The 553143-nt window shown below is 41.8% G+C and overlaps 2 protein-coding genes and 3 pseudogenes across 5 annotated transcripts; 2 read left to right on the forward strand and 3 right to left on the reverse strand.

Moving 5' to 3' along the window:
- Window positions 1-1831: 1831 nt before the first annotated feature.
- Window positions 1832-2433, reverse strand: LOC308435779 (large ribosomal subunit protein uL6-like; annotated as a pseudogene). Its single transcript has one exon. The product of its transcript is annotated as a large ribosomal subunit protein uL6-like (transcript).
- Window positions 2434-20513: 18080 nt separating this feature from the next.
- On the forward strand, window positions 20514-406178 carry SND1 (staphylococcal nuclease and tudor domain containing 1). Its single transcript, XM_080936109.1, has 24 exons — window positions 20514-20786; window positions 48503-48652; window positions 55837-55957; window positions 59082-59160; window positions 61303-61463; window positions 62108-62199; window positions 62760-62918; window positions 64157-64263; window positions 66820-66910; window positions 79203-79316; window positions 157497-157586; window positions 194377-194477; window positions 231727-231837; window positions 246908-246980; window positions 268180-268321; window positions 317413-317522; window positions 391909-392097; window positions 397689-397830; window positions 400763-400886; window positions 401682-401751; window positions 402439-402552; window positions 403756-403959; window positions 405437-405481; window positions 405594-406178. The coding sequence occupies exons 1-24, from the start codon at window positions 20709-20711 to the stop codon at window positions 405657-405659; spliced, it is 2733 nt and encodes a 910-aa protein (XP_080792235.1). The 5' UTR covers window positions 20514-20708; the 3' UTR covers window positions 405660-406178.
- Window positions 24541-24978, forward strand: LOC308435552 (protein mago nashi homolog; annotated as a pseudogene). The gene has a single exon. The product of its transcript is annotated as a protein mago nashi homolog (transcript).
- LOC308435506 (prothymosin alpha-like) lies at window positions 177030-177371 on the reverse strand (annotated as a pseudogene). Its single transcript has one exon. The product of its transcript is annotated as a prothymosin alpha-like (transcript).
- On the reverse strand, window positions 350426-352384 carry LRRC4 (leucine rich repeat containing 4; the record flags this gene model as incomplete). Its single annotated transcript, XM_080936539.1, has 1 exon — window positions 350426-352384. The coding sequence occupies one exon, from the start codon at window positions 352382-352384 to the stop codon at window positions 350426-350428; it is 1959 nt and encodes a 652-aa protein (XP_080792665.1).
- Window positions 406179-553143: the final 146965 nt, after the last annotated feature.

The raw sequence follows: 553143 nt of genomic DNA on the forward strand, positions 1-553143 counted from the left end.
GATTCAGTGCCCTCTTCTGACTTCTGTGGGTACCAGTTACATACATGAAAGTAAAACACTCATACACATAAAATAAAATTTAAAAATCTAAAAAAAAATCTAAAAGGAACATTTGACAGTGCTGGTATGGATTTATCTCTGTGTCATTGCTTCTGGGTAATTGGTCTAGGACTCTACCCTCTCACAGATACTATGCTTTCTTCCTTATATAGTTTTAAAGTAAGTGTTAAGTTGAGGAATGTGAGTTACCCAATTTTGTTCTTCTCCATCAATATTGTGTTAAATAATCTATGCATTTATAGCTTTTTAAAAATTAAGTGTGTTTGTGTGTGTGTGTGTGTGTGTGTGTGTGTGTGTGTGTGTGTGTAGTGTGTGGTGGTGTGTCCATGCTATGGCACATATGTTGGAGTAAAAGGACAATGTACTGAAGTTACTTTTCTCCTTCCACTGTGTGGGTCCCAGGGATCAAATTCAGGTTGTCAGGCCTGAGGCTTTTACCTGCTAACCATCTTGCCGCACTTAACTGTAACTTTATTCAGTATGTCAATCTTCATAAAAATATTCCACTGCAGTTTTGATTAAGAATTTATTGACTATAAGAGCAAGTTGAGGGAAATGGACAGTTTAACCCTACTGTGTTTTCCAATCCATTAATATTGATTACCTATTCAGTTTTCAGGTTTTCTTTGATCGATTACTCAGTGTTTAGTTTTTCTTCTCATAGATCCATACCTATGTTTTTAGACTTAAAGCTACATATTTTACTTTTTTGGTTCCTTATTTCAGTAAGTAATATTATTATTTTTTAATCTCAAATTCTAATAATCTACCATTCGCATAAAGGAAAGCAATTCACCTTTGTATATTAGCCCTGTATCCTGGATTTACCTTTGTATATTAGCCTTGTATCCTGAGATCTTGCTATACCTATTTGTTAATTCCAAGAAGTATAGACAGCCATACCGGGATCAATATCATAACTCTGGGAAATGATTGTCTAATACTTTTGACTTTACACATGGAAAACATGCCTTTCATGAACAAAGTCAGCTCTTTTCTTTCTTTCCAATCTGCATCTCTGTAGTCTCTTTTTATTCCACTAAGTAGAACTTTTGACATGATGAGGGCTGAAATACAGAGAGAGAACCTGAGTGGCTGGTCCTCAGTCTTGGGAGGTTTTGTTTTGGTTTGGTTTTGGTTTTCCAGCTTGAAGTGTCTAAGCGATAGGGCTGCTTTGCTTCACAATCTTCTGAACACTTCCCTCTGCTCTATTGCATATCCCTGTGCAAACCCTAACCTCTCAGATGTACTACCTTTTAGGAGCCAGGAAAGCTGGCCTCCTTTTCACTACACTCTGGTTAGCACCTTTCTCTTTTACATCTTAAATTTATCATTAGCATGTGTATCTGTACGTGTGTGAGCACATGTGTGCATATATGTGTGTGTGGCGTGTTTTATGTTTTGAAGCAGCTTCTGGTTCTCAACAGAGTTGAGATGAGGGCCCAGAGATTCTTTTTTTTTTTTTTTTTTTTTAAATTATTTAATGTATACGAGTACATTGTAGCTGTCTTCAGACACACCAGAAGAGGGCATCAGATCCCATTACAGATGGTTGTGAACCACCAAGAGGCTGCTGGGAATTGAACTCAGGACCTCTGGAAGAGCAGTCAGTGCTCTTAGCCAATGAGCCGTCTCTCCAGCCACCACCGCAAGAGATTCTTTTTATATTTGCATCTCCATACACATATCCTTCTCCATTATCAAAATCTCCCACCAGAACGATATATATTTATTACAGCTGATGAGCCTATAGGCATTTTGGGGATTTTTTTCAATATATGTCCTTTATTGTGCCCAATTTGTACTTGTGATCAGGACCTTGTTTCTGGAGCACGGTCTCTTTCTCAGACACATAGATGCATGCCATTTAAAAACTTTCTGATATCCTTGATTTTAACTGTTGTGGCTTGCTGAATCAGAGGCACTGAATTTGAAACAAGTTCAATATCATTTTCTTCAAGGATTTAAATTCATCATTCTGGGCTTGAAAGAGAACAAGCAACACCTGTCCTCATCTGAACCCTGCGGATGTATTTTTCACCCAAGAAATTTTGGATTTCAACCAAAGACCCATTCTCCTGAATAATGACGTTGATAGGGAAGTGAGCATACACAGACCTCATCCTGTAAGGGAAGCCCAGTGTGACACCCTTGATCATGTTCTGAACATGACTGCAGATGGTTCTGACAGTGGCCAGCTCCTACACGGAGCCTTTTCTTTTTCTTTCCAAGAACATTCAGCTCTACATTGATATGATTGAAGTCCCTCCGAAGAGTTCCCCTGGGACTCTTCACAATGACTGTGTGCCCCTTCAGAGTGATGTTGACATTTTCTGGAATGTCAATCATCTGGTTGCTGAGGATGGTCTTCATTCTTTAAGTGGATGGGGCAAAGAGCTTGGGGATTTTTTTTTTCTTTTAACCATTGAGGAAATTCACCTTTTTAGTTTTCTAAGGTTGGTGGTTGTTTTGTTGTTCTTTGTCATGGATGGGTATTGGATTTTATTAAATGCTTTCCCTATATCAATTGATATAACAATATGATTTCTTCTCCATTAGCTTGCTGATGTAGTGGATTACATTAATGGACTTTTAAATATTTAACCAGTGTTGCCTAGTTGGATCACATCTCACATGGCATTTGGCCATGGTGGATAGGTCTTTTATCACTGATAGATTCAACTTGTTCATGTTATGTTGAAGATTTTAATGCATTTGTTCATTTACATGTCTGCATTTCCCTTTGCTCCAATATTTTTCTTTCAGCATTAGGGGAGTGCTAACTTCATTTATACAGGTTAGAAAGTGTTTCCTCAGACCATCAGGCTTGAGGATAGCGCAGGGCTTATCAAGCAGATGCAACTCCAGTTGATACACAACTGTCTTGTACCTTGGACAGTATGCTTACTTCCTGAGTCAGCAAATCTCAGTTTTTAGCCCAGACCTGCTGTACTACCTACATGATCATGGCTCCACTAATGCCTACTTCAGCAAGTAATTCTTAAGCCTATGCCAGGCTGGAAAAGAGCAGTGAATAAAAAAGAACAAAATCCTTGCCTTCTACCTTGTATGTTTTTTTCATGGCTCACTGAACAACTTTCTATATTTTTCCAATATCTGTAAATGAGCTGATGGTGGCACAGGCCTTTATCCCAGCACGTAGAAGACAGAGGCAGCTGAATCTCTGTGAGTTCAAGGACAACCTGTTCTATGAAGTGAGGTCCAGATCACACAGTGAGATGCTTTCTCAATAAATAAATAAATAAATAAATAAATAAATAAATAAATAAATAAATAAAAGACAATATGGCTGCCTCATTGAGACTGTTGTGTTACATAAGCTAACACATGTAAGAACATTCTGGTTGCTTGCTATGGTTACTGTCATTATACATCAATAGTTTAATATTGCTGTGTATTGGCTGAGTTTAGTAGTTACAATCTAGCTTTAGAGATTCCCAGGCCAACACCCTGCCCCCACCACCCTAACTCTGTAGTCCTGTAATTTCTGGCTCTCTGCTTCTGCAGATGACCTTTGTGACCTCTGGATTTACTCACCTAGCTTATGAAATCCCTTTGCTGACCTAGAGTTACCTTGCTCAGCAAATAGTTGGGTAACTTTCTGCCTTTGAAATTACAAAAAGTTGCATTTTTAAGACATGCCCCCCTCCTGTGTGTGTGTGTGTGTGTGTGTGTGTGTTTGTGTGACAGGTATGTGGCTATAAGTGCAGACACACACATGCCACAAGCTTGGGTATCAGTTCCAGCCTTTCACTTTGTGTGAAGCAGGGTGTCTGCTTGCACTGTGTGTAGGTTTACTGGCCTGAGAGCATCCGGTCCTTCTCCTACCCTTGCCTCCCACTCCGCAATAGCAGTACCATGGCTACAGGTACATCCTACCGTGCAGGTTTATGTGGGCTCAGAGAATCTAAACTCAGATCCTCACACTTTTGTGGTGAGGGTTAACTGTCTCCTCAGCCCCACATCTAAAGAGTGTGGACTTTTGGCTTAGGTTACAGTGATGGTGGATTCTATTTGTTCTCTTTAGTCATTCCCAAAAATAAGTTAATAATCTGCTGTCTGGAGCTGTCTAGTATGGATAGCCTTCCACTGCTTAGCCAGATCCAGTGGAAATGAGAAAGAAAACTCACTCCCCCCATAAGGATCCTACCTCTGTTCCAGAAATCCAGGGCTCTTCATCCTCACTGTGTCCACAAAGATCCCCAAAACAACACCTGCTCAGCATGACAGAGGCTCTGCCCTACCTAGAGAGCGAGCTATGCAAAGATAGGTAATTATAAATAGTCTTATTACTATCTTTGGCTTGGCACCGTTAAACACAGTAATCAGATTTGAATGACCCATTGCCATGGATCTCATCACCAGCCCAGATGGCATCCCTGAACGCTAATCCTCAGCTCACCTCCTCTTTAGCCATCCTCACATGTTCTTGATTCTATATCAAATCAGATCTTTGCCCTCAGCTCTCCTCGATGGAAGTCAACATGTTAAGCTCTGGCTAAGTTTTACATCACTTCACATTTCTCTTCCTCCCCCCTGCAAGACACCCAAGACCTAGTGTTGGAGGGAATCTGCTTTTTAATCTCTGGGTTTTGTTTCATTTCTTCTTTCTAGCATTTAAACTTTTCATGACCACCCTTTTTCCAGTTAATGAACTGGTTTCTTTCCTCATCCCAGCCCTTTGTGCTCTTTCTCTTGGTTTTATATGTGTGTTTTAATGTCTCACAATTGAAAGTGTAGTTGGAAATGTTGTGGCTGAACAGTATTTGGAGACAAAGCTGCTTGACCTCAACCTCCTGATTCAGTCAATTGCCTGGGAGAACAGCAGGTACAGGCTGCTGCATTGGGTCAGCTCCTAGGCGCCCCCTGCAGTCTCCCTACGTTTGTAGTGACTTTGAGAGGGTAGCATTTGCAGCCTCATTCCTTCCTTTCCTTTGTACACCTCCCACCCTCACCCCTGACAGCAAGAGTGATGTCAAGAAAAGCAGATGACACCCAAATGGAGGTGACAAAGGAGTCGCATGAGAGTTATAACAACAAACAGAGCTCTGAGACATCTGTTTTCCCCAAAGACTCCATTATTCCTTGCCATGAGTCTGACTTTCTCTGGGGAAGGAACTGAATAGAAAGACACTGTGGACTCCAGCAGTTTAGTCTCCTTTGGGTTACAAGCATTGTTAGAGGAAGCTGAGCCTGAGAATAGATTTATCTCTTGAGAAAACAGGAATGTACTTCATAACAAGCACTGAAAAGATGAATTAAATTATCTAGTTATAATTGCCCAGAGAAGCTAATCTTAGAAACCCGGAGAGAGGAGTAATTATGTTGGATGAGTAGTAAGGAATCTGACTCCACTACTGGAATCTTCTCTTCTTTATAACTGTAGCAATCTCATGGAACAGACCAGTTCAGGCGATAAGTGAATGGCACAATGCTATATGAACACCATCATTCTTTATTGCTACAATGTTTTTTTTATTACCCCAAAGGAAAGCTTGTGTCCTTTAAGCAATAACTGTCACCACTTTCAACTGTTAGTAGCATCTACTCTGGTTTCTGTCTCTGTGAACTTGCCAACTTTAGGTCCAACACCTAAGTATCAATGTTTATTGTGAATCAAAACCAGATACTTGCTCTTCTTCCACTGAGGCACACCCCCAGTCTACTGTGATCATTTTTAAAGTGAAGTTCTTACACATTTCTACTTCCTTCCTCTTCATCACCCAGTATCAATAAACAAATAAGGCTCTTTTGAAACTCTTGGTAAGTTTTGGAGGCAAGGGGGTATATCCGCATATGAACCTTTTGCAATAATGGAGATGCCACTTTGGGAAGATGATAAATAAAATCAAGGCTGTAGGTGTCAGTTTGTAAAGGAAGGAGAAGCCTGTAGAGGTCACAGTTCACGTATCTCTAGTACAAGGGAGAAGACCTGCAAGAGGAATTCATCACTTAGTTCACAGAGATACCAAACATTTCTACTAGGTAAATGTAGTGGGTAGTTCTCCCCACAAGAAAGGTTTTCTGAACTGATCTAGTTAAAAAGGTAAAAGAGACATGGACAAGGTAGAGAAACTACAATGTCCAGTTTCTATTCTCTCTCCCAATCCATCCTTTTCTTTTGGGAGATCTTTAAGTTGAAGTCTTGGAAATGCAGAAATGGGAGTCCATTCTTTGTTCAGGTCTTGCAAAGCAGTCATGCTGTTGAGACTTCATTAGTAAAAGTAAAAAAAGAAAATATCGTGGGCCTGTGGAATGGTTTCGGCACATAGAGCATTTGCTGGGCAAACCTGGTGATCTGAGTTTGATCACTGGGAACCACGTAAAGATAAGAAAGAGGGAGAAGAGAGAGACAATAAAAGAAATATAGCTAGCTAGATAGATAGATAGACACACATACACACACACAGAACAGACTTTATAAAGATAAAGTTGCCCTCTGTCCCTCACATATGTTTTATGTGCATGTTTATGTGCAAGGTGCTGCTCTTGTGTGTGCACACACATCATACACATAATAAATACATTTAAAACAATTTTGAAAGTTTTAACAGGAAACAAAAGAGGAACAAATAATGCAGGAGGAAGAAGCCTTTATCAGCTTGCCTTCTGTGGGAGGAGGCAACATTGTCAAGTGAGTGGAAGGGAGCACATTGCCTAAAAATCCTGAGATTTAGGCTCTGGCCTGACACTTTTTTTTTTTTTTTTTTTTTGCAGCCTCTATGTGGGACATTTGCTTAGTAATTATTAAAGCAACTCAGGTCCGTCTTTTTCTTTTTAACGATAAGAAATGAGTTAGCTTGCCAAAGCTGCCATAACAAAGGATTTAAAAACCAAGTAGTTTAAACAATATGAATTTATTTTGTTAGCATTCTGGAGGCCAGTAGTCTGAGCTCAAGAGGTCTGAAAGGCTATAGTTCCTCTGAAGAAACTAGGGTCTGGTCCAGGCCTGTCTTGTAGATTCTGGTAGTTTGTTGACTCTGGTAACTGCATCTCCAAATCCTCACGTGATGTTCTTCCTGCATATATGCGTTCTCCACACCCATCCTTTACATAAGGTTAAGTACATAAGAATGCCAAATGCTACATGCAGATTTCTATAGGAGAAACAGGGTGGCCATGGGAGCTCGCAGAAAATCTTCTGGGTATCACCCAGCCTCATGGTTTTTCCCAGTGATGGAAAAAAGGGAAGCAGCCTCATCTGACAGCAGGAACAAGGACACGTACAGAATGGGCCTCTTGAGGTGAGAACACACATACATATGTAGGAAATCTCATAAAACAGAAGAGTTCTGTAACAATGACCTGAGCTTTTGTGTGTGTGGGGGGGCAACCTCTAATTGGCTCCCCAAAATAATGTCTTGTGAGTCTATTAATGGACATCAGGGCTTGACGTAGGAAACAAATAGAATGGATTGGAATTTCCCTAAATCTATGCTTTGCCCTAGAATGGAAATGTTTCTGTCATGAAATCACCATAACAATTTCACAATATATTATAAAATATATAAAACATATAGTACTGTTTCAACTCCCACTTTAAATAACTGAAAACTTGGAGGTAGTTTGCATAATTGACTTAGGCACCAAGAAACAGTGATTCAGGAGGTGTGTGTATAGGATTGGAGGTTGAGGGGGTGGTACTTCCCCAAGCAGGTGCATGTGGTGACCAGAGGGAGATGCTGGGGGTCTCTTTCTGAATTGTTTCTTTATCTTATCGTTTTACATAGTGTCTTTCTTAGTCAGGGTTTCTATTCCTGCACAAACATCATGGACAAGAAGCAAATTGGGGAGGAAAGGGTTTATTCAGCTTGTGCTTCCACATTGCTGTTCATCACCAGAGGAAGTCAGGACTGGAATTCAAGCAGGTCAAGAAGCAGGAGCTGATGCAGAGGCCATGGAGGGATGTCACTTACTGGCTTGCTTCCCTTGGCTTGCTCAGCCTGCTTGCTTTCTTATAGAACCCAGGTCTACCAGCCCAGGGATGGCACCACCTACAATGGGCGGGGCCAGGGATGGCACCATACGCAGTGGGCTGGGTCAGGGATGGCTCCACCCACAATGGGCTGGGCCCTCCCCCCCTTGATCACTAGTTGAGAAAATGCCTTACAGCTGGATCTCATGGAGGCATTTCCTCAAGAGAGGCTCCTTTCTCTGTGATAACTCCAGCTTGAATCAAGTTGACACACAAAACCAGCCAGTACAGATTGGATCCCTCCTTGAATCCTGAGCTCACTGTTTAAGTTAGACTGGCTGGCCCAACAGACCCTGGATCTGCCTTCCAGATTTCAGTGCTGGAGTTACAGGTGTGAGCTGCCATGCCCAGCTTTACTGTGGGTGCCAGAGACCTAAATCTGGCTCAAGCTTATGCAGCCATCACTTTGCTCTTCGAGGCATTTCCCTAGTACTGGGAGGTTGTTTAGCTACTAAACATTATGAGCATATGGATTATGCAGCACACTGATATGATACTCAGCAAAGCATGGCCAAACAAAACACTCACATAGGAAAGGGTCTTTTGCTACTTTTCCAAGCTGTTGTTTTATGGCCACAAGGGACTCATTCCTATTTATTACTCCTGGGTGAATTTTGATCTGGAGGCTGAATGGCATAGCACTGTAACATCAATCATGCTGTCACCAGAGAGAAGCAATCTGCTCTCTTCTCAGAGTGCATGCTGAATTGTGTTGGCCTCAAGGGGTGACAAAGGCAGGGCTTATAGACCCAGCTTGTCTCTCTGCACTGCATGGTCTGAGGAATGTACTGCCTAGGAGCCTCAGCAGGGACCTCTGTGAGTACCCATACACTTCCAGGGTACTTTGTTGGGGAAGAAAGTTCATCACTTCCATTTTGTACTTAAGCACAACTTTTTATTGTGTTTCAACTATGTTCCTTTTTTTTTCTTTCTCAAGTTTCCTGACTCTAGGAAGTTTTAATCTGATGTGAAATCTTTAAAGAAAGCAACACATGGCAATGAAAGTTTTAGTTTAAAGAAAAAAAGGGGGTGGGTTCTGAGTGCAAGCATTCTAAACAACCACATTTTAAATAATCTACCTTGGAAATCACATCTGCTAGCTGGATGTGGTGGTAAGAGTCTGGAAATCCAATTTCAAGGAAGGTGAAGCAGGAGGATATGGAGTCTGAGGTCAGCTTAAGCTGTAGACTAGAGCCCTTTCTCCAAAAACAAACCAATAAATAAACAAAAAGGTACGATATTGGTTGGAAAGAGCAGAGACCCATATAGATCCCACTTTAAAAAAAAACAAATCCACTTATTTAATTACTGTTTTAGTTTAAATCTGGAATGGGTACAGCATCACACAGATTCTGTGTCCAGTGGCCTTTGCAGAAAGGTTGCTTCAGAATTTGGCACAAACCATGCCAAGGTTTCCATGGACCTGTGTTACTTTTCCCCAGATCACTTTGGTTTTGTTTGGTTTGCCTCCAGGAGTCACTGTATTCTTTTTTTGCTCTATTTACATATGCACTTGTCTTTCCTAAGTAGAACTCAGTTTAATTTCTGGCATAAACACCTTCAATTTTAAGGAGAGCTGTGTGCTCTCTGGGGTTCCAGAGACCTTGCTTGAAACCAGCAAAAATGGCCTTGCACCTCAGGCATTACTTGCTTGTTTTTAGAAGTCCTGTCCCCAGCAGACCCCCACAGGTGCTAAGATGGTGGATAGAGAGCGATCCCACTTTTTAAGAGAGCAAATGTAAAGGTTACTTTGCATTTGCTTTTCTAAAACAGTGTTTGAGAGGTACTGCTGTGGCCATCTTTGAACAACACCGAGCTTTTAAAAGTCAAATGGTTTTAGATAGTAGTATGCTGGTATATGGTTCCAATGAGGACAACGAAAGAGTGGCCATGGGAAACAATGTGGTCAAATTTATTCATGTGTGAAACAAAAGAAAGAATACATATTGTTAAACTCTAGATTGATTATGTTTCTTTTTAAAATCTTCACATTTAGGAAGGATAACAAGTAGGTGTTGAACATTCATTTCTCAACTTGGGTGGTGAATTTCAACCTTCTTTTCTGTTATAAGTCATTGAATGGTATTTTTGCTTTGGATACTTTTCTGTCTTATATTTCATAATAAAAAAGGTTAAGAAATTCATCTATTAGTAAGGAGAACTTGTTTGTCTATTTTGTTTGGTTGTTGGACTGCTACTGAACTATAATCTCCTCCTCTTTTTTGACTTTTTATGTTGAGATAGGATCGAACTATGTTGTGCAGGAAGGCCTTGAGTTCTCCATCCTCTTCTCTCAGCCTCCTGAGTAGCTGGGATTTAGAAACCTATGCCACCAGTCCTAGATACCAGGTTTATTTAAAAAAAATCATTATGAACCCTAGAGACATTACTCAACAAGAAAACAGAATGTTAAATTACATTTCCATCTCTAAAAATTCTGTTGGGTTGTTTTGTTGTTGTTATTTTTCATTTCTATACATATTACTAAATCTTTGTGCTCAATATACAAAACTTGCATAAATGTAAAAAAACCATGTTGCATATTGACTTATATAAACTATGGATGCTTAATATAGCATTTAACATAGTTTGTATATATGTAGTTTTAATGACTACTTGGTATTGCATTTTATTTAAATAAATACCATGTTCCTTATCTTTTCTTGTCTATATGACTTTCAGTAGTTTTAAATCCTCCAGATTGCCATCATCTCTAAACTGATTATAGGTATCCTAAATCATTATCTCATCCAATTCCACAGTAGCCATTTTTATAGCTGTGCAAACTGAGACTTAAATAAAAGCTTCATAAGGACTAAGTTTCACAAACAATCCTGACAGCTACACTTTAGTCCTCTCAATCCTTAGGCCACATTTTGAACTCTTTGCATTCTGCCCATTATGTGGAGGGCCAGAATTATGCCAAGTTTGGGGAATCCAATTTCAGGGCTTCTCTGTATAACTTCATTCATAAAGATAGTATTGACGAGTGACTACATATTACCTTTTCTAGGTCCACTTGCATGATTTTTGAAAGTCTTGTTTTCCCTTTCTGATGTGTTTTGGATATCTGTGTTTGCAAAGTAAGAATTAAATATGTTGGTATTGTTATTTGTGTGTGCATGAGTTTGTATATATATGTATGTATGTATGTATGTATGTATGTATGTATGTATGTGTGTGCTGCACATGGGCATGCAGGCCATCCAGAGGCCAGAGGCTGTCTCTACCCACTAATCACATGCACAGCTGGGCCTGGCTTTTAACATGGGTTCTTGGAGATTCCAGCTCAGTTATTCTCAGTTGAATAATAACCACTGAACTATTTCCTTAGCACTTGTTCCTAGTTTTGAAAGCAAAGGTTTGTTGTTTACACATATAAATATATAATATATATTGTTTACATAAATGCATACATATACATATGTTATGATTATTCTTTTTTTAACCATTCATTTTTTACTAACTTACAATCAGAAAGTTTTATTTTAAATTTTTGTGTGAACTTTTTACAAGACCAGTAATATTTCTCCATCTCTTTGAAAAACTTTAAAATATTGACTGTATGTAGTATTAGGGTTTTTATATATAATTATATATAACAAATGCCTATAAAACTCAGTATCAAGGACAATGCTTGGCTATTTCTATCAAGTAAAATGTTTCCCCTAATCAATGAAATTTTTATAACCTTACATTATCATTTTTATTTTTGTTTTGGCTGCCAGAATTTCATAGACTTCAAATTTAAAGTTTACCTAGCACAGTGGGTCTCAACCTCCCTGACGCTGCACCCCTTTAATACAGCTCCTCATGTCATAGTGACACCAACCATAAAATTATTTTGTTGCTACTTCATAACTGTAACTTTGCTACTGTTGACTCTTAATGTAAATATCTGATACCCAGGATACCCAATATGTGCCCCCGTTGAGAACCACTCAGTACAATGATGTTACCCTAGATTTCAGACATTATAGATTTTTGTCTATCTTTGTTTTCTGCTTCAGGGGCAAAGCTCTAAACAAAGAAAAAACTCAAGGTCCTATGGTGGGATCCTCATTTTTCAAATGTACAAATATCATATAACTCTCTGGTTGTTTAGTAGCTTGTTTCAATTTCAGTATGAAGCAACATCCTGTATACCCTGAAGTACTCTTAAGAGAGCAACTCTACTAACCACCCTTTACTGAACAATAGGGTGTTGTATATTGGAAATTGTCTTGCTATTTCACAGAACCATTTTTTTTTTATTGGAATTTGTTACAAAGAACACTCTTAGGGATAGTTTTCTGGGTTTTGTCTCTTTAGTGTTAGGATGGAATGTGGCGCAAAGATTTACCTTCTGGCAGAATTAATCTGGTAAAGATCCAGCAAGGGGTAGCTGAAATCCACTGTGAGTGGACCATGCACCTCTTAAACTGCCCTCTGAACCCTGGCTGTGTCTCAGCTCCACCCTTGCCCTTTGCCTGGAGATATGACATGTCTTTCTGAATACCAGTCTTTTACTGGGGAGCTGGACCACTCTAACATTCTACCTGCTTTCATCTTCAAAGCAGGTGGCTCATTTTGCTGCTGCTATCCTTGTGCTCCTGACCTTTTCCCTTGGTTACTCTTTATACTGGTCCCTTAGTTCAGACAGCTGATATTGCTTTCCTGGTGGGGGTCATGCTGTAGGGAGCCAAATGCGGACGCCATTACAAGATGGCGCTGGCTCCCTCACGGTTTGAGGTAAACAACTCCATATATAGTAATGCTCTTGTCAGCTAATTAAGGCGCTGCACCCTGCGCATGCGCAGTAAATAACCTATCTCCGGCCAATCCCAAGGCCTCTGGTGTCAGCAGACTGGTGACAACCAATCATGGCAAGCCCCGTATGCGCTTCTCCCTATATAAGCGGACAGCTAGGGTAGTTCAGGGCCCCTCGCTTCCTGCTCTCCCCTTCAATCAAGAGGCTCCCACAATAAAGCGTGACCTGAGAAGAATCCTCTGGTGGTGGTCGTCTTTCCTTGCTGGTTGAGGAGCGCGCCGCATCATCCCAACACAGAAGTTCAGCCTTTGGTCATTTCAGGTCACTGCCTTACCTGGAAAGGGGCCCAGGGCCATTCTTCCATAGTGTCTTCTGGTTCTGTGTTCTACTTTATCCAGAAGATTGAGAATATACCAGGTGACCACATCAATATTTTTCTTCTCAAAGTATGTGTTTCAGACAATCTCTTTTCCTTTGCTTGTTATGTAAGAAATAAAGTAACCTTACTAGGTTAAACCACATGAAAATTTCAATAATCTGGTTGGGGATGTAGCTATAGTGTTTTTCTAGTGTGCTTACGACATTGGGTTCCATGCTTAGCGGTGTCATCTTTGGCTCTCCAGCCTGCTCTGTGGCTTTTAGGCTTGCTAACCTTTTAATTACGTGAGTTATTTCTGGGGCTGGAGAGATGACTCAGTGATTAACAGTACTTCCTGCTCTCCCAGAAGACTTGAATTTGGTTCGCATCACATTGGGCTCTTTACCACTCAATGTAGCTCCAGTTCCAGAGCTCCTGACGCCCTCTTCTGGCATTCTCAGGCACTCACAAATATCTTTACACAAAGGGCGCGTGCACTCATGTTACAGGCATACACACACACACACACACACATACACACACATACACACACAAAATCCCTTTTAAAAAAAGTTAGTTCTTAAATTAACAGAGAGGTTTAGAGACAAGCCCTTTTAGTTTCTCTGAATAAGCATGAATAGGGTATGTACAATACAAGATAGGTTTTAGAAGAACAAAGCATTTATTTATTTACTTTTGTATAGTGTACATATACATGTGTGCATTTATGTGTATGTGTGGATATGTGCATGCATGCCTGCATATGGGTGTGGAGGTCAGAGAAAAACCTGGGTGTTGACAGGCCTGGAAACTTTACCAAGTGGGAGAGGCTGGACAGCGACCAAGCTCACTCCCCACCTCACCAAGATGAGATTACAAGTGTGTGCCACCATGCCCGGATTTTTATGTGGGTTCTGGGGATCTGAACAGCTTGCATGGTAAATGGTTCGCAAACTGAATCATTCCCCAGGTCCAGAAAGAACAAATCATAAGAACAGTTTGCAGTGGGGAGTAAAGACAGGGTTCCTAGATGTTCTGGAACTCACTCTGGCTGTGTAGACCAACTCACAGAGATCCACTGCCTGTGCCTCCCTTTAATTCTGTTGGGATTAAAGGTGTGTGCTACCACTACCCAGAAATAACAATTTAAAAAAGTTAGTTCTGTGGTTTCCAAAATTGGATCTCTAATCCCATTAACTATAAACCTACTAGCAACAATGTCAATGAGAAACAATTACATGCATAGTCTATGTTTAGATGTGATCACACAGATAAGCAGTGTCAGCATTGGGGATTCCAGATATCCCTGAAGAGTCCTAGCTCTATAGGAACATGCATATGACAACACCAAGCACATTTGTCTGAGCAACAAGCAGGACATAGATGACTGCTCTTAATTTCATGAAGCAGGAAAAGAAAATGTCGAGAAACAGGATTCAAACTTCTGCACCAAGTGCTATATATGTGTCCTGAAAGTAACTAGTTTTGCATGGAGTCCAGAACAAGATAAAGCTGTGCAACTGGTCCAAACTGCTCTGTAAACTATTTTGTCTGTTGTCCACATAATTCAGCAGACCCACTAGTGCTTAACCCATCAGTGGCAGATAGTACTGCTGTCAAGTGAATCTTACATGGTCATATAGGTGAATCATAAACCAGATTATTATAGAATTGCAAAAAAGCCTCTGAAAATGATCAACTAGCATTATTGAATCAATAAGCCCTGTAACTGAGCCTTAATATGGACTAAATGCTTAACCTGGAATCACTAGATGATCATTTGTCCTGGGCAGCCCATCATGTTCTGGAAACTATCTGATCAACCAATGAAGTCAGTATTTACAGTGGCATTGCTTTACCTAATAGAAATACACATGTGGTTTTGTCATAATAGGCCTTGAAGGCAAACTTAATTTGTGTGAAAGGGTTGCAATGTTTCAAATCCCCACACTTACTGCCCTGCCTTCTCTTCCCTAACTGCACCTATGAGAGAAGGAGGAAGAGAGAATTCAGGCCTGGTTCACCAGTGGCTGCAGTTGCTCACTCCCTTCTTTGGGAATTCCTGTAGGACTGAGATGACTATAAATCTGTCCCTTCAGTTTTCAGAGCTTGGGTCAGTGCAGCTAATTGATTATTTTGCATGAAAGAAGAAATAGACAGACATTTCACTCTTTACCAATTTATGAGTTGTGGCCAATATTCTGAAGCCCAAAGATTAGAATGCTAATGGCTGGACTCTTCAGGATAGAATATATGTTCTGAATCACTGTTCCATATTGGATGCTGTTTTTTCTATGGTTAGGATGAAGAAGTCTGGAAATGTCTTCTTAAACCTGGCTGCGTGCGAAATCTTCAAAGAGCAAACTTTGTAAGTTCACTTCCATGGACTCTTTCCAATGTGATCCTATATTAAGATGAACTTGAGTAACCCTCCAGAATATGCTCAGACAGTTTTTTTTGGTAGAATGCCTACTAATAGGTGGGAGATTGGATAATATGGAAAGCCACTGACTTAGGCTATTATATAAATGAGAAGTACATTTCTATATTACTATAGTGTATTATATATTAATATATATTATAACTTAGTGTTTTTTTTTTTTTTTTTTTTTTTTTTTTTTGTAGTGCAGAGACACCATGACCAAAGCAATTCTTATAAAGGAAAATATTTAATTTGGGGCTGGCTTACAGTTCAGAGGTTTAGTCCACTATCGTCATTGTGGGAAACAGCGGCAGGCACACAGACATGGTGCTGGAGAAGGAGCTGAGAGTTTCTACATCTCTGTCCAAGGGCAGCAGAAGTGAAAGTAACACTAGGCCTAGCTTGAGTACCTGAGACCTCAAAGACTGCACGTGACACACTTACTCCAACAAGGCCACATTTACAAGGCCACACTTCTTAATAGTGCAACCCACTATAAACCAAGCATTCGAACACATGAGTATAAGGGAGGCAATCCTATTCAAACCACCACAGTCACCAAGTAGTATGACCTGTACTAGTTCTTTCTTTTTAACAACTAGCCTGTCCTATGTGAAATTAAGATACTTCTTGAATTTAGGAAGAAATGGAGACACAGTCTACAGTAAGCAGGAAATAAGGATTCTTATAAATAATAAGATAATGAATTATTCTATGTCAACATTTATTCAATGAGGGGTTGGAGAGGTGGCTTGTTGGTTAAGAGTACTTGTTGCTCTTGCAGATAACCTGGGTTCAGTTGCCAGTACCCACATGGCAGCTTACAAACGTCCAGTTCCAGAAGACTCAGCATCCTCTTCTGGCCTTTGTGGGCACTAGGCACACATACAGCATACCTACATACATGCAGACAGGTTCAAGGCTGACCAATTACAAATTTTGTAACCATTACCCAAATTATATATATATATATATATGTATGTATATGTATGCTTGTAGTTTGTACTATAAGGTTTAAAAAGTATTTATACCTCAAAGTTTAGGACGTTTTTTTAATTTGGAATTTTGAGACAGGATATTGCTATGTAACCCTGGCTAACCTAGCATTTGCCCAAGTTAGCCTTGAACATGTATAATCCTTCTCTTTCTGTCTCCCAAGTGTTGGGATTTATAGGTGTGTGCCCCTATAATTTTTTCTCCCCTTTCCTTTTTCTTCTTAAAAAATAAACTTTAATTAAAAACAAATCTCCCTTAGTTTCCTTGAGACAAGATCTCACTTTGTACCTCAGACTGACTGGAAATTCACTATGAAACCCAGGCTGCTTTCTCATGCAGTCAGTCCTTTTGCTGTAGCCTCTTCAATGCAGGGACTAGAGAGGCAAGAGCTGTCATGCCTAGCTTTTCCTTTTTCTTCTTTCTTTAAAACAGGATTTGAGTTCCACTTCTAATGTTACAAAGTATAATTTTAGGCTGATATGTATATGTATGTATACACACACATACATACATATGCCGAGAATGCTGCTACATGGCTGCAATTCAAGGACTTTGGAGGCTAAGGCGGGAAAATTGAGAGTTTTGGGATATTTGGGAGACCTTATTTCACAAATCAATTTAAGAAAAAAAAAAAAGATTTATGTCACTATGCACTTTAATCAAGTTTGGGGGTACATGAGGCATATACAAACACTTTGCAAACTTACATAAAAGATTCTGGTAGTAGGCCCTGGTTGAGGGGGTGAGAAAGAGCCAGCCCTAAGGACTAGAGGAAGAGCTGGCCCTGCCACTTGTTTGCTGTGAGGTGGCATGGATGTGGAGGTGATGTCCTACACTCCTTGGCTCCTTAATTCTTGGGAGAGCTGTCTCCTGCGGTCATGAGAGCCAGTGAACTGGCCCTGTTCTTTACCTACTGCGCACTCTTGCACCTTGTCTGGTTAACATAGTGGAGTTGGCCCTGAAGGTAGCCAGTCCTAAGGGAGTGAGGGCAGAAATGGTCCAGCCCTTTAGAGGGTGCAGTATTTGGGAGAGCCTTGATTGGGCAGTACAGCAGAGCTGACTCTGGAGGTGTGGGTGCTGGTGATCAGGCTCTGAGGGCATGACAAAAGGAGAGCTGACCCTGCCTCTGGCTGATGTTGGCATTAATTGGCCTAGCCAGAGCAGTGCTACAGAGCTTGCCCTGGAGGCTCAGATAAGGGAGTGCTGGTGGGCTGACCAGCTTTGCTACCATCCAGGCCCAGATCCAGGACTCTCAGATGGCCTACCCTAAAATCTGCATCATCTGTGAAGGGTTGGGACTTATAAAACACAGGACAACAACAGGATAACTGGAAGGAGATCCTCAAGAGGACCCGATATTGATGGTGTCACAGAAGCCTCAGATCTTGAACCAGACAAATGACTCAGGACAGAGGGATATACTGTGGGACACACTGTTCTCTCAGCTCCATACTACAGCTTCCACAATGGAATGTTGATGTTTGTGTGTTTTTTATTTTTTTGGGGGGGGGTGGTGGTTGCAAGAGCAAAGGGTGGATATGACAGGGACAGGGAGATGAGTGGGCCTGGGATGTACGATATGAAACTCACAAATAATCAATAAAAAGTTAAAAAAAATTCTGGTAACAGCAAGTTTAAAATTTAATTACCTAGTTTGATAGTGCGTGATACAATAGTTATGAGCCATGTGTTAGATTAATTAAACTTAACATTAAAAATTCACTTCCTGGGTTGCCTGTGCAATACTGCAAGTTCTCATTCGCTACAGCTGGCTGGTGCTTCACATGTTGGATAGGACATGAAGAAAGCATTTTGTTACTACAGGAAGTTCTAGACAATACTGATCTAGCCTTTTCCCTATAAGGAAATATGCACCAAAACCACAACATAGGAGAATAAGCAGCTGGAAAGTAGTTCAGGGCCAGGTATGCTATGGAAGGAGCTGAAATCTGTCCTGAAGTTGAGGGATTAGCCTGATTGGAAAGTGCATTATGGTAAGAACAGTGGGGTGATGGTATGGAGAACTGAAGTGAAAGGGGGGCTAAAGAATGGAGACAGAAGGCTCATACACAGCCACATTTTTCCCCATGGGAAGTCTGCTAGAGAATTAAACATCTTTGTCTAGGTTACGGATTTTAATGCAGGCAGAGGATGAAGTAGGTTCGTCTACCGAAGAAGCATATCTAAAATGAGATTATGTATGGCAGACAGTTGAGTTCATGTTGATTCTATCTAGTCCTTAAGAAACTGACCTAGCATTGCTCACTAGACTTTTTAAAAAAATTACATTTTTAATGTATGTTATATATATGTGTATCTGTTTGTGTACGCAAGTGTCACATGTCACAGTTTGTATGAGGGGTCAGAGGACAGATTGCAGGAGTTGTGGGTCCCAGGGATTGAACTCAGGTCAGCAGTCTTACATGTACTTTACCTGATGAACCATTTTTAGAGGTCTAAATTATATTCTGCAGAGAAAAAGTATTTAACAGGTAGTGTATTCTGTGCATGTTCATGCTCCACATAATTTGGTTCTTTCTTTCTTTCTTTCTTTCTTTCTTTCTTTCTTTCTTTCTCTCTCTCTCTCTCTCTCTTTCCTTCCTTCCTTCCTTTCTTTCTTTCTCTTTCTTTCTTTCTTTCCTTTCTTTCTTTCTCTTTCTTTCTTCTTTTTCTTCCTTTCCTTTCTTTCTCTTTCTTTCTTTCTTTTTTAAAGATTTATTTATTTTATGTATATAAGTACACTGTCGCCGTCCTCAGACGCACCAGAAGAGGGCATCTGATCCCATTACAGATGGCTGTTGAGAATTGAACTCGGGATCTCTGGAAGAGCAGTTAGTGCTCCTAACCACTGAGCCATCTCTCCAGCCATCCATTTTCTTTCTTTTCTTTTTTTTTTTTTTTGAATAGGGTGAATTCCTGGTACGGCTTTGGAGATACAGAAAGATGCCGACCCCCAAAATTGACCCTGATCTGAGACATGGGTAACTACTCAAACTTCTTAAAACAAACCTAGCGTAGGGCCAGGTTTCATTATTAAATAATACATACAAGCGCCTGCGTTCTAAAGAGGGGCACTCCAAGAACATAAATTTTCCCTAAACAACCACTTGAATATGGCTTTCTTTGTTCCACCTCCAGCTGAGGTTAGGAGGTAAGGGGTTGTCTCCCGCTTAGCCCTGGAATGGCATATCCCCAGGCTATTCCTGACCTTAGTTGGAGCAGGAGGAAAGGAGCCGAAAAACGAGGCTATTTTCAGTGAGCAGGACGAGTCATCCTCTAAGAGATGCTTATTACTTCCATCAACAAATATTAGCGGAACTCACAAGCACTACACTCCAGCACTAAACCGCAGGGAGATTCGTGGCCACATTCCGGGTCAAGATTAGTATCAGCAGGTTGCCCAGTGGCTGCGACTTTCAAAAGTTTCTTCTGTTTTGCTGAGGTGAAACGCCGGAACTCCGAGAGCCTTGAGACTCCTTCAGAACGGCCTCCATAGTTCCAGGACCTAAGCCCATGTCGTGCAGTTCCGGTGTACAGCTTTGGAACCTCAGTGTACACGTGGACGCTTTACCGCTTGAGGGGCGGGGCAGGGGCGGAACCAGGCAGGAGGGCGAGGCCAGCCCCGCCTTCGTGACTCCCATGGCTCCCCGCGCCCCACTGCCAGATGCTGACGTGTCCTTTCTTTTCCACTACACCTCCCGACACCACCCTCTCAGACTTCCCCGGAAGTCCCGCCTCAAAATTTTCCCGTCACCGCAAATCAGCTCTTTCAGCGCTTCCTGGAGCTCCGCACCCGGTTTGGGACCAAGGGGCGGAGCTTCATAAACAGAGCGCCTATTGGCTTGAATTCCAGCGAGTTCTGGCCGCTAATTGGCCAGAAGGAGGTGGCGCTCTGGCACGCTTGCGCGGCGAGTAGAACGTGTGGCGGCGGCGGAGATCGCGTCTCCTCTTTTGCTCCCAGTCCCGCTGCTGTTCTAGAGTGCGCCTGGCGTTTCTATCCAGCTCTCCGACGGTAGCCTGTCGTCCGCCTGCTCCTTGTCGCTGCAACCTCTCACCAGCGCCGACACCCACCCAGACACTTCCAGACCGGCCGGCCGCACCACTCGCTGCCTTTCCAGCTCCACACATGGCCTCCTCCGCGCAGAGCAGCGGCTCCTCCGGGGGACCCGCGGTCCCCACCGTGCAGCGGGGCATCGTCAAGATGGTGAGAGCGGGGCCCTGGACCCGGGCCCCTCTGCTGCCTTAGAGCAGGAGTCAGGCATTGACTTCTTTCCATCCCGTCAGCCTGCATGATCTCAGTTTGCCTTTCCTCTGCCCCTTCCTCACTCTTCACCTACTCTCCGAATTTTCACTAGACAGAATCCAAACGAACTTCCCTTGACTTTTGCATCCCGGGCAACCTGTCCATGATTCGGTCACAGTGATTTTCGTGGTCGCGGTTTTCGGAGCTCCTGGCCATTTACCAGAAGCAGGTCTATTGCCGATTCATTAACGGAGATAGTTCACGGAGAGTTACTCCCATCCCCCTCTTTCATTTTGACATATGTCGATCAGTTCTCAGTTTTTCTATATCCTGACATCTTTTCCTGGAACCTCAGGAGTGCTTGGCTGTCAGGAAGCTTCTCTCTTTCCACTGACTCAGTTACTTACTTAAAGTTTTCTCAACTTTTTTCCCCCTTTTATCTCTGGGTCTAGTTTCTAGGCCTGGAAGCTCCTGATTTTTGTGTACTTTTAACTTACAAATTTAGCCTGGTTGGGATCTTACACTAAGTAGCATTTTCTCACTTCCTAAGGACAAGGAGCCTGTTTTAAAGAGGATAAGTAACTTGCCTTAAGGGCACATGGTGGTTTGGATTGGAGCCAGTAATAAGAGCCCAGGTGTTCTGATTGCATGTCTAGATCCCACTCACTTCATTCTGTGTTCTTCATTCTGAATTTTGAATTCCATCACCCCCACTTCCACATTAACTTTGTAGCATAAATCTGTTCTATTTTTTATATTGTTTCTCCTTTTTATCCTCCCACATTTTGAGATCTGACAGTTTCGTTAACAGATTTTTCCGATTGAGGTGGCTGTGATCTTTTAGGTTGCCTTTCATATTGTAACTCCAACTTTTCTCTCCAAAGTGGAGGATGGTTTTCTTCAAAGAGACAGTTTTAAAAACATTTTTGGTTTGTTGTCCTGTTGTCTTTCACAGTATTTCGAAGGGGGAACTAGGAAGATGGCTCATTGGATAAAGGTGCTTGCTTGTTCAGTCATGAGGTCCTGGTTTCAAATCTTCAGTACCCACATTAAAGATGGCTGTTCCATTGCCTGTAACCTCTGTGGCATAGATTGGTGGACCCTGGGCTTTTGCTGGCCAGCCAGCCTATCTAAAATATCGAGCTTTAGGTGTGTTGAGAGAGACCTTTTCTCAAGTGGGTGGAGAGCAATAGAGGAAGACACTGATGTTCTCCTGTGCTCCAATACCTTTGGCCCCCTACATGGATGCCCAGGCACATGTTCCCTAACATGCACCCACATATGTGCACACACATGTGCAACTCTTGAACATAAATACATAAATAAATAAATACACAGCTTGTGTGTGAGATTCTTGGGATGTTCAATATTGCCTTTTTGCCTTTCTATTTATATCTTGACAGTCAGAATTCATTAGATTCAATGAGAAGGGAATTTCCAAGGTCCATCTTTTCTCTCTGAAATTTCGACTCTTGAAAGGATTTTTCTGAGCTGTACCCTCTTTCATTACCCTTTTCATTGGTACCAGTCTTCTCTATAAGAACAAAAGTATCATAGCTGTCTGGTGTGGTATTAGTGACCTGCATAGATTTTTTTAAAAAGTTTTCTAGTTAGGGCTTGACTGTTTCTTAAAGGCCTCCCTTTTGTAGGAAGGAAGTTATAGGAAGCTTCCAGGGTATCTGGGTTCTTTGAGGGTGACTTCCTTTTCACAGATGAAGTCCCCTTTGGATACTGTATTATCAGCAGTTACTGTTTCATCTTCAGCTGGGTTCTCTCTACATATTTTATCACGTATATTATCTAGAAAGCAGATGTCTAAGCTGAGGTTCTGATAGGATAACTTACCTAGACAGGTACCTTTTTATTAGTAAGAAGAGTAGAGTTGAAACTTGAACCCAGGGCTGCCTGCCACCACACATACTAGTATAAACCATGCTGTGAGGCCTCTGACTCTAGGACTCCAGGGCATTACTTTCTGGCATAATGGGTGGGGCCAGTGATGCATGACCACAAATTACAAGTGAAGCAGACTGTAATTTAGTTGAGAAAAGATTAGATGCTGTTCTATAACTTGTTGGTTGCTGCTGTCATGGTTGTGTGACTTCATTGGGTGCTTACTGTTGCTGTGTGCATAGGGGTGTTTTTGTTAAGAGTCAGTGATTTGAGCAGTCTGTACCACATGTACTGCCACATGACCCGGCCACATTGCAGGGGTTGGGTGGGTGAATTACCAGCAGCAGATTTGTGCCTGGCTTAGGAGCCTTGTCTGGAATGAAGAATTTACTAATGGTAAATTGCTCCCTGAAGCTCTTCCACTAAGCAAAGTTGTATTTTCCTGAAGACTAATTGTTTCCAGTGATATAAGGAACTGCTTTGTAAGAATTCTGCACAGGAGGGTAGATCTTTTGCAGGAAAAAGAGCAAGAAGCAGGTTGATAAGTTAGAAAACAGAGGTGCTGCTTTCTTTTGCCCCTTAAATGGGTGCAGAAATTGGAACACTGAATAAGCAAAGGTGTGCTTTTGAATGGGAGCATTAATCTTCCTGTGGACTGGGCTGATCTGAGGGTCAGAAATGGTTGAAGGTAAAGGCTTTGCAGTGAATAGTTCTTTCTCCCCGTCTGACTCTTCTCTCTCTCTTTGGTGTCATGGGGCTATAGAGAGTCTGTTTCTTCTGGTCTCTGAGAACTAAGTTCAAAAGACTTTTTCAGTCTGGCTATTCCTTAGAAAATTGGACATAGTACTACTTGAAGACCCAGTTATTCCATTTCTGGGCATATACCCCAGAGAAGCTCCAACATACAACAAAGACACATGCACCACAATGTTCATAGCAGTCCTATTTATAATAGCCAGAAGCTGGAAAGAACCCAGATGTCCTTCAGTAGATGGATGGATACAAAAATTTTATATTTACACAATGGAGTGCTACTAAAGTATCAGAAACAATGACTTTATCAAATTCTTAAGAAAATGAATGCATCTAGAGAATATCATCCTGAGTGAAATAATCTAGTTACAAAAGAACAGACATAATATGCAGTCACTGATAATTGGATACTAACCCCAGAAAGCCCTGAATACCCCAGAAACAACTCACAGATTATATGAAGTTCAAGAAAAAAAAAAGAAAGAAAATGAAAAACCATTATGCTTAATCTTTATACACCAAGAAAACTTTGACTAATTCCAGGTTACATCTTGTTTTACATGTACTTTATGCTCATTGTAACTAGTAAGATCCTAATGCACACTATCAAATCTTTAAAAAAACCAAGTACTGACAAAAATGTATTTGTATACTTTTATGCAAAAATGCTTAAAATCTGTACATTTATCTTTGTATTTTAAAATAAAGTTGTTCAATTAAAAAAAAAGAAAAAAGAAAATGAAATAAAATTTATAGTATAATTTTTCTGTACACAAGCCCCATTTCAACAGGTGCAGTAAAAAAAAAAAAGACTTTTTTTTTATTTTTATAAACTAGCATTTAAAAAAATGACTGTTATACCAGTGGCTATGTGTGCTGTCTGGATTAGGGGGAGACAAATTTATTCTGGAGGATCCTTAAGGAGGAAGTGGGCAATAAGTTGACACAAGCATTTTGAAGCCATCTTGTTATTAAAAAATTCTCGATTACGCCCGTGTTGGACTCAGACCGCAGGCTGTGGTAGTGTCATCTGTTCCTGAAATTCGGTCTTGCTTGTCCCTTGCGAGGCATGGAGAGTGACTTACCTACGTTACTACGTGGGTCACAAAGGCACGTTCGGTTATGAGTTCCTGGAGTTTGAATTCCGAACTGAAGGTAAATTGCATATGCCAACAACAGCAATTACAAAAATGACATCATGATCAGGAAAGAGGCTTATGTACATAAAAGTGTGATGGAAGAATTAAAGAGAATTATTGATGATAGTGAAATCACTAAAGAAGATGATGCTCTGTGGCCCTCTCCTGATCGAGTGGGCCGGCAGGAGCTTGAAATTGTCATTGGAGATGAACACATTTCTTTTACAACATCAAAAATTGGTTCCCTTATTGATGTCAACCAGTCTAAAGATCCAGAAGGCTTACTAGTGTTTTATTATCTTGTCCAGGACCTGAAGTGTTTAGTCTTCAGTCTTATTGGATTACACTTCAAGATTAAACCAATCTAGATTGAATATTGTGGACACAAGGTGGGTGGGAAGCTTTAGTTACTGTAATTAGAATTTTTTTCTGTATATTGGGGCGATTTTTGTAAACAATAAATAATGTCTTTAAAAAAATGTGAAAAAAAATCTCAGGTTGAGGAAAAAATGAACACAGATTTCTGTGTTTTTGAGTCAGGATAAGATTAGCAAAGATACAGGTGGGTTAAACACAGTTTGGGTAATTAAATGTCTCTGTCAAATCAGATCTTATGCTTGAAACCCCTTGCTCAACTCTGAGCTTCTATGACTGCTTCACTGGACTTTCCTTTAGCTGTGACAGAATGTTATCTACTGTTATATAGATTATGTTCAATCACTCCCATTTGGTGGCTGACTAGAAAAGGCTATTTTCTCTGGCTTTACTCACCAGGTTTCCTTTATGTATTAGGGATAGCACCTTCTATGGGTTTCCACTTTTCTATGAAATTTGGTATTGGGGTATCTCCTGAGGCAGGCTCACATGACAGCTTGACTTTCACAACTGTAGATGAGGCATGTTCTTCAGTCTTCTGTGCCTGTTGCCTGCAGACATAGATACTGTTTACCTTATTGTGCTTTTTTGATGTGGAAGGCTAAAGGTTGAATTGTCCCACACTTAACCCCTCTTTGTCAGTCTTCATGGTTTTATACACCAGCTCTGTTTCTCAGTGTTGACTAAAAAGAACACCTAAAAGATGTAGTGAATGACCATAGTTTTCTAAATCCATAGGATTCATACGTCCAATTTGTTGTAAAGGATAAATTTCCTCCCAGGTAGCTCTCTGGGAATTTCTTTTAAGTACAGTTTGTAGAAGAGTCTTCCTGTAATTCAGTTTGTTATACTTAGGTGTGTTTTAACCCTCTGAGGTAGGAAGATGTTTGAGATTTGAGTGGGGACAGAGTAGTCTGTTAATTTTGGCTTGCTTGAGTCTCATGTGTCCCAGGCTGTCTTCAAACTTCTGTCACCTCAGCCTACCAATCCTCCTGGCTCTACCTCCCCAGAGCTGGCATTACAAGCTTGTGCTATACAGCCCCCTTTTGACTTTCTTCTTTCTGTATGTACTTATTTTATGTAGGGACAAACAAAATGTGCCTAAGCTTTTTAAAATACCCTTGCTTACCGTGTAAAAGTATCAGGTAGCTGTAGAACAGTCTCTTAGAGGGGCCATGGGCACAAAAAGAATAAGATAAAGACTTCCCTGGAGAGAAGTCATGCAAGGTAGCTTTCATTCAGTAAAGGAAAGGAAGTCATTCTTGTGTCTAGAACACTCTCTGAAATCTTTCAGTGAAAATGAAGCATCCATCTGGTTTTGGTTATGCTGACAAGTAGTGCTGCCATGTAGTTAATAAATAAGAAGTAATCATATCACCCCCCCCCCCTTTTTTTGAGACAGATCTCACGGAGAAGTACTATGGTGACCAAACTGGCCTCAAACTTGGGGTAGTCCTCCTGGCTTCAATTCTTGAGAGCTGGGAATGTGGGCATGTTCCCCTGTGCTGGGCTTTGGGATATTTCTTTTTCTACTGAACAACTATTCATTGCACATCTACTGCTCATCAAACTGTCTGGTCATTGGATTCCTATCCTGCAACTTCTGGAGGAGTCAGTAAAGAAGGGAATGAGTAAGCATGGTAATAGAGACAAATGGATTCACACGAACGGGTGGTTGGGAGCAAGAGAGGATTAATTCTTTTAAATAGTGTGTTTAGGAAAGAATTCTCTCAGTTGGTGTTTGCACTAAGATGTGGACATCAAAGATCCAACCAGAGGGAAGTGTTTCTAGTAGAGGGAATGACAAGTGCAGAGCCTGTGGGGTTTCCATTGATCATTGTTCTCCAGTGTTTTTATAGTAGTTCAGTGTCTTTAAGTTTAGTATCCACACAGATGGTGTGGATTTCACATGAGTTCTGCATAACTTGTGTGTAAGGATGATAAAAGGAACAGGCAGTAGGGGTAGCCTTTGCTCTGGTATCCTGGTGAGATAGTAACTTGACAAGCTGCTGAATAAATGGATGGAGTGAGAGGCTGGGGGAAATATCTTTGTCTTGGTTATGTGTTTTTTTTTTTCTTTAGGACCAAGAGTTAGTCCTGCATTTCTAAGTCTTCCCTTGATGGAAATAAAAGCAAGTGCAGATTCAATTAAAAGTTACACAGTGTCTATAACTGTCAGTGTATGCATTCTAAGCAGGTTCAGCAAGAGGTTAGTAGTGTCTGTCACTGCTATTTTGTTAGTATTGGTTTTTCACAGTTTTTACATTCTGGAACTGGGGATAGGATGTGTTCGGGGACCTACTGTGAGTTGAATATCAGTCAAAACTCCATTAATCACCTGTCCTCCATAAGCCCCTACTAATTGGTTGGCCACAGTGTTTCCTTGTTTTGGTTTTTCATGCTGCTTCGTGTTGCTTTCAGTACTCTTTAACCTAGTAAGCTTTAGCTAGCTGTTAGTGTCAGTGAAGAGCACAGTAGCTTAAACTAATGGTGGGGGGCGTGTGGTTGTGGGGTGGGGTGGGGAGGGAGGGAACTGGCTGGAGCACAGCTGGGCTCATTAGGCTGGCTGGGTTTGGGCTTTGGATGCCAGTGGCCAGTGTTTGTGATAACTGTACAAATGACTCAATGAAGTTGAGCTTACGTGAAGTAAGTGATATATAAGAAATGAGGCTATTTTAGTTTTCACTTGAACATTCAAGAGAGAAAATTGTCTTGATTTTTTTTTTTTTTTTTAAAGTACATAGGAGGGGGCATAACCCAGGTTGACCTCAAACTTTTGACTTTTCTTCCTTAGCCTGCTGAGTGATAGAATCCCAGGCCTGGACCCTGTGGGCTGCAGTGTCTTACTCAGGTCTTACTGAGTGGAAGAGGCTTTTCAGTATTGCTGGAGATGGGTAAATACCCACTTTCTGTTGCTACTTCCTCTCTTGGGAGATTGACATATGCTTTTTGTTTTTACAGCAGAAACTGATGCTGAATCACAGTCTGTGAGCGTTGGATGCAGATGGAGAGTTGTGGGATTTCACTTACTTTCAGTGAGCCTTAATATGATAAGTTAATGTTGTGTTTTTCTCACTTAGCTTTAATGATTCAAAAATGAACAGTAGCTTCAGTTGGCTTTTATGTTTTAAACTAGGAAGTTAGGCAACTTGTAGGAAACATAATGAAAGTTTTGGTTTCATTTTCAGGTGCCATTTAAAAAGTGTGTATGTGTGTGTGTGTGTCTGTGTGTGTGTGTGTGTGTGTGTGTGTGTGTGTGTGTGTGGCTCGTTGAGGGAGAGAGAGAAGAGAGCTCATTGGCCTGGGATCCAGGAGAACAAAGCTTTGGTCTGCATGCATTTGTTTTGGTTTTTCTTCTGAATGATGTGTTGGGTGAGACTTTAGACTAGAGTGACTCATTGTCTCTACACATCTTCTAGTCTCATAAAGCTGTGATTATACCTGAACCAGTTACATTTTCTTCAGGCACACTGAAACAAAGCTGAGAAATAGAGTACCTTATGGCAGGCTTGACTTTGATTGGTGTTTATCCCACAAGAAGCATGCTTTTCATTCTCTGCATTTTTCTATGACAACAAGGATGACAACAACCAACTTTTTTGGAGGCAGATTAGTTGGAATTTTTTTGTGTGGAAGATTAAAGAATGTGAATTGGACTAGACTGTATGTTTAGAAGATAGTATGGCTAGAGGTTGGGTAGCGTTTGGAGGGGCTGGCTTTTCAGTAATCAGGATCAACAGGTGTGAATAGTTGCTTCTGAGTAGGCTCTATCCAGCCCCCCATCTGTTTCTGAATGCCTCCTCATTTTCTGGAGCCTTGATCTGTGAAGGTAAGGAGAAGTGGGACTTGAGCAAAGAACTCATGGGAAGAGTCTGCTTTTGTCTAGTTCTTAACTGAGGAACTTGAGTGCTGCTGTTCTGCCTGGAGACCAGCTCTTATTTTTCTAGACATTTTCCACTTTCATTTTTATGTAGGTTAATTTATCTTTTCTTATCCTTGGGATTGACCCTGAGTCAGGTATGATGGTTAGGATTGCCTACCCTGAGGAACATTTCCAACCCACCTTCATCTGTGTGTGTGTGTTTACTTATTCTCACTTCATTGTCTAGTCTGTTCAGTCCTAATAATCTTTTGGATTATGGGTAGGTACCACCTTGCTGGATTTCAGTTTTTGTTTTTAAATAGAAAAACTTTCTTAAATCCTTTCAGGAGTGGATCTCAAGCTAGAGAAAGGATCGCCATGGTTTTCTAACTAGGTCATTGTGTGGGGACCACTGGGAGAACCTCTGAATTAACATCTGGAAGAGGCCTGTGTGATTCTGAGAGTTCAGTTTGGGATAGGGGTGGGACTGGCATTTGGGACCCGCTGAACTTTAACTTCTGAACTATTTTATGTAGGAAGGGGTAGATGAAGTACATTTGTGAGGTTGAGTGTGCCAGGATTTGATGAGGGAATATGGAGAATTCTCTTTTGGCATTTGTTTTGATGACTCCCAGGACACTACATTGGTTTTAATCATTTCAGTATTGGGCTCTCATCACTATCCATTCACAGTGACTGTCAGATCAGATTCCTGGGTCACCACTGACAGCTGAAAAGCTGTTTTATATGCCTGATTGAGGCCATATGCTCTTTTTAACACTCATCTGCCACTTTTCCTTCTATTTGCATAGATTCTTGAGATCTTCCTATCACTTGGCACTAGTACCCTGGCACATTATTCCTACAAAATTCTTTAGTGTCATTTACCCATATGACAACTTTGAGTTCCTCACTTTCTGTTCTTGGAACCTGGAGTCCCCTCTCCTTTTTTTCTTTTCTCTTCTGTTTTTCTTTCCCAACCCTCCTTCAGAGGGTATCTTTTATCCAGGCTGTACTGGGGATAACCTTTAACTTTGGGTCTTGCTACTCTAACCACTCCTGGTTTATGTAGTGCTGGGGATCAAACCCCTGGGTTCATGCATGCTGGGCAAGCCCTCTACCATCAAGCCATAGTCCCAGCGTCTCTCTCTCTCTCTCTCTCTCTCTCTCTCTCTCTCTCTCTCTCTCTCTCTCTCTCTCTCTCTCTCTCTCTCTCTCTCTCTCTCTCGTTTGTTTGAGACGGGTTTTCTGTGTAGTCCCTGTTCAGGAACTTGCTTTGTAGACCAGGCTAGCCTTGAACTCAAGAGATCCATTTGCCTCTGCTTTAATGCTGGACTCAAAGGTGTTGCCAGCATACCTGCCTTTTTTCTTGAGATCCCCCTCTCTGTCTCAACTGTAGAGGGCAAGGCCAACATCTGGGATCTAGTAATCACTGTGTCAGTTGCTTGATGATCTTGGATGTTTTAATGTTTTAGTACCTATAGATCAAGTGGTGCTTTTGGAGTTTTGCTGTTACCTTCTTTATCTGTAGAGAGCTTTGTGACAAAGAGAAGTTATCAGCAGAGATCAGATCTATCCCCTTCTTGTAGGTACAATAGTTCTGCTTTTTTCTTTTCTTGGCTAAGAAGGTGAAAGTATGTGATTATTGTGATGTAAGAGATAACTGTGGTTTTCAACATGGTGCTCCTAAAATCCTTGTAATATGTGGCCTCTGAGATGGCTCAGCCGGTATCAGCTCTTGTTGCCATGCTTGATGACATGAGTTGGACCCCCAAGTCCCACATGGTGACAGAAAGAACTGACTTCTGCTAGTTGTCCTGTGACTAATATACTTTCACCCTAGCATGTGTACACTCGCGCGCGCACAAACACACACACACACACACACACACACACACACACACACACACTTAGAATATGAGAGAAAATATTTGCTATTTGTTTTTCTGAGTCTGCCTTGTTTTGCTTAACATAATTTCTAGTTCTATCCAGTTTCCTCCAGATGTTATTTATTTATTTATTTATTTATTTATTTATTTATTTATTTATTTATTATGGCTAGATAGAATCCCCCCCCCTCTCCCTCTCTATCTCTCTCTCTGTGTGTTTGTGTGTATCACATTTTCTTTAGCCATTCATCTGTGGATATATAGGTAAACTGGTTTCATTTCTTAGAATAGTACAACAATAAATGTGAATGTGCAAATGTTTTTATGGTGTATTGACTTAGAGTCATTTGGCTATATAATCAAGAGTGGTATATCTGGGTCATATGATGCTTTGAAGAACCTGTATACTGATTTCCATGATGGTTCCACAAGTGTCTCACCAGGTGTGGATAAGGGTTCTTTCTTGATATCCTGTTTAATTTTTTTTCTTAAGTTTTTTTTTTTTTTGAAAAAGATTTATTTTATCTTTATTTATGTGATATGTGTGTGTTTGTGCATGTGTGTACTAGGACCCTGGAGGTCAGAAGAGGTGTCAGATATCCTTGGAACTGGAGCTACAGGCCCTTTGAAGTGGGTGCTGGAGCTAAACACCTTTGCAGGAATAAACAGACACTCTTAACTACTGAGCCATCTCTCCAGAATCCCTTACCTGCTTTTGGTACAAAGTCTCATGTAGCCCAGGCTGGTCTTGAACTAGCTATATATCAGAAATTGACCTTGAACTCAAGAATCTTTCTGTTTTCACTATCCACATGTTGGGATTATAAATTGGCTGCCTCCAATCATAATTGTCAGTGAAATGAAATCTCAAAGCACTTTTAAATTTGCATTTCCCTGATGACAAAGAATATAGAACACTTTCAAATAATTACTGACCATTTGTATTCTTTGAAAACTGTCTCTTTATTGGCTTATTTATTGATTGGTTGATTATTTGTGTGGATGTTTAAATTTTGTTTTGGAGGCAGGATTTAATATGGCCCAGACCCTTGTTGGTTTTGAGCTCAATTTGTAACTTCCATGCCTGGTTTGGTGTTTACTTTTGTGGTTGTATACATGCTAGAGATTAATCACTAGTCATGCAGAGTTAGCAAGGAATTTTTCCGGCCCATTTTGTCGGCTGACCTTTAACTCAGGTCATTATTGTGGAGAAGCATTTTAATTGCATGTAATCTAATCATCTAATTTTCCTGTGTGATTGGAGTCTTCTTTTAGAAAGAAGTTGGCTGAAGATATTATAAGAGATATCTAGTATTTTTCATGGTTTTGGTCTTAAACTAAGCTCTTCTCTAGTCTGGATGATTTTTGTGCAGGATGACAAATATGGATCTAGTGTCATACTTCTGCATGTGGGCATCCAGTCTTTGAGACTGCTGGAGAAAAATCAGGGGACTGTAACTTTGTTTATCTTGTGTCCATTGGCCTACTGTTGTGCCAGTACCATTCAGTGTGCCTGTGACTCCATAGTGTAGTTGGAGACCAGGGATTGTGGCTGCAGTCCAGCACTTCTGTCAGGATTGCATTGGCTGTTTGAGATCTGTGGTGGCTTGAATATGCTTGGCCAGAGAGTGGCGCTATGTGGAGGTATGGCCTTATTGGAGGAAGTGTGTCACTATGGGGGTGGGCTTTAAGAACTTCCTTCTAGTTGCCTGAGGATGCCAGTCTTCTGTTTGCCTTTGGAACAGAGATGTTGAACTCTCAGCTCCTCCTGCTGCCCTGCTCCCACCTGTAAGCTAGCCTCAATTAGATGTTGTCTTTATTAAGAGTTGCCTTGGTCATGGTGTCTGCAGCAGTAAAACACTAAGACAAGGTCTTTGTGTGTCATGTGACTTTTAGGATTGCCTTTTCTAATTCTTTGAAGAGTGTAGTTGTATTTTAGTAGTGACTGATTTAAATCTGTAGGTTTCTTTCAGTGAATAGAACTATTTTAATAATCTGCCAGTTCAGGAATATGATTTATGTTTCTCCAATTTCTTTTAAGGTTTATACTATGAAGCTCTTTACTACCTTGGTTAATTTATCACTTAGTACTTTTTGTCCCCTTCTGCATTTGTGGACTTACTATAGGTGTGGCAAGACTTGTAAATGGTAGAGGAGCTATCTTTGACTTTGATCATAATATGAGATTTGTGAGTAGGGGTGCTCATGTAGGCTTCACAAATCCAGCAAAGATACTGGCTCCTGCCTACTTTGTTTTTGACCTCTGGCCTTCAGCTGGGAAGACTTGGAGCCAGACAAATGCCCCCTATGTGTGAGTATGGGCTGTGAGTATATGTATCTGTGAGTGTGGGGTAGTGAGTTGGGTATATTGTGACTTGCTTGACAGGCTGGTCTAGGATTTCCAGTCATTTCCTCTCTTTGTGGCTAGTTAGTAGGAATGTCTTGTCTCTGCAGATGGCCAAAGTCTTATGATGGGCAGACTGGGCCTAGTAAGCAAGAGTCTGCAGAAGTATGGAAAGCAGGATCTTTCCCAGGGAGGGGATGCCTGGAATTGAGGAGAGCACAGAGGATGAGGCAGCAACCAGGAAGATACTCAGATATCCTTTAGTAGGGAGAATGGCCTCTAGAGCTAGTCCTGGATCTTCACTGCATAATCAGTTCATTTGCCCTAACTTCAGAATCCTAAGGCTTCATCACATCTGGAAGTTCAAGTGGCTCGTGCATGCTCAGTGTCCAAAAACTCAAAGGTTATATTTTCTCAGATCATCCCCACTATGGCTGGAGCCTGTGGCAATATTGTCCTCTGAAGCCATTCTTACCCAGCCTTTTCTGTCATTGAGGAGCCTAGTTGTCTGTGTAGAGCACCTGCTCATCAGGTGGCCCTTGAAGATCATCTCTGGACATGGTGCTTGACTCCTAGGCATTGGTGAAGGTGGTCTTGTGATGCCAAGCTGTGAGAAACACCTCCATCTCAACTATGTAGGGTTATGTTCTCTTCTCTTTTCTACTTTTTTGGAAGCTATTGTGAATGAGGTGTGGGGATCCCATTTCTTTTTCATTAAGTTTGTTATTGGGAGAAAAGCTGAGTTTGTAGTTCATTTAGCATGTGGGAAGTTGTAGATTGAACTTCAGTCCCACATAAATTGGGTGTGATACTATACTCCTGTAATGCTAGCTAGCATTTAAGAAGTGGAGCTAGGAGGACCAGAAATACAATTTGAATTTAAGGCTAGTCTGAGATCCATGAGATCCTGTCTCAAAACAGATATATAAAGAGGAAATACCCAAAATGACTCCTGCTCCGAATTAAAAAGCTACTGATTTTTGTATGTTGGTTTTATAATTCAGCTACTTTCTGGAAGTGTTTGTTAAATTTAAGTGCTTCTGGTGGAGCCTTTAGGATCTTTTAAGTATAGGATCATGTTATCTGGTAATTTTTGTATATATTTTTTTTATTTTGAGATAGTATCTTGCCCTGTAGCCCAGTCTTCAAGTGCTGTGGTTATAGGAGTATGCATCCATGACCGACTTATTCTTCAGTTTTGGAGCATAGCCATTACTGGTCTGTGACCCTTTAAAATTCTAGGGTAACTGGCAGATGTGTGAACTGACTTTATACATGCCATCCATTGAACTGCTTTTAGGAAAGACAAAGCATATTGAGTATGGAAATGTGTAGTTGTAGTGTATATATAGATGCTAGGAGCCATTGGCACAGGTGGGTGAACAGGCTAGGCTACAGCAGATAAAGATTTTCTCTTTTGGGATGTTTTGTATATACTCCTTATTCCCAAGAAAAACAAGTTGCCAGAAGTGAAATTGGAATATTTCAGAACACAGTTTCCACTATACTCTAAGACATTTAATATTTCCTTTGTTTTAAGGGGGAGCTAAGTAATTCATATGTATTTGAGGGTTGCCGGGTTTTGTTGCCAACTTCAAGGGAAGAGAAATATATTCAATCATCAGAAATTTATTTTGAGCACATCAGAATGGTATGGTACCTGGTTTCAGAACTACTTAAAAGACACTGCAATTTCCATCTCAGTCTACCCAGGACTGCCAGGCTTCATTGTCAGGGCATGGTTATTGGAAGTGGCCTGTTGGCCTGATGTGAGTGATGAGAGGGAATGGCAGCAGCAGTCAGCTCAGTGAGACTGAGTGTAGTAGAGTGAGTGGTGGTGTAGCTCCCAAAGAGCAGCAAGAACAAGGGATGGCTCGGTAGAAGGAGGGTTGTGTGGCTGAGAGTCTATTGTGGGATTCTGGTCAAGGCTTTGCTTGTGGCAAGAAGTAAGTTGGTTTGTAGTGGAAAAAGGAACTTGTGAATTTAGATGTCCATGATTTTCTTAGAAGTAAAATGTGTTGGGAAAAGTCACATCTTGGTTTTCATTGATTTTAAAATGTCTTTCCAGAGAATTTGGTGTAAGGGACAGATGTCTTGACAGAGGTAAAGGACAAAAGATAAAGGGCAGATAAACTTGTGAAGCGCAGTGGGAGTACTAAGAGAAGAACAATCTGGACTCATATGCAAGGCTGAGGTATTTCTCTAAAGACTAAGGGTGGCTGGAACTTTGTTATTAGAAAAAGAAAAGAGGAAGAGGCTTCAAAGCTTTTGCTTCCAGTCCCTGAAATACACTCCTGTGATGTCAGCCAAATGTTTAACCTCATGAATTCTGTCCCAGGAGGTTCATTGTCTTAAAACCTTAATACTAGGAACATTGTTATTTGGGCAGCCACCCAAGGCATAATCATTGTGCCAAGTAAAATTTATATATTTACCCATTAGGGGATTGTCCTAGGCCTTAATGAGAAAAATAGTGTATGCTATTTCTCTATGTATATTGCAAGGTAGAGACTAGAACCTGGGTCCTAGGGTCCCACTGGGATCTGTTATTCTGCAAGAAGTAATTACTTGGATTATTGCTCTTGGCAGGTGAGGCCTTTTTACAACCCAGAGGCCAGGAGGCTGCTTCTATTACTTAAAAGCTAAGTTACCTTGTTAAACTCATCTCCAGTGAGAGCTTTAGAATCTCTCTAGACCTCCCATGATCTCTCTCTCTAGGGTACAGGTTCAGCACAGGTTCAGGCTGTTCTGCCTTTGTATTAATATTATAGGCACTCTAGCTATGGGTAATGGAATACAAATTTTAATTGAATTCTTTTAAAAAGTTGAGTAGCAGCATGTCTGTGGGAGAAGCCAGGAACAGTGTTAAATGGCAAGGGATTTGTACTTTTATTTCTTTCTGACACTGCCTTGGACTTGAGATTAAGAAGAATTCTGGAATGATGTGCTAATTCTAATCACTAAAAGACTGACAGGTCTGTGGTAGGTTTGTGATTTGTATATTATTTTGAGATCTAAAGTTGACAAACAGCATTTCAAATAGGGAATGTTTTCAAATAAATAACCTCAAGGTTAAGCTTTTGTAGATAACATACAAGTTGATGTATTTTTTCCTTTATTGTATTATGAACCCTGCACATAAAGCAAAAATAAGCGTTTGGTGTTTTTGAGATGATTCATTGAATAATGTGTTCAGTAATCCAATGTCCTTTAGCACACACAACTTTACAGAAACGAACAAGAACAGTAAATGCATGAACTTTCACTTCTCTATCATATTGCAGTGTCTCTGGTCTGTTCATTTGGCTGTATGTGGTATACAGGTCCTCTATCAAGACTCTGAGGGTTGGTTGTTCTGTACAGTACATTTTGCTCGAGGCATTTGCCATGACTGAGAAATTTAGAAATACCTGGCTAATTACACAGTAGCTTTTCCCTCTCCTGCCCTGGATTGGGAATTGCTGCTGACTTGGATGTGGCCCCTGGAATTTGTGGGGAGGAGGGTGAGTTAAAGAATGTGGGTTGGATATAGGGACTCAATTAGCTGAGGAGTCCTGGAATGGCATTCCCGGTTTTTCTACCTTTCCTCCCCCCATTGATTTGCCCTAAAGTCCAAGTTTCTTTGTCCAACAGGAGTAATTTTTTTGTGGCTTTGCAAAGATGACCATAATCTTTGGAGAACTGCTTCCTGTACTTGTGATAGTACATAATTGCATGAGAAATAAATCTTCAGCTTTTGCGATATACATGTACCAGCAAGGAATTAGTTCTGAAACATCTTGGACATTCATTTGAAATTTATGTAAGCAAAAACGTGATCCATTATTAAGATGCACAATATAGGCCTAGTTTGTTTATTCTAGAAAGTATTCTGGAAAGGGAAAAAGCCCTAAAACACTTTTCTCCTTTCCTTTCTGTTCTTAGACTCACCACAAAACCTTCTTGTGACAGATGTGTGGGTTATTTCCCACACAGCAAGTTTTTTTTTTTTTTTTTTCCCTCACAGAAAACAACAAAGAATATCTTAATTCATTTCTTATGTGTATACCTGGAGATAGCATCAGGTGTCACAGTGGTCATTTTCACAAGAGACTCCTTAGGTACCAACCCAAAGTTCTAGGTTGTAACCTGTACTCCTAACCAGCAACAAACTAATGTTCTCTTCCCTGTTAGTGATTTGCTAAGCCAACTCATGGAACCTATAGAAACACTTAGAGTGGACACATCCAAGTGAGAATGTGGATATGACAGTGTAAGCAGGTGGGATGTGTAGAGTTTCCATGCTCTCTCAGGACATGCCACCCTCAGCACCCCTCTGTGTCAGCAGCCTGGAAGCTCATCAGACCTTATTCAAGAACTTTTGGAACACATGGATCTGGTAGGAGGCTGAGGTTGGGGGATTACTTAAAGCCCAGGAGTTGAAGCACAGACTTGGGAAGCATAGCAAAACCTTGTCTCAGATTTTGTCCCCAGTATGTACCGTATGTGTGTACATGCTGTAGTGGGTGTCTGAGGTCACTATCTAGTATCTTCCTCTGTTGTTTGACATCTTGTATTTGGAGACAGAATCTCTCACTGAACTTGTTGTTTCTGCTAGAATGGTTGTCTAGAGAGCCCTGGAATCTAGGTTTACAGAGGTGTTATTCCTGGTATTTTATTTTTCGTTTATTTTTAATTATTTTATGTGTATGTATGTCTTTCCTACATGTATTTTGTGTGCCACATTCATGCCTAATGCCATCAGAAGTGAGAAGAGAACATCCAATTTCTTAAGACTAAAATTATAGATGGTTGTGAGCTGCCATGTGGATGCTGGAATTTAATACAGGTATAATGGAAGAGCAACAAGTGCTCCTGACCATTGGGCTATCTATCATCTGTCCACAACTGGCTTTTTACACTGGGGTTGGGATCTGAACTGTGGTCCTCATGCTTGCACAGAAGACAGTCTACTAACAGTTTTGAATTTTTTTTTGAGACATGGTTTCTCTTTGTAGCCCTGATTGTCCTGGAAGTCACTCTGTAGACCAGGCTGACTTCAAACTCAAGAGATCTCCTGTCTCTGCCTCCCAAATTCTGGGATTAAAGGTGTGTGCTGTCACCACCCCACTATCACCACCTGGCTTCTAGTAACATTTTAAAGATAGAATCTCATGTCGCCCAGTCAGGCCAATGATAACTTTGGACTTCTCATGCTCCCAAGTGTATACAGCCACACTTGCTGATCAAGCCTAGGGCTTACTAACTGAGCTATTTTTTCAGCCACTTCATTCATTTGTAGACTTTAATCATTAGCACCATTTCCTTAGGTTGGTGGGTGGTTGAAATAAATAAAGTTTCAGTCTTTATTTATTTGTCTTTCATGGGATCTGGCCATATCCTGAGACAATGATAAGGCTCTATTCTAAGTAACCTCAGGGGGGCTAGAAAGATTGCTCAGTGGTTTAAGACTCTAGTGGTTTTTCTAATGGGTCCTATTTCAAGTACTCACAAGTGTCTAAAACTCCAGTGCCAGGGGATCTGTGATTCAATCTGACCTCTAAGGGCATCAAACAAGCATATGGTACACAGACATACATACAGGCAAAACACTCATATTCATAAATTAAGAATAAATCTTACCCAAAAAAAAAAAAAAAAAAACAAAAACTAAAGGGTTTGTATTGTGTTTCATTATGAGCATTAGGCTAAATTTTGCGTTTAAATCTAAGGTGGAAAGGTGGGGTTGGGATTTGAGTTTATGTGTTTATTTGACTGATCCAGCTTCATTGGAGGTAGCCTAAGCTTGCTTGTTCCTCCGAGTATCCTCTATCCATTGTGTTCTGTTCCCATTCACTTATGTTTCTCAGTTAGTTGCAAAGTTAAAAGAAAACACTATTACTCCTTTTTGCTGTCAGTTAGCATTTAGATACACTTTTATTGCCATAGTATTTGGATATAGGCTTTGGGATGTAGATCTGAGAGATTCTTGTCTATTAATCAAGAACAAATACAGAAATCATGGGGAATATAGAGTAGAGATGATAGCTTTGCTCAGATACCAAGTATCTCTTTTGGGATATGGGAAGTGACTGAAGAAAGAAGGAAGACAATTGAATATTGAACAGTTAATTAGGTGAGTCTCCAAAGTGGTCAGGGATATAGATTTGAGTGGTTTCTGTTGAAAATAGAGTAGACTTGACAGCTCACAGTAAAAAAATCAATTTAGTGGTTAGAAATGAGTTAGCTAAGACATTCTTGAAAGCGCTAACAATGGAAATTGGGCATCTGATAAGAGCACCGAGGGAAGCAGCTGGAGAGAGCAGTGCCAAAAATAACATGGACTTCCTGGGGGAGAACGTAGCAGTGCCCAGCAAAGTTGTTGGAGGCCGAGGGAGAGGTCTGGGTAAAGGGGATCTTAGGGTTTTTTGGCTTCTTCAAATATCCTATAAAGTTGTGAATTGTTTAAGTACAATCATGTCTTAATAGTTTTTCTTACTTTCAGGAATCCAGTACAGAATATAATATTAACAATAAAAAAGCTTATTTTATTTGGTCTTGCTCTGTGCTCTGAGCCTACCATGGTGAACAGGTTGACATGGTTCTTTGCACTCACAGAACTGGCAGCCCAGAAGAAGACTAATGCAGTTACAGACTGATTCCATATTGTCTCGAGGTCCATGAGTGAGGAATGTAGAGCTTCAGACTTCTGACTTGAGTAGCATCTCTGAGAAAACAAAATTTCAGCTCTGTTTGGTGGAGAATTACCAGGCCGGAGAGTTAGGGTGGGAATTAGCCTCAAACTTCATTATTAATGTCGTACAGCATGAGGATCTGTATTTTTGATTAGTGTGGAGATATCACACTGGTCTTTAATTGCCTGCAGAGGCTTTCTAAGCATCATTTATTTAGTCATTTATTCTTAGCATCTGTTAAAAGGTGATGGGGTTCAGCAAAGCCAGTTTTCCTTCCCTTCATTTTGTAGTCGTAGTCACTGCAGTGGTAGAACCAAATTGATTAGTGCTTCTAATCTTTAACTTGTTTGTAATAAAGATTCTTCTTGTTCCTCCACTGTTTATTTTATTTATTTTTTTTGTTTGTATGGATGTTTTGCCTACATGAATGTTTGTGCAGCACATACGTGCCCTTAGAGGCAAGAAGAGAGCATCCAATTCCTAGGGACTGGAATTAGGGGTGGTTGTGAGCTGTCATGTATATGCTGGTCTAATTTAATGAAAATACTGTGCTTCCTTGGTCCTTTCCTTTAGATATCACAGACTGCAGACAGCATCCAAGGTGTGGGGACAGGAATAGAAAACATTAGGAAAAAAGAAAATACAGTTTTATAGTAAATTAACAGCAAATTTCTCTCTTCATTTCTTCAAATCTTTAGATAAGAGCTCATCTGCCCTAGTACCCCAAGTGATGTTTGTTTACAGGTGTCACTACTGTATCTGGCTCAGCCCTTGTATTAGTTACTTTTTTATTGCTGTGATAAGATCCATGATCAGTGAAATTTATACAAGAGTTTTAAGTTTCTAGTTCCAGAGGGACAATGTCTATTATGGCCTGGAAGCTGTAGGCATGGCAGCAGGAGTAGCAAGCTGGGGAGCTCATATCTTGACTGGCACTCACAAACAGGAAACAGGAGTATCCCGTCTTTAAACTGTCAAAGCCTACTCTAGTGACACACTTAATCCAGCAAGGCTACCCTTCCTGAAACTATCCAAACAGCACCACCAACTGGGACCAAACATTCAAATGCCTGAGACTGTGACATTTGTCATTCAAACCACCACATGCCTTGTTCTTGCTAATCTGTACCAAGATCACAAATCTTCACTTAAACCAAAAATCTAGAGAGCTTTTTTGTTTTTTACAAATAGCTCTTAATTACTATAATTCTAAATTTGATGAGTTTTTCTTGAAACTTGTTATACTAATAGTGGGTCTGATATTCAGAATATGCAGCCTCATTCTTTTGTATTTTATGTATTTAAAAGAACACACAGTAGATGACTGGCTTATGGAGAAAAGGGGATCTTCCTAGAACTCAGGTCTTTTTTTCCCTGGGGCCATAATATTGAGCACTGTAGTCAGGGAAGGTTTGAATTCTCTGGCTTAAAAACATTTTTTATTTCATTTGGGAGAACTTGAAGCAGTGAGTGGATCACAGGTAAAGAGATGGGACATGGAGCAGCATGTACCCCATGACTGGAAGGAAGATGTATGTCTAGAGAGCAAGAGTAGTGGGTAAGGGGTCAGGTGTTACACAACTACCCGTGAGGTGTAGTTCTAAGGATGTGTGCCAATTTTGGAATGTTTGTGTATTTAGCACCTTTTTTCAAAATTTGCTTAAGAATATCTTCTATTTGGTAATTTCATATATGTCTACAATGTATCTTGGCCAAGTTCTTCTTTCTCCTGTGTAGGAGAAGGTTGTAGAAAGCCACGCAGATTGCTGGTGTTTCCAGGGCTGGGGCTCACCATCACAGTTGGCTAAGGTGTTTGGGAACCAAGAAATCTACGGCCTCACTACTTACATACATCAAGAACAGGACAGTCAAAACGAATATATATGTGGGATCACCCTTTAGAGCCATGATTAAAAGTAAATCTGTAGCTCTCATATGAAGGGGTTTATATGTATTTTAGAATTCCCCAGCATCTGGATACTGGGTGAGCTGGGCTCATCTGAGCCACAGAGCCAGTAGCCAGATTCCCACACTAGACGGGGTGGTTGATTAGCTATTTGCTAGCTGTTATGCTTTGAAATGTTTTCTAATTATAGGCCATGAATACAGAATCCAGAGACAGTGTCTGGCTAGGGACACCCTTGTCCCCGTGGTATCTTGACAATTCCACATTTATGATTCTTGCTTGAGTCTGTTACTGCTGTGATTATTCCCAAGTAATAATTTTCTAATTTTACCATCAATCCTACACTTATCAGTTGTCACTCTTGAACTCTCTTTCACAATTGTTCATTCATTTGTTCAGTGGATTACAGTCTACTTCTATTATTTTGATTTTGTCTTTTTAAAGATTAATTTTCTATCTGCTATCCATCATCCATCCATCCATCCATCCATCCATCCATCCATCCATCCATCCATCCATCTTGTACATTGGTTTTTTTTGCCCGCATGTATGTGTGTGAAGGTGTTAGATTTTCCAGAATTGGAATTCAAGACAGTTGTGAGCTGCCATGTGGGTGCTGGGGAATTGAACTCCAGGTACTTTGGAAGAACAACCAGTGTTCTAAACTGCTGAGCCATCTCTCTAGTTCTTACTATTTTGATTTTCAAGTTGTCCCAATTTTGGTTCATGATAATATTCTTAAGCAGGCTACTTTATCATTTTGATAAAATATGTCAGCATTGTCCTTTGAACACTTTTTAAAGTTTTCTAACATAGCCAAATGTTCCTGGCCAAAATTGACCTTTTCCAGACCCAAACCTAGAACCATCAGTTTCTCAAGGAGCTCTTGCTGTTTTTAGCAGAAAGTTTTAAAAGGCTGCATCTGGACATCAGGTCACCATGCCCTCTTAGAGGATGGAAGTAGGAAATGCATGTGTGACTTGCATATCTTCTGTACGTTAATATTTATCTGTATGTTTTCTCAGACAGTGCCTTACTTTTGTTTCTCATCCCAGCTCTGTAACTTCCTTCTCTACCAGTGAGAGACCTGACTTTTGACTTTTGTTATCCTGCCTTTGTTTGCTCAGTTCCCCATGAGACCAATTGATTACTCTCAACATTTGCTACCAGTGACCTGTTAGCCATTGCTGGGTAAGGCCCTGCCAGCCAGTGACAACACGAGCGAGCGTGTACCTCTCTCTCTCTCTCTCTCTCTCTCTCTCTCTCTCTCTCTCTCTCTCTCCTCTCTCTCTCTCTCTCTCTCTCTCCTTCTCCCTCCTTCTACCTCCCTCTTCCCTTCCCCTCTCTTACCCCTCCTTCCCTCCCTCCCTCTTCTCTCCTATCCCCCTCTCTCTCATACTTGTTTTGTTTGCCTTATTTCTTGGTGCAGAATCTTGTCCATACTAAATCTGAGCTATGCCATCCCATCCATCAATGAGGTTTTTGTTTTTATTTTTTAACCCATTGGTAATATTGGTGGTTTGGCAGTGGTCACCCTTAAAACTGCCCAGAACCCTGGCAGAAAACTGGTATCTCCATTTCTTTGGGTAGAAAGAAAGCTTTACTTCTAGGCTTTTCTTTCCTTTGAAATATTTCCAACATTATTTATAAAGTTTTTGGGAGGTTTCAACTGGGTTATTTTTTTCTCTCTGTTCTGTGCTTTATTTACTGTTAAAAACAAACAAACAAACAAACAAAAAAACAACGGAACAAAATAAAACCAACCAACCAAACATTCATTTTTTTTTCCCTCCAAAATGAACATGTTCCTTCACCAGAGGATGTTTAATTTTTCCAGATAGTTTGTGTTTGATCTCTTTTTTTCCTTTCAGGATATTAAATGTAAGAGTTGTGAGTGCTCAGAATTAGGGTTTAGTATCTGTGGATCCTGTGGGCATACACTGCCAACTTTATATTGTCATTGTTCAGGAAAGTAGAATTCTATTTTTAATCTTTACTGCACACTTTGGTATGATGCTCTTAGCTTTGTTTGTACTTTATTTCTCTAACACTTAAGGAAATTCTTATTTCTTCATGGTCAGAGGGTTGAGGAGTTCTGATCACTGTAATACTTTTCTGTACCTTTAATTAAGCTGAGGACCTGACCCCAGTCATTTGATAGAATGGGAAATTCTATCTGTAGTGGTATCCTTAAGATCTAGAGTTTGCAGTGACAGTTTTATAGAATTTTGGTTTCTTTAAAAAACACAGAAATAAGAATATGTTTTGTTTTAATTCCAGGTGTGGGGATACAGGGCTGCTTCCATGTCCTGCAGCAGCTGATTTGCTACATGCTGTAGCAGAGGTGTGGTTTTTGTCAGCTATAGATAGCATCTGTGATTGTGTGGTGCTTGGAATTCTGGGAACTTTTCAGAGGGTATATAAATGCTAGCACCCCAAGAGGTGGGGTGGGTAGTTATTGATCATTCAGGGGGATAGGTTGTGGTTTGCTAGTAGTCAGTGTTCAAAGAATAAACAAAAGGAAAGATTGGATTCAGGGATCACTGTTTCTCTCCCTTCTATCATTTTTCTATTTATTGATAAAGAGTGTGAAACTTGAGGGTGAGGGATGGGAAAAAGAACTCACAAAGAAAGCTACTAGAGTTCATTTACTTCTTTTGTTTATTTTTGAGACTATTTTAATTCCAACATTTCCCCCTTTTGTTCTTCCAAATCCTTCTATATGTACTCTGCCTTGCTCTCTTTCAAACTCATGGCCTCTTTTTTCATCAAGTGTTATTGCATGTATACATGTACTTGTGCATACATATATATTTCTGAATATAACTTGCTACATCTTTATTATGTTCCTTATGTTCATATTTTCAGGAATGACTGGCCCTGACGACCACTTGATGTGTTCTTCCCTAGGCAGGACCACCTCTTCTGCTCCCAGCTTTACCCAGTTGGTTGTAAGGCTGAAGCTTTTTGAGCTTTTCTTTGTGCAGCTGTCATGTTTGTTGGTCTTCCCCTTGCTTAACTTGCCAAGGGGCAGTCATGTTGATGGGTATAGCTTCTGATGTTACTAGGAGACACAGCCTTCACAGAAACTCCCTGATCCTCTTGCTTTTCAGTCTTTCTACCCCTCTTCCACAATGTTCCCTGAACCTTTTGAGCCAGAGTGTTTTGTAGATGTAACCATGTGACTGGGCTTCATCTACTTCCCTTCTTCCTTTGGGAGGTCACATGACTATTCTGAGATTTTTTTTTTTGTTGACAATTGGAATGGATTTTTGACAAAATATGTGTCTGCACACACTTTTCTTCCTGAGTTCCTCTGTCTTTTTGTGGATCTTAATCTGTGGCAGTAAGTAGAGCCCAGTGGCAGACTTGACTCTGGAGAGCAGGTTCTGTAGACAGCCCTGTGTTAGCTCCTTTTGCTGGGGAAGCTTCATTGTGCAGGGGCATTACTAGTAATTATTTTCACGAGTCAACAGTGTTGGCTCATGGTTCTCTCATATGCAGCATTAGGGGTTTATTAAAAAGTCTGCTGGGATGCCGTCATCTTACTATGCCGTGTTTTCCTCACCTATAAAACAGTATGATAGAGAAGAGTAATTTATGATCCCTTGCCATTTCCTGAGTTTCCTAACAGGTTTAGGTGCTTGTGTGTTGTTATTCTTATTACCAGTCACTCCATAATTAATAGCAAATATCAGTAATATTGCAGATTGGGCTGGGATAAGAACAGATAAACTTTTTCTTTTGATTATAGATCAAAGTCAGAAGGCTAGATTTGATACTGGCCTTTACAAAATTTTATTTTATGGATAGTGGTGGTGTATGTATTTAGTCAATGTTGCTTTGATTTGGAGCAGCCTGTTCATGGGGGCATGATGTCTCTAATGATTTGGTCTGTGGTGTGACACTGACTCTGCTGGGCACTCTTTTTTTCCTGTGTTTTTTTTTGGCTGCAGTTACTATAGCTGTCTGTCTTCAGAGTCTTTAAATGTAAAATAAAAGAACTACATGCTCTTTTCTGTTTTCTCTTCAGTGATCCTGAGATTTATAAGCTGAGATCCTGTGTGTGTTGATGGCTGGCTGGAGAGTGAGCATGCTCTTAGTAAGAGAAAGTTTAGGTCATTGTTTTTGGAACAGTGCTTCCAGTTGTGACTTAAGTTCTGCCTGCCTGCCTGCCTTTGTGCTTTTGGTGTCCTAAGAAATGATCATTTAATGGAAGGTTATATAGATTTACCTGCATGTTTTATTCTAAGTTTGACTTCTGTTTTCATGTCTGTGATGCTTTTTGAATTAATTTTGTTTATAGTCTGAGGTAGGGATCAGACTAGTTCCTTCTGAGCGTGGCTGTTTAGATAGATGCACCTTTTATTGAAAGTTATACTCTTTCTGCATTGAATTATCTGTGCATCTTTGTTCAAAATCCATTGGTTGAATGTGTGCATGTGATGTAGGCCCTGTTTTATTTATCCTCAGTTGCTTGTTCTTATTCTTTATATTGGTCTTTCTGTTGTCATTTTTGCCCTTATCACATGGCTTTTAAATCTTAAGAGGCAGAAATCCCAATTAAGCTGGTCCTCTCCACAGAGCCAGTAAGATGCCTTTCTTGGGCCAAGATGATTTTGCTTTTGAATTTGGAAAATACTGATCAGTATTTATACTTCAGAGACTTCTGTACAATCACATTTTGAGATAACTGGTGAGAGTGTACTTTTGCATGTAGTTTTCTGTCTTGTACTGGAAGTGGTTTGTTCAAGAGTTAAGTGTACCAAATCATCAGGGTCTAGTGAAGATTGAATGTCATACTCTGTTGCTGGGCAACATTTTAGTGGCTCTCTATACAGTCTTTCACTGTAGGTAAATTTTCCAGTAAACTTCTAAGTGAGTTTGAACAGTTTGAATCCCCATTTTTCTTTTCAGTGCTTTGATTCAGCTTCTGTGGCTGTCTGATTTGTGCCTTGAAGCCAGATCCTTTGAATCCCACCACTTTTCTCTGCAACCTGTATAAGCAGAGCTGAGAAATCAAATCCATAACCTCAATTAGACTGACTCATTATGACAGCTGGCTTCACAATCTTCCTGCTGTAGCAGGTAGTCCTGAGATTGTTCTTCTAGAATATGTCATTTTATTATTCTAATTGGATAAAGTGGTAACCATATGACTTGTTTTCTATGCCCTATAAATTAGCAATTAGGGATAATTACTGTATTCATGAAAGTTTGTAACATGAAGCAGTCAGTGGAACTTTGGTAGTTCAATTACCCATGACAATTTCTTCAGTCTTTATTCTTCTGAAATTTAAATGCTATGTTTTCCTTGCATATGTTGTTTACTGTTTGTTTCCTCACTTGAGCATTAGCTCCCTAGGAGCAGAACCTTTGTCTCTTTTATTCCCCTAAAATATGCAGCTTGTCTAGAACAGGGTCAGTATTGATGAAAAGTGAATCAATCAATCAATCAACCAATGAATTAACTTTGAAAAACTTAACGCCAATGTTTATTATGAATAATAGCTTGATGCCGTTTGAAAGAACAGTCTGCTTTATAGGACCTTCCCTGGTCTTTTCTGTGTTTTATGTAGATATTTTAAGCATATCCCCTTTGGTTTTATCAGGTAGAAAACCTGTAATAAGAGAAGTTTTTTAGAATATTTTTACTGAGGAAGAACTGTTGACAAGGCAGGTAGAGGGAGTTATCAATTCTTGGAAAATGAGTTGTAGAGAACTAACTACAAAGAAGGGTATAGTTTCTCTTGAATGAGTTCAGATCCTATAAATAGGAGGGACACTAGTCTTTCTTATCTGAGAGGTTTCATTCTTCTACAGTGTCCTGAACACAGTGTTTTCCTGCCTCTCCTTTAGTGCCATTGGCAAATGCTCGGGAGACCATGTAGAAGAAAGCTGTAACCAAGTCAAGGAGTGCCTGCCACAGTGAATCAGCCTCGGATAGAGTGGTGACCATGTCTTCAATGAATATACTTAGTAATAAAGAATACAGTGTGTACTCTAAGATATGGAGAGGTGGCTTGCTGTATAAGCATGAGGGCCTGGGTTGGATCCCTAGTATCACGTAAATGAGCCAGAGCTGGGGAGGCGGAGACAGGCAGATTCATTCTTGCAGTTTGTTGGTTAGGGAATCCAAAAGAATCAATCAATCAAACTCCCAGGTTTGGTAAGAGATCCTGCTTCAGAAAATGAAGTGGAAAGTGATAGAGGAAGAAACTTGATGTTGACATCTGGCCTTTATACAGTGAGGGTTGGAGAGATGGTTCAGTAGTTAAGAGTGCTTCCTGTTCTTGCAGAGGACCCAAGATCAATTTCTAGTGGCTTATAATTGCTTGGAATTTCAGCTCTAGCAGATTCATTGATGCTTTCATGCCCTCTGTAGGTACCATTGCACATATATGCATACACATACATGCACATATTTACATACAGAAATAAAGACACTTGAATAAAAAGTAAAGTCTAAAAGAAGAAAATGATAAAAATGAAGAGCATATCTTGTAAACAGGATTGAAAAGATAATTTTTTGCTTGGGTATTCTGATGTGGCGATGTAGAGTGATTTAGGTCAGGGTCTCATGTGTCTTTTATTTTATGTCTTTTCTATTTATTTAATTCCTACTTATATTTTATCATTTTTGAATCTGGCCCAAGGCTCTATGTAGGTATTTCTCTTATAAAAGTCAGTTAATTCTGACCACTTCATTATTTCACAGATATCTGAGGGCCTCTGAAGTACAAAGTACTATTGTAGATTCATTAGCATATGAGTTACATTCTAGAGATACTATTTTCAGGTCATTAATTCTTTCTCTCTCTCTTTTTTAATTACCTGTGTAGGTCCTCTCTGGGTGTGCCATCATTGTTCGAGGGCAGCCTCGGGGCGGTCCTCCTCCTGAGAGGCAGATCAATCTCAGCAATATTCGAGCTGGAAATCTCGCCCGTCGGGCAGCTGCCACACAACCAGATGGGAAAGATACCCCTGATGAGGTAGGTGATTATCTAGGGCTTTTTATGGTCATGGACCTAGCTGACAGCCTGCTCATCTTTGATGAAGAAATTTTGATATGTTCTTTTTCTTTTTCTTTTCTATTCATGGTGAGTACTTTGTCATAGACTGGATCTATCTTGGGTAGCTTCCATCTGTCATTATACATACACTGCCTGTCTGAGTTTCTTTTCAGCTTTCTTTGAATAACTCAAAAGAAGAGTTTACTCAATTCAGAACTCAAGGTTACAGTCCACCATGGTGAGGAAGTCAAGGCAGGAAGAACTTTAAAGCATCTGATCTCATCAGAATAACCAGGAGGCAGCATGTGATGGATGCTTGGATTCAGTTCACTACCTGTTCCTGTTCACCGTAGCATCTTGGCCCAGGAAATGGTGCCTTCTACAGTGGGGCAGTCTTCCCACCTCAGATAATCTAATCAAGACAGTCCCTCATAGACATGTCCAGAAGCTTAGTTCACAGTTGACTCTCCATCTTATGATTTGCTACTCTCAAGAGTCAACTTTTTGAATCAACTCTTGAAAATAATCATTGTACAGTACTAGTTAATTGCAATCATGATCTTAAGGCTATCTCTAGTCCTTTTGGGTAGCCTTTACTCACTCTTGGAGAATAGCTTTGGAGTCATATCAGTGTAACATTTTCATTAACGATAGCCTTCTGCCAATGCTAGTGCTAACCTTCTGTTACAGATTTCTGTATCCCCAAAGCTATCTGAATTTAGGAAACTAAAGTTTTATGTAAATAGGAGTTGGAATTGTTTTGTTGTTCTTTTTGGGTAGTACTGGGACTTGAATGCAGGGTCCCACATGTGCCAAGCAAACACTCTGCTACCGAGCACTATCTAGTTCCCTCCTCTCCATTCCCCACTCCCTATCTTTTTTGGTGCTAAGTTCTCAGGTAGCCCAAGCTTCATATTTGTATAGCAGGGGATGGGATTGCTTTCAATTTCTGATCCTTTTGCCTCTGCCTCCTGAGTTTTGGAATAATAGGAATGTTGCTATCAAGCCTGGTTTATATGGTATTGTGGTTGAGCCCAGGGTTTTATGTGTGGTAGATAAACACAACCCAACCCAACTCTAAAAATGAATTTTTAACATTATTTTTAATAAATGTATTTGCATGTGTGTGTATGTGTGTGTGTGTGCATGCGTTATGCATTGGTTCATGTATGAAGTTAAAAGGACATTCTATGGGAGTCAGTTCTCTTCTACCATGTGGCTTTATGAGTCAGGCTTAGTGATAAGCACCTTTAGCAGCTAAGCCATCTCCTTAGCTCTAAACAGTTTAGCTCCATCAGTTTCTGGGCAGCTTGTAGCTTGTCCTTGTGTTATGCTCTGAGATGCTCTCTCATCACCTCCTCTCCATCTCCTACACCCCGGTTTTTAATACTCATTGTGTGGCTTCTCACACCATTTGAGTTTTGACTGCCTCTGTCCACCCCAGTTGCTGTGGCTTAGGCTCCTTGGTTTCTATACTTGAAAATGTTTGTGCTTGGTTCTTTTTTAGCCGCACCTCACTGGTCAGAAACAGGATTTCTGGACTCCTAATTATTAGTCCTCTGCTCCAGCTTGGTATCTTTGGGTAGATTAAATTAATTGGCTGGTTGCTGTTTTTTCCCTTTCAAGGAAATTATGAAGAAAAAGCAAGAGCTTATCAGCTTTATTTAAGGAAAGCATTTAGTTCTTTTCATCTTTAATAGTATTTTTTTTAAATAAGGCAATAGTGAAACAACATTATAGCTAATGAAGATGGAGAAAAATCACCCATAATTATTCTATCAGCAGTAGTTGGCTGGATTCTAGAGATAATGACTAAATACATTAAAATCAGTTCTTTCTCATTGGTCCTCCATCACTAACTACAAGTGTTAAGACTAATGTAGTGTCTATATCTACCTCTGGGTTGCTCAATGAGGATTAAATAAGGAAACATGAAATGCTTAGACTTTACAAAGTACTTAACAAATGTTTGGTAATCACTACTGTGTTAGATCAAGTACTGAAGATTAAACCTATTTCAGCATTCTTTAAACATTGAGTGCTCATCAGATGGGCAAACTATTTGAAGCATTTCTCTTCCTTTTGGCTGTGTGATGTGGAACAACTTGTTGCTCCTGAGAGGAAACGAGCTGCCTCTTAGAGGTCATTAAGCTCTTCCCCACAGAGAAAGAAGCAGTGTAGCCTCTAAGAAAGAAGGTTGTGTTTTGATTTCCTTTTCTGCGGATGAGCATTTGGGGCTGCTCAGAGAAGCATAAGGCTACTTTGAGCTGTTGTCGCTGTGTCCTGTGTAGCAGGCAGTAGACACTGAGTAGACTCACATGGCAGGAATGATATTATGTGAGGTGCCTGGCACTTCTTGTATATAAGTCTACAGTCTAGTGCTTTATCTTCTCTAGAGCAGATTGGTGTCATCAAGCTCCATCTATTACCTCTTACATTCTCTGTGTGATGAAATCGGCTACTCTTCTGCTATGCTGGGGACATTGAGACAGTATGCTGGCTTCTCCTTTTCTCTCATACTTCCTCTAGAAGTCTCAGATCCCTATTCTCCCTCTGGACAGGGTCCCACTCTGTAAGTGTAGCTGGCTCAGAACTCCTTAAGTAGACTCGGTTGGCCTCACTGCCTCTGCTGGAGTACTGGTATTAAAGGCAGATGCCATCACATCCCTATATTTTTTTGGAACATTATTTACATACTCTTGTTCATTGTTATTCTCAGACACGTTAGTGCTTCTTCTTATAAACTGCATGCCTGAACCTAGACCACAAGTCCACTGTGATGGGATTTCCATTCTTTTCCTAATTAAAGAAACAAACTTATTTTTACTACTTTATTATCTTTTGAGGATTTTATATATGAATACTCTCAACTTCTTGTTTTCACCCCACCTCTCTCAACTCCTCAAATTTATGGTCTCTTATTTTTTAATTATTATTGATGCACACATGCATGCACACAGCACTTACAAATATAACCCGAGTTGATTTAGTGTTGCTCCTATATGTATATGTGATTAGGGCATACTGTTTGGAATTGAATCATCTATCACAGGGCTTGGAGCACCTCTGTGGTCATGGGGCCCAGTGGTGATGCAGCACTCAGTTTCAGAGTTGTTTGTTTTTCTCTACTGGATTGTGAATTCTTCAAAGGGGAATCTTTTCTCTCATCTCTGTCCTTATGTCTGGTCAACAAGCTGGTATATAGTGAATATATATACACTTGAATAGATGAGAGAAGAAACCGAGTGGCTCTTTTGGAGGTTGGTGAATTGCTCATTGAGGCACCAGCTTCCCAAGCTTTCCTATGAGAACATTATCTACTTTTTTTCCTTAAGACAGAAGAATCTAGAAGATTCAAGAAGAATGAAGAATGTTGTTATTCATTTGGTTTTGTGTCATGACTCCAAATATCATTTATATGATTATTTTTTTTCTTCCTTCCTTGTATCTTCTTTCAGCACTAGTCAGCTTTCTCATAAGTCCTTTGGAAATGAAAGCAGGACCCCTATTTGTCCCCACCTGTTACTGCCCTGTGCTAAGCTAATCCCCAGTGTTGCCTAGCTACTACTGCAGGAAGACTGACACTGCAGTTATGTATTTATTTCCCATAGAGTAATTGAGCCTGCTGTATGTGAAGTTCTGTGCTGGTTTCAGGAGAAACTCAGAGATGAATGTCCCAATCTGATTTTGACTGTGGCTTTTGAGGGTTCAGTTGGTTGGGAGTGATGGGGGAACAGGTATCCAGGTGTTGCAGTGGGATGATGAGAAGAGGGGGAGAGAGAAGGAGTTCGTACCATGGTACCAAACTCTTTAGCTGCCCAGTAACATTGTTCTTGGTTGAATCTTGTCTCAGTAGTTTTAGGAGTCTGACCTAAAGACTAGAATTTAAAAAATTTATTTTATGATTTTAGACATCATGACTCTGTTTGGATCTAAGTGAAATCAGGCTGTTCCCTGTTGTGGTGCAAGTAAAAAATGGACTGTTAGTTATCACTTTCAGTGCATTCTTACTCCATATGCATCCATGCAGAGCCTAGGGCCACTGAGCTGGAATCACTCACCCCAGCTGCTTCTCTACCATGAGGTCTGACAGCCACCTCCTCTTTCCCAGCCGGGAACTTTTCTCACATTTCCCACAGCCCAGTAAAATCATGACTCAATAGTCACTTATTAATCAATAATTTATTAATCAGATATATATGTTAAATTCTCAATCTACAATACATCCACACAATAAGCTTACAACCAGTTGACAAAGATAAGAAAAATTGACCTATAGAAACCCTTAAAAATATTCACATCTACCTATCGTCAATTAAAACCACCTGTATCTAGATCTCCCTCTCCGGATTCCATCTTTTCTCACTCTTCCTCCTCCTCCTCCTCTTCCCCCTTCTTTGACTTTTCTCTGCCTACCTTTCCTTCCCACTCAGTGATAAGCTGGGCTTGCCTTGCTGCATTATGACACCATCCTACAGTCCCTTATCTGCTATTGGGTACCCTAAAGAGAAGAGGTTATTCAAATCTCAACTACGTAAGGGCACTTGTTTCTTACATGGAATTCTGAAATGTGTTATGACTGTTCTTCCTACTAGACTGTTGTAACATTTGAGCAATGCTTGGAGCAAGTTTCCTTTTATTTGCCTCTTATGTTTCCAGCAGCTGTATTGGGACAGACCATCTCCCTGGCTATCATGTGTGGATGGACACCGGCCTTACTTTCCCAGAGTGCTCTCTTTTCTTTGTAAGGAGTGACAGACTCTAGCCTATGTAGCTCTTGAATTTTCTCTTCTCTTTGTTGTTGCTAGTAGCTTATTTGGTAACTAGTTGCCCAGTTTTGAATAGAACAAAACTTCTAGAAGGCCTGATTTTGGAAAAGAAAATTGTAGTTGCTTGTGTTTTTTCCCCCCTGTAGGACCAGGCATATTTCATTTCAAGGTCTCCAGTGTAATTTTCTTTTGCCTGACTAGCTAGTGACAGATCAGCTGTAAAACAAGGATAAGAGTGCATGCTCCTTGAGCAAGCCTTAAAAGCTTTTAGAGAGCTTCTTTATGGTGGATAGAAACTGGAGGATTTCTCACAGGGGCTAGAGATAGATTTCCTCATGAGCTGTTCCTTCATGAATGTTGCTCCCTGTGATAAGTATGCTTCCCTTTGGAGCACTTGCTGAGCTCTTGGGTATTAAGAAGGTACTGTATTACCAGGGTTTGAATATTAATGTGTTGCTTAGTAGTATGTTGTAAACACAGCTGTAGTTGTGTACATTTTAAGGAAATTTGACTACTGTTGTAAAAATTCAGGAGGCTCAGTATTGTTGGTTCAGATCCATTTTCTGTTGTGCAGTTTATAATTGGAATTATATCAGACTCCACTTTGGGGGGTGGTGTCTTCTCATCTTTTGGAAGTGCGGTGATAAGAATAGGATATAGTGATATGGTGAACTCTGTGTCTTTGCTTGTTGACCTTTTGAGGAGAGCTGGGTAGATTCTTAGGAGGTTGGTTTGGGTTTCTTGTCTGAGCCAAGTTCTTCTGAGAGCTACTTACCACTGGGATTAAATAACAGCACTTTTCATGACTTGCAACTCTCATTGGCTTCTCATTTCTAGGAAGTTATGTGCATTTTTCAAATTTTCATTAAATTTATTGAATGACTCCATGAAATAAGCTTCTTGGATAGAAAAGGTTATTTGAGCCGCCTTTTTTCAGTCGACTAACTGACAGACTGCATTTTATTATGTGTATCCTGCATTGTGACTTGGAGGGATGACAACAGGCAGCCCATGAAGACTGGAATTTGTGAGATGCTGTTGTGCCCCTTGAGCCCATCCCTTCCCATTTCTGACCAAAGGGAAGTTGGTACACTTGAGTGAGGCCCTGACTGTCAGGTGAAGAGGAAAACTCTCCTTTTCACACTACAGGCATATATAGTTAAATGTATAGACATTGTGACACAGTCAGTGTCATCTACAAAGTAAACACTTGAGAACCATGCAATCAGGAAAAGGTCACATACACATGAAAAAAATCTGAGTCTCAACTGGGTTTACTCTTTTTTTACATTGGGCAGCATTTATAGCCGTCATCAGCTACATATGGCTTAGGGGTTATTGGACAGACATGAATCCCAAGGTGAGTTGGATAAGACTATCCATTATCTTTGTTCAGGTGGAGGCTCTGTTTTCTCTTATGGGATGTGTGCCCCCACTTGTGTCTTTCCTGATTGAGTGAGCAGGAAAAACCATCATGGCTTCATGAGGTGCTCCTTAGCAGGAGCTGTCACTGTTGTCTTCCCAAGTTTCTAGGATCTTTATATTAGTATTTCCACCCCCTTCTCTGGGGTGGTGGTGGTGTGTGTGTATTTTAAAAGTATGCATCTAGAGGCCAGAGGACCGCTTTCAGGCATCTTGTCCTCTCTTTGCAAGATGTGGTTGGGGATTAGATTCAGGATGTCAAGTTTGTACAGCAAGAGCTTTTACTTACTAAGCCATGTCACTGGCCAAATTCCAGGTTTCAGACCAGAGTAGAAGTAGAAGAGGAAACATTTTGGGTACTGCTCTCTAAACTTTATTGCTGTCCTTGAAATGGTGGTGGAAATGACATAAATAAGGCTCCCACTGGAGCAGAGATTCCCTCCCAAATAGTACCAGCACTAAAAATTTGTCACCGTGCCAGTTCTGCCTTGAACTGGCATTAGGAAAAGTAAGTGCCTTATAAACTGGAAGGAGACAAGCAGATGCAGTAGTAGTTATTTATGATCTGCTGCTAGGTGGTTCCAGGAGGGCCTCCCATTTCAGGGACTGGAACGATCTATGGAAAGTAGTCAGAGCACTGGTGGGCATGTGCTAAGTGCTATAAAAACGTTGGCAGATATTGTATAAAAGTCAGCTATAACTGAGTAAGAGTGTGGAGAGTGTTACTGTGGCTGTCTGGAATCACTGAGGCCTGGTTTAGTGCCTGTTCTAGCTAATCCAACTGCCACCCTTTTTAGGAGGCCCTAAGTATGTGGTTGGTTGTGGCTTTTTCTTTTTTTTTTTCCATACCTTTGGCTTTTGGAGATTGAGGTAGGTGTATAAATGTTTTTATTGAAGACATGAAGTTGCTTTGCTGGCTAGAGTCTGGAGAAGGCAGTTTTTTTGTAACACTTGTTCTGTTTTGTCTTTCAGCCCTGGGCATTTCCTGCTAGAGAGTTCCTTCGAAAGAAGCTGATTGGGAAGGAAGTCTGTTTCACGATAGAAAACAAGACTCCCCAGGGACGAGAGTATGGCATGATCTACCTTGGAAAAGGTGAGCAGCAAGAAGAGTGGACTTATTTGTCTTGGAGCCTAAAGTTCATCCAAGGATCAGTTTTTATGTGGCAGAATGTCAGAATGCGCCTCCATGGCCATAACTCTAGGATAGTTGGTGTGGGTTGTATGGGAATTATTACTGGGCTCATGCATAGAAGAGCAGAGGCACACCTCTAGCAGCCCTGGTCCTTGTTTATCACTGGGCTTTCTTGGCTCGGTGTAGGGTTGCAGCATTCTTTCCATAGAAGCTATTCAACAGCTCCTTGTTCTGGGGTCAGAGTGCTAATTGAATACCTGTAGATTTCCTATATTTTGTTCTGCATTCTTTTATCTCATGGCTTTTCTTCTCTTTCTGGGGACTCTTTAGCAAAAGATATGTTCGGGGACAGTTGTTATTTTTTTAAAAAATCTGTGTCATGGTTTGAAATAAAATACAATGAAAATAGGCATTGGAATTGGATAGATGAGGTTAGGATTCTGATTTTCCTATTCTGTATCTTTTTACCTTTTACCTCTGTGGACTCTAGTTTCTTCATTTCTAAGCTTTTGAGAGATAGCTTAAGATATGTGAAATAACTAGTTTTGACATGTTGTATATCATCATGAACTTTGTGTGAGCACACTCCTGTGTTTAGCTAGGCCAGATGATTCATAGGATAGTAGAAGTTGTGGTCTTTGGATTGGATATAGAGAATATAAAATTTGAGAATAGTATTTTGAGTAGGCAATGGGACAATGAAAGGCTTAGTTTTCTAGACAAGAGCTAGGCATATATGGATAGTTTTGGAGCAGATTTTTCTCTTTATTAAGCTTTCTGTAGTTAATGAATGAGACATCTTCCTAATACCACAGCAACTTAGGTTATCTGTTTGAGTGGTCAGTGTTGACTCTAGGCCAACATTAGAAAGTAAAGCTAATGACATCCCATTTAGGCTGAACAAGTTTTAGAAAAGTGAATTGAGAATGACAGCTTGGCCATCTGGCCCAGTTCCCTCTCACTTACGGAAGGTGGGGGAGTAGAACTTGTGGTTAGCCTACTATTCTAGAAAGATACTGGAACTTGCTGTGTAGACTAGACTGTTTTGGAACTCAAGAGTGCCTTTTCCTACTGAGTGCTGGGATTTCAGGTATTTGTGACCGAGGCTTGCTCCTCTGACTTTTGAAGATAAGATAGTTATCTACCAGTTCCTGAATGCTATCCATTTGTGACTGTCTTATTCATAATTTGATAAATATGTGAGACTGAGATTCTTGGCTTTTAGATATGTTTACCTTTCTTTGCTTTCTATCACATTTTGTTGCTTTCTTTGAAGGTCCAGCCTAAGGGAATGTGTTCTTTTCTCCTTTCATGAGAAATAGCCTGTTAGTTTTTCCTGAAGAAAGTGGCTCAAGGAAGGGAAAGTTTGTTTTGATTTGACAGTACAAAGATACTCAGTCTATCATGACAGGGAAGACTTGGCAGCAGGACCATGAAGTGGAAGCCACTTCATTTCTGGTCATGAAGAAGAAGAGAACTTGGAATGCTGGCACTCAGCTTACTTCCTACTTTTCCTTTTTTATGTAGATAGGAACTCCACCTGATGAAGCCACCCACATTCTGGGTAGGCGTTCTCTTCTCACACCTCTGGACAGTCCTTCAAAACCACACCTGGAGTTGTGGCTCTTGGGTGATTCCACATCTGGTTAAGTTGTCAATGAAGAGTAATCACCACCTATTGAGAACTCACTTTCTTAAAATTTCAGCATTTCTGAATGCTCTGTAACAACAGTTTCTGAGACTTTTGTCTGTATTGTTGATAGTGGTCCTGGGCTTCATTCTTTTCTATTTTCTGACGTTTTTGCATTTTAGTACTCAGCTTTTTCTCATTGCTACATCTTTTGGCTTGACTTTCCACACTAGAAGTCTTGTGTTTTGAGGAAACCATTGTAGTATTTACTAATATTAGTGAGATGTGTGTTTGAATTCAACAGTAACTTCAAGGCAAAGGGCCAGGTGCTTAGTTGCAGAACATGAGGGTCCTTTGTGTAAACATTGTCCTCAACATTTCTTGGTAGAAAAGGAAATATGCAGTTTGCTTTTTGTTGTAATTTGGGTCTGTCTTCTAGTGCGAAGCATTAGAGGTGTATGCAGGTGTGTGTGTATGTATGCACATGGGCTTGTTAGTGCATGAGAAAGTAAGGATGTAGTTAATGTACCAGGTAAAACTATTCCATAATGAGATTCTGTGCTGATGTTATCTATCAACCAGATCACTCTGTTATAGTTTATCTGGGAGCTTGCTCTCTGCCATATTGAAGATTTTTATGCAGTGATTACTGCAAAGATGTCTTTATTGTTTTAGCTGACAAAGATTTAAGAGACATACCAAGACTAAAAAGCCTTTTCAGTAGTATGGAAATACAATTAATGTTTCAGGTACTCAGGAGAAACTTTAATCAGGTTAAGTTTTATGTTTATCATCCTTTTCTTGCCTGTTCTGATAGTTGCTCTGTGAAAGAAAACCTAAGACTAAGACACTGTCCTCTTACTCAGTCTTAAGCTGGGTGGCTTGTCTCAGTGTCCTTTGGAGTTTAGAATATGATGTGTAGAGGAGGAATTGGACCTCTGGCATAAGTGTGATGGATGCATTGAATGAGTTTTTCTGCATCTTTCTAATTCCCACCTTGGCTCTGTTGATAATTTGCATTACTTCATTCTCACAAGAACCGATAGGGCAAGTGCAAGCCCTACTTTTGATGGGAAAACAGGATTCTGAGAGAACTTTTCCAAGCCACCATGAAGCTGGTTTGTGTTCAGTAATAGGGTCTCATCATTCTACAGAGCTACCTGCCATGTATGTCAGTCTCCTGTGGTTCTCAGGATTGCTTTTGGCCTAGGAATACTTTAGAAAATTAGAATCAAAGTCCTGGGAAGAAAGATTATCCTGGAGACTAGTTGTTTTGGAAGTTTCCTGAGAAGCTCAGTGCTGCATCTCTGCCAGTACCTTTCTCCACAGCATCTCCATCCTGAAGAGTGAGGATGATAGTGGGCCATCCTCTGTGCTATTGCTAGCAGAAGCAGGTGTGACTCTTGTGGTTCATTTCCTGCCTCAGATACTAATGTGGTTAATTTTCTCCCTCAGATACTAATGGGGAAAACATTGCAGAGTCGCTAGTTGCAGAAGGCTTGGCTTCCCGGAGAGAAGGCATAAGAGCCAATAAGTAAGTACGCCATACCCTTAAAACATTCTCTGTTGAGGCACCAAGAAGTCGGTATCCACAATAAACTATTTGTTTCATGTCATTTCTGTTCTCTTTTATAAAATATATAACTTCAGGTGCTTTAATTTCTTCTGAGATCTTGCTCATGGATTGATTGTTTTGAGTCAGGAGGTTACTTAACATTTCTTAATGGTATTTGATTTATGTATACCTTCTTTAAAAACAGGTATGGAGACAAGGCAGCTATTTGTTTGTTTGTTTTCATGTATTATTGGGTCTTAGACCGTAGATATGCAATTCCAGAGTAGTTCCGAGCCAGCCAACCACATGTATATATGTGTGTGTGTGTGTGTGTGTGTGTGTGTGTGTGTGTGTGTGTGTGTGTGTGTATGCCTCAACTGTGTATCAGTTGGTATTCTACTCAGATTTAGGCCGGGCTAGCATTTTAGTGGGAGACAGACAATGAAAAGCTGTGACATCGAATCAGGTGCAAGTAACACTGCAGTGAAAAAAGGAGGGAAAGATTCTGCTTTGAATCTGATTGACAGGGCTACAATTGCTTGTATTTGAAGGTTAGTAAAACACTTTTCTGAGCCTGTGGTCTTGATTCTAGATACTTTATTAACAGACAAAGACATATTTGTCTAGCCAATGGCAGTGTAAGCTTACTAGAAGATAGATAGGTAAGGCTTCTGGTACATAAATCATGTTCAAGTTCACTAGTATTCTCAGTAGGGTGGATTGCAGCTGACTTTAATTAGTCACTGAAAAGTGATATTCTTCATCAGTAATTTGGAAGCTATAAACATGCTGTTTAAACCATTAAGTCCTTGGTAAATTATAACTGCAGTAGCTGAAGAAAAGGCTTTGGATAAATATTTGCATCAGGTATACACATGATGAGAATGAGCCAAAGGCTCAGTTGTACTTTTTGCCTTCTTTCTGTTCTCTGAGGCTCTGGGGCCAGGCCACTGACTGTGTACATTTGGTCCTGTCTGATTGTAAGGAGACTTTTGCTGGACTCTTAATTGTTGCTGTGTGCCTGTGGGAATTGGTTGAATTAAGACATTTGTTTTTAGGTGGTGTTTTTGGAAGCATGCCACAATTCTAACTTAAGGACAATTACTGCCATGATTACTGTTGCAGTGTTTTGTTTTGTTTTTTGAATTCAGTTTGCGAGTGGAATAAAGAAAACCCCTGTAACCATTTTGTACTGCTGCCACTGGAACAAGTACCAATCCCACTAGACCTAAAGCTGCCTCTTCTCAGTGTTTTTGTTTGCTTCTGCTTATGCCAGCCCCACAATTTCATTAATTCTAATTAATTGTGAACTTGGGTATCTCTGAATCCTTTAGTTATGCTTTGGGTAAAGAGGAGAGGACCAAAAACTTCCAGCTTGGAAAATATTGGGTCAGGCTTGCTTAGACAGAAATTCCTAGAGACCAGGAGAGGAAATTCCATGTGTATATGTGACTGTGGATAGTCTCAGGTGTCCTGCAAAGAAAGGCCTTGTAGTTACCTGTTTTCTACATATAGTTCAGATGGGACAGTGAACTGTCATTTCTGTACTAAGTCTTTCCCCCTTAAGAAGTGATTGTTTCTTTTATCTTTTCCTTTGGGGTGGTTTTACTATTAGTTTCCTGCAATAAAGTAAGAGGCCTTATTTTCAGACTGCCTGTTGTCTAGATGGCCTTGGATGTCTAAGCAATTTTGAGCCTATATTACCTGACAGCACTCTGCTCTGCTGCTGCCCCCATCCCCTTGTGGATCAAGAAGGCATTAAGGGTGGTTCTTAGTCACCTTCTCTGGTATACCCTGCTGAGCTGGGCTGGGCTTTTGGAATCTAGGATGCTAAAATGAACTTGCATCCCCTGGAGTGCGCCCCTTGGATCTGTTAACTTGTTCTATTCTCTGGCAGAAGGGTCTCTCATTAAATGTTCTTAGAATCTTATCAGTCCTTTGAAGGAACAAATTTGGAATTTGTAAATTGTACTTCTAGTGATTTTTTTTTTTTTGGGGGGGGGGGTTAAATAAATGTCTTCTCTATTAGGGGAGAAGATACTGAAGAAACTAACTGGCAAAGAGCTACATAGCTCTGTTTATGAACCACTAACCACAATTTGTTTGCCTTTCATGTTCCAGCCCAGAGCAGAACCGTCTTTCAGAATGTGAGGAACAAGCAAAGGCATCTAAGAAAGGAATGTGGAGTGAGGGCAACGGCTCACACACCATCCGGGACCTCAAGTACACTATTGAGAACCCAAGGCACTTTGTGGACTCACACCACCAGAAGCCTGTCAATGGTGAGGATGGCAGGAAAAGGGAGACAGACTGAGGGTGATTCCTTTCTGTTTGCTATCTTTGATTCTTGGGGTTTATAAGATCTAGTGAGTCTTTCTTTTGCTTACTTAGTATCCTAAGGGAATCCTTAAGGGTTAAAGAACTCTGTGACATTTTAGAAGGGGCTTTGAATTGGTTCACAAAGCTTACAACAGCTATGTACTGTTGCTGATTGTAAATTGTTAGTATTTTGCACGTTGTGTACTTTCTGTTTTGTCAAGGCTACTTAGACTAAGGCTGAAAATTCGAGGGAGAAACATTTTATATATGTGTAAACATATGAGCATGTTTATATGCTAGGTAGTTTTTGTTCCTTGGGGCCCTTACTGACTACATATTTGAAAAAATAAAAGCAAGACCAGTGTGGGTTATTAGTTATTTTGTGAGCATCTAGATTTTGGAGAGTAGAGGCACAGGAGGTCTCAGGAGGTTCAAAAGACAGAGAAGCAGGTTTGATCTGTGTTCTCTTGTACTCAGTGTTTTTCTTTAGTGATGGAGGCTTCTCAGGTTTATAGGAAGGAGATGGGTTAGATGTAGGTATATGGGCATTGTGTAATCCTGGACCAACTTTCTTTAATGATCAAAAACTGTTTGTTCTATCATTCAGCTATCATTGAGCATGTTCGAGATGGCAGTGTGGTCCGGGCCCTGCTCCTTCCAGATCACTACCTTGTTACCGTCATGCTGTCAGGGATTAAGGTTAGACCACACACTGGGCTGCACAGTGGGTTTGGGGTTTGTGGGAGTATTTGTTGATTAATTCGGATATACTTTTCTTCAAGGAGCCATTGGCCAGACAATTTCATACTTCATTTTGGTTTGAGCTTCATAGTGAGACAGTTCTGTTAGATTTAAAGTAATTAAGGCCTGTTTGGTGTGGGGCACTGTTGGAGATAAGAAGCTAGGAATAAAGAAAAGGAGGCATGCGTGGCTCTGAAGATTTGTAGATATGAATTGAATTTATGTACACTACCCATGTGTGTTTAAAAATGAAGATTGTAAAGCAAGGTACTGTCAGATTGGTTATTTTTTGGTAAAGGAATAGTTTTAAAGGAAATTAAAATGCTCAGCTCAATAGGCTTCATTTTTGTCTTTAACATAAAGCTTGATTGGTCTGGTGTTTTAAAGATGGTCAGAAGAAAAGTTTTTCAGACTCTGAGCTTAGGCTGTGGTCCTCATGTCCCTTGGAAGCCCGATGTGGGTGGGGTCACTGGCTCTCCCCTTAAGGTTCATTTCTGACTGTCCGTACTATTTTTTAGTGCCCAACCTTTCGTCGAGAAGCAGATGGTAGTGAAACACCAGAGCCCTTCGCTGCAGAAGCCAAGTTTTTCACGGAATCTCGACTGCTTCAGAGAGATGTCCAGATCATTCTGGAGAGCTGCCATAATCAGAACATTCTGGGTACCATCCTTCATCCAGTGAGTATTCAGCATAGCCTGGATGTGTCTGTATTTCGTTTGCTACTGTTTCTCTCTGTTCAACATTGTTTCAAATCTTGGCATTTATCTATTTATCTATCTGTCTATCTATTCATTCATTCTTCATTCATTCATTCATTCATTCATTCATTCATTCATTCATTCATTCATTCATTCATTCATTCATTCATTGTATTATCCACTGACCTGAGAGCCTTTTTTGTGCAGACACCATTTGTCATGTAGTCGTGCACATTGAGGTTTTAGGAAGTTCATTTCAAATGTTCCTGGTTTCATTAAAGTGAAATCTTTAAGTCTGTAAATTGTCATTGCCAGTTGAAAGCTGGGTAGTAAGACTGGGAGTTTCATATGTAGGTCTAGAAATCAGCTCTCCTGGAGTAGTGACACACCAATCAGGAGGAGACTGACATATTTCTGATTTTTAACAGTTCTCTCCTAACTCTGTTTTGAGTGGGAACTAGGGGTTTTTATTTTTAATTTTTTTATGTTGTAATAGTTGTGCCTGTTGGGAATTTGACTCTGTTGTACACTTGATAGATGTAATCTCCTTGTACAGGTAATGACCTTGCTTTGTGAGAACTAAGTGAATTTCACCAATGATGGAGATGTAATGCATGGCTAGTCTGCTGTTACTTTCCCAGCTAGGTGACTCCCAAAATGGCAGCTATAGAAGGCTGGAAGGCTTGGTTTGCCTCCTAGGGGGCCAAGGTCATGTCTGTTTCTTCTGGAGTGCTGACTCTCTGGCCATGTCTGCCAGATGGTACTGTGTCAAAGAAGAATATGAATTGTTATACACCAGGCAAAATGTGGCTTGTGCAGTGTGCTCTTCAGCTTTCTGAGATGGAAAGGGGAGAGAGTGCTGGTTCTTAGAGGAAGAGAAGAATAAGGTGTAATCTGGTCTAAAGATTAACATCCTCCTCTGCCCCCAAAAGAACTATTGAAATGTCAATTCCATTTGCTGCCTTTGACATTTATTCTGCTCCTTTTAAGTAGAGTTGCTCTGCTGGGTGTTGTTGGGACATGAGGGCAAGGCTGCTGAGAGGAATCTCAGTGGCATCCTGATTCTTAGGTGTGAAAGAAACTATTTTTCCCTATTTTAGAAAAATTGAAGTACCAGCTAGACAGTGGCTGCATTTTCAATGTCAGAAACAGAAAACTGATTTCTTGGTGCAACAGTGTGTGATTTATGTCTGTCTTCTCTTGTGCCTATCTCTTAGAATGGTAACATCACCGAACTCCTCCTGAAGGAAGGTTTTGCCCGCTGTGTGGACTGGTCAATTGCAGTTTACACCCGAGGTGCAGAAAAGCTGAGGGCAGCTGAGAGGTAAGGCCTGCCAGGGCACCTTGCTAAGCGTTTCAGGGAAAGAAGCTGGCCATCATCTCTCACCTGTCTGTGTTATTGCCTGTTTTATTTCAGTAAGGGAATTGGGAAATCCTAAGAGAAGGACAGCATTGGGCTGTCCTGTGGAGTGACTCACAATAAAAATTTAGGTCCACATTTAGGTTAGTTTAATGCCTGGGAGTAAGGGTTTAGTGTACCTATATGAGTGTGCCCATGCCACGGTGCGTGGAAGGCACAGAACAGCTTGTGTTGAGTTGGTTCTTTCTTCTACCACACAGGTACTGAGAATTGACCTCAGATTCTCAGGCTTGGTGGCAAGTACTTTTACCTGCTGAGCTATCTTGCCAGCCTATTTGACATTTTTCCTTACTTGATTTACTTTTTAAATGGTTTTTAGTCATTTTTCTTCAAGTTTCCCTCTCAAGTATTCTAGTTTTAGGTGTTTGAAATGAATGATAGAATGAATTACTTGTCAGTTGTTCCCAAACTGGCAAGCTTGGAACTATGAGGAGAGGTAGAGCCTGTGGGTTCTAAACTAGACCTAGGTCAATACAGGCTGGTTGCCCTAATGTGTTTGAAAATGTGTTTTAATTATAAGTGCTAATACATTTCTGATGTCATGGCAACCTCCCAGATGAAATAAACGGACATTTTAAAGATTGGAAAGCTTGTTCAGGTATTAAGATCAAGTATAGCTACATGTTTTGAGCTCAAATTTGGTGGGTTGGAAGGAAGAAAATAAGCAGGTACCAAGAATAATTGAAGGGGAACAATGCCATGCAAACTTGAATCTCCAGCTCCAGGATAGTAGTGAGCAGAAGTGGAAGTTAGTTGTAACCGTACCATCCTTTAGCTTCCTGGTATGGAACCTTAACTTGGCTCAGAATCTTAAAATTACTGTGGTTTTGAATATTTGTTTGTTTGTTTGTTTGTTTTTAACCATTCATGTGCACAGGTGAGGAAAAAAAAGAAAAATTCTCATACTTGTTAGGCATTTTCTGAGGAATTTTATTTATATCCTTTTGTGCCTATAAGCAGACATTTGTAAGTTTTTCTGGAAACATTTTAATCTGGAACACTGGATAGGATATATCTGGCAAGTGTATATTGTTTGATGAAAAGCCAGAGGGATTGCTTAATTTTTCAAAAGTTGCATATTGTGCCATAATTAAATTGGAAAGATATAATAGTCTTGTAGATGAAGCACTTCAAATACTTATTCTGTGATTGTAAATTTCTTTCTTTCTTGCTTTATTTCAGAAACTTCTATTTTCTACTCATTACTGTTCTACATTATTATTTTGGTTGATAAATTTTCTTGACATTTTTTAAAGTTCCAGCTTGTCTTTGAAGAAAATGAGTGCAATTAGAATAATATCTATAGTTTCTAACAGGCATAGGAGGTTATAGATTTTTTTTTTTTAGTTGATAGGCTTTTGTAGATTGTCTTTTAAAAGAGTCACTGTAAAATAGGCTTAGACCAGAGAATATAAATTGTATCTCAGTGTATGATCCCTTGTCTGCTTTTTTGCGTTGCATATCTGAGCTACTTGCATTGTGGGTACAATTATATGCTTCCTATGGAAATGCTTTCTGTATTTTACAGCTCCTGAATCCTTCTTTGTCTTTCTGTTTTAGTGCTTCCCCGAAGGACAGTCACAGTACTGCTCTCAGAAAGCTCCGCTCTCTCCCACTGAACCTGTATCTACTTAGTCATGAATAATTTAAGATAGCTGTTCATTGATTTTTTTTTTTCTCTTTTTAATTGTTACACATATTCAATCTCACACTATTGGTTTGACTTAGAAAATAATCTACTTTGCTTAGTGTTTTGAAATGAATTCCTGACAACATGTTTTTTGAACTTTTATTAGTGAAAGTCTGCAGATTTTGTCTATTTATTGAAATACATTTTAGATACCCTATGTTGATAGTTTCTGAATTGAATCTGATAGCTGATAACTCTTTTACAATTCAAATGGAAATCAGGGCAGGTCTGTGATTCTTAAAAGAATGTTTTCATGTGTATCGTCTTCTCTGAAAACCAATTGTTCTATGTTATAGTGTTTCTCAGAAGATTCGAGGTAAGCCAGAGTTAATTTCTTAGGTGGACTTGTGCTTTCTAAGCTCTGCCAGGTGCTCAGTTGGCCATTCGTATTTACTATGTACATATGTTCTGTGTTTTATTGTTTGTTTTGTTTTTTTGAGACAAGATTTTTCCGAGTAGTCTAGGTCATCCTAGAGTTGGTCTGTAGACCAGACTGGCCATGAGCTCACAGAGATCCACTTGCCTCTGCCTCCCAAATGCTGGGATTAAAGGCATGTGCCACTACCAGGCTTCTTTAATTTCCATTTCTTTTTGTATGCTTTACACTTTTATTCAGGCTTTGTTCTGTGTTGACTATGTTCTTACTTCTCTGGATCTTTCCACAGGCTAGGGTAGTAGGATTTTCTGTTTTACCTGCTCCCATGCTGGTGCTGAATTCAAGCGCAGTGGCCTGATCCATGAATGATCTTGCATCCTTGTTTTGTTGCCAGGTTTGCCAAGGAGCGCAGGCTGAGAATATGGAGAGACTATGTGCCTCCCACTGCTAATTTGGACCAAAAGGACAAGCAGTTTGTTGCCAAGGTGAGTCATTCTCAGCATGTTGATATGCAGAGTGGACATTGCCAGGTCAGTGATGATACAAGGATCTGAGCAATTAGAAACGCTGTAGCTCTTGACTGTTTCAAGTGAAGTCTCTATTGTGTGTGTGTGTGTGTGTGTGTGTGTGTGTGTGTGTGTGTGTGTGTATCTGTGTGTGTGTTTCTCATGGTAAATTAGCACAAGTTCATTATAAGTTCTTGGATTAATGCTGTGAGCATTACTAGCTCAAAATAGCTCTTATACTTGAAATATATTTTATTTCTTTACTTTGCAACTATCACTAGGGATTTCCTGTATTCTCAGCTTTCTTTTTATTTCTCTAGAACTCTTGTGGTTTCAATATTTTCTCTGCCTTGAATTCTTTCCTGGCTGATGTGTGTTTGGGGTAGATTGGTTGCTTCTTCCGGAACTAGAGATTCATTTAGTAGATGAGGTGGTTATATCACTATTACTAAGCCAAAGACTTTCCTTTTCAGGTTTCAGAGGGTAGATTTCCATGTGTTCCTAAAGTTTTCAGTGTGATTTTGATTTTGCTAAGAAGCACTGAAGATTTTGTCTATTTAGCAAAATGTGGTTAAAGAACCACATCCATTTGTGGATGGACATTAACTCCATCAGTTAACTATGACTTGAGGTTGGAAAGTCACTAGGTGGCACTGTCAGCTTGAGAAATCCCCAAATTATCTTATAAATTTAAGATTTTTATAAAGACTCTGAGGCATTGGCTGATTGATTTTCTTCCTCCCCATGTTGAAAGTAATAGGTTTCAGAGCTCACCTGGCCTCTCCCCTCCTCAGCAGGTATCTAAGTAGCTGTTAGGGGATGGCAGTCACCACTCTCTTTATGGGCATGGACAGCCTTATCCATGGTGACAGAGTTGCCAGTGCATTCTTCATGTCTTGATGTAGAACACAGTGGGTCTTTGCTTCCCTTTTCTGAGGAATGTGTGTTGTACACTTGGACATGGACTACTTTGCTTGAAGCTCATGTAGTTTTGCTTACATGTCTTGTAAGTACCTACACAAAGGATAACCATCCACCCAGCAGGGAAATGGATCTTTAGTTTGCTAACATTCCTGAGAGGCTGTGGTACCAGTGATACAAGTAAGACTTGGAAATGTTCCCCTCTGCTCTGTTTCTAGCAGATCCTACTGATTGGGGAACTAACAGGTTGCTAGTGAAGTTTAAATTCTAAAGAAGTAAATGACTGAACATTGCATCCTGCCTGTCTGTCTGATATACGACCTTACTGTGTTTTTCATGTTAGCCTCCAACTAGCCATCATCTTGCCTTTGCCTCACCATACTGGGATTGCAGGCACATGTTCATTTTAAATATGACTATGTTGTCAACTTGAAAAGGGAGAAATAGCTATTGAAACATTTCTGCATTTTTAAAATCCAGGATTCCTTGTTCTTTGGGTTTTGTTTTTTAAACATAATAAGTCTCTTACGACAGTTGAGTTTTATTTGTTACATTGCTTTAGTGAGGTTTATGAAGGATAACAGTTTCTCTAGAATGTTGATGTAAATGTAGGTCATTTTTTAAGAAAAGGACTACTTATTTTATTTATATGAGTACACTGTAGCTGTCTTCAGACACACCAGAAGAGGGCATCAGATCCCATTACAGATGGTTGTGAGCCCATGTGGTTGCTAGGAATTGAATTGTCTATACTGCCCATCTCAACATGCTTCCTGGATCAGTAATGCATGACTTGTGGATTTTATAAAGAAAAAGACTATTGTGTGGCATGTAAAAATTAGGTAATGTTAAAATTTATTGTTATGAGTAAAGGAGGTCTTGTTTAAGCATTGTCTGAGAGTCTTTTTTTCTTCTTTGATGCTAGGGTCTCAGTATGTAGTTCTAGTTGACTTAGAACTATGAAAATGAGGCCTCCTTCAAACAAACATCCACCTGCCTAAATCTTCCAAATCCTAGGATTAAAGACAGGTGCTGCTGTGCTTGCTAGTAACTATCTTCATATCCCAGTGTCAGATTGTTGTTACTGAGCTGTTCAGTAGCTTGCAAAGCTTAAAATATCTATCTATCTATCTATCTATCTATCTATCTATCTATCTATCTATCTATCTATCTATTTATTTATGAAATGTTTATTATCTGGCTCTATGTAAAGTCTGATGGTCCTTGTTTTATACAAATTGTACTCTGTACGTTTCTTGTTGTTGTAACCAAATATCTTATGGGAACAGTTTAAGAAGGGGTGATGTTTTCCGGGTGATGGTGTCATGACTGAAAAGGCATGTCACCAGCAACAGCTCTGTCCATGGAGTTAGTAACATGAGGCAGAACTCTGTACAGGGGTGGATCAGGAAGCAGATAGTTCAGATTGGATTTGAACAACCTTAAAGGTTTAAGGTTCATCATCTTACTGTGTAGACTGGCAGCCACTTTTTTTCATTTGAAACAAAGTCCATTGTAGTGGTTTATAACTCCTGATCCTTCTGCCTGTCTCTCTCAAGTGCTTTGGTTACAGGCATGTGACACCATGCTTGTCCATGTCAACCACTTTGAACAGTTGGCTCTGAATACAAGATTTATTTATTTCTCTTTTTCATAAGCATAACTCCTTTACTTCATTTTATGAGAGAAAACACATTTAAATTTTTTATTCAAACACAAATATTCTCATGGGCATATACATGGTCTCCATTTTTCCAATATGATTATGACTTTGTTTAAATTAATAGTTAATATTTACCTTGTAAATGCAAATTCTTCATTAAGAGCTATCTATATTGAATACTAAATGAAATTTTTATTTTTTATACTTTGTGTGTTCTCTAAAGTTAATATTTTTTTAAACATTTACATGCAAATATATTATATACATTATTAATTCAACTCTCAGATTCTCTGCCTGTCTCAAAACAATCATTCACTTTGCTCCTCTTACCTTCAGTAATTCTGTCTTGAAACTTGGGCAGTACCATCCTGGATTAACTGATTGTGTTTTCCCACAGTATGAGTTTTACCTTTAGATTTCTTTGCCATCATCAAAGGAGATTTCTTTGTCTTGCTTAGATTAGGACTGCTTTCTGTACCCTGTGGCTTTCTCTTGATTCACTGCATCATTTGGTGGCACACTTGTTCTTTACTTCATGACAGCAGACTACTTGAGATAATCTTTGAAGCCACTCCATTTACCCTTGGTTAGTAATGCAGTGGGCTGTGCCAGAAGCCATTTCCCAGGAGAGCTGACACAGGATTGCTTAGGGGTGGTTTAGGGTCTTTATTTGAGTTTCCTTAATTTCCTAGGGTTTGTTGTCATACGATGTAACATTGTGCTTCGGTCTTAGAGCTTCAGTTTCACATTTTCTCCTAACCTGCTTTGTTTCCTTTTATTTGTTTCCTCTGTTCTTCCTTCTAGAACTTTTCACATTTGATGCTGTGTTTTTTGGCTAATGTTTGGATCTTTCTTTCTTAGTTTCTTAGTGTTTAAAACATATTTTATTGTTTTTGAGAGAAGGTTGCATCTTATAACCTGTGCTTATCTTGAACTTAAGATTCTCCTTCACCAATCTCCAAAGTGCTGGGATTATAGGCATGCATGATCCCCCCATTTATTATTTCATTTTTAAGAATTTAATTTATCCAAATGCATCACTTTTATTATTTCTATTTAAAACCCAACATCTAAAACTGGGTTTAGTCATCTAGCTCTCTGAAGAATTGTCGTTCATTCTACAGTTTTCTTTTGTGTTCCTTGTGTCCTGTTGGTTATTTTGGTCTACCATTTTTCATATTAGAGGCTCCTCAGATATTTGATGGACTTTGGTTGTCTCTCATTTAAGAATGAGGTTTTAAAATACTAAGTTATAAGCATTGAAGCTGTGTGGATTTTGGGCATATGTCTTGAAGTCTAACAGCTGTTTCAGAGATTTGAAGCCAATCCTGGCTCCTTAGTTGTTACTTAAGATGCTTAATATGGTAGTTCCGGAGTGTTTCTGGATGGTAGGGGTAGGGAGTGGGGGTTCTGCACTATATATGAGATCACCTGTTCAGTTTTTTTCACTTCTGGCTCAGGATTTGGTTTTCATGAGCCTGTGGAGTGAGATAGTTATTCATTTACATACCAGCTTTCCAGATCTTATGGCAGAACTTGTCTCAGATTATCTTTGTGTTCTTGATCTTATGTAAATAGATAGATAGGTGGGTTAAACACATCTTTAAATTTTTTTAAAAAAATAATTGTTTAGAGAAGGAACCAAAGTAAGTGTTTGGACCAACTTCGTTAATTGGGTCCTAATATTTCACTGTGAAGCTATACCATAATTTATTTAACCAGTCTCCAGAAGGTTGCTATTCATGTAAGCTAGTAATTTTCCCCACACTTAGAAAGTATAACATCTAGAGAAAACTAGTCATTTCCTTAAAGGTAGTTGGAATATTTTTGCAAATAGGTCTTCAGAAATATTAACTGCTAGAAGTAGGCTTATTTTCTAATATGTGCCCGAAGAAGGATTGGCCAACCTTTTCTGGAAGGAATACACAGTAACTATTTGATAGGCTTTGCAGCTCACTGCCTTTTGTAGCTCAGTAGTCATTTTTACACAATTGACAATGTTAAGAGGTGGGGGTGTAGCTCAGTGGTAGAATGCTTGCCAAGCATGTGTGTGGGCCTAAATTCAATCCTTAGTTCCACTTTCACCCCCTCTGTACCCTCTATCCCCAATGCACATGAGAAAGGTGTGTTGTTAATGCCTAGTATGTTTTTCAAGGTCCTTATGGCATGGGGCCCTCACATACACACAGTCTGAAGTCCCACAGGCCTTTCCAATCAATTCTAAATAGGAATTATTCTGCAGTTACAGTGTTGTTGTACAGGAGTTAATTGTACAGGACATCACGAAAATAACCTGAAATCCTTGAAAAGGTAACTCCTGACCTCTTCAACAGGATGCTTCTGGGTCTATTAGTTGAATTCTGGAAAGCTATAGATGGGTCTTTGTCAAGAGGGTCACTTTGAGAAATCGGAAACTCAGCTAAGGATGTATCTGGCCTGTTGAAAAATTGTTTTTCATCATCTGCTTAAGCAGTTTTATTCCTAAAGAAAGAAATGCAGAGGAGGCCTCTTCTTGTCTCTCCAGGTTAGCAGAGTAGCATGTTCCCTTCACAGCGATTAGCTGAGCCTGCCTGAGACTTTTGTGCCTGTTGTGGTCTGCCAGTTCCCTGCCTGCCTTCCCTGTGGCGTTTTAGCTGATCTGTGCAGTTTGTAGCCATATGGTCCCCTGAGCACGTGGCTTGGCTTCCCTGTCCTTACTGCTGGATCTGTGGGCATTGCATATTTCACAGACCTGAATAGCATTGTTGGGGGAAGGGGGAAAGCGCTTGTCCCCAAGAGATGTCTTCTCTCTGCCCTGCTTGTTAGTTCTCTGCATGGTAACATAAACCACACTCAACTTTGTGTTTTGAAAAGATGTAAAACTATTCAAACTTCTTTCTTCAAGCTTATTCTTTGAGACTTTGCTTGAGAGCTCATAGTTGGCTGGCATCCATAGCAAAGGCCAACACTGGAGACCAAGTTGTAAGGTAGCTATGGCTGCAGCATGGATCTGCTAGAATGGAATCATTTTGTTAGAATGAACCTGACTTTGCCCCAGTCACTTTTTTGCTTTGATTCCAGTTCAAGAATTTTTCAGCCTTATAGCTCTAGATTTGTTTATTACGAGGTTTCTGAGATCCCTTACCCTAGTTTATTTTCTTGAAGGATTCATCCCAGTAGGTTTACTATGACAGGTCGTTACAGTTTTTTTTTTTTTGTTTTTGTTTTTGTTTTTTTACATTAACCTTGGTGATTGGTGGTATTATATATTGTTTTCTGTGATAGTCATCTTTGTATAGCCTGCTTTAGGGAAATGTTTAAGTCCTTTGCCTGCTTCTCAGTTCTTAAAAATTGCTTATAGTGCTGGGTATTGAATTCAGGGGTTTTAATTAATTAATTTATTTTTTATTTTTAGATGCAGTGCTTGGTTTTGTTGTTAAATTATAGAAAGTTTGCAAATTCTGGACCAAATACATGACTTAGAAATGCTCTCTCACATTTTGTGGGCTGTCTTTTACTATTAGTTGTACTTTGTTGCATAATCAGATTTGCTGCCTTTAGTTTTATATCCAATAAATCATTGCCAGATACAAAACAGTGATGTTTTTGCTCTGTGATTTCTGTTAAGATATTTAATGTTTCATGTTTAAGTTGTTTAAGTCTGTTTGAATTAGTTTTTAGTGTGGTACAGGGGCTCCAGCTTGATGGTTTATGCCTCTAGTTTTCTGTACTGCCTGTTGAGGAGTCTTCCCTCATTGAACTCCCATTCTTATCCACAGCCATTTGAGCAAAATGGAAAGGTTCAATTTTGTCCTTTAACACTGGTTTGAATTATAGTACTTTATGACAGGTTTTTAGTATTGTAACTTTCTAGTAACTTTTGAGATAAAGAAACATGTGCTATCCAGTTCTGTGATTTTGCCTATTTGGTCCTTTGAGATCCAAAGTGAACTTTTTAAAAATGTGTTTTTCTATTTTTGCAAGGCCAGATCAAACAAATGAGCATCCTGTCAGCACTTTGGGTGTTCATTAAGTAGTACATATAGTAAACCGTGGACAATACACACAAATTAGCTTGTTATCTCACTTTGTTTTCTTAAAACTATGGAAAAATACCTTGAGAAAACTGAAAACAGTAAATGAATACTTCTAGTGTTCGTTGGTTCTTCTAGCTTAGAGCACCAAACCTTTCCACATTCTAGTCACAAAATAATTCCAGTGGCCTAAGAACTACACAATCAGATTTATCATAATAACACCCCACATTTGCTACTGATTTCTCTCATAGCTTCTTTCCTCTTGCTGTAGTAAAGATGACTAAAAGCAACTAACAGGAAGTTTATTTAGTTTACAACCCAACATGGCTGGGAAATTGTAGTAGAGAAGCCTGAGGGAACTAGTCTTGTATCCACAGTCAGAACAAGGTAAAAACAAATGCATGCAGGCCAGTGTTCAGCTCCTAATCTCCTTTTCTTTCTGTCCAGGGCCCAGGCTGTGACTGGGTGCTGATGATGGTGGTGCTAGTGGTGATGGTGTTGATGATGGTGGTTCTGGTTTGTAATCTTCTCACCTCAGTTAACCCACTTAAGAAAATTACCTCACAGGCGTGCTCAGGGGCTCATCTTTGGGTTGTTTCTAGATTTTCTCAAGTTTACAGCAGTATCAATATGTGTACACATAGCCTGTGCACACAGATTACCTGTAAATATGCATTTTAAAAGAAAGCAAAAATAATTACATTTTGGATTTTGATAGAATTGAATTACACTTGCAAATTACAAAATGAAATTACCAAACAGCCCAGCGAAAATAATATTGACATTGGCAGTATTAGATCTATTTCATAATTATGGATGTATTTCCATTTATCTTTGGCCTAACAATTTTCTTATCTTTGTATATAGTAAATGTGTACAAATGTCTGTGCAGACCAGTAGTTAGGTAAAATAGCTAGCCACAGAGTTCCTGAAATCCTCTTGTTCCTGCCTCTTAGTACTGGGATTATAGGCATACACTCACCTTTTTACATGGGTGTTGTGAGTGATCTCAACTAAGGTCCTCATGTTTGCCCAGGTAGAGCCTTGCCTACTAAGCCACTCCTCAAGCTCCCTCCCTCAGCAGTGCTTTATAGTTTGTACTATATCCATTTTTACTTCCTTGGTTATTCCTAATTTTGTTGTTTTGTGATGCTTGCTGTTGGAAATAAAATTCAAATATTATTGCTAGTATATAGAAATTACTGAGTTTTCTGTTCCACTATTTTGTTAATTCATTATTTGGTTTAATAATACTTGTTGAATCTTGTAGTTTTCTTATGAACAGTGTAATTTTATATTCTCCTAAAATTTGTATGTCTTTTGTTTTTCTGCTTAATTTCTAAATTTATGCTGAACGCAGGTTGCTTTTAGATAAACCTTTTAGCCAAGATATTTATATGTTTGATGTGATCTGAACTGGCCAGTATATTCTCATGTAGTCATCCAGAGACAGCAAAACACACAAACAAATGAAAAATTTGTCGTTCACCTGACCTTTATCAAAGACCTGCATGATGATAAGGAAATAGTAGGGGTGGTCTGACCAGAACATTAGCCTCCACTGCACTGCAGACAGGCTAAGACTTTCTTGGAAGATTTCAATCGCAGTCCCGTTTCCAGATGTGAATTAGAAGAGATTTAGGAGTATTCTTAGGATGGTTCCATTGCCACCCTAATGTCCTTTGGTATTTAATGTGAGTGTGGTGTATTTATTATACTGATATGCTGGTATTAACTAAAGTCATTACTTTATTTAGATTTCTCTTTATATTTTTTGTTTCTCATTAATATTAAATTTGCTTATAGCATCTCAGACTCTTCTTTTTTCCCTTGTGACCTTGAATAGTTGGGAGGTAGTTGGGAGGATGTTACCCATAGAAATTTTGTCTGATGTGCAGCATCCTCTTAGTTTTCTCTGATAGTATTTGGTTGTACCAGGATATTGCTATGATTATTAACACTTTAAAAGCAAGATTGCATTTGTCCTTTTCTGATGGACTTCAGAGACTAGACATAGAGCATAATCCTAGGTGCAGGAATAAGGTCAGATGCCTGAGATCAGTGAGGTTGGGGCATGGATTTCATTTCTGATGGTCTCATCCTTGTAAAAGCCCTTTTTGGGTTGATGGGCTCTTGGTCTCTTTCTGTACCAAGATTGGTGATAGTATTAGAAATGTTGGATGTGTCTGGGGGTGCTATTGAAGGGTGTCTGTAGCTCAGAAGGCAGTTGTAAACATGTATGCTGCAGGGCTCTAAGGAGCCAAAGAGCAACAGCCCCTGGCCTCACATTGAGCATTGTAGGGGCTTGTGCAGATTGTCACTGTGGCAGGGGACCAAAGAAAGGGATTGGTATTTCTTTTTTCTGACACAGCTTAGGAGTTCTCTTGACATGTGGTAGCCTTTAGCCTATATCTTACCATCGTGAAAACATTTTTTCTCTTTGCAACTAGACCTCAAGCGATGTGGAAGGAATTGGATTTAGTGTGTGTAATCTTGAGTCCAGATGGTGACTTGTTCCTTATAGATTTCTGCTCCTGAGCCTTGGGTGATCTCTTGGTTTGTCTGCATGAGGATTGCATAGTTAGAAAGATCTGTAATGTATAGTGAAAAGGAGCAGAGGAAGCACACTTCAGCTGTCCTGATGAAAAGCTCCCAGAGAAATAGAGCTATTCAATAACCGAGGTGATGAGCAGGTTCTGGGTAGGATCCACTCTACATTTTACTTACTACACAGTGTGTGTCTATACCCAGTAGTTTATCGCTTCTTCCAGTTGCTTGCTTACTGGGCAGCAATGACACAGTTTACAGAGGAATAAACTCCCCTCCCCCCACACACAAACTTCCTTTCTTCCCTCCTGCCCTCCCTCCTAAAGCTGAGCCTTGCATCCTTGGCAGCATCTGAGTGCTCAGCTCTGAAGAGGAGGTTGCTAATCAGGGATATGCCAAGCAGAGAATCTGCTGCTGTGGCCTAAAATTTAAGCTTCAAGAATCCATTTGCTACTGTCGTTAACATGTTATAAGGGGTGATGAACACCAGCCTTGTCAGAGGGGATGCTTAGATCCTCACATTCTAGAATGGGGGAAGGTGTGACACTGTGATACTTTCCGTGGTGTCCTTTGTCTCTGAGCATGCTCAAAAGCCAGTATACTGTCAAGATATTTTTCATGCCTCTATATAAAGAAGCTCTGTATGTTTTTGGCAACTGACAATTTAATAAGTTAATTTGAGTTTGAGAGTAAGTACAGATCTGTCCAAGAGTAAGATTTTCGAAATTTTGTGAGATGTGTGTGTTTGAGATGACTGAAGATTGTCTTATTTTTCCTTTGGGTATCCTTTTGAAAGAGTTACTGACTGGCTATAGGAACTGTTTTACTTGGTATTGCTTAGAGGAATTTTTCTTCTCTTTGGTTTGCAGTTAGAATAGCAGATTAGCACATGTCATGAATAAGACATGTCATGAAGCCCACTTCCCTCAAATGTCTTTCACCTGTTTTCATACAAATGCAGGACTTTGAAGGATTGAGACATAGTCACTGGGCCTTTTCTGTTTAGGTCTGTTGTCCACTGGGAAGGTATTTTATTGATATGAGTTCTTGGCATTAATATGTCTATATGGTAACAGGCATAAGCATTTATTTCTCTTTTGGCTTCTGTAGCTGAATCTATATTTTTGCTTGTATCTTCTAGACAATAAGTACTTTGCAAGTTTTTGTCTTGTTTTTGATGTAGAAAGCCCTTGGATTTGGAGGGTCTTGGTAACCTTTGGTGCTTACACAGTTCTGATAACCATCCCTAGCCCTGGTTGGACCTCATATATTTTTATTACCTCTGATCTTTAAGTTTCTCTGTCCAGGAGTTTTTGGTTCTGACTCTGGGTTTTAGAATTTAGTTCTCTTGACTCAGATCTGTTAAAAGACCCTATGGTTATAATGATTATGGTCACTTGACACTGACTTTTGCTTCTTTTAGAGTTGGAGGTTAATCTTAATGTATAGTAGGAAAATACCAATTTCTAATTTCCTTTAGTCTGGTCAGACCTTTCATCATTTGTGGTCTTTTCTCTGTGCTGCTTCCATTTCTCACAACTATCAAACCCAGACCTTTCTGTCTGTCAGCCATAGCCTTCCATGCACTCATAGCTGGATTCTCACTGGTATCTGTTTCCTTCTTACTGTTTCGTGTACTGAGCTACTGCTACTTTCTGTCATGCATATCTTCTAACTTGTTTTGGCTGTTTGCTCATTCTTAAGATTGTCCCTTAGAGCATACTTCATTCTTTTTGGTATGTGATTGGCTGGTTGTAGATGTTTTTTATGACTTTACAAATAAATGAGTGTATTCTTTGCTGAAGAGTTTTAGGCCTTCTAAGAAATAGGCCTCCTTTAAGACACTTCCAGTGTTCCATCTATCATGGAAACAGTCTAGGTGGCTTCATGCATAAAGGAGGAGAGAATTTTTGTCTGTCTTCCCTCTTTTGTGGCAGCTGACCCTGTAGTTCAGCCATGCAGAGGTTCCTGATGGGAGCCTGACTGAGGATTAGGAGTCTCATCTTCACTCTGCAGATGGAGTAGATGGGGACCATATTCTGTAGTCAGCTACTTCCTTGTAATGTTCGCAAAGAAAGAAGAAAAAGAAAAATCCTAAATAGCCTTAAAACAACAGGGTCTGGGTGTAATTGGGTGAATTGTTGACTGCTGGCTGTATTATGGGTTCTGGTCATAGTCCTAGTGTGGATGGCATTTTACTCTGAATACACTTGTGGGATGATCTAACTTTCACAGAGGCATCTTTGTGCTTCTGTCCTTCAAATAGCTATCCTTGTGTCCCAGGCTGGGAGTGAATCATTTCAGCTGAGAGTGGAGTGCAGTGGTAACGATTTTTGGTTTCCAAAACCAGACATGCCTGTAGTAGCATTCTGAAAAGATAGCTTGTAGAGTAGCTGAGGTAATATTTTAGCAATTTAATATTTCTGTCTGTGAGATTAACGGCTAAGCAGCTTCTTCCCTGAGCTGAGATGACAGTTCTTTTTGTCCTTCGAATATCTTTGATTTTTCTGCTTCCTATTGAGGCATTTTCTCATTGGGTTTTCTCATATAGTGAGAGTGGTCCCTTTTTTTGTTCAACCCATGTCTCTTTCACTAGAGTCTTTGAGCTGGGATTTTGATTTGAAGTTTTAAACTTGCATCAAGAAAAAAAAATCTCAGTACAGACTGTATTTAGTACATTGGTTTTTTACAGTTATTATTCTTATTTAAGCAGAGTTTTTACTGTCTAGCCCTGAATATCTCTTTTAGGAGCTTATAGTACATCCCCCACAAGCCTCAAGCTCAGTGGTCTGCTTGCTTCGGCCTCTTGACAGCTTACTGTAGGCATGCACCACTGCTCCTGGCTCAGATTTCTAGTCTTTTAGCCTGCTAGTTAACCACAGAGATAAAGACTGATCATCTTGGTAAGTGAAGCAGCTTTTTTTTTTTTAAACTGGGAGATCATTATACTGTTTTGAGAATTGAATATTATTGTGTATTTCTCTGCCATTGTTGGTAGGAAGACAGTATCAGGTCTATTGCAGAGGCTACTCATCTCACCTTCAGACTTTAATGGACCTGACTCTTTGCTATGTGATGAGGACTATGGAAGCTAATTCAAACATTGTTGTCTTCTTACTTACAGGTAATGCAAGTTTTGAATGCTGATGCCATTGTTGTAAAGCTGAATTCTGGAGACTACAAGACCATCCACCTGTCAAGCATCCGACCACCAAGGTTGGAGGGCGACAACATACAGGTGAGAACAGGGAGTGTTCTGGTGACTTTTCTACTACCGTGATGTAAAGCACCATGACTGAGGCAGCTTGTAGAAGGCAGTGTTTCTTTGCTGTATGGTTTTATAGGGACAAGAGTGTGTTGGTGGGAAACCATGGAAGCAAGCAGCAGTGGCAGTGGGAACTGAGTGCTGCTCAGAGCTCATATCTTGCAGAGGTTGTAAGGGAGGTAAGAACACATACAGATGCCATGAAGCTTTGAAATGTCAGAGTCCATACCCAGTGACATAGTTCTAGCATGGAATCTCCTAGACCTCTGAGCTCCGCTGAGGTGTTCAAATACATGAACCCATAAATTCAATAAGTTCAGTAAGCCATTCTTACTGAAATCACTCAGGAAGCATCTGTATGTCGACAAAACCAGAGAAGCCAGAAGAGTTAAGCATTATGATAGCAGTCTGTGAAAGGATAAGTCTTACTCTTTTTTATTTGTAGCTCAGCCTAAGTTAGCCTCTGCTATGCTCCATTTCAAATAGTTTGGCATTCTTCCCCAGGGAGCTGGAGAACAGTTAAGGTTGGAATATGGGAGGTGGTGGACAAATTTTATTTTAAGATCTTATATTTCTGAGAGAATAAGATGGAGAAATTGTATATTTGACTTACATAGTAACAGGACCTATTTTTGATGGTCATTTTGGTTTGGTAGTTCCTTAAGGTTTTGCTCTAGGTAAAAAAAATGAATCTTTGTGTTCTCTGAGTCACCTTCTCATCATCTATCACTGCGAACTATGTTTCCTACTATTTGCTGAGTCTCTGAACTGAGCAAGTGCTTGAGTGTGTATGTTATTTCTATATAATTATGCTTTCTATGAAATTGCAACAAGAGTTGGTCTTCACTGTACAGCTAGTTGGTTTGTTAGCAGATTTTGTGGTTATTTGATTTGATTTGAGTTGGTAGGGACAAGGATTGAGGCAGTATTTTCTTAGGTTTGGTTATATCTTGCTTTTAAGGTCATCATTCTTGGTCCTCTTATTTCATTCTGATAACTTAAGTGATTATGTTGACTGGTTATAGAATTAGGCCTTTGATGAGAGCTAGTGCCATAAGGGCAGTTTTTATAACTTAAATATCATTGTTTAAGTTAGTGTTGTGGAATATTTACTTTTTAATTTACCTCATTTGTGGTTTTAAAGATGTGAAATTTGTTCTTTCATTGTTTTGTGCACGCACATGCTATAGTGCATTTAAAAGCTGAGATTCAAGTCCTGTTCCCATTTGTGAGGGAGTTTATAGACAGCCCATAAGAGCAAAATCAAAAATCATGATTATCTTTTGAATCAGATCATGCATAAAAAACAAATACAGGATGGGCGATTTCAATGTCTGGCCAGTTAATTTGCTTTCTTTCTTTGTAGAGGTAGCAATTTAATGAAGCAAACAATATTGTGGTAAGGCTGAAATTTTAGATGCATGAAAGCTTAGAAATGCCAAAATGAGGTTGTCTCAGTAACTGTGGCTGTGCCTCATTGCACAGAGTAAATATACATCTCCAATTTGATCAGGGTTGGGAGTAGTCCACGAGTCTGCATCTGTGTCCTACACTTGGAATTAAGGTTCCCACAGCAACCACAACTTTGAAATTCTTGAATGTTAATTTTTATGTCTGCATCATTAGCCAAAGCATTATGTTAATGTAGACTATGTGGCTGGATTTTAAGCAGTTTTTAGGGATGGGCATGTTGAGTGTAGATAGAGTGATAGGTTTTCTGAAGAAAGAGCTAACCTACTGAGGACTCTTTCCAGAGCCCCTTAGCTGTTGAAAGATAACTTTTCTTTTAGCTTAATGGCTGATGGGGCAGTTGTTGATTTCTTTTTTGTTTGTTGTTTTCCTAGCTCAGGTTGGATTCTGATAATACTTCTTGTTTTCTACCAAAATGAATTACCTCTTTTTTTCTTCTACTCAACCCTCTTCCTTTTTCTTCACTTCTGGGATCTTACTCCATTTTAAGAAAGCTCTAAGTAAGGCTTAGCTGTAATAATAGTCATCAGCATATGGGTTTTGAGAGAAATGAGGACTGATTATCGTTACTTGTTAATTAAATTCCTCTGGAAGACTGTAGGAAGGGTTTCCATTAGAAATCAGTGAGAAAGCTCTTGAGAATGGACACACACATATCAGCCCCAGCTTGATGGTGGAGGGCACCCTGCAGGACCCAGGCTTGGTCACTGTTCTGGCACTTCCCTAAGAAACTGATATACTTGTATTCAAGGACAAGAAGTAAGCATATAAGAGGAAGTCCAGACCAGGCCTGTCACGGAAGTCATATAAGCCAGTTATATTTGTTGCTTTAAATTTTAGCTAGCTATATTTAAAAACTAAAATATATTAGCATATATATGTTAAAACATATCTAAAATATTACATTAACATCTAATGAATACTAAAACATTAATGAAATAAACTCTCCTTCTCTCCTACTAGGTTTACATTTTACACTCAATACCCATCCAAGTTCTTTCTTGCATTGTTCAAGGTTTAACGATATAGCTGTAGAAGGCTAGAGGTTGACAGGCAGTTGTTGGCTTTTGTTGTTGTTGTTTATTGTTATGGACACAGCTGAGAAATGGGTTAGTCACCATTAGTATGTACTTGCTTCTTGATACTGTTCTGGGACTTGAAACCTTCTTATGAACTTGGAAGCTTAGTAGATGTACATAAATAATTTCACTGCTACAAAAGTTTAAAGTTTAGGAAGAATGTATAATTTGAGAGTTTCTTTGAGGAAATGACATTTAAACTATTGATGATAAGAATCGGGTGAGTTTGGAGGAACCAGAGAATGTACGGCTCCTGAGGATAGTGTATGAGTGGCCTGCCACCTGGATGATAGGAAATCACAGGCAGGGCCAGGGCAAGTATGTGTCCTGTGAACATTTCAGGATACACAGTGAGGGCCTTGTGATGAACTTCAAAGTGTTTTGTTTAACCAGAAATACAATGGGTCACTAGATGCTAGGGTATGAAAACAAAAGGGCTTGATCATTAAGCAATGGTCAGAGGTCAAGATTTTATGCTTTGATTTAGGTTTTGTCTTGAGGAATTTTAAGCAGAGAAGAAAGATGTGTTTAGAGTTAAGAACTATTATGTCAATGATTTTACTTACAAGATATGAAAGTAATTTACATTTGTACAAAACTAATCTATTAGGAGTAATTGGGGATTTTCTTTTGATAAGCCTTAATTGGCCAAATACCTGGGGAGACTGTGACAAATGAGAACTGTAGCTGTTCTTCCAGCAGTTCCTCTGGGTCTTGGAGGATTCAGAGTATTTGCCTTCCTCTTTAAAGAATTCCCCTGAGCTCTTACAAAGAACAGGAGATTCTCTTCAACATTTATTCTAAAGTTTACAAAGATTTACAATATGGGTGTAGGAAGAAAACTTGTCTCCAGTTCCCAATGGTGCTCTAATTTATCTAGATGTGTGAAGCCTGGGCAGCAGACATACTAGGAAGCCCAGCTGAGTATTCAAGGTAGAAGTAGGCATAGTGGCACACACCTTTAATCCCAGCCCCTTGGAGGCAGAGACAGGTGGATCTCTGTGCTTTCGAGGCCAGTCTGGACTACATAGAGAGTTCTTGGACAGTCGGGGTGTCAGGGCTACATAGAGAAGAAAAAATAGTTTTTGTTGTTGTTGCTTTTTGTTTTTTACCTTAAAATATTAAAGGTAGAGCTATTGTTGAAGGTTAGCTCCTGTGCTAGCTTATTTGGTATCTTAGTGCAAATTAGAAAGGAAAGTCCTTTCCCCTAGGAAGCCTCAGGTCAGTCAGTGCTTAACATACAGAATGGAAGCTGAATTCCAGCTCCTGTTCTGTCTTTGTCCCTTTGGTTAGATACCCTTGTGTAAGATGCAGCTTGCACAAGAATATGTTCCTGCCCTGCCCTAGTTAGAACAAGATCTGGTAGAGTCTCCAAGGAAAAGATGGTGTATTTTTGGGAGATGGGGAGTGGCCTTATGGTTGCAGAAACATTGAATGCTTGAGGATTGTTTGGGGATGAAGGTATGTCTAGATGGATTGATTGTACAGGGCCTTCAGGTATGCACTTGGGAAATTACCTTGTGTCTAATTACCAGGTATTTTCTTGAGGCTTGGAAATGTAGAAAAGTATAATCAAATTGCTTATGGTCTGAGTACTCTAAGCAAAAGAACCATGTGTGAGAAGGTGAAGATGCTGGAGCTGAGGGTAGGTAACAGGAGAAGGTGCAGATGCTGGACTGAGGGTAGGTAACTAGGTAATGGAGGCCTCTTGAGCATGAGCAGTGTGATGGGCAAGCAGATGGCCTTGGAGCAATTCCTGCCATGGGGTGACCTGAGCTCCAGATGAAGACCTTTTTAGATGTTGCCTTTAGAAAAGCATGTGGCACATTTGCTTCACTGCTTCTCTTCCTCTTTCCCTAGAAATTTTTAGTAGTCTATCGTTAGTCTGAGACATCTAGAAATCACTGGGCACTGGGATGTGTGAGTGTATGTGTGTCAGTGTCAGTGGGGTGGGGTCAGGGGTGTAATAGGGAAAATTGGATCCCCTCCCTTTTTTCCCATACATACCATCTCTTAAATTTTATAGAAAGACAAGGTTTTGCCTAAGGCTAAACAATACTTTCCCTCTCCTGCTCTGGTTCTTTTCTAATTGGAGCTAGAAGAAGCATTTAAACCATTTACCAGAGCAACTTTTTTTCTCCTAGGGCTTTCCTAGGCAGGCAAATTTTGTGTTTTGATTGGAGCATGGTGGCTGGTGTGATGGGAGGATTAAATGTGCAAGTGTGTGTAGTCACTAGTCCCTCAAGCATTTCATTGGGTGTGAATGCAGGTGTTGGTCTTGCCTCTGGATTATTCAGGGTGAATCTAGTGTCCGCTCTTAGGAGCTATGCACTCCATCAGGCTGAAAGTCTGTTTAGAACTTACATGTAATGCTCTTGTGAACCTGCATAGGCATTGGGGTTTCTCTAAAAGCAGAGCTTGCTTTATCCAGTTGTTTGCCATAAAGCAATAAGTCTTAGGGAAAGACTGGCTTTTCTGAGCTGCTGCCTTGAAGGAGATAGTACATTGTGCAATCTCAGGGCTTCCTAGGGAGCTCTTGGCTTTGATGTGAAACTGGAAAGCCTAGTGCTCCAAAGCTCAGAGCTTCCATAGGCTTTGTGTTACACTTGGAGTGTTAATGACAAAGGAAACAACCCCCAGGCTTCCAGTGAAGGGACTGACTTATTCCCCTGTGGCGTCTGCTCTTATAGTGTGCTATTGTAGTTGTTGGCACAGAGAGATGGGGCTGAAATTTACCTTAAAACCAGGTACATCATTTGCCCAGCTCCCACGTTTTTTGTGGATTAAATTTGCTTTTGGTTGATGAAGTTTGCTTTTGGTTGAAGAGCCTTTTCTCAGGGTTTTTTTTTTTTTTTTTCTTTTTTTTCTTTTTTTTCTTTCTGTGTGTGTGTGTGTGTGTGTGAGATCCCTGGTTTGATACTCAGGAGAAAGTGGAAAGCCAAGGGTAGAAGCTGGTGGCTCACTGCTATTGGTATCTGTTCATTTCCATTCCATTCCCTTCCCTTGAGCATCTTCCCTGTGAACTCACCACAAAGATTCTTTCACATCAGGGCTTGTAAACATTCAGACACGGGCAGTAAAGGGTCTTTCTAATCTTGTGTCCTTGCTACTTTTACTTTGGGTTAATCCCAGGTCTGTGCCACCTGGGATTCTTGGACAGGCAGTTGGTAGAGAGGAACTGCAGGTAAGTACATTATTAAGGATAATCCTGTGCCCTGGGAATCTCGAAGGCTTTTTATCAAAGGCAAGGTTGATTCAGGGTTGATAACTCCATCTGTTGTATAAGACCTTGGTGTGCTTTGCCAGTTAGACACAATTACAAGTGGTTCTCAGCCCATTCCCTCTACTTTTGACTGTTGAAATAAAGATTACTGGTCTCTCTGTATCCTCAGGCAGACCATGTGTCCACTAAGATGCATACCAAGAGAAAGCTATGGGGTTGGACTCCCCAAGCAAAGTAGGGGCAAACCAATAAACCCAGTGACTGTGATCTGAGGCTTGTAACTGGGAGCATAAGGCAAACAGCAAATTAGAGAGGGACTTTAGCTTGGCATTAAGGACCTTGGAGACAAGCAAAGGCTCTTTGAAATGGATATAGCATTTCACTGGTTTCCAGTGGAGCGATTTGGGGACTGCGGCAGTGTGATCAAAAGGCATAGAACATGTCAGAGCACTGGCAGAGGCATTCTGTACCATGTTCCAAATTGTTTGATCTGGGCATTTTTGAGATGAACACTTGAAACTGTCTTTATTGAAGGCTGAAGAAAATTACTATTAGGAGACAATGGGTGGGTCTTAGCTCACCTATTTAAGATTCCAAAATGTGTATGTTGTGTTTTCTGAGATTAATATCTAGGTGCCATCACTTAAAATCATTGCTGTGATCTGCTTCTTGACTAGGGAGGTCACTGGCAGCCAAGCCTGGCTCCTTGTGATGAGATCAAGACATTGAGTATCTGGGCAGAGAGCAGTTTCCTAAAATGTACACTCCACTGATCTTTATCTTTGTCCGTATAGTTTAAATGGGAAATGACAGCATGTGCTTGTCTTGTTGCGTTTGGTTTCTTTCTTTTCTGTCTTACAAATTATAATTTTCTTCCATTCCTTGAGCCTAAAGATCCCCTTGCCTCTTTCTTTCAAATTATATTTTGTGGGATTTTAACAACCTCCTACTGGGACTTGCTGGTTAATCCTCTGAACCTTCTGCATTTACCTTTTTCAGCCCATCTCTCTCTTTTCTGTTTCTTTAATCATCACTATCACATGCTTGTAACATTTTCAACTTACCTTGCTGTGTGATCATGTTTTTTCATACTTCTCAGTCCTGCTGAGCTGTAGTAATTCTCGGTTTCTGGAATTGGAGGTACCATCATTTACTGTTCTCTAACCTCTTTATGTGCCCTCTGTGCTGAGGGGTAGCCCTCTGTCTTTCTCAGATACATAAGAATCCTGTTAGGTTAGATACTTCTGTACACACATCTGTTTATGTGCAAGCCTGCTCTTCTCTGAAGTCTAAACACCGCTGAGGGCAGTAATGGCATTTCTCATCTTTATCTCTTTCAGAATCTGAAAGAATCTGAAAGAGAGTACTATGGACAGAGTAGACAATTATCAAATGTTTAAATTATGTTTGCTGAGACATAAGAATTAAGTTCATAGATTGCTTTTGAGTGGGCATCATTTTGCTCACTCTAAATCCTCTGTTAATCTCTGGAGGCTTCTGATAGTTTTTTTCAGCTGGGGCTTCTGTACTGGGTTCTTAAGTCCCAGGAGAGGGTCTTTGCTTTCCTGTTTTCTCCCTTCTCTCCTATCACATTGCTTGGTTTTGCTGAGTAGTTCACACATGGATTAGATGTTTGCAGATACTTCATTTTCCCACTCTGTTTTAGCCTAGCTTCTGCCATTGATTGACCAGCCCTGTTTCATTTTATATGGTTTCTCCTTAATGTATTATTCCATTAGCACAGTGTAGCTTTAGTCCAATCCACCCAAGGGGGTTAATTTCAGGATTTTAAGTGTCTTTAAAGATCAGTCCCTATTTGACTCTGTTCTTACTCAGGATTTTCCAAATGTCTTCCTCTCAGGTATGTTGATTCATTGACATCTTTAGTTGTACTTTTTACTCGGGGCTATTTTTTCCCCTTTCTGTTGTCGACCTTGTTGGTTGTCAGATTATTTCTTTGCTGGAACTAATTTTAAAATCAATTAGAGAGCTTTTCCCGTCATCTTTCTCTCTTTATTTATGAGGTGCTGATTGCAGAACTACCTACACTCTGTTTAGATAAATTACTTTTTTTTTTTAACATAACATTTATATTCAAGGCTAGTTTAGTGTAGCCATCCAGTGCTTTGCAGTTCTGCAAGCCAGAGCTGTAGGCTTCATCCTTGGTGGGCTAATTAGCTTTGGGCTGGAAGAATTTTTGTTCAGTTTAGAAACCAAACATTCAAGTTCCTCATATATTATAGACTCTGTGGTTCTGAGAAATTATTTTTATTAATGAGATGTTTATAATTCTAGGTGTGTGTATGTGTGTACATGTGCCTGCTCGAGTTGGTCAGCAGGTGGACCGTTGATGCAATGATGGATGGAGCCGTAACGCTTTACTCCCACTGTTTTCAGCAAAGGCTTTTCAGAGCTGTGGCTAGAAAGGGAAGCTGAAGGATACAGATGCTTGCTTTTTTCCCCCCAGCAATTGACAGGACTATTGGTTAGGCATATTTTTGGTGTCACTTTTCATTTTAGCCTTTCTTTGAAAAGTCATTTTATAGGATGCTCACATTTTACAGTCTTTAATCCACCCACTACTATGCCATGTGGCTGGTTTGGATTTACAAATACCTTTGCCCAGCTCAGTGTCTCAAGTATTTATGTCCATCTTGGTGTAGAGCTTCTTTACAACCAGGCCTCTGTTCAGTTTGGCTGTGAAGACATTCTACAAACTCCGTGTTCTTTACTTTGTTATTTCTCTGCTTGGAGTCAGTTTATCCTTGTTTTGCTGTGTGGCCCTCAGTAACACTGACCAGCAGCACCATGTGATGTAGGAGCATCTGATAGGCTTTCTGGCTCCACACTGGTCCTCAGTTTGTTGCCTTTGTCACTGCAGATTCTGGGAAATCTATACATTAGATACTTATAATTTCTAGTTTCTGCTCACTGTCTTTGTTTTGTTTCTATGCAGTTTGATTTTCTGGGTCAAGTAGATTCCTCATTTCTTCAAGTCTGTCGCAGGCTAACCACCAAGTATGTAGCTGGTACTCAGTTATATAAGGTGCTTGCATTCTCAGTTGCCATTGTAGCTCCTTTCCATAGTCTTCTGTTGCAGATTGGCAGAGTACAGTGACCCTGTGATTCTGCCATTTGTTCACAAGAAGGGTATTTTCCTGATGACCAGGAGGAGCAAACTCTTTCCTTGTGTGGCTGCCTTTTGTAAGGTGGGCTGCAATTAGAAGCTCCTCCTTATTCATATGAAGCCTGCTTAGCATCTGCTTCTCCAGCTGGATGGCTAGTTTTAGATGACTGGTGTGTAGGAGCTGTGGGTGGAACTTTGTGAGGGATTGCTGGTCTGTGGCTGCCCAGGGCTCCCTTGTCAGCCTTCTGCTCCTCCAGGATTGGTCTTGAGGTCCAGGCCCTGTGAGTTGGGGTGCAGACTGTACTGGGTGCCCTGCTCTTACTGGAGCTTCTTTTGCTTTCACTGCAGCTGATGGGAGAGAGCTCACTGTGTTCTACATGCAGATTGGCAGACATTGCCACGTGTTGGTTTGGATCTTGGGGTATCCAGATTATTAGCAGGTTATCACTTTAAGAGGAGGTAGACTTGACATCACCCAGAGCACCTTATTTTACTCCCTTCTAATTTCTAGTAAAAGGGAGGAAGCTCTGGTAGTACTCTGTTAGTCCCTTCCAGCATATGTTAAATCTCTAGCTCAGTGTTTTCCTAAGACAATGTCTGAGCTCCTTCCTGCTACCTGAGCTACCTTGGAGCTTTTCTGTTAGAGCACAACTGTGGCTTGCCCAGCAGATTTCTTGAGTGCCACTTCCTCCCTCTGAAAGCTTTTAGCCTCACTCCGCCTTCCTTCCCTGCTCTAGTCCTCTTCTTCTGAGAAAGAGTAACTGATTCCTTTAGCTTCAGCATTCTTATCTGCAGGTGAAGTTGGTTAGTTCTGAGGTGCCTGGATCCAGAAATAGCTGAGTTATGAGAGATGTCTGTTTCTCGGGGTAAAGAACAGCAAGTAGAGGAAGGCAGTTCCTCTTGTAAGGAGATTTCTCAATCCTAGAGAATAGAAATTAGTCTGATACTGTTGAAAAAAACTGATAAATGTAAAATAAAACTCAGTGCAGTAAAATCCTGCAGCCTTTCATTTGTTACCAAACCACCTAGCAAGAAATGCGTTCTGAGGGGCTGTAGTGTTTTACCCGGTCCTGCCTGTATTACGCATCTGCTCCCATGCGCTCACTAAGTAGATGCTCTCCAGTTTCCATGCCCCCATCCCATAGCTGGGAGATGCAGACTCCTGTCAGACTGTTCTCTTTTCCTCACCTCTTTGCTCTCAGAGCATTGGTTTAGTGGTTGTCCTTGCAAGTGTGATCAAGTGTGTCCTCTCACTGTGTTGCTAGCTTGAATTTTATTTGGATTCCCTGTTCCCATCCTAGGTTCTTTCATCTCCACTGAATGTTCTCTATCCTGGAATGGCTTCTCCTATGAGAAATAAGAGGCAACACCTTGGATTTGAAATGAGGAGTTATTACTAGTGAAACAGTGTAGGCAGATTGGTTGCTCTTGGACCTGTCAAGTGAGCCTTGTGTATCTTGTGTCGCTTTTAAATCTTTGGTGTTTTTTTAGATGCCACACGAACATGAATTCACTACTCCAGAAGGGGCAACAACAAAACCACCTTCTAGTTTTCTTGAGCAACAATATTTAGACCATTTCTTTAATGCCATCTTGTATTCTAAAAACTACATTTGTGCAATTTAAGTAAGACTGATGTCCTGCTTCTAGAATTAAAATCAGTTGATGCTTTCATTGGCATTTTCTCTGGTTGTTATTTATAGATACAGATTTAAGGAGACTTGTCAAGGCTAAAGTCTTTTTTTTTTGGAGACAGTCTTACTGTATAATTCTAGCTATGTAGACCACACTGCCTCAAACTCTCAAGTGATTCACCTTCCTCTGCCTCCTGTGTGCCTAGATAAAAGGCATGTGCTACCACACCCGGCTCATATGAACTATTTTAATGTCAGCCTTCAAACTTGGTGTTTGGTAAGTAGTAGTAGACTCAAAACTATAGTTGTTAGAAAAGGTAAGTTTTGTTTTTGCTTCATTGATGCTTGGGAGGTAGGAAGCCTTTAGTAGGTTCCACTTCTCTTTATAGATAGGTTTAGTTTCTTTGGTCTTTTTTTTTTTTTTTTTTTTTTTTTTTTTCCTGACCTCTCAAGTCCTGGTATGATAGTCTTTACCTGGCTCCTTCCCCTCTGATTACCATCTTATGTCTTTCTTTCTTCCGTGTTGCATTAGTTCATTACTAATGCTTCTGTTTTTCCTTTTCTCTCTCTCTCTGTGGCAAGTCTATCTCAGATCTGTTGTTTGCTTGTTGTGGGCTGGTCTGTCTAGTTCAGGGATCCAAAGCTTTTGCGGTAGGAACTAGAGCTAACTGATTTTGTATGTAATATGAGAGAAACACAGGCCATACCGTTCTAAGGACACAGTGCTGATTCTCCATCCATATGTGTGTGTACAGTTGGATTTCTGTAGCTGAACATTCCCTATCCATGGATTCAAGCAGTTGTGCATTGGAAAAGTTTTGGGGGAAACCATGCATCCATATATAATATGAACTGATTTTTTTTCTCATCCTGAGATTCAAATCTACAATTTCATAAATGCTTGTCATTTCTTTCTTAAATAACCTAGCCCCTCCATTCTCCCTGCTTCCCTCTTCTCCACTGCACTCAGAGGTGTGTGTGTGTGTGTATGTGTGTGTGTGTGTGTGTGTGAGAGAGAGAGAGAGAGAGAGAGAGAGAGAGAGAGAGAGAGAGAGAGAGAGAGAGAGAGAGAGAGAGAGAGAGACTGATTGATTGATTGATTGATTGTTAGTTTGTCCCAGAGAGCCAATCTTTGGTTACTGAGGGATGTTTTAGAGTCTTGGTGGCCCTGAACTTCATGTTCTGAACCTGGGGTCTCTGGTGTTTCTGTTTCTGACTGTTCTTTGACCTTGCTATATCTTCTTTACCACCGTTTTTCTTTCCTGCTGGGAAACTGATGCCCATATGTGCACTTCTAAGGGATCCCCTGGTGCAGAGTTCTACAAAGCCAAATCTTTTGATTGTTAACGTTAGATTCACTGCAAATATGGCAACCCAACGTTATTGCTTCCCATTTGCTGCAAATGAGCTGCAAGCCTTCTGGGCTTACACAGGACTGCTCTGAGGACAAAGATTAAGTGGATCTCTGCTGGTACCATATATTTTGATTGAACAGTAGAGCTGCGGTGCGTATTCAGGGTCTGCCACTGACTGCCTCTTCTGCCCTTGTCTCCCTTCCTCAGCTCTGTGCCCTGTTGTTTCTCGAAGTGACCTCCAGCTGAGCTTTTCCTTTTGAAAAGAGGCGAGATCAGATTCTCTTAAGGTGTCAGTTCTGAACTCCTTGTATAAAAATCACTGTGACTGGGGCTAGAGTGCTCATTTTTCTCAGCTGCTAGTCGTGAGCTTGAGAATCTCTGCTCTAGATTGTTACTCTAGCAGTTAAAGAGTGTGTGCTTACCAAAGCTGTCTCCCTGGAGTTTGGTTTCTGACAATGCAGGTTTTCTTTTTTTGAGCCTGATTTAGAAGTAGTTTACTGTACAGCACTGCTATATTTCCAGGGTCACAGAGCCAACTGCTAACCAGACATGGTGCTCTTAGTTTAGAATGTGCCCCGAGGTGTCAGTTAAAGGCCACAGGAGGGGACAGGAGGGTTTGCTAGGGAACAAGGGAAGGCTGTTGGTTAGGTGGGACTAATATTTTTTCAGGGTCAGGGAAACAGAAGAAAAGGTTTATGAAGGGCTGCCCTGATGACTGGGGTTTGTATCTCATGTAATTCTGTCAGCTGAACTGGTAATACTTAGAAGAAAAAACAAGTTAAAGAATGGGCTTTGCTCTGGTATATGCAAAAATATTAGCTCTTGTGTAGATGGAAGGAAATGCAGGTGCTTCATGGCATAAATGGAAAAGTCAGTTTTCAGGCCATGGTACGACAAACTCGCAAGGACCTTCTGAATTATTCTAGTGCACAAAAGGGTGTCGTGTGTGGACTTAGTGTTCTGCCATTGTCTTAACACTGAGGCTTGTTAAGATTTACAAGAGGTATGCTCAGGTCTGTCTAGGGCTCACTGAGCTCCAAGCTTTAGCTAGAGGTGGAGAAATGCTGATAGCCACTCACTGACTTATATAAAGTAAACTCAAAAGATAATCTCAAGTCTTGTGGGTGTGTTTATTCATGATGGGAATTCCAGCCATTAGAAAGATATATTTGGATGGGTCAAGGACACTCTCTTTTTTAAGGAGAAAGGTTTTATTTGTGGAATCTGAAAAAAAGAGAACTTGATACTGAGAGGAAGCCTGTGGTAACCCTAACTATTGCAGGCAGCCATTGAACCCTGAACTTGTTGAATCCACAGCCATCTGGTTAGACTAATGAGGAAGCAGGATTGGGTGTATTCTGTAAATGCCGGGGGCCCTTTCTAGTTAAGTTGGTCAGCCCAGTTTTACCTGCCTTCCTGTGTGTCACATGAACATGGATTTGGATTTGGTGAGTTAGTTGTCCTCTTTCTCAGCTAAGTGGATCTTTTTATAGTCAATGTGTTTTCATTTTCTCAAGGAAGAAACTGGTTATCTTTGTTAATATTGTACATAGCTTATTTTTTCAAAATGTTTTTACACAATCAGAATATTTTCTATAACCAGATTTTGAAGGCACAATGGTTTGTTTACATAAAAAGAAAGTTAATTTGAATATTCAAGTGTTTAACTCTAGACAAGAGGGGAACCCAATTACTCCTCTCTCCATTTTAAATGGTACTGGGGATTGAACCCAAGGCCCGGAGCATGCTAGGCAAATGCCAGGACGTGGAGCCGTAGCCACTCTCTGTTTAATCATCCTGTCTTCATGCGAGGTGTGTTTGGTAGTTATCTCACCAGTGATTCAGGGTAGTGAGGCTAACCCTGCGCATCTCCCTTTTTAATAGTCTCAGTTAATTTGTCATTTGTGGGGAGGGTTCTGTGCTCTGGGAGTGCCTGCTTAGGGTAGTTACTGTCTCTTCACTCATTATTTTGGGTTGACCAGGTTAAGATAGGAGGCCTACACCTCTGCTTTTATCTTTACACTACTCTCTGCTTTACAGATTTGTCCCTGGTTGTGAATATAAAATACTCATTTATAGATCTGGGAAAAATTTAAGGAAACAAACATAAATACACTTACATCTTATAGCCCAGAGGAAATATCACCGCTGTTAATATCTCATGGCCTTTCACTGATGTCTCTGTTCATGTTTTGTAACAGAACATTTCCCCTGGCGTTTAAATAATGTTTTAAAACAGAATTTTTAATGGTTATGTAGTTTTTAATAATATGGATGTACCATAATTTATAACCAGTTACCGCCTATTTTTGGAGATATAAATTATCTTCAACTTTTGTGATTATATCTTTACACTTAAAATGAAAATGTGCCCTGAAGTAGAAAGCCTGAGCATCAGGTTCATTCAGCTCAGAGGTGGCCCCTGGCAGGCTGTGCTGGAGCACACTGTTCGACATTGCCATGCAGATGTATGCTCCCAGAGGAGCTGATATTTAGTCCGGCTTGCAGGACTCTCTTTAATCACTTAATTCCTTATCTGTTTGTGTTATTTAGAAGCAGGCTGGGATCCAGGCCCCTTGGGTTTTGTTGCTAGCCACACTCCTACTCCCAACAGCTCGACTTGCTGCTTTTGAAAGAAAGGGTAGTGGAGACTGGTATGTGGGTTCTGCTGCTTTCTTCTGCTGCCACTGCTGAGAGACACAGTGATACTGGAATGGGAATGCTCATATGCACATTTGCAGCAGTGCCATGTCTCAGCCCGCTTGTGTTTACACAATTATACTGCACATTGTTAAATTGCATCCTATTGTGATAAAACTGTCACCCCTACATACAGGTATGTGAAGCAATTATATTTAATTAACATATAATAGCACTTGTGACCAGCAAGGTAATTACCACAGCTGCTAGTTTAAATGACTATGGCTCACCTTTGTCGTGAGAAGAATTTTGCTTCTTGGGAGATGGGAATGAAACACACGAGGGCTCCCCATAGCCCTTCTGTGTCTCTGAGAGACTTGAGCACTGTCCAGAGTCTTAACTCAAGAAGTGATGGGGGATTTATAGGCAGTGCCGTCTGATGTTGGTGAAGGCTCTGTGACCTCAAATTCCCATCATAACAATACTCAGCATGAAGTCAGCTGCGAGTAGCAACTGCCTCGAGCTTGGTGTTCTTTGTACTCTGTGACAGATTTTGCTGCTTGGATGCTTGGGAGCATATTGAGCATCTGAGAGTAAGCCACCCAGAAGTCTTGGTAACACTGTGTGTGCTTAACCACCTGTGTTCATAATTAGAATTTACTCCTATACCTTCTATGACATTCACACATTCAGATTTACCTTCTTGTCTCAGATTATTTTATGTGCCTCTTCTCAAAGGGTCAGGATTTACTGTGGGGGGGGGGGGTTGTCATTGTTAGGATTTTACTGTTGTAAACAGACACCAGGACCAAGGCAACTTTTATAAAGGACAACTTTTAATTGGGGCTGAATTACAAGTTCAGAGGGTCAGTCCATTATCAAGGTGGGAGCATGGTAATGTCTACTCAGGAGTTTTGTTCAGAAGGCAAACAGAAGACTGTTTCTAGGCAGCTAGGAGAAGGGGTCCAAAGCCTATCCTTACAATGACACACTTCCTTCAACAAGGCCACAACTCCTAAAGTGCCACTTCCTGGAGTAAGCATATTCAACCCTGCACAGTGGTCTCTTCCCCTCCTGGCTAAGGAAGGTATAGCACTGTGCTTATTCCAAGTGTCTACTTTGAGTGTTTCACCCTAGGCTCAGCTCTTTACCTGGGCAAAGACCAGCAGTGTTAGGGGAGGGCCTGTTGTATCTCTTTACTAGTTTGCTTTTACATTTTGGGTCTGGCTTTTTTTCTTTCTTCTTTTTTTTTTTAAATCTCCTTTCCCTCCGAAATGATCATCATGTCATCGAACATAAAAATTGAGAAAGAAGAAGATGGTGGTATAAGGACTGAGTTTCTAGACACTTCTTTACTACTCAAATTCCTGCCTCTGATAGACTTTCTTGCGTACCGCTTTACTGGCTCTGCTTAGAAAGCTGTAGGAGCTGGGATAGTGCTTTGGAAGGGTGGTGCTACAGGAGATGTGAGTGGAGACTTTGTGCATAGGTATGTAGCTGGAGCAGCATTGCTTTCCTCTGCAATTTCAGAAAGAGAAGCTCAGGGCTGGAGATCCATTTAGTAGTATTTTGACATTTGTATGGTCCTTTCTCTAGTTCTGAAGAAGAAATTAGTATCTTGGTCACTTAGAAAAGTAATTTTAGCTCATAGACTCCCTGCCACAGTTGAGTAACTTTTGGAAGTATAATATTTTACCTAATGCCCATTAAATGTTAGGCACTCTTTCTGTATTCCCTTTACTGCCCTTTTACCGATTAGGGAAATATTTATGTGAACCCAGAAGACTGATTTATTTATTTTATTGTCTGTTTTAATAACATGCTTCTCCCTGGTGCTGGGTGCTTTCTGAGCCCCAAACAGACGCTATGATTTCTTCTGTGATAATCATCTGGCCTCACATGGCCTGCATCCTCAAGGGCCTGCTTAGCACTTTCTTGGCTTCAAGAAAGCCTCTGGATATATAGAAATGAATCTAACTCAAATGCTCCATCCAGGAACAGTGTGACTCCTGAAGAATATAGGGCAGACTAGTGGGTAAGGACCAGCAGGAGCAGCCACTAAAGAGATGAAGAAATAACAGCACTACTATGAAACTGGACTCCATCCTCTTGCACCGGGAGCCTCTCTTGTATATTTTTTGAGTGTCTCCTGGCTGGCCAAGATGCTTAGGCATGCTGAGGTACCTGCCTTTGTCTGGGCAGGAAATCAGGCAGTTACTTATGAGATGGTCTCTTGAGAAATTGGTCTGGAAGTAGACACCAGGTCATTTGGTCTAAATCTTAAAGATTCTGTGGCAGAAGACCGGTAAGCTGAGGGTTGGAGGGCTAGGACATAGGCACAGTGCTGGTGTTTTCTTTTTATTTTTTTCTATTTACTTTTCTATTTATTTTTGCTTGTACAAAACAGCCACACCTCCCGGAGGATGGATGAAAGCACATCTCAGGCCTGGCTCTAAGGCTTAAAGAAAAACTGGTTTCTGTAATCTCTCCTACGCTGAGAATAACTGTCTTCTGGTTTCTCATAGAAGTGTGCATACCTCTCTGTATGTGAATGTGTGTAGCAGTGGGGGCTCTTTCCCTTTCTCATCAAGTATTTGCTGGATGGATAAAAGCTACTTTCTTTAGCAAGTAGCTTGTGTGTTTTTTAAGCATTTACTTTTTGCATGAGCATGGAATAAATAAAAAGCACACAAAATTTGCAATAAAACACTAGTGAGAAACAAAGCCATGAACTCATCAGCATCTCAACACCACTAAATTAGGCTATGATACACAGTAGCTCATCTGCAGATCAGGAAATGGAACTAGTTACTGTCTGCTCCGGGATCTGCCAGGGTAGCTTTACAACCCAGTCCTCAGAGTGAGCAAACATGTTTAATGTGGATGCTTTGATGTGCAGGTTTTGGCTGTATGTCGTAACCACCTGATGAGCACCCTGTCCCAAGTCTCCCGACTCAAGAATTTCCAGGGATAGGTCATAGATAGCTTTTCCTTCCTCCCCATTTTTCTCAGGGCTCAGAGGGAGATTTCTGATGTGCAGCAATGGCTGAAACGCACCCTTTTTGCATGTTTTGAGGGTTTTTCTAGCACCATTGGAGACCCAGTGGGAATAATTCTGGGTGGGGGCTAGTGATTGAGAATGATAGCATTTTAACTAAATAAAATCTTGCTGCTGTAAATATTCTTTATTAGTTCACCTTAAAAGTGTGTGAAGAAATCATATTCTTTTACACTGAGGGGGAATTTCTGCTTATCTTTAATAAAGATGTCAAAGCCACTCATTTCTTCAGTGATGAACTTAGTGTTTCCCTTCTGGAAAGCTCTTCTCTTATGTAGCAGTTATTACTGTTCTCCCCTGGAAGGAGGGAGCAGAACTCATTCCTACTTTGCTCTCTGTCCTATAGTTGGGGCCAATAGTTGCCTTAAACACCAGCATGCTACCTGATTGTGGAACTTGTCTGGGTAGCTTTAGTTTTTTCTTGAGAACACATGCAGTGTAGCTGGGATATTTATTTATGTGGGTGTTTCATCCTGTACTCATTTGTCCTTTCTCAAGAAGTAAAAGCTATGTAGTATACACAAGGCCTGGAGTTTGATCCCCAGCATCATAGTACCATGAAACAAGAAAGGAAAAGGATTTAAGTATTAAGTGCTTTGGGTTTCAGTTTTTAGGTTTTTTTTTTTTTTTTTTCTTGTTTGTTTGGCAGAACTTTTATAAGATACCTCCCTATGACATGTTCTTTCCCACTGTTCTTTACCTGTTTTTTTTTTTTTTTGTTTGTTTGTTTGTTTCATTTAAAATGCTAACTAAAATTATTCAAGAAGCTTTAAATACTATTGCTATTCCTCCCTCCCCCAAAGCTAGTCAGGGAGGGAGGTATTTTGTTGAGATGAGCCTTTCCTTTTTCTTCCTCAACCCCAGTTAATATCACCTTCAGCTGTGTCTCTTAACACTGGGACAAGACAGAACCAGTCCCCTTCTATAGGGGACTGATTGTAAAAGGCCCTTGTTCTAATAGGAACAGTAGACTTCTTCACTTCCTAAACTTTGCTTTTAATAAATGATACAACAATGTTTGCTTATTTGTTTTAAGGTAATACAGACCTCTTTGAATGCCCATTGGTAATCCCCATAGTGTTTCCCTAAAGACATGAAAGGTTTCCACCTTATTGAGTCTAATGCCCTGGAGTTATTGGGCTATATTGTTGTTCTTGGTGTGTGTGCTTCCTTGTGTTGGTTTGGACATGTATTTGGAATGCCCTTTTGATAACCTGAGTAGTCAAATTCACCACCTTTCCAAGCCTGCATGTCAGCCCTGTGAGGACTTCTTTCTATTTAGTGAAGAGGTCCACTTGATTGGCAGCTGGTGTCTGAGAGTGGGTAGTACTAGATGAATGATGCTGTAATCTCAGGGCTAGTGGGCATGAAAGCTGGACCCATCCCAAATAGAACCAGGAAGACCAAAGGACAGCATGTGCCACCAAGACGTATCTTGTCTGATGTTTAAATTGCATCAAATTAAAGGGTATTTCTCATTCTCCATTGACATGTCACCAAAGGGCAGAATTAGTGTCATTTTTGACAGCTTTGAGCTTCTGGAACTGCCACTTTCTCTGAGGGTCACCAGGGATAGTAGCTCAGCAAGTCTTTCTTGTTCTAAACTGCTCGGATGGAGGACTTCTTAGAAGAGGAATTATTCCATAGCCAGTGGACAGGGTCTTTATGTATTCCTGGAGTTCTCTGTATAGACCACGCTGACCCCAGAACTCAGAGAGATCACCCTTGTACTGCCTTCTAAATGGTGGTATTTAAGGAGTATGCCACCATACCCCCCCACCCTTTTAGTCTAGGTTTTATAAATTTCTGTCTTACAGTATTGTGACAGGATGCTTGAAAGAGTGTGATGAGCAGCAGCATGGATGCTTTCTTACATAGAAATGCCACACTACAGGAGCTTTTTTTTGGGGGTTGGGGAGATCCTTATTTTAAAACCCTTTGTCATAAAGTGTGGTAGGAACGTTTTCAAATCAGCTAAATTTTTGGTGGAGTTTAAAGAGGGTAATGCCACAAATGAAACCTGGCTGCATGAAGCTGCATGTGTTAGTCACTGACTGTGTGTGACTGTGCTTTAAACTTGAGTATGCAAGTGTTCTCCCTTGAGATGTCTGTTTTTACCTAGATGTTTGTGGAGTCCACTCCTTAGGCAGCTCTTGTCATTTTGCTGAATGTCATCAAGCATTTGCTGTCACTCTCTGATGCCAAGGAGGAAGGTGATGCCTTTACTTTCTAGCAAAATAGCCCGTCCTTTTAGTAGCACATTTAAAGGTCAGCACCCTCTCTGTCCTTCTATTGCCTCCTCTGCCCTCACTGTCATCTGTATATCCTTTCTTTTCTGAATGTTGCTTCTGCATTTTAAAGAGATTAGTTTCCTTAAGTCTGAAGATGCCAGTTGTAAGCATGAGGTGCAACACTGGAAATAATTTCATGACTTAGAGGTAGTTCACCCAGTTAATGGAGTCTTGTCTTTCCAGAAGTTGCTGTTACCTAAATGATCTTGAGAAAGCGCCCGAGACTTGTAAATTTCAGGAATTTCCTGAGAATGTTTTATTTTCTTGGCAAACCTTAAAGGAATGTTTCAATTTCCAGGTCACCTTGGTTCCTTAGGAAAAAGTCCATGCTTTATGGGTCTAGCTCTAGACATACACAGTTTGCTTGTTGTTTTTATTTTTTTTTAGGGGATTATTTTTGACTTGGACCTTTTATGCCTGCCATTTTGGATTATACCACAGGTGATGCATATTTCAGTTTTGAGTTGTTTTCTTAATGAAATTAACCAAGGCAATCTTGGTGGTTTTAGTGGATGAATCTTATCTGTTTTTGAAGTCCCATTTAATTTCACATGCCTTGCACCTGTCTCTTAGCAACTAGCATATAAATTGCATATAGACACAAATATTTTTAAATGTGTGGTAAAGAACCTAGAGTTACTGTAAAAACCTTTTAAAAGTAAAGTTTGTATGTGGTGATTTTTAATGATAGATTATAATGTATCTTTCATGATGGTGATTAAGTTGTAAGTTTAGTCAAACATCTGTTTATTTAACAGTGATCATGAATATTCCCTTTGCAATTAACATTGATTTGAGAAAGATCTATATTTATAATTAATGGATAATGAAGGTGTGCTAAGTGTATTCAGGTTTCTGTTCTTTGATACTTCTTCCACATTTTCATTCATTTTGTCCTTTTAAAGGTAGACTTAAACATGTAGTTTGCTTATGAATCCTTCTAGTGAATATACGTTGTGAATTTTAAAATATCATTTGTTTCATGATACAATACTTGCTAAGATAATCAGTTTTCATTCATGTCTATATGTGTGCTGCTTAGGCCCTAACTTTGTGTGTAGCAGTGGGCATGAGGTAAACATTCTTGCATGATTGGGCACTTATTTCTGCAGCTTTTGACCTGTTCTATACAAGAATCATTTTGAACTGGGCCATTATTACTTGATGATGCGCTCATTTTCTCTTGGTGCCCTATGCTTTCTCTCAAAGTAATAGCCCGGATGCAGTCATCTTTTCCCCCTTTTTTGTTTTCAAGAAAGTAATGGTCTTGCTAAAGTCCATTCTCAGATGGTAATCTTTCATCTTGTTTTCTTGCCCTAAATTCAGAGGCACAGGTGCGGAAAAGGAAATGATTTTGGGGAAATATGAAATAAATAATGTGGAGAGAGAGGTTGGTGTGCAGACACTGTCCTCTTATAAAGGCACGTTTGTATCCCAGTGCTTTGGCAGCTGCTTGGAGAAAGTTTTAAGATGCCTGCACTTGCAGCTGCAGCTGACTGCTCCACTGTCTCATGTGCATAGTCTTAACTTGCATGTTACAGGACCCCAGAACAGGGGCTTCTTTCCTAATCTGCTGATAGTTAGGAAGCGTTGAGTCCAAGAACTGTAAACTGCCCAATATTTATAGAGTTAGTCTTTTGAGCACCCTTAGCAAGGAGGAAGGAATTTGGGAAGGGGTATTTGACTGAATGATGATTTGGGGGAAATGGTGCAAGTAGAGAAGGATCCTGATTGGTTGTTGTTATCTTTTTAAATATGGGCCGCTGTAAGGATTCTGCTGTATTTTATTTTCAGAATTCTGTTACTTGGGCTACCAGAATTTTCCCCTAATTGTTTGCTGTAGCCTGCTGTTACTGACTGGTGTAGGCAGATATCTTGTTAGTACAAAGGGAAAATGACTGTAAGGTTACATTCTTACTCCCTGTTACATATTTACTCCCTGTTACATACTTACTCCCAATACATACTCCCTGTTCTCATCAGGGATACCCAAGTTACCCACAAGGATTTTATCTTCTTACCACTGAACATTCAAGATTTTAGAGCATGCTCAAAGCTCCTGACACCTTGAATAGTCTGATTACCAGCTGACTGGCAGTAATAGTTTTCTGTGGCCCTGGGCATTTAGAGATGCCAGCAGTTGAGGGAGTGGTAGCATGCCTAGGGGTCTTTGGTTGCTGTTTGGTCCTTTACATGGCTTATTCAGCTTTAAGGCATTTCTATGGTCAGCACTTTTATTTGCTGAGGATGCTGTGCTTGTGCACACACCTGTGTATGAGTGTTTTACATTACCTATCAGCACCTGTGAGGAAACAGTGGGGCATGCCTGAAGGGGATGGTCACGGTGCAGAATTAACAATCCCTAGAATGCCCTTTTTCTTGGTTTTATAACTCAGTCTGTCTGCCATTATTATGTGCTATAATTTTTAAAAGTACCTTTAAAAAGTAGTGTAACTTTACCATATCAGGGTTTTACAGAAGCAGACTGAGTTCATATTTAATTCTCTTAGAGAAACTAGATTAAGGATTTCCTTCAGCTCTTTCTTGACTGCTAGAGGAGCTTTTTGAGCCCTAGCCCTGTGGTCTCACATTCATTTCCATAACAACGGTTGTTGTACCTCAAACTCCAGGAATGGGAGTGAATAGCAGGAGCCAATGAATGCTTAAATGAGAAATCTGTTTGTAATGTCACAGACTCATTAGAGGAGGGTATGAGAGATGGAAAGCAAGAATGGAAACAGGAATCCTGCTGGTGGAGTTAGTCTCTCCTTCCTCCCCAATTTTCTGAACGTATTTCATTGGGAGCTATTTCAGACTAGTTTATGTGGCTGGCCTTTTCTTTCTAATTCCTTTCTCCCTGAGAACATTCATCATTTCAGTATGGTAGTGTCTTAGTTCCAATGCTGATACCTTCATGGAACAAAAGTGCCTATTTATACCTTGGATTTGTGACTTAGTTGATGCATAGTATCGTGTTCCTTCTAGTCCAGGTGGTGACTAGACACTTTGAACTTATATTTGAGAGTTGCCTGTGTGGCTAGGCAAAGCTGTTAGCATTCAGTTTTAGCAATTTTTAGCAATCAGTAGTACAGTGTCTGGTTGTGTTGAGCATTACTTGAGGCAAATTATTGCTTATTTCTTTGTTACTCCATATTTATGTTTAAATTCTGTTACTACATTTTTAACTTATTGGAGGAATTGTATAAATGCCTGTGACAGCGTTGAGGACTTATACAGATAATTTGATTGTATGCATGGAGGTTGTTGTTTGGGTGTGAAATTCAGAATTAAAGAAAAATGTGATTTACAGAGGACTTTTTCAAGCTGGCTACTTTCTTCAAAGTGCTTGTATGTTACCTAATAACTGTTCAAATAATCATGTGTGTGTGTGTGTGTGTGTGTGTGTGTGTGTGTGTATGTTGTTGAATACACACACATGTATGTATTTATATATGTATCTAGGCATATCTTCTTTTTTTTTTTTTTAAATCTCTTTACTTTTTGAAACAGGGTTTCTTTCTGTAGCTCTGTTTGTCCTAGAACTCACTCTGTAGACTTGGTTGGCCTTGAACTTACAGAAATCTGCTTGCCTCTGCTTCTGAGTGCTGAAATTAAAAATGTGTATGCCACCATATCTGGCTATAAATAGCTTTTGTGGCTGAAGAAAGGACTCGAACTGTAAGGTAGCCTATGACAATTCTTGCCCTTGTTCTAGAAGAATCATGGACTATCAACATGGGAGAAAAAGAGGTTTAATTCATTGATGAATTAGTACATTCTGTAAAATGATGATTGGTCCTTTTGTGGTTATTGTCACCCTTTCTTACCTGTTTCTTAGTGTCCTTTATTACTCTGCATCTCAGCCTTTTCTGTGTTTCTTACACATTTGATCAAAAGTGCCCAGGTCAACAGTGGCCATGTTAGGGCCTGATTGGAAACCACATGCATGAAGACAGAACATTGAAGTTAGAATGAATGTGGCACTCCTACCTGTGCCTGTGATGTTCCCTGGTCTGTGCCCTCATGTCTTCCTCTTGGCTTTTGATTCCACGGTACTGACCAAATGTATGTGCTCATATTATATCTCTATTCCTTTGCTTTGGTTGAGCCAAAATTATGTAAGAAACTATATGCTTGGAGCTGTCACCCCAAACATGTACCCACTCCTGTGTTTTTGATGAGAACTACACCAGCCAGATATATGTTGGTAGTCATTTGTCTGAATTTGTAGCTAAAAGCTAGTTAACTCTCTAATGTGGGGCAGAGAATGTGTTAACTGAGCTAAGGATCTGCTGAGAGCAGAAATAGATGAAAAAACTGCTTGTTCTCAAAAGGAATTTACTGAGCAGTAAGCTTAAAAAGAAAAAGAAAAATTCAAGCTCTGAAGGAAAGTAAGTATTAGAAATCATAATCTTATCTTCAGAGTAAGAGTGACATGAATTGGCCTTCTTTGCACAAAATTGCTGTAGATGTTAGGAGGCAGAAGAAATGTTGGATTGGGATATAGTAGTTGGGTACAAGAAATGGCATTTGAACAGCCTTGAGGGTGGACAAGTAAAAGGTATGAGATGTGTACAGATATTAAAAAGGTTTTTATGGTCCCAGGCTCCTAATCCTTGAGTGGCCATTTAAATTAGGGAAGAGGTTTAAGAACAAAGAAACAGCAACAGTAACCAAACCAAAGGCTTGCTATAGCACCTCTTTTATTTAGCCCAAAGTATCTGCTTAGGAAGGGGATATGCAGTGTTCCTTCCATGGTGATTCACATATACAACTGGTTTTTAAGGAGATAAGCATAGGGGCTGGAGAGATGTCTCAAGACCCTACTGTTCTTGCAGAGGACCTCAGTTCAGTTCCATGAGCTCATATGTTGGGCAGCTCACAATTGCCTGGAATTCAAGCTCCAGGGGATCTTATACCACATTCTGTCCAGAATTCATGTGTACCTTCCCCTCCCTCTCACATATACATAGTTTAAAAAAGAAGTTAAAAGTCAAGGTAAAGTTGAAAGGATTTGAAATAATCCTTCTGTTTTAGCTTTGTTTTGTTGGCTTAGAAATTATTGAAGGTTTTTGAGTAGGGATTCAGTGTGATCATGGTTTTATGTTAGGAACATTCTCTCTGCAGTCAAAAGGTTTTGGTGTTATTAGTGATAGTCAGAACCACGGAAAGGGAGCCTGTAAGGTTTGTTGAGTTTTCTCAATTGTCTACACAAATTTATTATTTTGATCTAGGGGGATAGAAATTAGGTGAATAAAAATAGCTAATTTTGGTTTCGTAGACTGAATAGCCACAAATTCATATGCAAGTATGTTAATTTGGAGGAACCAAGTTTAAACAGAAATAGTAAAAGTAAGATGAAAAATTAGGGCAGTTTATCAAGGTAATGTTTTGTGTGGCAACAAAAAATTTGATTTAGGTGAACAAAAGCTTCTTGTCAATCTGGTAAAGGTTTTACCAGCTGCAGATAGGTCATAAAATAAATACTGACAAGATTTGAAGGTTGAGCTAGAAATTGAAATGCTTCCAATGTGCTGGTTCCCTGTTCCCTTGAGCACAGGGTTTTACATCTGGAAGGGCAGGGGAGGTAGTAGAGATCCATACCCCTTTGTCACAGATCCTTATATTGCATTAGGGAGGCTTTGGGTCTTTGCAAAGGTCTGTGGGAAGTTGGGGGGATAGCTTAATGATTGAAGAACTGCTGTGCAAGCATGAGGACCTGCACTCAGACCCATAGAGTCAAGTGAATGCTGGGAGGGTCTGGTGACCTGCCTTTAATCCTAATACTTGGGAAGTTGACCAGGAGATCCTCTGGCCAAGCTGGCCAGCTAGCCAAATTGGCAAGCTCTCAGTTCAAGTGAGAAGCCCTGCCTCAACACTGAAGGTGGAGGACAATCAAAGACATGCTCGCACATATGTGCCTTAGCAAAGACACACAGAGAAAAAGGTCAACTAGTACATGTGTGGTGAATTAATTCATAGTACCCTCAGTGGGTTGTGAATAGCACCCCTGTAATTAAACACTGAAGTATTCTTTTTTTGGTGGGACCTGAGTGTTCCTGTTTATGGGACAAAGACTTAAAAGTCACCTAAATTTCTTCATGTGAGGTTTCATACCAGTTTTAGGTCAAGTTTTGTGATACTGCCAAGTGTGTTATAAGACAGTCTTTGAGTTTTTAGGTTCTTTTTTTTGTTTGTTTGGTTTTTGTTTTTTGTTTTAACTTTAAATTGTGGACCTGCAGTTTGAAGACTGGAGAACTTTATCACTGAGGACAGGCAAAAAGCCACATCTGACAACTTTCTTTTTTCTTTTCTACACTCAAGAAAATTCTCTCACGATTTCTTTCCAGTTGAATTAGCTTTTCTTGGGCTGTGTTTGTAATGGCAATGTCTGTGGATGGTAGAGTGGTTTTGGTTTACCAGTAGCTCTAAGTATTTTGAAGTCAAACTGGAAAAGGAAACCTCATAAGCAAGCATCTCTGTTTTAAATGCATTTGGCATTGGTCTTCATAATAAACTATTTTGTTCAGGCCCATTTATTTTCTCTCTCTTGTTCAAAGATACATATCTAGACCTCTGGTTATAAATGGCCACACCTGGGTCTAAAGAAACATAAGTAGCTTCTCTGTAGGGCTTTCTGCAGATTTGGGCCTCTTAGGAAAGGTAGAGCCTTTCACTACTATAGTGGTGTATATTGTTTCAAAGGTCAGATAGTAAGGCTGCCTTTTTCTCAGTACTGTCTGTGACAAGCTTCTTAGCTGCCCTTTATTTTCCCTTATTTTATATAGGAGTTGAGGCAGGGGTTAGAATTCAGAATGTTTTCCAAGGCAGCTTTGTATAGTAATGAGAAAGGAAGTTTTCTGAAGGGAATTAACTGGCCTGGTGACATTCTATACTGGCTTCAGTGTCCTCCTTTGTTTGCAAGTAAAAGTGTAGGGTTTGGTGTGATTCAGAGCAATGCCTTGTAGCAAATTTGTGGCTAGAGGAGCATTTGAAAAATACAGTTCTTGCAGTTTTGCAGGATGGTTGTTTTGAACAAATGACCCTATTGCGTTCCCTGGTTACTCAGCACCCTGTGGACACTGGCCTAGTCACGGGCAATTGGCTGTCCAAATAGCATGTGCGGTTTTGCAGCCTGAGCTCTTAGTGAGGATGAAGCGCAGTGCCTCCCCAGCTGACTGCTCCAAGGAGCATTACCCGGTGTGCAGCTGTTGCCTGAATCCTAAGTAGCATCCGGTGTGAGGCTGGCGCCTGCCTGCTCCCTTTCCTTTCTACTTGCTGCTCTGTGAATATCTGATCGATGGGACTGGGTATTGGCAGAAATCCAGAAAAGCCTGCCATGTTGTTAGATGTAGCATTTCGGCCTCTCCAATCTAAGCTTTTCTTTTATGTAAACATTTAAGATGTAGTTTTTGCAAACAGCTGTAGAGCTGAGAGTACTGGTCACTCTGGCCTCTGTAAATCAGGAGTGATTTTCATTCTCATCTCTATAGAAGATGAGCACATGGCAATGTGGAGAGGATGGGAATAAAGGTAAGCAAGCCCTTGTGTTCTGAAGTGCTTGTTTTCACCTGCCACTCAACAGCACACACTTGGTAAGCTCTTGTGTATGCCAAACTGTATGGGAGACAGGCCTTTCCAGCTCCACTGCCCTGCATACTGCTCTACTGTATTCTTGGTTGCTCCAGGGCTGGGCTTTTATGTTGCTTCCAATTTGTCAACAGAAGAGAAACTTAAAGTGAAGGATAAGGCTTGCTCCCCGGCTCCTTCCATGTAAGTCCAAATAGTATCTATTGAACCAATATTAAGTTCCGAGATTTATTACATCTCTATAACCACTAACCTCTACTTTGAGACTGAAATCACTAATAACCCAAATAAGGACTGTATACACATGTAAAGAAAAAAATTTAACTTTAACCCTGAAATGTTGAATTGAAAAAGTAATTAAAACAATATAAAGACCACTCAGAACCTGTTACCTGCCCTTCACATCTGGTGAGGGCACTAGGCTTCTGGACCTGACTCTATCTTCCTGTCCTTAGTATTGTCTGTAGAGTGTTTCCTCATGACAACCAGCATTGATCAGCTGCTATTCCCTGAACTCCTGTTCGTGTGCTTTGGCAACATGGAGATAAACAGGGTATTGACCCAGTGATCCTGATTCACTCCTGGATTTTTAGAGACAAATAGCATCCCCCTTCAGAGTGAAGAAAGTCCTGTGGCTGCTTCTGAAAAATGACTTGCTGTGAAGTGGCTTGACAGGGTTTCATGTAGATGAGTCTGGGTTTCAATTCTTCTGGAGAAGTGTGTGCTTGGGCAAGATGATCTGACTGGAAAACTTGAGCAGTGCAATGCTGATAGGAAACAGTGTGCTGGTTCTGAAAGGCAGAGGCAGCATGGAAGCTCCTGCAGCCTTGAGTACTCTAAGCCACCTGTTGTTTGTAGGAGTGTTTGGAATGAAGTTGAAATTTTTTTCTAATGTGTTTTTGTAATTAGAAAATTTTTCTTATTTTTCTTTCTGCTATCTATACAAACCCAAGTTCCTAGTTCCTTCACCAAATCTTGTCTATTTTATACTTACTGGTTTAGTAACAAAGCTAGGGTAAAGGTGGGACAAGAAAGGTCCTAGGGTGTCTGTGCCTTCTCATTTCTGAAAATTCTTTTTTTCCCCTTTCAGAAAAAAAAACTAGGTGTATGCTCTTTTCCTTCCATAAACCATCACAGGGTTAGTCTCTTTATTGTCTTCATCAAAGTACAGGTTGTATCTTGCTTTCTAGAGATTCAAATAGGTTTTTTTTTTTTTTAATACCAGTAAACATTCCAACTCTTATAATGTCCTGTCTCTTGGGCCCTGCCCAGCCAACAAAGTCTTGCAACTATTGATCACTATGAAGTTATTACTTCTTTGTTAATACTTCATCGTTCCAAAACATAGTGAGATAATAATTTTGGTTCTTCAAGATCCAAATCAAGTCTTTTCCCAAAGTTAGTATATATCAAGTGACTCTAGGCACTCAGAATTTATATAGTATTTTGTTTACACCTTGCACAAGGTGGGTTATCAATTAGAAGTGAGTTGGAACTAAAAGTCTACCTAGCAGAGTAGGAGGCAAAGAAGGATGAAACAGATCATGGTCTAAGTATAATATGTCATTTTGCCACCGTACTTTCTGTGTTACAATAGAAAATGATTTTTTTTTTGGAATTTTATGTATTATCTTCTTATAAATACTAATTTAAAAATTACATTTAGAAAGCTCGTGTGTGTGTGTGTGTGTGTGTGTGTGTCCAGTCCATGTTCGTCCGTCCATATGTGCCCGTTTGTTGATGCATGTGCAGAGGTCAGTTCCCCTTTTACCATGTGGGTCTAGGAGCTGAACTCACTTAAGAAAGGCTTGGCAGCAGGAGCTTTTCTTGCTGAGCCATCTTTCCAGTTCCTGTATTACCTTCCTGCATGAAAATAAGGCTCAGGTTCAAGAGGTTATCAAGAATAGAACATATTTTCTTCAAGGAGCCATGCTTCTTTTGCCTCTCCTGGTATGGCTTGCTGCCTTTTTTACTGTAACATCAATACCCTTGCTGGGACCCAGTTTCTTATATCTTTTATTTAGTCTTTTTAATGGGAAATTGTGCTGCAGTAACAACCAGTGGCTTCTCCCATACTCATCACAGGTAGGCTGAGCTGTGCCTTCAGATCCAGACTGCCAGATTGTTTTACCAGTGGTGAGGAAGGTGTGGCAATTAAGAGCCTGTTGATTCTGATTTTGCTGGATACTCAAATATACCAGAGTAGGGATGGATAGTTTTTCCTGGACTCACATGGCCATGCTTGACAGTATTGGGGGAAAGTTGTTAACTGGTAGCAAAGAAGCACAGACAGTATTTTGAAACAGCAACAGTTATTCTGTCTGTAACATGGAATCCATTTTTTTTTCTCCATGAGGAAAGAAAAGTTAGAATTGTTTTACCCTGCAAAGGTCCACTGATCTGGAGTGCCAGTATTTATAGCATACAGATATTCAAGCTGGAGGCATTACATGCATGAGCATCCTCATTGTTCCAAAAGCTTCATCCACCCCCACCCCTTGTTGAAATTTGTAAAGGTATGCTTCGTTTTAGAGCCACATTGTAGGGGGTGATCTCTGGAACTCAGAAACATTCGGCTTCTGGTTTTCCACCTGTCACCAATTTGTATTTTGGGTAAATGATGCCAAGAATTATCTATTGTAACTGACATCTACTTCCTCTGGCTTGGAATAGCTAAGTAGATTCATGCTAATTTAATTCCCTATGTCACTGCTTGAATGGTGGGTAGCACAGAGCCTAAGAAGAGATTCATGGCCAGTGGAGTAGTGACTAAATATTCCTACCTCTGTGCAGTTAGAGGTGGAGGCATCTGACTGAAGATGGGCCAAAGGGCAGTTCAGTTCAGGAAAAGCTCATTTCTTCTCTTTTTTGTTTATCTTTGTTAGAAGAATGACATTTATTGATTTGATGTGAGTGTTTGCCAAAATTCACTGTAAAATTTGATCATACCTTTTCCCTTTGACTAACCACAGTGCAGAATCTGTTCTTGAGAGACTTCTCACAATATGGTTCCACTGATGCAGGGGAGGTATAGGGGACGTTACATTTGGCAGTGAAACTTAATCTTTGCAGTTGAAGAGCAGCAGGGTGAATGTAGCATTGCTGTATTTGTGCCCTTCAGAATGTGCAGTGGCCAGCTGCAAATGGTAGTCTAATTTGATGTGGTAGCTCCATTTGAAAGCGGAAGCTGCTGCTTTCAGAGTGGTTCCCTGTAGGATAATGAATTGTCATGCCTCTGCTGATTATCTAACAAGTTTGTACAACGTGTAACACAAGCTGACAAGACAAACAATTTTATTAATTTAAGCCTGCTGCTAATGGGATTGCAGTACTATATGAATGTAGGAGTATTATCCACAAATACAAAAGTGTGCTACTCCACAAATACTTGTAGTCTGGGCCTGGTAATGGAAACAGCCTATTAATTTTTTTAAGCAATGTTTAGTGTTTCCATTTGTTTTCAATGAAATGAAATTCAGTTGGATTTGAATTGAAAAATACTTATGCATGTCTGGGGATTTATGAAGCTCAAATAAAATGAGCTGTAATATCAGCTTTTGAAGTGTTAGAGTTGATAAATGCCAGTGGGCAGTAGATAAACTTACGGTTTTTACAAACCATTTACAACTAGAGTTTTGTCTTCAATGTGTCTAGAGTTTGGTCTTTAGTTGAGAGAATACTGAGGCCTCCGGGGTTGCGGGGGAGGATTTTATTTCCAGCATTTGGCCTTTGATCTGCAGTATTTTAATATCAAATTCTTTCATTCTTAAATGTGAACTTGACAATTTGAGGTAGTTGAATCTTGGGTTGTTGACTAGAATTGATTAACTATGCTTGTGAAACCAATTTATCATCCAAGAGAAGTGAGGCTAGTTCATGTGAAGAAGAAAGGGGTATCTCATGAGTTCTGTATAATGTAATTCTGGAACCTGAGAGAAGCACTCTCCAGGAGAAAGACCCCAACAAAAGCTCCAAGGAATTGGTATAAACTATAAGGCTGGATGAATTTTGGGATAATTTCTGCAAAAGAGACTCTATTTCCATGGCTTCTTCTCTGTGTATTTTGGCCAGGGAGGTGCAGCAATGTAGCCAAGTCTTGCTACTCGTGACATTTACCAACATGCCTTGCTTTGGGATGTGGGATATAAACTGTGCCAAATTAAAGTTATAGATAATTAAAAATTTAATGCTCTTGCATTTTAAAACAAAAGTTTTTTTTTGTTTGTTCTTTTATTTTTAAAGATTTATTTATGTATCTGAGCACTGTCGATGACACACCTAGAAGAGGGCATCAGGTCCCATTACAGATGGTTGTGAGACACCATGTAGTTTCTCGGAATTGAACTCAGGACCTCTGGAAGAACAGCCAGTGTTCTTAACTGCTGAGCCATCTCTCCAGCCTGTTTGTTCTTTTATTTACGTAAATCTTTGACATTTAGTATAGAAGGCAGAGGTGTCAACATCATAGATCATTTATAATGTGTACTGTTTCCCCCAGTCAGTGATGGTATTGCTGCCTGTTAACTGTCCTTTTCCTTCTCCTATTTTCCTGTACTGCTCTTAAAATATCTGCATTGGGATTGGTGTAGGCTCCTCCGGTATGATGTGTGTGGTTTTTAAAGTGTATGGGACAGAGAAGGAGGGGAGTGTGGCCCTAAGTGCATTTGGGCTAATTTACGATTTCAGAAGATGAAAAGTAAATTGAAGGCTTCCATTTTTTTTTTGTCTGATGTAGAAGCTAAACACAGCACCCTGACTCCCACCCCCCTTTGCCTCTGCTTCTTGTTGTACCTTCTGCATAGCCTGAGGTCCTTTTTTTTCATCAGCCTTTGCACCAACCAGTTTCCATGGAATTCTCAATGCTTGCCCTCTGCTGGAATCTGTAACACCATAGAATGAGAGCTACCTCCAATTGCATACCTGCTCCCAAACAAATTAGATATACAGTTTCTTTTTGTCTTAAGAGGCAGAATTGCTAGCTGCTGCCAGGGATAATAATATATTTTCAGAGTGGTACAAATTTCAAGTAATTTCCAATTCTATTCCCAGTACTAATAAAAGTTATTCTTCATTTAAATGTAAATGGTATTGCTCTGCCTATCTTTGCTGCTTTAGAAAAGCCTTTTCCCCCTAAATAACTTTGTATTGAGATCAACATCCAGTCATTGGGTAAGGTACAGCAACATTAAGTTCAATGAATCTATAGTTGTATATACACTACAATTTCTGCCATCCAAATCAAGATGTACAATACTTTCAGTGCTCCAAAACATTTCTATATGCCCATTCGCAGGCAATATTTTTAACATTTGAGGCAGTGTGTGACTTAAATCATTACAATGTTGTGCCCATTTTTTGAACTTCATCAAGTAGAATCATACAGTAGGCACCTTGTTTCTGGTCAGTAAGCACCTGCGATGCATATGTATTCTTGTTTGTATCAGTGCTTTTCCTGTGTGGTATTCCATTGTGTCCACTCTGGTTTGGTTATCTGTGCTCTTTTTCATGGTCATTTAGGTTATTTCCAGGGTAGGACTAATGTGACTGTTGTGACAGAGCTCCTAATATACACTCTTGAGTGCAGGCGTTCTTTTCAGTCAGATTATGTGCAGACCATGGGGTAAGAAGTATCTGCCTTAGTTGACAGCGCTAAATACTTGTCTCATTTGAAGGCTTGGAAAGTTGCTCATTTAGTGTCTTTGTGGCTTTGTTTGCTATTCTGACCAGTTCCTAGTACAATATAATTTTGTTTTCAGTTTGCATCCCCTGATAACCAATGTGTTGAGCAACTGTTTACAAGATTATTGGTTATTTGGGTGTCTCTTATGAAATACATGTTTTCAAGATAATTTGATTTTTTTTTTGAACTGCTCAGCTTTTTCATACTGGTTAGAGTTCTATGTATATTCTGAATATGGCCTTTTAGTTGTATTTTTTCTGTCATAAACATTGTTTTATGTTTTACCTTTTGCCTCTTTAACTGTTGATCAACTGTTGGCTTTTGAGACAGGGCTTCGATAACTAAGATTGGCTGGGCTGGAACTTGCTGTGTGGACGGGCTAGCCTTTCTTATCTATCCTGCCTTGTTCTGAGATTATAATACTGTTAACCACATCCAGTTGCTGATAGTTTTCTTAAATGATTCTGGAAATATCTATGTCCTTTCTTCATTTTATTTAGGGGAGAAGAGAATTTTGATTTCTTTTTATTTTTGAAAAGCTTCCACCATTAGTGTTCCTGCTATGTTGGAATGTAGGTATGAGACAAGTGTGGATAATCACTTGGGGAGCCCTGACTGACACCGAGGTGAATGCTGGTTTTTCTTGAATGGCACCAATTTCCCTTTGAGAAATGTAAATTAGTCTTGTGAAATAGACAGCAGCTAGCTCACCAGCCTCTGCCATTTTGCTATACAAGGCTGAAACATTTAAAAATATACAGCAAAGTTATAAAACAGCTTTGTTGGTTAAGTATTGTTACTGTTCCTATTTGACAAATGAGGAAATTAAAGGTCACAAAGATGTCCTGTGGTGAGGCATGGCTTTGATGGGATGTTGGTGCTTCATGTCCTTATTTCCTTCGCAGTTGGTCCCTGTCCTGCACAATACTGTTAGTAATTTTTTATTATGTACAAAATGTTTCCTTAGAAAGTCAACTGTAGAAAAAAAAAAGAAAAGAAAAACAAGCTCCATTTTTAGAGAATTTATGTTCTTAGTCCATCTAATTCATACTTCCTGTGATACATTCGATTTTGGTAGTGTGTCAAGACATTTGCTTTAATTTATTAAATTTAACAAATTATATGTACAAAGTAGGATTACTTTCTTTAATTTTCATATTAATAAATTTCTGGTAATGTGTAACAGTGGTGTTGAAATCCTATTTTGACACACACTGCTGTTAGATTTTATAGTTTTTTCATGTTGATTTTTATTGTAAAATCTAGTGGCTACATTTCAATTGATATGTTATCTATTGGTAAGAACTTGCCAATAAGCGGCTTTAAAGGGAGAAACAGTGGTTGCTTTTAGATTTTTAAGGTAACAGGCACATATTGACTATTAGACAGTGTGTAGGACCTTTTTAATCAGCAGAGTAATCTGAATGTTATATAATATAGGCTTGTATTTTTCAGGCTTTCCCTGTGTAAAGGTTCCCCCTCCCCCAATTAATACTGTGTGGGAAGGCATATTGGAATTATATAAAATTTTTAAAAAGTATGTCAGTATAGAGCCATGTTTTATACTTTATTCAGTGGGTTATGAATTAATAGATGCCCAAATTGCTCCTGATTTAGCCAGTGACATTCATTTTAAGCTTACTACTATATATGTCCCAATCATTAATTTTATGGTTCTGGAATGAGACTTAATTCATGCATCTCTACCTCAGCTCTTGAGGTAAGATTTCTGTAAAACATTACTTACGTATTTTAGTAGAAAATCACATTTAAAATTACTATCTGGGCTTTTTAGGTGTGTCTCTCATTGTTGGAATGCTGGACTGTTGTCCTGTCAGTTAATCAGAATTAGAGAATAAATGTATGAAAGCAAGTATGCATGTGCATGCTCCCACAGCACGCACACACATGCGCACCTATTTAGAATTGCATGTGATTTATTTATGTCAATGCCTTTCATTTTAATCCATACTGTAAGGTTTCTCTCTCATTCTCCAACAGTGAGAGGCTCCCTTCTGTTACTTGCTGACTTGGTCATTTTCTTTATATGTTCTTTCATTTTTGCTACCAGCTTATTCTCTAGGTGGGTACCCCAATCAGCACCCTTCTTAATCAAGCAGAAACTCTTATACATCCTTATATCCCTGTCTCCTCCTTGCTTGCCATTCTTGGGGTTCTGACACTTGATAGGGTATGCTCTTGTACACCCTTCTTAGCAACTTGGGCTTTGGCTAGAAATGCCATTTTAGTCCACCTAGAATTTGGATTTGGGCTTCTGTGACCTAATTCATTAATCATTTGTTTGTCTCATTAATTTTCCCTATTTATTACGTGAAAGGAATAGAATAGCAGGCATGGCCCTTTGACACGAAGAAATGACATTATCATCTATGAAGTTCATGTCTGAGAACTGTGTAGACTCACTCATACACAGAGGAAAAACATTAAGTAAGCTTACAGTTTTCTGTTGGCTTCATTGGGTTGCAGTCAGCACAAGGCCTCCAAGTTGGACTTGCTAAATGAAGTCAAGCTAGTTGTTTCTGAAACTGGCACCATCTCTAAATCTTAGACACTGAGAGGATATTAGGCAAGCACTCTATCAACACCCCCCACCCCCAGTTTTGTGAACTCCTTTTAACTGAATTTCTTGAGTTTAGTGGCAGTTCTTTAAGAACTATTGTTTTCTAGCAACAAATACATGTTAGCTACTTACTTTTGAGTCATTGAGGCTTGACTGTGTGCCTATTGACTGCTTGTATAGCAAGGAGATAAAGTTGAACTGGAATCTACATTATAATTGCAAACTGTGTGCTTATCAGATTTGTAGTTTTTCAGAATCTCAGTTTATAGCATAATACAATTTTAGGAAACATTTTAACAGCATAGCAAGGTTTAAAAATAAATCTCAAGTGGTGTGTTGTGCTCCATATATACCTTAACTAGGGCTTCTGGAAAGCACAGTTCTCATCACATCTCCATATGGTTTTCTAGGCCACCTAGCTCTAGCATTTTGGCCATCCAATATACGATTAGCATTCTGGAAAACTTTGAATATTTTGCCTGCATCAAGTGTCTCTGTTGGGTGAGGACTGAGACAGACAGCACTTTTTAGAAAAATCTACATGTGAATTCTTTTGTGAAGGCAGTCGGGGTCCTCGCTTTGCCAGCTTCAAGATGACAATGTCAGCACTCTAGTACAGGGAGATGTATTTTTCCTCCTCTATTAGTTGAGAATGGGAAAGCATGCCATAAGTAAGAGAGTTGGGGGCTTTTAACATAAACATGCACTATGAGCTTAGCTCTCATATATCACTCCTTATTCTTTCTCACGTTTTCTATGAACTCTGGCAACCTGAAAGTTCTATTGTTGGTTAAGTCCTACCCCATGGTTCAAAGCCCAGCATCCATCTGGTCTGATTAGTCATTTGGTTTCATTTTTAACCACCATCTTTCTTTGAAAGTTGTTAAAATTAGTTTCAGGCCCTGCAGGTTTTTACTCTTATTTGTTCAAAACCCTTGCCTTTTCATATTAGTCTGTCTTCAATTTTTCTTTGAAGGCATGTCTTCTGTATAGCAGGTGTGACTAGTTAGTATTTTCCAAAGATTGATACCTTGATTTCATCTTATTTTTTTTCAAATTACTGGTTGTTTTAGGTAATGTCAACACTGGAAGTTAATTGATTATATTCTAAATCCATGGTATAGATGTTTAGAAATACTTTTATAATTATTACTGTAATAGAATGAATTGGTAGATCTACTTCCCTTCCACAACAGGTTTTGTTTCATCTCTGCAAATGTTTTCAGAGGTTCTCTTTGTACATAGATCCCTGATGTTGACATTCATCAGGGTAACAGGTTTTTTTTTTTTTTTTTTCTTTTTTTTTCTTTTTTTTTTTTTTTAAAGGGCCTATTATAAGGAATCCATCTTCATTTAGTTACATCTTTATGGGTGTAGTGCAGTGTGAGATATTCCCTTGGTATTAGGACTTCAACACAAATTCTGGAGGAATATAGTTTAGCTTCTAAGTTAAGCAAGCATGCTGGACATCCTGGCCTATCAAAGTGATTTTGTCCTAGACATTATATGTGAAGTGACTAAGGATCCAAGTAAGTTCAGATTTCTAGCACCTACACAAAAGCCAGGCAGGGTCACATGCTTCAGTAACCTCAAGTGCTCAGTTGATTGGAGGCAGGCCTATGATGAGGGCTTGCTGACTAGCCAATTTTATCCTAAACCAAATTTCATTAAGACATGGTGTCTCAAAAGGAAAAAAAAAAGTGTAGTAGACTTTAATGCTCCACACCTACACGTGGATGAGCACACATGTATACACATGTGTACAAATTGTATATACAATGGGATCATGTCCTTTGCTGTGGGGACCAAGTAGTAAAACAGCTTCCTATTTCGGTGGTTTTATCACTAGTATACAGTCTTTATCAGGTAGTCTTCTTGTAGCTCTACCTAAAGACAGGATTTAGAAGAAGAGCCAAGCTGCCCCCAAAGAGTAGAAATAGGCCAAATATCCAGACATAGGGGAATAGTCAAGTAAACTGTTTATGACTAATGGTTGTAAATAATTTATAACTTTTAGTAAAGTTAGAAATATTATCTGTTTTGAATTATAAGAGTACGTTATATCTTTTAAAATTGTAATGATTATTTATAAATTTATTTAACATGCAGTGTTAAGTGATCAAAAAGGGAAGTTCAGTTAATTCGTAGAACAGTTAGGATTGTGCTGAAATAGCTAACATACAGTAGGACAGAATAGATAGAGTATGTGCTAGGTTACATTGAAACAAGTGTGCTTGGTGAACGTCCAGTAAATTAAGAAACATGCTCTGGAGGACTTTCTATGAGAGCTGTGTGTGATGACTGTCCTAGGAAAGCTGACAAGGCTTTTCTAGGAGGACTCTACTTAGAGTGTCTCTTTGAGTTTCTGGAAAAAAGTGTTTCTCAAACTTTTTAGTTAAGAACTTCATTGTAAATTGGCAGTTTTTCAGAGAGGTTTTGTTTATGGATTAATTATATATAATTAGTTACTACATTAGACATTGAAGATATCTAAAAATACCCATTTAATAAATTTCAAAATGGACTGGTAATGTGATAGAGTGCTTGCCCAGCATAAGCAAGGTCCCAGATTCAATCCTTAGCATTTCAGACTAGACAAAACTCTGTGATCCAGGAATTATCTAACTACAGTTTTGAAGCGGAACATTATCTAAGTGGAGATTTAATTATATATTGAAGGTCAACTCAAACATATGAATAAGTTGTACCAATAAATTCAGAATAACTGTCGTAAATTAAAAAAAACCCATTTAAATCTAATGAACCCATGGCTTCCTACCATAAGTAACTTTTTTTTTTTTTGATAGAAATAACTACTATCAAAAAAATTGAAACTAGCAACACATTTATTTAGGGGTGCAAATCTATTTTTTCTTTCTTTTTAAAAAATATTTATTATGTATACTTCATACACCTTTCTGCCTCCATGTATGTCTGTAGGCCAGAAGAGGGCATGAGATCCCATTACAGATGGTTGTGAGCCACCATGTGGTTGCTGGGAATTGAACTCAGGACCTCCAGAAGAGCACTCAGTGCTCTTTAAATCTCTCAGCCATCTCTCCAGTCTCTGCAAATCTATTTTCAATGTGCCTATTATACTGCATTCTCTGATCTGCCTCTGAAGTTTCTTTTTGGATGTCTTATTTTAGTTGATGTACTGGAAGGAATTCTTGCCCTGGGTGGGTAAGTGGCTGGGTGGAAATGGCGAAGAGAGGACCAGGAGTCTTTGTTGCAGTATGAGAACAGGCACTCTTCATAAGCACCATTTCCCAAGCACTGAGCTTGTTGAATAAGCCATCACCTGCATGGGAAGCTTTTGACTGAAAAGTGGCTATAGAATGTTTAGTCAGTGCTGTTGCTTTAAAAACAAAACAAAACAAAACAAAACAAAAGCAGATATCTGTCACTGTCCTATTATTCTACTCATCTTGGTCACCTGCAGTAGAAACACATAAAAATACTACCTGAAGCTAAACTAGGATGTGCCCTAATTCCGCATAGATGTAGAGAATGTTTAAAAACAAACAAAAAGAAAACAACAAAAACCCCTCTGAAATCTTAGCCTGACCCTATTGGGCCCTGCTGCCTGTGGGTTAGGGTTAGGGTTAAAATGCAATGGGAACTGTTCTTGAGTATTTGCAACTCTGTAGGCTAGCTCCTAAATAAGTTCAGGTGGCAAACCTGGTAAAAGTCATGCCATAAGGCGATGTAATGCTGTCATTTTAAAATAGAACAATTCTCCTGCTAGAAAGTTAGGATGAATATGAGTCCAAACAATCATCTATTCAAGTAATTAAGCATGATTTGTTTTTCCAAGTATTTCTATTAATAGGAACTGAATATTCATTAATTTATTGACATTTGCTAACAAATGTTCTTTTTGTTAAACTTTTGGGATGTGATTCATAAGTTTGGATACCATTCTATTTACCACCTTATTTTTTTTTTTTTTTTTTTGTCAAACTATTATCTTAAGCAGTAACAAAGATATTTTTCTCTACATTCTGTATTCTAGAAAAGCATAAATCAAGACCTACTGATCCATTTTTATGGTTACTAGATTTGATTTCAGACAATGGTGTGGTTCTCCATAGGCTCACATGCCACATACCGTGGACAGTATGGTTTTCATACAGGCAGTCTTAAAGTTGCTGATGTTTTCTGAATTTGTGAATTTTTGGAAGTTCTTTGTTTCCTTTGCCATAACAACAGTCGACTTCCTTTTGCCTATTCCCACATATCGTGTACTTTTGTGTTTCTCTTGGTAGTGTGTATGTTTGCGATAGTGGACATATCTTTTTTTTAAGAACAATGTGTGATTTTTTAAAAAAGATTTATTTATTTTTTTATGTATTGAGTACACTGTCACCGTCTTTAGACACAGAAGAGGGCATCAGATCCTATTACATGTGGTTGCTGGGAATTAAACTCAGGACTCCTAGAAGAGCAGTCAGTGCTTTTAACTGTTGAGCCATCCCCTCCAGCCCCCAGAGTGGATGTATCTTAATAGTGTGATTTTTGAGTTTCTTCATGGGAGAGGAACTCTCGGAGGAACTCCATGTACTTGCTCGGTCTGAAATGTTGCTGTATTGCACATGCCACCAATAGTTTCCTTTAGCCCTACTCACCACCTTGAGTTTGCTGAGTGCAGAGGATACAGTAACAAAACCAAATGGAGTCGAACCTTGGCACACATATAGCAGGCTGTGGTTGGTATCAGCATTTCTTTTGATGTTAGTATATTTGAGCTTTTGTTGTTGATTTTCAAAAATCCTGTCTTCTCATTTCTTATTTTCATTTATGTATATAACAAAAGGATTTGTGATCAGAGGAAAAAATAATTTGTAAGTTGGTTTTAAATGATGTTTCCAGGACTGGTTTGTAAGATCAGATGTGAGTTTTTCAAATTGGAACCTTTTCTAATAGGCCCTTGGGAAATGTCTTAGCTAATTGCAACAGTGACTGGTGAAGTCGATTGAGGTAAATTGCTCCCATTGCTGAGGGCTCAAAAAACAGGCAGTCAAAGCTAAAATTCCTGGGAAATCGGGACAAACTATTGCACATGGTTTCCCCCTTTAGATGGAGAAGAAGGCTGGTGTCACTGTTGATCGATGGGAGGAGATTAAAGTCTGTCTTTTTTGCAATGAATTAGCAACATGCTCTTTGAGAAACTAAAGAGAAATTTATGAGAAGACTATTAGGATCGGTTGGGTGGTTATTTTCAATATCAACTCCCAGTGATGTCTTAAGAACACATCCTGATGCCATTGGATGCTACTGGTTTGTCTCTGAAAAGTAGCACCCAGTGAACTCGGAGATCTTGGTATTACCCAGAGCACTTGAATTTCTATTCAACATTCAACTCTTGATCATCATTTCCTTCCTTCCTTCCTTCCTTCCTTCCTTCCTTCCTTCCTTCCTTCCTTCCTTCCTTCCTTCCTTCCTTCCTCCCTCCCTCCCTCCCTCCCTTCCTCCCTTTCTCCCTCCCTTCCTCCCTCCCTGTATTTTAAAATGTCAGCCTGACTTGCTTGTGATTGGTTAGAACAGAGATTATCAAATAAGTATTTGTTTTGGGTATTCTGTTGACATTGGACATGTCTCCTGTCTTTGAGAAAGTCCCTTAAGCTCTGTGCCACATGGCAATAACAATACATCACAGAATTGTATGGCAACATTAGGTCCTTTGTAATTGGTAAAACTCAATACTAACAACATCTATCTATTCATTTTTCTCAGTCTCTGGCAAGTGTAGATAGTACTGAATTAAGGAGCAAGCTTTAAATCCTTCAATTAAAGCTTTTGTGGCTAAGGCCTGGGGAGTGTTCCTGGTAGCTCTCTGTGATGTTTGGAAATTCTTCCTTTGTAGAAGTTTAAGAAGATGAAGTCTTATTTATCAAGAAGGGTAAAGGATGTGGTGACTTCCTGAGCTGATGAGTACTGTGGGTTTTTATTTGTGTGGGCAGAATTATATAATTAATAGGTTTGCAGCTCCTCTAGACCTATTATAAGATCATATCTAAATCAGTTTTCTTTTCTTCTTTCTCCATCTGTAAGCATTGGGATAGTTAATTATTTACCTTCATATTTTAATTTCCCTCAGATAAATTTGCATCATATGGACAGAAAACCACAATTTGTGTTTAATGCCTGGTGTGGTCTAAATGTTTTTCCCAAAATTTATGTGCTGACAATTTGATCCCTCATCTCCTTAACAGGGGATTTTAGGTCATTGGAGTGGTATGGAGTATAATAAAGGAATTTGTTTCCCTGTTAGCCAGTTCTGTGTTTTCCTACCAGTTGTGGGAAACTGAGTTCCTCCTTGTGGAGGATGTACCAACAAGCCACCACATTTCTAACCAAGGGGAGGCCTTCTCCACCTATCTAGCCCACTGTAGCCCCGCTTGACTTTGTTCTACAGCTTCCAAGTCTTTATAAATCATCTAGTTCTGCATATTCTATCACAAAGCATTCTGTCAGACTAAGATGTAACCAAAAAGATAAAGTTTAGATTACAGATCAGTTGCTTGTGGTTTCTAGTAATTCTCTCTTACATACTATATTATTTAGTCCTGTTTTGCTGTCATGGCAAGAATTGTTCTTGCCATGAATTCTGTCCCTGTCTAATGTAGGCTTGGCTCCTCCAGGTTCTAGTGCCTATGTTCTGTGGTTTATAAAGTGCTGTGTACTTTTATAGCTTCTATAAATAGCAACATAGAGCTCATGGCAACAACACTGTTGCAACGTCCTGTTTAGATAGAGTGTATGTTAGAAAGATGAGGGCAAGAGAGATGTCTTTCTACAATTTCTACAAATACAAAACTATTCATGGTCACACACTCATCTACACCAATTCTAATTTTGCTGGTTTAGTATCTCCAGGACATCTTATGCAGAAGGAAGGCTTGGTGCTGCTGCTCTCTTCTCTCAGTCTCCTCTTCCTTTAATACAGTAGAAAGGTTCCTTCACAGTATGGTGAGGTTCTAGCCAAATACTTGTGTGCTGGGCACCCAGATTCCTAGCTTGGCTGCCTTTTTTTTTTTTTGTTTTTTTGTTTTTTTGTTTTTTTGTTTTAATGGATCACCACAGCTGCCTTCACATATTTGGAAGATGTGAAGCTAGGAACTAGAAGCTATTTCTATTAATCCTGTCAATAGAGTTTGATAAAATGCAAATGCCTGTAAAATGGTAGACTTCCAATTAAAAGGCTCCAGCAGGGAGTCTGTTTTGATAATGAAAGTGATTAAGAAGGCTCTATTTTTTTCCATTGGTATGAATGCTCAACTAAAATAGCTTGACTTTCTGACTGTAATTGGACTCTGTTAATGAGGTTCTAATAACTCTTAGGGTCTAATAATGATCCTAGCATCTCTTTTTTATTTTCAGTGATCAATGCTAGGGACTTGAAGAACATAATTTCTTGATGACAGTGTCCTATAAAGTCTTTAATGCCATCCATCTATGTTTTTCTTTCAATCTACAGAATCAACAGGAGTGAATGCTTACTTTCTTTAACTCTGAGATCTCTGTGCATCCTTGGTCTGAGTAAAGCTAATCATACTATGGCTTAGTGTCTGTGTTTGGAATTGCCTTAAAAACCTGCACCTTATAATAAGCCTAGGAGAACTGATTTGGGCGTATAAGTAGTACAGAATAACACACAGAATTAATGCAGCTGAGGGACCATCTGAAATTCAATTTGAAGAGTGTTTAGTGTGTTCAGCCCCTTTCCACAGAGACCTAGCAGCCCCAGGGAATGGCTGCATGTTAGTGGAGCCTTTCTGATGAAAGTAAGCTGGAGAACTGAATATGCTTCCTTCTTACCCCACGTGATCTGGGGAATGTTCTGAGCTGGAAGATTGTCAGAGATGGCCTGCCATGGTTAGCTCATAGCACCTCATTAACAGCCTGTTGCCTTCCATCTTTCCTTATTAGAGTCAGTGTTCTCTGGCTTTAATCAGTCTTCTGTCTTATCACTATTTTTTTTCCTTGTTCACTGTTTATTCTCAAAGGACTGTCTACTTTTCTTTACAACAAATTTATGTACCAGCCTGCTTGTCTACTAGGAAAGGATTACTAAGTGATCACAGATGTAACAAGAATAGTTGTGGATAGACTTGGTGACTCAGAATGGCCATCAAGCCTACTTTGTTATGTAGGTTCATCATCCTTTGTCATATAGCCTTATTGTAACTATTTAAGTGGGATTATTGAGGACTGTTTTCTGTGCTTGCCTTGAGTTTATGTGAGCCATTTTTTCTTGGTTTCAAATGTATGTTGATATTCATATTCTTTGTACCTCATTACCTAGGGGAAGTTGTGGCTTTATATAAATATATGAGAGAGAAAGAGTGAGTGTGTGTGTGTGTGTGTGTGTGTGTGCAAGTGCCCATGAAAATCAGACATGATAGCCCTTGGAGCATGCATTTGTGGTCTCAGCAATTCTGCTTTGTGGTGGGAAGCTAGAGATAGAGAAGTAGTAAATAGCACAGGCATAGTAAGATAGAACCTATACCACAGATGAGGAAAGGGAGAATCAACTCCCGGATTGTTCTGTGACCTCCACACAAGTGTGTCATGCTTTGTGTATATGCTTTGTATATATGTGTGCACACAAAAACAGACAATGTTAGAATTAGAGTAGAGCTTTACCCTTCTTGGTTGTCAAGTCTAAGTTCAGAAGATAAGACAAAGTTAGAAAATAGTGTCTACCCCTCCCCCAAATGTATTTAGTGCCAGCTTTGCTCTAACTTTGCTTTAGTATGGTTGGGCACATTATATGGGATCAGTACAATGTACAATCCCTTCAGTGAGATGGAGAAGGGGACAAGTAGTAATATTTAGGGTATCTTCCCTACTCCCTAACCCCATTTTCCTGAGAGAGAGTGAGTTGTATATAGTGTTTTTAATGATTTATCCCTGGAAAGGTAAATTCCCCATGGGTAAATTCACATAGGTATTAGAAGTTGAATTGAGGAGAGAGGATTCTGTTTGATTCCCGAGTAGAAATGTGTTAGCTATTAATTCAGAGTTAGAGTGGCCAAGACACAGAGTGAGATTGGTTGTTTCTTGGTACTCTTGAGAGTAGCAATGTTTTAGCTATCTTCTGCTTCCTTGGGGTGGTAATTAGCAGAAGTCCAGGCCAGTGTGTCAAGGTCAGGGAGGGCAAAAGTCAATGTTTTCCCAATTCTGTTGCCCACTGTATTGAATTACTGATGATGTAAGGGGACTGCTTTGGTGTCTCTAGCACAATTAATTCTAGTTTTTTTCTCTGACAGTCTATTCCCTGGTATCTGTTCTGTTAGGTATAACCTGCTATCTTTACTGACTCAGACCTGTTCATTCACCATTCCTGAACGGAATAGGAACAAATGGTTCTTTGGAATAATGCCTTTTATTTTTCTTATGTTGGTGGAATCCTAAAATTTTGGGCATTTCTATGTATGAAGATTGATAGGAGGAAGGGGTGGGGGGCGGAGAAAAGGAAGAAGTCTAGTCCTCTCCTTTATTCTCTTTCTGTTATAGAGGCAGCTGTTACCTGGGACTGTGCCCTTTTAGTCTACTACTAGAGTTTGCATTGCTAAATCTGCTCTTGCATTTTAAACTCTCATCCTGTAATGAGTTAGTTTTGATTCTTCCTGATAAGGGTGTTTATGGGTCAGGCTGGTAGAGTTCCCCTGAAGCATGCTGCTGTCTCTTTTGTGTTGAAGCATTTGTATAGCAACATATTTCTGAATGGAGGGAAGAACTGCTTGGCGGCTTCGAGATGCGACCTAGCTTCCCTGTTTTGTGGCACTCCTTTTCAGTTTGCAGTGTGAACGGCAATGAATACCAGCACCCAAAAGGTCTTAAGCAGGTAATTAGGTTCATTCATGCTTCATTCATTCAGTGCTTGGATATTTATTTTAGCACCTCTATAAAACTCAAATGTTTTTCAGGATTATGCCACTTACCAAGAGGCTGCAAAGCTGCTTCTGAGGGTAGATGGGGCTGGTGGGTAGGTAAATTAGGATAAAATGCTGATTAACATTGCATGGTAGAATCAGAGTGCTTTGGGATAGAAGAAAGAACCCAGAACAATGGAGAAGTTCAAATAATGAGAAATTGTGTACCTTGGTAGTGCATGGATAAAACATCCATGGTGGTAGCCTATAACATTTGCCATGTTTACTCCACACCAAGCTTTGTGCCAAGAGCATTCATTACCTATTCTGTCTGTTTGATTACTCAGAACTCAAAGCTTCATTAGGTTGAGTCTTTATTTTAAGATGTTAGGAAACGGAGGGCTGGCTGCTTTAAGATACTTACTTACACAAAGGTAAATTGCTGGTGAGTGGAAACCTTGGGAATTGACCCTAGGTCTGGCCAAAGGAACGTGCTTGCAACATCTACATCTTACTGTTGAAATTCGCTTGACTTTCAGTTCAGTTTATTTGGGTCACCAGTTCTTTCAATTAAAAAAAAAAGTGTAGTGAAATGAATGGGTTGAGTAATTTGTGTTGTGCTGAATGCTTATTGCTATTTCATGCTATATACTTAATTACTTCTGTGTGCTTATTGCTTAATTATATAAAATGCAGTAGTCCCTTTATCATTTTTCTGGAAAACTGCCCCTTATTTACTGTGGCTTAAGCAAACCAGAAAGGAAGAAAGGATGCTAATTTTTAATTTTGGTGGATAGAGTTCTTTGGGGGTAATGTTTTATAAGTGCACTGATACCTGGTGGTCAAAGCATGTGTCTTGTCAGGATGCAACTATTCAGCATGGGAGCATCTAACAGCTGTCACCATGTAGCATCTTTTCCAGGCACTGGGGTGACATCTGGACCTAGTATTTTGGTATAAGAGAAATGGTTCTTGCTAATCACGTTGTCACAGGATCATACATCAAACAGAGCTGGGGGCTGTGTGTTTCTGCCAGTTGCCTTCTGATCATTATTCACCCTGAGCTAATGCAAAGAACATGATCAGCTTAGGGGCCACAGGCTAGTTCTTAGTGTACACATACTATTGGTGTCTTAAAGGATCATATTTAAGCTTTTAAAAATCTCTAGATTGGTGAAAGAGATGTAAGAGGGTGTTGTTTAGGCCTGGTTAGATGTCTTCTGTATTCATGTTCTTTACTTTGTTGCTACATTATACCCTTAACTCTTTGATGGGAATCTTACAGGAGTGTAAAGGATAAAAACAGTTACACTAGCTTTTGCCAGTGAGATTTTTTCAGTTATGATAGATGAAAAGTAGAGCTTTGTATTTATGAAATATATCCTAACTTCTGGGCTTTATCAGTGATAATTCTTAAAATTCCCTTATTACCCCCTCCTGTTGTTAAATATCATAGTATATAGTGGCATAAGAAAAATGATGTGTTTAAAGTAAGTGGAATGCCTTATTTGATTAACTGTGATAGCTCTATTATGCCTTATTATGTGGTTCTAAGTCCCATTCTCATCTGTTTCCATAGACTGTAGATTGTTCAGCGGATCTGGAACACCTGGTATCGCTTGGCCTTGTATTTTAAAAACGCACACTGCTTACTGCTCTTCATTGGTATTTGCTCTTCTAGCAGATAATTTATGTAACACTTTATTGGGAGCAGTCTTCAAAATGTAATCAACACAGAGGGGCATTGGAGGATGGGAGTGGAACATCTATTTTAGTGAAAACTCATTTAGATTTAATACTGTTTATCTTCACCAAGATAAAGAAAGCAGTGGCTTATGTCCTTGAATCTTGGAGACCTGGGCCTGGAGGAGACTGGGTGTATGTGCCTCTTCTTACTAGTCAAAATTAGATGTAAGGACCTCAGATAAATGGATTTTTTTCAGAATCCATTTTTTTTTCAGAAATAAAACTGAGACAGGTTTCAGTTTTTTTTTTTTTTTTAATCAGTCACTATTTTCTTAGGCAAAAAACCCTATATAGTAGATAGTGGGGTTTGTGCCCTCATTTCTAAAGTGACTCTTTTAGCTATGTATATTTTAAAACAGGTATTGTGTCTACGATCTTTCCTCTTAAACATGGTTCTCTTTAAGGATATTTGATCTGATTTTCTTCTGTGTTTTTTTTTTGTTTATTTTTTGTTTTTTTTTTTTAAATCAGATCCTTGTCTAAGAAAGCATTTTCCATCATATCCCAAACAAATAAAAATATTACTCTAGTTTCTTACAGTGTCGCAATATGTTGAATGTAAAGAAGATCTATTAAAGGGTCCTTTTAACACTTGACATACATACTGCTCAGAAATGAAAATAGGCTCAGTTGGTTACAACTGCTTGCCTAGCATGCAACCCTGGTTTCACTCTTTAGCTCTGCATTCCTGGGCATGGTGATGAGGGCCCATAACCTAACTAACACTTAAATTAATTTTTTTGTTATTTCTGAAAATAATAAATAACATCTTCAACTTTAAACTTGCAAATCAGCCAGAAAGTCCCCCCGCCCCCCAAAATCGGCAAAATTTATATGAACCGGTATTTATTTGCTATGTTTGTCTTGATTTCACTGTTTAATAATTTAATTCTGAAAACGTGTCCTATTTGGTAGTTCAGAGAATAAGCACCAAGCTTACTTTTCAGGTTATGCTGGTCTTATGTGACTAGTACAAATGCTTGGCATTACCGCAGTGTTGTCTACAGATGAACATGCGCACACACATGATGGCACAAGTCTTTTAAATGGGCTTTTTAAAGGGTAAGACATCCTCCCCTTAAAAAGCAAATCACCAAAATAATGTGATCCCCCCCTCTTTTTGGTTACTAAAGTAGTGTCTTACTCTTGAAAATTCAATTAATATCTTTGCAAATTCAAATTCTTATGAACAAGAGTGAGTTTAGGGTGAAATAAGGATGTTTGTCCTAAGTATAAGTTCAAAATTAGGAAAAAAGAAAAAGGGACTGGAGTGTGACTCAGTGGTTAAGAGCACTGACCACTCTTCCAGAGGTCCAAAGTTCATTTCTCAGCAACCATCTGTAATGGGATCTGATGCCCTCTTCTGGTGTGTCTGGAGACAGCTACAGTGTGCTTATATATTATAAATAAATAAATCTTTAAAAAGAAAATGGGAACCAATATTTTTAAGAAAAAATATTTTACATTTATTTATCTTTTGTGTAGTTGCCAGGCCTGTGGGTGTCAATACTTATGCATTTCTAAGCCATTTGAAGGGTTTTAATTTCACATGACATAATGTTACTGTGCATTTAGAAGTAAGTTTTTTTTTTTTTTTTTTTTTTTTTTTTTTTGCTACATTAACTAAACTCTGGCTCTTCTTTATTACTGTCTCTTTAAAGAGATTCTGTCCTGAATTCAGTTGTATCCTTTCTTGAAGGCTACAAGAAATTTTTAAATTTTAAAATTTTAAATTTTTAAATTCCTACCTGTTAGTGTAGCCTCACCTATCAGTAGTCTGCCTCCTCTTAAAAATAGATGAGGACACAGATGCAGGGAAGAAAGCCAGAGAAGACAGACAGAAGTTGAGGTGACATGGTAAGGCAGGGAGCACCCAGGTTTGCCGTCAGCTTCCATGGTTACCAAAACTGGAAGAGGCAAGGAGCAGCCCAGACTGCAGCGGAAGCATGGTCCTATCAATGCCTTGCTCTCATCGTCTGTACTTTGAACTCTGTTAGAAAACTCTTGTTGTTTAAAACTACCCAGTTGGTTTTGGCAGTTTTCCTGTTCTACAGTTTACATTTTGTAATTAAGAGTGACTTTCCTTTTTACTTAACAATTAAAACCAACAAGAATCTTTTTTTTTCAAAAAATTTGCCTTAAGTTTTTAAGTGATCAAAAGAAATTGCTGTTTCTAGAATCTGAGATGCCAACTCCTGAGAATGTAAGGTGTATAAGGTATGCTCTTGTGTCTTGCATGGGCTTCCTCATGCAGTCCTCCTCAGAAGCCGACCGTGTTTCAAGCATTCTGTTATTGCTAGTGTAATCATTCTCACTGTTGCCAGGAAAACCTTTGTTGGAAGTGGTGAACAAAGAACACAGGTCAGCATCAATGAGTTGCGCAGTCTTTCTTTCAAATAACCTTTTCTATTTGTACACTATGGATTGAATTTCTTGGCTTGTATCCAGTAAAGAAGAATGATCTCTTAGATTCCATTATATTTTATAGGTGCCAAACTTAAAAAAAAAATTAACCAAAGATGTCAATAGATTTTTTTATAGATATCTCTGAACCTCTGATTTTGGCTAATATATACATGTTGCTTTATTTCTAAATTTTAAGTTCACATTCTGTGGGACAGGGAGGGAGAGGTGTATTGATTGATTGATTTTGTGTGTGTGTGTGTGTGTGTGTGTGTGTGTGTGTGTGTGTAATTCAGGGTCTTTGAAAAGCCCATAGCTCTGTGGGGAGCCTGTCAGCCCCAGTGATCCTGTTGTTTTCTTCTTCACAGCTCTGGGATTAAGGTTACAGGTACTTTCAAGAAGTTACACTAGACTTCTCATGTATATGCTGGAATTTGAGTTCAAGCCTTCTTGGTTATATAGCAAGCATTCTTACCCACTGAGCTATTTTTCCAGCCCTGCATCTTGTACTTAAAAAAAAAAAAGAGTTGTATTGAGATTTATTGATGTTGAACAAAAACTATACATATGTAAATGCACAATTTGTAAAACTTGAGGAACTATATATAACCACAAAGCTATAACTGCAGACAAGATGGTGAACATGTGCCCCTTTGTATTCATCACCATGTCCCCTTTTCTGCAGCTGCTAACCACTCATCTGCTTTCTGTCCCCATACATTAGTTTGCGTTTGCTGTAATTTTGGGTGAATGAAATTAGATAGATGTACGTTTGTTTTAAATCTGGCTTCTTTAGCATCCACATTGTGACAAGTATGGGGGGGGCAGTAGCAAGGTCATGGTTTGTTCATCTTTATTTGGTGATGATTTAGGTAGTTGGCTTCTGATTTTTTGTTTACGCTTTGTATTTATATGTCCAAGCTATGAACGTTTGCATATAAGCATTTGTGTGGAGTCATGTTTCTTGACTTGAATAAATAAATCTCTTGTATGAGAGTGTCTAGATCATATGAATATGTTGGTACTGTTCCTTCTAATTGTTTCTAATGGCCCTTTTCCTGACTTCAGCTTGATTTTTTTTTTTTTTCCCCCTTCACATTCATGTGTGATCAGTGCTCTGCTCTTTACATCAAGTCATGGATCTTTTTCTTTGCTGACCTCATCTCCTTGATACTTTGTGCCTTGAACTCCACTTCTGCCTCTCCAGACTGTGGGTTTATACGGCGAGGGATCTTACACAATCTGCCGAGGCCATTGTTTTTTTGTGTTATTTAGTATCACGAAAAGCAGGCTCAGGTGCCTCTGTCCCCTCTTTTTAGGCAAAAAGACCCCTTTTGGCTATAATTATAATTTTTTTCTTCTCTTTCCTTCCTCCAAATGCTCCACTGTAAAATATTTTTGCTTTCTTTCAAATTCATGGCCTCTTTTTACATTGTTGTTTTACTTACACACACACACACACAGACACAGACACACACACTACCTAAAAACAAACTGCTCAGTCTGTATAATGTTATTTGGATGCATGCTTTCAGGACTGATCATTTGGTACTGGATAAGAAATTGGGGAACTTTTTGTGGGGAAGAATATTTCTCCTGCTCTGAGTGTTTCTCAGTTGCCTCTAGCACTTTGTGTTGGGTTGAGGCCTCTTTGACCTTCCCCTGTCTACCTCAGCATGAGTGTTGTTGCTCTCCTTGTTCAGTTCATGTTCAGGCAGTCATGTTGGTGGGACTTTGTGTCTGTACATTCTGACATTCCTAGGAGACACACTTTCAGAGAAGACTCCCTGTTCTTCTGGTTCTTACCTCCACCCCCACCCCCTTTCTGCAATGATCCCTGAGCAGGTTGTGTGTGGGAGTTCCCCTTAGCTGTATCAGCTGGAACTGGCCTCCATGGCTCTGCATTTTAAGTGCTTTAATTTTCTGCAATGGTCTCTGCCAGTTACAGAGAGGGCAAGTCTTGTCTTAATTGGCTTCATATTTTGTCTTTTTTCTTGTGTGAATTTTAGATGATTTCTTAGTTTTCTGTATTTGAACATTTCATTTTAGAAAATATTCATGTTTGAACTATTTTTATTTTTCTATTCTAAAACATGGCTTTATTGTTACTATTTCATGTCATAAGTTTATTGTCTTTATGCAGCTGGATTTAAATCTTTTTTCTCTACCCTGTGTATTTGTGAAATGCTCAAGTCTTTGGCATATAAAGAAGACTTTTGCAATGCTATTGAATAAGCTGTTTCTTTCAGAAGCCAACTTGTACACTAAGTAGTGATTGGCATCCCATGTTGCTCCAGCCCAATCCACTCTTTAAAACTGCTTGTTAAACACCTAGCACGAACTCCCATTTCTCCTGCCCTATTATTGATTCTAGAGCAGAACCCGATATAACTTAGCAGTTTATTTGTTTGAGTTGAATCTATGCATAAAACACTCTTAGAAATCACTCTAATGAAAGGACCTGCCATTTTCCCTCATGGCTTTGATGATAAAGTTGATTAACTGTTGAAAATAGTTTCTTTCTACCTGCACTTTCTTGTTTCTATATTTTTCCAGTTTTTGTTTTAAGAAGCTAGTAAAATGTTGGGCTTTCAAGTAGAAAATCATTGCAGTTGGGGAAATTTTTTCAGAGGTTTCCTGGATAAATCTAAAACTTTACAAGGCCTTTTTAGGAATAATATAAAAAGGCCTATAAAGGTGAATGTTTTGGGAGTGGAGGGCATAAGTTTCTGTGCTGTTCAGACATCTGAGCTCTGGGTGATAGGAAGCTGAGCATTTTGTATAACCAAGGCTTGAGGTCATGGTCATGGTGATGGAAGTTGGCAGCAGTGAGGAAGTTGGGGTCATTTTCATTCTTGTCTAGGGAATAGCCTACTCCAGCTCAGCCCCATTTCATTCCGTGTCAGAATAGAAATTTCTGCTCAAGGTCCAGTTAGTTTTAAGAACACCATGTCTTTTCCTCCTTTTGGGATGTGTGTGCTCAGGGAAAGCACACTCTTCCTTTCTTTCATTGTCACCCAGAGCTTGGTATATGTTTTTCCTGCTGGTCATGCACTCACCTTGAATTTTTAGCTCTCCATTTCATCCTTATTCACAATTGAATGAATTTGAAACTTGTTACCCACTGGCCCAGCCTCTTAGGAATGTCACAGTTGTTTTGACTGTTCCACACCTTTAATACCCCCTGCCCTCTCCCCCCTTTCTTGCCCACCTCCTCATAGGGCAGAAAAAGAAAGTGAACCACCAAGTAAACCAAGCTGTTACTTGGTTACAGGGATTGTATTTAGAGACACACATTGGTATTACAGTATTTTAATGTTCTGTGTAAATAAAATCGCCGCAGAAATAAGCTCTGGGAGCTCTTGAAGAACAGCTGTGGTTGCTCATCATTAGTAGGCTTTGGTAGAGGAAACATTTCATAGACTTGTATCACAACTTGGGGTGGGTTTTCTTCCTCCAACTTTCAGGATCCAAATTTCCGGCACATTGAAGGGAAGTACTACCTCCTACTATTACTGAACTTAAACAGGGTGTAACAGTATAGAGTTGAAAGTGTAGATCCAAGGAGTCTGTAGAGTAGAAACATATTTCAGAGAGAGAAAGGGAATATAGAGGTTTTGTTAGCTTCTACAAGATAACCAGTTTAGTTTGAGATTTTCACTCAGTGTTGGTGCTAAGTTTTTGTTTAGAAGACTTACAGTGAACCTTTAAAAGTTCATGAAAGTTGTTCCTATTTTTTCTTTTTTCCTTGGTCTGTGCCCTCTGCTTTGCTTTATCTGGACGATATCACAAAGGATTTTTCTTCTTTATTCATGGCCAAATTTGCCCATGCTGGTAGCATTCAGAACTTAGCACTGGTGTTTTCTTATCCTCTTCCTAGGGTTTTTTTGTGCCCATTGGCTAACATTCCTCCTTCTTCTTTATGATTTTGTCCACCTATGTCTTTTACACAGGGCTTACCTTGGTATCATACAGTAATTTCAGTGTCAGTTACTGTAGAAGCTGGCAGTTTTAAAATCAGACTGAGCTAAGTTAGGTCTGTTTGTTTGCTTAGTAATGACAGACTTCTTTACATTCCACTTTTTTTGTCTATAAAGTGGTGACCGTCATTCTTCTGCATGTTGAATTGATTTCACCCACGTACTGCCTGCACATGTTAGGGGCACTGAGACATCATATTGCTCTTTAAGACTGTTTCTCAAGCTTATTTAGTGATTGCTGTAGTTAGTTCATGCTGGATCCCAAGGTGCTTAACTGCAACCCTCAGCTTCTCATTTACTATACATGCAGCTCACTTATCTGAAAGCTACTGGCTTCTTCCCTTAGGTTTGATTTTCGTTTTTTCTCATTCCATTGAAAGATTTATCCTAATATTCTTGACTTTCATTTTGAATGACCTATTCTCAAGTGTCATTTAAATTAGATTTGTTATGCTAATATCTTAACAAATAATTTGCTTCCTAATTAGTCTATGTGAACTAAGGAAAGACTACCTATCTGTATACTTTGATACAAAATTTTCTATGCCAGAATCCATAGCTGGCTGAGCTTTCAGTGTTGGCAGGGGATTATTGTAGAACATAAAGAAACCTTTCTTTCTCTGACATGAGTGTCAGTGATACATTACAGTAAGGAAATCATGAAAGCTCATGGTTCATGATTGTTGGAATCATTTAAAATTTGTTTGGACAGTGTGGTTTTCAACATTTCTGGTCCTAATATGTCTTTCTTCTATCATCAGAAATGCCTCTGAATTGTTTCTAGCTTTCTTTCTGTATTAGTCTATAATATTATATATATGGCTCAAAAATGAGTCTTTCAGAAATATACCTTATTCTGCTACTCATCATATTGTAAGCTGTTAAATGGTTTCCATTTCATAGCAAAAAAAAAAAAAAAAAACCAAAAACAACCAACCCAGTAAAACAACCTAGTCTCATATAGGCCCATGCACTTTCTGTATGCTTGGTTTTTAGGAGATAGGGAGGGGTGTATGGTGACATTTTATTTGTGTGTCACTGTAAACACTTAGTGGGTAGGGCTTAACATGCTACATGTTAATACTAAATATTTGATTCACCCAATCTCAGCAGTGTACTTATGATCAGAACAGTACAATTTCCCAAGTTAGATTGTTTCTCATGTATGCTTCATGCTTTCGTTCCCCCTTTCTTTTCCTGTTCTACTCCTGCCTGGATTGTTCCTTTCTGCTGTCTGTGTACGGTGGTCCCCACTCTTCAACATTCAACAGGGCAGGACCATCTTCATGAAGACTCTAAAGACAGCCTCTCCCACTGAGCTGCCACCAGACTTGATCCACATCTTGTTTTATGTTTCTTTCTTTCTTTTTTTCCCCTGCCTGACATTGTCGTGTATGGCTCATCTCCACTGGCAGATTTTTAGCTTCTTTGAAGGTAGGATTCCTGTTTGATTCATTTTGTCTCCCCAGCATATAAAATGATTCCTTGCAGGCCATAAACAGATGCTTTATAGAGTGGAAGGAGAGATCTTTTCTGCCTTGAGGCAATAGCAAGTTTAAAAACCGTTACTTGAAAATTCTCTCTAAATAGGCTGAAATATTTTGTTTGTTTGTTTGTTTTTTATTCTATTTTATAATTACTTTCATATCACACAGAATAGTTTGGAAAATTGAAGCAACTGGATTGTTTCATGGTAAACAGGGTAGTCTTTGACGGGGATACCTGAGTCAGTTTTATTTTAAGGATAAGATGGTATCAAAATTGTCAAGACTTTTTAGAGTTCAAATGCCCAGACTCTAGAGCACCATGAGGACTCTCAATAGGAATGATTTCTGTATTGCTATTTTCTTTGGCATCTCAAATTTGGACTTGGAATCACTACCTTTTCAAAGATACTTTTCTCTGTAATTTTTCTTCTTGACATAATGAAAGCCTATCCCAGTGTTCTCTGTCTGGAGTTTAGCTCACTAATCATAATGACACCATTAGTCTGTCTTATCTCCTTTGCAAGAATTGTTTCAATGCTGTAACCGACAAATTAGACAACGAGAAGACAGAATTCTTAATTTCAGATTCCTTTTTATTGACTTGGGTCATTTAGAAGACCAGAGCAACAGGCAGCCAGGTTCCTGAAGAATGGTTTCACAGTGCACTGGGGGTTTGGTTGCCTGAGGTGTCCTGTGCTGGAAAGTGAGTTCTTTATGATTCTGGTGGCATTTAGAATCCCACCGAGCTATAGAAAACTCAAGTTTTATGACTTCCTTGTTAGGCTGCACTGCAGAGACACTAACACTGTTGAGGCAGTGAGAAACATGAGGGATTTTCATGCAGGACAGCAGACAAGCAAAACTCAGACCTGACACAGAGGATCATATTTTTGCTTAAATGTGCACAAAAGAACTGTCTAAGAAAAGGTGTCTCGTGAGAGTGGGTATCTACAGGAGGATGCTATCATTCTTTCATTGAAAAGTTTTAGGCAAATGCTGGTTGATTAACCATACAGTAGGAACTTTGAGAAGATTTGAAAAGACCTTCAACTTCTCTTTTAGCCCATAGGTGCTATAATTCTGTGGGTCTTCTAATTCATAAAATGTTGAGACCAGTTAAATTCACCATAAAATAATGTTACTCTTATTAATTTTTCTATACACTAATTACAGTTCTATACACTGAATATAAGTGCATTAAGTTCTTCTCACTAAAGTTGTTTGTGTGTTATTGCAATTATTTTGCTTCAGTCTGTTTTGTTTTTATTATACCAACTTATAAAATTGAATTCAAGAAAAATAGAACTAGCTTATGGCCATAATTGCTAAATTTTCTTTATAATTTTCAAGCAAATCGATTGATTGATTGATTGACTGGTTGACACAGGATCTTATACTATAGATCAGATTTGTTTAGAATTCAGTATATAACCCAGGGTGGTCTCTAAAGACAACAGTCCCCTCTCATTAGCCTACAAATTCTGGGTGAGCCATTGGTTGGATGGCTTTCTTTTATAATTTTAACTCATTCCAGTTCTTTGAAATTACAAGGTCAGAGATAGTGAGAATGAGAGAATTGTTGTTCTATAGGTATTAGGAAAGGAGGAGGAGACTTTTGTGTTTGGGGCTTTATTTAGAATGGAAATCTGGCCATGGTCCTTTGTGATTTGATTGGCAAGTTTTTTCCCCCCCCCAGTCCTACCTTTCAGCCAAGGACTCTCTTGGGATTATCACTATACAGAGCAATGTAGTCAAATGCCCCTGTGCCTGGTGGAGCTTCCCTACTCTTATTAATAATCAAAGCAAATATAGTTATAATTAAATGTCGCTTCAGTAATAAAAGTGTCCCAAAGCAGAATAATACCAGAGTTCTTCATAATCCTCATTTCACATAGGGGAGACACAAGATACAGAATTCCAGCAGCTGTTTTTAGAACATGGTCTGGATTCCCCTTTTCACTTCACATCAGTTCCCACAACAGATTCACCATTTAACTGAGAGGTGGCAGTTCAGGCTTAGGTGTCCTCACAGTCAGGCTGCAGTATTTTGACCCTGTTCAGATCCCCTTCTTAGCTGCCACCTCAGCAACAGCTCTTAGTTCAGCATCTTATTTACCTCCTTACTTTCCTCATATGTGTGTGGAAATGAAGTGGGGGGAGTAGGGTGGGGACCAGACAGTGCTGATGATAAAGCCCAGGGCCTTTCATATACCAGATAGTAATTTTACTGCCCGGCTGTATCCTCAGCCTCCTGTTGTTTCTTGACCACATCTCCTAAGCAAAGATGAATTTAAATGCTGACTTCCCTTGTTGTCGAGTACAGGCACAGCTGAGGTATGCTTATTTTCAGGGAGAAAGGTGAAGCTATTTCAGTAGAATCTTCATCAGAGCAGTAGTCTCTCTGATTCATTGCACAAGGAAGTGTGCAAAGCCGTGATTGGTTACTGAGTTCTCACCAGGAATGCCGATAAGACTCTGCTCTTTAGATGGGATGTATACTTCCTTTGAGGCTATGATAGCTCAAGCAGCTCTGGGAGTTTATTTTTCTACTTAAACCTCATTCTGTCATAGGTTACAGTCCTTTGGGGCAGACATGGGTTGTTAGTTTGCTGAAAATAGAATTTAATTGGCCACTGTACAGAGTAATGATTTTTAATTTGGCAAGAGAGTCATGATTCAATCAGCCTATTAGGTCCTTAAAGTTGTGTGGAAGGGAAAGAAGTAGCTACAGTCCACTTGGAACCTCTGTGTGATTGTGCACACTGGAGCTCCTGTCCATCTTGAAAAGCAGGAGTGATAGGGATTTAGTGGTCTGACTGAGCTTTTTATATGCTGTATATTTACTTCCTAAGGGAATGCCAAAGAGTACAAGGGTCTAGCGGGTGAAACATTATCTTGCTCCCCAGTTTCCTAGATAGGAAAGAGAAAAATGGAGCAGGCCAGCTATGTCTTCTTCAATTCATTAAAGATATTGCAGGAGTATTGGGACCAATGGTAAGATGACACAGGAAGGAATGAATATAGTTCTGGCTTTATTTTGTTAAAGTTACTTTCCAGTGTGGCACCTCTTTGGATTGGGGTATATAGAACTATGGTTGCCATTCCCAGCAGACACTAAAGGAGATGTGCCTGCATTTATGGAAGTGATGTCTGACAGCTGTTACTTAAACTCTGTAATCTCCCAGTTTCTTCTTCCGGCTTTTAAAATTTCTGAATCCTTATTAGATAGGGAAATGTTTTACTCAAGTAGAACAGGCTACCTCTCCTTTGTGATTGACACAGTATTGGTCAGGTGACAGTGATTAGCAGAACACTGTGATTCTCATTTCCCATTTCTGAATCTTGTGTTAACAGACTGAGATCAGCTTCTTGCTGCTATAGAAACATTTGTAATGTGGAAATGGATTTCCTTCCATTTTCAGATTTTAAACACCAGTGCTTGAGAGAAGTTGGGTGTATTTACTTACCACACTACTGATTGAGGTTGCTGAATCTAAAGGAGGCTGTAAACCAAGCACACTCATCGGTTCCCATGATTCCTGTAGTGTTGAATGTACTTAGTGGGTAGACCTAGTTGGCCTTTGTCTCCCAAGTGCTAGGATTAAAGGTGTGTGTCACCACATCTGGTTTAAATGTTTATTATTTGTTGTTATGCATATGGCGTTTGGCCTGCATGTGTGTCTGTGTACTACATTTGCACTGTGACCATGGGGGCTGGAAGATGTCTGATCTTTTGGGACTTAAGTTGTGAGGCACCATGTGGGTGCTGTGAATAGAAGCTGGATCATTCCTCTACAAGAAGAGCCAGTACTCTTAGCTGTTGAGCCATCTCTTCAAGCTGGCTACACTTTCTAATGTTGATATTTTAATTGTATTGATAGGAAGCATGTCAAATAGGAATATTGAGGGTTCTTAGATATTTATAGAAAACCAGCACTGTACCTAGATTGGTACTCTAGCAGACTTGCCCAATCTTTTGGCATTAGAACATGGCATTATTATGTGCAAAGTTCATGTTTGGGAAGCATTCAAGTCACTTTAAAAAGGGCTTGCAAAAAAGAGCATACTATTTTAAATAAATTTATGATTTTATGTTGGACTATTTTCATTTCAGTGTCCAATGCTGTTAATAGGTGGCCTATGAAAATGTCCATATGTTATAAAGCAAACATAACGAACAGAGCACCTACCCACTTTTATGGACTTCTACACCTAAGTCATGTTATACAATAATCATTTTACGTAGACATAGGGAGCAGAGCTAAGCTGGAAAATACTGTCCCAGAAACCCTACCTCACCCCCACAAACAAGGGAAGCCTTTATCTCCTGTCTTATGGCACAGCTTTTAACTCCCTGTTTGAAGTATTATCTTCTCAATCTCTCACCCTATACAGCTGCTCATTTGATCTTTGCAAATTTTAAATTGTGTCACCTTTCTTACTAAGTTTCCCCCTCATTTCCCACTGGCTAGCATCTATGACTTGTAAGCAAAGCTGGGCTCTTCATGATTGGTCCCTTGGCTCCCTCCCAGAATTACCTTTTGGCTCTTTTCCCTGAATCCTCTGTTCTTTGCTCCTGCCTCCTTTTCCTCCCCCTGGAAAATGAGCTCATCTTCAGGTCTAAAATGTAAAGAGAAGTGTGTGTGTTTACACCCTGGGTCTGAGATGATTTCATAAAAGAATAAAGACCTATTTCTCAAAAGTAGTGAAGGACAGCCATCTCTGTGGAGTATTTTACCAGCCCAGACTCTGCACATTGTTCTCCATGTTTTCATCTTGTGACTACCCAGAGAACTTCACGTCACCAGTCCGTGGCTTATTGTCATGTGTTTTCCTGAACTCTAATCAGTATTGAAATTGACAGAGAAGTTGGGATGTTAATGATGAGAAAGCAACACCTAAGATTTGATTCATTGAAAGGTAGAGTGTAGAGTAAGAGAATAATTTTGAGAGAAATCCATGAGTAGCACCTTGACAGCAGTGAGGCCTAAAGAAATTTAACAGTATGGGATGGAAGTATTTGAAAAGCTGGCAGGCATTCTGATTACCAGTGGGAGGGAGGAGGGGATGTTCAAGCAGAAATTAATTGGAAGATGAACAGTGCAGTGAGCAAGGGCAAGACAAGCAGCCTCCCCCAAGATTGCTTAATGACTGCTTCCGTCATGAGCTGTGTCCGATTATACAAAGACAGAAGTGATATTGATTCATTTTGTGACATCTGATGCATTCTACCCAAGAAAGGAGATAGGTTTACAAGTTTATTAATTGTGAGATGACATTCTTTAAGAAATATTACCTGTGATGGCCACTAGGGAGTTGAGCCATTTATGCCTTTTGCCCTAAAAGTAATTTAACAGTTCAGTATCTTTCTGGGTGACTGTAATTGCTAGAAGTTCGATGAAATTTAGTTAGCATTTTGGCTGTTGAGTTCATTCTTAATGTTTATTTGCAAAACCTTAAATGTGTGTCTAAAGCCTTGAATTCTTTCCCAGAGTTATCCATTGTACACTCCCCAGATATGAAATATCAATTTTACAAGCTGGCAAAATGGTATTTAATGGTGGCTGACAGGATAGTGTTTAAGGACAATATATATTGGATACTTAAATTTTTCTATTATCTGACTCTTGGCACAGATCATTGAATTTAAGTTGTATTGAGATTGCAGATGTAGCTGCCTTAATAACCTTTGCTGTGCTGCCTGTTTATTTAGTCTCAGACCTTCCTAAGCCTTTCTGCTTTCCAAGTATGCACAGAAGAAAATAAAACATTTTCGCCTTCTATCATCATATCTCCTTGCAATAGGAAAGATATATGAAAAAAAATTTGAGGGATGTTTTTTAGGATGCTTTCCCTGGCCTCAAGCATGGAGCCAGACCAGTTTTATATGATTTGTTGACATTTTTGTTTCTGTTTTCCCTGCTTCTAAGGCTTAACTTGATTATACCTAATGATCCAGGATTTTGCCACATGGAAACTTAAAAAATTGAGGGCTAAGTTTGGTAACAGTAGTACTCAAATGCATCATTTTCCCTAGAATTTTGTTTTAAGTTGACCTTTGTGTATGCTAGGCATATGCAGTTTTTCTAAATGGTCTCTTGGATAACACATTGTTCTGTTAGATAAGTAAATGAACTGTCTGTGTTACTCAGCATGATGCATTTAAAATCCCATTTGAAATAATGTCTTTGTTCATTGTTTGTGTGTTCCCCTGATTTTCAGTACTCCTAGCTTTTCAGAAGAGTGTGGAGACCAGGAGGGGAGGGAGCTCACCCTGAGCACTCTATCCATATGCCTTTCCTTTGATCTCTTGTTGTGGGTGTTTTTTTTTTTTTTTTTTTTTTTTTTTTTTTGATCTTTGGCTATATTTTTGATAGTTGCCTTTGTGTGTGCTCATACATGTGTGGTGTCTAAGAATGGAATATTTGAATTAAACCCAAAGGAAACTTGAAGTGACTAGTTTGATATGATACTATACACACAACCTGTTGGGTTGACTGAAAAAGTCACCTGGTTGGCTCAAGTACATATATTTGCTTATAGTTTCTTCTTAACTCTCAGTGAGGGAATGTCTTATCATTTTTATTTTCTTGTTCATCTGACCTCTGGAACAGTGTCTTACTCCTAGCCCTTACCACTGCAGACTCTTGGGCTACAGTGTTGGTGTGTGGTTGAAAGAGATAATGTCTGCAATTATTGAACACCACAGAAAGCTCTTAATAAAATGGAGTGAAAAAAAGCTGAGCTATTAATGTTTGCTTTATTCTTTTATCTTCTTTCCTCTTAAACAGTTTAGCTTTACTAGAGCTTAATTAGATGAAGTAAATAATGATAATTTGCAAAGAGATGTTTTTAGGGCAATGGCAACACAAGTGGGAAAGGTGTAGTTCTTTGTTTTATTGTTTCTGAAGTTCTGCCACTACAGCTGCCTAGACCAAAAGTCAGTTACAAGTCAGCATTTGCTTTAGAAACTCGAAGATAGACAGTATTCAAATAGACAATACTGTATGTGGGTGTGCATGTGTATGTGTGTCATGGTGAGCCCGGCCCGTGGAGGTCAAAATACAACCTTTGCTGTAGGTTTCTCTTTTCACCATCTTGTGAGTTCAGGGGTCAGATTTCTCAATGGCAAGCAGCTTTACCCACCTAGCTTTCTCAGCGACCCCCAATAATTTTTTTTAAAGTATCTGTTTAATGAGAAGGGTTTGATTCTTTTATTTAGTTGAGATTTCTTTCCTCACAGTAAGTTTTAGATAATGCTATTTTATTTCTATTTGAATTGATTGACACAATGTTGAACTAAATGTTTGCTGATTATTAGTATAGAAACTAGTTCAGACCAAGTAATAAAATAGACCTGCTCTGAACACTTAGCCATTTGAGTGGTTCATATTTAGAAATGGTCCCAGGCAAAAGCATCGCTACTAAAAACCTGTGTCTGGTGGATTAGTCTATATTAAGTTGTTGTTCTTGTTACTCTGTTTACAATCCTATTGGATGAGGTCAGTTTATTATATATTTAAATTTTGTAGGTTGCACTGGAAAGAGCCTCTGGTGTTAGAGGTGGACCAACAGCTGATAAGTCAGTAGCTTTGTCCTAAAATAACTGCAGCTTTTCTGGGTATTGATTTTTTTCACTTAACCTGGTTATCTTTGGTGGTAGAGTAGGAAGGGCACAGTGTGAGATTACTAGCTCATCAGCCAGGTACTGTCTGACATTTCTTCTTTTTCATAGTACCTACATGGTTCTGATTCGAGGCTGTTTCATTCTTGATCATAATGAAAAGCTTGATTGTTCATTTGGTGGTTAGGGATACTGTGATGTATTGCACTTCTTTACTTCTCGGGAGCTATGTGTGTTCTAGTGACTGTCTTTTCTTTCCTTCCTTTTCCGTTTCATTCTGCCATATTTTCCAACTGGGATTAAAACTTTTAAATGGCTTGGGTCTAGAAGATCTAAGACTTTTACAGATGTATTATTGCTTTTGAATCTTTGAAAATGAACTTGCCAAGGTTTCTTTTCCATTTTGAAGATTTCCATGTAGTGCCCATGTCTGGACAGACCTACAGTTACTGCTGGGTGGGGAGGGTAGTAAAGGTTATGCTCATCACATTTTCACAAGTGCCCTTCCTGCACTGTTTCCTTTCTTTGACCTGATTTAATGGAAACATTTCCACCTCAAAGGAGCCACTCAAGAATGCACAAAATCTCACTCCTAGGCTGGTGCCACAGCTTTGATGTTCTGGTGCCCTTGGTTGAATATGAATTGTACAACAAGGCAAAGAATCATAGGTAATTGGCCCATTTAATGTACCATTCCTAGGCTGACAGGCATTTAGAGCTGGTAGGAACATCATTTAGATCTAGCCAATTCTTCTTTTTAACAGAGGTGGAAATTGAAGCCTAGAGAGATTAAGTAATTTTATTCAACAAACATTAATTGAGCAGGGCACCATGTGTTAGACACAGTACCAGGTGCCGGGGGCTACAGAGATGAATAAGTTTTATGTCCCTGCTGGAGACATGTACATAGCTCCCAGATCATACAGTTTGCAATTAGCAGATCAGGGCATAAGTATTTGTGAATCATTCATGATCACATCCTTCTGGACTGATATGGTGAAATTTAGCTCAACTGTCTCTTTTGCTACCTTTTAATCATTCTCTCTCTCTCTCTCTCTCTCTCTCTCTATATATATATATATATATATATATATATATATATATATATATATTGTTCACTTGAACTCTTTTAAACTAAAGCTTGTTATTGAAACATGAATATAAACTAGACACCTCCATTTTCCCACCTACTCAACTGCCTACAATTTGATTGTAGCTGCCCTTTGTACTTCTGGTGGGTATATTAGAGTTATTATGTGGTTGTTATTATGATGTCTTACAATGTTTGTGGTCCATTATCCTATCTTGCCATCGAAATATCCCTGGTGTCAACGTGCAGTGAGATTTCTCCACTTTTCCTTTTAAAAGTTCATTTTCATGGAGTTTTCACTTTCTCCTTCCCAGATAGACCATGCATCTGTGCATCTCTGTAGCAACTGGTCATTTATCCTTCAAGTCTTATCTCAGATGTCATGGTATGAAGCTTATCACCCTTTTAAGAATGTAGGCCCTGCCACCCTTGCCACTGTTCACAATTCTAAATGCATGTTTTCTAGCTCTGTAGTTTTTTTTCGCTGTAGATCAAGCTTTCCCCTTTCTCCCATTGAGAACAACATCTTCTCCAGTAACTGGAATATGGGTGTGTGTGTATATATATATATATAAACTTCTTAACAGCTGTAATTGATTTATCCAGAGTGGCTTCACACTTGGTCAGGGAAATTGTTGTAATGGCTTTGTCTCCCCCTTTCTCCCAACTCCAGTCTTTTCTCACACACACACACACACACACACACACACACACACACACACACACACACACACACACACTCGCTCCATCCTTGGCCAGGATTTTTCTCTGCTGCCAGACAGCAGTCCATAATGGTTTGCTGTTAATGGTAAATTTATAGTTCTATCAATTGTTTGTCAGTATATTAATTCAGTTAAGAAGCTTAAACATAACCCTTAGTTATACTCAAATCGATTGACAATCCCTTTTTACATTCATAAATTATACATGCATAAACTTTCGTTTAGCCCTGTCTAATTAAATCCGAGTTTATAATTAGTGTGAGATAAATTATTGATTTTTTTTAATTAAAGTTAAAATAAGAGAATTTTGTACTTTTCACTCTGGCAGAGAAAATACCCTACATAGCAATACTGTTTCCATATTTAATTTTAACCTAAACATTTGGGACCATCAGCATGCCACAGTCCCAACATGTAGGGAATCTAGTATACATGCTGCAAAAGGACAGATGATACAAAAAACAGAGGTTGGTTTCTCCTATTGTGTACTTTTTGTATTACAGTCATAATTCTTTTGGACTTAATGTGAGGATCTGCTTACTGAGTTCAGTTGTCTGTTTCACTTAGGTTGGGGACTTCTTTGCTGTGTACTTTTCCTCACTGAAACTTCTAAAAATAAAGTTAAGAAATGCCAAAATGAGGATTATCTTTAAAGTTGCAGTCACACGTTGCCATCAACATATTCAGAAGTAAATGTCCATGTTTTTAGAATAGACTTTTCTTTTTCAATTAGCTTGTTCTGATGTAAAACCTTTGTGTATTATACCTCTTTTAGGGATATAGAGATAATGATGTTTTAGACTAGTGTGGCTGTGGATCTTTTTTTTTTTTTTTTTTTTTTTTTTTTTTTTTTTTTTGGATTCTAATAGTAACCTCATCTTAGATTGTGCTCAGGTCTGTGAGATTTATTAGGGAAGCATTCTGTGGCTTGGTGGCAGGAAGTTCTGGCTTTCCCATTAGCAATGACCCTATAGCTTGGTGATGGGATGTTCTGGCTTTCCCATTAGCAGTGACCCTGGGTAGTTTCACACACTCAGCAATATTTATTAGGAACTGCCCAGTGTTCTTGTCACCTAATGGTTCGACAGAGCCTAGCTTTCAGGTGAGGAGGTCACCTTGTGCACATCTCCCAGAGGATGAGGGTTGCTTCATAGGGAAAGTCTGTTTCTCTTTTCTCCTCACATTTGAGTTCTGTTTGCTCTGCCAGGGCCAGGATCCTAGTGCTTAGACAAATGGAACAGTACTATTTCTCTAATACTGCAAGCTATTGTAGTGGTGGCCTCAGATTTTTAGGTGCTCCTTTACTGTCTTCAGTGCCTGTTTGTCTGTCTTCTAGTGGTGTGCCCAATGCTCCCCACTTTCTATTATAAATTTGACAATTAAGTGGGATGGTGGCATCACGAAGCCAATTTGCTCCTTTTACATTTACAAAGCTTTTGATCAGTTGTGGGATGTGAAGGATGGACCAGCTTGGATCAGATGTGCTAAGGAAAGAGTGGAGGTTTGACTAGAGAACTCACAGAAGTTTTCCTGGGAAATAGTAGTGGTCTCTGAATGAAGTTTTTTGTTGTTTCCTTGCTTAATACAAGATTTCATTATAGCCCTGCTGGCTTGGAACTCCCAGAGGTCTACCTTTTCTCTGTGTCCCAAGCACTGGGACTAAAGGCATTCATTTTGTAGAATGTTTGACATTTTAATTGATAAGTTGATTTAACTAATTTAAACTGAGATGACAATCACACTCAGCTAAATAAATCACATTAAATGGGACTAGATGATGCCTTTGTGGGGTCTATTTCAAAAAGCAGACAGTTTGAAGGTAGCTTTGGAGACTAGAAGAGGGCCAGCTTGCTTACTTATGTCCATAAATTGTAACTGAGTAATCTCTTAGCACTAAGCCAAATATCAGCATTCATATCTGAAGTTTTTCATTAGTGTGGAAAATGAATTTTGTCTCATGTCTAATGCTTCTTTCAAGAGTCAATGGAATATTATCTTTAATGTGCTTACATTTTTATTATGGTAAAACAAAATAAAAGTCAAGTATAGTTCAGAAGTGTTATATATACACATTTTGTGACACATACTCATTGACCTTTTTCATCTTGTAACTAACTCTGTGAAATTGTAACTTCCATTTCTTTTTTCCATTAGTCTGAATAAGTGAACCCTACCCCTCATCCCCTTCCTTTCTTTTCAGTTGCCTTAAGAAATTTTTGTAGAGTTCACTGCAAGATAAAGTACTCAATTTCAAAGCCACTATAGTAGAAAAATGGTATTTTGTTGTTGTTATCAGGTCTCCAGTGAGTTTTGCTGTCTCCTCTAATCCTTCCTTTATTTACACCCCACTCTGTGGTATAGTGGTATATGGTGTAACCATATTGGCATGGTTAAGCTAACTTTAGTTTTCCATCTTTACCATGATTGTGATTTGCAAACTATGAATGTTTCCTCTTTGTGGTTAGACTTTAAAGCAACAGTATGATTCACTACCCATGAGAGTAACAACATATCAGGAAGAGAAAAATTACCAGTTATATTGTTCCCTTATTGTATAATTTTTGTATTTTGCAGACTCCAGATTAGACACATTCTGACTTGAAAGTCTTCCTTTTTACTCATTGTCAGTTGTTAGATCTTTGAGTATTAACTTCTCTGCCATCACATATTTTACCTTTGGAAGTTTTTTACAAAGTAGTCCTTTTGGTTGGATGTTTGTGCACATATGTACCGTGGGTATACTTTCTTAGGAATGTGTTTATCAAGAGACCTGGAGAATGGGGCTGGTAAAGCACTTGCCTTGCAACTGTGAGGTTCCAGGCTCAAAAGATACTTGAATTAATACTGACCTGTATCCACTTCTCTTTGCCCAGCTACACAGAATACTTTTGGCTGAGGATCCAGAACAGGTGCTCTGTAGTCAATTTTAGATGTGGTGAAGGACAGGCTCCTTCCAACAGCATCCTCCTTGTTAAGGTCCTTCCATGCAATATATCAAGACTGTGTCGTCCATAACTGCTGTGACAGCCAAGCAATGTGCCCTCCCTTGCAATGTGCCCTCCCTCGCTCCCGTGTGTGAGTGAGTGGGGGTGGGGGAGATAGAAGGAGAGAGAGAGAGAGAGAGAGAGAGAGAGAGAGAGAGAGAGAGAGAGAGAGAGAGAGAGAGACTGATTTTTCTCTTTGCTTGCCCGTTTTCCTCCATTGTAGTAGTGGGCAGTAAATGACAGGGGCTTAGCCAATTGTCATGTACACTGGTATAGTAAAGGAAAGTGATCTTCATTTTGTAACATTAGATGGGTTCCTGATGCAGAATGGCTGAGAGCAGGCTGTCTTGGTGGATAAAATATGTGGTACTAGACAAGGCAGCTTGATTTAGACCTTGGAGGGATGCAACTGGCCAAGCAGAAAGTCAGTGTCTAAAGTGAGCCCTTTCTGCCGTGTACTTACATAATTCAGTCTCCTGTTTTGAAATGCGCAAGAATTTATTGCACACATTTGACTGGAACTCTGGCTCAATTGAAGGTTCTTCTGGCACTAGCTAAATAATAGTGTCATACCCAGCATCATTTTCCTTTCTGTGTTGTTCCAGGAAGAAACTTTAATAATAATTATTATTTTTTAATATGGTGAAGAAAGGGAGATATTCACAAAGAGGCATTTCTCTAACAGAATGATACAATCCTCTGAGTAAGCCCAGCCCATCCTGCTGTTGGTTATAGAGAAAATCGGTTTCCTATTGTAAGAGATGTATTTTTTCTCTCTAGTTCCTTTTTTCTCTTTGAGAACTGTGGGAGGGCCTATGGCACATCGCTGTGTTGGATGGATTTCATCTGGCGTGTAGCCTGTGCCTTAAGTAACGGGGTTGTCTCTTCCGAGGGCATTGGTTCTCCATTTTTAGCATGGGTATGAAGGGTAAAAAATGGAGTAGAAGACTTCTCCATTACTAGAAAACATGATTTGAGGCCAACTGGTTAATTATGAGCCTCCAATGAAGATAAGTGTGGCTAGTTGGGCAGAGCTGATGGTAAAATAGCTGGTCCCTGCTGCTGCTGTGTAGTTCATGATGCACTACCTCTAAGACCTCTGGGTTAGTCTGCACTTTTACTTTTTTGATTTTTATTATTTGTTTACTTGCTGTTACTGTTTTGTCTTCTTTCTGGTGCTGGGGATTGGACTCAGGGCTCTGTGCATTGCTGGGCAAGGACTCTACCACTCAGATCCATACAGCCAAGCTTTTGTCTCTGCAGGCTCTTACTCCCCACCCTTCTGTCTCTAAACTCTGGTTTGTTGTTTGTGGGTTTTTTACTGTCCTTGCCAGTGAAGGAGTTTCCCCTTTCAACACTGACTCATGATTCTGGTTCATCTAAAGAATTCCTAGCTAGGTAGCAAAAGAGTCTCTCAGTGATGCTAATTATTTTTTATTTCTCCTCTGTCCCATCTGTTCATGTGAAAAGCAGTGAATTCATTTCATTTAGCAAATGTCCATGCCCGTCTGTATCACTGCTCTTGACTCTTCTAGAACAAAGGAAGGCTCCACAACCTGGCCCTGCCTTTCCCTTTACTCCTGTTTAGTGGTGGTGCAGTGGAGGTCAGGCTGAGAGCTGGCTGGTACAGGATAGGTGCCCTGGATGTTAACAGGTTTGTTTGTCTCTGCACCCTCCCACACCCCCACGCCCCACCCAAGATGGTAAGTAATAGAGTTCATTGTGTTAAACTTGTAAAGAGACAGAAGATTGCCTTAAAGATTTAGCCAAGAGGGCATGGTGACGTGCCCATCTCTATTCCCAGATCTTAGGAGGCAGAGGCAGGAGGTTGGCAAGCACAGGGTCAATGTAGATATAATAGCAACATTTTGTCTTTAGGAGAAAAAAGGGCTAAATAAGAGAAGAACATATTGATTGTTAGGATTTTATTTCTCACAATTGTGCAGTGGTATTTCAAGCCTATGTGCTCTGGTAGGATCATTAAATTGCCAGTAGTTCTTAGTCAGCTAATAGAATGTGAGAGATTCTTCTTCAGTGTATTTGCTAACTGTGTAACAGGGCTGTGGCGAGAGCTCTCTCCTTTGTCCCACATGGAGATATATGTATTTTCTCTTCTCATTGTTGACCATTGGTGTTTTAACAGTCCCATGCTGGACACTTTAGAAAAGGGTTTTCTCTGCCTTCACACTAATCTTCCCTCGTGAGGTGTGGCTGGTAAGATAAGCCCTATATGAAGTAATTAAATTATAGCACTAATATAGAAAGTGATTAATGCTGTAACATTGCTTTATCTCTTCTGCCCCTTGACATTAACTCTCTTGTTAACACCCATGTTAGATGGTATAAAACTTAACTCAGCTAAGTAGATTTTGTTTTCCAATGGAATTTATATTTTCCAGCCTGCCTCTGATAATGATTAATTTCAACTTATACGTGGTTTTTGCCTGGTTTTCACTGTAAAAGTATTTAAAGGACTAGATACTCATTTTTGTAATCTCAGGAGAAAACTGAAGCCAATCATCATAGCTCCTACCATGCTCAGTGTCAGGAGCCAGACTTCCATTAGTTGATTGGCAGCAAGTGTTCTGCTTACTCCTGATCATCTGCTGCCAGATGTTTGAAGAATATAACCTTCAGATTAAGGTGCCTCTTTTCATCTTTGGCCTCTGGATTACTGACCTTGAACCTTGTTCTCTTTGAATATGCTGTGCTCTTTCTGTCTAGTTATCTCATCAGAGCAGGGTTTTGTTGTTGTTGTTGTTTGGGGTTTTTTTTGTTTGTTTTGTTTTTTGTTTTTGAGAACATTTGTGGGTGGGAAAAGGGTTTTTGCCCAGTTTCCTGTGGGAAGCCACACCTATGCAGGAAGGACTGATGGGGCAAAACCCCAGGGCTGTCTTTTCAAGTTTCCTTCAGTGAATCTGGGATCCACCTTTCTGTGGGCTGCACAGTTTCTTACTTGGAATTCCTGGCTTCCTTTGGCGTTTAGGTCTGTGAGGTGCAGTGCTGTTTTTTTCTTCTACTCTTCCACCTTTCTGCAGAAGCTTTTGCAGCAAGGTGAGGGGACCCCATATGGTTTGCTACTTGAATAGTGGTTAGGGCCCTTAGAGCCTCCAGCTATTTATTCTTAAAGTCTTGTAGGGATCTAGGAGGGACTTGTCATCTGGCTCCTGTTACTTCCTCTCCTCCCTACTTTACACTGTTCTTTCCTCCCCTTTCTTGCTGCATCTGAGCAATAAATAGCAGGCACTTGTGAAAAGGTTCTTAGTTGGCTTATGTAATTGAGTAGAAGAGCAGTCTCGAGGGAGATTTTTTTTTTACACGATAGTCTTGAAAATGGTTCTTTAATTTTGGGATGTGCCAGTTTCTGTGGACTATAATCATATGCTGTGCACCAGAGATAACGGGTCAGTCTCTTCAAGGACATGAGGCTGCCTCCATTCACTGTACTTCTCTCACTCTTGGTTCTGTGAAACTGTTCTTCTGGCACTTTGCCAGGAGACATTTGTAACTGGGACTATTTGTAGAATTGCCACTTCCCTTGCCTTTTTCCTGTCACAATGCTTAGTGGAGGACTGACCCTAGGGAAAGAGTGAGGTCTGCCTGCTCCTCTCGGCTCTGGTGTGGTCAAGTTGGCTTGCTCTGTCATGTTCTCAGGTTTCGCTCCCAAACTTAAGACTAGTTGGTACTGCAGGATATTTGGGAATTGTGTTTTTCCCCAACACTCGTGTTACCAGCTGTCACTGAATAAAAGGTCAAGGGGGATTGAGCTTCCCAGCGGTTATTAACCTACTTGGTTATTTGTACAGAACCATCTTACCACCTCACTGGCTTTCTTGCCTCTCTTTACCACTACTCTCTTTTGTCTATTATGGCATGAACTTCTAGACTAAGCACATCTGTGTTCTTTCTTCTCCCCAACGTTTTCAGTTGTGGCTTATAGACCTTTTTTCCATTTCTCCCTGGGATATGTAAGAATGGTATTAGATTGTAATTTAGTACTTACCCAAATCTTTGTTTCTTTGTAGTAGACTTGATTATTCTTAAGATGTGTTTTGAGTGGAAAATATACATAACAGCTAGTTAAGAAATAAAACTGACACCTCTCCCTACCCCCAAAACAACCACTCCAGGTAGATGTTTGAGAATGCACAGCTTGTACATATTCCTACAGAAATACTTAGGTATTGTCCATTTGGCCAAGGTGGCTAAAATTTAAGCTTTCCTTATGCTGCTTTGTAGCTTTGTGGTCAGCAGACTTTTTTTTTTTTTTTTTTAAATAAATAGAAATGTGCTGCTCTGTGTGTTCAGGACTATAGACTAGTGGATATCCTTGTGGATCCTGTCTCCTGGCTGCCAAGGGAATTGAAAGGTCCTTGATTGTAAATATGCAGAGGGCATGTGATACTGTTCCTATTTTAAGTCTATAATTCAAATGGAAATTGCAGCCTTTGTTTATTAAAATGCCATGCGAGGCAGAGCTACTGGGACTGGTCCATTATTTACTGTTTGAAATTTTATGCATTTAAGTCTGATCATGTCTGCTCTTATTTTAATTCAGCAGTCAGTTTTAAGATCACCACGGAGTATAATTCTGCTTGCCTACATTAATTAATATATTATAGTTTGTTTTATTTTTTTAAGACAAAAGTCAAACTTCTTATTGACCCTGTTTATTTCATAGCACATTTTGTAGTTAAATATTCCCTCTGCATCATGGAAAGCCACATCTTTGCTGGGCTGTCCTTTTCCCCTTTGTTGTGATAGGGGAGAAGAATATAATGTATGCTTTGTGAGGGGAATAACAGCCAGTTAGTGTGCTGCACACAATAATAAAAGTACAAGACGTGGTGAGGAATGGCTGAAGGTGATCATCTAGGTTTAGTGGTAATCAACACCTGCCTTCTGTTTCCAGCCTTGACATTATCCCACATTTGCTATTTAATATCATATACTACATTTGTGCTTGGAAGTGCCTGGGCCTGAGCATCATCATTAACCCTGTTTGTCCACCAACCTTACTTTCCTCTATCCTGCATTAGTAACCATTAGCCATGTTTCAGAAGTGTGTGTGTATTGGTGGTTTGTTTGTTGTTGTTTTTTTCTTTTCCTTTTTTGGCTTTGCTGTTGACAAGCTCTATGAATAAATAATACTCTTGTCTGTCATTCTGTAATATAGAGTTGTACTGTGTTTTTCTGGAACTTTCTTCTGCTCAATATTATTGTAAAATTGATTCCATGATTATGTTGTTTTAATTCAAGTTAATAAGTTAAGTTCTGTAATCCATTATACAACTACACTGTACACAGTAATACTTGTCTACTGCATGTAAGAATCTTCTAGGTTCTAGAGTCCTTAATTAGAGGAATGTGCCAACCACATATTGGTGCACAGCAAGTGACATTTTATATTTCTATCAGTAGGTATAGAACATTTCAATTTCTCCACATTCTTATTACAAGTATTTTTGTTAATGTGGTTGTTGTAGTTTTTTTTTTTTTTATTTTTAGTAAAATTATTCTTTCTTCATAAACTTACCATTCTGAGTCCTTAGTGAAGTATCTATATACACATAGTCTTTGCCTGTTCTTTCATCAGGTTTTTGGTTTTGTTTTTTGTTTTGTTTTTTAATTTGTCAGAGTTTCTTGCCATGTGTTGAATTGATGTGATGGAATAGTTCCACTCATCTTTTGTCTCTTCTGACAAAAACCTGTTTGTGCACAGATATTGTAGAGTGCCCTGTATAAAGCTATTGACCTATAGGTATATAAGGGTAGTTACTGCCTCTCTTCTGATATTACTCATCTGGTCACTGCTGGACTATTATCTGTCATTCGAAATTGAAACCTGAACTCCTGAAACACTATTTTTCTGGCAGCTACAACCTTCTTTTTGACTGGTTTTTAGCATACCTTTCGAAGGAGTCATATATGCCTATTTTGGCTTTTTTTTTTTTCTTATGTTTTTTTCTTTCTTCCCAGTGTCTTGTATGCTCATTCTTAGATCTGACATGGCTTTTACTTCTACCGTCTCCAAGAACTGCCCTCATGAGTCTACCAAGACCGTTCTTAGCTGCATAGAGAATTTGACCCTTCACCCCGTCTCGCTTGGTTAACTCTGCAGTTTGATGCAGTTGATCGTTCTTTCTGCTCAGTCACTCCTGTGTCCTTGTGCTCTACTCAGTGGCTGCTCCTCTTCTCTCTCTCTTTTCTCACCATATTCATTGCCTGTCATTACAGATGGATACTGTGATCCTTACACTACACACTATAGCTTTCACACTATTAAACCAGTTTATACACACCCTAGGTCCATATTTGTGCATCCAGCTGCCCCTTCAGCTTTATGTAGATATTAGCAGCTGAAGCTTACAAGCTCAGTTCCTGCTCGTACCTCCTTTCCCTAGTCCAAAGTATTATGCTTTCCCATTTTCTTTGATGACCTCTACTCATTTTTTGCTCAAATACATCATCCTTGATTCTTTCTTTTTTTTGACATTTCACATTCTATTTGGTATCTGCCTTTAATACTCCCCCTTTGTGATCTAGCATCATGCTCTACCTAGATTGCAGTGTTAATTTTCTAATTTATCTTGTTTCCCTTATTACACTGGAAGTCCTCAACCTAAAGACCAGGGCAGTGTTAATCGCATCCCTTTAAGAAGTATTGTATGATGAACTAGTTGGGAAATCGAGTTGCCTTCTGTTCCAGGGCTTAGTGTCTTGTTCTTTTCTTGAAACCATCAGGCACATTCCTGGTTCACACTTAGATCTCCTTAGCTGTCTTCAGATGACTAGGTCTTAAATCTCTGAGAAGACGTAATTTAAGTAAAGCCTGCCACAAGCCCATTATGTCTGCACCCTACTTAAACTTCCTCTTAATATCTCTCCACCCTCATTTTTTTGTTGCCCAGTAATTCTTGGGTTCTCCCCCCACCCCTTTTTGCTGTCTTTTTGATAGACGTCTTACTAGAACATACTTAGCCACCTTTTCCTTATTCCCAGGCCCATAATATGTGTTTGTTGAACCTCAAGAAGTACTTGTACAGTTTCAGGGTCATTATATTTTATGGCTCCTAGCTTTTAGGGACAGGCTAGGAAAAGCCTGACAGCAAGGATTTGACAGGAGGTCTCATTTTGCTCTTCAAAAGATCTTTGAAGATCTTTTGTCTACACTTCCCAGTTTTGTCTACTAGACTAAAGTGCCTCCTGTCAAAAGGCCAAATTTATCTTCATATGCTGAGTTGTGGGTGTTGGGCCTCTTGCTTAAGGAGAGGGACAGATGACTATAGTTGTCTCTTCTGTTTGTAATGTGAGTCATTGCAGGGAGTGCACACAGTGTCAGTTCTCAGAAGGAATGGTGATTACAGCCCATATTGGTTTGTGTGTTACCTGATCACCAGATAAAGCAAGCATTTTCTTTTATTTTTATTTTGAAAACAAAATATTTCCATGTAAATTAGAATCTAAACTAGACAGTCCCCTTTAGCAGGAAGATTCAGCTGCAGTCCTGTTTCCCCAGAATACATTCCATACCTCAATTGCCTCTTCGAGATTTCAAAGGCTTTTATGTACCTGGTAATTTGGAAGAATTGCTTTTATTTTGTGGCTTCTTTGGGACTTCTAATATCTCTCTTGTAAGATGTTTGTAGATGTCAATAGCTTTTAGCTCTGAAGGGTTAGAGTAACAAGATCACTCTGTTTTCCCTTGTGCTTTGTGTTCTCCTAGTTTCCTGAGAGGCATATAATCAGACTGAATTTGCCCTGTTGTTATTAGGGTGCTTGCTGATACACTTTTCTCACTTTCCCTCTTTTGAGAAGATTTTGTATCAGTCCATCTTGTAAAGAGTAACTTCAAATAGTATTTTTGTTTACATAACCATTTGCCACACATATGTATGTATCATCCTGTGGCCTTCCTTGGGATAATTCTGGAAATGTCCTCCTTGCCAACCATTTTCAGTTTTAGGTTTCAATCTACTGGCTTTTCTAGTTCCCGTGTGTAGTTTTTGGGTATGTAGAGAAGGCTGGGAAATTCAGGTGCTGTGTGTGATATGGCATACAGCTGTACATGGTAAGATCGTTGTTTTGTTCAATTAATTTAAACATTTTTTTTTCTTTTTGTTCACTAAGGCTTCTGTAATCACACTGCTACTCTTTGTAAATAGATTTTCCTCTTGCTTGGTGAGTGTGAATCTATTGGTTCTTTTTATTCCTGAGGGCTGATTCTGATAACCATTGATTTTTGACTTTATTAAAAATCATGTTGGAACTAGGATGTAGTTCAATAGTAGAGGGCTTTCCTGGCATGTGTCAGGCTTTGGTTTTGAGTCTCCTTACTGAGAAACAAAGAAGAATCCTGCTGTTACTGGCAACTAAAATCTGTAGAAAGTTTATTGTGCCATAGTGCCATCAGGTACTCTTAGTAGGATGTTTCTGGTAACCCTTACATTTGGCGGCAAACATCGATTCACCATAGATCATCTTGGCAAACCAGTAAGTTTACTGCAGTTTCAAGAGTAATGCTTACTCAGTGTTCACCACACCATGGAGAAGCCCCAGCCTAGCATGAGCGATTATTGTGGAAGCTGGGTCCTGCACCTCTGCATGAATGCAGGTTGCTGATAGGTGTGGGGATAGGGGATCTCCCATCCAGCAATTGTTTATGGTCTCTTTAACTTCGGGGAGGAGTTGGAGCTTTGTTAGATTCAGCTTCTATAACTTATGAGGGTGGTTTACTTCCTTCTACATAACATCATCTTAATTTGTAGTCCCTTGATTGCACTTAGCTTCCAGGACATTTATAAAATATCTACAATACATCTTTTTGTAATACTCAGCATTTTTGTTGACTGGGTCACTCCCACTATACACCCCCAGTTTGTCTTCTCTTGTTCCTGTAGTAGTCTCAAGTTTAGGGTCATATCTAAACATACACAAGTGGTCCTGATAAACAGGACCTTGTTCTGAGTTTGGATGCCCATGCTTTTTCTGCTTCATGTAGTAGATTCCTACATGTGCTGTGTGAAAAGATGTGCCTTCTCTTCTGGGAGAGTACTAGAACAGTACTTCCCCCATCTCCCTTTGTTTTCATATTTTTAAATTTTCACAGAGGAAGTAAATGACTGAGATGATGAATGTGAAGCTCAGAATTCCTTGGTACTCAGAGTTATGTACTTTCTCATAAGAGAGCTTCTTGGTCATAGTACTGAATTGAAATGCCTTATTATGTGTTCAATATATCAAAGCTCAGTCAGCATCTGAGAGGAAACACCTACTTCATTTCCCTTTTCCTAAATATTGACTTTAGGATGAGTTTTGATTGTAGCATTATGATGATGAAGATTCCTTACTTTAAAGCTGCTTAAGAGAAAAAGTAAGTTGCAAATACCTTCCTTAAGTATTACACAAATAGACAGAATCATCTCACTTTGTCAGATACAAAATATATGGTAAAGTCAGGACTAAGCTAGCCTTGGAAGATGGAAATCACGTTTCTGCTTTTCCCCTCTATATACTCCCCCCCCATACTATGTGGGTCTTGGAGACCCTTAACTCTGTACACACATTCGTGTTCTTCTAGCATAGTTAATAAGGGTCTATGCTAATAAGGAGGTACTATAGAATTAGAGGAAAAAAGAAATGTGTAAAGTCTTTGTTGGTTTGGAATGTAAGCACCAAGTGAAAGACTAAAGTCATCATATTAGACTCTCTGTTCACTGTGTTGGCAAATTCTGTTAATACCTTTTTTCAAAATGTTCTCATAGCTCTTAAGTTTTATCCTTCCCTACTCTTGTCTCCTTCCTCACAACTTTCTTATTATCTGCAGAGGAAGGTTGTTTAGGAGGAGGAATCTAGAGCATATATGGTGATAATATTGTAGATATTGAAATATATTCCTTCCTGTCTCTTGTTCTGTTTTTTTCTAATTCTAGTTTTCACGCTAGTTATTTTCCCTTTCCTGCAAATACACTGAATGCTATATGGCAGTGAAACTTTTCTCCATCACTTCTTTCTTTCCATTTCTCTGAATTCTTAGTATATTATTTTGCATTTATTCAAAATTGCTTTGTATTGCTTTGTATCTAGGATCTTCTGTGTTACTATGTTAGGTCTTGTCTTGAATCCAGGATATGTGCATATTAGGTAACATGTGTATATATAGTTAATAGTTGGTAGGTGCTTAATTGAGGTTTTGATATTAAATTTATTGTGTGTGTGTGTCCTCCCACATGAGTGCATTTGTCCAGTGGGTTCCAGTGAACATTGAATTTTTTCCATATTGCAGGTTTCCAACTTTGGTCACTCCTTTTGAGCCTGCCACTTGTAAAAAATCTTTTCCTAATATAGCATTTCAACCAACTATTTAGTAACCTGTTTTAAGGCATCTAGTACTTCATTAACATTTGTGATCCTAAGAGACTGCCAGTTTTGCAAATATTCCTGTGTGTTATAGTCTTGCCTATGTTAATTTTTTTCATTCCTAATAGCATATTCTATTTTGCTTGCAGGATAAGAACAAGAAGCTCCGGCCCCTGTATGATATCCCCTACATGTTTGAGGCCCGGGAATTTCTTCGAAAAAAGCTTATTGGGAAGAAGGTAAATAATGAGCATACATTAGCACATGTTTGGACTTAGGCTCATGCTTTAGGACTGCTGATTTTTAACTGGGTCTTTTCTAGACTCTTTAGCAGTAGATGATACTCCTAACCAAGAAAGTGGAATTACTTTGATGTGAAGAGAGGCAAGTATATGTGTCAGCAAGTGGTACTCCTTGGGAGAGGTTTAAAATTGAGGCCCTGACCACAGTTTGATTGTGTTTTCACAGCAAGTTCCAGGTTCAGTTCCAGTTTCAATAACTGCATATCTCCCCATGCTGTATTTAGTTGGTTCTCCTGTTCTCTCCAGCCACCTCCATTTTAAGTCCAGGGCCGTGAGAGATAGTACTGACTGAAAGTTGATGACCACAGGAGAGGGAAGTTGGATTTGCCTCTGTTAGGGAAATGCATTGTATCTGGATATTTCCTATCATTTTTAGATTTTCAGTAGCCTTGGCTCCAGCTACTGGGGCAATAGGGACTCTAACTGGAAATTGTTGTGTTACCTTCTTAGGATCTTGTGTGAAGACTGCTTGCTGCTTGGTATGTTGACTTTGCAGTCTATGGCTCAGAGACCTAGAGAATGTGTCTTGATATTATTATTTGTGGCAATATTCTACAAGTGGTTTGGATGGTGAGCTAGTAAATGTGCCTTTATTTTTTCTGGCATCTTATTCCAAAGTCAAGTACTATTTGTGATATAGGTGGATGTTCAAAGAACATAAATGAGGTGGTTCCTTTAATGGCACCAAAGGAAGCCTGCTTAGGAAGGAACTGAATCATGCTTTAGTTTAAGATTTTCGGAGAAATTTCATGTTATAAGTTTTTTGTGTTTTTGTTTTTGTTTTTTTTAATTGATAGTATCTTACAAATCCTCTAGTACTTCAGAACACCACAGTCTTTTTTGGTGTGGTCTTAAACATTCAACCCATGTTATTTACTCCTCCCCAACACTGACAATGTTTTGATAGGTTTACTCTCTCGATTGGTGTACAGTGCACCCATTTCTACCCATGATCAAGTTGAAGTGTGTTTCAAGACAGCCTTAAACAAGCAGTATATCAAAAGTGAGCTTTTATCTCCACCTCCCAGGTTTGGCATTATAAACACGTGCTCCTATACCAAAGAACCAGTAAGTTTTGAATTAATGTCAAAATAGTAAGTTGTAAATATAGGCATGGTGACTTAAGCCTGTCGTTTTAGCATTTGGGATGAGGCAGGGAAATCAAGAATTCAAGGCTAACCTCAGCTACATCGCAAGGTCAAGGTCTGCCTAATCTACATAGGATACCATCTTAAATAAACAAACTATGTAAGTAGGTTTATTATATATCATAATAGCGAGGTACTTTGAAGATAGATGTAGGTTGAAATCGCTAATTTTTTTTAAGGGAAGCCAATCTGAATTCTCTAAAATGATTATTAAATCTACTCAGGTTCCTTCAGAGAATAGGCTCATTTGTCACTGTATAAAACTTGACAGAGCGCTATATTCATTCATGAAATATCATGCCAGTGATGGCTTTAAGTCTTTCAATTTCCTGATCCCCTGTTATCTGATGTAATGTCTAACATCTCTATCTTACCCACTTGATATCTTATCACTCATTCACTGACTCATAAACAGTTGCATGCGTGGATTTTGAAGGAAACCCACACAGTAACCCAGCAAAATAACAGCACATGTTTGATTTTTGTGGTAGCATCTGTGAATATGTTACAGCACTCACTAGTCTCCTAAGTATTGTCTTGCTTGTTATTCTGTTTCATCCCTAGGCACATAGATCATAGCTTACTGCAGCAGCAGCTGCTGATTAGTCTTGGAGGGCTAGCCAGGGCTATATTCTCAAGGACTGTAGGTCAGGTCACTGTAAAGTCCATAGGACAAAAGGACTAATCTCAAGTGTCATATCTGATGTCAATTCTTTAGCAATTATGTGCCTTCTTAGTTGAGAAAAGCCTCATTTACTGGTTCTTGTGCAACAGAGTTGATTAGATTCTGTTTGTGCTAAGACCAAGCTTTGTCCCCCACAGTGACATTGTATAAATGATGAATACTTTATCCTCTCATAGAGAGCTGGATGCATCTCAGCTCTGCTGGGCTGGAGCATTCCTGATGCAAACCACTTTTCCTAACTCACCACCTGAAACCACTTGCCTGTCTTCTAGGCCTGTCAGTTACAGCAGTCAACACCCATGAGCTCTGTGTCTGGGAGAAGTCAGGGCAGTAGTTGCAGGGGGTGGGTGGGTGGGTGGTGGTACTAGCACATCATTTTACATTTATGCCAATTCCCTTCAGACCTCTGCAGCTGTTCAGCATGGTACATGGTGATTAGGAGATACTGTGAGGAGCATGTGTGGCTATGTGCATGAAAGCTGATTAGGGCAGTCTGTCACAGGTTAAGGAAGATATGGCGGTAAAAATCCTCTTCCCTGTCTCCTTCCCAGAGAATCACCACTAATGGCATCTTTAAGTGATGTCTAGAATGTGGAGAATTAAGATGGAAGGTAAAATGCTGAAGTGTTTTATTACTTCTGATGCTTCCTCTTCCATTGTGAATCAGACATCTACATTGATTTATCCGTTCACATAAACCTCTGGATGTGGGCCATGCAGCTGCAGTTATAGATGTTGCTCCTGGGTCCTACTTTCATCATTTGTACACTGGGGTAGTATTTGCCTCTCCTTTCCTAGAGCTGTGCTACAAAATAAGGTGATAAAGTTTTTCATGTTGGTCCAGATGTCAGGAAGGTGCAAGGTTTGGTTTTGCTTAATAAGATTTATTTTTGTTCAGAATCTGTAGTCCTGCCCTTTTAGATTGATTTCTGGCTTTCATGTCAAGAGAAATGAATTGCTATACAACTGATATCATGACTACATTATTTTTCCTGTGTGTTTTGTTGTTTCTGTTGACTGGTTAATGTGATTGGTGAGCTGTTGAATCAGAATGTTAGCTTCGACAATGTGTGTATCACAGCTACCTCCTCTTGCCCAGTTTATCACTTGCCATCCTTCCACTATAATCATAATAACGAATATTCATAATAAATGGCTTTCTTGTTGATTTCTTCAAAGCCTTATCATGAAATAGAAACTGTGATAAATTTAGCTGTTAATTTGTTTGTTTAAAGCTTACCAGGATGATATCCTCCATGTCTAAGATGGTGACTTCTTAAAGGAGTCATTATAACTGCCTACTGCTAGTAGCAGAAACTCCTCTCCCTCCTTTCTTCTTCCTTCCTCCTCACCTGCCTGCCTGCCTGCCTGCCTGTGTAGTTCCCTTCCACCTTTATTCTTGAAGAACAACTTATATAAAATGGAATGCACATCTCAATCATTTGTTTTTGTCAGGTAAAATAACTGGTCCTCATTGGGAATTTCCTTCAGCTTTCTCTTAAGAGTATATAATGCTGAGTTCCAGTACTTTTTGCTCTCTTGTCACACAGCATTTACAAGTGACATATGAATCATTTCTACAACTCTTGTCCCTTAATTGCAGAATTTCTATCACCATGGGAACCTTTGTGTTCAAAGTTGGAACTTGTTTAAATAATTGAGGGTCAAAATGGAGGAGCTAGGACTGCAAGAAACCTGAGTTCACGGATGCACATTGGCTGGCAGTAGATGCTCACTGGAGGCTTTCAAGCACCAGAGACCTCATTTTAAAAGTAAATCTATGGAAGGGATTCATTTGTAAACTAACTGGTGACTTTGTTTCTTTTTTATGCCATTGAAATTTGTTCTGTGAATTAATTTAGCTCTTCAAATTAAGCTTCTTCAAATTAAATTTTAGAATTATGGGATTACAAATCCTTCATTGAGGATTATTTCATTTCCAGATTGTTTTAAGTTGTTGCATTCTTTTAAGAATCCACTTTTCCAGGGTTGGAGAGATGGCTCAGTGGTTAAGATCACTGACTTATTTTCAAGAAGGTCCTGAATTCAATTCCAGCAACCACATGGTGGTTCACATCCATCTGTAATGGGAACAGATGCTTTCTTTTGGTATGTCTGAAGACAATGTATTTATACATGAAATAAATAAAAAAATAAAATAGTTTAAAAAGATTCCATTTCTTTCAAAGCTTTTACTTTGGGGTGCAAAGCTGGCAAAGTCTCTTTTTATGCCCACTCAAGCATACCCAGAACTAATCTATTGCCTTGTATCAGACATATCAGCGGGTCTTTCCTAGTTATCTGGGAATTATCTTTTTTTTGTCAGTCCTTTGTCAGTGAGGTAGAATTTCTAATATATGTAACTTAAAGAGCAGTATATTTTGACTCATTACTTCAGGGGTTCCATCCATGATCACTTTTGGAGATGATCCAAACTATTTTGCAAGGATATGCCCAGGTTAAATGCAAATACTATGCCAAGTTATAATATTCCTGAGGAAGTATTGGCAAGGAGACAACACTGCACACATTTAACTTAGACTCACTTCTTTTTTTTTTTTTTTAATGTATTTGTAACCTGATTGATTGTTTTCATTGCACTTACATGATCTTGTGCAGTGAACATTGCACTTGGGGCTTGGATTCCTGTGGACTTTTTTTCTTAATTATTTAATTTTTTAAAAATGTCATTTGTGTTTGCTGAACCATTTGGAATTTTGGTACATCCAGAATTCATTTTGGTACATATCAGATTCATAACCTGATACCAGAGTTACAGCCCTTTGGGAGCTTCCATATTGCTGGGACCAGAGCCTGAGTCCTTCCCCAGAGCATATCTTCCCCCTTCCCTAATCCCTCTCTCTCCCCACCTCTCTCTCCCTTCCTCCTTCCCCTCCCTCCCTCTCCTTCTGTCTCTCTGTCCCTCCCCTCCTCCCTTCTTTCCTCCATCCCTCTCTTTCTTTTTCTCTCTCTCCAGCCCCTCCTGCGGTATCCTTGTTCCCATTTCCTCTCTCTTTCCATGTAAAACTCATGAACCGAGCCCTCCCCACTGTGCTCTGCTTTTGCCTAATAATATTGGCTTCCATTGTTCCTGTTGCTCTGTTTCCATTGTGCCAGCCAATGTGGTAGTGAACAGCTTCCTCAGAGAGTTACCTTACAGCCAATCCCTTCCTGGCTCCTGGCAGCTCTCTATTCTGAAATGCATCCTGTTCCCTCCTACTTCAGGATTTTCTTTCATTTTGCATGGTCTTCTTATTTTCTTCATATTTTCCTCTTTCTGTTTACTTGCTGTTTGTTCTTTTTAGAATACAGGTTAAATTTCACTTTGAGAAATTTTTTTTTTTTTTTGGCTTTTCCTCATTTCCTGTAATTTACCACACGTCTCATCATTTACAATAGTCGTTTACAATAATATAACTGGAAAACCACATGTAAATAGCTATCTCTCTTATAAGATTTGTTTTATTATTTTCATTAAAGCATACCATCTTTGTGTATGATAGTTTGAGTATACCATAGGTGATCAGTCAGTTTTTATTAAGACAGTTAACTTCAAAGGCGCTAAGTTCTATTTGTAGAGATAAGTGTGTACCCAAAATAAGAAAATAACATATAAGAGGAGAGGTTGAAGTCAGACTCACTAAACTTAAGTCAGTCAAATGTACTTGGCAAGATGGCATACCCCTTTCAGTAAGCCCAGAGACATCTAGAAATAGCTAATGCAATTTGCAGTGATATAGCTGGTGCTTGTCTGTAAGTGAGGCTGACCACCTGATTGTTCTTAGTCTTCTTCCTACTATTGTATAAATATTTACAGTATCTAAGCAAGTTTTATGAACTGCTTTAACTTTATTATTTGATGACTACTTTTGTATGGCTTTTACTTCACTTTGCTTTTTTCTTTTTTTAAAGATTTATTTATTTATTTATTTTATGTGAGTATAACTGTCTTCAGATGCCAGAAGAGGGTACCAGATCTCATTACAGATGGTTGTGAGCCACCATGGATGCTGGGAATTGAACTCAGGACCTCTCATAGTACAATCAGTGCTCTTAACTGCTGAGCCATCTCTCCTGCCTTCATTCTGCCTTTTAAAAGCATTTCATATATGGCCTAGGTTTTTTCCTTGTTTGTCTATTGTTATGGTATTTTTGTTGTTGTTTGTTTTGAGACAAAGTTTCCTTATGCTGCCCTGACTGGATTGGAACTAGGTATATAGATAGGCTGTTTTTGAGCTCACAGAGATCCACCTTCATTAGGCTCCAAAGTGCTAGACTTAAAGTCATATACAACCCTTTTTGTTCATGTTTATTTTTCTGGTTATAGCCACTCTTAATTGAACTTTCTTTTCATAATAGGCATTAAATTCTTAAGATTTACTTTTCATGTTTTATTTTTACTTACATCCTGAAAAATATATATAATGGTCCCATTTTTACAAGCAAAATCCCTGAAAATCATAAAAATTACTTTACCTGTTCAGTTTTTACTTTGTTATGTTAAAGTAAAGACCCATCTAGAAGAATCTGATACCCAGCATCAAAAAGTCATTGTACTTTTGGGACAGTGTCAACTTCTATGTATAACATGCCTTTTACATGCTCTAAGAAATTGATTGTTCATCTGCCTCATTCTAGTCTATAGCTTTGAAGAAGTAGTGACAGCACCATATATCTGCCTTCTGAGTGCTTGCAGCCCTCCAGACATCATCAGTCTGTTCATAGAACACAGTCACATTACATACTCTTCTTCACCATTACACAGGCAAGGGTCTCAAGCAACATGGTTGAGATGGTAGTAAAGCTTTGTACTTCACTACTCCTTTGGCACAGCTTCAGCAGAGTGAGGTAGGACAGATATCCCCCAGCCCCCAACCAAACCCCACTTTGACTCAGAGAAGTGAGGGGCTGTAGATGCTTATTCCCTAAACAGGAACAGATCTCTGAAAGGTACCAGAAGTCATATTCTTAGGAGAGGTGAATTCCTCAAGGGCAGATAGTCTTCCTGAGGAAAGGCCTCAGCCTCTGGCTGGCCACCAGAATGATCCTTTTTTTGGCCACTCATTTAAGACTGGCTGGTTGTTGAGTTATTCAGTCAGCTGTGCCTAGTATGAAGCAGGCACAGCCAGCAGGGTGGGAATTCTTGTTCATGCCCCTGATGTGTTTTAGTTTGAGTTTTTAAAAACATTTCTTTTGTCATCTCCACATTTCCACTTCATGTTACTCTGATTCATTCACACTATGGAAAAGTCCTTTATATTAATGATCAGCACAGGCTCTAAGGTTGAGAATTCATTGTAATTTAAATTGACAGGTTTATATGATGTGGCTGTCCTTGCCTTCCAGTACCAGCTGTTACCATCAGCGTGGCTGTAAACATTTGAACTGACTGGAGATATTCTCTCCAGACGAAGAGGGGCTTTGAATGACATACCTATAGATGTGTCTTTTCCTAGCAGGAGACTTCCTGTTGGGCGTGATGGGATTTGGCCAGTATGCATTGGACACCAAAGTTTATTGTGGATGTGCTTTACTCTCTAGTTTTCAGCAGTGATCCTGTTTGTCCCTGAAGCCATTAACTCCCTTGTTTGGTGACAGATGGTTAATAAAAAATGGCCATGGAGTTGCCTGTTTCTGGAAGCTCGGCAAGGTAGCTTTCTTCCCATTACTATCTAAATGCTTTTTACAGTAAAGAGCTCTTGTTTTCTTTGGACTGCAGATTGCGCAAAGTACCCCTGTGGTATTTTGTGGGGATCATGAGTGTGTTGAGCTGAGTACACAGCTCTTTGGTATACTCTGTTATTTGTGTGATTTATATTGTAATATCCTCTTCGAAAGCATCTTATGTCAAATTAAGAACTAGAATTTTTAACTACGTTCCTGGAAATTTCTGTGTGCTCACCTGTGGGAAATGATTTATTATCTATGAGAATCCTCAAGATGCTTCCATTTCTCACTGGTACTTTTTATTACTCTGGTTATTATTAAAGACTTTCTTCCATGGATTCCCCAGTTGCCCACAGTTTCCTGGTGAAAGTTTTTACCTTTGTATCATGGTTTGCAGTGGTCTTTTGTCAAGCTGTCCTCTTCTAGTCTTTAATGTTAGGTTTCTGGAATATCGTCCTTGGAGCTGAAACTTTCCGTACTTATTTTCTGCAAACTGAGATTTTATTTTGGGGGAGATTTGTGCTGAATCAGCTCAGCTGTGCTTGGGGGTAGGGAGAGCATAGACCCCTCCCCCATGATAAAAATAACTGTTATGTGCCCCAAAATGTATAAAATGTGCTGGGTTGCAGTTCTTCTGACTTCCTATACCTCTGGGTTTACAGAGAATAGATCCTTTGGTTCTCAAGTTCATTGATAGTGTGCAGAACATCTTGTGCTATTAAAGCGTGTAAGACAGGACTCGGGCCAGATGTGCATTTAGGGGAAGAAACCTGATTTCTCTTTTCTCTGTGGTTTTCTCCCCACATTTTCATTTGCCTGTAACTGACTCTGCAGGGATATCGATGTGTTTACTATTTTCTTTTTTAAAAGAAGTTCATATTGTTAAAAGAACGAATTCAGAGATAGTGAGTCTCATTTTAGAACACCGATTTTCTAAAGCCTCTTTTGTTTATGCTCATTACTGCTGTGGCTCTACAGTATTAAATAATCTATACATATAGCAGAGGATAGAATGTTAAAGTGTGTTAGTTTTGAGGATGAAATTCTGTTGATTTCTTAGCTGTGTCATAGAAATGATACTTTAGTTGTATGCCTATATAAAAACAATTATACATTTGTACATCTGAAAATTTGAATAGTGGTTTTTGCTTTTTACTGTAACAAATTCTTTCATTAGTAGCTAGGATATCCTCCTTTACTTTTACTCTTGTGGTATATTTTCCCTGGCACATACTCAGGTGTGCCTAAAACACATTACATCCTAGGCAGATAGATGGCCAGCTTGGACAAGTCTTTCTGATGAGTTGGTGTCCTCCCCTCCCCTCTCTTCTTTTTTCTACTGTGTGTCTGTGTCAGTGTACCGGGAGGTTAGAGGTCAAATATTGTTACTCAGTTGATTCTTAATTATTTTAGTAATATATACTCTTCCTGAATCTAGACCTTACCCATTGGGATAAATTGACTAGCTCACAAATTCCAGAGATCTTTGTCTCTACTTGTCTAGCACTGAGATTTACAGCTGCACACTACTGAGCCTACTCTGTGATATTTAATAATATATGCATAGTGGAATTGATGAGTAACCCCATATATCTGCTTTCTTAGAATGTGATCTGATAACAAGTAGTATCTTTTGCAGAAATAGCTTAGTAAATTTAAATGAAATCATACTGTGGTAAATGGGTTTCATTATAGGAAGGAGGTGGCTGTATGAAAGTGGAGGTAGAGAGCAAAGTGAGTTGGTATTAGACCCCAGGAGGGCAGTGGTTGCTTAGAGCCTCTAGAAGCTTGAGAACCCAAGGAAGGATACTCCTGTGGGACTTTCAGTAGGGATAATGACTGGTTATGTCTTGACACCAGCCTGAAACCTCTAGAATACTGAGTTTCTGTAGTTCTCAGCCTGGCTGTTCATGGTGTTCTGTTATAGCAGCTCTGGGAACTAAGAGGGAAGTATGTTTGTTTCTTGTGTCTGGTCATCTCCCTGTTGACTGATGTCTGGTTTCTTCATTTTTACTTTGATAATGAGATTGTTTCTCACCATAACTCATGGAGTAGAGTCTGGTCCTCTGCTAGTGTGGTTTATTCTCCTATTTGTGTTTGTGCTTTGTCATTCCTTATAGATATAGTAAGACTAGCCTTCCTCCAAGTCATGGCACAGTTGGAGAACAATTGATAGGTGTCCCCACATTTGTCAGTAGGCTCTACCTTAGCCCATGGCTATCTCACTTATAGGTTGAATGCTGGTGTTCACTACAGAAGGCTACATTGTCTGTGGCCATCTTAGTCACAAGACCTTCCTCCTTCATCATTAGCAGCATTTTGAAATACAATATCCTGGGAACAATCATTGGTTAGAACTTTATTAGTACTTTGTATACTTATTGTGAGCCTTATATGGACTCTAGCTTTTCCTTTTGTGCCCATTGGATTTTAGAGTTTTGTCTTTGATTGCCTCTTTGTCAATGTATGTGACTGTCGGTCTGTCTGTCATTTTACTTTCTCACTTCTTCTGGCTTTAATAGATGGGCTGGGTTGAATCAGGCTGAGCTGATGATCATATAATGTTCTGAAAATAATAGCTGCTGTAGTCATTCTCATTTAGTTTGTAGGCCTTGACACCTTTGGTCATGGATATTCAGTTAACCAGTTAAAAAGCAGCATAGTGAATCAATTTATTGTTCCTTTACAGCTGATACCTTTCAGTCCAAAGCTGTTTCAGCCATTGGAAACAGAGCCTCATATGCACCTCCTCATGAGGTAATATTTTAAAACAGGACAGCACAGTTTCTGCCTTCCTTCTTGGAGGTGAAATAAAAATAAATACGGCATCTATTAAAACTTTTCTATGATCTAACTGGGATAAGATGACCTCAACATGTGCAAATTGAATGAGGACCAATTTGAATAACTGGTAAGATAACAGAAAAGTGGGTCTTGACAGTATTTGATAAATATTATTCATGTGAATTGTGCAGATCACAGTTATCTGCTACAGATCGGAGAGGTCATACCTGCTGAGTGACCTTATGCACTTGAGCCCTGAGTGGCCACACGTGCTGCTGACTGACTTAAGACTGTTTTTATTCTCTCTTTTTTGGTCTGCCTGAAGCCTCTTTACCCTATTATGTTCAAAATGCAGCTCTGGCTTCCATATGAGGTTTTTTACTACTGTAAGTGGCCCAGGCTTGGTTATTGGTCTACTATCCAGTGTCCCCCAAAATCTGTAGTTTCCTGGCCTTTACGCCAGCCTCTCAGTTACGGGTTTTATCTGACTCTGCTTCCTGTAGCCTCCTTCCCCTGGGTTTCCCAGTGAGCAGCTCTTAGCCTGTGTGATTCCAATACCTCTCTTTAATTATTGCAGCTCTGCCTTAATTCATTTTCCTGCAACAGCTCTTAATGTGCCATCGTTCACCCTTCTGTCACAGCTGCTTTCTCAGTGCACAATCCTGATGTGCCACCCACTCTGCTGTTACCTGATTGCCTGCCGAATAGAATCTAACTCTCTTAAGTGAACATAAAAGCCCAAAAAGGAACTGTATATATAAATTACCATAATTTTAAATGAGCCTGTTTCCATTTCTAGTTTCCCTTCTCTGTTCTGTGTAACATCTCTCAAAAGTTTGACCTTTCACAGTTTCTTGCCTCTACATTTGACTTTCTTTTAAGAACCTCTTCCCATTTTGGTGCTGCCTTCCCTTATCCTCTTGGTAGTCCATGTTCATCTGGTTGCAGTTGTAGTGTCCAGATCTGACGTAGACAAACAACACTGGACAAGCATCTGTCCAATGCCAAGAGTCAGGTTTGGGTTCTCCTGAGTCTTGAGGGAGAAGATAGCTCCTAGCCTGTGAAGGAAGACATCTCTACAAAGAGGGTGTATAGAGAACATGCAGTTTAAGTTGGGCAGTGGCTTTTTTTTGCCAGCTGTGCTTCCTTTCCTGGTGTTTATGATCCTTGTGCTCTTCTTCCTGGATACCATGGATGTTGTGATGATTGACAGCACTGCAAGTCAAGGGCTGAGACAGGTAGAGTAAATGTCTTCTTTTGTTTTTTATTTATGCATTAAGTTCATTAACTTAGCCCTCCATCTGATTGGCTGCAGGATGCCTGAGGCCTAATGTAGTCAGTACCCTGTCCACCTGACATGCAGCAGTTAGTGGTGATTTGGGTTATTCTTCTCTTTTCTTTAAAATTGAGTGTGTGAAGTACTTTTTATGTGTTCTCCCTAAAAATAGCAGAAGGTTTTGCTCAAGTAGTACACAATAAGTTAATTTTTTGGCTTAAATTCCTCATTATTTTATGGCTCTAAGTGACAGAAGTTCAATAGCCCCTGAAGATGCCTTGCTGGCCCATGCTGGGGTTTATAATGTTTAATCCTCTCATCACACTCCACACAAATTGGAAATAAACAAATTAGTGATTTGCTCCACTTGGCCTGTATGTATCATGGGCCTTTTTATCTAGTTGCTTGTTTTTGAGCAGAGCCTGGCCTAGCTTGTCTGATGTTCACTGGAGTTCTGAGAGGGAGTGTCTAATTAGAAACCTATTTTACCTTCCAGGCCAGATTCCCGGCCCTCTAAATCTCTGACATATCTTTAATAAGAACACAACAGAAATGGAGAGGGAGGAGGAACAAGGGAAATGGGAGGCCATCATATAGCCGCTTTCATTGAGAAACTGAAAGTGACCTCTGCTTTGATCAGAATGGAAGTGAGCATATTTGGGTGTGATAGTTCCTTGAGCTGGAATAATCTTTGCCTGATATATTTTGTGTGTCTAGTTGTGTATTCATAGTGCCCCTTTCTTCATTTGTGTTGCGATGGCTCTGATGGAGTAGTGCTGACAGCAGCTTAGGAGGGAGACACAAACTAGTGCCTAATGTTTAATGCAGACAGACCTGCTTTGTTCTCTATGCTATTCTCAGCTACATTAAAATCAACATAAGGGGCATGTCTATGACCTTGGGGACAAGAAAATTAGTAATTTTGTACTTGGGAATAATTAATCTCTTCACTTTTTTTTCTTATTTTTTGAGTTTGCTTGCCCTTGGTTTTGCTATGTATATGAGTGTAGTATTTTTGATTTCTAAAACTCAAAGGAATCTTACTTTTGTCCTCTAAAAATATGATCTTACTAAAGAATCCAAGATTCAGTCAATTGTCCAGAAATTTCTAATCAGAGTTTAAAAGCAATGGCTTACAAATGTATAGTTTTTCTAGAGTGTCTCTGGAGAGAGCCATCATGAGAGATCAGAGGAATCAGATTTCTGTTGCTGGACACTGGTCCTCCTCCATATCACTGCAGCCCTGGACCAGAGTTCACACACACACACACCCACACACACACACACACACACACACACACACACACACACACACACACACCCCTACCTCTTTCATCTTGAGGGATTAGCTTGCACCAAGGAGCTATTCATAAACTTTGTCATTATGATTTGTTGCCCTGTTTTATGTTGATTGATATTCTTGTTTAATTTGCAGTTCTGATTATTTAATCTTTCTGACATCAAAGATCTGTTTTACTTAGAAGATCAGTGAATATAAGTACCTAACATTAGAGGTCATGCCTTACTTCTGAGCTTTGTGAACTACAGTGAGTCCTTGGGCTGAGCAGGAACCCTGATTGTTACAGATCTCGTTTATTAATGATGCTAACTTTTAAACTTGACTTCTGTGAGATGATTTTGTCTATCTCCACCACAACCTGAGTAGTAAACCTGGCTTCCTCATGCTAGGCAAGAGTTGCCTCATTGAGCTCCACAGCCCCAGTCCAGTAGTAACTCTCTGTAATTTCCTAACCCTCCACTCCTGAAAGTGGACAGTGATCTCCATCTTTCCCACCTCTGCACATGGTCCTGATTTATGATCAAAGACCATATCTGAAGTTTTTAGATGGTTATAATTAGAAACTTAGCCCGTTTTCTTTCTCTCTAGATCTGTGTGTCCAAATCCTTTTTTCATATTTGAGGTCTGTTGCTTGTTTCCCTTCATTTTTCTGCTCACTAAATTTTGAAATGTAGCTCTAGGAATCATAGTCCATCCAGATGATTTACTCTGTAACTTTGGCCAGGTGCTTTTTCACATTTTTCTCTAGTTTCTTCAGTGGTGGAGTTTGCTTGCCGGCAGGAATATGAAGAAGAGCAGCACGCAGTGTGAACTCCACAGCATGCAAGGATTTTTGAAGATGAAAGACAGGATGAGTCATGTTGCTGCTTTTCAGTTTTTCTGATTTTGTGGTAGTTAGCCATAGATTTCCAAGGAGAAAATGGCAGCAAAATCGCTGAGTCTAGATGGATTTATAATGTCTCTCATCATTTAGAGACTGAAAGAGATATTGATAGCAGCAATTATCCCCTACTTCATAAACATAAGCCCCCCTTCCTTTCTTTCTATCTTTTTGGCATTATTTTCTCCCTCTACTCTTTTCTTTTTTTCTCCTTTGCCCTTTGGTTTTAATTTTTCATCCTTTTTCTCAGCAATTCTTAGATTGTTGATGTCAGAAGATAAGCTGCGCTTTTATTTCCTATGGATATTTGCCTTGATGCCTGACTTAGCTGCTGAAGTGGATCCCTAGGACCTTCCTGGTCTCTAGAAGAAAACAGTGATTTGTTAAATGTCATTTCCCCCCTTCTTTCTCTTCTTCCTCCCAGTAGCTTTAACTTGTTTTACTACCAAAGCTGACAGACCTGTGGTCTCTCTTTGAAGTTCTACCTAGTTTGCTTAATAGTTCTAATTTCTGTTTAGGCTCAGGTCTCTTGGATGATCACAGAGTTTTCTAGGCTAGATAGGTAATATTGTGGTATCGTTGAGCCTCTGTTATAACTGCCATTTACTACTTTTGATGGAAGAGAGGACATTTGAGCATAGGGGGAGGGTGTATCAGCCATCCTCTCAGTTAGTCCTCCCATCCTTGAGGGCTCTGGTTACCCCAGGGTCTATGGTGCATATGACCTTGTATGTACTCTGAATAAGTATCACTTTGTCACTGCCCCAAGCACAAAGAGCAGGCTGGTGCTTGCTCATAACTGTTCAGGTGACCCATGCCCTCTTTTAGATTCTATGTGAAGTGTGTTTTTATTGTGAGGCCCATAATGCTACAGGTTTCACCTCACTGTGATGGTCCATTTCTTGGTTATGTCTCATTGTCCTTGCACAGAGCCAGGGGTGTTCTTGGCTAAAAGAACAGGTCACCTTTCACTGCTTCCCTGTTAACTTCTTTCTGTTGCAAAGATTTTTGTTGTTGTTGTTGTTGTTGTTGTTGTTGTTGTTGTTTTACATTGATAAGAATTTTTGTTAGCCAATCAAACATACTTTTTAATAGGACTTTTTATAATTTATTTTTAACCAGGCAGAAAGATTTAAAGAAAAAAGTTGTTTTATATAACATAACTTAAACTTTTTACATTTTAAAAATAGACAAAGGTGGGGAGAAAAATAGATGGGTAGAAAGCACATCATAGACCAAGCAGTGCTTCCTTTTGTTTTTAAAGATATTCAAACTCAAATCAAGCAAATCAGTGAATTTTGTTAGTTTATTTACTTGTAACAGACTTCCTGGTGTTACTGCCAAAAGGGCCAATATGGAGATGGGATTAACCCTATCCTACCCCTGCCCCTCACACAGATGGTAAATAAAATAGACTATCATGTCCTTTCAAGTTTTTAACTAGAAAAGCCATAATACTGTACTTCTTATGCTGCACGGAGAGGCTTCACCTGCTCTGGGCTTGGACCTTCCCTTGTCCTGAGCATCCCTGAGAAGCAGCCACATTGGTCTTCTTCCTGGACATTATGTAGGCCTCCATTTAAGCATGGATGTTGGGGGAGGGCAGCTATGTTCTCACATTATACACACATGGTAGTACCATAAGTTAAATATGGGGACTGTATACCAGGAATAGTATCATTGCATTTGTTTTTCATTTCTGTGTGCATACAAACACTAAAACCTTAGCCTATTTTGTCTTCACAAGTTGGGGAAAGCATGCTTCTGTTCTATAAAGATTCCATCCTGATTTTCTCTATGGGCTAAATTTTCTGCTTGAAAATGCAATTACATTTAACACTGGTCCTGTCGTCCACTGTATCCATGCTTGTGATTCTGTTTTCTGTTTCCTTGCTTCCTGCCTACTTCATCAGTCACAAAACAATACTTGATTGTATTAGCTTATTATTGTTGTTAAAACAAGAGGAAAGGATACAGGAAAAGCTGTGCTTCCCAGGGGGTAGCATCTGCTAACACTTGAGTGTCTATCAGTCCAGTGTTTTTTATGCATGTTGCTATTAGCATGAAAACATTTTGGCTAGTAATTGCATGGTGCTTACTACTTTGTAACCTTCAACATGATGATTCTCTATGTCGTTAAGTAGTCTTCTACACAAGATACTTTTATCATTTAATACCAAGTAAATGTTTAATCAACATCCTGTTCCTGGCCATTTGTAGTGGTTTAACGGGAGGCTTTGAACCACATACACTTGAGTTTGAATCCCTGAGGCAGCATTACCTAACCTGGGCTGTCATGAGCATTAAATGACATAATATATGCTAAGTACTTAGTGCGATGCTCGGCACATCTTGGCTGCTCAATCGATATCAGCAAACTTCTGAGTCAGGGCTTAGGAAAACTAAGAACAGAAAGTAGTATATAATATGACAAATAAAATGAGCTTGTTCTAGTTTATGTCCTGATAAGGCAAAATTGAGTATGCGCTTGTGCATGTGTGATGAGCAGTGGGGACAGAGAAAGATGTATTGAGTACTTAGGAGAGAGATAACCTACAATCCAAGACTGAAGTTAGCTCTTTGACCTTCAGAAAGACCTTTGCTGCCTAAGAGCTCGGTCTTCTGAATTCTATAGTAAGAGGAGTGAGCCTTGGGAAGGCAGAATGGGAGAGAACTTAATCATTCCACTCCATTCCTTGGTTTGCTGGCCTGTTTCACAGCCTGAGAGAGTTCCAGAGTTCCCATAGGAACTGGCAGGACATCTGAGGGCTGTAGCCTAAGGGAAGCTGAAGAAAAAGCAAAACATACCCCTCCTAGTTGTTCTTAGATTCCACATTTCTCCAAAAGTCTCAAGCTCAAAATTAAGGATTCCTTATCTGTCGAACTTAGCCATGTAGTCATCAGTGAGTAATAATTGCTACATGTCTTCCTCTTAGCTTTGTGCATGAACCCAACATTTCTAAAGAGCTCCCCACATACCCTCACTCCACTCTTTCCTACTTTAACATAATTAATTTTAAAAGCAACACTGTTAATTGAGCTGTCATTGATGAATTCAGGTATTGACTGAATTTGAAATAATATTATGAAGTCAATTACTTTTGATCATATAGGCAACAAATTTTGCTTAAAGTCTCTTGATGCTTTGAATTAGAAAGCTGTTGTGGTTGATATTGATGGATGATGACTACAGTATTATCAGTGGTTAAGCAGTGAAGAATTTATTCTGGTACTAAATATGGAGAATGTTGAAAAGTGAAATGGAGTAGAAATGCTGCTTTATTGAAAAATGTATGTAGTCTGTGTAAGGCAGACTGGTTAGGCAATACAGTGCTGTATTATTACTGTGTTCCCATTTTCCCTTTAAAAACTAAGTGTGTATTTGCCAGAATACTTAATTAAGATAAAAATGTCCAGTTCTGATTGATGCACTTTCAGCAGCAGTGTCTGTTTTTATCTCAGAAAAACTGTTTTCCAGATTGCTTTTCCTTCTCAGTTCTTTAAAGACAGCCAGTCAGGATCTTGTTTTCAAGAAAGCATTGAAGTCTTACTTTGTTTTGTAAGCACTCAAGCTAAATTCCATGAAATAGATGAAATATCTCTTTCCTTATTTATTGGAGAAAGAACACAGGTTTAACATGGGCTCTGGGGCTTTCCTTGTGGTCAGCTGAATCTATAAGGTTTTCTTTTTCTTTTTTCTTTTTAAAGACCAAACAAATTTAGGTTTAAGATTCACGTTAACATTATACCCAAAATGAAATTCTGGTTTTACACAGTTTCACTGCTCTAAACATTTTATGTTTCCTTCTTACCGGTCTCTTTGGTAAAGGTAGATTTCTAGGTGCTAAACCACAGTTTGTTTACAACTTTCACACATACAGGTTTCCTCACAGATATTCATGCATTCAGCCTTTTACACATGTAAATATAACTGTTTCGTGAGTAAAGGACTCAAGTCAACCAGATGTCATTCTCAATTGCATTTTTTTCTTTTCTTTCTTTCTTTCTTTTTTAATGTGAAGGGGTCTTTCACCAGATCTGGGATGCACAGATAGTCTAAGTTGGTGGCTAGCTAGCAAGCTCTAAGTACCTCTTCCACACCTTTTAAAGCTTGTTTTATTTTTATTTTTTATTTGTTTATTTTGGTGTTTTTAGGCAGAGTTTCTCTGTGTAGCCTGGCTGTCCTGGAGCTCATTCTGTTGACCAAGCTGGTCTCCAAATTATGGAGATCTGTCTGACCATGTCTTAATGGTGCTGAGATTAAAGGCACACACCACCACCTCCCCATCTATTGCTTGTTTCAATAGGTAATTGATAAGCAATAGGAATGACATCTTTTGGTAGTTATTTCTATTTTCTCTCTTTAGTTCTTGACTCTCAGAAGCTTTACAAATACCTTGATCTTTCATTGTTAATAACATTATATCAATTAGATCTCAGGCAGTATATTTGCCAAATGTGGGTCAAATATTTTTGAAATGTTAAATATATAGAAGTTTTCTAAGTACAAAGAAAATAGGAACTTAAAGGCAGTAAAATAAAATTGACCTGTTGAGTAGAGCATTTTGGAACAGGACATGTAGTCTCCTATATTTATTTAAAAAGTGCTTAAATTTTGGAGAAGTCTAGAATCTTTCCTAAATCTATATTCCCCACTATAGGAGTGTAAATTTGCTTTAGGTATTAACCATGGTCACTTTCCTTTTCATTTTAAATAGACTATGTTTATTCCTTAAAAATGCAGTTAACAAATTAAGAGTTGGGATAAACACTAACAGAATTTTTATATAATTGAGTATTAAGCATCTAATGCTTTATAACATATAGGTATATTTCTTGGTTCATTTACATTATAGGCTGTCATTTAAAAATGTTTTCTTGTATTGCTGATGACCCCCTTTCCATCATTTCCAAGTGAATTATGTAACTTTCCAAATCCTTAATAGCTATCACTTTTTTTTTTTTTTAAGAACAACTCAACAAAATAAAATTCCGGTTTATTGTTGGACATTGTCTCACACATACATCAAACAGGCCAAAATAAATAAGTAAACAAACAAACAAACAGCAACTTTATAGTTGAAAAAATTTATCTTGGGCCTTTTTAACCATCTCATACAGACCAACTACTTGGTAGGTACATACACAAAAAAAGTTACTAGAATGCTCGGAATAAGATTGTATTTTTGTTGTTGTTTTTGTTTTTGTTACAAGGTTTTTTGTTTTTTTTTTCCCTTTGAGATTTTAATGAACATGGTCACACCACAAGTAAAGTCTGAAGTAGGACATAAAACGCTCTGAAGGCTGGTTCAGTCACTCATTAGCATTATTAAAAATGGCTGACCCCTAACAATATGTACAAAGATATAAAATGTAAATAAAAAATACAATCAAATTTTCCTTTTAAAGTATTTTTAAGAAAAAAAGCAGGGCCTGGGAAGTTCTGGTTTTTTTCCTCCCATGTTGCCAATTCATATTGTGGTTTTGGTGGGGTGGTGGAGAGCACATGTCATTTGTGGGTGGTACTGCCTGCTATGGGTGGGCGGGGCCTGCTTCTCTACTTGAAGGTGACCACGTTTGAATTCTGAGAAGGAGGGTGAATAGGTCCTGGTGCTTAAGGTCAGCTTTTCCTCTTGCTGTCTAGTCATCCTCATCAGTCTTCTGCTTCTTGGTGTCAACATCATCCTCATCATCATCCTCAGCTACCCTCTTGCCCGTAGGAGTCTCAGCTTCCTCATCTTCATCTCCATCCTCACCCTCACCGTCACCTTCATCCTCCTCCTCATCTTCTTCCCCACCTTCTTCCTCTTCTTTGTCTACCTCATTGTCAGCCTCCTGCTCCCCATTTTCCTCATTTTGGGCGTTCCCATTGACAGGTGCATCTCATCCATTTTCTGCCTCCTCCACAACTTCCTTCTCCTTCAAGTCCTTGGTGGTGATCTCGGAGCTGGTGTCTACTGCCGCGTCTGACATGGTGGGGCACGCCGGTGGTCCGATGCTGTAAGGGATTAGTCGAGTTCGAGGACTCTGGTGAGAAAGGTGGCTGCAGTGAGCATGACCCTGGAACTATGCAAAGATGGCTTTTCGGAGCAGCCAGTGGCTATCACTGTTTTCACTGCTGTTATTAATGTGACTTCCTACTATTTTTCAGGCCAATTATCCTTAAGTAGCTAAAGAAATTCACCCTGTGCTCAAAAGGAAGTGTGACAATAAAACAAAGAGAAGCGTAAAGTCCCTACTGCAGATGCTAAGTTGTATTGTATTGTAGAATTATTCTGTTTGGCTCTTTGCCTTTCCTGTTTGAGAGTTACTAGACAAATACCAGCTGATACTTTTAGTCATCATTTGTTCCAGGTTACATTGTCCCTAGAAAGCCTACAAGTTCCTTTTGACCATAAGATATTTTTCTAGACCTTTTAGTTTCAAAGTTATCATTGAATATTAAAATTTGTAGTCAGCAGAATTAAGTTGATGTCACTTAAATAATTCTCATTTCATTAGATTTGGTGCAACATCTCAATTTATGACCTCCTATCTTCTGTAATCACACATTATGCAGATTCTATTTATAACTATATACTTTTTATTCAGTCTAACTATGCCTATGCATCTTGGTTTGACTTTTACGGAGAAAATTAAGAGAGTAGTATATAATAGTCTTTTATCTATTTTAGGAGATAATTCATCTAAAATCTGGTCACTTAAAATTTTATTTATTTTATTGTTCAGTTTCATTTCCTGAGTAAACATTGGATTAGCATATTGCTCCTTTATTTTTTTCTAGCAGGAAGTTGAAGGTCTTAAGTAATGATTGTAGTAAACCTGTAGGTGGTTGGAAACCATACTTACTTATTTCCTGGGACACTAGTACTTGTGTCTACTCTGGGCTCTTATGTCCAGATGCTATTTCTTCTTGATTGGGCATTTTCTCATTAGTTTCTATGTGTGCTAGGAGCTTTGGCTTTGTCCTTCTTTTCCATGCCTTCTATTCTGTGACAATTCTGTAGTGGTGGAATATATTATTAAATACTACCACTAGGTACCTGGAAAGATGGCTTAGTAGACAAAAGCACTTGCTTTTGCAGAGGATCTAGGCTCAGTTCCCAGCACCCACATGGTGGTTCACAACCTCCTGTAACTAAAATTCCACAGGGAAAGCACTCATACACAATGAAATAATAAATCTAAAAACCTAATACCATCATTAGCTCTCTTTGGTGTTTTGATGCCAGTATATTAAGTGTATAGCTCAAAACTTTTTTAGTCATAGGATATTAATTTAACTCTTAGGCTAAAATCAAAGAGTTTTCTGAAAGAGACTTTCTCTAATATCACAGGAACAGGGCTAGCAAGATGATTCAGAAGATAAAGGTGCTTGCTGCCAAGTCTGATGATCTGAGCTTAATCCCTTTGGCCCACATGGTAGAAAAAGAACCTCTGTCCAAAAGCCATCTTCTATTCTGCATATACATATCTGGAGGTCCAAAACATATGCACTAAACTAGCAGCTTTCAAACTGTTTATTTTATGTATATGGGTGTTTTTGTCTTTGTATATTTGTGTTCCATGCATGTGCTTAGTTCCCATGGATGACAAAAAAGAGCATTGAATCCCCTGGGGCAGGAACCACCATGTGGATACTGAGAATCAAACCTTGGTCCTCTGGTAGAACATCCAGTGTTCTTAACAATAAGCCATTTCTCCAGCTGCCAGAACTTTTAGAATAATAATTTAAAAAAATGCTTTCCATGTTAACTTATTAAACAGAGTTGTAGATTGTTTTTGTTTATCTTTGACTATCATGATAGTTTTACCACTGTGAACTACTAGCAGTAAGTGCAGAAGAGGAATTGGGCTAATTAGCACTGCCTCAGGCAACAGATCATGATGAGATAGATCCCTTGCTCTATATATACATGATATTTCTAGAATACCAAGACAGAAAATGAGACTTAAAACCTGAATCAGCTGGTTCAGTGCAAGTTTGTTCAAAGTAATAGAGAAGCCCATGGCTATTGTCTCTTTACAGACTTTCCAGTTTTATACCCACATCAACTTACATACTATCTACAGTGCCCATCTAGTTCATGGTAAACAAATAACTATTGTGGAGGAGGTTCCCTTTCCTGTGATGTGACTGATTTCTCATTATTTAGAGAATGACATCCCACTTTTATGGATTTGGTCAAGGTTATCTGAAGTTGGCAAATTAGGAGATTAAATTATTTACATGACTTGATCCTAAAGTCTTCATTTGTGTACATTATAGGCAGTTCTATGTATGCAGTTCATTGTTCTGTACTGACTTCCAGTGCACCTTTCTCATAGTATTCAAAACAGTGTTGACATAGGGCTGTGCTAGTAAAGTGGTTCTTAATATACATTTCCTTACAGTGCAATCTCAGAAGTACTGGAAGTACGGATGTCTCATTATCATATTACCGTATAATTGAGCTTGTTTTGATAAAAAACATTGAAGCAGAACTACAAATTAATGGTTTCCTCGTGAGATGTTCAGAATAGTGAAATCCAGAGGGACAGTAGCTAGATTGGTGATTGCCAAGGGCTAGGGGAAGCTGCAATTGGAAAGGGGTATCTTAATGGATGAAGGGCTGCTTCTTGATTTGATCGATGTACATTGGAGTTAAGTAATGGCCTTGGTTTTTAAGTATATTAAATATACTTATTTAAGCTGGTGAATTTTATGCTGTCAATGTTATGAACTTTATTTAAATTAAAAGATAAATCTGCTTGTTAGTTGGAATAATTGCTGAAGAAACATTTGGTATTTCTTGGTACTTAATGTTGGCTGGCATTATACTCAGTGTGTTAAATTATGCTTATAGAAGGTATATACAATCAGTTAAATGTGAGCAGGGTCTCCTCATTTAGAAGCAGTGATGTTCAAATTTATGGAATATGTTCCTTTTATTGGTCTTATCAGTTGGGCTTTGGGTGGCATGCATAGCCAATTCCAGTAATGTCTTGTTTGCCACTATCTGTTACCTTAAACTCTACTGAAAACCTCTTTTCAGGTCATACATACTAGTTTGTTGGCACAGAGTAGTAATGAACCATGTGTTTTTATGTTCTCTGTTGTATCTAATGACTTTAGGATTCTAATTAAAGGAGTACATTGCAGTCCAGCTTGCTGGTATACAACCACATTTGCCCCTATTGTGATCTCTTGCCACATTGTGTTTTCCCGAGCAGACTCTTGCTGTCTCACCCTATGCTTGCTTCTTTATAACATCACAGTAAACAATGAGGCTTTTTGGTATGGTTCCTGTACTTGTCTGTATTATTATAATTTAAGGATGATGGAAGATGTCTAGATTATGGTGGAAAAAATGGTGCTTCTTTTTCTGAATACGGAACAGGATCACTGGGCAGATCAGCTGGCTACTCTGCCACCAACTTTTGTGTTCTTCTGAATGGTCAGTGAGTAGAGCAGTATCTAATATCCCTCTGCTGCTCTTCTCTAACTGAAGGGCAGCAGGGAAGTGCAACAAACAACAACCAATAGTTATCAATCTGTCAGTAATTAGCATGCCAAATGCAGTTCCTTGTTACGTGACAAGTAGGGAAAACATATGGCAGGCAGGTGGCAGCGGCAGGATCATTATCAGCTCACTGTGAGATTGGCTGTTCATTTGCAGACCGTGATGTCCACCTACCATGGCAACAGTACAGCACTGGGTACCCAGAAGCCCTTCTGATCACGTCCTTCTAACTGCTTAGCCTGACCTGCATAGCTTTTTGGTAGCTGGTAGATACTACTGAGCAGTGACCATGGCTTCAAGTGGTAATTGTGAAAAAATAGGTGTTCAACATTATTCTTGGTTGTGAGCAGGTCGCTTTTGGTTTTACTTTTCAAAGTAGATGTTTTCGTCAAACGTGTATTTCAGGCTCTCCTACGGTTAATTTTTGCAAACATTACTCTTGCTTTCTCTTTAAATTTTTTTCCTTCCAACAGAAATATGTACACTATTTGCAGTTTCAGAAATAATATCTTCTGTGCCAAGTATGTTCTTTCAGATTCTATGCATCTTACTTTTGCTTCCCCACCTGGAATCTTATTCTGTATCATTGAGCATGGACATTTTAATCTGAACATTTTCCCTTCTCAGATTGTGTATATCTCCCTTGCTTTTAGCAGCTTCATCATTTTATTGAAGTGCTAGTAATACACTGCTATGAAGACAGCCTGCAACTCTGCCAATGTGGATTCTTAGGCTCAGCATGTAGTTCACACATTTATGTTAAACCACATCAGTACAAAAGGGACATGGCTTTTTCTTTGGTCTGTTAGAATGAGTTTTCAGAAGTACAGTTGCTCAGCCAAAGGATGTCCTTTGTTGAATGTTATCATACTTGTTAAGAGGACCTCCAAAGACATAATAACTTTGCTGATAGTGGTGGAAAATACCTCTTGGAGAATCACATGAAGGCTTACGTTCATTAGACAAGAGCAAAGGTAGACATTATTAGATCTAGTGGCTGTAAAGGTAGATAGAAGTGTGGAAATTATAGTGGGATGCAAGAAAATTTTTAAGTGAAGATCTTATAGGTGACAGATCTCTTTAGGTAGGGAGAGGCTGTTCTTCAGAGGGAATGTGTCAGGGTATACAACATCACAAAATTCACCAATTTAGTCAAAGCCATTTACCTCCTTCTCCGGATGCTTTATGGGAATAATGATCCATTTGAGTAGAATCCTCAGAACCCCAATGTACAACATGTTTTGGAAAAAACTGGCCCCTTTCAGAAAGTGAGTAAATAGATAAAGGCAGGTTTATATCCTGGGAATGGTTGATGATTTTTATGCCATATAAATAAATAGTACCTTTGATCTCTAAGTTATTACATATTATTTCTAATTATCAGTTTCCTCTGAGAACTGTATCTTTCCCTGGGAATATTGATGCAACCAAGATATTCATGAGTGTGTCAGACTGAGGCCTAGATTTGCCTGGCCTCTGCCAGCTAAGCTGCTACTAATCTGTTGCTGACCTATGGTACACATGAATAGTTGAGTCTAGTGAAATTAAAAACTTCCTCTCCAGAAATATTTGTAGTGTGGCTTTGCAGTGTTACATTCTTCTAGCCATTGTCCATTTCAAGAACTTGCTCATGTTAGGAAACTGAAACCATACCCATTAAACATCCTTCCCTCCGGCCCCTGCCAAGCTCCATTCTCCTTTCTGCCTTCTTAAACTTAAGTACTCTTGGCACCACACTTAAGTGGTGACATTCAGTGTCCCATTTTGTATATCTTCTCTGTGACTACTTTGTTTTTACTTAACCATGAAGCTTTCACACTACCTCCATGTTGTAACATGTCAAGAGTTTTTCTTCCTTTGACCCTGAGCACCATGTGCCACATTTAGTTCATCAATTCATCCACTGATACACATTTCTCTGGTCTACATTTTGGCCTCTGTGACTAATTTTTCTGCAAACGTGGGCATTCAGAGTTTTTGTTAAGATCCTATTTTCTAGTTATAAAAATGTATACTCAGAAGTGAATTGATGGATTGGACAGGGAGACTAAAATTTTGAGGGACCTAAGCAGTATTTTTTGCTTAGTGTATCTGATAACTTAGGGATAAAAATTGAGGAGCCAGAGGCCTGGAAGATTCATTTGTCTATATAAAGAAATGCCTAGAGTTGATGTTGTTCAGTGGTAGAGTAATACTTACCTAGTATTCTTACTGGTCTGAGTTTGGTATCCCAAAAGGTCAATTATTTTGAAATACTTACTTAGCTACACAAGTTAAGACAGTGATCTATTAATACAAAGTAGTCTATTATTAGAATGTATTTTGTTCTAAACAATTCCTAAAGAATGGTTACATCTTTCTGTGCAGCTCTCTAAGACAGATTCACCATTTTAACGTTGGCTTTTAGTTAACTTCCTCAAATGCATTAACCCTAGGTATAATGGCTTCTTTGAAAGCCATGAGCATGCTAAAGAATAGAGAATGAGTATGCTGTACTGTGGTGATACAGGGTACCTTTTCCATACTGGCTCAACTCACCATTCCTCACTCCCACAAGAATGAGATGCTAGTGACATTGTTGGCTGAGTGAATACTTTCATTGCTCATTTATTGTCTAGGCTTTTCAAGTTTCCTCATAGTGAGTGGAGGATACATTACATATCTTCATAGGCTGACTTTTACTAACAGATATAATATAATGTTTTACTCTTGCATGTTCCTTAGTCATCATCCTTGTCATCTTCCACCTCCTCCAGTAATTCTTATAAGCTATTAAGCACATCTGCTTTCTTGCTCTTCCCTCTAATCATTTTCTCTTAGTTTTAATACTGCTGTTTGTTTTAAAGACTGGGTGACATTGCATGCATTCTCCACAGAGGCAAAGGCATAAGTATCTTCATGTTCTTGTACTGCTTATGTGGTTGAAATTACTCCAGGGAGACTTCTAGATGCTGTGATTTAATTTCCCCTGACTGCTGGTGACCTTGGGGATTTTGGACACAGATAACTTTGATTGGCACTGTATAGAAGTTTAAGAAAAAAAAAAAAGGACCCCCCCCCTCCCAATTCTGTCCCTGGGAAAAGCAATGAGAAGCTATAGGTCTGATAAAGAATAAGCTGGAATATGCAGAGAGGTACAGGGAACAGTTTGGGGTCTTTCTTGTCTTTAGAGACAAGCAGTTTGGTATTAAAAGTTATGGGTTGATGTTAAGACAGTGACATAATAGTGACATAATAGAATGTTAGGACAAACATCGATTACACTCCTTAATTGTATTTGTGGGATTATAAAGAAACAGAAATTTGGTGCTGGAGAGATGGCTTAGCACTTAATACCATCTTCGAGAAGATGTGGGTTCATTCCCCAGCACCTACATGGCAGCTCACAACTTTCTTTAATCCCTGATCTAGGGGAATCTGGCACCTTCATAACCTATCTAAATATGCATGAATAAAGGCAAAACACCAGGGTATATAAGAAAAAAGTAAACCCTTTAAAAGAAAAGAGTCAAGTTTAATGAATATGCTAGCATTTGTAAGGATGTTTTGAAGGAATGGTGATCTATTTTTCTAAAATCCTCAAGTTTAATTAAAATAATTTTAATTTTTAAAGCCACATTTCCCCATTGGTTTTTATGCATTTCTATTTGTTTGCAAGGTTAGTGATGCAGCATATTTTCAGGTCATTTAAATTTTATATTTGTTGTCAGGTAGCTATCACTGCTTCAGAAATCTTTGCTGATTTTAAATGACCCCTTACATAAAATGTGTCACTATGTATTTTTTAATCATGAGTTAATGTATGCTTCTAATTTAATATTTATCAAACTGAACATTTATAAACCAGAAGTGAAGTCCACTTAAACCAATGCTTAATGTCAGGTAGGGACTCTTAGCATCTCCTGTGGCCCTATGTATACTGTATTTTACCTTTCTCCTCAAAGCAGAGAAAGGCATTTGCGCATGTAAGTTGGGATATGTATGTGCTTGGGGAGGCATGGGGATGTTGAAGACTTGTTTGCTAGAAAAGCATCAAGAAAGCAAGCTATTTGCCTCTGGGAAACCTATTGCCTTAGGTTTGTAAGCACTATAGGTTGCCAGTCCATTGATGAAAATGAAATGGGCTTAAAAACAGATCTGTGCGCAGGAGGTGGGAGGGTGATTGTAGATGGAGAGCAGCATAAATACAGGAGAGTAAATAACCAGCCTTAGCTAATTGCAGTGATGTGGAGGGGGTGTTCCAGAATACAGAGCTACATGGCACTGGTAGCCCAGGAGCACTGGGCTGTATCTTTTAATCTGTTGATGTGTAGATGAAGCAATACAATGTATGAGTTTTTATGGATGCTTCTTATAAAAGCTATTTCAATTTAAGAGACATAAATATACAAAGATGGCTCAATGAAATAAAATAAGTTTCAGCTTTAATAAATAAAACTTTAAAAATACAAATAGATCATATCTAAAGATAGCTCATTTTTTTAAATAATATTTTTATCATTCACTTAAACAACAGTTTTTCAATGTGATTTAATGAGATTAGTTACCAACTACCATAGAATAAATGTTGGACCTTAAGGTAAAGAAGATTAGAATTATGTTGGCAAATTGTGAGTTAATCTTAAAAATCCAGCTGTGGAATTAGAAAACATCATTGAAAATTAACATGAAACTACTGAACCTGAGCTAGGGTGTAGCTTAGGGCAAAGCACTTACTTAGCAAGCTAAAGTCCTGGGTTCAATTCCCAGTTCAACCAAAATCACAACCAGAAACAGGAAAACAAACAAACAAACAACAAAACAGTTGAACAGAGTATATTTTATACTTTCAGGACTAGAAGACAGCCCCTCTGATTCTTACACAAATGTATTCAGATACCAGAAATTGATTTTAGAATTACAGAAGTGTGCTATGCTTCTCTAGTCTAGTCAGATTTTTAAAAATGAAAACAAGCAATAAACTTTTTTGGTTTTAATACTTTATTTTTTCATAGTTATTTGCACAGTTTTCACAACAACTCATTAAGTCAGAAGATATTAAAAATTCACAAGGGAAAATAAAGGGAGGTAATTAGAACCAAGAAGTAGGTTCATACAACAGATGAACAAGGTGTAGAGTCTTGACTGGAACCTGCAGAGTGGGCTCAGAGGCTAAGGGCTCTTGCAAACTGGTCAGGTTTCACGTGATGGCCCGCAACTGCTTGTATCCCCAATTCCAGGGTGTCTGCTGCCCTTTTGGCCTCAGTAAGGCTCCTGCATGCACCAGGTACACATAAACACACACACAAGCTCAGATCAAATAAGTCTGTGCATTATAAATATCTGAACTAGGCTAGGAATACAGGCCATTACTATATGTAGTTTCAAGTACTTAGAGGGGGTTTTTCAAATTGAGTTGTGCTATATATACATGATATACCAAATATTAAAGTCTTTAAGCAAAAAAATTCTTTTAGCTTATATTAGTATGTTAGTAATTTGTAAATTTTGACTGAAATAAGTAAGATTAGTTTTCATCTGTTTCTTTTTAATTACTATAGTTTAATCACTAATGTTTCTTTTTTAATTTATTTTTTAAATTGGGTATTTCTGTACTTACATTTCACATGTTACCTTTTCCACCACTGCCATCCCCCTTCTCCCACCTCAGCACCTTGACATGCCCCCACACTGGAATAACAAGCCTTCACTGGACCAAAGGCCTCTCCTTCCATTAATGTCAGACAGAGCTATCCTCTGCTACATATGCAAAGTCTCTCCACATGTATTCATTGGTTTGTGTTTTAGTCCCTGGGAGTTCTAGAGGGTTTGGTTGGTTGATAATGTTGTTGTTCAGATAGGGTTGCAAACCCTTTGAGCTCCTTCAGTTCTTTCTCTAGCTCCTTCATTGGGGTTCCTGTTTTCAGTCCCATGGTTAGCTGCAAGGATTCTCCTCTGCATCAGTATGGTAGGTGTCTGTGTGTTCATTCCTGGGTCTTCAATTCTGTTCATTTTTATCCATTTGATTTATAACTTCTGTTAGTTTCACTGTGTCTATGTTCAGTTTCTGCTTCCATGATCTGTTCATTGATGAGAGTGGGATGTTGAAGTCTCCCACTATTATTGTGTGTGCAATATATGCTTTGAATTTTAGTAGAGTTTATTTTATGAATTTGGATGCCTTAGTATTTGGAACTTAGATGTTCAGGTTGAGAGTTCATCTTGATAGATTTTTCCTTAAAAAGTGTCCTTCCTTATCTTTTTTTTTTTTTTTTTTTTTGATATATTTTGTTTGAAAATCTATTCTATTTGATATTAGAATGGCTACTCCAGCTTGTTTCTTGGGGCCATTTGCTTGAAAATTTTTTTCTCATCCTTTTACTCTGAGGTAGGTGTCTGTCTTTTTCTCTGAGATGAGTCCTGTGTGGAGCAAAATGCTGAATCCTGTTTACGTATCCAGTCTGATAGTCTGTCTTTTTACTGGGGAGTTGAGTCCATTGATGTTAAGAGATATTAAGGAATAGTGATTGTTGTTTCCTGTTATTTTTGTTGTTAGAGGTAGAATTATGTTTGTGTTCTTTTCTTCTTTTGGGTTTGTTGCAACATTATTTTCTTGCTTTTCCTAGGGTGTAATTTCTCTCCTTTGTGTTGGAGTTTTGCATCTATTATCCTTTGTAGGGCTGGATTTGTAGGCCCATATTGTGTAAATTTGGTTTTGTAATGGAATATCTTGGTTCTTCAATTTGTAGTATTTGGGAGTCTTGCTTTATATAGTAATCTGGGAGGGTATTTTGTTCTCTTAGGGTCTATATGACTTCTTTCCAGGATCTTCTAGCTTCCATCTTTTGAAAAGTCTGGTGTCATTCTGATCAGTTTGTCTTTATATGTTTCTTGTTCTTTTTCCCTTACTGCCTTTGGTATTCTTTCTTTGTTTTGCACATTTGGTGACTATAATGTGTCAGGAGGAACTACTCTTTCTACTAGCACAGTCAAAGCATGCTCATGTGGCTCTCAGTTGTTACTTGTTCCTTTCCCATATTGAGTAGAAGCAGGTAAGTTTGTCTTATGCGTTCCATATGAGATCAGATGCTAAAGGCTCATTTTGCTAGGTGGTCAACAGAGGTTATGCTTGGAAGTAGGATCAAGAGGAGGCCTCATCAATAAGAACTTGTTCTGAGGTTATTCCATTCTTAGTTGAGTTTCAAATTGGGAAAACAAAACCAAAAAAAAAAAAAAAAAAAAAAGGCTGTATTCAAAATGATTACATAAGGTGTTCTTTTTTTTTTTAAAGCAGGGAAAGGATGCATAATTAATTTAAATTGTGATGAATATTATATATGGAAGGTCCTACCAAGTTCAAAGCAAATATACTCATGATGTTTGAAATTACTGTCTTCCACGTTTAAAAAGTCAAGAAGCACCCTGCACAGAATTTTCCAGTTAATCTACTAATTGAGATCGTTCGTAGCATTCAGCTTCAATTATCTTCAGTAAATAAAATATCCAATAACTAGTACCTGTGAAATTAATCCTTAAAACGTTTAAATAAATACTAAATAATGTGTCATTCTTTAAAATAAGCCCTACTTATCTCAAAGTTGGGATGAATATGTATGAGGTACACATTCTTGTTTGCTGTGACTCCTTAAGGAGAAAAGTGTATTTAATTGAGTCTGTCTGTCTAATGATTTCTGAAGTCTAATGACTTAAGTCAACATGTATATTATTTATGCATATAAGTATATGTGTTTGTTTATTTCATGCATAGTTATTTAGCACTCACTCTGTGCCAGGAACAGTTTTGAAAAATCTGAACCTTAAAAATAAGTTGCGTGCAAGTCACGCCCAGTTATACATACTAATGCTTTTCTTCCAAGCAGATAAGGCAGACACAGATACACCCAGTGGTGCTTCCACTTTCACACAAGCTGCTCTGAGTCGTTGGGAGCCAACCCTGTGGATGCTCCCTGGCTGAGCCACAGCCTGTGCTCTTCCCTAGCTTTGCATGTTCTCTGCCCTACTCAACTTTTTGTCTATTCAGAGTGATTTGGATTTGGGCCCAGATGGTGCCATCTTCTGTGTGTCAAAGGGTCATAGAAGCTTTCTCTAACTCCCCACAAATTGTACTATGAGAACAGACACATAACAGAGTTTATTTCTAAAGGTAGAGTATTGTAGCGTCCTATGAATTTGTGATTCACTGTGTGGACAAATAGGTAGGATTATGTGTAATTATACAAAATAGCTTCACATAACAGCTCTATTGTATTAAAAGTAAACTTACAGTGTGACCTGGAAATGTTATGGATATGCAATTGCTCTTCTCTTACCCCATCTTTAATGCTTAGGTAGGTTACACTTTCTCATTTAATTAGCATCTATCTAGTTCTTTGGCAATTTGATGTTTTCTAGTCACCACTTATGTGAAGAATGTCTATAGATGCTCAGAGTCTAAGTGTGGTCCATAGTGATTTTATTATATTAACTGCTTTCAGGTTTTACAAGAGACAGAACTGTAGACAGAGTTTCTCTGAAGGTTTCCTATAATTGTTCCCAAAGAAGTTTCTGTATTACTGTGGACAATGATTGCTCTCTGTTCTTTCATAGCTTCAAGAAACAAATTTTATGAGAAATACTATAATGTATGATTTTCTTTGTCTCTCATGGTAGTTACTTTTTTCTTAAGCTTTGGAGTTTCATTACACTTTTAAATACTTTCCCTCCCTCAGGCTTCCGTCACCCACAGGTGAAATCATTCTTCTTGTTATATAAAACAGCAGATTCACCAACTTTTCAGATTGTCCTTAAAATGCCCAAACTTCTCATTTCAAAGATGTTCTTCAGAATGTTATCCCTGAACATATTTCTGTTTATATACATTCATTCTTGTAACAAATATTTACTATATGTTCAGTTGCAAGTTCTATCCAGTTCTTTCATTAAACAAAATATATGTCATCCCTCCCCTGGTGCTTTCAATCTTTATGTTTCAGTAAATTGGTACAAGGGAGGTATAAATTACAAAGATTTAAGAACTTAGGATATACTACACCATTTTTGGCTAGTTTGTTTTTTACAGTGTTAGAGCTAAAATTCTGTACCGTAAATTACCAATCGAGTGTTCTTAGTTTCCATATGAAGATGATCAGCAGCACCTTCACTTAAACAGGAGGACACACTTTTGTATTAATCAGTTTCTTCGATTTAACTTGAGCCACTTCATGTGAACTTACCAGACACCCAAAATTTAGGTCACCATTTATTTAAACAGACATTTCTAACATTCACAATCATTTTAATTGAACCTGTTTTAACTTCAGCTTTTCAGAGTGATTGGCAGGCCAGTGATGAGTATCTGGAGATGAAAAACTTCAAGCTAGAGGAACAGATCTGAGGATCCACGGGCGAGAGACATAAATGCTAATTACACATTGACTTTAATTCCTAGTTTGTCATAGTAGCCTGCAGGTGTGTATCTTGGCTGTGGGCTATTCCCAGAGCTTCATTTGTATCTGAGATTTTCTTTAATAATATTGCCGCTATGAAGAGCTCTTTAATCTTTGACTCATTTGCTATTCTCTTTCTCTTGATATAGGAAATAATTAATTGAAAGATGAATGTAGTTGTTATTTCTTCTGGTTATTGCAGATTAAAGTGTGTGGATGGGAGGTGTGTTCCCATGGGTTCCCTTGGAAGGCAGTTCCTCTGGGTGCAGGAACTCAGGCTGGCCTCCTGGCTTGGAAGCACAGTTGTTCACTCTGGTTTCTTGTCATCATTACTCCACTGCAGCCACAACACTTATGGAACTAGAGAGACTGTTAAATAGACTGTTTCTGTGTTTGTAGCTGACCCTCCATCCCCCACTCTCACCCCCCATCCCCATCATGGCTGAGGAATAAATTTGGCATTAGCAGGTACAAGGTAACTGAGATTCACTTCATTTATTTTTCAATCAATGTGCATTTTTTCTTTCCTACTGCTTGAATTTGCTGGATGGGTTATTCAAAATTCGGGGATATGACTACTTTGTCATTTCCATTTATTTAAAAATTTGTTTATTCTTTGAAATATTTATACAGTGTATTCAGATCATATTCTCTTCTCCCAGTTCCTCCTAGAGCCTTTGCTACAACCTTTTCTCTCCAGCTTCACCTCTTCCTTTCCTTTTAAATTTCATAAACCCATGAACTCACTTTTGTAGCCCACATGCTTCTGGGTGTGGAACATCCACTGGAATATTGAGTAACATATCAGAAGCCATACCATTAGGAAAATTAACTGTTTCTTCCCCAGTAACCATCAGCTCCCCATAGGCTCTTCAGTGGGTCTGATGTCCCCCTTTTGTTCTGGAATCTATACTGGGTTGAACTTGTGCATGTCTCGAGCAGGCCATCACAGCTGCTAAGAGTTGATGAGTGTACCCACTCTTGCACATTCAGAAGACACTGTTTCACTGTTTCCTTACATCCATGACTCTGGCTCTTAAATATGGTACCTGAGACTTGGGGAAGGGTATGACAAAGATTTCCCATTTGTGGCTGAGTACCTCACAATCATTTGTTCATATAATCTATGTAATTTGGTCAGTTTAAAGTTGCTTCCGTAAGTGTTCTCCATTGCACAAAGAAGCTTCTTAGTTCAGATTTAAGGACTTCATAGTCCATCACCCTGACATAACTTTTCTTCCATGATTTGGCCACCTGTGGTATTTAGCTGACATTTTGACTATTTGTGTTTTTCACCATGGCTTCATACACTTATTATTTTCCTAGCCTTTTGCAGATATGCTGGAAGATTTTTCTGGAGAGTTCCAGGTGAACTAACTTACCTAGAGTATTTCTCCCTAGTAACTGAGTCCCCTTGTCCTGACTTTGTGTTATATTAACTGAATTCAGATACATGCATGGAAACCTAAAACCCCTGAAGTATTAGTTGGCTAATCCTCATGCCTGTCCACATTCCTTGTATTTACACAGTTTGAATGCAGACACCTGCTTTTAGGGGCCATCCTGATTACTAAAGATTTACCTGATCCCAGCTCTCCTTTGCCTGGTCTCTGATATGACTTTTGTGTTTTGGTTTGGCAGGTTCCCCCCAAATTTAAAAGTGTGATCAGGTTTGTAATTTGACAGTCAAAATTTTAAGATGTCTGTCTCTTTGTGTACTCTTTTGAAAAATATGTGTACATATTTGTGGGGTGTGTGTGTGTGTGTGTGTGTGTGTGTGTGTATGGATTAGATAGAGGTCATCATCAGATATCTTCCTCATTGCTCTCTTTATTTTTGAAGCAGTTCTCTCATTGAACCTGGAGTGAACCAGGTTGGGTTGACTGACTAAACAGCAAGCCTTAGGGATCCTCTTGTCTCTACCTCCCAGTACTGAGTTTACGTGCATGTGCTGCTGGCCTCTTTCTCTTTTAAATGGGTGCCAGGGGTAGAACTCAAATCCTTATGTGTTTGTGGAAGCACTTTACTTCTGAGACATCTTCTGAGTCCTTTGTTTTGATTTTTAAAACATTTGTGAAGGACAAAGTGAAAGTATTGGTTGGCATAGTGATGACCAGAAATGTGGCTAAATTCCTTGCCTGTACAGTATGCTGTTTTTAGGCTGATGCTGAGAACTGACAAGCTGCTTGGAAAAGGCATTCTGGACTCAGGAATGGCTTCATGCTGCTTGAGTCAGGGTTTATCTTTAGTGTAATAGATAAAGCCTGGCTCCAGCCCAAACCAAGCATACAGATACAACCCAAATTTTTTCCTAATGGAGCCTATGTCATTGGTTGTGACACATAAGTATGATTATATTTTAAACCATTTTATTTCATAAAGAAATAATATTGCTTAGTGTACCCATATTCACTTATTGTACAGTATTCTCATTTTATGCCTGCAACTTCCTGCTTGTATGCATGTCCTTTGTTAATGGAAAACTTAAAGGTTCTTCTATTCTCTTCTGTCCTGGCATGCCCTGAATTTTCCCACAAGCGTTCCTGACTCCATCTGTGTTGCTATTAGACCTAGTTAGCTGTGTCACTTTGATTTACACACTGTAGAATCATATTTAAGCATCCCTTATGATTGCCATCTTGTTCTTTTTGATAGTTCTTCATTTGGTCCAGGGGAAGTTAGGGCAGATTGAAATCACATGCAGTCTCTCTGAGGAGGCAATTCATATATTGGACACAGGTAGTTTGAAATGGTCTAAGTATTTTGCCATGTTATCTGGTGGTCACTAAAGATTTCTACCACCCTCTTGTCAATCAAGTGGAATTTTATTGAAGCTTTCCTTGTTCAATCAATTGACTTCTTTAGGTTATCAGTGTTTTTCTTAATTTCTTTTTTTTCTTTTATTTATTTTTTTGTGGGGGTTTGGGGTGGGGGTAAGACAGAATTTTTCTGTGTAGCCCTGGCTGGCTTTGAACTAGAGAGCTCTGCTCTGCTTCCTGAGAATTGGGATTAAAGGTGTGTGCTACCACTGCCAAGCTTAATTTCTACTTAAACATAAACTATTCTTTGACACTGGTTTTAGGTTTTTACCAAAACTGAACAAAATATATAGACATTCTATGTTCTGTGCCCCAACCCCTGTCTATGTACAGTGTCCCATACCAGAGACAGATGTTTCCTAAAATTGACAAACCATGTTAGACCCTTGGGATCCTACAGTGTGAGGTATTTGCAGATGGGCAAATAAACACTTGTGGGTTTTCTTTGTCTTGTCTGTAGCATGGCACATCATTTCTGTGCTGTATAATATCCATCAGGATTTACCAGTTTCTCTTCATCTCCAGATGGTCATCATGGTTGCCTCTAATTATTGTCAGCTATGAACAAAGCTGCTGTTAACTTCCATGTATAGATTTCTTTGTGGACAAGTTTTCAACTCTCAAGTAAATTTTAAGGGCCCATGTTTCTGGATAAAAATTATGCTTATTTGTTTAAGGAACTACTAAACTTTCTTCCAGCACTTGATACCCATGATTTTACATTTCTGCAAGTGTGATTAGAATTCTGTTTCATACTCTTTTAAAGCCATTGTGTGATTCCTGATTTGGGATTTGTCTATCCCATTAAGCAAATAGTCTATGTGTGGAGACAACATTTTTGCAATGATGCAGATTAAATATCGAATAATCTACATGGTAGCTAAGTATTTTGTTACTAAGACTCAGCTTATATTTTATTGCTTAAAATTGCAGTTACCTAGTGACATTTGGAGTGGAACATTGAGGCCCATCTATATGTTGTCTTTGAATTGTTCGAGTCCTGTAGTATTTCTTAATCAAATTGTTCATTTTAAGCTTCAAGAGCTTTTTCAATGTCCTGGGTACTATCTTTATCTAATATGTCTTTTGGAGATCTTTGTGCTTGCTATGTGTTAGTTTGCTTTTTGTTGATTTTAATCCTAGACCCACAAAGTCCATCTGAGTGAGTGTGCATGTGCCATGGCTGCTAGTGAGCTGTGATAGTCTCCCAAATCTAACCCCCTTAATTATTTCTTTCCAGGTCAATGTAACTGTGGACTACATTAGACCGGCCAGCCCAGCCACAGAAACGGTTCCTGCCTTTTCAGAGCGTACCTGTGCCACTGTCACCATTGGAGGAATGTAAGTGCTCCAACTGGCACAGACTTGGCTTAAGTAGCTGAATACTCTGCTCAGTCAATCCCTCCCCACCCCCATGCTTTGCTTTCTCTTGCACTTAACCCAGTGAATTATAATTATGTTCCTGTGTAGCACTATATTTGTAAAGTACTTAATACTCATTAGCTAATCATATACTTCTATTTTTGTTATTATTTAAGATTTATTGGGCTCTGTGTGCTTGGCCCTATGAAGTACATTATTATTATTAATAATGCTATTTATTAAATATCAAGCTGTTCCTACATAGTATTCAAAAACTAGTTAAGAACTTTTTCCTATTGTTTTAGAAAGGTGAATTTTAACTACATTCTCCCATCAATAAATTGGGGAAGAAAAAATGAGAGAGATTAACTGGTCATTTCTTTGTAAAGAGATGATATAGTAGCTGTGCCCCAGCTATATTCTAAGGTCTCTTGGTAGCCTGCCTGATGAACCGAATCTTTCAGGGGAGGCATCTGACAGAAAAAGGAGGAAGCCCGCTGGGTTGTGCTTTAACAATAAATATTAAAGCAATCAGTCAGTCCCCAGTAGCAACTCTTATTACTCTCTGTAAAATATAACAGCATAGTCATTGTTTCTGTTTATCCTTAACAGTCTTAAGTGCTGCTTGTTACCAAACTGGGCCTTTTCTCTTCTTTTAAGGGGAAGCAAAGGATGAGGTTTTCAGCCAAGCAGGAATTATCTCACTGAATGTGCAGTGAAGCTGGGTAGGAAAACTGCTTAAAAGTTATGCTGGTCCACTATGTAGCTTCTAGAGCTCTCCTGTCAGGCAGGGGCCTCTTTCCCCTCATTGCTGCCTTTGCATTTGGGAAGGACTATTTTTAGGCAGTTCTTTCTCTTGTGTTTATTAATGTTGCTAATGTTCACACAGTGATTGTAGATTTCATTTCTGTGGAACAATCTCAGTGTAGGTAAGTGATATCACTACCTTTACACCAGCACAGCTATTATAAGGAGCCAGCTTTCCACAGACCAGATAGTATCTTGAAATGTAGAAAACTGTATGATAATTTAGTCATCATTCTGTTAAATATCTTACAATAGTTATTGTCAGTCAGTTTATGGTTCTGCACTGGAAAGTGCTGGTAGTTAGTATTCTCCTGTAGTAAAATTGTGACTGGAAGAAGCAGGGCTCGCCTCCATAGATGCTGTTCCTGCTTCCTAACTAGGTTTTTACGTCTGTGCAAACGTACATCTTTATTTTTGGCAGATGGCCTGTACCATCGTTTAACACTTCGTCAGAGTGCATTGTCTCACATACCACCAAAGCAGATTTAAAAATAACTTTACACTGTCTAGAATCAGATATTTAGGGACTGGCTTTTTCTGATTTAAAAATTTTTAGGATAATCTACAGCAGCCAACTTTAAAGTATTTCTACATTATGGAAAGCTATGCCCTGTTACTCAGACCTTCAGGTTCAAGTTTTATTTATCACTCTCTAAAACTGGGTAGATTCTTATTTAGTCCACCAGAAGTGGACTGGCTAGGTGGAATGACTGAGAAATGGGCATTTCCCCAGTATTTCTGTAATGGCTGTGCTGTTTACACCCCACCAACAATGTTGGAGAGTCCCCTTCTCCAGCACTAGGAGCCTTTGTGGATTGATATTGTTCTGTTCATAACCCTTGTGACTAGGTAGAGACAATACTTCATTGTTCCTTTGGCTTACTTTTTTTTTTTTTTTTTTTTTTTTTTGTTGTTTGTCTGATCTCTAGTAATGATGAGTATATTTTAATATGGTCCTTTGTAGGTCTTCTTTTGAGAAATATTTATTCCAGTTATTTCCTGTTTTGGTTCAATCATTTGCTTTTTGACCATTCATTTCTTTGAGTTTCTTTTGTATCCTGTACTCTGTGTATTCAGGAAGCAGAGACTTGATACACTCTTGACATTTGAAGTTATCAATATTGTTGAAGCTATCGTCCCCTAGACTGTTAATATCCTGGCATTGAGGAATTTTGTCTCTTCTACTCCAGTCAAGCTTCAGTAGCCCTCAGATGGTAGTCCGAGAAAATTGTTGAATGATTTGTTAACTGTAATGCAGTAAAGGTTCATTTAAGAAGCAGGCCTAACAGTTTTTTAATATTTCATTCCTGGATTGTACAGTTATGTTTGTTGGGGGTGGGTGGGTGACAGGGAGAAGACACATGTATAAGCCAGAGAACAACTTCAGGAGTCTGTTCTCCTTCATTATTGGATTCTGGAGCTCAAATCCAGGTCTTCAGGCTTGCCAAGGAAAGGCTTTTGGATTAAGCCATCTTTCCACCCACTTTGGGTTTGTTTCTATCTAACCAGAACTAGTAGCTGAAAGTTTTTCTCCTTCCCTTGTTCTAGAATCTTGGTGGTAAAGGTAGGTTTTCCTTAGCAGGCAGACCTCCAGACTTGCCTTTTGTGTCCCATGGGAAGGCCATTGTTTTCTCTTCATCTTGGTTTTTATTTACTTTTCTCCTTTCACCCGTGAATGTTCTTTATCTCAAAATAAACCTAAAATAATATTGTAGAAAAGTTGACTTATTAATAAAAATTCAAGCATTTATCTTATACTCAGAAATAATCTGTATTAAGAACTCTTGATCTGGTTTAATGATTAGATATTTAAAACCACTGTATAAAGAAGAGGATTTTTACCTAAGCAAAGATTTTCCTATATGTGTACAGATCAGAGGGCATCTTGAAGGATTTTGCTCTTTTTACCATGTAGATTCCTGGACCCATTGAGCCATCTCACTGACTCATATTTTTAGATCTCTAGTACATGACAAACATAAGTCACTTACTTGGTGTCCCAGAGAACAGCATATCTGAAATGAGGATTCAAATATACTAATAGCAGAACCTTACCTACAGCAGTGTGCCTCACTTTTTTTCAGCCATTTGAAAGTTGCTCCCCTCTATTCAGCTTTTAAAGCATGTGAGTTTTTCATAAACATTCTGTGTGCTTATATTTCACTGTTTAATATAACATTTAAAGAAATACATAATTACACAAGTACATGCTGTAAAATCTTGACAATGACTGAACAAATTCAATGAGGTGTTCAGGCTTGTTAGAGTGACCTTCTCTCCCTCTCACAAGCACCTTCCCTGCATTTGCTGTTGCCATGGGTTGTGTGGGTCTGTTAAGGGAAGGGTTAAAGGTGTTGTGTGGTGAGCATTTCCTTCTGGAAGGCAGGCTTTGCCCTGGCTTGTCAGTGTGTGCTGTGGAGCGAAGAAGAGATCCACCCAAATGACTCTACAGACTTAACATGCCTACATGAGGCCTGCCCCACACCTCATGGCTCTCCCATTGCTCAGACTCCTGACTGGAGGAGCTCCTTTGAAGTTGATGATTCCAGGGGAACAAGAAGAAAGAGGCAGATGAGATGGTGTCTTCCAAAGGGCTACTTCAAAGGGGATTTTTAGAGGTACTGGCACATGCCAAATATGTGCACTGTCTGTATTCTTGGTAGGGCTCAGTAGAACCCTTATGGTCACCCTCTTGATGTTTAAATGGGAGGGAGGCAACTCTTGGGGCCCTGTGGGCCCTTACTGGTGTCACTCAGGTTTCAGCTCCTCATGTCGTTCCCTTCAAGGTAATCAATGCAAAACAGGGTTCGTCATTCCTCTAATAGATTAAATTTTGATTAACTTTACTGTGGAGTTGGCAAGAGCTGTTATCTGTTAATCAAAACAGTTTAAATAAAAAATAAAAAGACCAAACCCTGAGTCCTTTCTCATTCTCTTGCTCCCGGGTTGGGAATTAGCTGATCTTTTTAGGCCTGGTTTTTGATGTGAAGCTGTCAAGATGGCGCTGCCTGTTAATTACTTTTTATTGTATTTAAGACACTTAAATAACTCTTCTTGTGATTTAGTCTTCTATGTAATTAGCTGCAGTGATTAAAATCTCATTCTTTCCTTTTTGCCAGTGCTTTTTTGAAAAGTGAGATTTTTTTTCTGGGGTGACCTTTCCCTGTGCTGGACTTCCCAATTACTTTGAGCTCCAATTTGGCAAATCCATAAAACCTATTAACTCATAGCTCATATTTATGCCTATCATATATTCAAAGAAAAGTATTATAAGACTAACTCTTCATCTTTATATTAAAAGACACCTGAAATTATAACTAGTTTAGCTTCACACAAATACACACTCTCACCTTCTCCCCAAGTTCATCCCTGCAAGTCTGTCATATATCAAGATACATTTGTCAACCAGCCATTTCCCCACTCTTTCTCAGTTCATGGCATATTTTACACTGGTAGAAAATGTTGGAGGGGCCCATGTTTTATGAGAGAGATGGTTTGGAATTTTTCACAATTTTGCTCTGTGTTTCTGTGTGCCTCTGTATCCCTGCCTCACCCTTCTTGGCCCCTTCATTGCCTCTGCCTTTCATTCTTGATACTAGTGTTGAGTATAGGGCCCTGCCATATGAGGAACTGTCCACATATTTGTGTTTAGGGATTCTGGGGTGACCTCTTTGCTCTGAGTACTCTCTTGCAGACCTGTCTTTATGAATTTCCTTCTGTCTTTGGATTCTTCACAGATAGAGAATCATTCTCCTGTAGTCACATGAACTAGACTCCTGAACTCCCAAGGAAAGGGCTGACTTCATTTACTTGCTTTGATTTCTCGGGAGCACGTTTGTGCAGCTGTCCCACTGAAGCATTGGGCTAAGTCTTGCCTCGCTCAGCTAGAATAAGCCTTTTTTAGTCCCTGCTGCTTCTCCCCCTTCCTTTAAACCCCCCCCCCCATCCCAATCACAGTAAGAATAAGTGTCATGCAATCTCCAGAGTTCATAGCTTTGAAGCTTTCCTTGTCCACCAATCTCCCCCTCAGTTCTAAATCCTAAACTATAGCAGTATCATTTCTCTTCACATGGAAAGAAAGTAGCTCCCTTTCCTGAGTCCCAAACCTACCAGCATTTAAAAGAGATACTTAGATTGTTTTCTCGGAGGCTGCTTGATTAATATAATTTTTACTTTGTGTAATAGAAAGACTTCCATTGGTTTTTGTCTCTGTCAGTAAGTGGCTAACAATACTTGGGAAAATAGTTGACTCTGTTCTGATATAACTCAAGGATAGCAATCATTTGGAGAGACTCGTCCCACAAGGCACCATACGAACATGCCAGTTGAACAAATTCAGTACTGGAGTCTGGAAGATAGTGTTGAGTTTCAGACAAATCTGTCTCTTTTGTTCAAATATTTGTGACTGTCTCTGAACAGCTCATGCTGCCATGTTTTGGCTTCTTTAAAGCCCTTGGTTTCAGATTACTTGATAGCCATTACTGCCTTATGGAGCTTCAGCGTAGCATTTTATAATGGCACCTGTGGATGTCAAACTTATGTGAGAGCTTCCCCGCCCCCCCCCCCCTTTTTTTACAGTAGCAATTGAGTAGACTGGCTAAATACTTTCTGAGTCTATTTAGAACTCTGCCTTTCTTTTTCTCAGAGTAGACCCTGGAGAGCCTGGGAGACAATGAGGCTTTGCCTCAGACCAGTAAGTCAATCCTCAGGGAAGACTGTCTTTGAATAGTGATAGATATTTGGCCCAACAAGGGAGCAGAGTTAAGGCTTCTCTGAATGTTCTCTTAAGAACCACGAGACTTACATGTAATTCTTTAGTTTTATGTGCATTGGTATTTTGCCTGCATGCATGTCTAGGTACCACTTTTATGGTCGGTGCCCATGGAGGCCAGGAGAGGGCATTAGATTCCTTAGAAGTAGTATACAGAAGGTTATGGGCCAGTGCACCATCTAGGTGCCAGGAATTGAACCCAGATTTTCTGGAAGAACAGCCATAACCACTGAGCTATCTTTGTAACCCCCTAAAATTATTTTCATTTTTAAGTTTGTGACTATGTGGGGAGTGGCACGGAATATGCACACATGGGAGTATAGGCCCTTGTGAGCTCTAAGAGAGCCTGTTGGATTCCTTAGAGGTAGAATTACCTGGAGCCTAGCTCAGGTTCTTTGTAATAGCATTACAAGTTTGTAACTGCTAAGCAATCTCTCTAATTGACCTGCTATCTCCCCTCTCCTCTTTTTTTTTTTTTTTTCTGTAGAAAAGAGAAAGAACAGTCCTCATAGCCCAGGCTAATCTCTTACTTACTATGTAGTGCAGTATGATCTTAAACTCTTAACTCTTCTGCCTCAGCCCAAGTCTAGGGTTTCAGACATACTCACCTGTTTTCCTCATGGAAAACTCTGCAATATTTATGAGTAGTTTTTCTTCAAGAAACAAAGGTGTTATTTATTCGGGGCATAAGAAGGTTAATCTTTATTCCAGTTTTGCCAGACTTTTGCAGAGGCCTTATCTTACCACTTGGAAATTGGAAATAGGGTAAATTATTGTAGAACTAATTCTTATAAATATTAAGATAGGTCAGCAACTGACTAAAACATTTACATGCCACTGAGTGAAACTAACATGCTCTTTATCCTGGTTCATTCAGTGTGGAAAAGTTCTGGGAATCCCATTTACTTACCATTGTTCCTGCAAGGTTGCTCTAGGTGGGCTCTGGAGCCTCCAAGGTAGCCACTTTGATACGGACTAGGTGTTAACTTTCAGAGAGTTTGGCTAGTAACCTTCAGTTGACTTCTTTCTGATCACCATTAAATTGGTGTGCTCTTTATTATGAATGTTAAGGAAAATGGCAAACTCAAATTTCTTTTCTCCTTTTTAACACTTTTATTCCATGATCATGATATATAGCATTTATTGCATTTCATTTCTGTCATCTCAATTGTCTTCTATAATTTGTCCATAAATTTATCCCTAAAGTTTAATTCTGCCCCCATAGTAGTTATAATATATAATTGCATTAGACATTAGAATTATATCAGACCAAAAAGTGTGATAGTGATTAAGCCTATGTACTGAAGTTTCCCAGAATTTTGCATTGGTTTCTCCTGACCCTCCCTTTCTGTGCCTCATGTTCAGCTACTGCTTACTTCCTGGTTTTCTCTATGGCATTTCTTCTCATTTCACTGTTGAGAAGCAAACTTTCTGAATTCCTACATGTCTAGGACTATTTTCATATGAACTGAACTCTTAATTATTCTACCTTCAAAATAACAGAATTTTTAAAAACTTCTGTGAACTTCGAAGTTTTGACAATATTTTTATTTAAGTTTGGTTTGCTGAAATGCTTTCAAGTTGTTACTAGGTATATGTTACAGCTACATACTTAAGGTGCTATTTAAAAGAGCATTGATCTTTAAAAGCTTACTTTTTGTTTTATTTGGTTTGAGACAGGGCCCTCCTATGTAGCTTAAGCTGACCGTGGACTCAATCTACCTTCCTTGGGCTCCTGAGTGCTAGACATACATGTGTGCCCAGCACCACTGTTGGATTTTAGGACACTTTAAAAACATATCTTGGATTGTTTTCTCCCTGTTTAACTTTCTCCTTTACTTCTGTAAACTATATTGACCTTTTGCTATGGCTTTTTCTAGAGACCATGCTTTATATTTCCTTTCAGTATTGGAAGAGACGCATCGGCTACAACCTCCAGGGTCCTTGTTTGCCCAGCCAATCATACATAATTGACTTACATTCACTTTTATGTTTAGTCACTATCGTATTTGTTCATTCATTTAGTTGCCCATTAGTTGATTCTTCATGTATTTATAGAATGCTTGTGTATTTAATGTGTGCACTGTGTAAGGCATCATAGCTGCACTGGTAAAACTGGAAGGATTTCCACCTTCACAAAATTTACACATTGTTCTATTGATGTATCTAACTTTATTTTGGTTGATTTATTTTAGAACTTTAATTTCTATTTAAGTATGCAGTTATAGTACCATCTTTCCAGTTCATAAACACAGTTTTATTAACTGAGTACTACTTAAAAGAATGAGCACCTGTTTCATCTGTGACTGATGTGTTCTCTTTGTTTATTTTGTTCCTTTTCTTCTCAAGTCCCCAAATGTTCTATGTACTTTGACTTATATTTATGGAGACAGGCAGATGCTTAATAGTTGAAGTAGGATGATATTCTCTGCATTGTCACAGTGCTGCTCCCCAGACTATCTCAGATGGGAAAGGGACAGGTAAGCAGGCTGTGTTAGAAGCAGCCTTTACAAGGTGCTCCCCAAACATCAGGCCTGGAGCAGGAAATTCCAGAGTCCAGTAAAGTTGTCTTGGCAGACCGGGCTCAGTTAGGAGCTTTAGTGCACTTCATAGGACAGACACTGGCTGCATTGTGGTGTACCTCGCTCTCCCCTGCTTTTTGCTCAAGCCATAGAACCCATTTGATAGTTCCAGTGTTACATTTCCTACCATCTGTATATACTTGTTTCTTTGGGGCAAACAGCCTACTGATTGACAGTTGGAGACTGGCTTTGCTATCAAGTTGAAAGTCACCATCTTTTAAAGGCTTTTCTCAAGGATTGAAAATGAAGGCTACCTTTCTCATGTTTATGAGATTTTTGGAGTAATGAAGACTCACAAGTCTGGAGCTCTAAATTGAGGAATATATAGTTTTAGCTTTTTTTTTTTTCATATAATGTTTGAGAAAATTTTAGTGGCTTCTAGTCTTATGTTGTATGTATGGGTAAACTCTGTAACAAGCTGGCTATGAAGGTAGAAAATCTGTGAAGGTAAATCCTTTTATGTGAAAACAATGGACTAGTGGGGAATTATGTCATTTTCTTAGTTTGATTAAAATGGTCTGTTTCCAAAACACCCATCTTTTCAGATCTCATCTAGAAGGAGCAGGAGACAAGGGAACTTGCAGAATTTAAAGCACTCTGCTAGTAGACATTCAGTGTTTGATGCAATTTTATTAGTGTACTTTTTGTGGTCTACAAAGATCCATGGTCTTAAGTGAAAAATTTGCAGCTCTATCTCAATGAGCCTTTTTAAAAGGGTTTTCTGCAAACAACCTATGTTTTATGGAGCACACATTCAATTATGGAATAGCAGACATGCCTATAATAGCATGCCTGCTTATAAAGGTATGTTTTTAGCTGTTGCCAAGTGTTAGACCAGACCTTTCTGTTCTTGGTGATTTTGTGAGTTTCAAAGAGACCCAGGAGTGCTCCCTCTGTCCAGCTTTTTTGAATGGGGTTTCTGATTGTTGGTTTACTGGTATCTTCAGAGCCTCTTCAGTGTGGTCCTTTGTATTTGCAGTTTCCTGTCTTTTTTGGTGTTCATGCTATTTCTCCATCAGTCTGACCCCTTCTGCTTTCCATCTTTCAGAATCTGCACATTTCTGCTGTGTTGTTGATATACTTTCTACCTACCGGTCCATATTTTTTAGAGCTTTATTGTTTTTCTGTGTTTATCTTTGCTTTCCTTTGTTAGGGCCTTGTTGTGAACAAGTTTTCAGCCTAGCCGTTCTGACCTTCCACATACATTCCTTCTTTATTTCTATGGCTACAGTAGTTGATGTAACAAGAAGAAACATGTGCATGTTTACCATTAACCAAAACATCTGGGTCCTTTAAATGCTGGTTTTTAAACCTTTTCTCTTTATAATTCCTGTCATAAGAGATACAGGACTGGAGTTTTTACAGATTTTTCTATCTCTCACTTGTGATAGTGCTTAATAGACTGGCTGCCATTTATACTGAGTGGTCTTTTTAAAAGTAATTGAAATTATAGAAACATTTTCAGAAAAGCTAAAAAAATAGGGTTGGCTTTCCTCCGTTTCTCCCAGACCCAATAGTTGCACAATTGAGACATTTGGATCTCTGTGGCTTTTTTTTTTTTTTTTTTCCTGTGTAGAGTTTGTAAGTAAAACAGACATGAAGTAAACAACCTCTGTTTTATTGTCAAATGGCTGTATAATCTTGGGTTCTCAGCTTATTGTCTGTAAGTTAGAGATATTAGTGGTGCTATTATAAAGCCGATATTGTAAAGATTAAATGTGCTAATATATTTTAAACTTTCTGTTGAGCACACTCTCCACTCAGTGGTCACTGTTGACCTAAAGGCTTTTCTCCTCCCTACACCCCTCTCAGATATCTAGCCATTTCCTTTCTTCAGATATTCCTGATGTACAGCAAATTCTCTTCCATGTTTTATATGCCTTTATTTTCTTGTTTATCACATAGTCTTATGATCCCAGCCATGGATAATAAACCTTAACAAATAAATCAGAACATTCATTTAATATATTCCCTGAACTGAGTGATCACTGAGAGGTAGAATGCTTCTTTGCCTAATATATTTAGATCCTGGGCTCGAATCCTACACTACTTTCCTCAGTGTCTTATTGGATTATGGTCTGGATTTTACCCTCTGTTTGATGCTAAAGCATTTTGTTCACATAGACAGTAATGATTGCCAAATTTTTGCATAAATGTAGATATGTGGACTGTGCTATTGTCAGCCTTTCAAAAAACTTCACATACCATTGCCATTTAATGAGGCCAGGAACAGTGCTGGCTGCCTTCCCTTCGTGTGCTAGGTGCCTGCCAACTAAGAAGGCAAGTGTGGAATGCTATTAGTGTAACAGGCTGGGCAGACTGTAGAAGCCTTTATGAGTTTGTCTTCATCTAGTGAAAATGAATTAAAATATGGGGGAGATTTAGTATAAACATCACAGTCTCAGATATAAGCGTAGATGGTTAAGAGCAGTGGCATAGGGAAGGGGTTTGAGACTACTTTCTCAAGATTCTATGTAGAACCTTTGGCTTTCTGATGTATCGTCATACAAATAGAGTCAGCAGGTCTTTGCTCTAATATGTGCTTCCATTGTGTTGAAATTGTGATTTATCAACCAACCATCAATGTCAAGTCAGAAGCAAGGGGGATTTTCACAGTTCTTGGCCATCCTCCTCTTTCTTTCTTTCTTTTTTTTTTTTTTAGATGTATCAGCTTAGCATTGGCAATTTTTTTATATTTTAACCAAGAACTAACTGCATCAAATTTCTCCTCTCTGAAATGTTTGTGCTCCTTTATGTGTCATTTAGCACAATCTGCAGCTATGAAAACATCCAATGAAGAGAAGGCTGGCCACAGCGTCTCCTTAGTGGCTCATTCTATTTCAAAGCAGGAAGCCAAGTCACTTCTTTATCCTCAAAGGGAAGGAAGGAATAAGATGTTTGAAAACCCCTTAACCTCTTGTTGGGCTTAGTTGTCTTTCACACTAGAACGACAACTCATTGAGTAAAACAGAAAATTCTGCTTTTCAATTCTTATGAAAACCCTTGGCCTGATTCCCCACCCATATTTTGCTTTCTGTGTATACTTCTGTTTCACTGGCTCTTACTTATAGAATTCTGCAACACTTTAGGCCTCAGTAAAGGTAGACTTTGGATTTGTTTCGGGTGCTAATAAATTTTGGGGAGCAAAAACATGCTCCTCCTTGTGTCAGCTGACTAGGCTGTGATCATGAACTGTAATGGGGCAAGGTGGAGAATTCTGTCATTTTTCTACCATCTAAACAAGACAAAAACCTAATTTAAGTTTTCTCTCTGAGAATCAACGTGTACCAAAACAATTTCGTTCTATCTTATCAAAAATGATTGAGTTCAGTAGTGCTAGGTGCTCCTTGACAGCCTTCCAGAATCTAGATTGTCATTCTCAATTCTTTCCTGTGACCAAAGCACAGCTCAAAGTAGTGTTTGTACACAGCAGCAGGGATGTGAGAGAGGCTCTGAGACTGTCCCATCTCTGCTTTGGACATTATTGGGTCTTCCTGGTTCCACTTTCTCCATCAGAGTTAATCATTCCAGATGCCATTGTGTAATTTTTTATCTTGGGGTATGTGTTTGTGTGGGTGGGTGCTTTTGTTTGTTTTTAAGTGGTGTTTAATGTCAGGTTAATAATAAACTGGATACGTAGGCCTGGTTTTGTCATAATGGCCATGAGTTATTTGTCCCTGTTCTTCAGAGAAGCTGGGAGCTACCCTTCCTTACTCCAAATGATATGTACGCTTTTGGGGGTCATTCTTGCCACTGCAGTGTGGCAGGTGGCAGTTTCTGTTGTGAACAGGCCAAGAATGAGGGAGCTTCCTGGTTGCTACCACAACTGATTTCCTACTTCCCTGAAACCTAAATAGAAGCATCCAGAGCTATTTCTGAAACAATTAACACATTTGGTCTGTTCCCTACCTATACTTTTTTCTGAAGATCAGGTGCACTGGCAACTTTATGATCCTTCAGGGAGATAGGGCTTAAATTATGCTCAGTCATTCTTGGTCTTTCATTTATGTAGAACTTGAGTATATTTTTTAAAAAAGATTCCGACTACTGTTTTTCACAAAGCTTGTTTAGAATCCTGTGAGACACTTGGAAAAAACAATAGACTGTGCCCCCAATTAAAAATAAGAACTAAGGTTTTGAGTTTTAGAAATAGTGATTTTTATGCCTATGGATTCTCGCTTTGTGGCTCTGGAGCAGAGCTGGCATTAAGTCTTACTTGGTGATTTCAGTGACAGAGGACACCTGTAGATGAAACAGAAGGCTCCCAAATCAGCATTTTCCTGTCCTCACAGATCAGGCCCCAGCAGAGTTGTAGGTAGCAAAGTGAATGGAAACCCTTTTTGTTCTATCACTTCCTGCGTCTAAGCACAGCCTTTTATGGATCTATTAATTTTTCCTATTCCAACTGTACTTAGAAAGTACAAGATCACAGAGCAGAATAGGGGCTGAGCTGCTTTGGTTAGTTCAAGCTCTGCTTCCAGCAGACCCAAAGATAACCTTTCATTTATCCTCTTTTTCCCAAGTACCTAGTCCTTCTAGAAAGAAATGCCATGAAACTGTTGATGCTCTGCTTCCTTCATGTATCTGTCTCACCCATCTAAGACTGACAGAGGCTGTGTTCACTGTTGCTGCATTGGGGTTGAGAAGCAAATTTCTGGTTCATTTTAGCATCTAGCCATTTGTTCGTTCGTTCATTCGTTCATTCATTCATTCATTCATTCATTCATTCATTCATTCAGTCAGTCAGTCAGTCAGTCAGTCAGTCATGAATGACAACAGCCATACCCTGTCTCATAACCATGAGGTGGGATTTGCAAGTCTTCCCACAGTGCCTGCACATCATGGGCACACTCAACTACTTTCCCAAGCAGTTACTTCTAGCAATTTCTGGTTTGTTTTGCTTTGTTTTGCTTTGCTTTGCTTTGCTTTGAGGATAGGTTTCACTGGCTGGCCTGGAATCTATTGTCCTGCCTCTGCCTCTGGAGCCCTAGGATTAAAGGCACAGGTCACCATATCCTGTGCTCATGGTGATTTCTACCAGTTGTCTCCATAATCTTATTGTCTTTACTTGTCAACATGGCCCTAGTTAAGATGTTTTCCTGAGAGAGTAGTGTTGTGTTGCCACAGGAGTATAGTGAGTTTGATTGGATCTATAGGGTTTCTTTCAAGCCTATTTTCGACTGGTCATGGAATTCAGATTTATTTATTTGCGTACTTATATTGGATGGCAGAAAATGAATGTAGTTTTTAAAAATTTCCTCAACAAAACTCTCAGGTTGTAGTTATTGTTCTTAACCTCATTTGTTGCCACTGTTGATAATTAGCTCCAAGTGTATCCCGAAATAATATTTCAAGAGTCATTTATCTATGTTTTTGGTTCATTAAATACCATTTGTGGGCTTAACTCTATTTTAAATCAACAGTAAAACAGCCATAAAGAATAGTTTATTGTGTTCTATTTGGGGATAGACTGATGTTTCTGAAATTAATAATGTGTGTTTTGATGACTAAAGCATAGTTATTTGGCAGCTTTCAATCCAAACTAATATCTTGGAGTAGATTTACTGTTTTATGAGGATACCCTCCTAGATGCAACCCGATTTATAACCCTGGCTGCTTTCTGTCATACCTTCTTATTTGTGAAAAGGTCTTTCAGTCAGCCAGCATATACAGAACAAATTGGACAAGCTATCCTGAGCCATAATGTTAAATATTTTGAGCACCATTTATGGTTATATAACACAAGATTATAGAATTGGATCACTTGGCCTTAGAAAGCCCTTCAAGGTATCTTTTCAAAGAGAGATGTAATCTCATTCTTAACTGTTGGCAGAGAGGATTGTCAAGCATAGCACAGTTGTCCCTCAGTGTCCACAAAAGATTGATTACAAGACCCCTGTAGACATCCAGATCCACACATAGTTTTTTTTTTTTTTTAAATAACCTGGACCTATAATCCCATGCACTTGATCTTCTCTGAAATGTGTATAATACTTAGCACAATGGACACCATGTAAGTAGTTGTTACATTTCATTGTTAAAGGCATAATGGAAGAAATTAAGTTTGTGTCTTATTTTTTTTTTCTTGAATAGTTTTGAAGTATAGTTAGTTGACTACATAGGTGTGGGAGCCACATATACAAAGAGCTAAATGTATTCTTAAATTTTGTTTGGATCTGGATCCTTTGAATTAACAGTATTTTCAACACCTCACCCAAAGTATCTCTGAGAATAAATTGTTTCTAAAGTGGAACCCAACACAGTAGGTACAGTTTTGTGAGGCTGTGATTTTGTTTTTTGTTTTTGTTCCCATAAAGAAATTTGTTAGCTTGAATACATAAACAGATTATGTCTACCATTTGGTGTTCATTGTTCATTCAAAGATAGTTTATGAGGGTCAGGACATGTTATTACCCTCCCTCCCAACCATACTTAGAGCTTACTTAGGTTTTATTTACTGGGTATTAGTTCTGCTTACACACACACATATATACTGAAAGCCTTCAGTAAATAGAGTCTGCCGAAAGAAAAGAAAAGAAAGAAAGAAAAGAAAGAAAGAAAGAAAGAAAGAAAGAAAGAAAGAAAGAAAGAAAAAGAAAAAGAAAGCAGGGATTATAGATTTTAACCAAATTCTCATTATTCTAAAATGTATTGAACCTAAACCTATGTTTCCTTGGCCTAAAGTTTTAGTGACCCTTAGCCAAAAATTACAAGATTACTTTTCTGTGAGAAAAGAAAGTCAAAGGCAGTAGTAAAATTTGGACAATTTTCTAGAACTTTTATGACACTGTTAATATGTTTCTTGGAAGTTACTTGCCCAACAATTTTAGGATAATAATTCCCCATTATGGACATAACTTCTTTTGCCCACTGTCTTTTCCTCCTATAATAACAAAATTGCTGTGATAGCTATCCAACCTGTTTTAAGAAGATCAAGTAATTCATGTCTAAATTGGAACTTGTTTCTTTTTAATCAGCCTTGTAATGTATTACAGACATCACTCTCAGCATTGGCTACAGAAGTGATTTAATGCTGGCTCTTTAATGACTCCTTCATTAATCCTGGTATTCTGGGATTTAACACTCACTGGCCTTTGACCACTGGAAATGATGAAAACTTTGATTTCATGCATATTGGATAACACTGGACTGTTGCCGGAGCCATGAATCTTGCCTCTGCAGTGGTGTGCGTGATTGACTGTGCTGCGGATGGATGGGTGTGCTTCCCGGCCGTGTTTTGATGCTAAGAGGTGACCATGATATCTCTATCAGCTCAGGGTGACCTCTTCCCTGGACCATCAGATTTGAAACAAAAATCTGTTCTGACAGCTTCATCTCCTAGATAGTTCTTTGGCCTTGTGAATCCAGGGCTTGCCTCTTCATTCACTGTCTGAAAGGTGCCTTCTCTGAGAACATGCACCATGATGTCTTTGAATTCCTTTCATCTAGTTGATAAAATTTTACAGTTAGTAGCCACTTCCAAGGCTGCCCATTTTGTGTCCATTTCCTGTCCCCTGCCTCACACCCCTTCTCACCTACAGATAGGAGTCCAGAAGCAGGAGCAATACAACCAAGACAGTGTTAATAATAATAATAAAAATTAACAGCAACATTAGTGACCCCCAGCACCTCCCAGCTTTCCTATGTGCCGAGCAGACTCTAAATATAGTCATTCATTTTTCCCTCATAGAAGCTTCAGGGGGTAACATTGCACAGCAAATCCAGTATTCCACTCAGCTTCTCTCTGGATCTCCTGCTGCTGCTAAAAGCAGAGATGACAGTGTTGCTCTCTTTCCTCCTAATGGAAGCACTATGAGTATTCTTTGGAAAAGGGGTGCAGGCTTATTTACTGTGGTACTTTTGGCCAAAGTGTTAATATCATGAATAAATGCCAGGTCCTTCCCCCCCTCCTCAGAAAATTATTCCAAGAGAAGAGAAGTCACCTTTATCCTAAGAGTGTTCATAGAAGTTGTTGCATTTCAGAGCACTTCTTCAGTTGCTTTGAATATGTGAATCAGCCTGAGGTAGAACTTAATTGGCTTAGAGGTAGAGCTATGTGAAGGTCATTTGAAGCATGCTCTCCCCCAACTCAGTATAATAGCCATTCTTATAGTGTGACCTCCTAATTATAAGGCTGTTGTTATGGAAGGAAGTAAATTTTAATAGTCAGTTTAGAATGCAGTGCCATAAGATAGAGAGGCTGACATACTTTTTCCATAAAGAATCAAATGGTACACATTTGCTGCTTTAAGAGCCATTGGTCTCTAGTGTACCTAGTCAGCTCTGCCACAGTCAGCACACAAACCAACAGGCATGGCTGTGTCTATTAGGCTGTGATTATAGAGGCAGGCATTGTCTTACAAGCCACTGATCATGGACTTACTTATGGGATGTGTCCATATACCTAAACATCATTTTGTAGATAGAGAAAATGAAAGAAAACTGACAGTGATATGTATTCTTCTATCACACATACAGGCATTACATGAATAAAATTTAATGTCATGGTTTAAATAAAATGGTTTTATTGTTTACTCATAGACTAATAAATATTATAAATATTTTAGGATTAATAAGAAACTTCACTCAGATTTTGCTTTTTAACCTAGAACTGCTCTTCAAGTAAGTACATTTCATGTGATCTCTTCTTGACCCTACCTGAAACTCAGCTTGCAAGAAAGAGGTTGATTTGAAGCATTTCCAGGCTGGCCACCACCCACTGTTTACTATTAATTATGTTTCCTGGTTCTGTGGATCCACAAGAATGTTACTGTATCTCTGGGTATTCATTACTTTATTCTTTGTTAATACCACCTGGTTCTCTCTATGCAGAACACTGTAGACATGAAGTCTTTCCTCTCAGAATCCTATTGCTCTGCTCCTGCTTACTTGTTTTTTTCTTATCCCTCTCTAAGATCTTTCTCCTGTTTGTTTCTCTTGAAAATCGAGTGGGCAGTGGCTTGCTTTTTCCTTTGTTGTATACTGTTGAGAGTTTTGGTATTATACTATACCTCCCTGTCCAGTAACCTTTGCTGGTCTGTTAGAGAACATTTCTTCTTTACTTTCAGCAGGTTCATTTTCAGATGCTTCTGGAATAACAGCTTTATTCCCAGTCTTATATCAGACACATTAGGAAAGTTTTCATTGGAAAAGTACTTGATTCTTCTGCAAGGTACGGAGGAGTCAGTCCCAAACCAGATCCATCACTAGCACAGTAGGAAGACAGATTTTGATGAGGTGTGGGTGGACAACCATGTGTATTTATTAAATGAAGGGCATTAAGCAATCTGTTGTGATAATTTTGGGAAATATGATAAAGAACACTCATCTTTACAGCAGTGTTCAATGTACAGGAAATGAGCTTGTGCAAGACCAGTAGTCAGACAGGAACTCAGTGAGACACAACCACTGTGACTGTACTCTGTTCCTCTGAGGTGCATGCGTGTAAGCTTGATGTTTTGGATTTCTCCCACATGTTGTTGGCCCTGGCTCTTTCTAAGTTTTAGGGCATTTTTCCTTCTCTCTATAAAGAATTTGAGATGAGCTTTTTCTGTTTTGTTATATTCCCATACTGGAAGTGTTCAGCTAAATGAGGGTCAAACCATTCTGTTAGAGTTTCTCTTCAAAAAAAAGATGCCAAACGGATTCCAAAAGCATTGTTGTCAGTCTTGAGAAATAAATTTCAGCGATAAAATGAGAAGCTGGAGCTGGACACATTCCCTGTGCCTTTAATTCAGGATTTAAGATGATGATGATGATGATGATTGATGATTATGAAGAATTATTTTTTTCCTTCTTTAAGGGGGCAGTCTGATCCTACAGTTTTCCCCTACAAATCATTTCCCATGTGTACTTTGGTCAGTCAGAGTTCTACCTACCCTCTTCTGTGCTGCTGCTGATCATCTGCTTCTTATTTCCCATTGCTCAGCTCAACACGCCTGCTTTTTTATACATTTGTGTATATTGCTTTTATTTCAAGTCCAACATGTTTAATACTAATGCTTATTAAAGAATAGTTTCAATATGTCACTAAAGTCACCTGTGCAACTTATAAAAGAACACCCAGACAGTGGGCTGCCAACCAGGTTATATAATCCTCCTGGTTACTGTCTTTTCCTTCCAAATGATCCTTTCCCTCTCTCCGTCTGTCAGGGAAGTGTTGAACTTGGAAAGAAAAGTGGCATGTAGTGAAGGGCCATTTCTGAGATGTTCTCTGGCTGAATGGACAACAGGTAGAACCAACTGCTAACTGTTTGGTTATGCAGTAACTTGTTCCAGGCATGCTTTATCTAAGAAAATTGTTTTCAATGTATTGGATTGGTAGGTTGAGTAATGAACAGTTTAGAGTAATAAATTGAGTTAAAAGTATTTTAAATAGGGAATTCTATATGCTATGAGCTTGCCCATTTGTAGCTTTGGCTCCATTCAGGAACAATCCTGCTATTTTGGTTGACAGGGCGTTATAGAAAACAATTTTTGTTATGAAGATACAAACTTCTAGGTAAGTTGGTTACTTATTTGTGTAATTAAGTATTATGTTACTAGTACTTTTCTGTCACTTCTCTATTCTGCACATTTGACAAATCAGATCTAAATGAACACATAGTCGTCTAGATATGTCCTTGGTATCATAAGCCTTGTCCCTTTCTAGTTCTAACTATATAATGCTGCTAGGCTAATTTTCCATAAATGCTGTTTTCATGCTTCTATTTTACTAAAACCACCATTAAGGCTTTCATAATAATTCCAGGTGAACACCCTACCTTCCGTCATATCTTCCTTCATTGTCACAGTCTCATCTCGTACTTTTAGGAGAAAATAGACTGACAAGAACATGTCTCATGCATCCTGCTTTCTCTGACCCAACATGAAGTCTTCATGCTAATTTTCTTATTTCTGTTTTCCTACCACTCAGACTTTGCACTCTTCCTTTCCTCTCTGTACTCTACCATTTGAATTTCTAGAATCTAGTCTTTTCCAGGACTTGGCACCATTAGTAATCAGTATCATTTTATTCGTCCATTTAATTGTTTGTCTTGCTACCACAGGCTCCCTGTTTCAGACTGGCCTCTACTTTTTGTCTCTCTCCTATTACTGAATGGCCACTTCCATTAAAAGAACTAAAGAAATGTATCTCTTGTCTCCCTCTGCTCTTTATCTGTTGCTTGACACTTGGCATGTTCAGCACTACTCCCCTAAAGGATGTGTCAATCCTTACCTTACTTGACCTCCTGCCATCTCTAGTTTTCTTTGAAGGAAAAGGGAAAACAGGTCTCTCATCTTCAGTAGGCCATTTTCCTGGAGTTGTTTCTGCAGCCTTGATGGCCCCTTCTCAGCACTGGTGAGTACTCCTAAACAGCCATTTGTTTCTAGACCTTTCTCATTCCTCTTTTTACCGCAGCCCCATCTCCATGAATCTTCATTGCGTCTCACTTTCCTATAGATGTAGCAGATTCCATTTTCTGTGCCTAACCAAGACCTCTGATCCTACTTCCCAGTGACACATACTCAGCTGCTGCCTAGACAGCATCCTTTGGGTGCTGAAGCAGTATACTTACCAGTGAGCTTCAAGAGTCTTTCCTTTCCTTGGCTGACTTTATATTCACGGTGCACCATTCAGTCAGGGGTTGAGGTGTCCTCTTTATCTTCTCCTTTATTGTAGTTCATCATTCCCATACGGTGTGGCTCAGACACACTCCACCTGCTCCCGATTGCTACCTGGTGAACTGCAGTCACACCATCCATTCCCTCTCCCCATCTGTGTTAACAACATAGCAATGTGTACTAGCTTTTGGTTTCTGGTTTTATTCTATATGGATCATTTTCTCTTGACGATTGTAATTTTCTTTTTGAAACAAATCTGATTGTTATCTTCCTGCTTCAATGTCTTCATTCATCATTCTATTGCCCTTGGGATTATATAAATCTGTGATCTGGCCCATGCCTATCTTCATGTTTATATTTATCACTTCCCTGTTCTCATCCATCATTTCTGGGCAAGTAAACAAGAGACAGAGACTCACTGTTTCGAGCTGGTGTGCTCTGTCTGTCTGGAGTTTACATTCCACCTACCTGATGCTTGCTCATCACTCAGCTCACTGCTAAGAAAAAAATTGCCTGGGCACCATGCCAAATGGAATCTAAAACTGGTCATTTTGTGCATATTCCCAGCACCCTGTCCTTACCTGTGATAAGCCCTTATAGCACTCAGTCACAAGTATCTCCCCTTTTCTGATTATATAATGCATATTTTGCTCTGTTGAGTCTTTGAGTTAATATATGCCCAGGTCCTTTCCATGGTTCCCCATGGCTTATCTCATTATTACTAGAGTCAGCTATATTATACCTGAAATGAGGGCAGACTTAGCCTTCTGTGGCATCATTTCAAACTTTAGTCTTGTCTGGAACCCTAGAGGTCTTTCAGATTAGTCTCCTTGGTACAGTAGAATAGCAGAGTATGACTGACAAGGTTAGCACCTTTTCGTAGGTTTCTCTAATTACAGCTAGAATTGAAATGTGAAATTTCCATTTCTGGTGTGAGTGAATTCAGCAACATTTACATGTCATCCCAGCGTGTACTGTTTTCTTATATGCCACAAGCATATGACATAATCTTGACTTCAATTCTGTTTTTATTTTTGTATTGATTTTGACTTTTGATTCAATAGATTATTTAGTACATTATGTTGCTAGGCTTATCTCTTGGCTCTGGAAATAAAGCAGTGAATGGGATTCAGAGACTTTTTTTTTTTTAAGCTGACAATATTTCCAGTGGGAAAGCTTACATGAAATAATGAAAACATGTTGATGCTAAAAAGTACTGTGGAGAAAAATAAAGCTAAAAAGGGGTAAAAGAAATGTGACAGAATTGGGAAGGTAAAGTTTTCAGTATGCCATCCAGAGATGTTCAGAGATGACAAGACTGGACCTGTGGGTGTAAAGCAGGAAGTAATAAGAAGGCAAATTGAACACCATTGGGGTTTGTGGAAACCTGGACATTGAAGGCAGATTTGTGGCAGGAGTCGGAGAGCAAAGTTAGGGTTGCAAAAGATTGTATTGCTGAGGTAGGGACTGAAGATAGCAGAAAATGAAAGTTGTATATGCCATTAAACTTACTTGAATGGACTTTTGACTTCCAATGATTTTCTTCTATTTTTTGTTAAGTTCAAATTCTGTTGATGCTTTTAAAACTTGGTTTTGTAGTAGATACGGATGGATTTAAAAGCATTAGGAATTGTAGCTCTGCACCCCATGTGCCCGTCCTTTCTGCTACTGGCTCTATGTCATATTATTAAAAGCAGGAATTTACTTGCATTTATGGCTTGGTGCCATTTATCATACAGTGAGGTCAAAGTAGAAAATTATCAAGTCAACATAAAGTTCTCCCTATGCTGCCCCTTGAACCCTTTCCCTTCCTGACTCTAAATTTGTTTATCTTCATACCTTTAAGATCCTTATGTATATGAAATGATATATATCATCTTCTAAGGTATACCTTTTCATTTAAGATAATGCTCTTGAAACCCATATAAGTCTTGGCTGGCATTAATATTTATTCCTGTTCACCTTTTGTGATCTATATGTATGATTTTATGATCTGAGACCCAAATTCTAATCCAGATTGTCACTCAAATTTTTTTGGTTTTATTTTGTTTTTGTTTGTTTGTTTTAGTATCTTCATTTCAGTTTAGCCAAATAAAAGGACAGGAGTTGAACTGCCTAGATCTGTTTAGTAGGACACAGTTTCTTCCTGGCTATGTTGAAGTTGTACTGCTTGTAGTCTCTCTGTACTCCTTAATGTATTGTCTGGCCCATAGTCATCACTTAAGAAGCATTGCATGGTGGTTTTATACACATATCGCTGCTACTTATACTTTTCAATATAAAGTAATAGACCAAATTGCTACTTGACAAGCTGTGTGAATATGAAGATGAGTTTGATTTTCAGTATCCTCAGTGCTGAGAGTAAGCAAATAGTTGACATAGTACACAGAGGTGGTACATGAACTATGGATAGCTGAACAGAATGTCAGTCTGGTCAAGTCAGCTCTCCCTTTTTTAATCTGTTCCTGAAACTCATCATTGCTAATGAGCTTGGTCAGTTGCAGATAAAACAAGGCACTTAGCCAAGGTAAAACTAAGCTATCCCAAAAGGAATTGTGAAGTCTGAGTGTTTCCCAAGTGAAGAATAACTGTATTGTCCCTGCTTCCCCACATGCTCATTTTCTCTTTATTGTGCTATAGGACGTTTGCGTCATATAACATACCTTAGCAAGCAGTGCATATTAAAGCATGGGGGTGGGATCAGTATTTTCTCATGACTTTACCTGCAGTCTAACCTCCGACCTTTTACAAGCACTGTGTGTTCACAGCAGACAGGGCCTACATAGTCTCTATAATGGGAGACCTAAAATGAGTTTTAATTACTATGTGAGCTAGAACATGTTTAATAGACATTTAGATAGACTTTTTCATCTTAGGGGTGTGGAAACTGGCACAAGCTTGAACACACAGAGCCAGAGTAAATGGGTATAAGAGCCCCCAGATCTTTTGTGCTTCACTAATGACCTCAGAGGTCCAGGAAGGTGAGAGGTAGAGCCAACCAGGCTTTCTGTGGTGGACAAGTAAGTGTCCCCATGGTGTGGCTTCTCTTTTATCAGAACTATAAACCACTTTTATTCCTGAAATTTCTCTTTCACCATATGCATCTATTTCTCTATGTTCTCTCTTTGAACGTTTATATGAGACTGCCCTTTAAAAGCAGTCTGCCACACTGTAAAAGGTCTTTAAGAAAGTTGGTTCCTTGCATGGCTTCAGGAAATGAGGTAAGCAAAACTGCAATCCAATGTCTTTTCAGTGCCCACAGGTATAGAACTGGTTAACTGGTGTATGTGGCTTGTGGTTTGTTTATCCATTCAGAGTGAGTATAGTTGGGGCATAATTTATGTTTATAAATATAGTAGCAACAGACCTTCACATTTGCCCTTTCTTGTTTCTTCTAGTAGACTCTTGTAATTGACCTGTAAATGACCCTTTGCCTAAATATAGGAGGCTTTCTTTTTTGATCTTCAGATAGATACTCTCCTTTCTTGTATTCTACATATTAATGCATTGTTTGTGGATATGGCTGCACTGCACTTACGTTGTTTACCTTTGAGGTAGTGTCTCAAAGCCGTCTGCCTTTCTTTGTTGCTTTCCATTTTCTTTTCCTTAGTAGAGTGACTGGAACTGTTGGGTCACGGAACGGTTGAGGACAGAACAGCAGAATCTCTTCTTCTGCTCTACAAAAGCTAAAGGTTAAATGCTGTCCAGCTACCTGCCCTAGACCATGCCACTGCAGCAGAGATTGGGGGATCATTGGAGCAGCCACAACCCTCCTGGGCCTGAGCTCCCTTTACCAAAGTAGAGGAAAGTGTGGTTCATGTAGTTCATGCTACTTAGTTAGTTGTACTAAGACAGTTGTTCTCAGCCTTCCTAATGCTATGACCCTTTAATATACACTCTACTCACTTTGTAGCTCAAGTGGGCTGGGAACTTGTCATCTTCCTGAATCAGCCCCTTGAGTACCAGTTATCTGGGATCATGACCTTACCAGGCTAGGCAAGATCCTTTGTTTTAACTCTTAAGAGTAAGCTTTCATTATGGCAGAGTCTGTTAAATCTATTAAGATTATTTTGGATGCAATGAACAGTAACAATTCTGACTATTTTACTGAGGGAGTTCTTGGTGTGAGAGTTATGGAAAGAGCAACACAGTGCCAAGAGCATTAATTATGGTTGCTTAAATTAGAAGTAGCCTGGCTTAAACACCCTTACCAACTTCACTGGATGCTGCTGGTGGGGAAAGATACCTTTGTAAAATTCTAACTGTTCTATCAACTTCTCCGTGTTAAAATGGCTTATCTGCTAGGGTTGAGAGCAAGAGTGTGCACTGATGATGTGTACAGGGTGTGGAGTTTTCTTGCATTTCATTGGGACTATGACAGTGAGCTATGTGTAAGCAAGATGACAGTTGGTAGCCTTCAGACACACATTTCTATGCCATATTGTACCCAAGTCGTCAGAATCCCCTTAGTTTAGTGACTTGAGTCAAGAATGGAGTGGTGGTCAGCAAAAGAGCGAGTCTCCTATGAGACTGAAGGAGCCCGGGAAGAGTCTCCATAGTCAATAAGGGAGAGAAGGCAAAGTGTTTTCCCTTCATCCATAAGTCAGCACTTATCACACTACAGTTTTTTTCCTTTTTTTTCTTAAAAGCAATACCAATTCCTTATGCCTTCTGAGCATGTTTTCTATCAGTTAATGCACTGCTACAGTCAACAAGGTGATGTATTATGAAGTACTATTTATCAAAGGATAAGAGGGCAGAGAAAGAGAAGAAAACATTGCTTTGTATTGGAATATATATTGGGGGGGGGGGAGAGAAAACATTGGTCGTTTTCAAATCATTCATTTCTCAAATTGGTCCACAGAATCTCTAGTTGGCAGAAAAACTGTTTAATTAAATGTCTAATGTGTATTTTAGCCAGCTTATTACTATTAGAGTGGTCAAACTTTTAATCTAATATGAATAGATTATTTTTAATGTGCTGAAATATTTTTAATGCATTAAAGGCATCGTAGATAATTCATGAGCACATTATATTTATTTCCGTTTTATAGAATTTTTACAGAACAGCAGTATGATAAAGGGAAATAGTCTGAGATTCAGAAGGCTCTTAGGTGTCAGTTGTGATGGTGTCAGTCTCTGTTTTCCCTTATACAGCTTGCTTACAATTTATCTCTGGATCTGTCTTCATCTCTATATGGAAGCATTTGGATTAGTTTATCTCTGTGGACTCTTTTTGCTCAAAAATTCTATGACTCAGTCAGTTATTACTTTGCTTTCATCTGACAGCCCACAGAACCCCATGGGAACTCTGAGTAAAATCAGTCTGCTAGCCAATAAATATTTATTGAGTGCCTACTAAGTGTGTGACTCTTCATAGACCAGGAGGGAATATAGTCTAGGTGTACGACAAGATGTATACAGAAAGGAAGACAGTAATACATAGCAAAATGACAGATACCTGCTAATTGTGTATGCCACCGCAGAGCACAATGGCATGGGAGCAGCCAAGAAGTACACCACATGAGAGTCAAAGTAAAGCTGGACAGGGCTTCCTGGGGGGGGGGGGGGGGGGCTAGAGAGGTCTTCAGGGCTAGACTGTACAGTAATACTCTCTTGCTTGTTCTGTGTGGCACTACTTAGTGAGGAAGATACTAGATGTACAATGGGAAAGCTTGGCTTCAGGCTGCAGCTCTGTCACTTACAGGAGGATATCATGCTGCGAATCTGAAAGGATTTACTCTTTTGGGAAACAAAAGGCATGTCTACCTCTGTATTGATAGAAAGATTAGGTAAGATATTGTGTGTTAAAATGACAGTCCTTTAGTAGCCCCCACAGATGTCTGCTACAGCTACAACAGTCTTTCAGTGACTGCAAGTAAGCTGTGCCATCAGACAGTGATAGATTAGGTGCTGGATGAGGCAAAGCCTTTGTCATACTAAAATGCTGCCTCCCTACTCTCAACCTCTTGGGTATGCCATGACTATTGCTCATAAGAGGTGCCACAAGTTTCATGTGTTGTTCAAATGACATAACAATTTTAAAGTATTTAGAATAACATTCAATAAAGATCAGGCTTCCTACCCTCCCCTAATTCCTTATCTTTTCTCCTTTGTATCTTCCCTGTTCCTCTCTCCATCCCCTGGTTGATGTCTTCTTATACCTACTTTTCCCTTTCCAGCATCATTTTTGACATAGGAAGTTCATGCTTGTCTCTATATTGAAGCCTGTGTTCTGTGGTAGTGGGGCAGGTGCTGGTGAGTTGGAGAATGAGGACTACTTGTCATCTAAGTGTTTTGAAGTGATGGAGCTGGCAGTGTTAAGGATTGTTTAGCACTGTAAAAACAAACAAACAAAAAACAGGTAGGGGATGCTGTATAGACCAAGGAGCAGACTGTGGAGGCCTCAGCCAGAGTGCTGAGGAAGAATAGAGAAAGCATGGAGATTTGAGTTCTACTGGGATGTTCTGCAATCAGCAGCAATGGCAGGCCTGTGGGACTGCAGGACGGAGGAGGTGATTGGTACAATTCAGCAAAATTTTTAATCTAGGAAACTGCATTTTATTTTTGAAATGCTGAGTTTTATATGAGGATGAATCACACAAATTCACATGTCCTGCAAATAGTTAGAAATGTGAATGCATGGCATATTTAGCTATGAGTAGACCAATTTTGCTGGGTTGGAAGCACGTGTTTGTTAGACCGTTTACTTTTTTTTTTTAAGCTAGATCTAGGGGCTAGTGGGATAGTTAAGCCATTAAGATCATTTGCTGCTCTTCCAGAGAATCCCCAGTTCTGTTTCTACCACCTACTTCCAAGAGGCTCACAAACATCTATAAATCTAGTTCTGAGGAGATCTGAGGCCTCTGACCCCTGCAGACACATACCATCACATGCACATACACATGCACAGGTACACACATGCTAATAGTTTTCAAAGGCTACATATAGTATTTTTTGCTCTTATTTATGAGGTACCTACTTGCCTTCAAAGAAAGAAGCCCATTTCTTTCATAGAATGACCTTGGTGGTCACTATCGTATTCTCTGTCATAGAAAAAGATTCAAATAACCCATGCTTTGTTATTCCTTCCTTTTATTTTGCTTGACTGGAGTAATTGGAGATTGGAAGAAAACACTAACTGTTTGAAGGTTGGTGGTATCTGTGCTATTGCTATTTATTTAATATGTTGCTCATTCCTCAGTAGCCTCACTTCCTCAGGTATTGGCCAGCTTGGAAGTGCCCTGGTCTTTGGAAGAGAACTGGCATAATGAGTGGAATGCTAGTTGTGTATACTTGTCTCATAAAACGATGACCATGATATTGCTGAATACATGAGACTGTTGAATAAGAGGTGGTGATAAGATTGCAGCACTGCAGAAATCCTGAGGCAGAATAAAATTGTCTGTTTACTGAGCAGAACCATCTGATGTTGCGCTTCCTTTTCTCTTTTGTTAAGCCATTTTAACACATTTTCAGAACTCTCCACTAGCTAGATTTATGATGTGGCTTTGGGTATTTCATTCTATGGCTCCCACCATAGTTTTTTAGTCTTTCTTTCCCCAATCAGTTGTTCTTTCAGGAGATCAGCATAAGTATGCTCACTGTGGTGGTAGAACATGAATGGAATAGGTGTCTATGTGGTTCATAGATACGTTGTCATATACATTAGCTATTTGGCAGGTGACTGTAAAGGAATGTCTCATTACTCGGTGTCTAAAGCCAAGACCCTGGATCTTGTTGATTTTACTTTTTTTCACTCCTGTCTGAAGAATAGTGTTGGGATTCAGTGGAACATGGCCTCTGAGGCAGGTGGTATTGATTAGTGCTCAAATGTAAGCCTAGTTTTTACGTTTAATCATTATTAAGTGATTAATAATAACATTTCAGTGGCTATGTGCTGTAGCAAATCAATGGTTTACCTATCTGTAAGGCAGCAATATTCATGAAGGGCTTTTTCCTCCTCTTTTCTTCTTTCGCATCCTGCCTTCATTCACAAAGTATCCAGCAGTCCTTTGGTTTCTAACTGCATTCCTGAAGTCAGACTGAGTCCACTCATACCAGTCCTAATATCACTCTTCTTGTTCTCTTTCCCTTTCTGTGATCTTTGCCTTTGCTATGATGGTTAAAGAGCAGAGAAGATGTTAGCTATTTGAAGGTGGCTGTCCTTTTGTTACAGCTACATTACAGCTTTATTGTTCTAACTTGGCTAGATGTTTTGCTGGTTTGCAAATGCTCTATATCTCCCCACTCCCACCACCAGGAAAAGGGATTTTTGATCTGTTAACCCACATAGTCATTGCTCATAGGAGTTTTCCTTTCTTTGTTGGTTGGTTTAGTTCTTTTGTTTGTTTGTTTGTTTAACAATAAACTACAATTTATTGCCCCCCCCAGTCCCCCCACCCTTCATGAGATGGGTTCTCAAAGTGTGTCTCCCGCTGGCATGGAACATGTTGGTCCCTTCCTGCCTCTGTCTCCTGAGTACTGGTATTACAGGTATGCATCACACCTGGACATAATAATGGAGTTTGGATTTCTAGGTTACAATGTATATATACTTTTATAGTCCTAGGCAGTGAAGAGAAGATCTTGCTCTGTAGTCCCTGCTGGCCTCAAACTTAGAATTGCCTTGGCCTGCAAGTGCTGTGGTTATAAGCTGAACCACTAGGCTCAGGAGCTCTAATTACCACACTGACCTGTTCATGTGTTGAGGTGTTTGAAATCAGGCTCTTTACTGGTGGGTTGTCAGAGAACCTCCAGTGTAGATGCTTTGCTGTAGGCCTCACTGTACCTTAATTCTGCCCTTAATAGTTTATGATTTTCCTTCTACGTCACCTGACCTCACTACTAAAGCTGACAGGGGACACAGAAGCATTTGAATCATCTCTTTTCTTTTCAGTCTGTATTGTAAATGCTAAAAGAGTCACCTAGCACTGTCAAGATATCTCTAACTATCCTGATGATACTTGTTACATGGAAAAGGTTTAAAAATCAGTTTAAATCAATTTTAGAACCACATAATTTTAAAGGGGAAGTTTTTTTGTTTTTGTTTTTTTTTTTTTTTTAAAGGTGGGTAAGATGGAGGTAGAGAACTTAGAAAATCTTTAAAAGATATGTACCACCTCAAGTGTTTACAATTATTGATGCTTCAAAAACAAATATCCTGTCTGGACATGCTGATGGGTTGTGTGAGAAGTGCTTGGCTATCTGGGTGGGAAAAGGTTAGAACTGGGACCCATTGAGCCAGCAGAAACTAGGAAACCAAAGACATTGTTATGAAAATGTGCAATGGGAGTCCTTGGAAAGGTGATCTTATTAGCTTTTAAAACCTGTCTTATACTTTGTGTGACTTTTTTTTCCTCTTTTGAGGTCTGGTTGGAAAATACTCAGAGTAAGATTTTTCTTGCTTGCCCATTGTCTCCCTCAGTCTGTCTTGTGTTGAATTTTTGTTCTTACCCTTTATAGACACATTTTTTTTTCCAGCTTTGAGAAGCCAAGTCTGTCACCAGCCTAAAGTGCTGGGTTCTTACCTTTAAGAATATGAATGCTAGAGGTCTTAGCGTGAACAGAAGATCTTTATGGAGTCTGGTTTGAGGAACTATAAGCCATTAAGCATTTGGAATGGTATCAAAATTAATCTTCATTACCAACTCTGTGGGACTTAGGACAGCCATGGAAGGACATCTCTGACCATGTCTATGAGGATGCTTCCAGAAAGGCTTGACAAGAAAGAATGTGGACAGCACCCTGGAATGAGCCTGGGGCTGAATAAAATGGAGAAAGTGACCTGAACACCAGCTCTCTGCCTTATGACTCTGGGATGCATTGTGACCTGCTACTGCACCCTACCATAGAGGCTTATGTACTGTCACACTGTCAGCCTCAAGAAGCTGTTTTCTCATAGCCTCAAGAAAAGTAACTGATATGGACAGAAAGCCCACATCCTCCATGTGTTCTGAAGAATCTTCTGATCGCTCTATTTGTTGAGTCTTTCATTGAATTTCTTTATGGAACTTTTGCTTTCTTGCTGCCTCCATGTTGTTGCAAAAACAGACATAAGCACTCTATAGATTCTGGTGTACATCAGCTCCTCTGTAGCATTTGTCTGATGAAAAAGAAGTGAGACCAGCCATTTGTATGGAGTTCTTGGGCCTTTAGGCCAGCACTTGTGAGAATGCCAACATTTGCAGCAAAAGTCTAGCTAGTGTACAAAAAGGAAGTAGCAGCATTCTTCCAGCATCACACTGTTTTAGCATTTGGGAATTGTAGGTGACAGAAACCTAAGCTATATGCCTCCCACCTCACAAAATACAAATATTAAGCGCATGTTGTTTATGGCATTTGACCTTCAAGTCTTGAAATTATTGTAAAGTTGTATGGTGTGTAAATGCATACATATACTTGAGATACATTTCTTCCCACAGATGAGGTGACTGTACCAAATATACTGAGCTTTTAATTACTGTTCAGTCCTTTCCTTTAGCTTCACTTAAGATATACTGCAAAAGCATTTATTTGTGGGTTTGCTTTATTTTAATTATGTGTCCACATGTGTTTGCCTTAAGGAAAATATTCTCCTTTTATAATCTTCATGGGCACTTCAGTCACTGATAAAATGCAGATGGTTATTAAGTGGAAGATGCTAAGCTCAAAGAGCCTAGATAAAAATCTGGGAGCCTGGAGCACTGAGCTCTCTGTTATCCTCTAAAGATAGACTGGAGGTGGTGGGCCTGCAGAGGTATGAGCTGTTATTATTCCCCTGCCCACTCTGAAGGTCTTTATCCATTTAACACAGGTTCTGTTTATCATGTTATATATTTTAGTTAGCTCTACTTGTAGGCACCAAATCATGGAAGTCACACAATATGCGAGTGAAAGAAGTATTCTTGCTGTTGCATATGCACAAGTTTTGACTGTGTTGATAACCGGACGAATAAATGCATCGTGTCTAATCAGTTAACTCATGAAGTAGCATTTTTGAAAAACAGGCTTTTCATAATTTAGCTCTGAAAAGTTAGTATGGTTAGTGTTTGTAGACAAATGGAAACAATTTCCTCTGAAGGTACATAGAACTCAGAGGAGGCATATTTGTGCAGGAATAGCCCAACTTTTGAAGTACCAAGGCCCAAGAGGAGGTTATAGAATTTGCACAGGGCAGAGTCTGTGGCAGATGCACACATCCATGTAGGAATGTGGCTCAGAGGCAAAGCCTTAGTGCCTAACAGCAACTCAGCAGGAAGTGACAGCAGTGATACAGATTGGTTATAGTCAGACATATGGATCCTGCAGGGAAGCACACTAAGGATGAACCTCTTGCTTGGATGAGGAGAGTTAAAGGTATGGAAAGGAGGAATGCTGTGTACTTGTTACATCCTGTTGTTTTGGTACAGCTTCCCCAAGAAACAGATGACAAGAAAGACCAGACTTTTGAGAAACTTGAATGTCTTCTGGAGGAGAGTGGGAAGGAAGCAGTGAGAGGCTCTGGGAACAGGATCAAACACTTGGGAGGAAAGTGTCTGATCCTGGGAGGAAGAGGAGAGGGTTGGATAAGGAGAATCCAAACTGTGGGACCGCAGTAAGGAGAGTGTTTTCAAGTCTGGTAGTAACTCTGCTGTGGTTTGAATGTATCCTTGTAAATTTACTTTTTGAGAATCTGTTTCCCAGCACAACATTTTTGCTAAGGAGAGGTAATTGAATCATAAAGACAGAGCCATTGTGACTAGATTAATAGTTTTCTTGGAACCAGTTAGTTTTCTCCAGAATTGGTTCTTTAAAAGTGATTACTTAGTGTTCTAATTTCAGCATGAAGGACCTAGACAGACACAAGCACCATAGTCTTAGGCTTCTTAGCATCTAGGACAAAGAGCCAAACAACTGTCTTTTCTTTGTAAATTGTCCAGTCTTAGGCATTCTGTTATAGCTGACTAAGAACGTTCTCAAGTCCAGTTAAATGTTAGAGGAGCCCCATTTCTCTCAGTAGTTGAGGTCCCCTATATGTCTCTGCTGAGTTGCTATTGGCTAGTATCAGCTGATGGGAAACATAGCCTGGGCTTTAAAACCAAAAGAAAATAAATAGTGATGGCTTTTGGGACACAGTGGTTCCGCAGTAAGTCAGTTATGCTTTCCATGGTCTGAGATCCAAGAGCCTTGTTGTTTTCATATCTGCCATGTTTGGTTTTCAATAAATTTATGTAGAAATAATAGGTTGTAAGTGTGGGCTTCTTACATAAATGCTAATCCTAGAGCTAGGGAAGATGTACAAGATAAGCCTGAGACGTGTCATCCTATAAGAAAGGAAATGCTCAAACACTGATAGCAGTCCTGTCCAAAGGGATTGAAGCCAGTATGTCTTTATTTCCAAGTTAGGGACAATTTAACACCAAAACAAAGAACAGCAGCAGATTTTAACTGTATAAAATGCGATCCTGTTAGTTGACACTAAGAGAACCAGCTCAGTGAATAACTTGGGAGTTTGATGAGGGATGAAATTATAAAGTTCACACTGCTTCTTCACAAACTGCCTATTAATACAGAAAGGAAGAGTAACTTAGAGACTCTTACAGATACTACTCTAACCAAGTGATCAAATATATCACCACCACTGAGTTATCTCCACTGCTTGTCTCATTACAAAGGAACCAACAGAGCAAAACTACTAGGCTTTATCCTCTTTAAAAATCTTGATTCTACTGGGGGGTGGTAGCACATACCTTTAATCCTACCTGGCTCATGGGAGCAGAGGCAGGCTTGTGAGTTTCAGGCTAGCCCAGGAATGTACAAGACTGTCTCCAAAACAAACAAAATTCAACTCTGTGTTGTCAAAGAAAGAGATAGTTCTATTAAAGAGCTACAGAACCTTAATGTAGCACCTGATTCTGAATTACAATAGCCCCCTTTACCTACAGTAACCTCTACTTATGCTCAACTGCAGTCCAAAATTTCTACACATGAAAATCCAGGAGTACTCATTTGTAAGTGTTTGATTAGGCACTGTTCTGAGTCATATGAAATCTCACTCTCTCGCTCCACAATGTTTACAATGTAAGTTGTCTCTGACTATTCTATGTATATACATGTGCTACCTCTCTATTCAATCGGCAGTTAGTAGGTTTCTTGATTTTTCAAAATGGATGTTGTGGTAATGCCATATGTTTGCTTTCAAGTAATTATTAGGTCCCACAAATCCCAGTAGCAGTGGTACTAGCCATTCAGATATGTGGATGAAAAGCTACACTATGGTTCTTTTGAGTGCCTCATATTGTAGTCCAGGCTGGATTCAAATACTGCAGTCTTCTGTCTTAGATCCACTTCCCCTAAGGCTTGAAGTTGCAAATGCTTCTTGTAAAGTAAAACATGTGAAAACATAAAAGTATTTTAAGACACTACATTCACATCACTTTATTACAATATATTCTTGATCATTTATTTTATTATTACTGTATCTATTATACTACTCTACAAATTAAACATCATAGGTACATATGTGTAAGTAAAGGGTAAAACAATCAAAAACATACAGTATACCCTAAATACAATTGTTCCTTAATGTTCATGGGCAGTCAATTAAAGGGAAGTGTTATCCCCCCCAATTACACCAAAATCTACAGAATCCTGAGCCAAGTCCTTTATATAAAATGTTATAGTATTTGCATATTGCTTATGCATATCTTGCTATAAACTTTTAATTTCCCCAGATTACTTATACCATTAATTAATCCAGTGTAAGTACTACTAAGTCATATAATAATGATGAGAAAAATGTTGCTCCAAGTTATGTAACAGATGTGGAACTATAATACAGAGGACTAGCTGCTTCTTATCCTCAGGGCTGTCTTTAGTTTCAGGATTCCACTGGATGATTTTATATCTCCCAGAGCTAATACTGTAGGTCATTTTCCTTGTAAGTATTCCATTAGGATAGCTGGTCTCTAGAGTATATGGTAAAGATGTGTTTGTCAATAACTTGATTTTGCATTCTTGTGACTGTAGGAAAATGACCTCATTTAAAGGAATTACACACTTATATATTTGGAGATGTTCCCATATGAATCAAGAAGTCTATCTTCTTTGTACACAGTGTGTGCAACTTTTCTGGAACTTTGTACACATGTGAATTGTACACATATATTATGAAGCAATCAAATTGTGGATAATTAACTTATTCATTAATATATATTCTATTACTTTCAATATTGAGGTGTAGGGAGGCAATGGGAAAGGTAAAAATATGCTCCAATGCAACTGTAATTTTATTTATGAATAGTCTTATTCTTCCCTGGGCTTAATGCACCTTTGTCTGTATTTGTAGACTCTAGGACCTGATGGTTTGAAATTGTCTTCTAGATGGAACTTACTCTTGCTATAACCTGCATGCAGTGTGGAACCAAGTGGCATGTGACCCTGTTCCATGTGTCAGTGTCTGCCTTATGATAAAAGTTCATGTTTAATAGAGAGCCTTTAATGTCTCCTTTAGTTTGGAAAAGCATTTCAATCCCAGCATTAATTTTCTTTCTAGCCAGTACAGAGAGAGTTGATGTAATGTTAGCCAGCCAAGGCCATTTTAGGTCTCTTTTTATGTGCTGATTATGAATCAGCCATTGTACCAGACATGTAATTGTGGTGGAATTACTGACATACTCAAGAAAGCGATATAATGTCATGGGATCTGCTTTAACATTTTTTTTCTTTATTTACCTGGGCACCTGATTAGCACACTCATGCTCGGTTCTAAACCATCTTTACCAGAACATCTTCTAGCTTTATGTTAGCAGCCAGGAGAATGAGACAGTCAAACACTGCACCTAGACTAATTCTGTTTGTGTTCTCTTCCACTCTTCTTTCCCGTTGTTGTTTCAGATCATGGAAAAGAGACAGAAAAAGTAGAGAAAGCTTGTAAACCTTCTTGTTTTTTTCCTGTGCTAGGCAAACTGGGCTAGGAGAAACCTTTTAGAATTTCAGCACTGCATTTACAAAATGACTAGGAGATGTTCTTATTCTTTAAAGAATATCTTAATTTTCTGAATGTTTTAAAACTAACTTGATGTAACTTTTCCACTTTAATTTTTTTTTAATTCTAAATATGATAATTCTACCATAAAACCTTAATTTCTACCTTGTACCAAAGAGCTGTGCAAGAGAGGCAGGAGCTCTGCACGCACTCAGAGCACATTGTCAGGGCAAACTGGTCATGAGTTAATAGGTGCACTGTTATTGAATGATGCTTCATCACCGAGAATCACGTGTGACTCTCACATGCCTGGAATGTAGTAAATACTCAATAATGAGATTGTTATCCGTTTCCTGTGTCTTTATTCTTGCTCAGCACAGGCAACTGTTCCTTGAGGGGAAATCTGTAATTAGGAAAGGAAGCTAAGAGCTGCAGAGCTTTATGGAAGGGGAAAGGAAAGGAGTGAGCAGAGTGTGGAGTTGGGAATCTAAGACCTCAGGAAGTCCTGTGGCAGGCTTAAATCTGTTTGTAAACATTTGCTGATGGGACGGGGAGGGCAAAGATGATAAGTAGGAAAGGATTGTACCCTGGATCTTTCTTGGCTAGCAGGTACTCAGTAATTCTGAGAATTAACTTGAGTGCATTAATGGGACTGGATGATTAAATATTTGTACAGTTTTGTTTAGTATTCTTTAGATTTTTCATACTGGGGCTTGTTCTTAAGAAAATTCCTTACTTGCTCTGCCATTCCAGCATTCTTTTCTAGACTTTGTGCATTGAATGTAAAATGTCAATGCTGGTAATTCAAAATGCAGTAACAAACATTTCTTTATTCTCTTGGCATTTAAAATCACCAAGACATCTCAGCCTGTCAAAAAGTGGAGTTGTCTTGCAAGCCACTCCCTAGCTTTCTAGCTTGACAGCTCTTTGGTGCATGTAGCCACTCTCCTGCCCTAGTAGGGCTCCTTGGTGACAACCTTAGTTAAAATCCTCACCATGAATCAACATCTACATCTGCTGATTTGTGGCTGTTGCTCTCTCTTTGCTGCCAAACACAACTCTGTGATAATGCTAGCATTTGCCAGCATGCTTACGCAGTGACTCAGGAGACAGAGTGGCCAGCAGAGCAGCCTCTTTGTGGGAGTGGATTTTAAGAAGTGCTAATTCCATGGCAGTTTAGAGATATTAATATCGTGCTGGCAGTAGATAAACAGGCAGCAGAGGGGCATATAATGAGAACAGAATCAGTGATGACATCTTTCCCTCCTTTCTTTACCACTGTGTTGTGTGCTGCTTCTTTGAAAAGTCTGTTCGCCTAGGTTTTAGATGAATAGAATCCTTACTGTTTAAGCAGATACTGCTTAGGTGAGCTGCCAGTGACCTCATACTATTACTTGCTGAGGATTACCAGTGTGCTAAGAGTTAACTACATTTTCAAGCAGTACTAAATCACAGCATATGGCACAGTAGCCTATTGCTTACTGTACCCTCTCCCTAAAGGGCAGCAAACCAGATGGTGTGTGTGGGGCCTTTGGTGTAATTATGACAGACACAAAGAAAGACATAGCCACCACTCTCCCTCAATAATATCATGTCTCTTACATCCCCAAAATTGATATTGTTAATTTTTTCAGTTGGCTTTTCATATCGAAGTTTTCTTTCCAGGCTGGGAGAAGCCCTGCTAAAAGCAGCATTACTCATTTGAGTACCATTCTCCATGCACTATTCAGGGTAGCAAGTTGGACACAATCTAAAAGAGTGTGCTTCATTCTGTTGTGGACACTGTGCATAAGAATAACTTGAATGCAGATTCTCATCTGAGGTCTGTAGACAGTTGGAATGTTGTTGCATATAGTCAGTTGGAGTGGTTGAAAACTGGTTACCTCTGGTTTTATTCCTCCTTCTTTGTTCCTAGTTGTGAGAGGTATTTTTGTTGTTTTGCTTTTTTTTCCTACCAAAATGCCTTTTTTTCCCCTGCGTTTTCTTCTCCCCAGTTCATTCCTGGCTCTTCTCCAAGCCCACTTACAGTGGAAGATCTACTGTCTGGAGCTGTGAGAAGAGAGGCATGTTGAATATTGTGTTACTCCAGCGTTTGTAACACTGGGAGCACAAGTAGACATCTAGCTTTTATATAGACTGGGAAGGAGTCTGAAAAATTTAGGTCATGCTTTTATGTGCTCACTTTTTATCTTGTGTGCCTGGTATTTTAGAGCTGACTTTTCTTGAGGGTAGTAGCTTGTTTATAACATTCTGTAAATAGCCTGGCCTAATGCAGGCTTCTTACAGATAGTTTCTGCTGGTTTTGTGTGTAGATTGATGTAGCATCTGACTCTACTAAGAAGAAAAATGCTGAGTTGGGGATTTTTGTTGTTTGGTTTTATTTGGATTCCAGCTTAACAGCCTTTCCCTCCTCCTGCCAAAAAGCATTGTGGCCTCCAGGTGCTAACTGTTGTTATTTCTGTTGACTGAGCCCCATCTGTAGCCCCAGTGTTAATTGACCTATCTCTTCTGTTGCAGAAACATTGCTGAGGCCCTTGTTAGCAAAGGGCTAGCCACGGTGATCAGATACAGGCAGGATGATGACCAGAGATCTTCACACTATGATGAGCTGCTGGCTGCAGAGGCCAGGTAAGTTGTGGAATTGATAAACATATTGGGACCCATAGCATCATTTTATCATGTTTGATAACCATGTATGATGATTGCCACCATTCCTGGGACTAACAGGGACGCCTGGCTTCTGTGTACAATGCATTTGGCTCTGTGCCTTTCCTTCAGAGACCTCCCCCACTCCCTCCCCTGCCCTCCTCTTTCCGCCTTTCACTTTTATCACCTCTAGACCTTTTGTCATGTACAAAGGAAATGAAAACATTTATTAGGAAATGAGTTTTGGTTTAAAACACTTCTGACAGCTGGCAGGAGAGCATTTGAGAAGCCCTATGACATTTTCCTTTTGTCCTTCATTCCTATGGCTGGTTACCCCAACATAAAGCATAGTGCTGCTCAACTGGGTTGCTCGCCATTGGCATTCCTCCCAGCTCATGTTCTGAGAGACTTTGGTCAGGGGTTCTGGTTAGTTTAATCCCATGGCTTCCCAAATTCTTGAGCACTGAACTAATGCTGAACTGATACTTAGCAGTTCTGTAGACCCACAAAATATTTCCATTGTATCAGAGTGATTGCATGGGTTTGGCTCACTCAGCTGTTCTTCAGAGGCCACTAGGACCTATTAGTTCTAGACATTTGGTAAGATCGTACATTCCATTAGAGAAGGCTGGGTTGGGCACATATTACCTAATTTTGGTTTCACCCCTTATTACTGACATGATTTCTCTTGTTCTTTGGCCCAGAACATTCTCATAATATCCAACATGTACCTGTAGCACTATATTACATCCTGACTGATAGAGTTCCTATAGAATGTCACACAGAGTGTCAGTGGAGAGGTCAGCCTCTCAGGCTGATGGGACTTTTGCAATTCTTTCTTGTGGGCTTTTCTCAGTTTTTTTGTCTAGGAATGGATTGTTACAGACCTTTGATTGGTATAATGTTTATTAGTAACCATTAAAAAACAAGGCACTAGGGCCTATTATTTCAGCATGTGGTAGGTAGGTTGAGGCAAGAGAGTCTTGAGTTCCAGCCTAGGCTTCACAGGCCAGCCTTGGCTATAAGTAGACTCTGTCTCAAATAATACTAATACAGCAATGATGTGATATAGATTCACAATAGGTATTTATCAGAGACAGATGGTCTTCTCTCCCTGCCAGTGTTCTGTGAATACAGTGAGCGCAAAATCCCCATGATGGAAAATATGGATATGCTTTTCTTAACACCACACAGATGACCTCCAGGAAACAACTTCACCAACTGATGGAATTCTTGGGGTGGGCCAATGAGCAGCTTGGTCATTCTGATTTGATGAAATTTGAAGAACAAGTGAAGCATTCACAGAGTCAGAGTGGTGGACTGTGTAGCTCCTGTCTTCAGGTCTGGGTCCATCATATGCAAAGAAACAATTCTAACAGTGCATGGACTTAATCTGCTAAGGTGCTCAGGAACGGGATGCCCAACTCAGCTTTTATTACATTGTTAGAAATAGGCATAGTATGAAGATTGTCATGAGTGTTGCTTAGTGAGTATACATATATAAAAAAAATCTGAGGTAGATTTGGGTTTTAGAAGAAAACAAGCCTTTTTAGTGCAGAATTTGTGCTGAAGTAATATAACAATATGCTTGCTTGCTGAAGCAGTGAGTTGCCTGACCTAGAGATAGTTGTGTTAAGCCATTGCTTTCAGACTGATGGTGGAAGAATTGGCTTCTAGGTCCTTGTACTATTGCTGGTCAGTAAATGGAGAGAAATTAACTTCTTCCCCAGGACCAGGATGGATGCGTGAAGGTAATACAGGCCTGAAAAGTATTATGAATAACAGACAAGATGAGCTAGAGTAGGTTTTTCTTTGGAGCACCATTGTTAGTGATCCCTGGGATGATGGCCCAAGACCATCTCCTAGATGCTAACCCCTAGTCAGGTGAAGTGAGAGTCAAGAGAGACCAGGATTCCTGCTAGGTAGTAATGGTGGTTTTATAGCTATTTGAAAAGATTTCTAGTGTAGAGAAGGCTTGTTTTGCCAGTATCTGTCCTTAACTATGTGCCCACTGACAGACACTGTTTCATCTTAGTTTGCTTGCAGTTCACCCTTTGTCACTCATGACACCAGCTCTATGTCCACATGCTGCCTCTGTCCTGCATCTTGCCTGTCTATTGAATATTACCCAAGTTTAGGGCTGTTTCCACCTGGATGGATTAGCTTTACATTCCAGTTTTGATCTGCCATGTGATTGGGTTTCTCCACCTCCCTACTTGAAGTCCTCTGCAGATTTCATTAGTAAGCTATTTACTCCTTTTCTGGGCCACAAATAAGAACCCCTCAACAAGAAAGGCTTTGGTGTTGACCCCAAGTCTCTCGAAACATGGACTGTCTTCTGTTTATCATTCTTTTAGCCACTTTTTAATCTTCAGTGATTGTGTACTGAACCAAGCCAACTTGAATTAATTTCCCAAGGAAATTTTCTTGAGCTACTATATCTAAGGCTTTAGCAAAGGCCAAATTAGTAACATCTGCTGCATTCCTGTCAGTCGTTCATGCTGAAGCTCCTCTGGTCGGTACAAGGCTGTCCTTGTGATTAGTCTCTCCTACAATGGTGTCGATTGCCACAGATTTCCCAGCCCCTGACCTTGGTTGCCTGCTTTTCTCTGCTTATCTCTGCTTTGCTGCTCCACTGCTCCAATAGGCAGTGGCACATCTGTGCTCTTCCCTTGACTTTGCTTTCCAGTGCACTGCTTGGCCATTAATCCTTTTAGAGAAACATTGTAAGCTTTGGTGAAAGGGCAGCCTGTTAACTTGTCTGACTTCTTGGGTCAGCACAGCTGCCTGCCTGGGAGTTGATGAGCTTTCTATTAGCTCTGCAGCTCCTACCATCTCGGTTATCTGATGGGAGCTCAGGAGTAATGCTTAGGCACTCACTGGGCATCCAGGAGAGAGGAAGGGAAAATGGATATTTCTGCATTCAGGCAGCCAATTGTGTTCTAGCATATCACTTGCCTGCTTGAAACATGCTCTCCTTTGCTTTCTCTTCAGCTTTCTGACCCTTTGAGGAGTCTTTATTTAAGCTGCCTGTCTGCTTATGGGCAACCCCCATACAGCCTCAGATACCTGGCCCATCTAGAGAAAGCCACATCTCTTTGTTTAATGAATAAATAAGCTTGTTAATTCCCAAAGGCAGCCTTCCTTTCTCGCTCAGGTGTCTGTCATCAGCCACTTCCTCTCTCATTACCTTGTGTCCTGGCAAGATAAGGTTTTGGCATTTCTTGGGGTTCTCTCAGGCCTTGCTTTTCTCCTGAGCTTCATTGAGAAGCACTTGATTTTTGTGTCAGGATCTGACAGATCCAAGTTGCTTGTCCTTGGAATTTATTACAAAGAGAATTTAGGTGCACCATGGCTCACTGTGATGCACATGAATTTATTCCCCCACCATGGGCCCCTCCCTAGAAAGAAGCCCATATCAGTTCTTACCTGCATGGTTCAAATATTTAGTCCCCAGGTTAGTTTGCTGTGCTATTTTGGCAGAGGCTTTAGCCAGAGCCTCTGGCTCCTGAAGGAAATAAATGCCTCTTACCTCTTTTTGAAGTATTTCTAAGCCTCTCCCTCAACCTTTTTTTTTCTCTGAAAATGCTATAAAATGTCACATATCCCATCTCCAATATTTGCTATAGACTGTCCCAGGGCAACCAGAAGTTTGGCCTGCTATCATCTGTAGACTGCTAGTTAAGGGTGCAGGCCTACCACACCTACCTTCCCATTAGGTATTTATTGAACTTGTTACTCAAATTGAAGTAATGTCTGAAGTCTCAGCAGAGCCTGGCTGGTGCCTGCTCTCTTTGGTTCTGTCCAAATGGGGAATGATATTGATGTGTGTGTTTTCTCTTGTAGCTATTCAACTCTTTGTTTAGAACTATAATGTTCTAAACTGTAACATACCTGTAGTCCCAGCAGTTGGATGTTTTAAGCAGGAGGAATGGGAGTTCAAAGCCAGCCTGGTCTACACAATAACATCCTAGCTCACAAAATAAAGAACAAAAGAAAAGGCTCTATTTTTTTAGATGTCCCACTATGGAGTCCTGGCTTACCTGGAACTCATTGTGTAGACCAGGCTGGTTTCAAATTCACACACATCTGCCTGCTTCCGTCTCTGAGCTGCTTGGACCAAAAGTGTGCATTACTATACATAGCTTACATTTTAACCATTTCTGGAATCTCTTAGAATTTGTAGCTTATTGCAAAAACAAAACAAGGAAGTTAGGGCTTTACTTATTTAAGACACTTTTTTATCTCAGTTTTGGTGATTTCAGGGTAGGATTTATATATTCAAAAAAGAAATTGATATTCTAGCTTGACTGTGGGAAAACACTTGTACTAAGTAATCTAGTACCTGAGCAGATTTAAATAAGTTTAGAAATGAAGTTAGTGTTATCTCGAGAGAAAAGGGCAGGCATTCTCTTACCTCTTTATGTATATTCTGTTTCTTTGTGGCATGCTGAAAGCTTAGAAAACTGATGCTGTCCTTAGTCTCTGAGAGGGAAGCACACACCTGCCCTACTCTGTGTTTTGTAGCTCCCTCAAGAACTCATTTTTCTGATTGAGCAAAGTCTCTCTTTAGAACAAAAAAAAAAAAAAAAAACACAAGTGCTCCTGCCTTACTGAGTTCTGTATCTCTAGTCTCCAAACCCAACAGACATCAGTCTCTTGCTTTTTTCTGTGTGATTGGCAGTACTTCCATTGTTATCTTCTCTACCTGAAACTCTAGGAAACTGTACTAGCATTTCTATCAGAGTCTGCTCAAGACTATATGTTTGTTGATGACTCTTGCTGATTTTGCTAATAAGTCAGTATCAGTGGGCATTATTATAATGGATACAGCTATCATCAGGTGACTCCTGCTGAGTTGGGGATCTTGGTCTTGCCACTTTCCCTGCATTGGCAGCCATCACTGAGTGAATGCAGTTTTCAAGTCTCCCGAAGTATTTTCAAGGCAACTGGGAAATGCCCTTGTTCTACACATGCTCAGTCAGCTGCTCTCCTGGGGATCTCACACAGAAGGAAGTTTTCTGTAAACTCTCATGGAATAGGAAAAAGTCATGCCTTTAAAAACAAAAAGAAGAGAAATGGTGAAGCCTTCCATGTTGCATCTTCAGTTGTAGTGGCATGTATTTGCTGGTTCATGAACAGGAGGATGCACCTTTTGGCTCAGAGATAGAGCCCATGTCCAATATGCACACCATGACCTAAGGCAAGTTGGAAATGAAAGTGTTTTTTGGGCTTAAAATGCCAGATCATAGTCCTCATTAGAGGAAGTCAGGACAGGAACTCAAGTCAGGACCAGTCCTCAGCAGCATAAAACCAAGACAAAACAGCCAGTGAGATGACTCAGATGGATAAACTTTTGCTGGGCGAGCTTGAAGGCTTGAATTGAGTACTTGGAACCCAAATTTTAAAAGCCTGATTAGATGGAGACATCTGTAATCCCAGCACTCCTACTTGAGCAGCTATGCAACACCGAAACAGGAAATGCTCTGCCATAACAGAGCAAAAAAGCAAACTCCCCAAGGGCTCCTCTTTGATCACTGACCCCCCCCACCCCCCCACCCCCCACACCCCCCCCCCCCCCCCCCGCACATCACCCTGGGAGGGCGCGCGCACGCGCGTGCGCGCACACACACACACACACACAGAGAGAGAGAGAGAGAGAGAGAGAGAGAGAGAGAGAATAATAGCAATGTAACACATTATGACCTAGTAAATGAAAGAAGTCATTGTACTTGTATGACATATTTTCAATTTGTTAAAGATTCTTGAGCGGAAAAAGCAAGTTTCATCACTGTATAGTATGGAATTTGAATGTGTGTTCCTTGCAAATATTTGTGTACTTTGAAATGTTACAACTGCCATGTTCTATCACAAGTTGTCTTAGGGTTTCTCTTGCTGCAACGAAAACACAATGACTAAAGCAAGTTGGAGAGGATTGGGTTTATTGGGCTTACACTTACAAATCATAGTCCATCACTGGAGGGAATCAGGGCAGGAACTCAAGCAGGTCTAGAACCCAGAGACAAGAGCTGATGCAGAGGCCATGGAGAGGTGCTGCTTAATGACTTGCTCAGCTTACTTTCTTATAGAATCCAGGACTACCAGCCCATGGATAGCACTACTCACAATAGGCAGGACCCTCCCCCATTGATCAGTAAATGAGAAAATGCCTTAAAACAATCTCAAGGAGGCATTTCCTCAAATGATGAGGCTTCTTTCTCTGTAATGGCTCTAGTTTGTGTCTAATAGACACATAGAATCAACCAGCACACAAGGTATAGATGCCATGGGTTTATCCAAACTCCAAGAAAGTAGATCCTGCTGCTAGGAGCAATTGTTTATTTTGCATGTGATGGCTTAGATTCCATTTCTTCTCTTTATAATATTCTCACTCCGTGTCTGTCTGTCTGTCTGTCTGTCTCTCTCTCTCTCTCTCTCTCTCTCTCTCTCTCTCTCTCTCTCTCTCTCTCTCTGCCCCCCTCCCTCCCTCCTTCTCTCTCTCTCTCTCTCCCCCCCCTTCTCTCATATTGAGTCATAGGCATTGAAAATAATTGTGGTGAACAAATAAAAAGATAATAGATTGAACTCTTCACAAAGCATGCAGTCCTAGAAGGATGGACATTAAATAATTAAATATCTAGAGTAGTGATTATTTTTTTCCTATTTCTTTGCCTTTCTCACCTGTTCTTTTAGCTTTTCCTTTTTCATCATACTTATTATTAACACTGCTTGTCTTACATCTTTTTCTATTCCATCTCTCATTTCTATTAAATCTTCCCATGAGACATGAGAATGTCTCCTTGAAATTCATCATTTTTGTTCAACCTTCTCAATAGTGTAAAGGCACAGCTTTAAATAAACCAAGGACTCTCACTTTGAATCTAATGACCTCAACAAGTGAAAATTCTCTTTGAATAAAACTGGAACTACTGAACAGTGTTAAAAACAGCTTTCTCTTCCCTGATTATTCTACAGTCTCTATAACACCAAGGTACTTCTGGCTTTTCGCTTGAGTATCATAGAAAGCAGAAGTAGATGAGTGCTTGTCTGGTCTCTTCACCCGATGTATTACCTCATGCCAGAGCAGGTTGGAAACCAGCACTGAGAATGGAAAGTGGCCTTTCTCTGAAATAGCCTTCTGCCTTCCTTTCTTTTTAGCTCTGGAGATGGCATCCCCCCACCCTATTTTTGGATCTCAGTTTGGTGTTACAGTCATAAGGTTGCTAATTGGCTTCAGCACGTGGTGGAGTTTCAGGGGAGGGGTTCAGTGTTCAGAGTAGGGTAGATCAGCTTTTCCAAGTGGATATGATAACAGGAAAATGCATTATAAGAGCTAGTGTGGGGAAGTGATTTGAAGACACAGCTGAGTGTGGGGAAATTTAGCTTTTTCCCTTTCTTCAGAAAAGATGATGCACTCAACATCCAAATAGCAGTAATCAATCTGCATTTAAGGCAGCACAAATGGCCACTTCTGGAGAGCTGTATAATGCCTCCATTTCCAGTGAGTTTTCTCCTTTAGGATATTAAGAGGATCTGCTCGCTCCCTACATCCTCTTTTCCCTCTGACGTAAGCTGTGGAGGCTCAATGGTGACAGAGGGGAACGGGGCTAACTTGGAGTCCTTTGCGTTATTTAGTTGCCTGGGTGCCAGGTTTGTAGAGAGTTCTACCAGTCATGGTCAGATAATAAGTTGGTAATAAGCACATCTTACATAATATTTCCTGCAATCATTAGTCTGTGATGATTGTAGTCCTTCAAAGGACATTGTTCCAGACTTGCCTTTCTGGACCATCTGAGCACAGTCACTATTCTTCAATGCATTCCTCTGGTCCCTTCATAGAGCTTGCACATTGTTTGCCTTCTTGCTGTCTTCTGAGCTAACTTCTTGGTCCTTCCAGAAAATGTTCATGTATTTGAAGGCCATATTGTGAAAATAATTTTAATCTGAAATAAACTGTAGCAGTGAAGTGATACCTGATTGTTTACACAGCTGTAAACAACTCCTAACCACTGTAAAGCAAATCCCATTATGTGACCTTTTATGGCAGATTTAATCTTCATTACTTTAGCAATTGTAACCATGGTTATAAGCAAAGAGAACAAGCGTGAAGTAGACAAGCTTAAATTTCTCTGCATGCTTGACTTTTTTTCTCTTGACTCTGGTATCTTTCATACACAGTTGTTTGCTCCATAATTCTATTGCTTCTAAGTAGCCACCACCTGACTAATGTGAAAATAATCAGGATGCCATGATGCTTCCTTGATTCAGCCCCTCTGCAGTGGCAGGTGGCAGAGCAGTTCTTGGAGCTGAGATTATATTAGGTATATCCATAGCCTACTTGGTTATAATCCTTAGCAATCTCTTAGAAGGCTGATAATTTAAGTAATTAAACACTAATCCATCAATGCACAGTTTTATAGCTGCTTGAGGATCCACTTTATAGCTTTGTTTCATTTGCCAGCATCTTTGCTTCTCTGCTTCTAGTAACCTCCCTAGTGCATTTCTGTTTTATCTTAAGCTGCCTCTGTTCCCCCTCCTGCTTTGGACCCAGAAATTGAGAAGGATTACTTCCCATTCCTTCTGCTTTTGCATCAAGTTCAGAGAGCTGAGTCTCCAGAGGATGCCAGCCGGTTCAAGTCAGCATTGCTTACATTGGAAAAGCATTTTATAAAAACCTGTGCTAAATATGTGTTGCTTTTCACTCAAGTCAAAAGACACATTGCATTTTTCTGTAACTGGGCTGGTGAGATGGCTCAGTGGGTAAAGATGCTTGCTACCAAGCCTGATCAGATGAATTTGATTCCCTGGGACCTGATATATTAGCCTCTCCATCCCAAATAAGCCTATGCCATGAAAACACAACTCAGTTAGTATACCATGAAAACACAACTCAGTTACAAGCAGCATGCCTAGATTGGGCAGATCTACCACTACACTACTGTGTTCCCCGGCTAAGAAATTGCTTATAACTTGTGGCCTCTCCAGGCCACTTCAGGTTGCTTCAGCTCCATCTTCCTTCCACCTCCTTCCCCTCCAGTGACCCCCTCTCAGTCTTCTCACCAACTTCTCCTGCCTGCCTAACCACTCTCCCCTTTATTTTACAAATTAAAATTGGAAAAAGGAGTTTGTGACTAGACTGCCCTTCTTGGGGAAGTGGAATTAGCATTAAAATACAAACAGCTCCAGGACAATCCACAAACACCTTGGAAAGAAGGAATAGAACTAGCTGTCAATCCCTCTGCATAATAAATAAGTCAATGTAAAATTTAAAAAGTAATTTAAACAGTTCTGTAACTGCCCTTTGTCAAGCAACATATCATATCAAGTTTATTGTGATAAATTCAATAATTCAAAATATATAGATGATTTAGACAATTAAGTAAGTAGTTGCAAAAGCGAAAATACATTTGAAGAGTGAATTCCATGTAAGAATCCTGAATCTAAGAGTGTTAAACAACAATGTCCATGGAAGCCATTCTGTGATGGACTTTATAAATCAGGATCGAAAAAACTATAGTGACACTAAGGCACATGTAAGTCTGCTTTGTTGATCCTTTTTTATTCCTAAGGACCATTTATTTCTACCTAGCACCAGTACTCCTTTGGTCCTGGTGTGAGACTAGGAGCATTTGCTTATCTACAACTGCTCCCCTTCATCTGCTGTGATCTAACCCTAACCCTAACCCTCTCCTTTCCCATCACTGCAGTGGTTGTCATGCTTCGCACAGCAGCATGTGCCTTCATCTCTATCTTATATTAGTTTTAGATGAGAGGATGACCTGGAGTTCTTTATTATTTGCTTCACTGCCTCACAATACCTACTGACTCATTAGTCCACCCACCTCCCTAGACCGGAGCACTCAATTTCCTCATTTCAGCCTGTGTGCTCTCCATCCTTTCTTTCTTACCAGTAGTGCTACTTTTGTTGAAAGTGCAACTGCATAATCTTAGTTGTTCCCCACACACCTGCCATTATGCACCTGTGTCTGCTCTGTGCCTCAATTTGTCAATAGCAAGACCCTGTTGCTTTCTCCAGCTGCCCAGGAAGCAGTAGAGAGATGAAAGGAACTGTTTATTGTAACTATGTTTGGTTCATGGTGAAGCACCATATTTATCAGCATGGCCCAAAACAGTGAGAGGGGGCCAAGTTAGCACTTCTCTCTTTGTACTGATTTATGACCCTTTTGTTGAGATTATTTTTATTTCTTCTAAGTCATCAGCCATAACTGTCATCACAATCAGGTGGTACTTTCTATTGTTTACAGTGTTCCGAGCTCTGTGCCTCCTCCCTGTCATGCAGACTTCTGCTCATCCAGAGCCCTGGGATGTGAGTGAGAGGGAAATAGATTCTTGGTCCTGTGCCCTAGGGTTTGGATCGTGACATGGTTCCAGGGGAGCCAGCATCAGCAACTGTGGCACACTATCCATGTCTCTGATTTGACATATTTTCAACATTCTACAAAGGCATTTATTTGCTCATTTTTACGAGGCACTCTTTAACTGAACTAGATGGCCTTGTGCTTATATAATCATGAAAGCACAGATCTGTGTTAAATGCTGTAACAGGCATTAAGAACATTATCCTAACTAATCCTCAAAGAGCCTGCAGTTTAACTGTAGAAAGGAAGACTAGAATGTGAAGCAATTGGTCTGTTGCCATTTATAGTTCCATACTAAACTTTATGGTAACACACAGACATGCACAGGATCACACAAACTGTATTTGTATATATAATTTTACTACCAATTCTGAGGAATTCATAGATCTTTCCTGAATATAAATTACATTTCACTCTACACCCAGCTTTATCCTTAGAATTACTGAGATAGTAGCTTTTATCCTTTTTTTTTTTAATCCGGATTTTTTTTTGTTTGTGTTTTCATTGTTGTAATTTGTAACATAGTTTTATGTAGCTCAAACTTGCTACACAGCCAAGGATGGCTTTGAACTTCTAAGTCTCCTACTGCCACCTCCCAAATGGTAAAATTATAAGTGTGAGTCATCTTGCCTAGTTCTAACATGTTTTATGTTATGGTGAGCCTATGGCTGCAGATGTCTGTTTATTTGTATGGTACACATGAACGGGCTACCCTCTGAAGCCATAAGAGGCTATAGAATCTACCATAGTACTAATGTGTGTGGAGTCCTTATCTTACTGTTACACAGAGACTATTCCAGTTACACATGGAAATTATCTTCTGCACTGTAGCACCAAACAGTCTGACCAGGCCAGGGAGAACCTAGAAAGCTGTTTTCATCCCTCTTCTGCTCATCATCCTTTCTTGTATCTGGCTATACACCAACTCTTTCTGGCCAGTGGCAGATTTTGTCCTTTCTTGACACTGCTGGCTTTTCTGGCTTGGTACTGCTGCATCTCAGAGAATAAAGCTTCTGAGAGGACCAAGCTGTGTTCTGCCCCACAGCTTCCCCCTGGCTGGTCTCAACACCAGCTTCCAGTGGCTGTAGCTATCAAAAGGAAGCAGCAGAACTTCAGAAGGCAAGAGTTTTGTTCATTGCCTAATGAAAAGGGATATAGAACCATGCTTATAGCATGTAGGGCAAGACCCTGTGGGGCAATGTCAGTTTACCCTGTGGTACCCAGGTATTTGTGGATGCAGTTGTGCATTTGAACCACGTACCAGTATCCAGTACACAGTATTTCCAGAGATAACTGGGGAGAGTAACACTGAGACATGCCATCAGGACAGCACACATGGCTTTCAGCTGAGCATGGCTCTTCTTGACTTCATACATACAACGTTCTGAAGTTGGTCCTGGTATATGTCCTTATAGACATGAAGTAAGGATATTTACAGCTTGGCAAAGAATGTAGGTTTGGTCCACATCAGACTAGTCCCCATATATTCACAAATTTCTCTTGCTTTGTGGCTTGCATCCCATGGCACCTAAATGGCACCTGAGTAGTTACCTACCTACTGTGAATTGTCTGTTTCATTTTCATTGTTAAGAAATAACAAAAGGATCAATTTCAGGGTTGTTCAAGTTTTTTATTTTTAATTGTGTGTGCTCATGTGCAGGAGTATATGTTATCGTTTGTGTTTTATTGTAAATGGACTCTTGTCATGCTGGTCAAGTTAGTCTTGAGCCCCTGGGCTTCACCTACCTGGTAGCTAGGAGTACCAGTCCCAGTCCTTGATATCACGAATGAATAGGAATCTAGGAATATGGTGTTCTACCTCAAAGTTTTTGCTTCAATGGATGTATAATATAATGCTGTTAATGGTCTTTAGTGTAAGTAAAAATATTCTTATGAATAATAATTTGGAACTGGTTGTGCTCTTAATTTTTGAAAAAAGAATTCCAATTTATTGTGCTTAGTTGACACCAAACAGAAAGTGACAACCATGTTGGTCTGGAAACATTTAGTTTGAGTTTTTTTCTGTTTCTGCAAGCATAACACACTGTAGTAAATGTATATGGTATTATATGAGCTTGATTACAGAAAGTAATATTCTCTAAGGAAAAGTAGGCTCAATGTTACTGTGCACCTTAACTGTTAGCTTCTGAATGTGCTAAACTTGACCTAACCATTGTAGCTTAAGTATAACACAACCTATCTGAAGATTTTTTTAATACGGATGCCTGAATGCAAAGCAGTGCCTGAGATTCACTTTTAGGAACAAAGCAGAACACATCTTGTTATTTGGACTTGGTTTTAAAGAACTGTCTTTTAGTGTTACTTGTTGCTCCCCTTGCTAGCTGCATGTTTCTCCCTGGTTAAGCCCTGGGTCTGGAGCCACAAAAAGAAAACAGAATTGGAGCTTACTATAAACCTCTCTACTTTTTGCCTAGCTTTCTCATTTACTTTTCAAGCCCTTTGTGTTTTTCTTCATGTATGAGTGTTTTCTAGTTCAGGAAAGTCTACCAGTTCAGCAACTCTTTAACATGAACCTACCTGTTCAGAGGGCATATTTGATTTATTTTGATGGTTAGTTAGACACCTAGTGCCCTGGTGAACATTGAGAAAGCTCAGAACCTTCACTGGTTTGCTTTCTCCACCATCTAAAAGATATCAATGAAGGAACAAAGTAATAAGAGAAATCTTGGGAAGTTCCATTTGAGCCACTATATAGTATGGAGGAAGTTAGATGTCTACTCTTGGGTCCTTAATCTCTTTAATGAAAAAAAATTAATAACAGGCTCATATAGAAATTCAAGAAGCATTTGAGGGTTTAAAAGAAAACCACACAGTAGGCAAATTCTTACAGCTGTCAAGAGGAGGTGAATGAAAAAAGTAAGCCAGAGAGAGAGGTCAGCCCAGTAGCAGGGAGTTGAGCCTTAAAAAAAGAATAAGGAAGCTGAAAGCATTAGGGAGTTGCAAAGCATACTTGAGCTCTGGACAGCATCTAAAAGCAATTGAAAGGAGAAAATGAAATAGTTGAGTCCTTCTGAGTCAAGACTTAGTAGGTCAAACAGACCCTGCCAAACCCTTTAACAGCTTCCAAGGACTACACTAGAGGATGGAAATACTAGAAGGGGGAAGTTTGTTATCTTAAGGTGAGCCTGCCTCCCTGGGGGTGGTCCCCTAGTCAGATGCTTGGCCTGCCCAACTGAATTAAATCTTGGGAGGAAGAAGGGGCATAGTCCTAGACGCAGATATCATTCTTTATTATAACATTTGCTATAGCATGGCGTAGCCTGAGTTCTGTTTCTTGGACACACATGGTAGGAGGAGAAAAATCTACTTCCCAAGCTGCCATTTGACTTCTGAAGGTGTCCATACACATGCTTACACTAACATTAAGTACATGAGCATAGTATTTTTAAATAGGTGTCTATTTGCCCCAAATAGGGTGGACACCTACAAACCACAGAAAAACTGTTGCCTAAGTCCATCTTGGAAAACCTGTTAGGTTATTGGGGTTGTTCAAAAACAGCTATACCACTCTCTCACAGGAAGCTTTACCACTCAAGAGTCTGCTCTCCCCCCAACCCCCAAAAACTGTTCATTGGTGGAAATCGCCATACCAAAAAAGGAAGGCTTTGGTCTATTGTTTTTGAAAATCATTTCAAGTCAGACTGGTGACAGGTGACCTGGAATGGCAGAGGGGCTTACTGAAGTGTCAAAGCACTAGCTGCATGTAAAAGGTGTACTGAACAGTGCCTCCCTGACTCAGTGTGTTGAAGTTAGGTTAAAGACTTGTGAGAGGTACTTCTACCACTGCAGTACCGGCCCACAGAGGAAGTGTGACCAAAGGGTTCATGCACACCTCTGGTACTGTTCTACCAACTTTCTTTAGAACTCAGAAGCCCTACAAAGGCTAGAGTAGGGATCTCTCTGTTCCTTTACTGTGCTGAAATCTGGAGCTAACAGTACCCACATGGGCCTTTTCTTGTAGCGGAAGGGCTTAATAACTTAACCAACCAGCTCTGAACCATGACTCTTCCTGTAATCACCAGTGACCACACCCAGTAGTGATAGGAAGTTGAGAGATGAGAGATTAGTACCAACCAACTCATGATCAAATATGTAAATTCAAGAGTTACCTGTGAAATCCTGTCGTTGCCATACCACAACTAATTTGGAATGAAGTTTAATATTGGTTATATAGTACTCACCAATCCCACTCCCCTAGCATGGCTTTTCTGTACAATATTGCTTCATTCCAGGTAATTTATCTTTTTTACCTGGGAGGAACTTATTTCCATTAGAATTGGAACACTAGGTACATATTTTGCATTTAAAATGTTTCATGTGATTAAGCACTGAAACATTATTACTTGTGCTTCTTAAGAGTGTGAGCTTCCAACTGATTCTTCCTTTGTGCCCAGAACAATGCCTTTAATTTGGAAACAAGTAAAGGAGTTCTCTGATTATCAGGCATACTGTTAGCTGAGACTGGCAGCCAAGTACTGGTTACTGGACTGGACAGAAGAGCAGCTTACATTCTTCCCTCCAGCAACTACTCCTCAGTTTTACTGCTCAGTGGTATACACCAGGGCTTATGAAATGGCATATCCCATGTCAGCCTCAGACTCTTCCCTGGTATGGCTTATATCTTCATGGGTTTTTCTCTTCTGCCCTTACAGAGCTATTAAGAACGGCAAAGGATTGCACAGCAAGAAGGAAGTACCCATCCACCGAGTTGCAGACATTTCTGGGGTGAGTTGTGGCCTTGAATACAACTGTGGGCTCAGCCTTCCAAGAGCCTGTGTGTTTCTTACTCACTAAAGGATTCTGCTTACCTGTTTTCTTTAGCTCTGTGCTTTTCAAGCCCTAAATTTGAATTTTCTAGGGTATTTTTAAGGCATGCCTAAATTCTGGTTTACATTGTGTAAAAGGTTAATTTAAAGCCCCATTCTGTTTCTTTACCTGAGCTGTCTCTAAGTTGCTTCTTCATTATTATCTGTTATGAGTTTAGAAGATGCTTTATACTTCCTCATTTGAAGTAAAATCAGCTATCTGGGTTTTTTAATACCTATTTTATTCTGTGAATGAGAAGTCTTCATGCTAAAAGGTCAAGTATAGGTTATAAGAGAAAGCCTAGGAATTACTTGTCTCTTAATGAGTTCTTTGCAGCTTGTCTATTACTAGAACAGAACAGAGAAATATGTGTCCATCCTTAGAGATAATAAAGACAATATATAAAAGAATCAGTGACAGATACTTCTGAGCTCCCAACAGGCTCTGTCTCTAGCAATGTTTTGCTGAGATCTCTTCTGACTGAGCAGTGTCCTGCTTGTTGAGGATTTCTTCCAAAAATACTTAGTGACTGCCTGCTGTGTGTAGGAACTGTTCTAGGTACTGTGAATAAAACAATGGAGGTGACAGGAGAGGGAGGAGAGTGGAGGGGTAGAGAAATTACATTATGTGGTAGAACTACTATCAGCTAAGAGGAGGTAATGATGCCAATGTTTCACTCTGGCCAGGGAAGGCACCCAGGATACACAACTCCTGCACTAAAGGCAAGCAGGGGACTGGTATGTGCCATAGGTGAGGAGGACCAAATTGCATCACGAAATGAAGGAGAAAGGACCTACTCTGAGCGTAGACACACATGGAATGTGCCTTGGACCTCAAAATGACAATACCAGTGTAAACAAATTTTTTCATTGCTCAGCCCGGGCCCAAGCAGGGAAGAACTTGAATGTAATGTCTTCTCCTTATGACATGTTTATATGCTTGGTCACAGCCTTTCCTCTTGTTTCTGTTGTAGTTTATGAAAGCCTGTCTAGTCAGATCTCCCATGTGTAGGTATCCTCATACCCCATTAGAAACAATGGGACTTTCTTTAGTGAGCTTTTCTTTGACTATAGCAAGTTAGCCTAGTCAGCAGATTAAACAGGGTTGCCTACTTCCTGTGAGCTAGCAGTCAGTCTCAAGGTTGGAGTCTCTTGTACTTAGGTGAGGTGCAGTGATACACATGTTTTTTGTGGCTTAGAATCTTGAGAAGAAACTTCTGGTAATGGCTGTTTAGCTCTTAGTATCTGCAATGCATCTGCTAAGGCTATTGTTGCCAGGATGATGTGACCAGCAGGTGACTATTCAGCCTGTTTTCTCTGTGGCTTAGCCTGCTGAGTTATACTGACATACATGTTATTAATTTCTCTAGGTATGTGCTATGGTATTTTCAATATTTTTCCTAATATTCATTTGTTGAAGAGGTTGGTATAAGGATAAGGCAATTTGGGGACTGTTCAGCTCCAGGGAAAGAAAATGTTATAAATACTTGTTTTGTAAAACACAATGGAGGCTCCTCTACAAATGGACCATCTACCCATGGAAATGTCTACGTAAAACTGACACTCTAGGACCTTTCCAGAGCTGAATGAAACCTTGGGAAACGATGTCATTTAAAATTGAAAACGAATTTTAAACAAATTAGTAAATGACACTAGTATGAGCTGCACCGTACATACCACCACCACCACCCCCGCAACCGCCAATAAATGAAGGAACAGCCTGAAGATAACTTTTCTCAGTAGCTCAAGGTTGCATTTTGGCTCCCGATTTTCCCTAGCAGTGAAGTCCTAAGGAAGCTAGTAGAGGTGTGCTGCCATGATTTTCCTCTTAGGACCTAGGAGGATGGAGTCAGGAAATCTTTAGTGCCACCTCTAACCCTGCTGCTTCCTAGTGTTTCTTAACCCTTTAGATGCTATTGTAAATATCAGTGGTGCTTGTGCAAACTTGCCTTTGTTTTTATCATTATCATGGTTGATAGTATTATTCCTAACCCACTGACTCACCCTTAAACTGTGGCTCATTTTTATACCTATTTTTATTCTCTTTTCTGTGTGGAAAAAAAAATGGTTTGCTCCTAAGTTATTTAAAAATAAATGCCAGTTAAATGTCCCTTGGTGACCACATAAATAAAAGAGGAAAGCTTGAGCAGGAGGAAGACTGGAAGTAAAAAGCTATTCAATTTAAATAGATGTCAGATATGACCTTGTCTGCCTGGATCACAGATTAGTTAGCTAAGACTGCAGTTTTTTTTTTGTGCCCCATGTAATAGAAGAGGTTGTTCTTCCCCTTCTTATATCCCTATCCCTTCATCAGTGTTAGTGTGAGTATGGGTTGGGTGCCCTTGTGCCATTTAAATGAGATGTATGGGTTTTCTGCTCCCTAAAGCATGCTTGCAGTTTTGCTATCCGAGGGACAGGTAGGCATGTAGAGTCATGGGCAAGCAGTGTGTAGCTGATGGAAAATAGACCCCTGCATAATGACGATGTAATGTACACTTATATAATAGCTGCACATTTTCAGCTGTGTTGTCCCCTCCCCTATTGCCCCATACTGACTCTCTCTATAGTTTCAGGTCATGATAAATGGGAAGATGTTGTTGAGCTGACAGTGTATACACTACGATGCCAAAATAATTTACCATGAACTGTTATGCCTAATTCTTCCCTCTATTCTCCTCCCACCACATACATCTTTGGAGAAATCAAAAGACAGGAAGAAGTACACACTCTGTCTCCTAAAAACACCCAAGAACTGCTCTCTGCAGAAGATGTCCTGTCAGGACCGTGAGGCAAATAACTTGTGGGTGTTGTCCCAGAGTTGACTGCATCTTGCTTTAAAAGTTAACTTTGTACCAGTTCTTCATATTTCTTCTCTTGGGTTTTAATTTCATGAGGCCAAGGGTAGGGTACGTTAGAATAGTTTCATATGGAGATTTAGCAAAGGCAATATCTTCTTGATTGAATTCCTGGGGGTAGTAAGGATCTAGGTATGGGAGTGGATTTCTTAGAAAGTGAGACTCTAGCCTGGTGTATTCTAAGAAGCAGGTCTTTGTTTATGAATGGCAGGTTTATTTAGCATTAGGTTAAGTCTTTTATAAAATAAGCAGATTGCCTATGTCATATCAATTAATTGGACACTTTTTACCAAAGTAAAAAGTTGATCCATCTGTATTTTTTGCATTTATTTTCAGAGTGACTTCTAAGGATTAAAAGTGCTAACTGCTGGGCTAGTAACTTAGGTCCTAAAGAAATGATTGGTGAACTGACAGAGGTCTAAGGATCACCTAGTGAGTTCAGCCAGCCTGGTCTACATAGTGAGTTCCAGAACACTCAGGTCTACATAGTGAGGCATGTCTTATATACAAGAATTGGCAAGCTTCTGTATTTTTCTCATTTTTCCAGATATAGAGAGTGGGCTTTTTGAGCATAAGCCATATACTTTTCTGTAGTCTGTTCTTTTGTGGCGAGATACCCCTGAAATATATCCAGACACAAATCTGAAGGGCAGTTCTATGATGAGTGCACACCATTCACACATCTATGTCTCCATTATCAGGGAGTTTAGTTGTTTCCTGACCCTGTCAGTTTTTCCCTTGCTACTACACAAAAGTTGGTCTTTACATGTCAGTAGAATATAAAGCTGTTCTTTATCTTAAGTGTATTATTGTTTTTGCCTTTGCCTGTTCTGCAATAAATACAGTGCTCTATAGAGTGTAAAACAGAAAAAGCATGGCTGACTGTTGTTCTGGTGGATGAGACAAATCAATTATGATTCAAAAGTGAGAGAGTGCAAGTTTCCCACTCCTCCAGGGCAGCCAGCACTGCGAGTACACATTGCTTCCACTGCCTCCATCTCTTCCTCTCCCATCTGTGCATTAGGAGTTGTAATGAGTCGGGTGCGTATCTGAGACTTCCTCTCCTGTCATCTCTGGTCTCTTTGTTCTGATGTTTGAGGAATTTTAATGATCATGTGTTGCTGTTGCTGACACAAAAAGTGGCCAAACCCTCTTTAGTCATGTTTCTTCTAGCTATACTGCTGGGCTTCATGTTTGCTGTCCTGGAACCTTGGTCAGAAGCTGTGGTGGTGACAGTGTTCAGGTCTCCTGACTTTCTGGTACCTACCTGTGCTTTGTTTGACAGTTCAATTTCTTCCTCACTTAAGAGAAGATACTGCTTTCTCTGTTCTCTTCTGTCTGGGGTTAGACTGCAGCATGCAGCTAATTGACTTGGATTCTCTCCACACCAAAAACATGCCCCACAGCTCTGCAGCACTCAGCATCTCTAATGGCAGGGGGCTGCTAGATTAGCAGGCTGCAAAGAAGGTTCAGGCATTCTGTTATATTTTGTTTTGAAACAGGAGCTTACTGTGTAGCCCAGTCTGGCCTTGCCATCCTTCTGCTTCAACAAGATTGCTGTGATTATATGCGTGCACTATCGTGTAGAGTTTCTCTGTTTTTACTGTTCCTGTGATCTTTCTTTCCTTTTCTCCCCTTCTACTTCCCTTTTTCATTTCCCTTCCTCAAACCCCACCTCCACCCTCTCTGTAGAAAAGTTGGATGCCATCAAGAAGGCATTGGTTGTGGTAGAAAGTCTGCATTAGTCAGTTGCCCTCACACTCATGGTTTGAGGGAGGAAGGAGGGTTGGCCTCTAGAGGCACACAATTCCTGTGCGGCTAATCTTTTCCTCCCTTATTAAGTTCCCCATAATTGCAGGAACATCACTCTCTTCTTCCAAATAAATGAAAAAGCATTTGTGGTTTCCGTGAGATCATTTTAGGGTTATATTTCAGCACTGACTATAGTCAGTGGTGGTTGTGTTTAAGTACTTCTTAGAGAGTTTTAATACATTTTTTGACTGAGTTGTATTTCTTTTGTGTTCTTTGTACAATGTAGGGCACCAAATTTAGGACATGGTCTCTGGCTTTTATTTAGTTTTGCATATCAGGAAAATTGTTCAAGACTTTGAAATAAAGTAGGAAGATTACTGAGTGTACTTTCTATAGAATACTGGACACAACCTTATAAGCTCTTTTATTGTCATGCAATTCTGTTGAGTTTTGCTTTGTGGATTTTCTTGGTCTGTTTTGCACTTTTGTAATTTGAGAAGATGCCTCATGAAGGGCTGATTTGATGCACGTAAGTTCTGAAGACGTGTCCTTTAGAGACACAGCTGATCTCTGCTGTGAGAAAAGTGTGTTCAGAGTTTCCATTTCCTTCTATATTGTCATAAAAAGTAAGACTTAGGACGTTTTTGTCAGCACTCCTAGTGACTATATCTGCTTCTTACTTTCCTCTCAGTCTTTTCCTTATCAATAAATGGGTTAAAATGAAGCTCTAAATTGTCTGACTCCATGATGCTTGCTTGTTTGGACTGCCATTTTGTTCACTGGGAGATTTACCAGGTTGGGCTCTAGAGATAAAAAAAACAAGGCCAAGTGTTCTGCCACTAAGCTAAGTCTCAGGGCTTGGAATATTTGAGACAGGGTCCTACTTGTTAGCCCAGGCTGCCTTGAATTATGGCATCCTCTTGCCTCTCCTTAGTAATGGAATATATAGGATTGTACCACTATTCCTGGCATTCATTGACCGGCTTTTGTTGGTAGAACAGTTAGGATTAGGGGTAAGAAGTCTGGACATTGAAGGCAAGGTGCAGTATCTTGACCATTGATTGGGTGTGTCCTGGTTCTGCTGCTTAATACCCCTGAAGAAATGCTGGGTCAAGTTAATCTGTGGAGTCAAGATTGCTTAAATGAGCTCAACATGGCAAAAGCAAATGAATGTAAGGGTATCCTGAAGTCATTCACTGAAGTTCCTGGTTCCTGAGTTACAGTGTGTGACTGGGTTGTCTGATGTATCTATCCCAAGTCCACAGGTAAGCCCTGATTATTCCTATACTGCCCCAGATGCACTCTGCTTTGTCATCATAACTACTTAGCCTTAGAATGAACCCATTTTGTCCTGTGGCTATTGCTTATGTAAACATTTCAAAGTAAGTCATTTTACTAACATAGACATTCTGTTTGCTTGTATTTTAAGCCTTTATTTAGCATGTTTCAAACATTCCCTACAGACTGTGTTGCACAGAATTTTGGAAACTCTGCAATGTTGACATCCAGATATTATTGAATTAGAGTTCAAGGTACCTTTGCAATGCCCAGTAGTTAGTAATGTGGCTCTCTTCTTCAGGAAGTGGTACTCCAAGGAGGAAATTGGAGAATTTCTGACACAATATTGGATTTGGAAGGTCTTGAAAACATAAGCTATTAATGGGGTTTCTAATTTGGAAAAAGACCTATGCTGTGTGTGCACTACCTCACTGTCAGTCAGGCCTGGTTACTTTCTTTTGTGTCATGTTTACCTAGCCCCCAGTTTACTGTTCTCAAATTAAGGACTTTGCCTGCATTCCATCTTTATCATTTAGAGGGCACATGCTTTCTTGAGTGCTGTCTCCTCCCTTTATGACCAGGCTTTCTGCCTCCTTTTGTTTATGTCCCTTTGCATACATCCTGCTGCTCTGATCATGCCTTTTTTAGCACTGACAATCATATTACTGTGATCTTGTATGTGTTGATAAATAGGTACTTTTCAGCTTGTTTAAAGGTATTCTCATTATTAGCTTCTAGTTCCCTAAGGGGAATGAATTGCTTTCATATTTATTTACAGTGTCTTATTAGATTTGATATGTCAAGTAATACACCTCAGGGAATGAACTTATATTTGGAAGAAACTAATGCTGGTTCTGTAAGTTCAAAGTTAACTACTGGTTATCCAACTAGGCAGGATTGTAAAGAGATGTAAGTGTGCTTGTAGAATGGAGTCAGTATGAGCAGCATAGGCTCTCATCTCAGATCACTGAAATTCAAGTGAGGACTCCATTACTTATACTTTGTCACCCTGAAGAAATTATTGTTTCTGTTAGCTTTCTGATCTGTAAAATGGGCGTAATGGAAGTGCTTGCTTTCTTAGATTGTGGTGTAATTGTATGAATTAATACATACATATATTCTGAACAATTGGCAGAGCAAGAGCTCAGCTGAGATCAGTGGTTAACACCTTTTGTTGATTGTTGTTACTAAGTTGCTTAGCATTCTATCTAGCACACAGGAAGTCCTCCATTAGTGACATATATCATCATCACCTGTAGTATTTCTGTTTCAAACCCTTCCTTCGATTCAAGTTCAAAATTACTCCTCCTCAAGCTCTTTTACCATTGCCTTATCTCTTACCTGATGTTGCATGTGTTCCATCTTGGGCTTTTTTCCCATGCATTTCTCATGTAAAAATCAATGAATGAACAATTAAACTGTGTGTATTTAATAAGAGCTTTTTTAATGCCAGACGCAGTGCTGGATATTGAGGATTAAACCAGACAAGTGTATTCTTTATGGACATACATAGTTGGTTGTATAATTATTATGGGGATTCGAGCAGAGTCCCGTGAGAGTACATACTAATGACCACAATTTATTCAGAATGGCCTGACAAGGGAGTAGTGGCTGGAGCTAGAGTTGTGGCTGTGGAAGCTGAAAGGCAAATCAGATGTAGATGGGGAAGGGAATAAGAAAACTGGGTAGGAGATAAGGGGACAGGGCAGGAGAGTTAAGTCAGCTGCCATGCAGGAACAGTGTGGAGAAGGTCACAAAGAACTTTTTTGTGGAAGTATTATTTTTCCCATATGATAGGCTTCGGCAGAGTAGATTTGAAAATAAAATTAGGGATTTCTAAACATGTTAATATTAAGCATGAGCCATTTTGTGGTTTTTAAACTAGTGGTTTAGAAACTATTGGATGTATATGTATATAATTGCCTCAAATGCTTTTTAAAATTTTATAACCATTGTTATGATACATTTATGATATGTGTGAGTGTGGGTAGGCGCTACATAAATATGGAAGTCAAAGGACAACTTTTTGGAGTTCTCTCCTATAATGAATTCTGAGAATTGAATTACACAATGAGTAATCTCATCATTTTCACACATATATATATATATGTTTTTATTAACATATATACATATACACACACAAATATATATAACACACAAGTATTTCTTTTTATTTGAGGTGGGGTTTTATTATGTTGCCGTTTGGCCTGGATCTTGCTATGTAGACCAGGCTGGCCTAGAATTACAGAGTTTTGCCTGTCTGCCTCCAGAGCACTAAGATTGAAGATACATATTGCCATACCTTTCTTTAAATTAAATTTTAAAATTTAATATATCTGAGATATCTGTGTGTGTATAGATGCACACCCAGCATCGCCTACATGTGTTCAGGAGTTGGACCGCTCTTTCTATGAATTCCAAGAATCTAGCTCAGTATAGAGGAGCATCTCTGCCTTCAAGCCATCCTATTGGCTCCACAGAGCACATTATAAAAAGTCCCTCTGCCTTGGCCTTTTTTCTCAAATATAAAAGTCATATAGCAGTAGGAGGGTGTTGCTAGCAAAGGAAATTGAAAAGCTTGTTGCCCAAGAGTGTTTAAAGAGTGTCACTACACAAACCCCTACTGCTTCACTCTCCCCTGAGTTGAAGATCTGAGAATGGCTTAATGGGTAGTTTAGCACCATGTTCTTAGTTTGTGTAGGTAACAGAAATGGGGTAATAGTGGTGGTGGTGGTGGTAGCAGTGGCGGCAGAAATTAGAAATCAACACACCTGGATTAGCAGAAGAGCTAACTTGCTTTCCAGCAGTGTATACATGTGGTAATGGTACCTATATAGTTTGAATGTCTGAAAACTCCCAGAACACCTACAAGTGTAAATGTCCTGATGGAGACAAAGATGGAAGTGAGATTAAGGTCCTCAGTTGAACACATTGATTGCAACCTGGCATTTGAGTTTCGTTACTCAGTCAGTGAGGATTTCACTGATCCGCTAGATCATCAATATAGTCCAATATAATCTACCTCAATACTTGAATTGAAAGCTACAGGGTGAGGCTAGGAGTAACTGCTACATACAACTTCAGGAAGAGTCTATAACCTCCAGTACAAAAAGATCTACATTAAACTACCTTAAAAATTTTTTTTCTATAGAGGTTTCCTCTTTGCTTTGTAAGCTTCTTATCAACAACTGTTCCCACTTGTATGCAGAATCCTGGGTACACAGTATTAATCTGTTGCTAAGCATGGCTTTCAGTTGTTTTACAGCATGCTGCTGACTTACTAGGAACACATTTATTAAATTCTCAACTCAGTCTGATATGTAAGCTTTGTTTATTTTGTACCTTTCTGACTTTGAACCATAATTATCTATGTAAAGTCTTCATTCCTTTGAAGAAGGACTCCTAAGTTTGTTGTTTATACTGGGAAGCACTCTGTGTACAGCCACTTGATTGAGTCAGAACAAATTCCACATCAGCTCCCAGTGATGTTTTCTACATCATTTACAGACTAGTCAACATCAAAAATATTTGTCTCAAAAGATAAAGAACAAATTTATAGCAAAGGGCTCCAGAGCTAGAGGAACAGTTATCTGACCTAACTGATATATAAGTTTATCTGGGCAAAACAGAATTAGTCTTGAATGTTAATAATAAATAAAACCTTTTTTCTTACATAGAAAAACTTTGTTTTTAACTGAATCTACTGCAAGTAGGTGAAAGAGGAAAGTAAAAATCATCTGTACCTCTGTGCCAGAAAGATATTCCTTAAGCAGATTGTGCCCTCTCCCACCACTTTTTTTTTTTTTTTTTTTTACTTTTTGAAGTATTATAAGTTCTTTTCAGAGCAGAGACTGGATGATTTATCCTTTTTTAGAACTTCATATTGCTAGTTTTCCGGTTGGCAGTATATTGGTTGTACAAATCGATGTGTTTTGATCAGCATTGATTCAGGTGGATCATATACTTTGGCTATATCCCCTCCTCACTCACAGTCCCTCTGTCTCACCCTGCTCCAGCCAACTAGACCCCTTCCATCACCCACCCCCAGGAGTTTTTCTGCAAATAACATGATGTCATCCTTTATGATTGAATAAGTTCTATTGTGAAGGCTGGAGATATGGCTCAATGATTGGAGCTCATACTGCACTTGCAAAGACCTGTGTTCAATTTTCCAAGATCCATGGGAAGTAGCTGCCAATTTCCTGTAATGGCAGCACCAGGGAATATGATGATGTCCAAGAGTATCTATGCACATGTATGTTTGCACACATTAAAAAATGAATTTGTTTTAAATTTTAAATGCATTATTCATATATATATATATATAATTTTATCTATTCATCTAGGAGCACAATTTTTTAAATTCTCAACATCATACTGATAGCTCTGTTTGTTTTTTAACCTTTCTGGCTTTGAACCGTGACTGTTTTACACCTCTGCTCTTTGGCAAAAGGGCAACTTGATGTTGCCTGCACCAGAGTCTGCTGCTTAGTTACCTTTGAATCATGGAATGATCCTGACACTTAGCCTGATTCATAATGAGGCTGCTGTGAATGGTGGAGTTTCAGGAGGGCTGTGGGAGAGTCAGATGGTAGCTTTAGCTTTTTATTTTGTTTCGTTTTGTTTAGTAACCTTCATACCAACTTCCTTAATGTTTGTGTCAATTTGCATTCCTACCAGCAATATATAAGGGTTCCCCACATTCTCATCACCTTTTGGATGTTCTTGTTTGTTCTTGATTTTGCTCTGGTTTTAGAGTGTGTATGTCTCCTTGGGGGAGTCAGGGGTAGGGCTGTGTGTGTGTTGGGGGGGGGGGCTGTGTGTGTGTGTGTGTGTGTGTGTGTGTGTGTGTGTGTGTGTCCTTGAGGGAGTCAGCTCTTTCCAGTGTGTCCATTGAGTCACCTTACCAGCTTTGATTTGTTTTCTTAATGACAGCTGATCTGAATGAAGTGAGATACAGACTCTTGATGTAGTTTTACCTTGCATTTACCTGATAGTAAACAATATTTATCAGTTTTTTGTGTGTTTAATGGCCATTTGCTTTTTATATTTCGACAACTGCTTGAAAGGGACTCCCAACTACTGAGAAAATAAAACCAAGAATTAACAAATAGTAATAAATTAAATTAAAATTTTCTGCATAGCCATGGAAATAACTGAGTGGTGAGACTAATGTTAGGATGGGAGGAAACCTACCACAGGATTTATAGCTAAGATGTATTTTGACTCAGCTGTACAATCAGTTCCTAGCAGAGGACATAGGTGGTTTTTAGTACTGCTCGGTGAATGGATTGCTTAAATTGTATTGTAATTGCCTTAATCTACCTCTTGAAGTTGTATTTAAGGATAGTATGAGTTTATGAGTTTATAGATATATATATCATAAATAACCTTAAAACATAGTCTATAATATTTAAAGCAGTACCACAAAAATAGAAAGGTAGGTCAAAGAATAACAAATTTTATCATTCTAGAAAGCTATTGAGTGACTAAAATAAGTGGATTTTTAATTTCATACATTTGTGCCATTTAAAATTTTACCTTCTGTTTTCCTTAATAAGTTTCTACCATAATTGTCATTTGTTTGCATGTTGGGGAAACTATAACTTCCTCTTCCAAATTGTATAATTATCTGTTTTTTAACTCTAAGTTCACCAGACCTTGAAAAGTCTTAATTAAACATAATAAAATGCTTTCACTTAACATTATGGGATCATTGAATGCTTTATGGTTAACCTCAGTATTTAGGATTCTGCGTCTCTTCAATCAGTCATCTCTAAAGAAAATATTTAGGGAAAAATGAATTTGTCTCTACCTAATAGCTAATTGACACTTATTTAAAGTTTTTGGATTTTGTGTAGTAGATTACTGACTTTTTTTCTCTCTCTCTTTTTCTGAAGTTGTCTTCTTATCTGGAGTAGGTTAGATTTCTGCATGACATCAATTTCCTTGCCCTTAAGTTCCTGATTCACCATGAAATGAAAATGTGTGCTTTATCAGGCCATTTTATATTCTTTTCTCTGCACATTTCGTTTTAATTAACTCTTGAGCCATTTTTTGATTCTGTAGTGCATTCTTACATCAAACCTATAGAGATATTGGAAGTAATAAAAATCTGTCTGAAACTTTTTTTAAGTAATATTCCACACCTATAAGTTATTGTTTGATCGGGTCTTGTAATAGATACCCAGCTGTAGCCTGATTGGTGCACTTTGTTCTATATCCTAGTGTCACGTGCCATGGCTACACTGTTGTCTCATTCTTGAAGATACTTTCCTTGTGTTGCCATAAAACTTATTTGTACAGGATGTGGAACTGTAGGCCTTTTAATCGCAGCACTGGAAGACAGGAAGGCAGAGATCTGATTTATTTTATTTTATTCTTTTTTTGAGATTTATTTATTTATCATATATAAATACACTGTAGCTGTCTTCAGACACACCAGAAGAGGGCATCAGATCTCATTAAAGATGGTTGTGAGCCACCATGTGGTTGCTGAGATTTGAACTCAGGACCTGGAAGAACAATTAGTGCTTTTAACCACCAAGCCATCTTTCCAGCCCCAGACAGCTCTGATTTTTGAGGTCATTCTGGTCAACATAAAAGTTCCAGGCCAGCAAAAGCAGCATAATGACACCCTGCCCAATAAATATTCTCTGCACGATGCTTTAAAAAGAAGCAAAAGAATTGTTGAAAGTATAAGCCTTTGGATTTCCAGTTGTCTGCGTGTGCATCTTTTCAGTCCTGCCTGGTGAGTTTAGAGATTTATTTGGATAAATGAGGCATTTATACTAAGAAATTGCATGTTTGGGCAGAATATTTAATCGGAAAATAATTGAAAGGTGTTTCTTCTAGTTTGTTATGCTCTGCCTGTAAACATTGTTTTCTTATATGTTGGTATTTCTGAACCAGAAAACAAATTGCCATGTCTCCTGCCTATTTTTAGAGTAATTACCATTGTTTTATAATAAAATAACTTCCCTGTACATCATAGCTAAAGCATTCGGCACTATCAAAAGTATAATGTGTTGCTACACTGATAAATAATGAAAGGGATTTATTACTGATTTGAAGCTATCCAAATAGGATAGTCTTTCTCCTGAGTAGAAATAGAAAAGCAATTCTGTATTTACCTGACCTTAAAGGCATAAGACATTTTCTCTGAAGTATGAAGAATGTTGTTGTTGTTGTTGTTGAAGGAAAAGAAAGTAGAACCAGAAAGTGGAAGGCTTGCATCTGAAAGAAAGCCAAATTCTAGGAAAGGGCATGAAGGAATGTCTAGGGTCTTGATGAGGGAAAGGTTGGCCACACCCTCATGCAGAGGCCAGCAGCAGGGCTGGAGAGGCTTTCCAAAGAGACAACTATTTTGTGTGGTATCATAGGGTAAAAGCCTGACAATCAATTGAGCCAAAAGTTATAAAAGTATGCTGTTGAGAAGTTAAGAGTACTAACAAGCAAGAAAAGGTGGAGGAAGACTGTTTGGAATGATCTGAGCAGATGACAAGAAAATATGGGACTGTGGAAGACTTTTCTGGATACCATGAATTTGAGTGATAGATTTACCCTGGCTGTTCTTGGGAAGAACCTGACTTGGCATCCTTAGCCCTGCCTTAATGGCTATACTGCACCCTTATTAGAAAATGAGGGTTGAAGGCAGGAAGAAAACAAGTTACTGTATGTTTCTTTATTGTAATCTAGGTATATTTTGTCATCCTTTTTATGTGAAGCACACATATATCAGCTTCTGCAGTTTATATGCCTTAGTTAACATGTAGAATAAGGTGAGTGTGTTCTCACAGCTTACTTTCAGCTGTTAAAATTTGGGAAGCTGAAAGTCATTCAATAAAAAGACAATCTCTAAGCCTGTATAGAACTTTTCTTTTGTTTGAAAATTATTATTTTATTCTTGCTAAATCATATCAACTGATTTTGTTTCCAGGTAGGTATTAGTACTTAGTGAAACCTTTTCTCCTTTTATCCCCTTCCACTTGCTCCCCAAAAGCTTTTTACAGCTTTGGTGAGGAGGTGCATGTGGAGCACAGCAAATGTTTGAAAGGTGAAGGGACCACATTCCAATTCCTGGGACCCACAAGTAAGTGGCTTGGTAGCAAGTACTTTTTACCTTTTTTTGTTTTTGACCCTTTTTTGTGTTTTAGGACAGGTCCTATGTAGCTTAGGCTGGCCTCAAACTCCCTATGAAGATGAAGCTGGCCTTGAACTACTTGCATCCGCCTCCCATGTGCTGGGTATACAGCATGGATGGTGTCCTCTCTAGTTAGCTAACCCATGTCCTCTCAGTGTCATTTGTTCCCCTGCTTCCTTTTAGCTGTTCCCTAAGAGCTGAAACTTTGTTATGCAACTTTGGAAAAACTGGTAAGATTGTTTCCCTGTTCTAGCCATCTCTCATATAATCCTTTTTCTTGTTAAAAGTTTTAAAGTGCTTTAACACATTCAATTTTTATTATATTAAAGTAATTCCTATAAGAAATAACTACTGCGCTAATAGTTTCGAACTTATCGTTTTTTCCTATTCAATAATAAGTTAGTTGGCTAGGGTAAATTTTCTTGAATCTTAAATTAAGGAAGTGCATTTTTCATATTCTGGTTATTTTTTACCTTTTAAAATTTAAAATATATGCAGCTACAATATTTTATCTTCTGCATATAATTCTGTGGCTTTCACAAATGTGCCCCCTCACTTTTTCCGTTTTGAAAAAGGATCTCCTACATCTCAGGCTGACCTTGAGCTTATGGTGTAGCCAACAGTGCTAGGATTATAGTCTTACACAAACCATGGCCAGTTTGATGTGGTCCTGAGTATGGAACCCAGGGCCTTGTACGTATTAGACAGGCATTATGCCAACCTGGCTCAATTCTCAGATTCATACCTGCCCTGGCTAATTTTACGTCAGCTTGACACAAGCTAGATTCATCAGAGAGATAAGAGCCTCAATTGAGAAAACTTCTTCATCTTATTTGGCTATAGGCAAGCCTTTACAGCATTTTCTTAGTTGGTGGTTGATATAAGAAAGTCCAGCCCATTGTGGATAAGATCACCCCTGGGCTGATGGTTCTGAATTTTATAACTAAGCAGGTTGAGCAAGCTATTAAGCACCACTCCTCCATGGCCCACACTGCACCCTTATTAGAACCTGCCTCCAGGTTCCTGTCCTGACTTCCTTCATTGATGGACTGTATAAGAGCCTAAACCCTTTCCTTCCCAACTTGCTTCTGTCATAGTGTTTCGTCACAGCAATAATAGCCTAAGAAAGTACCTAGTGTACTTATACCATTCCTACTGCAGAGTACCATTACATGTTGTGATGTGTACAAGTTATTTATCCCAAGCTGGTGAATTGTTAGGCCATTCTGCATTTTAAGTGGTTATTTAAAGTCCAAGACATACCCTGTGCCTGTTGCCTGTCCTGATTGTCAGTCAGCATGCCACTTTGTGTATGTTTATCCTGAATGCAAAATGAGCCTTATCTTCCTAGCAGTCACCAAGTCCTCATTTCTTTCCTTGATATTATATATGAGAGAAAGATCCCATGTCAGCTGGATCAACCAAATTGAATCATTTATAGATGCCTGTTATTTGTGGCACTTCTCAAATAGGTGTGTCTGCAGAGTCACTAAGGATTCAGTTCCTTCTTATTTGGAAAAGGTCATGCTGGAGCTAAGGTGTCTGCATTCTCCTGGTTCTGGTGGTTAGCAATCCATTCAGGCTTCTCTTGTCTTTTGTCTTTAGCTTGCAAGTTACATTTGGAAATTTGGTTTAGCTAATTGGCATGTATTCCTTCAATAACAGATGAAGGTGCAGAATTTTTAACCTGAAGAGAGCCACAAATAAGAATGCAGATTTCTTCCAGCTTATGCTCCTTATAATGTACAGAGGTAGAACCCAGGCCCAGACAACCACTTCTCTGTTCTGACTTGTGGAAACCTTGAGTGATGCAGTATGCCAGCTAAGGCAACAGCATGAGGTGATGTAAGCCAGACATCACTTAGTGAGAGATTATTGATGGCATAGATTCAGCACCTTCAGAAAAACAAAGTAGAATGCTGTTTTGTTCTGAGTGTTTTTCTCTGTGACTCTGTTCTACGTTTCCTTTATTCCAGTTTAATGTGCAGCTCACTAAACTTTGCACACACATACCAGACCCCAAACACACTTTTATTGTGAAATATTAATAACTAGCTAGGAGATATTAATAACTGGCTTCAGAGTTGTGAGTGCTTTGTGGTAACACCAGAGCTGGAGTGCATTCCCCAGTGTCCTCCCACCAGAGTCCCATTTATTTCAAGAGATTATCATGCTATACAGTTGGCTCCTCACAGAGAATCATAAACCCATTTCAAGAATTAAAATGTCACTTGTGGCCGCAGAACCCGGCATGTGGAAGGGAGGAAGAGTGTGGAGTGATGAGTGGTGTTTTTGCCTTTCTGGTAGGGGACGTAGTTGTGATTTATCTTCTAGGCCATTGCAGAAGTAATTCGCCTGTTCTGTACAGCCCTGCAAAGATAGATAACTATGAACAATCACAATAGTCTCTAAAGTGAAAAAACACATTTGCTTTAGTGTCCTTAGCAATTAGTTCTGATTTCCATTCTTATCTATGTCTGTCCTCTTGTTTCACCAGTTATGCATTATGATTTGTTGGCCCTAAGGGGCCAGTAATACAGCCAGTTCGTGCCTGAGAAGAGGCATTCTAAGGTAGGGAAAATATCTGTGGTGCTCCCAAGAAGTCTCCTTGGGCCAGATGGTTTCTTCATCATTGAGCTTTCTGGTGCTGATGGAATATATCTGTATTAACAGGTTCACCTATGTGTTTAATTTGATCTGCCTCAAGGTAATTCTTTGATGTTAATGGAAGGGTGATTGTGGCAATGGGAATTCATTGGTGAGCTTCCTTCTTAACAGTTCCTATTTGAGGCTTGCATATGATAATCCTGAGTGTTACCTGGTAACTAATAGGCTTACCCTCTTCCTATTTCCCTGTGCTCTTTTGAGTGCTATGATGTTTCATGTATGGAGATTTGGGGTGGTGGTGGTGATAGGATTTCTTTTTGCTAAAGTCAGGAGCTTGTAACCAGCTTCATGGAACTATTGTTTCTATAAGTTGTGTTCTTCTAGGACCAGTGCCCAGACTAAGTACTGCCCTCACAGCCCCTGTCCTGTGCCTGTTCTCTGAGATTCTATTTCATTACCCCTCTTACTTTCAACTAACTTTATCACTCTCCCACACCTGGTAACTGCAAAAAAATAAAATAAAATAAAAATTTTAAAGAGGAAAAACTAGTTGTTTTCACAAGAAGGTACTTAGTTGGGTTTGGTTTGGTTTATCCTGGGCTGTTTTCCCAACTCACTGAGTAGCTAAGGATAACCTCAAACTTGTGATCTTATGCTTCAGCTTCCCCAGTGCCAGAATGGATAACAGGCATGCATCACCACTCCCACATTGTAAGGTCCGAGGGACCTAGCTCCAGCAGCACTCTACCAACCCTGTCATTTTCTAGAGATGGGGTATCCTGTACCCTCATCTTCCCGCCTCCTTCTTCTCTGTGCTAAGATTACATGTATGCATCACCATGCCTTGCCCACAGGAAAGTACTTTTCAGAGAAGAGTTGGCAGGCCAGCTGTTCAGATGGATTTTGTATAAACAGATGCGGTGAAAGATTGCCAAACGCTCAACAGGTAAAAGCCACTTGACAGCAAGCCTAATGACCTAAGTTCAGTCTCCAGAACCCACCTAGTAGAAGAGAACCAACTACAGAGAGATGTCCTTTGGCCTCCACATGAATAAAGAGGTTTTTTGTTTGTTTGTTTGTTTGTTTTGTTTTGTTTTGTTTTTTAATGTTTTTTAAACAAAGATGTGATGTTTCCACATTTAAAAGAGTGGACCTAAGCCAGAACAGGACAGAATGTGAGTCAATAATTAAGATGTGTTTATATCCTTTGACTCTCTCTAAGGAGAATCTTTATTGAGGGTCATTCTTAATCCTGTTGCTCTAAATTTGAGGTCTAGATACTAACTGCTTTGAAATGAAGTCACCCTGGGAGCATTTGTTGCATCATTACTTTCTCAATTTCAAGGTGTATTGAGGAGGCAGAAACATTCCTTAAAGAGATGCCATCTACAATAGCAGGTTAAATGTGGCTAATACAACCTCAAATTAGCTCTTCTGAGAGTACAAAAAAATGCTTGTGCATGGTTTGTTGTGAAGCACTGGTAATGTGAAAACTAGCAGTGCAACCAAAAGGAAAAACTTCTGCCCAAAACTACAGCTGCTGCTATATTATTTACACCAATGGAGGAGAATATTGCTATGGATAACAGAGAACCATGCCTAATTTATCTGCTTAGATTCTTTTGAGCCAATATAGTACCAGGGAACTAGGGCAATCGAGTCCCAGCTCTTTTATGAGTAAGCTATCTGGTGGAATACTGGAGGATGAGTGTCTACCTGTCTAAGCTTAAATAGATGGCATTGCCTTCAAATGAGCATTTGGTGCTGTACATCTTAATATTATCTGAGATCTTTAATGTCTGCTGTTAAAAACAAACTCAGGGCTACAGCTTTGTACAGAAGTCTTAGATTATTACCAAATTTAAGTGTGTTATGTCACTGTGTTAGCCTAAAGGTCTGCATTTTGAACTTTGCTGGAGAGTAGAAACTGGCCTCTGTTATTTTTTTGTGATCAAATTTTATCTTGTTTACCTTTTCTTTACCTTTCCCTGATTCACCCTAAACATTACTTTGAGGCTCAAATAATTTTCTGTGCTTGCATAAACTCCTTAAAAGGCAACTTACCTATCCACATTCATTCCCTTTTGAAGTAATACACTGTGAATAAAATAAATAATTTTTACATCCAAATTATCTGGAGTGATTTATAGGTGCATCACCTGAGGAAAGTTGCCAATATTATTTACTATTCTTTTCATCTGAGCTGCAGAAATAAGCTGTATCACGAATTTTCCTGTTGAAAAAGAAGCATGCTAAGCAAAGATATGCTTGCCATAACAAGGAAAGACAGACACCGTCCTGTGGCTGTGACTGAGATTCGAAAGAGCTGACATCTTTTGGTTATTACAGTCAGTTTAATTGACTTCATAAGATCCCTTCATTCTTAAAGTGCTGTCAGCTTGGATGAAGTCTCCATTCTTCCTCTTAGTGGATGTTCCATCTCATTTCATCTCCTCAGCATTTGAGTCCTTGCCTCAAGAACATGGGTGCTCTGTGGCTTTAAAAATTCCAGTTTTGCATCTGGAAGTAAACATGGTCAGCTGTTAAAGTGTCATGCCTTCAGCTTTCATTTCATCTTCGAAAAGATCATTTTTGGAGTCAGCCTGGTAGATTGTGAGCAAAGAGACATAAGTGAAGTGAAGGTCCTCTCTGGATTTTATTGCAGGTCTCTTAAATCTCCTTGATTGTTCTGAATAAGTATCTCCCTGATAAAAGCAGGGAATGTTTTATCCTGCTCTTTAGCCAGGTTAGCAAAAGAGGGAGGATAAGGACATAGCTCCCTTGTCAGTATTAACATTAAAGGTGTGTGTGTCTGTGTGTCTGTCCTATAAGCACCTTTTTTTTTTCTTTACCATATAGAGCCAAAAGACAGCAGTGAGCTAAATCTATTTCTGGAAAGTTTAGAGTTCCCTCTCAGTGATATTGGGTTGCCTCATGATTTGCAATAATCAATTTGGTAATTGTTGTTGGCTTACTGGCTCAGCTCATGAATAATGCCCCAGATTTAGACTGGTATGGCAAAAGGATTTGAGTCAGGTAGTGCTTTTGTTCCCTTGGAGCATTTGTCTTGCTTGACTGTCCTGGACTTCAGCCAACTGCCAAAAAGTTATTTTTCCTGCTGTATGTGTGTGGTAGAATATGTGTCGCTTATGTGTTCACTGGGGGAGTTTCCAGCCCACTACAGCTCATAGTTAGCTCACCTTCTACCAATGTGCCATTAGGAAGACTGAGAACGGATGACTGGCTCTCTTTTTCTCTAAGAATCCCTTTGAAGGGAGGATGGATCTTATAAATAATTGTTTTCATCACAGCCTACCTTACTGATCTGAATGAGAGGAGCATCTTTGGCTGCTGTGGAAACTCTGTAATAGTTGATGGCTTGTTAAATTTTCATTATTGTATATACATTAATTCAGATGCAATAGCTGTGTTACTAGGAGAAGCTTCAGAATGGAAGAGCCTGGCTGAGTGCAGATTGCCTGTGTCTCTGAAGTCAGGAAAGTCCACAGAACTTGCTGTCCTCAGAGGGAGTTTGCAGTTCTGCTGGCTGTGCTGAAAACCTCATATATTCTCACATCCAACAACTATTTCCCCAACATATGTGATGTGATATTTTGATGCTTGTTTACTCTATCATCTGTTTAATTAGCTTGAGAGACTGAGAGGATTTAAAAGCCCTCAGCAACTATGTGGTCAAGAGCTCTGAGACTAAATGCTCACACTTGGTACTCTTGAGAGCAGAATGCATGGACTTGTGTTGTTGCATTAAACTTATTTGGAAAGTACTAGACAGTTCTCGGGGGGGGGAGGATAATGTGGTTTTTTTCTTTGTGGAACACATCCTGCTCTGACAGATTTCCCTGGGTAGGAGAGTATCCCTCGCACATACACCCCCATCCTCAAAATGCATGTAAAGCAGGGATAATTGGGTTAATGTCCAGAGAAGGCCAGCTCTGCACAAGGTTGAAGCAGGGAGCTTGGAGTCTTACACAGAGTGTTTATAATTGAAGATAGACAACTTATAGCTTCCTGAGCAAGAATTGTAGGTGTTATATAACATGGCCTAAACACCATTTTTTTTTTTTTTAAGAAAATAAAGTTTCAGCTAGCTGCCATGGGAGAATAGTATTAGTTTGCTGACCTCAGTTTTAGCTGAAGAGAAAACGAACTCTTCATCCTGCCCCAGAGCAGGAATAAGATCAGTTCCCAAGCATTCACCTAACTTACATACATACCTAGTGCATCACTACTGTGCAGAAGGAAGCATTGGTCAACAAGAATGTTCTGAAGGTTGTTGCCTAACAGTGTTTCTTCTAGCAAGGTCATATGCGTAGCACATATGGGCTATGTCTTCAAAAATTACAGATTCTTCGATGGAAACTTGCTTAGTTTCCTCTGGACTTTTTAATCCCCAAATGAAGACAAATGAGCACTTATCTGTGTTCAGTGCTCTCCAGTGATTGTCTCCTTTCTTTCTCCATCAGGACACCCAGAAAGCAAAGCAGTTCCTGCCCTTTCTTCAGCGGGCTGGCCGGTCTGAGGCTGTGGTGGAATATGTCTTCAGTGGCTCTCGCCTCAAGCTCTATTTACCTAAGGAGACCTGCCTCATCACCTTCCTGCTGGCAGGTGAGTTCCACGTCACATATGACTCTGAATGTCCTTGTGGGAACTTACCCTGGGCTTTTCCCTGTAGCCTCAAGCCCTCCTTTTTTCCTCCATCCCACTAAGCATATGACTTTGGAAAATAGTTTGAAAGACAGCACCGAACCTCATTCTGCTTAGATGGAGGAAATTCTAAGCCTTAAAAACAAATAATAGAATTTTCACACTTGGCATTAGCCATTTAAGGTCACCTGCTCCTGCCCTGTCAGTAGTCTGTAGCCCTCAGGATCTGAGCTACCCTGCCCATGGAGTTCCCCAGGCAGTGCCACGTGGTCCTGTTTTCTTTTTTTCAAATGTCATTAGGTTTCCAGTCCTTTAGTAAAGTCTAGCAGTGACACCGCTTTCACAGGCTCCTACATCAGTAGTGTTTCTTGTTGACTGAGGGTGACATGCTAGGGCAAGCTTTCCTCCTTCCTTGTTGCCTGAGCGTTCACCTCTCATAGCCTGCCTTTCTGGGTTGCTTAATGCTTCCCCAGACAGTGAGACTATATGAACTGTGCTCTTTGAACAACTTACGTTTATATATTCAGAGTATAAACCGCTTCATTTCTTTGCTGCTGGCAAATAATAAAGATATTTATTTCCAGTCAGCCCTCACAGGAACTGTGGTCTTTGAAGGAAGGCTGTCCCTCCATCCTCCCACATTCATGCACTCACAAAGGACATGTGCTGTTGTGCTCCCAGATGGCACATTGCCGTTTCTGTTACTGTCCTGTTGCCTCAGCACTTCTGTTGAATTCTTGAATAAATAGAATTTGCTGTGGTTGAAGGGAGCAAGAGCCTTGCTTTCTAACTGTCCACAGCCAGATTTTTTTAGCCCCTTTTGTTCCTGGAAGGCACTGAGAACTTCTTGTCTAGATAAGGGCTCCCTCAGGCCCCAACCAAAAGGATTGAATTATGTACAGTAAATTGCTCCCTGACCATCCTCTCCTGTCAAGGTACCTCAAGAACTCTTACCAGTTTGTTGGTCCCTACACAGGTCTGCAGGTTTTATGCAAGGACCAAGAAGTCTGACTCCCTCCTCGGAGGCAGTTGGAAAGAAGGCTTGAGTCAAATCCACACCTTGCTGGCAGCCGAGACTGTGCTCCTCTCAGTAGCAGCTGTAGTAAAGCAAGGCTGCAGGGGAGTCCGAGTCTGCTTCTGTGGACACTATGCTCTCTTAAGCTTTCTGTAGCAGAAAGGTTTCTTGGCTGTGAATTCTTATTCTGGGGTTTGAAGTATATATTCAGCTCATTCTTTGCTTTACCCGAAAAACAAAAGCAGCATCTTGGCAGTGTGGAGTTTAGTCCAGGATGAAAATCAGAAAAGGTCTGATTGTTTCCGGAAACCTGGCCTCAAATCCATAGACAACCAAAAACACTGAGCTTCTAACTCAGCTCCTTTAACAGAGCCAGCTCATGGTGTGTGCTTGGTGGTTCTACAGGATGCTGCTTGTTACATGTCTCTTAGAAGGAAGCTATGTTACTACTCGACTATGTAAACCATTTCCTCTGTAGACTTAGCATTATCCTTAGCATCATAGTCATAGTTCTAAGACATTGCTTAAGTTAACTTTCAGTCTGAAAAACAGAATACATAGCAGGAAATACATGCTAAAAACTAAATCACAAGTATTTAAGAGGTAGACTGTACTTTGTTTAGGTTGGGGGTAGGGGAGGAAGTCAAGCATCCTAAGCTTGAGCCTTGGAGTAAATTATGAAGGCTATAGTAAAAGCTAACACAATGATAGAAACTAGTTAGAGGAATAGGTAATTGGTTTGGCCTTGGACGTGTAATATTTATAGTTTCCATGGAAATGTTGAAGCTTATCAGAAGAGCCTGGATAGATGCTCAGATCAGGGAGTACTCTTCATGTGTGCAGTGCTTGAGACTCTTGACTGCCTCAAGAACTGCTTTAGGAGTGGTTTATTCCACCCCATATGTGAAATAAACACCCAGGAACTCCAGTCTAGGCTAAGGATTTTTATGCAGACAGAAGATACAACCCAGAGAGTAACAAAACCATTGAGAGTAGTTCTCACAAGCTAAGGAGACAGAAAACTCTGAGGAGCTAGAACTTGAGTTAAAACATCAAGTATACAAAGCAGTGGCATGATTTTGTACTGTTTAATCAATCAGAAAATCATACATAGATGACCTTTGTCAATATATTTTCATCAGAGTTACCGACCAAAAGCAGATTCCAGGTGATTAGAAAATGCTTGTGGCTGCTGGTAAGGAGCAGACTGAGCAGACATACATTGCTTACCTCAAAGACCTAACAGAGAATAGAAAATAGCATGTATGAATGAGAGCTGACTGGGCAACATGACAAATGGATGTCAGCATCTACTCTACTTCAAAAAGTGATATGTGTTTTCAAGTCATGGAGGTTGCATGTTAAGAGTTGGAAAGCTATCTAGTATGGCTGTTTGTTTTTCTTACAACAGTCCGAGATTGTTAGATAAAACCCAACAAAATCTTCATATGAAAAGGATGAACTAAGACTGGTGGCAAAAAAAAAAAAAAAAAAAAAAAAAATCACAGTACTAAGTAAATGGAGGCTGGGTGATCAAGAATCCTAGGCTATATATCTAGGCTAACCTAGGCTACATGAGAGCCAGTCTACAAAAGAAGTTGTGCAGGGATAGGGAGGATGGAGAAAAATCTTAAGAGAACATGTAGTTTAATGTGCTGAGACCCTGTTGAGAATTTTGAGACATCAAGGAGATTGTGAGGGGATAAGAAAAGCTGACCTAGAGATGAGAGTTCGCTTGAAACATGGGTGGAGTGAGTCTGCTAGAAAGACCTTTGTGACATCAAGGTGAGTGAGCATAAGCCTGGGCCGGGACACCTGAGCTGTGACTCTTGGAACAGTCTATTCTCATGGCATAACTCACTCAACCATATGAAATGACACTGCAAAGATGCTCTCTATTCACAACTAGAGAAGAACTTGAATTGCAGTTCTCAAGGGGAAAGTCAAGACATTTGCTGAGATCAGTCCTCTCCTTGCTGCTCTCATTAATCCCAGCCTTTTTGAGAGCTCTTTGTACTTGAGGGTGGGGTGGACACTTTGCATTTTTATGTGGCCTTTTTTGGGCAGACGGCCCCACAGCTTGATAGGGAGTGGCATTTGGCCCAAGCCAGCTGGTCTCTCTGTCACGGTTCCTGCACCCCTGTATGTGAAGTGATTGTTTAGTCAGATGGGATAGCAGGTGGGACTGGGAAAGTCAGCTGCAGCTAACAGGTCAGTGCCTCCTGACAGCTCTTGCCCTTTAGTCCTTTCAGCACCTGGCCTAGGTTTGGTCAGCGAGCAGATGACCTTAGCCCATCAGAGCTGAGACTGCTGAAGGTCCCTAAGCCTGCTGCTGTGCCTCCTGCACACACTTATTTTGCTCTTGGAGGCAAACACAGTATGTCTATGTCCTGAAAACCCAAGGCAGCTTGCATTTGTTTTTAAGGTGCCAGCTTTCCTCAAGCAGCATTTAGTAAGCAAGCCTTACAGGGTTCCTTCCATGAACCAAAGCAGCATCCTTAGTCTTTGGTTTCACGTTAGCTCAGTCACTTGCCATGTGTAAAGCTTTATTTTGGTATCTTGTCTAAGAAAGACTAAGGCATATATTTGCAACTCGTGCCTCATGATTTGTATTTTTATGAACATTGGGTGTGTACCTTACTACTACCATGACCCTTGTGTGAAGTTTTCTCCTTGTAAATTACATGGTACCTCTTGGGCATCAGGGTCATGCCGAGGGCACAATTCAGGAAGTTGTCATACTGACTAAGCATAGCAGGTATCAAGGTCCTATAAACAAAATGCCTTCTCCAGAATTAAAAGAAAAGAATAATTTGAACCTTCCGGTTAAGGTAATGTAAGAGATCTTAAATAAGGTCTTTTGCTAACCTAGATTAAGACACATACAGGCTTTTGTTTACATTTCTATGCCTCTAGGTATTGCAATCTGGTGAATTACTAGCCAAGGTGAGCAGGGTGAGGCATTGGGGTGGATAGCACTTACCTTACATAGAACTCCTGGAACAAGCTGCCTAGATGACAGCAGCCACTTGGCAAGGGTTCCATGTGGATCACAGCAGGTGACTTATATAATTAACCAGTTACCTGGGCACATGAGAGAGAACTAGAAAAATGAGGCTTCCCTTTGCCTGCCCTTTGGCATCACTTTTACTCTTCTGTCTTTTTCTGACTATAGGTCTCCCCCTCAACTACCCCCACCCTGTGATGCATTGCGACAAGCAAGGCAATAAGGTTCTAGATGTATGCATTTTAATGACTACTAGTAGGTTTGTTCATGATGAACAGAAAGTGTGGCTGTGTGTCTGTCCTTTCACCTTGAATGCCTTTGAATAGTGTTTCATTTCCTTCCTTCACTTTAAAATGTCTTCTTCAGCCTGTTGTAATTGGAATATCAACTGCTTGTTTCAATAGACCAAAAACTTGTAATGAGAAGAAGGGAGGGGAGGTAAACATGAGTATCCTTCTCATCTCCGGGCCCCAGGAATGGTGGATCCCCATTGATTACCAGTGCCTAACCAAATTACACAATTAAACCCAATGTATATTTAAGTAAGAAATCCCATTCTGCTATCACAGAGGTGCTAATGAATCAGACTGTTACTGTGGTTGTATTTGCTGGGCTTCTATCTTTAATTAAGCAATCACTGGGTCTGCTGATACTTATGAATTCCTTTCAGATATTTTAATTGAATTGCAACTTAATGGATATTTGTAAAGTGGGGTATTCTTTCCCTTGGGACTTCCCAGTTTGGATGTCTCCTGTGCTTGTGTGTTTTCTGTTGGGACCCATCACCTGAAATGGACAGCTTGACAAGAGACTTTCTGGAGATTCTATAGTTTTTTGTTTGTTTGTTTGTTTGTTTGTTTTTTGTTTTTTGTTTTTTTTTTGTTGTTGTTTTGTTTTTCTTTCCATAGTAAAGAGCATCCTAAAAGGTTACTTATAGGAAATTATTACCACAACAGCTTTGGGTGACATTTGTGACAAGGCCCAGAGTTCTCACAGCTTTATTATAAGGCAGATACATAAATTATCAAGACAGTTTATGTTCTCAAATTAACTTTCAAATCAACTAGTAATATACACAGCCATGTAAAAACAGGAATAATAAAATTAGAATTATCAAAATTATAAGCAGCACATCATAAGAATTGTATTAGTTCCTTCTGTGTTGTGACCATGAACCAGCTACTGAGACTGGGTAATGTGTGAAGGGAGGAAGTGGATCTGGGCTCTCAGTTTTGGAAGCTGTATCATCTAAAATCCTATTGGTGTCATCATCTGCTTGCTTCTTGTTGGTACCTCCTGCTGCTTCAACTCATGGTAGAAAGTTGAAGGGCAAATGTATGAATAAAAAAGAAAAGCTCTGAGGAGCAGGGTTACTTCCTAACAACTTCCTCCTACATTATATAATCCATCCCTTAAAGTCCCTGCCCTTCCAACACTGCCCCTGGACCAGTCCTATTTCACTGGGGTGGAGGAATGTTGGGGGAAGTTAATACAGGTTGGCAAACCAGATTCAGAGCAGAGCAAAAGTACAGAGGAAAGAACAAGTAATCCAGGGGTGGAAAACCTTTCAGGGAAGGTAGCATTTGTGAATCTAAGATGTGGAGCTTTTCTTTTGGCAGATTGGCTGTCTAGGCAGAACATCTTTGCCTGTTTCACATCTCAGAAGAGTTGCCTTACAGAAAAGTTGTAGTCATCATCACTGTATCTGCTTCTGTGGGAACATACAAACATCTTCACCAAGCACTTTCCTCCCATTGAGCTTCTGTGCTATGACCTCAGCTTGAAGTCTCTGCAGGCTCACTACTTGTCAGGCAGGTAAAAGAGCAAACCTTGACTATAGAATTATTGTCTACCCTCTTTAAATCATGAATCAGCCCCAGAATAGGCTGCCTCATAACTTATGAGGCCTTCTTTGGCATGGTTATTTAATAATTTTTTTCTGTTCTCTGGGCACCATCTTAATGAAGATAGAGAAATGCATGATGGAGCCTTCTAGCAGGAAGGAATATATAAACATAAAGGGGAACAAATATTTTAAGTATAAGGTAGCTGGGCTTGGTAGTTCACATTAGTAATCCTAACACATGGGAGGCTAAGGCAGGAAGATTGCCATATTTCCAGGCCAGCATGGAGTACACTCTCAAGACAGTAATAATAATTATATACAAAACATGAGATAGGAGAAAGGGAAACAACCTTAAATTACAAACACATGAGACTCATGTGGAGATTCTGAAACAATAAGCATTGTAATACTCTCAGAGGGCTAACCATCCTGCTCTGTAACCTAGAAGTTTTAGATTCAGAGACCAGTGAAGCAAACTGCTGTTTGGACCAAGGCAGGAAGGGTACCCTAATGCATTTCAATGATATCTCATCTTCAGTGAGAATGAAGAGGCCTTAAAAAGAGCCTAGAAATGCCCATATCTCAGAGTGGACCATAGGGCTCAAAAGGACATAATAGAGTGTTGCAGGAGAGGAGAGGGGAGGGCTTCAATTAGTTTAGTAGCCACTTCAAATACTTTTTTTTATCAAGGCAAAGTAATAAGTCATCAGTAAACATGATTTGTTCAGCATAGTTTAAGGCTGCCACAGACCTTGTAGGTGAAATACTTAACGGATTCTGATGTCCAGATTCCTCAATAATTGTTTCGATCAGACCAGCTTGATTATCTTTGCATGATGCTGGTGACCAGGGGTTGAGGGAGACAGCAAGGCCCCATGGCAGTTCTGTGTTAGCCTGTGTCAGCCAGGGGCATTTTTCATGGTGGTACTGTGTGGAGTGTGTCAGACTTTGTTGGCGTCTTCAGGCACCAGGCAAGTACATGGTATGCAGACCTACATGCAAGCAAAGCATCCATACATAACAATTCATAATTAATTTTTAAGAGAAATGTTATGACATTTTTTATGTAGTGAATAGTCTCAGCATGAACAGTATACACTACTTATAAGAAATAATCTTGGTTGCTATGAGAACTACCTCATGTCTTTTCAAACTAATTTACATTATTTAACCTGTTCATTATTAAACAATGAAATGGTCTTGGCCCTTTCTTCCACCCCAGGTCATTGCTCCCCTTGCAGCTTGTTCATAAAATTATTGGGGCTTCCTCAACTGGTGTGTGGATATGCATGAGATTGTACAGTTTGTATGGAAGCTGCACACTTAAATTGCCCAGTGTGGGCCACCATGTGCACTCCTCCAGTTGGCTTTTAGAAGACCTTACAGACTTTGATTCACCATGCATGAGGCCATTGAAGAGGCACTGGGAGCTGTTCCTCATTTCAGGGCAATAGGAACATTCCCACTGGGATGGAGAGGTTCTAGGCATAGGCCTCATAAGTGCAAAAATGAGGCACAGAAGTCCCTTTTGAATGTGGAAGACATCTGAGACAAATGCATTTACTACTAAAGCTTTTTTTCCATTTTTTTTTTTCAATTACATAGAGGTTTTGGAAAGGCTTGACCAGAGGTTCTTTTCTCTTTGCCTATGAAAAAATTAATGAGCTTACATCTTCTATGGCTCCCTGCTTACAGGCTTCTAGAATGGGCTTTGGGAGAACTTCACATCGGAGCTTTCTGGCTTCCTTGTAGTCTTCCCTTGTTGATTTACAATAGATTTCCTGAATAAATACTGTGAACTCCTGTGCATACCTTTACTATGGATGGAGATGCTTAAGTCTATCAGTCAGCAGACTAGCAGAGAAGTCCCTGTTTCCCTGCCCTTGTGTGCCTCCTTTTCCTGAGCTTCTACATCTGCTAGTGATTTTTCTAGGGTTAATTTGGGTGTTTTTATTTTTAAATTGGAACATGGTGTCTGTCTCTTCTCTGTGTGTGTTTTGGATGCAGCCCCTGTGCTAGGCATGCGGTTATTAACTCCACTGATACGCCAGTTCACTCATTAGCATTTGCATTTTAAATTACAAGCTAGAGCAGACGACATTTATGCTATATTTGTACCATAGCCTTCTTCATGAATGATGTTGTATGTGGAGGGAATGCAGAAATAACTCTAAGACCCTGATATATTTTAGTCTCTTTTTCGGGAAACTGCTATTTCTTATTACTCTTGATTCTCATTGTTTAATAGGGATTTTTTTTTTTTAAATTCTTTTCCAAGTTTAGACGTACTCATGAGTGCTACTGATTGGGAAATGGTAACAACAACAACAACAACAACCCTTCATATCAAAATAGGCATAGTGAGTGGAGTGGCCATCTTTCTCACTCACGTGGTATTCCTTGTAAGCAGCCTGCTTTGATTTTAAGGAAGCAGAGCTTTTTTTTTCCCCCTCTTTTTGCCAGAGTAGTGTGGGTGGAAGACATGGTAACAAATACTTGTTCTTGCTTGTATCTCTGCTCCAATCCTCCCTTTTAAAAAGGGATTAGTCAGTGGTTACTTGCTAACACCTGTTATTGCTCAGCACTACAGGGGGGGGTAAAGAAAATGGTAGAGACTTTCAAGAGATGCGCATTTGGATTTCACTGACCTGCTTATTAGCACAGAAGTAGGCCCCTTAAGATGAGAGGTGCAGTAGTTAAACCCTCTTGCCCAGCTACTGCTCATGGTAGACAGCAACTTCATCATCTAGATCCCAAGAACCAAATGCAAACTGTACAGTCATGGACTGGGATCAGAGCCTTCCAGCCTCTCCCAGCTCTTCCTAACCTGGTGTTTGCTGACTGAGTGCAGAAAGTTTGCATTGGCTAATAGGTCAGCACACATGTTGTACTTTTTCTATAATTCAATATCTGATTTTGTTTCTTTAAGTTCTGACTCACCTTTTTTGGTAAAAGACCAGTTCTTTTACCCTGCACACTCACTACACACTTTTAAAATAACACGAAAGGGGCTCAGAAATGCATACTGCAAATCCAGGTACATTCTAGGTAGGCAACCAAACTTCTGAAGTTGATATAATTTCCCTTCCTTCTTTCTAAAGTGGTTTTTCCCCCTCTGCTAATTTCTGAGTAATAAAATATAAATACCTGTAAGATTGGTGATCCACAACCTTGTAATTCACTGAGAGCCTGATGCCTGCAGCCGAGCATGTGCTCTCTGGTTGAGTATTGCCTGGTTTGTGCAGGGCTTTGAGCTCAGTCTATAGCACTGATTTTCAAAACTCAAATCAAATCTGTCTTATAGCTGCACATAATATGTCATATACTAAGTTATAAAAGAAATTACATGGCCTGGACAGATACCATTCTAAACCTCCTTTTATGATGATCTGCCTCCTGCTATGAGTTTGAGCTTGCAGTAAGTACTGTCACATCATACTATCGATTATTAAAAGGATAGACCTAGTAGAGTCATGGTTCCTTTGGTTTCTTCAACATAGTAGCATTTGAGCTGTATTACTTTCCTAAATTCCTCTTTACATATTTGACATAGGTTTCTGTGTGTCTTTTAATTGTATTAGTCTTATAAACATCTTACCTGGGCTGAGCTAATTCAGAGTTCTCCCTAAGAAATTCACACCCAGCATGACAGATACTTAAATGAGTCAGTTCACCAAAGTCAAGTGAGGGGTCCTTCCATGTACATTTTGCAGTCAAAGCTGTGCCGATTCCACCACACACATCTGTGTATCAGTTCATCCTCTATGAACAAAACACACACGAAATTCTCTAAGACCTTGTAGACAGTGTGCAGTAGCTTCGGTGATAAGTGCTTACAGGACACTCTAAATTCAATCCCCAGCACCACATAAACTGGGCTGTAAAATGTAAATGTGTCTCATGCCTGTAACACCAGCCCTCTGTAAGAGAAGGCAGAAAAATCTGAGTTTGCTTTGATCCATGGCCACATAGCAAGCTTTGAAATGGCCAGCCCAGGCTCAACCCTGTCTCAACATCTGAACAAAATAAATAAAGGTGATGGACAAAATAAAATTAATAGGAAATTGTTTTATACCTCTGCATCTCTTCTATGGAAAAGTACCTTTTGGGTACATTCAGTACTTACCACCCATGAGCACAACTCCTGATGCAGACATTCTGTGCTCAGTCTTTAGCTTCTTTGGTTTCTGGGCCAATTTCTTGGTGAACCTGTTCTCTGAAAACTAAACTACCTTACAAGATAACTTGCATGACAAGGAGTGGTAAGTGGTCCCCAAAGACACCCAAGTGGTAAGGCAGTGCAGGAGTGGCTGGCTATGTATGACCTTGGCAGTTCACTTGGTTGGTGTAGTGAGCATCCATGTAGCACTCTGCATGTTCGTTCAATAACATTTACAGATGCTACTTAAGGGTGCTGATGAAAGCAAAGGCTCACTAAAGAGCCCTGGAATCCCATAGCCTGATTTAGTTCTCTTATATTAACTGTCCGTTTGAAATGCTGGTTACTGCCAGCCACTCCCCTTCCTGCTGAACTGGTTCTACAGAGAAAGGAAATGTGCCTTCACTGTGTCTCCTCATCCTCCAAGACATCCAGATCTCTTGGTTCTCTGTACCTGCCTCCAATATGTCCTGGCTTCTGACAGAAACCTTGAATTAAGTGGGTTAGGAATAAACTGCTTGACTGCGTGTGTGCAGATAGCTTCTCTCACCAGTCATCTGAAGCGCTTTTTGAAATACACGGGAGCCCTTTGTAAGCTGCTTTATAAGCTGTGAAGTCCATTGTTGCTGCTCACTGCAGCCAGTGTGTCTCTACCCTAAGTAATGTCTTCTTGGCTCCTGGCCAGGGCTGAGTATTGCAAACTCTAGTAAGCAAAAAAGCCGCCCACCAGAGTCACTAGCAGCTGTTGCAGGTTGGAGGATTTGCAGAAATTGAGATGGCTGTTTCAGATATTGGCACTTGCCTGGTGATGAATGACCAACTCTGTGCAAGAGGACTCTGTATGCTTTCCTTCAGCCTTTTATTCTCAGCCGTCTATTGTGGCACCCACTCAATGGCCCCGTTGTGGAGGAGGGCCGCTAAATGCTGGAGTGAGTAGCCTGCCTCTGCCTCCATTCCCTCCTTCAGTTGGCCTGAACTGAGACTTTAAGAATAGCTCTTTGATCCCCTGATCTGATTCTTGAGGCAGGAACTTCATGAGACCTAACACAAATGCTAAGGGCTAAGAATTGAACCTCAAGAGTGAAGAGGAATGAACTTCACCTAAAAGAATCTAAAGAGAATTCCACTTTGATTAGCCTGGTTTTCTTAACACTGGGCTAGCCTGGGAGGGAAGACTAAAGACCTGCAGAGGTCTATTCTTATAAAAAGCCATTAGTGGTAGTGCATTTGTTTCTATTATTATAGCCCAAGGAGTGAAATTCATAGAGGGCAAATGGCACTGTAATTTCTTATTACATGTATTCATGAATATTCATGTATTCATATGCTGAAACTAGTGTTTACCATCTTTATAGAAACCAACTCAGGCATGAACGCCCTCAGTTAAGGTATGTCTAACTCCACACTCCGGCACTCCAGTCCCTGCTTTCTCCTTCTCATGCTACTCTGGCTTAAGTCTGGAAGATGCTTGAAGAGAGCAATGTTTCCCATCTTGTCACCACTTAATTTCCCATAGCAGTGCATGCATGGAATAGTGCTTGAACTTGAGTGAGTGAGTGAATGACTTTTTTTAACTAAGGGTGATGTAAAATTTTGATTATTTAAAAATTCAGGAAAAAAATGATCTGCACTGTGTTCCCACAGACTGGTAAAGCCACAGCAGTTCTGACATCTAAGAGACCAAACTGAGTGTCTCTCAAGAACCAGAATAATGCTAGGGTATGCCCAAAGTTTCAGAGCCCTGACAGGTACATTAGCCTCTGTTTTTCCATAGGATAAATGGGTTGAATTTGGCTTCTGGTTCGTTACTGTTCTGATCTTCTGATAATAGCTTTTGCTTAGTGGGTATTTACTATAGTTGTAGACTTAGCTCCAACCATAGCTTTCTGAAGTAATTAACATTACAATTTCTATTTTACAAATGAGAAAACTGAGGTATAGGAAAGTATATTAACCTGCTAAATAGCAGCACATTTTCTTAACCTTGCTTTATGTGCCCTCATTTAGAATGTAGCACCCATACTAGCAATGAACACAGTTACCCAGATCTCACCTCTGATATTTCTGGAGGCAGTAAGGGGTGTTCCCAATCTCTACTCATTCATTGCATCTGCCTGTGCCCTTGCTGGCTAGAAACCAACCTAATAATCCCTTGTGGTATAACCAAAAACAAAGATTAGAAAGGTGATAATGGCCACCTGTCTTGGGAAATATAGTAATGGAAATGCAAGTTTTAGTCATCATTTGGGGGTTAGATTTGTTTTCTTGGTCCACAAGGTGACACCAATAAGAACATACATACCTAAGAGAGCATGGCTAGGACATGTGACTGTGGAAAGAGCAGGTCAGACCTGTGGGATGGGTTTATGAGCTGGGGTGTTTATAGACAAATTAAACTTTAGCCCTGAGTAAGCAAAGTCCTAAGCTAGTTATTACTGCCAGGACACTTCTAATGGGCCCTGTGCAGCCTTTATAAATTATTCAGTTGCTTTACTAATAAAAGGCCAAGCAACTTGCCTGGTCCTGGTGGTATTTAAGTAGACAGCTGAGAACAGGTTAGAGGGACGGAGGAACTGCTGACCACCAGGGAGCTCTCCTTTCTCATTTGGTGGTAAAAGGGTTAATCAGGGGGCCTTTAGTAGTGGTATAGAGAGAGTTGGTGTAAAAATGTTAACAGTGTTGAATAACAGTGCTGCTCAGCAATCCCAGAAGCTTGTACACAGTATATAGTTATTACCTGACACAGAAGATACAAACTTTTACCTTTTTTTTTATTTTGATACAATTTTAAATGAAAAGTTAAAAAGCAGAACAAAGTTCATTTATTCACTATTGCATTGTTAACACACTGGCCCATTTGCCATCTGTGTTTGTAAAAAATAAAAATCAGAAGATTTGGGTGTGATTGATGTTCAAATCCATAAGAAATGGTTTGGTTTGATTTGGTTTGGTTTTTGGTTTTTAGTTTGGATGTTGGTTTGGGTTTTTTCTGCATCTCACGATCCATACTTCACAATTGCCATGGCTTCTGCAGCTTTGGGCTTCTGTTTGCCCTGGATGTTCACAGGGGTTCAGGATCTGAAAATAATAGCATGTAGTTACTGGCTGGTCTGGAAACCTGTGGATTGAGTGTGCATGTCCTAAATGTCAAAATGTTTGCTATCTAAATTATTTTATGCTACCACTGGATATGGTAGGATATTTATAGTTTTTATATTTCAATTAACAGTGGGTTAGAAATGTGCAAAATGATCCTTTTACCTGCAAGGGAGTTTGGAACCTATTGTTTAATAGCATTCCAAAAACTCCTAGAATTTCTTGAAGACTATAAACAGTTAGACTCTAAACTGCTGACAGTTAGCTAACCAGAGGAAGAGGAATATCAAACCCAATGCTTCCCAGCATGGCCATTAAAAAGCATGACTATAAGCCAGTGGATCCAGTGAAGTGCTTGGGGTATAAGCCTGACCCAAGTTCTATCCTCAGAACTCATATGACTATTGAAGGAGAGAAGCAACTCCACAAAGTTGTGTTCTAACCTCCACTTGTACACTTTGGCATGTGCATGCACATATACACAGACAGTGAAAACTTTTTAAAGGCATTAATGGCAGCTAATATCCCAGGACCCTGGACCCTTGTCTAGAATTTCATGGTGCCAGATATTAAACAGAAGGTTTTCCAGTTTTGCACACTCTTGTCATCTTTGTTCTTCTAACCCACTTCACAATGCATCTTCCACAATTTTTGCTGACATGAATACCATGTTAAAATTTGTATTCATCTTCTTCGTTGTTTCTTTACATATCTTCATGCATCTTCAACTATTCCTTTTTCTCATTCCTCAGAATGATCTTGGTTTCATACCAGAAAATAGTGAAAACATTATTAACATCTACCTCTAAGAGCAATGATGTAATTGTGGAGATGTCACAGATATGAGGGTCCGGGGGCAGATCTCAGAAGTCAGTTCTTTCTTGCCACCTTACAGTACCCAAGAACTCAAATTCAGGTCCTCAGCCTGTGTGAAAATACTTTTGCGGCTGAGCCTCCTCACAACCTAGTCACATTCCTCAACACCCATTGCTCTTTGATCCTGTAGGGATACCGGGAGATTGTTACTTTACATTGCAGCAGGAGTAGAGCTGATAGAAGCTCTTTCTGAGGTGTAAAACAGGTAAGAGATGAATTAAAAATAATCTAAAGGACATTTTGGTGGAAGATCGTTCAGATTCCACTACTTCTTGATAGCTGCATACAGCAGGAATAGATGAGTCTCATTGTCCACACTTCTGTAGGCTTCACCAAAATCTTGAAGTGCAAGTTACAGCTCTAGCTGTTCTCTTCAGATTATAGTAAGTAGTAGCTGAAGTTTTTTGTTTGTTTTTTGTTTGTTTGTTTTTTCAAGGCCTTGATCTTATAAACTCTTCTCCTTACTCTTAGATTTTGAGTCTGGAATCAAGTCAGCTGATCAGCAAATTGAATTGATTAAATCTTCGCCACAGCATAAATGTAATCCGTATGGGTAGGAAATGACAGCTTAGAAGACAGCTTGTGTCTTCTCTTGGTTCATCAGATAAACATTCTAATTAGATGACAGAGCTCAGTTTTAAAGTGTCCTGAACTCAAAGGTGAGTTAGCAAAGGGCTGATGCTAATGTCATCGATCCAGCTCCTCAGAAGAGCAATTAGGGCCCTAATGAGATGAGGACCAGGATCTGAGGCAAGCTTACTGTTCTGGTGCATCCTTTCATTCTCCACCATAGCCCACCCTCCTTATCTTCTTCCTCCTCTGTTTGCTGAGATTATAGCTTTGTTGTTTTAACTTGGTTTTATTTTTATTAGAAACAAGACAAGAATAATCTCAGTAGTGAAACAGAGCAAAAGAAGTTAAAAGGCAAATTTAACAGGGGGTCAGAGACTGCCATGAACCATACAGGGATAGCAAACACACCAAGCCCTTCACTTGGTGACTGCGTTTTTCCTCCTTTGCCTGCTGTCCATCTTTACCGTCTTTCCAGGCTATTAGGGCACAGTTCTTTAACCTCAGCCCTCAGGAGGCAGAGTCAAGTAATCTCTGTGAGTTCAAGGCCAGCTGAGGCTACATTAAAAAAGAGAGAGAGAGCTTGGCTGCTCCATGCCTTCAACTTGTAGGTGGGTGGTGGACAAAAGTTTCACCAGGAAAGTTTGTAGGTCATTGGCTCTTTCCAAGCTAGCTTCATATGATAGGGAAAAAAGCAAATATTTCTCACAATTGAGACTGGGTTTCTCTATGTAGTCTTGGCTGTTCTGGAACTCTGACACTCTGTCTCTGTGTGTCTGTGTGTGTGTGTGTGTGTGTGTGTGTGTGTGTGTGTGTCCCTCTCAACTAGGCTGGCCTCAAGCCTCTGACTCCTGAGTGCAGGGGGTTAATAGCAAGCACTACCACCATCCAGCTGAACTTGGGTTTATCTTTAAGGCTTTAGATTTTAAAACATAAGAAAAAGTTTAAAATTCTGTTAGGATGCTATTTCACCCACTTCACACATGCAGTATATTAAGGATTAAGGTTTCACCTTTAGCAACAGCCCAATTAGTAATTGCCAATACTGCTATGTGCATCATGGGACTACCAGTTGCCATGAGAACCTTAACTTTCGAATCCCTGACTCATTTTACATGAACAATGCAATTGAAGAGATTTGAAGTGGAGGGAGGAGAAGACAGAGAGCTGGCAATGAAATGAATCCCTGTTCTCTCTTAAATCACTTGGAGTGGTAAACTCTGTTCATTCAGCTTTCCCACCTCCTGCAAGTTTGTTTACTCTAAATCCTTCAGAAGGAAGTAAAATAGTTTGACCTTTATTTGCATCTAACTTGAAGCAGTTCAAGTTCAGCGTTTAGCTGGGTGATTGCCTTTAATGAGCCAAGTTTAAAGGGGGAGCAGTTTAATCTCTTAATGTTTGCATGGAGATAAGATGTGCATACACAGTAAGAAAGTACATTTACAGCTTAAAACTATTGCATTATAGGTTTAAACGGAATCACTCCTCCCAGCAGCACTGCAGAGCAAGTAACAACTCAGGGAGAAATCTGTGTGGGTGGTTGTTGTTGTTGTTTTGTTTCTGGGGTTGGGGGGGGCAGCAAAAAATCATTTCATCCCTAGCATGTGCCTGTATGTGAAATCCTGAACTAGAAAGACACTCCTCACTGGGTATCTCAGAAGACTCTTGTTTTACACATAATTTCTAAGGTAATTCTTGTTCTGTTCCTAGCTCCTTCTTCTGGCCTCCCTCTTGTGTCAGGATCTGGCCCCAGCACAGGGTTAAATGCAGGTTAGATCCTCCAAAGGACAAGGTGCTTCTCTCAGCCTTTGTCAGCAGTAATACCAGCTGTGTTTGGTGCTCCATCACTTTGGTTTTTTCTGCCCCTTGTTATTTAATGGGCTGCCTTTTATGCTGAATAGAAGATAAAGAGGCTGCCTCCCTTCTCTCCAATTCTAGCTGTGCTTGAAAGACAAATAGAGTGCTGAGTGAGAACTTCTTGGTTTATCTTATGGGGTGAAAGCTTAGAGGGATTGGTCACCAGGCTCCCAGAGAGTACTGGTATCCTGTGAGGCCCCACAGCAGGGCTTAGTAGTTAGGCTTGTCTTCCTTGTGTATGAGGAGTAGGGCATTTTTAACACATATAATATGAACATTCATGGCTCATATCACTTTTGAGTGGAAAGGGTCTAGCCTTCCCTCTCTTGCTCCTCTTTCTTCTAGATTTGGAAATTAGGACACAGACACACACAGAGAGATTAGTGAGCTTCCTACTCACAGTAGTTTGAGTTTGGACCTTCCCGTTTATTATATGTAGAATTTCCATATTAAATTTTGGAAAACTCAATTTTCATATTAAAGAAATGAACACACTTTGCAGGAGCTGGTGTGTCATTCTGTCCAGACCTTGCTGGGCTGTGATAGATATTTCCTCCCCTGATGCCTGTAGTCAGGTAGTCTGTGAACAACAGAATGGGCCAATTAGCTTGCTACCCAAAAGGGTAGACAGACAGTGTTGTTTGTAGCAGTGGTCTGCTGATTCAGTCTCGGATGTATATAAGATTACAGACTTAAAAGAATTTGACCAATTATGATGGATGCTATCAAAGAAACCAAAGATGATAATAAAAATGTGGAGAGACTAGAACCCGTATGAATTGTTGATAGAATTGTAAAATGTTCCAGCTACTATGGAAGATGGTAAGGAGATTACTCAACTTTTGAAAAACTTTTTTTTTTTTTTAAATATGGTCTCAAACTACTAGCATAGGCTCACCTTGTAGCCCAAGCTGACATTCAAATTGTGAGATCTCTCCTTGCCTCAGGGTCAAAGTATATACTCCCACCCTCATCAGATCCCTCAGAAACTTCAAAAATAGAACTGTCATCTACTCTATGAGTTGGACTTATGTTGTATACCCAAGAAATAAAACCAGAATCTTAAAAAGTGTCCATATCTTTATATTTTATGCAGAATTATCCATAGTAGCCAATGTAGTGAGAATTTTAGTTTCTTTAAAAACACAGAAATATTATAAGAATATGTTTTTCTTTTAATCCCAAATGTAGAATATGTGATTCAGGTTGTTCACAGCAGCTGATTATGATTTGCCTCATGCTCTATAAGGGCATGATTTTGCCAGAAGCAAATAGTTTCTTAGATTGTGTGACAGTTGGAATTCTGGAGACTTTTCAGAGGATATATATATAATTGATAGGGCCCCAAGGATTGGTGAGTTGGTTGTTGGTGATGATGGTCTTAGTTTGTTAAGTGGTCATCTACAGTGAAGGAAGAAGAAACTAGATATCCTAACACCAAAGATCAAACTGGTTTCAAGGAACTCAATCACCCCTGATCAGCAGGAAATAAGTCTAACAATAGCATTACCCCCTTTTAGATGCCTGCTATCCCTTTTTCTTTCCTATCTAGTGTTAGGGGGTTGAAAGGGTGGAAGAAAAAAGAACCCACAAAGTAGCCAGATTCCAGCTACAAGCCAAGATATGAATGAAGAAAACATGATAGTTACATGCAGAGGAATGTTATGTAGCCTTTTTCCGGGGGTTGGGGGGTATTCTGTCATTATGCTACATGAAATAAGGCAGTCAGTTGCCAGAAGAAAAATACTATATGATTACACAGATATGTAGGTATAATATCCAAACACATGAGTGAGAGTGCTGATGGCCAGGTGCTTAAAGGAAAGTGAAATGGGTAGTTACATGCACTACCTCTCAAGTTTCAGTTTTCATGAGTAGAGTTCTGCGTTTCTACTGCACATCTAAATATGTTATGAGTGTAGAGCTCATGATAAATTTTCTTATCGTATTAAATAGTAGTCTGAAGCCAGAGATGGTGATACCTATAATCCTAGCACGCTAGAGGCTAAAGCAGAATGACCAATGACTCAAAGCCAGCCTATGCTTTGTAGAGAGATGGTGTCTCAAAAGGGGGCATTGGATGAGCTGGATCAAAGTGGCTAAAAGTGGGAGGTGATAATGTGGGACTGAATAGGTAAAAACTTCCTGAGGTGAGGACTTTTTACAAGCCTGGTCCCGGTTCTTCTAAGATAGGATAGGATCATCACACAGCCCAGGTACTAATGGAAAAGCAAAGGGCTATTTCCTCCAGCCAACGAGCCTTTATTTCTTTTCCTAGTCCTATTTGAGTTTGTGGGTTAAAGAATCTACTTTTGCTACATTGAAGTGAGTAGCTCCTGTTGAACCTTTAGTCTCCACTTAAGTTCCCTTTCTCTTGTGGATTCTTATGACTCCTAGCGAATACTAACCCTTTCCTTTCCCATTGTCTATTTGCCCAGTGTTCCCTGACATTTCCCATATGTTATTAAAGTAGGCCTTTTCCAACAGATCTTAAATTCCTGGTGTGTTGCTTTTATATTTGCTCCAAGTCTAACAGTCCCTGGATTGTTAATATTACTTAATAATTATATTACCAAATAGTTGCAAATTTGCGTACTTTTTTAAATTGTTGTTTAAAGCGAGGATCCTACTGCATAGCCTAGGCTAACCAAAAACATAATGATATATCTGACTAGCCTTACTGATCACAGGCATGTACCACAGTATCTACTGATCTTTGAAGATGGCATTTTTTTCCAATAGGAAATAGAGAACAGGACCTGGAGAGAGATAGTTCAGCCTATGAAGGTTAAGCTCTCAACCAACCAAAAAGAAAACAGGAAGCAAATATTTTCTTACCTGCAGGTTCATTTCTTGACAGCTTTGGTCCTGGGATCCTGTTTTGAGTCAGGGTCTTACTATGAAACCCTGACTGTGTTTTAAGGTAGATAGATAAGGCTGGTCTCAAACTCAGAGGGGGCCTTGGTTTCTGTTGGATAGCCTTTCCTGAGTATTTTGGTTTTGAAGTTGTATTTGTGGTACTGACATGAATTTTTAAGTGTCCAGAGACTGTTGTACCTGCAGGAGTGGAGACTAAACATAGAGATCATCACTGACTTCCAGAGAGCACACAGAAGCCACTCGGTGCAAATTGATGGAACCATCTTGGGAACAGGAATAAGCAAACTTGTGTGAAACTATCAGCTTTAGGCAGACAATTAAGAACTCTTAGCTCTCTTGTATTTTCTTGCCCCGTGTCCTTAGCTGCCTCTAGAGATCCCTGAGCAGATCTGTCAGCCATGGAGGAAAGCCGCTATGTTACATTTTATGGCTGTTTGTGTACTTTCTGTGCTAGTAACTCATTTTTGGCATGACAGCTTACAAAGATGTAGATTTGTTTTCTGAAGTTGCTTATCAAAATTGAAAGTGTCAGATATCCAATAGTTTGAGGCCAGTAATTAGCTGGGACATTTTTACTTATGTACATGCCTGTAAAACATCATTTCTGTATTAGCAGCCTCTTGACCATTTTTTCCAAGCCTGGGTGACTGTAGCACACTTTAAGAGCACACTATTGGTGGAGAAGAATATCACTGGAGAAAGGAGTTGCCTGCCTGACAACCAAGATGTGCGAATGGGCGCAGAGACCCAGTATTGGAGGCCTTACTTCCCCTGACTGCACTATGGCTCCCACTTCTTTTCCAGATTTTTTAGTTTTAAGCATATTTTTTCTTTATTGTTGCTTTTTTTTTGGTGTTTTTTTTTTTTTTATTTGTTTGTTTTTGTTTTTTTAACTCCTATTTTTCCCCTATCCTTTCTAGTTGAGAAGAGAGATAGGAAGTAAACTTTGAAGAGGTTCTAGGAATCAGAATCATGGCCCTGTGTGTACTTGGCACTTCCTCACCACTGAGTACCTCAGCCTCAGTCAGTAGACAGCTTCGTATGTGTGCTCAGCCCTTCATCTTCCTTAACTCATACTGCACCCCTTAGTTGATTTATTGTCAGAATACTAATTGGGCAGTAAGTTCAATGAAAAGTGCTTCTGATACAATGAAATCTTTTCCCTATCCCATTTGCAAATTCCCTTTACTTGAGTTGGAAGCTATTGCAAAACTGCTCTTATTAGTTCTCATTTCTTCAGCAACTGCTTTTCCAATTTGGCAGTTATCATTTTCTCCTCTGGTCTCTCCTGCTGCTACTCCAAGCTCAGTCTTTTCACTGTTACCCTGATGCCACCAGGGGGAGAGGAGGGGCAGACACAGATTCAATTTCATCAGTCAATGATTATGAAGCAATTTATAAGTTTGGTATAGGCAACATTTAGGTTTCAGAAATAGTATTGGCTTTGGCTGGAGTTGTAGCTGAATAGCAGAGCAACTGCTTGGCATGCATGGAATCCTGGGTTCAAAACTCAACCCCAACAAATAAATGAATATGGAAATTAATTTTTAAGTTAACTCTTCTATAAGTGCTCTAAAAACCAAGATGGACTAGCCAAGTAATGCAAACTGCAAAATATTTGGGGTGGTTAGGCAAGTACTCGGGTGACATGACCTAGTATAGACACCTTGGTAAATATTCCCCTTGGTATTTATTGATTTATATACTGTTGTGGAGACCCAACTACATAAGACAGCACCTTCAGTAAGTTAACAGTGGGGCTATATATGGAGGTATACACTGAAGACCTTACCTGTAGATAGATGAACCTCTCCAGAATGCTGAGTATAAACCTACTGATACAGAAGCCTTTGGTATTACCTACCAAAATGGTGCCCCCTCCCATTTCCCAGATTATATTTCTATGGTTAAATGTGGATCTGCAGGTCTTTAAAGCAGGATTGACAGAGACTTGGGCAAGGCCATCTGCTCTTTTTCTCTCTTAGGTCCTCAACCTTGAATGTTGTAGCTAGGTCTCTCTCCCTGTGGAATCTGTCCTCTTCCACATGACCACTCTCCAAGAGTTTTGTATTTGTGTTGGCAGAAGTTAGGACCTGGAGAGCAATATTTCTTGTGGATTAATTGTCAGTGTAATTATATTGTAAAATAATGTGCATGATTGATGCTTAATATATCTATCTCTCGGGAGCTGAAGAGCTTCATTGATATGAAGACATGAGCCAGTTGGAACAAGCTGTCCTAATCATAAAGGCAAAAGAGTAGACAAAGATGTACAATTACCTTAGTCATAAAGGATACTGTACCAAGAAGTCTTCCACTGGACACAACTCAAGAAGTTGCCAATCTCTAGGAGGTTCAGGGCAACAGGTCGAAACCAGTATCACATCTTATTTCAACACCTCTTATTCAGAGTGAATCTCCCTAAACTAGAAAGGGACATGCTGATGGAGAAGCTCCTCTCTGCCCTCTTGCTACCCCCACTGGAACCCATTTGAAGGTCACTGACTCAAGAGCAGGCTCTGGCAGTTCTGTAATGGTGTCTCCTCTCCCTGTTGCTGCATGTAGTCTCTCAGTGTGGGTGGTGTCCACAGAAGGAGGATGCCTTATTTATTTTGGGTCCATGAGCTTGCGTAATGTGCCTATTTAACACTCCCCTAAAAGCGCTTTTTCAGCACATGAGCAAGTAACAAAGCCCACTAAATCCTGCCTCTTCTGGGCACAGTGGGCTGTTTAAGGTTGTTCCCGCCGCTGAGTATTTATGGACAGGGACTGGAGTTATGACATTTATCTCTGTTGCTTAGGGCACTGATATATATCTGCCTGCATCTCCCACAGAGAGCTGCACCTTATCTTGAGAGTGAGAGATGAGAGTGTACCTATAATTCATCTTGGCATCAGACTACCAATGTGGGAAACCACTTCATCTCCTGTTCAGACCCTAGCCATAGGCTCTGGGTCAGAGTAGGGACTGGGCTATATACAATGGAATCTTTGGTAGTGAAATTATCTAGGACTTAAATAGTAGGGCACCAAAAAAAAAAAAAAAAAAAAAAAAAAAAAAAAAAAAAAAATGCAGCTCTTAATAGGCTCTTTCTCCATCTGAACTACCTCTGGCATAATATCAAGAATCCATGTGTTTTGTCGGATCTGTTGGTTCCAACCATGCTTCACAGTCATGAGTGTCACTGGCCTGTTTGTCCATTGCACTTTTCCATATGTTCAACCACTCACAGTGTGTGCTTCACTGTAAACCCTGCTAGCTCTCTTCCCCATCTCCTTCTATGTGGCTCTTTATGCTTTCTGAGATCCGGTTTCCCCACAGTATGTAGCATGACATATCAGACTGATGCATCAGATAACGAGGAATAAGTACCTTCTGTAGGAGCAAATATCAGGTAGGAGGCTGCTTGTTAAACCATATTAGTTGACATAATGAGCATCTAAATACAGGTGGGGTTGAGGTATAGCCTATCTCCAGAACTCCATGTGTAAAGAAAGTGAAAAGATAGTCAAGAGAGGTCTGAGAACTGTTGCTAGGTCTACCAGTAGTTACTGCTGACCTGCTGCTGAGCTCCAAGAATAAGCAGAAAGCTCAGTAAAGAGCCGATAGCTCCTGCTCACACCAGGCATGAGCACTGTGGTTTAAGCTTTGTGGCTTCCCAAGTATAATTTTCAGTGATCAAGCATGGTTTCTTTGGCTTGTTTGTTTGTTTGTTTGTTTGGCTTGTTTGTTTGTTTTGATACAAATCCTTTTGTTTCTGTCACATTGTACCACACTTGGCTAAGTATGTTTTCCACCTCAGAATCTCAGGCCTATGGAGGCAAAGGTCTTATCTCAGGCATGACTTAGGAAGTGATGGTCATTTACTTTATAGTGACCATTTCTTTGAACAGGAAAATCATGGGAGGCCTCATAGAAATGTGGCAGCTCTCAGCCTGTTCTTCAAAGTTCAGGGAGCATTGGAACAGCAGAGACTGAAACCACTATGATTCTGTAGCTTTATACCTAGCTTCCTTCAATTAAGTCCAAAGTAGTTTTTCTTCAGTGCTATCTTGCCAAGTTATCTCTGTTGCTGCTTAGCTGTGGATCAGAGAAATGGCGGTATGAAATCCATTCAAAATGCTGTAGAGACAGCAAAACAGCCCTTGTTCCTGGTAACCTTCAGGGGTCTCATCTTCCTGAGGAGCACCTGCCCTATGAGAGTCTTGACCAGTTGAATGGCTAGACTATTGGGAGAGTGCCTTTGTTGAAGAGTTCCCTCTTCTTGTTCCTAGAAAGCCACAACTGCCATCCTATTGATTGAGAATAAGAACATGGCCTCTAGTCATGCCTTTTAACAGGCATTCTAGGAAGTGTTGAAATTGGGATTCCTTTCTCTGAGAGTTTACATCTTAATGCCCAGCAACAAGGCAGAGAGAGAGAACACTGAGATTCTTAGGAATCTTTTGAAACCTCAAAACCTGCCTTGAGTGACATACCTCCTCCAACAAGGCCACATCTCCTAATCCTTCCAGAACAGTTCCACTAACTGGGGACCAAGTATTCAGATATATGAGTCTATGGGAGTCATTCTCATCTAAGCCACCACAGTAGAATCTCTTGACAGAACAAAAATTAAAGATTCAAGCAGATTCACATTTCAGTTCAGCCACTAAAACTGTCATCTCCTTCTAGTCATACGGTCTTTTCAACTCAGCTGTTTAGGATGAAAGTCTTCTGAATTATTTTAGTAGATAGTGTTCACTACTGCTTTTACATGCTTTGAAATGAATAATACATGTAGCATTTCTGTTTTTATTTTAACTTTTATTCTTATTTTACTGAGGAAACAGGCCAGCCCTAACCATAATACATGGTGGCCCTGAAGCACAAAACTAGGATAGACCCTGACACTTTGCATCTGAGTACAAAGGTAGCAGGGATATTAATAGTAGAATCTTAGAGAACTATGATTTGGGTTCCCAATAGAGGTCTAGTTTTGTGTGTGAAGGTATCTGAAGCCCCTGAACAATGTGGTGTCTCTTCTTTGTTTGATGTTCTGCCTTGTTTTGGACTGTGCTTCTGCTCAGAGTATTGGCTCATTCTCTGTGGAGCTCTGCCTGCTGCAGTTGGAAAAAAATCAAGCAGAGCTCTCCCTGACAGCAGCCCATCTCCTTCCTTCCCTAGATCCTCTGCAGAATGCAGAAATAAGGGCGAGCCACAAAAGAGTAAACTTCCAGACAACATGTTAGAGGGTATTAAGTATGAGGATAGAGTAGAAACAGTGACATCTATGGCCCTGGATTCTCCACATACGTGGGAAATGTGTCCTGAAAGGAGAGTGAATGTTCATAGATGATGAGAGAGCATGTAGCACACTAGCATGTTCATGCATTACCACCCTCAGTGCAGTTCTAAAGCAGTGCTCAATTAGCCAATTAATAAAAATGAATATGCCATCGGAAGCCACATTTGTGTGGAGCTTTTTGTTGCTGTTGTTAAATTGGCTAATTTAACACCAACCTAGGATGGTAGTGATGTTAATAGCTGCAGCCCACGAGTTCAGGAGAAGGTGGGGTGATTCTTCAGCAGAGCTTTCCCAGGCATTGTTGTATGCCCTGTGTCTTCTCTCTGAACAAGTGGGATAAGATCTAGCCATAGCTAGATATCTGGTGGTAGTAGCCCTCAAGACTCTGCAGTGTTCTGCCAGGGTCCTGGGGATGCTACTTAGGCCTTGTCCTTACACTCTATCACAGTCATTTTCTCCTCATCCAAATAGCTGTTTATATATTTATACATTCCAGAATGCCATGCTAACAATGGCTTTTTGCACCCAGCATAGGACAAGGTGGTTCTTACTCTGGCCTTCCTACCCTTCACTGTGCTTCTTCTCTTGTCTTGCCTTCAGTTCCTCTCACTCCACTTGAGTATTCCTGAGTTGAGACCTTCGCATTTTGCACACTTTTCTCTGGATAACTCAGTTTTCCCTATTGATCATATGTTCCCTTTTCCATAGTCTTCCTGATTCCTCTTTAGGATTGCAAAACAAGCCTCAGCACCCTGCCATGATTAATCCCCCTGCTCCCATCTCCAGGACTGTCATCACCTAACACTGCATGTAAGAAAGCAAATATAGTATTTGAATATAAGTTCTGTTGAACATAAAGAAAAATTCTTGATCCATAGTAGGTAGAACTTCTTAGATATTTGCTGAATGAGCACTGATTTGTGCTAATTTGCAAATTAATATTCAGTATAGTGCCCTATGGTATGAAAATATGGGAAAGTGTGTCATAAATATAGGTTTTTATTTCTTTCTTTACTACCTGATAAGGCATCAAGAGTCCATTTGTGTTTTCTGCTCTCATCCTTTTGTGTCTTTTGTCCACTCATCTATCTGTCCTCACCTAGATGAGAAAGAGGTACAGAAGATTGTTGTCTTGGCTGCTACCCATTCAACCTGTAGAGTTGGCTGGGTAGGATGACAGAAAGGAGCCAGTAACACCTCTGCCTTTGCCACTTTTATCCTGGGTCCATGACACAATATCGAGGTCAGTATTACAGTTGCTGACATGGGCATTCTGTTTTTCTCAGGTTTCTAGAACAGACTCTCATTGATTGTTTTACTCATATTGGGATCCTTGACATCACTGTTTCTACTTACCAAAAAGCCATCAGTAGCAACCATTGTTGCAACAAGGAGAAATAACCCCAACTCCTCACATAACTTTCTAACACTCTTTGGAAGTGACAGTGCTTTCCCATAAGAATACTCCTCTGTAATAGAAGAAAGAAAGCATTTCATCACTGTCATCAAGAAAAGAGTGACATACATATCTTGTTGAGGAGTAATCAGTAATGCCCTAGGTGAAGTTAACTTCTATAGAGTGACTATAAAAAGTCCAGCCAGTCTGGTTCTATGACTTTTTCTAATTCAGTTGTGTTTTACAGCCCAGGGACACTAAGACAATAGGCATTAAATTTGTATTCAGCGTGGCCTTTCTGCTATGATCTGTAAAATATAAATGGACCCGGTTCCATCTATAGTCAACATTTTCTCTAAGTGAAACTTTAGTGGAAGATTAGGGTTAGGCTCTGAGAGTCTTTAAGGGATTATATCAGATGCTCCCACATAACAGTGAGACCAGAATGAACATCCAACCTCTAAGAGATTTAATGCTTGCCTGCCTGATGCCCTGAAACATCCTAAGACAGAACTGGGGAAATCCCTAGAGAAGATAAGTCATTGGAGGAAACTTCTTTGTTGCCATTTGTGCCCTTTCTTTCCCATCTGAAGCTATGGCATTGGGAAGTCTTCAGTAGCGGGTTGAGAGTAGAACCCAAAACCCTAGAATATCAGTCTTCTCTCCTCCTAGTGAAAAAGAGCTCTACTTGGAACATGGAAACCCACACTGTATACAGACACACTATTGCATTTCAGATAGATTCATTAAATCTGTAGGTAGTGCAAAATACATATTTATTTACTTTATACAATTTAAAACAAGAGAATGACAGCAGTAACTAATCACAAAATAGAATGCCAACATGATATACTTTCATGAATGTGGTATGAATGTGGACTCAAGTCTCTCTAATCCTCCCTCCCCCTTTCTTTCAAAGTCTTATTGTACTTCGACTTTTTCATGTAGAGGAAGCACTTTACTACATCTCTAAGGCTTATCTGAGTTGCCAACATAATATTCTTGCACTTTGGGGCAAATATTAAGTAAACTTGAACACAGTACTGCAATACCACTGTGGGCAGCACACTCCCCAGACTGCTATGCTACATAAAACTTACAAGTTATTTCTAGAATTTTTCATTTAACATATTTGAACACCAGATGACTGTTCATAACTGAAAAAGGGAGCATTGCTACCTAAATATATTTTTAAATAATATATAATAGTTGCAGCTTTTTGACACAGTGAAAACAATGGAATCTTACTTATTCTTTACAAATAAAGCTACACAATAGTAGGGTCTAGATTTAGGCTGCTTCACTCAGAGCTACATGAAAAGCAAGTTTGGAAATAGAAGAAACCTCAAGAAGATACAAAACAAATACATTAAATTCTTGATTGATACTGTTAAAAAGTGCTAGGCTTCATTTTTGAGAAAGGAGAGAAGAAAGAAAGCAAAATCCAGAACCAAAACAACCAGCATACGAAAATCCTTCTACTTTGTGAAATCTTCTCAGCCTCCTTTCCTCTCCTGCCATCACCAGCTCCTGTTTGTTCTGGGGCTTCAGTTTTAGAGTCTTCATAGGTTTATGAAAGCAGAGAGTGCCTGTGTTGGAACAGGCTTTTCTCCCATTTTTCTCAACCACAATAATTCAGCACAAATGCCAATGTCTGCTCTTAGCAGACCTTTGAGACCTACTTAGAAGCATAGGGGTATATTTTATCAAGTGAGGTGAGCTGGCTGCCCATCTCAAGATGAAGGCAGCTTACTGTTCCCTTTCAGAGCTGGTCAGCTTGAACAGTCTCAGCACTCGCTGTGAGGGGTAGAAATGTGATCCTGTAAGCATATCAATCGAATATTGTATAACTCAGAAAATAACAATAGTGTTTAAAACATGATAGGTACATTAGTACACATAAGGTGTTCATTTTCTTACTGTTATTAAGAAGGAAAGGTAATTCCAGAGAGTGCTGGCATAGTGCTGAAAAACACTTTGCATGAGAGAACATGGTAGATTCTCTCATTCTTAGAATTGCTGTGCTGGAAGGAAAATGGGGAGTGAGAATGAATATAATCAAATAAATTAACCCTTGAAACCCAAATAGTGATGGGTAACCAAGCTGACTACAAATCATAGAAGTGTTTGCTAAAAAAAAATAAAATAAAATAAAAACTAGGGGAGCATAGTTGAAGCTTAATGAAATGAGACTCTTTATGCATATGTGTGTATTTCTCTTGACAAGTGCAAAGAGTTGTTGCATTTCCCTTGGTTGCAGGCTTCTTTGGCAAAGAGCAGCATCCTTTCATGAAGAAAAAAACTGAAGAGCATGTTTCACCAAATGGCAAAGGGTAACCTTCATCAGATGTAGACAGAGCTATTAAAGGCAGAAAGTAGATAGATGTGTGTTTTTTCTATTTTCTTTTGTCATTAATTTACTTATTCACTTCACATCCTAAATACAGACACCCCTTCTGCACGGCCTACCCTCAGACCCCCACTACCCCTCTCCTCTTAAAGAAAATGAGCACACATACACACAACCCATTGGTACCAACTCACATCAAGTCAAAGTAGGACTAAGTGCATCCTCTCCCCCTGAGATTAGACAAGGCAGCCCAGGTAAGGGAAAGGTATCCTAAGGCAACAGAATCAGAGACATACTCTTTCCAGTTGTTAGGCAGCCCAAATGAAGAACAAACCCAAACGAAGAACTATCTTCTGAGAGGCAGAAACACATATGCAAACATTAGGTAGAGCTTAGGGAGTCTTGTGGAAAAGTTGAAAGGATTGAGGGAGCCAGAAGAGTCAAGGACACCACAAGACTACAGGATCAAATAACTTGGACCCTTGAGCGCTCACAGAGACTGAACCACCAACCAAAGAGCATGTATGGGCAGGACCCAACTACATAGAAAACTACATTGTTTTCAAGTTTTTACTTTTAAAGATTCTTTTGTGTTTGCGTATTCGTGTCGAGTATTAGTGTTCATATTTGTTTTTGCACATGGGGGGGGTCTGTGAGAGAGAGTTGTGCTTCTTCCTTTTTTCTCTTACTTATTAATACTGGGAGATTAGGTCACAGTATGGGGCTTAACAACTTGGCCCAGTGTTTTTTTTATTCTACAGAGCTGTCCCATAGGCAACCCTGACAACCTTTCTGATAAAAGTACTGTACCGGCTGGTTTTCTGTCAACCTGATACAAGCTAGAGTTATCGCAGAGAAAGGAACCTCCCTTGAGGAAATACCTCCATGAGATCCAGCTGTAAGGCCTTTTCTCAACTAGTGATCCAGGGGGGAGGGCCCAGCCCATTTTGGGTGGTGCCATTCCTGGGTTGGTAGACCTGGGTTCTATAAGAAAGCAGGCTGAACAAGCCAGGGGAAGCAAGCCAGTAAGTAATATCCCTCCATGGCCTCTTCATCAACTCCTGCTTCCTGACCTGCTTGAGTTCCAGTCCTGACTTCCTCTGGTGATAAACAGCATTGTGGAAGTGGAAGCTGAATAAACCCTTTCCTCCCCAACTTGCTGATTGTGCAGGAATAAGAACCCTGACTAAGACAAATACTGAAGTCTATTTAGCCATTTTGTGAGGAAACAGACACATGCAGTGCAAGCTGTTAGTAACATAAGCAAGAGAGACTATCCATTGAAGCAGTAGTTCTCAGTCTTCCTTTTGCAACCCTTTAATATAGTTCCTCACATTGTGGTAACCCCCAATCATAAAATCATTTTTGTTGCTACTTCATAACTATAATTTTAATTATGTTATAAACTGTAATGTAAATATATTTCAGAGATAGAGGTTTGCAAAAGTGGTAATGACCCACAGGTTGAAAACTGCTACACTGGAGTCTTCAGCTCTGTACCTTGTACCCTAGCATAAAATATTTTTAACTTGCCTTAATTGAACTGATTGCTCTCACCTTAAAAGCAAATATTTATAGAGGCATCAGTTCAACACCACTATAATCTGTTTAAGAGTCTGTAGAAAACTGAGTAAAATGTATTTGACCTCAAATCAAAATAGCAGTAGCTTTCTAGTTTATTTTGATAGTGCTCTACCAAGTCTGTTTTCCTTAAAGTTGTTAAATAGCCTTAGGACAAAATGATTAACAAAGAGATTGGAACAACTTACTTAAAGTTTTTGTTTGTTTGTTTGTTTGTTTGTTTGTTTTTGTTTTTTAAGTGTGTGTGTGTGTGTGTGTGTGTGTGTGTGTGTGTGTGTGTGTGTGTGTGTGTGTGTATTTAGGTTCTGGCTTCGCCTAGAGTTAGATATCTCAAAGGAGACCTGGTGGCATAGGAGAATAAACAGTTCTTATGAGGGATGTCCCATGAGCTGCAGGATCCTTCTGCCATCTGAAACATTGAGAGCATCAGTTGGTCAGCCTCACAGCCTTTCCCTGGCTTGTGCATCAGATCTTCTGAGGATCGGGAAGATTAAAGAAAGGAGATCTAAACTTGAGGGAATGCTGCAAAGCTGATGTCCAGGTTAGGGAGGTAGCACTCCTGTTTTCAATACAATCTGATTTCCTGAGCATGGCTTCCAGAGAAAACTGTGTCACATTGATGCTGCCAGGGAGGGGGTGGTAGAAAACATTAGGTTTGCCAAAATGATGATGGAGAAAATCAGCAAGGAATGTGATTTGTGCTTTCATGTAACTGTCATTTGTTGTCATCCCTGCTGTATGTTTCCAGGAGCATGAAAAGCTGCAGCTTGATTCACTCCCCTCCCAAGTTCCCAGCTGCTGTCGTGCTTCAGTTTCAGCCAAGAGAACATCCTCCATCTGGATATGGGCCCTACTTTCCTTCCTGTCCATCACCTTATCACCACTTGCCTGTGTCTACTCTTGCCCTTTAGGATCAAGCTTTTTCTTCCTGTTTCATACTCATCCGTACTTAATTCTTGGTGTGGTCTAGAATGTGATCAGTCTTCATTTCCCAAGAAATTAAGCTTAACTATATTTCTATGAGGAAGCTCTTGAATTTAGTAAAGTCATTAGCTCACCCATTATTATTGTGGCTATTTGCAGACTATGGCTTGGACTATGATTAAGTAAGTAAGCTAAAACCTAGGGGGAAGCTTTTCCTCCATAAGGGTTCATTTATGTGATGCCACTTTCTTTTTAGCTGTTTTCACATGTCCCCTTCCTTGACCACTTTGGGTGTTTATTATGATGCCTTTCAAGAAGGCCAAGGTCAAACAGCTTCATTATGTTTGGAACCCACACTTCCTACTCCAGCACTTCCTGCCTTTCCTCTTTCAGGACAGAGGAAAGAGACCAATTTGATTTGTCCTTTTTGGGTGTCAAAACAATGTTTCTTTTTTTAAGTGAATATTTTAAGCTGTGCAGTTGCAATCTTCCATTGAGAAATGTTCTTTATTCTTCTACCAACAAATTATGACCTCCTATCAATCAAATATCTTCATTTCTCTTTAACCCTCAAGCTTTAGAAGTTATCACAACAGAAACTATGGCCCATGCTATTTGATATGTGTATGTATTATAGTAAAAGCCATTTTCATAAAATTTTGAAGTTAGAGATCATTGTAAGATGTGGCTGATTAAAAAATACCCACTTAGATTTTTTAAAAATCTTATATGTATTGGTGTTTTTACCTACATGTAAGTCTAGGGGGTGTTGGGACCCCTGGAGCTGGAGTACTTTTGAGGGGCTATGAAGGTGCTGCAACTGAGCTTGGGTTCTCTGAAAGAGCAGATGGTGATCTTAGCCATTGAGCTATTACTCCAGCCCAGGTAGCCAGCCCCCTTTAACCCTTGGTTTCCTTTGAATTTCCTTTCATAAGCTTTGATGATTAGACATGCTGTGATAATGGTTCTGATTTAACTCACAATCTTAATTCTAACTAAATCTGACTGATAATATGAAAAACTGTGTTTAAATAGTGGTTATACAGACTTGAAGTAATCATTTTTTTATTTGAAATTACAACAATATATATTGGGAGGAACTTGCAGATGTTTGTTTTGTTTATTTGTTTGTTTCTGGGGCCAGGGCCTTTCTAAACCTAAGAAGTAAGAGAATAGCAGAATTACTCCTGTGCTTTCCCAAAGGGAACAGAGTAGGAATTGAGAGTGATTTATTGATGTTATGAATGCTTTTAAGGCATTTGAGAGCAGCTAAGATGCCAGGCATCCAGCAGTTCACTAGACACCTTCCTCGTGGAGAAATGGTTCCACCTCAAGGCCACTTCCCAAGTTCTCAGAGGGAGACTCTTGAGTCTCCTTTGGGTTCATCTTTCATCCCAAATGTCAGACTGTCTCTGTTGTTGGAAACATCGCTGGCACCTACAAACCCCTCCCGTGTTCCTCTAGCTGGTCTATTTTCCTTTCTCAGCTTCCTCAAAGCTCACAGGCTGCCTCCATGGATGCTTGATCTTGCTACTTTGTAAAGGCCACAGATGGAAACGGTAGAGACTTAGTAAATAGTTGATGGGTAGGTAAATTGATGACAGTTGTTCATCCTCCACATGCACTAAGGCCCAGGAATTCAGAAGATCATGTAAAATAAGCATTCCTCAAGCTTTCCCATGTATAGCTGGACAGCTAAACTGCTTTGTGTTCTCCTGAGCACTCACACAGACCTGCTCTGTAGGAGGAAGCGGGTACTATATAGGATGCTCCATTTGCTCCATTCATCCAGTATGAATAAGAAAGCTAGAATAAAGTATCTGTCTTTTAATTCCACCTTTTGGAAGTTCAGTACTGTATCACATGTTGAGGCAGGCACTTCAGGACTATTCTCAATAAACATGAGCTTTAGAATAACCAGAATAGGCTGCACTTGGAGGCTTTACCTTTATTTAACCTGTCTTTGCCTTATTTTCCTCGTGTGCAAATTATAATAACCCTAAATATTAAATGGCAAGGTACAAGGGAAGCTAGCATTCACAGTCATAGCAGTGTTATGCTAATTTTTATTAAACATGCTGTCTGGTCTCTTCTTGCACTTTGGAACCCTTTTAATTAAATGTGAACCTAACTGTAGCCTATAATGTTTCTTTTTTTTAAAGTCCACAATATCAGATTGTCTGCTAATTTAGAAAAGATAGCCAAAGTTAGAATTTTGCAAGATAATTAGGACTCCATGCAACCTAAATAAGATGAAGTGTATTTGGCTTGAACTGACAGAATCCAGTGGAAACATGTGCGTACCAAAAGATAGGACCTATAATCTGTATTTAGTTGCCATGTGAACTTGTATAGGTCACTGAACTCCTTGCTCTAATTTCTAGTACCCACCTGTATTAAAATAAGAAATTTGGGCTAACGCATTTCTAAGCTCTTTGCTGTTGTAGAATTCTGTGGCTCTGTGAATGTTTGATGTGTGATGGTACTTTTACTGACATTTATTTAATAGTCTGGGAAATCTGGGAAGGAGACCTAGCACTGCTGTTTTCTCAAGTTAGCCTCTAGGTTCTGAGTATCATGGAACCGTAGTAAGTGCAAGTGCTTTCCAGGGTCTTTACACATGAACCTGCATGAACATTGTTGACATGTGTTCTTCTACCTTTTCAACTTTGTATGTACTTTGACTTTATTTTACCTTTTCTCTGTGTTTACAACCTCATTACTATACATTTTTAAATTAGGTCTTCAAATCCTTGACCCAAATGTAGACTCTCATTACATTTTTAAAGGAACACAAGAACAGTTGATCCTAGTGCTTAGATTCATTCCTTCAACAACTGGATTTTTGGGGGGTGGGTATTTTGCTTTGTGTGGGTGTGCAGGTACATGTGGAGGCCAAGGTTGACAATCTGACATGATTTCTTCCTCAGTTATTTCTCACTTCACTTTTCAGACAGTCTATTAATGTACTACCTTTTGGGCTAGACCTGTAATTCTGCCACTGGGATTCCAAAGAACTTAACCCTGAACTCTCTCATGTGTTCCAAACATGCTCACTGAGCAATGTCCCCAAGCTTTCCTTTTGCAAGCTGATTGTATTTCTGTTTATTTGCAGTTCAGACTGTTTGCTAATATCAAATCTTTAAAAATTGTAGGCTTTCTCCCTTGATAGATTTTAAAGAAAATAAGGTGGCAACCAGAAATGGACAGGAAAAAGTTCTGAGAAAATATGTTATTCAAAAGCGAAAATAGTTTAGTAAGGCAGGCACAGGACCAGGCTCAGAAGGGTGTGTGTGAGGTTGGTTGGATTGTGCCTCAGGTCAATTATTGGGACTAATATCAAGGCACTCAGACTTTGCTTCAAATTGATACACCCACAAAGATTTTTATCCACAAATGCTAGCACTGCACCCCCCCCAGGCCATTCTTGACTTGTAAGATGGGAACTAATAAGAAAACTTAAGTAAAACAGTGAAAGATGACTGGGGTGTTGTATAATTTTTTATTTGGCACATAAATGTCATAAGTATGCAGGCTGTTGAATTTTTATTTGTGTACATATCCCCAAGTAACATCTGTGATTGCTCAGTGATGACAAGATTGGGTTAAAATGTAGCCAGAAAGGAGCTGCCATGAAGCCCCAGCACTTCTGAAACAGGAGAAAATATCAGAAAGCAGAGGAGACCTGGGGTCGTGGGGTTGGGAGGAGAAATGGGTAACAGAGCAGCCTGTATGAAATTCACACATGCCTTTTGTCTCTAGCCTTGAGAAGTGAGGGCTTTGAAGCCACCTGTGTTTCTTTCCCCTAAGACAGTTCTGAGGACAGCCCCTAAGCTAGGCTAGAACTGACACTGGATAAGATGCAAACTTCAGAGCTTCACCAAGCTCTACCCTGGTCAAGGCTATCAGGACACAAGGTGCCTGAGGCCTGGGGGCCTGGCAGTGTAGATCAATCACCCAGACTCCATAAAGTGATTATTTGGGGCTTGAGCACACTGATTATGCCAAGGAGATGGTGCTGTTGATGCAAACCAGTGATGCTACCTGATTTGCCAAGATCTCAGGCAGCCACATACATGTGGGTCAGATGAACATAGGCTGAAGACCAATACTATTTTATCTACCTATGGTGAGGTATTGAAAGACTTCCCCCATTTGCTGTCCTATTCTCCATGTTTCTTCTTTGGGTTCCTCAAACCTCTGCCCATCTTCCATTGCAAACTGTGTGGATTTTAAGGAGAGACTACATTAGCTTCTTTCATCATACTTTCTAGTTGAGTAGACTTTCTCTGTGGTAAGAGGTCACTAAATGACTGAATTTCATTTATTTACAGACAGTTGTGAATTGGGCAACCTTCTCGACTCAACCTCCTTGTATGTCCTCTCATTGAGGAAGCTTGAGCCTAGCCTCTAGACTGTAACTACCTCTCTAGGAGTGCCACTGTCTTCCAGCAAGCTGGGTGGCTTCTTCCCTTACATAAGATGTGTGTGTGTTCTAGCAGAGGAGAACCTGTGTGAGTGTTTAGCAAGATGATTTGTATGGAGTTATTTTGAGACCCCAGGGGAGGGAATGGCAGCCAAGCCTGCAGTATTTTAAACTGTATCACTTCAATCCAAAGATTAATATGTTACAACATCTCTGCCAGAGCATTGGTAAAAAAGAAATAAGAATGTTAGGGCCCTACAAATTATAAATGTCAGCTTTGTCTGAACATACAAGGTCACTTCAGTGGTCTTCATCCATCCTGATCCCTTGGAGTTTCTCACCATGTCTTCTCACTCCTGCTTGCCCTGAAGATCTCTAGTGGACTTCTGGTGCTTACCAGGCTTCCTCCAGAAGAGAAATCTGATTTTTTTTTTCTTTTGTGGACTGTTAAGTGTCTGAGTATGCAGAGAAGTAAAGAAGTCTGTGTTCTGGCAGCCCAGAACACTTGAGCTTGAAGCTCCAGGCTGACTAGAAGATATCCCATACCAAACATCATCCACCTGTCTGTCCTCTGGCTCCAGCTTGAACAACTGTCTGCTAAGGCTGATGAATCACAAAAGATGTTTTTGTTTAGTGGCCTTATTCTGCATGAAACATTTATCTTGGTTTTCTTTTCCTGTTGCTGTTGTGCTGAGGAATTTGCTTCATGGGGCCCGCCCTTTACTGACAGCTATCCTTCTTGCTGTTCAGGAACTAGTACCTCCTAGAAAGGTTGCCTGGGATGGAAATGCCAACTTAAGCATGGTTATATAGCCCTAGCATTAGCATTTCCTTTTCAGAGATCTAATTGCCTTCTGATCTTGAGAGAGACATTTGTGAGCCATAGGATTCCCAGGTACCTTGTAAATTGTGGAAGGCAAATCCCAGAAAGATTTACCTTCTGTCCAGGACTAGGACTACTTTGTTTTGTTTCACATTCAGTGAATACATACAATTAATTCTCTTAATGATCAAACCTATGGACACAAATAGTATTTGTTGTTATATCAAATGTGTTATTTCATCAAATAGATAACCACAAAAGCATGCTGCTTCCCAGATCCTCCAAGGTTCCACAAGGCCTTGTAGCCATATATTTCTCTTTTATAATTTAGGGGTCTTGTCACCAGCCTTTTGCATATACTCAGGCACTGGGCATAATACAAATGACATGGTTTGTGGCACAGCTCAGAAGAAGCAGCAAGTGACCTTGCTTGCTTGCTTGCAAGTATATATGAGAGAACTGAAGAGAAAACCAGCATTTACTAAGTTATGCAGGATGGTAAAGAGGACCAGGCATACTGTGTGGAACATTGGAGGAGACCAGTAAGGTGTGCCTAAAGGAAAATAACCCTTCTTCCAGGAGTGATGGGCAGATATGAGCAAGATTGGATGGTCCAGCTATGGCTGCCCTGCTCCAATATGCTGCAAGCACTCTCACTAATCCTGTGATAAGATAGGCACAACCTAGTCTCAAGCTTTCCTAGGGACTAGAAACACTGTAACAGTCACAGTCTCTGGTGTTAGACTCCTGCATATGATCTTAGCCCCTCTTACCTCACTCTTCTCCTTCCCCTTCCTTGTTCTCTTTCCTTGGCTAAATGAGCACATATATGTGTGCATTCATATGCTCTTGTATCCTATCTTTCTCCCACCCTACACCATATTATCAGGGAATGTCCTAGACTAAGCTGTGCTCAGGAAGTTCTACTCTCCCTACCATTCTAAGCACTATACCACCACTTTTTCCTGCCTCGACCCCTAGACACGCACACTTTGCTTGTGTGCCCTCATTTGGAGCAGATTTCTACCCAGCTCATTCCTCAGTAGTACGGTTGTATACATGTTAAGGCAGTCTTCTGACACTACATACACAACCTATTGTCCCAGGTTCATCTAGATAAGCTGATCTTTCTGGGATCTGAGTTTTCCTTCTTACCGACCTTGCCTTTCTCCTGTTTCTCAATTGAAGCTTTCTGTCCAGTGTTATAGTACAAATCCTGGTACTTTGTGCCCTATTGTTCCTATGTGACAGGAGCTAAAACCTTACCAAGTGCACACTGTGCCTTCCCTGAACACTGGCCACAGTGGTGCCTGAGACTGTCTCCACTGTAGTGCTGTGGCATCAGTGAAAACTAAAAAAGATCCTTTTTGTTTCCAGTCAGGTCTTCCAAATGGGATATAATTACTTCAGTAGACCAGTTTTCCCCTGAATTCTGTAAAGTGGATTCTGGGCAGTGGTTTAGATTTGCTGCTCCTTTTTATCCCCAGAGCGCTTGACTGAGAGAAGGAAATGAATAGGCTGCTTGTCACAACACCACCAGGGTCTCCATTGTGCCTTTGGGCTGCTGCTGAGAGATGAGAATGGAAATGGACTGGAAAGGGGGCCAGTGGAAGCCAGAAGCCTCTAAGAGGACAGTCCCCACTTGGGGGATGGCTTTTCCTCAGCTGACTAAACCCTGCTCTGTCACTGTAGCTTCCTGCCAGAGTAGAATTCTGAAGGTCTAGTCACTGGATGAGAATCATACACCATTCCACCTGACCCTGCTCTAAGTCTTCCCTAAGGCAACACATCTCTAAGCTCCTGAACTTGATTCTCAATAGTGAAAAGGAAACTGCTCCCCACTGTACACTCCAAACACCTTTAGATCCTTTTTAATTAAATCAACCAAAAAGGTATTTTCAGAGAGAGGACTCTTCATATTATGTAAGTTTAAAGAGGGAAAAGAATGAGATGGTAGGAAATCAAAACTCTTTGTCTCATGAGGGTCTTGAATGTTTAGCCTAGAGAAAATAAGACAAGAATGAGAAAAAATAGATGTTGTGTCTTCAAATATTTGAACGCTGGCAGATGGGTAGTAGAGGTTTTATATGGTCCCAAGGAATTACACAAGTCTTATAGGGCCTGGAATGTCAGATTGTTGAATTCTGATATTATTTGGTGAAATACAGGATTCCACTCAAGGGTTTTGAGCAAAATGTGCTTTAGAAGATTATTCTGGAGGCTTTGTGTATATTTAAAAAAAAAAAAATCTCTATGAGGGAAAATGTATGGCAGGCAGGGAAATCAGAAGATCCTTGGCCAGAATTCAGGAGTATAAATGAGGAGAATTACTTTGAATATAGAGAGTGAGAGCTATGAAGATTAAGTAAAAAGAATTGTTAGGGCAGAGCATGCAAGGCTTATGTGGTAGAGAAGAAGCAACATGTAATCAATGATATTTTCCAGCATGAGAAGAGGGAGATTAAGCCAGAAGCTGAAGGCACTGGATGAGAAATAGTCAAAGAAGAGATTAGCTTAGGTAAGCTGAGTTGAAGTATTATTACTTGGACACCCATCTGTCAAATGAAGGCAACTTTATGTAATGTATACTCCATGTTGAATCTTCTGGCATGCATGTTTTACATGGGGAAATCTAAATCATGCATAAGGAAACAGTGATGCAGATACAGGGCAGAAGCTTTCATAGGGTAGAGTCTAGGAATAAGCTGTAAGGGGTAAACACATTGCCTAGACAGCGTCCTTCAAGCTGTGGGTCCTCTATTTTTTTTTTACTAGTAGCACAAGGTATACAGTTCTTAGGCTGTTTGCTACCTTTACTGTTCTAATCTAGGTGAACTCTATCTTGCCTGGTTTTCTTGTTTTATATTGTTTCCATAGCAAATGATATCCTTAAGAATAAATGTTGCCAAACATTTCAAAAAAGGGCCAGATAATAAATATTTTAGGCTATTTGGGGCTTATGGTTTCTGTCACACTACTCAATGCTTTTGTGCCATGAAACCAGCTATAGATGGCCATTTTCTGCCAGTTTCCCTTATGGACACTGGAATCTGAATCTCATGATTCTCAAAAAACAACCCCAGGGTATTATTTTGATTTGTGTTTTCTCAGCCACCCAAAAATGTGAAAAGTGTGTATTTGTGAACTATACAAAATGGTGTATGTAGCAAGTTAAAGGCCAGTTGAGGCTATATAGTAAGACTGCATCTGGAAAAAAGAAAACTGGATGCTGGGAAACTAGTTCTCAGAACACTGTCTATCATCTCGTTTCAGAGTGTGGTAACCCAAAAGGGGGCTGGGGGGCAGACACAAAGCCTATAATCCCAGCACTTGCCAGGTATGGGGAGATCATAAGATCTGGGATTCTGTAGCCCAACTTGGGCTACATAAGGAGGCTCTCTCAAGAGAAAAGCAAAACAGAACAGAAAGGTATTCTCTACCCACACTCCAGAACTCTAGCTGCTTCACTGTCGGGACTTGTGTTTGTATGTCTGTGTGTCTAAGGTAATCCTGTCTGTCCTCTTGAGAGCACTGTCTCTTCAGAGGCCTTTGTTTTCACATCTTAGCTGGCTGTGCTTTATTTTCTTCTTTCCATTGTTTAAAGTTAATAAGAGAAAGGACTCTCAGCTCTCCGGGTTTTTAATCCATTCTCTCTATTCATAGGCCTTACTGTTTCTGACACTAGCTGTTTTTCTTTCTCATCTCTTCTGCTAGCTGAGTGTACCAATTTTTAAGCATTTGGAATTAATTTTCCTCAGGAGGAGGAGCCCAGAGCAATTGTCAGTGAGTATAAGCTCAAGAAAGGCAGTACTTGGAAGGACACTGAATACATCTCAAACCATTTTGTTCAAATAACACAACACAGCTTGGTTTAGAAGTCACTCTAAAATTTATGCAGGTAAGTGGCTTTTAGATTTGCCTGCCAGGTATGTGTCAGAATATCTTCTGGAAGCTTATACTTGGAAGATCCATGTGGGTATTTTCTGTGGCTTCTTTCCTAACCTGAAGCTAATCGCTTTTGGAATCTGGATAAAAGATTCAAATTTTTCTCTTTATTCATTATCATAGAATAAAACAAACCAAGACCAGGAGCCCTTTGGGTACTAGAAATGAAAAGGGGGAATAATATAAATTTAAGTTCCATTTGATTCAAAGATAAAGTTCCAAGTTTAAAATAAGTCATAAAAGCAAAGTGAAGGTTCTCATAGAAACCAGCTCCCCTCCTGGCTCAAGTGCAGGGGGTCTGTTCTGGTGAGATGCTTTCTCCACAGTGAGTTACAGAAAAGCCACAGCCTTGTAGGAGCCTTCTTGTCACTTAAAAGCTCTACTTTTTTACCTCAAAATTCTTTATTATCTGCCTGCTAATAGAAAGACAGGAGGCTGTTTGATATGTCAGTGAAGAGACACTCTAGAAAGGACATACCAGAGGGCATCAAACCATCCCATGCTCTTGTTCTATCTGCTACTCAGTTGACAGGGCCATCATTGCAGCCGCCACTCACAGCAGCTCCCCAAATGAGCATGGGGAGCCCACACCCCAGACATAGCCATTTGTCTTGTTTTGTTTTGTTTTTCTTTTTCTTTTTCCTTAAAACTCATTGTTTTCTGATCTTGCTGGGCTATAGGTACAATTATATAAAAGATTGTTCCAATGCAGGCTTGATCATTATCTACTATGCCAGCTCCATCTGAAAAGCTTTTCTGGGAGTGATTTCTTTGGTGTCTAAAGCTGCTTTCAAATCAGGTTTGGAGGAGCAGGTTCTGCATGCTGCCCAGCTAGACTGAGAATGAGAAGTCCAGTGTCAAGCCTGTAAGCCACCCTTTCTGTAACGGATTGTATATGCTTGGCCCAGGAAGTGGCACTATTAGAAAGTATAGCCCGGTGGAGTGGGTATGTCACTGTGGACATGAGTTTAAAACCCTCTTCCTAGCTGCCTGGAAGTCAGTCTTCCACTAGCAGCCTTCAGATGAAGAACTCTCGGCTCTGCCTGTACCATGCCTGCCTGGATGCTGCCCTGCTCCCACCTTGATGATAATGGACTGAACCTCTGAACCTATAAGCCAGCCCCAATTAAATGTTGTCCTTTATAAGACTTGCCTTGGTCATGGTGTTTGTTTACAGCAGAAAATCCCCAACTAAGACACCTTCCTTGTCTCTTCCACTTCCCATACCCAATGATTTGCATTTAGCTCACACTTGCCTTGAAATCCTGGAAATAAGTGTCACTGAAATTTCTCTTTAAATTTCCAAGTGTTAACTCTGATGCATACTAAACATAGGAATGGAGATTCCTATGTAACAGGTTTGTTACACTATTTCCACTAGATTCTTTCCTTCTGGCATTCCTGTTCTCAAATACTTACTTACTGAGAATCTACCATGTGCCACACACTAGGGGAAGAAGAACTGCCTTTCCTCAACTGACAGCAGGGCAAAGACAGACATATCAATGGACTAACGGTGTTATCAGAGAAGCTTAAAGTGTGTGCAGCCCTGCTCCACACCACTACTTTCCCCCTTCTCCCCTCTCTTACTTCAGAGCTAGCTGCAGTTTCCACTACATGGTGAAGACTCAGCCCTATTGTTCCTGTACCCAATTAACTTCAGGTCCCAGTCTGTCAACGGATGCATCAAACATCACAAAACCAGAACAACCTGATAAAAGACATCCTTAAAAACTAAAAGCATTCATTTTTAGCTCCTGCCCAGTTCTGGTTCCCTTGACTACAATTCACTGAGATGTTTGATCCTTTAATTAGGATCCCTTCCCTCTTCTCTTATCCCTTTATTCTGATCATTGAGAAAGCTTTAGCAGTGGCATGCTCCAAAGATGCTCTAAAGTTTTGAGCCTCCCTTGAGGAAACAATCGAGTTTTAGATAACAAGGAAGAGAATAAAGAACCTGAGACAATATAAAATCCTGATTTTATTTCTGAACTTTTAAATATAAATTGAGCTCTAATACCACTCAGAACTAACCCTTGGGGCCAGCTAGACTCCCACCTTACCTTTTTCTCCGGACCATCCTAGGAATGGAAAACTGAGGCAAGTGTGTCTTCTCTTGTTCCTCAGTTTTTAACTGATCCATCCAACAGCGTTGTGATCTGTGAGCAGAACTTAAAAACAAACTTTTGGTGTGTGAGATGCAGAACAGTGTTGAGAACCAGCTTTTTTAAGTTTTTAAGTGATAACCACGTTCCTTAAGACTAAGCACCTACCTCTGACTTTCTAGTGTTAATGATTGAGGGGTTTTGTTCTTGGCACCTAGAAAGGGAATCACTGTCTAAAAGTACTGTTCCCCCGAAGTTGAAGTGCTGTGTTCTCTATGTACAGTGGGACCTTTTCACTTTTGTTTGTTGGCAGGGAGAAAGGTAGCAAGGAAGGTAGAGAAATGGAACTAATTGAATCTGGGGAAAACTCTGTGGAGAGCCTGTGGATTATAAATTGAGTAGCTGCAGCAGCAGGAACTCAGAAAAAGGTATTGGAGTGCAGTCAGTGTGACAGGAAGCTTATTTTGGTGTTCTCTCTTGCCTTGCCTTGTCCTTGACAATTCCTCCAGGGGGCTGTATATATAAAAGGAAGGGAGAGGGATCCACACTTTCCCTTCTGGAAAACTCAACAGCATTCTCACCTGGTGTCTTAGAAACTAGAGAGGTCTACTTTTCTCTGCCCTAACTGTCTGTCCCTTGCATCTGTGTTATACCCAAACCCTCTTTAACTACTTGCCAGGCATGTTGGAAACAGATAAAGCCTCTTTGTTGTTCTAAAACTCCCACTAGAACTTCTGTCTTGTCGTGATTAGATCAACAAGAACTGTGTATTAATTTCAGGGGCCAGTAGTACTTAAATCAGAAGTGCTTACAGTTGAATTATTAAGATCTGTTGCTAAATGTAGAAAATGAAGTTGCAGTTGACTGATTGTACTTCTTTGATTATAAGCAAAGGGGTGGCTGAGCACCTTTCAGCTTCAGTAACAGCATTCTCATTGCCATTAGAAAACTTATTTATAACTCAGTATTTATCTCCACACTGTTTTTCCAATATTTTGTCCAGATTTTTCTTCCCCCTATAATTATACCCCTGTTTCAAGCTAAGCATTTCTCCTCCTTTTGGTGTTTACACCTTTCAAATATTTGCAGATTGTTAACGTGTCACCCTCTTAGTCACCACTTAACTGAGCTGTACTGATTTAGCACCTTTTATCTTCCCTTTAAAGGCAGGCCTTCCCGCCCTGACTCATTCTGTCCTGCTCTCTTTAAGGGTGCTCCAGTTTTCTGCATTTCCAGGTGGCCACGTTGGCATTCAGTGATGATCATGCATAGGGATCATTTTCTGTTCTGTTATATTGGAAACTAAACATCTCAGCTGTGACCCAATGTCTCAGACATCTATCTGCTCACTGTTCGTTATTTTATCTCTGAATTTAAACTGTGTTCCCAAATTCTACAGTTCAGAGACCAATGGAGTACATAAGTGTGGCTATGCTAAGATGTCTGTAGATGAGAATTCTGTCGACCCCTTTTGTGGTAATCTCATAAAACACCTCTATCTTAAAAATTGTTTGTTCTAGACTGGTATGCAGCACATCCTGCTTTCTGCCTGCTGGGACCTTTAGAAATCCCACATCTCACCTAAGCATTTAGCTACTACTGTCTAGTCCATTACAGACACTATGTGGGAAGGCAACAGGCTGTATGAAAAAGACTGCGCTCAGGAAGCTGTTATCAGCTAGAGCATATCCTCTCTACTATATAAGGCATGTTAGTGGTGACTGGATTTGCTATTTCTCTTTTGATGTTTACTTCTTTTTCTCAGTATTTTCACTCCTGTTTATTCAGCACTTCTTGAGAATCTACTTTGTTGATTGACAGGGTATTGGGTGTCTGATTAGAATAAAGTAAAACCTGAATATGACCCAATTCCCTTCCTCAAAAGCAAGTTGTATACCGTTTCCGTTTTATTTCTCTTGAAAATAGTAGATTCCCATAATTCATGGTGACAATGAAGGGAGAGGGTGAATTTATAGGAACTTAGTAGGATCCTAAGTAGGATCTCATCTCACAGATCTTAGAACCTGGACTGTGAGTAGGAAATCTGTTACTACAGGTACCTCTCTGTTTATTATACCTCCTGTGGTTCCTCAATAAGCTTATGTTTTGCATGTGGCACATGCAGAGCCAGCTCCAGAAAGAAGATCATACTAGCTCACCTTCAGTCTGCCACCTTTGTTACGACACAACTTTATTACTGACCTCACTACAGATTGACCTCCCCCAAATCTGGCATGACCACATCTGTTCATCCCTCCCTGCTACCTCATTTCTGCTCTTGCTTTCCATTCCCAGCTGTGGAGAGATGAGAACAAATTCCAGCATCGAGTGTGGGAGGACATCACTGATTAGGCTTGGTAAGCCTCACCACTGACTGAGCCACAGCATCTGCCTGCCTAATATACTCCAGTTGTCTCCTGGGTGTTAACAGTCTACAGCCTCTGGAGTAGCCTTATACAGCCATGTATACACGGTAGAAGGAAATGCTTTCCATCTGGTAACTTAGCTGTACGAGCACATGCAGTCTTTCTCATACTGGTGCCCCTACCTTCCATGTGTGTCTGACGTGGTCTGGAAGGCATGAATGAAGTACAAGGAAGAAGGCTTAAGAGAAGTACAGGCTCTTCTGTGTACCTAACACACAGAAGCTTCTGTTGCGTGCCTCTGCTCTTTCCTCTGATGGCAGGGCAGCAGTGACAGTACAGTGGACATGCAATCAGCACCACTGACTAATCCTTCAGATTGGTTCTTGTTTCCACTCGCCCTTTCCTTCTGATAATGCCTGGCTTGTTTGCTGGACTGGTGATCATTGGAAATCTGTCACTTCTAGGCAAAGCAAATTGGCCATATCTCCCCTCAGTTCCCACTGCGCAATACAGGAAAAATCAGACATACCTTGAGTCCTGAAGCTTAATTATCACAGAATTCAACATTTCTAAAATATTCAGAGTAATGCATAACCCTTGACCAGCAATAGAGTAGTCTCTTATATGCCTATTATCTTGTCATTAGCAAGAATTTGTTCTTCCTGTTCCAAAGCTGACTGACCAAAGTGGTTTTTTTTTTTTTAATTGAGCTAGTTAGCCAATGCCTTTAAGTGTATAATTTCTTAGTAGGTTGATTACGACCTAGCCTTTTAAATTTCAAAGGAAGCGCTTCGTACTCTCAGACAAACCTTGAGTGCATCAAGGATATACCTCAAATTGTAGGGTTTTTATAACCATGCTAGATCCTTCCTGTCAGAGACAGACTTTGAGCCTGGTGACATTTAACACTTCTTAATGGCAAAGTGGAGGCCAGAGTCATGATAACCTGATATCATATCTCTTCCTGACTCCTCCAAACATCAAACAAGTGTTCTTTTTATGTTGTGTTTTAAGTAATTTCGTTCAACCATTCATATGCTTGAAAGCCCATGAAAAACAATGAGTTTTACCTTTCAGCAAATAGGCCTTACAGTTTGTTTGAATGAGCTGGAGGCAGTGTACATGGCTTACCAGCCTCTTCCAGATCTGATGTGTAAGTCTCATGTCATCCTCCCAGCACATCATAGGAAAGGAAACTGCTCAGATGCTTAAGAAATTTTTAGGTATGGAATTTTTTTCAGATTCCAATATTTTTATTTCTTGAGTGGTTTCTTGGGGTTCCTTATTCTGTGACACTGGAGGCACAGCTGAGTCTGTACATCTTTATCATCAAGCAATACCACTCAACCTTGTTATCAGGAAAAGCAGCATTTAGTGGTGGTCTGCAGTATCCAGAACTATAGACACTGACCAGAGTTTCAGAGACTCATTGACTGTCTCCAAACCCAGACAGCCTCACTGAAAAGCAACCTTTCTTGCTGTCTTTTTTCCTTCTTCTTCTTCTCCTCCTCCCTCCTCCTTCCTTCCTTCTTTCTTCTTTCTTTCTTTTTTTTTTTTTTAATTGGTGAGAAAGTAGCACAGTTGGGATTGTAGTCCAGCAGCACAGGCCTATAAGATGCAGTTCACTCTGGGCTGCTGTGCTCCATGGACGCTGGACAAAAGGGATACATTCCACTCCTTGTTAGATGAACTCACCTGGATTCTGCAGCAGCCAGATACTTCCTTTCTGACCCTTGTAAGTTAAAGTTGGCACAGTGTCCTATTCATCACCAGTTGAATACTCCTTGTTTCTTCATCACTTTGTACATGAAAGCAAGTTTGGAACCTCATAAACCCCTGGGTTGGGATGCTCCATGGCCATGAGTGTCTGCCAACCTTCTGGCCTTGTCTTTGCCACTCTCTCACTTTTCCTGTTCGTCAAGCTGTGTGTTGCCATTCACTCAAGTCCTCAATCCAGTACCAAAGCCATCTAGTTATTGTCTTTAGTGAGCCTACAGTACAACAGATTCATTTAATCTGTTTAAACAAGATTAATCAAGATTAAACAGTTTGTAGAAATTTAGATATATGTATGTAAGTATATATGCTTATACGAAAACACTAGGTTCCAACGGTTACACGAGCCTTTTTCTGCAGGTGTCACTCTCATAAGAGTCTTCATGAGAAGACTGCCTACCTGCAAACCTCCGTCCAGTCACATGTTCTGCTTCTCCCATCTGTTCCCTGCTTGGTATTTCTCCAAGGGTTCACTTATCCCCTGGCAAGGGGTTTCTTCAAAGGAAATGAGTTCAAGAGAGATGGATCTCTTTCATTCTTTGCCCATGTTTTCTAGGTGCAAATGTTTTACTTTTCACTAAAAGTGGCCATATACATACATACATACATACATACATACATACATACATACATACATACATACATACATACATACATACATACATACATACATACATACATACATACACACACCATGATTAGGCTTCTCCTTCTATATAAGCTGAAGCCTGGCTGTTAGGAAATGGAGAAACAACTGCAAAGAACTTTGTTTTTTCCACAAAGAGTGAATGGACTTGTTTCACGGGCCCAAAGGAAGCTTCTTCTGATGAAAGTCTGCTTGATTTGCTTAGCTACCTGGGCACACTGGGCTGTCATGTTTCTTCAACTTTGTCATCTGGTGTCTGGATCTCATAGGGTTTCTGAGGTCCTAGCAGCTTGACCTGCTTCATGCTGTTTCAGAATACAAAAAAAAGTGGCAAGGGCTAAAGCTAGTACTTCACTATTGAGAATCTGGGGTATCCTTCTAGTTAAAAAAAAAAAAATCCTTGCCACCCCAGGTCTGGTCCCCTGTGTGTAGCACCCCACTTCTGCTGTGAGGCTCGGGATCAGGTCAGAAACTTTTTTTTGCATTATTCTTGTCTCTGCTGCAATGCTTTATCTATAGTTATATGGCAAAATAGTTCAACAGAATCGTTTTTCTCTCTGGCAATTCTCCTCTTGCTTAGTTTGCAGATCTAAAATGAAAAGTGTTTTTGGCTATTGATGTTGTGGAAAACATGGGCTATCTTTCATTTCATTTCTCTCTAGCTTCATCTCTCCCTTCAGGGTTATTCTTAGGTTCTTGGCCCCTGAAGTTCTTGCTGTCCTTTAGAAAATGGAGTTCTATTCCTCTGGTAGACACACCTGCAGAGAAAGCAGCCCTCTTGATCTTCCAGCCATATGACTTACTTGCGTAAGGCCTTCAGCTGTCTGGTCTTTGCAAGGGTGAGAGAATGTTGGTTGCTGCCGTTCAGAGCTGCCCACTGCAGTTGTTCTTTTGCTGCTGTATCCCACTACCACCACCTTGAGCTTGATTTTGCATAATCTGTTTCACCAGAGGCCTGGAGGCTTCGGAAGGAAAGTAATGTGTTACAGCTGCTGAGAACCAAACACAGGACCTATACCTTCTTTTATTCATAAGAATATAGACCTGTTGGTTATGAGACTTCTATTCCCCAGAGTGTTACAGAACCAGGGACCAGCAGAGGTCAGAAACCAGAACACAGATTTTTTTTTTTTTTTTATCCCCACTTTTATTCTCTGGAATTGCCATTGCTTTATTTTTCCCCATCTATCTCTAGCCTAGGGTCACGTTCCTTCATAATTACAGTTGCAGTCTGAATTACTTTGAAATATGTATGTCTTATTTAGACATTTAAAAATAGCATACTTTATGCTCTATCATATATGACTCCTATTAGTAATAAATGTATCTTCAAAATAAGAGGTTTAATCTAAGAAAAGGCTTGCTGGCTAGGTTGATCAGTGGATATGCATTTTGTACAAAGTAACATCATTGGGAACAAAACGAACAGGTTCTATGCTCATGAATCTAAACAGGCTTGCTATAGCAGTTAAGAAAATTTTGAGATTGTAAACATGAATTGCTAAGACAGATAATGATGGTGATGAAGATGATGGTAATAGCTGAAGTAGCCAGCATTGTTCTATATCTTCCGAACATAATCTCTCCTGGGCCAATTTAAGAAGTAGATGTAATATATGTCTTCTACAAACAAGGAGTCCAGCCTTTCTTGAGTAATTTAGCCAAGGCCATGAAGATAATAAATGGTAGACGAGGCTGTGAAGCCACTGTTTCTGGTTCTAGCTACTATTCCATCAGGTTTCTGTTTTCTTTTTGCCTCCTATTCTAAATGAAAGCTGATAGAACTAGTATAAAAAGCACAGCCTAAGGACAGAGGGGGTGTTAATTTGAAAAGGAAAGTGACACTAAATTAACACTTGGGATACTGGCAGAAAGTCGGACTGTAAGGAGGAAGTGTCTGGGAGCCAGCTGCAATTGTTTCCTAGCGGCACACGGCTGGGCCGTTGTTGTACTTTAGGTAAGGAAAGCCAATTACATAAGCAGTGACTAAAGCTGTGGGGCTAAGGGGCTGAAAGGGCCAGGGGGGAGCATAGTGAGCCTTTCTTTCCCAGGCTGAAAGTGGTGGGGTGGACAGAATTTCTGCACACTTTCTCACACATGTTCCTTTTCTCCTCCTACAGGCATTGAATGTCCCAGAGGAGCACGAAATCTCCCAGGCTTGGTGCAGGAAGGAGAGCCATTCAGCGAGGAAGCCACACTTTTCACCAAGGAACTAGTGCTGCAGCGAGAGGTAGGACGTTTTCATGTAGCTTCTTGTGCAGGGAGTGCACACAGTCCTTTTCCCCGGATCTCACAACTTCCTACCATGTCAAAGATAAACAGTCACCTTTTCCATTGGCCAGCCCTGCCATCCAGGAGTCATTTCTGTGTCAGCCCACATCTTATCTCCTGGAGCTCTGCATCAGGTCAGCCACCCCCAAATTGTTCCTTCTCACTGGTAACCTGGCACATGAGGCCAGACCAACCAGAGTTCTGATGCCGAGCTTAAGCTTTGCAGTCCTCCTTGGTGAATTAGCCTGAGCTGCTTGCCTCTAGCTGGATTTAGAAGCTTGACTAACCCTGTCAGGGGCCAATTTTCTTTGAACATTTATTTGTATCTTTGAGTAATTGCATTTTCTGTAGCAGGTTTTCTGACTTAATTTAATTGTATTTCTGTATCTGCCTGTTGGGCTGACTCTTGCAGGCAGGAGTGAGACTCTCTGCTGCCGTTGTGCCTTTCTACCACTAATTTTACTCAAGTCCTCGTCAACACATCTATCTTCCTTTTAGGGGTGTGCCAGCCATTCATTGTGCTCTGTGAGAACAGTGGAAAGGGCAGTGAGAAGTGTGCCTTGCTCACACTTAGGACTAGGACCTACCTGCCTTTGTTCCTCCTTCCTCCTTTTACCAGCTTTGCAGTTGTAGTGTATTCATGGAACTGCAGGTTATGTGCATCCTGGGGCTTTCTCTCAGGACTCACTTGAGATCCTGGAGAACAGATGTAAGGGCTTCAAGACTTTCAGTGTTGGGCGTACATGGGGTAGAAACATTAGCATTTCATTTCTTTTTCCCATCAAACCATTACTTTAACACCCGGGGGCTACAAGAACAAGTCAGCCCTAGAGGCTCTGAGATAGACTCCACTTTTTAAGTTCAAAAATACTCTTACTGTCTGTGGCCACCACTTTGGAATTTCCCTAACACTGGCCTTTTTGTTGTAGTAGAAGAAATTAATTTAGCCAAACAAATCCTGACTCCTCTATTCAAAAGAAGTATTTGTTCCATGTCCCAGATAACATCTACTGTTACCTGGGTAAAGCTGCTTCTGCTTTGCTGGCCATCCACTGGCTGGGGTGTGGGGCACTTAATCATCTAGTTAACTTTACATTGCTCTCTGTTCTCTGTTAAGATGTTAAGATGCACTTATCCTTGAAAGGTACAACCTCTTGATAGTGACACACTTACTTCCCCTACACATTTGCATACATCTTGTAACCACTGTATAGCTTGAATTTTTCACTTAAAGATAGCACATCCACCCCATACCCTCCACTAATGCTTGAATGCAGCACCTGAAGATTGGCTGGAAGGGGTCTTCTGACGTTTTGTGCTTCACAGGAACTGGGAAAACAGGCGAGCCCACTCTAGTTTGTGACCTGAAGGCGCCAGGAAGGAAGTAACAGAAAATCTTTTTCTTTCTCTTTTTTCCTTTTTTTTTTTTTTAATTAAATTTATCTTTTAGTTTGTTTTGAGATAGGGTCTCACAATGTAATCCTGGCTGTCCTGGAACTCATTATGTAGACTAGTCTAGCCTTGAAAGAGATCTGCTTGCTTTTGCCTCCCAAGTGCTGGATTAAAGGCGTGTGCCACTATCCTGTCATAGCAGCAGATTCTTGCTGGTTTCTTATGCTTACATCAGGGAGAAAACCCTTAAGGCACTTACAAAATATTGAACTGTCTATATCACATGTCTTACCTGACTCCTCTTTTTCACCAACATCTCCTAAAGTAGTGGTTCCCAAACCTTCCTAATGCTGCACCCCTTTAATACAGTTTCTCATGTTGTGGTGACCCCAACCATAAAATTATTTTCATTGCTACTTCAAAACTGGATTTTGCCACTATTAAGAATCATAATGTAAATATCTGTGTTTCCCTATGGTCTTAGGTAACCCTCAAACCCACAAGTTGAGAACCACTATCTGATAGTAACTTTCTCTTTCCTTCTCAACTCTTGTTTCCTTGAATACTTTTCTTCCCAGCCATGTTTCTGGCCCCCAGGTAACAGCTAAAACTAATGGCCAAATGTTCTTTTACTGCCTCCTGTTTATTGTGACCTTACTTTTATCTGTATTTTTAATATTTCCTAGTGGGAAAGGTGGCATTTTTCTCCACTTTCTTTGATGCCTCTTCCATATGGGTTTGCAGAACCTTAGTCTAATCCAAAGTTGACATTTGTCTTTCTTGATTGTAGTGGCCCACTCTTTTGTAGCCCTTTGTTTAGGGTCTGTCTGCAATGAACAATCTGCACTGTTGTAGCAGCTAATATGATTACTTGGTCAAACTGTTTTTGAAAGGTCCTTATCCAGAGGAAATGGGAGTATGGCCTAAACTGCAAATAATTCAAGATATTGACTAAAGGGGCCAGCTTACCCAACTCTCCTGGGCATTTTCCGTCATAGAATAGATGAAAACTGTTTTCTGAATGGTGTTTCATTTAGCAAGATTGTTGTTTATTTACTGTTCCCTGTGTAGTAACTTCACCTACTCCATAAGGCTTTGTAGAGAACAAAGCTCTTGCCTTCCCACTCCTCCACAGAAAGAAGGGATAGAAGTCCCGTATGCTGGCACCCCTGATTGTGTGACTGTATGGGCAGAGCCCTGGGGAGTGTGTAACTAGGCTTTGTGGCCCTTCAGGAGCCATGCTGCTGCTTGAACAGCTGCAGTTGAGCTTTGGTTCTGTGCTTGTTCCTCTTCTTTTGATAATTAAGCATAACTGGGTATTTTGAAGATCTGACTATCCTTGTCTCTGCCCCATCTTTCCTTTTAAGTTTTTAAACCTTTGCTCACATTATTTTATTTGGGCCCAGGATTTCTCTACCTTGGCCTGCTTTCCTCCAGATACTATAAATCTGTATTACTACTAGGGGGGGAAGAAAACAGTTCACATTTCAAAGTGTTTACTGGATTCCCCATAAGAGGAAGCACAGCATGACCCAGAGAAGGGTCTAAATACTGAGAAAGTTACTAGGTATATCACTGTTACTAGGCAGTCAAGAAAGGGATGGGAGCTGGCTCTCAGAATGCTGACACTGATAAATACTACTTACCTTCCTGGCCTTGGATAAGCAGGGCACAAATACCTGTCTCTCCCTCTGCTTTGAGTGAGTAGGAAATTGCTTGCTTTTCCATCCCATTCCTATGTAGGGGCAGTCCTGCAAGAGGCAGATGAGGCTTCTCTCTGCATCTCAGATGGTCTCCCATATCTGGAGACATGGTTCCCATGCTTTCCTTATACATAGTACTACTGCCATTATCATAGAACTACTGACATTTGCAGCCACCATTCAGTCCCATTTTTCTAAGTGGCTCTCTTGGCCTTTTTATCACACCACTTCTTTTTCCTGACTGCTACCTGGTGCCTCCCCTTAGCCACTGATTTCTTTTGGCTTGGTTCTCTTGGATCTAATAATCCTGGTCCTGAGCAGTAGTCTGGCATACAGGAGGCATTGCCAGCCCAAGGCAGAAAGAGCTAGAAGTCAAATACCAGGTTATTACCTGATTCTCTGATCTGAAGCTTGGAGCAGCCAAGAACCTTTTGGAGGACTTAAATTCTTAACTTTACCCAAAAGGAAGTCCAAAGTATTCAACAATCTCTTCCCAGCCTGACCAGAATGTGCATGCTAGGGCTTTGCAAATCTGGTCCTCTGCCAGTTGTTTGCAAATAAAGTTTTGTTGAAACATATGTCTGTAACTGCTTTTACACCATTAGTCAGTGTGATGGAATTGAGTAATGATGTCAGAAATTATATGGGCTCCAGACAAGTTTGCTTATATAATCCCTATAGTACAGACTATGCTAAATTGTGTTAAATGGTTCATAGTAGCCATGTAGAGCTTCAAGAAGCCTCTGACTTTGAGGAGCTGGGTTGCTTGTGAGCCATGCTACATAAAATTGTTTTATGTGAATTTTAAGTGCTGTCTTCCATTGGCTGGCATGTGTTTTGTGACATATTTTATCCTCTCCTTCCATCCCCACCATGAAGTTACCTTTTTTAAAGCTAAGGACAGGAAGATCTGGTGTAATTTCTCAGACAGGGAATTGCACTTGTTGCTAGTATCTTCCCAGAAGGAGTGATGAGAGATAGTTAATGGGTAGAAAACTGGCTTAAAAGTGCAAATTCCTGGTCTTCACACTCCAGTTATCATGTAGCCCTGAGAATGTGATTTTTTTTTTTCTGCCTTGCCTTGGTATTTCTGTCTAAAAGATTGATCTAGCAATTCAACCATCCAAGAGCCCTTTGAGGCATTTGTGCTCTCTTGACATCGTCTTCCAGAAAGCCAGCATATACTACACACTTGCACATGTTGCTATCTAGGAGAAACCTGAACTTAAAAGAAGGATCTATAGTAAACAAGAGTATGAGTAAAAGCTCAGTGTCACAGGTTTACTTGAGACAGAGTTCTATAATGTAGCCCAGGCAGATTTGCAGCTCATATACCTTTACAGTTTAACTCTCTCCTAGTTTCAGGCTGCATTGGGTGTAGTTTTAGAGGAAAAAGAGTCTACAGGGGCTTGGTAATTATTCCCAGTGGTTTTTTTGTTTTTGTTTTGTTTTGTTTTTTTTATGACCCCTTTATCCTCTCTAAGACTTCAAAGTTCCTTGATGATGCCTGGATAATGACATCCCCATGCTGGACAGCTCCCACTGAAAACTCAGGCTCTGCCCTGACCTAGTTCCCTCTTGCTGCCGCCTCAGAAGTAAAGATTTCCCCTAGGGAACCCACTCTTCAGCTTTGGTAACCCTGGCACGGCCCTAGTTTTTCTCTGACCCCCAACCATCTCCTAGATTTTTTTCAAAGGCAAACACTATAAGATATAATAAGCAACTGTTGAAGCTGAGAAAAAAATTGCCTATTTGATAGAACATGGCCCCATCCTGATCCTAGATGTATCTAAGGAGGAATGTAATATACATAGGAAAGAAAACTTAGCATAGAATGAAAAATGGGCCATCTTCTTTGTTTAGGTTTCATGTCATAGTGCCTCATGTGAAAGGGGAATGAAGGTTGATCTAACCAGGTCTTTTCTGTACCCTTTGGCTTTGCCCCATAATGCCCCTGCAGCACTGTGTAATGTGCTCTCTCGGCCTCCTGTTCCATCTGTTCATGCAGCCTACTCCCTGCCAAGGAGAGTCATTGGAGGAGAAGGGTAACACAGAGTGCTGAAGATGGTTCATTCCTGGGAAATCTAAGAGTGCGCAGTTCACCTGGTTTTAATGGCTCCAGTGGAACCTGCTCTCCCACACTCACTGTTTTTCATTGTCCACTAGGAACCCTCACTGAGTCACTAATAATTGCCTGTTAGAAAAATAATCGGGTTGCTCCAGTGTGTTTCCTTTTTGTTGTTGTTGTTTCATTTGTTTGTTTTGTGCAAAAGTCACTTTATTCTATGCTGTCATAAACACCATCCAAGAGAAAGTGGGATGCATGTGCAGCCTTTTAAACATCTCTCTTTCCCTACAGGTACTTAAGAGCTTTTGGTTGGGAGGGGACAGTCCAGCACATACCAGTGATGCTTTCCAGTTTCATTTGTTGAGTTCACTGTTGTTTTTATAAAGGGGCTCAGGAAAGGGGGCCTTAGGTTCATATAGTGTTTGCTAGAATTCTGGTTTCTGTGCAGTCCCTCTATATGTCACAACAAATGTATGTAGAAATTGTTCTCCCAGTCTCACAGTCCAGGAAATTCAGTTACGCTTGCTCTTCCCCTAGCTAGTGTTACAACAGATACTAAAATAGAAATATCTGCACTCCCAATGAAGTACTTTGCTCTTCAAATATTGCTAATTCTCCTATTAGAAAGGGATCACTTTTTAAGCCATATTTTCTCTTTGTATTTTTCCAACTCCAGAGTGTCTACAAGTAAAAGAATTTCCCAAAGGTCAACCATTGACTGACACTGTTCCATGAAACATTCTATTCTTATAATGTTCTTGGGTGTGAGGGATTTGCTGTGGTCCTGCCTCCTTAGGTATGTTCTCTGCTCATGTGTAGTTCTTTCATCTTTTGACCATATGACTGCTTGCTTCATGTGCTGTTTTAACTTTTATGGACCTTGCTTTCCTATGCAGCCACATCCTTTCATTTGGTAATGTACACCCATGTTCCTGTTTCTATAATCCTTCTCTTAGAAGGCAAGTCTGACTCTGGATATGCATCTATTTTAAAAGACATGGCAGCCTTGCTTCTGGATTAAGTGTCATCTCTAATTTATATATCTCCTTGGCCACTTCTCCAACCTAGCATATCATCACTTGCTTCATATCTGCACCTTGTCAGAACAAACACATGATTCTTGTAGCCCCCCATCTGTATCAGTATACAAGAGATGTTCGCTTTTGTAAAGGGAAGTGATTTATTTCCTCACCATTTTAGGGTCTGAGAAGAAGATCTGCTCTGTTATTATTTATGGTTCTCTGGGAAAGTTCCTCAGTGGGAGAGGAAGGAAGGCATTAGAGTTCTGAGACTGAATATGTGGCTTCTGACTGGGGAACTTCCTATAAACTTGACCTGAGCACTTACTACAGACTGTCCTCTCTGGGTTTCCCTGTCTTCTAACCAAGATGCTTACACAAATAACAGTTTGAAGTTGTAGAAAAGCTTCATTGCTTTAAAATTTTTTTACTCCTCTAAAAGCCACCAGTGTCCCCTTAATTTTTTTAAAATACAGTCTCTTGTCTCTCTCTTTTGTATGTCTCTGTCCTCTGCTTTTCCTGATTATTCGCTTTTGAGTCTCAGGCTCTTTCCAGGTACTTTTTAGTCCCCTGGGAGAAGAGACCTCAAACCCCATCCTAGCCTCTAAATGAAAATAGCATCATAAGATGGCAGAAAGCCAGGTGTGGTGTTACACACCTTCAGTTGGAGCATTAAGGAGACAGGCAAGATGGCCCTGAGTTTAAGGCCAGCCTACATCACATTGTGAGACCTTGTCTTAAGGGAGCTGGGAGGTTATGACAAAAGTTTTAAATGGGTACTGCTCTCTTGATGCTCTTTTTTCTTCCCCCCACCCCCTGGCCTGCTGGGTCCCCCTGTCAGTTTTAAGTTTTAGGGCAGCTTCCAGGGGCCTTCCTCAGCAAGCTTAGCCTGTTTGCTGGCTCTAGTAGGGTTCCTTTCTGCAGAGCTGCTGGCTCAGCTCTGCTTGTCTTCTTCTGAGAACTTTCATAGTCAGTCAAGCATAGAATTACGTCTATTCTTCTGAAATAGTTGCTGGGGCTAATTTGTCATTGGCTTGGCCAAGATTCTATTACTTGTGTGTCATAGGGGCTATCTACTGTAGGTTTGATAGGCCTCAGTACCTTCCAGAAATAGCATCCACATCTATCACTGCTGCTGGCAATGAGGGTGGGACAGGCCTGGTATAGAACAGAAGAGATGTGGCCTCTTTGAGACATGGAGGAGGGTCTCAGGGGTGTGATTCTGTCCGGAAAGAAAATACTATTCAGCAGAAGCATTGTACTTTTCCCTTAGGTCTCCACTATTGCAAACTCTTCTTTGAGAGGCTTTTGTATTTTTCTCTGCCAGGTCAGCTTTTTTTTTTTTTTTTTTTTTTTTTTTTTTTTTTTTTTGTACTGTTGTTCCATCAAAAATTAAGTAAGAAATATAGTGCTTGGTTGGACCTGAAATTGTACTTTCTTCCCCCAAGTAAAAGCAGCAGCACCCTTGCCAGTGCCAAGACGATCCTAGCATGCACGGTGCTCTCCTCCTTTCATCTTTAGTCTTGACCCAGATCAGTCCCAGGGTAAAGATAGAAAGACTCAAATATGATTTCTTTTTGCATCTTTCCACCAATATGATTCACAGGACTCATTTCAACGTCATTTAAAGTGAGGCCTTGAAGCAAGGCTGGGTGGGCAATTGCTGGCTCTGAGAGCATTATTGCTAACACAGGGTCCTGAAAACGCTTCACACAGACACACTAGGCAGAGCTTCTGCCCCTCACCAGATTTGATTCTGTCTATTCTGACAACATGTGTTCTCTACAAGCAGCCCCATGGGAGATGGCTGTTGCCAAGTGTGTTCATCTTCCTGGGCTACCAGAATCTAGGTAGGACTTGTGACCCAGAACAAATGGAAAAGTGTTATCAAGAGGAAAATAAAGAGTTGGGCTAGGGGAGCTGGATATGATTTGTTTTAATTGAGGTATAGTAGAATACTCCTGAAACAGAGTTCTGGCTTCTCTTTCCTCTTTAGTTATTCTGAATATCCACTGTTGGAGCTGTCAAAGGTGAGGATTCTTTTTAATCAGGGGCAGCAGAAGCTAACATTCTTAATATAATAGTGAAGAGCTGAAAGAAAGTACTAAGTGATTGTTCCTCAGGCAAAGCACCTTACTCAACTCTTTATCTTCCCTGCTAAACCCTTCTTTGAAAATAGTTCTCCATTTCTTTATCTTCAGTTATGATGACCTCATACAGACTTGCCCCTGACTTATTAGTAGTTTCATACAAGACCCCAACACTTCGCCTACACCTACAGCAGCCAGCCATGTGTTTAGAGTCTTTTCAGCCCTCCTGTCTCCCTGTTTTCTTTGTCCTAAACATTCTAAACCACACCCATTGCCTGAATTTCCCCCAGCTCTTGTTATTGCGTAATGCAATTGGTACCTTTTTAGAACACAGCTCATAATATATAATAGCAAGGCTGCCTGAACCGCCAGCAGAGGACAAGCAGATTGTCGATTGCATTTGCTCTCCAGGTAGCACTAACATTCTGCTGTTCCACGTGCGACTTCCCCAAGGACATTAGCGTTACTGTTCTGGTGGATGAGCTGACCTTAATTCTGCCTTCTTTTCACCCACTCCCTGAGTCTGTTACCAAGGACTAGGGAGCCTCTGTGTTCTAAACATGACTCTGCTGATGAACTTTTCACTTGCTACTCTACTTGTGACAGCTTCTTGTCAGCTGAACTTAAATGGATTTTGAAAATGAAAGTGACCAATGGTCTGTTATAAAATAAGATTCTGAATAAGGTTGAGAGTTAACAGCAGAAATACCCCAAACCTGTCCCAAAGGGCTTCACAGTCACAGGGTACAGCTTGCTCTCAAATTTATCATAACTACATTTTAAGGACGTCTTTTGCTTCTTTATTAGTCACTGAACAAAACCTTTTAAACATGTGAATTGTCATACCTGGGTCCTCATTTTTATTTCCTATCTCATCTCTAAACCAAGGCAGTCTTACTGTGTACTACAGTGTTTTTAGTGTTGTTCAGTTAGGCAGTTTAGTTGTCTTGGTTGTATAGAGTGTATCTTCTCCATGAGGTTACTAAGAAAATGAAATGTCTATGTAAATGTTTAATACAGGACCTAGTGAATAGTAAATAGTTCATTAACAATAGTTTGCAGCATTATTTTACTGGGGACACTAATTCTCTATTGGTTTTGCTAACTTGGGATTCAGACTCCAGTGTGGATAAAACACTACCCACAGTATGGTCGTAGGATTGATATATAGGTAGATGTGTTGTGATCAGTATTCATGTTAAAATCAACAAAATTTGTGTTTAGTTCACTGCCTCAACCCTAAACCTGTCTAAGCCAGTGTCAACAATGTACATCTACTCTTCCAGCCTTCTTAGACCATGGCTGACACTCCTTGTCAGTCATGGGATGCTTTAGCCTAGGGCTCTTTTCAGGTTCTTCAAAGCTAGTACCTGTTGAGCTGAGCATGATGGCATATATCGATAATCTCAGCACTTGGTAGGCAGATCTCTTAAGTTAGAGACCAGCATGGTTTGTTCAGACCTCAAGGGGCTATATAATGAGACCCTATCTCTGAAAGGGGAAGTTTTTTTTTAAGCTCCTACCAATTAGATCATTTCCTATCCTTGGTCTAAGTTCTCAAACAAGCCTTTAAATATCTTTGGGCATCAGCCAGTCTTTTTTCTAAGCATGATAAGACAGGGTCATTTTGCCTTTGATTCTTTCTGTCCCATATATAAAAAATACTTCCTTCTAAGCACTTCCACTTTCACTAACAAAGCAAAGACCTTCGCCAAGAGTGTTAACCTTTGCAAAAAGGCTTTTCTAGATTTGACTATTAACTGGTAAGGCCAACCATCTACAGGAGAGAAGAGTCAGATACTTTATAGGTGTCTGAGAAATAAGTATCCTCACTGCCTAAACTACTGTGGGGGTTCCGGGATTTTTCTCTACTTAGGTAAAAATCCTGGCCTTGTGTGATCCCTAGGAATGGCCTAGACTCCCATAGCCCAGGCCTCCTTGTTCTCAAGCGGAGTTGCCATGCTTTCCTTTTGGCCCCATCCTTCCATCCCACTGTCACAGCAGTCTGAGATCGCCATATGTTTGTCCTTGAAGTGTTTTAAAGGGGAAGACTTGGAAACTAGCAGAATGCCAGCAGGAGCCCTAAAGAAAGATCTAGGTGTTAACCAGAACAGAAAGGGACAGGAAAAGGGTCTCAAGTAGCATTATTTGGAGCCATCAATATAAGAGTGACAGCTGTCACTGAAGCAGGAATAAGAAGTGAACTGGAAGCCCCTTACCCATGCCCTTTTTCTTCCCATATTAAGAGAGTGCTTTCCTTTCCTTCATTTCCAATCTCGTGATACCATAGAATTCTTTTAAATATTAAAGAAAGATATTAGCTAGAGGTAGAAGATGTTGCAGCTACTACCAATCCTTGCATCTCTTGGCAGAGGGCTGCACCTGGCACTTCACATCCCTTTCCAGGTCTCTATAGCACTCATGGTACAAGGGTGCTGTTACCTCTCCAGCTCTGTCTAAAACCACTGATCTAGGGTTTTTATGGCAGCACTGTAACTGTATATGAAGAAATGTAAAAACAGGCCATTACCACTGACTGGATATGGATTTTTGGTCTGTCCACCTGCCACTTGGTAATTTTAGAATAGGGTCACTTTCAGAATAGGAGGATACCTTGTAGGAGGGACTAGTTGGTTCTTATTGCCATGCCCTTTCGTGGCCATGCGCTCTATTTCTTGAGTGTATGACCAGTTCTCAGTTTGCCTGGCAGAGAGAGCCAGAGCTCTACCCTCAGCTTCCAGAGCTGCAGACGTGGCCATTTCCAAATGCCTGGGGTGTAGTTTAAGCACTTCCTCCTTCTAATCTCAGCACTTCAACTCTCAGCACATCAGCAGCTTTGTAACTTGCATTTCATTTTGCTCTGCATTTTGGCCTTTCAGGTATTTGTAGGAAGAAGGTGGGAATACTGGTGAACCATGGGTCACAGTTTTAAAAGTAGGCACAGTCACTGGAGAACCATTTAAGCCAGAGGCCAGGAGCATTCTAAAGGCTTCTGCTGGATTCTATTTTATAGTGTATATATGGTGATTGCCAGCCCAGGTTTTACTACCTGCAATATGGGGTCACTAAAACTATTCTGCCTTAAGAATGCCAAATAAGTGGAATGCTCAGACAAGATGAGAAGTTTGATGGGGTGACTTAGGCCCCAGGTGATTCCTGAGAATGTTGTGTGGCATTAAGAGGGAATATTGGCCAAAGCTTTTTGGGTTTTGTGTTGGGTTTTTTTGTTTGTTTGTTTGTTTGTTTGTTTGTTTTATTTATTTATTTCTTTATTCCTTCATTTATTTTTATTCCATTTTCTCTGATATCAAATCTGTGGTGTGTTGACTTTCTACATGAGCAAGGTAATGTCCTGCTAAGACACAATCTGATCCAAAAGCTCTCCCAGTCTTCCTTGTAATCAACCTGTTGGATGAAGCTCTAAGCTAAAGATGAAAAACAAACACTGCTTTTTTCTGAGTGTCTGGATAAGACCATCTTTCCCTATCTGTCTTCTTTTTTATCTGAATGTGGTTAGGTTCCCTTCAAAATTAAGAAAAGACCCTATAACATTTCAACCCTGATCTTTATGTCAATCTGCTTGTTGAGTATAAGTTTCACAGTTCTGCTATCTATTTATGTTTTCTTAGCATGTGACCCAGAAATGGGTTAATAAGGTCTTGCCTGAAATTGTCTTTGAAGCTGTAGATTATTGCTTTTCCATACAAAATTGTAATCAGTGGCTGAGATTCCCCAGCTCAACACCACTGAAGTATGGCAACTTCAAAAATTTATGAGACCCTAGGAGTCCTGCCATGTCTCAATGTATAGACTTTCAGCCTTGCATCAAGGGGTCTTGTATGGTTTGTGGAGCCCACTGCCCTGCAGAAGCACAGCAGCATGTAAACAGATAAAGGCACTGAGATGCTCGATGCCAACCCATGAATGTATGAGGATGAGGACAGGGGCTATTCATGACATGGTCACAAGGGCACCCAAGCATTCCTATCTGGGTGATTAGAAGGTCACTACAGGAAAATAGAGCAGTTTCACACTGCCCAGATTCACATACTCTGGCCTTCCTCTTTTCATTTCTTTACCTACCCTCTTGTGTTTCTGTAATTTGTACAATATCGTCCAAGGGTGTTAAAGAGATCAATAGCAATTCACCTTTTTCCTTATTGATTAAAGTGATGGCAAGGAAAAATGGCAGGCAATACCAATTCATTTATCATAAGGTATCCATCTCCTTCTGAGCCACCGTTGACCTGTCAGCCTGTTGGGTTACTGATCTGCAAATGGTATTACTTCTGTTTCAGGCTGCCTTCATAAAAATGAAGGAATCACTGTGATTGGCTTTTCTAATCAGAAGATGACACAAAAAGGAATGTGTGTGTGTATGTTTGAAGTTCACCATATGTGCTGTGCCATGAAAAACAGGCCGTTTGCCACCACTACTTGTGAACCCTGCTTTGTCACTCAGCAGTATCCTCTCTCATTTTTCCAAAAGTGTGTAGTGTTTCTTATTGTCTGATTTTCTACAGAATGTAAATTGAGTATGCTGAATGAAAAGATTAGGACCTCTGTGAATGGCTCCAGTTTTGCTGAAGTAAAGTTTATCATTCCTCTGTGGCTCTTCAATACTAACTGGATTCATCTTTGGTGTACCTGAGGTACCAGGGTTGGATCTAGGGAAGCTTGGGTCATAAGGAAGGGTTCTTATGATTAAGGGGTTGTGTCCACCTAAGGATAGAACATAGAAGCAGTTCTTATCAGCTTCTTTTAATTCTAGAAATACTTGTGGAAGGGGAGTGTATGTGTAGGTACATGTGCTATTACTGTCACTGCTGGTACCTTCTGTCACTTGGGTAAAGTGATAGAGAACACATTATAAATGTGCAACTAAAGCCTTTTCACAACAAAGTGCTCATTTTTAAACTTCATTGTTGCAAATAGCAATTCACATGGGTAAAGACTGGTTTTTAATCCCAAGACTCTGCAGAGGGAAGTTCACACTGATTACAGCTGCTGCTTCTCTCTTTTAAATATATGAAAATAGGAATGTTGTTGCTTCTTACCCAGAGCTCTCACCTTTCCACCCCTCCATCCATGTTGAGGTTCACTGCTATCATGTAAAGCAGGTCAGTTCTTCTTTGCTTGAGTTGTGGTAGAGAAGTAATATTTGGGTTGCTTCCTGGAGGACAGCCCTGCTTATCCACTTACCTGAGTATGTAGTTAATGGCAGTCAGTGTGGTCCCAGGGATGGCTGTTTGTTGCTGTCAGGGCTGTAGTCTTTCATGTTAGCCCAGCCAGGCTTCTCCAGAAGAGCATTGCCTTTATTGTGCTATCTGAGTACCTAGTGGGTTGAGGTCATTATTTTGGATATCACTGGAATCCTAGTGTGACTATGTCAGGTAGTTCTGTGGTCTGCCAATAGGAGATGTGTAGAAGGCAGCCAGCTCTCTGTGAAGCTGGTTAATTACATGTGGTGCTGCCAGCAGGAAGATTGTTCTTTTCCCATGAATCATTAATAAACTAGTGTCCTGCATTGGGGTTGGGGGGTGGGCTGATGGCCCCCATCATCTTCCTCAGCTTTGTTTGACAACTTTGCTTTTTAGGCCAAAGTTTTATAAATGCCTGGATGTGATGAGAAGAAACAGAAATGAAGACTATATCGTCATTTAATGTTTCTCTCCTGAGCTGGAAAGTAGCCCCCTGCCTTTGTATCATCTTGGCAGCTATAGTACAAAGGTTCAAGGCTTGCCATGGGTAGGAAATGCTAGTGACTCAGCTCCTGCTGTGGGTAGCAGACTACGGACTGGGCATGGTTTGCAGATGCAGCAGCTAGTAGATGGCACATGTCTTGTTCCACTGGTGCTTGAGTCTCACACCATCTTCTTCCTCCAGCCAAGGCAGCCTCATCCCTGCTAGGTCTGAATACAGAAAGCATTTCTGGTTTTTTTAGAAACTCCATTTTTAGGCAAAGATGGAAGAAGGCAAAGCAAATGTAATACAGGAAATTCAATCTCATTATAGACATTTCTATGTCAAGCAAACCAAAATAGTACTTTTTCTTTGTTGGCTAGAAAGTTTTAGAATAGAAATCTACATTTCTCCATAAAGCATTGAGTGCAGAAAAAAATAGATAAATAGAAATAAGTATGACCCATTCAGTTCCAAAGACTTAAGCGTCATTTTTAATGCTGAGGTAGACGATTTCGTAGCCAAAATTGCTGCAGGCACGACAACTGTGGCATGAAGTTAACCACTTGAACACACTCCCATAGGGAATTAGGAGAGAACTCAAGTTTCCACACGGCCATCACCTCCACAGTACCTCTGAGACAGTACAAGAACTAATGCAAGAGTGTGACAACAGTGCCTACCAAGGAATGGGCTGGTGTGACGGAAGCAGACAAAGGAGGTAAATAGGTGAATTTCTCTCAGATTGCATTACTTTTGTGAGACAAGGATAGGGGTTAAGGCCACTGAGAAGTCACCCAGGCCCTAGTGTTTGTATGAGACTCTGCAGACTAGTGCACAGCTGAGCACAAGCCAGAGGGAGAAAAGGGCAGGTATTTGCTACTGTCTGATCAGGCCAAAATCTAATCTCAGATGCAACCAAAGGAAACAGCTTAACAGCTAAGGTTGGAGGTATTTTCCTTGTGGAGAGAGCATTTTCTTTTATTTGGGCTTTGATGATGTTGTTGTTGTTGCTGCTGCTGTTATTAAGAAACTAGGAAAAGTTCAATTTTCATAGCCAAGATTATCCTTAAAAGTCTCTGACACTGGTTTGATACAGCCCCATTCTTGTCCCCATGTATCATATGTTCAGGGACCTGCTCCTTCTGTCCTCACAGAAAGCCTCTGGAGAGCTGTGCCACATTGTCAGTGTCTGGAAGATAGTAATAATAAGCATTTATATGGTGCAATGACAACTTTGATACAGGGCATAATTTTCTGGGGATTGCTATTAATTGTGACTCTGCCTGTGAGCGGCACCCTGGTGAGGGGCTTGGAACACCATGCAGAGTTAAGCTATATTAAACATCAATTAAAATAGTGTAAAATAACAACTAGGCAAAATAGGCAAAGGTCAGAGTAGCTGTAAGCATGTAGAAAGGCACTAGGATGTGTGGGGTTAGGACCTAGGTTGCCTACTGCCCTGGAGAATTTGTGTGGTCAGTTATTAGCTTCTTCAAGGGCCCAGGATCATTGGGTTTGCTGGAGAGTGAATTGTGGTACCCCTTAGCTTTCCTAAGTTCAGTTCTTGCTCAGAGAAGTTTCAGAAACCACTGGTAGCCAGCAAGAGATAAGCCAACCAGAGTCAAAACAATTTCTTTGTCTGTGCGGTACAGTATTGTGGCCACTGGGCATATGTTGATACCAAACTGATGTGACACACATGCCACACACACACCCTCACCTGAGAAACATAGAAAGGTATCAGTGGCTAAATCAAATCAGCCTTTGTTTTTGTCTTTGCCCGCTTTCTCCTGACAGGAGCTAATCATGCCTATACCATGTGGTTCCTTATACTCCCAGGCAGAACTAGGGAATGGCCACAGAACTCTGGATGGAAACTGCAGGTCTGCAGAGCTGTCACTATGCCCATAGAACACATCTGACTCATTTGCTTTGTCTGACTGTTTCCCCAGACCTTTGGGATGCAGGTCAACAGGCAACTCTTCCCAACATTGGTACCTTGGTCACCTGAGTTGCAATACCTTTTTTCATAGCACTTTGGCACTTGTTGAAAGAAATCCAGAAAAAAAGACCTGTGAACTGTGAAGTCCTGTGCCTCTGCACAATGTCCCTATTCAAGTGTCAGCCTGAAAGCAGCGCTGGCTTCAGCCCCTCCCCCCTCCTCCTACCCCTCCAACAGGCTTCACCCAAGAGGTGTCTTATCCATGAAACACACTTCCAAGTTGCTGTCCAGCACCCAAATATCCTGAGGCAAGCTGCGTGGCACTGTTGCCTCCTTTGGGTGTGGTACACACGTAACCCTCAAAGTCTTGAACAGCCAAAACCCCTGATGATACCTTTGGGTCATTCTCAGGTCTATCATTTTGGCTTAGGTCTGTGAAGCAAGAGAGGTATAGAAGTTGCCTTCAGAAGTCAGGTCTCTAATGCTGACTCAGTGGCTGCTAGCCAGTTCTCCTCCACCTAGCAGTAGAAAGTCACTGCTCCAGAGATTGTCCTCGGCCTCCCAGAGCCCCTGTGGAGCTGCCAACACTGCACAGCTCACAAAGGGCCCTGTAGCATCTCTAATTGAGGAGCTGGTGAGCAGCCGCCTTCAGTGGAGGTATTTTTAGCTACAGAGATACGGCCCCATCTTTTTGTAGGATGTTTTGTTTAGTTATTTCCTTAAATGAAATAAATAAGTAAAATTGAAGACTGTACTACTTATACTCCAGTGCCAACACCCAAGAAGTTGTGCCGCACCCCCTCACTATAGCCTATGTAATTAATTCTCCCTAAGACCCAGGTGCTGAGGCACAGTATTAGTCAGAATATTAGAGATATCACACACAGAGGCAAGAAAAGCTAGCAAAGAGAGGAAAAATAATGCAGTCTGGCCTAGTGTCTCCATGCTGAGGGCTCTGCAAGCAGCGTGGGCAGCTGGGAACCACCCTCCTCTGAGGCTGCTCGGGCCTTTGATGTATCTGATGCATCAAGTGAGTGGGCTTCCGTTCTGTGGTTTGCTGGGGGGTGGGGACATGGGGTTGGGATTTTGTTTTGTTTGATGCTTTTATTTTCTTTGTCTTTATCCTGTCTGTGACTTTGTCATGCTTTCCTTGTCTTTTAGTTTGGTTTTGTGTTTTGGCATTTATCTTTATTTGTATTAAGTGTTTGTTTATTTTACTGATAGAGGACTAGAGGATATTCACATCACTTGCTTCAGACCCCGTGGCAGGGTCCTGCATTGACCATGACAGTCATTTGTCACCCTGGCAACACACATGGTCAGGGAGGCATAGAATAGCTACTAATGCTTGGCCCTCCAGAGACTCTAGCTTCATCAGCCACCAGGGTTTTTGGGCTAAGGCTTTTTTCCCCCAGGTTCCCAGGTGCATTAGCTGATACCAAGGGAAAGCTTTGTTAATTTTGGTCCGTGTGATAATAGCACTGTGCTTATGTAAGGAAATGACCGTATATTTTTAGAGATGCATACTGAAGTATGTAAAGCTGAAGTGGCATCATATCTGGGATATACTTTATAATGCTGAAGCAAAGAAAGCAGGGAGAGAGAATGAGGAAGACTTTATTGGATCTCTGTGATGGGTTTATGGAGTACTCATTAGCTACTTTCAGTGTTCTGGTTCTTTGTTTTCACAGGAGTTTTTGTATAATTAGAATATTTTTAAGACTTTTAACACACACACACACAAGGAATTCCTATATGCATCTAAGACGAAGAACTACTGGCTTATTTGGAGATTAAAATCAAACCATCTCACCCTAGCTGATCAGCTTGTTCATGACTTTGGATTTCTATCAGTATAAACTTGATCTCTCCAGCTCATAAACAGTGCACTTCTAGGGACAGACAGAAAAAACAACCTAGTTCTGCCTCTAGATTAGAACTGAGGAGTATCCAAGTAGACACGTCTTCTCCATTCCCTCCAACTCTGTAGGAGAACTGCTGTGCCTTGGAGCTGACCCACCTTACCCCTTGCCAATGCTGCATGCTCCATCTTAAGAGTTTCCCTGGCCATACCAGGGGAATAAATGATGGTTGCAGCCATACTGTGATGCATGGTAGAAGAAAGTTTTCATTTCCTTGGAGCACTTTACCCACTGGTGTCTGACTGCTGCTGGTGTGTCCTTAACTTTGTACCCACCGTCCATTCCCAGAAATGTACATTCTCTGTCTGCCTGCCTGTGTGTGTGTGTGTGTGTGTGTGTGTGTGTACGCACAGCCCCTTGTGTCCTCAACATTGTCCCAATTCCCAAGTGCTATTTTGTTCTGGCTGCTTAGTAGGTGAAACCAATAGCAGCTTGTGCAGCCAAATTAAATGGAGTTCTGGACAAGGCTGTAGCTTCTATCCTACATTTGCACCATGGTGTTGATTAGGACCCCGGCTAAGCACCTCTTGATTCAGAGGCAAGCTGTTGACTAATAATTCAGGGGGCTTTGTAACTTGCACCTAAACATTAGGCTAATCTGTGTGTTGCTATAGAGGGGTTCTACAGAGGGGGTAAGACTTCAGATGATCTAGGTCACTTATCAGACTAGAATACATACAGTTTTACCAGAGTATATACTAAGAGCATTGCTGCCAAGCTTCCAACTCCCAGGGCAGTTCTTTTAGCAGATGCCTGCCTGAGAAGTGTTGAGGTCAGCTACCCACCCTGTGCCTGTGCCAAAAGACGTGGGCATATCTGGCTCCCCACAGTGTCGAAAGGCAATCTTGGCCCTAATAATACACTCATATTGTCTGTGTTCACAATCCAAACTGGGGGAATTTTCTCCTGTCCTCTCAAGTACACTACAATTCCATTATATATACCTTACACTGTGTTTCTTTCAGCAGATGGAAGCTGAGATTTCTCCTGCTTCTGGCTTGTTCTAAGTACATATTCCTGCCATGTATACCCCCAACCCCTGCTGTCATCCCTCCTAGCCTAGACATCTCAGATGTGGGCAGAATCAAATTTTTATTGTTCATTTGCACTTGACCTGCCCTTGGTCACAGAACTGGGTCCACAAAAACATGAAAACAAACAAGCCGGGTGTGCTGGTTAGTTCTTGTCAACTTGACACAAACCTAAATATCTAGAAAGAAGGAATCTCAGTTGAGGAATCGCCAACATCTGTTGGCAGTGTGGATACATCTGTGGGACATTTTCTTAATTACTGATGAATGTGGAAAGGCCCAGTCTACTGTGAGCAGTGCAATCCATGGGCAGGTGGTCCTGGGTTATATAAGAAAGCTTGCTGAGTATGTAGTAGGGAACATTTCCACAAACAGCATTCTTCCATGCTCTCTACTTCAGCTCCTGTCCTGGCTTCCTCAAGGATGCATTTTGACTTGGAAGTGTAAGCAAATGAACTCTTTGCTCTCCTGCTTTCTTTTAGGTCATGGTGTTTTAGCATAGCAACAAGAAAGCAAACTAGGAACCAAGGCAGGGCTAAGGCCAAGAATGCAGTTGCCTTGAGCCAGAAGCCTCACTTAAAAACTGGTCCATCTTTTTACTTGGGCCTGTGAACCTAAACCATAGGGCAATCTGGGGTTGCCCTATGTTCACCAGGAAAGAAGCCTATTCACTGACTAGGAAGGTTCCCATGTGTAACAACAGTTACAACTCTCCTCTTTGCTCTGGAATAAAGTCTGACACAGTTTCTCCCATTTGTTTTTCTTGGGTCCTAGCTCTCTTTCCTCTCTTGACTTGGCCTCAGAAGGAGGTGCTACATTTGTAGATGGGGGTCTCCTTTATTTTCTAGGACAGTCATCGATACCTGGCTAGCTCTCTTAGAAGTGGCTCCTGCTGAACCTGAAGGGAGGCTCTGAACAGTAGCTCATGTTTCTGTAACCAGTGGCAAGACTGATTTGGCTCATTCTGACCAGTCTTCTACTTGCCTTCTCGGATGTAGAGCAGAGCTTTCCAATCTCCTGAATGATTTAATAATGAAGTCCTTCTTGCCAGCCCTAAAATTGCAATGTGACCTAAAGTTTAAATGCTAGTTTTATTTTAATATATAGCAAAGGTAGATTAAAAGAAAGTGAAGAAAACTCCTGAGGAGTGGTTCCAAGAGAAAAATATCTAAACACTAATGCACACCTAAGAGAGGGAAGCGTTACCTCAAGAGTCTTCAGTAGAAGGAACCAAAATAGTGCCTCATTCCCTAAACAGCCTACTGTTGGCTCCCTCCACACAAGAGAACAGACCACCCTTGTATTTCCTCCTTAGGTGGTTCTGAGACAGGTCCCTCATAAGATATAACTGGTAGTGTGATAGCTAGACACCAGCATAACCAATGCCCACTGCTTAACCTTGAACACAAAAGTGAAAAGGAGATAGATGTAGTTATAGACAAAAGCTTAATTTTGTTTTCTGAGATAGATGATGAGAAAGAATAATCCAGAAGTGACTCTGTAATCCCCAGAATGTCGCTTTTAAATTCTAGCTCAAAGAATGCTTATCTGCCTCCAACCCCTAGTTCCTAAGCTTCACATCCCACTCTTCAGTAGCAGAGGAACCTGGCACAGCAGTGAGAGACAGGGAAGGCCAGGCACTGTTGAAATACCAGACAGCTTCCTACCCTCTCTCTGTAGCTTGTCAAATTTCAAGCTTTTAAGTCCGTATTTGTGCTCTGCCTACTTGGCTGGCTGTTCTTGCACTTGAGCGGCTTGTTTGCCTGGACAGGTCCAAGCTGTCTGAGCCATCAGCAGCTGCACCTCCTCCCTCGCGCCTTCTGTCTGAGCCAACCTTGATTCACAGTAGTGCAGATGGCCCCAGCCATACCCAGAGACGTCTGCCACTCTTATCCCCTCTCCTGCCCTGTTTTCCTGAGATGAGGGGGCAGGCCGAACCAGACTTGCCTACAGGTCAGCCTGGGCCAAGACAGAGACAATACATGGTTAGTTCATGTTCTAGCATATTCCTGCATGATTTTAAAGACAAAATGAACCCAAGGGACAAGGACAGGGCAAGGCTCAAGTTGATACTGTATAAGAAATGCTTTCCAGCTGGTATGAGCACTAATCTAGACTTGCAGGTTACCTTAGCAGTACCCATTCTGCTTCCTTAGCATTTGTGTGAGCTGCAAGAGAACCCAGAAAAAAGTATCAGAAACTGATTTTCTTCTTCCTTTTCTAGTCATTACAGATTTTGGCAATTTTTCAAAGCGCTGCTCATTTTCTCAGGATGCTCAATGTGTTAAAGGTAGTAGCTGCATGCTATTGTAATTAATTAGTTTCTCTGTCCCTTATCCCCCTCTAATAGAAACTAAGTCACTAGTAACAAGCATAAAGAGGGTTGTGGCTGACCTTTTATAGAGGAAGAAATTTGCAGCAACTTCAGGATAGCATTCAACCTTTCCCCAGGGTAGCTCACTGCTGGGCAGCAGGACTGTAAACTACATAGGAGGAAGGCCCTAATCTATCAGGCTGTGCCTGAGTGAAGTCCCACAGTCATCTCTGCAAACAGCCTACTGCAGGGAAGGGATCCCATGGCAGCTGCTCTGCACTAGAGAACTCTTCTAATCCCAGGCTGCTGAAGTAAGGAAGAACAGAACCCTCAAGCAAAACTCTCCTATAGAGGAACATCAAGAAAAATATTTTCAACTCTCTACAACATGTGGTGTGTTTGCTGTAGGGTAAGGATAGCTTCAGTCACTCACTGGAAATGGTAAAATATTTTACCCAATAGCATCCATACTAAAATAAAGGCCTGAAGAGACATGTGCCTGTGTTCTACTCTCTTCTGTTTCTCTGTCTAAGTAGAACTAGGTTGTGCTAGTGGCATGGGGTTAACAGACCTTGGTCTACTACAGTGCAACAGTTACCTGAAGCTGATGGCTACAGTCTGGCATCTTCTATCTCATTTGGTACAGAGGAAGTACTCTTTGTCATAGATCTTACCAGTGTGGTCAATTCTGTGTTCTTTGTCACTGCTTGGACATCATTATCTAGAATTAGATGTTACTTTCTCTTCTGTCACAATGGTCACGTAACCTCTTAACCATAGGAAACATAATCTACTGGCTCTTTTTAATCCATTAAGTCTAGTTGTGTAGAAATGCTGGACTGCAGGCCACCTACAGACATAGTCCAGGTTGTTGGGGTGGATCCCAAGAATGTGAATAGACAATATTTGTCATTGTTCTGAAAGGAACCATCAGATTCACGGCCAGACTGTTAGCTCACGATACATGTGGCAGATACACCATCTCCACCCACCCATCTACCTCCACCCCCACCCCAATTATGTCTCAGAGAATAATCCTGGAATGCTCAGTGCCATGTCAGGACAGTAAGCCTCCAAGAGAGTCACTGCCTTCTTTTCTTGCCATTTTAGAGGATTCCGTTCAAGATAGAGGTTCTTCCCTCCCTGCCACAAAGATCCCATAAGCCTGTCTTGAAAGGGACCCACAAAGGCTCTACAGCCACCTGTACTATACTATAGCCATCTAGGTATCTGCCTGATGCTAGGATGCCCTGGATATGAGAAGATGCGAATATAACAGCTAGTCTCCAGGGAAGCTTTCCTAATGGCCAAGTACAGGACCACCTCTCAGGCTCCAAGTATTGTATCCCACCAAGTTTCAGACTTAAGACTGCTCTGTTTCTTCTGGGGGAAAGTTGAGAAAAGATTCTGCAACTGACTCTTGGCTTGGCTGCAGTGAAAAAGCTACTGTGTCTGCTTTCACCACTCCACAGATTCCATCACATACTAGCTCCCACCAGCAGAAAAAAGCCCTCTTCTAGCTCCAGTAGCAGCATTTGTATACTTATAGAATATATATATATATATATATATATATATATATATATATATACACACATAGTAGAGTAGTGAGGCCTGAACTTCCATAAGGGAAATGACGTAACCATAGGGTTGGCAGGCCCACCTAAGCCATCACTGCTGTCACTTATTTTGCTTGATGATCTCTGTATGTTAAATGCCCAGCCTTTTTTGACTTTGATGCTCAGGTCCTATATCACAGTGGTACTTGTACATAGAAAGGAGAGAGGAACTTTGCTATACTCTGGCACCTGACAAAATTTCTTTATCCAGCAAGCCATTGCCAGTAGGGAACTGCTGAAGTAGCACTCTGTGAGTTGCCCGGGAGACCCCTCCATCTCCTGCCAAGTCAAACAATCCTGCCAGTGCACTTGTGAATTTTATCTCCCAGCAGTTTTGTGCCTTTCTCCTAGCACAGTGCAGGACACAGCCTTACGGGAAAGTCCTGAGTGCCAACAGCAGAGGTGTCTGAGGAGAAATGAATTGATGCAGAAAGGGGCAGGGTGCCACTCAGTCATCTAAAGGAAAAGGTCAATGGAGCTGTGTGGGGCCCAGGTTGGATTGTTGACTCTGCCTTACTGCAGCAAAGAGGGCCAGATAGATAACTGTCCAGCCCTAGGCATTGCCAACCCCTTCCAGCTGCCGACAGCTCAGCATGAAGACACACATGCTTTCAGTACACAGATGGGTTTGCATGTCAGCATGAGCCCATTTTTTAGCCCTGGACTAAGACGAGCAGTCCATGACACAGTAATTTAATTATATTTGCCTCCCTCCGTGGCCCACATATTTGAAGAGGTTTGGGGGGAATAGATCCGGCTGAGGAAAATTACCCTGCCGCTCTGGCACTGCCCCAGAGCTGAGCTGCAGTACCATAAAGGGTCTTGCCATCCTGAATACAACCCAGGGCATCTGTCTGCACTGCAGGCTCTCTGGCCAAACTGCCTGCTGACACATCTGGCAGAGCAGCCTCTGGAAGCATCCTTCTCCATCACAGGAAATTCAGTAGGAGCAAAATAAGGGGACTCCCTACTCCCCTCGTCAAGACCAACTGACAGTGGTTTCCATAATAACTAGAGCCACTCTAACCAGATTCCAGTGTGTTAAAACAGAGATGAGCTCTCATACCTACACTGTTTCTCCAGCCTGTGATCCTGACTCCAGAGTTCTTAGACCACACACATCCATGTGTGTGCCCTGGAAATGACTGGTAGAGGGACCTAAAAATGATTTTCCTTCCTCCCTCCCAAAAAGCTTATATATACTACTTGATAGTTCATGTGCTCGTCAGTTGTTACCATTGTGCCTGCACTTGCACCACACCCCAAAGACCTGCCTTTACCTCCTAGCCATAAGCCATTGCTTTCTCACATGAGATTCATTAGCTTTCATGAAGTCCCAAGTCTTCATGGGCCATCTCCCTAGGTGCAGCATCCCAGGGAATCCTTTTTGCCTATCACCATCTTCTCACCTCCACTTTTGAGAGAGATAGGGGAAGTCATGGGGTGGAGGGGGGCCATCCTAGTCAACTGTATCAAGCCTTCTAGAGAAGAACATTCTCTTTGCTTGTCTTCCTAGCTTAGTACCAAGAACACATCCTCCTTGCTGGCTAATCTCTCCTGCATAATGATAGCAGCTCCTCCGAGAGAAAGGGAATTTTCTGGCACAGTTTGTCTCAACACCAGCATAACACAGGCTGTTGCTTAAGAGTGGGAATCATTAAAATCAGGCCATTATTGAATGGGACCAGTCTCTAGAGGAACTAGCAGAAATTACCACTCCTTAATTGATGGAAACTCGTTTGCTTAAAGCCCCTTCCCTCCTCTTTATTTCTCTGCCTTCCCCACCTCCTCACTCTTCTCAGCTTTGAAGTTAAAAAGAGAAGTAACTCCACCCAACCCAAGATGGAAAATGTCTGCTAAATTAACTTGGTCAAGATAGAGCCTTTGCTGAAAGTATCTGTTCTTTTAGAATGTTTCTAGTGAGACTCCATAAGAAACTATCATAAGGAGGCACATTGTGATAACTATGTGATAGAATTATAGCTAGGGGCACTCTGTTTCTCTAGAGAGGACTTTTGGCCCCATGGTTCAGAGTATGTCTTCAAGTCAGTACAAGGATCATTCCCTCTGAGGACCTTATTGCTACACAACACTAGGAAAGGCCAGGGAGGTAGAACCAGGACTACAGACTGTTCTGCTTCTCCAGTGGTCTTCATGACCTTGACAAAACTCTTAATACAATCTAGCCTTTCCGGCTATAAAAATGGCTCAGCTGTTAACAGCGAGGTTCACAAAAACAAAAACAATCAAGGCTTCCCTGTCCAGAGGCAAGTGTTGTCTGTCTCACTGCCCTCCGGGGAAGAGCACTTATGCATCAAGGTTCCGTTTTGATTGTACTGCCTCTAAACCCACATGCCCTGGAACACTTAAGCTGGAAAGGAAAGTTGCCTCGTTTTTTCAACTCTTAACTGGATGAAATCTGGAGTAAATACCATTGGTCTCAGCATTAAGTATAAGTCAGAGAGCTGCTGGGAAAGTCCTTTCTTTGCCCCCAGCAAAGGAACTACTAAAGACTGCACAGAATTGCAAGCTCCAAAAGTTACCAGTTATTTTGCCATTCCACACATGGCACCCCCTAGAGTCAAGCAAGCATTATGGTAACCCTGTTGGACTGACCAGAAATCTGGTCTTCATGATAATAGCACATCACATTCCATTGGGTTTCATTTGATCTTCTTCATAAATAAATTGGGGTAGTTTAACAAAATTCTCTAGTGAATTTGGAGAGTACTCTTCATATCCCTGACATTAGAAAACATAGGCCCATACTTTGTCTCAATTTCCATTGTTCGCTAGCCTTGATAAAACCCCCATGATGTGAAGATGACTTCTACCCAGAGTTGATACATGCTTGAACAAGGAGGAAGAGGGATTGAGGAAAGGGAAAGCTATATGATGACATAGTGAACTTAAAAGAAACCTGTAATGGGCCAACAACACTTTGGTCTTGTTATAGTCATATTTCTCTGTAGCTTCCGAACCAAACTGATGTGCATACACCATATATAGATATGTTTTGAGGTAACTCTGCCATGCTCTGATTACCTTGCTCTTGTTTTTAATATGGGGGAAAAATAGTCTTCCTTTCTCTTGTCCCTCTAACAGTCTTCCCCTTGTGTCTTTCTTTTCCTCCTTCCTTTCATACTCTAGACTTCCCTCTCCCCATCCTTAAAGAGATGAACTGGAAGAGTATGCTGTCATGTCAGAAGGAAGTCATTGTCAGTTCACACAGGCAGACATTAATAGGATAAAGTATTATCCGACTTCCTTTAAGTCCAGAAATTAAGTCTTCTTGGAATGGCAGTAGATTATCATTTGTAACCACTGTAGCTGCCAGGCTGAAAAAATAGGCTGCTAGTGTCTAAGGCCTCAGCTCTGAATCTGAGCTCCTACAAGGGATGCACTAAGCATTCCTCCAGTCAGGACCAAAGGCTGACACTTGATTCCTGTTTGGAACTGCCTATGTAGCAAAGTCTATATAACTCATTCAATTTATCTACTGAGGGTGGGAGTCCCCGAGTTGGAGCAACTGTCTGAATAGTATTAATGAACCCAGACAAGTGGGTAAATAACGAAATCTAGACCTTGAAGACTGGGAAGAAATAGCCAAAAACCAGAAAACCAAACTTTGCCCAAGAACTGTGTGAACGCTGTCTCCCTAGGCTTGCTGACTCACTCATCAGGTAGAGTGACTTACCTAATGACTAAAATACCACCAGTTCAGACAGGCAGAACTAGAGTTAAGACCTTAAAGGAAGTATAAGAGATTAAGAAGCTGCTGCGGAAAGGCAATAGCAAGCAAACAGGAAAAAAAAGAGCCATCATTCTTTCATGGAATGATTATTCAGGATTTCTAAAACCCTATCATCATGGAGATTATGAAAGAAAATGATGAGATAATTGAAGGGTGTCTTAATTAGTGGGCATATAAGAAGACAGGTGGATACTAAAGAAACAAACAGATTAAGGGCTGTTGTTACTATTTAATAATGTGACCATAGTAACTGCTCTAGTACTGTAACCAGGTGAGCTGGAAAGGCCAAGTCTTACTGTGCTACGGCAGTCCTCACACCTGGTGCTAGAGTGGCCTCTCTCATCTTAGTGCTTCCCAGATAGAGGTTCTAAATTGTCTGAGATGTTGCTGCCTTCTCAAGTGCTAACTTTCTTTGACAAGATAGCTTCTCCAACATATCCCCACAGGCCTAGGCCTACTCTCTGACTCACTACAAGTATTCATATGCATTGAACTCAGTCATCATAATTTCTATAATACCTTCCTTTGTGGGTAAATACTGAACTGTAGCCTGTACTGCTTCCTTGGTGACAATACCTTAATAGAAATGAGGAGATGGGCTCATAGCAGACCCAAGAAAGCCATCAGAGACCAGATTTAAGATACCATCTGAAGACTACCTTACTTTCCCCAACAGTGGACAGCCTGCAGGAGACGGAACAGGACTTTTGTGAAAAGACATGATTTGGCCCAAGTTCCAGTAGCAAAGAAGTTGGCATGTACTAGTGAATAAAACCTATGATCACCCTTAAGACTAATTCTAAAAGTAACATGTATTGTTTTTTAGTCTCCCTTGGAAAGCTGATCTGCTTTTCATCTCCTCTGCCCCATGTCATCTGTGTCACACTAACAGTCCTCTGCCTGGTCCAACCATCATCTTGCTTACTAAATTTAAAAAAAAAAATCTCCTTCTTAACTTTCCTTCTTAATTGCACCTCAGGCCCTTCCTTGCCTGTGTGTCTTCCACATAGCTTCATTTTTTTTCTGACTAGCTAAAATCATAGTGCTCGTTCCCTTTCTTAAATGGCCCAGCAGCTGCTCTCTCTGTGCCAAGAGCCTGCTCCATCATGCTTCTTCCTTCCTGTTTTCAGACCTGATTAGGCTTTAAAATAAGGAAGCATTTATATCACTTACCTGGCCCTGATAGAGAACAACAGATACATGAAGAGTCCAGGAAGCATGGCATCCTGTTAAAGACCAAGACTTACTAGGTAGAAATGTCCTGTTCTTCTTCAGTTTTTACATAACTATTAGCAGAAGCACTTTTACAAAAAAAGTAATCCATTCCTAGACTAAGATAGTTGTGGGCCAGCTGCAAATTAGTTAGGTACAAAACACAAAATACAACCATCTTCCATGTTTGGGCTTGTAGGTAGCATTTTCTCCAACTCACATATAACCATTCTTTCTCCCTGTAATAATGAAAATAAGGAGACACAGGTTCAAGAGTAAAGGTAATAATGGGCATTGGTCTTTGATCTATATACTTATATCATCAAATATCATCGCCAACTATAAAGTACCTACTATGCAACATCAGCCACCACACTGTGAGATAAATATACAATTCCTCAATGTTTACAACAGCCTATGAAGTAATGTAATAAATTTGAATTAATATTGTCTCCATTTTACAGATGAAGACACTAAATACTTGCTAAGTCACAAAGGTAGGAAGTGATAGAGCTAGGATTCAACCCAGGATACCGGCTCCAGATCCAGAGTCTGTTTGCAAACATTATGCTCTTGATATGTGTGTGCATGTGCATCTTTCTCCCAACCTTCCCCCATGTATACACAGGGGGAACAATACTGGCCTACTTTTTAATCCCTTAAACACACTAAAAGTGTAATTTACTTGTTTTAATTTAAAGCAAAGATGGAAACAATCCAGTACCCAAACCATTCTTCCCCCTGCAGAGGAAAGGGTACTTTCTAAGTGGATAGAAACCAAAGAGAGTCACTTTGAGCCAAAAGCTGCCTTGCAGTTTAGCATGAACAGTGCCTGTATTAGGCAGTGACATGGTGTGCTGAGTGCCAGCAGAGGAGATAAAATCAGACACATGTTTAGATATAAATGTTCTCTCCTTTCTCTTTGCTAATTTTAAGTAAGCCCTTGCCACCTTGGTACACTGAAATGGTAGACCATCAATTGTGAACTCTACCCTCCTGAGGTAGAACGCTTGGAGTATAGTCCCTGGCCATTGGCCGGTGAAGGAAGCCAGAGGCCCTTGACTCTGATCCTCTTGCCTGCCCACAATAGGAATTGTCTTGCAGGAAGGACTACATGTTGCTCTGCCCGCCAAATTGCTGGCCTCAATACATGTTAAATAGCCTCAATAAAGCTAATGTCTCTATGCCTTAGAGACTAGCCTGTCTACCTTCATTGATAATGGGGTTCAGCATTACACCAAAGGGTGATAAGAATTCCTGGAGTAGATTATAGAAATGGTAACCACAGTGTAGCAGGCATTTAAAGAACTAAATAGCTCATCAGGTAATAGTACTCGTTACTAAGCCTAATGACCTGAGTTCTAGCCTCACCACACATGAGGAAGGGAAGAACCAACTCCTACAAATTGTCCTCTGAAAGCCACACATTCCATCCCCCACTAAATAAACAGATGTGAACATTTTAAAAGAGCCAAGACTAGGTAGAGTACAGTAGAGGAGATAAATTATGGTCCTGTTCTCCCACCCCAGTCTCATCATTATTGGGCCAAATAACCACTCCCTGTGGAAACCATGTCTAATAGGAACTTTAAGACCTTTTCAGTCATCTACTTTGTACAGCTTTCCAGCCTAAGGTTGGGAGAAAGCCAAGTCATCTTTCTCACTGGTAACACCATTGTACCTACTTTCATCTCTCTTCTATAGCTATCACCTTCTGTGGGATTCTGCAGTTTCTGTCTGCCATTAAGCCTAAGAACCCAGAAGCTGTATGTGCATTCCTGAGAATCTAACCCCTTGTGCATATATGGAGCTCCTGTCATCAGAATTGTAGTCAGACCTTACAGTGTAGCTGAGTTGGATAGGATGGAAAGTTAATACCTCTTTGTGGAAGAAGAGAACACAGAAATATCTGTAGGAAGTCCCATTTTAGTTGCATATTAGTAAGGGGAAAAAACACATTTGGCTAGGAAATCAAGCGACTTCGGTTCTAGTCTCACCTCTTCCATTGTCAGTGTGTCCTTGGATATGTCTTTCCATTTCTGTGGCGTTCAGTTTCCTTGACCAGAAAATATTTTTAAAAATTAGGCTAAGTAATTTTCATGACCTTAAAAATTCTATAATGAAAATTCTGTAATTCCATATACTCAGCTGCAGTCTTTCCTCTAATGTGTTGCTATAACTACCCATGAAGAACTACCAACCCACGTTCCATTCCCAGGTAACCAGCCTTACAGCTTGGCCAGGCTTGAGAATGAGTCATTAACACAGCTTAAAGCCTCACTTCAGTGTTCTACCTCCAAAAATGTCCCAAGCTCCTGCTTAAGAAAGGAGGTACCCCAGCTGCATGGCCAAAGAGAGCTAACTCCTAACTACCAGGCCAGTGCCAGACCAGCAGATAAGCCTACTGGGGAAAAAAACTGCACTTGAAATGCCAAGGACACTTGCCTAGGGTCCCCCTATTTTCCCTTCTCATCCCTTCAGGTTCCCTAGGACAAAGGCATTCCTCCTTAGGAGTCTTCCCATCTCTCTCCCTCTATCCTCAGACCTTTCTTTAGCCCAAGACCCTTTGTCGTTGCAGTTACTGCATAATTTGACTTCCCAGACAGCTGTCAAAAAAGGGGATGTTAAGAAATCAGAAATCTCTGCCCCATCTTGTGATGCTGAAGCAGCAGCTTCATCCTCACTTGCCTCAGAATATATACCCAGGAAGCTGTTTCAACAGCCTGAGTTGTATCCTGTGGCACTAGGAAACCGTCATTTCTTGGATTTTCATCTGATCCTAGGCCAAGTCCCACCCTTTGCTCTGCTGCAGTTTTCTTTCTTTATTAGGAATACATAGTAAAAGAAGGACAGAGAGAACCAACCGTGGTTGCCTGAGTTTTAAGTGTATACCATTGTGTATGTGCTGCCATAGGCAATGATAGCCAAAAATGATCTGTATACCTAGGAAGATTCAAAATTGGCCATTTCTTAGCCAACTGCTGCAAAGTGCTGCCTGTCTCTTTCCCTTCTCAGTGCCAGATAGATCACACCCACTCAGTCCTCATTCCCTGCATTAGTATGAATACGCACTGAAGAAACACAAGGTCCACAGGGCTCATGAGCCAGACCCCCCCCCTTCTCCAAAATACATCTGGCTATTCAGCAGCACTGCCTATAGAGATTTGCAGCCAAACTACATTACTGAGGCTCTCTTAATCCAAGCCTCCCAGGGTCCTTGGGTTGAGCTGGTACTGCCTGACCATCCGGTTCTGCTGAGGTGGCGGTTCACTTCTGGCCAGGTCCCAGGAGCTGAAGCTGACCCATTTCCCCTGCTTTTTCCAGGGCATGGGGAATCTGGTTATATCCCCAACAAAGCCAGGGACTAACACACTTAGCTGTGGAAGATGTGCTGAAGTTGGGGTGCATTTATTTGAACTAAAGAAAGGTGGTTGACAGCTTTTAGCATTTTCCCACACTTAAAAGAAAATTTTCTTCCTCCCCCACGTCGTTTCTCTCCCCCCCTTCATTTAAATATAAATGACTCGGCCAATGCTTATAGGACTGTAAAGGTTCAGAATCTTATTCAATTTAACCCTTTGGGGACATTGAATTAAAAATTGAACAATATTTATTAAAATACAAAAATACACTTTTCTCACATTACAATCAGTGTTCTTTTGTTGGCATCCCCCACCCATACCACCCCCTTTCAAATCTGAACCCTTTATTTCCTCTTAAAGCTAAAATAATAACTGAAAGTTACATCATTAAATGGACCAGAATAACAGATCTTGCCCCCTGCTTGTAACTACTGGAGATAGGCCTAGGGGAGGGAAGCTTCCCTCCGTTGTGCCCCATTCAACAGAACTCCATGCCAAGCTCATTTGTGTGTTTCCACTTGTCAGTTTTGTTGTAATATCTCCCCCTACCCCACCCCACCCCCGCACACACACAAAACATCCTGGTTGGCAAAGGCTTCTTTAAATTGAGCCTTGTGTCCTTTTTAGCTCTCCTTTTCCCCTCTCATGTTATGCCCCCACTCAATTAGCACAACTAGTTGGCATCAGCTGTAATAATCCCTAATGAATCAGCATTTAGAATAGTCACCAAATCCTAAGCATGAGAAAAGCTTCCACTCCCCCAAGTCTCCCCCCCATCCCCAGCCTATCCTCCTTTCCTACCTTAGAACAAGCAAGATCTTTTTTGAAAAATCATAAAATGTCAACATTGTCTACAATCATTTGTCAGATACCCGGAACAACAGGTGGACACTGCACAATGCTGATTTATGGCCTCCTGTGAATCATCCCCTATGCTGCTCTGCTTCCCTTCTTCCCGGTGCCGCACCCCCTTCAGGCCGCCTCCTCCTGGGAAACCCTGAATAGACACATGCCTTGCAGAGTGGGTTATGCCCAACTGCAGGAATCTGGTGCAATGTGAAAGCATTTGACTGAGAGCTACGCCAGCTCCCTTCCTTCCAAGCTGTCTTGAAGCACTGTCAGGGGAGACACATGCCAGTCTTAAGGCACAAACCCAGAGGACTTGTGCACATGTACAAAGAAACAGCCCCTGTAAGGATTAGTTGGAATTTTGGTGGTTTTCCTACATAAAATATATTTACAGATCTATCTTCCCCATTGCCTCTCAATCTTTGGCACAGTACTAATTTGTAATGCTTTTTAAATAAGATAGATCTGTAAAGACAGCACACAGCTTAAGAAAGATGTCTGTAGAAATGGTATTCCTAGATCCTGTGAAGCATCTTCTAAAAATTGACAGATGCTGTCTATCCTTCCTACCCCCAGCAGCCCACACCCTGCCACTTTAGGGGTGTTAGTTGTTTTTAGTTTGTTTTGTCTTAGCAGTTTCCACCTTACCCCAGTTGACTTGAGGCTCCTACCCACAACATTGCCAAGATTCCCTTCCCTCCCCCTTTAAATAGAACTTACAAGTTAGAAAATAGTTTTGTTTTGATTTTTTTTGTTTTTAAATTTTAATATAATCTTTTTTAACCAGCCCATAGATTTAATATATAAGCATATACAAGAAAAAGTCTCTCCCCACTCTGTACAAAAGTTGCTCTTTTTGTGCATTCTATTGCATTTTATAAGTTTTTGAGGGAGGGGGAGTCATATTTGAGTTTCCTGTACCTTGTCCTTGGTATGGGTTTGAATTATATAAGGTTCAGAGATAGTGGTGACTGTGGGGTGCAGAGAGTTCCCCAGGCTGTTTTCTGTCCAGTGGGCCCCATGTGCTGGTTTGTAGGTGTTGTAGTTAATATGGTCATGTATTGTGGGCAACACTACTGCCCCCTCACCTGATACACCGGATGGAGCTGCAGTTGCTGCTGCAGATGCTGCTGCTGGGATGTCTTCATCCACCTGGATAATCTCTACTGTCCTGGCAGCTGTGACTGTACTCCGCTGCTGGTGCCGCTTGCGAAGTTTATAGAAGACAATCAACATGGCAGCAGCTAGGAGAGTCACTGCCACAAAGCAGCCAATGATGATCTTGGTGGTCTTCATGACTTCATCTAGGCTGGTCTGCATCCTGTCAGTGGTATCTGTCGAGGGTACTGGCACCTGCTTGGGCACACGGGTGGTCTGAATGAGCACCGTGGTAGAGGTGGTATATGCAGGCTGGTAACCAGTGGATGTAGTGGGAACAGGCTTGTACTTCCGTGTTATGTCCTCAGGTGAAATCTCTGTGGTCTCCACTGTTACAGTGGTGAAGAAGCTGAAATTGGGGGTGTTGAGCTCGGCCGAGCTCACATTGAGGTAGGCCGAGGCATTGGAGTTGCCTGCCACATTGGTCACCATGCATGTGTATACTCCAGTGTCTATGAGCAGCACACGAGAAAAGTTCAAGGTGCCATCACTGAGAACAGAGATCCGAGGGTGCCGAGAGGCGTGGCTGAGCACTGTCCCATTGGGCAGCAACCACTTCACAGAGGACATAGGGGGAGTCCGACACTTCAGTTCTGCCATTCGATCCTCAGAGATATTGAGGTCCCTCGGTGCATCCATGATGAAGGGGGCAGAGCACTGAAAGGAGGCCTGGTCCACCTCTACCAGGTAGCGGCCTCGCATGTGCATGGGAGCATGACAGCGGCCACAGCAGGTGGAATTGGTGGGTATATACTCCCGAAGCCACCAAGCCAGCCACAGAATATCACAATCACAGTTCCAAGGATTGTGGTGTAGGTGCAACTCCACTAGGTATCTCAGGGGAGTGAAGAGGTCATGGGGCAAAGATGAGAGGTTATTGTGGGCTAAGTTGAGTTCCACAAGAGAAGCCAGTCCATCAAAAGCATTCCGCTCAATCAGGCTGACCTGTGAGTTCATCACCCACAGTTTTTTAAGGGAGCTTAGGCCATGGAAGGACCCAGGCCTGATCTCAGGAAAGTGGTTCCCTGACATCTCAAGCTCCTCTAGCCCCACTAGGGGTGTGAGATTGGGCATATCCTTAATGTTACACATGCCCAAGTTCAGGTACTTGAGGTTGAACAGCCCCTCAAAAGCCCCCTCAGAGATATACTCCAGCTTCTTGAGTTCCCCCAAGTCCAGACGCATGAGAGAGGGCACCCGGTTGAAAGCATACGAGGGGATGCTCTCAATGGGGTTGTTTCGAAGCCAGAGCTCCCGCAGTTTGGACAGGTACTCAAAGGCCCCACTGGGGATGACAGTCAGCCAGTTGTCAAACAGTTCCAGGGTGTTGAGACTGGCGAGGCCATTGAAGGCTCCCACCTCTATCTGCCTGATGGAGTTCCTGCCCAACTGCAGGACTTCCAGGTGGTGGAGGTGCCTGAAAGTGTCGGCCTGAATCATCTGGATGTTGTTTTCCATGAGGTTGAGATACCGGGTGTTGGAAGGAATACCCTGAGGAACCTCAGAGAGTCCCCGTCGGGTGCACACCACCTTGCTGAACTGGTTACTGCAGGAACAGACGGAGGGGCAGTTCTGGGGCCCGGCTGAAGCGGCAGCAGCGATGGCTGCACACAGAATCCACACTTGCGCCGTGAGGTAGACGACGGGAAGCAGGACGGCATTCCAGGTGTGGTGCACAGTTACCTGCCACAAGAGCTTCATGGTGTGGCACGTTCATAATTCACCATCGCCTGGGATTTTGGCTTGGAAAAGAGAACCAGCCTTACCCCGGCTTAAGTGAGCTAGGAGCTCCTCTTTCCATCTGGAGAAGGAGGTGGGGAGGGGGCGATTAGAGACAAACATTGGCCTAGAAAAACCCTGCGAAACTACAGAGCGGGCCCTTCATCTACCAGCCCACCCTCAAGGCCAGCCCATAGAAAGGTAAAAGACTCTCCCACGTTGCAACCATCCCCACCCAATTCGCTGTCACCTACCTCGGAAGGAAAGCAGGAAAGAATTAGCGCTGTGTCCTTAAGCTTTCTCCACCGGGCTCATCGCACCCATTCTGACTTTAGTTTTAATTAACAAAGGGGGAAGTAGTGGGGGCAGGGAGGGCAGAGGGGAGGGGAGGGGAGGGGTAGGGGAGACAAAATGGCTTCTAGTAAATCCGGAGCGGGCGAAGCCGCGGAGTTGAGGCGCGCCAGGGAGAGCCAAGGCCCGGCGGGCTATGCAGGTGCATGCCCCCCCGAGAGCCCGAGGAGCGGCGCCACCAGCGCTTCCCTGCTTTGTCCTTGGACCCTGGCACCGGCTTGCTCCTGCCGCTGGAGAAGGCGCTTCATCACCAAAGTATATCTCCAGGGCCCCCAGCCCTCTCCCTGGGCAGCCGCGGGGGATAGGGGTGCGGGGGCGCTCCCGAAGCCACCCAGGCCGCGTTCGCTGGTTGCTGCGCTGCTCTCCACTCCGTTTTCCCGACGTCGGCCGCCCAGAGCCGGCGGCAGCTGATTGCAGTCGTGAGCTCGCGGGGCTGCGAGAGTTAAGAGGTGTTCTCTGCGCCTTCGCCCTCCCTAGGCACACACCCCCTTTTCTCTTTGCCTCTTCGCAGAAGGGTTAAAAAACCAAAACTGGACTCAGTTCTCCAGTCCCGCCGTCTACTGGCGCGAGGAGCAGTAATCCGTCCAGCTCCTGAGGGGCAGCGGCATGAACGTGGCGCTGGGACCCGGTCCGCGAACAGAGGAGCGCGCAGCGCCCGCGGTCGCGCCCGCACCGCAGGCCCCTTCAGGGAGTCCGGGGGCGGGCGCGGGTCCGGCGGCGGCGGCGGCCGCAGCCCCCGGCAGCGCGCAAGCGCCCGCCGCCGCCCGCCACTGCTGGGCTCCCGGCGCGCCGCCGGCCCCGGCTTTGTGCGGAGAGTGCGAGTTTGCCACTGGGGCTCCCGAAGCCTTCAGCAGCCGAGCTGCCAGCGGGCTGCAGTAGCAGCCAGAGCGCTGGCGACGGCGGCGTGAGCAGTGGGGGTAGCGGCTGCGGGAAACGCTCGGAAGCCCGTGAACATGGTCCCCGCTGGCTAGCGGCGGCGGTGGCAGCCGCGGGGCCCCTGCGCTCGGCGCCCAGCGTCTTCTCCTCGCGCCGGGCTCGTAGTGTTGCAGGCGGCAGCCACGCAGACTGCTCTCTCATCCTTTTGTCCTTCAGTCAGAACGTGAATGTACTGCTGACGCATACTGTTCTAGGGAGAAGATTAGCGTGATGCAGTGCTCTTATGTATTAACACCGCTCTCCCTCAGCCGCCTGCCCTCAAGGGGTTAACGCCGCGCCTTCCAGCGCGCGCCGACCCGCGCCGCGCAGCCCCGAGTCGCGGAAGGCTGCCTGCCTTCCTCTCTTCTTCCTTCCCTCCTTCCTTCTTTCTCCTCACCCCCTCCCCCCTCCCCGCCAGCTTCCTCCCCGCCCCCTCTAGACGAACGGAGCGGCCCAAGCGGGCTAGCGGGCGAGCGAGTCAGAGTGAGCGTCAAGTGAGGGGCTGCGCGCTAGTCGCAGGCGTTCGCAGCTATTTTGGTCAGGTCGAGCGAGCGGCTGGTTGGCCGCTGATAGGCTGGAGCGGTGCGGGGCTGCAGCAGCAGGAGACTGCGCGGCCCCCACCCGGGCCACCCATCACCCTCCAGTCCTGTACTGCTGAGCTCGGGGGCCCAAGTGCGGCGGCCCTCAGTGGGGCTGCAGCAGTTGGCCGGCCTCCTGCGAGCGCCCGCGTCATCCGCACCCCCGCTGACTGCTGACGGGGTGCCTAGCTGCGCGGCCAGAGTTTGGATTTGCAGGATGGTGGGGACCCAGGGGCAGGCAGCCTGCCAAGTCGACGCAAGGGCTGCGTAAAGACCCTGAGCGTCGCCTTACTTTGTGCCTGTCCTTCCAGTCCCCTCCTTGGCACACTTTCTTGCCCCCTCCCCTCTCCCACAGTAACTAGGTCTTTAAATGATAGTTTTCTTAATGAGGGATGTGGGGGCGGGAAACAGTGGAAAGACCAAATTCAAGGAGCTGGGGAAAATGACAACCTGAGGAGGATTGAGGTGAGCTCCTGGAACTCATCATGGTGCAGCCCATGGTTCATTCATGGAGCTGCATGCAACCTTGCCTCCCTGTCCCCCCACTACCCACCTTATTCTTATGCAGCGACCAGTAAGGTGATTTATGCCTTCTGCCCCTTGAACTGCACCAATCTCTCTGGGAGTCCCTTAGCAGCTTGTTGGAAGGGGAGTTCTGGCTTTGACAGGCTAATGTAAAAGCATAGGTCAGCATTTGCCAACTCATTTCCTCCATAAAAACCTCTTTTTCTCAGCCATGTGAGGGTGAAACAATCTATAGATTAGCACTGTGGTGTAGATCCAGTAGAATATGACTGGGCTTACTATCCCCTCCATCCAGCTTCCTCCCTTATTGCCTCCTTGCCTCCCATTATCTAACAAGTGTATTTGTTTAACCCCATTGTTCTCAGGTGGGCTGTAACTTAAGGATGAGGAAGCCCAGGATTTCCCAACTTCCTGAACTCTACCACAGCCATAATCTCATTATTATCTGCTGCTTCAAAACCTTAACCCAGCTGTCACTGAGCAGAGAAAGTGTTGTGTTTATTGGGGATATTGGGGTATGTACAGATATCACTGGAGTCTTGGTGGCACACTGGAGTATGGTGTCTCTCCTTCCTTAGATGGAAGAGGGGCTCTGCCTGAACTGATTTCCTGCCTGTGTAAGCAAACTGGGGCCCTATCTGTTCAGCTACTGCCCCACATTGTGAAGGTAGATAGGAGGGTGGGCTGAATCAGATTAAACCACTACATAGGTACAAGATTATCTTGTAGTAAATGCGGCAGATACTGATGAGAGCAAATATCCCCAAATTCAGTGGAGCTCTACATGGGACTGCTTTACCCTTTATGGGCCAGCTAGGCCACAAAAGTTCCTGGAACTTACAGAGTAGACTAAACAAGAGGCTGTCACACCTGCAGTTCACAGTCCTCCTGTCCTGAAGCAGTCCTACAACCTCTACTCTTGATAAAATAAGTTTCCTGTGGTATTTTGCCTCTCACAATGAGTGGTTCTAGCTGGTGCCTGGATCTGTAGTGATACCACTAAAAAATAAGAGAAGGCAACTCACACTTAAATAAGCAACACTACTCTGGGCTGAGAGTATAGGCAGTTTCACATGGACACTGTTAAAAGACTGCTAAAGGTGTGTTCAAGAGGCTAGGTAAGGCCTGAGTCAAGCAGCTCAGTTTTGAAAAATGGGCCGTGTACTAAAGTTGGGATACCTGAGTTCTGGTTAGTTTTTCTAATTAGGTATGATGCATAATGAAGTATGCTTTGATTTATAAAGTTCCTTTTGGTTCGCATAGTCCATGACTTTCCCTCCTTTTCAAACAGGCAGCTTTGGGAAGAAGGTTAATTCTTTAGGACTGTAGCCTAGCCTTGGAGATAGGCCATGGAGTTGAGGGGACAATGCTCCCTTCAGTTTAGTGTAAACATCCACAGGACTGGAGTAGAACTGGTCACCGAAAGAATGCATAGATCACAGAGAGTTCATTTTTAAAGAATCCTTAAGAGAAAAATCATCTTGACTTGGCCTCTCATTTTGCTGATAAGGATACTCAATGAGGCATGGTCACTTCCCTAAAGTCATATGACTAGCTAATATCTAAGTCTGTCCCTAGAAGTTCCTCTATCAATATGCTGGTTAATTGGCCTTTAAACCCTGGGCTTGAAGATATCAAATGCTTGCCCTGTATTCTTTGTGAGCAGACAGGTTGTTTTCTGTTTTGGGGGTAAAGGTAGAGTTTTGATAGTGCTAATGGGTCTCTGATAAGAAGTCAAAGGATTGTTTATGTAGAAGGGCCCAAAACTGTCAGGCTAGCCCACTCCCTACTTTACTAATACTGTCCCTGAGGCATTATCCTAAGCAGCCACTAGATGTCCATAACGCCTCATGGGGTTTGCCAGCAATAGCAGGGTACCATCTTGCCTCTAATATGCTTTTGGTTCCCTTCTGGGGAGATCCAGCAAGAACACAATCAGAGTAAGGGCAAGAAAAGGAAAAGATTTCAGAGACAGGAATTAAGACAGAAAAATAATATGAAAATTGCTCTCCAAAGAGAAAAGGTTGGTGAATTTGTAATGATTAAATAATGTTCCACATAGAAGTAGTCACGGCCTCCTATTCAGTGCAGTGAATGAACACATGGACTCTTGTGTTTCTCATTCACTCACTTCTACTCATGTGCAAATACCTCTTCTAGGATCACTTGGTCATGGAAGTTTCTGTTCATCTTAGAGGAGGCTCCCTTATTGTTCTGATCTCCTAATGAGGCTATGCTGTTACTGCCCACAGCCATAAATAGAAGGCATTTCTTCCTTGAGCGGATGGTTCAGAGCAACACAGATGCTTTGAAAGTTGTTTTCTCTAAAATCTCTGTTCTTTTAAAGAAAGTCAGGGGAAAGTGTTTAAACTAAAGAAGGAGGAAGTCAGGAAGTGTAGGACTGTAGCTCTCCAGCATGGCATTCTCGGTGCTTTGGATTCTGTCCCAGTATTGAAGGTAGCAGGGTTGGGGCACTCCATGTAGCCTAGCAAGAGCGATTTTCTAAAACCTTATCTGAAATAAGAGAAGGTGGCTGATAATCATTACAGAGTGCTGGACTTACGATATAGCCCAGACCTACCTAGCATGAACAAGAGCTCTGGGCATGGTGTAGCACACCTATAACACCAATATCAGGAGTTCACGGTCATCCTCTATAGCAACTTTGAAGCCAGCCTGGGATATATGAGACCCTGTGTTGAGAAAAAGAAAGGGAGGGAGGGAAATTATAAGGAACTATACAGAATACAAAGGCCTCTTTCTCTACTGAGACTAGTTTCTCCAGGAATGGTGCTGTCTTTGGGCTGGAGTGAAAGGACAAGCCTCCTGCCTGCTAGCTGACTCTTCCTTTCTTGAGAGTAAGTTTGGGATGCCATTCTTGCCACAGTCACTCATAAGGGCCAGGAATCAAAGAGGTCCAGCAGAATACCTCAGGGCAACCCCCAACCTTTGCAGGTACACTGGCCCATCCAGGCCCAATGCTTTACTTTTTTTAATCAACTGTTTACAGAATAATAACTTTAGTAACATTTTCTGGGTGTTGATAGGTACCTAAGGACTTTAGCCACCAAAGTCTCCTGGAGATTTAGAAGCCCAAAGCTCATAATCTACCAAGGCTACTTTTTGGAGAATCTTGACTGATCTTGACTTCTGGAGGCCAGAAGTCTTGTCAGGCTCTGCCTTCATGGTCACACTGTCTCATTTTCTTCTTTTCTGTCTATAATTTCGAGGGACACTTCTGGTTAGATTTAGGGCCCACTAGGATAATCAAGTACCCCATGTACAAACTAGGTCATGAATCAGGGGTTCACACCTACAGTTAATTGCTTCACAGATACACAAGTGATATATCTGTTGAAGCCACTCATGTACCCTATCATTCTACAAGATTGAATACAGTGTGTACATGTACATGTTAGCAAGTGTTGGAGCTCAGGGGTGGCTATGAGGTATCTGTAGACTCAGACAAACTCAGATAGGCTTCTTATGTACTACGTATTTGTAAATCTTTAAGCCTCAGATTCTTTTTAAAGTAGTTAACTTCTTTTATCCTGTTTGACTTCAAGCAAATTTTGGAATTCATGACTGGTCTCAGCAAACAATAATAATAGTATGTGTTGTTTTGTTGGTTTTATATTCATTTGTTGATTGACTGAATGACTGGGTGTTTATCTGTTTGTTTTGAAGGAGAGTTTTCTGGTTGTCCTGTAACACTGCCCCTGCCTCTGGAATGCTGGGATAAAAGGCATGCACAACCTTTGCCTGATGCATTTATTGTTTTTAGGATAGAAGCTACTATAGAAAAGAATTCTAGTGAATTATCTTTCTGTTATCTTTTTATTATTTAGGATCACTTACCCTTGGCATTACTCCTAATTTAGAACTTATCATTTTTCATTCAAGGTATAAAGTGCTCTTTTCTATTTCTAACAGTTAATATAATTATGAGACATGGTCTCACTCTATAGCCCTAGCTGCCCTAGAATTTACTACATAGATCAGGCTGGCCTTGAACAGGAAAAGATCTGCCTGCCTCTGCCTGGCAGGAGATACCACACCCAGCAGTTAATCCTAGCTTACCACCTTGAACATCTCGCATGAACATAGAACATATATTCAGAACTGCTAATGTAATCTCTATTATATTAGTAAAAACCTGTGCTATTTGTAATCTATACTCCATAAAGTGATCTTGGCGACTTTTCATCAGATTATATTATTGATTTACTTAAAATGTTCCATTTTTCTTCATAAATTGAATAGTGACCGAAATGTCTACCACAGCTCCCCAACCTTTGTCCCTCCAACCTCAGCCCTGACATTTATCAAACCACCCCTCCATTCTAGCATAAAGTTACACTGGCCTTCATATTCTGAAATATTCTTAGATTGATTCTCTTCCTTGGGATTTTTCTCTATCTTCAACAAAGATTGCTCTTTCCCACATTCATAAACTAGTTTCTTGAGCAGGTCTCCCAACAGAGACTTAAAGTAACCTACCAGCAGTCTTAATCACATTAACCAACTTTAGCTTTATTTAGTTTGTACCATTTCCAGAGATGATCATGTGTATATATTTGTTTATGTGTTCATTACACTCCCCCATGAAAGTACATTGGCTCTTTCTTTTTCTCATCCCTTCATCTCAGTAGTTAAATGTTCTTAGGCCTCTGAGGAAGAGCTTGGACCCCTCTTTCCATGGACACTATCAGTCCTAATTCTGCTCCATGATACTTTCTTAAAAGGTGGTTGAAATCTGTTGTTTTTTTTTTTTTTTTAATAAAAGAAAAATAAAGAGGATCCTAGTGATCTCAAGACTTCTCCAGTTCTCAATTTTGACTTTCCTAACTCCTGTTGACAGACTCCTGAGAGTCAGTTTTATAGAGACAACATAAAGACCTGCAGGTTTCTTGCGATTGTGAATGTGAGGAATGAGTTGAACACAGGTGGACAGGCATACCTGCACTCACCTGCTTGTGCTTGTCTTTTTCAGTTTTGCTAAAGTGCATTTTCTGCTAAGGGAGTGAGGACTGTTGAGCCTGAAATAGAGAACACCAGGACAGTGAGATCAAATGCTTTGAAAGTGGCTGTGCCAACGCTTTTTGCTAATTAAAGAATGTTAGGACAATCACCACTAGCAGCAGTAAAGGGCGCCCCATTACCTCTCTCTATGGTGAGTTGGGTAAATTTAAAGGCAGCTATAAATACCCCACTGAGCTCCTGAGCTTAAGCACAGTTGGGGCTGGGTGAAGAGGAGTCCTAGCTTCTGTCTCCTTATGTCCCTTCTCTAATAACTGTCAGTCCGTAAATTTTTCATGACAACAGAACAAACAATTTCATCAACAAACACTTAATTTAACTTAAAACACCCTAGAGGAGGTTCCAGACAAGCTCCAATCAAGTCTGATTGGGAGCCCAGGTCCCCTGGGTCCTTCTGTGTTGCCTTTGACACTTTTTTTTTCCTTTTGCCTAAAGGAACAAATGTTTTATCTGTTCCTCTACCATAGGTGTTTTTAAGGAAAACAAAGTTACTAGGCTTAAGGGCCACTCTCCCTGGAATATTCTAGGCACCCTTACTAGAATTCAGTATTTAAAATGTGTGCGTAAGTAGAAGCATACTGTCTACATTCATCTCTGCAGTGTTGGGCTAATTTTAAGAGGTATGATCAAATTTGCAACTTCCATGCTTTTAGTCTTTTGAGCTTAGCCTACTGGATCCTCTTGGGTGGTTTTTTGCAGCTCTTCCACAACCTCCACGCCATTCTTAGCCTGTCAGTGTATAGAGCAGTGCCATGCTGCTACTACCTTCTCTCTGCCAACCTCCTTGATTTGTTTGCTCTTTTTGTAGATAGATCATTATTTCTGGCCATCAGCTATTTTATGTAATCTATTTATTGTTTTCAGTCCCACACTGCCAGCTTTAGCTATGGCTGGGATTCCCCTAGTTTCAAATGGTATAACTTCAGTTTGTCATTCTGAACTGATTTAGCAACTTGGCTTCTTCCACCATGCATTCATTGGTTCATCCTAGGGTCTTTAGGGGACAAGGAGGAATCAAAGGATACATACCATGTGGCTAGAGTGATCTCTCTGTCTTTGGAATGAGCATCCTCTCTGCATCCTACCCTTAGTCTGAGGAGGAGTGCTAGTGCTCAGGTGGAGGGGAGTGTGGCCCTGGGAATGCCAGAATCAGCCACACCATTGGCTTCCCCCTGAGTCATCAAATGAGCTGTGGGTAGGTTGGCTGGCACCCAGGTTCCTGGATGCTCTGTCCTTTCTATTATAACTTTTGGGGGAGTTGGATTTACTCCGAATTCAGCCTGCTTTTGGTCCATGTTTTCAGATGTCACTGTTACCTGCAGATGCTGCCAGTGGAACTCTTTTAGAGGATGTGGCTGTTGATAGGCTTGACATAAAGGAACTAGGTCCTCACTCATGTTTAGACAGGTTAGAGAGAACAGCTGGGCTGTTCTCATGTGCATTTTCTCCGATTTACTTACTGCCTCTTATAACAATATCTGCGTTTGACTGGAGCCGGTAGGTAGATTTATTTCTTTTTAATTAAGACAAGCATGAGTCTTTTGAGATTTATCCTCTCCCATCGTAGAATACCTCCATACACCCCACCATAAATCCTCATCTTTCAATTTTTGCATCACTACCCGCCAAAGGTACTATAAGTGAGAGAAGCACATAGAAGCTTTTTGTCTTGGACCGTGTAAGTTTTTTTTCTGTAAAGGACAACAGACTGAGGTGGTTCTACTTCTAGTGAGTGCAGTGAAGCTCCACCTAGTTAAGGGTCTAGGGCTACCTCCTTGGAGCCTGTCTCTTTCTTGGTAACTGTGGCTAGTTTGTGTGGCAGCCCAGTGAGACTGCTTGATTGGTATTCTGTGCACAAGCACTGAAAAAAGCCTAGGAGGAACCCTGCCAGCCAATACCTCTGAAAGGGCTCTCTGTGCAAATGAGCAGCATGCGAGCTGGACAGTGCTTGCTCCCTCCCCCGCCAGTGTCCTCTCTGGCCAAGCAATTTGGTGGTGCTTTAGAGCTGGCACAGGGTACTTGGGGATCCCTCCCCAAAGAGACCATCTTGGGATCCCAGACACACAAAGCAACATGAGCTCTGTCCTTCCTGCCCCGGCCCTGGCAATCTGCCTCCAAATGCCAGTCAGTGGGATCTATTCAGGGCTGTGTCTATGCATAGAGGAGGAGCAGGAAGTAAAGAAAAGAGGTGAATATGAACAGACCAACCATCAGCAAAGTAGTTCACTCTCACTTCTCTCTCTGGTGGGATCCCCAGAGCCTTGGGGGCGTGGAACCACAATGCACTTGAGCTTCCTTCCGTGCCATCAGTTAGTCACTTTCTTCCAACAGAACCTGAGCCATTTGGTTTTCTAATCAATGAAGAACTGCCATGCCTAAGAAAGGAAAGAAATAAGACCCTTTGTGCCTACATAGCTGACAGCTGCAGAGTAAGATTCCATCAAACTAATACCAGGATGAATTCTGGTGCTGATAGGAGCCAAGCATAGCCAGGCACCGGCACTAGTGATTACCCTGCCACTTTCTTCATTCCCACCTGACACTGTCTCTGCTCAGATGTCCTTTGTTATTAATGAGTTTTCTAAACACATAAGCTTGACTCAATTCATGAATGAGACCATTCTCATTAAGTACTGTTTTCTAGGAAGGAAAAGCATTAAGTGGGTGCTGAAGAATTTTCTAAGGTCTCACACTCACATGTGAGCCTAGAAGACAAGAGGACTGACAAGAGAGGGTAGGTGGGAGTGCTTGGCCACCCACAGGTCACTCATTCCCCCTTCCATCTGATCTCTTTTTGAGACAGCCCACCTCTCAGCTAACACTAGCTGTCCCTGAACCTCCATTTCAGATTGCTGGTGGTTTTTATTTTCATACAGGCCTCACCTTTTACAATTTTTGCTACCTCCATATATATCTTAGTTATTTTGAATATGTTGATCAAAGACCCAGATGACCAACTGGTGACAGAATACAGGCTAAAAGTGAGTGACTAGAGAGCTGGGTGGCTCCGTGGATAAAGTGATGCTGTAAAGCATGGGGACCCGAGTTTGAATCCCCAGAGTTCACATAAAACCTGGGTAGTAATGATGGATAACCTGCCATGAATCCCAACATAGAAAGAAATCCCCTTAACATTCTGGCTAGCCAGAATGGCAAAATTGGTGAGCTTCAGGGCAGTGATAGACCTTGTCTCAATATAGGAGGAGAACAGTTGAGGGAGACAACTGTCAGCCTTGGTTTTCACATGGACCCACATAAAAGAGCACCTATACATACAACCCACATTTGGAGGAATAAAAATAACCCATACTTCACAGAACCAATGTCATGCTGTCAGCAGAGTTGCAGTATCTCTGCCCCACGTGGTCAGATAGCTTTGCAGCTTGGAGAAGTGCACTCGCACACATACACCCTAGTTCACACACACACAAAATGTACTTAGGTCCATCCACATAGGAGCAGATAGGCTTCTAAAGATGCATACTAACCAGAGAGACCTTTGTCCCCAGGTGGGCAGCAAATCTGAATCCAGGGCCTTGAAAGCTTTTCTCCGTAGTTTTCTGCATAGGTCCCAAGGAGTACAGTTCCTAAAAACTCCTTCCTTGTCTTCACCTTGCTACAGCCACTCGTTGATTTTGCATTTTACAAAGAGCTCTCCTCCCCTTGTCTTTTTCCTGTCCCTTTTATCTCTGCTCTATCCCCAAACATCTGAAGACATTCTTTCAAAGGCCTGTTGGGGTGGAAACAATAGTCATAGTGGTCAGTGGGTACAGATAAGTCCTAGGATTCTGTTGCATGAGAGAGTGACTGTAGTTCTCAATAATAAATAGTTTTTTTTTCTTTGTTAATTCTCTCTCTCTCTCTCTCTCTCTCTCTCTCTCTCTCTCTCTCTCTCTGTGTGTGTGTGTGTGTGTGTGTGTGTGTGTGTGTGTGTGTTTGGCATGCATGCCATGGGGAACATGTGGAGAGGTCAGAGGGCCACTTGAGGAGTCAGTTCTCTCTTTCTACCTTCATGTGGCTTCCAGGATGGAATTCAGGTTGTCAGTCTTGGCCAACAAGGGCTTTAACCTCTCACCCACCTCAGCAGCCACATTTCAAACTTCTAAGTAGAAAAATCAAATCAAATTGTAAAGTGATAGATATGCTTGTTATCCTGATTTGCTCATTATACAGTATGTGTACAGTTATTATGTGTTAGTTGACAGCAAAATTTTAAAAACAAACACAAAACAGAAAAGAATCCTCTTGAAAGAGGAGATGGCTTTGCTGGCAATTCCAGAGGTCTGCCAGCTTTTGCCATTCATCTGCTCCATTGTTTTCCAGGTGCTTAGTGTAAACTGTATCTTTATTGATGGATCTCATTTGGTTGTCATGTACATTTGTCTTGGAGGCCTGCTAATGCCATTTGAGTTTCTGAAATCCTTATTTTGCAAATCCATTTGTTTCCTGGGTTTAGCTCCCGATTACAGGATTAGCAGAGATTATAGGGTCTGTCTGATGCCTTCTCCAAGTTTTCTATCTGATTTATGGCTACAAATTGAGAAATTTGCACACTGATGGAAAGGAAACTAGGGGCAGATATAGGCTGGAATGGAGGAGTGGAGGTCTGAGCTGAGCACCAGCTCTTTGGCATCTTTCTTTCACTGAGAGCTTCCCATGCCATCAGCCGTCCTGTGCCTCCACATTGTCAGCTCTCACTAGACAGGCCTTCCACTCTACACCGGGAAGCCGGAGAGACTGGAAAGGACAGAGATGAGTTTGGGATACAATAACCTCTGCTGCTTCTATTTCAGGGTTTTTGATTGTTTCAGGGTTAAAAAGGCCATACATACATAACTGTGCTTAAAAAATTCATGGGTCACACTAAGTTGTTTTATCCAAGTAAGAAAACTTTGAAGCAGCTTTAATCATGAGGATTATCATGTTGTATGTAAAATTGGTCTCAGAAGTATAGCAGCTATAAGGGTAGGCTAGTTTCATAGATATGTGACCCATAATCAGATTCACAGGTATTTTTCTTAGATGCAAGATAGCTGCCAAAACCCCATGTTTATACATTAGTCTCCAAAGGCAGGAAAAAATACAGATTCTTATTTTTAAAATTATGACAAAACCATTCCCTAAAAGCCTATCAGCTGACCCCATTTATACCTACATCATTCAGACTGGGATGATATGCCCAAAACTAATATGTGGAATCAGAAAGGGAACTTTCCTGCCCCACCCAGTGAATGACTGAGGCTGGGGTTTATAGCTTTAGTGGATTTACATAGAAAAAATACATCTTTATTTTTATTAACCATAACTAAACCTAGCTTTTCACTTGAATTTGAATGTAAGCAACAAATCATAGTAAAACCAATGCAGCTATGACACTTGTCACTTCTTTGAAATTATGGTGGCTTAGGAAGGGGCTGAAGAGATGGCTCAACAGTCAAGAGCACTGATTGCTCTTCCAGAGAACCAGGGTTCAATTCTCAATGCCTATATAGTCATTCCCAACCAGCTTTAACTCCAGTCCCAGAGGAATCCAGTGCCTTCTTGTAGCCTCTGCAGTCACCAGGCATGCATGTGGCACATACATGCAGGACATACATGCAGGCAAAAAATCCGTACACATAAAATAAAAATAAAGGAAAATTTTTTGAGAAATTACAGTGGATTTGGTCATGTTGGTAAAATCTTGTTAGTGTGCTGGTAAAGAAGGGAATGTCTGTATTTGGGTGGGTTTTTAGAAAACATGTTCATGACTGTATGTCAGTAAAATTGGTTTGTTGTGCATTGTGCGTATTTAACTTTCCTATGTACGTTAGAACCCTGATCTGTGAAAGGGCCACAGCATGAAACAGAAACCAATTGGCATTTCCTGATCTACACAAAAGAAAGGTAGAAGGAGGAACTGGCTTTGGATGAGCTGCCCAACTGGTCTGTCACAGAATCAGGTAGCTTAAGTTGCACTGGCCTGGTCTCTCTGCCACCACCTGTTAATTCTTCAATATTTTCATTTATAGTCACTTTAGTCTTTTTAAAATAAATCTTATTTCCTTAAATGGAAAACTGTCATTTACCATAAATTAAAGAAAACCTTTTTTAAAAAGCAAATAGAGTATGTAGACTGAAGAAGCATATTACTGAATTCTGGCGATCCCATTTGCCCTCAAGGTTCTGCCCCTTTTTTGTTAAGGAGATGCTAAAGACAGATTAGCAGCACACTGGGATTTGCTCCTTAATATAATCAGAGCTGAGAGATAATTGAAAATAAAATAACTCAGTTTGTGGTTCTCCATTTAGTGCTCTGTCATTGACCTGCCTAAAATAATTCAGTGTGTGGGCAAAGGCAGGTTTATGATCAGCTCCCTGCCTTAACCATTAGTGACCCCACACCCACCCACCCACCAAGGAGATTGGTATGACTTATCTTTTATGCACATGAATCATTTTTAATGATTTTTTTTTATCTTCTACTTGCTCACAAAAATATGTTTCAGTTTCTTGTTCCAGAATTTTGTTTGGGGCAGAATTGAAATGTCCTCACCTCTGACCCACAGCACACCTTTTCTTGTTGTTTCCCTCACACTTTCCCCCTCTAAAAGCAAGCATTCCACTCTTCTACCAGCTCTTCTCTGACCTCCATGAACCCTGCAACACATGCCAGCCGTGGCCCAGCAACTACTGGCTAATTGATGGGGCCGATGTTACTAGGTGGGACTTGAAGGGGTAGTCTGTGTGGTATAGTCCCAGAGCACTGAAGGACATGCCTTAGCCACTACAGAAAATAGCACTGGGTGGGTTAGCACTGATCATGCAACTTGAAGGTGCAGGTGCCAGGATTAGATTAGGACCCTTAAAAGCTAGACGGAAGCTGGTGATGAGTCTCATGCCCCGGCCAGAGATGAGGTATGACATAAAACAGTGGCAAAGCCTGAAGCTGTTTCCACTCATTGTATGGTGGCACTTTCAGGGGAAGGCACATTCTTGTCTTTCCACCAAAGCATTCAAATCATCCTTCCATCTTCCTACTTTACCCGTTGTCATTTTGGCTGTTTCTCCCTTACCAAAGCTGATGAAGGTAAATAAAGCAGCAAACATCTGGGCCCATGGTCCTTCTCTTCACTATTCTTCCCCTGAGCCCTTAGCTCTTCCTCCAGGGCCTTTCAGGACTGTACATAGATACTACAAGAAGGGGTGTTCTTTTTGGCCCTGTGTGCCTTGCCCTCCTGGTATGTTCTTGCTCACTGTGGTAGCCTCTAGAGTATAGAGGCTGGAGTGGGGAGGGGCTTCTTCTTCCCCCTTTTCAACTATTTCTTCCTGCCCTAAAAACTTTAAATTGCCATGTGGAATCCACAACCTTTTCTTCACATCTTTTCTGTATTTTTTTTTTTTTTTTTTTCTGACCTCAGAAATGAAAAGCATTGTGGGGAGGGAGTGACACCACAATTGTATTTCTGGGCCCTGGATTAGAACCATCAGTGTTAAGTTGTAGTATTTTTAACTCGGTGCCCTAGTAGAAAAAGGCCAGCTGACACTGACTGAACTTTTACAAAACTACTTCTGGAGTTGTTAGGGGTGTGTGTGTGTGTGTGCGTGTGTGTGTGTGTGTGTGTGTGTGTGTGTGTGTGTGTGTGTTGGTGAGCATGTTTGTGTGTATGAGCATGCTGTCAGCCTCGGGCAGGCCTCACATATAACATCTCACTTGAGAAACGTTTCTTAATAGTTCACAACGACAAATGTTACTGTCTTTAAGCTAAGTGGTTCAGCTAGCTATGATTGGAAAGAGTGGGATTAAACTGGGGAAACTCAACAGCTTATTTGGTAGCAGCCTTGGGAACAGGAGAAGAGAAAGATACCATTCCTCCCCTTAAGAGTGGTAGTCATAGACAGACGCTTGACTAGCTGCATGGCTAGAAGAGAGTATTACCTGGAACAGTCTTTTATTTGGGAGAGATTGTAGAGCAGAAAAGCCTCTAGGGGAGGTGTGTGACATCACACTCTCAAATGAGGTGAGTTATACATGTATCCTTACTCCCTTGTGTGCCGTCTCTGCCCTGCTGGTGCAGCACAGCATGCTCTCAGCTATAGAGAATGCCCTCTGCTTTGTAGCTTCTCACAACTGTTCACATTGCTGTTTGCTCATGGTCTTCCTACTACCAAGAGCAGAAGCTTTGAGGAAATATTCAAACCATCACAGAACCAGAAAGCATGGGCCTTGTTGGGATTCTCTCTGTCCCATAACCTTGGGGGACCACAGGACTGGCACTGGGTTTGATGGGATGGGGTGCAGGAGAGGGATTAAAGGGAAGAGACCTCAAACACTTTTATCTGGTTCTTCATTCTCTTTTTCCTCTTTTTTCCATGTGGAAAGTTTTATTTGAATACCCTTCTAAAGATGGGGAGTGGGGAGTGTTGTTGCTGTTTTGTTTTATTTTGCCAAAATACCTGGGGCTTTGATAGTCTTGACTTCCTCCCCTTTTCATAATTTTGGACAAATAGGATCAATGTGATCAAATAGGTCTCGAAAAAAGAAAGTCCCCATCTTATGTACATCTCTCTCGCCTGTGTCCCCAGATGACCCACCCTTACAGCACTGACCCTGCACATTCCGTCCTCAGTGGAGTGACCACACTGAAGCAAGGAGTGCCCTGCTGCTCTGTCACCCACATAGGCTTACCTTATTGCAATGAAAAATCCAGTTCCACAGTTCTCAACAGTTTTGGTCACTGGAATAATCATTGCAAAAGGTCCTGGCTGACTTTCCTCAGTCTCAACAGCACTGCTGCCCCACAGTCTGGGCACAGATCCTTGGTCCATTTATCATGTCACCTGTGCTGCTAGTTTCTGTGCTTCTGCCAAGATCCTTTTCTTCATTCCCACATCATCTACCAGAGACAGCCAGTCTTCTCCAGAAAATTCCTGTTGTAATTTGAGAGAACTGTTGTGTGTGTGGTTCTGGTGTGAAGTGTAGAGAGGAAGCAGGGACACATTCACTTTTCTGACCTGAGAAGGAATCCACTCTTTCCTAAATACTTCTGAGCTGCTCTGTCTGTCCTCCAGGTATTGTCTCAGCAAGTGCATCTCTGGTCTGGGCAGCAGTAGCTTTGCTGAGTGGAAGCCTCAGGTGTGGTGAATGCAGCCTGGCCCGGCTAGTCCTGCCTTGTGTGCTCAGCTGTGGGCCAACCTCCAGCATAGGGATTTTGCTTTTCATCAGTCCACCAGATCTTCTGTGTGGAGCATCCTTATCCCCTGGGCCTACCCTTCCAAAGATTTGGGAAGAGGTCTAGAAGGTCATTTGAGATTTCTTACAGGGTGGAGAGAGATGGACTACAACTTACATAAATGTGAGACATAATTTACCAGTTGTAACAAATGCCAAGTACTGTGCTTAAGTTCAGAAATAAGCTACATAGTAACAACATGAAGGTGACCCAGCTTGACAGCAGGGGGGTTTGTGTACTATAAACTGTACACAAAACAATATGAAATGACTGATATTTTGTATTGATGGGAATAGTATGGACTAAAGGTGGTATCCAACACAGTATACAACACTGCTTAGCACTGTGGTATAACAACAGTGCTAAGCAGTGTTGGGATACTGTGCTTCCTTGTTAGTACTGCATTTTAAAATAATTCTGTTGTTATAATTAAATTGTGTGCTGTGTGTGCATGGGGGGAGGGGGCAGGTGGGTGCTACAACATGCATACGAAGATCAGAGGACAACTTTGTGGAGGCAGTTCCCTCCTATGTAGGTTGTAGATTTTGGAGATTAAACTCAATCAAATCTTGAGACTTGTGGAAGCAAGCCTCAGGGCCATCTAACCAGGCCTAGAGAGAGGTTCGGGTGGGGGTGTTTTTGTGTTTTTCTTTTATCTGTAATTGTATGTCTATGTATGTACACACAAGTGCCAGAACCAGGAACCAGACACATCAAATCCTCCTGGAGTTAGAAGCAGTTTTGAACTCTATGAGAGAAGTATGTGCTCTTAACCACTGAGGCCCCCTTTTCTCCTAGAGGGTTCTGTAGTAATGTGACATCCAGGATTCAGTCATAGACTAAAAATCACCAGGAAGGGAAAGAAAGAGAAGAATAAACAGTCCCAGTATGTGGCTCTGCAATGGAAGGAGAAAGGAAAGTAATACCCTTTGTGTGCATGCTTTGCTGTGTACCACTCCTGTGGTTTCTCCTTCCATCCTTAAAGTAGCTTTAGTCACATTTGAACTCTGGGGACTTTTCCAGATAATAAGAAAAAGGAACCCTGATTGTGGAATCCATATTGTGCTGGAATACAAAATTTAGACCACTAGTAGTTCAGATTAGTGAGGTTAGAGGGTTTGGAAGAGGATGCAGCCTAAATAGCAAGATGGGCTCTTCTACAAGAAAGCCCCCAGGACCTGCCCACTTAATAGAAATTGATCTGTCAGAGGTATGGAGATGTCTGCTTCAGGAGACATCTGATTCAAGTAGAATGTTCTGGAATTCCCTGAGACTTTAAGAAGGGGGAGGGGACATAAAGTATAGCTGCTAGGCAGGAAGAGAAGACTAAAGCTGCTAGCAGTTCATTTTCCTTGCTTAGGCTTACAGATTACAGGCCATTTATGCCCAGCTTTAGCCTAGTGCCCTGTTTGCTCATCTCAACTGTCTGAACAGGCATCCATCTGGCAGCTTGTCTGTCAAGAATACATCTGACCCTCCTCCCTCCAGTTTTTTAATTCCAATTCACTGCCACAGCTTGTCTTCCCACAGAGGAATGGGTTGCCTGCCCCTGGTGGTATAGGCTCCTTGTCAGCAGCATCCACTGGAGGAAGGCTGGGGCACAGACATCCTGATCCAGACAGAATTGTCTTCCAAGCAGGCTAGTTGATGAGGCTGTGTGTGGATCTGCATGCTCACACTGCAGCCTGATCGATGCCTGTCAGAGCTCAGCATCAGAGTGACAGCTGCATGCCGGGCTGTTTGCTGAACACAACTCGTCCGTCAAGGGAAATCAGACGATATCCATCTTCTTGTCCAAAGCATGTCCCGATGGGCTGTGCCTGGAATGCCAGTCCTGTATTCCATCCTACATCCTACATGCCCTAAAAATCATTGCTCTTAGATTTCAGTGTTATCTTGGTAGGTCCCTTGGGCAGGAGAATTAAAGTCAATGAAAATTATGCACAGGGACCAATGCCCCTAACCCCATCCCTGTAGCAGCTTCTCATTATTACTGGTATCTGATGTCACTGCTAGTGTTGTATAGTTGTGTAAGGCCAGAGTATAAAAACTGACACGTAACTCTAAACTGGTACAAGATAATGCATAAATGGGTTGTTTTTTTTTTTTTTTTTTTTTTTTTTTTTTTTTTTAAATGCAAGTGTATATTGAGAAGGACACATCTAAAGTACAGGTAGTAGACAATTGGTGGGAAAGGAGCTCTTTGGAGAGTCTCTTTAGAGAAGCAATTACTAGGCTTTAAGGTGTTCAGAATTGACAGGGACACACTTTGGCAAAGGTTCTGTTTGTAAACCATTTGGGGCTGCAGAAAGCTCTGCCACCCTGTGTCTTGGCTGCCATCCAGCTACTGATTCTCTCCTCCCTAAAGCCTCTTTTTATCCCCTACAAGCCTGTACCTGAACCTTCAAGGAGCCCCTCAGCAGCCCTCCACAGCCCTACTCTAACACTTGCATTTCCCAGGCCTGCTAGGCCAGCTCTTCTATCCATTTGCCTCCCCTCCCATCAGGGTCTGAACAGTTCTTAGACTCCAAGGGGAAAATGCAGCAGGCAGCCTGTCACTTAGCAAGGTGGTATTTTTCCTCACTCCTTGGAAGACCAGAGCACAAATTTGTTCGAAAGACACAAGTGAGTTGGCTATCTGGGCAGCAGAATAGAGAGGTCAGTCCAGGAGCAAGGAGTGGATCACAGCAACTTCGGGATTAGTTTTCTCTAGTGGGGAAGGGCTGCCTTGCAAAACCAATAAGAATGGGGATTCTGGATGAATGGTGGGGGGCACAGTTCCAGAGGGCTTCGTTGTCTGCCAACCCCTCAAAGGGCCTTTCAAACCAGGGATGACTGCCCTGGAGTTAGCTTGCTGGAATAGGCCCCCTGCATGGGCCTCCTGTCTACACTGCCCTACTTTGTCAAGCTGAGCTCTCCTCACCCCAGGCCTGTGGAGTGCAGCAGTCAAAGCTTTATTGCCCCACACGCTGGAGCTGCTCTGCAATAAAAGAAAATAAAACAAGGTAATGGGAATGGCTAGTGCAGAGGGCAACCCCCCAGAGAATGGTGCTGCCTGTCTCCCCACCATCACATTTAAGATGGTTGTTGCAGAGGGAAGCATCAGTGGTCAGCAGGAGCAGTGTTTGCACAGAACAGCTTGTACAGGGGTACAGACCCACTCTGGATGTATCATCCTGCAGGACTCAACCTCATAAGAAAGCAGGGAACAGAAAGTTGTGCCTTACAGGGGAAAGAAAAGGAGTCCTGCCCAAGACAGTCCCGAAGGGTAACAGAAGTCACTGTCCAGAAAGCTGCCTGAGGCTAAACTGTACCATGGCTAGTGCTGGCAGTAGAAGAGAAGTAGGGGCCCCTTGCCCTGGCAGACTGCTCTACCCAGGTCCCACTTTACATGAGAATTGGTCTGAACAGCAGATATTTATGCCTCACACGGACGATGGCATTAGCAGTGGTTCAAAGTCTCCAATGATTTTCATTTTGTCATGCAGCATGTCTGGACCTTTGACCAGAGAGAGCTTTTAAATTCCTCTCCCTGCCCCCTTCTCTCTCCCTTTCTCTCCCTGCCTCCTCTGTCCACAGGCTTGATCCAGACTTGATGAACCTCAGCTCCCCTCACCCCCACCCCTAACACACACAGGAGGCCCTAAATCTTGCCTGCCTGCCTTGCGACCCACCATCATTTCCCAAGCTCACCTACGCCCATGAATGCTTAATTTAAAACTTCTGCTGCCTCTCAGCAGTTTGTAATTCTGAGGCGGATCTTAGCAGAGGAGACAAAACGGGCTGATGAATGTACTCAGGAAAGTGAGCAGAAAACGATACACGAAGCATCTCTGTGATGTGAGGCCAGGCTTTCTTAACCATTTAGTATAATAAGATGGATATCTACAGTGCCGAGTTGTTCTAATAGGATGGATATCTGCCTGATATATCGGCCTGCAGGGTAGTTATGAGTTTTAAATTTCCTCATCTTTACAGCAATAAATTCTCTGGGCTTTTCAATTATAAACTCACTTTTCTCAGTTGGGGAAGCCAGAAGAATTTTGTTTTGGTCAAGGTTAAAAGCAGCTGGCACAGTATGGGCTAGGGAAACAGGGAGGCATGCAAGCTGAGCCTGTAGCTATGCTTCCCTCCTCAGCAGCCAGTGCCCTTCCCCCACACAGCACTGTAGGCCAGTCCCTATTGCTTCAGAAGTTTGGACTTACAAGGCTAACCCTCTCTCTCAGGCTTGCTTCAACAGAGGAAGAAAAGCTGGGGAGAAATGAAACAGTAGCTTCAGGAAGGGAGTGTCCTGGAGGCCACCTCTTCATGGAAGCCCAACAAGAGGTTACTGCAGTGGCGCCTAGGCAGTCAAGGAGCTGCCTGAGTTTCTGGGGCTTGGCCCATGCTGAGCAGCCAGCAGAGAATAGACTGGGGGAGTCCCAGAGAGGATGATGAGCCCAGAGCTGCTATGTGCAGTGCCCAGCAGGGCCCTGAGGATCTTTGCTCAGGCGGATCAAGCAGAGGAATCTATCTGCCTTTCCTAATGACTTTCTGTTCCCACATCACCCAGGCCAAGAGCAGAGCAGCCAGGCCAGCAGGAAGACAGATGCCTCTCCCCAGGGCTGCTTCCTGGCCTCTCTCAATTTGCCTTCAACCCCACATCCTGGCCAGAAGTCTCCACCTCAATTCCTTCAGGAAATTTAGGCATTCAGGAATATGATGCTTCCAGATGCCCACAGAATCATTTTGCCTACAGGTTAATGACAAGAGCCAGGTTTTAAAAGTAAGCAAGATTGAGCTCAAATTCTGATCTCTATACTTACCATACTTACCAAATGACCTTGAGCAGATTCATTCTCCCCCCCCTTTAATCTGCATTTAATTAAATTTAACCACTACCTATCAGTAGAACACCGTGGTATGTTTCTATACAATATATATTATATTGTCTTTAAATTGATGTAAACATCTTTTTCAAACCACTCTTTTTTTTTTTTTTTAATTGGAGGAGAGCTTGGGTTTCTCTACATAGTTCTGACTGTCCTGGATCTCTATAAACCAGTCTGGCCTTGAACTCAGAGATCTACCTGGTCCTGCCCCCTTAGTGCTGGATTTGAAGGATTGAAGGCATGGCTCATCAGGACCAACTTCAAAAATTCTTGTTCATAATGAAAGCTGTCCAAGTCCTTTCTCCTGTTGACTGAGATCACAGTGCATCATTGTCTATGCTCATGTCACTGTGCAGCAACACGTTAGAACGTCTTCCTGTATCTGACTGACGGTGCCCTTAGTGCCCTTTCCTCTTCCTCTCCTGTCCTTCTGCTTGTTCTTTATGTATCTGTAATAGTGGAGATCTAACTCAAAGCTTTGAACTTGCTAGGCCACGTGCTCTACCTTGGAGCATAGTGCCCAGCCCAGCAGTACTCTCTTACTTCAGCAAGTTGTTTTAACTTGTGAGAGCCTCCAATTCCTTAGCAGTAGAATAGACCTATAGAAACCATTTTATAACCAGTTGTGAGAATTAAGTCAGTCTATGCTGTATCTAATGGATATTCCTCCGTGAGTGACTCTCATAGCCAGATTTCCTTCACTTATCCCCGATCTTCCTCCCCTTCACATGTGGAATTGACAACTTTTACCTAGAGCCCTTTACGTTTACTGAGAATGTTTATAGTCTCCCTCTACCATGCCTGGCCATTAGGCAAGACCTATACTCCAGGTACAATCTTAAGGAGCCAGAATGTGGCCCCAGGGACTATGTATATATGGGCCCAGACTTGTGTTCCTATCAGTTAAAACAAGAGCCTTCTTTTCCTGGGATTGCCTGCTTTTATGTTCTTCAAACCAGACAATTTGATAAATGCCAGTGATAGACATTTGTATGTTCTTTTCATCCCACTCATTTTACTTTTGTTGACCTACTGTGTGAATCAGACACCATGTATACGTTGGGTCCACAAAGTCAGGTATCAAGGAGCTGGCAGGCTGACCTCAGCAATCAGAGATGATGATCTGTGCTCTGTGTTACCCAGGATTCCCCCAGACCACAATAAGGCACTGTGTTAGACTCCTTACAGGAAGTGCTATGTGGCTCTAGTCAGTGATGACAAAGAGGAGTTAGTTAGCTCAGCTGGGTGAGAGGGTATACACTCTAGGCAGAAGTCATGACACATTTAGGACTGTACCCATTTAGTCTCCCTGCAGATCAAAGCAGTGTTTGCTATTGTCTCCCAGTGTGTCGTGTGTGTGTGTGTGTGTGTGTGTGTGTGTGTGTAAAGGCCCCTTTACCCCATTAGCTTTTACCCACCATTCTCAAAGTAAGAGGTTCCCACTGGCTAGCCCGGGAGTCAAAAGGAGGAGAAAACACAAAGATAACAATTGCATTTTTACAAGTCCTGCCCCAGGATTTCTGCTAAATCTCACTGGTGTTACCAGAGAGAGAAGAGACTGGGAACTATAATATTAGAGCTGACCATGTGAATGCCTGAGATAACAAAAGCAGAAAAAGGAAGGAGGAACAGAAGGCTATTGGGATATCTCTGCCACAGATAGGAAGACATAAAAGTGCAAGACTGCAGGGTCTGTCTAGGGCCAGATCAGAGTCCACGTGGCATGAGGCGGATAGACGGTGATAGGCATGAGCCTGGATGAGCACTCACACACCCCATCCCTTCCTGCTGAGCCTTAAATCCTGCTAATTCAGCAGGAATTCCAGTGGGCCAAGAAACAGCACCTCCAGTTCACACTCAGCTCCTCTCAGGGACAGGTTCCTTGAATATTTTAGAAGCCAAGGCCCAAAGCAAGCAAGCAGGCTAGGCTACATGCTGGCCAAAAGCCAATATTTTTTCCATGGAAAACTTGGTTACACTGTACAACAGAATTGGCTTTCTATTATTTATATTCTGTTACTGTGTACAGCCCAGTAAGCAAAAACAGCATTTGTTCAGCATTTGTTGTATATTAGACATAGGTTTAAGCTTAATATATATTAGCTCACATTAGCCTTATGAAGGTGACTCTTCGTTTTCTTACTCCTATGCCACAGCTTCAAATATAAAAGAGAGTTAAAATGCCTCTTAGAGTTTATAAGTGGCTGAGGCCAAATCAAACCAAAGTATTCTGACTGCAGCTCTTAATGATAACCTGTGCAGTCAGTAGACGGCCCTAGAATCAAGGACAGAAATATGTGGGGTAAAGACAAAAAAGGTGGGTAAAACAAAGCATGGTGCTTGTGCTTCATGCGGGAAAGCAATGGTAGAAGTCAGCAGTGCTGACTCCCCAGCCTAGCAAGGCCTGGGCCTTTGGCCTTGGTTTTATAGTGGAAGTTGCTGTCATCCTTTATTTGTTCCTCCTTCCCTCTCTCTTCTTTGATCTTTCCCTGTGCATTCCAACTTGGGGTGAGTGCACCTCATGGTTCATTAACAAGCTACCATGGTATTTTTTCATTTCTTCTCATACCTTTGCACCACCCCCATCATGATTATAACAGGATTTTGTGCACCTTGTTCAAGTTCCATCCTTTTTTCCTGCCTTCTCAAGGATATCCAGAATCTAGCCCCTGATTCGTGCATGTCAAGTCTGTATCAGAAGGGTTAGGTTTCAACATGCCCCACACTACCTACCAAGGGCAGCCCTCCAGAGCTTTGGTTATGTCTAGTTTGCTTATACTTGCTCCTGGCCTGTCCTCGCTCCACCATCCCCCTCTTTCTCGTGCTAACATCTCTTTATATCTCCACTGACCTTGTAGTTCCCTTATTTCCATGCTCTTTACATGTTGCTTTCAAAGCTGTTCCTTATACTATAGCAGGTCTGTCTTTCTCCTCTCTCAGAAGTCAAGCCTATCCTTTAAAGCCCAGTCTCTTTCTAAAGAGTGTTGTGGTTCATCATCCCTCAAAGCCGCTCAGTCTCCTGAATCCATCTAGTGTCTGCTGTCCATATCAGTGAGTTGTTAGGTGGTTTACATGACATTTTGTCACTAATTGACATGATGTGGCTTCATTGTGTCTTCTCAGCTGAATCTCAGACTCTTTACAAACTACCCCCCTTCCCCCATCAGCTGTACTGTCCTGTGCCATGCTTTTCTACTTAGCAAAGGCCAGTGATTTTTTCTTGGTTAGTTGATTACAGTGACCTCTCAGCTGTTCTATACATCCTTCATGGTTCTTATTTGGTCCTGTTTCCTTGGCATTTGTCTTTGCATTTTGAAGACTCACAGTCATAGTTGGATATTATCACCTATCATCAGTGTGGCCAGACATCCCTCTTGCCTCTGCAATTCTGCTATGTCTTTCTGAGCCACACTGATCTTGCAATAGACACAGTACTCTATTATAATGTGAACCTGTATTTTCTACTGCTTACCTAGTCTTGGAAATTATCTGTTTTAAGAAAACACTGCCCAGAAGCAAAAGAACCCTGCCAAGCATAGTCTGTCTCCAAGGAGTACAGGATCCTCCTTCCCCCGGCCCCTTCCAGCACTGACTAGAATCCTGCTGCACTCTTGGAAGCTCTGAGGAACCAAATGGGTTGAACAGAAACAGGAAAACAACTACCTCATTCAGAAGGCAGAACACATAAACAAAGGGTCATGGAAAGCAGGAGCAAGTTGATACAGGGTAGATCTGAACACCAAATGGAGTTAGTTTTTAGGAAAAGTGGGTTGTACCTTGCAAACTACTGCCTGTAGTTTCACTCTAGATTCTAGATGGCACCTTCCAGGAGAGACTTACCATACTGTTCCTTATCAGTAAAGGGATAGTTTCCTCAGAGTTCTGTGTCCTCTTACCCATGTAGGTGAGACTCCTTGCCCAACCATCACAACCCTGGTATAGGCTAGTGGTTCTGAGGTGGGTAGGGATTTAAGAGGTGGGAATAGGCAGCTCACACAGCAAGCAAAGCAGCTGATCCGGGACAGACAGTCCTTGAAGAAATGAAGCTGGTAGGGTGTGTACATCAGGCCTGTCTAATGTGCTTCATCTTGGAAAAGTGGAAGATGCTAAAAATCTCTTTATTCCTTTCTTTTTTTCTTTCCTGATGTCCTTGCAGCATCTCAGTAAGTCCCTGCTTAGAAGGAGATTAGGATTGGCCTTTTCCTTCTTGCTTGCTGCCTCTGACTCTGCCTCTCTGCATTTCCCTGTGCACTGACTCTAGGCAACAGCTCAGGAGCAACAGGCCATAGAGAGCACCCCCAGAAGGCATTGAAAGAAATGAAATTGCTTAAATTGTATTTACACTGAGTAGCAGGGTGGTGGCAGGAGTCTTGGAGCTTTGTCCATGGGCACTGTGGCAGGAAGGCCACAGTGGGAAAAGCTGTGTTGACAGCATTAGCTGCATCCAAGTGTCCTCTGTCAGAAGAGGCAGCTCAACTGATGCCCAGTCAGTTCACTGCTCCTCCTTCAGGTCAAAAGGATTCAGATGGTAATTGTGACTTCTGGGTGATCTTGGGAGACACTGAGCATCCTCATTTCCTCTCTCTAATTTCAGAGCGCCCCTTCCTTGGGGCCATTTCCCTATAGGGAGCAGAGTGCACGTGGCTTATGGGATTCTTTGTAGTACAACAGAGGCAGAAGGTGGAACAGACTGAATGAGGCCAGCTATTCCCTGTCTCAGAACAGGGCAGAGTCAGCCTGAGCAGATATATTAGAGCAAATGGACCACCAGCTGACTCCTGGGACTTTGTTGTACTAAATTGTATTTGGGACATTTGATTGAGATTAGAAATCAAGATTAATGGAACACTAGTTCCAGTCAGGAAAACAGAGTCCATCTACAGCTAACCTGTGACTCTCTGTACATGTTCTTTCCCATTACTAAAAATTCCTATTTTGTGTTTAATCTCATTGTAGTGGCCTGAAAACTTTCAGAAGGTAATCATTAGGTTAAAGAGAATAGGAAATCCTGTATCATGGGCTATGAGTAAAGTGAAGGAAGAATGTAGTTCTAATGTAGGTCTACATACCATGTATCTCAGGCCCATTGTTCCATTCCCTCCATGGGCTGGAAACACTGGACCTGCCACAGAATTAGACAGGCAGAGCTCAGGGCACATCCAGAAGTGTCTTAATGTAAACTATAGTCCTATACTAAGTGTTTGGAAAGCTTTATAGCCAATTAGGGCTCCAGTTTGAGAGGGTAAGTGATGCCATATTTTAATTGTCATTAGCAAGAAAAAGTCAGCAGCAAGGAAGCCGACATAGAGGAGGGCAGGGCCCCATCATTAACCAGGCCGATCTGGCCTCTGGCAGGCTGCATTTATCCTTATTCCATGTGTACATGCTCAAACCTTATAATGGGTAGCTTTTACCCATGGGCTTTTCTGTGCATTACTGAGATGCCAGAGAGATCATGTTCTCCTTGGGTCACAGAAAGCAAGATTTAAGTTGTTCCTGTGCAGAAGGGTGGACACAGAACAGCCCTCTAGCACTGATACTGCTTAGGCTCAAAGACCAGTCTTCCAGGCACAGCATCATCACAAAGAATGCTTCCTTTTCTCTGTGGTAGAAATTTGAAACAGTTTGGAAGCATGTAGCAGAGAGAAGCATAGCTCAAAAAGTGCTCAGATCTCTTTTCTCGTAGGTTCAAAAGCAGCTCCTTAGTGTGGTCCATGAAGAACCTAGGACTTTGTTTTTTTCTATTGGACTGGAAGTTAACAGAATTGTTGCCAGCCCACAGTAGTACCAAGCACAGATCACTAAAGGGTGCCTTCCCAGCACATAGCATACATAGTGCATAGATTGGGACAAAGAGGGTAGAAATGAATACAGGGCCAGAGACTTCCTCAGGATGATCACCCACCCAAGGGTGAGTGATAAGGGAAGTGGGCAGTTGCAGAAAGTGTATAATTTCTGTCCATTCAAGCTATTTGCTGTAGCTCCTTTTATAGTCTACTAGATGAATGAGTATCTATGTCCGTTTTGCTAAGATGTCAGATGATAGTACAGGAAACACCCCAGTAGTTTGTGAGCAAACCTATGGCCACAGCCCAAGACTTCTGCATTCTCCCAAAGGCCTTAAACCCATAGGTGACCTATAGCATAAAGCTTTCTCTGTCCTTGTTCCCTAAGTGACAGAGGCCTGACCTAAATGACCTAACTCCTTGCTTGGAAGATTTAGTACTGTCTCTCTGGCCTCACCCTATATCTGCTCCATCCTCTTAACTTCTGTACTGTGTTCCTCATGTATCATGTCTGCTCTTGCTCTTCACCCCTTCCCTGCTGAGGGATCAGAAGCTAGGAGGTGATGGATGTGTAGGAGAGTAGGAGGAGGTATACACAGCTGCTGCCTGTATTCATGCCTGGATAAATAGAGGAATCCATCCTTGCTTCAGTTATATTCAGCCCAGACAAAGCCAAGTACAAAAGAGCCCCTTCTGCTCACTGTGTCTGGGCTGCTTCTGAGTCATCAGCACGGACTGCCCTGACCAAGGCTGGGCTTCAGCCCTCTGGGCTCCCATGGGCAGGTCTGCTACAACAGAGCAGCTGTGGACCAGCTCCCCATGGCAGAGAGTATCTCAAACAAGCATCTGTGATCATTTCAGCACCACTGTGTGTAGACACAGTTAAGTACTTACTCCCTGTCTGATTATGATGAGCTAAGGAAACTAGGACCTTTCACCTTCCAGCTACTTATTGAATGCTTACTGGGGACCATTAAAAAGTGTCCATTCTAGTATTATGACACTGAGATGAGAGGAAGTCAAGTATATACTGACATGGTTCAAGTGAAATCAGGACTGCCAAATCTATGGTCAGGAGTTAGCAGCTGCAGTAATAGAAGGAACATTCTAACCAAATATTGTGTGCTGAGGAGGTCTAGAGCATCAGAACAAGAATAGGAGACATTTAGCATGCCTAGATTAAAACAGTGAGGGTAAGATCCAGCAGATCCTAGTAATAATGGTGTGTAACACTAAACTGTGCTGAGAAACTTGAACTTCAGTAGAAAACAAAGACGTTTAGCAAGGTTCTAAGCCCATAATGATTGAATAAGTTATGTATAGTCATTGTTTCTAGCCAGTAAAACAAGATTTGAAACAGGTAATCTGGCTCCAGAGCCTGGTTTAACCATTGTGCCACATTGCCTAGAAAATGGCACACCCTGTGAGAACAGAGAGAGTGGCTGGTGAGGGCAGCAGTGAGGAATGTGTTATGGATGGCCAAGACCCAATCTGAAGTGTGGGACAGTAGAGATAAATGGAGGAAGAGTTCCAGTCAGTGGAATCAGTGTTAGTGGAGGTCATTTGTGACAGTACATGGAGCCCACGGAGTGTCCCTCACTGCCACCTGAAAAGAGGGCTTCCTAGTAGGGGGAGAATAGGGGTTGGACTCAACTCCCTTTATCTCTACCTGGTGGGGTTGAATTCAGTAGTGAAGCCTAAGTTGTGGGTATCTTGGCTACTTAAAGTAATAGAATGGAAGAACTCTCCACAGCTTAAAATGTGCCGTGGGAATATCTGTGTTCAAAGGTCATGCTGTTGGAGAAGAATTCTCAGCTGGAATCAAGAAAAAGCCAAGATTGAGAATCAGAGATCTAAAAACAGACTGTTTCAAAGAGATAGGGGTTGCTTAGCTTGGTCAGATCATTTGAAAGGTCAGAAATGATGAAGTCTGCAAGGAAATTATGAAAATGGCAGTGAAGAGGTCCTGAATGACCTTGTGAAGTGATAGTGAGCGTAGGAACTAGTACATCGGACAGGACGAGTGGGATGTAGGGAGTGGGCATGTGCAGAAAGCTGGGCTGAGGAAGGAAAGGTGGGCAGGCCAGGGTTCGTACAGGATCAGGTCTGGATGGCAGTGATAGGCAGTAACCAGAAAGGCAGTATTGAAGATAAGTGACAGGAGCAGGTGTCTGCAGCAACAGAAGAGGAGGGATCTGGTGCCTGGTGGGGTTCTCTTTCCCTTTAAAATGGATAGAGAGGAGAAAAATAACCATGGATGCCAATCGTTAGTCTGAGCAAAGTAGGGGTCCTCTCAATGACATTGCCCACAGTGTGTCCCATAAAGGAGCTTGAGAATTGAAGTCTGCAATAAAAAACTAGCGTTTGAACATGACCTGGTAGGACATTTATTTACTTATAGTCTGTACAGAAGATTCGCTAGTCTTGGGCAGTTGCTATATAGATCATACATACATTGATTTTTCCTACTACAAAAATAGGCTGAAGCCTAGCTCTGTGTCTCTTCAAGGCAGGTATAGCATTTGAATCCAGAGAATACACTGGCTGGGCTTGGGCAAGGCCATTCAGAGTGGCCTTGTGGTCCAAGCCAAGGCCTCTCGTAGAGAGTGTTGTCAGGAAGCACCAAATAGAAAACCGTTTTCATGCCTCCTTTTAGCTAAGACACTCTCTGCATCAGCTAGCAAGCACCAGAAGGATCAGAACCATTCAGAAAAATCTCAGAGCATGCCTCTTGCTCATTGAGGAACAATACACACACCTTCTAGTTCTGTCAGATTTCCTGTGTAAAGCTTGGGGAAGAGATGGTTAACTCTCCCTCCGGCCTCCAGCCTGGGGTTTTCCTGAGAAGATGAACAGTCTGCTTTCCTTATTGTCTGCACCAAAGGAACAGATTGCGTCAGTTTGTAAACTGTGTTACCGCTTGCAAAGGCCTGGAGTCAGCAGGTTTCCATTTCCCAGCAGACTCCAACAATGCTGATCGCCTTGGCTTCTGCTTCTCTGCCTCAGGCAGGATGGAAAGTATGTTCCCACCCTCTCATCATCCTCACCATAGAGGTAGGGGGAAGGAGGCCCTTCTAGTCCAGTCATCTCTCTTGTTACCCAGGCTTTCCCTGCATTTCCAGTAGCTTCTTGGTCCCACTTTGTATTGTGCCACCCTGACTGGGCTTCTGGGCATTCCTAGGGCTTTGGTATGGCTCAGTGCTAAGATGTCAGAAAAGAGATTGTTTGTAAAAGCAATTATCAATATGGGTTAGTCATGAAAGATCATGTGGTGTAGAGGTGACAGGGCATCTCAAGGAGGTGTTGGTGGGGACAGAGCCACACTGAGCCAGCGGCATGTGAAACAGCTTGCTGTTGCCCGCCTCTAGCCTGCCCACTCCTCACTCACTGCACTGTGCTGACAGTAATGAGACCCAGGAGGCCTTTCATAGGCACAGCCTCCCAGCTCCCAGAGCATTGAATTATTAATTGCATTGTGTTAATGTTCATTGTCTCTGAAAGAAGTTGGTGTGTGTGGCTGAGAGGGGAGGCGTAGAGTTGGTCGTGTTAAACTGCTACTGTATTAAGGTGAGGTGTCTCTTCAAGTTCTCACTCTGGCCATGGCCACATCACCACAGCTTCCATGAAGCATCCGGGATGGTAGAAGACCCAGGTCATAAAAGGATCTCAGTGATGCTCTGGTTGCCCTGGAATTCTACTCACATTCTCACAAAAGGCTAGGCAGAATGAGTGGGTTGTCTGGTGACTGTCTGGTGTTGCTATAACAGAATAAATGATACTGGTTATTTGTTTATTAGTTTAGGGTGTTTTATTTGGTTTGTTTGTTTAGGGTATTTTTACTTTGTTGCTTTGGCTTTTTGTTTGTTTTTAATGAGTTTATTTGGGCTCACAGTTCAAAAGACCGAGAGGATGCATTGTTATCAGCACTGACATCATGGTGGTGGATGTCATTCTGTCTGGAGCACCTTTGAGAGAAAAAACAGACAGAGAACAAGAGAAGTAGGGAAGGAGTAGGCTTACTCTTTATTAACAAGCTGGCTCTTCTAAAGGTGATAGCCATGTCCTCTAGTCTAATTATAAAGATTCCCCACTTCTCAAACTACCATACTTTGGGTTCTGCCAGACTTTCAGGCCAAGGTTACACCACATGAACCTATTGACAATAAACCAGCCAAGCCATAGAAAAAGAAGCTAGAGTGTCCCCACCTCACAATACCGGTTAATCATTCTTTCTGCTCCCCACCCTTCCCTTCCATCTTGTCTCCTCTGGGACATGACTACAAGCAAGGCTTTCCCACTTGCCCTTCTTCCTCATGTAACCCATTGCTTTTCTTTTGAAGCTTCTTGCCTTCTTCTATGTATGTTTCTATACCACAGCCTCAGAAAATTAAGACCAAAGAGAACCTCAGAAATGGGTCAATTCATTTTATTGAACCCAAAGCAGGTATGATGCACCAGCCAATAGGAGACAGTTATGTTGACCATTGGAGACAAAAGCATTTCTCTATTCCTCATCAGTTATATGAGCCATTTAGCTTGCCTGTCCCTGATTACTTAAGAGAGTTGAAATTGGGCTGGAGAGATGGCTCAGCGGTTAAGTCTGCTCTTCCAGAGGTCCTGAGTTCAATTCCCAGCAACCACATGGTGACTCACAACCATCTGTAATAAGATATGATGCCCTCTTCTGGTGTGTCTGAAGACAGCCACAGTGTACTCACATAAAATAAATAAATAAAATTTAAAGAGAAAGAGTTGAAATCATGAGTGTGGCTGATAAGGGAATGATGGGGATTTCTGCCTCTAAAGCTTGTCATTGGAACCCCCAACATGATCTCCCTACATCTAGCCCTAGGGGTTTCTAGTCCACCCTCTTGAGAAACAAACCTGCATCTGTACAAAACCATGTGCACAGTCAGTCCTTCCTTTCCAGGTACCTTTGGGCTAGGGTTGGGACATCCCCAGGACTATCTTATAGGCTTTCTGTGGGCTCCCACCCCTCTAGCTCAGGCTGACTGGAGGCTCTAAATCATTTTCTGTCTGCCTTAGGCATTGTGCATAGGCTTTGCCAATGCCCTCAAGGAGATACTACTGTTCTCCATCTTCCTGGCAAAAGGCTGGTATATATGTGTGTGGTCCTATGCCCATAGCCAGTAAATCCCACCTGGACTATCTCCTTTGACTGTCTGCATTTATTGTATAAAACATGGATTCCCCTTGCTGTCCTTCCCTGGTCTACCTTTTCCCCCTTGGTACCCTAGATATCTTAACTTAGCAGAGGCAAGCTCTAATGCATACTTACTTCTTTCCCATCTCCTTACTGCAGGGACCTGAAAGAGCTTCAGGAGGACGATATACCTTTGCCCTTTAGTAGCACTAGGAAGCCAGATCAGCTTCTGCAATAGATGTTAGGACACACACCACACCCCAGAGAGGGCTGAGCTCAGAACTCCCTTTGTGGTTTAAGACTCCTAAGCAGTCTTAAAATGTCTCCCACCCTAGTACGTACGTGTGTGTACACACACACACACACACACACACACACACACATTCATTTCCACCCTTCCTTCACTTTAGGAAAGAATCTGGAAGCTAAATGGCTAAGAAGTCCAAAAGTTAAGAGAAGGCATTAGCAAACAGTCAACCTTGCCTGGCTTTTATTTCTCCCTTCCTCCATACCTTTGGCAAACCCCAAGTGGCTCCATAGCCTGCATTGCACCCTAGGCAGGGATTATGTTCCCGCTTAGAGCAGGAGAATGACTCAGCCCCACTGCCTGTCTGATTGAAGTAGTTCCTGTGTTAAGGAGCTGGACAGAATCCAGACAAGAGGGGAAAGGGGGACAATTTGAAGGCAGAGACCGAAACTGAGTATGTATTTCTGGAAGTGAGAGCACAGAGGCCACTGAAAGAGAAACTGTAGAAGTGACACAAATTGCTGGCCACCATCCTCCAATTGCTCCAACCCATAACACTGGTGGTGGTCGCTTCCAGTTCTCCATCCCTTCCCTCCTTCTTCTTGCCTTCCTTACCCAGCCTCAGCCAGAAAGAAAGAACCCACAGCACAGCTGGGTGGGCACTGAGGTGTACGTGTTGCCTGGGCACCAGGAGCTCTTCCTCATTAATTAGGAGACATGCAGATTAACAGTCTGTGCCATTTTATTAATTTGGTAAATAAGCCAGAACAATTTCATTAGAGGCACATTAATATGCTTGGGAGCAGGAGGGTGTGTCCCACTGTGAGGCAGAAGGTCCCTGACTACCCTAGCCCACAGACAGACTGGGTGCAGTGTGTCTAGTATTTTGTCTCCCTGAGCATGGTTGGCTTTCAGCTCCCACCCCCTTTAACTTGACGGTGAGGAGAATACACACACACTAAGCAAGTAGACACCTGTCTGGGTGAATTTGGGGACAGTGACCCATACCTGAGCACTTTTTGTCGACCCTATTTGGTTAACTTTAACTTGTTTATAAGAAACCCAAAGTTTTTTAGGGAGGGCAGAGAATGACAGGGTTCACTAAGCAGGGATTGGTCCCCAAGTATGCAAAGCTCAATGTATATATAGCTTGACCAAGGAGGACACAGCTTCTACATATAACCCAGATATGTAGAACCAGCCCATAGTTGATAGAAGCTTTTTTTTTTTTAAGTTTAAGTGGATACTTAAATCTTTTTTTAAAGATGTTTTTATTTATTATATATGAGTACACTGTAGCTGTCATCAGACACACCAGAAGAGGGCATCAGATCTCATTACAGATGGTTGTGAGCCACCATGTGGTTGCTGGGTTTTGAACTCAGGCCTTCTGGAAGAGCAGTCAGTGCTCTTAACCACTGAGCCATCTCTCATATTACCCTACTTAGTAGACACATCTCCCTCTCCTTGTTCTATAGTTAAGGAAATGAGTTTTAAAAAGGTTGTTTTGTCCTGTTAACCCCACCACCCCCCACCACCCCGCAAAATCACAACTAATGCTAAGGGTTGAACCATAGTCCTTCAGATTCCCAAAGCCATGTATTTCTAATTTCTGAACCCAAGCAGTAGATGCTCCCAAGCTCTGGAAAATTGTTTGAGTATTAAAAAAAGATTCATTTTTTGGTGGAGCTGACATTCTAGCTGTAGGATGAAGACATTTGAACATGAAAGAAGAATTTCTACCAGGCAACTGAGAAAATGCTGGAGAACCATTTACATATCAACACTTTCTATTTAACATATTTATATTGGACCCATTTAATCATAATGACAAACCCTCTGGGTAGGTGCCCAATACCCCAAGTTTCTAGCAAGTTTTTTTTTTTTTTTTGGGGGGGGTTGTTTTTGTTTTTAAGGCACACCTGCAAAAGGCCATCCTATGAATACTTGGGGAATCAGCTTCTGGCTTTTAGGGACCTAAATGCAGCATGAAGGTTAGGAATGTGAAGCTGGCTGTGGCCTCAGACTAGCCATGTACTTGAGGGTAACCTTGAACTCCTTGTCCTCCTACATGCACCTCTCCTCCCCAGTACCAGGATCATAGGCATAGACCACTATGCCTAGGGCTTTGAAACTTTTATCTATTTATTTTTAGATTGGGGTCTCATTATGTAGCCCTAGCCGACCTGAAACTCTCTGTGTAGGCTATGGTGGCCTCAGAGATCTGTAGTATGCCTGGATAATTCCACCTTTTTGTTTTAGCTTTCAGAGCATAAAATTATTCTCTCTGTGATCCATTTAGTGTCCTGAGTTTTTGGGGAGAGCAATGCTTTCTCTTAGTGATTTTTGTTACAGAAAAATGGTCCCAACTGAGAGTACTGCTGGTATATTCCTTAAAGAAAAAAATACATATTATACAATGGTCATTCAAGCATGATCTCTTATGGTGCTGTTGTCTGAGAGCTCAGTGTAATTGAGTCAGTGATACATATTAAATAAGGTATCTTTAAAACAGAAACACATTTAAAACAAGGTTGCATATTTATCATTTGACAAGCAGGTAATAATAGGCTACCAGGTTCCTAACCCTTCTATTCTCTCTAGAAATAATGGTTCAGTGTTTTCTTTTTGTTGTTGTTGTTTTGTTTTGTGTTTTCCTTTTTTAAAAAAGATCTATTTGTTTATATGAATACTCTGTCTGCATGTATACCTGCACACCAGAAGAGGGAAACAGATCACATTATAGATGGGTATCATGTGGTTGCTGAGAATTGAACTCAGGACCTCTGGAAGAATAGACAGTGCTTAACCTCTGAGCCATCTCTCTAGTCCCTTTTTGTTTTGGTTTGGGTTTTTTTTGTTTGTTTTGTTTTGTTTTTTTAAGACAGGGTTTCTCTGTGTAGCCTTGGCTGTCCTGAAACTTGCTCTGCAGACAACCTCAAACTCACAGAGATCCTCCACCTGCCTTCGCTTCCTGAGTGGTGGAATGAAAAGCTTGCAGCACCTGGCCCAGCAGTTGAGTGTTTGCTAATTGAGTGTTCGTGGTCACTTTATAACACTATCGTGGATAAGAGTGGACTGTGCAGGCTAAGCCTGTACCTCAGTAGTAGAGGAATAACCCTGAGTTGGTTCCCAGCACTACAAAAAGAAAGAATTAAACTAGGCATGATGCCACACTCTTAGCACTTGGGAGATCGAAGCAAGGGGATCCGAAATTCAAGGTCATACCTAGCAACAAAGTGAGTGTGGGGCTAGCCTGGGCTGCATGAAACCCTGAAAAGGGGGGTGGGGGCAAGCAAAAAAGGTCCATATCTAGTCTCTTTTCTTCCTCTCATTCTCAGTGTGAGCATGTCTGTCTTACACAGCTGTCTGTGCTGCCTATGCTACCTAAACCTTGAACTCCTGGGCTCAAGAGATCTTCTTGCCTCAGCCTTCTAAATATTCTAAGTAGCTTGAACTATAAATAAACACAGCCATCCTTGGCTCTCTTGCAGGGAGTGAGAAGGAAATCCCAGAAGTTGGAATCCTGGAGCAAAACAGAGAACTAGAATTTGTATAGGTGCAGATCCTGTCACAGTTATACAACCAATTCCTGGTGGTCAGTCAAAAAGAAGTGGAGGAGGCTGCATATACACTGCACTCTGGGAGCTCCCTGTTTAACCTGTGCTCATGTGGCCCATAATTCTCTATGCCAAAACTGTGTCACAGACTTCAAGTACCTATCCATGTCAAAGTATATCTAAGAAGGTGGACCTATAGCATGGGAGTTGACTGCAAAGACCAGTAGCCAAGTAACTCAGGATCCTGCAGAAACAGTAGCCAAGCCACTTTTCTCCCCCTTGCCCTCCCCAGAGCGTTTGACTGAGAAATTACTATGTCATTAGCAGCTGTAATGAAAGAGGAAGCTGAGCCCCACTGGTGACAGCTTTATCTCCCTCTACAACCCCAGATAGAACCGGTGGCAGCACACTGCCCAAGGCCCGAGATTCCTTTCCTCTGCTGCTGGCTGGGCCTAGGGACTTGTCAAGCCCAAGTTAGCATATTGATTGCAGTCAGAAGGAAGCTGGATACATATGAGGTCTGGTCTTGCTTGCCAGGGAGAATCCACTGCTCCTTGGTGAAATGGCCCCAGGTATATATATCCACTAGTTGCAGGTTCTCTCTGGCAAGCCCTGGAGAAAGCATCTGGATTCTGACTTCAGAAAACTTGATGTCAGGTTAGGATTTGCCATGTGTAGTGAGGTCTAAGCATGGCACTGTGTAGGATGAGAGAGATTGTTCCTGCCTGGTTGCCTCAGCAACCCATTTCTGTGCTTCTTACATCAGTGCCAACAGCCCAACCCGCTGCAGAAAACCACACTGGCCTACTGCAAGCTGCCCAGAGGGCCTGCCAAGCCTGGAGGGGTGCTGTGTGGTCATGTAGGGGAGTCATCCTCTATTTTATTTGTTTGTCGGGAATGGGGGAACACTTGGCTACTGAAAGTGTGGGACATGACGGGTCAGGGAGGGAGGAGACTGGTATGGGCTTGGACTCTATGTTGGCTGGGAACTGAACCAGCCCCACTTGCTTTTGGCTGGGCACATGTCCCCTGAGCTTCCAACTACTAGGCAACCAGCCTGTCTGTTCTTCCCACTGCAGCCCCCGAGTTCCTTTGAGACCTACTGCTTTTTGGCCTTGGACTGTTTGGTAAAACTTAGCAAATTAAAACAAAGGAAAGGTGATCTTTACAGTGATATCATGCCCATCACAGTTTTATCTTGTAACTGCAGGCCTGATGGCCTCTTCAACTCACCCAGTCCTCTCCCTGCAGGACACACAATCTTGCAGTGCACTGGGCTTTTGCAGGTTGGATCAGAGCATCAAACTCTTTAAGTACCAACTGTTCTTCTTCACAAGCTAATTGCTGGACTCAGAGAAAGAAGAAACCTGTCTCAGCATCTACCAGGCACTAACTGCTGGTTCTTCCATTACATGTAACTGTGCTGAAGAGCTGTAGGTCCTAAGTCTGGATGCTGGAAAGGCCTGGAGTATTATTACTTCAGCAGAAGGAGGGACTGCTCCTGAGACAAGCTATTGGAGTTCAGGGAGAGGGTGAGCTTGGTCTTCTGGAGGCAGTGTAAAAAGACAAGTCAGGCAGCTGCGTGTTACTGGTTCTGCCCATCTAGCTCCATCCATTCCCTCTCAGCATCCCTGCAAACTCAACCAGAAAGCCAGCTGGAATCTGCGTAGTGTTCTTGTCCTAGGACATTAGTGGGCTCTGCATATGCCCTATGCCACACTCCAATCTAAATTGCCATTTCTCTTCAGAGGATTAGGGATGGACCTAAGGACCAAAACAGTGGTGAAAACTAGGGTGACATCAGGGCCGGCCTTGCCTCCTGGTCCTGACCCCTTTACCCTGTATCCCATTATCTTCTCTCTGCCACCTTCCCCAATCCAGGCACCTCGGTCTATTTTAGGGGAGTAGCATCACCTTGTATTTCCCAACTGCCCATTCTCATTCCTTCTAGCCCACTGCCACTGGCACCAGCTCAAGCTTTGAGAATTCCTAGGTATTTAGACATTCGTTTTATTGCTTAATCGAGCTTGAAGCCATTTAAATTAATACAAGTTTTTACACTTAGCAGCAAGGGCTTTTTTTAGACCCCTTTAGCTGAGGAAGAACGAGGGTCTAGAGAGACTCAAGGAAGGAAGGAATTTATCATGGGCTATTGCTTTTCTCAGGTAGGGGCAGGTCAGCCTCCCCAAAAGACACAACCCTGATCACCCTCTTGGAGGAACTGAGTCTGTGCCAGCTCTGGGGTCCTAGGGTCAGCCTTCCATGGAGAGTGCTGACCTAGTGTCTAGGCTTTTGCTCATGACCTTACTTGTCTGCTTCCCTCCCCCAAACTGTCCCTGTGCTAATGCAGCTCCACCCACACCCTCTTGCCTTACCTGTCTTCTCCTCTCTTCCTCTGGCTTTCTGGAAGCCTCCTTAATTGCCTCCATTAAACATTAATCCTTTCAGTTCTTCCTGGAAGAATTCAGTCTCCCTCTCCCCAGGGACTATCTTGTTCCTGGGCCTGCCTGCCTTCACCACAAGAACTGGAGTGGGTGAGGGAGGGTAGGGTGCACCTCGTTCAGCTTGCTTCTCCCTTCACCCCTGCACACACATGCACAGCTAAGCAAAGGGCCTCCTTCAGCCAAAGTGAGTCAAGTGCACCCCAGAAGCTCTGCCAAAAGGAAAAGGGGAGAGAAAGCAGAATGATGAGTCTCAAGTGCTGTGCTCTGCACAGCTGCAGGGATTGACCTAAGTGGGTCAGCGAGGACATAAAGAACAGACAAGACTCACAACACACAAAAAAAGCTGGGATTGGGTGGCCTGAGATCTCTGATGGAGAAGCTGAAGCTCAGTGTGTTTAATTCTATACAGTTGAACGCAGGGTTATTGCACTGAGATAAACAGGAAGGCAGGATTTTTACATACAGCTGAACAAGGAGACAGGTTTAGCTCATCTCTGTAGGAGCTGTCTCAAGCTGCAAGCATGGGTGGGGGAAAAGCTACATGGAGATTTTTTTTCCTGCACACTGTCAGCATTCACACTCTGACTCAAGAAGGGCTTTGCCATCCCTCAGAGATTCACTTGGAAGGTTTTGCCACTTCCATGGGGCAGAAGCATTGTGGTCGTTGACATGGTTGCACTCAGGACTTCTCTGGTTCTAGCTGCTTCTGCTACATAGAATGAATATAGAAGTGACCTTGGTGCCATTCTCAAGCCTCGAACTTCCAGAACGATTCCCATGAACTGACACATATACTCTGTTTTTTGTTTCCAGGTGGAGGTAGAGGTAGAGAGCATGGATAAAGCTGGCAACTTCATTGGCTGGCTGCACATGGATGGGGCTAACCTGTCTGTCTTGCTGGTGGAGCAGGCGCTTTCCAAGGTCCACTTCACTGCTGAGCGCAGTGCCTACTACAAGCCTCTCCTGTCTGCTGAGGAAGCTGCCAAGCAGAGGAAAGAGAAGGTACCAAATACAGACTATGCCAGTCAATCCCTAGCATGTGCTTTTTTCTTACCTACTCCTTCCCACACCAGAGGGTGAAGGATAAGGTGCCGGCTGAGGCACCTTTGATCATAAGCCAGATGCAGACCTTCAGTTGGCCAGGATTGTCAGTCCGGAAGATTCTCAGTGGTGTCCCAGACCTATAGCTAGACCATCTAGAAGATGACATTGGAGCAGTGGAAGAAATGTCAAGGACAAGGACACCACCTGGCAGTGTCCACCAAGGGACTGGTCAACCCACCTCTGAATTTCCTTACTTCTGCCCTTTAGAGCAAGCAGTAGCCCAACAAGATGCACGGAGTCCTTAGAACACCAGATTTACAACCAGTCTCAGATACTACATTGAAGAGACAAGGGAGGCGGATCCAAAGAAGCTTTTGGAAACAACTTGACTATTAAGGAACTCTGTGGCTTTGGGGTGGGAGCTGGGCTGGCCCCTTCCCACACTAGCCTGTCTCCATTGACTTATAGCCTGCCTAATAGTAGGATAAATCAGCCACCAATCTGTCAGAGCTCCTCTGTGCTCGAAGAAGGGTTTCGTGGGACAGCCATGCTAAACCATAAATTGTTCCAAGAATAAATATGTCCTTCTCCATAGGGCAGCCATCTGGCTTGAGATTCGTTTCCCAAAGCCAAGATAACATGCCAATAAGAGTTTGGGGGTGTTGTGCCCCTAAACATACCATATACTTCCTCAGGCCAAGCAGCTACCTCCTGGCTCAGGGCCTCTTTCCTTTTTCAGTACTGGACCTAGGGATCCCTGACTTAATCATCCTCTGGGAATTGGGAAAAGTGTCACATACTTTGGTGGCAAGAAAATACAGGTGGATAGGCTCCAGAAGTATGTGGCTCAGAAACAGAGGCTGGGCATCAGAGACCTAAGCTAAGAGGTGCTAGCTGCCTCGGGATGCCAGGGGGAGTTTCCTTCTTCCTCCTCCAGTTCCTGGTCACTTTAAACTCTCTTCTGAGAGTGGCAGGAGAAGCAGACAGCCTTGACTTCCACAGGGAAGGAGAGTTTAAATTTGGGGCTGCTGCTCTTAAGTCCTCTGTCTTTAGGAGGGAACTGAAGGGCCAGTATGGTAGCATTGAGGACCAAGGCTGTGAACTAAGGCATCTCTGCCTAGGGCACAGCTTCACACATGAGAATTCACTGGAGTATAGAAGCTGCCTCCTCAGCTCTGGCCATTCAGAGTGGACTTGGTTAAGGACCCAGAGTGGTATCTGCCCTAAGGGACTGACTAGATTCCTTGCCAGGTATAGCATGAGACATCTCATAGCACAGTAGACTTGTTGAAAAGATCCCAAGTTGTCATTCTGTTGCTGCCACTTGATGATGCTAAGAAGTAATTATCAGTGATTAATTACTTACATGAGCTGCACGTTTTATTCCAATCCAATTAAAATGCAGTATCCAACCCTCTATACTGGGCCACCTTCCCCATGAGTCCCTCTACAGCAAAGTCCAATTCACTTAGGATCCAGAAGAACCAGCTTGGCCTTCCACCTCCCAGTGAGCTCATTCTGGAGGAACAGCTCTGTCTACAGAGCCTTTTAGTGACTCCTGGTTGGCAGTTGATGGGGGGTTTGGAAGACAGCTGGGGGACTAAGTATCTCAGGTGTACTCTGCATTTCCCACTTGTAACCTCCTAAAGGCTGCTTCACTGCTGAGGAATAAAAGATTACGGTTCCTTCACAATGTGTAAATGTTTATACATACGGGCTATACCAGGAAAGGAAATGCTGAGAGACCAAGAGACCAGATGTGTGTAGAACCATTTGGACAGTGACTTGTGTGTGCATGTATTAGTGAGTGTATCTCTCTGGAGGAAACTGATGGTGCTGAAGCCCAGAAGCTGCCTCCTCAGGAGGCTAGCTAGAGAACTTAGCTGTCTCCCTGCTGGGTTTATTTAATTCCACCCTGTATCCTATAAAACCCTCCCTTTCTTCTGTGGTTCTGGGCAGAAACAAGGAGGGAGTCACAGGTGGCAGATACGCACATACAGATAAATATTCTCTTCTTCCTTCCCTCTCCCTCCCTCCCTCTCCCCCTTCCCTCCCTTCCTTTCTCCATCCCTCTTTTCTCAACCCAGCAGGGCCTCCAACAGGGCTGGATTGGCCATTGATTGGTTTTTATTGAGCTTGGCCTTCCTGCTGAGTGTTGGAAGGCCTCTGCCACCCTGGCTCCATGCCAGCCACACCCTCAGAGCCTAGTGAGTAGGGATATTAAATAGGATTTAGACAGCCAATAGATTCCCTGTACACATTTCTCTCTTCTGTCAGAAGGAGGGTCTGGAGCTCCATGGGAAAAGCAAGGGAAGGGGAGGATGAAGGGCCAGAAACCTTTTGCTCCTAACTCATTCTGACTTACACGTGTGCCCGGCATAATAGGGTCCCTCCCTGGTGACAGCTGCAGCAACAGGGGCCCTTAATAAGTTCCAGATATAGCATGAACCTGAAGAAAACAGAAACTTGCTTGGCAGAACAGCCTGAAGCAGGAACAAAGGAGAGGAAGGGTCACAGCAGTGCCTTGCCCCAAGATAGATCCAGATCCACCTTGAGCCTAGCTTTGCAGCAGAAGAGATTCTGTTCGTAAGCCTGGCCATAAACCCTAACTACCACTTCAGAGTTCAGGAAGATATCGCCACACAAATGCACTCACAAGTGGCCCAAGATCAGGGGAGACTAACTATGAGACTCTTCATGTGCCTGGGCCCTGCTGCTAAGCCAAGATTCATATCTACTTGGCCATAAGGGGTCTTACCCAGCCCCTCGTTCTAGAAAAGGCCTTTGAATTTTCCTATTCCACTCCCATGGGTCCAGGAATTGCAGCATCTACTCCACAAAGATTCCTTCAAACAAGACCATAGCAGAGATGTGAGCTCAAGAGGCTGTAGGCAAGCAGTACTTACTTGTCTGTCTTTCCTTATGAGATTGCTCTATAGAAGGGCACTACCAGCCAATGGAGGCATGTTCTAAGGATAAGGACCACACCCATCGCAGCAGATTGGTTCCATCAAACCAAAAGGACACCTTGCACCTACCAGCTTGCCTAGAACCACTGGCTCCCCAAGAAAAACAAGGAACCATTGTGGCTCCACTGCTCAAAGAGCCAAATACAGAGTCGAATTCTTACTTAGAATGAAGGTTGCGCCCTCCCCCCCCCCCCCCAAGCAGCCCTTCCTCTTCTACCCCTGGATCCTTGAAACTGTGGCACCTGCCGCTCCTTGGGTAGGCACCTTGTTCCCATTGTCTTTTCAGCCCAGGTAGCAGTATGTACTTGCTTCTGCCAGGTGAGCTATCCAACCTGAGGCTTTCATTTGCATCATTGGTGACCTCAGAGCTCTGCCCACCTGAGCCTGTGGTGAACAAAGCTCCGCCCCCCTCTCCCCAGGGAGGGAACCCGGTGCTGTCGCCTGGGGCTCTTTCACTTGAGCACTCATTAGCAGTTTCTGCTCTCACCCTGTCAGTCAGCTCCAAATTCATCCAAGCAGCTGAGGAGAGCCCTCCCCAGCAGCCACAGCCCAGGAAGTAGGGTGGGGGAGGATTGGTCTCTGAATGACTCTCAGATCCTCTCCATCAGCCAACACAGAGGCCTCATCTCTTTACCAAGCTGCAAGCCAGAAAAGGAGGCAGCTAGAGGAACTGAGCGGGGAGGGGAGGGGAGGGGCGGAAAGGGCTGGTGCAGACAGCCCAAATGCGGCACAGCACCTGGGTGCTGAGAGATGGAGGATGAGAAGCATGGGTGCTGGCAGGAAGGGAAAGACTGCTGGGTCAGAAAGGTTTCTGGCGGCGGCTTAGCCCATTTAAAGCAGTGATGACAGGCTTGTCTTAGAGGCTGTGTGAGTCCTATTGATCTGTGGAGTTCCAAGGGCTCTAGAGGGCGTGGGAGCCTAGTCGATAAGTGTGACTGGCTAAGTTGACCCCTTCCAGCCAGAGAAGCCTAAAGGAAAGAGCTGAAGGCCTTCTTTGAAAGCATTTGTGACTATCCTGTCCTGTCATAGGGAACTTGACTAGCTTGAGGTGTTTGGGCCTTTGAAACCTTAGGGAAGACAGAGCTGTGCATTAGCACTCCACTGCCTGCTTCTCCCGGCAGGCCAGGGCTGGGCCTGGTGTATGCCTTAAGTCCCTGGGTGATGGAAATGAGAGCAGTGATAGGAATAATAGTGATGGAGACAGATGTTGGCAGCTGGAGCCTAGCCAGAGTAAGTCCTACACATGCCATTGTGGAAGGCACTTCTCTGTGTGGCATGGTGGAAAAACTTAAGCCTAGATGGGCCTTTGCCATTCCCTTCAACATCCCCTGAAGTCGTGCCTCTCCTTTTGATAGAAGGGCAGAAGTTTAAGTTTGGGGTGACCCAAGGAGGTTCTATAATTGCAGCATGTCGGCCCTTCAGTTCCTTCCAGGAGCCAACCAAGAATCTGTTCATTAGCTGAGAATGTCAGTGACTCTATGTTAACGTTCTAATCAAAGGAAATAGACCCAGAGATCACTTGTTAAAGTCAAAACACAAGATAAAGGGTAAAGGTGCATACCTTCTAAGTGTTTCCCAGAGCCCTATGCTGCTTGTGGCCTCCAGAGACCCAAACATCACCAAGGGCCTACTTCTAACTGCACATCTGTGTGCCTCAGTTTCCCCATTTGCAAAAGAGGAATATTCATTCAGAAGGTTGTTGTGAGGCTCAACTAAATTGATACTTCAAGAATGTTTAGAAGGTTCATGGCACTAGTGAGCACGAAGGTTTCTGGTTAATACCATCCTCTTCCTCTGTATGTGTATGTCTTCATGATGCCATGTGTGGTCCTATCTCCTGACTCCCCATCAACTTCCTGCTGCTCAGCTGGAGAGCCACCTCCCTTCCCTGCTCTGACAGACCTCACTACTTGGCTAATCTCCTGGCCGCAGGATTGGACTTGACACGCTGTCACGTCGAATCAGCTTCTGAGCTGCTGCAGCTCTGGCACAGGGCTTGGGGAAGGAAGGAAGAGAGGGGAAGGGTGGAGAGGGGTGGCCCAGCCTCAGAGCTGAGGTCAGAGCAACCTGCTGAAGGTGAGGAGTCCAGAGCACAGGAGAAACAGTTCTGCACAGAGTCAGGTCCCCCTTTCCCAGCTGCAGCAGCTACAGCTTGGAGTGCCTCAGGAACAGGGTGGCCATAGGAGTGACCTGCAGAGTGACCTTGCAGAGCACTGTGGGAAGGGAGATGGAGATTTGAGACTAAAGGGACTGACTGAGCAGGCAGCCCAAAGCCAAAGTAGCTCACGGATGGGATCCTCACACTCTACTCTTATGGGATCACCTGGAACTCAGTGTGATTCTAATTTAATAAGCCTGGGGTAAGCTCCTGGAGCCTGTTTTTAAACAAGCTTCCAGTTTGATATCTGTCAAAATAATGACCCTCTAACCCAGAACTTCAGAGACTCCACCTTTCATGCTCAGAATCAGCCCTGCAATGACCACAAACGTAACCAAGGGCAACACCTGTTTACCCAAAGCCCCTGGTTGGTATCCTCACTGATGTCCTTCTCAACTACCCCGTCTTCACTACCCCTGCAGGTCTGGGCCCACTATGAGGAGAGGCCTGTGGAGGAGGTGATGCCTGTGCTGGAGGAGAAGGAGCGCTCTGCCAGCTACAAGCCTGTGTTTGTGACCGAGATCACAGATGACCTGCACTTCTATGTGCAAGATGTGGAGACTGGTGAGTGCCTGGGAGCTGCAGCCTCACAGATCCCAGCGTGGGTACAGCCCCAGCATTCCCCCAAGAAACATCACCTCAGGAACCCACAAGTGAGTCCTGGAGTGGACATGTGGTAGGCCAAGCAGGTCCTCTGAGGACAGGTGGCATTATAGATTCATCTGGGTGGTTCTCTGAGACTCTTAGGTAATGCTTTTACTCCCAGACACCCCTGGCAGGGCTGGGCATGAAGATTTGTTGCCTGAGTATGTCAGGAATCATGGAGCAGATTGTCTGATGTGGCCAGGGAGCCCTCTTCTTACAGAGGTTAGTATAGAATTATAATGGCCAGTTTCCATGGCAACAAGCAGGCTCTAGGGGAAGCTATCCCCTGGCAGACTTTGTGAAGGACCTTCTTTCTCCTATCTTCAGTTCACCACCAGATGGCCAGGGCCCCTACACAAACACCTCAGTAGAGACCATTCTAGCAGCAGCCATATCCACCACTCTTACTTCCCCTGACTTCCCTCCTCCAAATTCTGCTCCGGGCAAGAAGCAGTGTTGTTGCCAGAGGACCAGCTCATACAGCTACCAAATCCTGGCAGAGGGGTGTGCAGATATGGGCAGCCCCAGAATGGCATGGTACAGTTATTGCCTGGCTTCCTCAACCCTACTCCAAACCTACTCCAAGTTGCCAACAGACTGTCGGAGCCACTTCCCCTCTAATGATATTTCCCCAGCAGCTGTTTCTGTGATGCTGCTGTTTCACCAAGGAACACTTCTCTCTTCCTCATCCTGTATTGGCTCTGCTAGGGAAGAGAAAAGGTGGAGGAGGGGGAAGGTTGATAAGCCTTGGGGACTCTCTCCTCCTTAGGGCAGCCAGCTTTCAGGACTGGGTTGCCTGATGGGAAATAGTCTTACCTCACAGGGTCTAAGTAGAAGTTAGGTCTGTGAGTGAGCAGAGGAACAGCTAAAATGGCCATTGGAGAGCCTGAGGGAGGAACTCTAAGCAGTCCCTGTCCAGGGACAAGATCCACCCACAGGTTCCACCTAGGAAGGACCTGCTTAACTGGCCCCAGTGTGTTCAGAGGCAGAGCTTGAGGGTACAAGTTTCCTGCCTGACTCCCTCACCAGAGAACCCAGTGAGGCTCTCTCTGGCTGCTCTAGAAAGCCAGGATACTTGGAGAGAGAGATACTTGGTGTCCAGAGCAGAAATGGGAAAGAAAAAGGCCCAGAGAAAGCTAGCATTCCTAGAAAGATGACACTGGCTTACAGTAGTAACTACCAGGGAAGATGCTGCAACCCTCAGGTGGCTCTATTCAGTCCATGAAAATAAGCCCAGGGTCTTTAGCCTCCCTCTCTGAACCTTTGGGGTTCCTCAAGGCACATTCTCTCACCCTGCCCCCTTTCTATTAAAGCCCATCTTCACAAAGGGTCTTACAAAAACATTAAATGCAAGTGACCAATTAGACCCTATATAAGGACCTCCAGGAGGCTGTGGCTCCTGGCAGGAGGCATGAGCCTGTTTCTTTCTGTTGCCTGGGAACCTAAAAATCCAATAACCTGAAAGTAGAACAAATTCAGAAGCACCTGTCAATGTAAAAGCTGCTTCCCAGTGCCTGGAGCTTCGGTGTCTGCAGGCAAGGAGCACTCTGGAGAAGCCCAGAGGGGCCTCACCACTCAGTTGAATGAATGCCAGGACTGTGGGTGCACAGCAGCCCAGGAAGACAACATGTGTTGCATATGCAGAGATTATTTCAGGATGGTTGAATTATTAAGCACCCTGCATGCACTGGGGATCCTACCAGGACTGTGCAAGTAAACAATCAAGTGAGCTATGGTCTGTGCCCTGAAGGAGCTCACGGTGTAATGGTGGAAACATAAACACAGATAAGGAACTTATACAGTGGATGGTGGCAGGCTTAACTACAATAAACATGTATTCTGTACCTGTTACACTGTGGCCTCAGCCCTAAAGGGAAAGAGGAATGCCACACTTAGACTACCTATCACCAGCCCTGTCCTCACCTATGAGGCAAAAGAGACAAAGAGGCTGTATGACTAAACTAGCATCTGGACCAGAGGGGCCACAAAAGGACAGGCCACAGGGAGCTGATGCCCAGCAAAGGGGCTAGGGAAGGCACTGCAGGAAGGAGCAGAGAAGGAAAAATGATACCTCAGGTACTGCCAAAGCTGGTCATGTAGCTATAGGTAAGCAAAAAAGGGCTGCGACCCTCAACCGGGGAGATTAGGCAAGAAAGTGGGCACTGACTGTCCCCTGCTTAGAAGATGTAGAGAGGAACCCAGCCTGGAAGCATTGAAAGTGCTGTTTCATATGAATTTCACAGGGTGACGGGTCAGAGTGCCTGTAAGTAGATGGAGCCTCTGGGCCCCACTCAGAGAATTACCATCTTTCAAGGCTCTGGTCTTTTCCTGTCTGGTTATAAGTGATCCAGCCTATTGCCCCCAAGAGTCATTGGGCAGAGTGGCTCATGTTAATCATGGGGTCCGTAGTCCCTGCCCTTGTTCTAGAAGCTCTTCTGCCTTGCTCAGTGTCTATTTTCCTTCCTATCTCCTCAGTCGAAACCTAGCCACAAGAAAGGTAGCTCAGTAGTAGGATAGTTCCCCAGCATGCGTGGACACTGTGTTCCATCCCCAGTACTTGAAAAAGAATTTAGAAGGCCCAGGCAGTTCCCCAGGGCTCCTTTAGCCATGGCCAGTACATTAGAATATGGCTAGTACAGTGCATGCAAGACGCCTGGTATTAGCAAGTCACCAAGTTTGCTTTTGAATATGGCTGTCATAAAGCCTCTTGAGTGGGAGCCACAAAGGACTCCGTTGCATGGGCTAAGGTAGCCAGTGCTCAGTGCCCCCTGGAACTTTACACCATGCTTAGTCCCCAGGTTCACCAGGAGTGAAACTCCCAAGTCTCATTGCCCTCTTTTTTTTCCTGCAGGCACCCAGCTGGAAAAGCTAATGGAGAACATGCGCAATGACATCTCCAGCCACCCTCCTGTTGAGGGTTCCTACGCCCCCCGCCGTGGAGAGTTCTGCATTGCCAAATTTGTAGATGGAGAATGGTGAGCCACTTGGACCAGCAGGGCATTGGGGCTTGCGTGGGATGGAGAAATATCCTGGAGCACAGGCCTGTAAAGCTGCTGTTAAATGGCAGGCATTCATACAAGCATCTACTTTCTGTGAGGTTGTTAGAAACAGCCTCTACCAGGTCTTCAAGATATCCCTCCTCAGTTAGGGGTCTGAGGACTGTCATCTAACCAGCCTCCAGAGGTGGCAGGATAAAATGGTGTCACTCCTCTCCCCTGAGGACACCAGGATAGTAGTGCTGGCAGCTGATTCTTCCAACCCAGCCCTTCCTTGCCCTCACAGGAAGAATGATGTCAGGAGTCAGTTGGAGGTATGTTCACAGTGAGCACAGACCAGCCAGCCCGCCAACACTCCACCTCTGCTGTCTGGGATAAAAGCAGTTGTACTTCTAGACTGAAAGGTCACTTGTGTATGATCTACCCAGGGTAGAGCCCATGGCCTTCCCAGGGTGACAAAGTGACTTGGATGTGTTCCCTGCTGAGGCCTCCCAGACAGATCTGCCGGCTAATTACAACTGCTGTTTAGTGTGCTGGGTTTAAACTGCAGACATCAATCTAGTCATTACTCTTGTTGCTTTATGCCCCAAGGACATATTAATCTGCTCCGCATGCTTCCCTTCTTCTTCCTGTGCTCCCAGCTCCTCTCCATCTCCTAGAGATGCTGTCCACAGCTCCCTGAGGTTAGGCTTCCCTGGGCAGGAAATGCTGGATCCCCAGGGAGATCAACTTCTAAGCGTTATATTATGAGCTCTGACCTTCATGCCATTGCAGGTACCGTGCCCGAGTAGAAAAAGTGGAGTCCCCTGCCAAAGTGCATGTCTTCTACATTGACTACGGCAATGTGAGTGCTGGGGACCAGGGTAAAAAGCAGGCAAGGCAGGGACCATCAGGCACTGTAGCTCTCTTGGTCAAGTCCATCTCTCAAAAGTCCTGCTAAGCTTACTTTTGAGACATATCCATTGGTCACCTCTACTCTTTGTAAAAAAGCCAGTGCGCCCCCCCCCCCGCAACAACTAGAAAGTACAGGTAAATGTGGCCAGAGGCCTGCAAACACGGATAGGGACTTGATGCTCTGAGATGTGGCAGTGGCTGTCTACTGTCCTTTCGTTGCTCAGGAATAAGGCATGAGGATCTGCTAGCAGGAAGTCCAGAATTAGGATCTTGTTACTTGGGAGCATACAGTAAAGAGGTATGCTGGCTGCAGTGACTCACCCTGCCCTATGGAGTACTAGAAGAGAGTCTATGTGGCAGAGAGAAAGGCACTAGAGGGAAGGAGGAATGATGAGGCAAGCTCCGGTATCTGCATGACTATCTTAATCAATGGGAGCCTCTGAGTATGCCAATATAGGGCCCACAATTAGTTGGTTTTACCAACTAGAGAAGCCTATGAGACTAGCAAAATGGAACTGAGCCAAGAAGCAAGTTAGAGAGGCCTAAAGTAGAAGTGTCCAGCAGCCTGGTACAGAGGGTTATGCTTAAAGCAAGGGAGCATCGTTTTATGTGTGATGTCCTGGTGCTTCCTCTATAGAGAGAGATTCTGCCATCCACCCGCCTGGGTGCCCTACCACCTGCCTTCAGCACTCGAGTATTGCCAGCTCAAGCCACAGAGTATGCCTTCGCCTTCATCCAGGTGCCCCAAGATGTGAGTACAGACACCGTCCTCTTCAGAGGGGACTATTGACATAGCCATTGCTGCGTTCCTCACTGCCTGGCAGGAGAAGATGGAAATGTGTTGAATAGTCTGTTGTTATTGATAGGATCAGGAGCTGTGAGTGGTTAGCTTTGACTCTGGAAATTGAAGGAAGATACCACAGACAAGATAGCATGATAGCAGTTTAGTTAATTCTTGAGCAGTAGGTAGGCCTAAGGAGTTAGGTGCACTGAAATAGACACCATTCCCACAGTTGGATCCTAGCACTTAGCAAACAGTGGCAAGTGAGAAGAGAAAGGTAATTTAGGGCCTGGACATTGTGGTCTTGTCTGTTCTGACAAGAGTTTATTCTTCATACCTTAGTCAGGGAGGGAAGTGTGGCATGGTCAGATCTGTTTCTGATGTAAGTAGGAGGAATGGTTGGAGATGGCCATATCAGGAGAGGCTAGAGATTAGGGGAGCCAATCCAAGCACATTTGGAGGGTTAGGAGAGGAGAGGAGAAGGGAGGGGGAGAGGAGAGGGAAGGACCAGTCTCAGACACTGAATTCCTGACACATGGATATGTTGCTCTTGGCCGAGGGAAAGGAGGAACACTTTGGGCTTAGAGGATCTCCACATGTACACAGGGTCCAGTATAGAAGAGAAAGAAGACCTAGAGCTCTAGCAAGGAGGCTGAGGCTTTAGCTTCAAGGAGGCACCTGGTGCTCAGAGCAGAGGTGTGTGAGCAGCATGTATAGAGCTGCCTCCAGCAGCAGGATGCTAGATGCATGTGGAAAAGTAGGAGTCAGCACTCTTAACTTCCTACCTGCTCACAAAACCTATGTGCTCAAGGGAAAACAGAACACAAAAGGCATGGTGAGCTGGGGGAGTCTGTGAAGTTGGGGAGCCACGTGATAACAATCCAGGATGTCAGTATGGTAAAGACAACAGATCTAATAGATCAGTGTACTGGAGCCTGACTGTGGAGGCTTAAGGGGGGCAGGCCAACAGCTATAGGGTAAGTTCAGGGCAGAGAAAAAGCCACTTTTCCCAAGAAACAAGCCAGGTGAGTGGGTGCTCAAAAGTTCTGTGCAATTGGTTTGGGTAGAGGGCTTCTTCATGTCCAGGACCTGTCTGTCACTCACTGAAACCCAGGTAGCTGTTGTTTGACCTACACACATCCCCATCATTAACATGGCTACATCCCTGTCCAGGAGGACGCTCGCACAGATGCTGTGGACAGCGTGGTGCGGGACATCCAGAATACTCAGTGCCTGCTCAACGTGGAGCACCTGAGTGCCAGTTGCCCCCACGTTACTCTGCAGTTTGCAGATTCCAAAGGCGACGTGGGGCTGGGCCTGGTGAAGGAAGGACTGGTCATGGTGGAGGTGCGCAAGGAGAAGCAGTTCCAGAAAGTGGTATGTGATTTGAAGAGGGGCTCCATCCTGGAAGCAGGCCCTTAGCACATACCCTGAACCATCAGCAGTATCACAGATGAGGGACTGGGGACTACACCCAGAGCCAGTGAGGAAGCAGAGAATCCACCAGCCTCCTGGTCCTGCTGGGGAAAGATAATGGATTTGGGTTTGTTGGGTTTTTAAAAAAAATCTAATTAAAGCACAAATTAATTGGCTGCGGGTTTGGCTGAGAATGCAGCTGCAAACTAGAGCAGAAAGTTTCCCTCTGTTTGTGCCCCAGTCGACAGGCTAGAGAGCTTTGCCAGGGGTGATGCAGAGGGTCAAAGCCTGCCTCTCCCCCATTCCTTTTTGCCAAGATACAGTCTCTAACTCTTATTACCCAGGACCACCCATAGCCATGTGGTAGCTATAAATGTTCTAAAAGACTATCACAAGGTTCCTCTAGCCAACTTGGAAAGCTCCAGGACCCAGGTTACTGTGAACCCCCATTGATGAGATGAGGTTTCATCCCTGAGAAGCTGGGCTTCAGGCTCATGAGATGAAGAGACTTATTAGCTACCCTCTGGAGTTGATCACAGTCAGTTCTTCTTGCTCTTTATTTGTTGCCTGCTGCATATGGATTCTGAATCATCTGCAATGCCTCCATTTGGCACCATGAATGTCTACTAGCCTCCTAAAAGCATTAGCCATGGCTTCATTGTAGGCCAGCCTACCTCCCAACTGAGGCAGATCTATGCATGTTCTAGAGAGACAGACTGAGGATGCTCAGCTCCATAGCTCTCAGGCTGGAACTAACTAGGCAACAAGCAGGCAGCCCCCACTTCTTCCCCCTTTGAGAAACCCAGTGTGTGAGTACCAGCTTCTCTATTTTACATCTCTTTACTCAGCTCATTACTCCCCTTTCCAGGCCCTTCTTTTGCCTGGCCTCTGTTTCCCACCCCATAGGTCCACGTGGTGTTTTGTTGGTGAGTGGGTCAGAAGCATTGGCTTTCTTAATGTCCTCACATGAATCTGTTTATAATGTCTCTGACACCTAGAATTTCTTTGCCCACTATCTATAATGAAAATAAACAAACGCAATCCTGACCTTGTAGAAATTATAGTCCAGCATTAGACAGTGAACATAGGTTAAATAAAATGTCACATGATGTTAACTGTGGTTGAAAGGAGGAAACAGAAGTCTAATCCAGAGGATTAGGAACAGAATGCATGTTTTTAAATGGGGGGTCATTATACTTGGCATGAAGAAGGTAGTGTTTTATCAGAGAGTTTAGGGGTGGGACATGACGGGAAGAGACCTATGAGCACATGCATTAGCCAGTTCAAAGTTGAGCAGTCCCAGAGAGCAATGTACACCCTGTAGTTTGCTCTAAGTACTAGGCTCCTCTGGGGGCCTCTGACCTATAGCAGCATTATTTGGTTGCTCATTCAAGAACACCTCCATCTTGACCACTTCCCATCTTCTTATGTCCCTCAGATCACAGAATACCTGAATGCCCAGGAATCAGCCAAGAGTGCCAGGGTGAGTTCTTGCCTGGGGGTCTTGGAGGCATTGAATTTGAGGGGCATGGCCTCCTGTCTTCCATTGGGTCACACATCTCTGAAAAGCCATGTTCTGTCTCCCTCTCTCACAGCTGAACCTGTGGCGCTATGGAGACTTTCGAGCTGATGATGCTGATGAGTTTGGCTACAGTCGCTAAGGAGAACTTGCCTAGCCCCCAGCACTGCTGATGCCAGACCTTCTTCCTCTGCCAGGAAGCTGTTTTCAATTCCAGACCTGGTCGGGGGAGTAGAGATTGGGTCCAGCTTGCTTCAGTGTACAGAAACCTCCTTTGTCTTGGGTAGCATTGGAGCTGGGGTAGAGAGCCCTAAGCTTGCTGGGGGCAGACCCTCACAGTGGTACTGCCGTCTAGTCTCTCCCAGATGATCTATTTTTATTTGGGGGGGGGCAGTTGTTTTTAAATTGTCTTCAAATCAGGAAAGAACCATGAAAGACTTTGTCTTGGTGAAGGTATAATCGTGACACAGAGGCAGCTGGCAGCTGGCACCCACCTCTCCCCCAGACTACCCTTCTTCCCAAGCTCTGTCCAAGTGTTGATTATGTGACTTCTGATATATCATCCGTTCTCAAATTCCAGTGTGTCCACATCTGCCCCCTCACCAGCCTGTTCTGTATTTAAAGCTTTTGAGATCCAATAAAATAGTACCTGCTGTCTGCATCCCTTACTGTCATGGTAGAGCTAGAACACTGGGTCCTTGGCCCCAGCCAAAGTGAATCCTGACGACAGTACCTGAAAGCAAGGCTGCTCATAGTTCTAGGACCACTGGGTCCTGGTAAGTACCACCATAGCCATCCTGTAGTAGAACAGACATCTCCTTCGACTCGCTGCATCTGACTGTGCTCCAAGACCTCTGCTTCAGAGTTAGCGTGGCCTTCAGTGCTCACCCTCAGGCTCATCCACAGCAGGATCCCAGCTGGGCTCACATTGGATTACCAATAAGCTGATCCTGGTAGTTCAGGATATGCCCTAATTTTAGGAGACTAAGGCAGGAAAATTATTAATTTAAAGCCAGCCTGGACTGTGTTAGGTTAAAGGTCAGCCTGAACAATTTAAACCTGTCCTGTCTCAAAAAGACAAAAAAAAGTTTAGAAATGTCTGGACTTAGACCTTAATGATACTGTTCCTTGCCTCGCATGCATGAAGCCCTAGGTTCGGTCTCCAACACCATGATAGATGATAGATAGATAGATAGATAGATAGATAGATAGATAGATAGATAGATAGATAGATGATAGCTGGACCTGTTGCTGTATTCTAATAGCTCTTATTCTAATAAGTGTCCTCAGAATCTTTAAGGTTGAGCCATGTAGAACCATTTGTAGTCCATTTGTGAGCTGGGGAAGGCCTGGAGCAGCCATGCAGTGGCAGTGAAAAGCATATCACTTGCAGGTAATTCTGAGAGGTGGACTAAGAAAGAGCCCGGACACAAGATACCTGTCTCAGGCATGTGGCCCTGCCCTTCCCACGCACATACTTTGAGAAAATCTGATGGCTTGTCCTTCTGCCTTTCTGACCCATGATGATATTCCAAAGCTGCCTTGGCCTTAGTGTGAGGCACCAGTGAAGGTAGACTGGCTTTTCCTCATATGCCAGAAATCCCACCCACACACTGGACAGCCTTCAAGTGAGCTTCTGCTCAGCACACATCCTTAGGCAGAGGGATATTCCTCTTGGTCTCAAGTGCTTATGTAGGATGAGAGGGAAAACCGGTAAGAACCAAAAAAGGAAGGGCTGGAGAGGTGTCTCCGCATGTACTGCTCTGGCAGAGGATCTGAGTTCAGTTCCCAGCACTCAGGTGAAACAGTTCACAGGCATCTGAAAACTCCAGCTTTAGGAGGTTCTGGCACTTCTAGCTTCCAAGGGTCACCCACACTGTCATGACACATAACACATTGTACCCACACACAGACACATAACACATAATTTTTAAAACTAATAGATCCATCTTTGATCTTGGTGGTTGTGATACAAGCCTTTGAGTCCCAGCACGCTGGAGGCAGGGGCAGGCAAATCTCTTGAGTTAGGCCAGCCTGGTCTTCTCAAAGTGCCAGGACAGCCAGGGCTACACAGAGAAACCCTGTCTCAGACAAACAGTCGCAGCACATCTGAGAATGAGAAGCAAGAAGAATGGTTGTAGAGAAACATGGAGTCAGTCAGGAACCCTGTGCATGGTTTTCTCTCTTGAGCTCCTCAGGGCTGCTCAGAACAACCTGTACTCCTTGTCTCAGACCCTCTACAGTCAAGGAAATTGCATCCCCAGGACTCTGCACAGCCCTTTGGGTCATCTGCCAAATCCTCAGAATGATGGTGAGCTAGGTGACCCAGTAGGCAGTTGTGCTTTTACCGTGGCTTTGGCCCATAGAGAAGAGAATTTCCAGCTTATTTCTTTCCCCTCCATGGTGCTCCCAGTAAGGCCTCAGGGCAGGGTACTGTGCACTCACAATGAGCACAATCAGCAGAGGGGCAAGATGCCAACCCACTCTTTGCAAAAGGGTCTGAAATCATCTCCCTGTTGGAACAGTTGCCTTGGTTACATCTGCACCCAAGGATAAGCCTTCCATAGTTTTCTAGATGAAATTATGCCTGAGCCTTCCCACTTCTTATTCCCTTTCTCTTCCAAGGCTAGTTTAGACAAAGGTCAGGGCAGTCACCAGGTAGGCAGCCTCTGCTGTAGGCGCCAGCCTGCTTAGTCTCTCTCTGCCACATCTGTTGAGCTGCTGAGGAGTCCCCAAGTTAAGGATACAAAATTGAAGGAGACACAGAGACACTCAGGTCCAAATGCACTAGTATGTTCTGTCTCAGTCCATGATGGTCCTGCATCAGAACTTGCTGGCAACCCTTGTAGGCAAGCCCTACAATGCCCAAACATTTAGACTTGTTCCTTAGGTTTGGAACCATGGATTATATCCCTTCCCTGTGCTTTTCCAGTTTTGTTCCCAATTGTTCTCTGCTAGACAGATTAATACCCAGAAAGCACTTAGCATGGCATTGGGTCCAGCAAAGTGTCAGGGCTATTTCGAGGTCCTCCAGAGCCTGTAGGCTAGGCAAGGAGGCAGCCAGTGCTATACAAGAAGAACCCCCCCCCCAGTAATGTCCTAGAGTTTCAAGCCCTTGGCTCAAGTGGCTAGAGAAACTTCCCAGGGGGAGAAGAGAAAGTTGGTCTGACAGATAAGGAATGGTTTGCTCATTTCTGACTTTGTACTGGGAATTCCTAGAACTCTGGGGTTTAATGACAGGGAGATCCTGGTGCTTTTGAAGCCCCCTTCTTAGTGACATCATCTCCTCTCTGCTACACGCAGGGGCAGCAGAGAAGGCAGGCAGTGGAGGAGAGGCCTCACCAGCTGCCTCCCTTTATTTATTGGCTTGATTATTTCTACATCCTGTGGAGAGTTAGTCAAATGGACCCCTTTTCTTGCATTAGCCCATGTTGGGAAGCATTAGGGAGGGGCTAGAGGGTTGGAGCCTCAAGAGTGGTTATTGATGTCCTAATTACAAGAGGATGCTAATTTAATTTGAACCTAATTACAGTGCACTACCCTGGGTGGCATGTGTTTTAATAATTAACGTCCTTCAGATGCGTGGGAGTGTAATAATATTTACACTAGGTTGGCCAGCAGCCTGGGGAGGCGGGCTGGGGGCCCATACACCACCCTCTATCCAGCAGCTTGGCTGCTGGCAGGTGGGGAAGATGACATAGTAGTCTTCGTCCCCTAGTGTCTTGTCATCCTTCCCAGGGAATATGCTTGGGTCTCATTTCCAGCCACTTCCTTAACCCAGCAGGCTGCTTCACTCTGCAGGGTGCCACACTAGACTTCTGAAATCCATCAGGCTTCAGCCCCAGTCTCCCTTACCCCCGAAACCACACCAACAAGGGTCCTGTTTCTTCCTTCCCTGCCTACCTGAGCAGCCCCAGGAAAGGGCTTGTGTAAACAGATGCATTAGGAGGATGGAAGGAGAGCTATCTGGTATTGCTCCTTCCCAGGCTTGCAGGTATATAAGAAACACATTCAGAAAGGTTCACCAGGGCATAGCTCAACACATGAACAAAACTACACAAACTGCACCATTCAGCCAGCTCCTTCCTAGTCAGCCACAGGTGACCCCTCTCTGACCTCTGTCCAGACAAATCACTTGGTCTGTTTTGTACTTTCTTCGCCTTTCAGCTTCACCTGGCTGTGTTGTTTTATTTTGAGGACTCCCACTGTTCAGATTCCTGGGTGCTCACTTCTTCAACTTGGTATGTCTTAGACCCACAAGGTGATATAGGCACCACTGCTTACAGTCATTGAGTTCTCTGAATACACCACTGCAAATGATTGTTACAAAGAAGGCAGAACTTAGCAGTCTGCTGGAGCCATAGCCACACCAGTCCCTAAAGGAGATATCTCAACATTAGCACCTAAAGGACTGGTGACACTTCATAAAAACAGAGAGCCCAAATGAGCAGAACAGTTCCAACAGCCCGCCCAACCCCAGAGCAATGTGCTTACCAGCCTGATTCCCACAACCAGCCTTCTAGAACATGCAGGGGTGGGAAAAGGACCTAGAAGCCAAGCAGAGTCCAGGGTCAGAACTGGATGCAGAGCTCAGTTGTACAATGCTCAGCTAGCATGAAGAGAGGTCTGACTCAAACCCCACCACTGCCGGGGGGAAGGGGGGAGGGATATTGGAAGAAGCCTGCAGTTAAGATGCATGAGAGAACATGGCTGTCTACTGGAAAATCTGTGGCAGTTTCTCTCAAAGCATGGCTGGCAGACCCACCCTATCAAAATCACTTGGGGGTGCTCATTATATACAGCTGCCAAAAGTGTCAGAACTATATTGGGAATGGGGTGGCATAAGGGAGCTAAGTCCTCATCTATCAGAGCAGGAAGACAATGGGCAGTGTTTGAAGTCAATGAAACAAGAGCTGGCATATTATTTAGCAATAAGATGGTAACCCCCAGAAGATCAAAAATGGATGATTAAAAGTGGTTGCCTGTAGTTAGCACTGCAGGAGGTGGGCAGCACTGTTGAATTCTTTTAACCATAGGCAAGTGCTTCTGATGCTCTTTTTTTTTTTTTTAAGACTCATTATCATATAAATATTGTACTGAACTGTTTCACTCTGGACTGCTGCCCCAAGCTGTATGGAGCTGGGCCTGGGAATCTACTTTTAACATGTTTCTCTGTGGTTCTGATGAGTTCTCAAGTCTAAGCATTAGCTATCACTGTCCACACTCATTTTACAAGATGAGAAAAAGAGACAAAGTGACTTACCCAAGGTCACCCAGCTTATTAATGACAGACCCAGGAATAGAAAGTAGCTCTCCTGGCCCCGGGCCTGTGATTTTTCTCTACATCATGGCTCTCACCTTGGTGGATGTCCATCTCAGCAAGCTTGACCCCTGGGGACCTGCAGGGTGAGCTGGGGTCCTAGCTCAGGTGGGAAAGCCATATACAAAGGAGGCAATTCTTCCTGCTGCAAACCCAGAGTCCTCACACAATCCATAGCATGTTCACAGCACCTGCAGCTTATGTGGAGCCATTGTGGAAACCAGCACATGTAAAACTATACGGGTAGCAAATTCATGGTGTTTGGGTTTTTTTTTTTCTGAAGGTGGGACTGGGCCTGCCTATTCATTAAGCATCCCTTGTGCTGCTAGTTGTAGGCAGGTACTATTCTGAGGGTTGGGGACATAAAGGTCCCTATTGTTATTGGGCTTACAGGGGAGCAGATGAGGGGAGGCTGATAGAGTAGGTGGGTGAGCAGCAGTAGCTCATAGTGACACTGTATGCCCCAAAAGTTCCTTCACTAGAGTCATGCAAGAATGGGCACTACAGCCATGGCCATGTGGCACCATGGTGAAACCTTTTAAAATGTTAAGGCATATCTCAGAGAACTTTATCTCACTCAACACCATTATTCAAAGGAAAGAAAAAGGTAGTGTGTTGTGTTGTTTAGACATGTGATGTCCAAGTTGGGATATCTTTGGGATTGAAAGTAAATACTTAAAGTCCATGGGTTTGGACCAAGACTATGACACCACTTTGAGTAAACTGGAGCATATAGAGACCTACTCATGGATAATAAACTGAAGAGAGCAGAGAAAAATGATGGGAAGACCGGAAGCCACCATCAGTCTGGCAAGCCCGAACAGAGATCATATATGTATGTGCTATGTGGGAGCTCAAAGGAAAGGGGACTCCCTGGGAGGTGGGGGTAAAAGAAGCACATCTGAGGAGCTGGGGCAGGTTTCAAGGGAAGGGGACTTGAGAAAGTAGTACCTGATGACGTACAAGTCTGATAAAGAAAGCTCTGTCCTTGGAAAAGGTTGCCCACAGCCCAGTGACTACAAAGCTAGGGACCTTCATCAACCAGCAAAGCCTCACCTATAGGAAAAAAACAGCTTTTGAGTCCCCACTTCCTTCTCAGGTTGGCGTGTAATTCCAGTTTTATAGATCTTTAAATCTATGTACTGTGGGAGTCAACAAATCCTATACTTCCGCAGTTACTGCGCTGGTCAGGTGACATAAAGTGTATCCCAGTAGCTCCCTGCCAAGGTTTTCAACCTTGGTCACAATCAAATGTTGGGGACCGCTATCTTTTAAGAGACATTTCCCCTAGGGGAAACAGTCCTAGGGGTGTGAGGGGCTCTGACATGCTGGGGACCTTTGCCAGAGCCACTAACCTTGGGTCTAGAATTGACAATGGGTAAGATGGGATCCTCAGAGCCTCACCAAGCTATCACTGGACCCTGGTCAAGACCATCAGGACACAAGGGTCTGGAAGCCTGCCTTGGGGCTGGCAGTGCAAATCTATCGTCCAGACTCTGTGAAGTCATTATTTGGGCCCTTGGGCAGTGACTGTGCCAGGAAGTGGATACTATTGATGCAAATCAGTGAGCAACTGATCTCAATCTATAGGTGCCATCTGATTTGCCCAGATTTAGCAAATAGGCCAGCTACCTCAGGTCTTGTCCCTCAGCCAGGCACATAGATGTGGGTCAGATGAATGTGGCCCAGGGACTGATACTGTCTCAGCAACATTTCCTATTCTCAGTTGTGGGGAAGAATTCAAAGTTCTGGGCAATATAAATGGTACATGTGTTTGGCTGTGCTGTGTGTTTATTTGCTAAGCTCTGTGGTCAGGAGTGTCTCACTGTAGAGAATACACTCCAGGAGCCTGAATCAGCCTCCTCTTAGGCTGCCTTCTCTCCAGCCTGTACTTTAGCAAGTGGTCAAAGAATTGAGAAGTTTACAAACAAGGATTGACTCAAGAAGCTTTGCAACATGGTGCTCGAGGACATTGCTTTAATGACCATCTAGACTGTGTTCTGCAAGCCATGTACTAGCTGAGGACCCTTACCCCAGTTAATCAGCCTCTCCAAGTCCGTTTACTCATCTGTAAGAAGGTGAAGACAAAAAAAAAAAAAAAAAAAAAAAAATCTTAAGGGTGGTCCATATGGCTCAGCAGGTAAGTGTGCTTGCTTGCCACCAAAACTGGCAACCTGAATTCCATCTCTAGTACCCATGCGATGTAAGAGGAGAACAGACTTCTGCAAGTTATCTGATGAATATGCACACATGTACACACACGGGGGGGGGAGGATTTTAAAACAATTCTTAGGATTCACAAAGAATTTGGTGAGACGTTTATAAAGCCCTTTGCACTGGACCCAGCACAGATCCAGAACTGAGAAAAACAGTGCAGCTTCCCTTATACCCAGTGACCCATCCCTGGCTTCCAAACTCCAGGAGGGGATGGTGAAGCATCCCTGAACTATTCAGTGAGGGGAACTAGTAATGTCATGAAATCTAAATTCATGGGACCAGACCCCTACTCTAGCAAGCAATATGTGGTGAAACCCAGATGGGATCCAGAGTGTTAGGAAAGGAGGGCGAGGTTCACTTGTTAGAGCCACTGGGACTCTTAGCTAATCTGGAATTACTAAGGTAAGTGAGTCCCTGAATGCTAAGCATTTGCCAAGTACAGTTCAGGTGCTGAACGAACTGCAGAGTTTGTGCTAGCATGCACTATACTCTGGCAAAAAGAGATGCTGACCAGTCAGAACCCACTCATGGACATCATTCTTGGGACCTAAAATATGGACCCTGAAAGCAAAAAGAACAAGTTACTGTCAGGCTGGCTGTGTCTTGAGCTTTCTTTCTGATGGTAGCCCTAATCATCTGGAGCAGATGAACTTTCACAGATGCATGTGCCCCTCCCAAGAAAGCCCTACCTCAGCCAGCACAGAAATTCAGTGCACATGTGAGCACTCACAAAGGCCTCATTGGCTATGAAAGGAACTTGTCTCCAAGGCCAGGGATGAGGACAGCAAATAAAAGGGACCCACATGACTGTCCCCCTTTCCCACACTCTGGGTGGACATCAATAGTTGATGTCAGCTGTCTTTCTGGCATGGCCTTACAGTTGTGTAAAGGGTGCCTTCCAGGCACAAACGGAGGTATCATGCCAGGCAGAAATATTGACACCCATGTAAGGCTCTTTTTGCCCTTCTGTGTTCATTCCCCAAAGCTCTGGAGGCTGAGAGATAACATAGTGCATGATAGTTGGAAGTATTGCCCTTTAACAGGACAACATTCGCGGCAAGGTCAATACCTGGGTGCAGGTATACATGGAGCATGAGGAGAGATTGTGTGTGAATACAGAAAGCTACATGGAGGCCTGTACTGAACTACAGATGTGAATTTGACCTATAGAGAAATCTGTGTGCAAAGGTGAGCCTCAATGCATTCTTCACCCAGTCTTGAACAGCTGGGGAAGGGTTGTTTTATGAAGCCCTCCCAGGGTGCAGCTATGCACATACACAATAGGCAGTCCAGTGGGAGTGAGGGGTCATGGGTGTCCTTGGGTTCTAGCCTGACTGCCTTGTCTTTTGTGCACTGATCTGTGGAGGGCAGCTCCCAGGAGGGAGTCCCGAGGCAAAGATCACAAACAGTGCCATGTCTGATCAATTGATAGTGGTTCCCTGGGGTTCTGTGAGAAAGGAGTGGAAGGTCATGCCACAAAGTCAGCTGTCATCAATTATTGATGTCCACCCAGAGTGTGGGAAAGGGACAGTCATGTGGATCCCATATATTTGCTGTCCTTGGCTTTATGTGTTCATGGACAGAAGGTTCAGGATTCTGTCAAAAATACAGTATCCTGGGCAGGAAAAGACTCAGTGGGCAAGGGCACTTACCCTCAAGCTCAGCCACCTATGTTCAGTTCCCAGGATCCACATGATGTAAGGGATACTGACTTTCTGACTCCATACAAATGCTGTGGCACCTATGGCCACCCATATACATGTAAAGAAATAAATGTAATAGTGAATTTTTATTTCAAAGAATAGAAACCACACAGCATCCTGACAGCAGGCATGGGCTTATTAAACAGAGGACTGGGAACCTCAAAGCAGTACTGCCCAATCTAGGGAGCTCTTACCCTGCCTGGTGCTGATGTCATGCTGCATTTGCCAGGAATAAATTGGTAAACATGGGCTAAGTACCTCTACTGTACTGGGCACAGACTCAGCAGAGTTCATCATGGCTTCTCCCCCGTCAGTAGATGTCATTGGTAGGTTATCAATAAATAATCCACAAGATATTTTCTTGGGGAAGATTCTAAGGACAAGGACAAGATGTTCCCTAGAAACAAAAACTACAAAGGTCCTGAATAGAGAGGTGGCTGAGTTCTTCGATCATCAGGCATTTTCAGAAGACCACTCTTCCATTTTGTCTGATGGGGGCAGGCCGTTCCAGTCAGCAGACCCTAGAACAGCTTCCTACACTGAAACAGCCTGTGAGTCATTGGAAGGAGGGTGTAGATTTATGTTAAGGCAATACATGATTAGACAGGGAGAGGAGGTGGGTCAAAGGAGAGGAAACGGAAGGGGAGGAGTCAGGGAAGAAAACGGAAAAAGGAGAGGGAGGAGAGGACAGAATGGGAACAAGAGGAAGGTTAACGACAAGTGAGAGGGATTTCTTAGGAAATGTTGCAGTATCCTTTTCAACCCAATCACCGATTTGTTGCATTTTACTCTTCAACCCAAATAAACCCATTCAATAAAAACACGACTCAGTAATTAGGAAAACAAACTGCGGTCTATTTTGGGCAGATTTACCACTACACTCACTATTCCCCTTCTAAGAAATCCCTCTACAAGGGAAGACTTTTTGCCCATTTCACAAATATTCTACAAGATTAGCCACTTTTTTTTTTTAATGTATGCATCCCTGTCACCAGAACAGAGTCCATCAGCAAGTATTAAGCAACTGATTATAAATGAGTGAATAAATGATTTGTCCAGCCATATTCAGAAAGGAGAAGTAAAGTGCTCTCTGATATGACGCTGACCTCCACACCAGACCCAGCAGGAACTTGATCTGGACCGGGTGGCCTGGAAGCCCGTTTTAACTTGTTGCGATAGCATGTTCCTTTAGCCCTGTGTTGATCCAGGTTGATGTTTTCCCAACTCTTTCTGGGAAATCCTAGACTTATCTGCCGCAAAGCCTAGCAAAATTTAGGGCTGATTATGTCCCCAGTAATCAAATAGCTGTATCCACGGGGCTCTTCCCTGTGTGGTTCTCTGTGCCAAACACATCACATACCTGTATCCCACTGCGGCCTTGCTGTGGTGTTTCGGGTACGTATTCTGGCCCAAGGTCGCAGACGGGATTCTGAGTCAGGCAACCACGTTCTTGCTCAGGAGACAGCGCCCCCTAGAGGTCCAGACGAGGCAGTGGGATGAACAAAGCGCGGGCCCTGCATACCCTGCTTAGTTGTACCAAACCTCCCAGGGGGTGGCATGCCTCCCGGCGCTTCACCAACCTCCAGATCTCTTGCTGCGTGGCCCAACCGCTCTAAGGCATGAAATGTTGGTTCTTGCTCCTCACAAAGGCACATTGCACACCACAAGGTTGAGGAGGAGCCCCAGGCCTCCAGGATTCTGACTCAGGTCAATCTGAGGTCCAAATTGCCACAGTCAGATGAAAGCTGCTAGCCCCTGGGGTAAGCAGAATTGGACTCCTGGTCTTTATACTAATCGTGTTTCATCTCTGGGAACTTCTACCAACTATTCTTTCACATTTTCCCTATCACCCAGTCCCAAGAACTGGGATGCAGCTCAGATTTGGCCCTTCAGTTGGTCTACACTCACCCAACCCTTTACAATTGGCAGATAAACTGACCTGAACTCAGCAAGTGTCCCTCAAAGCATGTTACCCAGGTGGCAAGCATTAAATTCTGGGTCCACTCCCTATCTGCTAAAAGAGAAACCCTAGGAGCCCAGCAGATGCTTTTGAGGCACGCTAATGTTTGAGGGCTACTGATCAACACATTTCTTCACGTATTCATTGGTCCACCCTCATTGTTCGTAGAGGAGAGACATCCAAGTACCAGCTGATTATCTGGTCTCTTTGGGTTAGCACAGAGTGGTACGCCAAGCTGGTCCGGTGCAGTCTTGGCATCAGAAACCACAGAGTAGGCCTCAGAGGCAGACTAAGAAGGGGGCTGGATGAAAGGGGAGGGCTCCCTCAGGATGAGAAGAAGTTGCCTTGTTTTGCTTCCTGCTTACACTCAGTTTCCACCCTCAAAACTGTGAGGACATGGAAGCATCCCTTCTTGGTCCTCACAAGAGAGCACTATCTGAAAGTCCAGGAGTGTGTGTGTGTGTGTGTGTGTGTGTGTGTGTGTGTGTGTGTATGTATGAAGTGAGTGAATGCATATTGTTGACATGAGCACAACTCTGTCAAGAACCCCAGTGTCTCAGACCTAACCCATGGAAATGGCAAAGCCTTCCCCCGGTGAGATTCAGACAACAAAGCCTCCTCTGGTTCAAGTATATTTGTTGACTAAGATTGATCTTTAGCTAAAACCATTGTACCAACTATGGACCACAATTTTTTTTCTCTCAGATGCTTTCAATCTGAAACAATTTCTCTATAGAGACCTCCCACCAAACTAGCTAACCCCTCCTGGTGCTGAGTTCCTGGAGTTTGCTAATGGATGCTCTCCATCAGAGCCCATCTCATCCCAGCTTTCCATATGTGTGTCAGTTGTTTTTTCACTCCTGAGTTGCCCCAGCCAACTTTCCAGGACAGACCCATGCAGGACACAACACCAAGAGCAGCCAGCATCCTTTGAAGTCTTCCCTTTTGTAGAAGAGCAGTAACAAAACCAGAAACTTAACCATAGGGCAGGGCTTTTGACAAGGGAGGCCACACATCTATTTTTTCCTAGTAGAGCTTGTGTAAGCTTCTTATCTGGAGAGAACCTAGGCCCCCCCCCCCAAAAAAAAAGACTGAAGTTCTGGCAGAGAAGCTTTTGTGTATTGTGTGGTCTCCATATAATGAGGATGGGCAGCATCATTAGCCAGATGGGTCAGGCCAGTGTGGCTTCAGAACTACAGACCAAAGCCCAGCTTTCCTTGGCTGCATTCAGGCAGGCAGAGGCCAAGGAGATGAGGTTGTAATGCATCCTACAGGGCAGTTTCCAGGGGGAGGAAACATTCCTGTCCCCCTGAGGACTTTAGATAAATATGAAATGGAAGTCTCAACACCCCAGACTGTGGCATCACAAAGAACCTGGTTTTGTTTGATGGCATCCTGGGTGCCCCAGAACCCTGCCTGTCATGAAGTGATAGCTGAAATTTATGTTTTAGCCTTGCTCTAATCTTAGGCAGAATATCTCACCATAAATTGGCATGCCATGGCAAACAATTAAAAGAGAAAAATAAACCTCAGCGCAATCTCAGGGTGCTTGAGAATGAGGAATTACAAGGTGGTGGCATGAAAAAATTATATAAAAATCTATTTTTACATCACAATAATGTGCTTTTATACGGATAGTAATTTCTGGATGTGCAATAAAGTGGCTTTTACATCAGGCAAAATCAGAGTTTATAGGCAATCGGTGCTTTTATCTGGGAAAATATAACTCACCCTTCTTCATGCCATCCATCTTGCAGGCAGCAGGCCTCATCTTCCCCAGCACCATTACTGTGAAAATAATTATGCAATTAAAGTGTCAGACCTCTGGCCCCCCCAGGATCCCTGCACTACATCTTCCAGCATCTGTCATTGGCTCCTTCCGAAAGTGGGACAAACTATGGGTCCAGACAGGTCAGGGAGAGGTAAATGTTCACTACTGGTGGGCTCAAGGAAAAATACTGTAGGGCTAGCAAATACTCTGTGATTGTGTTTGAGCATGTTCAGAAAGTCTGCTTTGTGTCAGACACTGAGAGAGGAACTGGGTGCTCAAATCTGGTTTAGAGGCAGGCAGTTGAGTTTGAAGGCAGCCTAGTCTACAGAGTAAGTTCCAGGAGAGTCAGGGCTACACAGAGAAACCTTATCTCCAACAACAACAACAAAACAAACCAACAAGAGCTGACAGTCCTGTAACCACCATGACACAGACACCAGAGTCCAGTCTTTGGCTGAGGAAATCAGAGATTTGAACAGACCCAAATGAGGAGGCTGAGGCAGAGTGGATCATGGTACTCACCAAAGGCCACAATGGGCTCTGGTGACACATGAAGACGTGCTCTCAAAGGAGAAGCCGCCTCTCAGTATTGTTTGACTGGGGGTTTGAGGGAGGAGCTAGATCTATGCTCAAAAATCACCCAGGCTGGCCTATCATTTCATGTACTCTGTTAACACTCTTAGCCAAAATGTCAAGAAGTGATTGTATATTTCTTTAAATATCTGGCACTGTGACACCAGTCAGGTCCCCATGGGAAGCAGGTCACACAGTGCCTTTAGTGAAGGAGTGCACACAATGATGAGTGGGCAGAGTTTAGAGATCAAAAAGGGATGTTGCAATAGCCCACAGTGACAAGAGAGGGGCACAGTGAGACAGACAGAGAGAGAGAGAGAGAGAGAGAGAGAGAGAGAGAGAGAGAGAGAGAGAGAGAGAGAGAGATCCTAAGAGAGCTAGATATACTTTGAAGACAAAACAGTCAGTGGTAAATCGTCACTTCACTCTCCTCCTGTCTCAGGGACTTCTAGTCCCCAGTGCTATCCCTCAATGGCCACAACCAATCAGAAGGCCAAGTGAGCCTCTCACACAGGTTAGCCTATAGTAGGACTTACCAGGTGGAGCAGGTCTGAGTAAGGGTAGCAGGTAGAGCAGGGGGGAACTGGAGGGAGCAGGAGGAGCAGGAGGAGGAGCAGGAGGAGGAGCAGGAGGAGGAGGAGGAGCAGGAGGAGGAGGAGGAGCAGGAGTGGGAGGAGCAGGAGGAGGAGCAGGAGGAGGAGGAGCAGGTGGAGTGGAAGGAGCAGGAGGAGGAGCAGGAGGAGGAGGAGCAGGAGGAGTGGGAGGAGCAGGAGGAGGAGCAGAAGGAGGAGGAGCAGGAGGAGTGGGAGGAGCAGGAGGAGGAGCAGGAGGAGGAGCAGGAGGAGGAGGAGGAGCAGGAGGAGGAGCAGGAGGAGGAGCGGGTGCAAACAGAAGAAACTCAGCACTTGCATATAGCTATGGATTTAAGGCAGTCTTTTGGAAATGGAGCAATATGGTAACACCAATATTCACTTATGTCTTCAAGCCAACATAGGCTTTCTCTTTTCATATCTTTGGCTCACCAGAACTTAACCTCAGAATCAACATTAGCAGTATGATGTGGACATCATGTTCCATGACTAGAGAGCCTGAATGACAAGTACGGAAAAGTATCCTAAAGGTAGTTATTGAGGTTGGTGTGCAATATGTCCTCACCAGACGCACATGTCTGAACACTTGTTACTCAGCAGGTGATGCTTTTTTAAGAGACTGTAGAACCTTCTACACATGATGCTTACTCTGCCTCAGGCCTGCTGATACAATGTAACAACCACTCCACACTCTAGCTACATCTTGCCACCACGCCTTTCCCATCACAATAAGCTGTGTCCCTGAGTCCTAGCCAAATAAATTATCCCTCCCTTAAGCTATTCCTCATGAGTATTTTATTAAAGAAACAAGAAAAGTAAAAATCTTAATATTATAGGAGTGTTGACCAAAGTGACCATTCTAGAATGTAAGTAGCTATGTTGAAGCCAATAAAAGCCAAGCCTACCCTGTAGCACAGCTAATTTCTGCTTCCAGCAAGTGCTTCAAAGGAACCTTCACGAATAGTCTCAAGGGTTTGGTGAGGGCATCTGTGGCACTGTTTCTTGTGGTGAGGGATGGGGGGCATGACTAAGAGATAAGTCAGAATGACATGCAGACCATAGCAGCCTCTGCACAGTGGGGAGGGGGGGATTGCCCTTCAGAGTTCTGGAGGAGTTAAAGTCAATGCTGAGCAGCAAGAGAATAAAATCTGTAATTCTGAATGAGTCAAGTCAATTAAAACCATACACACTCCATTTTGCAAGCATCCTTACAAGCTCCGAACACTTTAGAGTAGTTGGCTTTAAGAGAAGGAACTCAGAATGGTGGCTTCAGGCCTGTAATCTCAGTACTGAGGAGGCTGAGGCAGGAGAATCACAAGTTCAAAGCCATCCTGGGCCACATAGCAAGGTTGAGGCTAGTCTGGACTGTACTAGACCTGTCTAACAACAACAAAAGTCCACCAAAGAGGAGGATAGGAGGGGAATGACAGTGGACCAAGACAAGTACTGGGCTCCCTTCAAAGCTTCACTCCATAAGACCTTGTAAAGGATGTCACTGTTGCCTTTGTCTGTAAAAGAAACAGCAATGATTAGATTCTGCATTGTATGTATCTGACTCAGACCTGTCTAAAATGCCAGTTCATGAAGAATTGTTCCAGGTGAGGCTCCACAAAGACCTCTGGCCCCATGTGTGCAGGACAAAAGACTGCTTGAAATTCCTGGCATGACTCCCAAGCAGGCTCCTGTGTGGGTTCATATGTGTATTCATCGGATGGGGTGTGCACACACCTGAACACTTTGGGGGTGAGAACAACACAAAGGAGCCAAGATCCAGAGCCCTAACAAGGGTCAAAGTTTTCACTCATGGGCTCAGCAGTTAGAGCACTGTTTGCTCTTCCAGAGTCCAGTTCCCAGCAACCACATGGTGGCTCACAACCATCTATAATAGAATCTAATGTCCTTTTCTGGTATGCAGGGGAATGTACAGATGGATTGCTCATATACAATAACTAGCTAAATAAATAAATAAATAAATAAATAATAAATAAATAAAATCTTAAAAAGAAATTTAACTCAGTACGTTGAGAAGCCCCACCAACCAACATCAACTCCCCTCTTCAGATTCCAAAGTCCCTCCTGCTTGAAAAATGTAAACATGGGCCTAGCTGTCCCTGTGTGGTTGGTTGGCTGTCTCAACACTTTCCCTCATTAACTCCCAAGTGGTTTTGTGTTTGTTTCTCTGGCAGATTAGCTCCTATCACCTGGAAAACTGAGAAAATCAAGCCTAAAGGGATGAGCTTGTGCTGCTAGATCTGGATAAGAGCAAGAGATGAAAAAGGGCATCCCAGGGAGCTACGTGCAAGACAGGGGCCAGGTATCCCAGAGGGGAACTTTAGGATATATGTTCCAGCTGGGGCACAGAAGGCAAATATGTGAGTTTGCCAGGGGATGCTGGGATCCTGACGCATCTCCTTACCCAAATCAGGCGGTGTGGTGGGGGCGGGGCGAGGCAGGGCTGCAGTACCAGAGAGGGTTCCAGGCCTCTTTCTGAGTCTTGGTTTATTGTCCTCTGCCCAGGTGGCACACATTTTGTAGAACTCTGTTTGGTTTAACCCCACATTCTTTACATTTCTTCAAATCTTCTGTTTCCCTTTACTGAGGGAAGAGACAGCCTTGATGATGCCCCCCCCCCCTTACTTTATGCTCCGTGGCTTAGATGGCAGGTACATTTTCCATTTATATCAGGATAGCTAGTGAGCAAATCAGGAGAGAAGCTGCTTTCTGGAAGCAGGTTTTATTTTTTGTTTTTTTGTTTGTTTTGTGTTTTTCTGGTTTTTTTTCCTAGAAGCCTACTTTGTCACACACTACACTAGTGAAGAGAACCTAGAAGCATGTTCATAAGGACCTGGCTGTGGCAGATTGAATATGGTCCTCTAAAAGATATACCTAAGTCAGACTGTGCCCTCATCTCTCATGTGGCCGGCAAACACTCTCCAGCACTGAACTCTATCCTCAGCCCTGGAAATCGGGTCCTTACACAGTTTAGTACTTGGCTTAGTCCATCTGAGCTTTTGGGACAACCAGGCCATATACCAGATGGCTTATACATAATGATGTCTATTGCTCTATGTCTACAGGTTGGAAATGCAAGATAAATGTGGTGCTCGATGAAGGCCATTCTCTGTTTTGTGGGTGGCCACAATGATGGCAGGGAAAGGGCACCCTCTGGGGTTGTACTGGCTGGTTTTGTGTCAACTTGACACAAGTTGAAGTTATCACAGAGAAAGGAGCCTCAGTTGAGGAAATGCCTCCATGAGATCCAGCTGTAAGGCATTTTCTCAACTAGTGATCAAGGGGGGAGGGCCCAGCCCATTGTGGGTGGAGCCATCCCTGGGCTAGTATAGTAGACCTGGGTTCTATAAGAAGGCAGGCTGACAAGCCAGGAGAAGCAAGCCAGTAAGTGACATCCCTCCATGGCCTCTGCATCAGTTCCTGCTTCCTGACCTACTTGAGTTCCAGTCCTGACTTCCTTTGGTGATGAACAGCATTGTAGAAGTGTAAGTTAAATAAACCCTTTCCTCCCCAACTTGCTTCTTGGTCATGATGTTTGTGCAGGAATATAAACTCTGATTAAGACAGGGGTCTTATACGAGTTCTCCCTTTTCTCCTAATTGCCCCTTAAAGACTTTGTCTTCCAATGTCTTCCATAACAGCATATTGGGGATTAGCCTCCACATATAAATAAGGGGTCAGGATATGGCAATGATACAAACAGGCAGAAACTGTGGTCATGCAGACATCAGCCATGAAATGCCTGCAGTCACCAGAAGCTAGGAGAAGAAAGGCATGGTCCCCCCCCCCCCCCCCCCAGTGCTTTCCCTAATGGAGCAATGATCCTACTCGTTTTGTAGAAAAGAGAAATTCCTTGGGCATGAAGGGCTGAGCCCCTAGCTACATCAGCTAGGGCCAAGTCTAGAAGCCACATGCCTCTTGCCTTGTGATGCTGATGTGGGTATGCTTGAGAGCCTGAGCTCCTTGGCAGGAATCGCCCTGATGCTCTCTTCTTGGGCTGCATCCTATAGTGGCTTCTAGCCACCTCTTGAGCTGCATCGAGGGCGGTGCCAAGCCCAACCGCCCGCTTCAGGTGGTTTCATGCCCCATAAGATAGTCAATCAAAAATAACACACCCACAGCAGCCTGCCTGGGGCCTAACGCTACAGTGGGCAGCAGCTGAGGTGGCTGCCGAGAAAATAAACTAATTCCCAGCCCTGGTGGGGAGAAATAACAGCATCAGCCATGAGCGCAAGCCAAGCTCTGGTCTGCAGAGCCCCAGCTAATAAAGAGAGCTAAAAATAAGCAGGCCGCGCCTTCTTTTCCTTACCACTGGCCACATCACTTGGCTTGCTGAGAGAGCTTCATGTCCAGGCAGGTTTCTGTCTGCTCTATGGCCTTGCCTCAGGCATGGCCAGAGTAGCCTGTGTTGGGATGCACAGGCTGAAAGAAAAGAGAAGGAAAAGATTGGGTGGCCCCTCTGGCTCTGGGAGCTCCTGGTGAGGCCTGACTTGGCCGCAAAGCCCCAGGCTACTTACTGTCTGCCCTGAGTACTAACTGCCTGTCTTCACATGATGGAGCAAGCAACCCCACTTGTATTGGTTCTCTTTGAAAGTGGGCTATGAGCTACAGAAGGCAGAGCCTATCACAGGCCTCTGGCTCTTGAAAGAGCTGTGGTGGCATCCAGCAGGCAAGACTGTAGCCTTAAAAGAATAAACCAAAGCAAGATGTGGAGTGCATGCCTTTAATACCAGCCCTTGTAGACAGACTTAAAGGGGACTAGAGGTTCAAGGTCATCCTTAGTTACACTGATAGTTCAAGGTCAGCCTGGACTGCCTGAAACAGTTTATTAAAAAAATAAACAACCCACCAAAGCAAAAAGAACTAGTTAAAAAAATTATCAAAGTGCTAAGTAAGTTTGATATAGTCCACCCCACCTCACCCCCAAGACTCCCACAGAAGTTGAAGTCTCAGAGTCTTAAGTTTGTGGTATTAAAAAGTAGAAGAGGGCAGACCTAGAGAGATAGCTCAGCAGTTAAGAGCACTTACTCCTCTTTTAGAAGTCCTGAGTTCAATTCCCAGCAGCTACATGGTGCCTCACAACCATCTGTAATGGAATCTGATGCCTTCTTCTGGGTGCATGAAGATAGAGCACCTAAAAACATAAATAGATAGATTAAATAAACAAACTGTGGGTCTCCTTCCACACTTCCACCAATACAATTCATGGGTGTAGTAGGAACAAGAGAGTCTACAGGGGGTCTGGAAGCCATGTGAGTATGTAAGGTAAACAAACCACAGTGGGACCCACAGTCCTAGGTCAGCCTTCCTAAGGGTTATTTAAAGCTTATAAAGTTTTGGGGAACTGAGGGTAGGGACATCCAGAATGGGCGATTGTCGTTAGGCTGAGAGCTTAGGGTACCTGGAATGCCTCATTCACATGGGTTGGCATTTCAGAAATCTCAGGTGTAGGCTGAACAGGTTTGGTCAGGAGAAAGGAAATTGATTCTGTAAACTAATTGAGGCTATGGTGATGTTCCTCAGGGAGAGGCAAGTGTGGGAGCTTAGAATTTCCCAAAAAAGGTCAGAGAAGGAGAAAATTCCCTAACGAAAGGAAGTCTCCCAAACTGTGCCCTAGTTCAGAGGCTCTTGGTCATGGTGGACTTTGACCTTAATAAGCAGAGTTTTCACACTATCAATAAACAAACAAATCTTTTTTAAGGGCTAAAAGAGGGGCTGGAGAGATGGTTCTGTAGTCAAAAGGACTTGCTGCTCTTGCAGAGGACCGAGGTTCAGTTCCCGGTACAATTCGGTTCAGCCATCTGTAATTGCTGATCCAGGGGAATCTGACACTATCTTCTAGCCTTCTAGCTCAGCACACGCATGTACATGGCACATCTGAGTACATGCAGGCAAACACTTACACACATAAAAATAAATAAACCCTTAGAGAAGGCTGTAGAAGTGTAATCTACACAGAGGATGGCCATGTGAGGCCTTTAGGGAATCATTATGTTAGGCTAGGCCATTAGGACTAAAATACACAAACATGCCTGCCATGGTTTGATGAAGCCCAGTGGACCCTCTCTAGAGCCTGTGTACCTGTAAGGTACTCCAGAACCATGAGCCCAGATGAAACTCCAGTCTTCGACTGATTTACACATTCAAGTGTGTGCACATGTGTGCTATGTACATGCATGTGTGCACGCAGAGGCTGGATGTCCTCTATCACTCTTTACCATAGTTTTTGGCCCAGCTCTATCACAGGAGCTTGAAATTTCTCACTGAACCTGAAGCTTGTGAATTTGGCTAAACTGGCTAGCTGGTGAGCTCCTGGGAGCCTCCAGTCTTTACCTATCCAGGGCTGGGATCAGAAGTGCATGTTGTCACCACACTTGGCCTTTCCATGGGTGCAAGGAATCACACAGCCCCTCATGTTTGTACTACAAGTATTTTACTGATTGGGCCATTTATTTCCCCAGCCTCAGCCTCTGCTCTTTATAAAGTAGCTGGCCTTGGGTATTTCCTCACAGTTATGAAAAGCTGACTAATAAGGAGAGCTCTGTAAAAGCATCCACCTGGGGTTAAGTACCGGGACATGGATTTATCTCAATTATGCTGCTATTGATTAAAAAACAATTTCAATAATTTCTCATTCATACTGAATCTGAATGAATTTCAGCCTCATAGAAAAATTCTTTAGATTGGTCTTGGGCTATGAACTCTCAGCTGGAGTTGGGGAGGCCAGGGACTGCTGTTCACCCACGTCTTAGGATACTTGGCCCAACTCTTTCCCTTCTATGGTCCTCTTGCAGCTGCCCTCTTGCCTGTCCATCCTCTCTGTTCCCCAGCTGCCTGCCTCCCCCAAACGACCCTCACTGCTTTATACCCCTACAACCCTTTTAAAGATGGCTGCCACTTTTAGAACATACTACCCCTCTTTGATATTTCCTGAAATCTACTTTTTTCCCCCAAATCTCATCTCACTTGCTACTCTACCTTAATTCATCCTGGTAGAAAAGGTCACTCCAACACTTTGGACAACTCTTTCATTTCTCACTACAGGGTCTTGAACATCTTTCCTGCTGGTGACTCATCCTGAAGGTCCACTCAAGGTCAGTGCCTGGCATATCACAGCTGTGTGATATATGTTACCAAGTTGCAGTCAGCCCTCAGACCCCTGATAGCACCTGATAGCAGCATGTGTTGTTTCAAACCATGACAGCTTTGGAATGATGGTTTGTCATGCTCTATGATTGTACTGAGGGATGGCTGGGACACCTGCATCTAGGGAGCCCCATTAATGATGAGCCCAGGCTTGTAACTCTATCACATGTGCACTGAGCATCTGGATGCTGATGTTATGTGGGAAATAAGGTTGCATTTGCTGGAGTGATAAGCTCATGTACAGCTATAAGTGAATCTCTGGCCATGTGACTCAGCTTCTCGATAACTCTGCTCCCTTATGTGACAAAGGGCAGGCAAAGCTGAGTGTGCTGGCATGTACCTGCAGCCTAGCTATTCAGGAGGCTGAGGTGGAGAACTTCGTGAATCCAGGCGGCCAAGACAAGAATAGGCAATAGAGCGATACTGCATCTCAAAGAAAAGGGAGTGGAGAGGAAGGATATTGCAAAGATGTCTGCATTCTCTGGTGAGAATCAAGAGGAAGAATTCCAGGCCTGAAGCTGGGCACATAGTGAGGGCTCTGTGAGTGTTTGCTGTCAGTAATTACAAATAATTAGGAGGGATTAACCATCATCTGCTGCTTCCTTCCCGTGAGTACTGTCTGCTTGGAAGGGAGCTTACAGAGGATGAGGTAGCATTCTGCTGTTCACTCTCCTGTTACTTTAAAGTTTCTGGGGTGGATGTTGCTTGGGCCATGCTTCCAATATGAGAATTAAGCATGGGTGCAGATGTTTTCCAGGAAGAGTGGAAAGAAAGTCTTTACCTCAGAAAGACCTTGACAAAAGCCATCGGTGTGAGAATGGAAGTGATGGGTACTCCTTTATTTTCCCTGTTCTCCTGTGTCCTGTACACCCTCTTCCAAGACCACCATGTAGATACAGACCAGAGTCTTCAAGTGTCCATGCTCACCTTCTTATTGGTGATAGCCGTGCAGTTATATCCTTAGGAACTGGGGGCATTCAGCAAGATGGCAGCATAAATCTTGTCTTCTGCAAGCTCTCTTCTAGCTGGGTGTCCACAGGAAATAACAGTAAGTCACAATGTTGTATACTAAGAGGATTCTCAAAGTTAGTCAACACAACATCCATAAGAATGCCAGAACCTGGGCAAGAGAGATGGCTCAGTGGTTAAGAGTACTGACTGCTCTTCCAGAGGCCCTGAGTTCAATTCCCAGCAGCCACATGGTGGCTCACAACCATCTGAAATGGGATCTGATGCCCTCTTCTGTGTCTGAAGAGAACCTGGAGGCGGCCCAGAGGAAACCCTGGGCTTGGGTAAATGAAATAGTTGGCTCTGGTGCACCCTATAACCCTGATTTCCCCTCTGTGCCTCTCCAGACTCCAAAAAGAGACACACTCCCTGGGGAGCCACTTAAAAACTCCCAGCATCCCCGTGGTTCATATGTTTAAATACCTGGTCCCCAGTTGTTGAAATTGTTTGGGAAGGGCTGTGAGGTGTGACCTTGTTGGAGAAAGTTTGACTGAGTCAGGCTTTGAGGTTTCAAAAGATTTGAACACATCTCTAATGTGCTTTATGTGTGAGCTTTCAAATGCTCCTGTCAACGTGACTTTGCTGTGCCATCATGGAATTCAAACTTCTGAAACCGTGAGCCCTAAATTAATTGCTTTCTTTTATAAGGTTCCTTGGTGATGGTGTTTTTTCACTGCAATAGAAACTTCTAACTAAAACAACCCTAAAGGTAGAAATGAGGGGGAAGAAGGGAGCGAACTCCTAGAGACATCTACATCCCCTAGGCTAATCTGTTATGAGCAGACTCTTCACTCATGAGACTCTTGTTCTCACTGATACCATAGAGAATGATGCCTGTATTTATAGTCGTCCTTCAAGGGCATACTTGCAGCCCCTCTTAAGCTGCTTCTGCTCCTTTGTGGGCTTTCCTAGTAAACCCTGGGACTGTCTGATCAACTCTTTACACTTGATAACTGGCAGGCTGGAGATGGTCTGAGACCTTAGGGGTTGCCACAAAATCATTTTGACTGTGCACTGCTCAGTAGATACACAGATAAGGGCTTGAGGGTGAGGGTAGAGGCAAGACTAAGAGACTGGCAGCTGAAAGAGAGAGGAGAGGCACTTGGAGGCAGACTAAATGGTCTGAAACCAACAGATGCATGTGGAGCTCAGAGCAATGAGAAGCCAGGGACAGTGGGGCTGGGAGCTGGAGCAAGAGAAAATGTTCCTTTCAAAATGATTTTGAAGGGAAGGCACAAGAAGGACCCTAGAGAGGCAGATGGGTAGGAAGCAACAAATGGACTGCATGCAGCCTGCCTGCCCCATGAGACCTCAGTTCTGCTTAGCTTGTGCAATCTGGCTGCCCCCAGAGGCCCCAACTCTGATTTGCTCACTCAGCCGGACCTCAACTTCCACCCAGCTACTACCAGAAAAGATGCTTCAACATGAGATGCTGTCTCAGGTGAGAAAGGCTTGCTGGTTAGAGCCTGGGGATCTGGGGCAGCCAGTCATCTATTACAAGTTTCCCACGGACAAAGGCCCTGTTGTCAGAACCTACAGGCCCAGCCACATGGGCTGGCTAAGGGTGACTTAAGCCAACCAGTGAGAGAGGGGAAGTGTTTCTTTTTGGCTAGGCAGACTGCAGCCATCTCTACACCCAGCATGACTTGAGGTCTGGCCTGGCCTCTGAGGAGAAGACACAGTGAGGTAAGGATGTCAATAGTCATGTCTGGCCTGTACATCAGGGTTCAGTGGGGCAAAGCTTGAGCTGGACAGCCCAGAGATACACCAGTGTCCCCCAGCCTGACACTTATCAGTGTGCTCTGGCCTCATTATGTTTGGTACAGCCTGGGGCTGGGGGCTAGGGTTTAGGGCTACCCAAGGCTCCTTTTTATGCCTGTCCTTTGTGGTTGTGATCTCAACTGAGGTAGTGAGTCTTTCTATATGACCATCCTCCATGGGTCATTGTGGACTTCCTCATAGCATCTTGAAAGCCTCAGGACTTGGTGCTCTATTGCTTATACACACACACACACACACACACACAAGGGTCTGCTAACATTTCCTAATGGAAGGGCTCATAAAGTCTCTTTCTTTCCAAGGGATCTATAAATAGCTAATAATTGCTGGAAGAAGGGCTGGAGAGGGGCTCAGTAGTTTAGAGCACACACTGAACTGAGTTCCCAGCAACCATATTGAACAGCTCACAACTACCTGTAACTTTAGCACTAGAGGATTGGATACCATCTTCTGGCTTCTACTATCATAGCATTCAGGTGCACATACTTACACAGAGATACATGTACATATGTATTTTAAAATAAAATACATTTTGCTAAAGAGGGAGATTTCTCTTTTGTAATATAACTGCCTTTAAGTTTCACAATGTATAGCAAGTAAACAACCCTTCACATACACACCTGTAAGTAAATTCAGACTAATGAATTTAGTCAAGCCATTACAGTTGGCATCATTTCTTTGGACAGTCACTGATATTCTATTTGTTCACAGCTCCCAAGAAAAAGTTATGCCATAAATTCCTAGCCGAGGCTAGCTTCCATAAGCTGGAAGGTGCTGTGCAGACTGCTGGAGGTGACAAGTGATTAATGGTGTTGCTCTGCTATAAACTCTGCCAGGTAAGGTATGCCCTCTGATGTAATAGTGGCATGACTGTTACCGGAACAACCAACAACCTTCTAGCTGGATTTTAGGCCCACCCTATATCAAAGATTCATACCTAGTACTGTAAGCCTGGCCAAAAGTTCATGGCTTTAGATCTACTACGGCTATCTTGCTAAATGGATATGGTATCAAACCACCTTCTAAATATTTATATTTATGCCCATAGTTGAGTGCTGGTCTCAGCCTTGGTTAGAGAAGCTTCTGTGTGCTGTGGTCTGGAGTAAACGTGCAGATTAATAACTTGTCAATGTGGTGAGAATAAGGGACCTTAATGAGAATGTCTATATAACCAGCTCCAAGGTTCAGAAAACACAGCAGAAGAGGAGACAGAAAAGATATAGAATCTAAACGATGGAAGGTAGTGCTGCAAAGCATTGTGTTCTGGACAAAACAGGGCTGTTGTTGCAGTAAACCTCCAACCCCAATAAGCCTGTGCAAAAACACACAACTCAGTTACAATATATATAAGCTGCACACCTAGATTGGGCGGATCCACCACTACATTACTCTATTACCCAGCTATGTGACCCCTTGCTACTTGCATCCTCTACTCCATCTTCCTCCCACCTCCTCTTTTTCTGTCTTCCTCTTCTCTCCTTCCCTCTCTTCTCCAACTCTCTAAAACCTCCAGCCCCACCTTTCCCTTCCACTATACAATCATAGGATCTAGCCTTTTTTGACCAGTTAAAATGGGGAGAAGGTTCACATGAAATCACCTGAGTATGTGATCCACTCTTCATCGGGGTAGACCCTCTTGAGGGAGCAGAATTAACATCAGAATACAGCAGGGCAACCCACAACACCTCAAGTACCCATGAACTCAGAGCAGCAATGACTAGGATTGAGTCTGCCAGAATCCCGCACAAGTCAACCAGTCCCCTGAGGGGGGGTGAGGATGATTATAGGAAAGGTAGAAAAAAAGACATAGACAAAAGATGGATTCCTGAGGATTGTTAGTGGATATCAAAGCAGCCCCATATTTATTTTTCATAGCTCTCTTATGCCCCACAGTATTGTGGGTAGCAAAGCCACAAGCTAGCATAAACAATTGCAGAAATATATACACAGGACATCTGTTCTTATCCAGAGTCCTCCCTGTTCCTTCCACCAAGGTCAATAGATTGCCTTGAGCCTCAAGTGCAGTCTCCTTCTGTAGTTCCATGCCTCAGCAGGAAATCTGTCAGCAGATCCTGACCTGCCTTGACTCTGCCTGGCAGGCAGACTTTTTACTCGGAAGCCAGCAAATGGCTCCAGACAAATGAGCCCATTGACATCTCTTCAGTGATGGAGGAGGAGCTTTAAGGGGGCCCTCTGCCCTGAGGAATGGTAGGCAGTTGGTGCTTGCTGGGAAAGGTGGGTTCACACTCTTCAGTGGTATAGCCACTGGGAAGTTGCTCTTATTCAAGTAAATAATCCTCTACCAGTGCTCATGCAGACAACCCTAATGAGTGCTGAGCCAAAGGGAAGAAAAGACACACAGTAGAAAGTGTCTAATCAGAAAGAAAGGGTTCACTAGGGAGGTGACAGGAGACTGTGGGAGGAATCAGCCAGGCACATGATATGTGTATGGAATTGTGAAAGAATCAATCATTCAGTAGAGTTCCCCTCAAGCCTTTCCCTAGGCACAGGAAAAATATCCTGTAAGTGTTTCAGGGACACTTTGTGTCACATGTCACCTAGAAAATCATCAGCCAAGCAATGGTCACATATAGGATGAAAAGACTCACAGAACAAAGAACCCTCACTTTATCCAGTCGAGACCAACTGGAAATACACATAACAGAAGGGAGACCAGCAAGTTAAAACACAGATGGGGTTCTTGTGGAGAGAGAAGCACACATCTCCAGTTCTAGAACACAGGGCTCACATGACCTATTTTGGTTGTTTCAGCCTTGTCTGTGGTGGGGTGGCTAGAAAAAGTCAAAGTGAGGAAGATAATCAGCAGATAGAAAGTATCTGGAAGCCAACCCTGTTTGCTCAATATAAGGGGTGCATCTCTGACTCTCACTCACCCAGAAGCCTCATGAAGAACTATTTGTTTTCTTGAAGATCTGAGTCCATTGATGCTTTATTTAATTATAAAAGGCATTTTCTGCGAGGAGACTTAATAGAGCATCTGGGTTGTTTTAAATAAAGAACTTTTCTAGGCACAGGATTATGTGGTTCCAGAGACAGCGCTATAGGAGGGTGGCTGAACTAAGATGCTATGGGCATTGAGTGGGCAAGCTGCCGCTCCTCTGGTTCCTGTACTTTGGGTATTAGGTACCTTGCTAGTTGCTATCTTCTCATCCTATATATCAGTAATGTTAATTTTTCTTTTTTTACTTTTCTTCTTCCTTTCTGTCTCTTCCTCTCCCTCTTCCTCTCCTCTTTTTGTAAGACAAGGGTCTCAGTATGCAGCCCTGCCTGTCCTGGAACTCACCACATAGAACAAGCTGGTCTTAAACTCGTGGAAATTCACTAGACTCTGTCTCCAAAGTGATGGTGAAGGCATGTGCCACCACACTTAACTCGCTGTAGTGGTTATTAGTTATTGTCAATGAATCAACTAAATCCCAAGCATCTGGGTACAGATGTGAGGAATTTTCTTGATTGGATCATTTGAGATGGGAAGCCACACTCTAAACCTGGGCCACACCATCTGGTGGCAGCTTACCTCAAATGATATGGAGGAAGTTTTTTGCTTTTTGCCTGCTTGTCCTTACTCTCACTGGTAAGTTCATCCATCCTGATGCTAAGGCATTCCTTGTCTGTTATTAGGACCTAATAAATATTATATGTAATATTCTTATTTAACAATTTCATACATATACCATGGACTCTGAGCATATCCCCACTGTTCTCTTACCCATTCATTATAACACCCCTCTTCCCAATGAAGCCCATTTCCTTTCATGTCTGTTTTCCTCTTTAATTCCACTGCATTTAATTAGGATGTAATGTTTTTACATTACATATATGTATGTATAATATCTTTACCTATATATGTATATGTAATACATATTTACCCATAATATATACATATTATATATTTATACATATATGTAATATAACATATATCTATCCATAATCATGTATATATAGCACATATTTACCCATATATATGACATATATGTATATATAACATATATTTACCCATATATGTATATATAACATATATTTACCCATATATGTATATATAATATATATTTACACACATATGTATATTCATTCTATCAGCCCTGTTCCTTCAGAGAACTCAGACTAATACACAAGAGCAATATTCTCATTGCCACATCATTTTAATCTGTTCAATAATATATACTTTATCATGTTTATCACCACTATTTGCTTATATATATTAGAATTAAATATTTATTTTCTTATTTGTGAGGGACGTTTTAATTGTGTCTTTGAACTCTTGATTCTTCTCCCCAAACCTCTGAAGTGCTAGAATTATAGAGGAGTACCACCATACCCTGTTACAGAATTTAATATTCTTAGAACAACTCACGCACTTTATGTAGCACACTTTAGAAATGGCCTCTAAAGGGGTTTAAACTTGAGCTGTGTCTTCAGTCTGCTCTTCTGTATACTATGCCTGTGCCAATGGCTGTGACTACTACCTCACTCCAGTCTCCTGCAGTGACCACTCTCCTACTCTCTGGCTCTTCCTCTGAAACCTGGGACTGGCTTCTTCCAGTTGCACTGGACATGGCTGTCCTTGATGCTAATAATCCCTTACCTGCTCCAAGCAGGCTGGCTTCCTGACCAGCACAACTGGCCTCCACAGTGCATACTCACTCACTGCCACCCTGGAGACTATCCCAAGCAGAGTAAACTCAACGCAGACAGACCTTTTTATTCCCACCCAAGTCTGCTCATTGACTACAGGGCCAGCCTTGCCCTTTGAGAAAACCCCAGGAGGTTTCGTCTGACTCTGGCTGTCTGGCAATGCTCATCCAGAGATTTCTTGATGCAATTAAGTCTCTGTGTAAGATCAGCAACCTTTCACCTATTTCTTAGCTAGATCTTTCTTCTAGCGAAGTGAGAACTCTGGGTTTGCTCTCCTCTCCAGCTGCATGCTTATCTCTGCTCCTATCTCCTACAAGCAAATGCTTCCATTTAATTCAGTCATGCAACCTCTGTTGCATCTCTGATATGTGCCTGGCATTACTGTCAGCCTAATTGATTCAGCAGTATTGATTCAGACAATGTCTGCCCTCCCACGCCCACTTCTACTGGGGGAGGTTTATAATTGAATGTTTCACCCAAGATGTGTATGTTGAAATCTAATTCCCAGTGTGAGGGTATTTGGAACACATCTCTGGGAGTTACGAGGGTGTGGCCCTCATACATAGGATTAGGGCCATTCAGAGAAAAGCTCAGAGATCTAGCTGGCTCTTCCCTCATGGGATGGAGAACAGTCTGCAAACAGAAGCCAATCATTATCAGACCTGCTTATGGTCAGATTCTGACTCTAGGTCAGAAGTCTCAGAACTGTATGGTACAAGTATTTGTTTACTGGCTGGGTGCCAATAACTAAGACAGAAAAGCACACAAGATGCCACATAAACATATACTACAGTGTGTAGATTGATGATCTCTAAGCCAGAATTCTAAATCTGAAATGCTGGAGAATTTAAAGCCTTTGAGCATCAAAAGAATGTCTCTAGTCTGATGCTTTGGCATGCACGGGCTTTCTTATGTCTGCACCAATTACAAATGAGGTTTATGTTTAGACTTGAGCTCCACAATATCTCATTAGCTACTCACAAACATTTCTAAATGTGAAAACCTCTGAAATCCCAAACATTGTTTGCTCCAAGCATTTGAATTAACAGAACTCATGTGGCATGATAAGGGACGGTTACTACGCCAGGAAAAAGAGTGACGTCTAGAGATCAGGGCTTTGAGCTGCAAATTTACAAAGGGTAGACAGGGAAGGTCTCACTTGGAAGGTAAATGTACTTATTAGTCAAGGCTCTGTAAAAGAACAGAACTAACAGAATGAATATACATATTCCTCCCCTCCAGACCTATCATGATAAACTGCAGCCTCAAACTGTGAGCCCAAATAAACCCCTTCGTCTCCATTTCTTTTTCAGTTGCCATGAACAAAATACCCAGCTGAAAGCAACTTAGGGGTGGAAGACCTAAGACTGTGCTCACAATTCCCCACTGCAGAAGGGATTTGGGAGGCAGGGGGTCATTGGTCACACCAGATCAATAACCCAGAGTAGATAGCAATAGATCCCTCATCTTAGTGCCTAGCTCAATTTTGCCATTGTTTAAAGTTTATTCTCTTATTTTTATTATATGTGTTTGGGTGTTTTGCCTACATGTATGTCTCTTTGCTATGTGCATGCTGTCCCTGCACAGGCCTGAGGAGGGTGTTAGACATCCTGGGTCTGGACTTACAGACAGCTGTGTGCCACAATCTTGGCTGTTGGGAATCAAACCTAGGGCTCCTAGAAGAGTAGTCAGCACTCTTAACTGCTGAGTTGTCTATCCAGCCCTGAGTTTTAACACTTACAAAGTTCAGAGTTCCCTGCCTAGGAAATGGTTTCCCCCATGCTGGGTGATTCTTCTCACCTTAATTAAGGTAGCTAACATAATTCCTTACAGACATGTCTTCAGGCCAATGTCATCTAGATAGCTGTCTTATTTAGGGTTTTACTGCTGTGAACAGACACCATGACCAAGGCAACTCTTATAAGGACAACATTTAATTGGCTGGGTTGCAGGATCAGAGGTTCAGTCCATTATCATCAGGGCAGGAATATGGCACTGTCCAGGCAGACATAGTGCAGGAGGAGCTGAGAGTTCTACATCTTCATCTGAAGGCTGCTAGCGGAATACTGGATTCCAGGCAGCTAGAACAAAGATCTTAAAGCCCACACCCACAGTGACACACCTACTCCAACAGGGCCACACCTACTGATAGTGTCACTCCCTGGACTATACAAACCATCACAATCGTCCCCCTTGAGATTCCTTTTCCAGGTGACTACATTGTGTCTACACCAAAACTAACTGTCACACCTTCCTTGCTGTTGTCACAGCAAGAAAATAAGTAATCAATACAACATGAAATGTTGTAATGAAACACATTGCTTTGTGTGCTACCCAAGCCTTTTTTGGTAGGAGAGTATTGTCCCTTTTGCATTTGGAGACTGCAGTTCAGAGTAGGCAGCTCCTATGCTTGAGAACATACAGCTGTCTCTTAACAGAGCTCAAGTGCATGCTCAACTGGCTTCATTAGTGGTCCCCATCTGATTGAAATGCCTTTTTCCAGAGTTGATGTTGGAGATTCAGGCAGAAGATCCAGAAAAGCAAGCCTGGGAAGCCTCTCTGGCTGGGAAGGATGCCCAGGACTTCCCACTGAGCCCAGTGACTGCTGGGCCCTCTGCCCTATGCCTGCCCAAGTTTCTGGGCATGCTTTCTGTGTTGCTTCTCCTTGTTCTTAAGCTCTTTGTAGTTAGAAGTTGTGTATCTTTGGCTCTACCACTTGTCCTCAGAGCTGTACTATGTTCTTCCAGGGTAAGGGATGGGTTTTCTGCTCCTTCCTGGTGGGGGCAGTGAAAGAGCAAGGAAATAGGGAGTGCTGGCCCATATCAGGTGGCAATCAAGAGTCAGTGCTGGTACCCTTTGTGTCTGGGTAATGAAGGGGTCCATCAGAGGTGACAGACCCCTGCTACCCTTCCATCTGGCCTTGAGAGTCCAAGAGGACACACAGGGCTCAGGGGTGGGGGTTGGAGGCCTTGGGATTGGGTTGGCTCCTCCAGGCCATCTGACTATTTTCTATCTTATCTTTTTTCAAGAGCTGTAATAATTTAACAACCTTGGAATAAGAAAAGATAGCTGGGAGAGTAAATGCTGAATGGCTTAAATTAAAATATAATTGAAATAAATTAAATTAAACGGGCAACTTTCCGGTGCTCATCTCTCAGGCCAAATTATTGTGGAGCCTTTCAAGCTGCAGAGGAGCCCTGGTGGTAGAGTCTAGTGCTTGCTGTGGCTCCCTCTTCAGCCAGCAGAGGAGGTGATCCCCAGCCCCAGGGAGACTGCAGTTCCTCCTAGGTTGGGGAAGTTCTGGAGGACACAAGTAGCCAGGAGCTCAGGACTGGCCATGGCCACCTCAGTCACTTTCATGCTTTCTGCTTTACTATGAAGACTGAAGATAGGTGCAGACACCAGGCAACTCTAGACAAGTCCCAGCCCCAAGTTCTTGGGGGACCTAGCTTAGATAGTTACCTCTCAAATTCCTCACTTCAGGACTCAGAGGTCCCATTAGGAACACATTTATGATGGTTTGTATATACTTTATTATATACAGGGAGTGGCATTATTAGAAGGTGTGGCCCTGTTGGAGTAGGTGTGTCACTGTGGACGTGGGCTTTAATACCCTAGGCCTAGCTGTCTGGAAGCCAGTATTCTGTTAGGAGCCTTCAGATGAAGATGTAGAACTCTCTGCTCCTCCTGCACCCTGCCTGCCTGGGTGCTGCCATTCTTGCACTTTGATGGTAATGTACTGAGCCTCTGAACCTGTAAGTCAGCCCCAATGAAATGTTGTCTCTTTATAAGATTTGCCTTGGTCATGGTGTCTGTTCACAGCAGTCAAACCCTAAGGCAACACTATACTTGGTGCTTTGGTTTTTTGAGATTAAAATTAGAGTTGGGGAGTTGGGGGTTTAGCTCAGTGGTAGGGCACTTGCCTAGCAGGGGCAAGGCCCTGGGTTCGGTCCTCAGCTCCAAAAACCAAACTAAAAATAACCAACAGTAAAATTAGAGTGGGGAGTCAAAACCACAGGCCTCCTCAGCTGCCCAGCCCTCCTCAGGTCACAGCAAAGCAGATCCCTTGCTGGCTCAGGGCTATGAGCCTCTGGTTCTCTCAGCTGCCCACAAGTTCCCTTTGGGTCCAAGACAGGAAGCAAATGCTTCCGAAGCACAGCTTTTGGTTTTTTTTTTTTTTTGTTTTGTTTTTTTTTTTTCCCAAGTCCCAGCTTTTAGTGAAAAATTCATATGCATTTTGCACTCTGCAGCAAAATGCATCCCTGTTTGTTTTAATGTGTAACGTTTTGCAATATTTACCAGTGAGCAGAAGTGACAAGCCTGGAGGCTGTGTTCTTTATCCTTTATCTTCTGGGAGCCCTTGGTATAGGACTGGCAGCACCAGCCAGGGAAACAGCTTCACAGCCCAAGGTCCCCCTCAGCAACACCCCACCACATACTTCTCCCTCCACCCGCTCCAGCCGGATTCCTAGAAGGAAGAAGGCAGGGAAGCCTCCGGTCACAATGAGGTAGATGAACTTTGACATCATGCTGAGCAAAGCAAAACCATCTCACAAGGGCAAATGCAGTGCATTTCTGCCAGCCTGGTGCACTTCTATTACTCAGATTCAGAGACCCAGAAGGTCAGAAAGCAGTGGCCAGTGGCCTTAGGGTGGAGAGGGATGGGGAGGGATTATGTTTCCTAGGTGCAGGATCTCAGTTTGGAAGATGAAAACAGGGTGGGTACTGAGGGCTGCACACAGTGAGGGTGTGCTGTTCTTCAGGCTACGGAGCCATCCAAGGAGGGGTGTGTGGGAGAGTTTGGAAGGAGGAAAGAGAAGAAGGAAACGATTACATTATAATCTCAACAATAAAATAAACAATTAAAACATCTACAGTGAAGTTATATATTATGTAAAAAGAACAAAGAACAGAAGTTGGACGGATGGTTCCCCGGTTAAGAGGACCTGAGTGCATTTTCCAGCACCCAACCACCTGTAACTCCAGCTGGGAGGGGGTCTAACACCATTTCTGGCCTCCTCAGCTGCCTGCATACACGTAGGATACAGTCACACAGACACATATGCATAAATAAGGAGAGGGTGGGATATATAAATAAGCTCAGCAGCATGGACACTTGTCACCAACCTGGTGACCTAAGTTCAACCTCCAGAACCCCACAGCAGGAGAGAACTGACTCCCGCAAGTTTTCCTGTCCTCCACGTACATGAGTATATGCATGCACAAATAAAAATTAAAAATAGATCTGTTTTTTTAAAAAAAGAAACAAAATTATTACATTATCTAAAAGACAAAAAATAAATAAATAAAAATTAAAAAATAAATGAGGTATTGAAGGCCAGATCTCTGGGTAAAGCCAAACTCTCCTTGCAAGGCAGAGGGGACATTATTTTCCTGGAAAACCCTGACCCCTCTTCCCAAAGAGCAGGCTCTAGAGTCAGCATGTGTGGCCCTCTGGCCTCTGGAGTCACATCCAACATTGAAGCTGGAAGGCATCCTGGAAAACAACCATTCCATCTGAGTATGTCAGATGAGCAAATGGGGCAAACACAAGGAAGCGAGCCCTCCAAGCCGCATAGCCAGGGGCTGGCACAAAGGGAGTTTTCTAAAGTCTGGACCCAGAGCTCTCTTTGGATGGCCTGGCCCTTATCATGGTCCAGAGTAGGCCAGGTAAAGCCTTTAGCAGAGCACCATTTCTTCTTACCTATGGCACCCCTCTTCTGAAAGGGTGCTCATAACCCTGTCCTGCTCCCCTAACTGCAAAGAAGCTGATTAATTAATTAATCCTTGTTAAGGGCTCAGGAACAGGCTAATGGGCACTAGGCATTCTCATTATTATTTTTAATCAGACTTTGCAATTTTATAGCTCCCATCACCAAGGGCTATTGGGTGTTTTGTGAAGTTAATTAAGCCTGCTAGGGATGGGCTCCAAAGGGGGTGGTGTAGGGGGCTCAGGCTGAGCTGTACGAGAGCCTAGAAGTCTGGATTCCTCCCAAACCCACACTATTGAGGGAGAGGAGAGATGAGTAGCAGAATAGGACAGCTTCTGTTAAGCTCTGGCATCACCTGAGTGAGCCTCCAAGAGGGCCAGGAATGGACAGGAAGGGATGGCTGTGGGGTTCCCACTCTAGTCCCTGGCAGAAGCAGGCTTTCTGCTGAGTAGGGAGAAGAGCGAGTGGTTAGAAAGACCTGCCGGTTCCGTGAGACACCACCCTCCTCCGCTGTGGAGTGTCCTTTCCCTTCATGTTTTCTTTTCCCTGTATAGTATCAAGCAGGAAATACATTCTAGAGCATCCTGTGTATGACAAGCCTGGAACCCAAACTTTGATGCAGTATATGGATATAGCACAAGTTGCCTGGAGCTGAGAACCTTGCGCCTTTTCCCCCTCTTGAGCTCCTAGCACTCACAGTTCTGCCTTCTGTTTGCATTCTTTACTCCTTATCCTCTCCCTGCACCCCTCCCCACCTCTTGGGATCCGGAAAATTCTGGATAGGATTCTCTTGTGGTCCCTGGGGCGAGACAGGAACTAGCCTGTTCTGGCTTCTGGCCCGGATGAACAACTGCAGAGGTTCTGGAGTGCACAGTTGTGGGGAGGGATGTCCCTGTTCAGGTAGTACAACCTTTACACAGGGCATATTCTAAATCCTCCACCTGCCCCTGATTTCTAAGACTTGCAGTCTTCGGAATGAAACCTTCAAGTTGGCACCAGATTATTCCCAGAACCAGAGGCAGAGATGGCATGACTCACCAGAGCTGCATCCCAGATCCGTTTCTGTGGAGTCAGAGGGCAGGGAAAGGCTGTCACTGACTTGGGTTGTTTGGAAAGCAGCAGATAATTGGGAACTGGCCATTCACAGAACTCAGGGCACTAATGTGAAGCCCCGCAGTGATCATGTTAATAGAGGGCATGGGAGTTTCTGCTGCCAGACACCCTGGTGACACTGTAGAATTTTGGCAGACAAGATGCAGAGGACTCACTGTAGAAATCACTAGAGCGTAGAGAAGCCAGTTCCCACGGCGTTCCCCAGCAGCTGTATGTGAGCATTGGAGCATGTGTTCTCACAGGCGAGGTCTCTGTGTATCCTTTTTCAAAGTCCTGCCTTCAGAGTAAGGGACCCTAGAAGCGGCCCGGAGGAATGGATTCATCCGTAAAGTGCTTGTGCTGCCCTGGCCCCGCTCAAAAAATAAGAGCAACTGAGGAAGAGATCTTTGATGAGCACACATGTGAGTGCACAAGCATGCACACATGCACAAACATGTACACACAATAAATACACACAGTACACAAAATGAATATACATTTAAGATGGCAAAAAGATTTGCTGAAAATTGGAAGAGGTGAGAACTGTGTATGCTTTATCATTAAACATAGGTAGGTATGGTAAACTGTGAGCAATATGTAGACCACACTAATATAAATATCAAATAATTTTACTGATGTTTGAATTCCATTTAACTACCAAATACTCTTGTGTTTCCTTTCAGTTACTTGAAATTAATCATGGTCCAAAAATATTAAATGGAAAATTCTAGAAATGAACAACTTAACGCTGTCAAGAAAACTCAATGAGTGATGGCAGCTGCCACCATGCCTGACAATCCCAGTTCAGTCCCCAAGAATGAACATGAGGAATAAAGAGAACCAATATTCCTGTGACCTCTATATGCTTGGTATGTGTGGCCACACCTACGCCATACTTTCCACCATATAAAATAAACTGACATATAATAAAAATAATTTATATGGTTTAAATTATGTATCATTTTGAGCAATGGTGTAATAAAATTTCAAGATGGCTGCTCTATGTTGCCTGTAATATAAGCCCCACCTTCAGTCTAGTGTACCTATCCCAGACATACTACAGTAGGACCATCACTCAGCTCTATCATCATGAGATGAAGTAATGGATATGGTGCTCAGTGCTTATGTAACAATGGCCTCAGAGCCCAGGAGTGATGATACTTGTGAGAAGCTGCAAGGGCCATTAGTATAAGAAGATACTGAGAAGTAGAAAACTACATCCATACAGTTTTTATTACCATATGCCTTTATGATGGTTCTTTTTATTATTAGTTCTTAGTCTCATCCTAGATCTACTTTAATAATCATTTTACATTATAGAAGGAGAAATGTAGTACAATATGTTTAGGGTTAATATACTCCCCATGATTTCAGATACCACTTGATCCCCTATTGGTGAGAGGACTGATACATCAATACTTAGATTTCTTTATCCTAAAAATGTATCAAAAGTGGGACTGGTTTGATGGCTCAGAAAGTAAAGGTACTAGTCACTAAGCCTGATTCCCAAGATCCATATGGAAGAAGGAGAGAATTGACTCCAGTTAATTCTGACCTACACACACACACACACACACACACACACACACACACACACACACAAAACATACATACATACATACATACATACATACATATATATATATATATATATATACATACATAAATGTAACTTTTAAAAGGGCTAACTAAAGGGCTGGAGAGATAGTTCAGTGATTGATTACTACTCTTTCAGAGGACCAGGGTTTGGTTTTCAGCACCTGTCTTGGTTAGGGTTTTACTTCTGTGAACAGAAACCATGACCAAGGCAATTCTTATAAGAATGACATTTAACTGGGGCTAAGTTACAGGTTCAAAGGTTCAGTCCATTATCATCAAGGCAGGAGCATGGCAGCATCCAGGCAGGCATGGTGCAGGAGGAGCTGAGAGTTCTACATCTTCATGGAAGGATGCTAGAAGACTAGTTTCTAGTTAGTGAGGACAAAGATCTTAAAGCCCACACCCACAGCGACACAACTACTTCAACAAGACCACACCTCCAAATAGTGCTACCCCCTGGGCCAAGTATATACAAACCATCACATTCCACTTCCTGGCTCCCATAGGCTTATTCAAACACATGAATCTATGGGGCCATACCTAGCCATCATAATAAAAAAGTACATTTAGTCCAACTTCCAAAGTCCCCATGGTCTATAGCAGTCTCAACAATGTTAAAAGTTCAACATTCATAGGATATTCTTCAATTTATTCAATTTCTCAACTTTAATCTCCAAAGCAAGACAGAAAACCATCTGGGCAAACTCCAAACTCTGCATTTCCATGTCTAATGTCAAGTTGGTCTTCAGTTCTCCAACTCCCTTTTCATCTTTATTGACTGCAACAAACTTCTTTCTCTGGCTCATTCCACTCCCTGTTAGCAACTTTCCTCAGCAGATATCCCAATGCTCTGGCATCTCAAACATCTTGAGGTCTCCAAGTCAACTTCAATGTTACAACTTCTTGCTCCAATATCTGGGATCCACACATGATCTTCTGGACTCCTCCAAAAAGCTTAGGTCACATCTCCAGCTCTGCCCTCTGAAGAACTCTAGGTTCTGGTTGACTCTACTCAATTGCTGTTGCTGTTCTTGGTGATCATCCCACAGTATTGGCATCTCCAATATACTGGGGTCTTTTGCTACATCTAAGATTCACCAAAAGCCTCTCATAGGCTCCCTTATGGTGCCAAGTCTCAACTCCTTTACATGATCCCTTCAGTCCTGGGTCATCAAATACAACTGAGTCTGTACCTTCACCAATGTCCTCCCCTTTTCTCTCACAGTGCCAAGCTTCAGCTGAGCTCCATGACCCCCTCATGCCTTCAAAACCAGTACTATCTGGGTGATTCTTACCCATTACCAAGTACAGCTGCAGCATGAGGTATAACCTTGGCTGTCTCTGGAACAGTTCCTTTGTGCTCTCAGAAAATACTTCCCACATTTCACCTCAGTGATGCTGGTCTCTTCTTAATCACAGCTAATTTCTTAGCTCCAGCTAACCAAAATCAATTGTCAGTAATCCCTTCTATTCTGGACTCTAAAGCTGGAGCCATGTGGCTGAAGCTGCCAAGTTTTGCTGCTGGGGCTAGAACATAGCTTCCACTTATTCTATTTCCGGCTTTCTATTTTCCAACTCTCTCACTCCCTAAGCTTGGCTGTCCTGATACTTGCTCTGTGGAATGACCTTCTTGAACTCAGAGATCTGCATGGCTCTGTCTCCTGGAATTAAAGGTGTACACCACCATACCTGGACCTAAACTTAGCTGGGTGGAATCTTGCCACAAAATCCCACTCCTTTAATCTGTTATCTCCTAGAACAAAGGATTCTGCTCCATTTCACTTCCTGGTGCCTCATATATTTTGTATTTTCCCTTTCTCAGCCTGCCTCTTTTCATTAAAATGTTCTTCATAAGAGTGAATTTTAGTAACCACAGAACAAAATTTATACTAGGTTGTTTTGAGACTTCCTTTTTTCAAAGCAAATAATCTAAATCTCTTCACCTTAGCCTCAGGCAGACTCTTTGGACAATGGCAAAAAGCAACCACATTCTTCACCAAAATACCACACAAACAGTCTCTATGCCACATACTGAAATGAAATAAACCTTTTGGGCCAGATTGGCACAGCTCAAATCACTCTCATCAACAAAGTCTTCCAAACCCCTACTAGGATAGCTCATTAAACCCCACTTAAAGAATTCCACTGCTTTCCAAATCCAAAGTCTCCAAATCCACATTCTTCCAAATAAAAGAATGGTCAGGCCTATCACAGGAATACACCAGTCCTTGGTCCCAACTTCTGTTTTGGTTAGTGTTTTACTGCTGTGAACAGAAGCCATGGCCAAGGCAACTCCTATAAGGCTGGCTTACAGGTTCTGAGGTTCAGTCCGTTATCATCAAGGCGGGAACATGGCAGCATTCAAGCAGGCATGGTGCAGGAGGAGTTGAAAGCTCTACATCTTCATCTGAAAGCTGCTAGAAGACTGGCTTCCAGGCAGCTAGGACTAGAATCTTAAAGCTCACACCCCCAGAGACACACATACTTTAACAAGATTACAACTGCAAATAGTGCCACCCCCTGGGCCAAGCATATACCAATCATCATAGCACCCCTGTTAGGCAGTTCTTGACAGTCTATATAACTCCAGCTCCATGGGATCAGATGCCACTTGACCTCTACAGATACCTACACATATGTGTACAGAGAAACTCATAACAATCACAAATAATAAAATAAATATTTTTAAAGGACTAAATAACTATAATTAGCAAAACTCATTTTTAGATTATCAAAAATATATCCAAGGGCATCACCTTTTCTTTATTTTCTGAGATAGCTGCTATTGCAATTGTTGTGGATCTTTCAAAACAAACAAACAAACACCCTCTTTAATCTCTTCTAGAGGGCCCAGGTTTGATCGAACACCCATATGGATAACAACCATCTATAACACCAGTTCCAAGGGATCCAACACCCTCTTGTGATACTGCACAGGTGTAATGCACAAGCTCCGATGCAGGCAAAACACCTAAAATTACACATAAAACTAATTTTAAAAAGTTTTAAACATATAAATAGTGTTATGTATTCTGTAACTGTTTTTTTTTTCATTTGATGATGTTTCCTAAATGACTTCTCAACTTTCGCCTGCCACATCATTTTCTATCACAATACCACATCATGTTATATTTATCATTCCACTATTGTGTAATTTTAAACATGGCCACTCATAAGTATGCTGTCTGCATACATCAGCATCTTTGTCCAGAGCTCGCATGGAAGCAGGATCACCAGGTTCCATGCGATGTGTATTCTCCGTCAGCATCAAGTTACATCAGCCGATTTCCCCAGTAGTGGCATGAGGTACACTTGCTCCCATTGCCTTCTCTAATCTTGAGAGCATACTTTTTTCCCCCAAAGCTGATGACTAAGAAACAGCTTCTCCTCAGAGCTCCGATTTGTATTTTCTTGGTTATTCCTGGGTTTAGGGAAATCTCTATGTGTTGGTTGTCATTTATGTTTTCTCTTTTGTACACTGTTCTTCAGTAGCCACTGCTCTCCTGGTTTGTTGTTTTGTTTGTTTGTTTGTTTAACTAGGTTCCTGCTCTCTTTAGCTACTGAATCCTGGTTTGCCTATAAAAATATTTTAATTCCTCAATCAGTCTGTTGACTACCTTTTAAATACATTTAAGGTTATCAGGTGATAATGGCACATACCTTTAATCCCAGCACTTCGGAGGTAGAGGCAGGCTGATTGCTGAGTTCCAGGCTAGCCTTATCTACAGAGCAAGTTCTAGGAAAGTCAGATTTAAAAAACCAAACAACACACACACATACACACACAAACTTAGAAGAATTTCAGAATTAATTTGTCAGATTACTGTTTTGTAAAGAAATCTTCTTTAATTTAAATTTTTTTTTGTTTATCTGTGTTTATGTTTGCCATATATATGCAGGAGCCCATATAGGCCAGAAGAAGATATCAGATCTCTAGAGCTGGAAGTACAGGTAGTTATTAACCACCTGACAACACAGGTACTGGAAACCTCTCTCAGGTTCTCTAGACAAACAAGCAAGACCTCTTAGACGCTAAGCCAGCTCTCCAGCCCCATAAAACTCTGCTATATGGCTTATAGACTACATGCTTGGTTTTGTGTGTGTGTGTGTGTGTGTGTGTGTGTGTGTGTGTGTGTGTACAAGTGTATGTAGGGACTAGAGAACTTTTTAAAAAATAGGGTCTCCCACTGGCCTGAAAGTCACCTAATAGGCTAGTTCAGCTAGCTAGTAAGCCCCTGGGATGTCCCTATCTATCTCCCCAGCACTGTGATCACAAGTATGAGCCACCATGCCTAGCTTTTAAAAACAGGTTTGGGAGGGTTAACTAAGTTCAGCTCATAATCTGAAGCTACCACCCATTATTTGAGGAGAGATGTACGGAAACTTGCAGCCCCCGGCTACATTCAGACAAGAGAAAAGGGAATGCTTGAGTGCTTGCCAGCACTCTGCTCTCTTATTTCACCCTGCGCTCCCAGACCCAAATCCAGGGATGACATCACCCACTTTCAGGGTAGGTCTTCCCACATCAATTAATGTAATCAAGACAATCCCTCTGTGTGACTGTCTTCCCAGATGATTCCAAATGGTGACAGTGGGGGGGGGGTCCTAGTTACCATTAACTGTCAATGAGACACAGCCTAATTGAGAGGAAAGCCTCCACTGAGGAACTGCCTAGATAGAGTGGCCTGCAGATAGTCCAAGGTCGCTTATCTTGATTCTTTACTGATATAGGAGGGCCTAGACAGATGTAGTCTTGGGCTGCCCAGGAAAAGTGGCTGAGTGAGCCTGTGAGTGAGCCAGCACTAGCCAGTAGTGGTCTCCCTCAGTAGTTCCCACCTCTAGGTTCCATGTCCTGACTCCTCTCAGTGAAGAATTGTGAGCCAAAGAAATCCTTTCCTCCTTGTGGTATTTTTTGGTCAAGTTTTATTACAGCAACAGAATGAAAATGAAACAGTTAACAATTAAACTATTAGAGAGAGAGAGAGAGAGAGAGAGAGAGAGAGAGAGAGAGAGAAAGAGAGAGAGTACTCTCTGTCAACTTGAGCCCCAGAACATCACCGTCACATAGCAAAGGGCCCAACTAATTAAGAGATTAAATTGTGGTTTCTAATCATTGGTCAATAAAAAGAACTATAATTCAATGATGAAATGGTACAATCTAAGGTTAAGGAAGGAAAATTGTAAGATATGTCTGATATCTCTTGTATTGGGAACCAACGATATACTTAGCTATAGAGAAAGCCAATATAAATGAGTTCTCACTGGTAAATATTTGAGCATCAAATTAAATTTCAATAACACATTACAACTCAGTTATGCATTATGACTCCATAAGCATATACTGAGAGGAGTTAAAAAAAAAAAGAGAGAGAGAGAGAGAGAGAGAATGGCAAAGCCATTTCTTTTTCTTTTTTGAAACTGAATCTTGCTGCGTAGACCAGGCTGACCTCAAACTCACAGATATCCTCAGGCCTTTGCCTCCCAAGGACTAGGATTAAAGGTCTGCACCACTGCCAGCAGCTGACAGAATTAAGAAACTTCCTTAGCCTGAGTAATGCCATTTTACACAGATCTCAGCCTAGGTTTCTGTTTTCCACGGTAAAGCCCTTTTCCCAGAAATTAGGTGATCTCACTTTGGTCAGGTAGTTAGCCGAGTAGAATGATCACCCAGACAACATATCCTGCTTGGCAGAACATTCTCTCCTGCACCTAGGTTGTCCCCCTCCTCAAGTAATTCTTCACAAAGGGTATTGTGAGAAATCCTTTAACCGGAAAGTTCCCTTAGTTCCATACCTTACTTTTCCATGCCTTATTTCCTTCTACTACCTGTATAAAACTAGCATGTGAAAAAAAATTGTCAGCTTGATCAGACCACTTGACTTGCTGGCCTTCTTTGCGACTCTTGTTCCCTCATTCTCTCCTAGGTGACCCCGGGTTCCCGTTGACTGTCCTGCAGGTCGGGGCACACCACCAGATCTGGCCTGTTTCTGAGGTGGTCTCTGAGGGATTGAACTCAGGACTCCACAAACGCTAGGCAAGCACTCAACCATGAGCCATAGTCCCAGGCCTATGGCCTTTCTTATTATAGAACATCAACTAATAAATGCAGAATGACTGATGAGTCAGAAAATTTGACAATCCTTATAGTAATAATTAACTCAGCTAAGAAGCATCATAGATACTAAAACTAGTGAGTGGAAAATGAAGAGTGACGGGTATCTCAAAGCTTCACAATACTTATTGATCACCTAAGGGGAAGAGAGGACTTCAGGGGAGAAGCCTGGCAGTCGCCACCTCAAACTGCTAATCAAGGTTAACATTATCAGTGTGGGACAAATTGAATCTGCGCTCTCCTGCCAGGCCTCAGCGAGAAGAGCACCACATCACTTGTGCGCCTTTCCTCTCAGAGATGCAGAGCCCCGGATGTGATCTGAGAAAACTTCAGACGAACCTGAACTGAAGGATGCTCAGCGAGATAAGTGCACTGAAATCACAAAGTGAATGAGAACACAAGGCAGAGGACAGTCACATCAAAGCCCAAGTCTGCATGCAGCTGGCATTATTGTGGGAGAATAGTCACTTTTTTTTCCATTAAAAAAAGAGATTTATTTATTTGTGTGTCAGAGGCCAGAAAAGGGTGTCAGGTGCCCAGGTCCACCCCTCCCCGTCATTCCTTTTGAGGCAAAGTCTCTCCCTGAACCTTTGTCTTGGGCCTTCTCAGCAAGGCTAGAAGTTAGCAAGCCCTGGTGAGCTTCTCTCTACCCTCCTCAAGGCTGAACTTACAGGCTGTAGTGAGGATGCCTGGCTTGTTAGATGGGTGTTAGGCTCCAAATACTGGTTCTCACAATTATACTTTTGACTATTTTCCAACTTCCTTCCTTCCTTCTATCCTTCCTCCCTTCTTTCTTCTTTTCTTTTTAGGGAGGGGTTTCTAATTCCCAACTCTACCTCCACCTCCTCCAGAAAGTGCTGGGATTACAGGCATGTACCATACCATACCTAGCTGAGAATGTCTTCTCTTCTCCTCTTCCTCCCCCTCCTGCTCTTCCTTCTTCTTCCCCCTCTTCCTCCTCCTCCTGCCCTTCCTCCCCTTCCTCCCTCTCTTCTTCCCTTTCCCCCCTTTCCTCCTTTTCATCCCCTCCCCCTCATCTTCCCCCCTCCTCTTTCTCCCTCTTCTCCTCTTCTTCCCTTTCATCTTCCTACCTCTCTTCCTCTTCTTACCTTTTCTCCTCTTCCTCCCACACCTCCCCTTTCTTCCCCTTCTCCTCTTCTCTTCTTAAAAAAACAGAGGTCTCAACAGGCTGCCTTGAAATCATGGCCATCTTCCTTAGCCTCCCAAGTGCTGGACTCACAGGCATGCAACCACTATGCCTGACAGGGAATAGCCCTATTTATAGAAAATACACACTAATATGTTTGTTCAGTGGTAAGGCATTATCTTTACATCCTATCTTCAAAATGCTCAAGGGAAGTTTGAGTCAATTTAATAATTTTTAGTGTGTGTGTAGGGGTGGGAAAGGGTGCTGTGGTATACATGTGGAGATGTGAGGGGGCCTTTATTTGGTTTCAGAGATCAAACTCAGGTCTATAGACACAGACACACATGGTGCCTACACATAGTGCCTTTAGCTGCTGAGCTATCTCCCCTGTTTGGGAAGCTTTTCTTTATGTTTGACAAAAACATTTTAAGACTTATTCTTTTGTATATGAGTACACTGTCTCTCTCTTCAGAAACACTAGAACAGGACATTGGATCCCATTACAGATGGTTGTGAGCCATAAAGTGGATGCAGGGAATTGAACTTGGGACATCTAGAAGAACAAACAGTGCTCTTAACTGTTAAGCCATCATCTCTCCAGCGCTGGAATGACTCTTAATTTACTCCTTTTTTTCTCAGTGAGAAGAGAATAGCAGGGAAAGGCTAGAGGCAAAGGGCTACTCTAAGGCTGTTTAAAACTGAAGAGCAACAAACCACTGATCTCCATTCCTACAAACTGTCTCAAAAAGCTGTCATCTGATGTCCACTGTCCCCAAAGGTTCATGTTAGAGGCTTGGTCCCCAGGGTGCTGCGATGAGTGGATGCAGAACCTTCTGGATGTAGGGCCTTATTGGGATCCCTCAGATCACTGGGGAAGCTCTGGAAAAGGGTCCTGGAAGCTGGGCATCGTCGAGCACACCTGTGATTTTAGCATCCAAGAAACTGAGGCAGGGGAATGGCCACACAAGTCTGAGGCCAGTTTGGGTTACATAATAACTTCAAGGACAGAGAGTTTGAGGCTAACTGGCACTACATAGTGAGTTCAAGAACTATACAGCAACATCCTTCCCAGGATAAAAGAAAGCAAAAAACTGTGGTTCCTTGTGAGGCCTGTCATTGCCATCAGCACCCCACCAGTGGCCCAAAGCAACTGGATACACATGAACCTAGAGGCCCCAGAACTCTTTCTGAAAAGTTTCCTTTTAGTAATTAATTGCCCTGGGTGCTCTATTACAGTCACCGGAAGCTGACTAATGAGGACAATTGCTGACTAATGAGGACATTTTTAAGACAATGAGACAAATCTCAATTAGATATTACCAAGTAATCCTTGCTAATAGTCTTAGTGTGAAAATCCATGGCAATTATGCAAGAAAATGTGCATTTTTCATATGCATAAGCATATTTCAATAAGTATATAAGAAGGAAATGCCATAAGGTCTGTATAATTACTTCAGAATAATAGGAGAAAGATAATCAAGTAGGGAGACCTTTAATAGGTATGTGTTTTCTTAGGTTGGGCTGCCTAAAAGCGCTACTGTCTGGTTCCAGAACATTCTTTATCCCCAAGGCAACCTCCTTAAACCATTAATTACATACTTCTCATTCCCTTTGCTCTAAGCTCTTGACAGACACCATGTGCCATCTCTTTGGGTATTCCAAATAAATGGTACCCTACAACATGTGGCCTTCATATTGACATTTTTACTTCCTTCCTGTATTTCCAGTCAACGGGCCTTTGATTTCTTTCCCACTTATTAGCTATTTTGAATAGCACTTCTGTGAATACTCATGTATCATTTTTTTGTGTGGGTTTACATCCTCAATTCTGTAGGATGTACATTTCCGAACTGAACTGCTGAAATTAGGTGATAATTTCATGTTTAACTTGAGAGGTACTGTCAGGTTATTCTCCACAGCAGCCCCATCAATTAATATTTTCTCCAGCAATACTTAGGGATTCTTTTCTGCGTCTTCACCAACACTTTTATTTCAGATTTTATTGGATATATTTTATTTACATTTAGAATGTTATCTCCTTTCCAAGATTCCCCCATACCCCCATCCCACCTCTCCTCCCTCTGCTTCTGTGAGGGTGTTCACCCACCCACCCACCCACCGCCTCTTGCCTCCCCACCCTCTTGCTTCCCCTACACTGGGTGTATTAGTCAGGGTTTCTATTCCTGCACAAACATCATGGCCAAGATGCAAGTTGGGGAGGAAAGGGTTTATTCAGCTTGCACTTCCACATTGCTGTTCATCACCAAAGGAAGTCAGGACTAGAACTCAAGCAGGTCAGACAGCAAGAGCTGATGCAGAGGCCATGGAGGGATGTCACTTACTGGCTTGCTTCCCCTGACTTGCTCAGCCTTCTTTCTTATAGAACCCAGGTCTACCAGCCCAGGGATGGCACCATTCACAATGGGCTGGGCTCTCCCCCCTTGATCACTAGTTGAGAAAATGCCTTACAGCTGGATCTCATGGAGGCATTTCCTCAGCTGAGACTCCTTTCTCTGTGATAATTCCAGCTTATGTCAAGTTGACATAAAACCAGCCAGTACAATTGACCCCTTGTCAACTTGACACACAAACATATTTCCATTAAGCCTCAACTCTTACTTTCTTATTCATCCCCAAGATCTAAATAATCTTAAAAGTCACAGTCTTTACAAAATCTTACATATTAAAATTTCAACCACTTTAAGATATCCAATCTCTTTTTAAATTCAGTCTTTTTTCAATACAAAGTCTTTTAACTGTGGGTGCCACTTCTTCCTTCAAGAGGGAAAAATATCAGGGTCCAGTCACAATCGAAAGCAAAATCAAACTCTTAACTCCCAATGTTTGGGATCTACACACAATCTTCTGGACTTCTTTAAGGGCTGGGGTCACTTCTCCAGCTCTGCCTTTTGTAGCACACATCTTCTCTTTTAGGCTTCAGCTGCCTGTTCTCCACTGCCATTGCTTCTCTTGGTGGTCACCCCATGGCACTGGCATCTCCACAACACTGCTGTCCTCCGCTGCAACTAGACTTCACCAATAGCCTCTCACAGGATCTCCTCATGGTGCCAAGCCTCAACTCTTCTGCATGACTCCTTTGGTCCTGGGGCACTAGTTGCAACTGAGGCTGTACCTTCACCAATGGCCTTCCATGGCCTCTCACAGTGCCGAGCCTCAGCTGCTCTTTATGACCTCTTCATTTCTTCAAAACCAGTACCACCTGGGTGACTCTTACACATTACCAAGTCCAACCACAGCATGAAGTACAACCTTGGCAATCTCTGGAACACAGCCTCTTTGTGCTCTCAGAAAACACTTCCCAGCAATCAGGGTAGGGACCACATTGTTAGCTTATGGGCAACAATATATTTAAGAAAAAATATTTTACAATTTTGAAGTTTTAGACTAAAAAATTAACTAATACATATCAATGGGATCACATGTGTTGTGCTCTGAAGAGTAAATGTCAGTTGCTTGCACATGGATATTCAGTTCTTTGAGGACCCTTTGTCAAAGAGAAATTTCATCCTTTCCCTCCCTGAGTGATCCTAGCACCTTTGTCTGTAAATACATTGACCATGGTATGTATGGTCAATTGATTATATATGTATTTATATGTATATATAAACATACATAGACACATACACACACAAAAACATCATACATCATACACATACACATATATACATACATACACACATATCTGTATATATACGTGTGTGTGTGTGTGTGTGTGTGTGTGTGTTTCTGGAGACTTGGTTCTATGAAGCTAGTCCATTTATCTATACTTTTACTCTGTAGTTATCATCATTGTTGTAGTCTTTTAAATTTTTGAAATTAGGAAGTCCATGTCTTCCAGCTTTGCAACTCTTTCTTAAGAGTGGCTTTCCAGGGCCTTCACTGTTCTGTGAAGAGTGCTTCTGTAGAAAAGAATCCCAAGATCTTGATAGGGATTTCACCTACTCTGTAGATCTGTTTGAGAAGTATTTATAGTGTCTTCAAGTTCATGGATATGTGAGCAACCACTTATAAGCTCTTGGTATTTTTCAACAATATTTTATAGTTTTGGTATGAAAATCTTATTTCCTTAATTAAGCTTATTCTAAATATTGTATTCTCTTTGATGTTATTGTGAATAGAGTTTTTTTCTTTTAAAGATTTATTTAATATATATAAGTATACTGTAGCTATTTTCAGACACAACAGAAAAGGGCATCGGATTCCATTACAGATGATTGTGAGCCACCATGTGGTTGCTGGGAATTGAACTCAGGACCTCTGGAAGAGCAGTCAGTACTTTTAACCTCTGAGTCATCTCTCCAACACATGGAGTTCTTTTCTTAATGTTTGAACTCGATTGTCTAATTTGTAGAAATGCAACTGATTTGTGTGTGTTGACTTTGAATCCTATGTACAAGTTATGGTCATCCAGCAGTGTCAGGTGTGGGTTCCATCTTGTGGCGTGAGTGGGCCTTTAGTCAAATCAGACATTGGTTGGTGACTTCCACAGGTTTTATGCCGCCATTGCACTAGTGTGTCTTACAGGCAGGGCAGCATTGTAGACACAAGGGTTTGTGGCTGAGTTGGTACTTACATTTCCACTTTGGTAATGTGCAGAGTTCCTTTCTGTAACAAAGATGCTAACATGTAGATATGAAGGCTCTGCGTAGACACCTGCTTGACTTCTCCATGTTCAATGAGTTGTGTAGATCTTTTTATTGTGTTACAGAAAGTCTCTTCTATTCCTGGGTCTCTGAGGTTTTTGTTTGTTTGTTTGTGAAAGGATGCTGGTTCCTTATCACATGAAGTTTTCCTTTCCTTCTCTCAGAATACATTAATGTAATGTACATCCTTTGGTTTCCATATGTTGAACCACCCCAAGATTCTTGGACAAACCCTCTTGTCCTTCTTTATTTGCTATAAGTCTGTTCAGATTTTTATTTCTTCTGAATTCAGTGTTGATAGTTTTTGTGTTTCTAGGACTGTGTCTTCGTAGAGTACATTATCTAATCTGTTCTCATAAAATTATTCAAGTATTACCTGGTAGTTGTAATGTTCCTGTTTTCAGTCTGGCCTCAGTTATTTAGATTGTTGTTTTTTTCTCATTTTCCAAATGACTCCTGGCTCCATCACCCTTCCCCCCCCGTCTTATTGTCTATTTTACTTATTTTTGCTCTAGTCTTTAAAAAATTCACCCATTATTTTATATTCATGTAGTTACCTGAGTGTATGTACATGCACAACACCAGAAGATGGTGTTGGCTTCCCTCCCAAAGTACAGTTGCTGAAGGCTCTGAGTCACCATGTAGTCCTGAGAACTGAACTTTGGTCCTCCTGAAGAGCAGTCAGTGCCCTTAACCACTGAGCCAACCCCCCCCCCCCACTTTTTCTCTCTAATCTTAATTGCATTATTCTTCCCCCTCTTCTTCTCCTCGCTCCTCTCCTCCTGATTTCTAGGCTGGATGGTTGAACCAGGCCTGTGCATGTCAAAGAACCACACTGTCACTGAGTTATATTGCCAGTCTCCTCCTGATCTTTTGCATTTTTAATTTTGAGACAAAATCTCACCAAGTTATGCAGGCTAGCCTTACAGTAGCTCTGTATCCCAGGCAGACCTTGAACTTATGATCCCCTCCTTAGCCTCTTAGGTAGTGGGGGTTATCCTCAGACTCAGCAGAAGCTTCCCTTTGTTTTGTATGGCAGGTGTCTAGCACTGCAGTAACCCTCTGAGTGGTTTCACTGAAGTCAGATTTTGGCATGCCACACTTAACTCTCATTCATCTCAAAGACCTTTAAACTTTTTTGTTTCCAGTGTGATGTCTTTTTGTCAATGTGATGGTTGGCCTTGGTTGTCAATCAACCAAAACGCCAAGCAGTAGAGTACAACTGTCGGGGGATTTCTTGGTTGGATCATTTGAGGTGGAAAGACTCACCATAAATCTGGACAAGATTTTTTGGCGTCAGCTCACATAAAAAGACATGACAAAGGATGCTTTTGCTCTTTGCTTGCTTGTCTTCACTCTCCCTGGCAGATTCATCTACTCTGCCACTGAAATAGAACTTTACTGTTCTTCAGGAATCTAATATAGACCAGAGACAGGAAGCTCTCTAGGGATCCTTCAGGACTCGGGCACTAGATTGGAACTGCTGAGACATCCAGTTAAGTAGACTGATCAACTAATGGACTCTTGGCCTTTCCATGAGGAGATCATTGTTAGACTGCTCAGACCACGGCTTGTTAGTGTAGACTGCTCTTTGTAAGCAGGTGAGGGCAGGTGAAAGACAAGACTGGAACCTGTCATAGGACAGTAGAAAAAGAAGGCAGGCGGAGAGTTTCTGAGAGACTGGAGAGATAGGAGAGACAAAGGAAGGAAGGAAGATGGGTGAAGAGAAGGATGGCCCAGATCTGCATGGCTTTAAATAGCCACAGGTAGCTATAAATATCATTAAAGGGATGGATTATTACAGGACAATTTGTCCAATCTAAGTGGGCAGCTTATATCAATATCAATTGACCCTGAGTACTTTGTTTGGGGGTTTCATGGATTGAGAATTAATATAAATTGGACTGATAAATTACAAGCCTCTAGAGTTTTGATTTTACCAGGTTACAGGGATTTGTGACAGCTAACCACAGTGGGTAGATGGCTGTGGGAATTTGAGCAGGATCCACACAGCAAGAGAACAGTGAGATGGGTGGTCACTATATGGGGTGAGACCATATAGTGGTGGAAGCAGTGAGACCACTGGGGTCAGAGAGTAATGTGGGATGGTGCCTTTAAAAATATTTCCTACTACATGTTAGTCTTACTAATAATCCCCCTTTTTGATGTATATGCGTACTATCAGTTTGGTTCCTTTAGAGAATGTTGACAAGCACAGACTCCACTGTGACCTAAAACTACATTTCTTAACGTTGTCTTTATCAGTATCATCATTATCATCTTTGTTGTTGTTATTACTAGTGTGTGTATATGGAGGGGAGGGATGCATCCCACTACTACACACACATGGAGATTAGAGGATGACCTTATGGATTGGTTCTCTCCTTCCACTTCTATGTGGGCTTTGGGGATCAACTCAGGCTAATGGGCTTGGTACTGGTGGTTGTGGGGAAGACCACTCAGACACAGTTTAAGCCAATAGGAAATCATTATAAGCAACTACACAGAGTGTTCGGGCTTAGCCCTGAGCCTTTCTCAGAGTGAGCTTTTAAGCACAAAAAAAAAAAAAAAAAAAAAAAAAAAAAAAAATTATATCCTGGGTTGACACACTCAGTTAACAAGAACAGTCAGTCAGAAGCAAAATTACAGAAGCCAAAAAGCAAGGTTAGCATATTAGAGACTTTCCCCAGAACTATGGACTAGGTCTTTGTTTTTCTTCTGGCAGGTGGTGCTGTCTGTATGCTGTTTTATAACCCGAAGGGTACTTCGGTGTTGATTGTGGTAAAGTCTGTTACATAACCGTTGTCTCAATCTATCCACTGAATGTAATTTCTGTGATCAGAATCTTATTTCTAGGGGATCCATTTGCACTGGTCAAGCCTTACTCTGCCTTTTAAAAGTCTAATTTTTGTGCTTTTTAAAGTAGTTTCACTTACCACTCAAACACATGAAAGCACACTCTCCTTGCTCTGATCCTCATCAGACTGGAAGCTGCTGTTTCTGCTAGTGTGATTGGAATCTGATTTCCTTCTGTGTTGAGTAGTTATTACGGAAAATTATTATTATCTGTGTGGACTGTTTTAAGCCTGAGCTTAACATGCCCACTTCTAGGAAGAATTTTTTGTTATCCATTTACTGTTCATTGGACAGACACACTCAACATGGAGTAATTATAACATTTTTCCAAATTATACATTAATGTCAGTTCAGCTCTAAATATATGCAAGAGCAGCCTTCTTGGAAGGGCCAGAGAGAACGTTTGTTGTCTTTGACTCCCACCTAGCCTAAGGAGATAATGCATTTGCCATTTTTCCTTATAAGAGCATAGCCTGTCACTGAGGAGGGACCCCGATGTGATCTAGTGTGGAGGTTTATGTCTTCTCTCTTTACATGTGGCCCCAGTGAAACCTGGGCTCCAGCCCTACGGACTGGCACCCCTGAATGCAAATGCAATCTACAGAGGCTCCTCCCCTACCCCACATCAACCCCCACTCCCAATTGCAATCATGCCCATGTAATGAATGATTTACATTTTGAGGCTGAAGACCAAACCCAGGAGCTATACTGGGCCACACCACAGCCCCCATGGTTATACCTTTAGTCATTTATGATTTACTTCCTGCCAACTTAGATTTACATTTTCAAAGAAAAGACTTTGAGCTGGCAAGTGTGCTCAGTAGGTAAAGAAAGGCATTGACCACACAACCCTGGTGACTTGAGTTTGATCTTTGTACATAAAAGAGAGAACTGACTCCACAAAGGCTTTCCTCTGGTCTCCATACTTGTACTGCAGCATGCACACATCTCCCATCATAACACACCCCATAGGCATATACAAATAATAAATAAAATTAATTAAACTTAAACAACGAAAAACCCACAAAGCTAGGTATGATAGCACACAGTTGCATTCTGACACAGACAGCTTCACCTATGTAGATCATGTGTCTCTGTGTGTGCATGTGTGTCTCTCTCTGTGTATGTGGATGTATGTGTGTATCTCTGTGTGTGTCTGCATATGTATATGAGTATCTCTGTGTGCCTATGTATGTGTGTATCTCTGTGTATGTCTCTGTGTATGTGTGTGTCTGTGTCTCTCTCTGTGTCTGTTTGTATATGTGTCTGTGTGTATGTGTGTCTCTGTGGCTGTCTCTCTCTCTCTGTACGTGTGTCTATCTGTGTGTCTCTGTGTGTATATGTGTATGTATATGTATGTGTGTATGTGTGTGTGTGTGTCTGTATGTGTGTGTGTGTGTCTGTGTGTCTCTGTGTATGTCTCTGTGCGTGTCTATGTGAATCTGTGTATGTGCCCAGGTGTGCATGTACAATAGGAGGTATATGAACATGTATACAGCTTTCAGAGAAGATTCCCTACTTCATGAATAGCTTCAAGATTCGAATCCTCTTTGCTTTCTGTGCAATCCTGTTTAGACTGTGCAGGTATGTTTAGAATTTATCTGCCTGCACTTCACAGAGCCTTCCCATTGGCCCCACACTGGCCTGTGGCTTTACCTGCTTTCCCCCCTGCTGCTAAAAACCTTCCTCTTTACTGCTTGGAATTTTTCACTTTGCTGTTTTGCTCTCTCTGAAATCTTGCCATTTGTATTAGATATTCATTGGTGTTAACAAGAACTGGTCTGCTTTTAACAATTGCTTTTAAATTATGGAGGAGAAAGGCTTGTCAGCCATTAGAGTTTAATGTGAAAGTGTTAAAGTGAGAGACTTTCTGCATTCTGCAAAGCAGAGACTGAGCTGAGGAGTGGAAGCAAAACTCTACAAAGTGGGCTGTCAGAGCTGGGCTTGCAGGCTAGAACAAGAACACAGGGATAGCTCCTTCTACTCACCTGCCTCCTCCTGCCTCACTGTCCTTCCTGGCCCGGGGCCCAGGTTGACACTAGAATTCCTTACAGGTTCACTTGGCTTTCAAAAGTTTGAATATAATTTTGTTCATTCTTTGATGTTGTTTTGGTTTTGTTTCTTTATTTTGTTTTGAGACAGGGTGTTGTAGATAGCACCAAACACGGGTTCCTTGCACTTTAGTCTCCTGAATGTAGGATTAAAGGCACAAACTGCCATGCCTGACTTCCTGAGAAGGACCAGCTAACATTAAAGAACAGGGTCTATCCTCATTATTAGGGAAGTCCTCTTCCATGTGGACAAGGTCCCATTGGTGTAACAAGTGGCTTCTTTTACACCCATCTATTCACTTTCCCATGTGAGAGTGTCTGCTTACTCTGAAGTTGGATTGACAGGTCTTTCTGTTCTCTCACTGACGTGTCCTTCAGCTTAGGCTTGGCCAGCAAGAAAGGTTTGTTTGACTTCTCCATCACCTCTCACTCCAAGCTGACTTTTCAATTTGTTCTGAGTCAAGGCAGAAAATAGGAGTGCTATTTATTGGATTCTTTCACTCTCCTTTTGAAGGTGTCTGGGATTTCAACGTCTACAGAACTAAACTTAACAAGTAAAGGAATCTTCAGACTACTTCCTCCCGGGTGCTTTTGAAAAGAAGGCATTGACACATGCCTTTAAGCCCAGAACTCGGGAGAAGAAGACAGGTTGATGCAGAGTTTGGGGCCAGCCTGGTCTAGTATATTCAGAGCTTTATAGAGAGACTCTCTCTCCAACCACCACCATCACAACAACAACAATAACCAAAAAAGAGGAGGGAGGGAGGAAGGAGGAGGAGGGGGAAGAGGGGGAAGAGGGAAAGGAGGCGGCAGAAACAGCAGTGCTTTTGCTAAGAATCGTGCATGACAAATGTTTATGAAGAATGTGTTCACACTGTCACTTATTCATGAACCTGGTGAATGGAAGATCTGAGGATTCCCACCTGCTCCTATGAGAATTTTATAATTGGTGATGTTCCCTTGTGCAGGTACATTTGGGTGCACTGATGGGTGTCCTGTGAGCAGATATAACTCTCTCCTGAATTCAATCCATTTAACTGTTTTTTCCTGTGGAGCCAGTCTCTGCCTTTCCCTTCTGAATTCTTGTTTTTCTGTCAGCCAGACAATTGTCGATATTCCCCTTGTAGCTCCCCAAAACAAGAGCCCCTACCCCTGCTGTCCTGGCAGATGTGTGGAGTGTTCCTAGGCTTAGAGCCCTGGTCATAAACCCAGAAAGGATACCAAGGACAGGGAGAGGCCTGTGGGTAAGGTGTCTTGTGTTCAAGGGGGAATTTCAGGGCCCATAATCAAGTCCTGGCAAACCCCTCCATGCAAGATTTATTCCCACTCATCCTGATGCGGCTTCAAGATTAACATGAAACCCTCCTGGTGCTCAAAGCCACTGCTGGATGTGGCAGCTGAACCAATTCTCAGTTAGAATGACACATTTTCAGAGTTATCGTTATAGAGAGGGACCCACAACGTGGCTAGCAGCGCCTCTGACAAGCTACAGACAGCTGAGGGAGAGTGCAATTCACCTTAGAGTCAACATGAGCAAGCACAAGGTGGTCGGCTTCAGGGGCCTCAGCCCCAGAACAAATCATGAATGCAAACAGATCCTGGGGTCAGGTGAGAGGATCCATTTCCACCTCTGCCCTGAAGCCCAGCTTCCAGATGAATCAGGAAAGAGTGGTGTGAGGGTGAGGGAGAGGGGATTAGGGACTTAGGCATGAAGGAAGATGCGGGGTAAGGCTTTTAGGACACAGAAAGGAAAAGGGTGTTTGAGAAATTTTGGCAGGCACCCCAAAGAGTTTTGGGCCCTCAAGGGAGCCTCAAGGTCTCTGATGATGATGCACTCACCCGCAGCCCTCATAGTAACCACGAGGGGGCGCATGAGCGCAGTATCTGCGGTCGGAACAGCAGGGGGCCAGACACAGGACTCCCATTCTAGCTGGTCCCCAGCAAACCATAGCCTTTGGAGGAGAGGATTTTCACCTCTGAAGCAGGGCAGTTAACTTGGCAAGTTCTCATCGACTGTACACCCATCGACCTATGCACCCACTTGTCACAGCCTACCACATAAGATACCCCAACAGTTATGTGTATTAAAGGAAGCCTGAAGGAAAAGCTGATGCACACTAGAAGGGTTTTAGATGTCCAACGAGGAAGAAAGAACTTAGATGTCATGGTGGTTGTGAGGACAGGGACCAACTGGCCCGCAGGCCCTGGATAAGAGCTAGAATGAGGCAGATTCCAAGAAGTTTTTATCCTGTAAAGGTTTTTTGGAGTGTTTCTGATTAAGAAATACACGGGTATCCCTAGGAGTTTTGATCACAGAGTTTTTTTCTCTAGGAGGAGTCCTTAATCTACTCTTCCCTGTATAGAGTTGAGTTAGTAATACTGCTCTCTGATGATGGCAGCAAAGATCTTCAGACTCAGGTTAAACTCCCTGTAAGCAAACAGGGTGATTTGGGCTAAATCGCTTGAAGGGTTCTTCAAGTCTCCTTTTCTTTCCAGTTACCTTGAAATACTAAACTAAAGCACTCTCCCCTGAGGAAGATGTGAGCATTAAAAAAGCCTCTCTGTGGAAGTAGCAGGCTCTGGACCAGGATCAGGAGCCTGCATCATCACCAAAGCATGGGTCTTCAAGAAGCATGGCTGTCAGACCCTCTAGAGCCAATCCCAGCACCCGGTGCCTGTGCTCAGCACATGGTCACTGGGCAGTTGTGCACTGGCTTGTGACAGACCCTTCCTAGCTTCTGCCACACCCATCTCCAACTGGTGACCTGTTGAGGTTCCTGTAATGAACTCTTTCTATGCTCCACCGAATCCAGCCGCATGGGCTGCTATCCAGCAGCTCTTCTGTCACCATAGGTCTCCTACCTCCTCCCCTTGTTCCTGTTCTCTGCCTCCAGATGGTACCAGCAGGTGACCCACACACACCTGGACTCTCTACTGACTCCCTCCACAAGAGTGACAAATGCTCTTAACCACTGAACCATCTTTCTAACTTCCAGATGCCTATTATATGGAATCGTGACTTACTTCTTGTGATGGTTTGCATATGCTCAGTCCAGGGAGTAGCACTATTAGAAGGTGTGGCTTTGTTGGAGTAGGTGTGGCACTGTGGGTGTGGGCTTTAAGACCCTCATCCTAGCTGTCTGGAAGTCAGTTTTCTGCTACCAGCTTTCAGATGAAGATGTGGCACTCTCAGTTCCTCCTACACCATGCCGGCCTGGATGCCACCATGTTCTAGCCTTGATGATAATGGACTAAACCTCTGAACCTGTAAGCCAGCCGAAGTTAAATGTTGTCCTTATAAGAGTTGTCTTGGTCATGGTGTCTATTCACAGCAGTAAAACCCTAACTAAGACATTTCTCAACTGGTGATGGTAGCTATTGTCAGACTCCTGTTTGGATAAGGAGATGGGCATAGCCCTCTGACAGATCTTAATTGCCTCTTAGAGAGAGGCACATGATGTAGGCCCAAATTTGACTCATCAATAAATATCATGCAGAGCTCTGTTCTCACAGGTACCCATATATATATATATATATATATATATATACCTTCAACTGCTTAGCAAATATCAGTCAACTAGTATGTTCCCGGCATACTTGAAATGTTATGGCTGTGAAAATTGCTGGCTTGTTTGCCTTCGTCTGTGCCCTGTATGCTATGCAGCTAAGTCACTTCCAGGCTCTGTTTAAATGGCCCTCCTCCCTTGCAGTCTTTGTCCCTACTTTGCACTGTTACTACTACCTGCTATGTGGGTGTGTTTATTACACATCCCCAGTGAGACACACTCACTACAAGGACAGGGGTGGACTGGTGGTCCCCAGAGATAATAAAAGTAGCAAAGACAAAAGTGAATATACTCAGTAGAGAAACCACGTAAACTTCCCACTGAAAGTTCCAGAAAGAGGGAAGAATTCTTATGCTAAGAGAACAAAATAATATCATCAGATCAAATCTTTACAAATGACATTCAAATTGTATGAAACAGGAGGCCTGGAGAGATGGCCCAGCAGTTAAGAGTACTGGTTGCTCTTTTAGGACTCTGGGTTCAATTTCTAGTATCCACACATTGGCTCGCAACTGCCTGTAACTCCAGTTCCAGGGCATATGGTACTATCTTCTGATCTCTGCAAGCGCTAGCATGCACAAGGACCAGGTGTGCTTGCATACACACACACACACACAACCACAATTATTTAAACATTTAATAAAGTAAACACTTTAAAATAAGTATGTCTAAAGTGGCTCGAATTGATAACAGAAGAAACAACTTTTATGAAGTTCAGAAATAAGACATTTCAATAGAAACTAAACAAGAAAAAGATACCTTAGCAATGCAAAAAACAAAACAAAACAAAAAACACATTGAAAAAATTGACCCAACAATTAAAAAAGGACTAATAAAGATGAATGATTTTTAAAGTTTCAATATCTTAAATCAGAGCAGAGAAATAATATTTAGAAGATAGAACTGAGAATTTCTTAAGCTGAAGACAATATAACTTCTTTATAATGTGTGTATGGAAGGTACCATGCTAAGTAAATAAAAATAAGTCTACTTGTGCAAAACCACAAGACATACAAGACAGAGAGACAGCTGGGAAAAGTTATACAAAGAAGAGATAAACACCACTTAAAGGTTCATCTATTAGACTGTCAGCCTACTTCCCTGAAGCCACAATACCTGCCAGAAGACAATGGAAGAGTATCTTTAAAACTCCTGCGTTTACATACCACTAAATTACCATTCAGGAACAAGGACAAAATAAAGATATTTTAAGATACATACAGAGACTGAGAGACGTTACCTCCCACAGATGTCATTGCAAGAGAAAGTAATTCACCAAGAAGAGAAACGGACCTGCAAAGAGGACGTGGGATGCAGCCAACAGCAGCAAGCACAGGCACAGTTAGGGGATTTGTTAACTTCCAACTTGGAAAGTTTGAATATGCTTGGCTCAGGCAGTGGTGCTGTTAGGAGGTGTAGCCTTGTTGGAGGGAGTGTGTCACTGTGGGGTGCACTTTGAGACCCTCCTCCTAGCCATGTGAGAGTCAGTCTTCTCTTGTTTACCTTCCAAATAAAATGTAGAACTCTCAGCTCCTCCAATGCCTGCCTGGATGCTGCCATGCTTCCCAACATGATGATAATGGACTGAATCTCTGAACCTGTAAACTAGCCTCCACTAAATGTTGCCCTTATAAGAGTTGCCTTGGCCATGCTGACTGTTCTTAGAAATGGAGACCCTAAGACATCCAATGATTAAAATAAGCCAATGTTTACAAGACAATAGATATATTAATTTTTGGCAATGCCAAGATAATTAGTAGTTAAATGTAAATATTAAAAATAAACAGGTTGGAGCTGGGGAGGTGACTCGTGGATAAGCACCTCCCACACACATCTGGATTCAGTAGTATACACAGCATTCACAAACACAAATAAAAGGTCCATGGTAAAAAGAGAGGGCATACAATCTTTATATTCCAAGGCAGTGGAAGAAATGAGGAGAGCCTTGATCAGTCCAACAGAAAGAAAGAAAAAAGTGAAACAAAGATAGGTTCAGGAATACCAATAGTTGTGTGAGGCAGAAATGGAGTAAGCAAGTAATCTATTATCAATGCTAACCAATCAGGTTTATTTCATTATTTCATTTAACCCAGAATTACTTTACTTCTAAATATACTACAAGAAAACCATAAAATAAGATAAAAAAAAATCAAAGACAGGGAAAAGATGTCTCACAGAATGTGAGCCAAATGAAGTTGACGTAGCAAACTTACTGAGCCGATTTCAATTCGTCCTTACAGCAGGTATGAGCATCACGTGATAGTCCAGGAACACCTCCCAAGGGTTAAATCTCATGCCTTACAGTGCGGCTTCGGTGTGTAGAAAACAAAGCTGGAGTTACGAGGAAGAGTCAATGGAATCGTGATCATGTCAGGAGATTTTAATGAATCTCCTTTGAAGCTGGTTATAATATGAAATAGATAAATTTGTTTTTGCTAGTTCTTGGCTTGTAGGCCCTTCCCCACTAGTGGCAGACCACTAAAACTCTTTAGGTCCTCATGTCAGAGGGGTCTAACCTCCTGCATTGGAGGGAAAGGAAGCTTGTATAGAAGCCAAGAAACCTTAGAGCAGACCAACCTTGCTGCCTGCACCTCTTGTCTGAAGTAGTCATGACTATGGATAGATTCTCCATTAAAAAACACTAAAGGACTGGGTCCCGGAGCTTCTGGATGGCTGTGTGTATGGAAAGAGTACCTGGACAAACTCCTGGAGAGGGTACAGACACTCCAAGTCCTCCCATTACCTCATCCTCTGCAGGTCTTCATCTGTATTCCTTATAATATCTGTTTCAGTAAACAATGAACTTTTCCCTGAGTTTCATTATACTCTCATGAAAATTAGTGTAATTCAAGACTGACACCTTGAGAACACTGTTTTATAGCCAGCCGATGATGAAAAAGTGGTTTAAAACAAAACAAAACAAAACAAAAAAACAAAAACAAACAAACAAAAAAAAAAAAAAAAAAAAAAAAACAAGAACAACCCAAGGCTTGTGCCTCACATTTGAAGCTGGGATGGCAAGAAGGCTTTCTGAGACCGAGGCTGCAAAACTGTAAGACACTAGCAGGGTTCAGAGGACATCCCACTGGTGTCTACCGAGGGTTATTTGCTTAGGGTATGACTGAATTCCTCCTCCACTTCCCATGTCAGAAGTGAGTGTATAGAAAGAGATAAGGAGTCCGTTTTCTTCTCTGTATGTTCAGAATAATAGCTCAAGCAAACAAATTGACAGTGGATTCAGGGCATACATTTAGAAGTCTGAGCAAAGCCAGGAATGTGTGTTCCTTTGGAAACCATAAGAATCATTTTGATTAACATCTCACAATTTTATTTTATTTAGTTGTTTTGAAAGACCAGGATAAATCCTGACCCCCTAACAGGTAAAGTAGAAGGCCCTAGCAGATAGAGAAGAGCCAAAAAATGTAGGATAGCAGGTTCAGTGACTGTTTCAGGAACTGGCTGACCATAAAGAATTTATGGCCTTAAGGTCAGGGTGACTGTTTCAGAAACTGACTGACCATAAAAACATAAAAGTTAAATAACACATCATAAACAATCTTGAGAAACCGGATGTTCCCCTCTCGATTCTTCACTGGTAATTTTCATCTTATAGGCAATCTTGAGAAACCAGGTATTTCTCTTACGATTCTTCACTGGTATTTTTGGTATTCTCCAATGAGGTACTCCCCCCACCCACCCTGGGTTGTGGTTTGTTTCCTTTAAAACCCCTTCTCCCAGCCACTCAGGGTCAGACTCCTCTACTCCTGCGTGGGATATGAGTCTCGACCTCAGTGCACTGGTTAATAAAAAAAACCTTGTGTAATTGCAGGAAGGATGGTCTCTCGTGAGTTCTTGGGGGGGGGGGGTCGTGTTATCCCAAGACTTCTACCAGGATGGGGAATACCAAAGAGGGGCTAACAGTGATGATGTTTCAGAAGCTGGGAAACAGATGGAAAGCTGCTAGCTTGGCAGATCCAAAGACTCTATATCCAAATCGACAGTGGCTGAGTGGGGAGTCCTCCAACCCATAGCATCCTCAGAGGGTCAAAGAACTGGCAGGACTCGCTGCTTCTGTGGTGGGAAGTGAAGGGTGAGGTCAGTTGGACTGCTAGCTGAAAACTGATTAGGAAATAGTGATACCTCCCTGAGACAGCCCAACACTGAGCAAGGAGCATCCCATCCTACCTTGGAAATGTCTGGATTAAGAGAAGCAGCTGTGAAGGTGTTGAAGATCATAGTCATGGAAAAGAGACTTAAGTTAACATATACACAGATGCTAAAACTGTTCTGTCTTCATCCCCTCTAAGTTCCTCTAAGAGGAAAGACCAGCTATTAATGTGGGCATGTTGGGGCGTGCCTGCAATCCCAGCACTTGTAAGGCAGAGGGTGAGGAGTTCAAAGGGATCTTTGGCTGTTTGGTGAGTTTGAGGCTAGCCTGGGCTATATGAGACCCTGTCTTAAGCATACAAACAAGAAAAAAGAAAAGTTGGCTATTTACACTGGGGTATACCTGCACTTATACCCCCTTATCTCCAAGCCCCCTCTCCTCTCCACCCACCTCACACTGCTCAGAGCTATTAAACACCTTCACAGCTTTCAATCTGAGCCATAAACAGACAACCAAAAATCCTGAACATCTGAAGACAGCCTCTTACACACACAAAAGGTAGAGACCAAAACAGTGTATAAAAGTGTGTGCACACATACCTACACACTTTAAAAATAATAATAATAATAATAAGTTTAAAACACAAAAAAATTAATAAAATAGAAAATTGAACTATTACATATAAACCCCTAAAGGCAGAAGAGAATCCATATATCTGTGAATTGAGTCTTAACTTTTTTGGGAGAGGAGCTAACCCACAGTAGACCACACTGATACTGCGGAGCTGAGTATCTATGAGCAGAGAGCAGGGTGTAATTCTGTTCCTCACCGACAGGTGGCGCAGTTCCAATGCTGGAGCACCCACTGGAGTTTGGTGCCTTGGGAACTACAGGGGAAATCATCTACTTCGAGAGAGACACTGAGTCTGTGAGGCTAAAATTCGGCCTCTGATTCAGGGACTCCTGGAAGTAAAATTAGAAGCTTCGTACTTGAGAGAAGCTAGGAAAAATGACAGACTTTCATCCTCCAGCCATCTCTGTCCTACCCCTCCCCCACTCTACAAATCCCCAGGGTCCATACATGCGAACCTTTAAAAATGTATGTTACAGTTTGCTTATTTGTGGATGAATGAGTATGAACATGTGTGGAAGCCAACGGACAATTATTGGCAGTCAATTCTCTCTCTAAGAATTCTGGTCATCACACTTGACAACAAGTACCTTTCCCCTCTGAGCCATCCACCACCTTGTATGTTTACGTTTAAAGGAAGTTGTTTTATGGGCAGGCTGAGGTTTTGGGGTATTGGGACTCTCCACCGTGAATCTCATGGATTACAGAGGGCTGGCCTTCTGCACTTCGTGTCAGAATAGCCAGAAACACAGAATCCGCACAGCCATTCCCAAGGAAAAACAACATTCTGGACTTCAGATCATGTCAGAAGCATGAACATCGGAGCAGATGGAGCAAAATCTTCTAATTAGCCTCATAAACACAGACTGATAAAAAATATTAGTAATAAGAAGCAAAAGCATGAAAACAAAGAGACCCATGTGGCAAGGCAGTGCTGGGTGTGACACTATCCTGGTTGGAAATAAAATATTAGGTATGAAAAATACAGTTATTAAAATAAACAAAACAGAGCTGTAGTGTAGGTCAAGGGTAGGCTATTTGCCTAACATGTACCAGATGTTGGTTTTGAGTCCCAGCACCACAAAAATGAGCCAATATGATAATTAGAAGCTAAGGAGTATATTGAAGGATCAGATGAGGAAATGCTCAAAAAGAAAGGAAAAAAAGAAAAGACTGTGGGGACCCTAAGAAAGATGGAAGACATGAAACAGTCCACATTGAGGGAGAAGGAAATTGGGGTGCACTTTGAGAAATATTGAAAAACTGTGGACAGTCTTTCTTCTCCACAGACAGTAGAATTTTCTTTTCTTGATACATAGCCCTGTCTAGCCTTGAAACTCTCAATGTAGACAAAGCTAGCCTCCACTCACAGAGATCTTTCTACCTCTGCTACCATGTCTAGCCCTAGAATTTTCTTACTGTATCCTGCCTGGAGTAAATGCAGACTGATACCTAGCCTCAGTTTTAGAAAACTCTCAGCTGATAGTTCTTCAGTTCTTTGCTCTTTTCTCCCCTAAAACTATTAATAAACATAAATCAAACTATCTTTCACCTAGCTTCTATGTGCTTATTTTTACTGAAATATTGCTACTATCTTCCAATTCACTAATTCTCTCTAAATCTTGTGTGTGTATGTGTGTGTGTGTTGTCTCTGTGTGTGTGTGTGTGCACTTGAGCACAGGTGTCCTCAGAGGCCAGAGGAGTCAAATCCCCCAGAGCTGGACTTATAGCCCTTTGTGAGTTAAGTAACATGGGTGCTCAGAATCAAATTCAGGTCTTCTGCAAGAGAGTAAGCACTCTTAACCACTTCAGTAGCTCTCCAGTCCCTCCTCCAAGTTTCATTTTGCAACGTTCCTCTTGGTGCATTTGTGTGTGTGGACATTTACCCCAGGGCAAGTACATCTGGCTGGTGTGGTTACAACTTCCTCAACTTCCTCAGTGTCAGCCCTCAGAGATTTCATTTACTTACCACAATCGCAGCCGAGCAAGAGGACCCGTGTTTCCCGCAGGTTAGACATGAACATGACAAGACTTGTCGGTGTAGCTTAGCTGCTACTTCCAGAAGTGGAAGGGCCAAGAATTCTTGGTATAGGAAATACCTCCTCAAAAGAGAATTTAAAACCAAGTCTCTGAGAAATGTTAACAAAGAAACCTAATGTACACAGCTGCTGATTACCAATTAGAAAACAAAGCAGAAAAATATTCACCATGGAATTGAACGTTAAGGAACTTGGAACTAAATCTACCAAAAATACCCAAATCTTATATGGAGCAAAATCACAAGACACTGAAGAATATAGATCTGGAGAAACAGAGTATTTTGAATATTCATGGGTCATATTCCTGGCTTGGAAGTTACTGTTATAAAAATGTCAGCTCATTTCAACTTCATTTATAAATGTAAAACAATACAAATAAAACTGCTGCAGAATCTTTGCAGAACATGAACAGCTTATTCTAATATTAATGTTGGAAGAACAAGAAGGCTCGGAAGCAACCATGAAGCTGTGGAGGCAGAATGGGGCTCTCCCTGCCAAGGATGAAGATGTATTATTAGTGTGCTATTAGCAATGGGACAGAAAGGTAGCTCATGGATTAAAATAGACTTCAGACTGGGAGATAAACTCACTCAATATAGAAACTTGATGTAAGAGAGAGGCCACATTACATTCATGGGGTAAAGAAAGACTATTTAATAAATGATGCTGAGCCGAATTGTTGCTCCTATGCAGTAATAAATCTCCACAGAGATCATGTCAACTTTTGCAAGGATTAAATTTAAACATACAAATTCAAACTTCCTATTTCCTAGAAGATGAGAACAAACAAACAAACAAAACTATGTTATGTCAAGTTGGAAGGAGATTTTTTTGAAGCAGAATACAAAACCTCCCAGTACTGAAAAATAACTAAGTCTATGTCACTTAAATCCAGTTTTGGGTAGGGCCTGGTGCTCGATGTACAACATTTCCAAAGACCCTAGCTCATTCTTTCCACAGCTCTTAAAAAAATAGAATTTTGTTGCAACAAAAGATATTATCTGCTTTTTAAAATTTACTACTTGTTATTTGTGTATTTACTGCTGTGGGCAGGTGCACATGTGTGGGGCCGTGAAAGAAAGGTAGCTTGGTCCTGGTTGAGCTAAGGCTTGAGGCCCCAGAAGCCCTGAAGGGACAGTAGATGCTTCACCTGATTCCTGAGCACCAGGACCCTGTCACTAGCTGCAGCCCCCCATAGATGAGTGGCCCATTAGTCACTTAAGGGTAATGCCCCAGGCCCTTCCACTTGAAGACATGACCTGTGGTCACACAGGCTCAAGACAGATCTTCATTTTAATGAAGTACCTAAAGGCCTGGAGGGCTTAGGCAATAAGCTTTTCTTCCCAGACATTCCTCCCTGCAAAAGGTATTTAATCTCAGGCCCACCCTGAAGTGGGGTATATTTTTACTCCTCTGCTTTTCTGCCATGACAATAAATGCCTTCAAACCATGGACTGCCTCTTTTTATCAGGATCCACCGTGTGGAGCCAAGAGAAGGCCTTCGCCTGCAGGGCAGTCATCTAATCTCCCATAGAAGGCCTTTAGGTGCTCCCAGACAAGATCACTAGCAAGCCAAGCTCAAGCCAACTGCCGACAAACCAACAACTCTCTCCTTGAGGGACGAACCAGAGCTTTCTCCCCTAACCTCCCAACCCCTCAGCCCCAGGCTAGATCCAGCGGGGGAGGGGGGTGGGGGAGACTCCGTTCTCAGCTCTTCCACGGCATCCAGCTGTGCCTGAGAGCCCCAGAGCCTGAGAAGCAGACAGCCCTATCCTCCTTGCAGGCTGTCCAGCACCCCAGACTATGCTTCTCCACTCCAGAGCAGTGTCTGGAGCTTCTCTGTGACCTTACACCTGCCCTACAAAGGCGCAGTCAACTTCCTGCGTCTTGCCTCCCTGAGAGGCTGAGCCCTGTGGTGGAGCAGATTCGGGACCCATAACCCTACACATATGCCTCAGCATGAGGGTGGAGGTCAGAGGAGTTAGTTCTCTCCTTCTACTAAGTGGATCCTGGGGCTCCAAGTCAGGTCTTCAAGCACGGCAGCACGTGTATATTTACTGACTGAGCCATCTATCTCTCTGGCACTAAAGACACTATAAATACAGTCCAAGTCAAGATACAAATTAGAGAAAGAAAAATTACATCACTAATAACTGTGAGTTGGCATATAGAATATACTAAAAAGTTTTACCCATCAAAAAATTTAAATGACATAATTAGAAAAAAATGTTAATAAATGATGCAAATGGGCCTTGGCAGGAAGGAAACCCCTAGTGGCCAGTACACTTCTGAAAAACTGCTTGACTTCAATAGTAATCAAGAAATCGCACACCGCATACCCATCAAAATACCACTGCTGGGATTAGGCATTTAATATTAATAAGTGTTTTCACTTTTAGAAGCAAAAGATTGTGTAACTATTTTAGAGAGCAATATAAAGAGAATCTAACAGAGCCAGGAGCCCAACACCCAGCCATTCTTCTCACTGCCACAGTCCCCTGAGAAGTTGTCAAATGCATAGAGAGACCCCGTAAGGGAATGCTCCCCATTACCCCAGCACCATTTGCAATAATAGACAACTAGAATCACAGGAGAATGGATAAATCATGATAGATCCAGTTGAAAGAATACAGCGAAGCTTTCAGAGTAAATGAACAATGGCCCCATAGATCAATGCAGATGTCTAACTCCACAGTGCCTGAAGAATGGATGCTTTGTGGTGCCATTTATAAAAAGTTTCAAACCATGCAAATGGCTCTTTATATTGTTTATGGCTGTGATTGCTATATGTATAAAACACGGGTGTGAAGTAAACACAACAGAACATTAAAAATTGATAATGCCGATGAAGTGGGTACATGGGGTGTTTTATTATATTATTCTTCTTACTTGTCCCAAGTTCAGAAGTATTTCATTTAAAGAAAGCACCCTAGAGATGTGGGGAAAACAGAATAAAAGGGAGCAATATCCATGGGTGGTGTCTGCAGGAGCGTATAGGTGTGAGGTGCTGAGTTCTGAATGAGGGAGAGGGAAGAGAGATGGTTTAATATCTGAGTTCCCTTTTAGTTACTGCTGCAGAGTATCTGAGGCAGAGTGAATTGGCAAAGAAAAATTCTGTTTAGACCACAGTTTTGGGGGTAGTCAGTCTAAACAGCATGCTGTAGGCACTGGAAAAGACTGAGGTCCCTTGGAGACATCACCTCATGGTTGGTAGCAAGAGCAGGGGTGTGCCTTCAAGGAAACAGACTGCCAGAGACATAATGAGGGATTTAGCTCATTTTTATAACACTCTTGCAGGAAGCCAGAGGCTCCACAATTCTTAATCACTTCCAAGGGCTACAGTTTGCATGCCCCAAAGACATCCCTCAGTGTGCCACCTCTGTACCAGCACAAGGGAGATCAAGCTTCTAAATCCAGTACAGCTGTGGGGCAAACATTCAAGCAGCTGTGGAAAAAGGATGGCTTAAATTTGATCCTGTAGTTATTAGTTTCTTGTTATTTTATTTGGGTTTTGTCTTATCTAACTCCATAAATGTGGAAGCTAAATAGAACGTTTGAACATACGATCATTGCAAGTACACTCATGGGGGGAGAGAACATGGAAGTCAGCTTGGTGGCTTTGCTGGTTCTTTGGCAACAGACACACTGCTGGTCAACCCCATACTGCTCCCATGCAAAGACAGCACAGTGGGAACTCATGTCCCCTCCAAGGAGGCTGAGCAGTATTCTTGGGCTGGTTGGTATATGTGATCCCTTTGCTCTTTGAGAAACTGATGCCTAGACCCCGTGAATGGCACCTTATGACCCAGGGGCAAAACAAGAAAGGGTCTTCTTTTAAAGATCAGTGAAAGATTAAGAACCCTCAAAGCAAATGCCACTCCTAGAGACTGAGAACAATCAAGGCCCAACTGGGCCTCCACTCCTCAAGCCTGGCAGACCTGGAGACCTGGCCTCTCAGCTCACTTAGCAGCCACAAGTAACAAAGATTGACTTAATGTGCCAATCTCAAGAGAAAATCACGTGAAAAAAGCAGAAGTTCTGAATGATGTCTGCAGCATTGCATGGGTTTAGTAAAGCAGTGACTTAAAGTCATAAATTTTCTGTTTCCCATGAGCACATTATATTCATAGAATTCTTCATTTGTTTGCTTGTTTGTTTGTTTTGGAGACAGGGTCTCATGTGGCCAAGACTGGCCTTGAACTCTTAATCCTACTGCCTCAGCCTCCCAAGTATTGGGATTACAGGTGTGCACTTCAACACTCAACTAAGATGCATTTCAGTTGGAATATTATATGTTTTTTATAAATTTATATCTGACAATTCCATACATGTATATAATGTATTGTGGTATCACCCTCATGACCTCTCTTGCACCCTACCACCCCTTCCTGACACCTCTTCCCCAGAAGTTTCCTCCTTTCCTCCTTTAAAAAAGGATCTAATAAGTTTAATTAGGGTTGTATGCTCGAGATCCTAAGTTTGGGGTTATTTATTGGGCAACTGGCCAATCACTCCACCACTGAAGAAACTCCCTTCCCCCCATAGTGGTTGTGAGCTGCCAATAACTCCTCTGTGAGGGGAGGGGCCTCCTGAGCACTTCCACCCCATATCCATGTAATAATATTAACTCACTTGGACTTATAGAGAGATGAACATTTTTAATGATCATACAATTCATAATAGCATTGCTCCTGTTGGTGGGAGGAGATTGGGCAGGAAGGAGGCCTTCAGGGGAGATGGAGTGGAGATAGTGGTGTCACCAGGTATATTTGGGGTTCTTTTTTGGATTCTTAGTCTTGTTAATAAAGGAACTTATAAATTAAGTCGGAAAGAACCTCAAGGGTAATTTTATTAGTGCTTAAGGAAAAATCAACTGGGTGGGCAAGCTGAAACTTTTGGTAGCTGTTGGGAGGAGAGAAAGAGGAGGGAGAGAAAGCCAGGCCATTTAAATTAAGCAGGCATGGAGGTGTGGAAACTTGAGAAAGCCCAGAGTGTCAGAGATAGGCATGCTCAGGCTTTGGTTAGCATCTGGAAGAAAAGAGATAGAAAGAAGGAAAAGGGAAACTTTGAGTTACAGCACAGTGGGTGGGCAGGCAGAACAGAGCTGCAGAGAGGCTCTGTGGGGGACCGCACTCCAGGAGGGCTCCCAGAAGATCAGCACATTTCTCATTACTGGAATAATTGCTCCTCCCAGCTGTTACCTTATCTTTAGGTAAATCAGATTTTCTGTTGGGAGGTCTCCTAACCAGGTGATTAACTCTTACTGTATCTGTTTGTTTTTTTTTTATTTTACATTTTTAAGCTTTTAATTTTTTTTAAAAGAATGTGTGTGTGTGTGACTTGTTGGCACATGTCTGTGGACCACATGCATGCATGGTGCCTTTGGAGGCCAGAGGAGGCTCCTTAAATCCCCTGGGACTGTTACAGAGGAACATTCTCTGTGTGGGTTCTGGGAATCGAACTCAGGTCCTTTAGAAGAGCAGCAAGTGCTTTTAACAGTTGAATCATCTCTCTAGCCCCATCCACATTATTTTTTATATATTTTGAAAACTTTCTTTTCCTGTATATGTGTGTACGATATGTGTGGAGAGGATGTGTATGCATGAACTATAGCTTAAGTGTGAAGGTCAGGGGAAAAATTGTGGGAGTTGGTTCCCTCCTTTCACATTGTGAGCCCCTTCAACTAAGCCCAGGCTTTCAAGTTTGGCAGCAAGTGCCTTTGTCCACTGAGCCATCCTCTGGTTCAAATCTTTTTTAAAAAATATTATTTTATTCATCCATCCATCATCCATTCATTCATTGTGTGTTGGGCACATGTGGACGTCACAGCACATCCTGTGGGAGCCTGCTTTCTCCTTCCACCACAGGGATTCCAGGGATGGGACTCAGGTCACCAGGCTTGGTGGCAAGTCCTTTATCTGCTGAGACATCACAGGTACTTTATTAACTCTTAAGGGAGGAGACAATGGCATGTGAAGTTTTAATCTTTAGGACAGATCAGACTGCCATGAGGTAGACTCCATTGTTTAGATAAGGAGGAAGCAGCTTTCTATTAGTAGTCCTCAATAAACCTCTGGTAGTCCACCTTTTTATATGGTAATTAAACTAGTCTTACTATGTGCACTGGCTGGTTTTGTGTTAACTTGACACAAGCTGGGGTTATCACAGAGAAAGGAGCCTCAGTTGAGAAAATGCCTCCATGAGATCCAGCTGTAAGGCATTTTCTCAACTCTTGATCAAGGGAGGAGGGTCCAGCCCATTGTGGGTGGTGCCATCCCTGGGCTGGTAGACCTGGGTTCTATAAGAAAACAAGCTGAGCAAGCCAGGAGAAGCAAGCCAGTAAGTACCATCCCTCCATGGCCTCTGCATCAGCTCCTGCTTCCTGACCTGCTTGAGTTCCAATCCTGACCTCGTTTGGTGATGAACAGCAATGTGGAAGCACAAGCTGAATAAACCCTTTCCTCCCCAACTTGCTTCTTGGTCATGATGTTTGTGCAGGAATCGAAACCCTGACTAAGATACTATGTATCCCTGACTAGCTTGTGATACTCTGTAGTGTAGACCAGGCTGGGCTTAAACTCAGAGAGATCTACCAGCCTCTGCCTCCCAAGTGTTGGGATTAAAGGTGTGCACCACCTTCAGTAATTTAAGTTTTAAGAAGACAATTGAGATGCTTCCCTTTCTAAATTTACCAGTAAAATCTAAAGCTGGCCACAAGAGAAGGCTTCTTCCTCAATGGCCTCCAGCAGCTTTTTTTTTAAAGCCTAACTGCTGAGGAGAGATACTGTTTATTTACTGTATATACTTTTGTGTGTAAAACATAAAATACAAAGCAGAAAAACAAATTTCAATGTATCATTGGGAGGTGAAATTGGTATAAAAATATAGATAGTGTTGTCTTTATAGCCTTATAGCCTTGGTATTTTTTCTTTTCTTTTCTTTCTTTCTTTCTTTCTTTCTTTCTTTCTTTCTTTCTTTCTTTTCTTCTTCTTCTTCTTCTTCTTCTTCTTCTTCTTCTTCTTCTTCTTCTTCTTCTTCTTCTTCTTCTTCTTCTTCTTCTTCTTCTTCTTCCTTCTTCTTCTTCTTCTTCTTCTTCTTCTTCTTCTTCTTCTTCTTCTTCTTCTTCTTCTTCTTCTTCTTCTTCTTCTTCTTCTTCTTTTTGGTAAGATTATAATTGAAATCTCTCTTCACAGCTCACCATTCCGGGAGATTATGAAGCTCAGATCAAGGGTACACCACGTGTCTTGAGGACTACCAGAGACCCAGAAAATATTTGTTGATTTCAGGAAAGTAAGAGGCAACAACCACTTTGGAAAGATCTGGCTGAGAATAGGCACAGATACCAGTCTCTTGCTCTACTGGAGTGGGTCACATGGAGGTGGCTGTGGGCTGCATGCAGAACCTGTCACTCAGCAGGGTGGGTGGAGTCAACCGCTGCCAAGAAACCATGACTTTGAGTAAGGCTACTTGAGTTCTAAATCTCAGATATATAACGTATGGTGCTCAACACCCCTCCCTGCCACTCCTGCTTCTCTCATCTATATGATGGTAAGCAATGTTCACTTTTCAGAGTCTAAGTAACCACTGACCCAGAACTGGTTTCAGTTAATCCTCCAGGTACCAGCCTCCTCCACCACCACATTAAAAATTCAGGATTATTTCCCCTTTCCTGTGATTTGGGGAGTATACAAATGTTAGAGGGTGGGGAAGGGCAATGTGGAAAGGGGAAAGACAAAAGACAGGGTGCGCAAAGGATTGCTGGTGCTCACTGGAACAAGCTAAAAGCAAGGGCAAGGAAGCAGTCAATGCCTGGGTTCTGGTAGTGGCACTATGTCAGCATAGGTGGACTCCCCCCTGCTCTCCCCTGCCCCCAAAATATGTCTCAGCATCCATGGGGTGCTGGAATTTCAAAGAACCCTCCTCAGGGCTGCCTTTCTGGAGCTACCTCTGAGCACATTCCAGAGTCCTGGCTCTTCTCAGGAAAGTGCCCTCTCAGGAGCCCCCTTTTCCCTCCTCATTTATCTCATAATAACACTTGATGGCTCATTAACTCCAGAACATAAATCAACCTAATACTAGTTCCCTCTCTGGGGATGCTTAGGCCTCCAAGCCATCCAGAACAGCACAGGGAAGATGGCCTGAACTTAAACTTCAGCTAAGGGAACTAGAAAGGCTGTCTTTGTCAATAGCTTGCAGCAGAGGCGCTTTCCTTCAAACACCTGATAGGTGCTAAAAACAGCTGTAGCAAAATGCTGATGTAAACCAAGTTAAATGTTTTTATTTGCAGGGATTGTCTGAACCTTTCTAGTCTGAGAAAACCTACTGACAACTGTAGATGGATTCCTAAATTTTCTGGATCACAAGGTCCTTGTTTGAGGGATACCAGACAAGTCTCCTCTGAAATAGGAGTCTAAGGAACACCATTCCTGCAACTGTTCCAGGTGAACAGGCTATGTAACTCCATTATGGCTCTCTGTTTCCTGCCTGCCCCCCCCTCCGTGTGTGTGTGTGTGTGTGTGTGTGTGTGTGTGTGTGTGTGTGTGTTGGGGTGAGGTGCATGCATCATGTATGTGCATGTGTGTGTGAGAGGCCAGAAGTTGATATCTGGTGTCTTTCTCTATTGCCCTGCATCTTATTTGTGTCTGAGACAGGGTCTCTCACTGAACCCTGGGGCTTGCTGTTAAGCTGCCATTGAGGCTCCCCCTCCCTCCAGGATCCTCCTGTGTCCACAACCTACCCATCCCCTGTAGCTGGGGTTATAGGCATGTGCCATCATGCTCAGTCTGGGTTCTGGACCAGGTTCAGCAAGTACAGAGGGCACTTACCTGCTGAGCCATCCCTCCTGGATTCTAGCATATTTCATGATTATTCTACTTTTGCCTGTCTTGTAGGGCTGGGAACTAAACCCATAACCTTGCACATGCTAGGAAAACACTCTGCCTCTATGCTGCTTTCCAGCCCAGATTGATCTATATTTATTGTAGATAAAAGTAGAGAAAGCCATTTAAAGAATCCAGAGAGCTTCCTAGTTTAGGTTAACTTGTTCAGTGGGGGATACAGAGGGCTACAAGCCAAGTTGTATGTGTGTGTGTGTGTGTGTGTGTGTGTTGGTTTGAATATGCTTGACCCAGGGAGTGTCACTATAGGACTTGTTGGAGGAAGTTTGTCACTGTAGGAGTAAACTTTGAGACCCTCCTCCTAGCCTCCTGGAAGGCACTCTGCTCTGGCTTCCTTGGGATGAAGATATAGAACTCTCAGTTCCTCCTGCACCATTCCTGCTTGGACAATGCTATGCTTCCTACCTTGATGATAATGGACTGAACCTCTGAACCTGTAAGCCAGCCTCAACTAAATGTTGTCCTTTATAAGAGTTGCCTTGGTCATGGTGTCTATTCACAGCAATGGAAACCCTAACTAAGACTCTGTGTGTGTGTGTGTGTGTGTGTGTGTGTGTGTGTGTGTGTGTGTGTGTGTGTATACATTTGTACATACATATGTGGAGGTCAGAGTTTTGTGGGAGTTGTTTCTCTCCTTTCAGCCTATGGATCCTGGGGATCAAATTCAAGTCATCAGGTTTGGTGGCAAGTATGTTTATCCATTAAACAAGCTCACTGCCCTAAGGTATGTGTTCTAGTCAGTTATTTTGAGATTACAGTGGATTCATTTTCATTTGTAAGAAATGTTGCATAGAAAATTCCTGTGCTCTTCATTTATTTCCCTACATGATAAAACTATAGCTACAGCATTATAACCAGGTAGTGGTGCTGCATGCAGAGGTGACAGTCTAGCCTTTTGTTCCTGCGGCCACACCTTGCCACAGGACTGTATCCCACAGTATTGGTAAGCCCTAACCAAACCAAACCAAAACAACCCAAAATACAAAAAAAACAAAACCCCCACTTTCCCCTTAAAGTTGTTTCTGACAGAGTGCAGCAGTTGCTACAGCATCAAGAGAGTAACTAGTGCACATGTGCTCATGTGTGCACCATGATCCAGAGAACCCCCCTTCACAAGGACCTCCCTCTTCTCCAGCCCTTATCAGGGCTTTTGAATGTGTGGTTTGTGAAAATGGAGGAAAAGCTTAAGCAGAAGAATGTGCTGGAAGGGTGAGGCAACTGTCACAGAGGGGACTCCATGGAAGTGGGAGGTAAGGGGAGTTTTAGAAAGCCTTGGTGTGTAGTGAATGGGTTATGTCACACAACACACACAATCCCCACACAATCAGAACACTGGAAGGGATGGGGAAATGGAGGGCCGAGGTGCTGAGATTAGAAGAGATTTCAATGGCTCCACCATTAATTCAAGAAATATTCTGTCAACTGATGTAAAAACATTGACCAGAGATAATTTTCCTGAGTCCATACACCTTGGAAATGACAAGCTCTGGGGGTAGGGGGAGACAAACAGTCCAAGTGTGGAGACATCCTGCTGGCTGGGCTCCAGGTCTTCCTAGATGCAAATACAAGCAGACTACTCTTACCTGAGGGATGGCTCCTTTCCAGCCATCCCCTTACACAGTGAGTGGGTACAGTCATGCCCAGTTCCTCTCAGTCTCAGCCTTACACCTTGGACATCTTCCCCGCTTGGAATCCCCATTGCATCCGATGAGCCACCCACAAGCCTTCATCACCTTTTGATAGATTTCCTCTCTTAACCAGCTCTCAGCTTCCCTTGCCAAATGCCTGAGGGCTGTGAATGGATCCTAGTCAGGGTTCTATCCAGCATGCCCTGTGAGTCAAATCTGGGCTGTTGCTTTCTTATGTATCAGTCACACAAGGCTTTTTGTTTTTGTTTTTAAAGAAGTTTAAATTATTAAATGATGGAGGAAAGCCAGAAGAGTAATATAATTAATTTCATATTTGTATTGTCCATTAAGTGGAATTTTATCAGATGCAGCCATAATCCTCCCTGATATATTGACTGTGTCTGCTTCCACAGAGATTAGTCGCTGTAGCAGAGGCTTGGTTGTCATATTTCCTATTCTGCCTTGGACTCACTGATGTTACCAATCACTGTGAATTTCTTTTTCCAAAGATGCTGTCTACCTTGAGATTGTTTCCCAGGGAACAATGAGGGCAGCCAGTACTTAACCAGTTTAGGGAAGACATATTTCCTTTAGCAGGCAAAGTATCCAGAACAAAAATCTATTAAAAAGATTAGTCATGTCAGCATCCAAGTTTAGTGATTGGTACAAACATAAAAACTTTTGATTCTCCTTTCCTTCTAAGTTATAGGAAACACCTTTAGCTAATAAACACAGCAGGCCCCAGCATCATAGGCAGTAAGGCTGAGGGAAGAAATATAAATGAGAAACATGTGACTGGGCTGAATGATTAGAGGATACTAGGGGGGAAAAGTCTCCAAGTAATGATTCTGGAAAACAACACAGGCTTGTTCCTGCCAGAGTTGTCCACGCAGTGGCCTCTCAGAGACCATGGATGGTGCAACACAGGTCATCTTGAATGTTGGTGGTGCCCATACCAGAAAGAGACCCCTGGATGTCTCCCATCAGCGATTAGATGTTGTAGTGAAGACTAGAGAATGTTTCTGCTCACCACCAGGACTCATGAACTCAGTCTCAAGTCACAGAAATGGGGATGCAATCTTGTCCTGAGCCTAGAAGAGGCTGTGTGCTGCATGGAAAGTAAAGACATCTGCATGGGTGGGCCATGTGGGAAGACTATGCTCTCTTCATCGACAAAGTGATGCTAGGTTAAGAGGAGAGCAGGAGGAAAATGAGAGCTGAGAGAGGAAGCTCGGTAGATGTTTAAAGACACATCAGTAGGACTAACATAACAGCTCTGGCTGTGCTTACCTGAGCTGCAGAGTCCCAGGTGCCAGCTACTGTCACGGTGTCTGAAAAGCTCATCCTGCTTTATTCACAGCCTCTCAACATTCTTTACCCTTACAACATCAGTAGCACCCTTGTGAATGGTAAGTTATAGAAATCATCCTCCGGTAAATCATTCTACAGGCTCCTGCTTCAGTGAGCAGAGGCATGCAGCCCTGGGGGACATGCCTAGCAGAGGTATGGAACAAACATGCACTCCAAGCTTTAAAGACCATGGATACATAAAAGAATTCAGGTTTCTTTTCAGGGTTGCCTTTATGTGTTTTCCATCAGAGCCAACCTCTCTGATGGCCAGCACTGTCTTCTTTTGAAATGGTGTGTCCCTTTGTATTGACAGAAATGTTCTCTGATATACCATCCAACACAGGAACCACAGGCCTCTTGTGAGTCTCAGGCTCTGGAAATGTGGCCAATGCCATGAGGGTATTTTAACGTGTGTGTGTGTGTGTGTGTGTGTGTGTGTGTGTGTGTGCATGTGTGTATAGATGTGTATGTGTATGTGTGAGTATATGTATGTATACATGTGTGTGCATGCATTTTGTGTGTGTGTGTGTGTGTGTGTGTGTGTGTGTGTGTGTGTGTGTGTGTGTATTTCTAAGGATCAACTACAGTCCTCATGAATGCTAGGCAAGTGTTCTACCACTGAATCTCTCCTTATCCCTTTAGGCTAACTTTAAATGATTTAAGCTTAAATAGCCACATGTAGTTAGTGGATATCACAGTAGAGAGTGCAGTTTTGGAGTAAGAAAGGAGAAATCATATCTTGCTTTGTATTTAGCTATCTTTGTCACAAAAAAAGACCACATAGGAAGAGTAATATAAATTCTGGTCGTGGTGTGTTTGAACCCAATACCTGCTTTGAACTCAGTACTGCCTTACTCAGAGCCTCCTAGCTGGGGAAGGTGTTGACTCTATTCTTTGTTTAAATATAGCCTCTACTTGGATGAAGAGGTAAGTCACCATTCAAAGACTAGTACTTAATCCACAGAATGCCACTATAACAGTGGGCAGCTTCGCAGGAGCAGTGATGATGACCAGCTTGGTTTTGCTTCCAGCTTGGTTTTGTTGGTGTAGGGGATGGAACTAGGTCTTGGTGACTTTGGGCAAGCGCTCTACCACTGAACTACATTCCAACCCTATTCCAAACATTTTAGCCAGTCAGCATTGAGAAGAGGCAAGTAGAAACAAAGTAGACACCTGGCTGAGGAATTGGGTTCTTGGTGGTCATCCTGTGCAAATCAGTCTTCATCAGCTATTTCCTTCAATAAGCCATCCAATAAGACCTTTTCCCCTTAAAGGAAATGAAGAGTCTCTTTTCTATGTTTCAGAGGAGACTGAGAGCTAAGTTCTTGTCATGCCTAAGGCCTCAGACTCTACACACACAAATTACCATAGAGCTGAGATGGCTAGGCTAGTAAAGCGCTTGTTACAAACACACGAGCATCTGATCTGATCCCAAGATCCACAAATCAAACGAGCAAAAACCGGGCATGGTGGCACACACTTTGAATCCCAGCACCAGGGAGATAGACACAAGGAAACTCTGAGGGCTTGCTGGCTACCCAACCATATTTATTTGACAGGTTCCAGACCAAGTGAGAAACCCTGTCTCAAAAAAATAAAAAATATTCCCTGAGAAACAATAGTTAAGGTTGTCCTCTGACCTACACACACACACACACACACACACACACACACACCAGAGAGAGTGGTAGGGGGGTTGATTCACACTTGCACAAGAAATTAAACCCAAAAACTCAGGGAATCTCACCATTCCCACCATGACTTTCAGACAGGGTTCCATGTGGAGGCTTTGCATTGCAGGCCTGTAGAGGCATCCTTGACATCCACCAACTAGAACCAGAAACAAACCACACCCACACACCACTAGTCAGGTTAACCCCAAATGCCCCCTAGATATTGCTGAAACTCCCAGGAGTGGGAGTAGGAAGGAAGACATCCCCACCCCTGAAACAGTTCTGGATCTGAATTCCAAGTCCACTTCCTCTGACCTCCTCAGGAAGAAAAGACAAGAGCAGCAGATTATTCCTGGTACCACAGCTCTCCCTCCTTCTCATCTCCATCCTAAATAAAGATGGCTTTTTTAGTCTCTTTCCTAGACTCTGATTCACAGATATTGATGGAGGCATCTAAAGATGAGACTAGAACCATTTGGTTGGGAGCAACTGTGTTCCCTTAACTTATATATTTATAGAGAGGTTGTGGGGGATGGCAGACACAGATGAACAACCTGCAACCCTGGAAGTTTCCTGACCAAGGAAGTCCCTGTAGTTAGGAGCCCTAGGGGTTTAGCACCCATCTGAGCCAGCCTGTTTCCCCACAGACTGACTCAGGCTTTAATAATCTAGGAAACTGATAACTTACAAAATAAGGTGAAGGGGTTTATCCTTCAACATAGGGGAAATTGTCTGTATCCCCCTGGGTATCCCACCTTTTCCAGGAATCTTTGCATTCGGTCTCTGTCTGAGACACAGTGAACTTTATAAATATGTAACTCCTGGTCTGTTTCCTCAAATACACATGTTTTGCCAGTATTTTCCATACAGCCATCCAGTTTTTTTCCAATGTCTTTTATTTTGCTTCTGTGCATGTGTGGGTGTGTGACTGTGAGTGCAGGTGGCCGGAAGCCTCAAATGCCCAGGAACTGGAGTTGTAGGTGGTTGGGAACTGATTGCACGGTGCTGACTCAGGACCTCTACCAAATCAGTCTGTGCTCTTAACCTCTGGCCCATCTCTTCAGCTCTCTGCCCAGTTTCTTGAATCAGAAACCAAAGTGTCATCCTAATCAAACCCACCTCTTATTACCATCACACCCCTCTAAGCAAGTTTCAAGTTCTGTCTATTTGAGTCTACCCACCTCTCTTCCTCCCCTTCCCTGGATATTTATCAGCCTCTCTACTACTTGGATTGAGGCTGCTTGTATTATGAATTCTAATTATGTTTCCCAGAAAACTGCTTGCAGGAGTGTCTGTCTGAACATAGCTTCTGGGAACCCATCCCCAGTTGGTTCTGATTGGTAAAGATACCAACAGCCAATTGCTGTGGAGGACAGACAGAAGCAAGATTTTAGGATATCTCCGGTTTCGGACTGGGGAGGAGAAAAATGCCTAAGAGTTTCAGACAGAGAAGTTTTAGTGGCTGGCCATGTGAAGGGGCTGAAGGGGCCAGAGAGCATGGCCCAGAGGGCTGCCTAGCTGAGTCCAAAGCACCCAAGATAGAACCCAAAAATTAGACAGTAGTAACTGGGAGTTATCAGCAGGAGGTAGATTCTATCAGCAGTAGGTGTTAGGCAGTGGCCCACTGTTGTGCTTTTTAAAGCATATTAAAATATATAGGCTGTGTATGTGTCTTTCATTTGAGAACATAAACCATTTGGGCAAGTAGGGAACCTACCACCAGGATTTACTTATTAATAATTATTTCTACATGGATAATCTCCATATCTTCTCTGCTTTCTCCCACCTTTCATGCTGCAGTCAACCTAATGGAATAAAAGTTTAAATGTTTCATTCCTACTCAAAGCCATCAGTTGCTACCCATTGCCTTAGGATGAAGCCTAAAGTTCTTATCAAACCTATTAGTTATACCTGCTCCGTACCCATGTCTCAACTTTCTCTTCAGTCCCAGTGGTCTTTCAGCGATTCAGCCCAGTATGAATCCTGAGTGTTTGCTCACACCAGACCCTGTGCACACCCATTCTCTATCTCCTTCTCCACCAGCCAGTTCCAAATCATTTCCTAAGTCCTTCCTAAGAAAGGCTCCTTTCCAGTAGGAGTTAAAGTCTCATAACACTTTGAGATCCCATTGTGTTTGGTTAGGGCCACCAGTGCATACTGAGCCACAGACTTGTGCAAGTCACACACTGAGATGTGATCACACAAATTAGGGGTGTGCAAGCTTCAAAGGAGATACTGCCAACAAGAGGTAGATCTGCAGACTTGTCCCCATAGCTATGGCTGGAATCAGAGGTAGTAGAGGACAGGTGAGATACCAGGCCAAAGGTGGCTCCTGCAACTGCTTCCATCACACAGAACCCAGAATGGTTCATTCACGTTAAATTCACTTAAACTGTTTTTCTGTCCATTAGCATAGAGTTTTTCCTGTTCAAAGTTGCATTCTCAGTGCCTGGCCACTGTAGAGAAAAATAGTCTGGCACATAGTAGACCATTAAAATTTGCTGAAATAAATGAAATAGAATGGGGTAGGGGTTGGGAAAGCAAGCCTAGGGAAAAGAGACCCTGAGGTTCTACTTAGAATGTGATAGTCCCTTATTTTGGTTGAGACTTGAGATTAATTTATGGATTTAATGACAGATTTATTATTAACTTTGTTTTTCCTTATCATTTCAGTCATTTTCACATTGGAAAGAAACATGCTTGACTTACCTGTATCCTTCTAGCTTAGTTATCGAGATCTCATTACTCATTGTCTAAGCCAATGTTCACCAAATCTTCCTTATTAAAAGTGTCAAAATTCATCTTTCCTGGATGTTGACAGTGGACCCTGATTATAACAAGTCTCCACTTAAAGCTTCCCTCTCCACATTTGTCCTCCCGTACTGTCGGCCAGTCCCAGAATATATGCCCCTTATTCTATATTCTCTTTCTACCACCTCTTGAGAGATCTTTTTAAAATCTACTGCCCACCTACATGAGAGTTCACTATACACCAGGAATTGTGCTACATTTCATGGCTCAAAGACAATCTGCTGTGTTCTTGCCTTCCAGAAGCTTGCAAGGGAGACAAATTCATTATCAGCTGTGAAAGTCTAAAAATATGACAGAGTGAAGCTTAGGGTAACATCTAAGAACTGCAAAGAGACATCCAATAGTCCTCGTGGGTTAGTGCTAAACCAATGCATGATTTTAGATCGGAGGCTTGTGTAGGAGGTCATGATAAAGGGAACTGCAAGCTGTTGTAGAGATGAAACCAGCAAGTATGGAGCTATTTGGTAGAGCTGGGTCAAGATATTAAGAGACGCGACCAACAGAAGACTCTAGAGAGGGAGGCAGAAGGCTGTTCATAGAAGACTCTGAGCACTGTGCTAAGACTTTTCTCACATGGCTGGCTGCCTCCTCATGAACCATGCTTGTCCTCATCAGCTCCCTACATTTCCCTTGTATCTTCTCTATGCTGCTCTAAATGTTCTCTTGAAGACTCACATTGTGTGCCTTATGCCTACCCACAGGGAAGATATTAGATAGGTGTGTACAACAGGATCCAGAGAGCTCAGGGCTGTCTTGGAATTCTGTCTGTCTTATAACCCATGACTCTGCACTCAGGTTTCCTGCTCAATGTATTTTTTTCCCCAATGAATTCCACAATTCAAATTCATCATTTGACAAAACAAGGCTATTGGGGAGACTGTTAGTACTTCTCGAACATCTGACCCCTAACCTTTGGGTTCCTCTCTTTTATAGCAAACAGGTTCTACTTCTATCACAAGGTGTACCATAGAAGTTCTAGCTGATACAAGCTTACTTAGAACATAGAGATCAGATTTTCTGGCTTTTCTTGCAAAGAGGTACAATGAGAACACTTCTTTAGCAAGAGTATAAATAAAAGATGAAAGTGGCCATGGGAGTCTTCCCAAGAGACTCGAATCCTGCCTTTTTTTTTCTTTCAGAATCTCAATAATGTAGGCAAAGATGACATTGAACTTCTGATCCTATTGCCTCTGCCTAATTCTGGGGATACAGGTGTGTGGCATCACCTACCACTTATGCAATGGAGGGGATCAAACCCAGGGCTTCACAAATGCTACACAAGTACTCTATCAACAGAACAACACCCTCAGCCCTCTTTAGCCATTTACCTTCATTTCTTTCTTCATATATGGATGCTGGACCCCATAGTACCTGTATCTAGTTCTATGAGAAGAGAGATGGCAGGAGCTGGGAGCTCCACAGACTCTCTGGAACCAAAACACCATAACAGTTTTAGACTATTTATATTTTGACTTGTTTGTTTGTTTCAAGACAGGGTTTATCTGTGTAGCCCTTGCTGTCCTGGAACTCACTCTGTAGACCACGTTATCCTTGAACTCAGAGATTTGCCTATTCTGCCTCCTGATTGTTGGGATTAAAGGTGTGTGTACCACTATCCAGCTACATCTGGACTTTTAATTGGTAGAAAAATAAGCTTCAATTGTATTTCATCCACCGATACTCAGTTGAGTATAATCTCATCCAACACAGGAGTGATCCTTAGTCTTGAGAATTTATTCATGCTCTTTCCTCGATCTAAGATCTTATGCCCACTAAGGTATTAAATCCAATTATGTTTCCTTTATGCCTCCTCTCAACCCCCCCTCCCCTTTTATAACTTCCCAGCTCTTGTGAACTCACTGGTTTTCCAAACTCAGACCCCTTCCCTTCACTCAGGACTGCCCAACCCCTGGATGCCCGAATATCTTTATGTTCATCATGTCATTACTCACCCTCAAACACACAAACAGGGGCTTCACTTATGCTTAACAGGACAATTTCAGATTTAATCTTCACCTGGAGTTTCAGTTTTCCCTTCCTCTAACAATTGTCAAGAACACTCAGGTCCCCAGTACAGGCTATTTTCTCTGAGCTTCTTTGCCTATGCCTTGTGCTGAGGCCCTCAGCCCTGGTCACACATTAGGACTATCTGGGAAGTCATTTAACAGGACTGATGCCCAGTGGGTTGCCACTTAATGCAAAGGCATTATTTCACGGACCCACAAAACAGCCCTGGAAGGTGCTGGTGACATTACTGTGATCATTTTACAGCAGAGGAAGGAAAAGACAGGAAGTTCAGGGCATCTTTCCTGGCCAGTGAGTGGGGAGCCAGATTCCAACAGTGAGGACTTCTCTCTATTCCAAGCCTTGACTCCTTGAACTATATTACAAATTAAAAATAATTTCTAATAGCGTGGTACATGGTTGCCAACAAATCGCTAAGTACAGTGAGATATTAGATACAATCAATTCCTGGGCCTCACCCCAAACTGATGAATGTGTAATTTTCTGGGAATCAGGGTTTGAGAATATTTTCATTCATTTTAAGTTGAGCCAAATTAGCTCTCAGGGACTCTGATGAAAAGTCAGATTGAGAATTGCTTTATCAAGATGCCCCCACCTGTCTTTCTCCCATTTCCTTACCCCTTTGGGTTTTTTCCTTTGGGGTTCAGTCCATATCATCCCTCTGTAGACCTGACCTACTTTTTCCAGTCTGAATAAGCCTTCCCTCTTCCAAATGCAGGTGGCACAATTTGTCCATCCCAGCTAAGCTGGCACCCATCCCACCCTTCAGTTTGGACCTAGTTCCTCTTGGCTTTATGCCTCTGGATCCTTGGCAGACTTTGCACATTTCATCATTTGCTGCTCAGCTACCTCCACCTCTGCTCCAAACAGCAACAAGCACAGTTGATCCTCCATGAGAAAGCAAAGCTAAAGTTCAGGATCTTGCCAAGTGATATTCTGGAATCAGCGGTCCATCCTAAGGAATCCTAAAGCCAGGAGAATGTGGTTAGTGAAGACAAGACTAGAGGAAGGACAGAGAGAATGTGAGCAGGGCTTCCAGGATCTCAGGTGCAAATATGGGAGTCCCCAAAACAATGATGAACATGATGGCATCTCTAAGGGTCAAGCAAGACCTGTGGGCAGATAGATGCTTAGAGCAAACCTTAACTGAGCTTGGGATAATAAAATTTGGTGGGAGTCAAGGAAAAGAGAAGGGAACAATTTAAGTAGAGGTGATACTGGGCCAACTGAGATTGCTAAAGATTAATAGAATAAATAAATAGTCTCCTGGATGGTTGGGAAGAACACAGGGACCATGACACTCCTGCATAAGAGGCTGTCATACAGCCATGTCTTACTTTTCTATTACAGTGACAAAATCCCATGTCCAAGGCAACTTACAAAAAAACACATTAGGGCTGGCTCTGTAGTTAAGAACACTGACCGTTCTTTCAGAGTTCCTTAGTTCAACTCCCAGCAACTACATTGTGGCTCACAACTATCTTTAATGAGATCTGGTACCCTTTTCTGATGTGTCTGAAGACAGTTACAGTGTATTTATATACAATAAATAAATAAATAGATCTTAAAAAAGAGCACATTTAATTTCAGTCTCATGGTTCTAGAGGGTTAGAGCTTATAAGCATCATGGTGAGGCGTGTGGCAGCAGGTGAGCATGATGCTGAAGCAGTAGCTGAGCGCTCGCATCTTGATCCATAGGCATGAGGCAGAGAGAGCTAACTGGGAATAGTGTGAGCTTTTAAAGCATCAAAGCCAAACTGGCTGCTGCTGGTGGTGGCAGTGTGCACCTTTAACCCCATCTCTCAGGAGGTGGGAACAGGTAGATCTCTTGAGTTTGAGGCCAGCTTGCTCTGCAAAGTAAGTTCCAGGACAGCCAGAAAAATTGTCTTCATACCATCCCCAATAAAATAAAACCTTGAAGTTCCTCACTCCCACCCAGTAACACACCTCCCCCAACAAGGCTGTACCTCATATTCTCTCCTAAACAGTTCCACCAACTGTGGACCAAGTATTTAAATATATGAGCCTATGGGGTTTATTCTCATTTAAACCACCACAGTGTACATCAGGGCTGGTTGGGGAGAGACCAGCTAACTGCATCAAATCACAAGAGAGTAGAGTCCTTTGTCATCCTCACTCTGCAGCTCTGAACCAATCCCCAGCAAAGCTGAGGTTGTCAGCAGGTCTGTACACCTCTGCTGTTAATCCACCAGTTTAGTAAGACAGATGGGTAGAGGACCTGGAGTTTGGGATGGAGGGAAACAGTCATCTCTTGCCTTGATGCTGGGATTAGACACCAGTTCCAATCCCAAACCTGGATCTCTTCTTGACTCTGTTGCTCACATGACTGACTCACTTTGCCTTTGCATGTCTAAAAACAATGCAAATCTTTTTTAGTTTGAGGGTAGCTTGGTCCAAGAATAGGCAGTGAGATCCTGTCTCCAGAATAGGAACAAAACAAAACCAAAATCCTCAGAAGAAGGCCTTGGGTGGATCTGAGGGATGCAAGAAGGGCTCTTTTCCTGACTTCCCTGCTTCCCACAGGATGCCCCAGGACTTCTGTGGGGCGTCTGTGTCACCCAGTTCCTAACTGAACCATTCTGATTCTTTCTCCCATATTAATTTGAACTGAAGATCATCATAGAAAGGCAGAAGGCAGCAGAAATGAATGAGCCAGAAACAAACACTCCAAGTAGTACTCTAACTTAAAAATCTTTCAGCTTCTGCATCTACAGAGCTAGCCCAATCAGCAAATAGAAGCTCCCATATTCCAAACCACCTTCCAGGTACCCCCAGTTCATTTTAATGCCCACCATCTGCATATATGCCCAAATCTTAACTTCCTTATTCCCATGCTTCCTCCAACCAGCCCAATTACCTGGGAAGGCCCAACTGAGGCCATCTGACATAACCAACTAAAATGGCAAGAGAAACGCCAGTAGCACCCCAGAGGCAAAGTGAGGGTGACTGCCTCTTCCCACACTACGAAGTCATCCATCCCCACTTCAGAGGCTCAGAAGTGTTAGAGTATTAGACCCATTAGGCCCCCAGAGACCTGTAGCAGAAACTGACAGTCTTGGGGCAATGTGGCCATGAGACACTAGGCAAAAGAAAGAACCAGTCATGGGCCTATGTGTGGGAAAGCTAGCAGATGCCCAAGACATTGCTGTGGGCCTGTGTGGGATAAGCCTTTTCTGTGATTGCAAACACAGGCTTTCCTACACACAGCTCACTGGGTAGACTATGAGCCTCTTCTTTATCTTCAATCTCATCTTTACATATTGCCACGAACACTAAGCAGTCTTCCTTAGGGTGGAGGAAAAGTAGAAGAAATGCTGTCCTGAAATATCCTTTTCAGGCGCTGGGAAGCCTGAGACATATCCTAGAGATTTCATCAGTGTGACAAGCCCCCGGACCTTAGTAAGGTCCCAGACCTTAGCACAACTGACTCCATGATGGAAGTACCATTCAAGCTGTAAAACTCAGCACATAGACAGCATCACATGCTAAAAACTAAAGCAAAGGCTCAATCCATCAACGTCCATAGTTCTGGTAAAGTCTCTAACTGTGCTAACCTTGCTTTTTGGCTTCTGTAGTTCTGCTTCTGGCTAATTGTTCTTGCTAACTGAAGTGAACCAAGAACATGTGTTTTAGGCTTAAAAGCTTATCCTGAGAAAGGCTACACTAGAAACCTGAACACCCAGTGTAATTGTTGGTCAGCTAATAAAGACTTTATATTGCCCTAAGACAATGTTTGAGGGGTCTTCTCTGGTGGAAACCAACAACCATCAGCAGCACCACTGACTTTCTCGGGTGATTCGATGTGTACAGATGGTATGTAACCTGCAGAGCCATTTCCTGAACACTCACTGTGTGCCTGCTGGCGTAACTGAGCCACATAGAACCTGAGGAAGAATCGAGGGCACAGTGAGGCCACTGTACTGGATCACTCCATGGACAGAAAGAAAGGTTTATTGGGAATCAAACTGCCAAGTCTATCTCCTTTGGGAGGACAGAGAGAAGCAAGATGGCAGAAAAGCAAATGCAGTCAGCGATGGTGGGGGGGTTAGATGGGGGGGGAGCAGCAGCCGGCTTTGGACCTAACAGGTAAGACCCACTTTCAGCTCTAAGAGATTTACCCAGAGAACAGCTATTCAAATGACTAAAACCAAGAGCTCCTTCTTGGTGGTTAGAGACTAATAACATAGAAACCTTTGACCATGGAGATAAAAGCCTACAATGAGAAGTCAAAATCTGATCTGAGTTTTAGGGAGTAGTTACATGGAAACAAATGTTCAAAAGAGGAATTACCCGTTTCTGTTCACAAGCAGAAGAGGAGTACTGCATGCTCTGGTCCCTGTAGTGGTCCAGGTGGGGAGCCAGACAAGCAGATGAAAGCCACAGCTTAATGGGACAGAAGTTCTGGGTAGGGGAAGGATGGTGAGTAGATATCCAGCCATGTAAGCTTGGTGCATATCCTGCTAAGTGTAGAGGAAGGGAGAAATTCAGATCACCGAACACAACTACCTCCACTTGACTGTACTTAAATCTGACTCCATTACTGCTTTGCTGGTGGGGTGGAGCACTCGGGCAGAAGCTGATGGATGCTATGGAATGAAAGACTACAGTTTCATCTTTGGAGGGAACAGGGAGGTGGAGAAGACAGGTTCACTCATAGCTCAGAGAATTCACTGTTGGGTAGGAGCATGAAGAAGCACATCATTTCTTTAGCACTTTCTCATATCTTCTCCTGTGTTCACAGTCTAGCCCTTGTGGAGGGGCTTGAAGGCTAATCTTCATGACTAGCTTGACTAGATTTAGAATTGCTCTGGAATTACACTGCTGGGTGTGACTTGAAGGTGCTTTCAGAGAGGTTTGACTGAGAGGTAAGATACACCCTGAAAACGCCTGGCACTACCCTGAGATCTGGTTTTCCATGAAAGAATAAAAAGTGAGAAAGGAGAAAGATGACAGAGCATCAGCAGCCATCACCCTGTACTTCCTGACTTGTAGACCCTCCCACTGCTGTAACTTCCCTACTGTGATGGATTGCACTTCTTCAAACTGTGAACCAAAGTAAGCCTCTCCTTCCCTAAGTTACTTTTGTCAAAGCATTGAAAAAAAGTATCAAAACCAAAAGGACTGTGGCCTCATTTTACAGTCAAGGACACCCTGGCTCAGGGAGAGAAAGGGACATGAAAAGGCTGACCATACAGTTTCCCAGGGGCTAGACCAGACCTGTCTGTTACACATACTGTTCTTAGTCTGGCTCCTACCTGTTAGGGACAGCTAGGTTGTTTTGTTCTGTTTTCATCTCTTGTCTAATGAGGAGCTGAGGTCAAGAGGAAGCTACTGGATACAGGTGATGTGTGAAAGTCCAGAGGGAAAGGTGGATTCTGGCCTCAAGGACAGACAGACAGGAACCTTGGGAGACAACACACACACTTCTCTTGTAAGAGTGAGCAGAGGTGAGGCAACGTTAGACAGGAATGAAACACAGACCTCTGGATGCTCTGAGCGGGTGGATCATTTCAATACTCTGCCCCATTCCCTACTTATTCACCCGCAGGACCCGCAGCTAACCCTTGCAGGATTTGCACTCTGGCCTATTGCTCTGGCAGAGCTCTGCAGTTCAGCTCGCCACCTCTCCAACTTGGCTAGGCGCTTGCTATTTTGATCTGGTGGGAAAAAGTCTGAATCAAGAGCTCAGATTGGGAAGAGCAGACACTAAGAACCTTTGAGGTTGGGGACTCCTTTTTAGCATGTTCCGCCATTCCCAGCTTCTTTCTGCTTGCTTTTCCCAGAAGTAGAGTCTAAAGCAACTAACACTCAGAAATTGGTCACTTTTTGGCCCCAAGGATTCTGGTACTTACAACAGCAACCGTGTCACTAGTCTTTCCAAAATTAGTTGACCTTCTAAGAGAAGGCGCCCGGTTAAACCACACGTCTCTGGTAGTCCAGCCCTATTCCAGGGGTGGGGAGAACCTCAGGTGATAGGATGGATCCCTGCAGGGTTTCCTTCACGCGCAGGGAGAAGCACAGCTGGAGAAGAAAGGGCTGGGTGTCCTTGCTTCCGGCCCCAGGCATGCGCTGGACCCTAGCTAGGAAAAATGGACCAGCCTGCGGAACTGAGTCGCTGGTGGTGGGAGGAAGTTAGTCCTTCAAACCCAGTTAAATTCTGACTCGAATCTATCCTGGGAACCCGGACCCTAGCACACATCACAGCAGGTCCTTGAAAGAGCCTGAACGCCGGCCCCGCCCACTGGAGGGTAGAGAGACCCAGTGTGGCTCGCACACGTGTGTGTGTGTGTGTGTGTGTGTGTGTGTGTGTGTGTGTCCGCTGGTGCCTGCGCGTGCAAGTTGAGAGGGTCTCGGCGTCCCCCGCACTCTCTCTTTCTCTCTGGGATTCTATAATTTGTCTTCCTTTGTTCTCAAAATAGTGCGTGAGTGCTGCCGGCGCTGCTCTCGGGAGGGGTGGGGGCTGCTGCGCTCTCACTCGCGCGCAGAGTTAGCTGCAGGGTTACAAACAGTCTCTCCTGCTCCCCCGGCCTGAATTAATGTGTTACTATTTTGGGCGAGCCAGTGTTTCCAGGGGAAACCTAATGACGCAATGACGTCAATGCAGGTCAGCAGCAGACTCTCCGGGAGGGCGGGCGGGCTCCCGGCTTTCAGGCTCCGCGCAGTCTGCAGGCGGGAGGGTGCCAGCAAGGTGGTGAGGGCGGCTGGTGCGGGGGCGCAGCAGCCCTGGCCAAGCCCAGAGACCGGAGGACACCTCCCTCCCAGCGCTCTAACACGGGCAACTTCCCGCTGCCCGGGACGGAGTTTCTCTGTTGTCCATGGACATCCAGGAGGCGGTGTGGAGGGCAAGCAGGGTAACCCCCACTCCTAAACCATATCTACCAAGGGGAGCCCGAGGAGCCAGCAAGTCCGGACTCGCTGAGGAGGCTCCTCGTGGGGCCTTCCACACACAGGTACGCGCTGGTCCTCTGGGTGTCTTCAGTTTGGGGGGAGACACATTTCCATCCACTCTCCTCTACTGTCCTGGCACCATAAATGGGCGTTTGGTGAAAGAAGAAAAAGAAGGGGTGTCTTAGGATCCACTCATCGCCTGTCGCACCTCTTTTTTTGTGGGCCTAAGAGCCGATTGCTCCACTTCAGCCTCTTCCCTGGTCTCAGGCTAGAATTGGGACTTCCTTTCTGGTTATGCCTCCCTTGGGGTCACCATCTGAGGCCCAGACACAAAGCGGGAGGGATGTCCAGGCCACACAGGCCAAGATGATGCTAGGCTGGAGAGGTACTTGGTGGCCTGGTGTGAGCCAGTGTTGGTGTTTAAAGTGGGTGATTAGAACTGCTTGGGTGTGTTTGATGTGCCCATATAGTGTGTGTACACCTACCCACTATGTGCAAATGTGTCTGTGCCACCCGTGTACATGAGAAGACCTTGCGTATCCTTCCGTGCTATGCATTTATAGCATCTTCCCTGAGTACAGGAGTCTTTACCTTTCTGGTTCCCGACTGTTGGTCCAGATTGCACCTTGCTCCCAGGGGCATCCTGGCCATCTTTCCCCAAGCTGACCACAGCATCAGATTGCTGCGTTCTTCTCAAAGCTCAACCTGTCTTCTCGTCCCAGCTCACTCTTGCACTTTCTTTGAGGATAAGTAGAAGGGTGGTGATCGAGAGGGAATCCCTTTCTACCCGCTCCCTCTAACTTGTGGGGAAAGTACATCATTCTCTGAGCTGCTCCATTTAGACCCGCTGCTCTCCGATTTCAGCACCTCGGCGTGGACAGCTCCAGGCCTGCACCTGTGTAGCCTCTGCTTTTTTTCCTTGCCAACTATAGGAGCCAGCAATCTGAGAGTGAGCAATCCCTGTCCCCAACCTATTCCTCCTGCCCCGGGCCTTCTCGGATCCTAACTAGTTTTAGAACCCAATTTCAGATCCTTCTCCCAGCCTCACAACATACACACCACACAGGAGTCTTCTGTGTCAGGTAGCTACAGTTCTCTTTTCTCCCTTGAATTCTTTTAATGAATAAAATGAGATTTCCACTCCCTGAAAGGCAAGCCAGCCCCCTGAAAGCAGAAGAGTGGAAATGTGGAGCTCTTAAGATACCCACTCCCCAGTCTCACATCCCCCTTTTTTCCTTTTCCTAATCCAGGCCTCCTTGGGTCTGAGGTCTGGGGTGAATTCACAGCCTTTCAGTAGTCACAGGGTTCTGCAACTCTCTATTGAATAATATTCAAGCAGGTTCTTGTAAGAGTATGACCTGGGCTTCCCAGGAAATCTCCAGGGATACTTTTCTTAAAATGTATTTATTTAGTTACTTATTTTTGTAGTGATAGAATTCTATGCAATTCACACTTACTAGGCTGTGACCACTCAGGAAACCAGAGATGGTGGCACACACATTCTAGCACAAATGGAATTCACAATAAAGCAACTGCCTGTAGCTTGCACCATTCCTGCATTCCATGACTGGTAAAGGCACTGGGATATTGCCCCCCACACACTCTTCAGTCCTCGCTCTTCAAGAATCTCATAATCATCCCAGCTTCTCCAGAAAGAGCTAAAAGGGCCTGTGGGATATCCCAGTTGGCTCAGGGACTGGCAGAAGAAAGCAGGGAGAAGTCACCTCTTTCCATTGTTTCACCCAGTTTTGGAGACAGACAGAGCCTCATCCACTCTGAAGCCTAAGCTTCAGTTGGTTCTTTTCATTAAACATTCTCTCTGGGCAGGAAAGATTAGGCCAGAGTAGTCAGGTCTGACTCAGGGCAGATCCAGGCATTGTCTTTATACCACCAAGGTCAGCAGTATGGAATGAGATCTGGGCTTGGGAAGATGGTCACCCCTCTGCAGAAGCTCTGGGGCCTGGAGTGCCTGGGCACACACACTGTCAGCAGAAAATGGCCTTTACTTTGAAATAGCCCATTGTTTTTCCTGGGGTGGTGGTCATCTTAACCCAGAGGTTCTTTCTTTTTCACAGCTCAACTCCTATGGCATTCTTGGTGTTTCACGGGGTTCCAGGAGGTACAAGGAAACAGCTGTCCTCCAAAATGAGTTCGTTTCATGAAGGAAGAGCCATCTTTGACCAGGTTAAAGAGGTGGGTGGCAGTGTGGACATGTATGCAAACAGTACAAAAAATGTGCCTTCCATTAAAGGTCAATGAACTCCCCAGAGTCTACCAGCCAAAGCGAACTCTCTAGAGAGTACTAAACTACTGTCATCTACTTAGCTCCATTTCTGGCCCTTTGTCAAGTTTCCTTAGCTCCCTGGCTCCCCTCCTTGTTCAGCTGGGTAACATCTGGCTATGGCCTCAGGGAAGAGTGGCCATGGTCAAGCAGTTATAAGGAAGTATGGTTTGTGATACAAGCCTGGCTTCTCTGGCTATTCAGAGCAGGAAACTTGGGGAAGAGCCAGGGAAGGTGGCTGGTCTTGCTGTACTGGAAGCCATCACAAGGCATTTATACTAGGTGGCAGAGAGAATTCTATGGCTCCTCTTGCCTGACTGCAGGCATCGTAAATGAGGGCACCTTCTAGTCTTCACGGTCAGGCGCTCAATAGGAAGCTGAACTGATGAAAGTCCAAGCATAGTCCTCAGATGCTCCCTTCAGTCCCATGCTGAGTGTGTAAGGTAATCTTCATGATGATCCTCAGGTTTTCCATCTGCATGAGGGGGATTGGTAATGACACCCACATCTTGGGAGCTGGCTTGTTCTGAGGATGCCTGACCAACACAGGATTTGCAATCTAGATCCAGTTGAAAGAGCTGGTCCTTTGATCAGGAGAATGCCTGGGATCCTGAGAGGCTGGAGTACCCTGGAGCCCGAGGAAGGCTGATCCAGGTCAGGTGGTAGCTCTTCTGCTGCCTGGTTTTTTTTCAAAGGGGTCTCAACCTCTCCCTGTAGAGAGAGGTTGAGCTCTTTTGGCTCCATCTCTTGGGATTCATTAGTCAGAAACAGAGCCTCACCTCTCCCTGTGTCAGAAAGTCTTCTTACTGTATCAGAGTGATTCTATGGAGGCATAGATAAGAAATAGCTAGCCCTAGGTTGGCCAGATCACCCAAACTCAAACCCTGTCCCTATCTGGCAGTTTTGAACTCCCTAAATAATAGAATAAGGGTTTCCACAGCAAAATAGCAATGGTCCTAGTTTGTTCTTGGGGCCAAGAAACTTGGAGTTTTCTCCTGAAGACTTACACATATATAAACTGCACTGTCTTCCAACTAGAGTGTTGAACCTGAGAACACTGAGCCAAGGTCCAAGCAACTAGGAACAAGGTCTTCCTCATCTACTTGCTTGTATGGGAATCCCACATGTCTTGAAGCACAAGTCTCATGTGGCCAGCCTTTGGATTCTGCACCTTTTAAGGGATTTGCAATTCAGAGGTATCCCTTAGCTACTCTAAGGGTGACGCTGGCTGGGAGAGCTTCATTTCACTGTAGAGAAGCAATGCTCACACACAATGCTTCTGCTTCCCCAGAGCAGTGGTTTTCAACCTATGTCAAATGACCTAAGACTATTGGAAAACACAGATATTTACCTTACAACTCACAACAATAGCAAAATTACAGTTATAAAGTAGCATAAAAACTCACTTATCCTCTCTGTCCTTTCTCACTATCCCACCTCCCCCACATGTTTCTGGCCAGCCTCTACTCTATCTCACCCCCTGCCTTTCTCTCATCCTCAACTCTCCTCCCTACTAGCCATACCCTAAATAAACTCTATTATATACTAAAAAAAAATAAAGTAGGATCAAAAATAATTTTATAGTTGGGGGTCACCACAACACAAGGAACTGTTTTAAAGGGTTACAGCATTAGGAGGGTTGAGAACCACCACCCCAGATGTTACAAGTTCAGGGCTGACACCAACACTGGAGAAGTAGTTGTGAGACTCACTTGGTGCCATCTCTCTTGTCTATGTAACCTTGGAGTAGTCATTTTATTCCCAGAATGAAAATGGGTGAAGCATTACCAATTAATGCCCTACATGGAGCCAGTGAATGACATGATACAGTAAAGACAAATATGTCACGGACATATGTTACCCTTAGTCTCACAATCAGGTATGTTTGGCAGTAGTGTCTTAGCCACATATTCACAGCCTGGGGTTGAAAGGCAGTACAATCCATGCAGGACACACAAGGAATGCACTTAGGGCTACACAAGGGCTGAGTAAACTGCCAGGGTTTGGGAGAGGCAGGCTGTATGGTGACAATGAGTGTCTCAAGGAAGATTCAGTGGGCATGTCCAGATAATTCTGAGGGCTAATGGGGAAGGAAGACATTTCAGCTGAGAACCAGGTATTGTGTGGCACTACTGGGCTTGGCTGGGTGTGAGGAGAATTGGCCACATGGCCCAAATGGTGGGACATGGCTGGAGAAAGCACAGAAACTTACAGTTGTTAGGATTCGCTGGGGCTTAGATATTGTCTCAGTTAAGCTTTTACTGCTGTGAACAGACACCATGGCCAAGGCAACTCTTATAAAGTACAATATTTCATTGGAGCTGACTTACAGGTTCAGAGGGTCAGCACATTATCATCAAGGTGGGAACATGGCAACACCCAGGCAGGCATGGTGCAGGAGGAGCTGAGAGTTCTACATCTTCCTCTGAAGGCTGCTAACAGAATACTGGCTTCCAGGCAGCTAGAATGAGAGTCTTAAAGCCCATACCCACAGTGACACACCTACTCCAACAAGGCCACACCTAATCATTCCACTTTCTGGGCTGAGCATATACAAACCATCACAGATGTTAGGGCAGCACTTGAGGTTTTCAGCTTTCACATACAATGCTCTAAGGCTGTGTGTTCTGTCTCATTCATCCTCATGATACCACTACAAGAGGATTACATGTCTTATAAGGAAACTGAGGCTAAGTATAAGACATGATTACCTAGATCGAGCTGTGACCTCAGTCTCCCAGTTGTAGTGTGTACTCTCTGCAATGTCTGCATTGCCTTCTCAAAGCAGGCACAGTGAGAAACACTATCTCCAGATGTCCCAGGATTCTCTGCAGCTTTTTGATTATAGTTGGGAGGCCATGGTAGTGAATCTAAAGTACTTTTGTTTGACACCTCTGATTCCAGATCCTGTAGCTGGTGAATTGATTTGCATATTATGGCACCAAAGTTCAGTTGTGAAGGTCAGGGTGAGTTCAAGAGCATGGTATGGAGCAAAGTTAGTGAGAAGTCTCTCCCCTGCTGATTGGCTTTAGGCCCGCATATTCTCTGGGCTCAGGCTTCTCAACAATAGCTGAGGGGAAGATGGATGAGCACAGAGGTTCTTCTAGTTCAATAGTGTGAATCTTTAAGAACTCTCATCTGTGGAATAAAAATCCCTATCTATAGAGAAAGTGGGTTCTAGGACAGGGTGGTCCTCTTGGGTCCTATTGGGTCAAGACTCAAGTCTTTCATCATGAATATGTGTGACATGGTGTGAGCTGGATGTGGCTGGCCAAGGTTAGTTTCCAGAAACTCCTCTGGGGACAGAAAAGTATGTGTTATTTTTCTGTATTGGTTTCAGCATCCTGAAGTGTTGACCTCTAGCTCAGTTCAGTCAGCAGGCTCCCTCCAGGCCCTTCTCTATTCGTCTGAGTGCTTGCTGTGCCTTTAAGCTCGGTCCTTTCCTTCCTATGGGATTAACAAATAAATACCACTTAAGCTTTAATTTCAGATAAATGCAACTTTTTAAAAAAGTCGCTGTGAACAAGCCCTATAATCTGTCTACCCTGGAAGCTCCCTCATCTGTTGTTGGCCCCTTTATCTTGAGATTTGGGGTTTCTACTGCCTACAGAGATATAAGTGTGCTAACAGAGGAAAAAATCATGACAGCTGCAGAGGTTGCTGAGATTGAAGCTCACATATCCCAGAACAACAAACCAGGTCTAAACCAGAGGCCTTTGTGTTTGTTTTGTGATCGACCTTCTCATCAGCCTGGCTGAAGATTTGCAGGATCATCACCAGGGTCAGGTGACTGCTCTGCCCCATGTGTTACCAGCAGTGGCTGAGCTCTGGCTCTGAGTAAGGCTGAGCAGCCTACTGTGTATCCTCCAGACTTTAGCCAGACTGCTTTAAAGGGCTCGTGTTTCATTCCACCTTTAAGTTTGAGGCAAGTCCATGTTCTCCTGGCTCCTCCTTTGGCTGACTATTAGTTAACAATCTACTCCCTAGCTGTGAGTTAAGGAGGATAAGAAAGTTTTCCCACAGGCAGTCACCCTGACTGGTTGAACTCAAGGGGTCACAACTTATTAGTGAAGTGAAGACAGGTCCCGTGCAGACACTTTTACATGCTAGTGAGGTCTTGATGACTTCCAGAAAAATCAGCTCAAATTAAGTTAGAGTGGGAGGGATAGATAGTTTGATGTTCACATGTAAGTGAGTTGAAATGATCTCATCTATGGTCATATAAGCAAAATGAGGAAAACGTGGGCTCAGATCTGACTTTTATACCCATGCTTTCTTCTGTACTTTTGATCCCCCATACGTATGGCCATCTCTTGGAAGCACAGCCTGAAGACAATGGCTTCTACCTTAGGGAGGGGATATTGGGGAACTTAACTTAAGATGCTTAGGAATCTGGTTTAATTAGTGAGTATGGTCCAGAGATCCTGATTTAATTAATATGAGTATGGTCATCAACAGTTTGTAAAAAGCTCCCCAGGTAAGTCTAATAAGCACCTAGGACTTAGGATCCTCAACGAATGAAAGACAGCCTGGGCTAGAGTCTTGCAGACCACATTGGACCTTGGCTTTTGACTCCCTCTGCTACATGTTCTCATTAATTAATTATTTTTTGTTTTTGTTTCTTGAGACAAGGTCTCAAGTATCAGGCTGGCTTCGAATTTGCTATGTAGCTGAAAATTACCTTGGTCTCCTGATTGTCCTGCCTACACCTTGTAAATGCTGGGCTCTTGAACTACCAGCATATGTTACTAGAATAAATTTTATACGGTGCTGGGGATTGAACATGGGACTTTATGTAAGCACTTTGCCAAGAGAATTTATTTCCTCAGCAAAAATACTATTACTTTAGAAAGCTCTCCCGGTGACCCTGTTCATCAAAGTTTGAAAGCACTGGTCTGAGATGGCACCTTGCTCCCTCTAGGTGTGATTAGAAAGCCAACAGCATGAAGAGGCCCCAAAGACTGTTGGAAACAGCAGACTTTCAGGCCCCACTCTTGATCTTGACTTAGCATTATAGTTTAGCAAGTAATTTGCATACACTTTAAAATTTTGGCTTAATGAGCTCTTTGCTTGATATGGCTGATGTTGGCCTTTAATTCCAGCTCTCCATAGGCAGAAGCAGGAGTATTTCCAGGAGTTTGAAGCTAGGTGGGTCTCAGTAGTGAGTTTCAGGCCAGCCCGAGTTACACAGTGAGCCCCTGCCTCAAGATAGACAGACAGACAGACAGACAGACAAATAGATTGAAAAGCTTATGATATAATTAAAAAGCAGATGAGGGTTTTTTCTTTTTTCTTTTTTTTTTCTCATTTTCTTTTTTGTTTAAGCAATTCATCTCTCTGTTGACTCATGGATTTGGTCATTCTGCTGATAACCTGTGAGCTCTTGCAACATGCTGGTATCATGCTGGGCATCACTTATTCAAAGAGAAATAGGGATGACATGGCGTAGGTAGTTGCCAATGATAACCCAAAGGTGAAGAAAGTCCTTGTAGAGGCTTGAGGAGAATGTTTCGTAAGAATACAAGAATGTGTCCTCTGCCCTGGGAGCAAAGGACGCCTCCAGGATCTGATACAGAGGGAGGCTGGGATAACTGCAGATGGGACTGACAGACTGGTTAGGGGTGTGCTAGACCCTTCAGAGGAATCATGGCTTTAGCTGTGGGCAATGAAAAGCCCATGGAGAGTCTTTTGTTCTCTAAGGTAGAAAAATATAGAAAAGAAAAAAAAAACTTGAAGACCCAGTGAGAAAGTGGACAGTAAGGGGAGAGAGCTGAAGGGGAAGCTTGACAGATGATTCTGTTGGAGAATCCCTAGAGTTAGGAGCAGGTAGCATCTTGGGTGTAAATGACAGCCTCTGAATAAGGCTGGCAGTTGTTCAGACACAGGGCGGAGGTGGCACCATTCCGGGAGATAAAGGAACAGGAAGTTGAATATGCTAAAGCAGGCTGAGCAGCCAGTTGTGTGGAACCATCACCGAGGAAAGAAGTTGAGGCATGTGGATCTGCAAGCCCACACTGTCAGGGACTGTTGAAATCATGGGAGGGAAGAGCCAGGATTTAGGGAAGGGGAAAGGAGGACCCATAGCACACCGAACTTTACTGTGTACAGGAAGAAAAAGAAAAAGAAAAAGAGGCTGGAGTAGGGAGAAGGAGCCAGCAAAGATGGCACGAGAGAATAGATCAGAAAACGAAAACAAAGTCAGAGATTCTGTAGGTACAGAGAGCATAATTAATGGAATCAAATGCTGCAGAGAGAAAGACAGACCGAGACAGGTACACACAGACACACACACACGGGGGGGGGGGGGAGACAGAGAGAGAGAGAGAGAGAGAGAGACAGAGAGAGAGAGAGAGAGAGAGAGAGAGAGAGAGAGAGAGAGAGAGAGAGAGAGAGAACATGGTATAGCAGTAGAAGGTTCTGAGGAAGAAGATGCAAGTTGATTTAAAACGTATGGAAAAAGGAAACATTGAAACAGTTGTTTCAAAGAAAGTAAGATTCAGAGAGCTTTGTTTCCTGTTTGGATTAGAGGAAATGAGCCAGTTTCTGAGCAAAGAAGGTTAGTCAAAATGGTGAAGGATGAGAAGGGAAAGAAGGGAACTGCTAGTCATTCTGAGAACAACAGATTGCATCTTGGTGAGGAGTGTTAAAGTGGTACTCATCGATGTCTTCTCTATCCTTGGGGAGAGGCTCGCTCACCTTCTGCCAATCAACAGAGTAGTGAGCTAAGGCTTCTGGGAGCAGGATAGATGTGAGAGTCCTTATGTCCCTTCTGCTATGGCCACAACAGCCTCCAGTATGTTACAATGTTTCCAGCTACAGAGCTTCAGAAAGTGAAGACTTTGAAGGTGACTGGTTTCTTTCAGGTTTGGGGAATTGTCACAGAAAGAGCTAGAAGAAAAGGCATTAAGAAGCTAGACATTGTTTTTGTCTGATGAAGGTCAAATGTAGAGGCAGTCCAGCCTACAGTAAGCCTTCCTTATAAAGGTGAAGAATAATGGAACTATTGGTTCCTTAGCTGAGTGCATAGAGCTGTTTGGAGAAAGGGAAGCCCTTCAGGGTCCCCTAGCTGCAACTGCTGCTCTGTTCCAGACTTGCAGGTAGCTCTAGGGATAGGAGGCATCTCACACACCCCCTGGTGTTTACTCTCCAGCCCTAGGAAGAATCTCAGGATCTCAGGGTTGGAGGGGACCCTAGTAGCCTCTTAGGCCAGTGGGTCTCAAGCAGTGACCCCTGGAGGCATTCTGAAGTAAGTGGTGACTTTGATTGATTATCATGATTAGAGGCATGAAATTAGCTTTAAGAAGAGGAGGTGGCCAGCATGCCTAGCGATGTGTAGTAAACAAAATAGGCTTGCACAGACAGCCTTGATGGGTCCCTTGCCTGCCAGAGAGCTTTCACACATTTTCCCAACCAGTAAAACAATTCACAAAAACCCATGAGTAGAGTTTATACATTACCCTTGAGCCCTCTAGAACCATTTCTGTATGTAAGTTGAGAAGAGATTATACTTTTTACAAGTTGAAATGTATGTTATTTCACTATGAATTATAAAATAAGCCATTTAAATTTACATATCAATAAGAGTTATATTGACTTTTTTTCAAATCCTTATTTCTTGAAAGTAGGTTTTTCTGTTATTTAATTTCAGGATAGCAAGAACCTACCCAGTCTTTCAACCAGTGAGTTGAATTCCCTCTAAGGTAACTCTCCTTGCTGTCTGCTTAAATAACTCCAGGGTGGCAACTCACCACCTGCTCAGGTCATCAGCTCTATCACCAGGGAGCTGGTGTTTACTAAGGATTGCCAGGAGGAACAGAACCTACCACAAAGTACCTTCTGCCCTGTTTGACAGTCATGGGTGTGCTGAGGCTACATAGGAAGTGATGGTTCTCTTCCATGAGATTTTCCTGATACTCTTGGATGCCTCTGGTGTCGCACACTCCCACCTGTCCACCACCACATTTGTGTCCAGACAGAATCTTTCTCTGTGTGACATGATTTGTAGGCCCCTTGTTATGCAGACCAATCTAGATACTGTACTAAGCAGGAAGGATTGAGAGATCTGGATAAATTAGTTCATCAAAGGATAGTTTATGGACTCTCGACCAGCTTTCGTTATCCACTGCACCAAACTCTGTGAGTACAGAGGTGATGTAGGAGCATCTTTTATCTTCAGGAGCTTATCTCAGAGTGAAAGCCAGTAAGGTGAGAGGGTAGTACATACTCCTGTCTCCTTACCCTCCTCAGGCTGTTCTAGAATTATAGGCAGGGGTTTATTTTATTTTATTGAAATTTACCAAAAGAGGGCATTGGATTCCATTACAGATGGCTGTGAGCCACCAAGTCGTTTTTTGAGGATTGAACTCTGGAAGACCTCTGGAAGCGCATCCAGTGCTCATAACCACTAAGCTATCCTTTCAGCTTCACTCTCCCCAAAACCCAACGATTTATTTTTGAATTATTATTTTAAAAAATATGTCCATATGTGTGTGCCAGGACAGCCCAGAAGAGGGAACCAGATCCCCTGGAACTGGAGTTATAAATACCCAATGTGGGTGCTTGGAACCAAACCTGGATCCTCTGGAAGAGCAGCCAATGTTCTTAGCTACTGAGCCATTTCTCTCAATAAAAACCCAGGTTTTTATTAAAAGAAGAAAATCGTTACCAAGAAATGATGAAGAAAGGCCACCCATAAAGGGAGACTTCCACTAAATCCTACAAGCCCCAGAGCAGGTAGGGTGGGAGTGAGATAGTAGAAGGGTAAGGAAACTTTAGCTTAGAGTACCCAGAGAAAGAGTAGGGGAAGGAAAAATAAGGGTTCTTTTCAGAGAACCCCCTGGGGGTGGTCTGCAAAGGGCCTGCAGTAGCAGATACAGAAAAGGAAGCTGTGACCAAAACAGAGGGATTACTGGGTAGCACACTGTATTGTGTTCTATGGCCTTATTTAAGCACTGTTGTCCTTTAGCTGGGGGGCTAGAAGTTTCTTCTCCAGACAACTATGGGTCCCTAAGTATGACAAATTATTCTCAACCAAATTTTAGCTATTGAGAAAACCTCATCTACACAGGTACAGTTCTGAAATAGCCAATATCTAATTTTTAAATATGTACATGTATGTGTGTATAGCTGAGTGTCTGTGTGTGTGCGGGTGTCCTCAGAGATCAGAAGGCATTGGATACTCTGGAACTGGAGTTACAGGCAGATGTGAGCTGCTATATGATGCTGGGTCTTCTGCAAGAACACGAGGTACTCTTAAGCCTGAGCCATCTCTCCCTTACAATGTCTTATTTTTAAGTATATGAATAGATGTTGCCCCATATGTTCTAACCCCAAGGGTAGTCTTCAACAAGACTGAAGCTGAGGAAGAGAAAGAGAAAAAGACCCCAAGGAAATAGAAATAATGTCAAGAACAGAAAGACCTATAAACAAAGGAAGCAAAGCTCACATTCACATCCACAGGGACTTGGGGAACGGCAGAACTCCAAGGGAGACAATGCTGCTGGAAATGAAAACAGTTTTTAAATGGCTGCCAAAAGAAAATACTCAGTAAAATTGAAGAAGAGGGAAGTTGCTCTCTCAGAAAACAGACTTGTAAAAATCCAGTAGAATTGCAGACTGCCGCTCAGGAGAACCCCCAGAAAGCAAGCTAACAAGACATATGGAAAAGATAACAGAGACAAAGGGAGAACCAATTGAAAAGATTCATACTGGACTAATGGGTATCCTAGAAAGAGACAATAGGGAAAATTGAGAGAAAATGATCAAATAAATAATAGAGGAAAATTCTCAACTCTGAAGCTTGAGGGACTTTAAAGAGCCTGCTGAGTTGATCCAGCAAAGAATGAACATCTATCTGCAGCAGTGTGTGCCAACCTCAAATTCCAGAGACAAAAAAAATAAGAAGAAAAAAAAAAGCCCAGGGAAAACATATAAAATTCCAATAAACATTAAAATGGCATGAGACATTTTCATGACTCTAGAAAGCAGCCGGAACAGGCCTTTGCAATTTCAAGAAAAAGTCACCTGAGTTCAATAGCCAGAAAAATGATTGTTGAGCTCTGGGGTAGAACAAAGGTGTTTTTCAGCTATGTAAGGATTCACGGACTTATTTAAGCTTATTAACAACATGCTCATGGCAGGTCTACAGTGCAGGTCTGTAATTCCAGCTACTCTGAGGATTGAAGCAGGAAGACAAGTTAAAGACCTGTCTGGGGTACATAGTGTGTTCTAGGCCAGCCTCGAAATTTTGGAAAAAGCCTTTCTATCAAAGACAAAAGGTAAAAAGAGGACCACAGCCTTAGCTCAGTGGTAGAGGTCTTGCCTACCATACAGAGGAAAAAACTAAGCCAAGAATAGCAAACAAAAGTCCAGAACCAGTGGCTCTCATCTGGAGAGCATCTGAGAAACATCCCAGGCTTCTTCTGCCTGGTAGCTATGGGACATGTTGGGTTACTGCCACCCAATCTGCAACCTCAAGACAGAGGGGTCACAACAGGGAATGTTCTGGCTAAAAGAAGAGGCTAGACTTAAAGGAGATCATGGCAAAAGTATCAGCAAGTTAATGAGAAATTCCAAATTTCTGCAGACACAAGCATTAGTCCTTATGAGAAACATGGGCCCTCAGAGAGCTCTTTCTGGTCCTGCTGAGGCAAGCTTTAGATCAGTAAGGACTGTTGCTGCAAGTGGAGATGTTTTATTCTAAGTTTTAAGGATGCCTAGATCTGTCTATAGTCAACCAACACAGCAGAGATAGTCTTAAAGCTGCTGCTGACACTTAAATTTAAATGTGAAGTAGTTAGGGGAGGGAGATGGCTTCATGGTTAAGAGCACTGACTTCTCTTCCATAGGTCCTGAGTTTAATTCCCAGCACCCACATGGCAGCTCACAGCTGCCTGAAACTTTAGTCTGAAAAGATCTGACACTCTTTTCTGGCCTCTGTGGGCAAAATAAAAGTAACCTTAGAATTTTTAATGTAAATTATTAGTTAAATGCATGGTTCATCAAAGGCTCTAGCTGACAGACTGCATGATTGGCTATGCACGTTGCTGTAGCTGAGTGGTGACTGTAGGGAGGTGAGGCCAGCTTCTCTAAATGGGCTTTGAGAAGTTAAAAATATGTATTTTTAATTTCATAAACTTATTTGTATGTTTATGTGAGCACGTGTGTGTGTGTGTGTGTGTGTGTGTGTGTGTGTGCGCGTGCGCGCGCTCGCATTCGTGCATGTATCTGTGTTCCAAGAAAATTAAGACTAGGTAAAACAGAGCCATAGCAATTGCTGACTTGGTCTTAGAACTACATGATAGTAATGGGGAATCACCAGTGAGCTGCTGTTTCTGCTTGTGACAGGGTCTCACTATGTAGTCTGGGCTGTTCTGAAACTCACTATGTAGACCAGGCTGGTCTCAAATGCACAGAGATCCTCTTACTTTGCCTCCTACGTGTTAAGATTAAAGGTATGCACAACTGTGCCCAGCTCAACAATCAGTTTTTTAAAAAGAAAGGTGGTTAGGGTTGAATTTTATGTTTGGAAAAATACTATGCCTACAGTAAGTTTGGAAACTGGAAGCTTATTATAAAAAGCTCTGGAATGTGGAGGAAAATCCTTTTGGTCTCTGGAGCTGGTGGAGCAGGGATTGTGGCCATGGTGGGAGGTGGGAAGAAGACTATTTAAGCAAATACTTGAAAGCAAATGTGTGCTGAGAGAGTTGTTAGATGGGATAGATGAGGGGAAATGTGGGTGTTTGTCTGAAGAAGTCCAGAGAAGGTGTTCAGAGCCCTTAGGGAAGATCAGCTTGCAGAAACCAGCTGGGATGACCAACCCTAGGGATGGATGGGCTGTGGTGCGCTCTAGGGAAAGGGTGGTGCTGAAGTTGTAGACCAGGAAGCCATCTGCCTGTGGGGGCCAACGGAAGCAAAAGCCAAAAGAGTTCCCCACCGGTGGGCAGACGGGCAGGCAGACGGGTAGACAAAGAATCTGGGACCAGGAACAAAGAGTAAATCTGGAGTTTACATTTAAAAAACAAGGTAAGCCAGAAACAGTGGTGCACATCTAAACCCCACCAGACTGAGATAGGGAGATCCTGTCTTGAGGTCAGCCTGAGTTGCCTTGAGTGACCTTGTCTGAAAATAAATTACAAAGTAGGGCAGTCTAGGACAGCCGCGTGAGGAGCTGGGCATCGTTTCATGTCTAACCGCTCAGTTTTATTTCTTCTCCTGTGAAATACCTATTTTGTGTTTGGATTATTTTTCCATTTCTATTATTTATTTCAAACCAAACTCATCAGCTAGCTTAATGATAAAGCCATGGAAGGATTCCCACTAGAATAAGGAGCAGTTAGATGAAGTAGTAATTAAAGCAGTTAAATAAGAAGAAGAAATGAAGCGCCAAATTACAGAACAGGAAACAAAATTGTATCTTTAGTGTTAAATGACCTGATTGCATAAGTCGAAAATCCAAGAAAATGACAGGGAAAAAATTCAGCTAGTAAGAATTCTATGGGATTGGTGATGCAAAATTGATAGAGAAAATTAATAGCATTCCTCAAACAATAAGAAGTTTATAATTACAATGGAGGAGAAAAACTGATTGCAATAACAAAGATGCATGGATCATATGAGGAATTTACAATATCCCTGAGGGTCACAATAGAAGGAGCTACAAACTAAAAATGAAAAAGAAAATCTCATTCTTTACTTGGAAATTGCTTATCCAAAGTATTACAATGATGCTCATTCTTTTTAAATTATGCGTGATATTTAGTTAACTGGGTATCCTTTATTCTTGGAGTCTGACAGGTTTATTCTTAAGTGTTTTTGAAAAGCTACAAACACTCACAGATATCCAGGAAATTCAGTCACCTCAGAAGAGATCAGCTTTCTTCTTTGTGAAAACATAATTAAAATAAAGAAGTACAGGAAAACATTCAGTCAGAGCAGTAAAGGGAATGAGGCGCTCAGAAGGAGAACTAGATTAATACAGAAAGTTAGCGTTCCCTGAAATGACATCTTACCAGAGTGCCTAATACAGGCTGTTCAGTATGTAAGGCTCCAACAGCTGGGGGCGTAGTTTGGAGAACAAGTGGCTCTGACTTCAATCTTTACAGCAAAAAGGAGGAAATATTTACAAGTTGAAAGTGAAATCACAAAAATACTAGAAGAAAAGCATGGAATACTTTATATATATTTAGTATATATGTATACATAAGTAAGTGAATATATGTGTAAATACCCAAGTATTATTCTGTAGTCAGGGCTGGCTTTGAACTAGTGGCATACCTCTTGTCTTAGCATTCCAAGTGCTAGTGTTACACGTGTGCCACCATACCTAGTGCTCTTTCTCATATATATATATATATATTTATTTATATATACATACATACATACACACACATATATGTACACACATATGTGTGTGAAATTAATATAGATATATTATATATTCACATATATATACATAACTATATAATAATATATGTATGGGTTGTCATGTAACTCAGCAGGTAAAAGCACTTGTTGCCAAATCTTACAACTTGAGTTTGTGCTCTGAGACCCACATAGTAGAAGGAAAATCAACTCCTGTGTTGGTTCTTGATCTCCATAGCTGACTTTATGTGTATGTGTATATATGTATATATCCCAGGAGCTACAAATGGAAGAAAAAATCTATTTGTCTTTCTGTCTCTTAATATGATTATCTCTAGTCACACCATTTCCCTGTGAGGGCGTAAGTTCATTCTTTATTAAGACTGAAACAAATTGCTCTGGGTCTTTTTGCCACATTGTCTTTATCTGCTGTACTGTTCTGGGATACCAAGGTTGGTTCCAGAATTTAGCTGTTGTGAATAGGGCTGCAATAAACTTTGGTGAAGGATGAAGCTGGGTCCCCATCTCTCATCCTGTGCACAAATTCATATGGACCACAACAACCTCAATATAGGACCTGATCATCTGGGTCTGGGGAGATGGCTCAGCAGTTAAGAGCTCTGTTGCTCTTGTAGAGGACCTAGGTTCAGTTCCTATAACCCACATGGCAGCTCACAACCATCTGCAACTCCAGGTTCAGAGAATCTGATGCTGCCTTCTGGTACTGCACACACACACACACACACACACACACACACACACACACACACACACACACACGATGCACAACATACATGTAGGCAAAACACCCGTACACACAAAATAAAAAGAAACAAATCTCTTCTTAAAAGGTCGGAAACTACTAGAGAAGAAAAAAAATAAGGAAAATGTTTCAAGATACAGGCACAGGCAAGGATATCCTTAGCTACAACTGCTATCTCTCAGGAAATAAGGCCATGTTATCCTTTCTAATGTGTGAAAGCACTAGCATTCTTCAGAGCCATAGGTAGATTAATTGGGGGCATTTTCTCAGATTTTTAATATTATAAATAGTGTGGTAAACACACAAAGGTAGACATCTAAGGAAACTTATTTATCTACATCTATGAAAGAAATCAGCAAAAGTGAACTGAGTCAAAGTGTAAGCAGATGGCAAAGGATCCTGATGCATACAGACTATGGCTAGACTCTTTGGAACAGTTTGCTGCTCTCCATTTCCCTACATCTTTACCTGTCCCAAGCATTACTATCCTTCCTCACCCTCACATTCCTTTTTACTATTGTTTGTTTGTCTTCCTGTAAATGCTTATGCGTGCCTGTGTGTGCATGCAGGAGTCAGAAGACAACTGGTACCCCGTGGGTCCCACAGATGGAACTCAGGTTGCCAGGGATAGCAGCAAATACCTTTACACACTGAGCCATCTCACTGGCTCTAAGTCAACATTTTAGTCAGTGTACAAAGTAGTAAGTTGCATGTAACAGTTTCATACATGCATATCATTATGCTTGTTTCTTACTAGGCTACCTCTAATAGCCTACCTTGTCCCCTCTCCTTCTCTACTCATCCCCTTCTCTTCCCTAATAGTCCCTTATTCTCCTTTCATTCCCAAATACTTGCTGCCATTGCTACCTCTCCCTCTTCTCACTAGATATCTTTGCTCTTCTCAGAGTTCTCTTTCTATGTTTATGGTGTGTGTGTGTGTGTGTGTGTGTGTGTTTATAAGAGAGAATGTGAGTATGTAAGAGTATATGTGAGTGCCAGAATATGTGTGAATGTGAGTGTGTGAGTGGTGTGTGAGTATGAGAGTTTGTGTGTGAGTATGTGAGTGTGTGAGTATGAGAATGTGTAAAAATGAATGTAAGAGTGTGTGTATGTGTGTGACTGTGTATGTATGAGTATGAGTGTGTGTGTGTAAGTGCAAGAGTATGTATCTATGAGTGTGAGCATGTATGAATGTGTGAGTGTGTGAATGTGTAAGTGTGAATATATAAAAGTGTATGTGTGAGTATGTGTGAATGTATGAGTGTGTGTGTATGAGTGTGTATGTGTGAGTGTGTGAGAGTATGTATGAGGTATGAATATGTTTGTGTGAATGTGAGTTTGTGAGTGTTAGAGTATGTGTATGTACATGTATATGTGTATATGTGTATGAGTGTGTGTGTGTGAAAATGTGTGTGAGTATAAGAGTATGTGTAAGAATGTGTGAGTGTGAGTGAATGTGTGAGTATGTGTGTGTGCCTGTATGTGTGTGTATGAGAGAGAGTGTGTGAGTGTGAATATTAGAGTATGTGTGTGACTGTGAGTGTAAGAGTATGTGTGTGAATGTGTGTGTGTGAGTGAATGTGTGAGTATGTGTATGTGCTTGTATGTGTGTGTGTGAGAGAGAGTGTGAGTGTGAGTATTAGAGCATGTGTGTGACTATGAGTGTAAGAGTGTGTGTGAATGTGTGAGTATGTGTGTGTGAGAGAGTGTGAGTGTGTGAGTATTAGAGTATGTGTGTGTATGGGTGTATGTGTGACTATGTATGAGTGTATGTGTGAGAATGTGTGTGACTGTGAGTGTAAGAGTATGTGTGTGAATGTGTGAGTGTGTGAGTGTGAAAGTGTGTGTATTTATATTAATATGAGAGAAAATAGGCAATATTTGTCTGAATTTGGCTTATTTCAATCTTTGCTATTATTATTAAGGCTGAAAATTTGTGAGAAATTGTTAAGCTAGAGGTGCAGCTCAGTGTGCAGCCCTTGCCTAGTATATGTAAGACCCTGATCCCTGGCCTCAACCACACAGCATATTTTATACAGATATTTTTTTGGTGTCATGCTGGGAATGTTTTCTTAGCTGGGATTTGTGATGTGCATAATAGTTAAAGTCTCAAGTACCTATAATGAAGGTAGAATAGTTTAATAAAGTCTCACATTTTCACCACCCAGTGTCAACCATCATTAGCAGTTTTATTTAATCCCTGCCCCTTGAAGCCTTCCTCTATCATTTTGAAGCAAATCCCAGACATCATATCATCTTTTCCTGTAAATATCTTTTTTTTCCTGAAAACATTTCTGCTGTGTGGTGTCTTTGACACAGGGGAAGAATTTTTACAAATCAAATCAGGAGCGAATGGTCTTCCTGTTATCCTGGCAACACTTCCTCAATAGCTCATTCTGTCCCCCACCAACTTCAAATGCCAATTGGATTTTCTGGCTTGCTCCTTTGATCTGTTTTCTTTGACACTGAGACCTTACTGCGGCAATTACTATGGGCTTAAAATATATATGTTCTCATATTTGATGTGACAAGCATGCCAGGCTCCCATTCAGCCTTTTTTCCTCAGCATTTTATGAATTTCCTCACTCATCCTTGTCCGGATAATGACAGAGTTCTTATCTCAGCCAACTACTCTCCACTCAAATCTCAGTAGAGATGTTGATTCCCGTGATGGAATGTGTAGATGAGTTGGGAAGGTGAACACTTTTACAATATGGACTTCTCCTGACTTAAAACAAGGCCTGGCTCAAACTGTTAAAAAACCTGAGTTTTTCCTTTTGGGAAGTGGCATCCTGGTCGGGATTCTTTCTGAACTTTGCAGTTATTTATCTACTCACTGTACTGCGCTCTCACCACCCTGTGCCCAGCATGTGAGCTGTGTTCCTCACCTGTCCCCTCCTGACATTGTATATTTATTTTACTTACTGTCCAGAGTGAAATTTTGTGTTTTCCCTTTATGATTTCTAGCTGGTTGTTGCTAATAAAATTTTTCAATATTTCCTTTGAAAGTATCTACTTTTTCCAAATCAACAATTGGTCTAATTTTTGCTTGATCCTTAAGTTTCAATGGAGACAATCTGGTTTTTAGCTCTCCCCATTGAATAATAAAATCACTTTTCTCTCTCTTTACGGATCACATCGACTAGAGCTTCCAAATAAAGCAGTGCTTTGTAGTTGCTTCAGTCAAGGGCTCTGAGCATTACAGGACAGTGCTTCTCATCTATCTGGCTTATAAACAGTTGCAAGCAGTCTAGGAACACATTTTCCATATTCACTAGGAATATTTAAAATATGCTTTTCAGCTCTGTGCATCACAGGATAGATAATGTATTTAATAAGAAACATGCTTGGCTCCTGATTAGATTTTTCTTTATCTGGTTTTAATGTATGCTTGGATTTCTAGAGATGAACTGTCTCAAGTGTCTCGGGGATTCTCTCATATGATTGTGCCATTTTCCTCTGTTTCTGAGAAGGATTGTATTAGTACATCTCCTGAGGCTCACAGGCTCCACATTCTGGGAACAAGCTTCATGTGGTCATGTCTGTTATTATTTTTATTATTTTTCTGCCGCCTTCTGTTTGTGATATTTTATTTCTGTTCCCATTAATGTTTGCATATGAAACAACAGATTGTTGTTGTCAAAAGCCTAGTGGAGAACACTAGGAGAGACATTGGAGGAAGGACTCATAAGGGGCACAGTGAGAGGGCAAGAACTTGGGGAAGTGAAGCAAAGGGGCTTTGGGGTGTCAGTGGAACTAGCATATGACAGCAGGAGGACAAGGGGCAGCCCCTGTGGTGTAAGACCCTTGGTGTGAAGGAGAAAGGTGGTGTGGTGACATGGACTAGCCCCCTGGGGACAGAAAGATGCTGGGCCAGGCTACAGTTGTCTTCAGATTTGTAGGGAAAATTACAGGAAAGTCACAGTTAGAATTGGAATCAGAGAAATGGGGTCACTTAGGCTCATTCTGGGGTATTTTTCTTTTATTACTTCTTTTTATTTATTTATTTTATTTTTGAGATTTTTTTTTTTTTTTTTTTTTTTTTTTTTTTTTTTTTTTTTTTTTTTGGTAGCTCAGGTTGGCCTTGAACCTGTTATACTCCTGAGAATGATTTTGAATTTCTGATCTTCCTGCCTCTATTTCCTGAGTACTGGAATCACAGGCAGGTGCCAACACATCCCAGATGAGCGATCCAACTGAGCTATATCTGCAGTCCAGATACCAGGTCTTTTGTTATTTCATTTTATTTGTTGACATTTCTCTGGTTCTGGGGATTGCTTATCCAGGTGACAAATGCTCTTCCCCTGAGCCACACCCTCAACTCTTGATTAGTTATTGGTTCTGTCTTTGTTTTTGAAATAGGGTCTCATTGTGTAGCCCCAGAACTTACTATGCAGACAAGGTTGGCCTAGAACTTGGGGTGACCCACCTGCTTTGGTCTCAAGTATGCTGGGATTTCAGGCACATGTCACTTTGAGCCCAGGCACAAGACTATGTTTTTGTTTGCATCATTTTGCAAACTTGTGTCATAGTTTTTCTGATTGATCTCTGAGAGTAGAACAGGACTGAAAGACCGGGTGAGGGTTTCAATGGGTGAGTGTGGAGGATGGACGCTGAGGCCAGCTAGGTACATAGGTTTCATGAACTGGCAAGGAGCAGGAGGGACGTGAATGACATGCAGGCCTTTTCCTGAAGAGGTCATCATATTCTGTCTTTGTTTTATGTTTCTGCCTTGAGGCAAAAGTTTCCATTTTTGCCCTGTCACAAAACAAATAGAGTGCATCCTGGTTTCAGCTAGATCACTTATGTAACGGGTTTCACGCTCTGACACTTCTTGACAGTTATGAAAGTGGATGGAGTTGGGAGGTTTGGGTGGAACACCAGCAAGTGTGCTCTACTGTGAGTCAGAGGAGGAGTGGGCAAATGTATGCATGAGCCCCTACTTGCACTTGGAAAGCTGGGGGTGGGGAGGGAGTCGGGCGATACAAGAGAAGTTCGGGGCCTATTCTTTTGCTCACTTCCTTGGAGGTTATCTCTGTTACCTTTTCCCTCTCCACAGCCTATGCACAAAGGTTCAATGCAAGCCTTGTTTTCTTCCTGCCTTCTGTCTCTTGATTAGAAACTTATAGATAAAGCATTCTCCCAGGTTTCAGTTCTGTCTTCTTTATTCTCTTCCTCAATCTCTGCTGCTGCCTGGCCTCCTTGGACTGCTCCTTTGGGTCCAGTGCAGGATCATCCCCCAGAACCTCCTCAGGGAGCACTCTCCTTTTTGCCCTGCTTCTCTCCCTGCCCCAAGATGTTTCCCATCCTCCCCTTCCTCCTCCTACTTCCCCTATTCTTTCTTCTACTTCCCTCTCTTTCCTTTCCCATCTCCTTTTATCTTCTTCTTTGCTCTAGCATCTAGCCTCTGTTATTTCCTTCTAACCCTACCTGGTTGGTTACCAGGCAACTCTCCTCTCTGGCTCCTCCCACTCCAGTGCTCCCAGCAGCTCAAGTCCTCAGACCCTGCAACCTGAATTCAAATGCTCTAAGAGACCACATTCTCACAGCATCTTAGCCAGTCTCCCTGTATCCCTTGCCCTCCAATCATCGCCTCCAAATACCAATTTTCCAAGTTCTCTGGCCCCTAAGCTAGCTTCTCCTTGTGCTTTCTCTTGAGCCAAACCTCTGCTCTCCCAGGAACGGTGGGAAAGTGCAGTCCTCTTTATTATACACTATAATCCATCCCAGCTGCCTGACCACCTCAGCCCTCCACTGGGCTTTTCTTTTCTTGGGGGAAGGGCAACAAGCTTCAGTGATTCTCTTGTCTTCTCCCCTAAAGCTCTGAGGTTGCAGGTTACCACCCATCGGCATTTTATGTGAGTTGTGGGGATCTGAAGCAAGTTCTTGTGTTTATATTGTTTATAACACACCCTCTCTTATCCAGTGAGCCACCTCCAGGGCAAAGTTGTATCTTATTTTTGATGGACACATAATTGAACATGTTTGTGGATGCAGTATGATTATTTTTGATGTATGCATACATTGTGTAATGATCAGATCAGGGCAGTCAGCTCATCTATCACTCCCAACTGACACCATTTCTTTATTTCAGAATAGCAGAGATGGAGGGTTTGAAGTGTACACAGTACTTTCCTATTTACTTTTAATAGTTACACATCATTACCTAAAAATAATCACAAAGCTGTTCTCTTACTCATGACAAATAATTCATGCTCATGGTAGAAATTTTGAGAAACAGAGATAAATACAAAGAGAACCAAGGGAGGCCTCCACAGTTTCACTAGGAGAGTAACCGCTGTTAGCAGTAATACAGCCATACTGTTTTTCAAAAATATAAAGCTGTAAGTTCAACTCAAAATATCTACTGTTTGATAACCTTATATTTAAGTTCTTAATAATCAACCTATCTATTTCAGTAAGTACCTGTGTGTCTTATTCTAAAAGTAGAAAGATTTATGTTTTGGATAAAAAACTTTTAAGCCAATCATAGAAAAGAACTTGGAAGACGTGGCCTACCAGAAATCAAGCATGTTAATACCACATGGCTATGGCAGCACAGTTCAGAGTGGGAACAGACAGGACAGGGGAACTGAAAATCCTTGACAAAGAGGGGTACTGCCCATCTGCTCAGTCAGATGGAACTATGTAATAACTGGGTAGAACTGTTTGTCTATTGAGAAAAAAAATGAAGTCTCTTTCCTACCTTCCCCCACCCTTCACAAAAACTCAATTCCAGACATATCCAATCTTTTATTTTAAAGACAAAACTAGACGAGTTTTAGAAGATAACAGATGATGTGAACTTGGACTTGAGAGATTCACTAAACCAGAAACACAGAACAACCGTTTTATAGGCAAAGGTCTGTGCTGGGTGTGGTGGTGCACACCTTTAACCCCAGCACTCAGGAGACAGGGGCAGGTGGAGCTCTGTGAATTCGAAGTTGGACAGGTTTGCATAGTGAATTTCAGGACAGCCAGAGCTGTGTTGTGGATGCTTGTTTCAAAACAAAAGAGGCAAGCCTCTGTTCATCAAATGAATCACAAGAAGAAGGGGAAAGTAAGCCACAAACTGGAAGAAAAAATATCAACAACCCATTAAACCAACACAGGCCAAGTGCAGTTCACACTCAAAGGCCACATGCAGTTGATAGCTAAAGGCCTTCTACAAATAAAATCCCAAAAGAACACTGGGCAAAAGACTCGGAGAGATCCTATTCATCTTTCTTCTTGTGAGCTTACAACAGACACAGACAATAAACAGACCTCAGAAATAAACAAACCACGAGCTAATCATACTGGCACATGGGAGACAGAGGCAGGGCTACCAGGCTGTATCCAAGGTTAGCCTACAGAGGATGGCCCTGTATCAAAAAGGGGGTAGGGAGGAGAACAACCCAGCATGAAGTAATTTAGTAAAACAAAAATGAGAAATACAGAGATAAAGCCAGGTCAAGTTTAAGGGGTCCTGAAAAGGGAGCAGCTTGTATGTTAAATACTAGGATAGCTGAGGACCTTTGTTGAGAAATTGAGAATTGAGCAAAAACTGAGTTTAAACAAACAAACAAAAAAGGGGGGTTAGTAAGACAAGGCCAAAAGAAGAACATTTCTCCACAGTAAGAACAGCAGCAAAAGGCCCAGCAAGTTATGAGTCTGATGAACCATAAGCAAGCAAGTGTGGGAACAGTGGTCACCGGGAGCATGCAAGAACAGAGGGACTCTGAGATAATTAGAAGGGCCGAAGTAGTGTAGTTAGCAAGGACACACCATGGTGCTGGGCTGAGAGGAAGGCTCCTTTGTCCTCCTACCCAGGGCAGTCTCTCCCTGTGTACATTACCACACTGCTCCCAGTAGGGGCTCTAAGTTCTGGAATACTGGGATCATATAGTACCCCAACCCAACTTTATCTAACTTTCATATGGATATTCTATGTTCCTTATATTTTTATCCAGATTCTTTTTGGATTGGCTTTACTGAGATATACTTTATACACAATAAAATTCACTTGTCCAGTTTGATATATTTGGTATTTGTGTGCTCAACATGAACCCATAGCTCTGGTGATAGTTTTATTTCATTTTTTCCTCATCTGCTTCCCTGTTGCTGTGATGAAACATAGACTGAGGCCAACATGGAAGGAAATAGTTTATTGGACTTACAGGTTACAATCCATCATCAAAGGAAGCCAGGACCAGAGCTCAAGACAGGAACTGAGGCTGTGGCTGTGGACAAATGAATATGGCTTACTTACTGTTCAGCTACTTTCTGATACTTCCCAGAACCACTTGGCATCACTCACAGGGGCTGGGCCCTCTCATATCAATCAACAATCAAGGCCAACCCCCCAAGGACATGGCCAGCCTAGTACAAGCATTTCCTCAGTTGAGGTTCCTTCTTCTCTTATGACTCTAGTGTATGTCAAGTTAATGAAAACTAATCATCACAAATGTCTTTGTGTCTTTGTATAAACTAAGCTTTCCCGGAACTCTTCTACTGATCTTTCCATTACTTCGTTTTCACCTGTTAAATAGTCTCACATAGTTTGAATTGGGCAGTACAAAGTGTTTCTGTTCCTAGCCCATTCCACTTAGCATAATGTTCTTAAGAGTTCTCATGCTAATAGCTATCCAAGCATGCTAACAATTAGAATCCACTCCCTTAACCATCAAGTCCGGAGGCTAGAGAGATGGCTCAGCAGTTGAGAGCACTGACTGCTCTTCTAGAGGTCCTGAGTTCAATTCCCAGCAACCACATGGTAGCTCATGGCCATGTGCAATGGAATCCAATGCCCTCTTCTGGTATGTCTGAAGATAGTGACAGTGTACTCACATATATAAAATAAATAAATAATTCTAAAAAACAAACAAACAAAAAAAAAAAAAAAACCAAAAAAAAAAAAAAAAACCAAAAAAAAAAAAAAAAAAAAAAAAAAAATCAAGTCAGCCCCCTTGTTATGGTCTGCTTTCTACAAAGTGTGAGCATTTACTGGGGAAACATTGCTGTTCTTGATCCATATTGCTAATATTGCTATACATTTGACTTCTAAGTTTTGTTTATTTACACACGTTTTTATTGAAGTATATGTGCCTTCATGACTTTATGTGCACTGATGATTACTGTAAGCAATAAATGGGTATTGGGCCCCTGAAGTAGAGTTAGTTACTGGTGGTTGTTTTGAAAAACAAAGCCAGATTCTGGGAAATCAGTGAGTGCTCTCAACTACTGGGGTATCTATCTCTTCAATCCCATATATTTGACTTGTATATATTCTGTATATCCAACAATGTTATTTTAATAGTTATCTCTAAAACAAGTAACAAAGTAAAAGTAATAGCCTTTTAAAATTGCTCGTGTATCTAATTTCAAGTGTTCGTTCTTTTTTCTGTAGGATCCCAGTGTCTCTCTGGTGTCATTTCTATTCAGCTTGAAGAACTCCCTTTATCAATGGTCATATGGATAGCTGCTAGCAATGAACTCTCTCAGATTTTACATTTCTGAAAGTTTAATCCTTTGTTATTGAAAAATATTGTCAATAGATACATAATTTGAAGTTAACAGGCAATTAAGGGCAGGGGTGTGTTTTCTTTCAACACTGGAAAGATGTTTCCTTGCCTCCTCACCATCTCCTGTGATCTGTAGTGTTAAGGTGTCCTTGCCCCCCACACCCCCTTTTTAGTTTTAGTTTCAAATGCTGTGTCATCTCTCTAGCCACTATCCTTCCTTCCTTCCTTCATTTCTTCTTTCCTTCCTTTTTTCTTTTCCAGACAGGTTTCTCTGTGTAGTCCTGGCTGTTCTGGAACTCTTCCTGTAGAACAGGCTGGCCTTGAACCTGGAAATCTGCCTGCCACTGCCTTCTGAGTGCTGATATTAAAGACATGGGCCACCATGCCTGATCCAGCCCCTTTTTTCAAAATAAGCATATTTATTTATTTGCTTGTTTATTTAGTGTGTATCCTAGAGATTGAACTCTGGTTTCAGGCACAGTAGAAAGTGCCTTGACCCATCAGGCACCTTCCTGGCTCCACTGGGTCTTTTTTTATAGTTTCCCATTTTTCTGTGGAAATTCCTGTGTGCACCCATGAATGTGTCCTCTTGTAAATACACAGACTTTTTAAGAGCTGCTAAAATGTCTGTCTTCACTAGTTCTAACATCTCTCTTACTAGGGCTTATTTCTGTTGTTTTACAATTGTGACTTGATCACTCTTAGCCATAGGTCGTATCTTCCCATTCCTTCACATTTCTAAAATATTGTACGATCTTCTGGGCATTGTGAGTGATGTACTATAGCAAATATATTTTATACTTTTTCCCTTTAACATATATCACATTTTGCTCTGAGAGACACTGTTCCTGGCAGGCTGAGTATCTTTCCTTTCCTATAATCCTACAGTATGTGGTTATTGCTAACCCTAAGCCTATAGTTGCTGCTCCAAAGGCAAGGCCTTTCTAGGGTGGCTCCTGAATGCTTGCTCTAAATATTAATTGGGGTCTCACTATCCTGCTGGATTGGAAACTTACCTCAGCCCCTGTATGACCTTGGCAACCCTGTTCAGTTCTTCAATCACAGCAGCAGGGCTTAGCCAGGTGTGGTGGTACATACCTTTAACCCCAACCCTTGGGAGTCAGAGGCAGGCAGATCTCTGTGAGTTCAAGCCAGTCTGTTCTACAGAATGAGTTCCAGGACATCCAAGGGTAACACAAGGAAACCCTGCCCCACCACCAAAAAAAAAGTAAGGTGGAAAGTGAGAGAAGACATTTAACACCAGTCTTTGGCATGTGCACATGGACATACACAGAGAACATGAATTGGAAAAGGGGAGATGCTTGAGTGGTTGTACTGAATGTACAATACATAGTTGTGTGAAAGCATCCTTATGTAACATGGCACCATGTTACATAAAACTATACAAAATAAAGAAAAACATTTAAAAAAAAAAGCACATTGGAATAGTGCCCCCATCAAGAACTTTATTTTAACCTAATCATTTGTCTTAAAGTTCTTGTCTCCAAAGGTCTTATCTAGAGATCTTGGGTGTCTCCCCCAACCTCGTCCCGCAAGGAAAAGATGCAACAAGGCCAGGTTTTTCTCTCAGCAGTTTATTCAGGATTCCTTTCTTGATGCTTTGATGGATCAGGGAGCCGGTACCCCTACCCAGGAGGCTCTCTCCTTTTATCCTCCCTGCCCATCCGCCAGCTGAGGTGTCTTATCATAATTGGTCAGTAATGTGGTGTGATACAGGTGCATGCGCTCTGGGGTGTTTACTAGTTAGAGAGGGCGGAAGCTGGCACCATCTTAGGGCGCGGCTCTCTGCCCAAATCCAATATGGCTCCCTACACTTGGGAGTTAGAATTTACATGAGAATGGGGGTGAGAATTTGTTCCTTTGAGCTATCTTGACCCTTCAGTTCCTGGCAAGCCCATAGCCCTGTACCCTGATCTCAAGCACCTGGAAAGCACCTGAAGTCTAAGGCAAAACTGCCTGCCTTGTCTTGTGTGGTTCCCTACTCTCAATCGCCATAGTCCCTTACTGTCTGTTACCCTCTGACAGGACAAAGTTGCTCCCCAACAGGAGGCAAGTCCTGCACTATTGGCTAGTGGCAGGCAGTGTGAACCCATGGGCTCTGCTGTGGCTCAGTCAAGATTATTCCTGATGCCAAACAGACCCACCTCACCACATCTGTGATTTCAGTTTTTTTTCCCTGTTGCTATAGTTATGATGCCATGGTGCTTGATGTTCAGCAAATGGCTGGTACACACTGGCCTTGTTTTCATTCAGTCTCCCTCCCAGGGCAGCCCTGGCCTTACCATTCTCTAGTCCTTAAATGGGAAATGGGTGTAAAATGCTTTTCCCTTCACTTTTCTTGTTGCCATTTCCTTCCTTGGCTTTATCATCCTTAAAAGAAAGTCAAGTTTCTAGGGAGTTAATTTGAGTGAAGTAAGAATAGAAACATAGGTAGAGTCAGAAGAGAGAAGACAGACCTTGAAAAGAGATAGTGATCAGGGAGGGAGGCAAAGATTGGTCACAGACAGATTATCTTCAGTGCTCCATATGAATCTGTGCATTGGTCCTCAAGTCTAAATAAAACCTCTGTGGAGTTAGAATCATGGCTTCCTATCTGGGGACCAAGGATGTGTTGGTCTAGATCCTGGCTCACTCACAGAGTGAGGCAAGATCTGAAGTGGATGCCCTAGGCTGAGGATAAGAGGAATTCAAGATGGACTTTCTGGGTCCTGACATTCATGTCCAGCACTTGCCTGCTACTGTGATAAGAACCACAAGCCAGGAAGCTGTGGTGGTCATCAGAGCACTGTTCACCAGCTTGAGATGAGGTCGTTGTGTGTGGAGGATATGGTTGTTAATACTGAGTGATAACTTCTTAGGATCTAGAATGATTTAGGAGGAAAACATCTGGGGATCCATGCAAGATAGTTTCTAGATTGGGTTAACTGATGGGAAGATCAGCTCTAATTATGGGTGATTTTATTCCATGGGCCAGGGTGTTAGACTGGATAAAAAAGAGAAAGTGAACTAACTCTAGCTTTCTTCTCTCCCTACTTTTTGACAGCAAACTCAATGTGTTCAGCCACCTCATGCTTCTGTTGCCCTTCCTTCCCCACTGTACTGGCTGGTTTTGAGTAAACTTGACACAAGCTGGACTTATCACAGAGAAAGGAGCTCCAGTTGAGAAAATGCCTCCATGAGATCCAGCTGTAAGGCATTGTCTCAACTAGTGATCAAGGGAAGAGGGCCCAGCCCATTGTGGGTGGAGCCATCCCTGGGCTGGTAGACCTGTGTTCAATAAGAAAGCAAGCTGAGCAAGCCAGGGGAAACAAGTCAGTAAGCAACATCCCTTCATGGCCTTCCTTACCTGCTTGAATTTCAGTCCTGACTTCCTTTGGTGACAGACAGCATTGTGGAAGTGTAAGTTAAATAAACCCTTTCCTCCCCAACTTGCTTATCCTAACTAAGATACCCACTATCATGGACCGTACCCCTAAACTTCGGGCCAAAATAACCCTTCCTTCCTTAGGTAGCATGGCAATTTTTTTACATTTACATATTGCATGCGTGTGCATATGCTTAAGCATCGTGTGCACAGAGTGATCAGAGGGCAACTCTCGGAAGTCAGTTCTCTCCTTCCACTATGTGGATTTTAGGGTTGTCAGGACTGGAGGCAAGTGTCTGTAGCTGATGAGACATATTGCTGACCCTTAAGCTACTTTGGGGTGGAGCATAGCCTAGATAGGGAACTCCTCTGGAGAGGGCTACCCCAGCTTTGTTTACATCTGTTCAAACCAGCTTTGGGCTACTTGTCTGATGTCGAACCCTAAGGATAGCTCTGAGGACCCCTCCAGGACTATCACAATCCCCAGGACCACTAATGGGGTGCAATATGGTCACCATCTGTTCAGATTTGGTATCTTTCTTACCTTCGAGCTCCGAGGGTGCTGCCGACAGGCCTCATTTGAAATAAGGGAACATCTGACCTTCTGAAAAGGTCTTTTTCTTGATGTCAGATACGTGGGACTCAAGACATCCAGAGAAAATGTCCATACTTGCCTTTTGATGTGAAAAGCTCCATTGGGGGCTGACAGTCTTCTAGATTTCAGGCCCCTCCCCTATGTCACATTTCAATTCCCTGATGAGTTTAAGTAGGTGGAATGGGAAGTGGGGGGGGGGGTTGGATTTTCATTATTATCAGAAAGAAAGGAACTCTAAAGATACCAATAGAATGGAGTTCTATAAATGGCACTGTCTCAATTCATCACCATTCAGTATACACAGGCCTTATTTTTATCTAAATTATTTTCAGAACAAGGATAAGATTCATATGTTAAATTAAACAACTGTTACTCTATTTAGTTTCATTTTATGGCTAATGAAACCATGAAGACAATGAGAACTTGTAATAGGTCTGGAAAATATTATTACTGAGGTGATAAAAAGAATATAAATACTGGTCTATAAATTAGCAAAGAATGCTCAAGTAAGAAATATTTCTATTTTAACATGAACTGAGGAAAATAAATACTCAGCAGAGAAAATTACGAGGAACAACTTGTTGCCAGGCAGGCGACAAATCAAGAAAAATGAAGCTAAATGATGAAAGATGAGTCACCCACCAGGTGACGGAATCACAATATGAAATTACACAGTGTCTTGTCCGATTTTTGTTGCTGTAACAGAATGTCTGAAAATAGATCGTTTATAAGAAGATCCATTTACTTTGACTCGCAGCTCTACAAGGTCAAGAGCAAGATTCGACCATCTTTTCAGTTTCTGGAGAGAGCTACATACTTCTCAAGATTGAAGAAAAAGTACAAGTGGGTTTGTGTGCATGTGTGTGGAACGCAGATAGGGGACACAGAGGTGGGCCTACTTTATAATCTGACTCTCCAGAGACCTCACCCAGCCTCGAGAGAAAGGCATGGGTCTCTGTCAACCCTTCCTCCCAACATAGCTACCAAACTTCAACAGAACTTTAAGTGGGAACAAAGACACATCCCTGTCAAGGAACAAAGGAATAATATTTGTCTAGGGGGAGAACCCTTTCCCAGAACTCTCAGGAAAGGGAGGGTCATTCGAATTTAATTGCAATTACAACAGGTAGGTGTGACTCTTAAACTGAGGACTTTTCAGCCAATTGTTGCATGTAGAAACCACTTACAAGGGCCATGAAGGATGTGAATTTCTCTCCATTCGCAGCAGTGAGGCTCATAAAACAAGCTGAGACAGGGTCTACCTTGTTCCCTGATCAGCATCCCTCTCTTGGTTAAGACACTGGGGCCTGAGTCACAATGCCTCAGTATCTCTGCTCTTGGTCCTGCCTGATGTCCTCTGGCTTGTCTATGTTGACTGTACTTCCTTGGGCTGTTTTCTCTTGGTCACATTTCTGGCTACTCCTCAGTCTCCCTCTGCCTGATCCCCTTTTTTCTTCCTCTTACTTCCCAGAAGTAATAATCAGAAAGCACCCATCTGTGAGCATGGAGCCCGTGCCCTTGCTTCATCCTTGTGACCTGGTGGTGAAGGATGGGCAGTTCAGGACAGACTCCCCTATAGACTTTGGTCAAGCACCTTGTTTGTCCACCTGAATCTTAGAATAGTCTTGAACCCTCAACCCAGAGATCCTGTATCTGACTCTAAGGGAAGGCTCAGTGAGCTCACCAAGTTGGACTAATTTATGGACAGAAAGGTTTGTTGGGAGAGTCAAATTGTCAAGGCTATCTCTAGAGGTGGGGTGGGGCCAGGAGAAGCAAAATGGCAGAAAAGGAAGCAGATTTTATGTGACAGTCAGCAGGTTGGTGGTCCTTGAGCTGATATAGGCCGTTCATATTGACCAGGAACTGTATGCCCTGCCTGAGGTAGTTGACATTTGAGGAGCAGAATTAAGGGAGGGTCAAGGACATCAAGCAGGACCAAGAGCAGGTTACCTAGGCCTGGTTAACCCACCCCTAAAAAATGTGTTCGAAATCTGCTTTTCTGGTAAACAGAAAACCACCTTCAGGCTTCTGTTAGCCCAGCCAGAATTCTGTTTAGGACATTGTTACCAGCCCCATCATTTTGAGGGTCTTCTTTGGACCTAGACCACCCTTTTTATCTCTTCCTTCTTTGCTTCCTGCCTCCCTTGTTCAATCCACCTTCCCTTTCATCCCGTCAACATTAATTATGAATGCTGGATGTATAGCTGCTAATAAGACAGGCAAGGCTTCTATCCTCAGGGAGCTAGTCCAGTGGGACAGACACACATTAAGTCCACCAACAAAAGAATCACAGCCATGCATATATATTTGCAAACTGAGATGTAAGTGTGGGGAAGAAGCACAGGAAGCTCTGCAGTGGACTAACAGGGTCAGTTTAATTCGGGTGCTCAGGGAAGGTCTCTTAGAGGGAGTGATAATTAAGCTCCCTGCTGCAGGCTGTGCCTGAGTTATCCACGGAAGTGGGAGGGACACTGTTCCCTGAAGAGGGGACAGCAAGGGCAAAGACCCCGAGGCGAGCTTGGAGTGTTCAAGGAGCTGGAGGTATGCCAATAAAGATGGAGCATCCAGGGAGAGAAGAAGATTGACACAGGAGATGGAGTGGGCTGAAGGCAGGTGATTGGACATGAATTACTTTTAAGAGTGGCAAGGAGCCACTTAAGGATTTCTTAGATGGTGAAGGAAGAAAAGCAAATTTGCATTTAAATTTGGGGAATTGGAGGAGCAAGGGCTCCTGTGGAGTGGACTGGTAGGAAGTCACTAGTCCCTGAGATCACAAGGGCACCAAGTCTTCCTCAAGGCAGGGAAGGGGGTAGGGGTGGCCAGGGACAAAAGGAGAGCTTCAGAAGACATTCAGTAGTTTGACCTTGAGACTTTTAAATAAAAATAGAGCTGCCACCACGGCAGGAGCAGTAACAGCTCCTGCACAGTGGACATACTTGGAGGATGGACATCCTTTCCTGTTGGAAAAGCAGAACCTTCCTGTTTTATAGTTAAGTGTGGTCAGTGCTTTGCTCGAGAATTGCAGTTACTCAAGGTCACTCACACACTGTTTAGAGCTGGGAGTGGAGCCCTTGGGCCCTGCCTCTGCCTTGTGTGTATCCTTTCACTTGTGTGAACTAAACCATGACTATGAGGACTTCCTAGGGTGGGGCTGCAGCCTTCCTCCCCTTCTTGGTCAACCTTGGCATCTTAGGTTGGGGGACAGTGTTGAGGAAATCATCCTGGAAGAGGGGAGGTGCCCATAGCACAGTGACTTCTGCTCCTCAAACTGTGCACCTCCCTCTCTGCTCTAGTTTCTATCTCTGCCCCTTCTCCTCCTTCTCCCCTCTCCCTCCTCCTCCTCCTCCTCCTCTTCCTCCTCCTCCTCCTCCTCCTCTTCCTCCTGTTATTTTAACCCTTTACATGCTGTCCCCATTACTAAATCCTCTACCTTGAGGACATTGCTTATCCCTGTGCATCCTGGATCCTTAGCTCTTCTTTATTGAACTGGACTGCATATGGTATATGATCTAGCCACCTTATCTTCTCTTGGGACATCCTCCCTTCCCTCTTTACTGGGTCCCCTCTCCCCACCTAATCCCTAACCCTTTTCTTTCTTGTCTGTTATATCTTACATTTACTGCAACCCACTGTCCTCCCACTGAAACCAATCTGTAACTCATTGCTACTTATCAGATCATTACTATGCTACTTCCTACCTCCAGCCTGTCCTGCTTCTGTTTCCTACTCAGAGCCCTTCAGAAATGGCCCATGTCCACAAACCTATCCACTGGCTTAAACACCAAGCTTTGGTGGAAGTCCTTCTCTTCTCTCCCCTTCTGTGTTTTGATACTTTGTGTTTTTTATTCGCTTTCCACCTGCCTCCAACCACCTCAAACTTTCCTGTCCTGCCCATATCTGAGCTCTTTGGATCATCCCATCCATTTTGTAGAGTTTCAGCTTCCTGGGCTCCTCCAGCCCTGGGTTGTCCTCTATCATTTACCCCATCACTAGTGATGCAAGAGTTGAGCAGCATGGGAGAGTAGCCCAGCTCCAGCTGAGATTGCTTAGATGCCTATAGTATGCTTTGTTGGAGGTGATCATAGCAACCAGGAAGAAATATCCACATTGGCCTTCTCATCTGGAAGCCTCCTGGCAGGCAAGATCTATGAGGGCTCATTTCTCCAGCCACTTCAGCATAGGGCAGGCAAATGCAGGTGCTCAGGTGATGTTTACCAAGCTGGTAATTGCGTGGTGAATGAACTTCACTGGGGTGAGGATTCTGGGGAATAGATTAAGGTAGCCAAGGAGAGTTACTGGGTGGGCTTGCTTTTTTCTTACCCCTTCTGATCTTTATGGGAGAGGCCTAAGGAAAGAAATGAATGGCTTGGCCAGTATAGGAGAAGCTGAAGCAGAACTGGGGTACTGGAGACCTCTTTCCACACACCAGTTCATGTTTTTATGTTTGTCAGAAGGGAGGTGGGGAGATGAAGATCTTATCAGAGAACACAGCTTATTTCTGGAGGGTACAGAGCCACTGTCAGGGTAGGGGGTGCTGATGGGTGGGGTGGGGGACTGGAAGCAGGAAATAGAAATGCAAGCAGTTTTTGGAGGCAGGACTTGGAGACTTTCTCTGATAGGTGCCTGGAGAGAAGGAAGTCACAGTTGTCACTGAAGGACAATCTTGTGGGGTCTTGTTCCCCTAATCCTACCACAGAGCAGAGCCATGTCTTCAGTTCTCTGACAGGGGTTCTAGGCATGGGAGCACAACTTCCTCTCATTTGCACAAAGACTCTGTTTAGGACAATGATGTTCTGGCCTTGTCCCCTAAGCCCTTGTCCCCTACATATGCTATTCTCTATAACTCCCTTACTAATACTCTGAGGACCAAATATGTGGAACAATTAAACATCAGCCCACTCCTTGCCATAGGTCCTTCATAGAAAACCATACTTTATGCCCCCCTCCCTCCCTCTCTCTTGCATTCACTCAAACTACACTATAGGCCTTTGAGAATTGCATAAGACCCACTCACATTAGGCAACTGTTTTACTTGACCTATTAATGCAAATGTTAATCTCATCTTTAAAAATGTCCTTGGAGACACATTATAGTAACCAAATAGGTAAATGCTTAGGGTCTCAATTAACACATAAAATGAGCCAGCACAGCTTCTTCAAGAAAGCCTCAATTTGAGAGGACACTTAAGGAGGACACAGTAGACATTGTCACAGCAAAGAAGCCATTGTGTCCAAAAAAGAATGGAACAGGTGGCTAGGAGATGAAGTGAGAGAGAAAGTGGATGGGATAGGGTTGCTTTGGTGGGGATTGTGGACTAATCTGAATAAGATGGGAAGACACTGAAGAAAAGATTTACTTGGAGATGCAATGGATCTGTTTGATTGGTTTGGCCAACTGGGCTTTTCTCATTTTGTTTTGTTTTTGTGGAAGGGTTTTATATAACCCAACTGAACCCTGAACTCTCTATGTACCTTAAGGTCACCTTGAGTCTTGTATCCTCCTGCCTCCCTCCCTTACTAGGATCACAGGTGTGCCCCACCCACCTAGTTTCAATGATGCAGAGGATCAAACCCTAGGCCCTCATGCATGTAAAGCAAGTCCTCTTCCAACTGCTATTCCTAGGTTTGACCTGTGTCTGGCTACTTTGTGGAAACAGACCTCGTGAGGAGGTTATAGGTTATGTTTTTAAAAACTGGTGAGAAACAGCTACAATAGAGGTTCTCAACCTTCCTCATGCTATGACTCTTTAATATAGTTAGTTCCTCATGTTGTGGTAACCCCCAACTACAAAATTATTTCATTGCTACTTTATAACTATAATCTTGCTACTGTTATGAATTATAATGTAAACATCTGATTTGCAGAATTATCTGCTATATGACCCCCAAGGTGGGGTTGTAACATACAGGTTGAGACCCACTGATGGAGCAGGTTCTGATGAATCAGATAAGAACTCTGGAAGGACCCTGAGGGATTTTCCCTTGAGCTGGATTTTTATTTCCTTGAGTGGGAGCAAGGATAGTCCCATAGGGACAACATGGGGCAAATGACCATGTGAAGTAAAGAATCTGGAAAAGCCTTGGAAGGGTGTGGGAAAGACATGGTCAATGCCAAAGAGAGAGCATCCTCAGGGGCAAGATCCATGTGAGAGAGGCAGGGGCTACCACATTTATTTTCCAGGATAGCCCTTCCCAGCCACTATGACTCAGAACTAAGCCATCAGGAAAATGTACATCCATCCATTCCTCATCCTTGTCTCCTCCCTCTTGTTTCCTTTGTCACAGCTGCACCTAGGTAAGGGAGGCAGGATCCAGAGATTTTTCCCAGGAACCGTGTTTTGATGGACCATACAAAGCTGGGAGCAGCTGAAGCAACTGTGCAAGATAGTAAGCCCACAGTGAGATGCCTGTTACCCTGGAGCTCTCTCCTAAAGTGAACGTCCAGAAGGGGAAGGTCACATACTGGACAGGGTGGAAGATGATTCCCTTCCTTTTCCCCCTGAGAGTGAATGCAGGTCCCCAAAGGAAGGCAGCATAGACATTTGTCTTTCAAAGATTCTCTCCAAGTCTCACAGCCTGTGTGTCTTCAGGTCCTTCTCTGCGGTTTGCCCTGGAGCCAAGTTATCCCCCCCCCCCCATATTCTGTTCTTTTCCCTGAGCAGGTGCTGAGCTGGGCCAGCCAGTGGGTATCTCCAGCGGGCAGCCTCTGCTAATGAGCTCTTAACAAGTAAACAGCTCTTCCTTGACCCCCTTCAGGAAATGCAAGACACTGGACTAACCTGAGCTGATACATGGTTGAGAAGCAGAAACCATCCAATCTACAGTCCCTTAATGCTCACCCCGCTGTGACCTCCTTGCTCTCTGTGGCTGGGGCCTCAGACCTCCAGGTAGACTGGGAAAGACCCAGGTTGTTGGGGAGCAGGTCTCCTAGAAAGCTTTCTACCTGTATTCTGGAAGAACTCAGGAAGGATCACTGTAGTTGTTTAAGACCATGGAGGTTAGAGGCATGCCAAATGAGGCTGGTCTGGAGCCTCTACCTTTTTTCAGCATACCATAATATTTGCTGATACTGACCAGAATCCATGTCTCAAGCCCAGAGCTGTCTAGTGACAGCCTCTCCCAGGGGTTCTCAGTGAGTCCACAGGGGGAGTTGGGGTGTTGATGTTGTGGAATCCAGGACAGAGAAGATGCCTGGCAAGACTGACTCCCAGTCATAGAGGTGACCATAAAATCCTCACAGGACAGAGGAGCATGTAAGCTGCCCTATGTGCGAGGGCACACAATTGCCTGCTTGTTACAAGCCTGCCAGGTAAGAATGGCATTGATATGGGCTGGGTAGAAGCGGGTACAGCTGGGACTCCTGTCCCCTGAATGCATCCTGAGGCTCTGCCTCTCTCCCCTTCCCTCTTCTACCCTCCTTCTTTCCAGGTCCCGGCTCTGCTTCCCTGACCCCATCTGCAAATGCAAGCAAGCCCCAGCCCGGGAGGGGCTGCACTCTGCCACCTTTCTACAGCTGTCTCCTTTGGATCTTTTTGCGGTCTGGGCTTGCTGTTCTCTCGACAGTAGTCAGGAAGCCCTTACCCCAAAAAGTATCTACGGGAGGCTTGGTCTACAGGAAGACCCCCAAGGGCTCCAGGTGAGTCATTACATACCCAAGAATACCATGTAGATTCAGAGCATCCTTGGCACTTGGATCCAGACCATCTTTGTCATACCTTAATATTGCTGAGTTACCATGGGTCAAACCCTAAGCCTTAAGTTCTCAACCTTCCTAATGCTGTGACCCTTTAATATAATTCCTTTTCTATTGATGACCCCCTGCCATAATATTACTTTGTTACTACTTCATAATTATAAATTTTGACTGTTACAAATTGTAATGTAAATATCTGATAGCAGGATATCTAATATGCAACCCCCAAATGGGTCATAACCTATGGGTTAAGAACCACTGCCTTAAGACTCTCTGTGTCCTAGGACCTCATACCTTTCCTGATAATGTTTAGTAGGAGTGGCTCCAGTAAAAGCCAGAGAAGGCCACTTGGGTAGATATTGCTGGTTATTGAGGGCACTCCTGGCAGGACTGTTGTTCAATATGTCTAGCCCTCCTGTGCATTAAGTACACATGAGATCCAAGACAGGCCTGTTGGTTAGAATCCTGGGCAGAGGAACCTGTGACTGGGAACATCATACATAACTGATACCAGCAGCCGTGTGAAGATGGTAAGCTACTGTAGCAGGATGAGGTGTCCAGCATCTGCCTGCTGTCCCCTAGCCTGAGTCAGTTGCCATGACCTCCTTCCTCCTGTGAGTCACTACTAGTCCTTCAAATAAAATTCTTGACTGCTCAAGTTAACAGAATAGATACCTTTACTAACCTCTGATTCATCGCCATCTACAGGAAGAAGGGAGGATTACATACGCTAGAGAAAAGGGGCCAACTTGGGGGGAAATCTGAGTCATCTTTAGAGGAGGCATTGAGTAAGGTCCATAGGCAAGACTTGAGGTAAAATCCAAGGGAACTTTCCGAAGTTTCATGTTGGAATAAAGAGCAGAGGACAGACATAACATAGAAAGATTTAAAGTCACCTGGCTCCTCAGTTTCCAAAGGTGGTAAAGAATAGGCAATGACAATTGCAGGTAGCTCCTGCCATGGCCACATGGGTATCTATCTCATTCTTCTCCTCCACCCCACCTTTATACTTCCTGGCCTGGAGAAGGGTAGGCACTGTGCCCTTCCTTATTTAGATCTCTCTGTTCTCTACACCCAGGTGTAGGATGAGTGGGCAGCCTTGGACAAGGACTAAGGTGTAAGTCTCATTTTTAACAAAGCCACGGATCTTGAGAAATAAAGCCCCCAGAAGGTTCCATCCCTGTGCAGAACCACTGGAGGCAATTCTAAGGGGACTTGTGAGCTGGTGTGTGAGTCTTGTTGAGTTCAAGAGTGCCAAGGGAGCCTAAGTGGGGTTGCTGGAGCATGCTTCGGTAGTTCAGGAAAGGAGAGCTAAGCTCACAGGTTACAAAGGGAGGAGTGTAGTTGGGTGGGGCAAACGTCCCCACCTAGAAGCAGGAGAATATCAGCGGAGAAGGCACGACTTTGACGGGCCACATTACAAGGCTGACTCAACTTGTGACCACAGGAGCTCAGGGTCCGGATGCTCCCTGACTTATCAATTCTGACCCCAACAAAGCAAGTTTCCCAAGCCACCTTCTCCAGCATGCGGGTGGGAACAGAGTGCATGGCTCAAGGGCGGCATCGTGCGGTCATCTTAGCTTACTTCATCCTATATCCTCTATTGAGTAAGAGTATTGTCTTGACTCTCTGGAGGACAGTAATCTTTCCCTGTAGATTGGGATTTTCTGCATCAAGCAGTCCTTCCCCAAGAACCTTAAAGCCTGGGGGTGAGACAGAGGTAGGCAGGAAAGGATGCTTGAGTGACACCTTCTGTGAGAAATAAGTCACCGCTCAAAATGGGTTTCTAGGTCCACAGCCTGGACATTTAACTGCCCCTAGCTCCTCAGTCGACTACCTCAAGTCTCATTTCAGCTCCCTCGGGGAGCTGTTCCTATTAGAGGGTGTCTTTTGGAAAAGACTTCAGCTCCCAATGTTCACAGGAAGAACCTGGACTTCCAAGTCAGTCAGATCTGTCTTCTAGGACTAGCTGTGTTTTTCGGGAAAGTTCTTAACCCTCTCTGTGCTTCACTTTGCTCACCCTCAAAACAGGGGTAATAATACCTTCCATATAGGGCCATGGGTTCTGACTCTGGGCCTAATGAATGTCAGCTCTGGGGTGGGATCCACTTGACTACCTGTGTACAGCTGTTCTTCTAGGAGTGTGTGTGTGTGTGTGTGTGTGTGTGTGTGTGTGTGTGTGTGTGTTGGTAACCAGCCCCATGGGTGCTCACTTCTGTCTCAGCACCCAGACAGAAAGAAGGTTTGCTGGTCAGCATATTGTGGAGAAGGTGGCCATGCCATCAGGGAACAGGAAGAGAGATTTGAAGAAGGTAGGGGGCTCTCCAGCTCCTAAAGTCCCAGCATCCCAAGGAGCTGCAAGGGCTAGCTGTCTAGTTGGAGAAGAGCATGTAAGAGGCTGTCCCCATCTTGGTCTGGGAAAAAGAAGGAGATGAACAAAGTGACACCAAAGTGGCCAAAGGAAATCAAGAAGAAAAGGGAACATGAAGAGGCAACATGGGAAATCTCTCCGTGTGGCTAATGTTGCCCTCTCAGAGGTTCAGGGGGCATCTTGGGCAACTAGGCAGGGTAGCCCCTCTCCCAGGAAGCTGATCCAGGCTGAACATATGGACCATGCCAATAAAGAGGCCTTGATCCAATCTCCTTTCTTCTTGAATCAGAGGAATGTATAGGGCACCTCAGTTACCAACCTGCTTCCTCTTAGGCTCACCCTCCTAACAGGCAGACAGGACTAGGACCCATGCTAACCTGAGAATGGGAGCTGTGGAAGCATAGAATGGATGGTGTGGAATGAAGGAGAGCACCTGAGATCTGTCAGGAATCTGGGAGAAAGAGGATCGAGAAATTTGCAGCAGCAAAGAAGCCCAAGGGTTTCCCGGAAGTCCAGCCAGAACAGAGACATCAAAGGCTGGGATTATCACACCATGAGCCTGATAACATGTGACCCTGCAAACCAATGTGACCTCAGCAGCTTTGTTCAGTCACCCCACCTGTGAACCTGTCCTCACGTTTTCTGCCTGCAAAGCTTCTCTCTCTGTTGCTCCCCAAGGTCACCTGGTCCAGTAGGTCCTGGGGTATGACAGAAAACACCAAAGCTGGTAGTCACATGCAGGGGACTGGATAAGGGCAATTGGTACTTTCAAGTTACATTTGTACCCTAAGTCCTGGGCAGCTGCTGGCCCCAGTCAGACAGCATCTCTGTTCTGTTCCTCTCTGTCCTCTCTTCCCTCTTCCTTTCTTCTCCCTCCTCCTTCCTTGTTTCTTTCCTATTTCTTTTCAGAGTCTGCACCTTGTCCAGCCAGGAGTTATCTCAGTTCTGATCCTGCCCTTGAAGAGTTCCTGGAATCCAGTGCACACTCATCCTGAAGGCTGGTCAGGGCATTCGAGATAGGAACAGAGCTTGTAGCCCAGTGTTTCAGGACATGGCTCCTTTGCTAAAAGACTAAGAAGTCCCCCTTTGAGTTCTTTTAACATTAAGGCTGCAGGATCATCAACACAATCCAGGGTACAGTCTTTTGGGGCAGAGACTCTCAAAGTAGGAACCTCTTTGGTACCTATGGCTCAGTGTCACACTGTGGATGCTGCCGGGTGCCTGGAGTTGTTTGTTTTGATTTTTGGTGTATTTGTTTGTCATGTCTTCAGAGAGTCTGTTGGTTAACAGTTTTCAGCACTCAATGCCTCTGTCCAGAATTGAAGACAGAACCCAGAAACATCCTAAGATGCCCCCCTGCACACTTGTATGTAAGAAGCATTGGACTGGGGTTCAGCTTTGGTGGAATCATGACAAAAAAGTCCAGGGGTTGGGACTTGAAAATGGGAGTTGCTGATATGGCTAAGGATTTTACATAGAAATGCTGGGAAAGACAGAAAAAAGAAAGATAAAAAAATAGGTAGGACTTCTCTCTGGGGAGAGAAGGAGTGTGGTGGTGTGTTGGGGTGGAAATCAGACCTCCAATGGCTAATGGGTGATGCAGCAGGTTTCCTACATTCTCAACTTTACCCCCACATCTGAATGAGGGAGATGGGGTTAATTTCTGTGAACCCTGAGATCCGGAGGGCAAGGATAATTGACTGGGGTGGGGGGCCCTTTTGGGCATCCATTTTTGCAGCAGAGAAAAGCACACTGTGAACACTTGTTAGAAACACTGGGAAGGAAAAGTTCTCCCTCAGTCTGTGACCTTCTCGTGCAAATGCATGTAAAGTTTTGCTGGGGTTTTGTACCACTTTTTTTTTCTTCTTTTTTTCCTCTCAGTTTTGAAGTACTTCTACCTTACAATAAAACACAAGGAGAAATAGAGCAAGGGTTATATACCTACCCCAACAAATGGCAGAAGCTAACATTTTGCTGCATTCACATCAGATTCTTAAAACATTCTTAAAACAAAGAAAACAAAAACAAAACAAAAAACTCCAAAACACCCCATTGCTAAAATCCCTTTGTGATGCTTTCTCTCTTCAAATACACAGCCACTAGCCTGCAGTCCTTGATAATTTTCTCACACACATACTCGCCCCATATTACTCATAAATGACTACTAGCAGTACTTTGAGTGAGTACTTTTTATTTTAAATAAGCGATGTCAGAGTGACCCTATCATTTGAGAACTCGATTTTTTAAAAATCTACTATTGTGTCTCCAAACACACTGATTTTAACTTCTAAATAACTGGATGGTACAGGAACTCACAGTTCATGCCCTCACTCCCAATGGACATCTTAGGTTGTCGAAGTCTGGATACAGGTTGTTCCTTCTGAAACTCATGTTGGAGTTTGATTGCTGTCATTTCAGTGTTTGTCAGGGGCCTCCATCCACATGAATGGCTTAATCCATTCATGGACTAATAGTTAAGCTCAAGAATGACTGCCTTATATAAATCTCACTTGGAGGAGTAATTTGAGTTGATTATTCCAGCTTAGGCTCAGGCAGGAGGATCCTAAGTTTGAAGCCAATAGAAACTGTCTCAGTCATTGTTTTATTTACTGGGAAGAGACTCAGTCAAGGCAACTCTCATAGAAGAAAGCATTTAATTGGGGGGCTTTCAGAGGTTTAGTTTATTAACACCTGGGAACATGGTAGAATGCATGCAGGCATGGTGCTGGAGAAGTAGTTGAGAGCTGCATCCTGATCCACAGGCAGAAAAATAGGGTAAGAATGGGTCTGGAGTAAACTTTTGAAACCTCAACCCCAGCGTCCAGAGACACACACAAGCACACATACACACATGACATATTTCCTCTAATCCCTCTAATTCTATTAAAGACTCCCACTCCCTAGTGACTAGGATTCAAGTATATGAGCCTATAGGGACCATTTTTTTAAAAAGATTTATTTAGTTTATATATGTGAGTACATTGTTGCTGTCTTCAGACGCACCAGAAGAGAGCATCAGATCCTATTACAGATGGTTGTGAGGCACCATGTGGTTTCTGGGAATTGAACTCAGGACCTCTGGAAGGACAGTCAGTATTCTTAACTGAAGAACCATCTCTCCAGTCCTATAGGGGCCATTCTTATTCAAACCACAGCAGTAACTTAGCAAGATCTATCTCAAAATACAATAAAATAAGCACAATGGCTGGAGATAAAGGCCAATGGTCCTAGGTTGAATTCTCAGCACCATTAAACCAAACAAAGACAGCAACAAATGTAAATATATAGGTAAGTATGAAAAGTAGACTGGTTGTAGTAAGATGCCTTAGCTTAACATCCATATTGGATCCCAGGAACTTACATGCTGGAAGAGAATACTCAATTGTCCTCTGACCATTATATACATACAGTGGCATGTGTGGCTGACTATCACACACATGCAGAGGCATATGTGACTGACCATTACATACATGCAGTGGCATGTATGGCTGCATTTTTATTCCTTGCTGCTGTATGTTTACATGTGCACACAGACATACACATTAAATAAACACTAAACCAAAACTAAGAAAAGCCACAATAACAACAGAGAAAGCAGTGAGCTCTCTGTTCTTTCTTTCTTTTTTATTGGATATTTTAAGTATTTACATTTCAAATGTTATCCCCTTTCCCATCCCGCTTCCCTATTTCTATGAGGATGCTCCCTCTCCTACCCACCAACTCCCACCTCACCACACTGGCATTCCCATACTCTGGGGTATCAAGCCTTCACAGGACCAAGGGCTTTTCTTCCTATTGATGGCAAACAATGCTATCCTCTGCTTCATATACAGCTGGAGCCATGGGTCCTTTCATGTGTGCTCTTTGGTTTGTGGTTTAGACCCTGGGAGCTCTGGAGGGGGGGTTTCTGGTTGGTTGATATTGTTGTTCTTCTTATGGGGTTGTAAACCTCTTCAACTCTTTCAGTCCTTTCTCTTAACTTCTCCATTGGGGTTCCCGTGCTCAGTCTAATGGCTGCAAGCATCCTCATCTGTATTGGGAAAGCTGTGGCAGAGACTCTCAGGATATATCCATATCAGGCTCCTGTCAGTAAGTACTTCTTGGCATCAGCAATGGTGACTGCTGACGTGATAGATTTGGTGTCTGCATGTGTGATCGATCCCTAGGTGGGGCAGTCTCTGGATGGCCTTTCCTTCAGTCTCTACTCTTTGTCCCTGTATTTCCTTTAGACAGGAGCAATTCTGTGTTAAAATTTTGAGCAAGGTGGGTGGTCCCATCCCCCAACAGGGAGGCCTTGCCTAACCTCTGCATATGATCTCTACAGGTTCTCCCTTCCCTTTGTTGGGTATTTCAGCTAATGTCATCCCCGTTGGATCCTGGGAGCCTCATGCTTTCCTGGTACCTGGGACTTGCTGGTGGCTACCCCCAGTTCTCCATCCCCCATTGCTACACACCTCTGTTCAAATTCCTGCCCCTCTGTGTATTGTGTTCTTTCTTACCTGAGATGTTCTCTGCCATGTTTTGATGCAATAGGAAGACCCTGTTCTGTACATTTCTGAGAATGAGCTCCAGTGACCATGTTTAAATATATAGTAAGCAAAAGTTGTCGGTTTTTTTTTTTTTTTTTTTTTTTTTGAGAGAGAGAGAGAGAGAAAGAGAAAGATAGCAAGTACCACAGAGATAGAAATAGCAGTTCGACATCATGAAATTAGGCATCTCCATCATCTGGTGCAGATGACCAGTGTGATCTAATTGGACAAGCAGACAAAGGTAGCATCATGGAGTTGGGGCTCACACCAAAATTGACTAGGGAAGTTGAAGTAGTCAGCTGGAGTTCCTGACTGAGCCTTCTTTCCAGGGAAGACTTTCTTGCCACTTGGAAATCTCTTACCTCCCAACTGCTGTTCTCAAGGACATGATGCTTTTAATATCCTTGGCTGCCTGCTGTTTCCCATTCTCTTCGTTACAGAACCAAATTATAGTTACAGGCCAGGCTGACTCAAGATAAAAAGTTTTGGAGACAAGGGAAGGCATCTTTGCTTCACATACATGCAATGGCATGTGTGGATGACCATCACATATATGCAGTGTCATGTGTGGCTGCATCTTAGCTCCTTGCTGCTGCATGTTTGCATGTGCACACAGACATACACACTAAATAAACACCAAATCAGTACTAAGAAAAACACAATAACAACAGAAAAAGCAGTGAGTTCTCTGACTAGCTTACCTGAGATGTGCTGAGAGTTTATTTTCAAGAAATTTAAGAGAACATGGCAATTTATCAATATAATATGTATTTCAGACCCTTACCGGGTAACAAGCAGGTGTTATAAATATACTATGAACTCCCCAGTCTTAAGAATTATAAGCTTAATAAACCTGTGTCCTTCATAAGTTAGTGATTCCTAGACATTTTTTTAAAGTAACAAAAAATTGACTAGTTTTTTTTTCTGATTTGTCATAATGACAAATAATACTTCAATAAATATCCTCAGTCATGTGTCTCTGGTACTTCTGGGTTGAAGGGAAACTGCTATCTCCATCACAGACATGCTGGCTTAATTTGCTTAGTAGCTTATGCAACCCACTAACAGAGTGTGATACTTTGGTGGTTATTGTGATTACCAGCTTGATTGGCACTTAGAATAACCATGACACAACTCTGGCTGTGTCTGCAAGGGTTACAGGGTCACTGAGACTTTTCCAAGGTCTTAGGATGCTGCTGAGGTCAGCCAATGAGTAACTGAGCTGGCTTCCCTGCAAGGAGACCCTAAAATACCAAGGAAGTTTAGCTGAGGATATATCACCCCCATAGGCTTGGTTTCTGAACTGAATAAAAAGGGAGCAAATGGGGAGGCCAGATGAGCACCAGAATGTAATGCTCTGTTTTCTGGCTGTGGATACAATACGATCTGTTCTCATTGCTGTGCTTTCTTATTGCCGTGACTGCCTGGCCACATGATCTTTAGGTTTTTGAAAGTTTGTAGTTTGTAGGAGGAATTTGGAAGAGTTTTGACCAGTGGGCTAAAAAAGTCCTTAAATAATACAGCATAGCTTAAAGGGTTGTTGTGATGGGAGGGTGTAAGACCAGGAATGTTACTAGAAATGTGCTGTCCTAGTTAGGGTTTCTATTGCTGCAACAAAACACCATGACCTGAGCACCTTGGGGAGGAAAGGGTTTATTGGTTTACAATTCTTCAGCACTGCTCATCACTGAAGGAAGTCACAACAGGAACTCAAATGGGACAGGAACTGGAGACTGGAACTAAAGCAGAAGCTATAAAGGGGTGCTGCTTACTGGCTTGCCCCCCTTGGCTTGTCCAGTCTTACTTTGTTCCTTCCTTCCTTCCTTCCTTCCTTCCTTCCTTCCTTCCTTTCTCTTTCTTTCTTTTTAAATTTATGTATGTGAGTAGTACACTGCCACTGTCTTCAGACACACCAGAAGAGGGCATCAGATTTCATTACAGATGATTGTGAGCCACAATGTTGTTGGTGGAATTTGAACTTAGGACCTCTGGAAGAGCAGTCAATGCTCTTAACCACTGAACCATCTCTCCAGCCCATTAGTCTGCTTTCTTATAGAACCCAGAACCACCAGCCCAGGGATGAACATACCCACAATGAGCTGGACCCTCTCTCAACCACCAATTAAGAAAATACCCTATAGGCTTGCCTACAGTCCAGGCTTATGGGGACATTTTCTGAATTCTCTCTCAGATATTTTAGCTTGTGTAAAGTTGACATAAAATTTCCAGTACACATAGGTAGTGGAGTTCTGGCTGTTGATGTTCCAGAGGGCAATAAAGGCTATCAAGAATAGGACTAGAGACAATTCAATTACACCCTGGCAGAATAATGTGGGTATGCTCTTCTTGTTCTGAGAACTTGAGGCTGAATTCAAAGTTAATTAATTTGTTTGGCAGAGGAAATTTTTAGACAATATAACATTTAGACTTGTGCATGGTTAGTGCCCACTCCTTTTCAACAGGTTCACAGTAAGAGAGCAAAAACATGGTTAAGAGACATATGAAAATGTATAGTTTAGAGAAAAAAGAAAGTGTAGTTAAAGTTGTAGATATGAAGGCTGCAGAGAAAGCACATATCATTGCTAACAAACTTAATGCACCCAAAAAGAAGCCTTTCACTTAGCACTGAAGCAACAGAACCTGAAGTTGTTTCTTAGGTCACAGCCCAAAAAATTAAGTGTTGTGGACACATCCTAAAGTGTTCTTTATTTGGTGTGTTCTTGGATTGTGTTTTTCCCTGAACCAAAATCAGCTATAAGAATAATCTAATTTCTGATTTGTTCTCTTGATGGTACTTTCCCTTAATGTCTTAATTTCTTCAGTTGTGAATTCTTTTACCTCTAAAGTTTTTGAGACTCTGAACTTAGTGGCCCCAAAGGAACACTTGATACCTGTTGCAGTAAATATTAAAAAATAAATAATTGGCTCTCAGGCCCAACCTTGACAAGGAGCAACGTGCACCTCTGGTGCCTGGTCTGAGCTGCCCACGGCCCAACTCTGTCTGTGTAACTCCCTTCCCTGGTGGTTTTCTACCACTGTTTCTCTGCCTCTTTCCCAGGGTGTTTCTGTACCCCAAAATCCCACATAAATACAACTCTACAGCCAGATAGATTTTGATTTAGGTTTATATATTCAACTCTCAATCCACAAACCCTCTACACAACAAGATTATATCAAATAGACAAAGATACAAACTGCTCTTCTATATGAGATACTAGACCTGTAAAATCCTTAATGTTTATAGCTTTTTAATACCAATCAACCCCACCTGGGTCTAGCTGGCCCTTGGGAAGTTCCATGTTGCCAGACCTCCACCCTCCTATCTCTGACCTCTCTGACCTCTCCTCTCTCTACCTCCCTCACCCTGCCCAGTCACTGGCTTTCCTTTATTTTACTAATTAAAATGGGAAGGTTCAGATGAAGTCACCTCTTGAGTATGTGACTGGGCAGCCCTTCTTGAGGAAAAATAGAAACAGCTTCAGGACAATCTACAGATACTGTGTGTGTGTGTGTGTGTGTGTGTGTGTGTGTGTGTGTGTGTGTTTATATGTACAGTTTGTAATAAAGACAAGTGGAGGGAAGGCCTGGTAAGGGCCAAGTTTCCACAATATCCTTTTAACAATCTATCAAGTCCAGGAAAGGGAGCCACCCAATTATGGGTCCTTTCCTCCCTTCTATTTGTTATGAGTGAGAGGAAGGTCGCCCTAAGATGTTACCCTGTAATTCCATATTCCCAGATTCCCTACTCCTATGAAGCCCCAACTATTTTCCTAAAATACATCAACCCAGAAAACAAGAAAAGAGGTGTACTCTCTGAGGGAGGGCCTCTCCCTGTGCTGATCTGGAGCAAAGGGCTAGCTTTTGGCTCTAAGCCCAAGAGTCCTCTGTACATGCCAAAGACTGCTCCTGCGCTGGGCCTGTGAGAATGGACTACTGCTATGGTCTAGACTAGGCACTGACAATGTTGAACCTAGCTCTTGGCTACTGACTCCATGCCTCTACCTCAGGACCAGACAGAACTGGTCTGGAACTCCTTTTCCCCACACCCCTTGAAGCACTGAGATACCAATGCTTCTTAATTGCACTTGAGAAGAGGGAGGGATGGGTAAAGGGACCACAACCAAAGTGCCAGTCTGAGAGGAAAGACATTTCAAGAAGCAGAGAGTTCAAGTGAATGAAGGAGTTTCACAGTTTAGTTAAAGTGGAAGACATCATGCAAGAGGGTTTTGTGAATGTTTTGTGAATATTGTGAGCAACATTTGTTTTCTCCTTAACACCTGAGGGGTTTTGTTTGGAGGGGTCATTTGGCCTTTATCAAAAAGATGAAGTCTGAGAACCTTGCCTTCTTTGGGCCACAGACCCTGTTCATTACTGAATATTCTACACCTTAAGTGACAGATAACTTACTCCAGCCTGGAGGGCAGGAGGCCTACCTATATGCCCAAAGCATCCCTTTAAGGATCTTGCCTCAGAGTCCCACCCACCAGCCAATGAGGACCTGGAGAAGTGAGGTCACTACTGATTCCAAGTCCAACAAAGGAGACTGGGACTTGGAGGGGGTAGTAAATAGCAGATGCCACCACTGATGTTGGTAAAGAAGTATCGAAGGGCAAATGAGTCAGCAGCAAGTTTAAGCAATGAACAGTTGCACCACGGGGTGTTTCTCAAATTCTTGTCTACTTTTAGAAAGTACGCAATGCCATTCAGTGGGCATCGTGATTCTGAAATAGCTACGAAAATGTTAAAAATGCTGTGGGTGAAGATGTGCCCTTGTTGACCTCTTTCTGAAAACAATAGTCCACAATTGTGTTTCGAGTCCTTCAGTGAATGTTGCAGCCTGGCTGCTCCCTCTGATCCTTGTTGGTGACATGAAAGGAATGTATAAAACTATCTCTGGAGATTCCTTCCAGTCTCTTATTCTAATATCTGATACTAGACTCACATTCCTGATACTTCACAGCATCTATACAGGGCCAAGACCACCAAGTCAATCCAGTATGTGTGGACAAAATGTTCTCCCCAATCGATTCTTTAGCACAGGGTAGTTGAAACAATGAGTTAACTCGCATTGGTTTTCATTTCACAACTGGTGGCTTTGGCATCATCATGACCAGTGGTTTTCCCACAGTGGTGTCCTGACATGCTGCATGCCTGGAGCAGTTTTGAGGTGTGTCATAGGCAAGTGGCTACCTAATAACAAACTGTTGAGGCTTTCAAATGATTGATGATCATTCTGCTTTTAATCAATCTAATCAAATTCCACGTAGCCCTGTAATAATGCCCAGCTAGTTGCTTGCATTCTGACATGCCTCTTTGTATGGAAGATATTTTGTAACTGGCTTACAAGATCTGTTTTGAGCTCCAGTTCTGCTGGATGCCATGGAAAGGGTGTCATGAGCCATGCACATAGATATCCATCATCTGAAGTAGTCACAGGATGGCTTTTGGAAGTCCCTGATACATGCTTCAACATTAAGCCACTAAAGATCCAAGCTCTAGAATAACCCGGTCTAATAGTCTGCCACCAGCATCAGATGAGGGTTAGCAAAAGAGCTAGTAAAACAGGGCAGTACAGAAGAAGAGAAAATAAAGGACCTGTTCATTATGCCTGATTCTTGGTCTAAAAAGAAATATTCCACCATGATCTGTTTTTATTGACAAGGAAGAAAATGGGGTGTGACACAGTATATACTGAGTATTTGGGTATTCATTCTCGTACCAATCAATTATGGCAGTTTAATACTGTTCATGAAAGACTTAACCCTATGAGCCCATATTTCCTCCTGTGGTGCAAAAGAGCTGTGTAATATGCAGGTCACTGAGTTACGGTAGAAATGGTCTATTTCAACCCAATGACAGAGTGTTGAATTGCTGTCTTTAGACTGCTCAAAGCACCCTCTCTCACCACTACAGGGGATGGTGGTAGCCTAAGATGCTGCAAACCTGAGATCTGGGTTAATGTGGAACAGAGCCCTAAGCTTAGCTATTCAGTATGTCAGTCACACAGCACCTGAAAGATGAAGTCACACTTCATGATTATAGGCTATTACGATTTGGGGGTCACTTGTAACTGCAGCACAAGCTATTTTTGTGCTTACTGGTACAATGTTTTATATAACATAATGACATAGTAGAAAAAGTGAGATTTCGAATTTAGAAGGAACTGAGGTAGAATCTTAATACTTGCTGACCATGAGCAAATTTACTAGGACCTCAGACTTTGGGCTAACCCAGCCTTTGTTCACAAGATGGCAGTTATGACTTCTTGCTCAATATATTAGTTTATATGAAACGTGTGACACAGGATTCATACATAGATGTTCAATTAGGATGATTTCAAGTTTATGTGTTTCTCATAATAGAGCTAGTAATGAAGCGTAGGGAGAGGAAAGAGAGAGAGAGAGAGAGAGAGAGAGAGAGAGAGAGAGAGAGAGAGAGAGAGAGAGAGAGATGAAGGAGGAGGGAGGGAGTGGGAAGGAGAGAGGAAGAGGGAGAGAGAGAGAAAGGAGTGTAATAAAAAGGAGTAATTTATTATTTATATTTCAAATGGCATCAGATATTATGGAAGACACTGACCAGGAGTCAGTGAGCATGTGAAGTCATCTGTGTTCCCTGTCCCAAGCTCACAGAAACGCTAAAATGTAGAACAGACCCTGAGGATGCCATTTACAATTTAGCTTTTCTGCAGCTGAAGGAAAGGCCAGGTCTACCTATGGAATGATCACGGACACCTTCTGCATATAAAACACAAGGAGCAGGTAGTGGTAATGTGAGGCTCTTTGCAGCTTGTTATCTGCTGCTCCTGCTGAGGCCTCCCCCTGAGGTCTGTTGGGCTAAACTTCTCTTATAAATCAGCTTACTAGTAATATCAGGACTCCTTTGGAAGGCTCAGCTAGGATCCAGGAATATTCTGGAAAGTGAACTATAAAGAATAGAGAATAGCATAGTATCCACAAGGCAAGAAGGGACTGAGGGCTCTCTCTTCACATCCTACATGCCAGCACATCTTTCGTTCCAACCAAGCTTGGGGCAAGCAGGAGTGGAGACCATTCTAATCTGCTATGGCCTTTCCCTCACTATGCTTGTTGCTCTGAAAACCATCAAGTTCCAGGCTGTGGAACTAACTCTTCTGTTTGAATTAGTGAATTTGTTTAGTCTCAAACCCAGTATTCTTTTTCATTACTTATTATTTACTTATTTTTCTTTTCTTATTATTAGTCTTAAAGATTACCATTAAGGGGCTAGAGAAATGGCTCAGTGGTTAAGATCACTGACTGCTCTTCCAGAGGTTATGAATTCAATTCCCAGTAACCAAATGATGGCTCACATCTATAATGGAATCTGATGTCCCTCTTTTGTTGTGTCACAAACATGGAATAAATAAATATATCTTTAAAAAATAAAAAGATTGCTATTAAACCCAGCATTCTATAAGGTGCTGCCTGATCACCATTTTTCTTCTGAAATGTCACATACTCACCATGAACTTGGAATTATAAACATTTCATGTCCCGCCCCTTTGGACTTCTCAATTCTGCCTCTGGAGGGAAGTTCCCTGAACATTTCACACAGGTCAGACAGGAAGCAACCTTTGATCCTCTATAATCTTTGTAGAAGATAGATAGATAGATAGATAGATAGATAGATAGATAGATAGATAGATAGATAGGTAGGTAAGTAGGTAGGTAGGTAGATGGATAGGTGGATAGACAGACAGACAGACAGACAGACAGACAGACAGACAGACAGAGAAATGACCAATCTGGACAGAGCACCCACCCCAATCTTTGGCAGCATTTGCAGATGCCATCACTCTGACTCCAACTTGCTATGATTAACTGTTCTTGTGTAGACCTAAGAGAATTCCCATGGTCATCTAGTAACTCTGATCTCCAGAAGATAGGTGATTCTTCTAAGTTTAGTTTACCAAAATATTCATTAAATATACCTGAATTTGTGGCTGGTGTTCAGGGGTTATATAAGAAAATGGAAATAAAATTGTGAGATAGAATTGGAGTGGGATGGAGACAGGATAGGTAGAGTCAACCTTATTTTGATCCAGATCCAAGATTGTACCCTGGCCCTACTTAAAATCTATACATTGGGTCTGTGAATATGAGAGGGACAAAGCAAGGGGTGTTGTGCTAGAGACCTTACAGGACAGAGATTGTTATCATTCAACATTGTTATTGCTGTTGTTCTCATGGTTTTTCTTCTTTTTGGAGGGTGAAATCATCCAGATACACGTGGACTCTACTTCAGGGCTGAGCCTGGGCACAGAGACTTGGGTTTGTGCTTAGCAAAAAGAGAGCATCCTGGAAACAGAGCTTTGAAGATTGTTTTGTTTGTTTGTTTGTTTGTTTTTCGAGACAGTGTTTCTCGGTGTAGCCCTGGCTGTCCTGGAACTTGCTCTGTAGACCAGGCTGACTTTGAACACAGAGATCTATCTGCCTCTGCCTCCTGAGTGCTGGGATTACAGATATGTGCCACCATGCCCATCGAATACTGTTTTTAAAAAATCACTTTTATCACAGGAAGAAACTCCAATCTGACAGGGGAGTATGACTTTGCTCACTGAGACTCTTAAATTTAAATGCTTTATAGATGAAGTGAAAATTGCCTGTAAATGTTCGGTTGTATACAGCTGCAGGAGTCTGCAGTGATGGTAGGGAGGTCTTTGTTTAGTTCTCAGTAGAGCCAGATCCTGTTGTGGCTTCCAGAGAGGTAGCTGATGTCTGGATTATAGCAGACTATACCAATCTATGGGGGCTGCTGTAATGGGACAAAGATTGGAAGGTTTAAAGAACCTATGAATTGTATCTCTCCAAAGTTTGTATGTTGACACCTTAATCCCTGGTGTGTCTTTATTAGGACCTTTAAGGGGTAGTTAATGCTACATAAAGTCATAAAGATAGGACCTCTGTGACTACCTTTATAGAAAGAAGAGATGTGGGCTTAAGGATACCAGGTATGAATGCATATAGAGAAAGGGGGAGGGTATGTCTGGGAGCCCAGAAGACAAGCCCCAGCAGAAATTTTAGCCTCTGGACCCCTGGACTTCAGCCTCCCTGTGAGTGAGAAGTGCTTGAATTTCTTCTGTGGAGCCATCAGCCCCTCGTGTTGTTATGGCAGCAAGCTGACAATGCAGGCTACAATCCAGCCTGCTTATGTACTGTTCCTTTCAGCTTATTGGTTAGTTTTGCAGATAATTAACACCTCCCCCAATTCTGCAACCTCAGCCCTCCCCTCCCAAGCCTGCCTGAGGTTTTCCACATTGCCCAGTCATCTGGTTAGGAAGCCAAAAATTTGGGCCAGGCAGAATGAGTCAGAGTTTGGCATATTCCTATAAGGGGTGATAGTCATATCAAACATGGGTGAGACTCAGATCTGCCAGCTTCTACCTGCCTCTAGCAAACAAGAAGAAAAATCTTTACCCATTCTGTGCCTCACTGTTTTCATCTGTAAAATAGGGCAATGAAATGAGCAATGTGATCATTTCACATGGTACTCAGGGAAGTACTAGGGAGCATAGTGCTCTGGGTTAGTACTAGCTAGCCCAGGAACAGCCTAGCTCAGAGTCAGGCTGCTCACTTTGGCATGAGGTGTTAGGCACAGGGGTAGATAGGGTCTTTTAAAAGAGAACACTGTGCATCTTGATAAATAAGATAATAAAATCAGGTTTCCCAGAGAGCCTGGCTTGCAGCAAGCATTCAATAAATGGTAATGAGCTATCTATCTAAAGCATTTTTCTATGTTACCCCTCAGAGCTACTGTGACCACATAACTGAGGCACAATTTGGACACCATTGATAAGAGCACCATTAGGTAACTTCATTAACAAATTTGGTTTGGGCTGGAGAGATTGCTCAGTGGTTAAGAGCACTGACTGCTCTCACAAAGGTCCTGAGTTCAATTCCCAGCAACCACATGGTGGCTTACAACCTTCTGTAATGGGATCCAATGCCTTCTTCTGTTGTGTCTGAAGACAGCTACAGTGTATTCATATACATAAAATAAAGAAAAAATTTAAGTACATTAAAAAAAAAACAAATTTGGTTTGAGAATCCGACACACTCCAACAAGTGGACATAGCTGAATGAGGATCTTCTGGCTATGTGGACTCATGTCTTTTAACTTTTTTTGTTTTCTGGTTTTCAACTTTTTTCTCTTCAATGTGCAAGAACATTGGTGGGCTGAAAAGGAGTGGGAAACAGGCATGACTGCTGATGGGAGGGTCCAGACTGGCAGTGTGGTAAACAGGGCTCTGCTCACAGGTGGACTGAGCCCTGGAAGGTGAACTTGTGATGCTGGGAGTTTACCTTCTCAAATCAGCTTTGTGATAGTTGGGCATTTGCTCTGTAACTCTTTCCCAGGGCCTCTACTTTCTTTGGCTTCAAGGTCTCTATTTTCACATTCTCTAGGGTCTTGATAATGGGAGATTTGGGGAGTAGTCAGTTTGTGTCTCTCTGTCATCTTCTACTTAAAAGTATTGTATAAGCTACTCTAATGGCTTGCTTTGTACCTACGAAACAGCAAGCTTTTCAAAGTCAGATGAAACAAAGGGTTAATTCACAATTTAACTTTATCACAATTCTGGTTGCTAGGAAACCTTTCTGTAGAGATTAGTTTATCACTATCTCTGTTTATGCCACTGTTTTAGTCCCGGTCCTATCACTGTGAAGAGATATCAAGACCAGGGCAACTGTTATAAAAGAAAGCATTTAATTGGAGACTTGCCTACAGTTTCTGAGGTTAATTTAGTAGCCTCATATCAGGGAGTGAGTGAGGGAGTGTGGTGACACACAGGAGAAGTAGCCAAGGAAAGAGGGAGGGAGGAGGGAAGGAGAGAAGGGGGGAGAGAAGGAGGGAGGGAGGGAGGAAGGGAGAGAGAAAGATTGAGAAAAAGAGAGACGGGGGAGAGGGAGAGGGAGAGAGGGAGAAAGAGAGATTGGGAGAGACTGGGCCTAGTATGGTCTTTGAAACCTCAAAGCCCACTCCCCAGTGACACATTATTTTTCAACAAGACTTTACCCCCAATCCTTCTCAATTAGTGCCACCCCCTGATGACTAAGATTTCAAAAGTATGAGCCCCTGGGACCATTCTTATTCAAATCACCACACTCACAAAGATTGAGAACCAGAAAGGAATTCATGAAAAAAATTCTCCCACTAGCCCAGGAAAACCGGATCATGAGTTATAAATGTTCTAGAAACCTCACACCTAATTATAATTTGCTTTCTCTTCCTCCCTACAGGGTACAAGGAAGTGAGTCCAAGAACCAAGAAGAAGCAAAACCTCCTTCAAAGGTGTTGGAAGGGGTTGAAAAGACTAGAGAGCAGCTGTAGACAAAGAATTCTGGATAATATGACCAGAATTGACACACACCTCAGAAAGTTGAAAGATTCAGAGTCGATGAACTCTACCTGGCTGAAGAAGTACACTAGGACTAGTAGTTGAAGATACTGACTGACACTTGCCCGTGTGTTTGTGTTTCCTTGAGTCTGCATGTCCTGTTTTGAATTGATATTTGAATTTGATATTCTTTGTCCATAACTGCTTTAATAAAAAGTTCTGTTTACATTTACTTAAATAATATCAATGCTTTAATTATGACTGCCTTTGGGGAGACAAGCAATTCAAACCTGGTTGGTTCTTGGTGCCTGACTGTTTCAGGCCCAGACAAGGCTCTGCAAAGGAGAGTTTGTAGAGCATTGGTGATGAGAATCTATGAAGCTATCACAACCGTCAGCATTTGATCAATACTTATGAACAAGACACATTCTAACCGCCAAAAGCTTTAAAAGTCAGCAAACACAGAGCACCAAGGTCCTGGAGATGAATGAGCATCAGTGAGAAAGGCATCAGACAACATTCCACAGAGATGCCGCTAACGTCAGGCAGTGACAGGTGCTTCAGCTTCTCGTTGCTGAGATGGATGAAAGCAGAACAATCTTCCTCTCCCTCTCCCTCTTCCCCTCCCTCTCCCATCTCTTCCTTCCTCTCCCCCTCCCTCTCTCCCTCTCTCCCCTTCTCTCTGAAACAAAGAAAGAACTGAGGAGACATCCTGTTCAGTGTGAACACAGACCCTTTGAAGCTTCTAAGAGCCCAAGGGAGATCCTTGGTGTTCTGAGCTATCCTGAGATTGTTCATTTGGTTCAAAGATGAACAGCAATGTTGCAATCCAACAAAGGCAACAAGTTACTATGTCAGAAATTCATGCTCATCCCTTATTTCCAACCATCTTCTTTCTATTAGTTGGGTGTCATCTGACCTAAAGGAAATGTGACAGTTACTTCTCATCCTAAACACATTTAAGAGCTATCACCCAACATAACTCTCAGTGTCTCTCTCTCTGTCTCTCTGTCTCTCTCTCTCATCCCTTCCACCACCACCACCTTCCACCCGCCCCCAGCCAGAAGCCACACACTGGGCAGAATCTGAAAGCAGAGCTCCCCTGAACTCTGTGAGCTCACAGCCAACCAGGAGGGGTGAAGGCCCCGAGCTTTAATCAGATGCTTTTGCAGCTCTGCCTCAACTGCTCAGAGCCATAAGCATCTTTGATTGATGTGTTGGTGCCAATAGTCAAAGCAGAGGGGAAAGAACCTCTGTGAAGATGGATCTTGAGGAAGTCACCTTTCTCTGGGCCATTTTCCTCAGCTGAAAATATAGAGAGTTGGAGATATTGTCCTCTCTGCTCTGTCATTTTACAGTTCTGTCTTAAAAAAAAATCGTTCCAATGAATACTAAGTGAAAAGTTATTAGTTGGCAGCAAGGATTTTCTTTTGCTTTGATTTCTAATAGGATCTCACTGCATTGTCCAGGCTGGCTTGGAGGATACTATATAGACCAAGCATTATTCTGAGTGTTTTTGTAGAGAGGGTTAGTGAGATTAACACTTCAGTCAGTGGGCTTTAAGATAGCAGCTTGTCCTTTACAATGTGGGAGGGCTTCATCCAATCTGAATAAAACAAATGAGCAAAAAGCAAACAAAGCAACCCTAACCCTCCATAACTAAGAGAAGACTCTGCAGAAGATTCCTCTCTGTGCCTCCAGATCACCCTGCAGATTCTGAACTTATTAGTCACTATAATCACAAAGTCAACTTCTACTCACACATATCTTTATATATGTGTGAGTATGAACAAGTTACCCCTGTGATTTCTGTAGAATACTAACTACCATATTTACCCATGGAATTGTAGAGCATATCCCTAGACCTCTCCCTATCCAATATATAAGTATAGATGTGTCAAGAGGGGATAGTGGAACAGAGCCAAGGTCATCGCAAAGCAATCAGATGCCAACTCCATGCCTTCTTCCTTCTTCCCATTCTCTGCAAACTTATCACTCACTAATACACACACACATACACACCACCACCACCACCACACAAATGCACACACACACCATACACACCACACATATACAAAAGCATACAGTCACCTAACACCTTAAATTGTGCATGGTGTGTGTGTGTGTGTGTGTGTGTGTGTGTGTGTGTGTGTGTGTGTATAAATCAGAAGACAGCTCTTGTGGGATTC

The sequence above is a fragment of the Micromys minutus genome (genome assembly GCF_963924665.1).
Source record: "Micromys minutus genome assembly, chromosome: 23".
Taxonomy (NCBI): Eukaryota; Metazoa; Chordata; class Mammalia; order Rodentia; family Muridae; genus Micromys; species Micromys minutus.

Excerpts from the sequence above, each read along its gene's own strand:
- SND1 (XM_080936109.1), top strand. The coding sequence starts at position 20,709 with ATGGCCTCCTCCGCGCAGAGCAGCGGCTCCTCCGGGGGACCCGCGGTC. Across the intron at positions 64,264-66,819 it reads AAGCTGAGGGCAGCTGAGAG|GTTTGCCAAGGAGCGCAGGC; the intron begins GTAAGGCCTGCC and ends TTTTGTTGCCAG. Across the intron at positions 66,911-79,202 it reads ACAAGCAGTTTGTTGCCAAG|GTAATGCAAGTTTTGAATGC; the intron begins GTGAGTCATTCT and ends TCTTACTTACAG.